This window comes from Papio anubis, chromosome 6 (genome assembly GCF_008728515.1).
Source record: "Papio anubis isolate 15944 chromosome 6, Panubis1.0, whole genome shotgun sequence".
Classification (NCBI taxonomy): domain Eukaryota; kingdom Metazoa; phylum Chordata; class Mammalia; order Primates; family Cercopithecidae; genus Papio; species Papio anubis.
The window spans coordinates 104,498,073-105,074,788 of NC_044981.1; the positions used below are offsets into that span (position 1 = coordinate 104,498,073).

The window sequence follows — 576,716 nt, forward strand, 5'->3', positions numbered from 1 at the left end:
CATTGTATGTACTAAGACTACAAAACTTTCTTCTGAATGGAACAGACAATAGCAATAGAAGACTATCATCAGTAATTTAGAGTCACTGAATTAATTTAACCTGCACATGCAGTTTGGGAGGCGAAAAATTGTACATGATGTCAAAGTATTCAATGGCATAAGCTAGAACTGCAAGAATCTGACAGATGCTCACTCAAAAACTTTCCGATACAATCTGTTTATAAACAAAACTGAAACAGCAAAAACAATCTTACTAAAAAACCCACAATCACAAGCCCTAAAATGCATCAGAGTGACTCCAACAAAATTTGTTCTCATCCTGTGGGTTCCCAAACCGTTCCAACAATGATGATCGAAACAGGAACCAGACCACAGGATTTTAATGGATTCAGCTGTTCCAGCCTTTGAAGCACTTAGTTCTGAAAGCTGCTGCTGCTACTTCTGTTTCCTGCTACTTAGGGAGAGAACAGAGAACCAGAAAGACAAATGAGTTTCCTCCCAGAACCCTACACCCAACTTCTGGAAGACAAACACAAGAGCAGAATGAGAGGGAGGGCAAGGCTGTCTGGGATGCAAGGACAACTGGCTGGGGTGGGCTGTGGTTGCAGAGATAAGGCCTGATCATAGAGTCAAAGCTGAGCCTCACCAGCAGTGCCAGGTCTCCTCTGTTATCCCAGAGCTTCCCAGGTGAATGCTCCCAAGGGCCGAGTCCACTTCTCCTATCTTATCTATTACTGCCCTGGTTTAGGTTGAGAATGCAGAAAACAGGGCTGGCGGTGGGGGGGGAGCACATTCATTCATGGATTGTCTATGGCTGCTTTCACCCTATAATGGCAGAGTTGGGGTGTTTTAACAGAGACCCTATGGCTCCTGAATCTATAATATTGACTAGCCATCCCTTTACAGAAGAAGTTTGCTGACCCCTGTTCCACAATGTACTGCTTCTAAAACTGTTGTGGCAATATATAAATGTATATAAAAGGTGAACTAGGGGTGATTACTTTGGAAAATAGCTGACAAATCTTAAGTAAAAACAAATTTTTTGAGAGCCTCTTTTGTACCAGGTATATCATTAGGCCCTTTTCATAATTATTTTGTTTATTCTTTACAGTTGCCCTATAAAGTAAATGTTCTCATCCCCATTTTGAGGATGAGGAAATTGAGACTCAGAGAATTAAGTAAATTGCCCACAGTGATACAGCTATTAAGTGCCCAAGTGAGAATTTGAACCCAGGATTTCTGATTCCAATCCTATAGCCTCCATCCACTATACCATGCCACCTTATTTAAAGCATTTAACATACAACTTAATTTACAGAAAAATGGGTTTTTCTAGGAAAACAAAGCACATTTGTATGTTGTGAACCTTTCAACAAAACTTTATGTAGCAATATTTAGTGAAGGATTATTTAAATCTGTATTATAAGGGATGACTCCATCACCCTATAATGTTTAGTGGGTTTTGGTCTAACATTCCCCTACCTAGAAGGGCTGGGAAAACCAGTTCTAGAAGAGCTTTTTAGAATTTTGATTTTTCTGAGTTGTAAAAGAAATTAACCGTCCTCAGAATGGTGCTTCAAGTATAACAGCTTTTGAATGAGAATAATGAAATATGAGAATCTTTCTAGACAAGTCAATGCAGACATAGTTCATGGTTGATGCCTTAGCTCAATGATTTATGATCCTGTAGCTGGACAATGACTTTCATCTTCTAAGGTTTATAAACCTCTAAAAGAACCTCCAGACTTTTTCCCTTGAAAAAAATTAGTATCTATATTTAAATAGTTTTTCAGACCCTCGAAAGCTTATTGACAACATCTTGGTGTCCCTAGACCCCCAAATTAAGAGCTTCTGATTTATCTCTAGTATCTTCTCTCTATTGTTACTAACAGTATAACTTGGGACAAGTTACTTAACCTTGCTAATCATCAATTTCTTCATCTGTATAGTAGGAATAATAATATTCATAGATTGTTGTAAAGACTGAGATAGCCACACAAGGTGCTGAGTATGTACTTGTTGGATAATAAGCATTCAATAATATCACTTCTGATTATTAGAGTTGGTTTATGTTTCCTAACTTTGTAATGTTACAATGAAAGGCTCAATTCCACTTGATGAAGATTCATTGAACACTGCTTATATCCAGCACTGTGCTGGGATTTGCAGGAGATATTAAAGTCTCATGAAAACGTGGGTCATTCAATTATGCTACAGAATTTATAGCTTAAGAATATGTAACGAGTTGGTAAGTTATAAAAATGATAATTAGCTTTCTATTCGTGAAATCTAATTTATTTTTGAATTCAAATATTTATACGAATTTACTTTATATCATATATTTATAATATTATAGAATATTTCCCATATTCTCAGAATTCATAATGATGATATTAATGACTAATGCTGATGTAACCTATACCATCTTGGGTAGGAAATTATGACATAATGATGCCCTGAGCTTTTCTGAGCTGCTGCTGCTTGGGACTGTGTATTGGTCAGAGTTCTCCAGGAGACAGAAAAAATATATATGTACTATATATATGTATGTATGTACACACAAATACACACACACACAAACCCACATACACAGGGGTGGGGAGAAAGAAAGAGAGAGAGATTGAATTATTATAAGGAATTGGCTTGTGTGATTACAGAGGCTAAGTCTCAAGATCCTCAGGGTGAGCTGGCAAGCTGGAGTCCCAGGAGAGCTGATGATGTGACTCCAGTTTGAGTCCAAAGGCCAGAGAACCAGGAGTCAATGGTGTAGTTGCAGTTCGAAGGCTGGTAGACTTGAGACCCAGGAAAAGCCTATGGTTTCAGTTTGAATCTGAAGGCAGGAAAAAAATTGATGTTCCATTTCCAAGGCAGTCAGGCCAAAGGAATTCTCTCACTCAGGGGAGGGTCAGCTTATTTTTTCTAGTAAGACCTTCAACTGAATGAGGCTCAAACACATCAGGGTGGGCAATCTGCTTTCCTAGTGTACTGGTTCAGATGTTATTCTCACCCAAAAACACCATCACAGACACACCCAGAATAATATTTGACCAAACATCTGGGCACCCCATAGCCCAAATTGATACACAGGGTGGGGATAGGTCATGATGTTTCATGGGAAGCATCAGATTGTTCATGGTTTTATGGAATGGGGATCATTTATTAGACTAAAGCAAGTGGAGATAGTTCTAACACCTCTCTGTTATAGGATGCAGAGCTCAGGTTAGAGACACAGAGAGCTGTAAACTCAGCAGGCACAGTCTCGTATCAATGTTTTGTAGTTTTCAGGGTCAAAGTCTTTGCATATCTTTTGTTAAATTTATCCCAAAGTGTTTTATGTTTTTTTATTGTGATTTAAATGAAATTTAAAAATTTGTTGTCCTATAATTTGCTGCTAGTATATAAAAATGCAATTGATTGTTACATATTGACCTTGTATCCTGAGACTTTGCTAAAATCTTTAATGAGTTCTAATAATTTTTGTTGTGTTGATTGTTTAGGATTTTCTATATAAACAAACTGTTATCTACAAATAGGAATCATTCTACTTTCCTTTTCCCAATCTGTTTGTCTTTTGTTTCCTTTTCTTGCCTTATTACACTTGACTTACCATTTTACTGCACCTTGGGTTAGTCAGATGCTCCAAGAAGTAGATGCAAAGACAGAATTAAACATGCAAGGATTGGCCAGGCATGGTGGCTCATGCCTATAATCCTAGCATTTTGAAAGGCTGAGGTGGGAGGATTATTTGAGGCCAAGAGTTCAAGACTAGACGGGGAAACATAGCAAAGCCTGGTCTCTATCAAACAATTTTTTAAAAAATTTAGCCAGGTGTAGTGGCATGTGCCTGTAATCCCAGCTACTAGGGAGGCTGAGGGAGGAGGATCACCTGAGCCCGGGAGATCAAGGCTGCAGTGAGCTATGATTGTGCCACTGCACTCTAGCCTGGCTGACAGACTGAGACCCTGTCTGTCTCCTAAAAACACAAGGATTTTATTGGGGAAAATGCCTATCGGATACAAAATGCAGAGGGAGCCCCACAAGCTGGAAGAGCCATCAGACATTGATGTGAGAAAGTAGAGGAGAAAGGGAAGGACAAGTAACTGGAATCACTCTAGACTGCTATGTTGCATGAGGAATATCTGCAAGGAATATCACTGAGCCAGAGTCCTGTGACTCCAGTCAATTTCAGAGTTCAATAGCTGGGGCCCTTGGTCAATTACATTCTCTTTAGTAGCAGGTGTACAAAGTGTATTCTCATGACCACCACAGATCTCCAGTACAATGTTTAACAGAAACGGTGAGAATGGCCATCTCTACATTTTTCCTGATCTTATGGGGCAAGTGTTCAGTATATCACCATTGAGTATGATGTAGGCTATAGGTTTTCAATAGATCTTTTTATCAGACCACAGGATTCTAATGGATCACCTGTTCCAGCCTTTGAAGCACTTAGTGGCATGAGCCACCACGTCTGGCCTATGCTTTTCTTTTCTATTTCCTACGAGTTGGGTAAGATGGGTATCATTTCTTCCTTAAATGTTTAATATGTTCCTTAAATGTTCACTATGGTATATTTCTTTCTTAAGTATTTAATTTGCCAGAGAAACCGCGTGGGAAAAGTTTTTGAGTGTGAATTTGATTTCTTTGGTAGATATAGAGATATTCAGATTTTAAAAATTTCATCTGTGTTAGTTTTTGTAAGTTGTATTTTTCAAGGAATCTATTAATTTCATTTAAATTGTTAAATTTATTGACATAAAGCTGTTGATAATGTTTCCAGCTGGGCATGGTGGCTCATGCATGTAATCCCAGCACTTTGGGAGGCCGAGGCAGGAGGATCACCTGAGGTCAGGAGTTTGAGACCAGCCTGGCCAACATGGTAAAACCCCATCTCTGCTAAAAATACAAAAATTAGCAGGGTGTGGTGGTACATACCTGTAATCCCAGCTACTCGGGAGGCTGAGGCAGGAGAATCGCTTGAACTTGGGAGGCAGAGGTTGCAGTGAGCCAAGATTGCGTCACTGCACACCAGCCTGGGTGACCGAGTGAGACTCCATCTAAAAAAAAAAAAAAAAAAAATTCCTTTTGATAACTATAAGGTCTGAAGTGATATCCTATACTCTCATTTATGATATTGAAAAATTATTTTTTCCCTTTTATTTTATTTGACCAGTCTTATTAGGGTTTATTAATTTGATTAACCTTTTCAAAGAATCAAATTTGTCTTTAAATATTTCTGTTTTTATTTTCTGTTTCATTGAATTCTGACTTATTTATTTTCTTCTGCTTGCTTTGGGTTTATATTACTCATTTTTTTAAAAAAGATGAATACTTGGATAGTTGACATTAAGCCTTTCTAATGTAAACATTTAAAGTTATAATTTTTTTCTCTACTCATTTATGGTCTATAAATTTTGATATGTCATATTTTTATTATTGTTTGGTTTGAAGTATTTTCTAATTTATCTTGTGATTTCTTCTTTAAAAAGGAGTTATTGGCTGGGCATGGTGGCTCACACCCGTAATCCCAGCACTCTGGGAGGCTGAGGTGGGTGGATCCCGAGGTCAGGAGTTCAACACCCGCCTGGCCAAGATGGTGAAACCCCTTCTCTACTAAAAATATAAAAATTAGCCAGGCGTGGTGGCAGGCACCTGTAATCCCAGATGCTCGGGAGGCTGAGGCAGGAGAATTGCTTGAACCCCGGAGGCAGAGGTTGCAGTGAGCCAAGATTGAGCCACTGTACTCCAGCCTGGGCGACAGAGCGAGACTCTGTCTCAAAAAAAGAAAACAAAAAAAGGAGGTATTTAGAAAAATGTTTAATTTTAAATACTTGATGCTTTTTTAGATATCTTATTGGTTTCTAATTTAATTCACTTGTGCACAGAGAACATACTTTAAAATTTTAGTCTTTCAAAATTTACTGAGATGTGTATGACATGCTCTACTGTGGTTAATGTTTTATGCGCACTTGCTAAGAATGATTATTCTGCATTTGTTAGATGTGGTGTTTTATAAATACCTATTAAGTATTAAGTCAAGATGGTTGATAGTGTCATTCATAGCTTCCATTTTCTTGATAATAATGTTTCATGTTCTAGTTGTTCTATCAGTTCCTAAGAGGAGGGTGTTAAAATCTCCAGTCATGATTGGGGAGCTTCTTCTTCTTCCTTTATCTCTCTCATTTTTTGCTGCAGGTAGTTTGAAGTACTGTATATTATTATTTCTTCCTGATGTATTGGACCTTTTGGAATTATAAAATCTTTCTCGTTCTCTTTAGTAATACTCCTTACCTTGCTATCTATTTTCTCCAAAAGTATTATAGCCACACCAGTTTTCTTATGCTTATCATTTCCATAATAACATTTTTCATCTTTTTGCTTTTATCCTTTTTATGTGTCTATGTTTAAAATGCTTTTCTTGAAGACAGCATATAATTAGATCTTGCTTGTCTGATATGGTTTAAGTCTACTGGCTTCATACTTATTTCTTATTTTCTCATCTATTTTTATTTTCCCTATTTTCCCTTTCCTACCTTTTTTTGTTTGTTTATTTGAGATGGAGTCTCGCTCTGTTGCCAGGCTTGAGTGCAGTGGCGCGATCTTGGCTCACTGCAACCTCCGCCTCTGGGGTTTAGGCAGTTCTCTGCCTCAGCCTCCCAAGTAGCTGGGATGACAGACACATGCCACCATGCCCAGTTAATTTTTGTCTTTTTAGTAGAGACAGGGTTTCACCATCTTGGCCAGGTTGATCTTGAACTCCTGACCTCGTGATCCACCCGCCTTGGCCTCCCAAAGTGCTGGGATTACAGGCGTAAGCCACCGCACCCAGCCCCTACTTTCTTCTACATAAAATCTTCTTAACATTTATAAAGATAACAACGTTTAGTATTTTTGCCTCTTTGCATTTTTTAGTAGTTACTGTAGTGATTACAATACACAACTTTATCACAATCCTTTTAGAGGTAATATTGTACAGCTTGATATACTTCATAAGAACCTTATAGCAGTAGAGTTCCATATGCTTCTGTGGGGGAGGATAAAACCTTTATCTTCTCCCTCCCTTCCTAGGTTCCCTATCTGGGGCTCTGGAAATTAAACTGACAAGAGACATTAACAAGAGAAAAACAGTTTATTAACAGGTCAGTGTGCACACACACAGGAGAACTCAGTCATGAGTAACTCAAAAGAGCGGTTAGAACTTGGCCATATTTCTCACCTTAACAAAGAACAATAAAATTTTAGAGAAGTGACAAGACAAAGGAGTTTCAGCTTTTCTGGGTGTCAAACTGTGAGAAGGTAGAAATATGGGGGAAACTAACAGTAGATAGGGTTTTTTAGTAAGGTCTACATGCGGACCCATCTTGGTGCTGACTCTGCCTTCATGGCCACAAAACTCCCCTGGGAGAGGGGATTTATTGCAGTCCTATTTTTCAGAATATTCTGTTCATAGTCAGATAAGGGAAGCTCCAACAAGGCTTCTTTCTGCATCTGTTGATTCTCATTTGCCTTTAGCTCAAAATATCTTTACACCAAAGTGGCATAGTTTGGGGTAGCATACTCTGATGCCCTACACTGCACATGTGCACATATGCACACACACACAACACACTTTGTGATACTGTTGTTGTACATATTACATCTACCTCAAGCCAGTAAGGCTGATGTTTTCTGCCTGTAGGGGGATGGTGGTAAGGGTAGTTCTCTCAAGAAAAATAAAAAATAAAAGAAGCTGTAAACTCCCAAATCCCATCTTTCAAGAGTAAACTCCACTCCAGTTTCTACCTGCTTCTGCTCACTCTCTAGGTTTTTAAAATATTTTTCAAAAAATTGCCCTTATTATGTCAGGCTTTAGTCTTACTAAGCTACTTAGTTATTACCAGAACTTAATCTCCACAATCATCCTTTTCCAGAGAATTTTGTAAGAACCAAGGCCTTCCATTGAAGTCAATTCGTAAACATTCACTACCTTGGGAAAATACATAAGCGTAGACTGAGACCTCATCTTAAGTGCATAATGCTGGAAGCAAGCACTCTAGCAGAGTACATGCCCCAACAGGGCAAATGTCCTAACAGAGCACGTGGTCACGTCACCCAGAAGCAGATCCAGCTGGGTGACGGAGGAGGTGCAGGCACCAGACAGCAGAGCCTGCTCTGTGTCTGCAATGGTTTCTTGAATGGGAGCTTGCAGGAATAGGTTGAACATGTAAAATTGCTGCTGTTGACTGTTTTTTTTTTTTGACCTTGGAAAACATGAATGGTATAAGTTCAACCAAATATTCTGCTACTGAGTGTGAGGTTCAATCCTTCTCAAACATTTTCTCATCTTCACAAAGTCCTAGAGTTAAAGAAACACTCTCTATATTGTTACATAAAGGCACATGGGATGGACACTACCTGACTATTAGAGTCACAACTGTAGAAGGCAGGACTAGGGGAGCAGTCCTATTCAAAGACTTCTGCCTTAATGAGGAGTGTTACATAATTTGGGTTCAGAATTGCATGTCATGCATTAACACCAAGAACAAGTTTGTGCTTCCTTGAAGGTACATATTATGTTTCTTCTAAATGTCATGGTCCTGAAGGTTGCTACACAACATCGTGGACCCCTAGGTTTGCCAGATTTTGCAAAACATTGAAAGAAAGAGGAAGGAAGGAAGGAAAGAAAGAGAACAAGAGAGAGAGAAAAAGAAAAGAAAGAAAGAAAGAAAAAGAAAAGAAGGAAGGAAGGAAGGAAAGAGGGAGGGAGGAAGGAAGGAAGGAAAGAAAGAGAAAGAAAGAAAAGGTACAGTTAAATTTAAATTTCAGATAAATGATGAATAATTGTTTGAATAATTATGATTCATGCAATAGTCCTAAGAAAAGCGAGACATCCTTATACTAAAATCTTATTTATTGTTTGTCTTCAATTCAAATTTAACAGGGAGTCCTGGAAAATTTAACTGACAACTCTGTTATATTTATTCAGTGCTGCTGAAAAGGAGAGAATTCTGGTCCTGGAAGGCTACATTCTAGGGAAATGGGCCTCCAGTTGGGATGTTCAGAATTCTGTCCCTAGGAGGATGGAGGCACACCCAACAGAGGTAAAATCACAGTCCATTCCAAGAGTCACCAGCTGGATGCTCAGAAGGAAAATCTTCCTTTTGTGAGCTCCTAAAAATAAATGTAGCTTTATCAGGAGCATTACATGTGAGTGTGCTCTATAATTATTTATCCACTAATTGCCACAATATCCTGTTGAGGTTAGTAAATGTTTTTACCACCCTCATTTTGCAATGAAGTAAGTAGGGACGGAGCAGGAGGTTTACTCACCAGGAGGCCCAGCAAGCCAGAAGAGGGTGGAGGAGAGAGCCAGGCGGGACCTTGTGGTCCTGTCACCAGAGGTCTGCAGGCTGGCTGGCCTCAGAGCCGGCCCTTGGAACGTCATAGCCCAAATAAAACTCAGAGAAGAGGAATAAAGAAGATTCTCTGAAACTCATGAAAACCACACATTCCGAACAGCCCCATTGTTAGTAAACAAAATAGTCTAGAACAAATATTTGCACAAAGGAAACTATTGAAGACAGACTTTATTTTGCCCAAAGGAGAGAATAGCTTACTCACCCTTTGTTTTTCCCCCAAGCAAAGCAGATGTTTCTTGTTAGTGCCTGGAAAAAGAGGATGATAAGACAAGGAAACTCATTCCATTCTATAATAATAACAACAGTAGATATTAATCAAATATCTGTTACATCAGGTACTACACATATTGGATTGAATTTAGTCTTCATGGGAAGTCCCTGTGTACTGACTGCACCCATTTTACCCACAGGAAAGCTTAAACTCAGAACACAAGAGACTGACAGAGACCTTCACACTGCTATCAAGTGGTGGAGGTGAGATTCCAACCCAGGCCCTGTGACTCGAACACATACCATTGTCTGCGTAGACCCTTCCCCACCACCCAGGAAAAAACCAGAACACCCAAATCTAATTACATTATTTGTCTTTTAAAATGACATTTACATTAACTTTTTGTCTTTTTCATTAATTCTAAAGCAATTGCAGGGAAGGGCCGTGCTTCAAGATGGCCACCAACAGTGTCTTGCCAAGGCTCTTAGGTCCGTAGTAATACTTCCAAACACATTATCCTGGTGGCCCTCCCAGTGATACCTCGAGGAGGTTCAGGCAGGCATCATTATCATCCTTTGGGAGAAGAGAAAACTGAGTCACAGAAAGACTAAGGGATTTGCCTAAGACCATGCAGTACCAGAAATGGGACCAGAATACATCTGCTGGCTCTTTCCACTGTCCTTGTTGAAAGCTTGAGGAATTACAGCAATCGTCTCCAATGTGCAATCTGAGTAACACACATTTTTTTTCTCACACATATTTTCCACCCCCTGTCTCATGACTGGCAGCTGGAAACAGGACTGTCCTGCTAATTCACTTCCGGGGCTCCCTTATTCTAGCAACTCCTAGATAGGGATTGTGACAGGGAAGCCTTCACCACGTGGTTCTGACCTACCTGTCCAGCTCATCAGCTGCCCTCCCAGCAGGAGGCTGTCATTCAGGCCAGACAGGTGATGTTGATCCTCTACAACATACTCATAGCACTCACATCACATTTTCACTCCCTGTTGCCACCTAGGAGCCTGTGCAGTGCAGTGGACTGGGTTTTAAGCCAGAATGCTTTTGCATCAGTTGGACCTGGGTAAAAATTCTCTCCTTACCACCATCCAACTGTGTGACTTCGAAAAAGTCATGTTACATCTTCAGAATCCATTTTCTAATAGATTGTAGAGAATGGGGGATTAGAGATCATGTATTCAAAGCATCCAAGCATCCAGCACAATGTCTAATACAGAGTAGATCATCAAGAAGTGGTTCTTATGATGATAACATGTCCTTATCCTCGTATCTACCTAACTCCTAACCATTATTCAAGATTTACTACTCCCTTGTCTCACTCAAGGTAACTCTCTCTTCCCTGGATTTAACATGAATTTCACCAGTGTGGCATCTAGTTCTTGCTCTCTTACAGTCTTTTCATGAATATAAGAAATATTCATTAGGAAGTGCTATGGGTTGAATTTTGTCTTCCCAAAAGATATTTGGAAATAGGGTATTTGCAGATGTAATCAAATTAGGATGAAGTCATACTGAATTGGAGTAGGTCCTAACCCAGTAACTGGTGTCCTTATACCGAAAGGCAGCAATTTGGACACAAATAGATTCACAGTGATGAGGGAGGCAGAGATTGAAGTAATGCAGCTTGAGGACCAGGACGGCTAAGGATTGCTGGCAACCACCTGAAGCTGGGATGAGGCAAGAAGGGAACCTCCCCTAGCACTTCCTGAGAGAGCATGGCCATGCTGACACCTTGGTTTTGAGGTTTTGAGTTTCTAGCTCTAAAACTGGGAAACGATACATTTCTATTGTTTTAAGGCTCTGGTTTGCTGTTATTTGTTATGGCAGTAACAGGAAACTAATACAGGAAAATATCTGATCTAACTCCCAATTGGATAACAGGCTCATTGACAATGGTGAGGACTGGCCTCTTTACCTGTGGTCAGTGCTCAGCATAGCTCCGAACCTTGGGGAAGCCTGTGAATAAACCTGACTGCTGAGAGTAGCTGCATACGGAGCACCACTCAGCTGTTCCTACCACCCTGGATGCTGCCCTGACAGCTAATCCCACTGCAGGTGCAGCAGCAGTGCCTCTAAAGTCCTTTAGGCTCAACCTGCTGGCAACAGCACCAGCAGGAGAAATTCACTGGATAGTTAGCCATTCCCCATTTGAATAGCAAAGTATTGCCTAAAATGGGGAGAGAAAGCATGATGCTAGGTACTGCAACTTGACCCTTCAGAAATGGATAATTTCATCAGACAAGGACGCCACTGTATAGTTATTCCAGTGTTAAAGACGGGCATCACCAAAACAACAGAAAACACAAGTTAAAAGAGCAATATGTCTTCTGTTAATGATGGGATGACTGTTTAAAAGAGGCCTCATTTTATATGCATTCATTCATTCATCATTCTCTTCAATATTTGTTGAGAATTTACTAGGTGCACAGCACGGCTTTTGCCTCCTTTAGCAGGTCATTATGTAACAGAACTTGAAGGAAATTCAAGTTTGGAATTGGAATTTTCAAGTGGCAATTGGAATTTTCAAGTGGAGAGGGACACTAATATTTGTTGGTTGCTTGCACTGAGACACTTTATAGGAATTTTAATATCTGATTTTGGTTGATGCCCTTGATCATCCCATAATGTAATTGTTTTAATTTCCCTTCTGCAGATAAAGGATGGATGCCTCAGAGAAGTGAAGGATTTGTCTCAGGCACGTAGCCTGTAAATATCATACCTGAGATTCTAATCTGGCTCCATTGGATCCCAATGTCTTTGCTTTTGCAGCAACTCTACCATCCTTCATCCACCAGAGACCAGACCTCCCGTAGCAACCCAAACCCGTGGGAGCCAAACCACATCCTAAGAGGCCGGTGGAACTTTTGGCCACCCCACCCCACCAGGAACCATTACCAGGCTCTTTGCTTTCTACTTTCTTTCCATCTCTCAGCCTCCTTCTGTCCTCATTTGCTTCTCTTGAAGTGGGTGGATGTTGTTTCTTTCTGGTGCCTGCTTCTAGTAGCAACATTCTCTTTCTTCAAGATGTGATGGGAGAGCTTCTTCCCCACTGGAAACTTAAGGACCTGTGGGCTGCACCCCTGAGTGCCCACCTTCCGAGCCTGGAGTAATCACGTGAGCCAGGCCAGGCCGATCAGAGTCTTCCCCCAGGATTTTTTTTCATCCACAATGGGAGACAGAACATGTCATTTCTCTGTGGCTGTTGTCCTGGGGTGAGACAAGTGGGAGTTCTTGTGACCATGGCCTCCCCTCATTCTGCCCATGGAGAAACACCAGGCTGGATGGTGGAATGAGAACTGAGAGGCCCGATGATGCCATCTGAGCCCCTAGCTCCTGTCACCCCTGTGCTTCCCAGTTACCAGCAGTTAAATTCCCTTTTTGTTTATACTAGTATGGGTTGGCTTCTATTATTCAAAATCAAGGGTCCCAGTTCACACATCCAGCTACATTCCATGGGCCGGCTTTTCAACTTCCCTTTTGCCAAAACTTAAATTCCAGTTTCCCATTTTCCTTCTGTTCATCCGTTTAGAAGAACCTTAACTCTGGCTAAATTTACCTTCCCAGTCTGTACACCTGGGTGCTGAGTTCATCTGGGGCAGACAATGTCACTACCAAACCGTGGTCCCCAACCTTCCTCATTTCATCCTCTCTTCCATTCCCAGTAGCAGTTACTTAGGACTGTCTCCACACTCCTCAAACATGACTCTCCATCTTTCTCCTACTTTTCAGCAAGTGATCTTGTCTCCTACTCAGTAGAGAAAATAGAAGGCATGGGAGGACAAGTCTTCCCCATCTCTCCCCACCCTGCCCTTTTATAATTGTGCTGGTGGCAAATTTGTGAAAACAGAAGGTGGCTACTGTTGGAAGCAATTGTTCTAAGAAGGAGTGCAGAATTTCTGTTAGAGACTGCTCTTTACTTTCAGAAAACGTCTTGACTTTTCAAGTGTAAAAGGCAATTGGGAAAGAAATGGAGGTAACTGCTGCAGGACTGTAAAGTCAGCCAATGGTAGGAAAATGAGGGGTTGTTGGCCACCAGTGTGGAGGTACCAAGGGGAAATGGGCCAAGCCTCCTGGCATACGACTAACCTGGAGGAGAAAGATCCGGTTTCTTTCTCTGAAAGAAAACTGGATTGGGTCCTGATTTTTTAAAAACTTTCCAGTCTCCCAGCAAGAGCCAGCCTGCTGCTAAAGATTTTTTGTTTTGTTTGTTTGTTTGTTTTGTGAGACAGAGTCTTGCGCTGTCACCCAGGCTGGAGTGTGGTGGTGCGATCTCGGCTCACTGTAACCTCCGCCTCCCAGGTTCAAGCAATTCTCCTGTTTCAGCTTCCCAAGTGGCTGGGACTATAGGGGTGTGCCACCACGCCCAGCTAATTTTGTATTTTTAGTGGAGATGGGGTTTCACTATATGTTGGCCAGGCTGGTCTTGAACTCTTGACCTCAAGTGATCCACCCATCTCGGCCTCCCAAAGTGCTGGGATTACAGGCGTGAGCCACTGCACCTGGCCCTCACTGGAGTCTTTGAAAGGCATTTGTGTCGATCAGCAACACAGTCGGCCCTGGGAAACGGAACTGTCTTCCCCATTGTCTTTCCACAGCTATAGGAAAGAGCCAGTGAGGACTTCTCTGAAACTGGGATAGTGCGAGACAGGGGTGCTGTGCCTCATCACTGCACTGTGACCAGTGACCTTGGGTTCACGGGACTAGGGGGAAATAAAAGACAGGCCTCACACCTGGCATACGACAGTAGGAAGAAGTGTGTTCCCTTCCTCCCTCTCCCCAGGCCGTCAGGGAGGGAAGAGCGCATTTCAGAAGATGAGATTTGTCCTGCGATGCAAGGGAGATGAGCAGCGAAGAGAGCAGAGAGCACAGCAGATGTGAAGGCCTCAGAGGTGGGGGGTTGCAGCGTGGACCAACGCAAGAGGAAATGCGATCCAGCACTCCTCCCAGCTTTCCCCAAGTATGCCAGGGGAAGGAGACTCCGGCAGGCGTGCAGAGACTGCTCTGCTGCAGACGGGGCCATTCGTAAGGCAGACAAATGGGTCAACGATGGCAGGGCCTTCCTCCCCCATCTGAGGCAGATCGCCCCATCTGTGCTCTGCCCCTCATCCTCCGCTTCGCCTTGGAAGCCCCCCTCCTTATCGTCAACCTCCTCCTCTCTATGGCTCCCTCCCGCCAGCATGGAGCCCACTCATGCTCACATCTGTCCCACTTACAAAGATGCTTTCTCTCCTGGGTATCCCCTCCAGCTGTAGCCTCTCACTTCTAGCCCAACTTCCACCTTCCCTCCTGCATCCCTCCTAACACGCCTCCACCTCCTCCACTTCCCCGGAAAGGCTCTTTCCCAATCTCTTCCTCGCTGCCAAGCCCAGTGCAGCTTGGCTGGCCTCTCCCTCGGGTCCTCTCGCTTTGGGCTGCCTCTGCCTCTTTCTCTCTGACACTGTCCTTTCGCAGTCCCCTGGGCAGGCTCCTCTGCCCTTGTGCACGTTCATCTCAAGTCGGCTCTCCTCTGTTCTCAGTCCAGACGCTTTCCTTAGGGGACCTCAGGAACCTTGCAGACTGCCAGTTCTCCAAACTCCAGAAAGGTCGTCCACTATCAAATTGTTCGCTCGACAGCTTCTCCCATTAATCGTGCCACAAGCACTTCACCTATAACACATGCACGGGTGACCTCATCGCCTCCCTTGGAGCCTGCTCTCGGCTCCTGCTCAAAAACAACACCTGGGCTCCCCAGACTTTGACATTCTTCACCTCTTAATGTCCTCCCTCCTCCAATCCAACTCAGCACCTTATCCTGCCATCAAGTGCACGTCCTGGAAATCTAGACGCTGCCCAGACTGTCCCATCCCAGTTGCCTCGTCCGTAATCTCGGGGATTGATCATCTCTTCCCTGGATGGCAGCCAAAGCTCCCTAAAGGATGTCCTTGCAATGCATTTTGCCCCTTTCAGTTTTGCTTTTCACATGTTAAGTCTTCTGACATGCAAATATCTCCTTGTACTGCTCCTGCCCTTTAAACCATTCCATGGTTTCTCATTGCCCTTAGGAAAACTTACTCTGAACCTCTGACTTGTGCACAAGGCCCTACTTGTTCTGGCTCCTGCCGAGGTCGCCTGACTCACCTGCTACCTATCTCCACTCCCACTGCAGGCTTCTTCCACCTGCCTCTGGACATGCGACCTCTGCCCCTCGGCTGCCCAGTGCAGCACCTGTCCACTTGTCCACAGTGTAGCTGGGGCCTATCACCCTGGCTGCAGTCAAGGAGAGACTCAATCATTATTTGAGGCGAATGAATATTCTTTCCTGATCCGTTTGTGTTGTTTTCCTCTTGCCTTTTACCTAATATATAAAAAAAGAAATACTATTAAGGAAAGCATGACATGAGAAAGGATTGTAGGTGTTTCCTCTTAGGAGAGAAACGTGAAACAATGGAGGCTGAATGTGTTTAGAGGATAAATATACTCACCAGTATCTCAGCTGGAATTGCCTTATTGACGACATCATCACTTTCCCTCAGATGTGGATGTCAAGTTTGTAACACCAAGAACTGTTCGGAGAAGTTCCCGTCATCTGTCTTCTCGTCTCTCCCCCTGTTCTCCCTGGATGGCCTTACCCAAGTCCAGCTCCAGCTCACCCCTTATTCCTCCATGATCTCCATTTCCAGCCACGATTATTTCCTAAGCTCCAGGCTCGAGTGGCCTCCGCGCGTTTCCACCCAAAGATTTCCCATATGGAGGCTCCTTACTTGGGCTCAACGTGCTTTAACCTAGTTTTCTTTCTTAATCTCACACTTCTGTGTTTTCCTATCTCAGTGAAGGTCCCTGGACTAGTTCCATGGGCTGTCATAACAAACGACCACAAAGTAGGTGACTTTGAAACAGCAGAAATGTATTCTCCCCCAGTTGTGAAGGCTGGAAGTCCAAAACCAAGGTGGTGTTATGGCCACGCTCTCCCTGAAGGCTCTGGGGAAGGATCCGTCCTCACCTGATCTGTTTCAGGCGCTGCTGGCGGGCTATGTTGGTCCTTAGCCTGTGGATGCATCACTCCAGTCGCTGCCTCCCTTGTCACGTGGCCGTTATCCCTGTGTTTGGGCCCACATTTTCTTTTCTTCTAAGGATGCCAATCATTGGACCTAGGGCCCACTTAGGGCCTATTCCAGCAAGACTTCATCTTAATTTGATGATATCTGCAAAGGCCGGCCCTATTTTCAAATAAGGTCACAGGTACTGGGCATTAGGACTTGAACATAGTTTTGGGGGACACAGTCCTACCTGCTGGGAGTCCCACTCTCTCCTTCACTCCAGAAATCCTTGACCCTTCCCTCTTCTCTCCTTCACACTCCACATCTAGGCTGTTTATCCTATTTTTTAAATAGCTCTCATGTTTTCTCTGTCCTCCACTCCACTGTCTTACTTCCAGCCCTAACCAAGCTAGATGACCATGACAGCACCCCCACTCTTCCTTTTTGCCCTTCTGAGTTCCCCCAGCCCATCCTTCAGCCAGCATTCTGGTTCTTAAAATTTGCCTGCCGGGCCAGGCGCAGTGCCTCACGCCGGTAATCCCAGAACTATGGGAGGCTAAAGCAGGCAGATCACTTGAGGTCAGGAGTTCAAGATCAGCCTGGCCAACATGGTGAAACCCCTCTCTACTAAAAATACAAAAATTAGCTGGGCATGGTGGTGGGTGCCTGTAGTACCAGCTACTCTGGTGGCTGAGGCAGGAGAATGGCTTGAGCCTGGGAGGTGGAGTTTGCAGTGAGCCAAGATGATGCCACTGCACTCCAGCCTGGGTGACAGAGTGAGACTCTGTCTTAAAAAAAAAAAATTGCCTACCAGTCATCCCACTCTGGATATGTCCCTGGCAGCCCCTCCTGTGTGCACTGTGGGTGACACTGTCTCACTGACTCATTCTCCCCTATCCTTTCCACCTCAATTCCTCTTCTCTTCTGAGAGTCAAAACCAGTTCCTACCATCTCTGAACATTTAATTGCCTGTTAGCAGCTATACTATTTTTAAAAATACAAGTTATTGAATAACTACAACATATATATTATAAATGTAAAGTAGATATTACATCCATTTGTGTATGGGGAAACTGAGGTTCCCCTGGCTTAAGCAACATGCTGAAGAGGGAGCTGAGGTTTGAATCTAAAACTCTATGGCTTCAAAGCTCTTCCTATGAACTGTATGACTAGGCTTCAGAAGATGTAGCCTTGTAAATATCTGGAAGGGCTTGCCACGTTTCCTGTTCTTCTTAAAAATTTTGGTATTTTACAGAAACTGTCTGCTGTAAATGAATATAAAACACCTAAAGAAATTTATGATGATGATCCATACCTCAGTTATTCTTAGTCATTTATTTTCTCATTTCATAGTAAACTAATAGCTATTTGGTTCAGAGCCTACAGGCCTATCATTTTTTGCATAGCAATCCTGGTGAATTTATAGACAGTTCCCTGAATAATGAGCTTATTGTGTTATATCTTAAGTTTTGGTAAAACCTTCTCTCTTTTTTTCTCCTTGAAATAAATGTAAGCATATGTATATTCACAAATTTTCTTTTAAACCTTTACAATAATATTTTTATTTTCAGTGCAAATTTTGTTTAGCATGAGACTCAGGCATCCTATGAAATTCTTAGCCAAATAAAATAAGAAATCTTTTTTTTTTTTTTTTTTGAGATGGAGTCTCGCTCTGTCACCTAGGCTGGAGTGCAGTGGTGCAATCTTGGCTCACTGCAAGCTCTGCCTCCCGGGTTCACGCCATTCTCCTGCCTCAGCCTCCCAAGTAGCTGGGACCCGCCACCACGCCCAGCTAAATTTTTGTAATTTTTTTTTAGTATAGACGGGGTTTCAGTGTATTAGCCAGGGTGGTCTCGATCTCCTGACCTCGTGATCTACCCACCTCGGCCTCCCAAAGTGCTGGGATTACAGGCGTGAGCCACCACGTCCGGCCAATAAATCATTTTTAAAAAGTATTTTCTGGCAAATAGCCTACCTATTTGGTGTTGGCTTGAACTTTTGGAATTTCTTTAGTTTGACTTATTAAAGTAAATGAAACTTGGGTGAAGAAAATTCCTGTTTTACTCAGGCAGCCGACTCAAAGCTCATGTTATTGACATGCCCTCAGTCTCCTGTCTCCATGGCTGGTGAGCTGGAAGTCTTCCATGCGTGCACTGCTCTGATGGACTTTATCAACAAGCCACGCCTGACACACTCACAGACACCAGTGGCCCAGAGCTGGGCGCTGCGAGCCTCCCTCACACTCCTGTCCTGCCTGACGGGATCTATGAACAATCTGGAGGCCTTGGATGGAGTCCACGTACCATTAGCTGTGTGAAATTCTGCATAGATCTGTGGAAAACGTTCAGCCCTGGGCAGGATCAGCTATATAATTTGCAGACCTGGTGCAAAATGAGACTGCACGGCCTCTTGTTCAAATATTACTAAGCATTTCAAGATGGTGACAACATTTACTTAAGCACTGAGCCCAACCACAGGCTGGCTCGGCTCACCTGCCCATGAAGCCAGCCATGCCCTGGGGGCTGCTGCTCTGCTTTCAGACCCCTGGTACTCTCCTTCTTCAACCTGTTATCTGGGCCCTCATTTTCACCTGCATGTGTCATCCATCTCCAAGCGCTGCCGGGCCTGTGGCCTAGATCCCTCCCCGCCACACACCCAGTGCTTCCCCTTCTGCTACCTCTCACCCCCGCCACCAAAAATCCTCCACACAGGCCTCCAGATCTGGCCCTTTCTGTCCCTTCTTTCCTTCCCTGACATCCTCAGCTCCAGTCAGGCCTTCTCCGGCCTCGGTGTGTCTACTGTGGCTTTCTCCCACGCTGCCCTCGGGAGGGATGCTCCCGGTCCCTGAGCCTCCTCACTGGTGGCCGCCTCTGCCTGAATCGCCCTTCCTCTCTGTCTTCCCCTGGCTAACACTTACTCAGCCTTCGGTCTTGGCTTCAGCACAATGTCCCCTGTCCTCCAGGAGCTTTCCCTTCCTCCGCAGACCAGGAGTCATCCCCTGGCTGCCCACGCCCCCGCGTGCTCTTCCTGCTGGTACAGCTACGTGTTTCCTGTCCACGAAGACAGGGTGCCTACGCCTGCATCAGAGTAGAACTCTGCAAACATTTGTTGATTGTTAGTGGGATCGATGCCAGGCTCTCCGGTGAATTCGGTGTCACACACAGAGAGAACTGCTGTCACTTGGCAATGAGGGAAATGCAGTACCTGATGTTGCTGCTGCTGTTGCTACATTGGAGGCCTGAGGAGCGTCCTTGGAGCTGGTGGCTCTGCTGAAAGACAGTGTGGCTCATCCGAGCAAGTACTGCTCACTAAAGTGTCTACTACTTGTGTTGCTATTAAGTGTGTTTTTATTTATTCATTTATTTTGAAATGGAGTCTTGCTCTGTCGCCCAGGCTGGAGTGCAGGGGCACAGTCTCAGCTCACTGCAACCTCTGCCTCCTGGGTTCAAGTGATTCTCCTGCTCCAGCCTCCCGAGTAGCTGGGATTACAGGCTCCTGACACCACACCAGGCTAATTTTTGTATTTTTAATAGAGACGGAGTTTCACCACGTTGGCCAGGCTGGTCTCAAACTCTTGACCTCAGGTGATCAGCCCGCTTCAGCCTCCCAAAGTGCTGGGATTACAGGTGTGAGCCACCGCGCCCGGCCAAGTGTGTTTTTAAAATGTGGCTTCTGAGATGATATGTGCATTTCAAAATATTCTTCTCTGTTTTTCTGGTTTGTGACAATATGCGTATGGTACTTTGATAGTCATGAGGAACAACCCGTCCCCAGGAAATTTTACGTTAAAAAAAAAGCACCAGGCAAGAGCAATTTGCTGTTAGGGTTCATTTTAATTGCAAATGTATTTCCTCTGACTGGAAAGGGGAAACATCTTACCTGACCTGCTCTACACCCCACAGAAGAAAGGGTATGAAGAGGAAGTGAAGTATGGTGTTATGTAAAAGTAAGAAGACAAAACAGCCATCGCGCTACACCGAGGCTGCTGCCGAGTCCCACGGTGGTGTTGACTGCTGCTGAGGTCCTGAGCTGGGAGGAGAGTGAGGGACCTGGCCTTCAACTCCAAGGCCATGGCTGTAAGAAACAATGATTTCCAACCCCACTTAATTATCTCTCCTCAGTCACTTTTTCCCCTTCTGTTATATTTGTCTTCTGCCATGTAAGTAAAGGAAGGAAAAGCAAAATTTAAGAAAAGTCTATGGAGTAGGTTAGGCAGGGGTTAGTGTGGATAGTGAGACTGAAGGGTCAGAGGAACATGAGACAGGTCAGACAGGGGTGGCCAACTGTGCCAGTTCACCTGCGACTGAGGAAGTACCTGGGCCTGAGACTCTTGTTTTAAAACTGGGATGGTCCTGGACAAACCAGGAAGAGTAGATCCCCCTACTCCCTGATGGCCTAGGAGGCAGCAGATATGGCCCAGCCGTCCATCCTCCCAGGAACCCCCACTGTGAGGTCACATGCGCTGCACCTCCCCATGGCACCCCCTGAGGGCCTCACAGGATTACCCTTTTCCAGGGCAGTTTTGGGAATCAATTCTGGCCTGACCTTGGGAATCCAAGCCATATTTTCATCTTCAGCATGCCACTTCTTAAAATTTTCCAGAATGAAACTCCTTTAACTTTTGTTTTAAAATGATTTGTGATGAAAGAGAGAACAGGATCTTTGTATGAGCTGAGATTGTGGCACATTCGAACAGTCAAAATTGTTGCTTTTAACTTGCATTGAATGCAAATTTCAGTTCCTAAAAAACCCAAATAAGGTAATAAATGTTCAGGGAAGGAGGTTTGATTTATCTCTTTTCCCAAAATGATGACCTTGTAGGAAAATTGCTGATTGAGGAAAAACACATGGAGGGTTCACACTAACGCAGGGACACACTTCATGGCTGCTAGAGGGTCGCCATGAAAATAATTAGTATCACGCCCCACTTTCCACATACCACCCCCAGTCTTTCTAATGATTCCACGAAGTAGGTGCCCTCATCATCCTAGTTCTACAGATGAGAAACTTGGAGCAGTTAAGTGGCCTGAGGACAGGCATCCGCACCTCACTGTCACCAGCATTGACAGCATCCCCACCATGGCTTTGCTTCATCTCTTCTTATTCAAAGCGAGAGAGAAAAAAGTCTATTTCTACTTCTGTAGAGCCCTTGTGCTAGCTCAGCCGCTCAGAGCCAGGGAGTTAAAGTGCCAGCAAGCGAAATACCTCCAGCTGAGTACAAAAGATGAGACAGCCAGAGGCAGCTTCATATTGAAGGTAGATCTATAGATGACAAAGATCTTTCACATTCTTTGGAGGAGGAGGAGAAGCAGCACTAGTAACAATTGAAGGAGTAATTAGTAATAGTAACAATAAAAGTACCTTTCATTTACTACTTGTCACACACTGGGTGCATTTAGGTAAATGCATTTAGGTAAATTACATATTTAGGTGAATTATATATTTCTAATTTTCAAAACAACCCAATGAGGAAACTGAGACCCCGAACGTGGCTTTATCCCAAGGCTGACCCCAATGTTCAAGTGTTTTGCATTTTATCATATTCACATTTTCAAATGAGTTTCTCTCATTTTACAGCTGAGGCAACACAGATTTATTGGGGGTACAGTTTCCAGCGATTACACATCCTTAGAATCAACAGGGCCAGATTTCACACCCACCTGTCCAGAAGTCCCTCATGCAGAACTCAGAGTCAGTGCCTGGGAGAAGCCGCAAGGTTTGTCCAATCAGCTGGCATCCCGAGCCCTGTAGAAGGATGGGATTCCAAGATACTAGTTAGGAATCTTTTGGTTCTATGGGATACAATCACCCAGAGTTGAGCACACAAGGAAAATGTAATACCTGAGAAGTATCCAGCAGAAGCAGGACCAGGCCTCCCGCAGAGCTTGTGGAAGGGCAGGACTGAAGTCTGAGAAGCCTTCGGGGCTCTGTCTCTTGTTGCTGTAGGACAACTTCCACACGCGTCAGTGCAAGGTGGGGAGCACGGAACGTAGTCTGGGGAGCGCCGAGCTACACATTGTGAGTCCAGCAATGGGAAAGATTTCTTTGTTCCATTTCATATTCCAGGGGAAGCACCAGTGAGTGGCTAAACCTGGGTAAGGTCGCCATCCTGGTCCACACTATTATAGACAGGAGGCAGGTGACCAATGACAAGTTCATCCCCTTGGAATGGGGGACTGGAGTTACCAGAGAGCTGGGAATCATTGTGAGTGGACGGAGGACTCAGTAGGTGTCCACTGTGTGTCCAGGTGTCTGGATTCAAAACAAGTTAAAATGAAACATCATACTCACACCCAGACAAAGTTAAGCAGGGACAAGTTAGTGACAAGAGAGTTCACCAACTATTTATTAAAAATCTTCTGGAAAATATGTGTGTGCTGTAAATATCGTCTTGATGATGACAATGAGCTGTTTAAAAAAAAATATATATATATATATATTTTGAAATGGCGTCTTGCTCTTCCAGACTGGAGTGCGATGGAGTGATCTCAGTTCACTGCAACCTCCGCCTCCTGGGTTCAAGCGATTCTCTTGCCTCAGCCTCCCGAGTAGCTGGGACTACAGGTGCCCGCCACCATACCCAGCTAATTTTTATATTTTTAATAGAGACGGGGTTTCATCATGTTGGCCAGGATGATCTCTTGACCTCATGATCCGCCCACCTCGGCCTCCCAAAGTACTGGGATTACAGGCGTGAGCCACCGTGCCCGGCCAGAAGATTTTTTTAAAGGATAATTTAGTGGGGAAACATGCTCCCAGACAACAATGCTCATGGACCCAAGACCTTTAGGATGCTTTTATTTTATTTTATTTTATTTTATTTTATTTTATTTTATTTTATTTTTTATGAGACGGAGTCTAGCTCTGTCACCCAGGCTGGAGTGCAGCGGCCGGATCTCAACTCACTGCAAGCTCTGCTTCCAGGGTTCACGGCATTCTCCTGCCTCAGCCTCCTGAGTAGTTGGGACTACAGGCGCGCACCACCTTGCCCGGCTAGATTTTTTTTGTATTTTTAGTAGAGACGGGGTTTCATCATGTTAGCCAGGATGGTCTCGATCTCCTGACCTCGTGATCCGCCCGTCTCGGCCTCCCAAAGTGCTGGGATTACAGGCTTGAGCCACCGCGCCCGGCCTTTTAGGAGACTTTTGCTGCAGAGGAGTCTGCACGGATAGGCTTTCCTGACTCATACCCTACTTGTTTCCAAAGCTTCCCTGTGAATAAATATTAAGCAAGAGGGTCAGGATGGAACATTAGCAGATGTGAACATTTTGGCTCTTGAGGGTGAGAGTGCTGCATCTACGCCAGGTCCTTTCTCTCTGGAAAATTACTAAACTACACTCAAATGATAGAACAAATATATTTCGAAATGAATACCCGAAGCCCCCACGGCTGTAGCTGTGTGCCTCCATGCACTTCTGCAATGTGGTGGGAGTGGGAATATCCATGCACAAATACTTGCCCGTAAAGATCTCCCATCTAACTCTTCATGGGGGAGATCAGATCAGAGTGGAAGGGCTAGGTGTCCCTGAGGGTAACGCCCAGTGTAGAATCAAGAGGAGTCTCTTGCTAACCTTAATAGGCTTGTTAACTCTCGGCTTTCTTCCTGTTCCTTTTTGGATAGTGTATTAGATTGGCACAAAAGCAATTGCAATCTTTGCCATTAAAAGTAATGGTAAAAACCGCAATTCCTTTTGCACCAAAATAATACATCATAGGTTTACACTCAGCCTTTGTTACTATTTAAGGTTGAATTATTTCCGTGCAAACCCTCAGAGCACAGGTATCCATAATTATACTTTGCAAGAGATGTTACGTGCTACCAGCAAATTTTCCAGCTCAGTGTTGCAAGGCAGTAGCTGTACATCTTCTGACATGTGGTTACTCATTCCATACAGTACTGAGAAAGAGCCTTAGTCACATTTGGCCTCCCTGAGGAAGTGTCAGGCCACATCACTGCAGCCACATTCCTGCGCAGAGCTTGCCTTAGCCTCGCTCCTCCAGGCGAGTTCCATGCCCCAAGCCGGCCTCGTGATGGCCCCGCCAATGTTGAGAAGTGATTCATCGTCAGCTCGAGGGGAAAAACGGACTGTGTAGGAAGGTTCCATATGACAAAAACATCCGGATTTTTTTTCTTTCTGCCTTCTACTGGGCAATTCGGACCTTGTTAGCATACATTTGAGGTGGAAGTGTGACGTCATTAAACTGATTTACGAAAGTCACATACAGAAACCAGAGTCATTTTTTAAAGCCCCAGTGTGGTTAAAATTAACTTCCTCTGTACATTTATAGCAAAGGCTTTTGAACATGGTTGAGGGCAGAGAGCCAGCTTTGGGTAGATTGGAGAAGGTCTATTTGCTGGTTCCTGCTTCTTCAATTTGTATTTCCCCCTCAGTTTTACCAAGGAAAAGGCCTTAGTGTACTCAATTCAATGTGAAGCTTGTGTTATTCTCTATCTGTGGCCGCTTCAATGTAAACACCAACGACCATGAGCCGAGTAATGACTTGGAAATATACTAGACAGAGCACAGCTATGGGAAATACCACGAAGACTATTTTAGCTCCAGAATCACACCATTAAGACTAGCTTAACTTAGTACAGCATCTGGATCAGAAATAGTCCTGTACATGCATACGCAAAGCAATTATACATTTGCATGATGTGGACACAGAGCTTTAAAAAGCAACCTGGATATAATGTGTCAGTTTTCAGAAAGGGACCAATGAGATGAATGAACCTTGACACCTGCTTTGCTCTCTTCCACTGCCGTAGAAATCCTCTCTGTGGAGAGCCTGGCATACTTCATAGATACAGCATTTGGAGAAGCAGCAAGGCTGGATGGTTTGTGTAACACACTGGAAACGTCATGAGGCTGATTCTAGACTTGCCAGTCATCAGCTGGGAGCACTTGGCCATGTTTTCTAACTCACAAAGTTTTCCAGGGTAACATTTCATGCTACCTCCCCTTGGTGTTTTGAGGAATTGCCAATGGGACAGACAGACGAGCACATGAGAAACGTAAGCTGCTAGTTAGCACAGGTGGGTTGGGCTGCTGGAATCAGGCAGGTGTATGGAGCGGGGTGACTCACAGAGGAGGAGGGGTTCCACCTGGGAGGGAGGCTCCCCGGTTTCTCTCCACATACGGAATGTGAGTCACCAGATTCCTGGCTCCCTGCCTGACCAGCTTCCTGGTCAACCACGGAACCCCACGGCCACCTGAGGTTGGGCCTGCTCCAGCTGTTCCCTTCGGAGCCTTGCCCTGCTTGCTTTGCACTTGTTAGAAGAAGGAGCAGGTACTTCCCCGCAGGGACCTGTCTCTGCCTTCAGCTGTCTAAATTCCATGGAGAAGGCCTGGAGATCATGGGGAAAACTCCTTTCATCCTGGGATGGTCTGGCCTGGAACCCCAGGGCAGCGTCCTCAACCCTGCTGGCCTCCCATTCTCCCTGCCTCGTACCCAAGGAGCCCCAGCCCCTACTTCACATCACAGAGGGCAGAGGTGGAGCCCACCTGGGACAGTAGCCACCTATACCCTCATATCCAGGCCTACATCAGCACCCTCTGGGCATGACTTCCCTCACTTTCTAGGTAATGAAGAAAAAGCTTGTGTTTTACTTTGAGGTGTATAATCTGTGTAGCTTGGAAGGCAAGACTATGCAACCCCCAAATTATGCATAAGGATTGTGAGCTGAAGGCAATTAAGAAGCAGATGCAGGAGAGCTCTCTGCCCTCCCTCTATTTGCCTAAAGCGGGGCACAAAGGCAAAAGGTGCCCTGTCCCCCTTCCACCAGGGAGAGCAAAGGTTAACCACAGAAGACAACTTCAAACCCTGTCGGCCTGGACATGGTACTGGAGGAACCTACATGGGCAAGCCTCACCGAGCAGCCTTCCTCTGCCAGTTATTTGCTTCTCCCCAAATTGCTGCCCCCTAGAGACTTGAAATCCTTTTCTGTTTTTATTTTTTGAATATTTTCAAAAATACTTCCCCCCACCCCCACCGCATCCTCCCTAGCCACAGCAGGCTCCGGGACAGTATTCAGAGTCCTTTTCCTTTTCCTTTTCCTTGTCACTTCTCTAAAAATTAGCTGTTCTTTGTTGAAGATACTACGTAAGCTGGAATTCAAAGACATCTCTTTGGAAGTTAATCACTTCCTGGGTATCTTCCATGTACATATTAAAGACACAATACTAAACTTTTGTTTTTCTCCTGTTAACCCGTCTTTTGTTACGGGGTACACTCCAACTAAGAATTTATGAAAACTGAAGAAAAAATTATTCCCCCTCTCCCCCCACAGCAATGAACCAGAAAGAGGCCACAGGCCATCTGCTTTGGAAGCTGTGATGGGATTCATAGGCTTTCTACCTCCTTCCTTCGTAGAAGAAACTGCACTCTTCAAAACTGCAACAAACCCAGTGAAAAGAGAAGAGGCTTCTGGCTTCAATCAAATCTGCCAATTGGCAGTTGATGGTGGGGGCACGGCCCCCAGAGCGGCTTCTAGACCTACTCTGCCCCTCCCAGCCCCTCATGGGGTGCCCTGAGCTTGTGAGAGGCACAGCCCTACCTGGGACCTCTCCCATCTTCTGGCCGTGCTCCCTGCGGTGCTCCCCACTCCAGTGAGCTCCAGCCTGGCTCCCTTCCTTGCTGCGACATTTACTCAGTTTCTCAGGTTCCAATTTTCATTCTGATGCCCTCGAACTTTTCTCAGCACACTGTATCTGCAGTGAAAATGGAAATTCCAGACCTACATCTATATTGAACCTCCCCACATATGCTGACCCTGGGCTCTCCTTCCCCCTTCTCGGATCCTGAGGAACTGAAGCTGTCCTAAGAGCTCACGAGTGTGTCATCCCTTCCTGCACCTGCTTCCACTGGCCCTTAGCAGTAACCTGGGAACAGCCCATCATGTACTGTTAGCCCCATTCTACCAATGGAGAGACCGAGGCTCAGAACAGCTCAGCGGCATGTGCCTTCTAAGGTCACACGGTTCACGCGCACCAGAACTTGCTTCTAGGCTGCCCTTCCGTATCCTGTGCTTTTTCAAAAGCCCCCTTTTAATGCTTACAACCCCTTTCTGCTGGGCAGGGTACAATGCTAGAATAGCAGGAAAGTGGTGACTCATAACCAACTTCTGACTTATTTCACCACACATACAAAACAAGGCTCTCTACCAATTTTTCCAAAGCACAAATTGTGTCTTTAAGAATGCTCTTGAACTCCAAGTGTAACTGACAGACAGCACACCATAGACCGCTTGATACATGTTGTTGTTGGAGTGGAAAAACAAGACATGCCTCCAATTCCCCCAAAATAAGCAATTCTATGAAACTAACATCACAAAAAGGAACTAAAGAAGAATGTGTCAGCTGTTCTAATACAACCAACTGACGACCTAGAACACAGGCAAAAATGCACATCTGGGGTGTAACCAGTGGTGTGGGAGTGGGTCTGCCATTGTTGACAATTGCCACACATGGTGATAATAGAAAGCAGACCACTGCAGTGTTTGTCTTCCTATTTTTAAATTCTCTGCAGACAATGAACCCCGACTCCCACAGCTCTCTCCTTCCCCTTGGTACACCACCAAGTGTAACTAGTGATTCATACGAGGGTGATTCGTGTTATCCATCAGATTTTTTCAAAATTATTTTTATTAGTCTTCTTGTTGTAAAACAAATCTCATTTCCCCCGGCTGGGTTGCCAGACACTGCCTTCCCCAGGCTGCTCCCCTGCTGCCTGCCTGCTTGCATCAGCCAGGCCTGGGGCAATGAGAAACACCTGCAAAGGCGTTGAAGACCCCTCCCCGTGAGGGAGTAGGACGGGAGTCAGTCTGTGCAGCTCCCTGTCCCCCACCCAGGCCAATGTAGGTGAACAGGCCACCAGTTGGCGTCTGCCCTGATCCTAGATTTCTTCTGGGCCTCAAATCCAGCCCTGAATGTCAGGCCAGGCAACCAGAAGCTACTTCCTCCCAGTCCCCACATCCTCTGTACCCTCACTGGCTGGTTCTGCACCTGGGCAGAGAGCTATCTGAAGCTGTGACACTGGCATCTCCTGAGGCTAAGAACTGTCCTTGCCTAAACACCTGGCTGTCACCCCGGCTCTGCTATACCAGCCTCACCAGACTGAGACAGAGGCCACTCTGGTTCAGACTTGAGTTCCCTACTTTGTGATTTGAACCTTTGGACACTCTCTGGGGGAGAAATGTGGATGGTGACACCCTCTGGCCTGGTGCTGGTAAATGTGCACAACAGGCTCTCTGGAACAAGAGCCCTGAAATGTACATTTGCCGATTTCTGTGGTGTTAATACTGCCCCCATGGCCAATGTCCAGCTGTCAGGAAGATGTCACTGAATGTGGAGGTGGAAAGAGATGTAGAGCAGAACAGGGTTATATAATGCTTCCTCCACTCAGACACACACATCTAAATAACCTTGATGGCTTGGGCGTGGTGGCTCACGCCTGTAATCCCAGCATTTTGGGAGGCCCAGGAAGGCAGACCACGAGGTCAAGAGATCGAGACCATCCTGACCAACACGGTGAAACCCTATCTCTACTAAAAAAAATACAAAAAATTAGCCAGCGTGGTCCTGTGCTGTGGTGCGCGCCTGCAGTCCCAGCTACTCGGGAGGCTGAAGCAGAAGAATTGCTTGAACCTGGGAGGTGGAGGTTGCAGTGAGCCAAGTTCACGCCACTGTACCCCAGCGTGGCAACAGAGCAAGACTCTATCAAAAAAAAAACCAAAAAACCTTGATGGCATAGGTAATAGTAAAGTGTAAATCATTAGGAAGTGATGAGATTTAAGTGTTTATTACTTTTGTTTTTAGTATAATCTATTCGATTTGTAAGTTTATATCATTTAATTTTTATTTATTTTTCTTAGGTATTTATTTATTTATTTTGAGACAGGGTCTCCCTCTGTTGCCCAGGCTAGAGTGCAGTGGCATGATCATGGCTCACTTCAGCGTCAACCACCTGGGCTCAAACAAAGCTCACACCTCAGCCTCTTGAGTAGCTGGGACTACAGGTGCCCACCACCACGCCCAGCTAATTTTTGTATTTCTACTAGAGACAGGGTTTCACCATATTGGCCATGCTGACCTCAAACTCTTGACCTCAAGTGATCCACCAGCCTTGGCTTCCCAAAGTGTTGGGATTACAGGTGTAAACCACTGCGCCTGACCCATTTAATTTTTAATAATGGCTGTGTTTAACAACCAGCTTGCAAATTCCCTGAAAATTTAACCATGAGTGCTCCTGGGCCCATCAGGGCCAGCTCTAGTACGTCACAGCCTGGTTTGGCTCTCAGGCCCCATCTTTGCATGGCTTCAACCAGACGTCATGGTCCCCTGCCCGCAGCCTTCATGACTCATTCCTATCAGTCAGGGCCATGTGACTTCTGACGTCCTGGTTGCTAAATTCAACAGGTAAATTTCGGTCCTTATACTACTTGGACTCCCAGAGGCTCCTCTCTTTTGAAACTCTCAACACCATCATTGTTCCTTGCCATGATTTTAGACCTTCTCTGAGGGTGCAGGTTCCTCTGCCGGCCCTTCAGTCGTTGGTGTTTTTCAGGACCTGGCCATGAGGTCTTCTTCCACTGTCCTCACTGGGAATGCGAATGCTCCTGCTTCCCAGATCCCTGCCTTCAGTTCAGGTCTCCCTCTTGAATTCAGGTCTCATCTGTGCAACTTCCTGCTGCACAGCTTCCTGTGACCATCTCTCAGGCATTTCCTACTCAACAGGTTACATCGTCCCCACCTGTCCTGCTCACACAGGCATCCATGCTAGCGTTCACCCCATAAATACTTCTCAGACACCCATTACCTGCTAGTCACTACACCAAGCGTTGATAATACAGCTGTGACTCAGCCACAGTCCCACCCCTCATGGGGCTTATCCAGGGGACACGGTGTCACCATATGCCCAATGACCCCAGCCAGAGCCTTCAGTCGTCCTTACCCCCAACCTGTCCCGCTTACCATTGTTTAGTCAGTAGATCTGATCTGTTCTTGCCTGACTCCAGAAGCTTCCCCTTCCTCTGCCCCCACAAGGACTGTCTTTTCCCCAGGCCCTTGTCATTTTGCTCTGGGATCATCGGGAAGCTCCTCACTGCTCTCCTATCCCCAGACTTGCCGCACTCTAATCCATTCTCCATGCTGGTAGAGTAATGATACTTCTGAAATCACATTTATGATATTGCCATTTCCCTGTGTAATATTCTCCCAAACACCCTCCTAGCATTCCATATAACAGCTATGCTCCTTGGCATGGTAGAAAAGGCCTTTTAGGTGACCTAGCCCCATTTGCTTCTTTTTTCTTTCTTTTCTTTTTCCTTCCTTCCTTCCTTCCTTCCGTGCTTCCCTCCTTCCTTCCTCTCTCTCTTTCTTCTTTCTTTCTCTTTCTTTCTTTCTTTCTTCCTTTCTTTCTTTCTTTCTTTCTTTCTTTCTTTCTTTCTTTCTTTCTTTCCTTCCTTCCCTTCCTTCCCCTTCCTTCCCTTCCTTCCTTCCTTCCCTCCCTCCCTTCCTTCCATTCTTTTCTTTCTTTTTTTTTTTTTTGACAGTCTTCTGAGACCCTGGAGGCTGGGTCTGGCAGTGGGATCATAACTCCTTTCCATAAACTTTGAACCTCCTGGGCTCAGAGTGAGATCCTCCTGCCTCAGCCTCCCGAGTAACTGGGACTACAGGCATGCACCACTACAGCCGGCTAATTTTTAATTTCTTTTTGTGTGGGAGATGAGGTCCTACTATGTTGCCCAAGCTGCTTGAACTCCTGGCCTCCCCATCTGCTTCTTAGTCTTCTTGTTACCATTCTTCCTGAGACCTATGCTCCAGCTGTGGGGACGTTTCTCAGGCCTACCCCCTTTGCTGGTGCCATCCCCTTTGCCTGGAATCCCTCCACCCGATACCAGCCCTAGCCCCCATTCCCTTCTTTGATTGCCTGCTGCTTCTAGTCATCCTTTAGAGCTTGGTTCAACGGCAAGCTTCCCAGTATGGCTGTGCAAGGGGGCATTGCAAAGAGGTGGCGTGTGTCCCATGCACATCTGTGGTCACTGTAGATTATGACGATTTTCTGGTACATAGTGATAAAATGAATGATGCCACTGAGGTCATCAGCAGGACGACTCCTGTCACCTCCTCCTGGAAATGTTCACTGGCCCTGCCAGTTTGCGTTGGGTCACTCTTCTCTGTCATGGCCATGTCATACCAAACTATGACTGTTTATTAGTGTCCATGCTTCTTTGGGTGAGCCTTTGAAGGAGAGGACCGTGTCCTTCCCTTCTGTGTATCCAGCATGAGAACCGATGGGCAGTCAGTGAAGGTTTGTTGAGTGAATGAGCACGTCCGTGGTAACAGAGTGCCGTGGATAAGGCCCCAGTATCCCGAGTTAGAATCCTGGTGCTGCCTCTCCCATGCAGGGTGACTTAGACACGGCACTCCACAAGTAGCCACCTCATACAAAGAGTAGGGGGCTCAGTGAGAAAGTGGCTGCCAAGCACTGAGGGAATGCATGGCGACTCTTCCAACGACTGAGTATTTTCCAGTGCTGACGCTGCTTCTGTGTTATGCTTCCTAGTCCACGTTTCTGGACTCCCTCCCTCAGTTTGTTTATTATTATTTTAATCTTCCTGAGTTTTACTAGAGAGGCAGCATCATCTTGGTAAATATCTTAACTGCCAGCTCCTGGTGCGGGGAGAGGGTGGAAGTTGTAGTGGAATTCAGTGCAGTGATGTGTGAGATCATGGAACACACACACATTACAGCTAAAGTCCAAGGGAAAGGCTGGCAGAATTAGCTGGATTCTCCGAGTGTCCTCTCCGCACCAGGGCTTGCGATCTGGCCCTGGGCCACAGGTTGGCACAGCCTGCTTTGTTTCTGAGATGCCCGGCTTCCTCTCGCTCCTGCCCTCTGCTGGCCGGAATCAGATCCTTCCCTGCGTATTTGACTCTGTTGCCCCTTGGGGATCTGCCTGCGTCTCGAGGGGGGCCTGTTTTTCAGTGCGTATTCACTTGCTTTCTGGAGTGTCTATTCCCTGCGTGCTGCATTAGAAGCTATGGGGTACACAAGTGATGCTGGTCCTCAAAGTCAACCTTCAAGGAAGAATAAATTTGGATAATCTTGGAGAAGCAGAAGCCAGGACCTCAATCCAGAACTCTGTGCCTGGAGCGATGAAGGAGTTATTGTCCCCAGACATGGCACACTAGATTGCAAATTTATAAAGACAGGGAATTGTACTTATGTAGAGCTTTGCAATTTACAGAGCACTGAGACATACATTTTCCAATTTAATCCTTTTTTTTTTTTTTTTAAACAGAGTCTCACTGTCTTGCCCAGGCTAGAGTGCAGATGCATAATCTCAGCTCACTCCAACCTCTGCCTCCTGGGTTCAAGCAATCCTCCTGCCTCAGACCTGCAAGTACCTGGGTCTTCAGGCACTCGCCACCACGCCCAGCCAATTTTTGTATTTTTTGTAGTGACAGAGTTTCACCATGTTGCCCAGGCTGGTTTTGAACTCCTGACCTCATGCGATCCGCCCACCTCAGCCTCCCAAAGTGTAGGGATTACAGGTGTGAGCCACCATGCCTGGCTAGTTTAACCCTTTCAAGCAGACCAGTGAGGATGGTATTAATGAAATAAAATAGAAATTGTGTTCGGAGACTGACATTTACTGTCATCAGATGTGATTACTGGCCAACGTCTCGTTAGTCAGCTGATGTTATGTCTCACCTCAAAGGACACACCTGGAAAGGAGTCTGGTTTCAAAGGAAAACCGTGTGGTCTGGGCCATCACACTATCTTTCCGTAGCACCTGAGCTTTCTGTCCCTGCCTCTCCAGCAATGTCCCAGAAGATCAAAGTCTGAGGAGACAGATGTGGTTCCTGGAGAGGCATCCAATGGGTAGTTCTCCACTTCTGCCTTGCAACCGTGATCCCAGAAATTCGGAAAGGGCATTTTTAGGATTAAAAGCATTTAGCTTCGTTTCTTCCATTGTAGGAATGGAAAATCAAAATCATTCTGAAGTCGTGGTTTCTTTTAAGATGCAAAACAACTCCTTTCAAGCCATTGCTTTTAAATCTCTCACATTCAGGCTTAAATCAGTGAGTGACATTGTCACAGTGTAATCTGAGTGAGTTAAATCGAATAGTGGGAAAGTGGCCTTTTCTTTCTTTAATCTTTGAGGAAATAAAGGCAAATTCTAAAATGACGCCCAACAGTCTATCAGCAGTCTCTGTTGTTCCCCATGTTCAAAGAGAAATGTCTACAAACTCTCAGCTGGTGTTTTTCTAACCTGGACGAATTCTCTTCCCTACCAGGAAGAGAGGAGTGACTAATACTCAGGCATGTGATGCCGAGAGAGGCCACTAGGAAAGAGGCCACTAGGAAAGAGACGGCTGAGAGGGAGAATTTCTCCCTGTGTCAGAGGTGTGTGAACTAGAGCAACTCCATCTTGAATAGGAGCTGGGTAAAATGTACTAGCCTGCATTTCCAGACTGTTAAGGCATTCTAAGTCACAAGATGAGATAACAGGTCAGCACAAGATACAAGTCACAAAGACCTTGCTGATAAAACAGCTTGCAGTAAAGAAGCCGGCCCTATCTCACCAAAACCAAGATGGCCACGAGAGTGACCTCTGGTCGTCCTCACCGCTACACTCCCACCTGCACCATGACAGTTTATAATTGCCATGGCAACATCAGGAAGTTACCCTACACGTCTAAAAAGGGGAGACATGAAATTCACCCCTTGTTTAGCATATCATCAAGAAATAACCATAAAAATGGGCAACCAGCAGCCCTCAGGGCTGCTGTATGGAGTAGCCATTCTTTCATTCCTTTACTTTTTAAAATACACTTGCTTTCACTTTATTCTATGGACTCACCCTGAATTCTTTCTTGCACAAGATCCAGGAACCCTCTCTTGGGGTCTGGATCAGGACCCCTTTCCTGTAACACCTGCACTCTTATTCCGATCACAGTCTTGGATGCTTTGAGGTTGTGATAACTGCACAGGTAAGAGGGAGAGCCCTCAGAAATTTTGCTCCCAAAACTCAGAGGCACAGAGCAGACTTAGGATGTGCTCATGTCCATCCTCACAACATGCATGTGTGCTCATTTCATACAATGTGTGATGCACATGAGACCACTTTCAAGAAAGCACTTTTATGTCTCAAAACAGGAAGCAGCCAATGAATGCAGACACTGTTTGTCGAGGACCCAACAGCCATCTGACCTTTTCCTTCCAACAGAATCTTGCTCTTGTCCAGGTTTCTATCCTATCTGTGCTTCCCATTTTCTGTCCTAGAAGTGAAACCGCCTTTGCAAAATTATGACTGAGACAGTGAAAGAGATCTAACTTCATCGACTCCTTCTTGCTTCTCACCTCCAGGCTGTCTGTGTTCATTCCTGGGCGTAAGCTGAACTAACTTTGGGAGAAACTTAGCTTATAGTTTAAACAAAGACACTAATAGCTCTTTGCCAAGCAGACCTCCTTCTTTCCTGGGGACTAGACTGCCTTTGTAGGACTAACATTAGCCACGAGATTAGAAATTATGATTTAGGAGTCATGCAGCTGGAGGCTACAAGATTCTGACCCTCCCTAAACTGCTCCTAGAAATCAGTGCTTGAGATATTTTGCAAATCCTGCACTTGATGAATCAGTTGGCACCACCCAGATCAATAATCTGGGTCATCTGATCTTGTGGCTGTCAGTTAGAAGCTGACTCAGCACAAGAAGATACATTCGACTCCCCGTGATTTCATCTCTGACCAATCAGCTGTCCTGGCTCACTGGCTTCCGCCACCCACCAAGTTATTCTTAAAAACTCTGCTCCCCGAATGATCGGGGAGACTGATTTGAGTAATAATAAAACTCCCGTCTCCCACACAGCCGGCTCTGCGTGTATTACTCTTTCTCTATTGCACTTCCCCTGTCTTGACGAATCGGCTCTGTCTAGGCAGTGGGCAAGGTGAACCCCTTGGGCAGTTACAGAAGCAGAATCTTGATGACCCCAGGCAATTATGGTGGTCCCAGTGACTGGCTTCGGAGGGAATATGTGACCTGTTCTGGCCAATGAGACATTGGGGGGAAAACTGGAGGCTTCTGGAAAGATTTTTTCACTTCCTTTGAAAATAGAGGGAAAAGAAAGACACAGATCCTTGTTCTCCTCTGGAATTAACCATGGCTGTTTTTAATCTCAGGATGTGGCAACCATCTTGTGATGATGAAAGGAACCAGCCCGAGGCAGAATAAGTCTATTGAGTCTGGTAGACTGAAGAAATGTAAACAACTTGGATCCCTGAAGAAATGGAAGCACCTTTTTGAGTTACTGAATTAGCCCTGAAACTGCTCTACCTGTGAACTTCTTTTTATATGAGACTAAATCCCACTGGTTAGACCATAATGAGTTAAATCTGAAAGATGCTAAACAAGAATCCATAATTATCTATAATCTCTATTCAAAGCTGCTGTATCCCCTCTTTTTTTTTTTTTTTTTTTTTTTTGCCACTAAAAAGAAAACTATGGCAAGAACACTTAACATAAGCTCTATCCCATTAATTTTTTTTTTTTTTGAGACAAAGTCTCGCTCTGTCACCCAGACTAGAGTGCAATGGTGCAATCTCAGCTCACTGCAACCTCTGCCTCCTGGGTTCAAGCGATTCTCCTGCCTCAACCTCTGGAGCAGCTGGGATTACAGGCATGTGCCACCATGCCCAGCTGATTTTTGCATTTTTAGTAGAGATGAGGTTTCACCATGTTGGCCAGGCTGGTCTCGAACTCCTGACCTCAAGTGATCCACCCGCCTCAGCCTCCCAAAGTGCTGGGATTACAGGCGTGAGCCACCGCGCCCGGCCCTATTAATTTTTTAAGTGCACAGTAGAGCATTAACTACAGGCACTGTGTTGTACAGCAGACCTCTAGAACTTATTTATCTAGTATAACTGAAACTATATTAATTGAATAACAATTTCCTATTTCCCCTCCCTCCCTCCAGACACCAGCAACCACCGTTCTGCTTTTTATTTCTATGAATTTGACTATTTTAGATACCTCCTTTAAGTAGAATCATGCAGCATTTGTCTTTCTATGTCTGGCTTATTTCACTTGGCATCATGTTTCCAAGGCTCATCCATGTTGTCTCACATTGCAGGATTTCCTTCTTTTCTAAGGCAGAATAGTATTCCACTTATGTACACACCACATTTTCTTTAGCCATTCATTTGTTGTACATTTAGGTTGTTTCCACATCTTGGCTATTGGGAATGGTGCTGCAGTGAACATGGGAATGCCAATATTTGAGATTCGGATTTTAATTTTTTTGTATAAAGACCAAATTGCTAGATTATATAGTAGTTCTAGTTTTAATTTTTTGCAAACCTCCTGATATGGTTTGGCTCTGTGTCCCCACCCAAATCTCATCTTGAATTGTACTCCCATCATTCCCACGTGTTGTGGGAGGGACCCAGTGGGAGATAATTTGAATAATGGGGGTGGCTTTCCCCATACTGTTCTCATGGTAGTGAATACGTCTCGTAAGATCTGATGGGTTTATCAGGCGTTTCTACTTTAGCATCTTCCTCATTTTCCCTTGCCACCGCCATGTAAGAAGTGCCTTTCATCTCCCACCGTGATTCTGAGCCTCCCCCCAGCCATGTGGAACTGTAAGTCCAATGAAACCTCTTTTTCTTCCCAGCCTCGGGTATGTCTTTATCAGAAGTGTGAAAATGGACTAATACACCTCCATACTGTGTTCCATAGTGGCTGCACCATTTTGTATTCCTGCCAACAGCACACAAAGCTTCCAATTTCTTCACATCCTCTCCAACACTTATTATCTTTTTAAAAAAATAATAGTCATTCTAACAGGTGTGAAGTGCTATCTCATTGTGGTTTTGATTTGCATTTCCCTGATGATTAGTGGCATTGAACATCTTTCCATATGCCTGTTAGCCATTTGCTTGTCTTCCTTGGAGAAATGTCTATTCAAGTCCTTTGCCTATTTTTAAATTGTGTTATTAGGGTTTTCTTTTTTCTGTTGAGTTGTAGAAGTCTCTTATATGTTTTGGATATTAATCCTTTATCAGATATATGGTTTGCAAACATTTTCTCCCATTCAACAGGTTGTCTCTTCACTCTGTTGATTATTTTCTTTGCTGTGCAGAAGCTTTCTAGTTGGATGTTTTCTCACTTGTCTATGTTTGTGTTTGTTGCCATATCCATGAAATCATTGCTAAGACCATGTCATAAAACTTTTCCTCTCTCTTTCTTCTAGGAGTTTTATAGTTTTGGGTTTTACATTTAAGTTTTTAATCCGTTTGAGTTGATTTTTGTGTATGGTGTAAGATAAGGATACAATTTGCATGTGGATATCCAGTTTTACAAAACACCGTTTGTTATAGAGACTAGTCTTTCTCCATTGTGGATTCTTGGCACCCTCATTGAATATCAGTTGACTGCATATGGATGGGTTTATTTCTGGTCTTTTGGTCAACATATCTGTGTTTATGCCAATACCATACTGTTTTAATTATCAGAACTTTGTAATGCATTTTGAAATTAGGAAGTGCGACGTCTCCAGCTAACACAGCTGGAGTTCTTTTTCAAGATTGATTGGGGTATTCAGGGTCTTTTGTATTTCCACATGAATTTTACATTTTTTTTCTATTTTTGTAGAAAATGCATTGGAATTTTGATAGGGATTACATTAAATTTATAGATCATTGTGGGTAGTTATGGACATTTTGAAAATGGTAACTCAATCCATGGACATGGGTTGTCTTTCCATTTATTTGCGCCTACTATAATTTCTCTCATTAATGTTTTGCAGTTTTCAGTGTACAAGTCTTCCACCTTCTTAGTTAAGTTTATTCCTAAGTATTTTATTCTTTTTGATGTTATAGTAAGTGGAATTTTTTCCCCCTAGTTTCCTTTTTTGGCCATATCAGTTCTTCTACTCTTCATCTTAGTAGGAGTTAGTGCCTTGGTACGGTGGCTCATGCCTGTAATCCCAGAACTTTGGGAAGCCGAGGCAGGTGGATCACCTGAGGTAAGGAGTTTGAGACCAGCCTGGCCAACATGGTGAAACCCCGTCTTTACTAAAAATACAAAAATTAGCTAGGCCTGGTGGCTATAGTCCCAGCTACTCTGGAGGCGGAGGCAGGAGGTGGCAGAGGTTGCAGTAGCCAAGATCATGCCACTGCACTTCAGCCTGGGTGACACAGCAAGACTCTGTTTCAAAAAAAAAAAAAAAAAAAAAAGCACAATTGCCACTACTGACTGTAATACAGTAATTACTCCCATTACTTCAGCATATACTCTATGTGAGGTCAGTGCCAAGCCCTTTACATGTAATATCTTACTTAATTATCAAAATGATTCCATGAGGTAGGTTTCCTCATCCCGTTTTATAGATGAGGAAACTGAGGCCCACAGAAGGTAAGTAATTTTCCCAAGGTCTCAGACTAGTAAGTTTCAAACCTAAGAGTCAAACCAGACCCTGACTGCACCCCATCACCCATCTCCCCGAACTCTCTCCCCGTCTAACCATGGGAACAGCAGGTATGCATGGGATAGAGACCTCTTCATCTGATGGTTTCACGGAATCAATATGCAAGTTCCCTTGGGGTTGTGAAATCTAATTTAGAACCCAAAGGTAATGAACTATATAAAATTCACTACTTGACATGAATTCTCTTGTGAGTTTTATTTAACCTCTTTGTACTTTAGATTCTCTGTGAGGCTGTGACAGAGATTTTCCGCTACCTACTTCCTCAGGATGTAAGAAGATAATTGAGATAATGTCTCTGAAAGCATTTTTCAATATTGAGAGGAAAAATACTATGGAGAGCCATGCTATTGTTATGTGATTTTAGTAACTCTTTTCAACTCTTAGGATATTGATATGATAATGAAACATATTAATTTATTGAAAATATTCCACACAGCTCCTTAAACTCTCAGGAGAAAAGACTCTTTGAAAATGAAAATGAGAAATCAGATAAATTATCAGCTATAGATAAAATATTCTTTTTTTTTTTTTTTTGATACAGAGTCTCGCTCTGTTGCCCAGGCTGGAGTGCAGTGGTGTGATTTCGGCTCACTGCAACCTCCACCTCCCAAGTTCAAGTGATTCTCTTGCCTCAATCCCTCGAGTAGCTGGGACTACAGGTGCACACCACCATGCCCTGCTAATTTTTTTTTTTTTTGAGACAGAGTCTCGCTCTGTCGCCCAGGCTGGAGTACAGTGGCACGATCTCCGCTCACTGCAAGCTCTGCTTCCCGGGTTCATGCCATTCTCCTGCCTCAGCCTCCCTAGAAGCTGGGACTACAGGTGCCCGCCAGCACGCCTGGCTAATTTTTTTGTATTTTTAGTAGAGACAGGGTTTCACCGTGCTTGCCAGGATGGTCTTGATCTCCTGACCTTGTAATCCGCCCGCCTCGGCCTCCCAAAGTGCTGGGATTACAGGCATGAGCCACCACGCCCAGCCTGGATAAAATATTCTTTAGTACTCAGAAAGTTATCTTGGACAGAAGATAAATTTGTTTTAAGTAAGGGGAAGTTCTCTTATTTTACATTGGCATTTGTAAAACAAGTAAAGTATAGACCCCTTTTAAAGGAAATATTTCTCATAGATATCCAATGTTGACCTAAATTCTTTTTTATTATATTACTTAAATATGATCAAAACTAAAACAAGATATGGAGTCCTTATACGGGTAGATCTAATACAATGATAAAACCAAGAAAAATCTATAAATTCGATAAAAACAAAATGAAAAAACTAATAAAATTCAGATTAATAACATGAATTTAATATGATGGATGATGATGTTTTGTATTTAACAGAATAAAGAACAAAATTCTTATTTGGTTCTATGTTTAAGAGTTCTGATTCAATTCTCAGACTGCTTGGGTTCAAATCTGAACTCTGTCTCTAAGTGGGCAAGTTATTTAACCTCTCTTAGACTCAGTTTCCTAATTGGAAAATGAGATAATAATAGAACTCATCTCAAAGAGCCCTAGTAAAGATTAACATTGGTAACATCTATCAGTTACTTAGCACAGTGCTTAGTACATAATAGGGGCTCAATAAACATTTGGTATTATTAATAATATTGTTTTATTTATTTAAAACTAATAAAAATAATTCATATTTTCCATAAGTATACTTTATAGGGGATTAGTAATTTCATTGCTTTGTTTTTTAGTTCATGATGATTAAACATTACATTTAACCAAATTCTGTTATGAGCAATTCTTTTTTTTTTTTTTTTTAAGATGGAGTCTTGCTCTTGTCGCCCAGGCTGGAGTGCAATGGCACAATCTCAGCTCACTGCAACCTCCACCTCCCAGGTTCAAGCGATTCTCCTGCCTCAGGTTCCAGAGTAGCTGGGATTACAGGCGCCCGCCACCAAGCCCAGCTAATTTTTTTGTATTTTTTAGTAGAGACGGGGTTTCACTATGTTGGCCAGGCTGGTCTCGAACTCCTGACCTCAGGTGATCTGCAGGCCTCAGCCTCCCAAAGTGCTGGGATTATAGGCGTGAGCCACCACGCCTGGCCTATGTTATGAGCAATTCTTGATAGCAAGTGTTGATGAGGTATCACTTAGTAACAGCACAAGGCGGCCTTATCATTTGAAGATAAGCTTATGTTGAGTCAGTATTGCACTGTGCCTTAAATGAGTAGTTAATACAATGATTGCCAGAGTTAATAGAAGAATAACTTTTCACAACATCTTTACTCCTGTACTTATGGCAAGCTGATATGAATGAAGATGGAACAGAAAACTCGACTGCTCACAAGGTTTGATGATCACTGAATTCTCCTCTGTGCTTGCAATATCTCAGTTCTTCAAGTGCTTTAAAAAAAATGTGAACGATTCCTGCAAGAGACGATTTGGTCAAGCATGACTAAGAGAGTAGACTGTTTTCATTCAGTGAAAATGTCTTGTGTGTTTGTGTGTGCATGTACACAGCCACATGCTTTGTCCAGGTTCCTCTGGCCCCTTCTGGTCTGTTCTGGTTTGTGTGGGGGCATTCTTTTCCTCTATATGGGTTTTTATTCTTTGTCTTTGAGCAGGGGTCCTCAGTCTCGGGGCCACAGACCGGTACCAGTCCATGGCCTGTTAGGACCCAGACTGCACAGCAGGAGGTGAGCGGCGGGCAAGCAAGCATTACCGCCTGAACTCTGCCTTCTGTCAGATCAGTGGCCCCATTAGATTCTCATGGGAGCATGAACCCTATTGGGAACTGTGCATGTGAAGGATCTAGGTTGTGAGCTCCTTATGAGAACCTAATGCCTGATGATCTGAGGTGGAACAGTTTCATACCTTCTGACCCCACAACCCACCATGTGGAAAAACAGCCTTCCGTAAAACTGGTCACTGGTGCCAAAAAGGTTGGGGACCACTGTCTTAGAGAATATACTTGCTCAGCCTTCAAGCTTCAAATCACAGCTTTCCTAACTTTTTTGTTGTTTTGAGAAAAAGTCTTGCCTTGTCACCCAGCCTGTCTTTCCTGATTTTAATTGTAAGAGTCTGGCTCCCTCCAAAAAGCTCTGCAGAAATGTCTGCCACTCATTCTGTACCCCCTGCAAAGACTCCTTCCTCTCTTTCTGGCCAGCCTCCCCCTCCATCTGTGTCTTGCCCCAGGATAAGGATGGGAGGGTGTCCGGTTGCTCTCCATTTGGCTGGAAGAGTAACTTCCTGAAAACAGAGTACTCCATTGGGCAGAAATATGGCAGCTTGATACTTAACATTTAATGACAGAAAGAAGTCTTCTGCCTGGCGATGGAAGCGCAGGATCATTACCTGTTAACCCCTTTATGCCCAGCATCCTGTAGGGTACAGACTGCCCAACGTAACTGTTTTATACATTTACATTTTAATTTTTTTTTTTTTTAAGGGGAAACAAAGTTGTGTCATAAATATATGCAAGCTCAATCTTTGAATACCTCGACTTTCAGGAAAAATGCTCTTCACATCTTGCAAGCCTTCACAAAAGAATTATGCAGAAATGGATAACTAATTGTAAATTTTAAGTAACTTCCCATTCCTTTTCTATTCCCATTGGTCCATTTGACTAGTCCTAACAACGACAAAAAAGTCACTTCCAGGACATTTGATTCCTGGAGTTCTATCTGCAGGATGCCATTGATTAATTCCAACATTCTAAATCTTTTTTTTTTTTTAACTGATTCCTGTTTTGGATTCTATATTTGTCTGTTTGTGTTAATATGTATGTGAGAACCAAAATTCCAGGGATAGCGGATTTTAATGAAGAATAACAGAGCATTTATGTAGTGTGTTTACACAACAGGATTGAAAATTTTTCTCTAAATTTATTTCTTTCCATGCTTTCACATACACAAAAGGGGAAGAGAAGAAGGGCAATTTTGGATCCAGGTAATACCTTCAGGAGCTCTTAGGGTACAGCAGTTCTCAGTCTGAGAAGCCAGGATGGGCATCTGACCATGGACACACTGTGCCTGCGTTTTTCACCTGCTTTTCCATTTATAAGTAAATCTTTCACATTCTTGTCCTTGGGCTCATTAAAAGAAGAAAAACATGAAGTCTTTCAGTGGTTTGCTCTTTCTTGGCCCAGGAAAGTGAAATTGAAGGCGAAAAATCACCCTGGGCAGAATGGAAATGCCAAACTTTCCAAGTCAACTTTTCCTGGGTTAAAATCAAACAGGGCCATGAAGGATCAAGTCTTCTTTTTTTTGGCTCCACAAATTACAGAGGGAGCAACAACAATGTCATTTAATACATGGGAAAGGGTTCCGTGCCTGCAGGGGAGTTTATTAGGTTTGGATTTGAAGAAGAGAATGAAGCAAAATACAAAAACCCAGGCCTGGACTTCCAGTGTAGCTATGAGTGACTTCTTTCCCCACTAGTGCCATAGCCTTTATCAACATGTGGCTGTGACGATGACCATCGCTGCTACTAACTGGGCACCTCTTGAATACCAGGTTCTTGACATGTAGAACTTCTATGTCTCCCAATAACCTAGCAAAAAAAAGGTGATCTTATTCCTCTTTTGTAGATGAGTGTGACAGAGGCTCAGGGAGGTTCATAGCTTATCCAAATCACATAGCCAGTAAATAGGAAAATTGGGCTTTGAACTTAAATCTGCTTGACTCCAAAACGTACTCTTTCCTATCTACCCTTCTTCCTTTGCTTATTGCAGAAGTTCTCCACCCTCCTTAAAGTTAAAAAGAAAGACTAAGTCCAGAGGGAACCGGGAAAATGCCGTCATCATCCCTGTTGATTCTAGTGAGGGCTGAAGTGCTGGGGGGGCCGTCGCAAGCCTTTCCGCTTCCAAGGGTGGGGAGATGCATCTTCCATGGCGTGAGAGGGCTGGGAGAGGAATCAGGGTGTCGGAAAGAGTGGTTCCAGGGGGAGGTTGATTGCATTTCAGTGAATACTGGGAGCAGGAGAAAATGAATGTGCTTTCTTCTCATGGCTTTCTCCACTCATCTGCATGTGATCGCTGGAATTAAATTATCTTACACATTTTATTATACATTCCATGAGTCATATCTTAAAATTGTATTGAAGATTATACCTGCAGATTGCATGATATATTTAAGAGGCAAGAAGAGCCTCTTAAACTACGGCTCATTTGCAGTGAGATCATGGGGCATGATGGTGCATTCACAGAGGCGCATAGGCTGAAAGTCAGAGGATGGGTGGTCTTGTCCCTGCTCTACAACTCAGCTACTCAGCCACTAAACTGCTTAGGGCCAGCTGGGAGCACTTATGATCATATAAAAAGAATAGCTGCTGTCTTCAATATCGAGCATTTACCATATTATAGGCATTAGATTAGTTGTTTTATATACAATGCATCATTTAGTTTTCATGACCACTTTTCCAACTTATTCTTGAAAGGACAAGATTTATATATAATTTTTTTTTTTTTTTTTTTTTTTTTTTAAGACAGAGTCTCTCTCTATCAGCCAGGCTGGAGTGTAGTGGTGCCGTCTCGGCTCACTGCAACCTCTGTCTCCCGGGTTCAAACGATTGTCCTGCCTCAGCCTCCCGAATAGCTGGGACTATAGGCATGCGCCACCACACTTGGCAATTTTTTAAATTTTTAGTAGAGATGGGGTTTCACCATGTTGGCCAGGCCACTTGAACTCCTGACCGCAAGTGATCCACCAGCCTTGACCTCCCAAAGTGCTGGGATTATAGGTGTGAGCCACCATGCCTGGCCTTATTTATGATTAAAATAGATAATGCTGAGAAACACTTCGGAATGGTAGTGCAAGGACCTCTGAAAATCCTGTCTCCATAAAAGCAACAAGAAAATTAACCAAAGGCTTACAATAATACCAGGAGCATTTATTCAAGTAAAATGGTTAAATCTTGGTAAGGACAATGAGCCTTGTGGAGTTTTCTGTTTATCTGTTACTGCTTTGATTACACATTGGGTCTTTGATGTCTCCATTCTTAAGCCTAGCTTTGTTTTTTTTTTTTTTTTTTTTTTTTTTTTTCATAGGCCTTAGGCCTTTGAAATCAACTCCAATGGGCCTCTTACCTCTAAAATGATATTATCTCACAACGTCTTTGTTGGCAGGGATGTCTGGCCTATTAGATGGTACTGTCACCATGCCTCGGACTTGTCCACAGGCTCACAGAAATGACTGAGATTTACAACAGAGAACTAAACCGAAAAATACAAATAAAGCTTCAAAGTCAACATGAATGAGGATTTAACTAAATATCTGAAAAATATAACATCATAGTTCCACTCATTCAGTCACTAAATTTAGGGCTTTTGGAACTTCATTACATTAGCAAATTATCTGTGGATTAATTGTTTTTCACTTTGAAAAAATTCCTGAGTATCTAGATGATCTCCAAGCAATGATTGTTAATCTTAAATTAAATGAGTTACTGAGACCAACAAAAAATTTTCGAAGTATGATTATAAAATTTTACTTAAGGTGGGCCATGGATATATTCTTGGCTTTGATGTGATGTAGGCCCCAGAAGTCAGAGTTGTAGGACTTAGGGAAAGCTTACAATGGCCTTGGCTGTGAGGAACAAATTACATAGGTAATAATCACATTACAAATTACATTACATATGTGTAATGTAATGTGTACATTACATATGTAATAATCACATTACAAATGTGATTATTGCATTGTGGAAAAATCCATTGACTACTCTGAAGAATCTACAGAAGACATGCCATCGCCTCAAAAGACCATCAGCCAGGAGCCCCTGAGCCACACTACACCTGTGGTTCCCAAATCCACCCGATCATCCAAGTCACTGGGAAGAGTGTCAGAGCAGTGCCCGGGAATTGGTGCCTTAACCAGCACTCCAAGTGATTCTGACAACAGGCCAGGTTTGGGGACCACTGGACTTGACCCAAAGGTCTTCCCATCGCCTCTCATCTCATTTCATTTCATTTTGTTCTTGGTTTGCCCTTTTGGACAAGAACAGCTGATCACTCTCATCTTGACCACGAGTCTTCATGACCCTGACTGCTGCCAAGTCTTTCTTATCCAAGCAGGAGAAGCCCAATGGCATTCAGAACACAGTCAAACACAGCTGCTTCTGCCTTTTCCTTCCCAAACCTCTCCTCCTGGAAGGAAGGAACCCATAATAGCTTCCTTCCCAAACTCTCTTCCCCTGTCCTCTCCTCTGTCCATCACCCTTACATGCCTTCTCACTCTCAGATGCTGGCTGGGGGGTTTCTTCTCTTCCCTGCTCTTTTGTTCCAAGTCACACTGTGTGCAAAATGTTTTCTATTCTGGTTTTGCAATAACAGGCAGCAGCAGAGATTTCAGAGTTAGCAGTGCTATTACTGCTGGAGGCCAAGAGGCTGGAGAGAGGAAATAAATAGTGTTATATCCTCCTGAGGCCACCAGCAGAGTCAGTTGTTGTGGTGAGGGGAGGAAGGGAGGGAAGTGAGAGATTCACCTTTGCTTTTCTGGGCACTTTACCTTTCCTTGGGCAGGAAGTCCATTGAACCAACCGAATGATGGGGCCAGGTGGGACCTGACTCTACACTAATCCGGGCTGGAGGCTGCAAGGAAGTTCTCTGCCGGAAATGTGATGCTTTAGTAATTTTAGCAAGAGTCTTATTTTGGCTGCAGAGGTTGAGGAGGCTGCTTTTCTTCCTTGGTGAGGGGAGCCCTTCCCCCCGTGAGGTTCATGTGCCTGGCGGATTTGTGCACAGAGAATGCTGATGGAATTCAGCTTTTACCAGTGAGCCACTGGGTACCTCAAGCACTGCAGACTTAATCATTTTTAATGGAACAGGCTAATTATAGAGAGATAATTAAAATGAAGATGAATTTTCTTGTTGCATGAGATATCCGCCATGCTCAGGTTTTGCCTGAGAGCAGCAGCAGTGGTTTACTGCAGCGTGGCTCAGTGTGCGGCCAGTGATCATTTACATCAGAATCACCTGGGGCTCATTGTTAAAAATGCAGATTCCTGGACCCAGATGCAGGTAAGCAGAATGTCTGGGGTGGGAGGCCCAGGCATCTGCATGTTTAACTAGATTCACAGGTGATTCTCTTTTTTTTTTTTTTTTTTGAGACAGAGTCTCGCTGTGTTACCCAGCCTGGAGTACAGTGGCACAATCTTGGCTCATTGCAACTCCACCTCCTGGGTTCCAGTGATTCTTGCGTTTCAGCCTCCGAAGTAGCTGGGATTACAGGTGTGTGCCACCACACCTGGCTAATTTTTGTATTTTTTAGTAGAGACAGGGTTTCACCATGTTGGCCAGGCTGGTCTCGAACTCCTGGCCTCAAGTGATCCCCCTGCCTCAGCCTTCCAAAGTGCTAGGATTACAGGCATGAGCCACAGCACCTGGCCAAGACTCTCAGGTGATTCTTAGAACACCAACGTTTAACAATCATTGAGTGAGAAAAGATGTGCCTGAGGTCATATGGGATTATCAGAACCAACCTCTGGCCCTCTTGACCTGTCTAGCATTCTTTCCTTCTGACTTATAGGATGACTAATTCAGTCTAAATCAGCTGCCCTCAGATTCTTGAGAACTTAAAATTGAGCAGAAATTCCCAAGGCCAACCTGGCTCTCAGCGACCGACCTGCAGAACTCAAGATTGAGTGAAATATTTAGGCCAGTTGAGTTTTGCAAAATGAGTGGTAGGGGAAAACAGATCTAGCCTGTAATTTAAAACTAGGGTTCAAAAGCCCTAGTGGGAGATGTAGTATTGTCCTAGCATTTAAATTCTCATGAAATGGGCTTGGTCTGTGATCTCTTGGTCAGACATCTGCCTTCCAGGCGATCCTTTGAGGTTGTATAATTCAGCTGGCCCTGGCTCCTGGTCCCCAGCTGGGAAGTCGAACTGAAGGGCAGATGAACTCAAGATCATACCTTGGGAAGCATGGTGCTTTAGGGGTGCCTTTTTATTCCTTTCATTGTATTATAGACTGTTTCCAAGTTTATGGTTAGAAATGGTAAAGTGGGTCTGGTGTTTTGAGGTAGAATCCAGCCTGAGGCAAGATATGAACTGTTCTTGAGGTAGAAATGTCTACAGTCAGTTGTTTCATCTAGCTTGCAATTTAAAACACAAACCCTTCAGTTGCTTTCACTTAATGAACACATTTGCCAATGACAGAGGGTTATACAGGATCCCTCTTTTACATTTCTATTGTCTGCTATACTCATCAGAGTATATTTTGGGGTATGAGGTTTTGGGTTTTTCCCCCCATTTTGTAACTGCCTTATTGAAAAGTAAGTGCCCTTCCATTCTAGGCCTCCTCACGTTGTACTTGTTTCCTACCAAATCTGGAGGATCATTTGTGTTTTAACTTTGTAATCTATGGCTCTGTACTGCTGAAAGGCTCTCAATTCTATGGGGTCTCCTTAGTATGTATGTGACTGTTCATGTTGCAATATCACACAGATGGGATGGCCCGACTTTTGCTCTTAATAAATAATCTGAATGAGTAAGAAAAAAAAAAGAATCATTGAGTGGGAACCTATTTTGTGCTGGAGATTTCATCTGACTACCAAAAAAATCTTCATAGCAATTTATAAAGTAGATGTTATTCCCTCCATTTTGAAACTGAAGCCTAGAGAAGCTGAATGACATTACTAAGGTCACACAGCTAGTCGACGGCAAAGCTAGGATTCCAGGCCCATCTAATTGGAAGGCCTGCATTCTTTCCATGTTACCTCCACAGATGCCTCCTGTCTGCCAGGTCACTGGGGCAGCCCTGAGCCAGTCGGGGAAGGCTCCTGGTATAGGCCCTAACTGTGGGAAACCAATGGCAGTTGTGAGCTCTTTTCTCCAACAATTATGGATTCATTCTCCTCTTGACTGTGGAGGGCTCACAGCTCCCCAGAGTTCATGCTCCCGACTCTACAGAGCTCTCCAGCCAGTGCTGGACACCTATCTTTTTGGAAACTGATGATCAGAAGCAAAGCGTGGCAGATGCTGTTGGGGACCCAGTGATTTGCTCCCTCTGCATTGGGGTGCTGTGTGCTTCAGGGAGGGACTGGGCCTTCACTATCCCTAAGTGTGTCAATCCTGATTTGCTCAATTATCCTGGGATTCTAGTCCACTCGCCAATGAGGCAGCAGTGGGTAACTGAGCCACTTCCTGTCAATGAGAGGTGAAAGTCTATTGGGAGGTTTCTGAGAGGCATTCCTTCCTTGTCAAGAGTGATCCAAGTTGTTCTACTGCAAGACCTGGGCTGATGTATCACACAGCTCTAGGGGAAACCAGTATATTGGATTCTATGGGAACAGAGACCCTTGGAGTTGGGCAATGTGGCCTTGCACAAAAGGGGGTTTGACCTGCACATACTGAAATGTGTACCACTTGGAATTTCCAATCTCACATTTACTTGTGAACATTGGTTAAATAAAGTTTTTTTTAAATTATACTTTAAATTCTGGGATACACGTGTAGAATGTGCAAGTTTGTTACATAGGTATACATGTGCCATGGTGGTTTGCTGCACCCATCAACCCGTAACCTCCATTAGGTATTTCTCCTAATGCTATACCTCCCCTACGCTCCCACCGCCCAACAGGGCCCTGGTGTGTGATGTTCCCCTCCCTGTGTCCACGTGTTCTCACTGTTCAGCTCCCACTTATGAGTGAGAACACGCAGTGTTTGGTTTTCTGTTCTTGTGTTAGTTTGCTGAGAATGATGGTTTCCAGCTTTATCCATGTCCCTGCAAAGGACATGAACTCATCCTTTTTTATGGCTGCATGGTATTCTGTGGTGTATATGTGCCACGTTTTCTTTATCCAGTCTATCATTGATGGGCATTTGGGTTGGTTCCAAGTCTTTGCTATTGTGAAGAGTGCTGCAATAAACATACGTGTGCATGTCTCTTTATAGTAGCATGATTTATAATCCTTTGGGTATATACCCAGTAATGGGATCGCTGGGTCAAATGGTATTTCCACTTCTAGATCCTTGAGGAATTGCCACACTGTATTCCACAATGGTTGAACTAATTTACACTCCCACCAACAGTGTAAAAGTGTTCCTATTTCTCCACATCCTCTCCAGCATTTTTCATTTCCTGACTTTTTAATGACCACCATTCTAACTGGCGTGAGATGGCATCTCATTGTGGTTTTGATTTGCATTTCTCTAATGACCACTGATGATGAACTTTTTTTCATATGTTTGTTGGCCACAAAATGTCTTCTTTTGAGAAGTGTCTGTTCATATCATTTGCCCACTTTCTGATGGGGTTTTTTGTTTTTTTCTTGTAAATTTGTTTAAATTCCTTATAGATTCTGGATATTAGCCCTTTGTTAGATGCATAGATTGCAAAAATTTTCTCCCATTCTGTAGGTTGCCTGTTCATTGTGATGATAGTTTCTTTTGCTGTGTAGAAGCTCTTTAGTTTAGTTAGATCCCATTTTTCAATTTTGGCTTTTGTTGCCATTGCTTTTGGTGTTTTAGTCATGAAGTCCTTGCCTATGCTTGTACTGAATGGTATTACCTAGGTTTTCTTCTAGGGTTTTTATGGTTTTAGGTCTTATGTTTAAGTCTTTAATCCATCTTGAATAAATTTTTGTGTAAGGTGTAAGGAAGGGGTCCAGTTTCAGTTTTCTGCATATGGTTAGCCAGTTTTCCCAACACCATTTATTAAATAGGGAATCCTTTCCCCATTGCTTGTTTTTGCCAGGTTTGTCAAAGATCAGATGGTTATAGATGTGTGACATTATTTCTAAGGCCTCTGTTCTGTTCCATTGGTCTATATATCTGTTTTGGTACAAATACCATGCTGTTTTGGTTACTGTAACCTTACAGTATAGTTTAAAGTCAGGTAGCATGATGCCTCTAGCTTTGTTCTTTTTGCTTATGGTTATCTTGGCCATATGGGCTAATTGCCCCAATTAAAAGACACAGACTGGCAAATGGGATAAAGAGTCAAGAACCATCAGTGTGCTGTATTCAGGAGACCCATCTCATGTGCGAAGACACACATGGGCTCAAAATAAAGGGATGGAGGAATATTGTAGTCTCTGATAAAACAGACTTTAAACCAACAAAGATTAAAAAAAAAAAAAAAGACAAAGAAGGGCATTACACAGGTAAAGGGATCAATGCAACAAGAAGAGATAACTATCCTAAATATATATGCAGTGAATACAGGAGCACCCAGATTCATAAAGCAAGTTCTTAGAGACCTAAGAAGAGACTTAGACTTCCACACAATAATAGTGGGAGACTTTAACACCCCACCTTCAATATTAGACAGATCAATGAGACAGAAAATTAACAAGGATATTCAGGACTTGAGCTCAGCTCTGGACCAAGTGGACCTAATAGACATCTACAGAACTTTCCACTCCAAATCATCAGAATATACATTCTTCTCAGCACCACATCACACTTATTCTAAAATTGACCACATAATTGGAAGTAAAACACTCCTCAGCAAATGCAAAAGAAGAGAAATAATAACAAACAGTCTCTCAAACCACAGTGCAATCAAATTAGAACTCAGGATTAAGAAACTCACTCAAAACCATACAACTACATGGAAACTGAACAACCTGCTCCTGAATGACTACTGGGTAAATAATGAAATTAAGGCAGAAATAAATAAGTTATTTGAAACCAGTGAGAACAAAGACACAACATATCAGAATCTCTGGGACACAGCTAAAGCAGTGTTTAGGGGGAAATTTATAGCACTAAATGCCCACAGGAGAAAGCAGGAAAGATCTAAAATTGACACCCTAACCTCACAACTAAAAGAACTAGAGAAGCAAGAGCAAACAAATTCAAAAGCTAGCAGAAGACAAGAAATAACTAAAGTCAGAACAGAACTGAAGGAGATAGAGACACAAAAAAAACCCTTCAAAAAAATCAAGGAACTCGGGAGCTGGTTTTTTGAAAAGATTAACAAAATACATAGACTACCAGCCAGACTAATAAAGAAGAAAAGAGAGAAGAATCAAATAGACACAATAAAAAATGATAAAGGGGATATCACCACTGATCCCACAGAAATACAAACTACCATCAGAGAATACTATAAACACCTCTACACAAATAAATTAGAAAATCTAGAAGAAATGGATAAATTCCTGGACACATATACTCTTCCAAGACTAATCCAAGAAGAAGTCGAATCGCTGAATAGACCAATATGAAGTTCTGAAATTGAGGCAGTAATTAATAGCCTACCAACCAAAAAAAACTGAGGACCAGACGGATTCACAGCCACATTACACCAGAGGTACAAAGAGGAGCTGGTATCATTCCTTCTGAAACTATTCCAAACAATAGAAAAAGAGGGACTTGGCCGGGCGCGGTGGCTCAAGCCTGTAATCCCAGCACTTTGGGAGGCCAAGATGGGCGGATCGCGAGGTCAGGAGATCGAGACCATCCTGGCTAACACGGTGAAACCCCGTCTCTACTAAGAAATACAAAAAATAGCCGGGCGAGGTGGCAGCGCCTGTAGTCCCAGCTACTCGGGAGGCTGAGGCCGGAGAATGGCGTGAACCCGGGAGGCGGAGCTTGCAGTGAGCTGAGATCCGGCCACTGCACTCCAGCCTGGGCGACAGCGCGAGACTCCGTCTCAAAAAAAAAACTATTCCAAACAATAGAAAAAGAGGGACTCCTCCCTAACTCATTTTATGAGGTCATAAACCTGGCAGAGACGCAACAAAAAAAGAGAATTTCAGGCCAATATCCCTGATGAACATTGATGAGAAAATCCCCAATAAAATACTGGCAAACCAAACCCAGCAGCACATCAAAAAGCTTATCCACCACCATCAAGTTGGCTTCATCCCTGGGATGCAAGGCTGGTTCAACATATGCAAATCAATAAACGTAATCATCACATAAACAGAACCAATGACAAAAACCACATGATTATCTCAATAGATGCAGAAAAGGCCTTCCATAAAATTCAACACCCCTTCATGCTAAAAACTCTCAATAAACTACGTGTTGATGGAACGTGTCTCAAAATAATAAGAGCTATTTATGGCAAACCCATAGCCAATCATACTGAATGGGCAAAAACTGGAAGCATTCCCTCTGAAAACCGGCACAGAACAAGGATGCCCTCTCTCACCACTCCTATTCAACATAGTATTGGAACTTCTGGCCAGGGCAATCAGGCAAGAGAAAGAAATAAAGGGTACTAATACAAGAAGAGAGGAAGTCAAATTGTCTCTGTTTGCGGATGACATGATTGTATATTTAGAAAACCCCATCGTCTCAACCCAAAATCTCCTTAAGCTGATAAGCAACTTCAGCAAAGTCTCATGATACAAAATCAATGTGCAAAAATCACAAGCATTCCTATACACCAATAACAGACAAACAGAGAACCAAATCATGAGTGAACTCCCATTCACAATTGCTTCAAAGAGAATAAAACACCTAGGAATACCACTTAAAAGGGATGTGAAGGACCTCTTCAAGGGGAACTACACACCACTGTTCAAGGAAATAAAAGGGGACACAAACAAATGGAAAAACACTCTATGCTCATGGATAGGAAGAATCAATATCGTGAAAATGGCCATACTGCCCAAAGTAATTTATAGATTCAATGCTATCCCCATCGAGCAACCATTGACTTTCTTCACAGAATTAGAAAAAACTACTTTAAATTTCATACGGAACTAAATAAAGATTTTTAAAGAAAGAACTGTCGAGGCACAGTAGGCGTTCCAGTTGTGTTCCTCCCTACTTAACAAAATCCAAATACAAGAGTCTCCAGAAATTAGAGTTTACGCTGAAGCTCTCAGAAGATAAACATCTTCGGTCTGGAATCATTAAGAGGCTCAGGTGAGAATTTTTTTTTTTTTTTTTTTTTTTTTGAGACATAGTCTCTCTTTGCCCAGGTTAGAGTGGAGTGGCGTTATCTTAGCTTACTGCAACCTCCCACTCCCAGGTTCAAGTGATTCTTGTGCCTCAACCTCCTGAGTAGCTGGGATTACAGGCGCATGCCACCACACCTGGCTAATTTTTGTATTTTCCGTAGAGACATGGTTTCAGTGGGTTGCCCAGGCTGGTCTTGAACTCCTGACTGCAAGTGATCTGCCCTTCTCGGCCTCCCAAAGTGCTGGGATTACAGGCGTGAACCACCATGCCAGGCCCTCAGGTGGGATTTTGGTGGCCTTGATGGAGCAGTCACAGGCTGAGGGGACTTGAAGGCAGTGGCCCAGGCCCTGGGCTGATAGTAGCCCCTCTGCGGGAGCTGATCTCAGCTTCTGCCTCAGACTTGCAAAGGTCTGGGCTTTTATTTTATTTTTATTTTTTAGTAGAGATGAGGTTTCGCCACTTTGGCCACGCTGGCCTCAAACTCCTGACCTCAAGCGATCTACCCACTTCAGCCTCCCAAAGTGCTGGGATTACAGGCATGAGTCACCACGCCCAGCCGGGTCTGGGCTTTTAATTGTCAGCTTCCACAGGATGTTCATTTTGAAGAGCCAGCTTCCTGCCTGGTCCAGCCCTGTTAGTTTGTCAGGATGGAGACAACCCTGGAATCAAGCTCTGTCCCTCCTGGTTCCACTTGAATGAAGCCCTTCTTTTTTTTTTTTTTTGAGACAGAGTCTTGCTGTCACCCAGGCTGGAATGAAGTGGTGCGATCTCTGTCCACTGCAACTTGCACCTTGCACCTTCTGGGTTCCAGTGATTCTTGTGTCTCAGTCTTCCCAGTAGCTGGGATTAGGGGTGTGCACCACCATGCCCGGCTCATTTTTTGTATTTTTAATAGAGACGGGATTTCGTCATATTTCCCAGGCTGGTCTCGAACTCCTGAGCTCAGGTGATTTGCCTGCCTTGGCCTCCCAAAGTGCTAGAATTACAGGCGTGAGCCACCCTGCGCAGCCAGGAGGCCCTTCTTGACCTTGTGACAGAAAGACAACCCTCAGCTTCCGGCAGTCCTCAGCCAAACTGTTGGTAGCATCTTAGCCTGACTTCAGTTGGGAAATTCTTCTTAAAGGTGCTGGCTGTTTTCTTTGAACATAAAACTGTAGGGGAGAAAATATAATTTCTTTTCTTTCTCTCATGGGTTCTTCACTGAAACACCCCCCTGAAAACAAAAGCCAGATTAAAAAGGGAAAAACCAGCAGAAGTTTACTGACATGTGCTGTACCCATCGCACTGGAGAGGCCTTTGTTCAAGAGCATTTCTCTCTAAGGCAGTGGCCTTGGGACTTTGCTCAAATAGTATTTTAACAAAGAGTCATAAATCCTGTAACAGTAAGACAAAGAAGAGAGCATCTTCAGGCTTCCAAAAAGCAGGAACATGCAGGAGGACACATTTACGGAAAGAGTAAAGTCTGCTCTTAGGTCCTTGGGGGCTGCCGTCTCCCAGCTGAGAAGCAAGCACTGTGAAGGCCCTTGTCTTTAGGTGGAAAAGGCAGGGAGGAGGACAAGGAGATCTTTGTCTTCATAAATTGCTGTCCTGCCATCTAATCCCCGGGATTTTAGAGAGGGATATTTTGGTTTCCTTCACTAGAATACAGCAAACAATTTAAAATAGCTTTGGAAAATATGCCTTTCCTCTCCAATTAGTGCAATCATATACACTCAGTGCAGAGAATGAGGAAATCATGAAAGAGCATGCGCGCGCACACACACACACAGATAAATCCTAAGCTGAGTGTAACCCCAACTCTCGGAGGTGACCCCTACCGACGCTGATTTATGTATTTGTTCTTCTGTCTTCATTTATGTATTTCCATTTATGTATTTCCATCATTCATTTACGTATTTATTTTTCATCTCCCCAGTTCAATATTATTATCTTAAAATATTATATTATCTTAAAATAATATTATCTTTTACATTACAATGATCATCACCATTTCTATTGTTAGTCATCACCATTTTTACTTTTGTTCTTTCCAAGGGTGACGATTGTCATGTCGTTATACAACACTGAAGAGAGTTTCTCCACTCACAAAGGCTGTCCCATCTCAGGACGATGACCAGAGGGTTGTCCTTCAGTCATAAATGCACACCACTGGTCTTGGGCTGTGTCTGTATCACCTGGGGTCCCTTCAGAGGTGAATCTTCTGAAATACTGCAAGCCCCCTTTGGAGGCAGGGACCGTCTCAAGCTTGCTGTGGAGATCTGGGGAGGGCGACCCTCTCTTTCTGAGCTCATGGAAAGATTTGGAAGCGTCCCTCTCCATGGTTCTAGCTGCCGTGTAGAGGCCTGCAAGCTGAAGCTAGGGCCTCCTAGGACAAACCTGTCCAACACGAAGTTTTCTAAGTCAACTTGGAGGCCTTTCTAGCTGGAACGGCAGTGAAAGGCTTCACTTTCCACCAGGCAAATTTTTCTTTCTTTTTTTGAGACAGAGTCTTGCTCTGTTGTCCAGGCTGGAGTGCAGTGGCGCCATCTCAGCTCACTGCAAGCTCCGCCCCTCGGGTTCACGCCATTCTCCTGCCTCAGCCTCCTGAGCAGTTGGGACTACAGGCGCCTGCCACCACACCCGGCTACTTTTTTTGTATTTTTAGTAGAGACGGGGTTTCACCATGTTCACCAGGATGGTCTCGATCTCCTGACCTCGTGATCTGCCCACCTCAGGCTCCCAAAGTGCTGGGATTACACGTGTGAGCCACCACGTCCGGCCCCACCAGGCAAATTTTTCTAAGCCAGTGTTACAGCCTGGGCTCTGCCATTGCTCAAAACAATGTACTTGAAGAGTATCCTAGGACAGTTAGAGCCTTGGGAAATGCTGGAAGTCCCCTCAGGAGGCCACAGAAGGCTGGAGCTGTACCTGCCATTTTCAGCAACATAGGTGAACCCAGAGGGTGTCAGGCCAAATAAAATAAGCCTGGCACAGAAAGACAAATACTGTACAATCTCACTTAAATGTAGAATCTGAAAAAGCCAAACAGCAGCAGAGAGTAGAATTGTGGTTACCAAGGGCTGGGGCAAGAGTGGCAGAAATGGAGAGATGTTGGGTCAAGGGTACAAAGAAGATGGGCATGGTGGCTCATGCATGTAAGCCCAGCTATTTGGAAGGCTGAGACAGGAAAATCACTTGAGTCCAAGAGTTCAAGGCCAGCCTGGACAGCATAGTGAGACCTCCTCTCTAAAAACAAACGAACGAAACAAAACAAAACAAAACAAAACACCCACAAAGGGTAGGAAGGTTTAGTTAAACAGGATGAATAAGTTCTGGAGATCTTATGTACAGCAATGTGACTATAGTTAACAATACACTACTGTATACTTGAAATTTGCTAAGAGGGTCGATCTGAAGTGTTATCACCACACACACAAAATAGTAACTGTGTGAAGTGAGGGATGTGTTCATTAACTTGACTGTAGCCATCATTTCACAATGTAAATGTATATTGAGTCATCACATTCTATACCTTAAATATATACTATGTCCATCTGTCAAGTATACCTTAATAAAGATGAGGAAATAAATTAGGGGTCAAAAAAAGAAACAAGAACCTCTTCAAATAGGGATTTATCCACAACCTGCTGGGACTGAGCAGGTGACCCAGGCCTAAGCCATCTGGGATGTGGTAGTAAATGCAGCCTGGGGTAGAATGTTAGAAGGCGTGGAGTGCTGCGAGAATGGCTCTGTGACGTCCTGCATTTTGGTGGGAGGAACTAGGGGCTTACAGCCAATGACCATATAGTGTTTGCAATCTGACCTCAAGGCTGGAACTACTAAGGGGCCTCCCTCACTGCCTCTAGGCTCTCCCACATCAATTCCTTCCTATCTGGCAGCCAAGGTGGTCTTTCAACTATCAATAGGCCTTTTGTGCCTCCAACCCCTCAACAGGGCCCTTCCCTGCCCTCTTGCCAAAGGAGGGAGTTCAAACTATTGACCTTGGGACTTGGCCTTTGGTGATTGGGCTCCTGCTTCCCTGACTGGCATTCCCAGCAGTCCCATGATTTTCCTCAACACTGTGTGCTCCATGAGGACAGAGATCATTCCGATTAGACTGCCATCCATCAGACTGAGATCTCCAATAGGAAACCTAGCTGGGCTTCAAGCTGGAAGTGCCCAGTTTAATGCAGGACACAGTAAGAGGGTCGTTGAGAAGGGAATGATATCCTTTACAGATTTTGATAATAGATCGGCAGATTATTCTTACACATAGAAGAGGGATTAAATATAATTAGTAGTCGAAGGGATCTAAACTGACAGGGGATCATCCCAAAGTTTCACTACTTGATCTGAGCAATTCCAGATGAACTCCAGGAGGTCAGACGAAGACTTCACAAGTGGTAACTCATTCAGAGAGCAAGCATCTTCTTAATTAACATGGAAACCAATCCAATCTCATGTAAGAACCAACGAAAAGAAACATGTTCTTCAACACGATGAGCAGGAGGTCATGGAGCCATGAGCAGACATAGACCATGGTTTCCACCTGTTGCATCTTAGGAAAAGAAACCAAGTATTTCCTTCCTGTCTGCCTTCCTTTCTTTCTTCCCTCCTGCCTTCCTTTTTTCCTTCCGTCTTGCCTCCTGTCCTTCCTGCCTGCCTTCTTTCCTTCTAAAGTAACATTTGTTTATTAGAGGCCGGGCCCAGTGGTTCACATCTGTAATCCCAGCACTTCGGGGGTGAGGCAGGTGGATCACGAGGTCAGGAGATTGAGAGCAGCCTGGCCAATGCGGTGAAACTCTGTCTCTCCTAAAAATACACAAATTAGCTGGGTGTGGTGGCGTGCGCCTGTAATCCCAGCTACTCGGGAGGCTGAGGCAGAAGAATTGCTTGAACCTGGGAGGTGGAGGTTGAAGTGAGCCGAGATCACACCACTGCACTTCAGTCTGGGCCACAGAGCAAGACTCTTTCTCAGAAATAATAATAATAATAATAATAATAATAATAACAATAATAGAGTAACATTTGTTTATTACAGAAAAAGTTTGAAAATGTAGGTAAGGCCAGGCGCATTGGCTAATGCCTGTAATCCTAGCACTTTGGGAGGCGAGGCCAGCAGATCACATGAGGCTGAGAGTTCAAGACCAGCCTGGCCAACATGACAAAACCCATCTCTACTAAAAATACAAAAATTAGCCAGGTGTGGTGGCAGACACCTGTAATCCCAGCTGCTAGGGAGGCTGAGGCAGGAGAATTGCTTGAACCTGGAAGGCAGAGGTTGCAGTGAGCTGAGACTGTGCCACTGCACTCCAGCCCAGGTGACAGAGCAAGACTCCATCTCAAAAAAAAAAAAAAAAAAAAGAACAAAGGGACATAAGTCAAAATTTTTAATAGTGGCTACCTCTAGGTAGAGGGCTAATGGATGGTTTTCATTTTCATTTCGCTTACCTACTTTTTTTGGCTACTTTCACTTAGCTAAACGTGTGTGAGGCTTATCCACATTATAGCATAGGTCAGTGGGAGCAAGGGGAGTTAAGTTCCTCATGTTCAGTTTATTGAAAGAATCTATTATATTTTCTTCTCATCCTTTTATGGTTTAATTTTTAATGCTTTGTTTTGGCTGGTCTCGAACTCCTGAACTCAGGTGATCCACCCGCCTTGACCTCCTGAAGTGCTGGGATTACAGACATGAACCACCTCGCATGGCCCTGGATTTTATTTTGATATAAGCAAGAAGTGACTTAGGAACGCAGCTTTGTTTTATTCTAACTCACCATCCATTTTTTTCCTCACCTTTTATTCTGCACTTTCAGAAATTCTATCGTTTTTATGTTCTACTTTCCGTTATATATGTCAGCGTGCTCTCTGCTGCCTACTCAAGAGAGTCCCCGACTTAAAACTATAAAGGCAAAGCAGGGAAGGATTCTGCAGTACTTTCTAGGACGGGGGTGCAGGGTTGCTGGGACTTGGACCCACATCCTAGTTCCGCACGGTGGGGGCAGTGGGAGGGGCAGCTACTCTCACCTGTGAATGCAGATTGCTCAAGGCTCAGTAAAAATTGGAAGTAACTAAAAGTTTTAACTTTAGGTTTCTAATAAAACATTTTAAAGAAACTACCTTTGAAGGAGGTACGAAGGCAAGCTGACAAGAAGAAATAGTGTCAGTCAGTAGCCTTCATCTGCAACAGGGAAAATACTCAAGGGCAAAGTTTAAAATGCATTCCTATGTTCACTGATGAATAGGCAGAAAGGTCTTTCTTTTTTTCAATTTTTAATGTTTTTTTGAGATGGAGTCTTGCTCTCTCAACCAGGCTGGAGTGCAGTGGTATGATCTCGGCTCACTGCAACCTCTGCCTCCTGGGTTCAAGTGATTTTCCTGCCTCAGCCTCCTGAGTAGCTGGGATTACAGGCACATGCCACCACGCCCGGCTAATTTTTTGTATTTTTAGTAGACATGGGGTTTCGCCATGTTGGCCAGGCTGATCTTGAACTCCTGACCTCAAGTGATCCACCCACTTTGGCCTATCATAGTGCAGAGATTACAGGCATGATGAGCCACTGTGCCCTGCCTAGAAAGGTCTTTAAAGGCTGCTTAAAGCCCAGTGTCAACTGCGCTTCCCTAGGACACAAATGGACCTGGCGGAGATAACAGAGGTCCCTTTTAGAAGGAACTGTTTCACCTGCTGTAAATAGCAATATGACACACAAAGCAAACCTCAGCCAATCCCTCTGCAGCTCTGCCACTGGAGCAAGGAATCGTAGGGACACTCTAACCTTGAGGGGGAAAAAGATAACATTGCTTCTGGGCTGTACCATGATGTCATATTTGTTGTGGAGAACAGATAACATCATGAATTTATACACTGGAGTGCAAAAGCCCATTATCCCAAGGGGGAGATGCGAAGGCAAAGGTCGAAGTCGATTTCTGACACATGTTTAAGGCAACTGAACCAGGTCCTCTTGACAGACTCCCTTCTGAATGCTTACCACTCATTGTTGATGTCACTAGTTTGAGAATTAATCATACTTAATTGACATGCCAACTGAAGTTGACCCTGTCCTTTGGGTTTTGAGTGAAATTGACTCAAACCTCCATCCCAGGTGTACTTGGAGACCTAGAGTTCCTTTCAAACTCTTTGGGGGATTCATAGGGTGAAGGGTATATGTATCACATTTTTCCAGGTCACCCCAAGCTCTGAAATCCTGATTCTGCAAAATCAATTCAGCTAATGGAACATCCCTTCACCCCAGCTTGCAGCTCGCTGCCCTAACTGGCCATGACTTTGATAATTTCATTTTTCGACATGCCATCGACTAAGGCTGCACAAATAGCTGAATTTTACTGACAATTTGAGGCCATGGAGAGATTTATACCACTGAATCTGAATCTCAGTCTAAAGTTAAATATGAATCAAATCTAAAATTGAATGATAGACACCCCTGCTTTTCTCATTAAGAGTTTCTATTTCACTGCCTATATCTCTCCCCGCTTCTGGGCCAGCTTGTGGCAGGTCAGTTCTCCCTGACAATCACACAAACAGGCCTGCATAGCACCCCAGCTACACAGACAAATTTCCACAGCACTGCCTCAACATTAAGCTAATAATTAAACCCAGGGAAATGGATGCCCAGACATCAAAGCCAGAAATGAAACACACATCCTACACAGGCTTCTCCCAAACCTGGAGCAAGCCAAGATAATGGAGACAGCCTTACATTCCTTGTGCCAGGACCCATCTTGGGTCAACAAAATCTGAGATGAGTCAAGGTAACTGAGGCAGCTGTTTGAAGAGATTTATGGGAGAGTTTAAGGCAGCTCTCTGGACCAAACTGCAAATAAGATAAGATAGGAATAATCACTCTGGTACTACAGTCCTCATTAAATAGAATTTAGGGGACAGGCCTTAAGGTGCTGGAGACCTCACAGCTTGATCAGACTTAGAAAGCATTTGTTGGCCTCTGACCTTCTAGTTGAAACAAAATTAGTTACATAGACTTAGGTGAATGCATACCGCACATAGGCACATGACCCCAATCTATGTAAGCACTAAGAAAACTGCAACACTTTGAGTTGGTCTAGTGGAATTATCTCTGACCTTCTCCCTGTATCTGGTTACTACAAGAAAATTCTCTTCTTCCCTAGTTTGTGTGCTTTTTGTTATTGGGCCATGAGAAAACACAGCCGGACACGGCTCGATTCCAGGAACAATCTGGCCTCCTGTCTCCCTTCCCTCGACTTTTCCCCTTGATTAATTCCCTTCCCTCCACCATACCCAGATTTCTCCTAACCTCTTATGCAGACCATTTTGGCTCTCTTTTTTCACTGCTGCCTTCCAGACAAACTGTTGAAGCCTCACCTCCCAGCTACAGTGACCTGTCAAGGTATTTTCAAAACGAAAGTCCATCCTCTTCCTGAGTGAAACGCCAGTGTTAGCTGATGGAACACATCAGATCCATGTGCAATTTCTAATTATGGCAACCTGTGACAGTTCTGAGTTTTATTAAACTCCTGTGTTGTTTTTAAATATTTTAGTTCAACAGTGAGATAGGGCCAGGAGTAGCACCTGTTCCCATAAGCCAGACTAGAAAGCTTCATGATTCATTTTATTGGGCATTGGGTAGAGCACTCAGAAAGGTTTTACCTCAGTAATGAGGAGTAATGAGTCCTAGATTAATCATGGCTCAGTCCCACCTAAGAAATGTTCAAAGCAAGCAAGCAAAAATCAGACTGTTTCCAAGTCACTTAACTTGTCCAAGAATATTTATAGGAATACAAAAATATCCAGTATTCAACAAGGCAAAACTCCCTATTGTCTGGCATCTAATAAAAATTACCAGGCATTCAAAGAAGCATAAAAATTTGATCTGTAATGAGGAGAAAACTTAATCAATCAAAACCAAGTCAGAACTAGTACAGATGTTAGAATGAGCAGACAAGGATATTGAAATAACCACAATACCTGTATTCTGTATGTTCAAATAGTTAAGGAGAGACATGGAAGATATAGAAAAGACCCAAAATAAACTTTCAGAGATGAAAGCTACACTGACTGAGATGAAAAATACATTGGATGGGACTAATGACCACAGCGGAGATTCCGGAGGAAAGATTCGTAAATTTCAAGACAGTAGTGGAGACGACCCAAAAGGAAACACACAGAGAAAGAAGAATTTAAAAAATGGACTGTCACTGAGTGGTGGTGAGACGGGACAATTCCTTTGACCTTGACCCCCTTCGTGGATTGAAACTGGAGTGGCTTGTTTCCCTCAGCCTGCTCCTGGCCACTCCTCGTGAGAGGGAGCATGTGAGCAAGTGAGCATGGGAAACAGAGGGAATGAACACTGGAACCAGCTGGTCACTCCTCGCTGGTGGGAGCAGGCTATGTGCAGGCCCGTGGCATCATCCAAGCCCCCGTCCTCTCGGCACCCAGGTTCTTGTTTGGCGTCCAGGAAGAATCAGGTCACTCAAATGGATTGAAGGGTAGTGTATGTGGAGAATTTTCTTGGGTGATGGTTGTGGCTTTCAGCGGAATGGGGAGTTGGAAAGGGGATGGATGGTATGGGAAGAAGGGTGCAGGAAGAAGGCGACCTTTCCCTGAAGCCATACTGTCTGAAGTTATCTGTGTCTATCCGTAATCTCTGACACTCAGTTGCTGCCTTTCTGCTTGCCACTCAGCCACTTGTATCCCTGACACTCAGTGGCTTGCATCCCTGACTGCTTGCATCAGTCACTCGTGTTGCTCTGCCAGCTGAAGTCTTTTTACAGGCACAGAATAGGGGTGTGGCAGGCCAAAAAGCAACAATTGGATGGAAAAAACAGGGTCAGCTGTTTTCACTTAGGGCCACAGTGCCAAGCTTGAGGGTGGGGTTTAGCCGGGAGCCCAGCTGTTCTGTATCAGTGGGAAACTTTAATCAGCTTAATCCATAATTAAGGTCCCTGAAGTGGAGGAGAGAGAGGAAGGACAGAATAAATGTTTGAAAAAATAAGATTTGAAAAAATAAGAGTTGAAAAATGTGCAACTTTGTTGAAAACTACCAACCCACAGATTGAATTAGCTCCACACAAGGAAACCTCAAGCACAAGAAACGTGAAGAAAACCACGAGACACATCACAACCAACTGTTCAGAACCCACGATAGAAAGGAAATCCTAAAAGCAACCGAGAAAAAAGACACATCATGTACAGAGAAACAAAGATGACACTCATGGCAGACTTCTTGTCAGAAACAGTGCAAGTGAGAAGTTAGTGGAGCAACATCTAAAGTATGGGGAAAAAAAGTCAACCAGGAATCTTATGATATTGACTGAAAACATCTTTCAGAAATGAATGCTAAACTTTGTTGAAGATATAAAAGATGAAAGAATTTATCACCAGCAGACCTGAATTACCGTGTCTTTCCATGTCCTCAGCGGCATTGGTTTCAGGACCCCTGAGGATACCAAAATCCTTGGATACTCACGTCCCTTATATAAAATGATATTGTCAACCTAAAATAATCAAAAGGGTCAGAATCTAGTTTAAAGAAAGTTTATTCCAGCTCCAAGTTTCAAGATGGCTGCCCAGGAAGCACAGATTCCAAAGAATGAAAGTCAATGTTCCAAAGTGTAGAAGTTTGGAATCATTTATATAGACAAATTCGGGGTGGGGGGCACTTAGCAGAATGTCAACATCCTTCTATATAAGGCTTAATGCATAGTCACAAATGATCTGATTAGTCAAGGTGGTTTTTAACTTTCAGGGAAGGTATATTTAACATTCCATATGGAAGACATGTCATGGGGTTTTTGCACCACCTGGTCTAAGTTAGGTACCAGACAGTAAAGGAGGCAGTTAATCTACAAGAAGGGTCAGTGGTTGGAAAAGGGGAGGTCTGGCCTCTGATCTCCCCTAGTCATTTATAGAACAAGAACAAGGAGGAAGAGAGTTGATCTACAATCTAAGAAGCTGAAGATACAGCCACATGCTGTGGGACTCAGGTCTCCCTGGGTCTGGTACATTTTGCATACCTCGCATAGCTCAAACTGTTCCGAGCTATTTTGCTTCACTTACCCCTAAACAACAGCCTTGGGAGCATCTGGGGTTGTGGACACACTGAAGTGCTGGGTGGCTGTTCAGAGAGGGCATGGAAGCTCCAGGCCCCCTCCCTTTCCCTATGTGTCCTTCGCATTTGTTTGTTCCTGAGTTAGATCCTTTATAATAAACCGGTAATAGTAAGTAAAGTACTTTCCTGAGTGCTGTGAGCTGTTTCAGAAAATTATTGAACCTGCAGAGGGGATGTGGGAACCCCTCCCTACTTCATAGCCAGTTGGTGAGAAGCACTAGTGGTTTGGAGTTGAGCCTGGTGCGCGCAATCCAGTTGGTCTTACGGGGCCAAGCCCTCAAACTGTGGGGTCTGTGGTTACTCCAGAAGTTATCAAGCAGAATGGAATTGAATTGCAGGACACTCAGTTGGTGTCTGAGAGATTGGGAACTGGTTTTCAAGGAAAAAACTCACATATTTGGTCTCAGAAGTGTTGTGAGTCAAAATAGTTCAAAGGGAGGGACTGCTCAGCCTGGGCCCTTGTCCCTGATGCAGTCTGAGGCTTCCCAAGACTAAAACGTGCTTGCAATTAGGTTGTATTGGGAGCTAAATCTCTTTCTCCCTTGATCTTGAGTCCTTGGGCTCAACTTTAGAAGGATATCCAGAGGTTTTTGTATAAAATATTCATCCAAACCCGAACAAGACAAGCCTGCTACGCTTCAGTCGTTTCTGTGAGGTTGGTTTTCTTGGAGCCTGAAGAAAACCTCCAAGGGCTGAGCCTGAGTGATAGATCTGGCATGGGAGGGAAAAACCCAGAGCTTGAGAAATTTAAATGACAAGAAACTGAGTTTACTGTGGAACAGACCTGAAGTTATTAGTTCACAATGACAGTTCAGCTCTCTCAGGCTCAGGCATTTTTTAAAAAGTGATTCTGAATTACTCTGTTAAGAGAATGTTGTTTCCTAAGATTAAGGAAACTCTGACTATTAAAAAAAGATTTTTTTAAATCACTTGTGCCCTGTCTACTTTTAAAAGAGTTTAGAGGTGGCTTAAAATACTAAAGTGTGTAGAAAGTAGGACAGCTAAAATAGAGGTTAGAAGGAGCGCAGAGGGGCCGAGGGTGAGATGGATAAATTTAATGCTCATTCTAGAAGTTATTAATTCAGGACATAAGAGTGGCTGGACAGATTGTGCAGTTCACGTTGCTTGATTAAAGAAAACTGGCAAGAGAGATGGATATTTTCAGGTGCTGAATTTTATGAGGATTTGTGAGTGTGTGTGTGTGTGCGTGTGTGTGTTTCCTCATAGGAGGGGATTGAAAAATGTCTCTGTAGTAATTTTGTAAAAGATATAGGCTGGCGCTGGAATTAGTTTATCTCATACTGGGAGGCCGACGGATCACGAGAACTGGGAGAGATCGAGACCATCCTGGCTACCCATTAGTGAAACTGCCTCTACTAAAAGGCCACCAGCCGGGCTGCCAGCGCCAGTCCCAGTTGCTGGAGCTGAGGCAGAATGGCAAACCCGGAGGCGAGCGCAGTGAGCCGCAGATCGCCACCGCACTCCAGCCTGGGCCGCATAGAGCTTGGTGACTAAAAGATATAAAACTTTTTTTTTTTGAGACAGAGTCTCACTCTGTCACCCAGGCTGGAGTGCAGTGGCACGATCTCGGCTCACTGCAAACTCTGCCTCCCAGGTTCAAGCAATTCTCCTGCCTCAGCCTCCGGAGCAGCTGAGATTACAGGCACCTGCCACCACACCCGGCTAATTTTTGTATTTTTAGTAGAGACGGGGTTTCACCATATTGGTCAGGCTGGTCTCGAACTCCTGGCCTCAGGTGATCCACCCGCTTCGGCCTCCCAAAGTGCTGGGATTACAGGCATGAGCTACCGTGCCTGGCCCTGGATATAAAAACTTTTTAAAAGACAGGATAAAAACACTGAGTGAGGATCACTTGCAGGATCCCTTGTCTTTTGCCTTCATCCGCCTCCTGCTATCCTTAAGGCGAGGAGAGACAAAGAGAAGCGCTTTGCTAAAATTGCTGTAGGCTGGAGCAAAATGGCTGCGGAGGCACAGACAGTCATCATTGGAGTCAAGAGAACATGGAGAGAAAAATGAATATGCAACGAAAATAATTCTAGAGGGTGTAGCATCCTATGGCCACTGGAATAGAGGCTTGAGATCATCTGTCACCACAGGCTCAGGCAAGACTTAAGGGTTTTCCTCACCTCCCGTGTCTAGAGTACTTATACCAATATCACAAAAGAAATGGTGGTAGAGGGCTTATTATCAGATAAGCATAACAAAAGAAGTGCTTTTTACCCTACCGACCAAAAAGAGAAGGTAATTACTGGAGAAGCAGATTTGACCTTTGGATAACAAAGAATATAAGAAAAAATCACCCCGTTTTCAGCTTAAGGTTTAGGAAGAAAACATGAAAACGCTTCACCTCTATAGCCTGGAGCATCTGAATCAGACTTGAGGGTTTTACCGAATTCCGCCGGCGCCCAGTTCCCCTTGCAGGGGAGCCTTGGAAACCGGGGGCCCAGCAGGAACGGGCTTCATGGGAAAGTGCTATGGATTCAGCCCCTGGACCCAAAGGAGCGCTTAGGAGAGCTGGTTTCCCCTGGAGGACCCACAAAGGCTCCCCTTTTGAGCCCAGACACTTTGAACTTGGAAGGTGGGTCTTGGAGGATTTCTGTTGCATTCCTGGGACTCCATCAATGGTATGGTTTGAATATCTCTATGTGACCAGGCACCCTGGAAGGTGCTAGCACCACAAAGAACACCAGACACATCCCTGGTCGCTTGCATCGCACTGAAGAGCAGGATGGGTGGGAAGGATGGAAAGAACCTCGGTCCAAGAAGTTCTCCAGCAAAACAGCCTGACTCCGACGAAGGGCAGGCATCCCTGAGGAATGGACGGGAGGTCGGAGGAGAGACCCGCGGCGGGGAAGAGCGTTCCCTGCAGAGTGTGCGCACAGGCCGGGCCACACAAAGGCAGCGAGAGAAATGCAGTGCCACTGTAGCGTTGTAAGCAGGGCAGGTGACAATCAGATCTGGGTTTTGAGATCACTCCGGCCGCAGTGTGGAGGAGCAATTAGAGAAGGGCCTGAATCCGGTTATTTTATTCCTTTGAATAACTCTGATTTTATTTCTTCCAGTTTAAAGTGATTCACTTGGAGAATGCTGGCGGCACCTATCAGTTAAGATTAGCATGACACTGCATTCCCGTGTGCTTGGAACAATCCTGGTTTATGTCTGTGGTCCTGCTATAATTTTTTTTTTTTTGAGAAGGGGTCTCACTCTGTCACCCAGGCTGCAGTGCAGTGGCACAATCTCGGCTCACTGCAGCCTCCGCCTCCCGGGTTCAAACAATTCTCCCACCTAAGCCTCCCGAATAGCTGGAATTACAGAGGTGTGCCACCACGCCTGGCTAACTGTTGCATTTCTAGTACAGATAGGGTTTCACCATGTTGGCCAGGCTGGTCTCAAACTCCTGACCTCAAGTAATCCACTAGCCTCAGCCTCCTAAAGTGCTGGGACTATAGGCCTGAGCCACTGTGCCTGGGTCCTGCTATAATTATTAATAGTGCCTCTTTCACTCAAAGGTGTCTGGGTTCGGGCAACGAATTACATGATCACCATAGTTAGAATGTTTTTGTTTTTGTAGAAACAAGGTCTTGCTATGTCAACCAGGCTGGTCTTGAACTCCTGGCCTCACGCTGTCCTCCCGCCTCAGTATACTGTTAAACTACCCCAAACACACTGTCTTGGCAGTAAGGGCATCTCTGGCTCGCCTTCCTAAATAGGCCACAGGCAGGGCAGCTTCACAGTCAGCTGGGTAACAGGCTGTGTGGTGTCTTCACAACCCTGGATTCTCCTTATTTCTCTGCTCTGCCTCTCAGAGGGTCAGCATCCCCCTTGGGCTGCCTTCTCTCATGGCGACAATGTTGTCCCACAGTCCCAGAGCTTGTATCCACACGTCAGAGGGAGAGAGACTCCTCTAGCAAATCTTCTCTTGTGTCTCATAAGCCCAGCTGGGTCCCAGGCCATTGCTGAACCAATGTTGTGATTGTCTGAATGCCATACTCAACGCCTACACCCATCACTGTGAGATACAATTGCTCCCTTCTCTGTTTTAGATTAACCAGGGCCTTCCTGAGGGAGGGGCCTGCCTCTCCCAAAGCCATGGGCTGCAGGAGGCAGGAGAGGCTGCTTGAATGACAATCTGAAACCCCTTAGGAAAGGGAAAGGGGAGGATGGATTCTAGTTGCAATCAACAAAGTATACAGCAGCAGACATGAGGATATTAGGGCTCTTCTATTTGCGACTCTTAGGGATGTAGTGTTTTGGAAGGGGACAGCTCTTTATTTTTAAAGGAGAACAACATCCTTCATTATTCATATAGCATTTCATATAGCAAATCTTTGTGACCAGACATGCTAATGAATATTCAAGAACATCCAAGAATGAGGAGGCTCAAGTCTTGACTCTTTTTTTTTTTTTTCCTTTGAAACAGCGTTTGGCTCTGTTGTCCAGGCTGGAGTGTAGTGGCTCAATCTCGGCTCACTGCAACCTTTGGCTCACTGCAACCTCCACCTGGCAGGTTCAAGTGACTCTCCTACCTTAGCCTCCCAAGCAGCTGGGGTTACGGGCATGCACCACCACGCCTAGCTAATTTTGTGTTTTTTAGTAGAGACGGGGTTTCAGCATGTTCACCAGGCTGATCTTGAACTCCTGACCTCGTGATTCACCCACCTCAGCCTCCCAGAGTGCTGGGATTACAGGCATGAGCCACCATGCCCAACCATCTTGACTCTTTTATATTCATTTTGGAAGCTCAAATTCACCTTCACACTGTCCTTCCTTTGAGCATCACTGAGCTCCAGTGTGTGTGCGTCTCTCCTCTAATCACGACTCTGCTGTTACAGCACTATCTTCAGTGAGTTCTCTTCTAAGCACATTTCGCATCTAACTGAGTTATTGTCACTCAGTGCCAGGAAAGACTGAGACTGAGGCAGGAAAAGACACGCCTGAGTCAGATTTGTCTGCCAGAGTTTAAATGGTTTGCTTCTGTCTTTAAATCCTTGGCTTAATTCCAAGATAATGTGTAAGTGCTTTAGGATTGACTGTTATTTTGTATTTTCTGGCTTTTGGCTCTTCTCCATTAACATAATGGCTAACCCTGTAATTGTTATGAAAGAATGAGACCATTTTACCCTGAGCTTGGAAAAGGGTAGAGACAATGTCTATTTTCTTGCTTTTGGAGCCACTCTGGAAAAACCTTATTTTATTGTCATTCCAGAGGTGCCTACTTGACATGGTAGAGGATGGGTCCATGGTGAAGCCACTGTGCTCTCACCTAGAAGTGAGCACAATGGTTGGCTGGGGACATTCTGGGAGGATCGGGAGCTTCTCTGCCATTGTCCTGGGAGCAAGCGGCAATCTGTGGTGGGATGCACCCCGCGGGCAGGACCTGGGCATGGGGTCAGAGTGGGCCGGGCCAGAGCACACTGCCTCATCAGGGTGTTGTGGGTGGGAGGCCCCTGAGCAACTTCCACAGAAAGGGCCTGCTACCCAGCAGGCAACAATGGCCAAGGGAAGACCCCAGTGGCACTGCTTGAATAAAGACTTTGGTCTCCTCTGCTTCCCTTCTTCCCTTCACAGCACATTGGGAGAAAAGGGAGGAGGAAGAAGGAGTTGGGCAGAGACCCTCACCCCTCTGCAAACCAAGGCTCTGAGGCTGGGACCTGCTACTCCTTCTGCTAGGAGGCAAGGATGTGCAATGGAAGTGGATTAAAATGGAGTAGACAAGACTTTGAAAAAACACCCTGTATCATCCAAGAGATGGAATCGGAATAGGATCACTAAGGGACTAGACGTTTATGAGAAAAATAAAGCAATTTCATGTTTGTTTCACTTGTTCCATAAAGTAGTTGGCCACACATGTCTAAGATGAATTACACCAAACCGATCTAGCTTTTATTTTTTAATTCAAGACTTCTAAATCCACCATATGAATTACACCAAACCAATCTAGCTTTTATTTTTTAATTCAAGACTTCTACATTCACCATAGACAGGTAATTTCTCTATGCTGATAAAGCCTGTTACATCTTTCTTGCCAGGTGTCTTTTTAGAATACATACAGAAAGAGGGATATAGGATCTGAGCTCAAAGAGGATCCCAAAGGATGTGGGAAAAATGAAACGCTCATACACTGTTGGTGAGAATGGAAGTTAGTATGACCTCTGTGGAAGATGGTCTGGAGATTTCTCAAAGAAGGAAAAATAGAACTACCCTTGCTTGGATCTGGCAATCCTGCTACTGGTTGTTATATACCCAAAGGAAAATAAATCATTATATAAAAAAGACACCTGCACTGTCAGCTGTAGCACTACTCACAACAGCAAAGTCCTGGAATCAACCCAAGCGCCCATCACCAGACGATTGGATTAAAAAGTGGTGCATACATACATCATGGAATACGACTCAGTCATAAAAAAGAATGCTGTCTTTTTCAGCAACATGGATAGAACTGGAGGCCATTATCCTTAGTGAAATGGCTCAGAAACAGAAGATCCAAAACTCCACGTTCTTACTTATATGTGCATACCCCCAGACATACAGAGGAAAATAATAGACACTGGAGACTCCAAATGGTGGGCAGGGGGGAGGGGTGAGGGACCACCTCTTGGGTTAGTTGTACACTATTTGGGTTACGAGCACACTAAAAGTCCCGATTTCACCACTGTGCAATATATTCATGTAAAACAACTGCATTTGTACCCCTAAATCCATAAAAATAAAACATTTAATAAAACTAAAAAAGATTTTGAAAAAAATAAGAGGCTCATGCCAAACCTGAGTGGCATTTCTATAGCTATACTTTGAAGGCCCATCCTTAAACATGCCCTGCTCAGCCTCAGTTCCTTGCACGTGACCTACTTTTTCAAGAAAACATTTATGGAGCACTTCGTGACGTAAGACCTTGGTGTTAGGAGCTGCAGAGGCGAGACTGTCCCTTACAACCTGGCTTCCTTCTGGATGCTTCCCACCTAGCAAGCACCAGGCAGTAAATAAAATAATATAAGGATGGAGCCATGGCTCTGAGCAGGGGGTGGGCGCTGTGGTGTGGGAAAAGGGGGTGTTTCTCCTTCCCCAGGCAGGAAGAGAGATGGAGCAGGTATGCACTCTGACCCGAGCAGGGCGGGCCGGCAGAGCACAAGCGTCTTTCGTTAAAGGAGCAGGAATGATAAAGAGGAACTTAGTGAGGTTGGGTGGGGTGACTCACACTTGTAATAGCAGCACTTTGGGAGTCTGAGGCCCAAGAGTTCTAGACCAGGCTGGGGAATATAGCCAGACCCTCATCTCTACAAAAAATAAAAAAATTAGCTCGTGTGGTAGTGCATGCTTGTAGTCCTAGCTACTTGGGGAACTGAGGTGGGAGGATTGTTGAGCCAGGGAGTTTGAGGGACTGAGGTGGGAGGATTGTTGAGCCAGGGAGTTTGAGGGACTGAGGTGGGAGGATTGTTGAGCCAGGGAGTTTGAGGCTTCAGTGAGCTATGATCGCACCACTGCACTCCAGCCTCGGTGATAGAGCAAGACCCTGTCTCAAAACAAACAAACAAACAAACAAACAAACAAACAAAACCCCAAAAAACCAAGTAACTTAGCTAACTCCTGTTTAAACCTCTTGGATGAACACTGGCTAGAGCCTTCTGTTGACCATGGATCAGGTGTCACAGCCATTGCTGTCTGGTCAGTAAAATGCAGCCCAGCAAATGCGGAGATGACAGAGACGGGCATGGGATGGTTGAGCAGGGGTTCGCAAAGGACAAAGGTACTGGACACTGAATTTGCTTTGTGTTGATATTGTTTCCCCTTTTCCCAAAAAGAGGCATGGGAAGCTTGGCACGAATCACTTATGGGCACCGTGAGACAAATACTAAAATGGTCCGCTCCATGCAACCAATTTCCATTGAAAGCCGCTCCTGCTAAATGCTGAAAAGCCATAAATCATCCAGCCTAATGGATTTTGTCCCATCTATTCAATATCTTCCAGGGCATTGAATTTAGAATGTAATGCATTAAGAAAGAAAACCTCCCTAGAAAATCATATAAGCTTGAACATTTTCGAAGTAAAATCCCTCAGGCTAAAAGCATCCCTCCGTCCTTGTGACAAGACCTTCACCACTTCTCTCTTGCTGGTCTCCCCATCGCAGACGACGGCTCGCCTCCCAGTGCTGCAGGAAGAGCATGGCTGCCTCAACATGAGCCCAGCCCTGCCGCTCCAGGTATGGGACCCGGGCAAGCAACATCAGTCTTGAAGCCACAGTTTTCTTGTCCATCCAGTGGACCTGGGGCTATTGTGACTATAAATGAAAAAAGGTTTCATAGAACTGAAGACAGCCCTGACCTCACAGTAGTTGCTTAAAACATGGCGGCCAGCATGATGGTGGTTTAAATGTTTGGGTCCCCTGCTCTCTTCTCCTACGTTTCCTAGTGTCTGGGTTGGAGGCAGCCTTAGCCACCTTCTTCTTACCTTGCCTTCCCTCCTTCCTACCTGTGTTCAGGACAAAATGCATGAGGAAGGTCTCTGCTTCACTAAGCAGCAAAACACACAATGATCCTTGTTATTATAGCTGCTATTCCTGGTGCATGAGGGTCCACCCAGCTCTGGCTTCAGTTAAGCTTCTGACTGGGGAGAGGCCCCAGCAGCCTGGCATCCTTTTTTGGGGAAATGGCTGACTAGTTCTTTGACTGGGTGGGTCTGTTTTCCAGGCTGCACGAAAAGAGCCTCACCCCTGCTGCTCCGAGGTCGGGCTTCTCCCTGCAGAGCCTGGGTCAGGTCAGCTGGGATTCCAGGGCCGACCAATTTGGTCACGAGGGTTGCTCTAACTCACTGTTCAGGAAACTCAGCCCCAGAAAACAAAACTGTGTTGCGAGATTTCTTCATTCCTTGGTTTGCACACCATCAAATTACTCATGAGTTTAATGTAATTTGAGCTTTCCTCTCAGATGACACCCATGGCAAATACACAGAGGAGCCAAAATGCCTACTTTTTAGGCTTTGTCTTGATTTTTTTCTTTTTATAGGCCATGTATCCCAAATCTTTATAAAAGAGAATAACAAAAACACATACAGATAAAACTGATATCCTTTTTCTTTTTCTTTTTTTTCTTTTCTTCACCTTTTTTTTTTTTTAGGCAGAGTCTCACTCTGTCACCCCGGCTGGAGTGCAATGGCGTGATCATTACAGTCTCAATTACAGCAGCGATACATCACTATAGCCTCAATCTCCTGGGCTCAAGCAATCCTCCCATCTCAGCCTCCCAAGGAGCTGTGACTACAGGTATGTGCCACACCTGGCTCATTCTTTTGATTTTTGGTAGAGACGAGGTCTCACTGTTTCCCAGGCTGATCTTGAACTCCTGAGCTCATGTAATCCACCCACCCTGGCCTCCCAAAGTGCTGGGATTACAGGCATGCGTCACTGTGCCCAGCCAAAACTGACATTCTTTTTGCCATCAGTATCCAATTAGAAAGAAAGCTTAATTCAGAAAGATGTTCTTGACTGTGTCCCTGAGCATGAGGAAGGCATAGGGAGGGGGATGTTTATTCACCCCGTAGTTAGTTCTTCCAGCCTGGGCAGTGGCGTGGTTCTGTGGGACTCTGTGTCCTTCCAGCAGATAGGTACCTGCTGCTGCTTTTTTTTTTCAGAGACGGAATCTCGCTCTGTTGCCCAGGCTGGAGTGCAGTGGCACGATCTTGGCTCACTGCAACCTCTCCCTCCCGGGTTCTAGCAATTCTCCTGCCTCAGCCTCCTGAGTGGGTGGAACTACAGGCGCATGCTGCCACGCCGGGCTAATATTTTGTATTTTAGTAGAGATGGGGTTTCACCGTGTTGCCCAGGCTAGTCTCAAACTCCTGAAACCAGGAAATCCACCTGCCTTGGCCTCCCAAAGTGCTAGGATTACAGGTGTGAGCCACTGTGCCTGGCCAGTACCTGCTTCTTGGCCTTGGGATATATATGGTATATACTGAAGGCCTCCCTTGACCAGTTCACCTTGGGATATCTAGTGTGTGGCATCCGTGCTGTTTCTCTCCTCTGCATATGGCAGACATTGTGAATGACACACAGGGCTCTCTCCGGTGTGGCTTCAGAATGCCTCTGGCCCAATACTCCAGAAAATTACCAACATCCATCCGTGTAGACAGAAGGAATAAATTCCAGTGGTCATCCTAGGGCTCAGGCTATCATGTGAGCCTGGATTTATGAGATGTTGGCAGCTACCTTGGGGCAGAGAATGAAGAGGACCTGTTCTCTCCTAAAACTCAAACCATTAACTGCTTCTCATATACTGGTTGACCTGGAAAACAGTTTTAGAAAGAGCAGTTGGTGAAACTGTTTATTGAAGTCATGCATTCCCAATTAGTTAGGCCATTGTCATTCCAAAGATAATACAAGTCAATGAGGTATTGCATTTCTGAGAAAGGAAAATTCACTCAGGCAGGAAGCAGACATCTGTGGTCATTTGGGATGCTGGCTGGTTAGGGCTCCCTCTGGGGACACCTCTGTCTTCTGGCACCTTTGCCAGATTGTAGATGAGCTGGTGGAGCTCCTGGCAGATAGACCATCTCTTCCAGGGCTGAGATTCCATAAGCAATAGGGATAAATGGCTGGGCTAGAGAATGAGAGACAGGGAGAGACCCGGGACACAGCTGATTCCACTGCCCCTCCTGGCAGAGCAGATATCCCGTGTACCGTCACAGCTATGGGTGATGACCATGGCCCTTGTCCATGAGCCGCTCCCCTCAGCCTGCCAGGCCACTCCCCAGCTCTGACAATGCATTCCCCACTGTGGGTGCAAAGAACCTGGACTGACATCCTTTTCTGAGGCCCAGGCCGGTCTCGTACAGGGGTCTTTTCTGGCCACACATGCTTCTGCTCAGCCATCAGGTGAAATCAATTCGCTTCAGATGTAAGATTTCCATGACGGCACTGTGGACACCATCAGCCGCCTGCCCACCTTCCGTCTGCTTCCTCCTTCCTAACAGAACCCTGTCTCAGGGAGGACCCCGATAAGCCTCGTGATCCTGCAGACCCGGGCTGCTGACCAGAGCCTGGCTCATCAATCCAGGCCAAGCGTCAGGGGGCCCCCGTCCACGCAGCTGCCCTGTAACGGGAATATTCGGGGCGAGAGAGTTTTGACCAGGGTTTCCCCACCATGCCTCATCTTTGCTTCGCTTTTCCCCCTCCATGGATGAGCAAGAAGCGGCCACCAGTTAGCCTGTTTCTGGCTTCCATGTTGTGGGTGGCTCCCTGTCCTAGCTGACAACCCAGGCTCAAGGTCTCAGAGGTGCCATTAGAGCCTTGTCAATCTGGAGGAGTTACAGGGACACTTGTGAAGTCCAGCAGAGGTTAGGAAGGAATGCATATGAGAAATGCTCTTTCTCCCAGTCCCTTCCTCCCCCAGTGACTTTAATCATACCTGCTTGCTCTCCAGTGAAGGGACAAACAGAGGGATATCAGGGTGCAGAAAAGTCCCCTCTTCCTGAGGCAAATATGCTGACTGCAAAAGGAAAAACATTGCCTGGCCAACATGCCTGCCTTGCTGGCCTGTTCTGTGTCTGTGACCAGGAATTTCAAGGAGGGGATTCTGTGTCGGGGAGGACCCTGTCATCACGTGCTGGGAGATGCCAGCTCACAAGAGCCACGTTCCCAGGTGTGCTCAGCCCTCTTCCTCTGCAGCCTGCAATTCTGCAGCATTCCAAGGACTGGGCTCTAGTTCTCTTCACATCTGAAGCCATCTCCAGGAGAGATATAAGTGACATCACAATGGCAGAGATAATGATAACTACTACTTATTAAGAGCTATATATTAATATTAACCATGTGCTCTGCATGGATCATCTACTCCTTCTGCGATACTGCAGAAAATGTGGTATTGTGCCCAATATACAGACAAGGAAAACTGAGGCCTATAGATACCAAGACACTCACCCAGGTACACAGAGCAGGAAGGAGAGCTCAATAGCTTCTGGGCCTTTTGGCTAAGATCAAGTGTAGCAGCTGCTATCAGTTTAACATCTGATACTGAAGCAGTGTCATCTCACACTGAGGAAATCAAGGATGCGGACACACAAGAAGTGAGTTTAAGAGTGGAGGTTTAATAGGTGAGAGAAAGAGAAAAGAGAAAAGTGTCCTCTCCTGCAGCAAGAGAGGCTCCCGAGTGGGTCTTCCGGTTTCATGGTGAAATGCACAGGGTTTTACAGACCAGCTTGAGGAGATGGTGTCTGATTTACATAGGGTCCAAAGATTGGTTGCAGCAGGTGGGCCACTGACACAGCACAAAGCTGGCTGCCCCATCCTAATATTTTATTATGCAGATGGGTTCTCTACCTGGTTGGTGCCACATGGCCTGTTCCTTTACTGCACACATGGTTGACAAAGAAGGGAACATGGAGCCTCCATGTTGCACATGCTTGATCACCAGGTAGCCTTTTCCTATTGGCACAGCTGCCGGTATTCATCCGTGCGAGCTTCTAGCTTGCTTTTTTATGTCTGCAGCTTGATTTTTCAGGCTGCTCTTTGTTAGAAAAGAAATGATTTTGGGACTGCTTTTTATTAAAAGGGAAACCTTACCAAGGACTCTCTTACCCTTATTCGCAGCCAAAATAATTTCTTTTTAGCTCCTGTATCAATACATCCTGTACTAGAGGACAATAATCAAATGAGTTTTTGGAGGAGGGAGATGGGATCTGAGTGTGCTGAGAGTACTTCACACATTGACGTATGCTGCAGTACCTCCAGGATTGGAGCATGCCTCTGGGATAAGTTAAACAAAAAGTAGAACTTAGATTCCATCAGAGGCTGGTGTATCCATCCGGGGTACCCCTTTCACTGGGCAGCACTGCCTTCCATATACCAGTGCCCATCCTGCCCGCCAGTCCCCCTCCAAGTCCTGCTCTTCCCTGGGGTCCGGCCTGGGCAGTGAGAGAGTGAAGCTGGCATTGATTAGTCTGTTGGCTCCCGGTCTGCGCTCAGATCAAGGCGGTGGGGACAATGTTTTAGGCAACACACGAAACCCTCATTCCTCCATGGGAACCAAAGGTCTCAACGTCATTTTAGTGCTGATGACACAGAAGCCCAGGGATGGAAATGGCCAATTTTGAGCTTCTCAGGACAGCCGTGGGACCTTCTGCTCTTAACCTGGGGCCAGTGCTGGCTCTCAGACCAGTCCAGCCAGATCAGGGCCTGCTTTTCAGGGGATGCAGCCTTTGTCCACCACCCTGCAGGTCCTGGAGGATGAGTGTGGCTCTAAGTTAACTGAATGTTGACAACAAAAGGTCTGCAAAATGGGCAGGTATTCCATTTATAGCAACGCCTTGGGGACCCTAAGGAGATGGCCCCCACAGATGCTGTCGGGCTTTATCGAAGCACATGGCTAAGTGAGAGAAGCTTTGAGCTCTGACCCCGTGTTTAAATCAAGGGCCAGTGGTACAACCGATAGCCCAGCACATGCCTAATGTTTTCTGAATCCTTTTTAGGGTCACTTACACTATAGAGCTGCCTCATCTACGCCTCTGCCACAACAACCCTGGGAGGGGCATCCTGACATGGAAAGAGTGAGGCTCAGGAAGACTGCGTGACTTATCCAAGGTCACATGGCCTGTAGGCAACTGAACCAGTCCTTGATTCAGAGTTGCCTGAATCAAGCTCCCACATTTTCAACATGTGACCACACTCCTCCATGCTGAGGACGTTTCTGCTTGCAAACTGGTGTTTTTCTGGAAGAACAAAGAAGGCCATACCAGACAAATCTGGCTTATAATGAAAAAACCACCTTATGCCATATGGGTAAGCCTGGGGACCAGGTGCCTGGACCTGTGAGGTGAGTGTGACTCCGGGGAGGAGAGGAGCATAGCCAGGCTGCCTCACCTACCGCCCCTAGGCAGCAGCCCCCGAGTGGATCCCCACAAACTGCAAGGACTTTTGGAATGGACTGAATTGTGTCCCCCACAAAATTCACAGGTTGAAGCCCTATCCACCAGTGTGACTGCATTAGGAAACAGGGTCTGTAAGGAGGTAATGAAGGTTAAATAAGGCCAGGCTGGGAGCAGTGGCTCATGCCTGTAATTCCAGCACTTTGGGAGGCCAAGGCGGGTGAATCACTTGAGGTCATGAGTTCGAGACCAGCCTGGCCAACATTGCAAAACCCTGTTTCTACTAAAAATACAAAAATTAGCTGGGCATGGTGGTATGTGCCTGTAGTCTCAGCTACTTGGGAGGCTGAGGCAGGAGAATCACTTGAACCCAGGAGGTGGAGGTTGCAGTGAACCGAGATCGCGCCACTGCACTCCAACCTGGGCAACAGAGTGAAACTCCATCTCACACACACACACACACGCAAATGTTTAAAAGAGGTTCTAAGGATGAGGCCTTAATTCACTGGACTGGTGTTCTTAGAAGTAGGGGAAGAGACAGCAGAGCTCACTCTCTCTCTGCAGGTGCACAGAGAAAAGTCTGCATGAGGACACAGCAAGAAGGCGGCCATGTACACACTAGGAATGTTACAGGAAAGGGGTCCCGATCCAGACCCAAAGAGAGGGTTCCTGGATCTTACACAAGAAAGATCTGTGGATCAAGGCAAGTCCATAGAGTAAAGTGAAAGCAAGTTTATTAGGAAAGTGAAGGAATAAAGAATGCCTATGCCATAGGCAGAGCAGCCCCGAGGGCTGCTGGTTGCCCATTTTTATGGTTATTTCTTCAAGATGTGCTAAACAAGGGGTGGATTATTCATGCCACCCCTTTTTAGACCATGTAGGGTAACTTCCTGATGTTGCCATGGCATTTGTAAACTGTCAGGGTGCCTGTGGGAGTGTAGCAGTGAGGACGACCAGAGGTCACTCTCGTGGCCATCTTGGTTTTGGTGGGATTTAGCTGACTTCTTCACTGCAACCTGTTTTATCAGCAAGGTCTTTATAACCTGTATCTTGTGCCAACCTCCTGTCACATCCTGTGACTTAGAATGCCTTCACTGTCGGGGAATGCAGCCCAGTAGGTCTCTGCCTCATTTTGCCCAGCTCCTACTCAAGATGGAGTTGCTCTGGTTCACACGCCTATGACAAAACTGCAAGGACTTTTGGAATGGACTGAATTGTGTCCCCTGCCAAATTCATAGGTTGAAGCCCTACCCCACAATGTGACGGTATTTGGAAATAGGTGCTATAAAAAGGTAATCAAGGTTAAGCGAGGCCCTAAAAATGAGGCCTTAATCCACTGAATTATCCTTAGAAGAAGAGAAAGAAGTCAGGAGTGATGGCTCATGCCTGTAATCCCAGCACTTTGGGAGGCTGAGGTGGGCAGATCATGAGATCAGGAGATGGAGACTATCCTGGCTAACATGGTGAAACCCTGTCTCTACTAAAACTACAAAAATTAGCTGGGCATGGTGGTGCGTGCCTGTAGTCCCAGCTACTCGGGAGGCTGAGGCAGGAGAATTGCTTGAACCCGGGAGGCAGAGGTTGCAGTGAACTGAGATTGCACCACTACACTCCAGCCCGGTGACAGAGTAAGACTCCATCTCAAAAAAAAAAAAAAAGGGAAAGAGACACTGGAGCGCTCTCTCTCTCTCTCTCTCTCTCTCTGCAGGTGCACAGAGAAAAGGCTGCATGAGGACACAGCAAGAAGGCAGCTGTGTACACACCAGGAAGAGAGGCCTCACCTGAAACCAACCCTGAGGGCACCTACAGGGCCCATAGACCTGTAAAAAGATCAATGTCTGTTTAAGCCACCCAATTTGTGGTATTTTGTTGTGCTCTCTGAGCATATTAATACAGTTTTTTTTTTTTTTTTTTTTTTTCCAGAGATCCTCAAAGCTCGCATTCCAACATAACACAGGAGTGAAAGCACAGGCTTTGAAGTCAGGAAGGACTAAGATCTCAACCTGGCTTCCCATTCAGCAGGACCTTGGCTTTCATCTCTAGGATCCTGTTTCATAAGATTGATATGAAACTTAATTGAAGCAATGCATAGGAAATACTTGTCATGGTATGTGGAACATGTGAGGATATTACTATTATCCTTATTGTAATTGCTTTTGCAAAAAATTATATCAGTGAGAAAATTATGGCTTTGGGGGAGATCTGATCTGGCCAATCCCCCTTTTGCCTTTAGCCTTCAACTGCCCTTAATTATTCCTGGACTTAGGCTAAGCTAACTTTGGGAAACATTTAGTTTATAGTTTAAATGATAATAGCCTTTCCACCAAATTCAACCACCTTTGTAAAGCTAATGAGAGACTACCAGGCTAGGAGGATAGAGGAACCTGAATTTGGCTAAGGTGGAGACATAAACAATTGCCAGCCATTATTCCGGAGGTCACAAGATATGCAGCTTCCCCAGTGATTCCTGCAGATAACATCACTACTGTAGAAGGTTAAGATTGGTCTTTTGAGATGTCTTTTCAGGTTTTCTGCATGTCTCACACTGATAATGGCTCCACCTGGATCCCCAAGGGCTCCTGTGGTCCTACCTAGAAGCGACTCAGCTCAGGAGGACCATTTCCCACACCCCTCTGATGGCACCCCCAACCAATTGGCAGCAAGCACGCATTGCCTAGGCACCCCCACCCCTTTCCGCAAACTACCTTTGAAAAACCCTAGCCCCCGAATTCTTGGGGAGACTGATTTGAGTAATAATAAGAGTCCAGTCTCCCGTTCAGCTGTCTCTGTGTGAATTAAACTCTTTCTCCATTGCAATTCCCCTGCCTTAATAAATAGGCTCTATCTGGGCAGCAGGCAAGAAGAGTCCATTGGGTAGTTACATTATGAGGTTCTCTTTACTCTGATGGAGCTGGCAGATGGTACTTGGGTTCAACTGCTCTGAGTTTTTCTAGCTGTGGTCCGTTGTTCCAAAGCACACATCCTGACTCTAGGGTGTCACTGGGGTCTGGTACAGGTAGTTAGGCATGAGCAGGGCGGGAGAGGGCTCTCCCCTACCCACCAGGAATGTCAGGTGATGGTCTCAGGTGATGGTGTGACAATGATCACACTGCCGTTCTAAAAGTGATTATTCGGCACCCTACGCCAGGGAGAGACAATCTCCTGAAGAGCCACAGCTGTTAACGTTAAAGTGTTAATTTAATGCAGGTGCCAGGGAGAAGCAAAAATTGCTTCCAATAAAGTCTCAGTTATTGGGCTACTGAGCTCAGGCATGCGCGTTAAGCCACAAAATGGTGGAATATGACTTTCCGGGGGCCTCCACCGGAAAAGGGAGCGTGCCGCCTACAACTTCCTAAACCCACTGTGCGTGCTCAGTTCCCAAGCGTCAGGACTGCTCTCTGCATGTGGGCATCCCACCCTAAGGGAAGAATTATGGGAAAGGGCTGCAAGATGCCAGAGGTGGGCCAGGCTATAAAGTCCAAGGATCAAATTTAAATGCCGCACTTGTTCTTCAAGTTGCCAGCTTGAGACGCTTCCAAGTAAGTGTACTTTCCTTTCTTTCCTGCTCTCTCTTGCTCTGAAACTTGCCTGGGTCTCTTTTTCTGCCTTGTGCCCCTCAGTCGAATTCTTTCTTCTGAGGAGGCAAGAACTGAGGTTGGTGCAGACCTGTATGGATTCACTGCCAGTAACTCGGACACCTTCCACCAGTAACAGGGTGCGTCCACGGGGGTTCGTGGCCTATTTTTAGCATATAACAAGTTTGTGAAGTGTCACCCATCAGCCTGCAACGATGCTACACAGGCTAACCAACACATCATGTTCCTTTGCTTTTGGCTGGAATTAAACAGTGTCACCATGGAAACACTGCTTATCTCTAATGACCAGAAGCTGAGATCAATGGATATTCATGTCCTTGATTTATAAGAATATTGGAGCATAAAATACCTATTATCTTATCATAGATCCTACAGGACCCATGAGGAGAAAAGAAAGAAAAGCAGTCCTATGTAAACCAAAAATAAAACTCAAAGCTTCCCCCTCCCCACTTCAAGTTTCCCACCCGGATCGAACCAATGTCAATCTTACTTGTATTGATTGATGTATTGTGTCTCCCCAAAATGTATAAAAGCAAGCTGTACCCCGACCCCCTGGGCACATGTCAGGCCCTCCTGAGGCTGTGTTACGGGCATGTCCCTAACCTTTGGCAAAATCAACTTTCTCAATTGACTGAGACCCGTCTCAGATATTCTGGGTTCACACCAAGTAGGTGAAAAGGTCAGGCACCCTGGCTGAAATTGCTGCACTAGTTTTGGGTATTTTTCTCCCAGAAATTTTATAGCAATAATGCACTATAGTGTTCAAGACCTGCTTGCTTTTTAATTATCTATGGCTTAAGCATGTACTATTCTTCTGCTACTCTGCTCTGATTTGCCTAAAACCAAGGCAAGTAGAGAAGCTGTGAAGGCGTTCCTCACCTGCCATCGCGTGTCTGTGCATCGGCTCCACACCTGGTGAGTATGTGGTCCTCATACTGCTGGGTGGCAGTGCAGGAGGTGTCTTTAGTGACATGTTGTTGTGTTGCCTTTTATGTGCAGGGCATAATTGATGAACCGGATTTGTCACATTCAATAGCCCCAGGAAAAGCTTTGTCCTGGATGCCTGCAGGGCTCCATGTCACAGGGAGGAGAGGAGCCATTTCTACCCTGTCTCTCTGATATTTCGGCATCCAGGGTCTCACTGACCTTGGGGCCAATTCCTGAGGATAGTAAACAACTCACCCAGGATGTGCCTTTCTTATTCAAAGGAACTCATCCAGCACCGGCACCCCCAACCACCTCTTTCATTGGTCCTCACACTCCAGGCCACCATTCACTGCCCTTATCATCTCAGAGCTGGGTGCCAGACTGCTAGGAACAGCCCCTATGCCCACAGCATGCTGAAATTATTCACTGTTCAGCTCTCAGCCTGCTGCAGCTGCCTGGCCCACACCTTCCTACGAAGGCACAATAAAGGTTCTTCTTCACACCTCACCCACCCACCCCCATGCATTGCGACCAACCTGGTGCATCCCTGTGTGGCCCTGCCTGGTGTGCCCTGTCTCCTGTGTAAACCAAAAATAAAATTAAAAGCCCCACAACCGACTAAATGGATCTCTTCCCTCAGCCAAGGAAATTCCAAAGTCAACCTGAAAAACCAGTTCAGGTCATGAAGCAGAGGTCAGCTATGCCTCTCTGTCCCCTCCTCCCTTTGAAATTCAGGCACAGCTGACCAGCATTAACATTAAAATGAGATCTTAAGACTGATAGAACAGACTCTAGCAATAAGATACCAAATTCTAACATCACTCTAGTATAGCATCACATGACAGATGGCAGGCCCTGAAAGAAATCAAAGTATTTTATCCCAAAATATATTTCTTTGACATATTTTTATTTTTCTTTTTTTTTTTTTGAGACGGAGTCTTGCTCTGTCGCCCAGGCTGGAGTGCAGTGGCCAGATCTCGGCTCACTGCAAGCTCCGCCTCCCGGGTTCACGCCATTCTCCTGCCTCAGCCTCCAGAGTAGCTGGGACTACAGGCGCCCGCCACCTTGCCTGGCTAGTTTTTTGTATATTTTTTAGTAGAGGTGGGGTTTCACCATGTTAGCCAGGATGGTCTTGATCTCTTGACCTCGTGATCCGCCCATCTCGGCCTCCCAAAGTGCTGGGATTACAGGCCTGAGCCACCGTGCCCGGCCTATTTTTATTTCTTTATTGATGTTTATAGAGACAGTGTCTTGCTATGTTGCCCAGGCTGGTTTCAAACTCCTGGGCTCAAGCAATCCTGCCTCAGCCTCCTAAAGTGCTGGGATTACAGTTGTGAGCCACTGCACCCAGCCTCTTTGACATATTTTGAAACGGCCCTGCAAAGCTACCTCTCATAGGGAAAATCTACATTCTCTAGAGAATCCCCTTCCCTTTCTAGGTCTTTTCCGGATCCAGGAGAGATTAAGAATCTGGCACCTTTTTAGGTTTGATAAGAGAGATTTACCATCTATTATCTCTGAAGCCTGCTACCCAGAGGCTTCAACTACATAAGTGTCAGGCCTCTGGGCCCAAGCCAAGCCATAGAATCCCCTGTGACTTGCACGTATAAGCCCAGATGTCCTGAAGTAACTGAAGAATTACAAAAGAAGTGCAAATGCCCTGCCCCTGCCTTAACCGATGACATTCTACCACAAAAGAAGTGAAAATGGCCGGTCCTTGCCTTAAGTGATGACATTACCTTGTGAAAGTCCTTTTCTTGGCTCATCCTGGTTCAAAAATCTCCCCCACTGAGCACCTTGTGACCCCCACTCCTGCCTGCCAGAGAACAACCCCCCTTTGACTGGAATTTTCCTTTACCTACTCAAATCCTATAAAACGGCCCCACCCCATCTCCCTTCGCTGACTGTCTTTTCACTCAGCCCGCCTGCACCCAGGTGAAATAAGCAGCCATGTTGCTCACACAAAGCCTGTTTGGTGGTCTCTTCACACGGACACGCATGACATTTTGGTGCCGTGACTCGGATCAGGGGACCTCCCTTGGGAGATCAATCTCCTGTCCTCCTGCTCTTTGCTCCGTGAGAAAGATCCACCTATGACCTCGGGTCCTCAGACCCAACAGCCCAAGGAACATCTCACCCATTTTAAATCGGGTCAGCGGCCCCTTTTTTACTCTCTTCTTCAACCTCTCTCACTATCTCTTAACCTCTTTCTCCTTTGAATCTTGGCACCACCCTTCAATCTCTCCCTTCTCTGAATTTCAATTCCTTTCATTTTCTGGTAGAGACAAAGGAGACATGTTTTATCCGTGGAACCCAAAACGCCGGCGCCGGTCACGGACTGGAGAAGGCAGCCTTCCCCTGGTGTTTAATCATTGCAGGGACGCCTCTCTGATTACTCACCCATGTTTCAGGGGTGTCTGACCATGCTGCGGGGACGCCTGCCTTGGTCCTTCACGAAAAGTGGCAAGTCCCACTTTTCTGGGGGAGGGGCAAGCACCCCAACCCCTACCCTCCCTGTCTCTACCCCTTCTCTGCTTTTCTGGGGGAGGGGCAAGTACCCCGACCTCTTATTTTTGCGCCCCCTCTTATTTTTGCACCCTGACCTCTTATTTTTGTGCCCCAATCCCTTAGTTCCACACCCCGATCCCTTTCCCGATTTTCTGGAGGGCAAGAACCCCCGAACTCCTTCTCTCCATATCTCTACTCTCTGTTTTCTCTGGGCTTGCCTCCTTCACTATGGGCAACCTTCCACCCTCCATTCTTCCTTCTCCCTTAGCCTGTGTTCTCAAGAACTTAAAACCTCTTCAACTCACACCTGACCTAAAACCTAAACGCTTTATCTTCTTCTGCAACACCGCTTGGCCCCAATACAAACTTGACAATGGCTCTAAATAGCCAGAAAATGGCACTTTAGATTTTTCCATCCTACAAGATCTAAATAATTGTCGTAAAATGGGCAAACGGTCTGAGGTGCCCGACGTCCAGGCATTCTTTTACACATCGGTCCCTCCCTAGTCTCTGTTCCCAATGCAACTCGTCCCAAATCTTCCTTCTTTCCCTCCCGCCTGTCCCCTTAGCCCCAACCCCAAGCGTCGCTGAGTCTTTCTAATCTTCCTTTCTACAGACCCATCCGACCTCTCCCCTCCTTGCCAGGCCGAGCTAGGTCCCAATTTTTCCTTAGCCTTCGCTCCACTACCTTGTAATCCTTTTATCACCTCCCCTCCTCACACCCGGTCTGGCTTACAGTTTCTGGCTTACAGTTTCCTTCCACAACTAGCCCTCCCCCACCTGCCCAGAAATTTCCTCTTAAAAAAGTGGCTACAGCTAAAGGCATAGTCAAGGTTAATGCTCCTTTTTCTTTATCCGACCTCTTCCACATCAGTTAGTGTTTAGGCTCTTTTTCATCAAATGTAAAAAACCCAGCCCAGTTCATGGCCCGTTTAGCAGCAACCCTGAGACACTTTTCAGCCCTAGACCCTGAAAGGTCAGAAAGCGGTCTTATTCTTACTATGCATTTTATTTTATTACCCAATCTGCTCCTGACATTAAATAAAACTCCAAAAATTAAATTCCGGCCCTCAAACCCCACAACAGGACTTAATGAACCTCGCCTTCAAGGTGTACAATAATAGAGTAGAGGCAGCCAAGTAGCAACTTATTTCTGAGTTGCAATTCCTTGCCTCCACTGTGAGACAAACCCCAGCCACATCTCCAGCACATAACTCCGAACGCCTAACCACAGCTGCGAGGGATTCCTCCAGAACCTCTTCCCCCAGGATCTTGCTACAAGTGCTGGAAATCTGGCCACTGGGCCAAGGAATGCCCGCAGCCCGGGATTCCTCCTAAGCCGTGTCCCATCTGTGTGGGACCCCACTGGAAATCAGACTGTTCAACTCGCCCGGCAGCCACTCCCAGAGCTCCTGGCACTCTGGCCCAAGGCTCTCTGACTGACTCCTTCCCAGATCTTCTCGGCTTAGTGGCTGAAGATTGATGCTGCCCCATTGCCTCGGAAGTCTCCTAGACCATCACAGATGCGTTGGGTAACTCTTACAGTGGAGGGTAAGTCTGTCCCCTTCTTAATCAATACGGAGGCTACTCACTCCACATTACCTTCTTTTCAAGGGCCTGCTTCCCTTGCCTCCATAACTGTTGTGAGTGTTGACGGCCAGGCTTCCAAACCTCTTAAAACCCCCCAACTGTGGTGCCAATTTGGACAGCATTCTTTTATGCATTCCTTTTTAGTTATCCTCACCTGCCCAGTTCCCTTATTAGGCCAAGACATTTTAACTAAATTATCTGCTTCCCTGACTATTCCTAGGCTACAGCCACACCTCATTGCTGCCTTTTCCCCCAGTTCAAAGCCTCCTTTGTGTCTTCCCCTTGTATCTCCCCACCTTAACCCACAAGTATAGGATACCTCTACTCCCTCCTTGGTGACTGATCATACACCCCTTACCATCTCATTAAAACCTAATCACCCTTACCCTACTCAATGCCAATATCCTATCCCACAGCACGCTTTAAAAGGATTAAAGCCTGTTATCACTCACCTGTTATAGCATGGCCTTTTAAAGCCTATAAACTCCCCTTACAATTCCCCCATTTTACCTGTCCTAAAACCAGACAAGCCCTACAGGTTAATTCAAGATCTCTGCGCCTTATCAACCAAATTGTCTTGCCTATCCACCCCGTGGTGCCAAACCCATATCCTCTCCTATCCTCAATACCTCCCCCCACAACCCATTATTCTGTTCTGGATCTCAAACATGCTTTCTTTACTATTCCTTTACACCCTTCAGCCCAGCCTCTCTTTGCTTTCACTTGGACTGACCCTGACACCCATCACCATCAGGCCCAGCAAATTACCTGGGCTGTACTGCTGCAAGGCCTCACAGACAGCCCCCATTACTTCAGTCAAGCCCAAATTTCTTCCTCATCTGTTACCTATCTCGGCATAATTCTCATAAATACACACTTACTCTCCCTGCTGATCGTGTCCGGCTAATCTCCCAAACCCCAATCCCTTCTACAAAACAACAACTCCTTTCCTTCCTAGGCATGGTTAGTGTGATCAGAATTCTTACACAAGATCCGGGACTGCATCCTGTAGCCTTTCTGTCCAAACAACTTGACCTTACTGTTTTAGCCTAGCCCTCATGTCTGCGCGCAGTGGCTACCACTGCTTTAATACTGTTAGAGGCCCTAAAAATCACAAACTATGCTCAACTCTCTACAGTTCTCATAACTTCCAAAATCTATTTTCTTCCCCCAACCATTGCTCAGGACAATGCTTATGCTGATAAATTAGCTAAAAAAGCAGCCAGTGTTCCAAATTCTATCCCTCACGGCAGTTTTCCTCCTTCACATCGGCCACTTCCACCTATCAATCTCTTCCCACACAAGGCAAATGGTTAAAATATCTCCTTCCAACCTCACAGGCCCATTCTATTCTGTCGTCATTTCATAGCCTCTTCCATGTAGGTTACAAACCGCTGGCCTATCTCTTAGAACCTCTCATTTCCTTTCCATCCTAGAAATCTATCCTCAAGGAGATCACTTCTCAGTGTTCCATCTGCTATTCTACTGCCCCTCAGGGATTGTGCAGGCCCCCTCCCTTTCGTACACATCAAGCTCGGGGATTTGACCCTGCCCAGGACTGGCAAATTGACTTTACTCACATGTCAGAAAACTAAAATACCTCTTAGTCTAGGTAGACACTTTCACTGGATAAGTAGAGGCCTCTCCCACAGGATCTGAGAAGGCCACCACGGTCATTTCTTCCCTTCTGTCAGACATAATTCCTCAGTTTGGCCTTCCTACCTCTATACAGCCTTTAATAGTCAAATCACCCAACCAGTTTCTTAGGTGCTTGATATTCAGTGAAACCTTTATATCCTTTACCTTCCTCAATCTTCAGGAAAGGTAGAACGGACTAATGGTCTTTTAAAAACACACTTCACCAAGCTCAGTCACCAACTTAAAAAGGACTAAACAATACTTCTACCACTTTCCCTTCTCAGAATTCAGGCCTGTCCTCGGAATGCTACAAGTTCCAGCCCATTTGAGCTCCTGTGTGGACACTACTTTTTATTAAGTCCCAGTCTCATTCCAGACACCAGACCAACTTAGACTGCACCCCAAAACACTTTCATCCCTACTGTCTTCTGTCTAGTCATACTCCTATTCACCGTTCTCAACTACTCATAAATGCCCTGCTCTTGTTTACACTGCTGATTTACACTGTTTCTCCAAGCCATCACAGCTGATATCTCCTAGTGCTATCCCAAACCGCCACTCTAAATTCCCTCTTAAAGTAAACAAATAATCTTTGCTAGCCAGGCTATGCTGAGCCTCCTTAAGCACTCTCTAATCAGATGTCCTAGGTCCTCCCAATTTTTAGTCCTTTAATACCTGTTTTCTCTCATTTTCTTATTCAGACCTTGTGTCTTCCATTTAGTTTTTCAATTCATACAAAACCGCATCCAGGCAATCACCAATCGTTCTATACGACAAATGTTTCTTCTAACGACCCCACAATATCACCCCTTACCACAAAACCTTCCTTCAGCTTAATCTCTCCCACTCTAGATTCCCACGCCACCCCTAATCCCGCTTGAAGCAGCCCTGAGAAGCATCGCCCATTCTCTCTCCATACCAGCCCCCAAAAAATTTTCACCGCCCCAACACTTCACACCATTTTGTTTTATTTTTCTTATTAATATAAGAAGGCAGGAATGTCAGGCCTCTGAGCCCAAGCCAAGCCATCACATCCCCTGTGACTTGCATGTATACACCCAGATGGCCTGAAGTAACTGAAGAATCACAAAAGAAGTGCAAATGCCCTGCCTCGCCTTAACCGATGACATTCCACCACAAAAGAAGTGAAAATGGCCGGTCCTTGCCTTAAGTGATATTATCTTGTGAAATTCCTTTTCCTGGCTCATCCTGGCTCAAAAAGTTCCCCCATTGAGCACCTTGTAACCCCCACTCCTGCCCGCCAGAGAACAACCCCCCTTTGACTGTAATTTTCCTTTACCTACCCAAATCCTATAAAACGGCCCCACCCTTATCTCCCTTTGCTGACTCTCTTTTCGGACTCAGCCGCCTGCACCCAGGTGAAATAAACAGTCATGTTGCTCACACAAAGCGTGTTTGGTGGTCTCTTCACACGGACGCGCGTGACAGTAAGAACTTTGGTCTCTACAACCTCTCATTTTAACCCAGAGACTCCCTTCTATTGATTCCAATTCTTTAGATAATAACTTAACTCTTTCTGAAACCACCTTTGCAAAATTATAACTGAGGAAATTATGACAGTGAAAGAAATCAGACCTAACCGACTCCATCTTGCTTCTAACCTTTAAGCTGTTTTTGTTTATTGCTGAGCATAGACCAAACTAACTTTGGGAAGGAATTCAGTTCATGGTTTGACTCTGAAACAAAATTGATAGCAGCCCTTTCCTGAAAAGACCCCCTTCTTTCCTGGGGACCAGTCTGCCTTTGCAGGACTAACAAATTAGCTACAAGATAGAAATTATAGTTTAGGGGTCATGCAGCCTCTGGCTCCAAGAGTCTGAATCTCCCCAAGTCGCTCTTGGGGATAACATCACTATTGTAAAACCTAAGATCAGTGCTTGAGATATTTTGCAGCCCCTGCACTCACTCAATGGATCAGCTGACACCACCCAGACCAGTAATGTGGCTCAACCAGTTCTGCCATCCCACCCAGGAACAGAAAATGGCAAGAAAAACTCACTTCAACTCCTTATGATTCCATCTCCAACCTGACCAATCAGCACTCCCCACTTCCCAAGCCTCTACCTGCCAAATTATCTTTAAAAACTCTGATCACCAAATGCTCAGAGAGACTGATTTGAGTAATAATAAAACTCTAGTCTCCTGCAAGCTGGCTCTGCATGAATTACTCTTTCTCTATTGCAATCCCCCTGTCTTAATAAATTGGCTCTGTCTAGGCAGCAGGCAAGACGAACCTATTGGGAGGTTACATTTCAACCAACTGTCAATCAGAAAATCTTGGAATCCACCTGGAAGTCCTCCCCACCCCACACTGTGACTGCTTCAAGTTGTCCCGCCTTCCTGGACCAAACTACCAATCTACACCTTACACATATTGATTGATGCCTGGGTTTAACTTCTGTCCCCCTAAAATGCATGAAACCAAGCTGTAACCCAACCACCTTGGGCACATGTTCTCAGGACCTCTTGAGACTGTGCCTTGGGTCACTCATATTTGGCTCAGAATAACTCTCTTTAAATATTTTACAGAGTTCAACTCTTTTCATTGACACCTGCTTCCAGGGAACTGTGAGTAAACACTTCTTCATCCATGACAGTCATTTTTATATCTGCGTGTCTTCCCATACCTGATTTTTTTTTTTTTTTTTTTGAGACGGAGTCTTGCTCTGTCACCCAGGCTGGAGTGCAGTGGCCGGATCTCAGCTCACTGCAAGCTCCTCCTCTCGGGTTCACGCCATTCTCCTGCCTCAGCCTCCCGAGTAGCTGGGACTACAGGCACCCGCCACTTCGCCCGGCTACTTTTTTGTATTTTTTAGTAGAGACGGGGTTTCACCGTATTAGCCAGGATGGTCTCGATCTCCTGACCTCATGATCCGCCCGTCTCGGCCTCCCAAAGTGCTGGGATTACAGGCTTGAGCCACCGCGCCCGGCCCCCATACCTGATTTTTTAAAAATCCTTAGGATCCTTAAACCTCCAGGAGCTCCAAAGTTCAGTTCAGACACGCCAGTCCTTGGCCAGGCTATGCAGGGTCCACGCAGCCTCTGCTTGCCAATTCCAGATGGCAACAACAGTTCTGAAAGGAGCAGCAACTCCTGGGAGAGTGTGCTGTTCACAGTCCAGGTGAAAGGTGCTCTGGAGCTGTGCTAAGACCCTTTCCTTCATGTCCCCAGGCTTGTAGACAAGCACACATTTGAGAGGGCTCAACAGAAGCCATAAGTGGGGATGGAGGCAAGTTTTAAGGCCTCCCTGCCTCCATCTAGACTCAGATGAGGGCTTTTGAAAAAACAACAATGTACTTTATATTCCTTCATTTCCTTTCATGTATTTATTCATCCATTCTTTCAAATATATGTTGAGTATCTATCATGTACCAGGCCCTTCATCAGGAACTGGAGGTCCACAGATTAATAGGAGACCATCTCTGCTCTTGCAGAACCACAGGTTAGTCAGTGGAAGCGGCCATGACAAAAGCAAAGAAAAAGCAAACTCTCTATGAATATAGGCTCTAATAAAGGAATGTTCCAGGGAACCGGTGGAAGAAAGGATTTCCGAGAGTGAGGGGGAGTGACTAGGGAGGATGTCAAAAGGTATGAAGGTTTCAGCTGGGTCTTGAGGGATGAGTAGGAGTTTGTCAGGCACATCAGGAGGAGGTGTTCAAGGGTGTGTGGATGGAGCCAAGTATTTGGAGTGTCAGAGAAGGCATGAGGCTGGAGAAGTAGGATTTATATGTTGTCTCAGTTTCTATTGCTACGTAACAAGTCATCTCAAAAGTTACTGGCATAAAATAACTATGATTTATTATATCTCAAATTTCTGCAAACTGGCTGGGCTTGCAGGGGAGGTTCTTCTGCTCTGTGGGGTGTTGGCTAGAGCCACCGCTCCACAGGTGTTGACAGCATTCATCTGGGACCTCAGTTGGGAACTGGAATACCTCATGTGGCCTCACTCATGTGTCTGGTGCCTCAGCCGGGGTGGCTGGATTGGCTGGGGACCTGCTGGGGCCTTGTTCCATCAGCCTCTCAGGAGGCGGCTCAGGGCTCCAAGAGAACTAAAGCAGAGTTGCTGAGCCCCTTAAGCTCAAGGTCGGAGCTGGCCCAGCATCCCTTCTGCTGTACTGTTGTTCCTGGACAGAATGAGGTCTGGCTGCTTGTTCTCACAGTCTAATAATGAGATGTAGACAGACTGGGAAAGAAAGGAGTTTATATTTGTGCAGCCAGTTACAGGGAGAAGGTTGGAGTAACTCACCAGACCAACTCAAAGTTACAAGTTTTTTCCTAATGCTTATATTTATTTTAAGTTCCATGCTATGTGTGGAATTGCACCTACAAATAGGAGTGTTTCATTCAATCTATATCTAATCTTTATTTTTATTTTTTTTTTAGACGGAGTCTCGCTCCGTCACCTAGGTTGGAGTGCAGTGGCACGATCTTGGCTCACTGCAGCCTCTGCCTCCTGGGCTCAAGCCATTCTCCTACCTCAGCCTCCTGAGTAGCTGAGATTACAGGCACCTGCCACCACGCCTGGCTAATTTTTGTATTTTTAGTAGAGACGGGGTTTCTCCATGTTTGTCAGGCTGGTCTTGAACTCCTGATCTCAGGTGATCCACCCAACTTGGTCTCCCAAAGTGCTGGGATTACAGATGAAAGCCACTGCACCCAGCCTAGATCTAATCTTTAATTAGGGTCTAGGGTCTGGAAAGCTTTCTCTAGAGTCTTGGAAACTTTCTTAATCTTCAGTGGGTCCTGGTACGAGGTGCATATATAAAAATGCTATTATTATTTGATCAGACTTTAGGATTTGAGAAAACCCAGGTGGGTCTTCACTTTGTTTTCACATTCCAGCCTTCATACTCAGGCACCAGTTTCTCCAGTTCTTTAATGTTTAACCTAAGCATTCAAAGAATTAGTGGAAACTGAGTGTTCTGGTTGCTAATGGAAACCTGGCCTGCCACACCGTGCTGGTCAAAGCAAGTCACAGGCCAGCTCGGATTCAAAGAGAGCTGAAGATTCAAGCTTTGAATCCAGCTTGGATTCAAAGAGGCATGCTTGTGTTGAGTGGCTGAGGTGGTGTTGCTCTGTCACTGCAGTTGAGGAAGCTCATGCCGGTGCTTGTGGGCTGACTGAGGTGGGAGTGGGCACAGGAAGGGGGCATAGGCCGCAGCGCTTTGCGGAAGCAGAAGGAGCCCTGTGGCTGACAGCATGGGGGCCAGGGGAGGTGCACAGGATGGCCATGCCAGACCCAGGGTTTGGCAACTGCTCTGAAAGCCCCTGTTCTTCGCCTCGGCCTTTGCCAGCCCTTGTTAGATGGCCAAGTGGTGGTATTGCCTGACTTGTCTACTCAGAGCTAGCATTACACCAAGGCCTCTTTGCACAGGGGAAGTGCAGTGGACCATTGCTCTGTCCAGTCCACCCTGACTTTCTACTGGCAACTGCCTGTCCCGCTCTTGCTCCATGAGGTTTGACGGGGCTGACTCCTCACTCTGCAGCAGGTTGGGGGTGCTTAGGTCTGGAGCAGCAGATCTCCCGGTATCCTCTGAGCTCCAGGGATTGGTTCTGGGTTGGGCAGGTGACCCAAGCAGGTCTCGTGAGATTGTGTTGCAGGACTTGGCGCACGGAGGGAGGAACCCTCCTGTTCTCTTTCACTGGGGTCACTTGCCTGGGAGGACAAAAACTTGGAACTGTCGGTGCCTATTTTGTCATTCTGAAGGCTGAGACCATCTGAATGGGAAGCCAGCCAGGGAGGAGCACAGTGCTGAGAGGTGAAAAGAGAAAGATGGAAAGAGCGAGTCCTTCTGACATAGATGGGGCCCTGGACCACGCCGGATCTGATTATAGATTATCCTTGTGAAGCAGTGAACTCTCTTATTTTGCTTAAGCTACTTTGAGTTGGGTTTCTTTCTGTCACTTGCACCCAAGCAAGTGCTAACTGAAGTCCTGGCGAATATATTTACTTTCTTTCTGTGCCAATGCACTGGAGAGAGGAATTGCAAATTCTGGGGAATATGGGGCTCAGTACTGCACTGTTGGCTCCTTCCTCATTTTTCCATGTCTAAAGTTGTCTTCTGCACACCCTTGGGGTGGGATTAGCCCAGTGGAATATATTGGAATCATGGTAAAACCTTTCCAAGATCCAGTTTCTTCACTCCAACTTTTCAGTTACCCCCCACAACCACTGTATCATCTTTTAAAGTTGGCAGTTGAAGACCACAGAATAAAATGTTCCTCAACACTTGTTCGCTGCTAGTGAATATGAATACAGGGCTCCTGAGAGCAGAAACTACCACAGGACATGATGGGAAGAACACAGCAGCATAGGGTAAGAAGAGCACTCTACCTGGGACTCAAGGAAAAGCCAGTCGTTTATAAGGGAGATTGCATTTTGGTAACTGCAAAGGTTCTAGAAAAGATGTTCTAAGGAGATGCATAGGGCAGGAAGGCCTTTCTTTCCTTGCTCAATCTTGAGGCAGATCACACACGAAGGGCATCAAGACATTAAGCCTTGGGTATATTTACTTCTTCCCAGTTAAGCAGTAGAACGTTTCCTGTATTTTTCAAACACATTTTCTCTTAAGATCCCCTGAAGTCCTTCCGAACCAGTGGGGTGTGTGCAGCCCTAAATAGGGCTTTTACTCGGCAAAGGAAACTAAGCCACTGACACTGGGTCTAAAATAGCCCCAGCCAGGATATCCTGAACTGATTTTCCTGACTGCCAGCTCACACTTGCGATGGACTTTACCATGACATCTTAACAGCCCTATCTGCAGACAGGAACAGGCACTAATAAAGCGGGAAAGAGAGCCTGCCAGTGCTGCCCGAGGCCAGGATGGGTGCCAGCCCATCCCATGGGACAGTCACACTTGTTATGACTTTTCATGGGTGAGGCACATGGGAATGTCCTTAGTTGGTTTCACGATTCATCCTTGGTGTGTATATATGTGCTTTAATCATTAATGTCATATCATTACTTTCTTGACGATGTGGCCAGTGTTTCTTGTTTTTAAATTAAAATATTTTTAGAGCAGTTTTAGGTTCACAACAAAATGGAGTGGAAATCACAGAGAGTTCCCATACATTCCCTGCTGGGACTCACACAGCCTCCCCCACCATCCACGTCCTGCACCAAGTGGCATATTTGTTACACTGATGACCCTACATGGACATATCATTATCGCCCAAAGTCCACAGTTTACATCAGGATTCACTCTTGGTGTTATACAAATGTGTGACATGTGTACACCACTGCAGTGTCATACAGAGTAGTTTCACTGTCCTAGAATTCCTCTGTGCCTGTCTATTCACCCCTCTGTCCCTACAACCCCTGGCAACCACTGATCTTTTTATTGTCACCATAATTTTGCCTTTTCCAGAATGTTATGTAGTTGGACTCATACAGTAGGTAACCTTTTCAGATGGGCTCCTTTCACTCAGTAATATGCATTTAAGTTTCCTCCATGTCTTTTCATGGCTTGAAAGCTCATTTCTTTTTAGCACTGAACAATCTCATCATTTAGTTGTATCACAGTTTATTTATCCACTCACCTACAGAAGGACATCTTGGTTGCTCCTAAGTTTTGCCAATTATGAACAAAGCTGCTATAAACATCCGTGTGCAGGTTTTTGTGCGGACAGAAGTTTTCAGTTCATTTAGGTAAATATCAAGGAGCGCGACTGCTGGATCATATGTTAAGAATATGTTTCGTCTTGTAGGAAACTGACAAACTGTCTTCTGAAGTGGCAGTACCATTTTGCATTCCCACCAGCAGTGAATGAGAGTTCCTATTGGTCCATACTCTCACCAGCATTTGTGGTGTTGGTGTTTTGGATTTTAGCCTTTCTATTAGGTGTGTAGTGACCAGTGTGTCTTCATAATTATATTTTGGCCATTATTTCAAGTATTGACTTTGGATGTTGCGGTTCTATCATCTTGAATAAATGAAAAGTGTAACAAAACCAACTCATACATTCATCATTCACTTACTGATTAAAAAAATACTTTGAGTGGCTATTATGTGCCAGGAATGGGAGATTCTCAGATAAAAATTCTCTCTACCCTTGAAAAGCTCAGAGGCTACTGGAGGAGGACAGGAGAATGGGTTGACACTGAGAGTGCACAGGAGGAGAGTGCTGTATTTCCGTGAAGCAGAGCCTCAGGAGGGGGCTCCACCCCGCGGAGAAGGGGATGCTGGACTGGGAGGCAGTGGGGAGATGGCCCACCAGCCTCTCAGTAGGTTGGAGGCTGGAATCATTGAAGGTCTGGGAGATATGAATGGAGGCAGGGGTAGGGAGGGAACACGCAGTTCCAGGCAGACGGGGTGGATATGTGAAGGCACGGGGGGGGGAAAGCTGCATTTCAGGGTCATTGGAGTCTAGGGTTTGAGGATGAGCGATCAGGGATTTAAACAGGGAAGAGACATGACCGGGTTTGCTTTTCAGGAGGACCCTTGGCCAGTGGGGAGGACAGATGGGATGGAGTGACAAGGAAGGGAGGGAACTGGTAGGGTAGCAGGTATGGGACGGAGTGTAAGGAAGGGAGGGAACTGGTAGGGTGGCAGATATGGGACGGAGTGACAAGGAAGGGGGGGAACTGGTGGGGTGGTAGGTATGGGATGGAGTGTAAGGAAGGGAGGGAACTGGTAGGGTGGCAGGTATGGGATGGAGTGTAAGGAAGGGAGGGAACTGGTGGGGTGGCAGGTATGGGATGGAGTGACGGAAGAGAGGGAACTGGTGGAGTGGCAGGTGAGGGTCTGCAGCTGGGGAGGCTCATCACTCCTTTGCATTCTGCAGATGTTTATGGAGTACAGATTCCTACCCAGAGAGAGCTTCTGGTCTAGCCATGGATTATCCCAAATATCCTTTTAGGGAAAATGTCAACCTTGTCTGTTTACTCTTCATAGCTGGGACCATAGCTGCTGCCATGCTCATTTTAAAAGGCAGATTTAGGCCAGGTGTGGTGGCTCTTTCCTGTGATCCCAGCACTTTGGGAGGCTGAGGCAGACAGATTGCATGAGCTCAGGAGTTTGAGGCCAGCCTGGGCAACATGTTAAAACCCTGTCTCTACAAAAATTACAAAGATTAGCCAGGTGTGGTGTTGTGTGCCTGTGGTCCCAGTTCCTTGGGAGGCTGAGGCGGGAGGATCACTTGAGCCTAGGAGGTCAAGGCTGCAGTGAGCTGAGATTGCGCCACTGCACTCCAGCCTGGGCGACAGAGCAAGACCCTGTTAGAAATAAAATAAAAGGCTGATTTAAGGTTATTTATTCCCCTCTTCTTGAGTGCCAGTGGACAATGAGTCATGAAAGGGCCTTAACCAGGTGGCAGAAGTGGAGAAGGGTGTGGGGGTGGAAGGGGACCTGAGGGCTAGGCTAGCCCACGGTGCTGTCACCACCCTTGAATCCTGGACAGACGGCAACTGTCTGTCGCCGCTCCGACTCCATGGTAACTGCAGTCTGCTCAGCACCTGGTGAATCATCTGCTTAGTATTTCCCCTTGTTGGGCAGCGGTGATGATGGCGAGCTCCTCCTGCTTTAAAACAGAGATGGAAGACAGCCATTTCTTTCCATTCTCCCCCTGGCTGCTGCTGCATTTTTTTTTTTTTTTTTTTTTTTTTTTGTGGAGCTCCAACTAGCTAGCAGCACTTACACACCATTAGGCCCAAGCAATTATGATGACTGTGCTAAAAAAAAAATCCATAAACTAGACAAAAGTAAGATCCTTCTCACAAACGCAGGATATTGGTATTTCTTGAACTGGGCTGAGCTCAGTAGGGAAATGACACCCTGATAGGCTCTCTCCAGTTGGAGCCAAGGCTGGCCCGACAACAGCAGCAAACACAGCTTCTGAATGACAGCAGGGAGCGGCTGGCTCACCGCAATGTAGAGTTTCCTCTAAATTAAGATCTTCATCCATTCTGTAAACATTGAGCATCTACCCTGCACCAGGTAGTGCTCGAGGCACTGGGAAACTTATCCCCACTGATTCAAGGCAAAGTCCTTGTTTTCAAATGAAAGTTATATATTCTATTAGGGAAGACAGAATATAAACAACTTCAACACTGTATATAATATCCGCAAGCAAAAACTGCCATGAAGAGTCAAAAACCAAAGCAAGGGACCGGATGGTGCTCAGGAGAGACTAACATGGGCAGAGGGCGTGAGCACGTGGCACTGGGAGCAAGTGGGGGGTGCATGTGAGGCGCAGAGGCTGGAGATGTGGTCAGCAGCCACTTTTGCCCTGGGATGCCCCCACAGACTACTGAGGTAGACACTCCACGTGGCCAGGGACCAAGCGCCTCTTTAAGTATCAATGTCACAGTCACACACGTGGGTGAGAAAAAGCTTGCTTTTGATAACTACTTGATTTCCAGCTCTGAGCCCCCATGCTCCATGCTGTGCGGGAAGCATCGGTGCAGGCATTTCTAAGTAACCTCATCTAAGCCGTTTCCTTCGTCTGGTTAGAGCTTCCCTCGCACCCTGGGCTGTGTGTGTGCTTCCCTTCCTCTGGGAAGACGCCTTGGTCCTTGATCACCTTCAGCTCAGTGGCCTCTGTGGAGAAGGGACCCCCAGGGCCCCCGGGTGCTGCTCACACAGTAGACATCACGGATCTGTGCCTTGGCTCGGGAGATTTTGTGCCTATGGCAGCGAAGTGCTGTCCTCTTACAAAAATCAGTCTACTAGGACATTTCCCCAAGAGAAGGAAGGAGCAGTGGTGAGGATCCTTTCCCTGATTTGTACTCGAGTGCGCCTCTGGGCGTGGCTCAGGGCACAGGACACTTCCGGCTGCTCTTCTCTGCCTGTCTGGAACTTTGGACTGAGCAGCTGGGATCTGGTGACGGGGCTCCCTCTGTTTCTCAGCCGTTACCTGGCCTGCCTTGATTTCCACTAGCTGCTCTCATGCCAGCTGGGAGACGAGCTGTTGTTAGACTCGACCCAAGAGGCACAGTCCCATCCCTCCGCTCTCGGATTCCTCCAGAACCCTTGGAGGGGCATGCTTCCCTCTCTGGTTGGCGTCTGCCGTTGGAAAATCTCCTTCCCTCAGTCCAGACAGAATTCTCAGCTCTTCTCCAGGTGGTGGAAGGAAACTGGCTGCTGATATCCTTCCAGGTCTTTCTTTATACCCAGACTCAAGGGGCTTTTCTCTTCCTGTTACTGTCTCTGCTCTGGCTTCACAAAAGCCTGCTAGCAGCTCCAGGTAAGAATTAGCTTCTATTTTCTGGGCTGTGCCAGGATCCCCAAGAGGGGCCCCAGACTCAGTGAGTGGAGGGTGGTGGCACAGTGAAGAATCAAGGGGGTACCTGGTGCGAATCCTGTAAGGATGACCATCTGTGACTGTGCTGTCAAACCTTCCAGGCAGAAGTGGTGCACAGTGTGTAGGTTGTCAGTGTAAATCCTGCATTTCCAGCACTCGCCGACCGGCCAACTGCTGCCTGAGTACCAACTGGCCACTGTTGGGTTATCTGCTGATTTGGGGCTTTAAAATTTGAAGGCTGTTCAGCTCCTTGAGGAGTCAGGAGTCTGGGACTGGGTCAGGTTCACCTGTGGATTCTCAGCACCTGGCCAACACGTGGGCCACTGTGTTACTCAGTACCCATTTAGAGAGAGAGAGGTGGAGTCTTCCTCCTGCTTGGTTTCCCCATGGTGAGGTCTGGCTAGGCCAACAGTTACACAACCTCGGTGCAGAGCCCCAACACAGTGGTGGATGTAAGTGGCCTTGGCATCCATCCCCCTTGTCTTTCTCCACTTCCCAGGGACTCCATTACTCCATCTGCCATCTCTTTCCCTGTCCACGGAGACAGACCAACCTGCCACTCTTTATAGCGGTGGTTCTCAAAGTATGTTCCCAAGCCTGAGACATCGATTTCAGCTGGAGACTTATTAGAAATGCACATTCTCAAGCCACATCCCAGACCTACGAATCAGAAATTCTGTGGGTGGGCCCAGCAACCTGTGTTCTCTCCAGTCTCCGGGTGATTTTCGTGCCCCAACATTTGAGACCTGCTGCTTTAAAGGATGTCGGAGGCATCACCTCTGCTCTGCTGCCAACAGGCATGGGCACAGGGGACGTGGGAGAAGCAGAGAGTGATGGAGATCGGGGCCCACGGAAGCTACTTCCTTGTCATGTGGGGAGTCTGAAATGCCCCCTGTGGTCCTGCCTCACTGCCCATTCATAACCTACAGGATGTCCCTGGTTTCTTGTTGTCGGCATGTGACCTTCACGACAGTAGTTTTCAGATCCTGAAGAACCTGAGTTGGAAACAATTCCTTATGCAAGGGGAGCCACATAGGTGTCCGCACAGGTCTCCTGGGTGTGCAAAGCCACAGGGCTCCGAGGCTTCCTCCACTGAGTGTGGCTTAGCCCTTAGTTCACAACTAAGCAATCCACCATGTCTTCAAACAATGAGAAGACAAGGGTGGTTCTCAAGAGGTGGCGCTGAGAGAATGGGTGTGTGGCCCCCACACCCAGCAGGCTGCAGGACCACCTCCCTCCCCTGCTCCAAGCTCAGGGTTTTGCCCAAACCCAAGCACCTCTACTTCTTACTCTTAGTTGACATCTGGAATTGCTGAAGCCTGCAACACCTCTTGAAATTTTTCAGCAACAATGTCTTTCTTTTTTTTCCTTCCTTCCCTTCCTTCCTCTCTTTCTTCTCTTTCTTTCTTTCCTTCTTTCCTTCTTTTTCTTTGAGACAGAGTCTCCCTCTGTCGCCCAGGCTGGAGTGCAGTGGCATGATGTCGGCTCACTGCAACCTCTGCCTCCTGGGTTCAAGCGATTCTCCTGCCTCAGCCTCCCAAGTAGCTGGGACTACAGGCACATGCCACCATGCCCAGCTATTTTTTTTGTATTTTTAGTAGAGACGAGGTTTCACCATGTTGGTTGGGATGGTCTGGATCTCTTGACCTCGTGATCCACCCGCCTCAGTCTCCCAAAGACAACAACGTATTTCTTAGCTAAGGATTTTATCATTTTCCCTAGAAAATTAGGAGGAAAAAATCCCAAACAACTGTCTTTATTACTCCTAATTTTAAATATTTCTGAGTATGTTAAATTTGCCGGTGTTCAGAGCAAACCAAAGTATAAACCATGTTTTCTTCTCTCTCTCTCTCTTTTTTTTTTTTGTAAGCTAACAAATTGGTCTAGGTCTAGAATGGCACTTAAGGGAATTAGCTTGATGTTTACAGTGATTTATCCTGCCAGCTGTTCTTCATTTTCCTACTAAGACCTACTTGCCCTCTGCTTCTTGCTCTTTGCTGGCTAATACCATTTTACAAAAAGGCTGCTAGAGTTGTAATGCCTGGCGACCCCCACGGCCCTCAGATAACACACTGCCCTATGAGCAAGGCCCTCAGGGTCTGCACCACAGCATTTTAGGGGCTCTGGCTTTTGGGTGGGAGAGATCATAGATTTGGGGAATCATTAGGGGACCCTCAGAACACAGTTTGGGAGCAGCTGCCTATACCAGGGTGCAAAATTCAGGAGTCCCCAAGGCCACCCTCAATTCTGACACCCAGTGTAAGATTGGGGCTCCTCACAGCCACCCTCAATTTGAAAATTGGCTAGTAGGACTCACAGAACTCCGGAGAGCCTTTCTATGTGCAGTTCTATTACGGTGAAAGGATCCAGATCAAAGTCAACCAAAGCAAGAGGCGCATAGGGTGGAGTCTGAGATGCCAGTGCAGAGCCTCTGGCTGTCCTCTCTCAGAGGGGCTGTGTGGACAGGGCCCACCTCTGCCTGCAATGATGAGGCAACAGGCTTGGAATAGTGCCGACCAGGGAAGCTCACCCAAGCCTCAGGTCTGGAGTTTTCACTGGGGTGGGTCATGGGGACACGTTGGCTATCTCCACCGCTGGCCTGAGCCTGCAGTCCCTCTAGAGACCAAGCTGATCCTTGGGGCCATAACCCACATGGCCAACACAGACTACCTGGCTGGTCCAACCCCCCAGATAAGCAGAGGGACTCTTACCACGCAGACAGTTGCAAGGGCTTGGAGATGACCTCCCAGTAGCAGAGAACAGAAGCCAGGCCTCTCTAAGGACATGGTTAATCCTCCACTGCACACGAGGCTACTCAAAGCACGTGCAGCTCAGCACCATGCAACTCAGCACCATGCAACTATTTGATCCTGGTCCCCGATGAGATAATACAGAGATGGCATGTGTGTTTAGATACAGCTACGGCAACTGGACAGAGTATGTCTAATGCATCTAATCATGAAACAGTGGGGCTTTTCGTTATCTATTGAAAATTTTTTTCCAGTAATTTAAAAATTATATTTTATAGAAGTACTCATGTGCAGTGAATAGGAATTTTTTAAAACAGTAAATACTGTTCTTTATCACTCATGGTTCGAGAAGGGCTGACCTCCACTCTGTGCCAGCTCTGTCCCGGCCACCTCTGTAACCTTGGATATGACCTCTCAGCTCTCTGGTTTCCAGGGTTCTCTTTTGTAAGTTGGGGCAGGAATGGGTGAACTGAACAGTTTCTTCAGATTTTCTTTTTGACCATGATGAGAAAATAGATCTATGTCATGACCCAGGACCTGTTTCTCCTCGTTCCAGGCAAACCAGTTTGGCATTTCCTATTCTCATCCTTCTGTTCTCACCCCTTCCATCTAGAAAGAAGACAGTGGCTTGCACCCACTACTCTGGTTTTGTGACCCACGGAGGGCATGGATCTGAAGTGGGAGACCCAGTTAGGTGGTCTTTAAAGTGATTTCCTGCCACTGGAGGGACTTGAACAAGATTCCTGTGTGTGCATCCAGAGCCAGGGCTGGCTGGGGTGAGCTCTACAGATCATGAGTGTGTGCAGAAGTCATTATGCTCTTTCTGTGACTCGTCTAAGCAGGGGGTTTTCTCCTTTTATTTCTTAGAATAAAAAATGTCGAAAACCCGAGATATTCACGTGAGGGCGCCACTGCTTATCCTCTCCATCGTGGTGTCAGGGGTGGCTGGGGCCTGTGTCAGGAGCAACTCTCCGCGTGGGATTCTCAGGGGGTGCCTGTGCCCTGTGGAGGAGATTGCTCAGTCTGGGGTGACTTGAGGGCATGGTCCTGGCTTTGCAGCTCCCCTGCCTCTGCTCCAGGGCACCCTCATCCTCACTTGCCCCTGCAAACCACCTCAACATCCAGTCTAGAGGCAAATCATGTCTGGTGTCTTCTTGTGGGTTATCTGGGCACTCATTGGCTTTTACATAAAACACTGAGCATTGAATGTAGTTCAGCTTGTTACCATGGGTTACAAAAATGGAAGTAGATTCTGTTTAAAGAAAAGAAAAAGCTCTTCTGCTCCCCTCTTAGAAAAAGCACCATCCCCCTAAACACTTCCAAGCGACTTGTCTCCTTCCTGGCAGGTGACGGGTACTGAAGAAGGGGCCTGCGGAAGACCTCTCAGAGCAGATGCTGCTCAGGATGGACTGACAAGGAGGTGTTTGGTGGGAGCGAATGCCAGTCCCTTCTTTCTGATAATGCAGAATTTCTAATAATGCAGAAATTAATAATGCAGAATTCAGCCACATCAGCTGGAAGCTTACCTGTCAGTTCCTGAGAACATACAGAACCCCATTGGTCAGGAGGAAGTTCCCATCGCAGGGGAGCTGACATGTCCAAAGGTGACCGGCTCCCTTTCATGAGGTTCCTAGTTGACATCCTGTATGTTACAGAAGGGAGAGGTGCCTTGAGAAGAGGGGGTACAGGCAGAGAGATCCACAACAGCATCGCAGGTGAACTGGAGGTGGGTTCTGTGCTTCATAAAAGGGCTCTTCACCTTTACACGTTCAGTCACTGCCCATCATGTTCTGGGATTGCGTTTTATTGCAGAAAGTCAATGTTCACTTAGATCTTAGGAGGACAGCTGCAGAAGGCAAGGCACCAGGAGTCCCGTTAGGTAGCAGAGCATCAGCTGACGGGGCCTCACCGTGGCCTCAGCACTGCTGACCTGCAGTTGTTATCCAGGCACATGGAACCCTATTTGGCATTTCCATGAGAAGATGGGTTGGAAACAACCATTGGTGGCCTCTGAAGCCATCTGTTCTCATTATCTCCAGAAAGCGTGTTTTCCAGCGCAGCTGCCACACTGACCCAACTAATTAAATTTCAATCCCAGCTACTTAGGAGGCTGAGGCAGGAGAATCGCTGGAACCTGGGAGGTGGAGGTTGCAGTGAGCCGAGACTGTGCCTTTGCAGTTTAGCCTGGATGACGAAAGGGAAACTCCATCTCAAAAAAAAAAAAAAATTTATCAGTCCTCAGAGTAGACCTCAACTAGAAGATACAGATGCTGCAGGCCAGGTGCAGTGGCTCATGCCTGTAATCCCAGCTCTTTCTGAGGCCAAGGCTGGAGGATCACCTGAGATCAGGAGTTCAAGACCAGCCTGGTTAACATGGTGAAACCCTGTCTCTACTAAAAGTACAAAAATTAGCCAGCGTGGTGGCGTGCGTCTGTAGTCCCAGCTACCTGGGAGGCTGAGGCAGGGGAATCGCTTGAACCCAGGAGGTAGAGGTCGCAGTGAGCTGAGATTGCACCATTGCACTCCAGCCTGGGCAACAGAGCGAGACTTTGCCAGAAAGAAACAAAACAAAACAAAACAAAACAAAAAAACCTTTGCTTGTCATCATCTCCCTGGTACCTTTCCAGTGGGGTGATGAGTTCAAGGAAAGCTTTCTGAAAGGCTTCACAGAATAATAATTTTTTAAAACATGTGTCAGCTAGGCACATTTCAAAGCACACCGCATGTTTTGATCCAGGATATTAACAACAAAAATTTGTCAGTCCCCACTGAGTCATCCATGTTTACTCAAGTTGGATTTAGCTGCTGAGTTATCTAGAATTTCCGGTGGAAAATCATCTGAGCTGAAATTCCGATAGGCTTTCAAGAAAAAGGAAATGCTCATTCTTTAAGAGATCCTTAAATACATTGTAAGGGAGATTTGAAAGATTTTGAAATCTCTGGAATTAGAAAATTTAAGGATTTCTTTCCATTTTCTTGTTTGTTTGTAGAGATTTTAAAGAAATCAGATGAGCTCCATGTTTCTTAAGATGGATTTAATCTATCTGGTAGTGAGGTAGAAATAGCAGCACCTGGGGAGTCCATTCTCTAGGGGCTCTGGGGCTGGCGGGTCTTATACCCAGGCTCAGGGCTCAGAACTCAAAGAAGTTTAGGGGTTCAGGAATGCTTAGGATTGCTTAGGTCCTAGGACTATTAATATTATTCAGGTAAACTATTTTGTGAGCTGGTGTAGCGTCTAAAAGCCATTGACGATTTTTGTTTCCATGGGAAAGTATATTCCAAGTTCCAGGCCAATTTATGGAATGTAATCTGTTGGTAGAGAGTATGCATCATCTATTTTGCCATAGAAAATGTGGTTTGAACATTTCACATGTGTTATAAAACATATATGTATTAGAACTTTTAGTACAAAGAGCAATGCCCATTACTCAGAACAAGTACTGTGTCACATGTCCAACAAGTGTTTGTTAATGGAACTGGCTAATAGGTTTTTATTTTAAAATTATTTTTAAAGCATGCAATCCCCAAATAATCCAAGTTATCCTACTATTGATTATACACACACACACACACACACACACACATTTATTTATTTTTATTTTTTAGTTTTGGGATGGAGTTTCACTTTTGTCTCCCGGGCTGGAGTGCAGTGGCATGATCTCGGCTCACTGCAACCTCCGCCTCCCAGGTTCAAGTGATTCTTTGGCCTCCGCCTCCCAAGTAGCTGGGACTACAGATGCATGCCACCACGCCCAACTAATTTTGGAATTTTTAGTAGAGGCAGAGTTTCACCATGTTGGCCAGGCTGGTCTCAAACTCCTGACCTCAGGTGATCTGACCACCTTGGCCTCCCAGAGTGTTGGAATTACAGGTGTGAGCCACTGCACCCTGCCAGATGATATATATTTTTGAAAGTTCCATTATTCTGTTTTTCTATTAGAAGTACATGACATCTTAATTGACTTAAGACCCCAATTTTATCCCAAATTATCCACAAGAAAGGACGGGGAGCATCAGGTGGCTTGCAAAGGTGAGTGAGGAGGTCTCATTAGCACTGTGTAGCACTGGCTCCAGGCTCAGCTGAACTTCACACAGGGACTCACGTCACAGCAGGAGCCTTTCCTCACAGTTGGACATAGCGGGGACTAAAAGGGAGGGGGGCTTTTCTCTGAGGCCCTTAGGTGTCAGCACGAGGTCCCTGGGGGAGTTTGGGTCCTCAGTGCCTTACAGGCTGTCTCTGTTACCCTTGTCACCTCTACCTCCCCCTTCCCGAGCAGTGATGGTCCCCGGTGGTGCAGGACCCTGCCTGGCACTGTGCCACAGCAAAAACCCTCGAGCCATCACGGTGCTCTCAGGCGTTACTGGGAGACAGGACATTCACATGAAGACAGAAACTACAGTAGGTGGTCTAGAAACAGGATGAAATGTGTGAGGGAAATGTTCTGGGTTAGTGGTGATGTTTGCACGATCTTGCGATTATACTAAAAACATGGAATTGTACATTTTTAAAGGGCTAATCTCATGGTATGTAAATTATATCTCAATTTTAAAGAAATATGTGAAGGAGCAAGTATTTGAGGAATTTAGAGGAAAGGAGGCCCTCAGCTCCTATGAAATGTGTTGGTAATGGGAAGGTAGGAAGGCCTTAGACAAGCGGAGAGAGGCAGAGAGGGGCAGAGGGAGACGTGGAGGGTGGGAAGCGCCTGGCAGGTTCTGCCAGGGAGGGAGGAGGCTGAATTGCCAGAGAGGGAGAGACAGGGAGAAGGGAAAAGAAGAAGGGAAACCATTTGGGACCAGATTACGGAGGCTTTAGATGCTGGTCTGAGGGGCAAATGGGGAAGAAAAAGCTGTGGATGGTCTGACACCTGGGATCTGACACGGGCCTGGCAATGGCTGGGATGACACATGCCTGGGTTGTATGGGATGGGCAGGAACAGGAACATTCAGCAGGAGGAGAGCTCTTCGCAGCCATCATCACATTTTGGGTTAGATGGTGAAGGTGGCGATAAAGTGAAGAAGGAGGACAGATTCTGTGGATCCTGCAGAGGAAGAGTGACAGGGCTTGAGGCCCGCCTGGATCTGCAGAGTAAGGAAGTCAAAGGCCTCTCCAGAGGTGTAAGCTTGGGGCTCTCCCGGGGAAGCTTCAACTAAAATAAAGGCCAGTTTGGGGAGAAAGACGTTGACTCCAATCTCAAGCATTTGGGTTTGGGGCAGTGGTGATGGGATATGTAAGTGGGAACATGGAGCCAAGCATACACCATGGTGTACCCAGAAGCGGTCGCATTTGTGGCCAAGGAAACTAAGGCCCACGGGCTCTGTGATCTGCCTGAGGTTACAGAACCAGCTGCAGGCAAGCGGGAACCAAATTCCTGGCTAAACCTCCTTCTGCCTGGCAAGCAGCTGGTTCAGCTGTGGGGCTAGTCCTTGGGGGAGGGTGACAGCCACTGGAGAGTTGAGTCCATAGAAGAGGCAGGAGTAGAAGGCAATGGAGCAGTGAAGTCTCTGCAGGGGAATAGAGGAGAGAGCAAAGGCCAAAGGGCAGGAAAGGAGTCTTGCCATGTGTCCTCATTTGCGGGATGTGAGAAGGAAGCAGATTGCAAGCAGACGTCAGCTGGAATAAAGACAGCAGTGTCACCCAGGCCAAAGGGAGACAGCACTGCATACAAGCATCAGAGACGCCCACCTGCACGCTTGTCTGCCTCCTGCAATACAGACAGCCGCACGGATCCAGGGGCACGGGGTGCTCAACCGTGTCAGATGCTTCAGGAATGTTAAAAGAGAATGCAGCCAGGCCACAGGATTTGCCACTGGAGATCATGGAGAGTGCATTTCAGAAGCATCCTGGGAAGGGAAGCTGACAGAGAGTGGGAAGTGAGGAAATGGAAGATGGGAGGACAGACCACTCTTGAGATACTTGACAATGAGAAGAATGAGTGCTTAAAGATGAACAGAGACAAGCCAATGAGAGGAATGAGCGCTTAAAGATGAATAGAGAGACAAGGAAGGTGAGTTTTTTTTGTTTTGTTTTGTTTTGTTTTCAAAGTAGCAGTATGGTATGGTGGCCTACAGAAACAGCTGGTGGGAAGAAATTGAAGATGCAAGAGATTATAAAAGAACTGGGTCCTGGGTCATGGAGGAGAGAAGGGGCTGGGTCCTGGGACCTGGGTCCTGGAGGAGAGGATGGCCTAAGTGCTGGGTCCTGGGTCACAGAGGAGAGAAGGGGCTAGATCCTGGGGTCATGGAGGAGAGAAGGGGCTGGGTCCTGGGTTTTGCAGGAGAGAAGGGGCTAGATCCTGGGGTCATGGAGGAGAGTAGGGGCTGGATCCCGGGGTCATGGAGGAGAGAAGGGGCCAGGTCCTGGGTCATGCAGGAGATGGGGTCAAGCCTACTTTAGCAGGTAGGAATGCTCTGTAAAGGGACAGAACAGTAGATAGATGAAGGGAGAGAACAGTAGATGGATGAGGCAGAACTTTTTAGTGGACAGGAGAAGGATGACAGAGCTCTAGCTGGAGGGCCTCACTCTTGCACTAATGGAGGAGATGGAATTTTCTATTGTGATTATCTAGTGGATGCTCATGCCCCCCTTCTTCCTGACCAACAGAACTCCAATATTATTTGGAGCAGGAATGTGCCCAGCTAAAACACCATGCTTCCCACCCTTCTTTTTAGCCAGCTGTGGTTATGTGACTTAACTTCTATCATGGAAAAATCATAGATTGGGGTTTCTGGGAATCTCTTTAAAGGGAGCAGTCATAAGTGTCTGTGCCCGTTTTGCTCCTCCCCGTTTCTCCTTCTTTCAGCATACAATGCCACACAGACCTCCAGAATAGGTGGCGGGGACCAGGATGAATAGAAATTCATTTGAAAGTCTCTCTCTTTTGGACATGAATATGCTAGACTCATATGTATAGCGCATATGTACTTAATAGAAAACCTAAGGATATGGCTGTGATGGCTGGTGCTGTAGCAGCTGTATTGTGACCATGAAGTGACCTTGAGGATGAAAGCCAGTGCTAAGAATGGCAGAACAGAGAGAAGGAAGCCAGGACACTGATGACACTGCAGAACCACCACAATGTCCCTGGATTGCCTTACCTCTGCACTTGTTTTGCATAACAGAAAAAACATTTCTTTTCCTAAGCTGCTGTTATTTGGGGATTTTGTTATAAGTAGCCAAACGGAGTTCTTATCTGGTGAGGATGGGGTGTGTGTGTGTGTGTGTGCGTGCGCGTGTGCGCACATGCGTATGTGTTAAAAGGTGGCATATAGAACATGTTGGATTAGGGACTTTAAATTTCTGCATTGCTCTAAAGTAGAACTGAAACAGTTGAGAACCACAGCTGAGGAAACCAATCTGATATCTATGATCAGAAAACCCTCATTCTTATACAGATGGGTGTCCACACCGTGCATATTCACCAAGTGCAAGTCGATTGCCCCCTTCCCTACGTCTTGTTGACCAAGACAATATCTACCTTATAAAGATTGAAATTTACATTTTATGCCATTAGCAGTTTTTATTGAAGGAGGTAAATGATTTTTTAATTCATCTCAGGTTTAAGATAAATTCTGCAAACATTGATTAAAACATGAAAGGCACTTAAATAAGCATACATATCTCTGAAAACATGAAATGTTATGTACATGTGTTCACCATTGTTTGGATTTAGAGCTTTGAATTCACTAAGAGTTTAAAATGCTTTTTTTTTCCTCATGCCAAAACGTTTGACTATGAAATATCAACCCAGAATGCTCTGGGAAAAAGTTAGCAGGGCTTCAACCGTTTTTGTTTTTTGTTTTTTTTAAATTGCAGGCTTAAACCATCTCTATTCATATAGAACCCAGAAAACATGTCTCCTTGGATATGCCACGTGGCCTCTCGGTTTCACCAGGCATCTTGAAACATCGAGGGCAAGTAAGAGAGTTGTCCATTCATATCTTCATCACCAATATTAAGTTTCTTTTAAAAATTCAACACTTGCTGGGTAGAAAAGTCTCTGCAATAGCACAACATGCTTGTCTGCTTTTCAGTCCATTCTGTGTGTAATTCCTGGGGTTTATGAGATCGAAAAATAACTCCAGTTGTGGCCATTTATCTAGTTTTGTGGCAGCTGCAAATTCGGTTGCTCCAGAAACCACCTAATCTTCAATCTCCCAACTACTTTTAATGGCTGGATTAATGGACTAACCACTTACATGTGAAAATCCATCTTGGCTCTATTATCAGGACCATGGACAATGGGCAGATGGACAGAGGATTTACTGATTTACAAACTATTACCATCTTTGACATTTATTTGAAAAAAAAAAAAGACGCTTCAGATCGTTTAATATTTCAATGATAACTTAGTTTTATGAGAGAGAGATGTTTTAAGGGAACAAACGAGAGGCAGTGTTTTTTTTTTTTTTTTTTTTAAATGAGGTACCTTGGAAAACAGCATACAACGCCACATGCAGACCTCCACAATAGGTGGAGGGGACCAGGAGGAATACAAATTCATTTGAAAGTCTCTCTCTTTTGGACAAGAATATGCTAGACTCCCACAGCTCATATGTACTTGATAGAAAATGTAAACATTGATTTGATTTAGGCTCAGCTTCAAAACAGTAGTAAGGCATTAATTAGAAAAGATTATTCCATATTTGTTCTCCTTTATTCTTTTCTTACTTGGTCAAGAACTAAACGAACTCAATGTACTCTTGTGGATGAATGAAGGGCAACTCCCTCTGGGAAGATTCCTTATATTAACGCAAACCCCTGATCCCTTCCAGTGAACTCAAAACCCTAAGCCGAGGCTGAGAAGCAGTCGGTTCCTGGCATGAAGAGGATGGTTGTAGGCTGAGGTCTGAAGGGAGAAGTCAGGTAAAAGAGAAGCGTTTGCTGCAGAGTAGTGGGGTGGGCAGAGACCTGAGACCCTCGGGAATAGCCCGCCAGGCTGTGCCCTTCAAAGTCTCTGACCAGTTCTGGTTCCAGCATTTTCTGGGCAATGCCATCACAAGCCCCTGTGTCAAGGACACCTACTGCCAATTTTGGCAAGTTTATTTTTCTTGCTGTTGAGTCAGACGAGAAGGCCCAGGCCAAGGATGTGAAGAGCTTAGGGACTTTCAAAGCCACAGAGGGCCTGGCCCATCAGGTCTCCGCAGGAACATGGCTCATAAAATGCATTTGCTCCTCACTTGGAGCCCCAGCTGGCAATCCTAGACAGAACAGGCGAAGGCCACAGTAAGCTGCGGGGTGGCATGGAACTCTGAAAAGACTCCTCCCTTGTGCCATTCTGGGCCAGAACAGAGATTTCGCATTTTGCTGGCTTAGGGTGGGGACATGGCATTGTCCTCACAGGCTGAAATTATCACATTTGAAAGCTGGAACAAGCATCTTTTGAATGGGCATAACGCGATTGCTGGGCCAATTTCTGCAGAACGGAGTGACAGGTCACTGTGCCCTCCCGGATGCAGGCTGCCTGCCGCCTTCCTGCAGCATCCCCCTGCTTCCTGCGGACCAGGGCACTGATGCTCAGTTCAGCCTTCAAGTGCCGGGAAACCTGTGGTCCCCCCAGGGCACTCCTGGGAGAATGAACGCAGACGAATTTTTAAACAGCAGAATGAGTGTGTGTTTGTGTGTGTTTGATAATGGTCCAAGCTTTAATAGCATGGTAAAATATTTACTTTACTTTTTATAGCTAGCATGTAATCAATCGCTAACACACTGAAAGAAGCTAGAAACACCAACGTCTACTCAGCCACAGCTAGAAGGAACCATTCAACATTTACAAACATAAGTGTATACATATTTATGTACGTGTCACATATAGGTTCATGGGAAATGCAGAGTCATCACCTCGCCAGGTGAGCTGCCCCCCGACCATCCCTCCTGCCCAACACAAGTGGGCGCCCCTGGGGGCATCATCGCTCATTTCCTCTGACGCTGGGTTTCTTTTTCAAGCCACAGAGGACAGGGCTGTGGGCTTCTCTCTGGTTTTGGTTTTTAAGACATTAATAATCTAACAAATGGGCCCATTCAAGTTAATCTCCCTCTTGACCCTGAATAGCCTTGATTCATTTCGCCAAAATTCCCAATCCCCTGTTGGATAAATGATGCCAAGTGTGTACCAGGGACAGGGTTGGAGGTGGGGAAATTGATAATAAATATGAAGTAAATGTCCATTATGTGAAGACAAGTGAGTGGTGATCCTGGCTTCTGGGATTTTTTCATAATGAGGTGGGAAGAAGGGCTGGTCACAGGAGAGCGGCAACCACTGAATTAGGAAATGTTAGAAGTGGGAGGCCTCTGAAGACCATGATTTTCCTTTCCAGGGGAAGGAGTGGGGAATGGACTGGGCCACACATGGGACCGGAGTGAGGGCTGAGCTGGATTCATGGTCACCCGTGGAACACCCTTCTCATCAGGGCCAACTCCTTCCTGGGGCTTCTGGGGAGCAGGTGGAAGGAGGCAAGGAGCAGAGACGGTTTGGAAAGTTGTGGAAGCTCCTTTGTGAGGCTGTCCCTTTAGCCTCACAGGTAGCGTGGGCAAGGAGAATCCCTGTGAGTTGGTGCCTGTGCACGTGTGTGGTTGTGTAAGGATGGCACTGCCCCACTAATTACAAATTGCAGGTGGGTACAAGTAGTTAGGTGGTTCAAAAAATCAAAACTGGTTACACAGAATGGACCTATTCCATTTTCTATACGTGCATGCAGTGTGAAAACAAAGATGGCTCGAAGATATCACAGTGCAAGAACTCTGCAGGCCTTTCGAGCATGAATTATTTTGTGACCTGTGAATTGCCTTCATTCCAAATAAAACTTGGGTGCTTTTCTTTTTCCTATCTTCTTTTCTTTTATATAAAATGGCAACTCTTTCTCAGGAGAAATAGCCTTTTTCCATAAATGCAAATCATTTGGGGTTACTTGTATCAATGGTCAATGTGCCTTGTCTTTCATATGGTTATAAGGAGCAGGGCCATGGCTTTGAACTTGAGTAGCTTTAGCTGTTAGATTTATGGTCTGGAAAGAAGTCAGGAGAGGAGTTGCTGTGTCCCCTGCGGCTGCCTCCATAGTGACACACTCCCTAAGTCCAGAGCCAGTTCCCTTCTAGGCGATCAATGAAAGTGAACAAAGTGGTCATTTTCTTAATTTCATTCTGATTAGTGTCCAGGGAAGGATGATGACCTACATGATCTCAGCCCAAACCGTAAGCCGATTTCTCCTCCTCATTTTCTGATACCTTTACTAGGACCTCAAGTTGCACTTCTGGGATTGAGTGACACATTAACACGGAAGGAAGCCCAGAAGACGCCTGACAGAACCCCTTCTCCCTGAGCGTCCCCTCCCCTCTCCCTACTTCCAATCAACTGTTGCGTGGCAAACTGCAAACGTAGAGCAAATTCCACTAAGATGGTGTCAAAAAGAGAGAATTAAAGAAAAAAAATGATGGAAAGCTCGCCTCTTATCTAAGAAATCATTCTATAAATATCTCCCAGTTCAAAGATTTGACTTTTGGTTGTTTGGGGACTATTCCTCACTAGGGATATTTCAAGAAAAAACTCTCCCCATCTGGATGATTTTGTTTTCATTTATGCTATTAAGGATAACTGTACGCAGATCCAAAATAACAGAGGACGTCATTTTATTGGCTGTCCACGGGAAGTTTCATCACACACGGATGTGAAGACTGTGGGGGGCGCGGCACACAATACCTCAACACGAGACCTCATCGCGCGGCCAAACAGAAGGTGAAATGACCCCTGACACGACGGAACCCCAGCCGCCCTCTGCAGCCCTGGTGCCACCTTTCCACAGATGCCGCAGCCCAATAAGCTGAGTGAGGACACTGTCCATCAGTCTCGGTTCGTTGCACTGTCTTCCAACAAAACAGCACTTAAAAATTCACAAAATTAAAAAAAGAAAAAGAAAGCAGCACTTCCTTGGAAACAGCAACACCACTGTAACACAGACGGCAGCGTGGCATGCAGATCCACACCTGGTCGGTTTTTTCCCTTTAGGATTTTTTTTTTCTTTTTTTAAAATTAACAAATGGAATGGCATGTCTGTTTCAAATATTAGTAGCATAACACGTAAGTGCAGTTGCAGTCTGGCCACAAGCGTCAGAAGCCTTCCGTGTGTCTGTCACAAGGGCGGGCAGACACACTCCGATTCTACCCTTGGAGGGTCCCCGTCCCCAGGCCCACCAAAAGAAAGCAGCGACTTCTCTGTTTCCATTGGTGTCAAAGCACTCAGGTTGGGGAAGAAAATTCAAATGAAACCAAGCTCTCAGCATCCGGGGCCGGCCGCCCTGTGCCGTTCTAAGTGGTCTCTGTCCCCCAGACTTGGGGCTGTTATCTCCACCGTGGCATTGGCTGGGGGAGTCGCTGTGGAGCACACCCCTCCGCTCACTCCTGCTGCCCGTGGAGGAGCCTCTGGTGCCTCCCCAGCCTGGGGCCACACGGGTCACACGGAGCTGAGCTTCACCAGGCCGCGCACGGAGTCCTCGTGCAGGGAGTCCTGGCTGGCCAGGCCCAGCACGTGCATGGTGCGGCTGTGCGCCAGGGGGCTGCCCGCCGCCAGCAGCCTGGGGGGCGAGGGCGCCTCATCGGGCGTCAGGAACTGGTGGCCCATGTGCTCATCTTTCCGGGGCATCACGTCCGCGAGCGTGGCCTCGGCGAGGTTGGGCATGGAGGCGGGCGGCGTGGGCGGGCCCAGTGTGAGGCTGGCGCAGGGCGTGCCCAGGCCGGGCTTCCCGGGTAGGTGCAGCTCGTCGCTGGTGAGGCTGGGCTCGCTCTGCAGCAGGGGGGTGGCCGCGGCCTGCAAAACGAATTTGGTGCTCTGAATGCACTGGTCTTGGTCGCACTGGAGAGCAGGAGGCGCCAGCAAAGAGAAGGTGGAGAGGAGGGGGCAGAGGTGGGGAGGGACGGGGACAGGGCATGGGCGGGGAGGGCGGGGAGGGCGGGGTGCGAGAAGAGAGAAACCGTTAGTGACACCTCAGTCAGCCAGGCAGGGAGCGCGTAGAGTGGCCCAGGTGCATTGGGAGAGACACCCAGGGCCTGGTGCTGCAATCGCCTCTGCTCAAATGAAGTTACCACGGGTGCCCGGTCATAACATGCGGCACTGATCATGAAGCCAGTGGCCTTGGTTCCCAATTTAAAGGACACAATTGAAAAATCTCTTGGACAGAGTCACAGGCCACCTACAGCAGTGGGTGGCTGTTTCTTGTATGCTGAAAACCATTTTTTAAACCACATTGTTTTAAAAATACAGGGGTTGTACACCCATGTTCATAGCAATGTTATTGATAGTAAGTCAAAAGTCAAAAGCAACTCAAGTGTCCACTGATGAACGACAGCAGGGACAAGGTGCAGTGTAGACACACAATGTTAGTGATTCAGCCTTAAAAAGGAAGTGCATTCGGACACATCCACTAGATGGGTGGACCTTGAGGACAGCATGCTAAGTGAAACAAGCCAGTCACAAAAAGACGAATAACTGTGATTCCACTGATACGAGGTCCCTGGAGGGTCATGTTCTTAGAGAGAAGGAAGAATGGTGGCTGCTGGGGTGGGGGACGGGAGGAGGAGGGAGCTGGTGTTTAAGGCATGCAGAGTTTCAGCCAGGGAAGATGAAGAAGCCCTGGAGATGGGTGGTAGTGGTGGTTGCAGAACAACATCAGTGGATTTAATACCACTGAACTTATACTTACAAATGGTTAAAATGGCCAATATTATGTCGTGTCTATTTTACCACCAAAAACAGAGAGAAAAGTACATGGGTGACAGAAGCCCTTGAGGGTCTGATCAGATTGTTTGGTAAAAGCCTAGAATTCTCCACTGCTAAATTTCCAACAGCTTCAAGAGCCATTTCCCAAGTCTCTGTGGTCTGAGAATGCCCACACTTGAGAAGACGTTTCCTATTCTTCCACTTAAGTCACATGACATCTGCCTTGTGTCCTGTTTCCCTTTGCTCACTGGGCCAAGAAGATAGTGTAAGCACTTGTTCAGCCTATGCAACGGGCACCCCGATAGCTCTGCAGACCCTCTCCTTGAACTATGGGCAACTTTCAGAACAGCTAGAAGAGACTTAATGGGACTTGGACACCTTCAACGTAAGCCTGTGCAGCACCTTCTCAGTGAGATTCAGGAGCAGTGTTTCGATGGGAAGGAGGAGGAATAGGCATGGATATTAGGGGAGCAACTTGGGACTCTGTACTCAAGCTTGAAACTGGCTGCTCCGCTCCACTTCTGCAGAGTTCTTACGACGAGCTTGCTTCCCCTCTTCACAAATGAAGACCCTGAGACACGGATGGGTTGGGCAGCGTGATCAAGACCTTACAGATGAAAGTAAGGGATCGATCCAGGATTTGAAGCTGGGGTAGACCTCTTTCCACTATTAGGCATTTGACACAGCAGATGCTTAATAAATGTTATTTGGTCTTTCATCGCCTCCTCTTTATCAGAAGGCTAGAGTTACTTAAGAACTACTCACCAATGGCTTTGTGATTTAGGTGTGCCAACCTCTTCCTGATAAGAGACATGCCCAGAACTGTCATTGCTCATACCCCTGCAGCCGGAGCCGTGCAGGGCCAACATGCACAATACAGCCTCGACTGGAGGGAGGAAGTTCAGCCGAAGCAGATCCCAAGGTGCTTATTTCGTGCAGTGCACGCTTCCTTCCCGGCCTCATGGGTTTTTTTCTAAAATCACAAGTAGTAGGCAGGCCACCCCTGAGCCACCCTCCAGCCTAGAAGAGAAGGTTGAGGGGCTGCAGTCTTCAGAAATCTGCAGGTTTTAGATGCTCAAAGACTAGGTCCTAGGCAAGAGTAAAGCTCATAGTGGAGTTATGAAGAGGGCAAGCAAGTCTCACGGAAGATCCTTGCTTTTCTGTGGCTTCAACCCGGGTAGTGAAATTGCAAAACACTGAGAAGCTGGGTAAAGCCTGAGAAAGAAAGGTGTCAAAGTGGGGTCCGGGGGAGCGGAGGGGAGTGGGGTTATTCAGAGGAAAGGAAAGGCCATTAGAAACTACTTGGGAGGGGGGCTGGGCGCGGTGGCTCACGCCTATCATCCCAGCACTTTGGGAGGCTAAGGCAGGCAGGATCACCTGAGCTCAGGAGTTCGAGACCAGCCTGGGCAACATGGCAAAACCTCATCTCTACAAAAAAATACAAAAATTAGCTGGGCATGGTGGCACACAAATGTAGTCCCAGCTGCTCAGGAGGCTGAGGCAGGAGAATCACTTGAGCCCAGGAGGCAGAGGTTCCAGTGAGCTGAGATCGTGCCACTGTACTCCAGCCTGGGCGACAGAGCAAGACCCTGTCTCTAAATAAATAAATAAATAAAAAGTACTTGGAAGGGGCTGACTGTGAAGTGTTAACAATCCTTTAATGCACTCATTTTTCTACTCATCACCAGAATCATTTGTGCCACAGCGGTGCTTCTCCAAGCTGTCAGGTGGGCAACAGAGTAGCTTTCTCTGTTCTTGCAGGGAATTTCAGCTCAGGGTGCAGGTCCCTTCTGGTGGGGGCTACTGAGCAGGAGGCTGTCAGGCTGCAGAGAGCTGTGGCCTGTGTAGGCTGCTCGCACTCTCCCATGCTGTCAGCTCTGCTCAGAACATGGGCTCAGTCTTGACAGGGCAGAGGTGGAGGCAGACCAGCCTCCCTGATTAAACATTCATCTTCTGGAAACTATACCAGGGTTTGGGTAGACTGAGCTTTGCAAAGAATGTTTTATGAACATCACCGTTTCGTATTCTTCCTGACAGAGGCAGCTGAGCCACAGCGGCACTCCCATTTCCTGTAACTGCGCACAGCCTCCAGCAGGCCGGGCCTGGGAATGAGCCCAGGATTGAGCTGCCGCTTCAGAGAGTTCGGCTGGCGAGCCAGCACTCTTGCTGGACCGAGGCATCTCGTTTTCAAGCTTCCCCTCTGGAGCCCTCACTCATCCTAATGCTTTCTGTCCACACAATACCCCCCCCGGCTCTCAGGAACAAGGAAATTGCAAATTAGATTTGCTTGTCTCTGTTGACCTGAAGAAAGTCTTTTCCACTGAAGACTAATTGGCATATTCTGTTTTAGGGATCAGCCCAAGTACTTCTGACTGACTCTCACAGACTCACAGAAAAATATGTTTGAGGGTGGAGCTAGAGGCGATGGTCAAGGTCACACAGTAGGAGCCTGAGGGCAGACGAGGGCTCCTCTCCTCCCAACCCTGTCTCTTTCACCTTCCCTCTGGGAAGAGGTGGGCTCTCCTCATCCCTGTGTTTATTTCACCCTCCCTCTCCGGGGAGAGGTGGGCTCTCTTCCACTTTCTGTCTTTTTCCCCCTCTCTTGTCCATTCTTCTACTCTGCACTACCCCATCAGCTACTGGCCCTTTTCCTCTCCCCTGATCACCTCTCTGCCACCTAAGCCTGCAAAGAGCTCCTGCACACCCGTGAGAACCTTCTCGGAGAAGGTGGTTGTCAGCAGCGGTTGGTTAAGCTCCTGAGAGCTTGTGTTCCCTGTTGGGGTTGATGCAGAGTTGGGTGCACTTTGGAGACTTCTATTTGCAAACATCCTTTGCTAACTTAAAACACAGATAACAGCCCTAGAGGTGGCTTTACTGGGAACCTAATGATGCTTCAGGCTCCTTTACTTACACAGCCTCTTTCCAAGGCCTCGTTCTCTGCATACTTAAGAAAAAGCATATCTCATGGAGATTTGCTTTTTCTTAAAGGGGGTCTCCCATGGCATGGTTCAGACTGCTCCAATCCTGGCCCACTCCAGCCATACCTATTGGCACTTTGCCATGCTCTACCTACGACTCGTTAAGAACTGGAGCAAACACTGTGTGGGCCTCACTGGCCAGGACCTTGTTGGAAATGCTCTTGAGTTTGTCAAGGGCTTAAGGACTTGAAGAAGGTGTGAAATAATATTTGTGAAAGAAAAAGTTTAGCCTAAGCCGTTTAATTTTTTTGTGTTTTGTTTTTGTGAGATGGAGCCTCACTCTGTCACCCAGGCTGGAGTGCAGTGGCACGATCTTGGCTCACTGCAGCCTCTGCCTCCCAGGTTCAAGCAATTCTCCTACCTCAGCCTTCCGAGAAGCTGGGATTATAGGCATGCACCACCATGCCTGGCTAATTTTTGTATTTTTTTTTTTTTTTTTTTTTTTTTTAGTGGAGATGGGGTTTTACCACGTTGGCCAGGCTGGTCTTGAACTCCTGACCTCAAGTGATCCGCAGACCTCCCGAAGTGCTGAGATGACAGGTGTGAGCCACTGTGCCCAGCCCGTCAGCCATTTAATTTAAAAAATCTATATAGAAGTCACTCAGAAATGTTTTCCAAATGACTCTTTGGAACCCTGACTTACCCGATGATAAGCACCTCTTCTACGCAGATTTGTTTAAACATCTTAAAAGATGACTGTCTTTTTAAGTCTGCTATGGGTGTTTCCCCTGATAGAGGGAAGGCTTTCATATCAACCATGAGCCTACTGTCTGTGCCCTCCCCAGCTTTCCTGCTGAGGTGATAGCAGGGGGCAGGGCCACTGGCACCAGGCACCTAAGTGTCTGAGTCCTGTGTGTAGTTCACAGCTTTGAAGACACTCTGCCACATTCAAACCGATTTCCATTTAGAAGGCAAATCTCAGCTGGGGCACACCGGGACCAGGCTCTGTTCTGCAGGGTGTCACCCATCTAAATCTCCTGTTGGCTCAGAAGAGGGCACTGGCGTGGACAGAGCAGAATTTTGTCAGATTCCAACCAAGGGTAGTGCAATGACTCTACTGACTGGAATTTACAATTCTCATTAAATGCTCTCAAAACGTCGCCTGTTTTGAACATATGCTTCTTAGAAAATACTTAGATATCAAATGACTCAGGGATACCTGATTTTTTAAAAAGAGCTTTTCCTAATTTTCCACTCTGCCAGAATTCCAAGGACGATGGCTGTGATTCCCATTTGAGAAAGTCATGGGGGAAAATGGCCAATATTTTCAGGGTTACTGTGGAGATGACCATGACAAATATTCTTACACTTCTCCCTCTCTCTCTCTCTCTTTTTTTTTTTTTGTAACTTTTGCTTCTAATTCTTATTTGCCCATTTCTTGTTGACTTTTCTACTTAACTTTCTTGCTCTCTGCACTCACCAACTCTCTTCCCTCTATCCTTTTTCCGCATTGATTTCTCTCCCACTTCTGCTTTTTCCGTCTTCTCTTTTTCTTGTCTCTTCCTTTCTACCTCTCTCTTTTACTTTGAACCTTTTTCCCTCCACCACCCAGGCTTCCTGGCTTTTCATCTGAGGACCCTTTAATCTTCTGCCAGTAGAGGGAGACATCACCGCTCGCTTTTTTCTCTTATAATTTGGTGGCTAACACCGAGAAGCCGTTGGGTATGCTTGAATTGATCTAACCAGTTATAAAATCCTAAGGAAAAACGGCCGACCACTTGGATATCTGACAGTGACAGTCCATCTACTCTGAACAGCAAATTGAGATACTCATGTTTTTATTCCAAAACAACCTTTAAAAAGTTCATATTTATCAAATATTAGGTTGAATCATATGACATGACCAATTTTTAAGGTCAAAAATTGGTCGAATGCTGGATGCTAATAGAATAGAAGCTTGATTTCTTGTAAGAGTGTCTATGAAAAGACCTTTCTGCTGGCAGCATAAAAATCCCACTGTCTAAAGTGCTGGAGCTTTTGCTGTCATTGCAGTAAGTCACTGTGACAACTGATTTACTGCCCAAATGAAGCGTCAGCATTTAACTTACAAAGCAGTTTATGGTTTCAGACGTCTGGATGTCACACACATTAGCACTTAATGTTACAATTTAAAAACGCCATAGAGATCATTTACTTTTTGTTTCTGCAGATTCTCATATAAAATTGCTCATGTTGGAATACATTTTATTTTACCCTAGCTGACTTCTTGTCTGAAAAAACCGAGTGTACAGATGCTACTAAAAGCAAAACTAGGAGCTTTCTAGATGGCCTGTGTACAAATTAAGAGTGAGTGAAATTATGTATTTCTTTTGCTCCGATTCTGTCAAAAGCATTAGCGTTAGGCATCATTTATTTCTGCTTGGCTGTGAAGCTCTGTTCTGGGGTCTTATGAAGGCTTATTGACAGTTATAGAAACACCACAATCTTCTAAAGTCCACCTAAAATGCAGGTGCAGTTTCGAAGGAGAGCTTTTTTTGTATTCTTTTATTTAACATTATCATTTACGTTTGCCTAAGTTATTTTTTCTCCTTCTACCTTTGATTTTTCAGGTTACATGGAGCGTTCTTCTGTGATACTAGTTTAATAAATGATGCAACTGCTGGTTTCATCTTGTTTTGATACTGGATTGGGGGATTTAAAATGTTAGGTTAAGTAAATATGGTAAATGATTTTCTAAAAACAAAATTGTAGCAATGATGCACCACGTTACTATCTTTGCATTTAGCATGTGATCCCAAAGGACCTTTGTAGCAACAAGTGCCAGATATAAGCATAAACGATGACATCAATGCTATACAGAAGTTAAATTATTTGACAATCAAACGAGGTATGCACACTAAAAAGTGGATCATAACTGGATGTCGTGAGTATGTCATGCATATACATTGTCCTAGATAGAACTTCGATGTTAGCTAATAATAAAAGCCAATAATGAGGGAAGCAGGAATAATCAAAATGTGGTCCTCGGCTGGCTCTGAGTTATTTGCACATACTTCTAGTATGGCTCCTTGGAATTTCATAGGGGTTCAGAGGGCAAGAGATACTTGGGGTCACATGCATCATCTTATTGCTTTAGATGCCACATTGTTGCTTCTCTAACATTTTCTTCCTTAAGAATTTGTAGTAGAGGGAAAATCTCACAGGCACTGAATAACCACCCCCGTCCCCTACTCGTGAGAGAGGATACGCTAACACTGGATCTTCCCATTTTTGAGATCATAAATAAGACCTCAGTAGGTACTTTGATGTCAGCTTTCTATCAATATTTATCTAATTTTTTTGACCTGCAATATCAGGGTGTTTATCTAGATGTAAAATTATAAAGCCTTTATCTCTAATTGCTAAAATACTGTGTATTTCCCTAGGAACACATTTTCTATCATTCAAGAAATACGTTTCTTATCCAGATACTGGTCCTAAAATAAAATGGCAGGCAAAAATTTGACCAAAGATACCCAGGGCCTCTTTCCCTCCAGTCTTTCTCTCCTCTGCAAATGAACATGCTGAGTCTGATGCTAAATCTGTCTCCAAAGGCTCCTCCTTCAAAGTAAGCACTGGAAATGGCTTTAGGTCAGAGTAGTCCTACCACATGGCTAATCCAGTGTTTATTGTCGGTAGAGTGGGTAGCAAACAGCCCATGTCTGGAGCATATGGCAACATGAGTTGTAACATGTCCTCTAATTATAGAGACAAAGCTTCTACTTCCAGGAATGCTGGAGAACTGACACTGGACCAGCTTTCAGCCTGCATATAAGGGAGTATATGAAACTGGCCAAAGTACAGGAGGCAAATGGTTTCCAGTAGCGTACAACGGGCAGCGCAAGACTGTAATCCCTGAGGGGAGGGAGACTCACAAGGTAAGCCCCACAACCAGCCAGTTCTTTTCTTGGGGAAAGTTCCCCAACCATTGCACAGAGCTGGAGTCTGAGCAGACCACAGTTGTTCGGCTATAGAGAAAACAGAGGTCGGAGTGTGAGAAAAACAAAGTGGCTGGATCTGCAGGGCAGGAAACTGGAGAAGAGGATGCCATTCAGAGAGGGAGGACCAGAAGTCCTAGTGGGTGTTCCAAGGGCTGTAGCCAAAGGCTGTGCTGTGCATGTGCAGGGTGAGAATTCTCTGCCCCAAGGCTTACAAGACAGCAGCTGCAATGGGGTTGAAAGAGAAATAGAGATATTTGAGGTTGAGACAAGTAGTGCATTAGGGACACTGATGTCATGAACACCTCCAACACACTGTTAACACCCCTAGGATCCCAAAGACATCAGAAGGCTGTGCCTTAGGAGTAAGAATCATGCCCTAAAGTAAGACCCCAGGCCCATCCTAACAAAGCTTGAAACCAAACAATCTTCAGAGAAGACAGAATTCAGAGGTTGAGTTCCAACAAATTAAAGAAGTCTGGAAAACACTTTGGACTTTCCACAGATCTGTACTAACAAAATATAATACAAGCCGACACATGTTCAAGGTGACCAGCCAGTAACTGAACTGCTTACTGTAACAGGAGCAACACTCTTTGGCGTCAGGTAACAACATCAAGAGTTTCTATACCATGTATCTAAAATGTCCTGTAGTCAACAAAATATTAATAGACATACAAAGAAATGGGAAAATATGATAGAACCAAATCAAAACTTTAGAACTAAAAAGTATAATAAACAAAATGAAAAATTATCTGGATGAGATTAGCAGTAGACTGGATATGGCAGAAGAATCGGTGAACATGAAGAGAGATCCAGAGAAATTATCCAGTCTGAAGAGCTGAGAGAGGTGCTGAAGGAAAATGCACAGAGCTTCAGGGACCTATCCTCTGGGTCAAGGTCAAATGGTCTAACACGTGTATCACTGGAGTCCCAGGAGCAAGGAGAATGAATCAAGGCAGAGAAAAAAAAAAGTGAAGATGTAAGGGCCTAAAGCATCCCAACTGGATGACAACAATAACTTACAGGCCCAAAGAAACTGAAAGAACTCTAAGCAGTGTAACAGCAGAGATCACCCGTGGGCCAGGTCAGTAATTCACATGGATACTGATATGTTTCCACATGGACAAGCCTTTTGTCTGATCTCGACTAGACTGGTCTGAAGTGCTACAAATGGTTTTGACTTCAGGGAGCAAGTAGAAAGAAAAAAGCGTGAGTTTAATGTGTCATCCACTAACACTGTCATTTGTAACAGAGAGGAAACTGCTGATGCTGGATAGATATGCTGATCAGGTTGCAGGTTAGATTATGAAGAGGTTGCACATTCGGTTTCACAGCCTGGTTTTGTGACTGACCGCAACCGATTAATCATCCTTGGGCAGAGAAAGCCTGTGGGGTGTGGCTTCCTCAGCCCTGGGAGGAGCCTTCAGGCCTACCAGGGAGACTTCTGGTGTCGGGGTTAGGAAGAGTATTTTCCATGGAGTCAGACTGCCAAGCGTGAGATCACGGCGTGGCCACTGGTTATCTCTGCGTCTTAACATCCCTGAGTCTCAGTCTCCTCAATGGGGCAATCAGAGTATCCCCATGTGAGGACTAGACGAGATAATGATTATGTAAAGCACTGAGCCCAGTGTCCGGCACACAGGAGACGATCTCTTTCTCTCTCCTTTCTCTTTCTCTTTCTTGTTTAACCAACATTTGCTGAAACCAACTATCATAGGGACTATTCTAGACTCCGGGTAGATGTGCTAAACAAACAGCACTGAAGCACTCAATTATTATTATTAAAGCCTGAGGCATTTTTAATAGAAGGTAAAATATTCATTGACAATTGAAATTCATAAATCCTTGAAGTTTGGCTGAAGCTCCCCTTCATGTAAAAATGACTAATGCTTGATAACTTCCTAGCACAGGCTTTCACAGGGGAGCATGGGTAAGGGTAATGGGTTGTGGGGACTGAAAGAGTGTGGCTGAAAATCAATTTACACACAGTCAGCCCCTGTAGATGTTTCTTTATTGACGTGCATAATATAGGGTTAAGAGCATGGGCTCCGGGGTCACATTAGGACGTTTTTGTTAGAAAATTGTACTTAAGCTCTCCTTCCTCTGGTTTTGTTAATCTATAAAATGGAGATAATATTAGTAGCAGGCTCAGAGGGGTGCTGTGAGGGTTAGCAGAAGTTATGTACGTGGAAGGCTTGGAACAGCACGTGGTATGTCCATGTGGTATAGTCTGGGAAGTGCTGAGCCCTGTGTCGGTGTGAAGGTGGATGAACTGCAAAGAGGAGAGTCGGGAAAGAACATCGGGTCTCATGTTCTGCTTAGTGCCAGCCCTGCTTGCACGTTTCCACAGTCCTGTGAGCACGGTCCCTATACCACAGAAGCCCATAAAGAACCACCAAAGCAACAGAAAGGCCTGTTCGCCAGGCGCCCGAATGGCCGGTAAATGTACAGTCCAGTGGAACATTATCTGCTGGTGATATTGGCCTGTTGATGAGACACAATGGGTTCAAAGCCCTGACGAAAGAGAAGAGTCTGCTGGAGGGGACCTCCACTGGACAGGACCCTGAAGGTCGATGTTCAGCCCTTGCCATTAATTTCATCCCACCAGCTACCTGGGAGGCTGAGGCAGGAGAATTGCTTGAGCCCAGGAGGTGCATGTGTCAGTGAGCCAAGATTGCGCCACTGCCTGTCCAGCATTGCGAGGAGATGCTCCCTGTCCCAAGTCTGACATCTCTGGGTGGGGACTCCCGGTCCTGGGTCGCTCCCTCTTGGATTGAGTAGAGTCTGAATCCCAGACCCACTCTCTGGTCCTAGTTGTGACCTGTGGGGCCACACAGAACACATCTCATCCTCTCCTGCTGATGTTCTCATGGCACTTGGGGTAGTCCAACAGGGGGTAGAAGCCTTGAGACCAAAAGGACTTCTTCCAGAAGCAACCTGGGTTTCTCACAGCAAGGGGAAGGCATGGGACTCCAAGCTAATTAGACTTTTAAATTTATTCATCTATGAGCAACTTACTTTGGTAACAATTTCCATGTAATCATATGTGTGCTTGGGGATTCTGATGAAGTAAGAAAAACCCAGTGTACAAATCATTTCTAAACTGTCATAAAAGTTTCATGAGTGCTAAGTTTAACAATTAATGAAGTTAACATATTCATGTGTCTCAAAGACATTAAGCATTTATCAATTTTGATTTTGCAGTTTTCTTTTCATGTTTTAGAGCTTGTAATTTTTTTTCCAGGTCTTACACTTTTTTAGAGTTCCTGGAAAAGTGCATGGGCACTTGCCTACAGTGTCTGATGGCTTGAATGACCATGACATCTGTCTCTTGGTTCACAGATTAATTTCATCCCACTATGGTCATAACTTTGTGGAACCATGACATGTCACTATATCAAAGAGAACTCCTTCCCTCTAGCTCCTAGTTCCCCATTCAGGATGGAGGTCTTTGGAGATGTGGCAAAATTGGAGGATGGAAGGAATGAGGAAAAGAAGTTGGAACAAATTAATATTTGTTAAGAACCTCCTGTGAGTGAGCCCCTGCAAGGAGAATTTGCACATACTTTCAACTGAACGTTTAAAAACCACCTCCAGGCCAGGTGTTGGGGCTCATGCCTGTAATCCCAGCACTTTGGGAGGCCAAGACAAGTGGATTACTTGAGGTCAGGAGTTCAAGACCATCCTGACCAACATGGTGAAACCCTGTCTCTACTAAAAATACAAAAATTAGCCAGGCATGGTGGCATGCACCTGTAATCCCAGCTACATGGGGGGCTGAGGCAGGAGAATCGCTTGAACCCAGGAGGTCAAGAGTGCAGTGAGCAGAGGTCATGCTACCGCACTCCAGCCTGGGTGACAGAGTGAGACTCTGTCTCAAAAAAAAATAATAAAATAAAATAAAATAAAATAAAATAAAATAAATAAAGGGGTAAGTTAGAAAATGTATGTCTCAGTGCTCTGTAAATTGGAAAGCTCTATATAAATACAATTCTCTGTCTTTATTAATTTGCAATCTGGCCTGCCATGTCTGGGGACAATAACTCCTTCATTACTCCACGTACAGAGTTCTGATTTGGGGTCCTGCTTATGCTTCTCCAAGATTATCAAAAATTAGCCAGGCATGGTGGCGGATGCCTGCAGCCCAGCTACCTGGGATGCTGAGGCAGGAGAATTGCTTGAGACCAGGAGGTGGATGTGTCAGTGAGCCAAGATTGCACCACTGCACTCCAGCCTGGGCGACACAGTGAGACTCCGTCTCAAAAAAACAAAACAAAACAAAACAAGCACCTCCAGTTTATTAGGTCATAAACTGTTGATGGCAAGAAGAAATAGAATCTCAGTCAATCCTTACCACAGGCCAGGGAGGTGAACATCAGTATCACTTTCTTCATTTTACAGTTTAGGGATTTAAGGCTCTTGGGATTAAGTGACTTGCCCAAGATCACCCAGCCCCAAAGTGTCAGGGTTGGCAAAGGTCAGAGCCAGCCCAGGTGCTCTGACCCCACAGCTGTTCTCTGCCACTCCCCACTGCATAGGCTATTTGCAAAGCTTTTCCTTCCATTATCTTTCAAGATTATCTTATTCTGTTGTTCTTACTTGTGTCCAATTAGACCAAGGAGAAACTTCACTTGAACTGGTGGGGACACAGCTGGCAGAGGTGGGCATAGAGAAAGGAAAATGTAATGAATGCTGATTTCAAAAAATAATTTTCCAGCATGTAAGATGAAATTGGACTAGTATCTCAGATGACAAACATGAGTAAGTCTTACAGGTTTTTTGAAATGCCAGAGTGACTGATACTTCTAGGCTAGCTGACAAAAGGGATTCACGTCTCCACTGTTTCCAAGTGACTTTCTACCAACCAGACCATTTCTCTATCGACACGGGAAGCAAACCTTCCCTGAGTGTTCCATCCAGCTACCTGCTGGGCTGCTCCCCACCACCCCCAGGTATCCGTGGCACCCACATTCCACATGCCTAAGTCAACTTCCCCGCAACTTGCACCCCCTCTTGAAACACCAAGACGCTTTGCCCCACACGTGCCTGTGCTTTGTTTGCTTGAAACATCCCTCCCGCCTTTGGGTGGCGAATTCTCAGATGTCGTCCCCTCCAGGAAACTTTGCCTGAAACCTAAGTGCTCTTTGTCCAAGCTCCCCCGCCCCTCCCTCAACGGTCTGTCACATTCTAGCACATTCTGTTCAAATCCTCCGAATACCCATTTCTCTGAATAGACCATGTGTTACTTGAATGAAACTGACCTAAGGTTTTTCAAGATAAAAGAAACTTATTTGTGCCAAAGCAAATAATGGCTCAAAATTATTCCATTTAACTGAAACGTTTGGAAAGAACAAGAGAATCTGAAGGCTGTGTCGATGGTTCTCAACACTGGCTGCCAATTAAAGTCTTTTCCAGTTCCATAGCACCACCAAGGCCTGGCTGCCCACCCTGGGATTCTGACTTAACTGGATGCAGAGATCAGTACTGTGATTCTAATGAGTGTCCTGGGCTGAGGAGCAACAGATTGTAATAAATTATCCCTCAGCTCCTAGACACAGGGCCAGGTCTGAAGAGGGTCACCTTTCCAACTTGAGGGCTTTTCAAATGGAAATATGACATGTAATAGAAAGCACCTGGGCCAGGCACTGCGGCTCATGCCTCTAATCCCAACACTTTGGGGGGCCAAGGTGGGTGGATCTCCTGAGGTCAGGAGTTCGAGACCAGTCTGGCCAACATGTTGAAACGCCTTCTCTACTAAAAATACAAAAATTAGCCTGGCATGGTGGCACACGTCTGTAATCTCAGCTACTTGGGAGGCTGAGACAGAAGAATCGCTTGAACTCGGGAGGTGGAGGTTGCAGTGAGCCAAGATTGTGCCACTGCACTCCAGCCTGGGTGACAAGAGGGAGACTCCATCTCAAAAAAAAAAAAAAAGAAAAGAAAAAAGAAAAAAAGAAAGCACATAGGCCTTGCCTTCCTAGCTGTGTGACTGTGAGCAAGTTACTCAACATATGCAAGTCTCAGTTTCATCCTTTGTAAAACGAGGCTATCTTGCAGGTTGCTAAAACTCTTGCAATGATAGTATCAGTATCACCAATGCTCTGTCCATTCTAGAGTGCTAAACCTCAGCAGAGACCCACCTGGCCACAGTATGCTTCTAGAGCAAATAAATTTTGTGCCGTTCTTAGAATGGCTTGAAGTTCAGCTTGCGATTCTGACTAATTTAACACTAAAGGATTTGTGTATTTGTTTTCCCATCTGTCTAATTGGGGATTGGAACACAAAAACTCTTTTATTGATTTTGAGATCTAACTATATCCAAAACAGGAAATAAGTAAAAAAGAAGATGACGGATTGCTTGGCAAGTTGCCAGACCACTTGCTCTTAGCGATGGTGCTGCAGGCTTTCCAAGCACAGAGGGTGGGTGCCCTGGGTGTCTATCACTGCATCACAGACCAGAAAACCATAGGGCCTCGGGACCCTTTCGGCCAGGCACTGCTGGTCATGATGTGCCGGCTCAGTCTGTGGTGGTCTTTGTTGCTTGGGATATCTGTTACCGGCAGCCGGAGCAAATCAAAGGAGAGGAATGTTATAGTTGCCCCAGAGAATTTGTATTGTTGTCTTGAAATATTTCAGATCATTTGTCCATGTTTTGACAATTCCTGGAAATTAACTGGTCTGTGTATTTCTCATGGCCTTAATATGAATCAAAGCGGGAGAAAGCAAAGCAACAGTGCGGGGCTCACGCTGGAACTCGCTCTGCTAGAGGTTCCCAGCTCTCTCGGCTGGCGTGTGCATTTCACAGAATGTTTAAACAAAATACCAATTTCTTCCCTTCAGGGCTTACTCCAAGTGCCTATTGACTTTCACTGAAGTCTTTGACTGCTTCTAATTTGTCTCTAATTTGTTTAATGGATAAATTCCTAGAAAGACACAAACTACTGAAACGGACCCAAGGAAAAAGTAAAAAATCTGAATAGACCTGTAATAAGTAGAGTGAATTAGTAATCAAAAAAATATCCACAGAGAAAGTTCAAGACCAAATGGCCTTCCTGGCAAATTGTTCCAAATCTTTAAAGGTGAATTCACACCAGTTCTTCACAAACTTTTCAAGAGACAGAAGAGTAAGAAGCACTTCTCAACTCCTTCCATGAGGCCAGTAATACCTCCTGATACCAACACCAGACGAAGACTTCACAAGAAAACTACAGACAACTCTCTTATGAATACAGATGGAAAAATCCTTAACAAAATACTAGCAAACTGAATTTAGCAACATATAAAATGGATTATACACCATGGCCAAGTGGGATGCATCCCATAAACTCAAGAAACAGGAGACAAATAAGAAAAACAACACATACTCCTACTCTCAGGGAAGTTCTGGTATGATGGTCAGACTGCACATGGCCCCACAGCACACCCCCAGTCCTGTGTCAAGTGCGGGCTTAGTCAGTTTGGGGGCTGTTGGTCAGGGTGGGTGGGAGGAGAAGAGGAGCTGAGAGTCATGGTGTTTACCTCCTTCTGGGGGTTGGAGAGCTCTTTCCTGTGCGTGTGGACTGAGATGTTGTCTGCCCTCCTCATCTCCTGGTGGAGTTGCAAGGATCGGAGACTCACAAAAGGCTCACAGCTAAATGGGGGCTTTAGGTACAAATTAATCCCAGCTCCTATTTTGCAGATGACGAAAACTGAGGACTAGTGAGGCAAGAGGGACCTGCCAATCATCAGGGAACTCACTGGCAGGGGCCAGAATGGGAGCTCTCATTGCCTGGTTCCCATCCTGGGCTCTTTCCCTCACGCCAGTCATCTCTATTGTTTTCCGGTTGCTGCAAGAGGGTCCAGTTGAGCTCACTCATCCTGCCACTCATGGATCTCAGGGAGATAATAATAGTAACAGCTGACACTTAAATAGTACTTCTCTTCTACTAGGCAAGGTTTTAAGTGCTTTACATGTCTTAACTTAATCCTCAGAAACCCTACAAGGTAAGAATATCAATGTTCCTATTTATAGATGAAAACACTGAGGCAGAGAGGTTAAGCAACTCATCAAGCTTATGCTTCTAGTAAGTGGCAGCAGTCTGGTCTCTGCAAAATGAATCCCCATCTCCAATTTTCCTCTTCCAGATGGGGATAAAAAGTCATCTTAAAGCCCGCTAGCTGACTCGAAAGCATTTACCATGTGGAAGAGACGTCTCTGTACAGCTTTTATCACTGGCTGGAACATCCTGCTTAAGGGACTTGACTCTAAAATTCTGTGCTATTACCAAATCCAGACTAGCACTCACATGTGTATGACTCCCAGGATGTTGAGATTTCTTACAGTTTTGCCTCCGTTAGGGAGACGGTAGACCATGGTACTCACTGATGGAGAGCTTCTTTACCATGGGGTCCATGGGCTTTAAGACCTTGATCCTGAAATTTCATGCACATGTCATGTGTCTGAGCCTAGACTCATGGGGCATGGATTCATTAGGGCTGTGACACTGGAGCGTTTTTGTACTATACAGCTCCCAGGTGCACATGAGTCCTGTTCATTTCTTTACACCCGACAGTGCTTTCAAGCCTTCCCCTGGAAGCTCTCTGGAAAGATTTGTGCATGCCTGAGTAAAGGAATGAATGGCCACATGCAGTGGCTTACACCTGTAATCCCAACACTTTGGGAGGCTGAGGCAGGTGGATCGCTTGAGGTCAGGAGTTCGAGACCAGCCTGGGCAACATGGCAAAACTGTCGCTACAAAAAATGCAAAAATTAGCCAGACATGATGGTGCATGCCTGTAGTCCCAGCTACTCAGGAAGCTGAAGTGGGAGGATCACCTTGAGACCAGGAGGTGAAGGTTGCAGTGAGCTGAGATCTCACCACCGCACTTCAGCCTGGGCGACAGAGCGAGAATCTGCCTTAAAAAACAAACAAACAAACAAAAAATGGTGCTCTCTTCCCTTTGTGTGTATGGATGGCAAGAAGATGCTGCAGGAGATGTGAAGTCACCTGCACTCAGGTGTGCATGGCAGAGAGTGCACTGTCAGCCTGGGCAGGTGACCAGGGCTGCACACAGGTCCTCACTCAATCCCGCCATGATTCTGTATGCCATCAGCCTGAGGCCAGCAGTGAAGAGGCTCTGCTTCCAGGTCCAGAGCTCCTCCTGATCTGCCTGGTGCTCAGTGGCATGCTGACATCACATGCAGCTCTTTCCTGGGGTGTTCAGGCTGTCTCATCCTCAGTCACAGTGGAGAATAGGAGGGCAAGGAGCCTTGGGTTTTTTGTTTTTTTTTGTTTTTTTTTTTGCTATCTTCAAACTTCCTGACACAGTACTCAAGCCCACAGATGAACAGATGCCTTAATAAGTAGCCTTACAGGCTGGGCGCGGTGACTCATGCCTGCAATCCTAGCACTTTGGGAGGCAGAGGCTGGTGGATCACTTGAGGCCAGGAGCTTGAGACCAGTTTGGTCAACATGGTGAAACCCCGTCTCTACTAAAAAATAAAAAAATTAGCTGGGTGTGGTGGCGGGTGCCTGTAATCCCAGCTACTCGGGAAGCCAAGGCAGGAGAATCACTTGAACCTAGGAGATGGAGGTTACAGCGGGTGGAGATCATGCCACTGCACTCCAGCCTGGGCGACAGAGTGAGACACTATTTCCAAAAAAAAAAAAAAAAAAAAAAGTAGCCTTACACTGGATTGAGTGATAAGGGGTGACCAACAGGCAGCTGCTGCACGGCTACAGGCTTCTTAACCTTTGCAGCATCATCTTCCAACAAGGCTTACAACATCACAGTCCAGTGCCTTCAGCGGTACTAGTTAGTTGGAAGGTGACTCCTACAGGAATAGGCAGATGAACCCTAGCATTTCTGCCATGTCACGATATGTGCGCTTGACCAGAGTCTTGGTGCGGGTGTAGAATGAATGGACTCCAGAGGGGACTCTGATTTGCCATATGGAGTAAAACGACCTCCCCATTTCCATGGTTAAAGCTACCTTCTCTATCACAGAGGCACAGGGTAGGTGCTCAATAACTGTTTGCTGGATTGATGAATTATGTCCCACCTGGTCTTGACCTGAAGTGGCTTCCTGGTGAGAGCACCTGTAAACAGCCTTTGTTAATTTTCTTAATCTCAACAAAGCATAGAACTTGCTGAGATCAGTACCCTGAAGAACTTGGTGAGCCCAGTATTATGGGGATCACAGGGTAAGAGGAACATAAGTTCACTGGTTTTGAGAAGGACAGTTGCCATCAGTGGTCAATTCTACTGCAGGTTCTTAATGCTTCCTTCATGTATCTGCTCACATGCTGCCCCCGACTACTGACCCCTTTGAAGGTGGATGAGCTGTACCCCACAGACCTTGTATCTCTAGCTCCTAGTCTAGTCCTCAACACACAGAGGGAACCCAGGTAGAGTGGCTGATTGAATGAGAGGTTATTGTGTGTAAACACATGCACACATCAGATAAATGATCAACGCATGTTGTGGCCAGAATTCTGGTGAGCTCTGTCCTTAAGGGCACTTCTTGTGCACCTGCGAATCGTGAAGAAAGCCTCTGAGCACAGATCTCCTGGTCTTTAATGCCTGTGCACTTGTGGGCATGCAGTATCAGAAGTGAACGTGGGCACTGGAGTCACCAGGCTAGCTTTGAACCCACAAATTAGTGTCTGTGTGCTCTTGGGTAGACGGATGACCAATCTCTCCTACTTAAAAAAGGTGGGGACAAGCGTCCCCTTTTCCCACTGTGGCTTTAGGGTTAAATGAGTTGGTGACCACCACACGCCCTGAACACAGCTGGTCTCCGTGAATGTAATCCCCTTTCCTGCGAGCCTGTCTCTTCCTCCGTCTGTTCTCAGTTTCTTTTTCTGAAGAATATGGGGGAGTGACCCTCAAAGGGTCCCTTGAGTGCATGAGTTATGACCAAACAAGCTGTTTCCCCGATCCCTTACAGAGTGGAGGGCAAGGACTCTGAAATAAACGTACTTGCTTTGAAAGAAAACATGCCAGGCACAGTGGCTCATGCCTGTCATCCCAGCACTTTGGGAGGCTGAGGCAGGTGGATCACCTGAGGTCAGGAGTGCGAGACCAGCCTGGCCAACATGGCGAAGCCCTGTCTCTACTAAAAGTACAAAAAGTAGCCTGCATGGTGGCATGCACCTGCAGTCCCAGCTACTTGGAAGGCTGATTCGCTTGAATCTGGGAAGCAGAGGTTGCAGTGAGCTGACACCATGCCACTGCACTCCAGCCTGGGTGACAGAGCGAGACTCTGGTTCAAAAAAAAAAAAAAAGCAAAAAAAAAAAAAAAAAAAAAGAGAGAGAGGGAGAGAAAACGCTTTATTAGCAAAGCAGAGCAAAGCAATACAAACAAGACACCACCAACACCAACACACAAACCCCAGCCACCTCTGCTGGGGGCTGAGCCTTGTTCACACAGCTGTGGAAGCTGACAGTCTCAGGACTCTCTTGAGGCTGCCAGCTTCCACCTTGCAGTTCTTTGCTCCCAGAAGCAAGGTGTTCTGGGCTGCTGCCCACATCCAGTCTACCTGAAAGTCAGGTCTCTGATCTGTCATGGACGCTCTGGAGTGGGTGATTCAGCTACAGAAAGAGCACACAGCGCAGGACCACCACAAGACAAGGTCCTCTGCAGGAACATGGAACTTCTAACTTTAGGGACATTTGTTCCAAATAAAAAGAGGCCATTGCCTTCCAGACACCTAGGGAATCTTAAAACACTGATGGTCAGGACCAGGCCAGGCTGGGATTTCTGGTGTCCATGAATAACTCCTGCCCCCTCCCCCAGATCTCCACCTGCCCATTGGAAACCTGCATGCTGGGAACCTGTACGCAGGAAGCAAAGCACGTCCACCCGTCGAAGAAAGCGTGAGACGTGTACGCGCCCTGGAGAGGCACTGGTCAGTTTTGCGGCAAGTGATCGTACACCTGGTCTGATCATTTGCACTATTTAGCACAGGGCTGATCCCAGACTTTGGGTGGACGCAGGGGAACTGGCAGCACCAGCCACGCACGCTTGAGGAAGTGGAAGAGGGGTCAGTACAGATGGGGACCAAGGTACGGAAAGGGAAATGGAAGACCATGAGCCCAGCCTTGCCTGGGACATGTGTCTCATCCCTCAAACAACAGCCTGATCCTGTATAAGGGGGGCTTCCATCAACATGCCTCAAGCTGTTTTGGCAGAGGGATCGCGTGTGTGGACTTCCCCTGTACAACTGTGAACAAGCACACCAAACTCAAGTGGCCACACGCTTCCCTGGCTACTGCCTTTGTTTAACGTCTTGCCTGCCGTCTGAGCACGGTAGTCAGGGGGTGGGGGGCCGCGGGCTGCCCCTGCTCCTGGGGAGGTCTGCTAGGAAGGCTGCTCGGTGACTTGTTAGTGAGCACACAAGCAAAAGGAAAGCTGTCACAGGGGCGGTGGCCCCCGCTCCTACCATGTCGCTCTGTGACTGCGTGGCCCCGTACATGGTGATACCGCTGGAGGGTGCTGCTGGCTGCGGCGTGTCGGGCTGGATGTACCCTCTTCTGTCAATTAGGCTGCGAGAGAGAAGAGAACACAGGAGGAAGAGAGTGAATAAAAAGCCAGAGATGCAGCAGCACTATTTCAGGTTCCGTGTCAGGGCTCCCTCTTCCCATGATAGGCCCACCTCAGGCACCTTAGACTATGCCTCTCCTCACTTTCATGTACAATCAGTGACCAGATTCTGTTCCTTCTCCCTTTAAACATGACTGTGGCATGGCCTGCCTCCTGGCCAGGCCAAGGGCATGTCACCTGCTCAGATGCCAGCATCTTCCTCTTGTCCACTAACTGCGGCAGCCTCTAAGCTGGTCTCACTCCACCTGTCACCATCTGTCCCCAGTGCTCCTCTCCAGCCTCAACGGCACATCTTCTTACTACATTCACTCAGCAAACGTGTTCAGGCCACGACCATCCCCGCCTCTGAGGACTGACTATCTGGGCTGCTTTTCTCAGAACGCAGGGCCTCCTACGTGTCAGTTCAGCTTTTGGAACACAGGAGTTAACCTCATGACTACTGCCTTCAGGTCTTTAAGTGGCAGAACGATAAGCCAGAAAAACCACCTGTGACGGGATCCTCAAATGGGACTCCCTCTGCCTCAGTTCCAGCTGAACACTTTATAGGTTTAGAAAAAACAACAGGCAACAAGAATCTCCACCTTTCAAAGAGAAGTGCCGGACCTCCTCTGCAGGACGTCAAAGGGGGTTCTCAAACCAGCGTTGCAACCCTCCCTTCAAAGGTACAAAGGGTCAGAGGGGGAAAGAGCAGAGAAGGCTGTTTTGGAGAAAGGCGCTCTACCCTCTAGTGTGGGTGACAGCCAGGGATGGACTGGGACCTGAGGGTTGGGTGAAGGTCCAGGTGTGGGTCTCAAGGGAGAGAGCCAGTGCCAAGCTGTCTTGAGGGACTGGGCACGGTGGTTCACACCTGTGATCCTAGCACTTTCGGAGGCCAAGGTGGGCAGATCACCAGAGGTCAGGAGTTTGAGACAGGCCTGGCCAACATGGTGAAACCCCGTCTCTACTAAAAATACAAAAAAATTAGCCAGGTGTGGTGGCACGTGCCTGTAATCCCAGCTACTTGGGAGGCTGAGGTGGGAGAATCGCTTGAACCTGGGAGGCAGAAGTTGCAGTGAGCCAAGATCATGCCATTGCACTCCAGCCTGGGCGACAGAGTGAGATTCCGTCGCAAACAACCACCACCACCAGGTCTTGAGTGAATGTCACGGGTTGAACTGTGCAGAAAGATATGAAGTCCTAACCTGGTACCTGCAAGTGTGACCTTACTTAGAGGTAGGGTCTTTGCAAATGTAACCAAGTTAAGATGAGGTCACACTCAATTGGAGTGGGCCTTTGTCCAATGTGACTGGTGTCCTTACAAGAAGAAAAAGAGGAGAGGAAGAGAATGCTGGGTGAGGGTACAGAGACACACAGGGAGAACGCCACGGGCTGACAGAGGCTACCCCGCAGTGAAGCATGTGCCAGCCAAGGAACGCAGAGGGCTGATGGCCCCACCAGGTGCCCGGAAGAGGCAAGGAAGGGTTCTCCCCAGCCTCGGGACAGTTGTAACCCTGCCGGCATCTTGATTTCAGGCTTCGAGCCTCCGACTGTAACAGAACAACTTTCTGTTGTTTTAACCCTCCCATTTCATGGCAGTTGTTGGACTGCAGTGCCCTAGGAAACTACGATAGGACTCAGCCCAAGAGACCCACAGAGGGGGCCCCACAGAGAGGCCTGTGCGGGGCTCATGGCCTCGGGCGCGGGGTTGCAGTGGCAGGTATGAGTGACTCTCAGGAGAAAAGGCCCTGCCTCCATCAGGGAACTGCGCGATGGGGGGTCCTCAGAGGAAACTCTTAGTCAGGCGCTCTCAGACCCCACCAGTTTAGAGCATTGGCAGGGGACCAACAGCACTGACCCCCTGCCCAAATCCCCTCCTCACTGTTGGACAGGAAGCTGGTGGGGAGACAGGACTAGCTGGGGGCGGGGGGTGGGGCAGAACTCAAGGGGAAGAGGGAACCCCACAGTCCTCCCAACCAGGTTCGGGTGAAGGGATGAGAAGTGTTAACTGTCAATGAACTTGGCAGTTCTGATGCACTGAAATGATACTATTTTGGAGGGAAAGTGCCCTGACGCTCGCGCTCTCTCTCTCTCTCTCTCTTTTAAGTGACAAGAGAAATTAAGGGGCTTGCAGGGGATTTTATCCAGGAGCGGAAAAAGAACTAGGTCATCAAAAAAGTCTGAAGGGACAGCAGGGGGAGAAAAATGAAGCGTTCTCGGCCAGCATCCCATCACATCCAGCCTGTTTAATGTAGCAGCTGGGCTCCCAGGGCTGTGATGCTCTGGACACAGCGGGCTCTGCCCATCCTTCTTGTCACCTGGCCTCACCCCTTGTCTTGTCTCACCTCTCGGCCCAGCTCCCCTCGCCCCTCACTCCTGACACTAACCCCCTCAGCATTTCCTTGGATGAGCCAGGACCCTCACCCTCGGGTCCCTGCACAGGCTGCTCCCTTTGTCTTTTGAAACCCTGCTCCTCCCCACCACTTCCTCCTCCAAACTCCTTCTCACCCTTAGGAGAGATCACAGCTTAGACCTACTCCTGGGCGGCCCATGCACCTTACTGTGCGCCGCCTGCCCATGGACGGTCCCTGCTGCCCAGGAGCCGGACCCTCTCCTGTGCACCCCCAGCGCCTGGCACGGAGCCGGCTCCACTGCGCATGCGCCATCAGTGGTGGCCACGTGACCCACGTGACCGGCCCAAGTCTGGTGTGACACTGACCATTCCTTGGGCCTTTCTGTGTTCCCAATTTTCCATTCCTCCTGCCAGGCTTATATGAGGACCCCTCTCCCCCCAAACCTGGCCATACCCAGCCAGCTGCCGTCCCCACCTCTGGTGACATTGCAGGAACTGAATGTGGGTCTCTGCACTCTTGGTATGCAGGCTCCCAAAAGGGAACACAAAGACTCGCTCTGCTTCATTTGCATGGCATGGCACCGTTTAAGAACCCACGAGGGGCAAGTCAAGCACAGGGGTCTGGGCACGTGGGTCTGAGGCAGGGCACACTCTCAGCGGGTGGGCCTGACCGGGATGCCCGGGAAGGCCCTGGCCCACTTAAGGGCACAGGGGCTGGGGCGAGGTAGCACAGGGGGAGGGGAAGGCAAGAGAGGATGAGAGGGAGAGGCAAAGGTAGGCATCACCCCCTCACATCTGCCTGGGAGCCTGTGAGTGGCCTGTGTCCCTGCCCAAGCGCCAGAATGACCCAGGGAAAGCTATAGCCCCGCTTAACAAAGCAAATATCTCATTTGCCTCGCTCTACCTTCGCCCAGTAAAGCCTCCCCCGGAGTCCCTGCAGTGCGGCCCCAAATCCCTGGAGCCTCTTCAGTGGGCCCCACACTGCTTCAAGTCTGGAGCTGCCAGATTCATGAATCACCTCTGTTCAAATACATTCTTCAATATTTTCATGTCCTTCAGTTTACCTTTTAACAAATGATTCAAACACTTCTGAGGGTAGGACCATTCTCAAGAAATGCCCCACCCAAAGGAACGTGGATTTTGGAAAGAATACAGCCCAAATCCAGCCAAAAAAGCACATTTAACCCAGTTGTGGAAATAATTTTGGTTGTGACAGTTTGTGGTCTCTAAACAACATAAAGCCGTGCCATATGCAGATGAAGGACTTGGGAACAGGAACGGAGATTTGGGCAGAACTGAGGCTTCAGCATCCTCTCTTAGACCCACACATACACCGCAGGCGGCGGAAAGAGGGCAGCTCTCCCTGGCTCTTACACTCAATTTCCTGGCCTGCCCTGCTAGCCACAAACATGCCAGTGGGAAGCACCATGGAGGATGCGACAAATCAAGCCACTGCCTGAGAGACTTTCTGCCTAAAGAGCTCCCGGAAGGATCCCTGGGTGAGTCAGGAGGTTTTTTCAAGAGGAGCTGGCACCTGCCAGGCATGTCTGACCCCTGTGGACCGAGCAGCCTCCCAAACCCAGGATCCTCACTTGCCCTTTCCAAGCCTCTGAGGAGGTCAGGGGTCCCTTGAGGACCCCTCGTTCAGGAGGACAGTGGCATGCTGGGCTCCCCACTTTCTAGGCTAAAGCTAGACAATGATCAAGTTCTAGTTTTGCAGTAGCATCACGATGACTCAAAGTCATAATAACTCAATGCCAGTGCACAGATGGCCTTGGAATATGTGCTTGGATTTTTTTTTCTTGAATTCTTTTTACCTCTCTAATGAGGATTCATTGAGGCTGATAATCAAATGAAGTTTGCATTTCATAAGCGCACATCGGTAAGGTCTGGGTGCCCAGTGGGTCTGCCCTGGACACAGTCATGGTGGCTTTTGTCATTTCTCCGTTTTACACATTTAGAGACCAAAAGGCAGGAAGCAGTAATGACTTGGAAACTCATTCTAGAGACCAAGTAGATTTGCTCAATACCTATTTGTTGATCATGGTTCGATTTATCAGTTGAAAATGTTCTCCATAGGTGTAACTCACAAAGAATCTGTATTTTGAACTTGTACACTCTGACTTGGAGGCAGCGTGCCTCAGTGGGCACACACTGGCTCTGGCATTGGGCGGCCTGGGTGTGCATCCTGACTAGCCAGCATTTACTGGCTGTGTGATCTTGGGCACATAATTTGAACTCTGTGCCTCACTTTCCTCATCCACAGAATGGGATATAATGGTGCCTATCTATAGGTACAGAGTGAGCTTGTAAAAGGTTAATGCAGGTAAAGAACTTAGAGCAGGGCTTAACACAGATTCAATAAAGGTTAGCTACTGCCATGGTTCGTGTCACTGTCATTATTACCACAACCACAGTCTCAACGACTGCGGCACATGTGGCTCTCTCCCTATGAACATTTCTATTCTGTGCAAATCAACTTTCAAAACTGGTTTCCGCAGGCTTTCTGGCTGCTTCCTTCCTGCATGTGTCTTGTCTCCCTGACGATGCTAACCACAGCTCCCTACGCACACCTTCAGTCATTAGCAGGTCCTCAGTCATTAGCAGGGCCACAGGCATCTGTCTCTCTATTTTGGGCTTCAGGAAATTTTCCCCAAATCAGACACAGATTCAGCTGAAGATCAAAAAAGGTGTGAAGTGTGACACCACACACAGAGCCAGATCTCGATTTCATGAAGGCCATGTCCACGCGGCACAAAGCGGTCACCTGGTGGTGGCGACCCATTCCGCCGGGCGGGGGTACTGTGCTAACGGCTGAGGCATTCGGTTTTCCAAGGTCTGTATAAGAGCACGATGCGTCCTGAGTCTTACCTTGGTGAGATGGGCCCACACAGGGCAACACAGCAATTGGTAAAGATATTTCCATAGCTGTAGGGATTGTAATTTTCTTTACCTCTTTTATTTGACCAGGATCCTTTAATCTGAAAGAAAAGGAAAGTCAGTAACAAGCAATATCCTTCACGCCAACGCACGGTTGAGGTGAGCTGGACCATGAGAAGCCCATAAAGAATGCAAATCATCTTTAATCCAAAGAAATGGAGGTATTTTTCTTACAGAAAACGGGCATTTACTCCAAACTCGGAAATGTCCTAAAACAGCAGGTTAGATTAGGGAAAGAATAATATTCTCAGGGACAATCATCTTTTATTTGTCCCACATGATACTAAAAGGCCATCTCATATAAGCCAGCAGAGATTTTTTCATACTCACATTTAGTGCCCTAAATGATAATTAAATGAATGGCAGGTGAAATGGTTCCCCTAATTGCTAATTTACAGACTGAAATAATTCAGCCTCTTCTTGTAACCAAAATAGTCTGTTTTGCATATTCTAATATTTGTAGCTACCAAGTACAAATAACTGTATTAATATTCTCTTATCTCATGTGTCTTATCACAACCTATTTTCTCAAGCTTTTGTTTAAGGTAACTGGACCTATCCTGAGACATTTAATTCATGTGTGGATAGAGACTTGTATCAAAATCTAAGTGTAAAGAGCAAAGTGGACCACGCTGCTCTGGAAACATTCTCTAACATTTTGTTTCCTCTTTTTTTTTTTTTTTTTTTGAGACGGAGTGTCGCTCTGTCACCCAGGCTGGAGTGCAGTGGCACGATCTCAGCTCACTGCAAACTCTGCCTCCTGGGTTCAAGTGATTCTCCTGTCTCAGCCTCCTGAGTAGCTGGGATTAGCGCCTGCCACCATGCCCGGGTAATTTTTTTGTATTTTTAGTGGAGACGGGGTTTCACTGTGTTAGCTAGGATGGTCTACGATCTCCTGACCTTGTGATCCGCCCGCCTTGGCCTCCCAAAGTGCTGGGATTACAGGCATGAGCCACCGTGCCCGGCCGTGTTTCCTGTTTTCATACTTCCTCTTCATCTGTATTAAGTACAGGCAGACAATCCTGGATAAAAAGTTAAATTTTGGGTCAGGGCAATTTCCTCCCATAGAGAAATTAAATATGAAAGGCAGACTCAAACATTCACTCCAAGATACTGGCCCGCCATGGTTTCTACCAGGGGAAGTGTGATAAGAAGCTTATGAAACCATTTCAAAGGAATAGAAAGAACACTCTCTTCAGGGCCAGAAATGGGTGTCACTTGGCCAACCTTAGTATCTAATGGATGTGGTCAGAAAAAAAGAGAACGTAGAGATTCCCAGTAGAGAAACATGCAGAATGGCATGTGGAGAAGTTTCCACGGCACCGTCTCTGTTCCCAAGGGCTCACATCTGGAATGGGATGTGTGGGAGAAGCTGGGCCCGACCTCTTCTTTCCTTTTTCTCCTCCATTGCCCAAAACCCAAGAACACACCCGTGTCTCGTGTGGTCAGGAACTTACGTCCTCATTTGTCGTCTGGTTGGAGCTGATCAAGTAGGTGTGGAATCCTGAGAGGCCAACGATGGACCAGACAGAGAAGAAGCACACCACAGCCTCCAGGACAGTGACACGAGTCAAGGAGGTAAGTGGAAGTGAGGGGCTGCGCAAGAGGTGGACGTGATGGAGGCCTGGAACCGAAACCCCCCCAGGCACAGGCCACTCTAGCTGCTGGCCTCTCTCTCTCCCGGCCTTGCCTTGCTTCCTGCTCTTCTGGGAATTTCGTCTAACTAGATGGAAGCCTCCGTCAGGGCAGGGGGCGTCACATGCCCTGGCGTGGAGCAGCCTCTGTGGCTCCGTGATGACTGGAGGGCTCCCTGGGCGTCACCTACCCACTTCCTTCCTCTGACTTCTACTTGACCTTCACCTTTTTCTGTGCCTCACTGTGGAGCCAGTGACTGTGGCATCCTGCTCAGGAAGCACACTGGTTTGAGTTGGCTGCAGCTCAGGCCCTGGGTAAAAGATGACATATTGACTTGTACATCAATCGCAGACTCTAATTTTGGCTTCTGAATGCTGAGGACTGCAGTGCCAACAGGCGTCTCCCCTGAGGAGAATGGCTTCTGGGGCCCAGAAAGCCCTCTGCTTTAGTGGGCGGCCTCTTCTCTGCTTACAGAGAAGGGGAAGAAGGAGAAAATAAGCCCCTGAACGGGCGGTGGCATTTCTCGGAGTGACATCAGGGTGAGGGGTATTTTTACTTGGGGGAGTTTTCCCAGCCTTTCAGGCAACCCCTGACCTATATGGCCATCTTCCGCTGCTTGATAGGCAGCTGGGAACCACGAGTTCTCGCAGGACATTGAGAGAGAGGAAGTCAAGAGTTCCACAAGATGTGTCTAACACAAAGGGAAAAAGCTTGGTGCTCTTCAGCAGATGAGATCCATCACCCGAGAGTGTGGCAATGTGAAAAGGCCAGAGACTTTTTCTGTCCCACAAATGCTTATAAAATTCTATTTACAGGATACAGATATTTCTCAGGGCGAAAAATCCATTCATCCTGGGTTTGAGAGTTTACACATACATCTGGCATCCCCTATCGATCTATTACAGGCTAGAGAAAGAAACGCTCCTGCTCTCCTAATGTTTCCGAGGATGAATGCCAAATAGACCATGCCGGAACATATCAGTGATGATCTTCTCCAGGCTGGAGAGAATTCATCTTTAGACCAGAAGGTTGAGCACATTACCCAGTGCGGTGCCGTGGTCTGCTGTGCCATGGTTAACCAATGTCACCATCTGGGCACACAGGCCTGCAGGCAAAACAGGAGGGAATGGGCTTCTGCCTGTTGACTGACTTTCAACATCGCCCTAAACCACTGGGTCTGTTCTAGAAGGAGATGGTAGCAGGCAGTGGTAGGGGACCAGAGAGACACAGGGAAGCAGACCCCTACCCACAGCTACCGCCAGCCTGGGCAACCCCTGCTGGGCAAATGGCAATGGTGGAGGCTCTGTGTGCACGTGGGGTCACATGGATGGTGTCCCAGGCAGCAAAGATGGTCTCATTTTCAACTGCCTTCCCACAGAATGGGGCTAAAGAGGCCCCTCTCCCTACCCACATCCCCCCTGCCAGGAGGGGGCAGACCTGGGAGGCAACTCCCCTGGGATTCAGGTCATGCACTGGCTGGAAAGAAGAGGTGAAGTGGAGTCCAGGGAACACGATGAGGGAGCCAGTGGGAAGATTGAGTCAGGAAAGCTGGGTTGTGTGAGAGGGAGATGACGTTAGACACTAGCAATGGGTTTGGACTGGCTACGGGGAAAAGACAGGAGACAGAAAGAGGAGGGGACACATGGAACGGAAACAAGAAATAGCCAAGGTAGAAAAGAATCAAGAACAGAACCAGATTTATTTACTGAATAATACATGAAGAGCCAAACTGCAATCCCAGAAATACTTATGTGTCACCCAGAGTTTACGATCCAGGTAGAATGATGGCAAAGTCAAAGTGAATATAACATTCCTATGTATGAACCATATGAAACCTGGCATGTACGAGCAGTGAGGATCCCAGACTGAAAGTGGCTGCAGCTCCTTTGACAATGCCAACTATGCTCATTACCCTCACCGGGAGGGATCATAGCCAGCGGACATAGAATTCTAAAGGTTTATAGCAACAATAAAAAAATGCACCTTTTCTATTTTTTTTTCTTTTTTTGAGATGAAGTTTCGCTTTTGTTGCCCAGGCTGGAGTGCAGTGGCACAATCTCAGCTCAGTGCAACCTCTGCCTCTCAGGTTCAAGTGATTCTGCTGCCTCAGCCTCCTGAGTAGCTGGGATTACAGGTGCCCACCACCACGCCTGGCTAATTTTTGTATTTTTAGTACAGACAGGGTTTCACCACGTTGACCAGGCTGGTCTTGGACTTCCGACCTCAGGTGATCCTCCCACCCCTGCCTCTCAAAGTGCTGGAATTACAGGTGTGAGCCACCGAGCCTGGCTAGCTTTTTCTATTAATATCTCATGTGCTTTCGACACATTTTGTAAATTATGGAATGCAGTTCCACTGTCAGCTTGCAGCTGTGTCAAAATGACATGAATCCAAAGTAGGATGCGAGATGCAAGATGTAGCCTGCTGGCACTACCCACATCCTAGGACCCAGCTGACTCAGGAGGTCTGGAGGAACCATCAGCATCATCATTCCTAACAATGGCTGGCATCACTGGGATGTGTCAGGTCTTGTTCCACTTAAACCTCAGAGTGACCCAGGGAGAAGTGTGACTCCCCCTTAACAGACAGGGAAACCAAGGCAGAAAGCAATGAAGTAATTTGCTTGAGAAATAGCAGAGCTAGGACTTGAATGCTGGAAGTCTGCTCTGCTGGGATGACAGAAGAGTCTCGGGCTGGTCCCTTTCCTAAATCCTGCCAAGAGACGGGTGGCCCTAGACCTACCCCAACCTCCTGCTTCTCCGGGATTTGTAAACCTGTGGCAGCTTACATGGTCTGTTCCCTTTCACATCCACTCTCAGACTCCGACACAAATACACAGACACACATTCCTTACTGGCCCACTGGCAATATGCTGAAAATATCCATGCCATAATAAGATCAAGAAACAGAAATTTCTTTTAAAGGTATCAAAACCCATTTACTGTCTTTTTTTTAGAAAGAGAAAGAAGAGGAAACAATCCAACTGTACTGGGAGCCGATTTCATAAGCAGCTGGGACTTCGTTTACTGCATTGAGGATGGGTTTCAAATCATAGCAGCTACCGTGACGCCTCTGTCTCCCCCACAACCCCTGCTAAGAGAGTTTGTCTCCGTTGTGGCCAGAAAGATGGCTTTAAATTCCCCACAGCCCTAGCCTAAGAGGTTGCACACTGCAGTACTCACTGAATGTTTATGGAATTGAAAAACTCTGACAAGCACTGTTCTACAGAGACCCTTCTCTCAAGTTCCTGCCTAATCCCAGAAGTGCAGGCTCTGTGTCCTTCTATGTACCCAGCCCTGCACTAGGGACAGGACAGGGCAGGGAGGGACCAGCTTCCAAATACTGCAGCAGTATTTGGAGGATCACAAAAGGTGAGAGATCATGGGACCACATATGTTACATATCCAGAATTCCCGGATTCCAGAATGGCCAAGGAGATGATGTCCTTGCTCTCGTTCAAATACGATGTGGGTGTGTGCATTCTTGTGTTTTAAAATTTTTTGAGTTGTAATTTCCAATATGATAAATAACTCTCTCTCTTTCTCCAAAATATGCACAAACAAAAGCTCTTTGGGGGTCCTTAATAATTTTTCAATGTGTAAAGGAGTCTTGACACCAAAAAGTTTGAGACCTGCTGGAATAGAACAGTAAAACAGTAAGTGGTGCTGGGACACTTCATTAAACATTTAGAAAAAATAAAGCTAGAACTTCAGCTTGCACCACATCCACAAAATTATCTGATAGATAAATTACTGCACCAAATATAAGAAACACAATATAAAGGTATTCGAGGAAAATTAAGGAAACATTCATGTAACTTTGGGGCGAGGATATAAGGCACAAACCAAGGAGCCATGTAGTATGAGATGGACAGAGTGTGTTCATTAATAAACACTTTTGTGTAAAAAAGTAAAGTTAAACGGTAAATGTTGGATTTGGAGATTGGCAAAGGATACCTAAGAGATTATTATTATTATTGAGAAACATAAAGAAACCCTACATGTTTATAGAAAAAGAACAAACAACCCAATTGATACATGGACATGTACTGGCATATATTGTGATAAGAAAAGAAAAAGACCCCTTAACATAAAAAGAGGTACAATCTATTATCCAGAAAACAGAAATTAAAACAATGTAATTTTTTTCCTTTTCATCAAATTGGCCAAAATGACAAGACTGTTCACAGCCAGTGCCATAAACATGCGGGGCACAGGAGCTCAGACTGGTCTTAAGAGGAGCATTTGGCAACCCTATCGACATTTAATTGTGCTTCCCTTCAACTCAGAGATGGCACATCCAGTGTCAATCCTAGAGACACAGTAACGTGTGCACATAGAGATACACAGAAGAAAATGCACTACTTGGTTTCTTGAAAAGTAAAAAAAAATTAAGAAATCTAATCCATCAACAGAAGACTAAACTATATTTCATCTACACTGTGGAATTCTATGAAATAGTTTAAAAAATGAGGTAGATCTATGTATCATCATGGAAACATCTCCAGGAAATATTTTAAAAAATCAAATTGTGGAACCGTGCAAAAAGAAGGGCTCTTTTTAGGTACAAGTCCTCCCACCCCCATATCAGCATATGTGTATGATGCACACGGATGTATTCAAACTCAAAGACCATCTGGAAGGACACACCAAAGCTGGCAAGGGTTCCTACAGCAGAACGGAGGAAGGGTCAAGAGAAAAACTTTCTTTTTATTCTTGCATTTCTGGACCACTGGGGATTTTTTTTTTTTTTTTTTTTTGAGATGGAGTCTTGCTCTGTTGCCCAGGCTGGAGTGCAGTGGCCCAATCTCAGGTCACTGCAAGCTCCGCCTCCCGGGTTCACACCATTCTCCTGCCTCAGCCTCCTGAGTAGCTGGGACTACAGGCGTCCACCACCACGCCCGGCTAATTTTTTGTAGTTTTAGTAAACACGGGGTTTCACCATGTTAGCCAGGATGGTCTCGATCTCCTGACCTCGTGATCTGCCCGCCTCGGCCTCCCAAAGTGCTGGGATTACAGGCATGAGCCACGTGCCCGGCCTCCATTGGGGATTTTTTACAATGAGAATATATTCTTGTAGGATTTGGGTGATTTGAAAAAACAAACAACCTCTTTCCCACCTTGTGATCTTATGAGACACAATCTGATGCTTTTTCCTCCTGACCCTCCCTCAGTCAGGCTGGTTAGGGGCAGCAGGAAGCATCTCAGTCCCCTGGCGGGAGGGAGGGGTGGTAGTTGGGAGAACTGGGCTCCAGCTCCGGACACCCCTGAGCAAGTCATTAACTTCTCAGCACAGCTGCAGCTGGAAGCAGCCTAAGGACGCCTGTCCTACCTACTTTCTGGGTTCCCTCTGCGGATCAGCAGGTATCAGGATGGACAAGTTAAGAAAAGACCTGTGCTGCCTTCGTGATTTTCCCACTGTGGTGTCCTTTCTGTGGGCCAACCTGGATCCTCCTACCAAATCCCATTAAAACGGACGATACGTATTAGGCCACTGTGCTTTTCAGATGGGTCAGTGTCCAGTGAATGCAACTTGGGGATGAAAACGCTTTCTGTCACAGCCTCTGCAAACGGAGAATCAATCAACATTTGATTTACCAACCATGGAAAACCCTCCACATTTTGAGAGAGCTGAACAATAAGTCATGATTAAAAATGGTTGTAATCCCTTTAATTGGATGTTAATGCTACGTTACATTGAAATGATTGTTGACGGGCAGGGCTTCCCCTTGGCTCCCCAGCACGTGTTTCTGAGGGCTCTGGCCTCCATAAATCGGAGAAGCCAAGGCGGCATCACCACGTGGCTTCCCCGACAGGCACCTGGTGGGTAACATTTCCTATGAGGCTGCGACATTCTCATGGACAAGCAGCTGATTTTTCCCTCCTTCCATATTTCATGCAGGTAACTAAAGAGAGGAACTTCAGGTCACTCTAGGCCAATGGGGAGACTCATGTGTGTTATCTTTTAGGTTCTTTTTGTAAACGTATCTTAGAACTCACCATTGCTCTCCAAACTGGTACTAGCTGGATCCCTCTTCCAGCGTGACCCTTTCCCCCAGGTACTCTTGCCAGAATGCTCCTACTCCTCCACCCTCACCCCTCTCCAGGCACAGGTCCCACTGCCCTGCTTCTCCCTACTGAGCTGTCCCTCTGCCACCGATTTCCCCCGCGGGAGCCTTTCCTCTGCAAACATCTGTTCTACTCTGTTGTGTCTCCTGATGCAAGATAAATGTTCTTGCCGGGTGCAGTGGCTCATGCCTGTAATCCCAGCACTTTGGGAGGCCAAGGTGGGTGGATCACTTGAGGTCAGGAGTTCGAGACCAGCCTGGCTAACGTGGTGAAACCCCGTCTCTACTAAAAATATAAAAAATTAGCCGGGCTTGGTGGCGAGTGCCTGTAATCCCAGTTACAGGAGGGTTGGGAGGCAGAGGCAGGACAATAGCTTGCGCCTGGGAGGTGGAGGTTGCAGTGAGCCGAGATCTCGCCACTGCACTCCAGCCTGGGCAAAAGAGCGAGACTCCATCTCAACAACAACAACAAAAAAAAAAAAAAAAGAAAAAAATTATTTAAAACAAGCATCACAACCCAGCTGATGATGTCATTCACCTGCCAGCATGCAGGGGATGAAGTGTTGAAGTTCACAGTCTTCAACACTGTCACACCTGCCCCCACGCCATAGGAGTTCAGCTACCACAGCCCCTCTTAGTTTTCCGTCACACAGTTGGGTGTGTAAGTGCACCTGTGTGCTCACACGATGTAGGGCAGACCACATGTTGATGGGCAGCCCTGCCTCCTTTTGATGCCCAGCCCCAGTGGGCACCCTGCCCAATGTGGAACGAGTGGGCACACCACCAGGATGCCAGGCGTGGCTCTGCAGATGGGCTGCCCCTTCCTGATAGCCCCTGGCACCATCCTCTGGGCCTTGCTCAGGCTGTAGGAGCTGCCTGAGACCTCTCCTTCCATGTCCCCCACTAGAACCCACCCATCTCCCACAGCCCTGCGCGGAGGTCCCCGTCACCACCTCTCCTGATGTCCCTGCAGGATGCCCCACCCCAAGCACAGGGTGTCTTTTTCATGGCACCCAAGCTTTATTCTGCATAAGGAATCCTAGCGAGAACCCAGATCTGGGCAGCAGCAGATGCCGGCAGAAGAGGGCAAGCCAGTGCGTTTGTGTGCTTGCTCCATGTCCGCGCCTCATGCTTCCAGGGCCCAGTTCTCGACCTTGTGACCTGGCAGGTTTTGCCCATGGTGGCTGTTGAGTAGAATGATTTTTACAGGAAATAGTTGCTGAGTGGATCTCCTTTGTTTGAACATGCCTGGCTGTGTGGACAGAGGGACCAGTCCCTTTTTTTTTTTGAGAAGTCTCTCCATTCGTCTGTGTCCCTGGGGAAGGCCAGGGGGCTCTTGTCCTATGGTACAGGGCAGCTACCCCACTGCCACAGGCCCTGAGAGGCCCCTGCCCACTGCCTCTGCTTCTCTGATACAAAGAAGGATAGGAAATGGAGTTTGGTACAGGCAACGGGAGGTGGAAAGGAAGGAGGAGGAGGAGGGAGGGAGGGAGAACCGACTATGGACTCTGAGTCAGAAGTGCACCCTCCAAGGCTGCATCCCAGCATCAGGCACCCTGCCCTATCCCTCACCCCTGGGAGGGCTGACGGTGCAGGCTGGGAAGGGGCCTGCTAAGCACCTGAAAATGAGTCAGGCATTCTGTCACAGCCATCGAGGGCCTCCTCTACTCCCCTGCCTCCACCTCCCTCTCCTCCTGGGCTGCCCAGGTACCACCCAGTCTGGGCTTACTAACAGTAGAAGCTACTCGATTCCCTTCTCCTAAAGTTCTGCTGGGTTTTATGTGGGCCTGATGAAGAGCTTTCAGTGTATCAATGTTTCCATCATTGACACTGATGTTTCTGCCAGGGTGTCCTGGATGGTTGTCTATTAGCCATTTTTGTTTCTAATCTCTTTCACTTCCTTGATGACATTGTTCTTAGTTGGATATTTTGCAGAGTAAATCCGCTGTGAGAAACCTTTGCCTGTGCCCTTATTTCTCATCAAAATATTTTTATTGCACGATCAGGAGATTAGATATGAGGTCATTGAAAATGTGAAAATACAAGTTATCGTCTTGCCCGAGAAAATGCTGCAGAGGTCACTTGCAAAGGTTTCACTAGACTCCAGTGCTGTGCTCAGGCAAGTCAGCTGGGAAACGTCCTTCAGTTTTAAAAACGTGGGACTTTATAGATCCTTCCTCTGGATTGAGTACAGGTCTGGAGAGGATGAATTGTGGGCAGCTCTGCCATCAATCAAAGGACAGCTTTTATGAGCATGCCCCAGATCAAACTCATCCATCATAAACCAGCCATCCCAACAGCCACTCTCAAGTTCTCAGGATCTCGGCAGTGGAAGGGGTTGGGAGGTCTTGAGTTTAGCATTTCTCTAATGCTAGAATCCCCCACCACACTGACAAGCAGGACCCATCTTCCGTTCTAGCACTCCCAGTCACTGTGATCTGAGGCTTCTGCCTGAGTGGCCCCTGAGGTTGGCACACTCTTCCTCAGGAGCTGCAGGGCTATACTACGTAAGCTCCCGCTGGCATCCCCATGCCACCTCCAAAGCCGCAGGCGTCCAGAGGAAAGGCAGGCACCAAAAATACCAACAGGTGTGCTGATGGGATCCCGCCCTACTCAGCACCTGGTTCTCTAATAAGCAGAACTAATGTTTTTTCAGAAACACATGGCAAGCCAGCAGCACCCAATGCATGCTTATTCTTCCGGAACACAAACTTAGGAAAAAAATCATCTGTGTAATACTTCTTAATAAACCCACTGAAGGAAGAACTCTTCTCCAAAGCACATATTTCAAACAGAAAGCACCCTGTCGGAACACAGAACTTTTAGACAATCACAGCGTTGATGAGGGGAGGGGCGTCATTGGCACACAGAAGAAATGTCTCTGTGCTTTGCACGTTAAAGCACCCAGCACCTTGCTTTGCAGTGTGGGTGTGTGTCTGATGTTCCTGAAATTCATTCCTGCTTCCAGAAAGGATTAAGGAGACCCAGGCTGGGGTGCTGCCTGCACTGCTCACTTCTCCCGCGCTAGGAACAGCTTTGTGGTTCTTCCCGGACCTTGCTTTTGGCCCCCGCTTTTCTCCCGGAGGAATGGGTTTTATCAGGGTCTTTTTGTTGGCTGCCCTGGGATAGTTTGGGTTTAGAGTTAAGTCTCCTTTTTCCAGGCAGGAGCCCAGCAGGACCTCGGGTCCATAATGGAGGCGCCACAAGACCAAGCAGGGAGCGAACCAGCAGGAGGGAAGTGAGGACGGGCAGCCTCCCTGCGAGCGGTGTGGGCCAGCAATGGCCTTCAGGGCGTCCCGCAAGCATTTCCAACCTGGACTCTGGGGAGGACATGTCTGTCCACATCTGAACTTACTGACAGACATACAGATAAAGATGCATGCGCACACACACACTTACATATCCTTATATAATCCTAGATATGTGTGTGTGCATCTATAGCTATATACACATGTATACAGGAGGGCTTAAACATACATACACATACATATCTAAGGATAGACAGCACTCTGTGTGTGTGTGTGTGTGTGTATTTAAAACCATCAAGTGACCTGTGCGATGAGGGATGTGTGTTGCTTTCGGGCTCTATGCCCTGGCTGACACTTTGGAAGGCCTTGGCTGGAGGTGCAGGTGCGGACCGTGTCAGGTGCTTAAGGACCTGCATGTAATCAGCAGGCTGTGGCTGCCCAGCCCCTGAGTGTGGAGGAGGTGCCGGGAACTCCTGCAAGGAGGAGCATCTGGCTGTGGGAGGAAAGAGTCAGCACCCAGATGAGGAAACACTATTTGGAAAGGCAGCAGCTGAGACTTTTATGCGTTTTCAAAAACTGGGCCAACAGGGAAAACTCTTTACCTCCATCTAAGAATGATTTTCAGGGCAAAATAAAGTTTGCTCTGGCCCGAATAAGTAAGAGCATCTCTTTTCCTCCCTTCCCTTCCCGCACTCCTTCCCGCTGTGGGCTCCCGGCATGGCCAGCACGCTACCGCCACGCCTGCTTCCTAACAGCAGCACCGGTCTGTGCCCCTATGGGGGATGCCGTGTTCCTGGTTCTGCAGACTGTCAGCCCAGCCACACCATGTAGTGTGCAGATGTGCACTCTCAAAGAAGATTCTGGCAGAGTCTCTTTGAAATCCCTCTGGCCACACCTGGAAGCCGTGCTTTGGAGCTGGGTCTTCCCTGTATTTCCCGAATAACTGACTTTGTCAGCATATCATTGTCAAGTACATAGTGGTTGACTATTGTGGGTCAAAAAATTGAGACACAAAAGGGTTAAGAAATGACTCCGGACCTCATAATTAATTGCCATGGAGCAGGTATTAAAACATTTGACCCCAGTCCAGGACTGCCTACTTGGTTTCTACTGAGAGCCCTTCTGGGATCTTGATAGGATAAGATGCATGACTTGGGAGGTCTGTTAGGAGCTCTGATAAAGACCAGGCAGTGGCCGGGCACGGTGGCTCACGCCTGTAATCCCAACACTTTTGGAGGCTGAGGCGGGCGGATCACGAGATCAGGAGTTCAAGACCAGCCTGACCAACATGGTGAAACCCCATCTCTACTTAAAATACAAAAATTAGCCGGGCGTGGTGGTGGGTGCCTGTAATCCCAGCTACTCAGGAGGCTGAGGCAGGAGAATCGCTTGAACCCGGGAGGCGGAGGTTGCAGTGAGCCGAGATCATGCCACTGCACTCCAGCCTGGGCGACAGAGTGGGACTCCGTTTCGGGGGGTGGGGGGAAAGACCAGGAAGCAACAAGGCCACTCCACACACAGCCCCTCCACTCTCCACCTGAAGGGTGGTGGTCAGGGAACACACATGGAGCAGAAGGTCACCAGCGGGCCGGACACAAGGCAGCTGGAATGAGCAGGCTTTGAGGTCGGCCTTTCTCAGCAGCGAGGAAGTGCTTCCCCCTCCCAGCCGAGAGGCATTCCTGTCACGGATATTTGTGTCTGAAACATGCACCAGGCCTCCTGCACATGCACAGGGTCTCGGGGAGGCACAGGTGCCAGGACAGAATTGGGGGGAGTTGGCTGAAGCTGCCACATATGTGAGGCTTCAGAAAAACTTCCAGCTGGCAGCCCGGGCCCCAGTGCCAGTTCTGAGGCACATTTATAAAACTTAATGTGACCAGCATGCTTTCATGATACAAACGGTTCCTTGTAAGACTCAGGCAAGCCTTTTCTTTAGGAAGGGAGAGACAACTTGGCTATGAGCTTTGTGGAAGCAAGGTTCCCTGAAGACAGAAGGGCACAGAGAGGTCACAGTGGGGGGATGTCGCCCCTGGTAGAGTTAGGGAGAGGAACAGAGGAGGACATTTCTTGCTGAACCTGATCCTAATAGCACAGGTATTGAAGATTTCATTCATTCCCTGGGTCACCTTTCCTTTCAGTCAACGTCTTCCCAAATCATTAACAGAAGACAGGACCTTTCTGTTGAATTTATTCTCCAAGTCTCCTTTGTACACCTTCCTTATGTCCCAGGCCCCATCCACAATACCGATCTGAGTTTTAAAAGTATTAGTTGACAATAGAATCTGGACCTGTAACCATCATCCTATGCTGCCCACAAACACAGAGGTACTGGAAAAAGAGATACTGTCTATTACAGAAATATATATATATTTATAGGACCACATTTGTTTTCAGATCTATTGAAATATCTCCCCTGCTCAAACACACATACCAGTTCTCAGGGACATGGCAGGCTGACTTTCAGAAGAACATGTTACATACATAAGTCATATTAAAGTTCTTCATTCTTTAAGAATTCTCTACCTCCCTGGGCATGGTGGTTGATGCCTGTAATTCCGGCACTTGGGGAGGCCCAGCCGGGCAGATCACTTGAGGTCAGCAGTTTGAAACCAGCCTGGCCAACATGGTGAAACCCCGTCTCTACTAAAAATACAAAAATTAGCCAGGCATGGTGGCACATACCTGTAATCCTAGCTACTTGGGAGGTCGAGGTTGTAGTGAGCCGAGATCATGCCACTGCACTCCAGCCTGAGTGGGTGATGGGGTGAGACTTGGTCTCAAACAAAACAAAACAAAACAAAAACGAAGAATTCCCTACCTAAAGACGAAAATTACTCTGAAGAGTAATGAGAAGTTCAAGTCCAGTCTACCTGATGATATGAGGAAGAAAGAGAACTGAGTCCCTGACGAGCCAGGTCAGGGGGTCCCATCTGTATAAAGCCTGGGGCCCCTGGGAGGGATGGGACCTCATTCAAGCACTTAATGGGCACACACTTTTCTTTCAAGATTCAAAATACTATGGTGCATCCCCATATTTATGCTTGGGAGGATGGGAAACCATCCTCATTAATCCAAACGACTCGAGACTGACCATCTTCAATCTGTTCAGGGTTGTAAAAGGGTGTTCTGTTCCTGGAAATAATATAGTGATCCGAATGGCAAACTGTAACCCCCAACAGAATCAATACAGAAGGGTCTGAAGACTCTCACTTGGTGACCGCATACCAGGACGCAACCCACACGTGGGCATCCCTACATGTTCTGTGTGGACCACCTGCCAATCAAAATGAGATCAGTTGCAGCTCCCAGCCCTACTTCTCCCCAAACCAACCTGACTGAACACAAATCCATCCTGATTTCTGGGGGTGGGTAAGAATTCATACTTGGCTTCCAAGCCCTCGATTTAAACAGGCTGAGTCACTCGGGGATGGAAGTATTCAGAAGCTACTGCTCCTGCCAGTGAATCTGGGGGAGTTCTTTGGAATAAGATACATGAGAAGCAAGGCCAGGGCAGAAGATGAGGAGGTGTGCGCATAGAAGGTCAGCCAGATACTCAACACATTAGCATCGTGAAAACAGAACCATCACAAAGGATATCTTGCAGGACTGTCCTTAAGGGCATTTAGGAATCCTGTTTGCTGTGAACCTGTGGGAATGAAACCAACATTTAGTATTCAGACATAAACAGCCTTCGTGCTGAATGCGCTCTCATCTACATAAAAATAATAGATGGCTAAAGAGCAATGAAATAATTCTATTTTGTAAGTGCTACGACACCCAGTTTACTGATCAGAGATTGAGACGCCACTAAAGTTTTTCCCCAAGAAAAGGGAGGATTCATAATTAGGCCCAACATCTGCAGGGTATTTTTTCAATAAAAGCAGATGGATGTCTGCACACTTTCCCATAAATTACAGTTCTGATGACTCCTTTGTTTTCCTCATTTTAATAGGAAAACAGAATACTGCATGCTATCTTTTCTCTTCTGTTTTCCCCAAATTTGTTAACTTTTGACCCTGGAAGTTCTGGAAACTAGGCTACATATAAAAGACTTCTTTTTGTACACCCAGAGTAAACAAAGTTATAAAGCTGAAATTTATTAGACTTCTTTTGGGTTTTAGACATTTTAATATGAGCTGTCTTAGGCAAGAAAACATTTCTTTAGGGGCTTGAATAAAGCAGCATCTGACAGAAAGCAATTTTTATTTTATGCATTGACATCATACTTTTAAAAATAAAAAAGAGGTAGTTTTAACAATCCCATCTTGGGGTAGCAGTGCCAGGTCCCTCTGTGCTGTGGGAAGCCAATGAGCCTCTGGGGACATCATCCGGCCCTCGTGCAGCAAGGAAATGACACAACAGATGGGTGCTATGGTGGACCTGTGGCATCTGACCGCGGGCACAGCTGCACTGTGGGACTTAGTGGTAGGGGATGAGTGGCCACCGCGTCCCCATGTGCCCCACTATGGGCGACCACCTGGGAGGGTGAAGAGTGGCTTGTTCTTCCCAAGGTCCCTTTCCCTCTGTGCCCACGGCCCATGTGTCTGAGTAGTGGGACACAGGGGGTGGGAGAGGCTGTGGAGAGGAGCTGCGTGGAGCGCTAATCAGGAGAAATGGTGCTTAAGGCTTCCTCCTCCATCTCTGCCAGCCCCGAAGGGCACAGATGCAAGTGCCTGTGCGGCCACGGGGAGGAAACGAAGCCCTGAGGCAGATGAGGGACCAAAAGAAATGATTTCTCTTTCTCTACTGCACCCTAATTATGTGGCTTGCCTAAACCCTCCTTCCTCTCCAAGGAAATCCAGACTTGGCCTTCCCAGGAATCTTGGAGGCCACAGAAATTTCACCTGCCACTCCCTGTCCAGTCCTTTCTCTAAGAGCCCAGGATCCCACAGAGAGACTCAGATGACAGTTCTCCTCTCTGCCTGTGCCAATGTTTTCTGAGGCTTAGGGGGTAACAGGAGCCATGTAAACCCCGTGCCCTTCCCAAAGCATCACATGCCAAGCCAGATAGGGTGGTGGGGTCGTATCGTGGGGTTCACTGAGGAGGGGGTGTCGAACAAGGGAAAAGGAAAAGTTTTATTTTCTTTTGCCCAGAATATTCCAATAACTTACAGGCAGGTAAACTCTTAATACTTTTGTGTAGAAGAAGAGATGCAGTTTTGCAATATTTAAGCATAGACAATAGTAAAATCCAGTTTGGTGGCGCCAGGGTGAGTAAAACCTTAGAGAAGCTGAAAGTGAAATACACATCACAACCGGAGTGCGGTGGCACGTGCAGATTTCACTGTGAGAGTGTGTGTGAGAGCATGTGTGTGTGCAACAGCGTGAGTGTGAGTAAGCACAACAGCCTGTGAGTGCAAGAGTGTGTGAGCATACTGGTGAGTATATATGAGTGTGGGTATGGCTAGAGTGTGAGTGTGGATGTAAAAGGGGGTGTTGTGTGAGTGTGGGTGTGTAAGGGTATGTGGGTGTGTGGGGTATGTGTGAGTGTGTGGGTAAGGGCATGTGTGTGAGTGTGGGTGTGTAAGGGTATGGGTGTGGGTGTGTAGGGTGCATGTGAGTGTGGGTGTGTAAGGGTGTAAAGTATGCATTAATGTGAAACTTATTGGTGAGTATATGAGTGTGAATGTGGCTAGAAGTGTGTGGGTGTGTAAGGGTATGTGTGTGTAAGGGTATGTGTGATTATGGGTGTGGGTAAGGTTATGTGTGTGAGTGTGGGTGTGTAAGAGTATGTGTGTGTATATATATGGGTGAGTATATATGTGTGAGTGTGGCTAGTGTGTGAGTGTGGGTGTGTAAGGGTGTGAGTATGTGTGAGGCCATAAGCATGCATGTGTGTGTTCCCTGAGTTTATGTATACGACTAAGCACGTGACAACTGGCCCTTGATATCCACAATGTAGGGACAAGGCCATAAATACAATCCCATAATATACACAAAAGCATCTTGAGGTTGTTAAAGGTGATATAAAAATACAATGTCTAGGCCTGGTGGGATGGCTTACGCCTGTAATCGCAGCACTTTGGGAGGCTGAAGCAGGCAGATCACCGGAGGTCAGGAGTTCGAGACCAGCCTGGCCAAGATGGTGGCCCTCTCTACTAAAAATACAAAAATTAGCCAGGCACTGTGGCCCACGCCTGTAATCCCAGCTACTTGAGGCAGGAGAGCTGTTTGAACCTGGGAGGCGGGGGCTGCAGTGAGCCGAGATCCCGCCACTGGGGCAACAGAGCGACACTCCATCTCAAAAATAAAAATAAAAATGTCTAAACACTGCCTTTCAGTGTCACGTGTGTGCTGGAGGATCGGTTCGTATTTCTTCCCTAGTTGTGTCAACAACTGCTTCTTTGAAAATAACATATAATGCCCTAGTCGTTCTTTCTGCTTCTTTTGTCTATTAATGCACAGATAGGACCCTAGCCACATTTTTGCCATTTTGAGGACTGCGAAAATAGAGCCAGAGGGTGCCCCTGTCTGCATCCTGCCCAGCTGGTGTGGAAAAGGTGGGAGTCCATTCTCCTCTTGCAAGTCCACCAAGTTATGGCTCTCAAGCACATATTACACATTTGTGTCACATTTGGATGAAAGATTATAGCCAGAAAGAATGGGAACTAGGACTGAAAGTACCTATGAAAATTTGGGATGGTCCATTTAACGGCCCAGTTTGACTAATATTCAAAAAGAATGAATGCAAAACATTTCCTCCCACCCACTTCCCCACCCCCATAGGAACCCACCAGAAGTGAAAGGGAGGAAGATGTGCTCCTAACATGAGCCTGAGCCCAGCCCACGCCATTTGTGGTTTGAGCACTTCGGCCTGGGAAGGAAGTGAAGCCTTTGTGCAGATACTTACGGAAACATTCCAGAAAGAAGCTACGGACTTGCTAATGAGGGGTTACGCTTCAGGAATGTAGACAAGAGGCAACGCTAGTGCTTAATGTTGTGTTTCGTACTGTAATGGAAGTTCAAAGGCCTAAATTTATAACTCAATGCAAATTCACTTCCTTCTCATTACTTTCTATTGTAGGAAAGTGAATGACCAAGAGACAAAGGAAATTCAAAGTTACAACCCTCAGAATAGGAAATGAAAAAATGCCATTTGCTTAGGCAAATCGATATTAAAATCATTGATTTCCAAATCTAATTTTTAATCAAAGTTGCTTCCTTCATATGTTAGGGGTAGTTAGCTCATGTTCTAGCAGATACTTAAACATCTTGTCAAATGTATGTTTTTAACATATATAGATTTGTGTGCAAGAAAACCTAGTCTTTCTTCCCAGACATCTTTTCTAAGGAGGGTGACTGGTGACTGTTCCGGCATAAGGTGATATCACATTAAGGAAGAAAACCTTGCTCTTCAATGATCATCACTGCAGCACATTGTCCCTTGTGCAAAATGTGGGGATGAGTCTTCCAGGGGACCCGTTAGCAGGAGAAAAAGTGAGGTCACTGAGGTTGGAATAGGGACGTGCGTATCGAAGAGGAGGTATTGTTGGTGAAAGCGCAGTCTGGCCCAGGTGTGAACCCTGGAAAATGCTGTGAAAGATGGGGTGGGGAGTGGGGGATGACGGGGGACAGAGGAGGGATGGAGGAGGGTGAGAAACAAAAGCGAGGCAGGCTGGAAGTGAGGAGGGGAAAGGGAGAAAGAAAGGGAAAGAGAGAGCCCGAAATGATCAAAATATTAAATCAAAATCAAATCAGAAAACCAAAGTCAGGCAAATGGTTACATACGTAATCTGATTTCGCCAGCATACTTACGAAGAATGACGTGGGTGATAACGAATGCAAATATAAAGACTGTCAGAAAAGACAGAGATAAAATAAACATATAAAAAAATCTGTAGTTTCTTTTCCCCACACAGTTGCCTACCCAGGGACAGTGGTGATCAAACCGTTCTGAAATGAGAGGCAGAAAAAAAAAAGTGGAAATCAATTAATAAAATGTCTTTTTACTTGCAGGAGCCCCGCCCCTCCCACCCAATATTCTGATAATATAAGACAATGATATTATTCTGCATGTTTCCAAATTAACTACTCAGAGAAATGTTTCACATCAAGACAGTTCAAGGACATCGTCATTCTTTCAACAGAACGCAGCTGTTTTGAAAAAACAAAGCGTATGCATTCTTCTTAAATGGCAACTTAAAGAAATAGGAGGGCAAATCTCATTTCTTTTGGAAAGTAAAGATTTCTCTCTTTGGTAAAAGAAACCTCTTTGATTCACTAAACAACAGTCCCTTAAGAGGGAACCAACATCGCCTGATGGTAAGTTCTGGGCTGGGGTTGGATGTCAATCAAGTGACCTTCTTTGCATAGTAAATGGCCATAGAGAGAGGCCACAAGGGGCCTGTGATAGGACAGAGGGACAATCCTTTGTCCTCAGTTACAACCGTTCAGCAGATATCAATCACATTTATTAATACATTTAGCCTCAAAACATTCCTATGAAGAAAACGATGGTGTTACCCTATTTTACAGATGGGCAAACTGAGGCTTAGAGAGATGGGAGACTGCCTGCACCGGGCCATTCAGCTCAGAAGCAGAGGAACTAGAACTTGAGGTCAGGCCTTTGAGAGCTGCTCCCATTTTCTTACCATACAGGCTGCCTCTGGCACTTTGTAAATGAGAGACGAGAGAGGGTCTGATATGGACATCATTACATGATCACCCATGGTACCCTAAGTGCAGACGCAAGGCCTCTCACCTGGACATCTGCACACAAAGTCTGTAATGCATTTAAGATTTGTTCTTCCCCTTGCAAGTAATGGCAAAGGGCTTCTCTTGACTACTCAGCTGATCTATTGAGAACACCATCCTAACACACCTGCTCATACAAGACTGCCTGTGGCGGCTGGGGAGGACACTGCTGGGCATATGACTTAGCTTTCTCCTCCGGCTCTTTTCTTATTTATTTATTTATTTTTTTTGAGATGGAGTCTCGCTCTGTCGCCCAGGCTGGAGTGCAGTGGCCGGATCTCGGCTCACTGCAAGCTCCGCCTCCTGGGTTCACGCCATTCTCCTGCCTCAGCCTCCCGAGTAGCTGGGACTACAGGCGCCCGCCACCTCGCCCGGCTAGTTTTTTTGTGTGTTTTTTTTTTTAGTAGAGAGGGGGTTTCACTGTGTTATCCAGGATGATCTCGATCTCCTGACCTCGTGATCTGCCCGTCTCGGCCTCCCAAAGTGCTGGGATTACAGGCTTGAGCCACCGCGTCCAGCTCCTCTGGCTCTTTTCTAAGCTGAACTTGTATCCAGTTTTCATATTTCATCTATCTCTATGTGTTTGAAAACATACCAGGAGTGCTATATGAGGTGTGACCATATAACTAAAACATTATAAAGTTAGGCAAGGCAGTTAGTTTCATGACTTTCCGGTCATGTATCATAAATCGGTCATCTTGTGTTTTTGGTCAAATGCAAACTTGTTTCTTGAAAAGGGCATGAGGACACCTGAATGACAGTGGTGGCAGAGGAACTGCAAGAGAATCATTGCTGTCTGCAAGTGGTAGTAACAAGAAACAGCCAATCTGAGCAGAGGACTTGAGGAGAGATTTCAGAGCTCCCTGACCTGGTGATAAGCTGATGGCCTCTAAGATGCTGACACTCAGTGAAAACAATTTGTATGAGCCTACCCATGTGAGCTACATGTTAACATGTATTGCTGGCCCCCCATGGCTGGGAGAACAAACTGCACAAAAACCACCTTCCTGGGGCTGGGGAGGGCTGTGCAGGTATATCAGGTGTATCACAGAGAATACCCGGGGCCGGGGAAATACTCTGTGTGATACTGGAATGGCAGAAACATACAATCATACGTTTGCCCAAAGCCACAGAATGGACCACACCTAGAGCGAACCCTAAACTGTGGATGTTGGATGATAATGATGTATCAATGCACGTTCATCAATCCTGACAAATTTATCCACTATGATGGGAGATGTTGATAATGGGGGAGGCTGTGCATGTGGAGGGGAGGGGTGGATGGGAACTCTCTGGACCTGCCTCTCCATTTTGCTGTGAACCTAAAACAGCTCTAAAAAAAAAAATTTAGTGTTTAAATATTAATGACAAACAAACTTCGTTTCCCCAAGTTACTGATCTACACAGTCTGTATAATGAAAGGTCTATATCTATGTGACGACGTGCACACAGAGAAAAGAATCTGAATCAGCCAGAATTTCTTAAGACCTGGAGGATGTCATTTTGAGAAACCACTTTTCTTCTCCATGTATGACTAAAGAAAATGGGCATGAGAGTGAAAGCTGGGGGCATAAAAGCACATGCTGGATTGGAATCTCCTACTCACTCTAGGAAGGCTGATCTCTCAACGGTGGGTTTGAGCCTCTTAACTGAAGTGAAAATTGCCTACCAGCAAAGAAGGACATAGGGCCTGGGAGGCATCGTTAACACCAGGGACCAGCATGAAGGTCTTGCAGCACACTACAGACCATTTCTACCATAGGAGTCAGTCGTATTTTTAGCTTAGAAAGTTTAATAACAGCTAAGCTGTGACACTGTGCTTTCCCGACGGAGGCAGAGTAACTACCGAAGTGAAAGCGACAGATGACGCCGCCGAGACAGTTGCTCGTGGAGTCTGGGAGCTTCTTGGGAAACCAGTGCCGTCTTAGAGATGAGTGTGAACTCCTGGCTCTCCAGTAGCCCTGAGCTAAAAGCAGTTCCTGTCTAGAAACTTGTATTGAAAACTTTTTCTGGCAAACTTTTCCTGGGATTTTAGTGGCAGGAATCCCACTAAAAATCTAGGCTCACTGAGAAATTACCCTACTGAATATTTTTCATGTCCTCTGTTGTGTTTGTTGAGTTTATGGTGGTAATGAGTCTGAGAGGCTCAGTGGGTGCCTCCAGGGAGTCAGGAAGCATCAGAGTCCTCGGGCCGGTGGTCTCACCTGCCTAACCCCCACCCCACACTCTTGCACCTCAAGCCTGCGTGCTCTCCCCACCTCCCTGTCTGTGCTTTCCTCTCTGCCCAACATCTGATGATCAGTTGCACCCAGGGTCTCTTTTCCATGGACTGTCTTTTTCTCTCACTGGCAATCCCTTTTCATCCCAAGGTCCACATGCCACTCTACACTGATGACTCCAGAATGGCGGCCTCTCACCTTCAGCAACAGACTCCTGCTGAATGGCCTGACTGGCCCTCAAACTTGACTTGTCCCAGAGAGGACATCCTGTCCTCCCTCCCCAAACACGTGCCTCTTCAGACTCTCTATCTGACCAGTTGCTCAACTCAGAACCCCAGGCATCGTTCCTGACCCTGCTCTTTCTCTCACCCCGACATCCAACCCATGGGCAAATCCAATCAGCTGGACCCTGGCAGCATCTGAAAGACTCTGCTATGGTCTAAATGTGTCCCCCGAAGTTCATGTGTTGGAAACGTAGTCCCCAGTGCAACAGTGTTGAGAGGCGGGGCATTGAAGAGGGGATGAGGTCATGGGGGCTCTGCTCTTATGAATGGTTTAGGATTAATGCTGTTACTGTGGGAGCAGGTTCCTGATAAAGGAATGATCCCCCTCTGCCTCTCACACTCACTTGCCCTCCCACCTTCTGCCATGGGAGGACATAGCAAGAAGACCCTTCCCAGATGTAGGCCCCATGGCTGTGGACTTCCCAGCCTCCAGACCTGTAAGAGACTAAATCTCTGTTCTTTATAAATTACCCAGTCTGTAGTACTCTGTTATAGCAGCACAAAATGGACTAAGACATCCCCACATTTGTTTTACACTTGTGCTTGTCTGCCAACCCTACTCTAAGCCTAACACATATTTGTCAAGTAACAGAATACACTCTCATCCTATCAAAAGGAAATCTGCAGGAGTAAGTGCATTGCCCAAGGTCACACAATTAATGTATCGCAAAGCTGGGATGGGGGCCCAGCTCTGTCTGTCTCCCAACCTGAGCTCCTGTCCATTAAATGCTACACTGACTTTACTGAGTATTTTCCATGTACCCAGTACTGTATCAGGTGCTTGGAATACTAAGAAGAAACAGCCACAACATAGGACACCATGACTTCAAAGAGTTCCTTGTGTTATTTGGTGAGGACATAATTTTCAGATGCAAAAATACTCCTCAGATCCAAGGAATGAACTCCTAATTTAGCTTCCATGTCAGTCAGCTGGATTGCCATTGTTGGCAGCAGACAGCATTCTTCCTTTTCGGGTCAAGGATGAGAACAGGCCACGGAAAAGCAGTGGCCCTGTCCTGGTGGGAGAACCACCCTCCTGCCTCCAGCTCTGAATGCGCTCAGAGGAGCGGAAGCTAAAGAGCTGTCAGAGTTATAACTTCCAGTGGGGAGGCTAGTGTCATTCAGTATCCAGGATAGAAAGTTGTCAAGAATTAGGCACAAGCTGAGCTGGGGAGAGAGCAAGGGACTGCAACCAACACATGACATAGCTCCCCGGAGCCCAAGTGAGCACATCTGAGAAGCTCCACACAGCCAAACTTGGAGTATTATTTCTATACCTTCTGTGTGGAAAAACTGAATGGCTGTCCTGTGTGCCAGGGGTGGCAGGGTTAGGGGCGCATGTGATGGGAAGTTCTTCAACAAACACTTTGAAGTTGCTGCCACATTCCTTGATTCTAAAGTTTGGGTCCTGCCAGAAGGCAGTGGTCTCTATACCACAGTATCTCTGGAGAACTCATTTTAAAAGATGTATTAGGTCTGGGCACAGTGGCTCATGCCTGCAATCCCAGCACTTTGGGAGGCTGAGGCAGGCAGATCACAAGGTCAGCAGATCAAGACTATCCTGGCCAACATGGTGAAACCCCGTCTCTACTAAAAATACAAAAATTAGTTGGGTGTGCTGGTGTGTGCATATAGTCCCAGCTACTCAGGAAGCTGAGGCAGGAGAATTACTTGAACCTGGGAGGTGGAGGCTGCAAGCTGCAGTGAGTTGAGATAGTGCCACTGCACTCCAGTCTGGGCAACACAGCGAGACTCTGTCTCAAAAAAAAAAAAAAAAAAAAAAAAAAAGATGTATTGGTCTGTTCTCATGCTGCTATAAGGGCATACCTGAGACTGGGTAATTTATAAAGGAAAGAGGTTTAATTGATTCACAGTTCCACAGGGCTGGGGAGGCCTCAGGAAACTTATACTCATGGTGGAAGGGGACGCAAACGTGTTCTTCACAAGGCAGCAGGAGAGAGAAGAATGAGAGGTGAGTGAAGGGGGACGTCCCTTGTAAAACCATCAGATCTCACGAGAATTCACTCACTATCATGAGAATAGCATGGGGGAAACCACCCCCACGATTCAATTACCTCCCACTGGGTCCTCCCACCACACGTGGGGATTATGGGAACTACAATTAAGGATGAGATTTGGGTTGGGACACAAGGCATAACCATATCAAAAGATAAGGAGCTACTCCCTAAGAGCCAGCTGGTGAATGGAATACTGAGGGTGGGGGATGGCTGGAAAACCTGGCAGGTTCTAGAAAATAACAAGACTGAGTTAGCTAGCCCGAGGATCCTGGCCATGCCTCTGGTGGCACCGAGCTGCCTGCAGCAACCTGCGGACCTGCTCTCCTCTTTCATCCAGCTGGTTCCCAGAGGGGAGGAATCATTTCTAGTCACCCTCAGAGCCCTGGCACCTATATGCCTGGCATGCAGTAGACACCCAGTAACTATGGATTAAGTAAAGGCAGAAATATTTTCAATCTTGTTTAGTAGGTCTATGAGCGATCACTACTCCAGGTTGCCAGGTGAAGACATTGACAAATGCAAGCAAAACATGAGATTCTGGGCATGCCAAGCATAAGACAAAACAGGGGTCCAGGACTTCTGAATACATTCTGAGAAGGTTGAGGGCTGGGAGATACTGACTAGGTGCTAAGAGCTGACAACAGTTGGCCTGGATCAGCTCATGCAGAAAGAGTGGGAGGAGAGAGATGGTGGGAGGCAGGGGTGATTTTATTCAAGCTCCATGGGGTACCAGTGAGAGCCTCAGAGGCTACAGTGGAATGCAAGTCACCTGCCCTCAGATCCTAAGTGGACAAAGAAGGTTCCATTAAAGTGACCAGTGGGAACATAGTTCCGGTAAAAGAGCTATGGTCCTATTTTGTGAACCTAAAACTCTAAATAATGGTGAAAACAATTTTATTTTATTTATTTATTTATTTATATTTTGAGATGGAGGCTTGTTCTATTGCCCAGGCTGGAGTGCAATGGCACAATCTCGACTCATTGCGGCCTCTGCCTCCTGGGTTCAAGCAGCATCTCCTGCCTCAGCCTCCTGAGTAGCTGGGACTATAGGCATGCCCACCACCACATCTGGTTTTGTTGGTTTTTTTTTTGTTTTTTTGTTTTTTTGTTTTTTGATATTTTTAGTGGAGACGGGATTTTGCCATGTTGGCCAGGCTGGTCTCGAACTCCTGACTTCAGGTGATCCACCTGCCTCAGCCTCCCAAAGTGCTGGGATTACAGGCGTGAGCCACCACACTCAGCCTGAAACAATATTATTAATGATTAAGGAAAGCTACTAGTTACTGAGTATCTGCTGGAAGTACCATTTCATTTAACTTGACAGCAGCCCTGAGGGTAGGTACTATACTCCATATCTGACAGCGGAGGAAATCAGTAAGAAAGGTCAGGACACTGGCCCCATCCTGAGCTTAGTCAGCTGCGCCTTTCCTCAGATTAGAGGAAGATTTAATTTCTGGAAGAGATCAAATATGAAAAAGGGGCCTTAAAAATATGGAGAAGCAGAGAATTATTACACTAGGACAGGGACCAAAAAATCCGCTGAAATATTGAGGGGAAAGTATTTGCAGAAGTTATATTTGAAGGCTGCTAGAGATGGGAATGAAATGTTTGGCAGGAAATGTTAAGAATTTGAACTCTCCCAGAAGTTGGGTTCTAACACAGGCCCTCAAGAGTGGATCCAGAGTTCAATAAAAATTATGTCCTGTGGCCAGGCATGGGCAATGGAGAGGGGACCCAGAGCCAGGATTCTGCATTTTCCATGCAGCGGTCACAGGCTCTTGGCAGACGGTGGCTCAGCTTGGTCAGGATGTGGGAAATAAGAATCTCAGCCTCGTTCCCCAAGAGTGTCTTGAGAATCTGGTGGAAAATAGATGGAAATGTGCAATTGAAGTTTAAATTTCTAATTTAAATGTTAATCACATTTAAATTAAGTCACATGTTTTTAAAGGTCTGAAGTAGAAAATTACTTTTCTTTAAACGTAGGGCTTTTTTACCTCCAAAATTAGAAAAATTTTGCCTTATGCGGTATATTCTATTTGTTGTTTAGAAAGACGAATGTTGAGATCCAGTGGAACATATTGTATCCTGCCTCTATGGTCACCACATAATTCATAAAATTATGCAATAGGAATATATTTAAATATTAAACTAGCTGAAGGATTAGAGGACCAAGCCCTTCCTTAGACTCTAAATGATTAGAGGACCAAGCCCTTCCTTAGACTCTAAATGATTCGTGCAGCTCTAGGTCTTTTGGTAAGATCTAAGTTACAATAGCTTTGCTACTGTGTCCGGTGACTCAGGAGAGTTCTGAAAAGCAACCTCACCTGCCTTGCTCCACCTACCCCTGTTTTTATATAATCTTTCTACCTGACCTTGCTTTGTGTTGGGCACTGTGCTAAGAATTTTACATGGACTGTGTCATTTAATTCTCATGAAACCGGGTGAACTCAATGTTATTATTCCCATTTTACAGGTAAGAAAACTGCAGATGGAGGAGTCAGTATTGGAACCCACGTGTTATCTGCACCCTGAGCCACCACCTGTGACTGCCTCCCCCTTCAATTCTCTGCTGGTAGCTGTGCCAGAGTGCCCCGAGGACCCAAAGCATCCCTGCTGGAGCAGACACTCAGGCTGATCGGGTGATGGGTACCCAAAGCCCAGCATGGCAGCAGGAATGGGGACACAATGGGACCTGCCACACCAGGCCTGGCCTTTGTGTCCGGGGTCCCTTGGGACTCTGCAGCACAGGAAAAGAACCCGCCCATGTGTGGAGAGATCCGCCCTCAATCAAGTCAAGGTGGCCTCATCCTCAGCAAAGTGAATGTTGGAAGAAGCAGAAACTTCTTATAGAGACGTGGATTTTATAAAGCTGCTTGGCAAACATTATTGTTCAGATTGTGGAGCTTGGGGGGTGCTAGGGTTTGAATATTTGCCCCCTGTGAAACCTACATTGAAACGTAATCCACATTGTAACTGTATTAAGAGGATAAGAGGCCGGGCGTGGTGGCTCAAGTCTGTAATCCCAGCACTTTGGGAGGCCTTGATGGGTGGATCTAGGGTCAGGTCAGAACCATCTGTGGCTAACACGGGTGGCTCCCGTCTCTACTAAAAAATACAAAACTAGCCGGGCTGAGGTGGCGGGGCCTGCAAGATCCCAGCTACTCAGGAGGAGCTGAGGCAGGAGAATGGGGCGTGAACCCGGGGCCGGAGCTTGCAGTGAGCGAGATCAAGCCACTGCACTCAGCCTGGGCTGACAGAGCAAGACTCCAGATCTCAAAAAAAAAAAAAAAAAAAAAAGAGGATAAGAAATCTGACTGTAGTTGAGAGGTAGTGGGGCAGCTGGGGCCATCCCAGGTGAGGCCTTCACTTCTAGAGGAGGAAGGGAGACCTGAGCCAGCATGCCCAGCCCCCACGCCATATGTGATGCCTTGGGCCACCTTGAGACTCTGCGGGTATCCCGTCAACACAAGAGGCCCTCATCAAGATGCATTCCCCTCAATGTAGACTTTCCAGCCTCCAGAACCCTAAGAAATAAATCCCTTTTCTTTGTACATTACATAGCCTCAGGTATTCAGTTGTAGCAACAGAAAATGGACTACGAGGGTTCTCTTGGGTAAAGCAATGTATCAGGTATGGTTTCTTCCCCCACCCTCTCTTCTCAGCTCCTTTTGTGAAAATAAGTCCTATCTGCTTAATTGTATGAAGAAACACAATCAAGAAATCATATTAACTAATTCTGTATCCTTAAAGTATTATTATAGCACTTCCGCACAGGGACTAAATTTCTTCACAGGTAAAATGTTCAATTAGATAAGCTCTAAGATGCCTTTGAGCTGGAAAATTTAATGCACAAAGACTCTGTTTTATTGTTATCTACATGAATTCTTCTGGTTTTGAATCCTTGTCAGTGTTTTATAAATCAAGATTCTGCAGCATTTAGCTCCATTTGTTAAAAAAAAAACAAAAACCCTAAAACTAAAACATTTCAGTGTAAAACCAATTAGTAAAATGTAGCACTGCTGTGACCTTTATGCTACAATGTAAACACCTTGGACAGCGAGGTGGCTGACTCTAAGATGTTCCTCCCCTCCCCACCCAGGTCTCACTGGCTCCTGCCCTGGCCTTCTCTGTGGGCATGAAATGACGGAGCTTGACTAGTAGACAACAGAGGTCCCTTCAGCTCCCCAAATAGGCAATTTTACACCTTTCTATTTCCTCATGTTTTCTGGGTTTGTTTAAACTCTGTTTTTGTTTTTGAGGTGGAGTCTCGCTCTGCTGCCCAGGCTGGAGTACAGTGGTGCAATCTTGGCTCATTGCAACCTCTGACTCCTGGGTTCAAGTGATTCTCTTGCCTCAGGCTCCCGAGTAACTGGAATTACAGGAATGCAATACCATGCCCAGCTATATATATATGTATTTTGTTTTTTTAATTTTTAGTAGATACCTGCCTTGGCCTCCTCATAAATCCTGTTTTTTAACCCTGCTTTCCAATGTTGGGTGAATTTTGTGATTCGAGGAGGACAAATGTGCACTGCAGAGGACGTTCATTCTGAAGCAAGTGACACCCTGAGTAACCTCTGCTGGGTAGAAACAAAGATGATTATGAAGCCATTGAGAAGAGAAAGAAAGGCCTTGAGAGAGTGAAGAAGAAGGTGAAGAAAGATGGTTTCATTTGTAATATAAATAATTCTCAAAAGGAGATGTAAACAAGTGAGTAGAAATGACGATAATTTAAAAAGCGAATTGGCCAATTAGGATCCGAAAGGAAATCCCACAATTCCCCAAATTTAGTGTGTGGAGGGTTGCCATTTGAAATGAGAAATTTTAACTAGGTGGGAAAGATTGAGTTCCCGCACCCAGCACTCTCCTATTTGCTAAGAATTGGAATAAGAGCCCACTGGAGAGGTCTCTGGGCTTCCTAGAATTTGGAGCTGAATCAGGGCTCTACATCACCATGGTAAAATCAGTCATGTGGCCGGGTGCGGGGGCTCATGCCTGCAATCCCAGCACTTTGGGAGGCCGAGGTGGGTGGATCATTTGAGGTCAGGAGTTTGAGACCAGCCTGGCCAACATGGTGAAACCCCATCTCTACTAAAAATACAAAAATTAGCTGGGCATGGTAGCAGGCACCTGTAATCCCAGCTACTGAGGAGGCCAAGGCACAAAAATCACTTGAACCTGGGAGGTGGAGGTTGCAGTGAGCCAAGATAGCGCCACTGCACTCCAGCCTGGGTGACAGTGAGATTTGGTCTCAAAAAAAAAAAAAAAAAGAAATCAGTCATTTAAGTTCAAATTTGTATAGCCTCAAAAACGGTCTTTGTGTGTTGGTGGTCTTCAGTCATTCTCCACCTGTCGTTTGTGAAACTCTGAGATAAGCTCCACGTGAGCAGTGCTTAGTCCTCAGTAAGTCCACGTCACTCCTGCCCCACCCAAACCCCTCAGCATTGACCTTACGCCATCTTTGGGTTTGCAGGGCCAGAAACTATGCCTACGAGTTCTCCTTAATTCTCCATGGAATAAAATAATTATCTTACAAAATTGAAAAACAAACTCATGCTATCATCCAACACCCCTCAGAAACTTCTCAATGCCTCTCTAGAAATTAAGGGCCTTGAAACCAGTAGTGCCACCTTAGATCAGAATGGCTGATGCATTTGGAAGGTTTTCTGTTTTTCAATATTCATTCACATTCTTTATTTCACTCACTCGATCTCCACACTGTGACAGAGGACAGGCAAGGAAAGCAGCTTGGAGTGAAATGGAATTGCCAGTGTCTAGAACCAGCTTCTGATGTTTGCCCACCACCCTTTCCACTTCCCCCACCCTTGTGACTCTTATGTTCTTTCATGTCCTGTTATTAAGATTTTTTGAACCCTCAGTCAATTTATCCTCAAAATAAAGATTTCAGAATACAGTTGTCTCATGGGCATATTACGTACAGAAAGCTAGCAATTCTCAGGCTCTTCAAAACCTTCTGACTACATGTATACACGGTGAGAAAGTTGTATATAACCATCGTCATGCTTCTCCAAAGTAAATATGTTTCTGGGATCTTGTAGCAAAGAGTTCACATCGTCTGGGCACAGAGAGCTGCGTCTATGAGCAGGACCCAATGGCTTCATGGATTGATGCCAGTTCCCTTAAGAAGTCAACTATGGTGAGTCCAAGTAGAATCCATTTTTTAAAATATTCAAAAAGAATGAGGACCCTCTGCAAAACTTCAGAGACATTTCATTTTTCTGAGTTGAAACTGGAGACGCAATCTCATTACTATTGTTGTTAAGATACAAGGCCATATATGTCTGTATTTCTTTCCTCAGGAACCCTCAAGGAAAGAAATGTAGATATGTACCACCGTACTGTGTACTTTTCAAGGGCTTTTTCACGTATCTCATCTGGTAATAAAAAGATATACCTACTGTGGTGTCTTGTGACTGTCACTAATGCCCGTTATGTGAGGTAAGAGGAACAGATGTTCCCCCGTATATGCTCAGATTCACCTGGAGGGTTCTTTCCATGAGGCTGCCATTCATGCTTATAATATTCACGATGATGCTTGGCTTTCCGCCTCCAGGTGGGTGATGGTCAGAAGACCCCCAGGGCATTCCTGCTCTGATGGTCCATAATCTGAGATCTGGGGGCCCAGGGAACCCCAGGGTCCAGCACTCCCCGTCAGGGGTCCTTGTGGCTCAGTCTGGTTCTCTTGGGACACGTCCTGACCATCCCGATTTGGCTAACACGGAACAGAAGCAAAGCCACTCTCAGGTGTGCAGAAGGGGCATTTGACACCCAGACATCTGTAGAGCCTCCCAGCATTCTCATGGCACTCCGTCCCTGCACCCAGATGTCTGACCCCCCTAAATGTCTGCTCCTCCTGCCTCGTGTGTGGTTGGGATTTTAGGATATACATCTGAGATTCCACAATCTCCCTGTCCCTTCAGTTTGAGGTTTGGTCTATGGCACACGCTCAGGTCAGGGAGGGCGCACCTGGGAGTGGAGCAGCCTGGCAGCCCTTCCTGCTGGGCACAGGGCCGCTCATCCTCTAGGGCGCCTGTGGGTACTGTAGTGCCTGGCTCCAGCCTTGGGCCTGGCATCTCCCTAGGGTGAGCTGACCCCCTGGACACTTGTGGACCTAATTGTCCCACAGGCCCTCCCCTTCCGCAGGTCCCTAGCTCTGGTCATAAAGCTCCCTGCAATCTTTCCTCCTTATAAACCACCTCTTCTTTGCTAGTGGCGTCTCCCAGGGGGAACCCATTCATTTCGTGCCCTCTGCCGCCTCAACCCTCACATCTGGGCGGTCAGCAAGAGGTGGTCATGGTCTCTCTGATCTTTCCTGTTCTGATCCCCCGTGTCTGAAGGCCACTGCACTGTGCCAGCTCTTGTCTTGTCCCCTCTTGCAGAAGCCACTATCACATCTTCCTGGACACCCCTCTTATGTGTCCCCCACACTGTTGCCAACGGGGCCTTCCAGTGCAAATGGCATCTCAGAGCCTCTTGCCTGAAGTCTCCGGGTGGTTCCTAATGCTGCTGGCGCCCCACTCTCCCTCACTGGCTGCAGCCTGAATGCATCTGCAGAGCCGAGTGCTCTGAGGTCTGGGTTTCCAAGCTGAGCTCCTTGGGTGCCGGGGAAACCTCTCGCCCCCTCTCACCTCTTCTTCCTTCCTCTTGAACTACAGCAGTTAGACCTATGTCTGTTTTATATATTGAGTTTCCTCATTATTTTTCATTTTCTAAAATGGATCACTGCTTACACCAAAAAAAAAAAAAAAAAACAGAAAAAAAAAAAAAGGCAGTCAGCTAGTAAATGTGGCAAATGCTGACTGTAATTACTGTGAGCAGTTCTGAGTGAAGTTCCCAGGGTGCGATGCTGCCCCGTTATGAAACACCGACATGATGGGCACGGTTGGCAGGACGTAGGACTCTACGGCAGAGGACTTGAACTTGGGTCCTGGCCTTTTGCCCACTTAGTGATGTGATGTGCACAGTTTCTGGGCCTTAGCAAGTCGGATATGCTACAAAAGCTTATTTCTAACTCAAATACTACAATTCCATAGCTAAATAAAACTTCTCAAGAATTGAAGTCAATTGTGTCTACACATTTCACTGAATGCGGAAATGCCGGTCAGCCCAGCAGCAGGAACTCTACAAACAAAGTATTTACGAGAACAGGAATGCTTACAGACCCAGGCTAGGCCCAGAACAGATTGGTGGCGCTAATGGCACTCAGAAATGACGAAGTATGACATCAATACCCCTGCCAGCAGACTTGGGTCTGCGCAGACGTCTGGAGCTCTAAATATAGTGTGCTGTTTTTGTTTCTTGTTGTTCACATAAAGCTGCAAGCACTTCACTGAGTCACTGCAGTCCAGTCAGCAGGTCCTTAATTACTTTTCTCAACAAAGGCACTCAGAAGAACAGGCAAAAGTTCTACCAGTTAGGACTGGCTATGGAATGTAGGGGGCCCACGGCAAAATGAAAAATTGGGACAGTTGCTTAAAAATCATTAAGAATTGGCCGGGCACAGTGGTTCACGCCTGTAATCCCAGCACTTTGGGAGGCGGAGGCAGGTGGATCACCTGAGGTCAGGAGTTCGAGACAAGCTTGGCCAACATGGTGAAATCCCATCTACTAAAAATACAAAAATTAGCCGGGCATGGTGGCGGGCACCTGTAATCCCAGCTACTCAGGAGGCTGAGGCATGAGAATCGCTTGAACCCCAGAGGCAGAGGTTGCAGTGAGCCAAGATTGCGTCATTGCACTCCAGCCTGGGTGACAGAGTAAGACTCTGTCTCAAAAAAAAAAAAAAAAAATCGTGAAGAATTTCAAGCTGGAGACAGCAGAACACCAAGTCCATCTGGGGCCCTGTGCGAGGAAGCAGGTTGTACACCAGCGACCCCGGCCCTGCTAACTGCCATAGTGTTAGTGTTACGGTCTGGGAATGTGATTTTCCCATTTGTGGTGGATCATTGTCTAGCAATTCCATGGGGTTTTCTGAGAGGATTTCTAAGAACATCACACAGTCAGGAGGTTGTGATTTCCTCGGAATTAAGGCCTAGTCAACAGCCCCTTTTCTATGGGGAGCCTTGAGGCTTTCTTCCCCTTGAACTACAGCAGTTAGACCTATATCTGTTTTATATATTGAGTTTCCTCATTACTTTTCATTTTCTAAAATGGATCACTACTTACAACAACCAAAAAAAAAAGAATCAGTCAGCTAGTAAATGTGGTAAACTTGACTGTAATTGTCGTGAGCAACCGTGAGTTGCCCGGCTAATTTTTGTATTTTTAGTAGATGGGATTTCACCATGTTGGCCAAGCTCGTCTCAAACTCCTGACCTCAGGTGATCCGCCCGCCTCCGCCTCCCAAGGTGCTGGGATTACAGGCGTGAGCCACTGTGCCCGGCCAATTCTTAATGATTTTTAAGCAACTGTCCCAATTTTTCATTTTGCCGCGGGTCCCCTACATTCCATAGTTCCTGGAGGTGGGGCTGCCCCCTTATGAAACACCGCACAGTGGGGCACTGTGGGCGGGATGTAGGACTCTACAGCAGAGGACTTGAACTTGGGTCCTGGCCTTTTGCACTCCCCCCGCCCCCCACCAAGAGCTGCGGTGCCTTCACCCAGGTGTACCAGCCAGCAGGGGCTTTCCAAGAGCTGCCGTTTTCCAGCAGCCCGGGAGAGGCTGACTGGGCGAAGGTGTGATGGGAACAAGTTTACCAAGGAAGGAGATGTGATATCAGGGGTCCATGAGAGGAAGAGTCAGCAAATGCTAAAACTGTCAGCCCTTTCAATACTATTTTCCAAGAACGTCAGAAACTGTTACCTCTAAGGCAACCATTCTTAGCCTTTTTTTTTTTTTTTTTTTTTTTTTTCATTCCCTACTGCTTTAAAACTCTGATGACAGCTATGGATCCCTTCACTCTCGTGCACTCAAACAACATTTTAGGTACAATTTCCTGAAGCCTGTGCTTAGGTCCTAAGTTAAGAATGGTTGACCTATCAGGTTAGTTCACAGAAACTGAAAAAACTTATTTCAGACGATGAGACGGATGTGCTGCCTACTGCTCCAACAAGCCTGCTTGAAATGCTTTATGTCACCAGTAATTTAAAACTGAGCTGTTCTAAGAAGGCAGACCAACAGGTGCCTATCGTGTGGCATGCTAAATGTGTCATCCCCAGCGTCCCAGAGGTATACAACCTAAAATCCCAGCCACAGGCAGGCTGGCACCCTGGGCTAACTTCAGCATAAGTCAGTGCAATCCTGGGCCTATTCAGAAGGAGCTACTCTAGTTACGCTTTATTCCAGGGTTTCTTAAACTAAGGGTTGTGATCAAATAGTGAGTCATGAAATTGATTTAGTTGGTCATGACCAGCACTAAAAACAAACAATAAAATAGAAAGTATCAAGGCATCTTCTGTGGGAAAGGCAAGTGCTGTTTCATGCCTTTTATGTGCATATCTGTGTGCATTGGATCTCAGTAGAAAATGCATTTCCTACTGTGAGCTGCCTTAAAACACAAAAAGTTTGAAAACTACTGTTTTATTCGGATTTGTAGGAGGCACACATGAGGCCCTCAGATATATCTGTTGAGTAGGTAAATACATGAGTAAGTTGCGTCAGTCACAGACCTAAAGACACCATGAGTCATTTTCAGTGATGGCATTTCCACCCTCCCAGAACTGTGCAAGGATTACTAGCTCTTGATCAGACTTAATTTTTTTAAATGATCATTTCTCTTGGAGTCTGACATTTTAAAATTTGTACTTCTGGTAGGTTTGAGGGTGAGGCATATGGGTTTCATTTAGTTTAGATTGGATGCCAGAGGCTTTTTTTGTTCCCCCAGTTGAGAACATTAACCTCATCAAAGGGCCAAAAAAGCAATGTACTTTTTTTCTTTTTCTTTTTCCCCTAAGAAAGACGACATGATGGACACATGAAGTTAGATACAGCAAGAGGAGCATCAAATTCTCTTTTTCTTCTTCCCTCCCATCTCTCCTTCAGTAAATACTACTGAGCAGCTGCATACCAGTCAAGGCGTTGGCTGGTGGGAATACAGTGAGGGAAAATGACACAGGCCTGGCCTCTTGAAGCTTACCCACCTGCGGGCAGAGACACTGGCCACCTGAGTCCACAAGTCCCCAGTGTATAACATGACAACCCTGGTCAGAGCTGTGAAGGAAGCATATGGAGAGCTATGGGAAGTGTGTACAGTGGCAGGCTTCCCTGAGGAACCCACGCCTGAACCCCTCCCTGAAAGATGAGCAGGAATTAACAGAGAGGAACCAGAGGAAGCCCGGGGGCTGGTGCCCAGGTGGCACGCAGGACTGCGGTGCAAGCCGAGTTGGAGAGGTGGGTCTTGTACACCAGGTTAAGGATTTTGGCCTCCTTCCCATAGTGATGAGATTCTGTTTGGAAACAGTCACTCTGATGTCAGTGTAGAGGCTGGATTAGATGAGGAGCAGGAGTGGATGGTGGGGGTCCTCCAAGAGACCTTTGCAGAGTTAAGGTGAGAGATGGTGGCGGCTTGCAGCTGGCCGAGGCGGTGCATGGAAGGAAAGCAGAGTTAAGGTGAGAGATGGTGGCGGCAGCTGGCGGCGGTACATGGAAAACAGGGGATGCAAGGTGAGATGGTGTGACTTACAGCAGCTGGCGGCGGTCACATGGAAAAGAAAACAGGGTCCGGTGAGATGGTGGCGGCTGCAGCTGGCGAAGCGGTGCCTGAAAGGATAGAGTGGATGGATTAGGATCCTACAAATGCGCTCGGCTTCAGAACCTGGTGATGGTCGTGGAACAAAGTGTGGCAGAGAAAGTGGAGGACCCTCATGTCTGTGCAGTCTGTGAGTGGCCTTTAGCAAGGTGGGGGTTGCTGGGGAAGGATGATTTGGGGTGCTTTTATCTCCCCAAGTGGACATGTCCAGCGGGCAGCTGCATATGCAAGTCTGGAGCTCCAAGGAGAGGTCTGAGCTAGACACATAAGCGTGGCAGAAAGAGAGACTCCGAAAAGCAAAAGGAGGAAGGCACGGAGATGAACACACACTCCTCAGAGCCACAAAGCCAAGAACCACACAAACACAAAAGGGACGGAGCTGGTCAAAAAGATGCACAGACAGGGAAAGTCAGATGAACAGAGACAGACTTTGATGAAGCAATCGCTTGTGGCTTTTCTGGGTATGAAAGAAATATATTTTGAAAGCTGAGTTGCAGTTTGACAATTCCAGGCAGAAATGAGGTGAGCACTTGGCCAGAGGCCACCCTCCCCTGCTGGCTCGGCTCCAACCTGCAGGCACACATCTACCTTTGCCTCGGAAGAAGGTCTCTTTGCCCTGGGCACTGACACCATGGTTGAGTATCACTGACAAAGCCAGGACAGGATGAAAATGTGCCCGGGAGGCCCCAGAAATTCTGTTGTTGAGGCTTTCCTACTGGCCAGGGATGCTCTCTCCAGAAAAATGTATTAGACATGTAGCCTTATTCTTTTGTCATAAACTGTTTTTAAATAAATAAATGCACAGAAAAAAAAGACATCATACATTTAAAAATTTACATTAGATGTATTATTTTACATTATCAGAGTCCTCTATGAAATCATTTTTTTAAAAGTGCACATATTCACCAGGCACAGGGGCTCATGCCTGTAATCCCAGCACTTTGGGAGGCCAAGGTGGGCAGATCACCTGAGGTCAGGAGCTTGAGACCAGCCTGGTCAACATGGTGAAACCCCGTCTCTACTAAAAATACGAAAATTAGCTGTATGTGGTGGCATGTGCCTGTAGCCCGAGCAACTCGGGGAGGCTGAGGCAGGAGGATTGCTTGAACCTGGGAGGTGGGGGTTGCAGTGAGCTGAGATTGCATCACTGCACTCCAGCAGACAGAGCAAGACCCAGTCTTTAAAAAAAAAAAAAAAAAAAATGCACTTATTCATGGCTCCCAGTCTTACATGAGCATATCTGACAGAAGTCTCCAGAAAGTCCCACAGGGCCAGCCAGGCAGTGATTCTGCTTTCTGTGGCAGTTCTATTTCTCATTCTACACTTATAAATTGGCATTCTGATTATGAATTGGCTGCCCAAGCAGCTTGATACCAGGCAGAGAAGTGGCCGTGGCTGGTTTTGCCTGGTGAGAGAATGCTGGCCCCTGTGACAACGCTGGTCCTCAAGTCATCTGTTGAAAATGAACAAATCTGTATTCTGGCTTTCTGCATTCAGGATGAGAGCTCGGACAACGTGGGTCTGTCCACGAGCTCCAGCCCTCTAAGTCCGGTGTCTGAGACCAAGGCCGCCCTGTGGTCCAACGTGCGTCTTCTCCTTAAAACGTGTAGCCCCTCCCTCCATCCTGACCTCCAGGGCTGCTGAGACACTCAGGAGTGACTGACAGGTACCTGAAATGTGGAGCCTGTTGAGATAAAAGGAGGCTCAGCAGAACTTCTCGGCAGAAGGGTAGTTTCTACTCCAGGTGTAGATTCTTGACTCAGGTCGTGGGTGGGATCTGCCCAGTTCAGCTGTCTGTGAATACCCGTATTTAAGGCGGTTGGGGTCACTGCTTGGGCCTCTATGATGCCAACAAAGGACTCCCCTGGGACTGCCTGCAGCACCCCCCCCCCGTGATGAACTTCAATGATTCACCCCACAAAGTTATAGGCAAAACTTCCAGAAAGCATGTTCCGATATTACTTCCCAGTTCTTTGTCCCCAAGGAGTTGTTGCTACTTGAAGGCAGGCTTAGGTGAGCAGACCCTGATCCAGACTGGCTCTGCCTCTGGGTCCCACTGCTTGTTCCCCTTGACACTTTGGGCTCTTCTTCCGACTCCATCGGCTTTAGCCCCTGCACAGAGCCCCTTCCTCCTTGGGGCACCATCTCCAAGCTCAGTGCCCCGCCACCTCCCCGGTCCCTATTCTGTGGCCCCACAAGACAGAGAAAGACATTTACTGCTCAGAGCAGAATGGAAGATGGACTCCCCATTTGTGGCACATGATGGCACTTCTTATTCAAGATCCTCGAACAACCTACCTCACTCAACACAAAACTCCTCCTGCTCTTTAAGACGTTGCTTTGTAAATTGTAGATCACCAGGCAAAAGAGAGGGATGATGATGGGGAGACATTCTGGATAAATGGAGCATTCTGAGTGCCCTGGCAAGCATCCTCAGCTGCTCCTGGAGTGGTCATCACCCTACACAAGGAAGCTTCTCCTTCAGGGCCAGCCACGGACTTCTCTGCCCAGTGCGAGCTGCCCTTGGTTCCTTCTAAGGCCCGTCCTGTCCAGTGCTGTTGCTGCTACATCCATTTCCCATCTCTCGCTTTCCCTCCAGGTGTGCAATTTTTGACACAGGCAGTGCTCAGCTCTGGCTCTTTGGAGCTGATCCCACTGTTTCGAGGTCCTCATGTTTATTTTAGGCTGCCACAGATCAAGTTCTAGACCAAGAGTCCGCGGGGTCCAGGTATTTACACTGAATTATATACTTTATAGACTCAGGTTACCAAGTCAAGATCCACTTAAAATATGTGAACTCTACTTTTCCTTAAAAGTATTACTTGGTAGCATGGGGGAAAGAACCATGCTCTCAGCAACCAGAGGGGTCAAGCACTCTCCTTTGCTCCAACTCCAGGAATTGAATGAAGTATCAAGTCCTGTCAGTTCTTCAGCTGAAATTTTTCCGGAATCATCCACATCTTTCTGTCTCCTCGGCCACTGCTCTGGCCTGGACTCCAGTGCCCTGTCCCGCTCTGTGAGGACAGCCCTCCCTCCCGTCTCCTTGGCTCCGCCGTGCCACTATCCAGTTTGTTCTCTGCCAGAGAGTCAGAGGACACTTTTTGAAGCATGCATTTGATAAGGCCACTTTTGTCTCTTGTCCTCAGATAAGATCAAAACTACTTTGCGTGGCTTATAAGGTGCCTGGTTACCCCCTGGCCTACTGCAGCCCTCTCTGCCACACTGACTCACTCTGACCTAGTCTCCACATCAGCCACACCTCTGGTCCCTCGGCCAGGCCCACCTTCTCCTGCCAGGCGTCCTCCCACTTGCACAGCAGTGTCTTCCTGCTAGCTCTCCTCTCTCTGCCTGGCTAACCAGAGCTCAGCCCGGATGGGACGCTGCTTCCTCCAGGTTGGGCATCTCTCCTGCATGCTCCCATGTAAGCTGGACTTTCCTGTTCTGTCACTCACCTCCCTGTACCACCGGTGCCTCCTAATCCACCTGTGCTCCTCGGTGGGTATCTCTGAGCTCTTTGCAGGCAGGGCCGTGTTGACCACATTCACCACTGTCTCCCAGAGCTAGCCGAGCACGGAGCCCACATACAATCAACTGTCAGTGGATATATCTTAAGTAGGGTGAATGAATGATGTGCTTCCCGCTCTGGGTACAGCTCTGAGGACGCCCCTCTGAGCACACACAGCATGATGGCAAATCCATGCACGCACAGCGTGACTTCCTGTCCTCCAGCGAAGTGTCAGCATGAGCAAAGGTGAAAAAAAATGCGTGTTTTCAATTCGTTGGTGAAAAACAAATCCACAAATCAGTAGTAATAAGCAGTGGATTTTCAGGCACAAACCGGGTAGACACTGGTTACTTTTATCGTATGATAAATGGCAATCGCATTATTACAACTTTAACTTGTGAGAGCCAAGAGGACATTCTGCAATACGATCTTGTTTTTGTCAACTTTCAATGGAAATGGATATGATACAAGCCCTCAGAAAGCCCATGTGAAGCTTGGAAAGAATCGCTGCTTCAAATTTAAGACAATGCTATCAATATTCTATTCTCTCTTGTGAGCAGGTTTTAATCACTTTAACTACACTGAGGGTTCTTTTCTTCCCAGTATTTCTTGGTGGTATAAACAGACTGAGGCAAACATGAACAACGGGAGGGAACGAAGTCTCTCCAGCGTTTAAACAGCCATGAGGATGGGTTCTGTTTACCCAGATCAAAGGGCAGGGGGCACCTGCACAGACCTCACCCTGCCACTGCCCTTTCTCTTGCTTCTTTGCAGTGAAAGGGTTAAACACCCTTTGCTTCCAGAATACCCCAGGCCAGGCAGGCCACGCTGTGGGTGGTCCTTCCTCCCCACCCTCAGGAAACTCCTCGCTGCACACCTGTGTTTGGGTTGAGAGAGAAAAAGAGGAAGAAAGAGAGGAAGCGGAATGAGCCCACTGTAGGTGGTTGGTTGGTTTGTTTTTAAAAAACAGCCTTACAAACGCGGCATTCTTGAAAGATATGGTATTATACACTATTTGAAAAAAATCTACATAAGCCCTTTGGTCAGGTAGAGAGATGATGTGACTTGTCATCTTAGGGAGTCTGTTTTCTAACAATTTACTAGCCTCAACAAGAGTGAACCAGGGATTCTGAGCCTTCTTGTGTGTGTCATGAACCCTCAGCATTCTGCTGAGGCCCGTGAACCCCTTTCCAGAATGTTTCTAAATACATAAATATGTGAGATGACAAAAGAAAGCAATAATAAAGACAACGTTTCTAACATAATTTTGACATAGTGATACAGAAAAATACATGCTTACTTATGAATACGCTAACTAGTAAGATCTATGGTTTACCAACTGCCACAATTTGGAAGTAGTAGCAAGTATAAATGTTATTCTGAGCTATCTGCAATAACCATGACACCGTATAAAATAACTGCAGTTTCTAGTGGTGACAAACACTCCTAGTGTGATGTGTTTCCCATATTCATTAAAGGAAATATTCCATTTCATTTAGACATTAGTGGAAATAAAGATGTAATTGTTTTCCTCTCCAAGTTCGTGGACCCCTGAGTTCCATTGACATCACCCAGGTCAGGAATCCCCGCTCTAAACAAACCCTAAAAGCAAAGCTCTTGATCCCCGGTCAGGCTGTGCCCTGGGAGGTGACGGGGTCCCAGGGGTAAGCTGCACTTCTGCACCAGGGCCATGAGCCTGCTCTGACTGCCCTCACAGCAACTGATCACCCACGCCGGCTTCTTGGGGAACTCACTCTCTCGAGTCCAGGGGCAGACCACTGGACGTTTCCTCATGTGTGGGCTCACTGCTTCCATCCAAGTTGCTGCATTCCATCATATTTCTGGCATCTTCTAATCCAAGCATGCAGCTCACCTCATTAAACTCTCTCCTCAGATTTTTCTTTTTCTTTTCTCTCTCTCTCTTTTTTTTTTTTTTTTTTCTGAGATGGAGTTTTGCTGTTGTTCCCCAGGCTGGAATGCAGTGGCGTGATCTCAGTTCACAGTAACCTCCGCTTCCCGGGTTCAAGCAATTCTCCTGCCTCAGCCTCCTGAGTAGCTGGGATTACAGGCGGCCACCACCATGCCCAGCTACTTTTTGTATTTTTAGTAGACACAGGGTTTTACCATGTTAGTCATGGTTAGTCTCTAACTCCTGACCTCAGGTGATCCACCCACCTCAGCCTCCCAAAGTGCTGGGATTACAGGCATGAGCCACTGCTCCCAACCTCTCCTCAGATCTTAAAGAGCTCACGGGAACTGTGAAGGGGAAAATGCCCAGTTCAAAGCACAGCCAGCCTGTGTTACCCTGAAAACCAAAATGTGCAGGTAGTGTAATTTCAGGAGAGCAATGTGATCTTCATACACACCTAAGAGAGAATTTTTAAACATGTAAAGTACTCTGCACATATATCTTGTCTTGTTAACTTCATGATAATCCTGGGGGAAGAACTAGCAAGTTGAGCTTATTTATGACTTTGCCTGGGCTCAGCCGGGTTATAACAGATGGTTACCTTCTCTACTCCTCCTGGAGTCTTCAAAAGCCTATACAGGCTGGTGACCACATGTGATTCATCCTCCTCTCCTCTCCTGCACGCCTCCCGCCCCCCACCCACTCTGCCCACGCAGAGTCTCATTCACAGTTGACACCAATTGTTGGACACACTACAACGTTCCTGCTGGGCTGGGGGAGAAGTCATAGCCTTCCTCACATGTTAAAATCTGACTTGTCCACCTGCTGCTTGTCCGCTTTCAGGCCCACTGAGTGGCTGTCTGCTCTAAGTCCATGAACCGTAATGAACCTTCACACAGGGCCTGGGAGGCTGCCTTCTAGCTCTCACCTTGCCGTCTGATCAGGGTTAAGTCTCTGCCCTCTCTGAACCTGAGTTCCACAGCAAATGGGGGTGATACTTTCCAGCCCATCGCCTAGTAACACAAGGAAGATTACCTCCAAATGTAAGAATCCATACATAAATAAAGGATGGTATTATGAAAACGGAAGAGCTATCTTAGTACAAATAGTTTCTATGTATTCATTTCACTTATTTAATTAAAAAAGATAATCATTACATTTCCAAAGGCACATTACTAGATTATTAAATACACTTTCTTCTTGCTTCTCCCAAAATACAATGTTTCCATTTCAATTAGTCTTTTATTTAAAATACTTTTCAACCTTTTTTAAAACAAGATAAAACTTAACCTGTTCCAGCAAACCTAATTATTTCATAGCTCTTTTTAAAAAAATGTACACACACATATTAAGCTTTCAAAACTAAGGCACATGGGTTATGATTCACTATCGAAGTTTCTAGGCTTTAACACCTCAATTCTGCCCAACTCCTAGAAATAGTGGGTGGAATTTGGTGAAACATTTATTGCCAACATCCAACAGAGAGCAGCTGGATCAGCTGACACAGCCACAAATATCTTAGAAGAAGAAACTTCAGGGCTAGTAAGGTATGTTTCATCTTCTGCTTCCCTAACTCCCATATCCATTGCTGGAAGCCAATTTCAATTCTAGGCAACTCAAGTCAACAAGAGATTATGGGGCACCTAGCAAGGCACTGTGTTGGGCCGGGCGCAGTGGCTCACGCCTATAATCCCAGCATTTTGGGAGGCCGAGGTGAGTGGATCACCTGAGGTCAGGAGTTCGAGACCAGCCTGATCAATATGGTGAAACCCCGTCTCTACTAAAATTACAAAAATTAGCTGGGCGTGGTGGTACATGCCTGTAGTAACAGCTACTTGGAAGGCTGAGGCAGGAGAATCGCTTGAACCTGGGAGGCGGAGGTTGTAGTGAGCCAAGATCGTGCCACTGCATTCCAGCCGGGGTGACAGAGCAAGACTCTGTCTCAAAAAAAAAAAAAAAAAAAAAAAAAAAAAAAAGATGTAACAAATACACAACTGTTTCTTTCTTGGGTCTTCAAGTCTCCCCTCATGTGAGAGGCTGTATTGTTCTAGTAAAAACAGTCATCCCTCTGTATCCAAGGGGGATTGCTTCCAGGACCTCCCTCAGATATCAAAACCCACAGATGCTCAAATCCCTGCTAAGCAATGGAGTAGTGTTTGCATATAGCCTACGCACATCCTCCAGTATACTTCAGGTCAACTCTAGATGATGATGATGATTTTAAGACAGGATTTCACTCTATTACCCAGGTTGGAGAGCCGAGGCATGATCAAGGCTCACTGTAGCCTCAACTTCCCTGGTCCAGGTGAGCCTCCTGCCTCAGCCTCCTGGGTAGCTGGGCTTACAGGCACCCGCCACCACATCTAGCTAATTTTTGTAATTTTTGTAGAGATGGAGTTTTGCCATGTTGCCCAGGCTGGTCTTGAACTCCTGGGCTCAAGCCATCTGCCCGCCTCAGCCTCCCCTGTACCCGTTCAGTATAGACATAATTTTTTTCTTAGTATATTTGATTTGAGGTTGGTTGAATCCATGGATGTGGATCCCATGAATACAGAGAGCCAACCGTATTCACTTCTCTTCCTCTTGAGGTGGCATGCCCTTCCGTGTCCCACTGACACGTTGTATGCCTTCCTTGGGTGATGGAGTCCTCACCACAGGCAGAGGTTGTAAGGGATACTGCATGTCTCAGTTCTTGGCTATGGCAGCCAGTACCATAGGAAGCTGCCCTCCCTTCAGCCTGGGTCCTGGAAAAACATTTGAGGAGACCTGAACCTGGACCAATGCCTAGGGCCAAGCCTTGCCCAGTCCCCAGAGCTGCCCCAGATGTCCCACAGGCACACGAGAAAAAGAAATGCTGCTTGTTAAGGGCTACAGAGGGTTTTGAGGGTGCTTGTCATATGGCATCATCAGACAATAGCTACCTACCACCTGTCATCAACTCACTTCATATTCGGATGCCAGATCAGTCCTCCTAGGGCTGAATTCCAGCCCTCTCAATCTCCTGCTCAAGCATCGTGCTCCAGTGGCTGAGTCAAAGCCCTCTTTCCTGGACGGGCATCCAAGGGCCTCTCAGTGTGGCTGCCAGCTAATTTCTTCAACCTTTTCTCCCATTTCTCCCCTTTATGGGAATTGGTCTAAAATGACCATCCTGAGTGCTACAACCTTGTCAAATACTTCTTTATGATGTTAGTTAACTTTTCATGGCTACATGGAAGACTCCTTAAGGGCAGGGAACCTATGTGAAGTATCTTTGCCCTCTACTTGCACATAGCAGCCAGTCCGTAAATGCTTCTGGATTCACTGTAAACGCTTGCTTCACAAAGTGTTCCACAGAGACAGCGGGATTCCTCACCTGACTCTCCATGTCCAGCCCTGGGCCCTGGCACTGCTATGAAGCACTGCGGACGTCCCACCCTGCGGTGAGCCATGGCAACATCCACTTCAGACACCCAGGGGGATGATGGCCCCACGGTCTGGGGTGTGCAGGAACTTTCCAGAGAGCTCAGCGACTAGCAGGGGGTGCAGACATGACTGGTGGCTTGGACCCAAAAGCATGGATTAGACTGTTTGATCGATTTTTAAATTTGGTTACAGGACCTGTTGCTTAAACCACAAGGAAAGGACTAAACTCCAGACCCTTAGACAAAACTGACAGGCTAGCACGAAGGTGCGGGCGCCCTCAGCAGCAGCAGAACCCAGCCCGGGTACAGAGCACTCCAGAAAGCTCAGAGGAAGCATCCTCATGGCGGGTAAAGAGTAAGCAGCTCCTCGTATGCTCAGGAGCCCGGCCTTCCTGACGCTTTCAGACACCCCTGCCAGGCTGGATGCCCTGCCTCCCTGAACATCCCTGAGCTTCTGTCCTACCACTCAGTACCCTGGGTATGTCCACACACTGGCCAGTAACTCCTACTTAGCCTTGGCAACTCAGCATAGGGACCAACTGGGGAATCTGGGCTCTCCCAGAACCTGCACACGGCTCCTGGTAGCACTGAATGCATTCTATTTTTTTTTTTAAACAGAGTCTTGCTCTGTCGCCCAGGCTGGAGTGCAGTGGCGCCATCTCGGCTCACTGCAACCTCTGCCTCCCAGGTTGAAGCAATTCTCCTGCCTCAGCCTTCCTAGTAGCTGAGATTACAGGTGCGTGCCACCACACCCAGCTAATTTTTGGATTTTTAGTAGAGACGGGGTTATACCATGTTGGCCAGGCTGGTCTCGAACTGCTGACCTCAAGTGACTGGCCCACCTTGGCCTCCCAAAGTGCTGAGATTACAGGCGTGAGCCACTGTGACCAGCCTGAATGCATTTTATTTTATTTTATTTTTTTTTTTTGAGACAGAGTCTCATTCTATCCCCAGGCTGGAGTGCAGTGGCACGATCTCAGCTCACTGTAACCTCTGCCTCTCATTTTCAAGTGATTCTCCTGCCACAGCCTCCCTAGTAGCTGGGATTACAGGGGCACACCATCATGCCCAGCTAGTTTTTGTGTTTTTAGTAGAGATGGGGTTTCACCATGTTGGCCAGGATGGTCTCAATCTCTTGACCTCGTGATCCACCCACCTCGGCCTCCCAAAGTGCTGGGATTATAGGCGTGAGCCACTGCGCCCAGCCCCGAATGCATTCTTTATCTCTGCCTTCCCCAGCCAGAACATAAGACGCTGCGTACCAAGAATGGTGCATTTTAATGGTCACTTTGCAGATTTGGAAAATACAGAAAATACAGGAATGGACAATGAAGAAGTCGCTTACACACACGCACATACACACACAAGAGCATGTGCGTGGGCCCTGAAGTCACTTTGTGGAACTCATCTTTGGACTTCACAGGACTTCATAATATCAAATAGTACATGTTTCCTTGCATCGTTCTAGGTTTGAAATGTTACTGTTGTTTGTATGTTCTTCTAATTACATTTCACAGCTATTTTATCTTGCCCCCGACTTATAATTCATTAAATTTAAATAAATTTGTGGAGAGTACATGTCTTGATTTTTATTACAGTTCCTAATTGATACATAGTATGCTATTTTAATGTATTTATTAGGTAACTGATAAACCTACTAAACATACAAAACTAGTTCTAATGTTTGTTGGCTCTGTTATTATTGTTCTTCTCAGCTACAAAATATGGTGATTTTGTTTGCTCTTTTTTGATAGTTATATATTTGTGTTTATTTTCCTACTTTACCACATTAGAAAAGACATTGTAAAATATTAGTAATGATACTAGACATCCTAATTTGTTCCTAATTTTAATGTAAATCATGCCAGTGTTTTGCTATAAAGAAAATGTTAGCTTCTTTCCTTTTTAACACAATGTTAAAGAAATATTCTTCTGTATTAGTTTTTAATCGTATAGTAATAGTTTTACATAGCAAATTAGCACAGATGACGGGCCTTCAAACAACACAAAGTCATTATCTTGCGATTTTTGTGGGTCAGGAGCCCAATGCACCGCAGCCGGGGGAGCCTCTCCATCTGCAGTCAGGGCCTCTCCCCAGCTCCGTGCTGGAGGCGGGATTCACTACCTTCCAAGGGCACCCAGGCCTCCTGCGAGGCATCTCTCCAGCTCTGCTCTTGAGGGCTATTGGAATTACATTGGGCCCCTTGGATAATCCAGGATAAACTCTCTCAAGTCAGCTGATTAGTCACCGTTTAGGACATCTACAGAGTCCCTTTTGCCAAGCAAGGTGACATAACCATTGGAGCGACTCAGGGGGTGTGAGGGGAAGGGGCAGTCATGGGGGCCAGAATTCTGCCTACCACACCTCTCAATCTTGATACACTGAGTTCTACAGTTAGAAATGAATGTCTCAGCCAGGAGCGGAGGCTCACGCCTGTAATCCCAATACTTTGGGAGGTCAAGGTGGGCCAATCACTTGAGGTCGAGTTCAAAACCATCCTGGCCAACATAATGAAACCTTGTCTCTACTAAAAATACAAAAATTAGCCAGGCGTGGTGGTGTGCACCTGTAATCCCAGCTACACAGGAGGCCGAGGCAGGAGAATCACTTGAACGCGGGAGGCAGAGGTTGCAGTGAGCCGACATTGCACTACTGCACTCTAGCCTGGGCGACAGAGCAAGACTCTGTCACACACAAAAAACGAAACAAATGCCACATTTTATCAAATCCCTTTTAAGTATCTATTATCATCATCATACACACCTTTTATCTTTTGACCTATTGATATACTAATAGTTTTATTACATTAAAAAATAATCACATTTCTGGAATACACCCTTCCATGTCGTGACTAATTCTTTATTATACTGCTAGATTAAGTTTGCTATGTCTTCACATTGGCTTGTAATGTTTATACATAAGGGTGGGGGTTTTATTTTTGCATGTTATTTTTGTCAGGTTTTGGTGTTAGGGTTATACTATTTTGGTGAAATGAACTGAAAAACCATTCAACCTTTCCGAAGCTCTCAGACACTACTCAGAACATAGGAAGTAAGCTGTCTGGGCCTGGCACCTTTCTCACATGATTCTTCATCAAACTTTTCAGTTTTTCATTCTTAGTAATCAATTCCAGTTTTCTATTCACTCCTTGGCCCATTTCCTATACAATCATGTTTCACTGAGATTTTTCAAATCAATTGGCATAGAGTTACACAACACGCAAAATATTTCCCAATAATTATAGAAAACAATCTCACCTATCTTTGTGTCATTTGAATCTGCTACTTCCACTTTGTTATTTTCTTTGTCTTACCAGACATTAATTCCTTGGTTGGTTGTTTTCTAAAGAATTAGATTCGGCATCCTATTGGTTGTTGTTTTCTAAGTCATTGTTTTCTTATGGTTTCCCTTAAGTTTATTTTGCTGCTCTTTTTCTGCCTTCTGGAGATGGATACTTTGTTCATTTATTTGCTTCTAAGTTCAGTTTTGTTTCGTGTACTAGACTTTTTGAAGTATTTTATTTCGTTGGCCATCCACCATTAAAGTAAACTTCCTGTTTGGGGAGAATCCCAAAATAGGTGGGAGGCAGGGCCCCACCCTCCCAACCTCACTGTAGATGCTGAGTGTGGGGCAGTCACCGCCGCCCTCGCCTGGCTGTCTGCTTGGGTGTGGCAACAAAACAGGGCAGGGCTCCCACCCAGGTGTCTGAATCCGAAGGTGTGGTCTTTGAAGACAGCCAAGTTTCAAGCTGAGAGCTGCAGCAGAGGGAACTCAGTGGTGGTGCCACAAACGTCCTACCTGTGGCACTTGCCTCCAGCAACACCCTTCTGCAGATGCAACAGGCTGTGCGGGGCTACCCAGCCTCCTCCACTGTTCCTGGTTTCTGAGCCTCATTCTCCAGCCTACTTGTGGATTCTACCGGCAACCTTAACAGTCTTCCGGTTAATTCCTCTTCCGCTTAGGTTAACTATTTCTCATGTTTAAAATGTAGAATTCTGAATGGCATGGTTTTCTTTTGCATTGTTCTTACTGCCATTTTCTAAATATTTTACAACTGCAGTTTTGAAGTTTCTGTCACCCAAGATTTATTAAAAGCTTCTTTGAAAAGCTGCTTTAGAAAGATTTATAAAAGTGTTTTAAAGTTTTTTTTAAAAAAGCTTTTTACAATTAAGTATGTTTGGGCATTTCTATCTTTGTGATTCATTTCTAGTTTTATCGTTTCATTAGATGACATTTTCAGTGTGATATCTGCCTTTAGAAAGTTGGAAAGTGTTTTGGGCTTAATATGATTAATTTTTGTAAATGTTCCATGAATGGTTGAACATGGTAAGTACACTTTGTAAAAATGAAGTTCAACGTATATTTAGTATACTTATACACTGGTATACTCTACTTAGAGTTTGTTGACCTGAGACATCAAAAACAGACGTAGTATGCTATTGTTTCTCACCTATCTTTGTGTCATTTGTATGTTAGCATTATGTGTATAACAAACTACCTTTGTATTTTCTAACAACTTTTACTTTATATACTTTGATGCAATGTTATTTGGTGCATAAATGTTGGTGACTTAATTCTACTCTTAACCAATATAAAATTACACTTTAACCTGTGTAATATGATAAATACAATACTGCCTTGAGTTCTCCTTGGTCTGCTCTTAATAATGATCCCTGGGGACTGGCTCTTATTTTCACATACCTAGTTATTGTCACAGTGCCTAATACATAGATGCTTATTCCATGCTGGTGAAATGAAGAGATACTGGAAACCAGGAGAATCAGTAAAGTCCTGTTTGTTTTGGTTCCAACAAGGATACAAATCTCAGCTCCCTCCATTCCCCTCCAATGACCTGCTTTCCTATGGGAAATTAATAGCCCCCCTCATCATACCAAAATAGTTACGAAGACACTGCCAAGTGCTAATCCACACCAGAAGGCAGCTACAGGACCAAATCTCTGCCATGTCCAACCTCTTAATGCACAACTGTGAAGCAGTGGCTGGGTTCTTGAAGGTGGCACACAGCGGAGTGTACGCAACAAACAAGGTATCTGCAGTCTGAGCTCAGAAACCCACACACAGAGGAAGCAGTGAGAGCAACAAGGGGGAGACACTGTGGGACAGAAGGCAGAGTGTGCAGTAAGATGAAGTCAAGTGCCCAGGAGAGGAAGGGCACAGCCAGAAAGAGGTGGGGGAATGAGAAAGGGAGCTTGTAAGGAGTTAAAAGAGAGTGGGAAAGTCCCGCCAGAAATAAAAGCGACTGGGCACTGAGTCCCTGCAGAGGGCACCTGGAGGTTCTTTGTGGCACCCACACCAAAAATGACAGGACAGAAGACAAGGGACCAGGCCACGTCCTGGATGTGGGAGGAGGCTGGTGCTGCTTGGTGCCCCCTGGGGGCTGGCACGGCCTGAGGGCTCCATGTACTACTTCCTTTGTCTTCACGGCCCCTCCACATGTGGCATCGCAGGTGCAGAGACAGTCCCTGTGCCCAGACGGGACAGCAGGGCTGGGACCCAGGTTGCAGCTGCCTCCAGAGGCCACCTCTGAGCCTCTAGACTAAGCTGCCTGGGTCTGGCCAGAGTGAGGTAGACTCTTGTATAACTGGCTTGCAAATACTGGCAGTGTTTCATCTTACTGTCTAGCACACTTTTTTATTAGTTTGTCCACAGTGTGTGATTAAATCTAGTACACATAAATCCCTTTTTATTACAGGTTTAGGCTGTACTAAAAATACCCATTCCAGCGAAAGCTGCTGGCCATTCTGACTCTGGACTAGGGCCCACCAGAGGACAGACATCCCTCCTAGGGCCTTCACTGTCAGAAAAACGAGGGCAGCATGCACCTGGGCTTTAGGACATATGTAGTGAGCCTGAGAGGGTCTCAAAGGCCCATGTTTTGCCTCTTCAGCTCCTTCCGTTTCTCTTGCTTTAATGATTTGAGGGATATGAGGATCTGAGAGAGAAGAGGTGGCTCCCTGGCCCCAGCTGTTGGTTGTTTAAAAATATCCCATAACCTCAAAGCCTGCCTGGATAAATAAACAACCCGAAATGCTGTGTTCCACATGTGCAGAAGCAATGCGATGGCAAGACTCAGAGAGAACCAGAGAGACAGACAAGGATTCAGAGGAACAGACAGATGGAAACAGGCAACAGGGACAACATCAGAGAGAGACAGAAAATATATTCACATTGATCACAGTAGATCATCTAAATCCTTCCAGATACAGAGAAACAAGGTGATTCCTACTGCTTTGTGAAGACGCTTCTTGTTTTAATCAATTACTTGGGAGCACTGACAGAGGCATTCCCGTCACTGATGAGAACATCAGTGGCCAGCCATGCGCTTACTGGCCCCTCAGTGTGCCTCAGGTCTGCTGGGTGCTGTGGTAGGCACCATCTCAGTTAACCTTCAAAAGAAACCTACGGGGTAGCACTAGGATCACATCCATTTTACAGATGTGGTAACAGCTGGGAACATTCAGATAACTTGCCAGGTTCCAGTATTACTCAATGAGTGGACCAGGATTCAGCCCTGGCCTCTGTGTTCTCCGAGCCAGGTCCCCAACCACTGGTGTCTGCCAATCAACTCTATATTTGACCAGAGAAAGCTCCTTCCTCAGTCTTCAACTGAAAAGGCCCCTATGACTTTCAAACTTATTCAGCAAAGAAAATTGCTCTTCTGAATGGCCTGGGAAGCTGCATTTTTCTTCTCTCCTCTCCCATGCTAAATGACATTTATTTATTTTGCTTGGGAAGGACCAGCTCAAACCCACTCATTACAAGGTAAGGGAAGCTACAAGTTCCCACCTCAGCTTTCAGCATACCACTGTGCTATTTCCCTTGCTGCAAAAAGAATTCTTTCAGTAAAAACTTTCCATCTAAAAATAAGATCATGGCTAATCTGCAATTACACTTCTCAGTGGGAGACATTTGCCTTCCACTCTATTTTCCTGAATGCAGAAGGTCCAATCCGCTGTCCTGCTCATCAGTCAACCAAAGGCCCAAGCGTCCCGTAATTAACCGGAAAACTGAAGCTATGCAGGTTTCAATCACTGGGTGGTGTTTTGAGGAGCCCTGGGGGTAGCTTTACTTTAGATCACTCATACGCTACTCCTTCACCTGTCCCCCACAGAGCTGGCCCTGAGCACCACTCAGAGGCTGCAGCTCGCGATGTGCTCCTAGGCTCCAGTTTTCCTCCTCTAGATCCTGCTCCAAACTTCCCCACTTCCTCTCCTTTCCCTTTCTCCTTCCTGTTCTGGGTCTCCCATATATAGACCACCACCATGTTTGGTTGCGGATGCTGGGTGGCCACCGTGACTTTGATTTATCAGAAAGATGGAGGCCTGGCTCCTGGCCTATTATAGGCTGGTGGCTTCTAGGTTCATGGCTGGTAGAGTGCACAGAAGGGGACCCTATTGGAAACACTCACATGCAGAAGTACACTGTCACCAGGCAAAGGCATAGTTGTAATAAGGGGCTTTTACATTTCATTCATCAGGGTTCTTTAAGGGACATAAACACCTGTGGGCAATGGGAGGGAACAAATGTGATTATATGAACTTTCAGAACACGTCTGATAATAATCCAAAAGGAATTTTAAAACAGTAAGTCACAGGAGATTGAGAAGAAAGTTTTGACTGTGATTAAAAATCTAGCCTAGGCTGGGAGTGGCGGCTCACATCTGTATTCCCAGGATTTCGGGAGGCCGAGGCAGGTGGATCACTTGAGGCCAGGAGTTCAAGACCAGCCTGGCCAACATGGTGAAACCTTGTCTCTAAGAAAAATACAAAAAAATTAGCTGGGTGTGGTGGCATGTGCCTGTAGTCCAGCTACTCGAGAGGCTGAGGCAGGAGAATTGTTTGAACCTGGGAGGTGGAGGTTGCAATGAGCCGAGATCACGCCACTGTACTCCAGCCTGGATGACAGAGCAAGACTCCATCTCAAAAAAAAAAAAAAAAAAAAATCTAGCCTAGAGACAAGAAACAGAGGATAAATGAGTGGAAACACTGGGGGTGTTTAGAAATGAGTAAAAATTTTATAAATGACAAAGAGAAGGCAGTGCCCAGTAAGACCTTTAGTTTTGTAGACAACAACACCCTACCTACCAAAATACAGACTAGAATAAGGCATTAGACCTCCAGGAGAAGGCATGCAGAATGACAGAAGAGTTTATGTGCACAGGTGTAAGACACACACTGTCCCATCATGTCACAGGCCTGGAGGTCAAAATTACAACCCAAGAAAGGGTGCTGAGAACTCCTACAGGTAGACGGTTCCCCCAAAGACATTTAAGATGCTGTGCTCCTTCAGCTTAATTTGTCCCCAAGGTAAGTGTGGAACGGACACTGGGGCTGGTGTCACCAGGAAGGGTACTGGTGCTCAAACAAAGGTTGTCGAGTGTCCTTGTAGAATCCCTGGTGTGCCCCCACATGGAGAACTAGGTGTAGTTTTGGTCATTGCATCTATAGAAGGTCAAGACATTGTTCAGAGAAAGCCAATCAAAACTATCAAGGGAGGAGGAGTAACAAGAGCACGAGCAGCTAACAGTTACAGAGTGTTTGCTACATGCCAGGCACTTTCCACCTGTTCATTCATTTATTCTCTCCACCATCCCATGCGGCAGGCAGTTATCAACCCCACTACCGAGAAGAGGAAACTGAGGCACACAGCGTTTCAGTGCCTTGCCTGTCACGCAGCTGGTATTTGAACCCAGGCTGTGCAGTGCCAGATCCCATGCTCTTAACTATCAGCTACTTCCTACATGGGAGAAACAGAACACATTCCACACTGTTCTGTTGGGGAGGCAAGGCTGAAATTAATTTATCTACGTTAAGAAAACCAAGATGAGGCCTGATAGCGAAAACATGAGCTTTGTGCCGAACTGTAGATTATTAAAGTTAGGGTAAAGTTAATTTAAGACAAATAAACGGAAGACTGCTTTGCACAGCAGGACGTACATTATAAAATCTTATTTTTCTCAAGAAGAATTGAGACTACAAATTCTAAGACTCCCGAAGAGTGTTGGCAATCAATGCTGTGTTACTAAGGGAAGTTAGGTTTGTTCTGAGGGGCACTCCTATCCTTTCAGTTATAAGGTAACAGGGTTTCCATCGCTTATTCTCCCAGGAATACTCCTGGTCACTTCCGCTACAGGCAGGCTAGGAGTCTTCCCCACTGTGGCAAAGCTTTTGTCCTCTACTCCCTTCCCTTCCTGTCACTTGGGTGTTCTGCCATCTCCTTGCCAACCTCATCTCTAGGCAGCTCCAGCCAGAGAGAGAAGAGGGTCTGTGGGTGTGGGGAGCAGCTCTCAGTCTGCAGTGACAAGAGGCGCTTGCCAAATAATCCCAGGGGCTGGGCCCGGGTCACTTGTAGAAGGCCAGTGCTGGGCCGGTGGTAGGGCCCAGCCTTACAGCTGCAGATCTCTGAGCTCTCAGTCCCCTCTGCCTATTTCCCTAGCCTGTCCTGGTGGAAGTTGGGAGGCAGAGAGGGGAGGCCTTGGTGCTCTCCGGGAAGAATACAGATCCTAACTCCAGCCCCTGGGGGAGAAGGCTCCCGGACCCTGCCTCTTTTCCTGTCCCCAGAAGGACTGGGGATTGAACGCCCCCAGCCCTTCTGAGGAGTCGGGACACACGACTGCACAAGGCTGCCTCCCGTAGGTGTGTGGCCAGCCCTGCGGCAATCAGGGGCCTGGGGGCAACATGACTTTATTTCAAGTGCCTGCTGACCTGGCAGCCTTGGGAGACAGAGGACCCCGTTCTGGTGCCTGTGCTGGGGGAGGCGTAGCCAAGGGCGGTGCAGGGTGTAAAGAGATTAAAAAAGAGATTTGGTGACTCTAGGCCCGGTGAACTCAATCAGTGGCAAGATGCAAATGCGCCGAAATATTAACCATTACTGAGTGTTCCGTGGCGCAGGGCTGGAGAGGCGCAGAGCCCACCCGGATGATCTGGGCTCCTGCCAGACTCCGCCCAGGCACTACTCACCTACGCAGTTATCACAAAGGCTGCAATGGGAGGCGCGAGGGGGCCGGAAAATCTTGCAGGTGAAACAGTATTTAAGTTTCACGGTCTGGCCATTGATGATGACTTCTTTGGTTCTGGGAGGCGGGCGGTACCCCCCTGAACTGGTGCCGTTTGCGATATCTGTGGAGAAAAGAAGAGAAAGAGCGCACACCCTTCAGAGCCTCCCTTGGCCTCGGCAGGACCCGTCTGCCTGGAGTGTGAGCTCCAGGGCAGCAGGCACAGTGGCTGGCACGGCCCCGGTGCCCACACTTTACTCAGGCTGGGGCTCTGGGACTCGTCCTCCACTGGGACCCAAGCCTCTTTCATTGCACACGTGCAGGGGCCACATGACTGAGCTCTGGCCAATGGAGCAGAGCACACATGGCCCCGCCCAGCCAGGCCCTTCCCATGGAGCCCCACCCCTTTTTCTCTTCCCCCTCCCCTCCCTGCAGGCGGCAGGAGAGGCCCCGGGCCACCTTGGGAGCCACAGCTGAGGAGTAGCCTGACTGCACAGAGGAGGGCCACCCTGACCTCTTCCCACCTGCACAGGTCTATGAGCACCAAACGCCTGCCTTAAACCTGGGAAGGCTAGGGTGTTACTTGTTAGTGCTGCTAGCCTTGCCCTCATTAACACACCACCCTAATTCCCTCTCCTGGAATGCCGGACTCCAAATCCAGCTCCAGGGTCCCTTCACTTTGCCCACTGGCTTCCTCAAAAATGCCAAGTATAGAATGGGAGGGGGAGAATGCAGATTGTAAAAAATACATTTTTAAAAAATCATTAAATATGTATTTTGAAAATTATTTCTACATTTTATCATCTCAATAGCACCTTTAATTTTTAGAACCAGTTCTAAAAATGTCAATGAAAATACAAACATGTAGAATTTTTAAATTTCGATTTTATCTTATAGTCTCTGATTTCACATTAAGATCATATGGGAGCTTTTAAAACTCCCCTAAGGTGTGAACCCTGTCCCAGATTCATTAAATCAGAATGACCCAGGTTATTCTCATGTGGGCAAGGGTTGAGAACCCCTTTCTCTGGGAAGACAAAACTTCCAGTTTTATTTCGCCTCACAGTCCTATTAGCCTTGTCCTATTAGTCCTATTTCCTCACAGTCCTATTAGCCTTGTCAAGAAAGTTAGGGTAGCTGGCTGTGCAGTCAAGAACAGGAGCACAGGGTGGATGGAGCAGAGCAAGAACTTCCATGAGGGCTTCAGCTGAGACTCTCTGGCTGACACACACAAGCCAGACCTAAGGGACTGGATCAGTCCTGGGGAGCGTCAGGGCTGGTAACGTTAAAGATAACTGTTCATTTTAACTCTCACCCTCTTAAAGCACATACTATCAGAGATGGTTGCAAGATACTTTTGGTTAATTTCCAAAGTGGTAGGAATCAGTCCCATCACCCACTCAGGCCCCTCACACCACACCAACTCATCCTGGGCAATAATCATTGAGCAGAACTGCTGAGATCCTGGTCCTGCCCGCAGAGATTCTTTCATTGGTGTGGGGCATTGTATGAGTCTGTTCTCATGCTGCTATTAAAGACATACCTGAGACTGGATAATTTATAAAGGAAAGAGGTTTAGTTGACTCACAGTTCCGTTGGGCTGGGGAGGTATCAGGAAGTGTATAATCAAGACAGAAAGGGGAGCAAACAGGTCCTTCACATGGCAGCAGGGAGGAGAGGTGCCAAGCAAAGGGGGAAAAGCCTCTTATAAAAGAATCAGATCTCGTGAGATCACTATCACAAGAACAGCATGGGGGTAACTGCCTCCATGATTCAATTACCTCCCACTGGGTCCCTCCCATGACATGTAGAGATTATGGAAACCACAACTCAGGATGAGATTTGGGTGGGGACACAGCCAAACCATTTAAGATCTTCCTCTTTCCCTTCCTTCCTCTTTTCCTTCCTCCATGATTGTAAGTTTCCTGAGGCCTCCCCAGCCATGCTTCCTGTGCAGCCTGTGGAACTGTGAGCCGATGAAACCTCTTTTCTTTATAAATTATCCAGCCTCAGGTAGTTCTTTATAGCAGAGTGAAAATGGAGTAATACAGATGGGAATCTGCAGTCAAAGATGAGAAGCCCTGCTCCAAGAGTGATCCACCAGCATCCATATCATCTGACAGCCTAGCAGAGAAGCAGATTCTTGGCTTGTCCCAACTGAATGGGGATCTGCATTTCACTGAGATTCTCCATGATTGAAACTTTCAGGTTTGAGAACCCCACTATGGGGTGCCAGTAAATACTCCCCAGTTCACATATTCCTATGTGCCTCTTTATTATGTACTCAAATACACTCACTTGCATGATAAAGAGCTAAACTTAGAGAACAAGCTTAGTCAGGTGAGGGGCCACATCACAGAACACACCCACACCCAAGTATTTTCACACAGAGTACTTGGTGATTTAGAACAGCTCAGTGTATCTGGAGAGCTGTGCCGTTCTGCCCCCAAGCAGGGCTGCTCTCACTCACTGACAGTACCCACGACTCAACATGTCATGATTTAAGGGCTCCAAAAGGTATGCCCCTCCCTGCAGTCTTCTTTAAAAATATATATATATATTTAATTTTTAGAAATAGTGTCACTCTGTCACCCTGGCTGGAGTGCAGTGGTGCTATCATAGCTCACTTGACCTCCCAGGCTCAGGTGGTCCTCCCACCTCAGCCTTCTAAGCTGCTGGGACTACAGGTATTCACCACCATGCCTGGCTAATTTTTAAATTTTTAAAATTATTTATTTATTTGAGAGACAGAGTCTTACTCTGTCACCCAGGCTGGAGTGCAGTGGTGTGATCTTGGCTCACTGCAACCTCTGCCTCCCAGGTTCACGCCATTCTCCTACCTCAGCTTCCCAAGTAGCCGGGACTACAGGTGTGCACCACCACACCCAGCTAATTTTTGTATTTTTTTTTAGTAGAGATGGTGTTTCACTGTATGTTGGCCAGGCTGGTCTCAAACTCCTGACCTCAGGTGATCCGCCTGCCTTGGCCTCCCAAAGTGCTGGGATTACCGTCACTGTGCCCAGCCTAATTTTTAAATTTTTTTGTAGAGACAGGGTCTTACTATGTTGCCCAGGCTGGTCTTGAGCAACCGACTTCAAGCAAGTGTTCCTCCCACCTTGGCCTCCCAAAGTGGTTACAGGCACGAGCCACTGTGCCCAGCCTCGATCTTCTTTAAATGGCTGTCAGAGGTCTGGAAATCTGCCATAGCCCTTTAGCCTAAGGCTTTGGTGTTTGTGAAAGTACAATCCCAGAGTTAAGGAGAGTGCTTTGAACTGCTGCTGGCCATGAATTATTCATGGAAAAATTAAAGTTCCAGGTTGGAGGGAGAGCAGGCAGTGTGGAGGGCAGGGCGCGGCTACGGCAGGAGGATGAAGCAGGTCTTCTACTTCTCTCTTCCTGAGGCCCAAACCTTCTGCTTAGAATAATTGAACAGCTGTGGAGCCAGTCCAAGGACTCTGGGTGGCCTTGCCCTGCCAAGCAGGATACCCTCTTTTGGCAGATGCCCCATCTGCCTGGCACCCCAGGTGGCTGCCCCATCAAATGGCACTAACGTCACAGGCATCTGGAGAGGCGCTGAGCTCCAAAAGCGGGGGCCTTAAGAAGAGGGAGGCCTTGCAACTGATTCTGTAATAAGGAGAGAACAAAGAGATGGCACGGCTGTGTGCTTCCCCTGAGCACTGGATAGAAATCACTGGTTTTGAACCCATCAAAGATAAGGTCAGCTCTCTCTGCCAGCTGGGTGCCACTGAGGCCTAGATTAATAATAATCCTTATGTCAGCTGTGAAATCTATTGCCTCTATATACTCCTGCAAACACGGGTAGAAAAACTAGACCTGATACCTTTTTAAAAAATACGAATTCAATCAAACATGTGTGTTCATTTCATCAGAAAAGTTTAGAAACTGAATCGTGAAGGTGATTATTTTAAAATGCAGGAATGACAAATTTTTCAACACTACAATTATTTAAATAGCCTAGTTCTGAGTAGCAATGACTTGAAAAAGCGAGTATTTGCTGGCACTCCTGAAGATAAACTCTATTGATCTTTAGTTCCAAAGTGCATTTTTTAAAAGACTGAACCTCTGTTACAAAGAGGTGAAATGCTGAAAGCTAGAATTCAAAAGACATAGTAAACTGAAGCTTAAGAATTAAACCCAAACCCAAAACCCTTTGACTAAATATTTGGAGAGCTCTTTATGTAAAAAAAATGGAAGAATCAGAAGACCTGGATTCAGGGCCCAGCTATGCCACAAAAAAAGTCAACCAATATTTATGAAGGATTTACTATAAGCCAGTGCTGCACCAGGGGTTGCGGAGGGCCGCTGGGGTCCTGGGAGGGCTCTGCTGGGTTGTCTGATGAGCACAGCAAGTCTCGAGCCTGTCTTGCTACCCATTCTGATCTGATCTGTTCTCCTGGCCCTTAGAGTCAGCTTTCTAAATGCAAGTCCCACCAAGAAACTCAGGCCCTCCCATGCAGCACACAATCTGTGAACCTTCTCTCTCCTTGCACGATCTTCCATGGAGCCTATGCTCAAAAGACAGTGGCCTCCTTGGGTTTCCCTGAGCGGGCAATGCTGTTTTCTACTTCCAGGCATTTGCATGTGATACTCTCTCTGCTCAGGATTCCCTCTCCTGCTGTCTGTGCAGATAATCCTATCCTTTCAGGGCCAGTTCCAGCTTCTCTTGTGAAAACACTTTGCAAGCAGAGTTACTTGTTTCCTCCTTTGGGCTCTCACTACGCCTGCCTTGTTTATTTATCCAGCCACTAGATCTGTATTGTGCTTCTACTGTGGGCCAGCCCTGGGTTCTGAGCTGGGGACACAGCAGGAACTCAGATTTCTTCTCTGCTGGTGGTGTTTACAGGCTGGAGGGAAGACCCAGTACCGATGATGTCAGGAGGATTTGTTTCCAGATCTTCCTGCTGCTCTAGGGCAGTGACCATGGCCTATCCACTTTCAAGTCCCCATCGTCCAGCAGAGGGTCTAGCACATAGGAGATGCCCAAGATGGAGGACTGCCATGCTCCTGCACCTCCACCCCGCCTGGGAATCACAGCCGCAGGCCCTCAAGTGCTGCAATGCTGTCCACCAGGCAGGCCACTCTTGTGCTTTCAGCCCCTCCCTTGCAGAGGACGCCTTTCCAAGGTGCTCTGTGGATCTGACTCTTTCAAAACGTGTCCACAAGCTGCTGCTGATCCAGAGCTAACCTCGCATGGCCAGGCGGCACCCCCTAAAACGGCCGGCTGAGGAGGGCAGCTGTGTACCTCAGGGAGCCCCGCTGTTCTTTCTTCCACACAATGCATCCGACAGCTGCCTAGGCCCATGGCTTTCAGGCACGCTTGCATCCAGGGCAGACGGGAACAAGGGGGCTGGAAACCCAGGGCTTCACATACCAATCTTAGCACAAAGGAACTTTTTCTTCGGTGTTCTAGCCTGAGGCCGTGGCCAATCATGAAGTCTTTCTCTCATCTCTGGAGATCACAAACACCTGTGGCCTGTGTCATGTGGCACAAAGAGAGACGCAGAGGGAGGGTTCCTGCTCTACTCAACTTTTCTGGTTTTGGGTTTTTTTTTTTTTTTTTTTGGATTTTTGGTTTCCTTTGGTTGTTGGCAACAATTGTGCCTCTGCCTCTTTGGGCTGCTCTTTGTGGTTTAAATACAGCAATTGAGAAAATAATAATAGGCATTTGCAATAGCTAGTGGGTCAAACACTAGAATTTTTGGGGGAAAACCTCTAGCAGTTAGGCAAGTATATATGAGTCAGTATTTTTTAAAATTTATTTATTTATTTATTTATTTATTTATTTATTTATTTGAGATGGAGTTTTGCTCTTATCACCTAGGCTGGAGTGCAATGGCACAATCTTGGTTCACTACAACCTCTGCCTCCTGGGTTCAAGCAATTCTCCTGCCTCAGCCTCCCGAGTAGCTGGGACTACAAGCTCCTGCCACCACACCCAGCTAATTTTTTTGTATTTTTAGTAGAGATGGGGTTTTGCCATGTTGGCCAGGCTGGTCTCGAACTCCTGAGCTTAGGTGATCCGCCCGCCTCGGCCTCCCAAAGTGCTGGGATTACAGCCATGAGCCACCGTGCCCGTCCCAAGTCAGTATTTTTCAAGGAAATTTTTATACACAAGCATTTTGAAAGAGTATGTAAAAGTTTGAAATGGTCTCTTCCTTCATATAGTTCCCCAACCCATTGGTGGACGTTGTTGGCATGGAGACAGAAATAATAACAGTACCTACATCTAGTGTTACCCTTGCAATCAGCCTGTGGGCAAAAATTAGGGGAGCTGGGGATGAAGAAATTGGGGCTGTGCAGTGTGTGGGCTCAGGGATGGGAAGCTGCCTGTTGATTAAGTTGTTTCACACAGAATTCCTGGGCTCACCAGAGGCCTTCTATCAGCTGTTTAACTTCCGCCTGTGACTTCAAGTAAGTCACCTTTTCTTCCTGAAGGAATAACAGAGCACTTCCATTCTGAAAGATCCATTTGTCTCCCATCAGATTTATTCCTGCCCCAAATTCAGGGATCAAATGTCTATGTGTTACCATATACAGTCACTGGACTCTGCTTTCTTACATTGCAAAAGGAAAAATCCCAAATTAGAAAAGATGTAGATTAAAGTTCTTTTCTGCCATTGCAGCTGCAGTGGTACTGCCCTAACTGCCCTCGGGCTGGGGAAGGGACGAAGGTCCTAGTCACTATGCTGGCACCTCCAGCACACCACAGCCACCATACGGAGAGGAGTCCAGTCTCTCTTCCCTGTGAGCCCTCCCGCCCCACTCCTCAACAAGTAGAGTCCCCAGCTCAGGCCAGCAGCACAGCCTCCCTGCCCCCTGGCTGAACACTCCCAGTGTTCACTCCCATCCAGACCAGCAGCTTAGCAGTTCTCTGAGGTGCAGCTCCTAGAGGCAACCGAGAGCTCCTCGGCCACTGCCACTGCAAGGATGCTGCCTTGCTGCCCTTGGAATGGGAAAGGAGCAAAGACCCTGAGTGCTTCAACCATACTGCCAGCAAGCTGCAGTTGCCCTAAGGAGAAGAGGCCAGGCTGTCTCCCCTGGGACCCACCCAGTCACCCTGCTCATCACCAGAAAGGGTCCCCTCCACTTAGGTCCACAGCACAGCTGCCCCAGCCCAGGTCAATCGCAATGATTGATTGTGGCTCTGCATCTCTTGCTGGGTGAAGCCCCACGACAGAAGTGAAAGGCCTTCTGCTACAACCACTGCTAAGGGCCCTTCCTCTGCTGCTTCCAAGCTGGGGACAGAATATGAAGCCTGAGCTTACCCCAGAGCTGCAGTGGGTAGCCCGGGAGTGCCAAGCTGAGATCCGCAGCCAGCACCTAAGTGGGAGAGGAGCCTACACCTCAGAACACTGAGAGAGCACACAGCTGCAAATGTGTGGAAATGCCGAGGAGCCACGTGGCTGAGGGAAAGCCTACCTGCTGGCCATTACGCTTAAGTGCCATCGACTGTATCAAAGCCCAAAACTTCAACACCAAAAAAAAAAACAAAAAAAACCCAAAAACCGAAAACAACAACCACAACAACAACAAAAACAACAACAACAAAACAACACTTTGCTAATATACTCCCCATGTGAAACCAAGGACAATAATTGACTATAAATAAAGACCTTGTACAAAGCCTTGGTCCTCTGGAAACATCCAGAAAAGTCTACTGACTGTACTCAACTTACACCACAGTTAAAGGACCACCAGCCCACACAGATGAGAAAGAGCCAGCCCAAGAACTCTGGCAACTCAAATAGCCAGAGTGTCTTCTTTCCAAACAATTGCACTAGTTCCCCAGCAAGAGTTCTTAACCAGGCTGAAATGACTGAAAGACAGAAGTAGAATTCAGAGTATGGATAGCAACAAAGATTACTGAGATCTAGGAGAAAGTTGAAATCCAATCCAAGGGATCTAGAAATTGCAATAAAATGATACAGAAGCTGGCAGATGAGAGTCGTAAAAAAGGACCAAACTGATCTGAAAAAGATGAAAAACATACTATAAGAATTTCATAATGAAATCACAAGTATTAACAGCAGAACATACCAAGCTGAGGAAGGAATCTCACAGCTTTAAGACTGGCTCTGAAATAACTCAGTCAAACAAAAATAAAGAAAAAAGAATGAATAAAACCTTTGAGAAATATGGACTTACGTAAAGAGACCAAATCAACAACTCTTTGGTGTCCCTGAAAGAGACAGGGAAAAAGCAAGCAACTTGGAAAACTATTTCAGGATATCATACATGTAAACTTCCCCAACCTTGCTAGAGAGGCTGACATTAAAATTCAGGAAATGAAGAGAACTCCTGCAAAATAATATACAAGAAGAATATCCCGAAGACACATAATCACCAGATTCTCCAAGATGAAAATGAGAGAAACAATGTTAAAAAATGTAGAGAGAAGAGGCAGTTCGCCTACAAAGGGAACCCTATCAGATTAACAGCAGATCTTTCAGCAGAAACCCTAAAAGCCAGAAGAGATTGGGCTATGTTCAGCATTCTTAAAGAAAAGAATTTCCAAACAAGAATTTCATATCCAGCCAAACTAAGCTTCATAAATCAGGGAGAAATAAGATCCTTTTCAAAGCAAATGTTGAGGAATTCCTTGCCACCAGACCTACATTAAAAGAGATCCTGAAAAGAGCACTAAATATGGAAAGGAAGGACTATTACCAGCCACTACAAAAACACACTTAAGTACACAGACCAGTGACTCTATAAAGCAACCACACAAACAAGCCTGCATAATAACCAGCTAACAATGTGATGACGAGATCAATACTAACTTTGAACGTAAATGGGAAATGCCCCAATTAAAAGGCACAGGGTGGGCTGGGCATGGTGGCTCACACCTGTAATCCCAGCACTTTGGGAGGCCCAGGTGGGCAGATCACTTGAGGCCAGGAGTTTGAGACTAGCCTGGCCAACATGGAGAAAGCCCAAATCTACTAAAAATACAAAAAATTAGCTGGGCATGGTGGTGTGTGCCTGTAGTTCCAGATACTCGGGAGGCTGAAGTGGGTGAATTGCTTGAACCTGGGAGCCAGAGGTTGCACCAAACTGAGATTGTGCCACTGCATTCCAGCCTGGGTGACAGCGCAAGACCCTGTTTAAAAAAAAAAAAAAAAAAAAGATGGCACAGAGTGGTAACCTGGATAAAGAAGCAAGACCCAATGACCCAATGGTATGCTGTCTTCAAGGGACCCATCTCAAAAGCAGTGACACCCATAGGCTCAAAATGAAGGGATGGAGAAAAATCTACCAAGCAAATGGAAAACAGAATAAAAGCAGGGGTTACTATCCTAATTTCAGACAAAACAGACTTTAAACCAACAGAGATAAAAAAAAAGACAAAGAAGGGCATTACATAATGGCAAAGCATTCAATTCAACAAGAAGATCTAACTATCCTAAATATATATGCACCTAACACAGGAGCACCTAGATTTATAAAGCAAGCTGTTAGAGACCTACAAAGAGACTTAGACTCCCACACAATAATAGTGAGAGACCTCAACACCCCACTGACAGTATTAGATCATTGAGGCATAAAATTAACAAAGATATTCAGGACCTGAATCCAATACTGGACCAAATGGACCTAACACAAACATCTACAGAACTCTCTACCCCCAAACAAGAGAATATACATTCTTCTGATTGTCACATAGCACATACTCTTAAATTGACCACACAATCAGACATAAAACAATCCTCAGCAAATTAAAAAAAAAAAAAATCATACCAACTATACTTTCAAGCCATAGCACAAGAAAAATAAAAATCAATACTTAAAAAAATTGCTGAAAATCATACAATTACATAGAAAATTAAACAGCCTGTTCCTGAATGACTTTAGGGTAAATAATGAAATCAAGGCAGAAATCAAGAAGTTCTTTGAAACTAATGAGAACAAAGATACAACATACCAGAATCTCTGGGACACAGCTAAGGTAGTGTTAAGATGGAAGTTTATAGCACTAAATGGCCACATGAAAAAGTAAGAAGGATCTCAAATTAACAACCTAACATCATAACTAGAGGAATTAGAGAAGCAAAGGAAAACCAATCCCAAAGCTACTAAAAGACAGAAATAATCAAAGTCAGTGCTGAACTGAAGGGAATTAAGAAACAAACAAAAAAACCTACAAAACATCAACAAATCCAGGAGTTGGTTCTTTGAAAAAATTAATAAGATAGACTGCTAGCTAGACTAATAAAAAAAAAGGAGAGAAATCCAAATTAACACAATTAGAAATGGCAAAGGGGGCATTACCACTTACCCCCACAGAAATACAAAAAAACCCCCAAAAACCCAGAGAGTACTATGAACACCTCTATGCAGACAAACTAGAAAATCTAGAAGAAATTGATAAATTCCTGGACACATACAACCTCCCAAGACTGAACCAAGAAGAAACTGAATCCCTGAACAGATTAGTAATGAGTTCCAAAATTGAAGCAGTAATAAAAAGCTTACTAACCAAGAAAAGCCCAGGACCAGATGGATTCACAGCTGAATTCTACCAGATGTATAAAGAGCTGGTACCATTCCTACTGAAACTGTTCCAAAAAATTGAGGAGGAGGGACTCTTCCTCAACTCACTCTGAGGCCAGCATCATCCTGATACCAAAACCTGGCAAAGATGCAACAAAACAAGAAAACCCCAGGCCAATATCCCAAATGAACATAGAAGCAAAAATCCTCAAGAAAATACTAATAAACTGAATCTAGCAGCACATCAAAACGTTAATCCACCAAGATCAAGTAGACTTTATCCTTGAGATGCAAGGTTGGTTCAACATACACAGATCAGTAAATGTGATTAATCACATAAACAGAACTAAAAAATTTCCTTAAAAACACATAATTATCTCAATAGATGCAGAAAAGGCTGTCAATAAAATTCAACATTTCTTCAAGTTAAAAACCCTCAATAAACTAGGCATTGAAGGAACATACTTCAAAATAACAAGAGCCATCTATGACAAACCCACAGCTGACATCATATTGAATGGGCAAAAGCTGGAAGCATTCACCTTGAAAGCTGGCATAAGATAAGGATGCCCTCTCTTACCACTCCTATTCAACATAGTACTGGAAGTCCCGTCCAGAGCAGTCAGGGGGAAGAAATAAAAGGCATTCAAAGAAGAACAGAGGAGGAAGTCAAACTCTCCCTGTTGGTGGATGACATTATTCCATATCTGGAAAACCCCAGAGTCTCTGCCCAAAAGCTCCTTGATCTGATAAACAACTTCAGCAAAGTTTCAGGATATAAAATTAATGTATGAAAATCACTAGCATTCCTGTACACCAACAACATCCAAATGAAGAGCCAAATCAGGAACACAATTCCATTCACAGTTGCCATAAAAAGAATAAAAAACCTAGGCATACAGGTAACCAGGAGGTGAAAGATTTCTACAATAAGAGTTACAAAACACTGCCAGAAATCAGAGATGACACATACAAATGGAAAAACATTCCATGCTTATGGGCAGAAAGAATCAATATCAGCCGGGCATGGTGGCTCATGCCTGTAATCCCAGCACTTTGGGAGGCCAAGGCAGGCGGATCACGAGGTCAGGAGATCGAGACCATCCTGGCTAACATGGTGAAACCCCCCTCTACTGAAAATACAAAAAATTAGCCAGGTGTGGTGGCGGGCGCCTGTAGTCCCAGCTACTCGGGAGGCTGAGGCAGGAGAATGGCGTGAACCTGGGAGGCAGAGCTTGCAGAGTGAGCCAAGATCACACCGCTGCACTCCAGCCTGGGCTACAGAGTGAGACTCTGTCTCAAAAAAAAAAAAAAAAAAAAAAAAGAATCAATATCATTAAAATGGCCATACTGCCAAAAGCAATTTACAGATTCAATGCTATTTCTATCAAAGTACCAATGACATTCTTCACAAAATTCAAAAAGACTATTTTAAAGTTCATATGGAACCAAAAAAGAGCCAGAATGGCTAAGGCAATCCTAAGCAAAAAGAACAAAGCTGGAAGCATCACATTAACTGACTTCAAACTATACTACAAGGCTATTGTAACCAAAACAGCATGTTTTACTCTGGTATAAAACAGACACATTGTTATTAGTCCATTCTCACACTGCTAGGAAGAAATAACCAAGACTGGGTAATTTATAAAGGAAAGAGGCTTAATTGACTCACAGTTCCACATGACTGGAGAAGCCTCAGGAAATTTACAATCATGGTGGAAGGCAAAGAGAAGCAGGCACCTTCTTCACAAGGGCGGCAGGACAGAGTGAGTGCAAGCAGGGGAAATGCCAGATGCTTATAAAACCATCAGATCTCGTGAGACTCACTCACTATCACAAGAACAGCATAGGGGAACCGCCCCCATGATTCAATCACCTCCACCTGGTCCTGCCCTTGACCCGTGGGGATTATGGCGATTGCAATTCACGATGAGATTTGGGTGAGGACACAAAACCTAACCATATCACACATAGACCAGTGGAGCAGAATAGAGATCCCAGAAATAACGGTACACACCTACAACCATCTGATCATTGACAAACCTGACAAAAACAATGGGGGAAAGGATTCCCTATTCAATAAATAGTGCTAGGCTAACTGGCTAGTCACAGACAGAAGATTGAAACTGGGCCCCTTCCTTACACCACGTATAAAATCAATTTAAGATGGATTAAAGACTTAAATGTAAAATCTAAAACTATAAAAACTCTGGGAGATAACTTAGGAAATGCCATTCTGGACATAGGACCTGGCAAAGATTTATGATGAAGACACCAATAGCAATTGCAACAAAAACAAAAATTGGCAAATGAGACCTAATTAAACTAAGAGTTGTTGCACTGCAAAGAAACTATCAACAGACTAAATAGACAATCTACAGAATTGGAGAAAATATTTGCAGACTAAGCATCTGACAAAGGTCTAATATCCATAATCTGTAAGGAGCTTAAATGAATTTACAAGAAAAAAACAACCCCATTAAAAAGTGGGCAAAGGACATGAACAGACACTTTTTAAAAGAAGATATACATGTGGTTAACAAATACATGAAAAAAAATTCAACAGCATTAATCATTAGAGAAATGCAAATGAAAACTACAATGAGATACCATCTCACACCAGCAGAATGGTTATCATTTAAAAGTAAAAAAAATAACAGATGTGGGCTGGCTGCCATGGCTCACGCCTGTAATCCCAGCACTTTGGGAGCCCGAGGCAGGCAGATCACCTGAGGTTCAGGAGTTCGAGACCAGCCTGGCCAATGTGGTAAAACCCCACCTTTACTAAAAATACAAAAATTAGCCAGGTGTGGTACCAGGTGCCTGTAATCCCAGCTACTTGGGAGGCTGAAGCATGAGAATCACTTGAACCTGGGAGGTGGAGGTGGCAGTGAGCCGAGATCATGCCATTGAGCTCCAGCCTAGGTGACGAGAGTGAAACTCCATCTCAAAAACAAACCAAACAAACAGAAAACAGATACTGGAGAGGCTGCAAAGAAAAGGGAATGAAGGGACTGCTTATACACTGTTGGTGAGAGTGTAAATTAGTTCAGCCATTGTGGAAAGCAGTGTGGCCATTCCTCAAAGAACTTAAAATAGAATTACCATTCAGCCCAGCAATCCCATTTTTGGGTATATACCCAAAGAAATATAAATCATTCTACCATAAGGACAGATGCACATGTATGTTCACTGCAGCACTATTCACAATAACAAAGGCATGGAATTAACCTCAGTGTTCATCAGTGGTAGACTGGATAGAGGAAATGTGGTACATATACACCATGGAATACTATGCAGCCAAAAAAAGAATGAGATCATGTTCTCTGTAGCAACATGGATGGAGCTGGAGGTCATTACCCTAAGCAGTCTAATGCGGGAACAGAAGGCCAAGTACTACATGTTTTCACTTACAAGTGGGAGCTAAATGATGAGAACACATGGACGCAGAGAGGGGAACACCACCCACTGGGGCCTACTTGAGGGTAGAGGGTGGGAGTGGGGAGAGGATCAGAAAAAATACCTGTGGGGTACTAGGCTTAGAACCTGGGTGATGAAATAATCTGTACACTAAACCTCCATGACACACAGTTTACAATAAGAAACCTGCACATGTAGCTCTGAACCCAAAATAAAAGCTAAAAATAAAATTCTTTCCTTACCAAAGGATTCAGAACAGTGGCATTGCCTGGTGGATTTCAGTTTCATAAACCATTAACCAGCTGATAGAATGCCTGCCAGAGTGGTAGGAAGCTCTACTAAGAGGAGTCAGTCAGAATGAAAATGAAGCAACTCTCTGCATTAGGATGTAAGTCACAGGGCAAATGTGCTTTGCTTTAGACTCAAGTCTCTGTGACTATTCTATCGCATTTGCTGGAGTACAGCTGTTGGATGCTACCAACACACAGCTGGTGGATCTAACAAATCTTAAATTTTCCTAACACTCATTTTACTCGTGCTCTGTAACATTTAGGACATAAACTACCCAACCCTGGAATAGCTAACCTGTCATGAAAGAAGATGGTTATTTTAAGAGCCATTGAATATAATCTCTGGGCTTACAGTCTGAAACTTCCAAGCCCACAGGAAAATATTAACAATGATCAGATGTTAGACAAGTCTACTCCTTTTATTTTAACTGTTTGGGAAAAAAGTAGAGTGAATTCTGGTCGGTCTATATACACTGGTTTGGTTTCCACTGGAGAATTAAAATGTGAATATTTTCTAGTAATATATTGGATGGCAGCAACTTTTTCTTTATGAATTCTTATATACAGATATGCACAGGAAGACTCGTGAAGAGGCGGGGCCCCCAGTCCTCCTCTCCCAGTTAAAATCCTTAGTATGGCCGTTTGTCATAAACATTTTTCTTCAAGGATGGAAATGGATGCCTGAGGAGGGGCTCATTTGGGCAGTTTCAAATCCAAGCCACATGCCGGCAAAGCCGGGAGCATCTCCTCTGCTTAGTCTCCTAGCCATCACAGGAGGAGCAAAGAAGGCCTGCCAAGTCAGAAGCAAGGGAGCGAGGAACACGGAGAGGTAGGGGAGGCCAGGGCCAGGGCAGGCCCCAGGCAGCCAAGTAGTGAGTCCTGCAAGGAATGAAAGAAACATGGCATTCCAGGCCCAGTTTGCATTTTCCTAATCATTCACTCAACCCCTATGAGTGTTGAGAGTTCTCTGGTGGGCAAAAGGGAGCTGGTGCTTGCCTTTAAGGAATGTACAGTCTGGTGGAGGGCATATATTAATTAAATAATCACACAACGAAATGCATTGTTGCACACTGTGTATGTTTTAGTTGGAGAGCAGGAGAGTCCCCCTGGGGCAGGAACTCTTCCCAGAAGCAGCAGCATTTGAGCCAGGATCTGGAGGCTGATAGAGTAGGGTTTCCCTGGACAGTGTGTGTGGGGGTGTGCACGCTCGCTGGGGGCAGGGAGCCAGGCACTTCGGGCACAGGGGGCAGCTTGTGTCCTGGTTCCAGGACAGGAGGGAGATGTTATATTGAAGACATGGAGGGAGACCAGTGTGACCAGAGCATAGTGTGAGCGGGAGATCTGAGAGAGGAGGAAGGCAGGAGCTAGGTCACACAGAGCCTTGTATCCACATCTGGGATGTTGGCCTTCATTCTGAGTGCAAAAGGAAGCTGTGACCGTTAATTTTATGTGTCAACTTGGCTCAGTCATGTGCCAGTTGTTCGGTCAACCACCAGTCTAAATGTTGCCATGAAGATATTTTTTAGATGAGATTAACATTTAAATCAGCAGACTTTGAGTAAAGCAGCTTACTCTCCCTAATGAGGGTGGGCCTCCTCCAGTCAGGTGCTGATCTTCAGAGCAAATACTGAGTGCCCCCGAGGTAGAAGCAATTCTCAAGACTGCACGGGAGAAACCCCGCCTGCTTCCAGCCTGCTGCTCTGCAGGATTCAGGCTCAAGATGGCAACACCAACTCACCTGACTTTCCAGCCTACTGGCCTGCCCTGCAGATTCCAGACTTGCCAACCCCACAATCAGAAGAAGCCAATTCCTAAAATAAACCTGTCTCTTCTCTGCCCCCCATACATATATTCTGTTTCTCCAGATATTTCTCTAGACAGCACTGAATAATACAGAGGCCAAGAAAGGTTCTGTATTGTGTGGTAAAGTGATCAGGTAGGCAATTAAGTCATATCACATCAACAGCAGTATCAAATACGAACTGGCTAGGGAAGAAAGAATGGATCTATGCCCACTTAGGAGGGATCTGGAATACAAGTTGGAGACGATGTTAGCTTGAAATAGGGTGGTGGCCCTCGTGATGGAGAGAAGGAGATACAGTCCAGAAGCTTTAAAAATGGGAAAACCAATGATGGAGAGACGTAGCCTGGTGGCAGGTGACCAGGGTGAGTCTTGGACTCTGGCTCGGGCAGAGAGCCCAGGGCAGTCCAGTGGGGTTTCTGTGGTACCGCATTGAGGGGAGTGGGAGGAGGTCATGGGTGTGGTATTGAACGTGAGCAAATACCATCTATGAGGGGCACATGCAGAACTGGACCTCAGAGGAAGGACCTAGGCTGGAGATAAGTATTCAGCAATGACACGGGCGCTCCAATGTTTATTTAATTTATTTATCTGAGATGGAGTCTCACGCTATCACCCAGACTGGGGTGCAGTGGTGTGATCTCAGCTGACTGAAACCTCCACCTCCCAGGTTCAAGCGATTCTCCTGGCTCAGTCTCTGGAGTAGCTAGGAATACAGGCATGCACCACCACGCCTGGCTAATTTTTGTATTTTTAGTAGAGACGGGATTTTGCCATCTTGGCCAGGCTGGTCTCAAACTCCTGACTTCAAGTGATTCACCCGCCTTGGCTTCCCAAAGTGCTGGGATTACAAGCATGAGCCACCACACCTGGCCTCTCCCATGTTTAAATGCAAAGGAACAACAGAGAGGTGTAGAGTGTGGTGTTGCTGAGTTATTTAGTCCAATGCAAACACATTTGGGAAAACCCAAATTCTGGTGTTCTCTCTAGGAAGCTGATGTGAGCATTAGCACAGTCAAGGCACTACGAACCTAGCAGCAAAGAACCCACGCCCCCCACCAGGTTTCTTACAGAGTAGCATTCCCCAGCACAGACCTCATAGCATCCGTGCATCTCCCCACCAAGGCCCACTGGCACGGGGAATGCTGATGTGGGAGGGTGGACCCTGGCGGGGACATCCTGGGGCTTCCTTCAGAGTAGAGTGCCATGGCTGAGCTGTGCTCCCTCTGGGCTGGACGGAGAGTACTGGAAACAAAGCTCAGCCAGGACCTGCAGCTGGCAGGAGGGATTAACCCATCATGCCCAGAATGCTTGGACCATGTGCACAAAGACGGGAAGGGCATGGGGCTAAGCACTGAGAGAGTCCAAAGCTGGAATAATTTAAGGCTGCATCAGCTTGGAGAGGGATCCTTCATGAAGGGCCTAGGAGGGAGCCAGGGTGGGCAGCAGGGGGCCTACCCCACACGACAAGGATGGGGATCTGGAAGGGGCCCTGGGGCATGTCCTGCATAGAGATGGTTAGTCTCTCTTTCCTCGCTGGAGGCATGCAGGGCTGGGAGGCTGGGCAAATTTTTTCCACTTGGGCTCAAACCATTCTGGTGGGCTTGCCCTCGCGAGGTGAGCAGGACATGAAAGACCTGCCAGCAGGTACGTGCTGGTCCTATGGAATGAGATGGAACTGTCGTGGATGCTTTCCAGCTCTGGGAGGGAGCACAGGATGCACCCGGTACACAGGGTTGCAGAGCCCTGACCGTGCTCCGACTTGCAGAGGAGTCCCCAGAGCTCCTCAACAGCTGGCAAGAGGGTGTAAGTGGTGGGAAAGATGAAAGGGGAAAGGGGCCGTGACAGACAAAGAAAGGGGGATGGCAAGTGCAGACAATCCTTGCCTCTCTCGGAACAGGAAGCTGGTTTTGAGTTGTAGGGGGTAATTTCATTAGAAAACACAAGGATTTGGGCTTTTCCCAGACTTGGTCATCAAAGGGCATGTGGGATGATCTCTTGAGGAGAGAATTTTGTCAAGAAGAAGGCATTTGTAGGATAAGAACTTTAAATAGGCCCTCTAACCCCATGAGAACCTGACTACTTAGGGCCTTTAAAAGGAATTGAGGGGGAAAAAACCCAACGGAAATATTAGTAGAAAATAGGGCAAAGCAACCTTTTTCGGTCTACTTAATAGAGAACAGAAAAAGGTGGCCTCGAAGAATGAGTTTCATGTGCTATGCAGTGCTAGTTTCTTTTATGCATTCATTCAAATATTTATTAGGCACATACTGTATGCCCAATAGTCCTCTAGGTGCTGTAGATACAGTGGTAAACAAGGTAAGTCCTCTTTCCTGTTGTGGCTTGTACTCTAGGGAGACCAGATAAACCCAGAATCTATATTTTTAATAATTGAAGTGTGCAGACAAATCACACTTAATGGCAGATCTTAAACTTGGCTGATGATCAGGACCATCTAGGGCAGTGGTTCTCAACCAGGGTGATTTGCCTCCCAGGGGAAATTTCAAAACGTCTAGAGATGTTTGTAGTTGTCATGAGTGGGAAGGAATGTCACAATGTAGTGGGTGATGGCCAGGGATGCTGCTAAATGTCCTACAATGTGCAGGACAGCCCCTCCCAACAAATAATATTCCAGCCGCAAATATCAAGAGTGCTGAGGCTGAGAGGCCCTGACCTAGGTCTTGCTACTCAAAGTGTGGGCCATGGACTGGCAGTATTGCCGTCACCAGGAAGCTTGTTGGAAATAAATAAGCTTGGCGTCTCCTCCCAGCCCCGAACCTGCTGAGCCAGAGTCTGCATTTTCAAAGATTCCCCACACACACCCCCATCCTGAATTGGGATTTGGATGCACATGAAAGTCTGAGGAGCCTTGCTGTAGGTGCACACGCTTATTAGCAGGCAGGACAAAATTAACAGCAAGTCAGCCGACTAGTTAGCTAAGCTTGGTGAAGTCCCCTCTCTCCTTTTAGGTACTCTGGCAAGCACCATGCATGCAAGGTTTACTTACCTAGGAGGGTCAAAAAACAAAAAAACAAAAAAAACAGATTCCTCATTCCTAAAGATTCTTACCTGCAGGAGGGGCTAAGAATGTATATTTTTATAACAGCTCCCTGTGTACATCTGAGAGAGACAGGTTTGGGCCATGGCAAACACCATGCAAGCAACAGCTGAACCCCAAGGCTGCATTTCAGTACCATTAGCTGGGGAATCGAAGCAGTTGGCTAAAAACACAGACAAAAGAGAAAGATGCAAGCCATTTACAAAGATGCTCACGTCACCCAAAGAGCTGATATTATCTAGTTAATTACGGAGGAAGGTCGGCCCAGTAAAACAGCCAGGCCAGGTGTTTAAACTGTTTTTGTTGTTATTTATAGCAGTGTGAGTTCAAAGAAACTTCTACAAAGAACCTCAGTATACAAAACAGATGAGAGTGAAGCAGCTCTGGTTTATGGGGATGCCCAACATGCCTGTCCCTTGTCCGGGCTCCAGGAGGCACAGTTTGAAAAGCATCATGACAGACAATAGCTGTGGTCTACAGTGCATGCCGATTCTAGGTGAGAAAGACCCTAGTAAAGTACATGTCATTCCAGGAGCGCTCTTGTGCACACAGGCTCGCTCTCATTAAGCTGAGATGGCTATTTGCGTGAACTTTAACGTGACTATGGACTGGCAAACATCAACGTTCAAAAATGATTCCATGAATAGAAACACAAATATTCCTACAAATTGGTTTGAAAATATAAGTTCCAGAAAATGGAAACATAGAATGACCTCAGTAAAGAGTATGATTTTTTGATCTGGTGGAGAAAACAGGCTTCAGCGTCTCCATTTTTAAACTATGACAATCTCAGTTCCTGCAGGTCAGGGACATTGTAATTCATGCAAAGACCTTGAACTGTCAGATGCTATGATGTTCACAGCTATCAAAAGCTCTTTTTTTCAGGGGCTGCCCAGACTCCATAGGGATATATATAAAAATCATATATAAAATATAAAATCATATAAAATATATGATGCATGTGAAAGTCTGATGAGATATATATATGGCACTAATTAGTATAATTAAAAACAGAATAAAAAGAAAGTGTTTAGTAGCTGTGACCTTTTTAGTTTAACTGAGTTAATCCAATACATGCTCATAACAAAATGAAAATTAATGACTACCTTATTTTTTGCCATACTATTTTTTTCCACATGGATGCCAAAGCCTTGCCCTTGAATGGAAAAGAAAGTGGCTTTGTCCTTGCAAAAATTTTAATTTCCCTCAAATTGTGTCAAAGTTCTCTGAGTATATACACAAAACCGCTGTGCTGCATAAGTGAAGATCAGTTCTTCTACTGAAAGCCAAAGCTAGAAATCCTTGTGTGTGTTTCCACTCTGTGGGGCATAATTTCTGCATTGTCAGAAATTGGTAAATATTGTACAGTGATAGAGATCAATTTGGGTTGCCAGTGTTTGCATTATTGTAAGACAAGTAGACAAGAACAAAGGTAAAAAGTGGACACTGGATACCATGCTATGGCAGGGCCAGGCTTCATCATTATCACCAGGAAAATCAGACAGGCTTTTATTGAAGTTTGAGTGGCATTAATATTGAGGGCATTAGCAAAGACCTGAATGCAAGGGCCGGTTTATCGCTCATTCTACACAGGACTGGTGCAAGGTTTTATCTTTAGCATTGAAGAAAAGAGAATTAGGGTTACCAGTACAGAAGCAGGGGATGCTATTTATAAGTACACTATACTTTAAAGGAAAAAAATGTCCATCTATTATGGTCCTAAGCTCTTTTCTTTTTTGCCTCTATTCAACACAGATTGGATAAAATGAATAAAAATCTTCACTGAGGTTGACAAATATAAACCAATACATATACAAGCTTTAAAAGTATTTTTATATGTTTAATGACACAAATAGTTGGAAACTATAAAGAAGACAATGTTCCATTTAAAACAGAAAAATAGAATAACAAAACTCTAGAAATAAAGCCAACAAAAAAATGGTAGGTAGCTTCCGTATGAAGAAAAAAACAATACAACATAGAGACGTGAAGGGGGTTTTGAAAACCATGGAGAGGCACTCTGCTTCCTGCGGTGGAAGATTCAGTATTTTAAATATATCAATTCTTCCCAAACTACTTTATACATCTGTTACAATGCTAATAGAAATCTCAATATGATTTAGAAAAATTTTGATAAATTTGACAAAATGATCCTAAACTTCATCTGGAAGAATAAACGTGAGAATATTTGCAAAAGCAGAATAACTGAAACGAAATAGAAGATCCCCAATAGACAAATTCTCTAAGATTTAGTATCTGATAAATACAGCCTTTGAAATCAGTGGAGAAAGCATGGATTATTATTAATTATTATTTTGTTTATTTATTACAAATAAACAAAATTAGGATAGACAGCTAATCATTTGAGGGGAAACCCTGAAGGTAAAACCATACCTTCAAATACACACCAAAGACTAAAATGTAAAAAATTATAACATGTAAGAACTAGAAAACTTTTATAACTAGAAAACTTTAAAAAAAAACTTAAGGAGGAGGAGGGGTAGGGAAAGGTTTTTGGACATATGAGTTTTTAAATTTTTATATGATCAGACTATCAACCTTTTATATATATATTTTGGCTTGTCACATATGTTTGGCAACATAAAGAAAAGATTAATACTCTGACCACATAAAAAATTAAAAACCTGTATGTCAAAAAAACTTCATAAAAATGCAAATGATAAAGTAGAAAAATATTTGTAACATATATAACAAAGGGTAGTATCTTTAAAGAGCTCTTATAAATAAATAGAAAAAAGTCAAACATTCCAGTAATAAAATGGGCAAAAAGATGAACAGGCAACTCACACAAAGAAATAACAGCTATCAGTAAATATATTTTTAAAAGTTTGTGATTTGCGCCCAATCCCCAGTTTCAAACAAATGAGGCCAGAAGTTAATTTTACATGACAATATTTGGTATTGTTGACAGCAGTGAGGATAAGCATGCTCATATACTTTTGGTGAAGATATAAATTTATACAACCTTAGGGGGAACAAGTTAGTTGTGTATCTCAAAACATTAAAAATGTACGTATCTTTTGGCCCAGTAACAGCATTTTCAGGCATTTGACCTAAGGAAATTTTCATGAATACTGATTGCAACATTGTTTTTTTTTTTTTTGAGACAGAGTCTTGTCACCCAGGCTAGAGTGCAGTGGCTCTATCTCAGTTCGCTGCAACCTCCGCCTCCCGGGTTCAAGCAATTCTCCTACCTCAGCCTTCCAAGTAGCTGGGACTACAGGCACGCACCACCACATCTGGCTAATTTTTGTATTTGTAGTAGAGACGGGGTTTCGCCATACTGGCCAGGCTGGTCTCAAACTCCTGACCTCAGGGCGATCCACCTGCTTCGACCTCCCAAAGCGCTGGGATTACAGGCGTGAGCCACTGCGCCCAGCGGGTTCAACTTTTATGTAACAAAGTTGTGACCTGTTTTTCAGTTGTCATGGACCTCCAGGTTGAAGGTCACATAACCTGAGCATGCCCAGATAGACCAAGCCTGCAACCACAGGTGGAACCTAAGTGCTTAGAATGAGGAATGGGGACAAAATTGAGAAGTGGACACTGCCTAGCATCCAGGATCCAATCAGATTGAGCTCTAGGGCCAGCCCATGTCAGTCAGATGGTGCTCCTGGCATCATTGCATTACAAGATCCAATTAGATCACGCCTCATTATCCTATATTTTTACATCTGCCCCAGCCCCAGCTTGACGAGACACAGTTTTGGGAACCATCCCTGGTATTCTCCGTACTTGTCACAAGTAATAAAACCCCCTTGTTAGGCAAGGTGTGCTGGCTCACATGTGTAATCCCAGCACTTTGGGAGGTCAAGGCAAGTGGATCACCCCGAGGTTGGGAGTTCAAGACCAGCCTGGCCAACATGGTAAAACTCCATCTCTACTAAAAATACAAAAATTGGCTGGGCATGGAGGCACGTGCTTGTAATCCCAGATACTTTGGAGGCTGAGGCAGGAGAATGGCTTGAACCTGGGAGGCAGAGGTTGCAGTGAGCTGAAATCGCACCACTGCACTCCAGCCTGGGCGACAGAGTGAGACTCTGACTCAAAAAAAAAAAATTTCCCCTTGCTAAATTCTCCTTGGTTGTGGTCATTGGGTTGATGTCCCCTCAAGCAACCAAACACACACAATGTGGGTGGGAAAATTCTAAGACCCAGATGGGACCGGGACTTGGGTTCTGACCCCAAACTCCTCAAAGGCTCCCTATTGGCAGAGAAGTGGACAGTGGTAGCTTGCCTGGGCTAACTCACATTGCCTGAGAGGCGTTGGGTATGATTTCCAGGGATCTCCCGCTTGGTGTCCAGCCCACCTGAGTGTCACCTGGACCTACCCTGGAAGAGTAGAAGTGGCCGTCCGGACCTTTTGTCCAGCACTCCTTCAGGGTGGTAAGTGGACTTCACCCTGTGGACTAAAAGTAATTCTCTGAATCTAGCAATGGGATCTCTGGACTAAGCACAGTCCACCTCTGGTTTCGGTTCTGTCCTTTTCCTTGGCCATTTTGTGCTCTGGGGGACTGAAAAACATCCCATCCTAGCAAACAGCAGTTTCTGTTTCTGGCCACTTCGTGCTCTGGTGGACTGAGGGACACCCCCAGCCTGGCAAATGGCAGTCTGGATCTGGCTAGCCAACAGTAGGACTGGCTTCAGGAATTCGGGTCTTTTTAGAGAGACAGATTTGAGCTTTTCCTTCTTTCTCCTTGCCAGTTGACTCGCAATAGAGCTTTTCTTCTCTCAAAAGCCAATGCCATGGTGTCGGCCTCTATGTGCATCAGGCAGTCAGCCCAGTGATTGCTTGGTAACATCAGCATAACATTTATCTCTAAGACAAGTGGCTTTTTTTAATGCTACTGGGAATTGCATTCTTTCATCTGCCAAAATATTATCCAGCTTGTACACCCAGAGAATGCCAGGGGCAGCGGAAAGAGCATTTTCCTGGGAATCAAGAAACTGAGTTATATTGTCCCCACTCTGCCACCACAAGTGACTTAACTTCCCTGGGTTACTTAGGTGTATATAACAGGGGGCTGGAGAGAGAGGTTCCTATCTGTTTTGGGGTCTAGGGTTCTGGACAGGGGTTTCTCTGGACCCAACTTTTTTTTTTTTTTTTTTTTTTTGAGACGAAGTCTTGCTCCATCACCCGTGCAGTGGTGCAATCTCAGCTCACTGCAACCTTTGCCTCCTGGGTTCAAACCAGTCTCCTGCCTCAGCCCCCATAGTAGCTGATATTACAGGCACCTGCCACCACACCCAACTAATTTTTGTATTTTTAGTAGAGACAGGGTTTCTCCCTGTTGGCCAGGCTGGTCTCAGATTCCTCACCTCAGGTGATCTGCCCGCCTCGGCCTTCCGAAGTGCTGGAATTATAGGCGCGAGCCACCGCACCTGGCCTGTACCCAACCTTTTGACTCCACTGACCCTTGTTTTGCTTTGGGCTCTTCAATATGCATGTGACTGAATCTGAATAACACTGAGTCTCTTGCCTATGTTCCCCATAAACTAATTTCTTGTATTTTTGCCTTATTCCCACAAACAGATGGTAAGTGTGCTGAAAGCACACAATAGGCAAGCACTTAATCAATGCTTGTTTAACTCAAATCCAGTCCACCATTAATTACACCAAAAATCTCAACACCTCTCTACTTAGAGTGATTAAAATGAAGTTATTCAAATATTCTTTTTTTTTGAGACAGGGTCTCGCTCTGTTGCCCGGATGGAGTGTAGTGGTGCAATCTTGGCTCACTGCAACCTTGACCTCCCAGGCTCAGGTGATCCTCCCACCTCAGTCTCTCAAGTAACTGTGACCACAGGTGCATGCCACCACACCTGGCTAATGTTTTTGTATTTTTAGTAGAGGTGGGTTTCACCATGCTACCCAGGCTGGTCTTGAATTCCTGAGCTCAAGCGATCCACCCACCTCAGCCTCCCAAAGTGCTAGAACTGCAGGCGTGAGCGACCATGCCCGGCCCAAATATTCTTACTTTGGAAAATACTCTTACATCAAAAGCAGCTTGCAGGAGGAGCTCACCCACAGATCTCTATCATTTTACCCTTCCTGCTCCACATTGACCTTGGAGGACCCAGAGCAGCCGTCAGAGGCCAAAACCTGTGAGTTCTCAAAGGGAAATGAGGCAAAAATCTAAGTTTGATCATAAGATTGGCAGTATTGATTTTGTCCTCCTTTACTGGTGCTCAGTGGTACTTTAATAAAGGACTGTAAGTGCTGTGAAATCAAAATGTAAGTGCTGACAGATTTAAGAAATTATTTCGTAGCAAGCGTCTCGTGATCAATAGCAGTTTGGTCTAGATTTTGACATACACAAAACTTATTTCATTTATCTTTGCATTATTTTCAATGTTTACTACCTTGCAGAGATGTCTGACAACTCACTAGACATCTGATGTATTGGGTTGAAAGAGGAGAAAACTGAGTTTCTAGTTCTAGAGATTAGTCTGTCATGGTCACCATTTTCTACATATTTTAAAAAATGTATCCATAATATAAAAGACCATTCCCAAATGCCTAGAATTCTTTCTAGCCAAATAGACATACTGATGCCTCTGAATATGTTTTCTTCACCCCCACCCCCATCCACTTCTGGAAAAGAAAGAGACCTGCTCAGGTTCCTGGTATGGTTGGCATGAAGAGGGCCGAGGGAATTGGGATCTGAATCTTTGTCTTCTGCCTGATTATCCAACCAAAGCCTCCGCCCTGCCCCAACTATGAGTGAGCAGACACCAGCTGTGACCACCATGCAAAACAGTTCCAACTGAAGAACGTGAGGTTTGAGTTTTAAAAAAATCTAGTCAGCAGAAAAGGAGTTTCTCAATTCTTTTGTCAATTTCACTAAGAAGAAATAGGACTCTGAGACATTCTTTGAATTTCCAGCCCAGTTTCCTCTCTGCAAGGGCCCTGACATCCTCAGAGTGAAGCCTGGCAGGCTTTTGCTTTCTGTCTGGCCCTTGTTGGGTTGGTCTGCAGACAGGTTCCCCTGAGGGAGCCACTCAGAATGGCTAGATTTGGGGATGACTGAATTCAGCCTGAAGCCTATGAGCCAACCAGAGCATACTGTTTCACTTCCATGCAGCTTCTAGAAAAGTCCCAGAACTGCAATGCAACTGCAATGCAACCTCACTCACCACAGTCCCACAGCCTGAACTAACCAACCTAGAAGTCTGGCCTTAGAGTTCCTTGGGTGTTTGAGGTCTGGACATCTGCAGTCCGTGGCCCATGCCTCTGGTCCTAGTTCACACTTAGTCCTGTTCAGTGGCCACCCACATGCCCCTGCTGGCCGGGGACACATTCCCATCTTTTTTGCATCCTATGTAAAGAAGTGATCAGCTTTGCTCTGGACACACACAGTGTGGATGCAGGGAGCTGCCAGGGCTGGTAAGTGCTTGCCATGGGGTCTCTCTAATAAGCACCTTCCGAGAACCAGGTATTGGAGGCATAAGAGCACATACTCCCACTTTCAACAGAGAAATACTGCTCCGGGAAGGGGGAAGAAACAAAACAGCCTCCCCCAAGTCAGAGCCGGGCAAGGCAGGAAACAGCCACTCCTGGGTGATCTCACATTACCCGGACCTGCTCCGGCTCCTCTTCTGGCTTGGCGCTGGGGAAGAGGCACGTTCACACCCAGGCAGGCCAAGCCCGGGCAGGGGCCTTTCCAGGAAGCATTTCTAAGTGGTGGCCGTGGTGTTTCCTGGGAGGGCAGGCCTGGCAAGTACTTCCTCCATCCAGGCCGTTGGGTCGGCTTGGCTGCCTTCCCCTCCAGCCTCCAGGCTTGTAGTGGGAGCAAGGACTCTGCCTTAGTCACCACCTCCAGGAGCCCAGCCCAGTTCCAGGTGCCTGGGAGATGCCACAGACCCTTGTGGAGCTAGCTTCTGACCGCAGGAAGACCATGAACCCTACATCCACATGGCCCGGCGTCCATGACGCCTTGGTCCCTTTCACCTCCTGGGCAGCCTCTTGCGGGGAATGCACAGCTCTTGCAGGGCAGGGGTGGGGTTGGGGAGTTGTAGGTTCTTCCCTGACTTGGGCACAGTGGGTGCTTGGGGGGCCGTGGGAGGCGGGAAGGGACCGTTGTCCTGAGTGGCTTCCTAGCTGACACAACCTCCAATCCCTGAAGAGGCTGCCCCTCTCCCCAGCACTACACCTCACATGCATAACACGCCCCCTATGTATGGGAGGACATTTTAAGTCAGTGAATCGCAAACATTACTCTGCTAGATGCAGATTCCCAGGCCCTGTCTCCCACAGACTCTGGGTGGTGAGCTCAGGACTGGGCCTGGAACCTGCCTGCGAATGAGCTGCTCAGGTGGCACATTGGGGGTCTGCTGACCTCAGCGAGAGGCCGCAGCTTAGGGACCCCTCCCTTCCTGTACCCGGAGAAGCGGTACCGTCTTCATAGACCCTCTCAGGAGGCCCCACCCCAAATCTGCCTGGAGAACCGCGTGGAGAGCCCAGCAGCAGCCCCGGCCCCACTAACAGAAAACGAGGGGCCAGCCAGGGAGACTGGAACAAGGGGGAGCCCCCTCGCCCCCCTCGCAGAGCTTCTGGCCCAGGAGTCCCAGCATCCACCCTGGGAGCTTCTGCAGCGCCTTCTCTGAGGCTGCGCCAGCTGTTCTCATGGCTAAACCCCAGTCAGGCAGCCCTGGTGCCCGCTTCTGCCTGTGATCCCTGCCCAGGGCTGTGGGTGTCGTGGTCGCGGATGGACTGACTCGTAGGCCCGTCCCCTTTCTTGTCATGGTTGCCAACCAGGCTATTGCAGATCCCCACAGCCTCTACACCCCCGGGCTGCAGCCGCTCCGTCTGACTGCCCCACACATGTTTTCTGGATACCTTCAAGCTGCACTTTCTGCCCCTTCCCTGTGAAAAGCTGTGTGAGTCGAGGAACTGAAATCATTTTGTTTACATGTTATAAACACCCAGGTTTCTCACTGAACCCACAAAAACCTCAGATACTAAGAGAAAAAAGTAGCTAACCCTCTGAGAACATCTATGTATTCTGCATTTAACTTTTAAATTCAGGGCCTGGCACGGTGGCTCACACCTGTAGTCCCAGCAATTTGAGAGGCCAGCATGGTGAAAACCCCATCTCTACAAAAAATAGCCAGGTGTGGTGGTGCACACCTGTAATCCCAGCTACTTGGGAGTCTGAGGCAGAATCACTTGAAACCAGGAGGTGGAGGTTAAAGTGAGCCATGATCACACCACTGCACTCCAGGCTGGGTGATGAGAGCGAAACTCCACCTCAAATAAATAAATAAATTCGACTCAACAATTCAAGAGGTCTGGGTGAGAGCACCTGCTCTGTGCCAGGTGTGTGTGTATAGTTTCTGTTTCCTAATTATAAACTGAGGGTGGCTGCTTCGTCACGTTTGTCCCCCATGTTTATCTGAGCGCTGGGAGAGCAGGTCTCACATGCACACCTGCCGGACACTCTACCTGCTGAGTCAGAATTTCCAGGGGAAGGTGCTCACTTGTATACGTATACATTTTATTGAAAATAATACACATGGTAAGAAAAAAAAAAACAAGCAGGTAAACATTTCCAACCTCCACAGGATTCTATTCTGCACTAGGATGGCAGCCTTCACCCTAGACCACACCCTGGCACATGCCAGCTGCTCAGGTGTTGATGAAAACTCAGCACGGCCTCTGAGCTTTGTCCCTGGCCCTGACCCCAGCAAGGTGTGCTTCTCCCACACACGGGATAGACTGTTTCCAATGAAGCAGAGTGAATGCCATTCTCAGGGGTAGTGGTAAAAAGCCACACTTAGCAATGCTCTCTGAGGCGACTTCCAATAAAGGACCACCCTTGCACAGGGCAGCTAACACTCCCACGCTCTGAGGACCTGGGATCCCCCAAATGTCCTTCTGCAATCTGCATTTAAATGCTGACTATTTTTTTGTTTTAGTTTCTTACAGGGTTCCATTCCAAACAACTCATTACAGTCTTGTTCAATTTCTTATTTCTCATGTTCTAGTGGGCTCGTGATTAGACACGCCATGCCTCATAATGTCGTGCTTGGATAAGCAATTTGCTGTTTTCACAGCTTCTTCAGGTTAATGCATCCGTTCCTCATAATGCTTCTGTGAGTCAGGCAAGGCCATGGGATCCCATCATCCAGATGAAAACACAAAGCCCTTAGAGAGAATTCGTGATTTGCCAAGGCTTCATAAATGTTTGTTGAATGCATATCTATTAATGCTAGAGTTTATGTAATGACATTTACTGATTTTTTTCTTCTAATTATAAAGGTAACACATGCTTATCATAGGGAATATCAGAAACATACAGAGAAAAAAATTAAAATTACTTCCAGTCCAATCACAAAAAAAACTTGTTTATATTTCCTTCCAGTCTAGGTTTCTACATATATTAAGATCCCAATGTACACATCCAATTTTGTATTTTGCATATTTTCATTGAAATTGTATAACTTTTATAAGCCATTAGATATTTTTGAAATCTATCTATCTGTCTATCTATCTATCTATCTATTTTTTTTTTTGAGATAGAGTCTCACTCTGTCGCCCAGGCTGGAGTGCAGGGGCGCGATCTTGGCTCACTGCAACCTCCGCCTCCCGGGTTCACGCCATTCTCCTGCCTCAGCCTCCCGAGTAGCTGGGACTACAGGCGCCCGCCACCATGCCCAGCTAATTTTTTGTATTTTTAGTAGAGACGTGGTTTCACTGTGTTAGCCAGGATGGTCTCGATCTCCTGACCTCGTGATCTGCCCTCCTCAGCCTCCCAAAGTGCTGGGATTAGAGGCAGGAGCCACCGTACCTGGCTGAAATCAGTATTTTAAGACGTTCTAAGAAACAGTCATCATAGAGGTATAGTGTAATTCATGGATCCATTTCCCTTCTGGTATGCATAGAAATTGCTTCTATTTCCTTTATACTATTATAAATAACTCTATCATGAACATCTTCATATTTATTTTCAAGTAAGGTTTCTATTTTGCTCCCTGCAGCCCTTCAATGGGGGCCTATTTCAACTTCTTTTACATTGAATTTCTTCCATCATTTTATTACTTTGGTTCTTCATGTTTATTTCTAAAACTTGATACAATGTAAAAAGACAGCTCCTAATTCTCTCTCTGCAAATCCAGATATTTCAGAGCTTTCCTTCCAGACTCTTTTCTGGACAAAACATTTATAACTGGTCCACTTCCAAAATAGTATTCACGACAACCTGGAGCTTGAAGTGGGGAAAAACAAAACAGCGAAAACAATGAATGGAATATGTCTTTAACTGAGAATGAGAAGAAGTGCCAGGAAACATGATCACGCTGTTATTCCAGGAAGATGCCCTTCAAGATGGCGGGGTGGCGGGGCTCTCCTTGGGAGACGTGAGGGCAGTTCCAGCTTCAGCAGATTCTTTCCACTCATATAGACACAGGATGGTGGCCAACTCAGCTCTAACGCCAATGGCTCTAAAGTCATGCCCATGGAAAGAGGCAAGTGACTGCTTCTGGAGTGAATTTTTGCTGCACTCGCTGGGGAGCAAAGCTGTCCTGGAGAAGAGCGTGTCAGCCAGGAAGCGGGATCGACCGCTGCCACATCAGCTGCCCACGCAACAGCTACAGTACACCTGCTTCAAGCAGCAGGTGCCGGGCTGAAGCCCACTTGTCCCAGAGAGATGGTCAACCACCACATCCTCGTGAATCACCTTTGCAGTCTGCTTCCGTAATCACCATCAGTCTCTCTGTAGCCATAATTGCCAAAGTGTGCAAATAGTTATTAAAATATTGATTAAAGAAAACCAACAACCATTTATCATCATGGAAGAGTGGTTGTTAACTGCTTTTATCTCGGCAGAGCTTCATGGGAAGCCTGAAAAAGCTCATTGTTTGTGTGTTTTGAGCTGTAAGAGTTGGGAAAGTGTGCTTAGACTCAGAAGTGCTCACTTTCGTTTGTATTGGAGAGCTGGGGGGAAATCTACCCTCCGAGGCTGGGGGCTGAGCAGCCATGCCTGCAGGCCCTGCTTCCAGATGCTTCTCCCCTAGCAAGTTCCTACAACAGGGAAGAGGAATCTCTGATCTACGTTACTTGAACTTTGTTTTATTGTTTGTTTGCTTGCTTTTTTTTAAACCATCAAAGTTCACTTGGTGATTTTTGCAAAATGCCATCCCAATCATTTTTGTTTTAGTAATGACTCCCTACAACCACCCTGTGCGCTGTCAAGTGGAAAAACAGAATCATAAGGGCCTGAAATGAGGATCCCAAACAGAAGACATGAAACCAAAAACACAATTCTGAGTCTTTCATTGCTTTCGCCCGAATCCAATCTTTCTTTATTGATGGGCCATTGCTCTTCTTATATTAGAAATTCCTCCTCTCCACAAAATTGGATTCCATGTTTGCACCAGAGTCATTAGTTTTGTTTTCCTCTAGACTTGGTAACAGCTGGGTGTCAGCCCTCTCGGTTGGCTACTCTTGTCACTGAACGGCCTACCTGTAGGTGCTCTGGGTGATCCTTGGCTCTTGAACAGTTTCCCTGTGTAACGCAGACTAGCTAGGTCGGAAATGAACCATCAGAATACCAGGCATCTGTCCAAAGGGGATCAGGGGGACATGAAGGTCACCCGGCTCAGAGTAATTATCAGCCTTTTCTGGGAATGGCAGCATCTCAGTTGGGGAGTTTAGAGCTATGCTGTCCAAGGTGCTGGCCACTGTCTGCGTGGGGCTCTTGGGCACACACAATGTGGCTAGATTTCAGAGATTTCGTACAAAAAAAAAAAAAAAGAGAGAATGTAATGTATCTCAATACTTTAAATATTTTAAAATATTGGTTACTTTTCAAATGATCATACTTCCAATAACTGGGCGAAATAAAACATACTATTAAAGCGAACTTCACCTACTTCTTTTTACTATTATAAAGTGGCTGCTGGAAAACGTACCATGTGTGGCTTGCATGTGTGGCTCACATTATAGACTACTGGACAGTGCTGGCTTAGCCAATCAAAATCATTCATTGGAAATCAGGGGAAATCCACTATTTATCCCAATAAGGGTGACAAAAGCAAAGGCAGTCCCCAGTACTCTGCCCGGATTGCACAGCACGGGCCTCACATGGGGAGTAGCCGCCATTCCTTTGCTAGTCTATTTGCTTGGGAGCACTGAGCTGAGAGCCATCTATTGCTCACACTCCTCTTAGCGGTACAGAAATGAAACGACGAAGTCTGCAGATAGAGATGGCCCCAGCTGACAAGAGGTGGACCACAAACCCCTTCCTTGTCTTGAGGCTGAAGTTATTCTTAGAGCTAAATTTGCAAATAAGGACAACCAAAGTCTTGTCCCTAAAATAACATTTTGTTTTCATCTCATTCTTCCATCTAATGCGTGCTGGACACATCTAACCAATCACTCACCTCTGCCGAATGTGAAAATCAACTGTGCACTTTCTGTCCATGTCTACAAAATCCATATATTATTATAGGATGAGCCATTGGAGACTAAAATCCTAACATGGCAAAAGTCAAGTTTCTTTTCCCTTCTATCAGAACAGGCACCCCTACCGATCCTGACGCCCGGCAGAGCCCTCCCAGAGCCACCAGCCTGGCACAAGCCCCTGCCCACCTGTGGTGCTGGCCCCGCTGCCTCTGTTTAGTTTGGCTGCAGTTTCCCGCTCTGCCCTGACCTAGTCACCACTAGCAAATCCTCCTCTGCTGCTACAGTGTGCGAGACGCTGTGCTAGGCCCACAGGTGCAATATTTCATTTTGCTCTTCCAGCAGCCCGGCAGTTCAGGTGGTGCTATTTTGTCCTTGGTTCTGAGAAGGTGACTCTGCAGCTGGAGGACTAAGCAGTCCGCCCAGGACACAGCCCGGAGTGGCATGGTCTGGTCCAGGCTCTTGGCCTTTCCCCCACAGAGAAAGAGGACTGAGTCCTCCCTCAGTGTCTCTTGGAGGGATCCCTCTGCGCTCCAGTTCCCTGACGCAGGCCCGGCCTCATCTCCAACCCGAGCCCCTCAGGGCCCACAACTCTTCCTCCTCGTCAGCCCCAACTCTCACTGGCTTCTCCACCAGAGTCAGCATTCTTCAGCTCGCCTGGGACCCGCCCGGGCCTGTCCCTCAGCTGGTGGCAGCCATCTCTTCCCCTTTCTGTCCCCGCCTGTCACTCTGCTCCAGCCTTTGCTTCAACACCAGCCTCGTGTCCCCTGTTCCAGCGCCAGGGCCTCGGCACTGAGCTGTCTCCCTGGACTCCATCTATGGCTTTCCTGCACAGTCTCACTCCGCACGCGCTCCTGACGGTGCTGTCCGTTAGGGTGGGCATTTTCATTCCTTTCAAACCTTGTTTGACTGCCTGGATTCCAGACCCGTTCCGCCTGCTGGTGACGGGAGCTCCATTCCCTGGCACTGCCTTAACCCCTATCAAACAGCACAGTGAGGGCGTGAACTCAGCGGCCAGCCAGGCCTTTGAGCTGTGCTCTCCTGATTACTAGTTAAGAGGCTTTGGGAGTTACTTGTCCTTTGTGTGCCTCAGTTTCTCCAGCTGTAAAGTAGGAATCACAGTAACCTCTGGCTCAGAGGGCTGCCAAGAGGACTGATGGGCATGTGGAACACACGCACATGGGACCCGGGGACAGCGGGCGCTGCGGAGCGCTGGCCATCCCCCTTCCCACCCTCCATCCCCAACTCCTGTGCTCTCTGCTGGCTCTGCTTTCTTGTCTGCTGGCACCTGCCTTGTGCAGCATGATCCGCCACAACACGAACCAAATCCACTAATCACTCCGTGTACACCATGATTGGTAGCCGAAGACATCCAGGTGGGGTCCCCATATTTTCCTGTTCAGTCACTAGTTTGTGAAATAACACCTCCCTTCTCCTGGTCTCTGCCACCCTGCATCCCAGTACCGCCTCCTCCGGCCATTCATGGCCTGCGTGTCTTGTGAATCCAGCGTGCATCTCTCTCTTCCAGAGGCCTCCTGTGATTAATCCCTCCTGATCCTCTCCTAGGCGCACCGTCCCTTCAGCCCTCACAAATTCAGTTCACATTACAGCAGTGGTTCTCAACTGGGGGTGATTTTGTGACTGAGGGGACATTTGGCAATGTCGGGAGATAATTTTTTTTGTCACAATTCTAGTGGGTAGAAGGCAGGGATGCTGCTAAATACCCTGCAATACACAGGGTTGCAGGCGGGGGGCCCACAGCAAGGAATTATCTGGCAACAGGGCAGGGGCTGTAAACCCTGCATTACAATAATCTATCCTTGTTGATGCTCCTCTGTTTAAAAAAAAAAAAAAAAAAAGAAGCTGTCAGGGGTTGCAGTTGTGCGTGCTAGCCCTCCAGCTGGAATTCTTTTGATTCTTCTGTAGCACCTAAGACAATACCATGCCTAAGATGGATTAACTGATAATGATTAATTTTCTAAGTAAACAGCTATCCAGGAACATTTTTCATTACATGTCTGGTATATTCTATGATTAAAAAATAGCCACATAAAGGTTTGAAAAGTCTGTGTTCCTTGAGAGAAAAATGGGGTACTCTCTTTGTAGTCACCAACCAAAAGTTTGTTCAGCTACAGGACAGACGTCCTGCTGCAAGGAGGGTCTGGGGGGTCAGGCAGCCTCATCAACCATAATTACTCAGACAAACCATTCGTGACCAGCTCTGTGTCTGTGTTCCTTTCTAGGAACATGAACTTTTTGTTGGCATTCACAAAATTAATATTATATATGATACCAAAACCTCATTATCTGCATCTAAGAGAAACAGGCCTTTTCTTTTCTAGGATGGAAGTGGCACTGAGCAAGGTGCTTCCAAATGATGTAAAATCCACGTTGAGTCCTTAAGGGACAGCTGGAAAAGAGAGGGGCCTTGGAAGAGAACCCCAGGCAACCGTCACCCGGTCTGTCAAAGGTCTCTCCTAAAAACAGGAGAACTGAATAAAGAGAAGACCATAGCTCCCACTCCCACCTTGGGTGGCAGGATTGACGTACAGGGGTGCAGGCACCCCTAACTCAGAAGGGGACTTATATAGGGCATAGGGGACTCAGCCTGTAACTGACCCTGCCCAAGGAGTCAACAGCTGAGGCAACGCTGATGAGAGTCATAGGCATTCCTGTGTGATTCTTGATAGATCTCTCTCTGCAGAGTGTCACCACCGTCACGGTGGTGATCACAGAGGAACAGCCACGTCTCAAATGCCCATGGTTTTTACTCACTGGCTCAAAAAGCTAATTCTTTCAAATGATCGAAAATAAAATAAATCAGATGGATACATTTGAGAGATTTCAGTTAAGTCTTTATGTACAATTCTTTGTCCTTTAAATCTGTGCAGTCCAGTGTGGGAGCCCCTAGTCCTGTGTGCCTATTCTACAGAGCTCTGGAAGTGTGGCTGGTCTGAACTGAAATGTACTGTGAGTGTGACAAAAGAATGTAAAATATTCCATTAGTACTTTTTTTTTTTTAATACCAAATACACATCAAAACAATATTTGGGATATTCTGGCTTAAGTAAAATATACTATTAAAATTAATTTACTTTTTAAAATGTACTTTTTTTACTTTTTAAATGTCACTGCTGGAACACGTGCAGTCTCGCCTACGGCCTGCCTTACATTCTTAGTGGAGCTGCCACTCATCGTCACACCAAGGGTGTTATATTTAGGTTTGGTCAAGGCAGCAGAAGATTTTAGCCCACTTCTATTCTGTGGATTTCTATGGAATGTAAAGAACCACTCCCCCATTCACTCAAGGACACTTGGACTTTGAGTTTCCATCCTTAAAGGAAAATGAAGAGATTTTTTAAAAGTGTACACTCCAAATTGTGATGGTATGTAACATGGCCTTCATCCACTTGGGCTTGTGTTTTCTCCTAGAAAGCGTTATCTACAGTTTCTGAATAAGTGGTGTTCACTTCTGTCCATCGATGTCAGCCAAGTTTTTTCTCCAAAAGCCTTGGAAGGTGAATTTGGACAGATGAAAATTGTAGGGAATTTCTTCCTTGCCAAACATGATGGCAGGAAGAGCCCTCATGGGACAACTCCACTGTCCTCCCGGTGGCACCCCCATCTGCCTTCCCTGTCCTCTCTCTAAGTACCCGCTAGCCTCTGAGTGCTGCCCATGTCAGACTTCCAACTACACGGTAGCCATCAATCAACTCATGTTTGCAGGCAATGATTCTTAATCTCAGAACTTATCTACTAGAAACACAAAATAAACAGTTAATGTATCTCTCATCCTTACATGTAAGTTTTCCAGGGCACAGAGGGAAGGGAGATAAAGCTCCCCCAGAGCAGGCTGTATCTCCCCCCCAGCCCTCCCCCACCACCCCCCAGCATAGAAGTTTAAAGTAAAGAAGTGAGAAAGGTCACCGGGAAGGCAAAGGGTGAGTTGGTTTGATCATGACAGGGGTTCAGAGGGTGATTATTATGGCAGAGTCTCAGTAATATCACAGACCTGCATGTGGGCCCCAAAGAGGACACCTCAACGAAGTCCTATGTTCACAGTGTGGTGGACCCCAAAGAGGACACCTCAACAAAGTCGTATGTTCACAGAGTGGCGGACCCCAAAGAGGACACCTCAACGAAGTCCTATGTTCACAGTGTGGCAGACCCCAAAGAGGACACCTCAACAAAGTCGTATGTTCACAGAGTGGCGGACCCCAAAGAGAACACCTCAACGAAGTCCTATGTTCACAGTGTGTGAACACGTGGATGACATGAAGGCATCCGTGATAAGGAAGATCCCATTCTTGCCAAACTCTAGTCAGGCATCTCTGAGTGCTCTTCCCAGAGAGGCCCTGATTTGGGGGCTTCTGTGTCTGTTTCTGCAATGCCCAATTTTAGCAAAAGTCCTGCTGAGTCAGGTTAGCCAGAACCCTCACCCTCCCTATCTGATCCCCTTTGCTACTTGATGGGGTTCCTCATCCCCCACTGTCCCCTGGGAATCTCTGACCACCCTGGCCTGCCTTGGGCTGGAATCCGGTTCGGTTGGTTTAGCCAGAAGCGCCCTCACCCCTGAGGCTTCCTTTTGGTAGTCTTCCATCCACTGCCCCCAACTCTGCTCCTTGGCTGTAAATTCCCACTGTTCCTTGCTGTATTTGGAGCGAAGCCCAACGCCTCTTCCCTACTGTAAACCCCACTGCACTGGTCCCTATGACTCTGCATGGTCTCCCTGAATAAAGTCTGCCTTCGTGTTTTAACAAATGTCCTGAATCATTTTAACAATGAGGTGTGAGGGGTATTCAGGGACACTCTGAGTGTGTGGTTTGGCAGATGGCTCTAGGTTAGATCGGATTCCCCAGTCACAACTCCAGCCACCAAAAACTTGCAGATGTGTATTATAAGGCAGGGTGTGGAAGGCTCCCGGGGCCACTAGGAAACAAGCTGTCCCTGAGAGGCTCTGCAGGGAAGGCCTGGCTTCTGAGGCCGCAGCTCCTGCTCTCTAAGTCCCCTTGCAGGCTCAGTGTGGCTGGGACTCTTTTCCACGCCGCTGCACCTGCTCAGCCTTCCCTGGTCGGTCTCCTCCCAACCAGGTCCCGCCACACCTCCTTGCCTTGGTCCATTTCCTCCATCCTCATTGAGTCCTTTGTTTCCTTTTATTCCTGAGCTGCCTTTCATGCTACTTCCATCCTTGGAATAAAAATGCCTCCCACTTCCCAAGCACAAACAGCCTGCCCACTCCCCTGATTAACGTCCTCCAGGGGGATTTTTCTCCTGAAAAGCCCGTCTGGCCTCCCCTCTTCCTCATGCCCAGTACATCCACTGCAGAGGGCTGTTCCAGAGATTATTTTGCGCAATGTGCTGGCCGCCCTGCCAACTCTAGATGAGGGGTTTCATCTCTGGCTTCCTTCTAAAACCCAACTGACTGACTCATTCCCTCACTCAAAAGAGCTACTGTTCCATCATCTTGCTTTATCCTCCCAAATACGCCAGTTAAAGTACTAATGATAGTAATATTCCAGTGAGTCATTGAAATATCTTATTTTGCAGTACCTATAGTTTGCATGTTGCATTTACATGGGTGTGCACGGAGCTTTGCATTTTAAAATTAACAGAAGACATCATTTCTTCTGTTTAAGCAGTGGAACCGTCGAAATAATCTTCTAAAGTGTTTAGGTTCCCAGATTTTCACAACCAAGCAAAGGAGAAAGAGGGGTTTATTTCTAGAATCATAGGATGATAATGCTGGAATGGCTCTTTGCACTCAGTGGGCCTATTTTACAGACACTGAAATTAAGGACCCAAGAAGTCAACACACTTCTCAAAGTCACAGAGTAAGTTCATACAGTTATTTTAAACACATAATAATAAGGAATAAGATACCATTTATCTAACAGGCACTGCGGGGAGGGAGGTGATTAAACAGAATACTCAAAGTAGAGGAACTTGCAGGTAGCCAAACTCCTGAAAATACGGCAGTCCTGGGAGCTGCAGTAGAGAGGACGCAGAGGCTATGCTGTGGAGGAAGGTCACAGGTGGGATGTGGAAAGGTCCCAGGGCTGTGCTTCTCATGTTCAGGTGACTCACCTGTGGTCTTGTTGAAATGCAGATTCTGATTTACCAGGTGAGTCAGGGCCCAAGAGTCTGCATTTCTAATAAGCTCCCCGGTGACGCTGACGTTGCTCTTCCGCAGACCTCAGTTTGAGTAGCAAGGATTTAGAGATTCCGTTTCAGAAGCCAGAAAGTCAAAGGAGGGCTATATAGTACCTGGACTTGGAACCAGACCCCCCGTGAGGGTCCCACGCCTGTCACTGATTGGCTCTGTTGTCAGTGGGTGGGGTTGCACCTGTCTCTGAGCCTCAGTTTACTCATCTGTAAACCAAGGGAGTTGTCCAGGATGTCATCCTGGACTGCTGAGGTCCCTTTAAGCTGGAATGTCCCATGACTCAGAGCCCTGCAGTGGCCAGCACCCCAGGAGGAAGGGAGGGGCCGCAGAAAGCTGTTGTGAGAGATGGACGGACCCACATGTCATCAACTTTCTTGATGCCCTTGGCTGGGTAGGGGTAAGCCTGGAATTTTCATTAACATGCTCCAGACCACTCACTCCTTGCTTTGACTGTATTCTTGAACCATGCGCGTGGTCCCAAGTTTTCTATCCTTTTCATGCCGCTTGGTCCTTTACTCCCCTGCTCCACCGCAGCCTCTGTGTTCCTTGCCCTCAGGGTGACCTTCTCCTCGCACTGGTTATGCCATCATCCTTCCCCTTCCATGGCCCCGTATATAAGAAATGATTATAATCACAGTACGTTCTGTTTTTTAGCAGAGCATATCAACATTGCTGTATGCCATCATCACACTGGCTTAACACAAACTCTAAAGAAAGTGACATTGGTGTAGCAAGAGAAAGACAGACTTCCCCTTAACTGAAAGGAAGTGGTATCCTGGCTTTAGGGAGGAGTTCATCAGTTCTACAGAGGGGATTTCACATCTTTACACAGGGACACAAACTACACAAAGAGGGCCATTCAGGATGGGAAACGGTGCGGTCGCTAGAATCCCTATGTGACACTGTGGTCTCTCTAGAGTGTCTGTGTGACGCTGCGGTCTCTCTAGAATGTCTGTACACTGTGGTCTCTCTAGCATGTCTGTGTGACACTGTGGTCTCTCTAGAGTGTCTGTGTGACACTGTGGTCTCTCTAGAATGTCTGTACACTGTGGTCTCTCTAGCATGTCTGTGTGACACTGTGGTCTCTCTAGAGTGTCTGTGTGACGCTGCGGTCTCTCTAGAGTGTCTGTGTGACGCTGCGGTCGCTAGCTAGAATGACTATGTGATGCTGTGGTCTCTCTAGAATGCCTATGTTAACTCAGGAATTCACATTCCTAAGCTCAGTGCAGGCTGAGCACAAAAGTGTGATCTCATCAAGTTAAATAACCCCCTTCTCTCAATTTCTCTTCCTGTAAGGAGGAAAATGCCACTTTCCACCCACAAAGCTCTCTAGAGGACCAAGAAGACAATTCTGTGAAGGACGTCCACCAGCAGAGAGGAGACACAAGACAGCTTTCTAGAGCTGTCGTCCTAAGTCCCCACGCCCATCCGTGTATAGTAATGTCACCAACTTCAAAATCAAGGAAATATGCTTGCATCAGAGAATGGCTTCAATGCCAACACATGGTACATTCCCAGAAGTTTGGATTTCCATAGAAAGAATAAATAACACAGGCTTCCTTGAACGTCCTGGATGAAAACCACACACATCCTTCCAAATCCTGTGGAAAAACATCTCTGGCCCCTCCTTCCCTTAGAAACAGACCCTTCAAAATCTTGTGGTACTTCCCCAAATACCATAATTTTGAGTTGTGACATCTGGTTTCCAGCTCTCCCAGGCTGGAGTTTCTTGTTAAAGGGACATCGAAATCTCGACATCCCAAGCTGCCACTCTGGCCTTGTGCAGGAGCCTTGCTGCCTCACTTCCTGGCATCCGTGCACTCTAGATGGTTCTAACACTTCCCCCAGACAAGGAAGCTACATGTTTTTCTAGGATGTCCTTTTTTAGAAGACTTTGTCTCTTCCAGAAGGTATGTCAGACATGATGGGACTCCCCCACTCTCCGTTGCCTCAAACATCACAGAACATCTGGACACCAATGACAGTCCCACTAGAAAAAGGCCCCTGAATCTTTAAGAAGCTCTAAGAGGGGCGTTAGATTGTCTGGAAATTCCCTGAAGTTCTTCCTGCTCCACCCACTTGAGCCCAGGATTTGAGAACCAGGTCTTCCAGCCACGGCATGCTAGGCACGGCTTTCTGTTTCGAAGCTCGAGGCTGCGCTGGGGAGAGAGGATGTGGTCCACGGGAAGGGGAAGTGCCACTGCTGCAGGGAGCCAAGCATGGCTTGCTCAGGGCCTGGCTCCCCAGGCAGCAGGAGGTGGGCAGGACCGTGCAGCAAGTCAGAGCACAGGGTGCGGTATCAGACGAGTGGGCGTTGGACTCCCAGCTCTGGCCAAGTGACCTCTGGCAAACCCCTTTCCTCCCTAGCACTGGCATCCTCACAGATGTAACAAAATACGGATGGTGGGCAAATGCCACAGCGTGGCCACATCCCACACGAGGAGAGACGCTTCATCAACAACAGCCATGAACACTGTCCAGCCTGTTCATCAGAGCCCAGCAGACTCATCACACCGACACACGGGAAAAGCACGGGGAATATTTCATTTCATGGGCACGGGTAAGTGCTTAAGCTGGTGGTGGAGGAGAAAGTCCAAAGGCTCCTGAGGCGGCATCATAGTGACCATCAAGAACAGGCCAGACACCAGGTGCAGTGGCTCACGCCTGTAATCCCAGCACTTTGGGAGGCCAAGGCGGGCAGATCACCTGAGGTCGGGAGTCGAGACCAGCCTGACCAACAGGGAGAAAACCTGTCTTTACTAAAAATACAAAATTAGCTGGGAATGGTGGCGCATGCCTGTAATCCCAGCTACTCGGGAGGCTGAGGCAGGAGAATTGCTTGAGCCTGGGAGGCGGAGGTTGCGGTGAGCTGAGATCACACCATTGCACTCCAGCCTGGGCAACAGGAACAAAACTCCATCTAAAAATAAACAAACAAACAAAAAACAACAACAACAAAAAACAAGAACAGGGCGGAAAGCAGTAGGGAGGGAGGATGGGAGAGGCAGCAAGGGCTCCCACACCGGCCGGTGCAATCCATTCTGCACGGAGCTCTGCGGCCTCGTCAAAGTGCATGAGAGGCTAAAAGGGCCACTGCAAAAAAAAAAAAAAAACTACACAAAGTGTGAATTGTGGTGATATTGGAGGTGAGTAAAAAGATACAAATATGAATTGGGGGAAATGGTCAGAAAATCTTACCTTCTGAAAAAAAAACTGGCAAAAAGCAATCAAATTAGCCACCTGTAATGCCAGCTATTTTGACCCTGCCAATTTTTTGGGGGTGGAGAGGGGTGCATATTCAACAGTATGGACAACGAGTATACAGTACACAAAGCGACTGCACAGTGTATGAAGATTCAATCACAGATCAATCACAGCCAGTAGATTACTCATTAGGCAAAAATCAATGAAACCAAATCAATGAAACCATCAAATTTTAAAGCAATTTTATGGTGAATATTGACAACAGAAAATGAAATTAACACTGCCTAAAAAAAAAAAAAAAACCCAAACAAAAACCCCTAAAACTGCATATGGTAAAAAATCAAATCACAAAAAAAATTTGTCTTAGTAGAAATAATAGTTCTATTAAAAAATTCATAATGGCAGCTTTCATAATACTGATAGGTGAAAAATCTTAGTTATAAATTTTATGCAGAGAAGAAATTACTCCAATAAAAAGAATTTTAGTGAAATAACAATGTAAATGAAAACAATTGGAAATAACTTGTGCAATAGAGAAAATTGTGGTCTTATATTGACTTAGTCTTTTCCTCAGAAAGCATTTTCTCCAACAAAAGTCCGTTAGTGTCGTTAAATTCCAATTAAAACGTTTCTACTCTTAAACACAGAATTAAGATATCTTTGATGGGGGAAAAGCCCAGCAAGTCAGATCAGTGGGTCAAAACTTCCTGTGGTTGTGGAAGTCTTCCCAGGAGATGCTCTGGTTAGGATGGGCCGGGACTGTGTCCCTGACAAGTCCAGGCTTTCCCAGGGTCAGGAAGTTGCTGTGCTGTGCTTTCTAGAAATCTCCTCGAGAGACTCTTTCAAGGATTAATTTAGGAAATAACAAAAGATAAGCTTTACTCATAGTAAGGTGATTGGTTCTACGTACTACAAGAAAATTTATTGGATGATGAGAATTTGACCAAAGATGAGGAGAAGGAGGTGGAGGGAGTGGAGGAGGAAGGAGAGAAGGAGAGAAGGAACACACACACACGCACACGCACACGCGTGCACACACACGCACGCACGCACAGGCACATCCACTCTGCCTAGGGAAGTGGCATTCCACCACGTCAGCAACACGTACAGAGTGGAGGTAATCAGTCTTCAGATTCTGCCACAACGCAATGAATGTTTAAAAGCCCACCAGCTTCCTTTGATCTGGTTCCACCTTTACCAAGCAAAGTCCATCATGTATATGGTATCTGGGTTACTGTGGCTTGGAGGAGGAGCTTCCTAAATCACTAGCCTTGCTTTGGGAACCAAAGCTCCTCACTCACTCTCCACATTGACTTCCTTAGTCTCAGCATTGGTTCAGGACTGTGGAGGGGGTGCGAAGAGATGAAACTTGTGGAATGTGAAATACTTCCCCCTATTTTGATCACTGGAAAGGTCTATCCCTAATAGAAATTAAATGCTTTGATCTTGTGATTTCTAGTACAGGATTTGTCATTTTTTTCTAACCCCAAATCAGTTGCTTAGGATCAGATCATCCTTGGGTGAACTGTAAAAACTGAGTTTCGGAAACTGAAGTTTCCAAGCAAGCCTCCAGTGACCCCTGCTTCCCTGGCCCCCTGCTGCTATTCTTTGATGTCTTTTTAGCAGCAACCTAAGTCATCGGGAACATTCTTTCAGAAGAAAGAAGTGTAAGGCATTTCAAGAGCCTTGAAACAGACTCTGAAGCCCAGAGCCCTCCTCCTCCCCACCTACTCCTCTCAGAAGTTTGAAGACAGGGGAAAGCTGTTTAAATCCTTGGCAAATCTTCAATAAATTACTCAGATGGCTGATTCCAAGGGGCCATTATGGGCTTCTATAAGGAAGAGATCTACAATGGATAATTAGAACGAATAACCCTAACAATAAAAAGTTTCCAAATCTAATTGTTCATTTTTCTTTCTTTAGCCAGATAGCACAACATAAATGTGTTAAGATTTCATTGAAACAACCTTATCTTCCAAAGCCAAGTAGTATACCGGAGGACTCCTTATGAAGAGTTAGATCAGTGATGGAAAAGAGCCCAGCTTACAGGTGCCTGCACTCCTTCCTCAGCCTGGAGGAGGCACAGCTAAGCTGGCAGGCAGCAGACCCAAAGATATTGTACCAGCTCTGCCATTTATTCCTGTCACACTTCAGGTAGCTTTTTATGAGAACCTACATTTGTAGAAGGTGAAGAGAAAAATGAAAAGAGAAGAATTAGACAAAACAACAAACAATCCTTTACTACACATCTACAACGTGCCAGGCACTTTTCCTATAATCATTCATCCTAACAAGAACCTCAAAAGATCCATGCCATTACTCCTGTTTCACAGATAAGAACACAGAGGGATAGGGTTTAGAAAACTGCACTGCTCGCCTAAGTCACACAACTAGAGAAAGGGTGAGCCAGGATTCAAACCCATGTCTGAGGACCTCCAAAGCCCTCTTCTTCCTCTTCTCCTTCTGCTTCTTCCACCCCATCTTTTTCCTCTCTCCCTTCCCACCCTCCTCCTCCTTTTAAATTTTTTTTATTTTTTGAGTCTTGCTCTGTTGCCCAGGCTGGAGTGCAGTGGCGCAATCTCGGCTCACTGCAAGCTCCGCCTCCCGGGTTCATGCCATTCTTCTGCCTCAGCCTCCGGAGTAGCTGGGATGACAAGTGCCTGCCACCATACCCGCCTAATTTTTTTGTGTGTTTTTAGTAGAGACGGGGTTTCACCGTATACGTCAGGATGGACTTGATCTCCTGACCTTGTGATCCGCCCGCCTTGGCCTCCCAAAGTGCTGGGATTACAGGAGTGAGCCACAGTGCCCGGCCTCTTCCTCCTTTTTTTCACACCTTTATAGAGCTATAATTTATGTACCACAGCAGTTACCATAGAAAGTGTGCAATTCAGTGACTTGTAGTGAATTTATTGCATTGTGCAACCATCACCACGACCTAATTTTAGACCATGTTCATAATCCCAACAAGCTCCTTCATGTCATGTGCAGTCAACCTGCGCTCCTACCCTCCCAGCCCCAGGAAATTACTAATCTCCTTTCTCTCTGTAAAGATTTGTCCTTTCTTGGACATTTTATACAAGTGAAATTACACAGTACATAGTCTTTTGTATCTGGCTTCTTTCCCTTAGCAAATGTCTTTAAGGTTCATCCATGTTGTAGCCTGTATCAATACTTTTCTTCCCTTTTATTGCTTCATGGAATCCCACTGTATGGATATAACACATATTGATCATCAATTCATCCTTTGATGGACATCTGGGTTGTTAGGTTTCATGCAGCTGTGAATAGTCATATACAAGTCTTTGTGTGGACACACTTAGGAGTGGAATTGCTGGGTCATATAGGAATGGTGTTTAGCTTTTGGAGAATTTTGAGAAACTGCTTTCCAAAGTGGATATGCCATTTTATATTCCCACCAGTAATGTACAAGGGTTCCAGTTTCTCCACATCATCACCAGCATTTGTCATTGTCAGTCTTTTTGATTAGTGCCATCCTAGAGGGTATGAAGTGGCATCTCACTGTTTTTGTTTTTGTTTTTGAGATAGAGTTTTGCTCTGTTGCCTAGGCTAGAGTGCAGTGGCACAATCTCGGCTCACTGCAACCCTCCGCCTCCTGGGTTCAAGCTATTCTCCTGCGTCAGCCTCCCAAGTAGCTGGGACTACACGCTTGCACCACCACACCTGGCCAATTTTTTTTTATTTTTTATTTTTAGTAGAGATGGGGTTTCACCATGTTGGCCAGGCTGGTCTCAAACTCTTGACCTCAAGTGATCTTCCCACCTCGACCTCCCAAAGTGCTGGGATTACAGGTGTGAGCCATCACGCCCTGCCTCATCCACTTAGTAAGAAAGGCAGAAAGCCTGTTCCTAATCATGCTGATTTTGCAGATGCACTTGCACTAACCTGGAGATGGGGCTCACTGCAGGAAATTGCATCACCCCCAGTATGGAAGTTGGGCCCTTGCACTGGGAAGAGGATTTTCAAGTTACCTGCTCGTGTGTTGTGGGCATAAACCACACAGTTTTGAAGGAAACAAGGTTTGACTTCCCTCTCTCTCCCCAGTGATGGAAGGAGCTGGAAAGAACAAGGTCTGAAACCTGGAAAGCTGAAAACCTGGAAACCCGGGTTCTAGGCTCCAGCTCTGCCACTTTCACCCATTTAAGCCCCTGTTGGGGACTTTGTTTCCTTATTTGTAAAATGGGTATAATAATAAAGTTTTCCTTACAGGGTGGCTTAGATATGGAAAAAAAGGAGTGATAGCCATGGATGGGCCTGGCAAATGATTAAAGTGCTATAAAATGTGAGCCTTAAAATTAGGCACTAGCAGGCCCTGTCTTGGAATCCCATGATGCAGGGGCTAAGAAAGAGATTGTCTGCCCATTGCTTCTCCCTCCCCGCTCCTTCCTACCTCAGGACACAAGAGAGCTGCAGTCTAGCAAACGACACCACACACTCCACACACTCCCATTTTACTGCTCCCTTCCCAGGCAGTAGAGATGAAGGATGAAGGCAGATGTCGAGAGAAGGACAAAGCTGTGCTTTAGCACTTGGGGAATGGTAGGACCAGAATAGGCACTTTTTAAGCAAGATCCACAGCTCTATCTTCTTACACTGTAGACAGGGAGCTCCCTCCAGCTTTAGTGGAGGCTGCAAAGGAAAGTCCATAGAATAGGAGGAATCCTGGAAGAGAAATATCTCTGCCAAGTGATTTTTTAGGCCTAAACATTATGTTCACACCAAATCATCACAGCTCCTCTGCCGGGCCTGTGAAATTTACCAAAGCACCACAGCAAAGCTACACATTCACAATCACAAACTTTTAAGAGCAAGAAAAAGTTCTTTTTTTAATTTAAAAAAAAAGTAAAAGTTTGTTGTGTCAGGGATTAGGGTCTGTTTTAGTATCTTCAAAATGGGTTGTAATAAACTTTAGTATAGGTTTTAATATCTAAGCCAAAATAAAGCTATTCATCTCAACACATATCACAGATACATGTTTATTATACCTAAATAAAGGAAATACTCAATCCTAGGCTGGATAAACAAGAAAGTCGTCTAAGATGTAACTGTCCTAGATTGATATCATGGAGACTGGTCATGCTCCAAGGATTGCAAAAGCGAGTAAGTGCAGCAACCTACAACTGTAGACCTTTCGGGGTGGAGGCTGCTTCGTAGAGTGGAATCAACACTTGGGTTTCAAAGAAACATCAGAAGCACAGCTCACAGGCGATGCTTTGCTCGCTTGGGCTAGCAGTCCTGCCTCCAGGATACCCGTCCCTCCAGCCCCCTCTTCTTCAGCTCATCCTGCCCACCCAGCGAGCTAAGGAACGCTGATTTCCGGCCTCCTTCCTTCCCAGCGCTCAGCTCCTCCTGCATAGCCCTCGGCCTGCCTTCCCCACTGTGGCTGGGCCCAGGCGGGAAGTGACCTGAGGCCATGGGCAGACTTCCAGTGTTACCTATTTGCCTTTCCAGATCGGCGGCTTCATCAGGAGTGGCTCGTGGGAGGACTCCGGGGTCGCTGAAGCTGGTGCGGAGCAGGGTCCCCATCACAAAGAAGAACAGGATGCCGGCGACTGCAGGGATGGCAGGAGTGATTTTCACCGCCAGGTACGGACAGCTGCCAACAGGTTGGACAGGCCGGGGAGAAGGGGAAAAGAAAGGATATACAATGTTAGGAATCAACAGTAAGCAGTCTGTATCTTCTAAGAAGCCAAAAGCTTATTTGGAGGAGGGAAATTGATTTCCATTAAAAATTCATCAATGTGAACGATTTACATTTGGGGAGATCTGCGGTTCTCTTTTACAGACAATTGAACCCCCGCTCCCCAGCACGACAGCCCAAGCCCTCTGCTCTTACAGGAAGATGCTGGAAGAAGAATGAAAATAGTCCTGCTTGTATAATCAGTCTAAGACGCATAGAGCTTGTATAAATAGACACGTGTCCTCTGTGCTGTAAACACAGTCCAGGAGTCTATGAGATCCCCCCACCCTCCCCTGGGATTACATAATAGAAGAAGACATCAATTTAGAATGATCTTCATGCAAGCCGGCCTTTCCCACTTGGGTCAAACGACTCAGGGACTTTCAGCCACCCTCAGATGCTGAGGACTGCACACACACTCTCAAAGGGCAAGACACCAATTTTCCATGTTTTGGAGGTAATCTATTCTGAAGGGAATGAGCTATGGAAATGGACTTGCAGGCAAGTTTCTGAAGACGATGTAAGGGATTTCAGCAGTTGGAATATAATCATCTCGTGCTTTTCCAGAGGGCGTCTGAGCTACCAACAGACGAACGTGGCCCAACTCTTAACTCAACCTCTTCACTGCTGTCAGTCTGACACGCTGACGTGAAGCAGGGGTTGTGATGAGTCAGGGAGAGGTGCCACTGGGACAAACTCAGCTCTACACGAGGCCAGCCTAGGAACAAGCGTCTGACATTTGGTCTCAGATCCAGGTATTCTGGAGCCGGAGCAGTTCTTACCATGGCGCTTTGATGCACTCGGATGCTTGGACCTAAGTGAAGGATGGGATCTGCAGTGACCACAGTCACTCCACTGTTGCCACATTAAATAACATCATGGGCATTGGGGAACAGGATGCAGAATCGTGGAATTAGGACATCTAGCGTGGAAAGCAATGCTAGATTGCCCACCTCATCAGAATATCCTCTTCCATGTTCTCAAGACAAAACAGAGATGGGGAGCTGGAGAAGAAAGGATTGGGAAGCTCAGCTCTGCCCAAGACTGGGAAGCAGACAGGGCTCTTGGTCTTGGAAGCCCTGGGAACCAGCACCCCACTGCTGTGCAGGTCTCTGATGGATGGCAAAGGGATGCAGGCAGGAGTCTGGGAGTTGATCCCCTTTGCTGAGCAAAGCCGTGATCCCCTTTGCTGAGACAAGTGATAGATAGAACATTAGTGCACCAGCCTTCAAGAGGCCTGCAGACCTAGACACAGCTTCCTGGAGCGATCACTGATGTTGATAATGTGGACCGTGGTTGTGCAAGTTTCCTAGCACGAAGAGATATACAGCGAAGTATTTAGGAATAAAGTGCCACGATGAATGCAGCTTACTCCCAAATAGCTCAAAAAAATATTGTCTAGACAGAGTAAATGGGATCAAGTATTAGCAAGAGGTGAATTTGGGTAAAGGGTAAACGGATGTTCCTTGTACTACTCTTACTCTTGCTACTTTTCTATAAGTTTGAAATTATTTCCAAATAAAATTTTAAAAAAAGAAACACAGTCTATATCGAAGGCATGAAAATACCCTGGTATGAAATTTTATATATATATATATATACACACACACATACATACATACACACACACACACACACATATATATGCTATATATAAACCCTGAATATATATAATTTTAGTCTAAAATAATCTACTTTAGGGGGACTTTTTTTGTTATAAAGTGGTTAGGGAAAAGAGCAAATATGTAGAAGAGAATTTTCCAAAAAAACTTGAATTCACAATTCAACATAATTTGAACAATGACAGTGAATAAAAACAAGCCCACGTTTTTCCCCTTTTTCAAGATTAATGAATTTGAAGAAGAAGATGTTGGCGCAGCAAAGCCAGCTTCAGCGAGGGCACAGCTGGACAAGGTGAACCAGACAGACCTGGTTAGGAGAGAGTGTTCCACTTCAGGTGTTGACAGCTGTGACTTAACACTATGGAGCTTCTCCAAGGATGGTTACTTGTGAACGGCCAGAACCCTCCCGTGAGGGTGACTGAGTAGATCGTAGGCTCTGGTGTGCTTATTTTTTCCTTTTTGGGTCTGAAAGGCAGCTTGGTGGACTGCAAAGTCTACCTGCTCAACGTTGCAAAGGCTGCCTCTTGCTCTTAGAGCAAGTTCTAGCATGCCTTGCCCTCCACCGTTCCCTGTCCCAAGTGCACTATACACGGGGTTGGGATCTTCCACAGCTACCCCACTTCCCCAAGCTGATGCCTCTGCGGCCTCTCATCACCTCCAACCCCCAAACAGGATGTCCCCTGCCACATTCTCACTGCAGAGACAATACACTGTAGATCGGTATCTGCACTTCAGCATACACTGATTTATTCAGAGCCATCCCAGGAAAGGAGGAAAAGGGAAAGTCCAGTTGACGCGGGGAGGCCTGCTGCCTGCCAGGGTTCTCTCACTGCGTAGCGGGCTGTTGCACTTGGACACGTCAGGGCACGGATCTGAAATGCATCTGTTTGTGTTTCCCTGGGAACCTGCTCCTGCTCCTGTTCCCGCAGGAAATCTCAGGCGGGTCTAGTGACTTCTCTGATCATAATATGAAGGTAATAGGAAGTCCTTGTCCCTTTAAGTAGCAAACAGTGTCATTTAAGTAAATTAAAGGGTAATAATCCCAGTGAATAATGGTAACTTCTACCTTGATATGAAGTTAAGCCCCCTCCACCACCCCAGCTCGCCAGCTGCAGTTTTTGGCCCCTCCATGGTGGAGAAGAAAGCAGGTGGAGTAGACAGGGAGGCAGGAAGGAGCTTACAGGAAGAGTTCTGTTACAAGGCGACTGCGTGCTCTGGGTCTATGAGATAGTTAAACCAGCTCTGCCTAGACTTGCGTTGGTGAGTGCTTTGGACCCCCCCGGGGGGAACCGAGGTGCATGGCCCACCTGCGCTTGTCTTCCTCCTTCCCCCTTCTTAAAGAGAAATGGCCAGCCTTCCTCCCACTCAGGGCCTTCCTTCCACTCTGTTTTGCCTTCGAGTCCCTCCTCTCAAAAGCCCTCTCTGTCTTCTCTCTCCAGGGGACAGCTGGAACAGTGATCTCTGTTTGTTTACTTATTTATTTATTTATTATCTTTTTTGAGACAAGGTCTCACTCTGCTGCCCAGGCTGGAGTGCAGTAGTATGATCACGGCTCACTGCAGCTTTGAACTCCTGGAGCTCAAGAGATTCTACCAGCTCAGCCTCCTGAGTGGCTGAGACTATAGGCCCTCACCACGGATGATGCCTGGCTAATTTTTTGTGTGTTTTGTAGAGACAGGGTCTCACTTTGTTGCCCAGGCTGGTCACAAACTCCTGGGCTCCAGTGATCCTCCTGCCTCAGCCTCCCAAAGTGCTGGGATTACAGGAATGAGCCACTGTGCCCAGCCTAGACAGTGACCTCATCCCTGCCTACCACGATCCCCTCCTTCAATCTGTCCCAACCACCACTGCCAGCTCCAATCACACGTGTCTCTGCCCAAAAGCCTTCCATGCTTCTGCCGTCCCTGCCAACGAAGCTCGAGCTCCTTATCTGGTGTCTAAGTGTCCCCCAGTCACCTTCTCTCCCTCTCTCTCACTGCCCCTTCCTGAATCCCAGCAATGGCCACACCTAACATTTGGGCATCTCAGGCAAGCATGGGCTTTCACCCACCGCCGGCGCTGCCTGTCCAGTCCATGTGTCTGGAACACCCGCACCTCCCATTTGGCATGTTGATGCTCCCCAACCTTCCACTTCCAGCTCAATACCGCTTCCTGAAAAGCCTTGGTAGAGTTTCTGGGCTCACCCCTAAACAAAAGGGATCGCTTCTTTCTCTGGACCCCCACCGTGTTTTCCTTTGCTCCCCTTCCTCAGGACATGTGGATATTTGCGGACATGTGGCTATTTGCGGACATGCTCCACGCACCTCACTAGATTAAAAGTCCTGGAAGGTGAGACTGGCCCCTGTTCCTCTTCGTGTCCTTTGTAGCACCTAGCAGGATGCCTCGCATGGTGGAAAATGCAACCAAATTTGATAAATATTTGTTGAGTAGCTGAATGAACAGAATCCATTTAGTGAATTTTACTAAAATTTACCTGAAAGAGGAGGAGAGTCAAGTCACCCATACCCTCAGCAACCACAGACCTGGTCTAGAACTTCTCTACTCTTGTTGGCTTGCTAGGTCCCATAACTTCCTTCAGACAGATGCTAAGGCCCAGTTCCTCCCACGAGGCTCCCTCAGCTGAGTGGAGAGGATATTCCTCAGCTCATTGAGCCGAGTGTGCCTCACATTAACCTTCTAGGGGCATTTGCTGGAACCTCTAAGACCCTCCATGTGCTAAAGTTCTAGCAGATGAAGCACCATATGTTGGTACAACTCTGTACAATGCTAGGTGCTTTGTGACAGTCCCATTCCACCAGCCTGTGTGTGTGACAGAGGACAGTGCTGAATTTGTCCTAGAAATCCTCAACAACTCACTTTTTATAAAAGCAGCAGAATTCCCAACCCTAAACAAACAATGAGGTCAGGGCTACTGAGACACCTTCAAACTGCTGCTCAGAAAAAGCAGAGAGCATCTATAGTCCTTGTGGTAAAGACAAGGCAATAAGCAGACCCTGCCCACGACTGTGAATGTTTACCTCCTGAAGGAGGTGAGACTAATGGGACATCTCAGTCGACCCACAGACTGGCACAGCTTCACAGCTAAAGGAAGCGCTGTGCACAGTATGGCAAATTCTTCGCCTGAGCTCAGATGACTTGAAAATGGCTCCTTCATATTTCTGAGCAACTGTGGATGGGAACTCCAATGCTGAGTGCCATCTGTGTTGAGGAAGACTCCATCCCTGAGGGCCTGGATTTGATACAAGATGATGAGGCAGCTGCCAAAGATATAAACACCAAATGGAATCCTATTTCTGTCTCAAGAATTGTGACCTACATACAACTCAGGGCAATGTAGAAAACAGGCTACAGGCGTCTTAGTCTTCATAAAGATGAACTGGAAAGTGACAGGGGGAAAAAACAAGAATTTGAAAGCATACATCTTCATAACATAAAAGAAATTAGCCAATTTAGCACCAGATGCTAAAATGATGAGAAGCCTTTACAGAGCTCTCCCTCCAATCATATACATCAGCGAGAGCTGTTTGATTTTGGATATGATGATAAATACTTATGCACAAACTGTCAATGCATCGTACATTCGAGGTACAGAAATTCATTCCAGGTAATAATTAGAAATCATAGCACTGCCAAAACATTATATGGAATTTTTTTCAGTTCAAATAGCAATCTTTTTGAATCTTTAGTAAAAGTTGTTTTTGTGCTTTGATGCTTATACATGAAAAGTGGAACTGTTTTCTGGGCACCATATTATCTGAGACCACACAATCGGTGTATCTGATCATTAAAAAGATAGATGGAGGGATAGATGATAGATAGATAGGTAGGTAGGTAGATAGATAGATATAAAATCATTTTAGCATCAAACAGACACTGATATCCCAGAATCAACACTGTCATTAATTCCATATTCATGTTTAGAGACTGGCTTACAGGTTAGAATCTGACATAAAGCTGATTCCTTGAACAAAAACCCTAAGACTAAACTAATTTCTTAAACATTTGGATAGGAAATATGGATTTCATTGTTGGGTAATTAGGTCTCTCTGTTTTCCAGAGGACATTCTTTGGGAGAAGATTAACTTAAAAACTAAACAAAACAAAACAACAACATTAACAAGATATAGCAGAGACATTAAAACCAAGTGCCTTTGGAACAAGAAGTAGAGAATCTTTTCCTGTATCAAAACAATTCAAGTCTTCTTTTAATGTTTTGTCTATAAATGGATACACATAAAAAAAAGTTTGTTACTAGTAGCTCATGACTCCTGACTGCAGCAAATGGCCTACATTTGATATTTTTGGTCTGTCCTGTATGTATGAAAGCATAAACATGAGAATAACTGTTTTTTAGACATAACCATGAGGCATGCATTTATTATTACACAGGAAGAGGAAGTGGCCTTGCTGCATTATTGCCACAGTCCAATTCAGGGAATTTCTACTTTGCAGAAATCATCAAGTAACCTAGCATTTTAAGTTTCAGATTCTTGACTACAAAGCATTTCAATAAAAAGTAGCTAAGGCAAACAATCATAAATGAAATAACCTGAGCCAATGACTCACACGTCTGAAATAATCAGAGTAGCATTGTCAGAAATGGAGGTTTTAAGGGTTGCAATAGAAATGACCCCTTTTCCTTTTCATATGAGTCACTGCAAAACAAATGTACTTTTCACTTACAGGCAGGAACATAAGCACCATTCATTTTGTGATTTGTTCCTTAATCACATACTTAGAAACAAATCTACCACCGCAAGGCAAAGATGAGCACATTACTTGGAGACAAATAGAGGAAAAAGTAGATTCAGAAAGCATATCCACTCACAACTCTAGAATAGGAAAAACCAAAGAGATGATTTCATAAAACTCCCAAGAGTGACATTCCCCTACAAGATCACGATGGCAGGACCCTGTGCCTGGAAAGCGCTTAGTGACTCATCATGTTAATTACCCCAGACGCACAGAGCCAGGAGTCTATGCATGCCTGTACCAAGAGAGGGAATTTAAATCAATGAGCCCAGGGACTAACGTGGAAAATATGAGCAAAGCAAGCTGGAAGGAAAAGCTCAAACCCAGAGAGCATAGAGGTGACAGTAGAACTCCACACACCCATTTGTAGACTACAAAGGTGACATTCAGTTTCATCAAAGCTCAATGGCTTGTTTTTCCATCCGTCTCTCTGTCTACCTTTGTTGTGTGAGAACTGTAGCTTTCGGGCTTGCTAGGGGAGGAGGAAGGTGAAGGTCACCCTACCAAAGCGAGGAACATCACTTAGGAAATCCGGTTTTTCCCTGCAGGCTTTCTGGCTAGATGCAGAGTTAAACAGGGACATCTCCAAACACAGCACAGTCTTGCCTTGAACTTGCAGAGTTCATGAGTGAGGAGAGGGGCTCCAGGCGTCAAGCACTTCCGTGAACAGAGAGCTGAGGAGGGGAGAAGAGGAAAGTGCTATCTTCCGCCCGTGTGGCCCAAACACCCTTTAAGTGTGCAAGACAGAGTTAGTGCCCTTATTCTTAACTCAGGGCCTCCCAGACCACCCAGAGAGATCTACTTAAGATACAAGACCTGGGAATCTGTAGCTTTGAAATACAGGCTTCAAATCATAGCGTGTAAACAGCCCAATTTACCCATCTACTATTGAGAATGTACAAGAGTTTACTAGTGAATATTGTGGTGCATCAACATTTTTGCCAAGTGATCCTGAGTTGCATGTAAAATTCCAGGAAGAGGCCGGGAGTGCCTATAATCCCAACACTTTGGGAGGCTGAGGTGGGCAGTGCTTGAGCTCAGGAGTTTGAGACCAGCCTGGGCAACATGGCAAAACTCTGTCTCTACAAAAAAATAAATAAATAAATACAAAAACTAGTTGGGTGTGGTAGCGTGTGACTGTAGTCTCAACTACTTGGGAGGCTGAGGTGGGAGGTTCGCTTGACCCTGGGAGACTGAGGCTGCAGTGAGCCAAGATCATGCCACTGCACTCCAGCCTGGGCAACAGAGCCAGACCCTGTCTCGAAAAAATGAAATGAAATGAAATAGAATTTCAGGAAGCCAGAGGCTTCTGGGTAGCGTGTGAGTCACGGGAGGGAAAGTCAACACTGTTTTGCCCCAGAAGTTGCTCTTTGACGTCCTGACATTACTTAGGCATGGCATCCATATGCCCCTGATTTCCCGTTAGAGTCCTGGCGCAGGTGGATGTCTTCTCATTTTCAGACCATGTGTGGCCACTGAGCTAACTGGCCCAAGTAACTCCATTTTGCTTTCTGTGCATCCTGGAACCAACCGTAAGTCATCGTCAGGGCAAGCCAGGGCCCTTCTGAGAAAGCTCTTCCTAGAGCTGCTGGTGTGTGTGCTGGGAAGACCTGCCCACATCAAGCATCCAGGGTAGTGATTTAGGATTTGTCCTGGCACTAAACAGCATTCTAGGGTTTAGCTGCCTCTGACCCTGGCTTATATTTGAAGGGTGTCCATTCTGCCTCCGATCTGGAAACTCTGTATGGGAAAGTCATAGCAGGACTTTAGTTCTAGTCATAATTCTTGTTTCATCCAATCTAAGGTACCCCACATTTTAAGATGTATCATTAAGGGGAAATGTGCCAAATCAGATGATATTCTCTAACCACAAGGGATCTTTATTTCATACTTATTGAAAGAGCTGTTATAGACTTAATTAGACACCAATTTAAAAATCATATATCACTATCGTGCATACATTTTAAAAAACGTGAGTGAACTAAATTGGCCACAGTATTCCTAAAACATCTCCACATTTAGAGCCTGAGGCAGAGGTGTCTGCGTGGGAGCCTTTCCACGTTGCAGCCTCCCGAGCCCATCAAAGCACGGCCTGGCTCTTCTGCTTCTCCCTAGCCTGCACTCCGTGCCCAATGCACCAGCTCAAGCCAGAGCGCGTCCCTCCTGTGCTCAGAACTAAAACCAGGTACTTGCAGAGGCTACAAAGCCATCTGGCTCCTGTGACCTCTTTGACCTCATCTTCCTCCCTCCTGCTGCCCCCTGCAGCCCTGGAACAAGCCAGGCCTGTCTCTTCTCTGGGAGAGGCACATTTGCCTGTGCCTTCCCCCTGCCTGGAATCCCCTCCCTACAGGGAGCCACAGAGCTCCTCCTAGCCTTTACTCAAATATCACCTTCTCTGTAGAGACTTCCCTGATTGTGCTGCACACAATCTCCAAACTGCAGCCCCCCTATGACCAGCCACTCCCTCTCCACTAACCCCAACCCCCTTCCAGCTTTTACTTTTCCCATAGCACTTAACCCCACTTGGCGCACTATTAATATATGTACTTCCTTGCTTACTGTCTGACCCCACTAGAAAAAAGCTCAATGCAATGAGGAAGTGTATCTGCTTGGTTCACAGATGTAACCTCCAGTGCCTAGAATTCAGTCTAGCACATAGTTGACCTTCAATAACTATTTGTTAAATGAAATGAAGAGACATCTAAAAAAACACAGGATACAAAGTACAGTGGAGATGATCCCATTTGTGTTTCAAACACATTTATATTCGTAACTGGAAGAATGTGCCCCATCATCTCATTATCCCTGGGTGATTTTGTGCATATGTGCTTTTTGGTGGTTTCCAAATATTCTTAATTAAAGCATGGCTTGTTTTTGTAGTAGAAAAATATGTTATTAAAAATAAATGTATAAGTACTTGCTGAACTAAAAAAGAAGAGAATTGCCGAAATATTAAAATCTGCCTGTGCTTTTAAAAATTCAACTATCAATAAAGAAGATGCTTGACAATAATGTATATTCTCTGTTGGACTGAAACAGAGACAATAATGTATATTCTCTGTTGGACTGAAACAGAGCTGGCTGAAGCTCTTGAGTTTTGCAAGTTGCCTTATAGTACCTTAATTAGTCTAATTGTTTTGGGGTATGGAGGATCATACATTTAAGAATGCAAAACCCAGGTTATCTCGTATTTCAGCTCTGGTCTGTACCCAATTTCTGGGAGGAATGTGACTAGAGAAAGTTCTTCAGTCATCCTTGCAGATTTCTGTCTTAAACTGGGTATTTAAAGTACAGTACAAGGCCACACATATGGGACCCAACTCCCCTCAGTTCCAGCAAGCCCCCTGAAGATCCAGAATCTCAGATGCCTGGTACATTCTCTTTTTCTTTCTTTGTGTTGCGGGTGGTCTAGGGATGGCAAGATGAGAAGGAGGTGTTCAGGAATGAGAAAGAATCAAATACTACACAAATTAAATCTCCTCAACACCGGCAATGTTGGTAGAATTGAACCCAAATGTTGGATAGCTCATCAATGAGCACTGTTTGGCAATGAATTGCCCAACAGAGACATTTTCCACAAAATCTGAATTAGTTTAATCATTACATGCTCAAGAAAATCTTGTTGGAAGGAAAATGCCCTGCCTTGTTGCAGATTGCACACTGAGCACCAGTGAGCTTCTCCTCCCATCCCAAGGCCCTGGGGCCATCAGGCTCCCTGCTGGGAGGTGGCCCAGGGGTGTGGCTGCTGGTGCCACCGGGAGATGCCTGCTGTGCCTGTGCCTGCTCCTCCTTCCCCAGTGGCCCCTTTCCCAGTGCTTCCATGGCCAGCGGCCCCACACTAGGGCTTCAGTTGCTCACCCAGAGTGGGCAGGCAGTGAGCACAGCTTTACCCAGGACTGGGGCCTCTGCCAGGGAGCTGGTACCCCCATGCCTATCCTGTAGAACGAGGCCAGGCCCTCTGGCACAGTCACACTGCACAAAGTCCAGATGTTACTGCTATGGAAACGTGTCTTCTGCATTACAAAGATGCAGTAACTCAGGACCTTTGGGGCAAAGGCTCATGTGAGTCTTGGGAAGTTTTTCCAGAGCTGGAGAACAAGTCTACGAGTACTGTGGATGCAAGAGATGACCGAGTCTCCTTCACGCCTTCATTCAGGCACTCCACACACAGTCACTGAACACACACCACCTGCCAGCACACCGCACCATGTGCTAGGAAAGCAGCAGGATCAAGACAAGACCCTCGTTTCCTGGCAGCTCACATTCCAGTGGGGGGCGGGGGGGGGGGCAAATTCACACACTTCAAACAAAAGAGCAAGTGTGGAAACACAGGTGCTGAGGAACGGTGGAGGGGACCAGCTCAGTGGGCCCGAAGGGCAGGTGTTGGTGAAGGCTTTCTGGAGGGGGCATCAGAGGCAGGAGTGAGACCCGCAGAGAGGAAGGGTGTTGGCAAGGACAGGGAGCCCCAGACCCTCCCTGACCCTAATAATTCCAGGCCTCCTTCGGTCGGTGGACCGAGTGACTGGTGGAAGCACAGTGTAACCCTCCCTAGACAGGACTCTGGAACAGCACGTCCGGGGGGGCAGGGGCGTTGTAGGCTGTTTAGTCACTGTGGCATCCCCAATGCCTCATACACTGCTACACGATAGGCACTCGACAAATATTTGCTGAATTGAATGTCGTGGAATCATCAGAGCAGACCCAGGACATCTAGGTCCACGTTTGGTAGCAAACTGCAAAGCGATGGGTGCAAAGGTCGTCATGCGGGTGAAGCAGTGGAAGACACTGAGAAGGAAGTGAGCAGACCCCACTTCCGTGTGCTCCAGCCTCTGCTGACAGCACTCCTCTGAGCTAAAGGTCCCACTCCTGGGGGAGAAAAAGGGCCACCTTCTTCCTTTTGCGAAGGAGGAAGCATTACTAAGTAAATTTTGCTTTACAGTGTTTCCCTAAGGGTGAAGAGGAATTGAAGATTTTTTTTAACATATCCGTCATCATAAACCTCAAGGAATTAGATAATATAGGATCAATACAAGTTAGAAATATCCAGTCGTTGAGACAGAGACACATGTGAGTGCAGAAGGCTAAGCTATTTCACCCATCAACTCACTAAACAATGTTGTTTCCAATAGCAGAGACATCATAATTTGAAAAATAGTACATAATAATTATGCAAAATGGAAATAAGGTGCTCTGAGTAGAAAAGAAAAAAGGCTACAAAGGTATTTAAGGAGAAAATGATTCTATTTCCAAAAAGGGGAGAAATAAAACAAGGTAAACGGCTTAAAGCCCACGTGCCCTGTGACACCAAGTTGGAGACTATCAGGCGAAGACAGCTTCAAAAGTGCGTATTTGGTAGAAATGAACAAAATGAAATCCACTGGAAGTCTTTGGATACTGGGTTGCTGTTGGGGGCTGCCGATTCATTTTTCCCTTCTCTAAAGGGACAGCACTTAGCGTTCATTCACAGATGATTCCTTTTTCTCACCTAAAACAATGCCCGTGGTATCAACTATTATCCCTGGCAAAGTGCCTTTGCATTAAAACATGATGACAGCATTTCTCAGCCCTGATGTTGGGGAGAGCTCCTACCATGTAATTATCCAGCTCAATTAGAAGACAAGGTCAGAACAAACAGATCCAGAGGGAAGATCCATGCCTGCTAGACACATAAATGTGGTCCCACATCATTTTTTTTTTCTTTTTATCTAGCCCTGTTACTGTTTCATACACATGGTTTTCAAAGTAACAGGCAGCTAGACAGTAAGACTGCAGGGACCAAATGAAAATGCACATTTTTTTGATTGAGTACCTATATTGCAGACAGTTTCACATATAGCATTTCATATAATGTCTACAAAAATGTACACAGCTAATTGTCTATGACGTTGGTATTACTGAGACCATTTCACAGATAAGGAAACTAAGGTTCATTAATTTGACTGATAAGACTTATAAGAGGTTCATTAATTTGACTGAGCCTGGTTTAGCTAATAAATTTCAGAACCAGAAGTCAATCAGATGTGGCCATCTTCAAAGGCCATGGGCCCGAGGCATGGTCTCTCAGTTGTACCACAATGAGGCCTACACTTCTGTTTTTGCACTCTACACACTTTCTTAGTGGAATACGATAACAGCTGTACCTGCTTTCACCTTTTTATAAGGATTTTAATGATCCTTATTAAATGTAATTAAGAACACAGCGAAACCTAAAGCTATTTAGCGTGAAGGTGCCTTGTCCAGTCTGGGCAGAAGACAAGCTTGGAGTCTTGGGTGACAAAGTCTCTCATTGATGGATTGCCAGCAGTCGGGTAGTAATGCCTTAGTGACTGAAGGTCAAGAACATTTCTCTTGGGCTCTGCTTTCCAATTCCAGTTGAAGAATATCAAGCTCTGTGGTTTCTACATAACATAGAAACCACAGATTCCCAGGGGCCCTGTCAATCAAGCTTGACACTAAATGGTGATGACTGCTCCTGTTATTACAAAATACATGTATGCTAAACAAAGACCATAATGGTTAGTTTTGTTTAATACTGGAGGATTCTGACCAGTACAATGCTAAAGCATAAACTTACATTTATGAAAAAAGATAAAGATAAGCTTTCTAGAATTCCCAGGTTATACCCAAGAAGTACTTGCTCCCTGTGAAGAGAGGGTGGGGTTGCAGAGACTCCAGAGATCTCCACTTCTGCAGTGTCAGCGTGGAACTGTACCTAATTGCTCCAGTATCCACTCCTAACCAGCAGGAATGTCAAAGAACCTCAGAAGAGTACAGGCGGTAGGTGCTGAGTAAAACTGGAAGTCTGAGTGTGTCTCCTAGACACTAGGAAGTACAAGGATATACTTTCAATGAAACTCTTTGAACTCATTGGGAGAAAGCTGAAAAATACCATGTGCTGTTGAGGAATTAATGCCCACTCCCACCCCCAGTCTTCATCTAATTGTGCTTTTTAAATTAATTAATTAATGCCAACTCCCACCCCAGTCTTCATCTAATTGTGTTTTTTAATTAATTAATTAATGCCCACTCCCACCCCCAGTCTTCATCTAATTGTGCTTTTCTAATTAATTAATGAATGCCCACTCCCACCCCCAGTGTTCATCTAATTGTGCTTTTCCAATTAATTAATGCCCACTCCCACCCCCAGTCTTCATCTAATTGTACTTTATTTTTTGAAACAAAGCCTTGCTCTGCTGACCAGGCTGGAGTGCAATGGTGCGATCTCAGCTCACTGAAAGCTCCGCCTCCTGGGTTCTCGCCTTTCTCCAGCCTCAGCCTCCAGAGTAGCTGGGACTACAGGCACCCGCCACCATGCCCGGCTAATTTCTTTGTATTTTTAGTAGAAATGGGGTTTCACCATGTTAGCCAGGATGGTCTCGATCTCCTAACCTTGTGATCCATCCGCCTTGGCTTCCCAAAGTGCTGGGATTACAGGCGTGAGCCACCGCGCCCGCCCTATTGTGCTTTTCTAATTAATTAATTAATGCCTACTCCCATGCCCAGTCTTCATCTAATTGTGCTTTTTAAATTAATTAATTAATGCCCACTCCCACCCCTAGTCTTCATCTAATTGTGCTTTTCCAAGTATATTCATCTGTGGCCAAACTTTCATATAATTTCTTTACTTAAGTCTTCTTTTAAGTCACACACTTCTGAGATTAAAAAAAAAAAAACTTTTCAGCTCATTTGGAAATAGAAGAGAAGGATTCCTGAGGACTTCCCCACGGCAAACATGATAATGAACTCATTACTAAAAAGAGAAGGGCAAAAGTCAGAATAGTGAACATTAGATCTAGGGAAAAATCTAGGTGGGGAAAAATAGTGGAAACAACCTTAAGGAATATGGTGGAGAAACATCTGGAAAAAGCATATTTAATTAGAGAACACCAAGAGGGACTGCAACAGTGGAAATCATGCCTGGCTGGCCTGGTGGAAGGCTTAGGAGGTGTGATTGCCATGAAAGCTACAATCAAACAAGTGCCACCTTTCTTGAATTTTGCCAAGCAGATGGCAAAGTTGGAGAATCAACAGGGAAACTGTAGAGTGATACAATGCAGAGACAGAAGGATCAGAAAGCCCCTCCTATAGTCACACCCCTATCCCTCTTAGGCTTGCGCCATACATTGTCCAGTTGGCTTCAACATTCAGAATAACTGGAGCCCTAAAGAACTGTCAAGTTCTGAGAACAGTCTTTCCACTTCCAGAAACAACTTCCTGAGAGATCATTACATGGCTGCCAAAAAAACACTGCTTCATCTTTTAAGCACTTGTGAAACTTGAGGTCAAAAAGCAGAGGTCCACCAAGCAAGGCCACAGAAAAACAGCTTGAAAATGCTCCAGCTGAGCCTATGTGCTCAGTGGCAAAGCCTCGTGACTGCAGTGCTTACTCTGGGCAGTTCTGGAAGGCTTTTTCTACCAGAAGTTTCCATCAGTTGAGGTTTTGACTCTTACTCTCCCCTGGGTGGAGAGTCTGAGGCTGCACGGTGCAAGATGAAAGGACTTCAATATTGTCTGACTATAAGAGCAAGCTCTGCAAAGTACTTTTTTGAAGAGGAGATTTTTGAATGGGACATCTGGGTGGGAAAATAGGAAAACAGGTCAGTTGAGCAAAGGAATATCAACGGTTCCTGTTCTCCATATGAGCTGAGAATGCAGCCTCTCCTTCAGAGTAGAAACAGGAGCTGGGGAGCTCCTGGAGTCGATGGGAGGTGCCCCAAGTCTGGTAGGAGATAGGGGCACTGATGCAGCCATGGCCCCCCAGCTGATATAACCTACTTTCAGGCACCCAGTTGCAGGGTGGCTCAGCTGAGGGTCACCAGCTTGCCGCGACAGGAGAGGATGGTGGCCTTACCTACAGCCATGGTTTCACATTGTGTGGGAGGATCCATAGATTCTCAAAGGGGTTCTGGACCCCAACAGTATTATGAACCATTACTCTTAGGAGGGAAGGTATGTACCCAGCTACCTATTCAGAAGCACATTCTGGGGCTAGCCGCTAAAGATGCTGCCCCAAGTCCTTCAGTGCTCCCAGTCACCATCCACTGCCCTGGCCCCTCTCCCCACACCCCTAGAACGCCTCTCTATGAGCCAGCAAATAAAAATTAACATCTATCCAGGTCCCTGGTCCAGCGGTTGGTGAATAATCTGGCTGTCCACACTGCCCTTCAGCTTTCTCAACTGAGCCCTGGTGCACACGTATCAGTCCATTCAGAGAAGACGGGTTCCCACAGTCGCTGAAGTAGGTAGGAGCACAGAGGCCACCCTGAGACTAGCACAGACATAAAGCCAGATAGGGAAGCCCCTTCCTCAACCACGAGCTTGAGGGTGGGCAAGACTCCCAAATGCTGAAGACACTCTTGTGTGAAAGAGAAAAACAATCCAAGGCAAGACAGGAGAGAAGAAGGTTCTAGAAGAGATGGAGGAAAGGTACTATCCTAGCCCCAGCTTTGTCTGGAGTCTACAGAATTTACTTTGTCAAGACCGAGTAGACCAACATTTAAGACAAGAACCTGACTCACTTCCATACCAGGATAATCTGGGAGATGGGGACAGAGGCCACCAGAAGAGGGTCGTGGTGTTGTGGGAAGGCCTCAGGCACTGGGAGCGAATGCCGGGCACTAGGGCACTTACTCTGTAAGCCTGGGAAAGTCCCTTATTCTGAATCTTCATTTCATCATGTGTTAAATTGGAATAATGTCAATTATAAGTCACGATAATCTTATTGTAGTGTTGGTTTGAGAATTGATGAGTTAGCATCAGGGAGACCCTAAGCAAAGCCTCTAGGTAGGCATGAGATAGTCCATAAATAGTATTTCCTTCCTGCTAGGAGAGCCAGTCTTGCAGTCACCTGGATTTCTGGTAACCCTCACACTTCCCCGCTGTTTCTTGTTTTGGTTTAGTCCAGTGGCTTTCCCTGCAGTTTAAAGTGAAAGCTTATGAGCATTCTGTGTTTGGTTCAGAGTTCAGTGGAGTAGGAAGAAGTTTGGCTTCAAAGCTCAGAGAAGAATTCAGGCAGAAGAGTGATCAGTCTATCCTGGAAGAGAGGGCAGGGTAGGCAATTCCTGAAAAGTCCATGAAAGAAAGAAGTCTGGTGGGGAAGGCGGAAGCAGCTGGAAGCCAGTACTTGGCCCTGTGGTTTAACGGTAGGAAGCCCCATCCCCTCGCAGGCACCCAGCAGCAGTGGGACTGGAGGGAGCAATGTTTCCAGGCCTTTTGATGCCCAGAATCATTTTATATGAGGCCCTACAGGGAAAAGTCACTCCACAGCACAGTAGGGAACCTGCTAGATGGTTCCAGTGATCCCTTCTCCTGGTTTTCACACTCGCCTTGCCTGGGGGCTGGAAGTAATGACTTCCTTCTAAAAAGTGGTCAGTGTGGTGGGGTGTCACTTCCAAGATTAGGTTACAAAAAAGACTGCAACTTCTGTCTTGCTCCCCACCTCTGGAGCTCTCATTGGCCCTCTCAGAGGGAAGCCAGCTGCCATGCTGTAAACAGCCCAGTGGATGCCGGGTGTGGTGGCTCACACCTGCAATCCCAGCAGCTTGGAGGCCGAGGGAGTGGGATAACTGGAGCCCAGGAGTTTGAGACCAGCCTGCGCAACATGGCAAGACCCTGTTTCTACAAAAAATAAATAAATAAAACTTAAAAATTAGCTGGCCATGGTGGTGCACACCTGTAGTCCCAGCTACTCAGGGGGCTGAGGCAGGAGGATCACTTGAAATTGGGAGTTCAAGGTTGCAGTGAGCTATGATCACGCCACTGCACTCCAGTCTGGGTGACAGGGTGAGACTCTGTCTCAAAAATAAACAAAAAACAACAACAAGAAAAACTCAGCCCTATGGAGAGGCTCACATGGCAAGGTTCACGAGAGTGGTTTCTGGCCAACAGCCCCTGAGTGAGCTCAGAGGCGAATCCTCCCTGGGCCCAGTCTTGAGATGATGGCACCCCCAGGCGTATCTTGATCACAGCCCTGTGGGAGACCCTGAGCCAGAGGACACAGCTAAGCCACATCCAAGTAACTGTGAGATAATCAGTGCTTGCTATTTAAAGCCACTGAGTTCTGGGGTCATTTGTTACACAGCAATAACTCACTAACACACAGGTGGTTCTGTCAGGCACAAACTAAACAAAACTTCAGACATCTAATGAAACGGAATAGTCTTCTGAGAGTACACAGAACAGAATCACAGGGAAGGGAATAATCCTGAATATTCTTTCTACCTGCAGTTTCCTCTGACTGGCCAAGTAGTACACAGGGATCCTTCTAGATGTCAGAAAACCTTTTAAATTATTAGTTAGGGCTCTGTCACTGATTATCTGAAGCTTGGGTCACTGCACCATGGTCTAAAGGACTGCATTCAAGGTGATGTGAAAGTTTTATGGAAACAATGACCAAGAAAAATCTGTACTCTTAATATGTAAACAGAGATATGTAAGGAGCTAATATGGAAAGAGAAAACATGTATATGTACAACCACATGCCACGGAGAGACTTAAAATTAAGCAGATGAGCTGAATAACTACTACCTACTAAAAAGTTGCAAATAGGCCAGGCGTGGTGGCTCATGCCTATAATCTCAGCACTTTGAGAGGCCAAGGTGGGCAGATCACTTGAGGTCAGGAGTTCAAGACCAGCCTGTCCAACATGGTGAAACTCCATCTCTACTAAAAATACAAAAATTAGCTGGGTGTGGTGGCACATGCTTGTAGTCCCAGGTACCCTACTCAAGAGACTGAGGCAGGAGAATTGCTTGAACCTGGAAGGTGGAAGTTGCAGTGAGCCAAGATCATGCCATTGCACTCTAGCCTGGGCAATACAGTGAGACTCCGTCTCAAAAAAAAAAAAAAAAAATTGCCAATCAACAGAAGTGAAGTCTGTTTATTTGCAATAAAGTGAACACAAATAAACCATTCTAGCATTTCCTAAAGATCCCCTTAAATCTCTTCCGGCTGCATTTCTGTAACCCTGTGTTAGATACCACCAACCATCTACTTTTTGTCCTAAGAAAATATTTTCATATTTTTTACAAAATGGTAAGAGAGAAACATTTACCAGTGAGTCTTTGTTATTGGAAAAAGGGTCCTGTGCTGTCGCCCAGGCTGGAGTACAGTGGTGTGATCACGGCCCACTGCAGCCCCTATCTCTTGTGTTCAAGCAATCCTCCCACCTCAACCTCCTGAGTACTGGGACCACAGGCAAGCACAACTGTCCCTGGCTAATTCCTTCCCCTTCCCCTTTCCCTTCCTTCCTTCCTTCCTTCTGATGCGAGGTCTCTCTATGTTGCCCAGACTGGTCTCAAACTCCTGGGCTCCAGTGATCCTCCCACTTCAGCCACCCAAAGTGTTAGAATTACAGATATGAGCCACTATGCCCAGCTAGTCTTTGTTTTATAATGAATTTAAAGGATATTCTTTCTCCAATCAGGCTATGCCAACTTTTATGCCCCTGTGGTCTGATATTCTTTTGAGTGGCATAAAGAAAGAAGAAATCCGCAAGTCTGTGTGGTGGAGTTTACAAAGCAGGTGATGAGACACCTCTGATATCCCTCCTTCCAGCCTCCCGTTAGAACCCTCAAGAGGATACACAAAAAGGAAAACAAAAAGTCAATAGCAATGAAGGCTGAAGAGAAGAGTGCTTTCATTAATATACTGGTGACGGAGATGAACTGAGAAAGACATTTTTGGATCACACATCACGTATTCAATATATCATAAAACAGAACAAAGCAGATGGCTCCTGAAGGGCAGGAAATGACCTTAACAGAAGAAAAAATTTAAGTGCCCATTAACTTCACTAATAATCAAAGAAAAGAAATCAAGAATAGCATTTGTAGATTCACATTAACTAATGCCCCTAGGACTACAGAGAAAGAGAGAAATCCCATTCGCCCTCTTGCTGGTGGAGTCTGGAGATCAACATAGCCACCCTAGATGGCTGTCTGGAAATAAGTGCTCAGAGGCAAAGTTTAGGGGAAAGAAAGAAAGAAAGGAAGGATGGTAGGAAGATGGGAGGGAGCAACGGAAGAAGGAAGGAAGGGAGGGAGGAAGGGAGGAAGGAAGGGAGGGGAAAGAAGGGAGGAATGGAAAGAGATGGAGGAAAGAAGGGAGGGAGGGAGGAAGAAAGGGGCGGAGGGAGGAGAGAAAGGAAATGAAAGGGAAGAAAAGAAAAAAAGAAACTTCTTACAGTGAGTAGGTTTTGAAATAATAAAAATTCACTTCTTATGTTATAAATATCATAAAAATGTATAAAAATGGTTCTTGTAGTTTTGGGGACCAACCCATACCACTAAAAGTTTGCTGTGTTTTCTTTCTGAGCCTGTATTTCCTATGTGAGTTATTTCTCTAAGATTATAAAAGTGGGAAATAGGTGAAAAAGCAACAGGGACCACAGGCAAGATTACATTTCCCCCACACTTCATCAAAAAGCTGGTGTGAAGACCAGCGACGCACTGTCAAATCCAGGACTGTTTGTGAACCTAGATGTACCAGTTTCTCATTAGCATTTACTTTTAATTTGGGATTATGCATCCAGTCTAAACTCTTAATTATCTGATGGTAGAATTTCTCAGTTTTAGTTGTGAAAGCCATTTTTATCTAAGTTTGGCTTTTGACATAATATTTGTATCTAGAAGGGAGGAATGAATATACTGCATGAAACGGGTCCAGGAACCTGACACAAAGGCTGCATTGAATTTTTGTGGCAATCCTACGAGTAGGTATTGAGATCGTTGATGGACGTCATTCAGCAATTTGTCTGAGGTCGTCTCAGTCCTAAGTGAGAAGGGCAAATTCACCACCACTCATGCTCATGTTGGGTGTCTGTGTAACCAGCTTTGTACTTTTCAAAAAAAAAAAAAAAAAATGCAACTTGGCATATACTTAGCAATGTTTCAGTTTATTTGGATGAGAGACCGTCTCAAATGTTTCTCCTTTATTTGATGGCCTTAGAGTTTCCAAGCGAGCATTCTTAAACTGTTCATAGGGAAGCCTGATCCAGTCAATCTAGAAGTCAGAGCTGCTCCTTGGTTCTTAGTAGGAGACAGATGTGGCTAGAAGCCATGGCCCAACCAGAGATTTCACAATGAGCACCTTCCTGTCCTGTCACTGCTGAATTTCCCCTTTCCAGGACACCATGTCATAGCTTCTTCTCACACCAAGGAAGCTGCTATGGTCCTAATGTTTGTGGTCCTCCCTCAAAATTCATCCTAACTGCCAATGCGATGGCATTAGGAAGCGGAACCTTCAGGAGGTGATTATGTCATGAATGGGGTTCGGGCCCTTGCAAAAGAGGCCCCAAAGAGCTGCCTGGCCTGTTCCACCATGTGAAGGCACAGCTAGAAGATGCCATCTTTGAACCAGAAAGTGTGTCCTCACCAGACACCAAATCTGCTGGCTCCTTGATCTTGGACCTCCCAGAACGGTGACAAGTAAGTGTCTGTTGTTGTATGTAAGCTACCCACGGCCTGCTATTTTGCTGTAGTAGTCTACACAGACGAAGACAGAAGCCGCCTGCTCTAAAGCTAAGGTGCAGTGTAGAAACCACACAAGTCCCTCACTCAAGGCTGCTTCCAGAATTTTTTGAGCCCATGTTGTGTGATAGGCACTGTGCTGGAAGACCCAAACTGCAAACACAGCTGTAATGCCTGACTCCAAACCAAAAAACAACAAAGAAAAGATGGAACCAGTGTGGACTCCTGCCTCTGCCTCCAGGGTCCCCGCTTCTCCATCTGTAAATGAGGAAGTGGGGCTGACTGTCCCCCAGGCCGGCTTTCAATAAACATCTGCACATCCACTGGCCTGCCCTCCCCCAATCCCTTGCACTTTGGTAAACACACAGGGCAGTTACATTTTATGTGGATTTGAATTTATACGCATGTGGAATCATATGATATAAAAGTGTTTTTAAAAGCTTCATTTTATGTGCAAAAATTCAAATCCCTCAAAATTAAAAAAAATGGTCTAGAACTATATAATTTCTAAGTTGGCAGAAAGTGAACTGTTCCCTCTGCTACGCTGTGGCCCCACTCCCTTCTATTTACTAGTAACCTGGGCTACCTTCCCAGGTAAAAGGAACAACCAGCCATTCTTTACCAGCATTCTATGCCCAACACTTTTGTTTTATGTCTCAGAACACATGTGACTTCGGTGACTACTGGGTTGTTATCTAAATACTTACTGCTATTTTAACTTAAAATCTTCTAAAAGACATTCTATAGAAATGGTATTTATGCATTCGTTAAGAAGCAGGTGCTAGGGCTAGTGCTGGAAAGCATATTAGAAATTTAAAAATTCTAGAAAGCCAGTTAGACGCTATTAAACACTACTACTGGGTACATGTTACTATGCATTTTTTATGACTTGGCTCAAAACATGCAAAAATATTGTTCAGTGGTTGTAGATATATGCCTTTGAAAACTATATCTCCCTTTCTATAAACTTATGTCTTTGGAAACACCAGTCTCAAATTATGTGAATTTTAAATAATATGAGATAGTCAGGAAATCATCTCTGGCATAAACTGTGACTACCAGGTAATCTGTATTTAAACATGATCCATTGAAACTTAGAAGACAGGACAGCTGGAGAAGAAAGATCCAGAAGCAGGAAGAGCCAAAAGCACATTGTGGGCAGGACCAGAGGGGGAATGACAGCTAAGTTTTCCTGGAGGCGCCTCCCCTGCAGTCAGGCTGGGGAAGAGACCATCCCAAGAGCTATGGCCCCAGATCAGGATAGGGCTGGGATGGAACACCGTGACACCTCTGAAGAGGCTACGCACCTCAATGACAGACTCCACACTTTAGATCTGGGAGGCACCCTGGGATAATCCCTCAGCCTGCAATGCCCTTCTCTTTCCTTCAACTCAGTCGAAGGGCCACCTACTCCAAGAAGTCTGTCCTGACTGACATTCCCAGGCTCGCGAATGCCAGCTCATTACCAGCACGGCATTCTGGGCATTCACTTCACTTCGCCCTGCACTGCAACTGCTGGGGTTCCCAGTTCTCTCTAATCAGGACCCTTTGACTTCCTTGGGGTAGGGACGGGTCGGTTAGCATTTTATCCTCAGGACCTAACAAAGCCGCGGGCTGCTATCAGATGCTCAAGAGATGTTTGTTTAATGGAAAAAACAAACAAACAAACAGAAACAATGAATCTTTTCATTTTGCAGAGGAGGAGCTGAGAGGGGAAGTTACTTTTGCCCTGGACCACACAGCTCTTGAGGGGCAGGGCTAAGACCCCAGCTCCAAGGCTCTGCCCGCTGGTGATCCAGAATGTTGACATTCCGAACCTTCACTGGATCCATCTAAGTTGCCCCCAGAATCCATGGAAAGGCAGTTAATGTTTCTATGAACAAACAAGATGGCGCCTTTTAGTAAAGTATCTCATTTAGGCCCTTTACTTCTCCCATGAGCTCATCTCTCTGGGCAAGTAAATACAAGCAGCTCACCACAGTTACCGAGCATCCTGAGCTAAGGCCTCCAGTGAGGAAAGCCTCTCTTTTTTTTTCCAGGCAATGCCCTACTTCTATCAGTATGTGTTTAAAACAGACATTATTCCTGACAACTGCTTCATAGCAAAAAATAAAAATAAATAAATAAATAAATATCAAGCTTCACTTATCTCTCTGCTTCCAGTTTGAAGTAGAGACACTATCATAGTTTTAATACCAGGATTTGGAAAATATGTAAAAAACAAAACTTAAGTTTAGCTGCTGCTTTGCAGCTGGATTCTTCATACATCAGGAAAAACCTGAACAACTCCCTCCATCTATGTTTCTGAGATCACTAAAGTTCCTGGTGGTCAGCTGAGCCAGTGAGCCACGAGTCAGCCCTCATAACGCTGTATTGACAACAGGGAAAATGGCAGAGGCCTAAGGATACAGGTAACAGGGCGACTGTCAGCTGCCTCTCCTGCCCCAGTCCTCACCACGAGCAGCTCCCCTCTCTTGGCCGGCCGCCGTATGGCTTATAGTGTTTGTGTGCCCCACAGGAAGAGAGGATCTCAAGCCACGTGTGACTGTGAAGATTACACCCCTCACAAGAACACGCTGGAGAAATAACCATCAAAGCCAGTCCACGGTGGCGGAGAAGCCACAGATGCAAGCGCTCTCTGGCTTAAATCCAAGGTTCCAGGAGGGAAACGTTGACATGGATTCTAAATAATGAACGCAGGCTCATGTGAAACAACAGGAAAAAGTGGGCACCGTTTCACAACTAGGGTGAGTTGGGAGGGACGGTGGGAAAGGCGGGGACAGGCGAGCTGAGCCCTGTCAGCTGGTGCACCAGGGCGGTTGGGTGTCACCTACAGACAGAGGCCAGTACACTAACAACTGGGATGGTGATGCACTCCCCTGTCTTCTATAAATTTTAACTTGTTCCTCATATTAGCTTGTCAGGCCTTTATTCCACCACACACTGAGTCTGGCAACCACACATCACCTCAGATTGTTTGTAAAGAGCCCCCCTCCCACCCTCACCCCACCCTTTCCCTATTGCCCTGAGCTCAATGACCACACATAATCCTTGTGAGACCTCAGTCCATGCCTGTGAGCTACTGCCCAACTGGACCACCTGCTGGCATCCTCAATGTGCCTAATGGCAGATCCATCAGTGTGGCCTGAGGAAGATCTAGCAGGAGCCACTTCCTTCATAGTGAATGATTCTTGAGAGTTGAAGCACAAAAAAAAGAAAGAAAGCAACCGCAGGTGGGTGGTCTTTGTTCTATTAGGCCGTCCACAGAGGGATGGGAACTTTGAACTTCCGGAAAATAAACAAAGCTGCAAGCTTTAGCCTGCTGGGTGCTAAGACGCCAACAGGGTGGCCAGCCCCCCACCCTCCTCCAGCCTGTGTGTCCACATCCATGCATGGGGGCTGGGGACGTGCATCCTAGGATGACTTTTACAACTGACCCTTTCTCAGTTCCCAGCTCAAGCTGTGGTTCACACGTGAGGCTTTGATGCAGATCACAGGCAATGCCTAGGGCAACAGCGACACTTTTAAAAACCCTCCTCTGTGGGTGACTTCACTATCTAGTTGAAAGATACAAAAGGAAAAACAAATGCCAGCACTGTCTCTGAAATGCAGGCAGCAGAAATAGTAGGCGGCCGTGAGGATGAGCAGGGCAGGGACTGCTCGCCAACACTTTACTCAGGACTGAACCTGGCTGCTGGGTTAGTTCAGGATCAGGAGTCGCCGGTTTGGGATGTATCTGACAGAAGTTTTCAAGATACATGGTATGGCTTAAGAGATACTTTAAGGCCAGGTGCGGTGGCTCAAGTCTATAACCCCAACACTTTGGGAGGCCGAGGTGAATGGATCACTTGAAGTCAGGAGTTCGAGACCAGTCTGGCCAACATGGTGAAACTCCGTCTCTACTAAAAATACAAAAATTAGCCAGGTGTGATAGCAGGCATCTGTAATCCCAGCTAGTTGGGAGACTGAGGCAGGAGAATCGCTTGAACCCAGCAGGCGGAGGTTGTAGTGAGCTGAGACTGTGCCACTGCACTCCAGCCTGGCTGACAGAGTGAAACTCTGTCTAAAAAAAAAAAAGAGAGAGAGAGAGATACTATAGAGCAGAAGTCTTTTAGCGGGGGTACTGTGTCCCCATCACACCCATCACTCCCATCCCTGGAAAGCAGCCACTCCCACTAGGAAAATAGTCCCCTGCTTTTGGAGAACTGTTGGTCCTCACAAATTCCTGAGAGGGGGGGGTCAGTGAAGGATAAGTATTCAACACAACAAAGATTCCAAGGAGAGGAATGAGGCCCTCATTTGGCCTGAACTTCCCTTCTGGGGCACTGCAAGTGCTCGGAGATGTCTGCTTCCTGGGTACAACCACGCTATAAAAACAGCCCATTTATGTTCCACTCAGAACTCAGCACTGGGGACTTCCACCCTCCCTCTCGCTATGCTGCTAGAGCTTTCTGAAATGAAGACAATAAAGAAACCTGTGCCCTTCCAAGGCACCACCATGTTTTGGTGTCTGTGTGATACAGATGAGACAGATACCATGGGAACAGGTTTCATCTGGAAGATGACAGTTGCACCTGGCGTGGTTTTTGACACTTATTAACTTAATGCATTGCAGTATGTCCGGTGACTGACACCCTGCAGAAAGGCCCACAGAGGGATGCCATTTCCAAGCCCTTCAAGTCTCTTGCTTTATTGCAGCCCAGACTTGACCTTCTTTCTCCTTGGATATGTGCTTCCTTGCACAATTACTGTAGCATCTTGGGATACTGCAATGGTGAAACAGAAATAAGCAACTCTAATTTTTGTTTTCCATTTCAACCCAATATTTTCAGGCTCCAGTCCCTCATGAAGACATTCATTCAACGAATAATTCATTCAACTCCATGCAGGAGACACTCCCACGGATTTATACTCTGATAGGGAAAGACTCGCCAGGTCCACAAATGACATCACAGCAGACAGACAGAGCATGGGCCAGGCACTCTCTGTTCATGGGAATGACAATAAGGTACTCCCAGAATTCTGAGATAGAATTATCTTAAGAGAGTAAAGTTAGATAAATTAAAAACACGGTTGATTTATCACAATGCTATACACAGATGTTCACAGCGTAACTATTATAAAAGCCTCAAACTGAAACAACTGAAGTATCAACATTAGAATGTAGTAATAAGTTATATATTAATATCATGGAGGATAATACAGCAATGAAATAAACGTACTATTTGCTGTGCGAAACAACATAGACATAGCTTGCAAATATTATGTTGAACAAACAGAATACACTGTGAGTTTTACTATCGAGTTTATAAACAGGCAAAATGAAACCTAGCATGCTAGAGGGCAGGGTAGCGGTTATTCTGGAGGGAGTGGAGCCTGAAAGGAGGGCATACAGGGGACTTGGGTCCTGGTAATGTTTTATTTCTCGCTCTGCCTGCTGGCTATGTTAGTCTGATAACGTTACAAAAATGTATCGAGCTGTACCTTCACAATTTGTACATTTTCCTGAATGAATACTACAAATCTATACAAATGTTTACTTAAAAAACATCTAGATGAAGTTAGTTGGTGTTAGGAGACAGCTGTGGGGGGTGAGTGCAAGGGACGGTGTGAGAACGTGTCGCTAAAGAAATGAAGGCTGGGCCTAGTTCCTTGTGTGTGATTTGGCATCAGCTCGGAAAAGAAGGCCTAAGATGTGACTAGAATCACGTGAGCTGGAATGCAATCCGTTACACTGGGCTCTGCTCGAAAGACCATGGAAAAGATTTGGAGAAGGAGAATTTTGCAGCGTTTATTCCTCACTGTCCGGCAGAGATGCTGCAACAGGAAGGCAGGAACCTTCTGGTCACCAGCGATACGCTCAACTGTGGGATGACTCATTAGGCCTCGCCGTGGCTGGCATGAGGTGTCATTCAGGGTCATCTCTCTCTCCATCAGTGCTCAGTCCCCACTCACCAAGCAACCTTCTAGCCACAAATTCAACTTCTCCAGCCCAGGACATGCTGGAGAACTGGAAAGGAATATTCTGGCCTTTACAAAATGTTCTCACTAAATACACTAGCATCCTTTTGATACCTCAGGTACCTGTAAGGCCCTGATGCAAACACTTCTGAAAGTGCTGCGACAACACTGAGTCTCTGGACCTGCCAAGTCGAGAACCAGATGTTATACTTTGGAGACTCCACCAAAGCAGAGCTCCCCTGAGATCCAGGCCCCAAGCACCCCCATGCTCCGGGAATGGGTTCTTTGTTGGCTTGGTTTTTGTGCCTACATCATCGGTGGCTTGGACATCACCCACTCCCCATTGCCCAGCAGGGAAGAGAGGCTGGGTCAGCCTTCCAAGGTCAAGGCCAGTGAAGCTTTCCAGCAGTCAAGAGGCTGCAGGGCTCAAACAACAACCGGAATAAGGGGTCCATCTCTTGCCTCAGGGGCCTGTTCCAGTTGTATGACATTTGCCATGAAACTCAATATTCATTGCCTAGTAATAAACATAGAAGCCGAAGTACTAGATTGGGGATTCCAGGGACTTCTTCCAATCCAACTTCTTGGCGAGATCAGAGTATTTAATCACTGCAATCTAATAGGCAGATATTTTTGTTTTATTGGCTTCTAGAACAGAACCTTCCATCCCAGCCCTGGCAGCCACCTGGGGACATCCAAGTTTTGCTCTTTGCACAGCCGACTGTGTGTGAGCACAGATGAAAGTAACCTTGGGCATAGAAAGAAAGAAAATTCAAAGTTCCTGAAGAGTAGATGGATCCTGAGAGGGGAGTGATGGTACAGTGTGGGCTGCATGGCCATGAGCTGGCTTGTTGGTTGTTTACACGTAACTCTGCCTTGTCCCCCTCAAAAACTGAGAGCCCTGGAACCCATTTATACCCACTTGCCTTCAATATGTTATATCCCAACTGTTTTTTTTTTAATCTCTGAACCTACATTTTTCACTCTTGCTAATGAAACTCAACTCATTTTGTTTCTAGAGACAGAGCCAAATCCGGTGAAGCAAACTCATTCAGGAAGACTGGCAGAAGGGACCAGCCAGCCTCCGAGAGAAAGGATGTGGATGGCATGTCACAGTGGGAAGAGCCGGGGACCAGGGTCTGAAGGCCACTGACAAGGGGACCCTGGGCAATTCACTCTTTGCTGAGCCAACGTTTGCTCATCCATAAAATGAGGGGCTGGAAACGGCTGATTTCTAAGTTCCCTTCAGGTTCCATGATGGCTGGGCAAGGAGCCTCGTCTTCAGAGTCAGGAAGGCCTGGCTTCTGATCTCTGACTCCATCACTAGCTGTGTGACTCAGGCAAACTTACCTAACCTCTCTGAACCTTTTTATTATAAAATAAAAGCGGTGACAATCATATCCTTATTAACACATATTATAATAACAGAATATAATATATAAATAGTACAATCAAATAATGATAATGCGGACTGGATGAAGTAAATGTACATATGGTATTTAGTGATGTGCCTGGCGTAGTGTAAATCATAAATACTGAACAGTAAAAACAGCCATGAGTCTGTGTTTTCCGAGGCTTATGTCAATGTTGACAGAGTCCCAGATGGAGCTTGGGGTGCAATCAGGTAAAAAGTAACAAAGCACTAACAGCTTAGGGAATGGTGTGAAAAGTTCAGAAATGAATGTTCAGAATGAAATTGACTTACCATCAGCTCCGACCCTGGGCCCTGCCTGTCCTGACAGGTGTGGACGCCACCACCACACTCACAGCTGTGAATGTCTTTCCTACAGTCGTATCAGTGGCAACTCTTGAGAGTTTAGTGTGCTTTTATGAAAGCTAATTACACTAAGAGGAGGAGAATGGTGCTGAACAATCAATTTTGTTTTCATTTTACACAGAACAGTAAGCTATTAAGAGCAATCTGCTCAACAGCGAGACGTCACGAACAAGCTGAGCCATCTCCCCTGGTGTCCGCGGCTAAAGAATCTCCTTAGAAATAACAGCATTTGCCAGACGTTTATGCAGAAGTGGATATATTATTTAACAAAGTCCCGTATTGTTTATTCTGGAACACTGATATGAGAGTGATACACATGCCTTTTTCAGTATTCCCAAATATTGGGGATTTTGTTTCATGTCTGGGTTCTTTTGAACTGTTGTCACTGATAATGAAATAGTAATTGTATATAAAGGCAGATACATGCTTTTCCTGAGGTTAGGAAACATATGCAGCTGGAATCTATAAAATAAATAATTTCTCAAATACTGATAGGAACATTTTCAGAGTGTACGATGTAGTCTAATCCTACATTCTGATGAGTGTACAGATCAGAAAATACGGATGCTGGAAGGCAGATACATTTTTATCTGTTTTGACAAGTTCACCCATTTCTCTCTCTCTCTCTCTTTTTCTTTTTTTTTCTTTTTGGGGAGAACTGGGTCTTGCTATTTTGCCCAGGCAGGTCTTGAACTCCTGGGCTCAAGTTAGCCTCCAACCTCTCCACCTCTGCCTTCCTTAGTGCTGGGACTGCAGGTGTGAGCCACTGCACCTGGTCTCGCCCATTTCTAAACAAGCAATTTATTGTTGCTCTTCTTCCCAACAAAGTGTGCATGTGTGTGTGTGCATGCATGAACTGTGAGCCATGGACTATGTGAGCCGTGAACACAGCCCAGAACATGGCTCTGTATTTGAAGGATGGATCACTCCAATCCTAAGGGGGAAAATGGCCAAATTAAGAGCAGAACTGGTGATGAGGACTGCCAGAGGGCTATGTGGCCATGATCTAAGGAAGGGGCTTCTCAGGAGGGCAAGTCAGCCCTACAGAGGCCCCCCCAGCGGCATCCAGGGCCAGTCAGGGCCACAGACCCTGAGACAGGATGACTGGGTTCAAATCCTGGCTCCACACTTACTTGCCATGTAACCTTAGCAAGTTACTAACCTAACCTCACCCTGCTTGAGTTTCCTCCACTCTAACATGAGGATAATAATTGGACCTACCGCAGGAGGGAACTGCAAGAATTAAATAATACACATAAAGCATTTACGACAGTGCTGTCACTATCCTCCTCCGGGTAGGTTCTTCTGACCTTCTGAATCGTTCCACTTCATCGCTCTCCCATTTTGAGCGTGTTGTTCATGCTCCAGTTCTAAGAAATCAAGACCACTGAGTGGCACAGCCAACACCTTCTCTCTCAACCATCGTGAGTGTGATCAATATCATTAGCATGAGTAAAAGCATATTTATGGCATTGTGCTAAGTGCTACACTAACACACACACAGCGGTCCTCTAGAAATTCCCAGCTTATGATGGACGATAATGATAAATCCGGAAACAGAGCACATGCATTAGGAAAATGCGGAAATTAAATATGCTGAGCATTTTCAATATTTGCAAGTAAATGTACTATTATATAAAAATGTGAGCAGGGCGTAATGGCTCACGCCTGTAATCCCAGCAATTTGGGAGGCTGAGGCGGGCAGATCACCTGAGGTCGGGAGTTCGAGACCAGCCTGACCAATATGGAGAAATCCCGTCGCTACTAAAAATTAAAAAAATTTAAAAATTAGCCGGGTGTGGTGGCACATGCCTGTAATCCCAGCTATTCGGGAGGCTGAGGCAGGAGAATCGCTTGAAGCCAGGAGGTTGAGGTTGCACTGAGCTGAGATCGCACCAATTGCACCACAGCCTGGGCAACAAAGCGAGACTCTGTCTCAAAAAAAAAAAAAAAAGTTTCCGTATGCACTCTCACCACCATTTACCCCACTCCACTATCCACTCTGAACAGAATGATTGCCTATAGTTTACAGATAATGGAACCAGGAAGCAAATAAACCAAAAGAGAAATTCCTGGTGCAGGCGATTCCTCTCCTGCTTCCCGCCCCACAGTTCTGTCTCACCTTCACAATAAGCAGCCCCGCCAGCCATGAGGAAATGGCGGGTAAGCAACTCCATCCTCTTTGCCCCCACGGCAGGGCCCTGGAACTCACACAAAAAGAGCCAGCCTTAGAAGCCCAGTCGGAGAAGACGTCTACTAAGGAAGACGAAGAGGCTCTGGCTCTGAGGCAGAGGCTGCGATTGGCTAGGGTGGAGTTGGAGACAGTTGCTTTCCATGATTTGATTTCTAAGCCACAAAGGTAAATTATGATGAAACAAACATATACATTTTTTTAATGCCGAAAAAAGCAAATGGCAAAAACATGGGGAGCAAGCAGCCCCGGTATGGTTATTGAAACCGCTAAAGCGAGGGAGGTGTCTGAGCAAGGCAGAGGCCATTGGAAACTCGGAGACGGTGGCCATCCCTGGGCGCCAGCCTCGCGGAGAGCTGCGCAATGAACACGCCCCATGCTGGGAAGGGGCGTGCCGTGGACCCGGGGCCCCTCCCACCTCGCTCATCCGCGCTTCCTCTCTGCCCACCAGAGCTCTGCATTTGCTTCTCCTTACGCAGACTGCAAATAAGGAGGCAGGTGGAGAAAGAAAAATAAGCAGAGGCGACTGAGAAAGAGAGGTCAGAAGGTAGGGGGAGACCCTGGAAGAGCAGAGCGAAGAAGTTGAGAAAAGAAAGTTCCAGAAGAGGGCAGTGCCCCACCTATGCAGTGCTGAGGGGCTTGGTAAGACATGGCCTAGTGGGTGGGGTGGGCAAGTTCACCCACGACCACACCAGGACGGCCTCATGGAGCAGTGAGCATGGAAGGCTGCCTTCAGAGGGGCCTGTATGGCAGGGGTCAATGAGAGGATGAATGAGCATCTGGAACATTATTTTCAGGGATTTAGTTGTGAGAAGAAGTGAAAACGGGGTGGAAGTAGTGGCAGGTGAGCAGCTGAAGTAGGGAATTTTTTTTTTCTTCTTTGAGACGGAGTCTCACTCTGTCGCCCAGGCTGGAGTGCACTGGCGTGATCTGGGCTCACTGCAACCTCCCACCTCCGGGTTCAAGTGATTCTCCTGCCTCAGCTTCCTGAGTAGCTGCGATTACAGGCCCAGTCATCATGCCCCACTAATTTTTGGTTTTTTTTTTAGTAGAGATGGGGTTTCACTATGTTTGCTGGGCTGGTCTCAAACTCCTGACTTTGGGTGATCCACCCGCCTTAGCCTCCCAAAGTCCTGGCATTACAGGCGTGAGTCACCATGCCCGTCCATGAAGTAGGGAATTTAACAGAGGAGAGGGAAGTGGGAGCAGAGTGGAGGCTGCAGGAAGCGACATGGCAATGAGGCTCTATCCTCAGATTCTCCACCTGTCAATTCGAAGTCATGCTACATGCCAAGTAACGAGCATGCCTTCCTTTTCAATCTTTGTACCCAGTTTGCAAACATTATATTTTTTTAAAGATTAGGAACCAATCCTATGAATAAAAAGGAAAGCACTCTATATCCAGAAAACCTGAAGGGCTTCAATAGGCAGTTTTGCACTTTTCACATTCAACTCTCCTATCTCTCACAGTTTAATTAATTTCAAAATATGAATACACCTGTTGTCAGTGTTTGAGATGGCATTTGGCTTGCAGGGTATCTGGGCGAGTAACAGAGAGGGAGCATCTGGAGATAGGCTGCCCAGTGTGAATCCAGCTCTGCCGCCTACTAACTGACCTTGGAAAGTCACTTCACTTCTCTGGGCCTCAGTTTTCATATTTTTAAAATGGAGACAATAAAGTTGTCCCCATTAAAAAAGTTAAGTTCACTATGTGTGTACATATTTAAGTTGTATCTCACAAAGTGGTTATGACTCAGTATGTGTGTACACATGTGGTGGGCAGGATTCTGAAGAAGTCTCCCTGAGGCTTCTCATCTGGATGCTGCTGTGGAAGGGGCTCTGCAGACGCTCGTAAGGTCACTATTCAATGGATGGTAATATGGGGACATCATCCTGGATCATCCAGGTAGGCCCAGGGTACTCACATCAGTCCTCAGAGGCAGAAGACAAAGGGCGTGGAGGGGTGTTGGAAGAAGTGTGTTGGAGAGATGAGGCAGGAGGAGAGAGGCAGAGATTCTAAGGTGGGGAAGACTCTCCCCACTGCTGCTGGAGTGAAGGGATCCACAAGCCAAGGAATGCAGGGGGCCTCTGGAAGTTGAGGTTAACCCCTGGCTGGCAGCCAGGAAGAAACGGGAACTTGTGTCCTCCAACCACGTGGAACTGAAATTTACTTAAAACCTCAAGAAGCCTGGAAGTGGGCTCTCCCCCAGGGCCTCCAGAAAGGAAGGCAGCTCTGCTGGTATCTTGACCTTAGCTCTGTGACGCCCTAAGCCCAGGGCCATCTGAGCCTTGCTGTTTGCAGACTTCCGATGCACAGAAATGGCGAGTCAATAAACTTGTGTTGTTTTAAGCTATTCATGTGGTGGTGATTTGTTACAATAGCAATAGAAAATGAATGCCACATAAGTGCACCCGTGTGTGGATTTGCGTCAAGAGCCTGCAGGGCTTTGTACACTGAGGAATGGAAGCCTTGGAAGAGTAGGAGGCTCAGGGAAAATGGATCAGATTTTATCCGTATCCATGTCCTTTGAAAATTACCCCCAAAATAGGAAGGAGACAAGAAACTGAAAGCCAAGCTCCATGTTCTGTGACATTAAGAGGCATGTAGAACTGCCCTAAGCAATAACATATGAAAATGGAAGGCACACAAAGACCTTTGGTTCTCAGAATCAGCACACTAGTGCTCTGAGGGGCCCTGCACTGCACGGCAGCCATAGCCTGCCTATGACTGCTGAGCTCTCAGAAATAGGGAAGATCTCCAAGGCCTTCCCGACTCTGCAAAAAAGAGTTAGGGGCAGAACCACAGCACTTACTGGTGGGCAAACCATAGGATAGGATTGCACTGACAGCTGATGCCAATGCATAGATACACCATGAGCTTAGGTATTGAGCCCTGGGCCAGTTGTAAGGCAGAGTCGCTGACCTTAGGCCTCCTGTGTGGAGATCAAGTGAGGCTGAAGGGGTCTAAGTTCTGCTGATCCCACAGATTTTGGTAAGTAGATTAATTAGCATCCCTAATTTAGGCCTGTGGGATTTTCCACAGACAAAAAGCTAGCAATGAGCTCACAATCAAAGATCAACAAGCCCCAAGGACACAAAGCTAAGATTTATGAGAATCAGAAGAAACAAGAAACAAGAGATCAGGTCCTCCTGTTATAATTGTCTAATACAGAAATTAGAATAGCCATGCATAAAGAGAATAAAATTATGAAAGATACCACCACAAAGATGAGGAAGCAGCTGCAAGTGAAAACAGATGCAGGAATGATAAATTCCTTAATGAATCGAGGAAGGTCAAAATGAAGTGCATCGAGTGTGGGGGTTAAGGAAAGAGGGTAAGTCTGACAGGCACATCAGTTCCCCCAGCAAGACCTAGAAAGCTTAGGGACTGAAAACAGGTCGTGTGCATGAAAGTCTGTTCAAGGAGTCTGAATCTAGATTTTCCTGTGCAGAAGATGGAAAGTATACACTGAAAAAAATTAAAACTGACAGGCCTTACACCCAGGGATACCAGAACAGGGCAGAGATGGAATACCAACCTGAAGATAGGGTAAAAAATATGTGCACTGGACAAAGACCCCTGACCCCTTCTCTCACCCAGTTTAAGAATAACAATGGCCAAGCTTGAGCTTTAATGCAGGAGATTAGAGGACCTTTATTTTGAAAAACATAAGGGCCCTAGAAAAAAAGACTTCGTGGTCACTGGGGGTCTCCAATACAAAACTGGCTAGCTACCCAATCACACTACAGTCTGGTAGCCCAGTAGTCAAAAGGCTCTACTCAGTCCAAGAGAGCCTGCAGTCAGCTTAATAATAATTCACCCTTAAAGCCTTCAATATGAGGAACACAAAAACAAAGAAATGAGAAACAAAAAAAAAAAAAGAGAGAGAGAGAGATGGAGAGAAATGATGCAGAGAACAGAGGCAGTACTGCTTAACGGTAAGGCATAGTATCTAAAGTCAGACTGGTTTGACACCTGGCCTTATCACGTTCTACCTGTGGGAGCCCGGGCAAGTCACTTAACTTCTCTGGGCCTCAGTTTTCCTATCTGTAAAGTAAGAATGGTCAGTGGTACTGCTTCAAAGAGTTGCTACAAGGATCAAATGAGTTAATACATGTAGAATACTTAGAACAGTGCCTGCTCTTTTAGTATATAAATGCTAGCTGTTATTTTTCAAAGAAACTATAATTTATATCATCAGAAAAATAAAGCAAGAACAGGACACTAAAAAAGAACAGAGAACAAGAAGGAGTTTTTGGTACTGAAAAATGTTACAAATGAATTTTTAAATTCATTGAAACATTAGAAGATAAAGTTAAATAAATTTTCCAGAAAGTGCAACAAAAAGATCAAGAGGTGGACAATACAAAAGCTAAGAAAATTAAAGGATCAATACAAGACATCGGCTGGGTGTGGTGGCTCACACATTTTATCCCAACACTTTGGAAGCCTGAGGTAGGAGGATCTGATCACTTGAGCCCAGGAGTTGAAGACCAGCCTGGGCAACATAGTGAGACCCTGTCTCTACAAAAAATATAAAATAAAAAATTACTCAAGCATGGTGGCACATGCCTGTAGTCCCAACTACGCAGAAGGCTGAGGTGGGAGGATTGCTTGAGCCCAGAGGTTGAGGCAGCAACGAGCCATGATTGCACCACTGCACTCCAACGTGGGCAACAGAGTAAGACCCTGTCTCAAGAAAAAAATACAAGACATCAATATCCAAATAAAAGAGTTACAGATACAAAAAAAGTTCCAGATAGAGAGAACAGACAAACAATAATAACGGGGAGGAAATTATTGAAGGACATTTCCTAGAAATGAAAAACCCAGGTTTCTACATCAACAGGACTCACCACCACCCTGGTATTGATGCCCAACACAATGACTGATCATCATTTGAAAAAACAAAACCTCCAAAACACCAGCTATAAAGAACAACATCTAAAAGCTTTGAAAGAGGCAAAGGAATGGTGGGGACAAGGTCAGGTTCAAATATTTAGTATATGGCACTGGACTTCTGAATAGAAAATGTGGAAGCTAGAAGACAATGGAATCATTGCTTCAAAATTCTGATTGAGCATGATTTTCCATTCATATTTGTATACCCAACTTGAGAATCAATCAAGTGTAAGATTGAAATAAACATATTTTCAGATATTTAAAATCTCAAAAAGGTATCACTTCCTTAAGATGTCACAGGGTATTTTCCACCAAAAACAGGGAGGAAAATGATGAAGCTGAAGATCCGGGATGCAGGAACAGGAAGGATGTTCCTTGTCAAGGAGGATGCCCATCCAGAAGAGGGGCAAGGAAAACCCTCAGGATGATCATGACAGGAGACTCTGGAGTGACAGCAGCGTCCCAGGTCAGTCCAACTCAAGTGGAAGGAGGCTCAGATAGAGCTAAAATAGCAACAATGGGTGTAATTGGATGGACATATTTTTACAGAGCTGTTGGAAGATATGGAAAAGTCCAAATACAAAAACAAGTCAGGAGGCTGGGCACAGTGGCTCACACCTGAAATTCCAGCACTTTGGGAAGCCGAGGTGGGTGGATCACTTGAGGTCAGGAGTTGGAGACCTGTGTAGCCAACGTGGCAAAACCCCTTCTCAACTAAAAATACAAAATTTAGCCGGGTGTGGTGGTGTGCCTGTAATCCCAGCTACTCAGGAGGCTGAGACATGAGAATCACTTGAACCTGGAAGGCTGAGGTTGCAGTGAGCCAAGATCACACCATTGCACTCCAGCCTGGGCAACAGAGTGAGACTCTGTCTAAAAAAAAAAAAAAAAAAAAGAGGCGGGAAATATAAAATGTTTTATAAGGAAATATTCATAGTACAACCTGGCACAGGTGTGAACAATATTTACATGTGCAAAGTAATTTAAAAATCTGGATATGGATTTAATAAAAATTTATGATGTAGCTATTCTGAAGGGATTAGGGAGAAAGAGGAAGGGAGAGCATAAGAGAATAAAAAATACACAGATAATGTCTAACATGAATGAACCAAGAGAGAAATACACACATATTACTTAGAATACCAAAAACAGTTGAAACTGAGAGTTGAGGCAGGTTCACAGGAGATGGCTGGTTTTGGTTATAAGTCCTTTTTAGCACAATTTGGCCTTTTAAACTATATGTTACTTTGATTAAAAAAAAAAGAAAATTAAAAAAAAAGACTACTGTCCTAGGTGCCACTTATCAATGGCCACATTCACTCTGAGTTGAAGTGATGTTTAGGATGTTTAGAATGTTTTATGCAAGCACAGTTGTATCCACTAGCTAATATCCTGAGGGGTTGTTTTGCTTTAGATACAGACAATAGCTCACATTAACATTCCCCCAGGGACCAATATAAAAATATATCTATCGTCAGCATATGAAGGCTCACTAAAGTTAATGGGCTTTTTCACACATCACCTAAGTTGTATACCTAATATACAACAGCAGAAGCAAATTAATAAATGAACTCTGGAAGATTCTAGCTTCTCATTGCTAAGTTTACCATAATTTGCATAGTTCAGGGAGAGGACCTAGAATATAACTAAGGCAACAGGAAAATAACGTTCGAAGGGGATTAGGTAAGTCCACATCATCTCACGCACAAATAACAGTGTGAGCAAGAAGGCAGCTAATATTAGCCTCATGCTGACCCAGGAGAGGGCTCCCTCCAACATCCAGCTCTTTGCAAATGGATTCCCAGAGTCAGAATATTGCATCTGAAAGAGACCTCAAAAATAGTCCAGTTTAACCCTTTCATTTCCCTAATGAGGAAACAGATAGGTTGACAAAAATAACAATTGTGTAATGTAGTCACTGCTGTCTGGACAGAGACTTCAACCCTGGACTCAGTCTGGGTTTTAGGTTGTAAATGAGACATGGATGTTTCTAAAGAGGGATAATGAGATGGTGCTGAGTCACACAAATGACACCAGAAATAGAACTTACTATTTAACCATGAAGATTCCATTCCAGACTAAGTGTGGGAAAAGGCTTTAACCACCAAGCTACAGTGTTTTCCCACCGATGATCTGTGCCTAGAGAAGACTTTAATGAAAGGTGCAAATTACCAAGCACAGGTGCTGTCTACACTAGAGCTCATCTGCTGTATTTCTGAGTCAAACAGGCCCTGATCTCATTGACTGAGCTTCATTTGTTCAGTGTTTCAGCACCTGGGTGCACTCAGTTACATCTAACCAAGGAATTTTCTTGCCTTTCCAAATCATTCACTGAAAATGTGCTACTGGCAAATATCAACTCTGATCACTACAGAAACGAAATGCTTTACACTTATACACACAGATGAAGACTCAATTTAATTCTTCATTTAAACAATTTTTTTTTAACTTCTGATCCCTGCCTCCCTATCCATGAACAAACATTTCCCCAAGTCACAATGACGTCAGGGCTTTAATAACTCATGGTACAGCCTTTAATCAAAGACTTTGGCCTAAATAGATTATAGCCTCTGGTTCCCTCAACCACATGATGATTTGTTCCCTCATAAATTATTAATTCATTCAACAGGCATGGCTTCTTCTTACTTTGCCACTCTACTGCACTCATATTTTCTTAAGAACTCAGTGAGCCTATACTTTAAAGATTATTATGTAGTATTTTATACGAATAGATAGAAAGTTATGAAGCCCTCAAATGAAACAACACTTCCAATCCTACCACCCAACTAAAGATTAGATCCCATTACCAATATCACTGGAGATAACTTTGTGCTCTTCCTGGATCTTACCTTCCAGACTACTCCCTCCCTAGGAAATGGTCCTTGCTTTTAAACATAGTTTTACCATCCATGGATGTCTCTGAACAATTTATTGCTTGAATATGCTTGCTTTTGAGTTTTATCAACGTGGCACTGGCTGGGTGTGGTGGCTCAAGACTGTAATCCCAACACTTTGGGAGGCTCAGGTGGGTGGATCACTTGAGGTCAGGAGTTCGAGACCAGCCTGGCCAACATGATTAAACCCCGTCTCTACTAAAAATACAAAATTAGCCAGGTGCAGTGGTGCACACCTGTAATCCCAGTTGCTTCGGAGGCTGGGGCAGCAGAATCGCTTGAACCCAGGAGGGGAAGGTTGCAATGAGCTGAGAATGCGCCACTGCACTCCAGCCTGGGCAAGAGAGTGAGACTCAGTCTCAAAAAAAAAAAAAAAAAAAAAAAAAAATCACCACCACCACAACCAACAACAACAAAAAAACAAACAAACATGGTATTTTACTGCATGATGTAGTCTTTAGCAAATTTTTTTGTTGACGATAAGTTTCTAAGATATGCCCATGTAGGCCGGGCGCAGTGGCTCACGCCTGTAACCCCGGTACTTTGGGAGGCCAAGGCGGGATCACCTGAGGTCAGGAGTTCAAGACCAGCCTGGCCAACATGGTGAAACCCCGTTTCTACTAAAAATACAAAAATCAGCCGAGTGTGGTAGTGAGTGCCTATAATCCCAGCTACTTGGGGGGCTGAGGCAGAAGAATTGTTTGAACCCAGGAGCCAGAGGCTGCAGTGAGCCAAAATTGAACCATTGCACTCCAGCCTGGGTGACAAGACTGAGACTCTGTCTCAAAAAAAAAAAAAAAAAAAAAAGCCCATGTTGCTCCATGTAGCTGCAGTTTCTCTCTTTCCACTGCTGGATAATACTCCACTGTATGAATCTCCCATGGTGCATTTATTTGTTCTCTTGTTCTTGAACATTTATATTGTTTCCAGTTTTTTGCTATTGTGAACAGTATCATCATGAACAATCTCAAACATGATCTCAAGAAATTGCAAAATTTTTTTTCGTATATATACTTACAAATGGAATTGTTGAGTCAGAGGGTACATGTGCATTCTGCTTTATAAGATAAAACCAGTTTTTTATCCAAAGTGGTGGCACCAAATTATACTCCCACAAGCCGTATATGAGCGATCCTGTTTCCTCATACACATCATTGCCAACGCTTGGTAATGTCAGACTTCTTAATTTTTGCCAACTTAGTGGGAGTAAAAAGCATGTCACTGTGATCCTCATTTACATTTTCCCGATTACTAATGAGGCTGAGCATGTTTTCATGTTTTTAGATTGCCTACCACCTGGCTCCTAATAATTTTAGGCAATTCATTTCGTCATACTGTGTATCACACTATTCATTAACCCAAAATTCATTAGGAGGATGAAAATCAAGATACATCAGGAGATAGTAGGTGACTCTGAATGACTACATGTCTTTGTGTAATGGGCATTGTGGCTGACGCTGTAATCACTCAACTCCACCCCCGTTAAACAGCAGCCTGTGGCTTGGAGATTGGAGCTCAGCTCAAAAGGAGAGCATGTGTAGTCTAAGGGAATCCCACATCTCTTGAAAGTTCAAGAGTGGAGATGTAAACCAAATCTGTCTAAAGACAGAAAAAGAGAGGATTAGTAGAAGCATCTTGAAAAGTCCTTCCTTCCTCTCACAAGCAGCAATGGGAAGCCAGGATGTGTCTGACACTGGATGTGAAAGAGGAAGCACACGGACCCACCTGCTTCTGGCAGCCATCCTGGGCCCACGAGGAGAAGCAATCAGAGAGGAAAGCGGCCCATGTGGAGGGCCGAGCAGACAGTTGAGAACCACCGGAGTCCCTGATCACACTGCTCAACTGTCACACAGACCAACATAGAGCCTGCTATCTCTGGGTGCCAATTTAGGCAAATCAGTGTGTTGCTTTGCTGCTTCAGGCAATTTGAACCTGGCTTTCTGTTGCTTCAACCAAGAGCATCCTGATACAAGTTGTGTAGTTTAAAAACAAAAATGGCCAGGCACGGTGGCTCATGCCTGTAATTCCAGTACTTTGGGAGGCCAAGGCAAATTGATCACTTGAGGATAAGAGTTCGATACCAGCCTGGGCAACATGGTGAAACCCCATCTCTATTAAAAATACAAAAATTAGCTGGGCATGGTGATGGGCACCTGTAATCCCAGCTACTCGGCAGGCTGAGCCAGGAGAATCGCTTGAACCTGGGAGGCAGAGGTTGCAGTGAGCCAAGATCACACCACTGCACTCCAGCCTGGGCGACAGAGCAAGACCCTGTCTGAAAAACAAACCAACAAACAAAACAAAACACAACAAAAACAAACACAACAAAAACTATGAGCCATGAGTAGCATTACTAGCCATGTGTGGGCAGCTGGGCAATAGCAACAGGTGGACGTGTATAGATGAGCCTGAGATCCCTCATCATCTCTAGGCAGGAGTAGGTGAGTGGTGTGAGGTAGGGATCAGGTAGCAGGGACAAGACTCATAAATTTGGGGTTGCTGAGCATGGACTTTCTTTCCAAGGCAGGCTTTGAAAACCCTTGAACAGGATCATTCAGAATAGATGCTACTAATTAAATTCCACTCAATGTGGAAAAATCTCCTGACTACTGCTGCCACAGCCACTGCCTGACTGCTCTGTCATCCACTATCTCTCAACATGTATGGAGACACTTTTGGCTCGCATCCAGTCATGGTGTCCTTGCTTACATGCAATGGTATTCTTGCTGTTTCTATTATGATGTTCTTTGTTTTCCCTTCTAGGCTGTGCATATCTTAAAGGAAGGTGTTATACTGTCCTGTACTTTGCAGCCTCCTTTCCACCAGATGTGACCACTGGTCCTGCTGGTTACTCCTGTGGGCCCTGAGAAAGACATCTACTGTCTCCGAGATTCAATTGCCTTCTCAATCGCAGCAAGAAGAACACTTCAAGACTGTTGGGTGGATTATGAGAATACATCGTAAGTGCTCCATAAATGTCTGTGGTGTTAATGCCATTGGGGGAGTGCATGAAGACTGACCTCCATGGTGGCCATGTGTGGTCGAAGGCTGAGTCTTCGCCTTAGAATCCTTCTAGACTAAAACACAGTCCTGTGTCCTGAAGAAGCTGAAACAGTTTTCCTCTTTAGGAAAAGTAAAGCATCATTAAATTATATTCTTAACAATAGAGAATCTGAGCAATAACTATATAGCTGGAAAACAACAATCTTACCAAATCAGATTCAACATAAAACTAACCATTGATACTCTGCTACAAACTACCAGCTCCATGAACCAGTAAAATGCAAAATTCATGGCCATTGCATGAGAAAATCAGCAACAGGAATGCTAGTCTTGTCAGTACATTCCAAAATAAAACAATTTAACTTTAGAAATGCAAGAGCTCTCTGAACATAAATGAACTTTTTAATAACTTTGCATGTTCATGGATACAAAACAAGAGCTGACATGGTTTTAATGTCAAGGCTAAATTTCAGTGCTATGAAATATATCTAATCACAGGCTGTAAATGCAATCTTAAAGAATAAGAAAGACACAGCTAATTTAGAGTAGAACAGATTCCTGGAATAATTGTTCTTGGAAAAAGACCAAGAAATAGTTGACACTTCCCCCAAATCACATTATTTTAATTCTGCACATTGTTTTTTTTACAAAAGTATCCTAAACAATTGCATAGTTGTCTTAGACAAATTTAGAAACCATATAAAGTATGTCAAATTATTTTTTACAGGGGAAAAATGTATCTGATAAACACACTTGGAGGAAGGAAGGAAAAAATAATGACAGAACAAAAGGAAACCAGAAATCCAAAATGAGTCCAGCCAACAGGGTATTGTTTCTAAAAGAAAATTATCTAAAATCTGAACTACCAGAAATGAGAAGAGAAAAATCTGAATTTTCATTATTTGTCTCCTTTTCACCATTAACTGGGCTGATTCTGTCTAGGATTACCATCCAGCAGAAGAAACTGTAAACAAATCCAATCTTTCCAATATGCTAAATAATGAACTTCATAACGTGCCCACGATGATGGGTCTTGTCTTCCTGGAAATTGCAATCTACTTAATTTTTCCAACTAAGGAATATTGGCTATGGTTTTGAAAGGTTACTGAGAAAAGAGTTTTAAAAGGTGATACAAAGCAAGCAAAATCTTGATGCTATTATTCACGGAAAATGAATGACATTTAAAATGTTTTAAACTTTTAAGTGATGGAAGCCATTTAAAGGCTTTGTCCATCCTTCACTTTCATGAAAGGGCCATGGATTCCACCACGATGGACCATGTTTGCTCTTGGGCAATGGGTGGGGGTTCATGGTTGTGGTTCATGGCATCTCTACCTGGAGAATAAGAGCAAAGCTGTTTCCCTGATACCCACACCCCACATTCATCCATTGGCAAATCGTGTCACTGTCAAAATGCTCCTAATTCCAGTTACTTCCTATCTCTTCCATCATGAGCCCTGGTCCAAGTCCACCTGCATCTTTCAAATGAAATCTTGTGATGGCTTCTGTAATTTCTCATTTCCTCTCCTGCCCCCTTACATCCCACTCTCTACACAGCAGCAAGAATAATCTTTTAAAAATGACTTCCAGTTATACTAAGAACAAAACCTAATGTCCCCGCCATGGTCTGTAAGGCCCTACCTAGTCTGGCCCCTAGCTCTCTCCCTGGCATCCTCTTCCTCCCACTCACCCTCTTGTTCTCCACTGCACTCCAGTGACATTGATCTTCTTCCCATGCCTCAAACATGCAAAGTTCATCCCCACCTCAGGGCCTTTGCACTAGCTGTTTCCTCTCCCTGGAATGCTCTTCCCTCAGACAGGCAAGTCTCAATCCCTTCTTTCAGATTTCTTCTCAGTGTCACCTCTTCAAAGATGCCTTCCCTGACTAACTCATCTAAAACAGCCTCATCTACCCAAGTTATGGTCTACTGCCTCACCCTTCTTAATTTTCTTCTATCAGTCATAATAATCTGATATTATGTTATACATATATTTGTAGACTTCCTCATTGTCAGACATCCCTACTAGAACATAATCCCCTTGAAGGCAGGGATTTTATCTCATTCATGGCTAAATTATTTAGCACCTAGAATATTCCTCAGTCCTCAGCAAATATTCATTGAATGAATGAATCAATCAATCAATTGATTTGTCTCCTGTGAGCTGAAGACCTAAGAGTTATACAATTCAAACACATCCCTACTTCTTCAAGTGAAATATTTTAGACCATTATGATAAGCAGGTCGTTGCCTATACATGTAGGGTGATCCAAGTAGCAAAAACTCACTCATCCTGTGACACGGAGGACCATCGTCATGTTGCTGTCATCCCAGGAGCATCCCTTGTAAAGAAGTCCACGGGGAATGGCAGGAACGAAATCCTTTTGGTGAGGCAGGTTCTGGACTGATGGTCTCAAACCAAATGCTACTTGCTATGGAGTGAATGGGTTCCCCAAAATTCATATATATGTTGAAACCCTAACTTCCAACGGGATGATATCAGGGTGGGGGGCTTTGAGAGGTGACACACGTTAAATGAGATCATGAGTGTGGGGCCCCATGATGGAATTAGTGTCCTTAGAAGAAGAGGAGGAGCCTGTGGCTGGCTCCCACAGCCACATGAGGACACAAGGAGAAGGCGCCACCCGCAAACCAGAAAGCCACCCTCACAAGATATCTCATCTGCTGGACTCTTGATCTTGGACTTTCCAGCCTCCAGAACTTCAAGAAGTCTGTTGTTTAAGCCACCCAATCTAGGGTATTTTGCCAGCCTAAACAGACTAAAACACAGCTCCATAGCAAAGGATGAAACAGCAGTGCCTACACGCCAAAAGTGTTGTCTGATCCCCAGTGGAAGTTTAGCTACAAGAGTTTTATGAACTACAGGGGGTAAATGGGATTAAAACTGGGCAGGTTATCAGCATTTTCTACTTTTTTTTCTCTTCAAGTTTCAGAACTGAATACATCATCTAACCACAAACAAAATTAGTGTCAAACACAGTTCCACTTCACCAGAGCTATTAAGAACCCATATGAATCAAATTAATATTAAGCACAGGAGGTCAAAATCTGCTCAGCTGTCCCTGCATAACAGCCACTGAACTCAATGCAATGGAAACACAGATAACAGCCATAGGCGGCTTTAACCTATGAATAAAGCCCAAGTTTAGCTTGACAGATGTTTTTGCACTATTCTCTGGATATACTACCACCTTTATCTGAGTTTGCTGTTTTCTATTTTAACTTTTGTACATGAAAAGAAATAAAGTAGGACAAGAGAGAGTATGAATAAGGTGCTAACATCTGTTTCAAAAATATGTTTTCTCCCTGCTCAATGGGACAGATGTTTACTAAGATACTGAAGAGATCATGTTTATCTCAAATACCTTCCACAAATAATAATCTGTGCAATGGTAATATCTGTAACAGTACCTACTGTTCTGCACCAAATCCCTCGAATCACTGATTTGGACTTGCCTCCAAATACCAGCTGAAAGATACACAGTAACTCACCATATCAGCCAAACTCATCAATCTGATCAATATTCTCTTTCCGCAATTTACACTTTCCTACCTCTGCTCATCATATTCATTCTTCCTGGACACTCTCCTCAGCCACAAATGTCAAAATTATATCCACTGTAAGGGCTGTGCTCTACCTTCCACTCTCCAAGTCTACATCTGCCTCTCACATCTCTGATTTTTGTGTGTGTGTGTGTAAGATGTGGTCTCACTCTGTTGCCCAGGCTGGTCTTGAACTCCTGGCCTCAAGAAATCTGCCCACTTAAGCCTCCCAAAGTGCTGGAATTACAGGCATGAGCCACTGCACCCAGCCCCCCTGGCTCTTTATTGCTAACATGTCTTCCATTCATAGTGCATCATTTTAGTTTTCAAAGCATTTTCATGTAACAAGTTCAGGAGGCAAGAAAAATATTATTCCAGGTTCCAGATGAAGAAAAGCAGGGTTTTCCATGTTAAGGGATTATGGAAAGCCCCTGTGCCTCCTGATGCCCTTACTGTCTTCATCAAACAATGCTGAGATATTGGCGTTATATCTTTGATTAGGTTATAGGCTATGAGAAGAGAGAAAGTATGTTTCTTGGTGCTAGCCCCATGGTAATTACTTGACAATGTTTGTTGATCAGGATGGTAGAAATTGGACTCTGGTTCTGACTCACTATCTTTAGTAGTATGATTGGGCAACTCACTGAGATACAGGCTCCTCATCTGGTGAAAATGAGGGTGTTGGGTTGAAAGCCAGAACTAATTCACTGATCCTATAATTTATCAACAATATGCTCAGATGTTGCTTCTCCTTGGCAGATATCTTCTGGTGGATTTCATCATGAGCTCTGCACAGATCTCAGATTGTCACATCCCCAAATTCATCCTGTAAATGGGACGGAGGTGCTGGGCTGCCATGGGCCTATCAGAGTCTAATCCTCATAACTCCTTTCTTGTGGGGTTCACACTGGGGTATACACATTACATGCAAAATTCCACATAATCCTTACCATATCCCACATGAGGTAACGTTATAACAACTATTACTTTGTCTATATCACGGCCCTTCGGGAATACTCACAGAAGAGTAAAAACTTGTAATCCTCATCCATGAATGCCATATTCCACCATGTTTCCAAAACTATATCTTTCAAACTATCATAACTATGGAATTTCCAGAAAGCCCCTCAAAGCTCCACCTTTTCCAATCCCTGAAGTTAATCATGTTGGTAATGGAACCCACAATTTTTCTTAAAATGGAAATTCTTTCGCATTTCCCTCATTACAGTCACCATAGTCACTGTCCAAAGTGAGGAATAATTTTCAAATCAAAGAGCTTTGCTGTTCCAAATCATCAAGTTTTTTATTTCACCTTTCATTTCCTCCCTTATCCAATGCTACTCCAAGCAGACCCCTGGACTGTAGTCCCGCAGCTCCTTCCCTTTCCCTAACACACCCACTCATGCTGGCCGGGATCTTGGCTTTGTTACACCACCCTACCTCTACCCACACACAATGTTTCATGTGACTGTGTTCACAGGAAAAGCAGAGAGGAAGAGGAGAACAAGAGGAACTGGTGGAGGAAATGCCTTATGGCTGCTGAGACCTGTGTCAAAGGAAGTCCTCGGGCGATTCATGCAGGTCGGCGTGTGTATTGAATTCTTAGGGCTGCCATAACCAATGCCTCAAACTGGGTGACTGAAAACAACCGAAATATAGGGTCTGACAGTTCTGGAGGCTGGAAGTCCAAATTTAACGTGGTGGCAGGTCCATGTTCTGTCTTAAACTGTAGGGGAGGGTCCTTCCTTGCCAGCAATTCCTGGCATTGTTGGCTTGTGGGTGCATCACCCCAGGCACATGCCCATCTTTTCCCTATGGGTCTTCACATCATCTTCCCTTTGTGCACATCCATCTATGTCCAAAGGTCCTCTTTTGATAAGGGCACTAGTCATATCTGATTAGGGTCTACCCATATAAATACATTTTAATTTAATTACCTCTATAAAGAACAAATGTCCAAATAAGGTCACATTCTGAGGTCCTAGGGGGTTAGGACTCCAACATATCTTTTTGGGGAACAGAATTCAACCTAAAATAGCATGGCAGGGTGACTTCTTCTCCAATGTGGGAGGGGACCAGCCCTCAATGGAACACTTCCACCCCCATACCCAGCAGGCCACATGAGGCCTATGCACAGAGACCCTAAAGACAGTCCTAGTGAACTGGTGGGACTATTGTGCTTCACTCGACCTCCCATCTCAGAACCACCCTGGGGAGATACAGCCGGCAGTCACAGAGGTTGCTGGCTACTGGTTTGTGACTCTTGGCTCCAAGAAAGAATATGACAAGAAGAGGAATCCGCTTTATCAGGAGAACAGGCATTCCTGGCCACAAAACATGTGGAAGTGCGTACAAAGTATGTAAAGAAATGTGCTTTATGACCAAAAGCACATTTAAATATAATCATCAACCCAAGGCCAGCTGCAGTGGCTCACACCTGTAATCCCAGCACTTTGGGAGGCCGAGGCAGCCAGATCACTTGAGCCTAGGAGTTTGAGACCAGCCTGGCCAACATGTCGAAATCCCGTCTCTACCAAAAATACAAAAAGTACCCAGGTGTGGTGGCGCATGCCTGTAGTCCCAGGTACCCGGTGGCGGCGATGGGGGTTAGGTGGGAGGATCACTTGAAGCCGGGAGGTGGAGGTTGCAGTAAGCTGAGATTACACCACTGCACTCCAGCCTGGGTGACAGAGCAAGCCGCTATCTCAAAAAAAAAAAAAAAAAAAAAAAATTAACCCAAACTTCTCAACATTTCCCAAAACTGCTTGGCACCACCATCCTCCTGCTCTGCCTTTATGAATGCTGCTCTTTCCTGCCATCTTCTCCTGATGAAGTGTCATGTACCCTCCCATGCCCATCCAACGACCTCCTTCCCTCATGCCTCTCTGGGCTTGCTTTCCTGCTTCTGAGGTCTCTGATGCTGTGCAAAGTCTGTCCTTAGAGGCAGCAGCCACTGGCTGGCTGGGATTATAGGCATCCATGACACATGACAGGTCTTTCTGGCTTCAAGGAACTCTAGGGCAGACATGGGTCCAGTTAACATTTTTATTGCTCATCGTGCTCACCCAGTGCACGTACAGCAGAAATATTTGTTAAATGAATGAAACAGGAAATGCAGAAGGCTTGTATTCTACTCCCATTTTAGACTGCTTTAAAAAAAAAATCTCATAGTTACATAGGACAACAAAATTATAGCTTATTTAAATTCTTCAAAAAAATAGAATTTTGCATCTCATCAGTGCTTGGTGAGGAATCTACAGATGGAAGCTTTGAGGGGAAGGAGTTTGCAAAAAAAAAACCAAAACTATAAATCTCTTTGGGGTATACTTTTTCTGCATCCATTTTAAAATGAAAAAAAAAAAAATCCCAAAAAGGCACCATGGGCGGCTCTAGCCCCATGTAGTGGCATAACACAGCTGTCAAGAAAAGCTGAGATACCAAATCTAAGCTACATGATTTCTAGGGGGCCATGGGAGAGGAAAACGCAGTCTTCAGGGGCCGAGACAAGAAGAGACTTTCAAGGTATCAATGAGCATTTCATTATTTGCCTGTTGGTTTGACTGTCCCTGGCACTTTTTAAATGTAGACTATGAATTCAGGATGTGAAACGGATTTGGAATTATGCATTCAGGAAATGAAATGGATTTGAGACCGTAGAGCCCATAAAATGCAATTTACCATTGTCTCCCTTTGTATTTATTAGATTTTTAAAAACTTATTTCCTTGTAAACTTCCTTAATGAAACAAAGTGAACTGCACTGGAACAAAAGATTTTACAAGAATGGGTGCTCTCAAAGTGGCCATGATCTACAAGGAAAGTAAGTCATGTTCCCCTTTATAAAAATCTGCTCACAGTCCTCAGCGTCTTTCACAGTTTGGAAAGAGCTTCCGGAGCCCTGCAGTCCAGGCCACATGTTGTTTCCTGGCTGCCCTTTCTAAACCTCAGATTCACCATCTTTCAAGTGGAAATCAGAACAAATGCCCTGTCTACCCCTCCAGACCAGAGATCATTACTATCCCGCCATTCGGATGTCTAGGCAGAAGGCATGCAGAGGCCGCAGGGAGGGTGGTGGCAGAGAAGAGTGTCAGAGGGTACAGGGGAAGGTCAGAGGAGGGAGAGGCATCCAGGGACAGCTGGTCTCCCATCTTTGTGTCAAACGGTTCCCAGGGAGGGTCCAGCACTTCACAGTCAACTGCATGTTAGTGACATCCCAGGGGCTCTGACCTCAGCATTTCAGAATGTAGGGACCTTAAAGGGACCTCAGAGGTGATCAAGTCCAACCCGCTCATTTTAGAGTTGAAGCAATGAAGGCTTAAGCTAAGGAAGCAAAATGGCTAAGGTTGCTCAAAAGTCAGAGCCAAGCCAGGCCCTGCAGGAGGGAAGGACCACTCTTCTTTACAAACAAGGGCACCCCAAGCCACATAAAGCCCCATCCCCATTCTTTGCTTCCAGCTCTTGTCGGGCATTAAAGGTTTGATATCCAGGTGTGGCCTTGAGCTGAGCTGACAATTAGAGCTGAGGCCAAGCTTGAATAAGAGGTGCCATGGGAGCAGCAGAGAGACGCAGTGACCCTGGGCAAGAACCAGTCCTCCAAAGCTCCACAGCCAAGAGTGGGGACTGTGTCACCTGTGTGTGCTGGCCTACTTCCTAGACAGGACGGCAGACCTGGGTGCACATACATGAAGCGGGCACTTCCCAGGAAAGGCTTCTGCACCCCAAAATGCCTGAGACCCCCAGGACAGCATCGCTGCTTTGGAAGTTCCAGGGCTGTGCCCACACAGCACCCATCCTGATGGTGTCCATCCCACTATCATGGATGTGGCTCATGCTTTTCTGGGTCACCTCTCACAGCTGCAGGCCTGTGGGTTGGGAGGGCTTTCCCAGGAAATTCATCTGACTGGCATGCTCTGGCTTCAGGGGCTTTGCAAACTCTGCTGCCAGGAGAGGCCGTCACTGAAGCTCCTAGAGGAAGGCTCCCTCTGTGTGTCTGGCCTCTGCAGAGCCCTCACCAACAGGGCTGACTTCTTTCCCCTCTCTGCCTGGAGCCCAGGCCTGTGCCAGCCCTCAGACTGTCCCACTCACCCTTGCAGTGGCTAGTGTTTATCTGCCTGCAGACAGGCCTTCACTACAAGGTCATGGGTCCCCACCTTGCCTTCAGCCTCTCCCTGCATTCTCTGCACTGTGGGACTGTGACCCAGACCTGCCCCGAGGCTGTGTTCCAACCTGCTCGCCACCTTCACCTTCACTGACACCTTCACCTTCACCGTCACCGTCACCTTCACTGTCACCTTCACCATCACCTTCAACTTCACCTTCACCTTCGCCATCACCTTCAACTTTGCCTTCACCATCACCTTCATCATCACCTTCAACTTCACCTTCACCATTACCATCACTGTCACCTTCACCATCACCTTCACCTTTACTGTCACTGTCACTGTCACCTTTGCCTCACCATCACCTTCACCTTCACTGTCACCTTCACCTTCACCATCACCTTCACTGACGCCTGCACCATCACCTTCACCTTTACTATCACCTTCAGCATCACCTTCACCATCACCTTCACCTTCACCGTCACCTTTACTGTCACCTTCACCTTCACCATCACCTTCACCTTCACTGCCACCTTCACCTTCACCTTTACTGTCACCTTCACCTTCACCATCACCTTCACTGTCACCTTCACCATCACCTGCACCATCACCTTCACCATCACCATCACTGTCACCTTCACCTTCACCATCACCTTCACAATCACCTTCACCGTCACCATCACCGTCACCTTCACCATCACCTTCACCATCACCTTCACCTTCACCATCACCTTCACCTTCACCATCACCTTCACCTTCACCATCACCTGCACCATCACCTTCACCTTCACCATCACCTTCACCTTCACCATCACCTTCACCTTCACCATCACCTTCACTGTCACCTTCACCTTCACTGTCACCTTCACCTTCACTGTCACCTTCGCCTTTGGCAGGACCCTTCATTCCTAACAAGTGTCCATTCTCCCAAAGGGGCTGCTGACCTGCCCTCCCAGTGGGGAGGAGAAAGAGAGAGGAAAGGCGGAGGCTTTGCCAGGGCTGAATGGCTTCTCTAACAAGGCACAGAGGAGAGAGCAGAGGGAACAGGGGTTCCATGAATATGCTGAAACCCAGCTCTAATTGAGGCTTCAACCTTCACCGAGCATAGAACGTGAACCACAGTTTTCCTGAAAGGAGGAGCAAACAAGACACACAAGCAACAAGAAAACAAACACTTCCATCAGAATAGTTTCAGTGTTCCAGAAAATAACATTCAGAGGGGGAGGGAGGGGGGAGACAAAAGAGAGAAAGACAGAGTAGGGAGGGGGGCAGAGAAAGGGGGAAGGAGGCAGAGAAATGGGGAGACAGTGCACCTGTGAGGTGAGTCAAAGGATGAAGAAGAGCAAGTCATCACCGCGGAAATCCCGCTGCTGCTGTCGCCCCAGATGTCATCAGAGAATGGGGTGGGCAGGGACGAGAGCTCCTGGGGCTAAGAGTGGGGTCAAAAGCCACTCACCACCTCAGCACCTTGGGCATGCTTCCCAAGCCCCCTCTCTAAGCCCCCTTCATTCATTCACTCAAAGCATCTGTTGCGGCCTTATTGCATGCGAAGCACAAGGGACATGACGGCTGGCAATGACGGTGCAGCACAGCAGCGGGCCCCTCACTCGCAGAGCCCCATTGGAGAGACTTGGTCACCTGCTCACACTACCTGTCCTATCCATACCCAGACACTGAGATAAGTGCCCTGAGGGAAAGGCAGGCTTCTTTCAGAATATGTGACCAGACCCCTGACTCAGGGCACAGGGGCTGGTGCGTTCTCTAAGAAGTCATGTTTTCACAGGGCGAGGTGCCTGATCCAACCATCCGTGATCCTGAAGTAACCACCCTTTCATCCTTGACTCCTCTCTTCCTGTGCCCACATCCAATCCATCAGCTGTTCCCCAGACCACATCTCCTGTCCTGCCACTTCTGTACCTACAATGACACAGCCTGGTCCCAACACCACCATCTTTGCCTGGACTATTGCAGTAGCACCTCAGTCTCCTTGCTTCTGTCTTTCAAGTGCCAGGACAAACTTTTCAAACCTAAAAGGTGACTCCCCTGCCTAATGGAGCTTCCCACCCCCCATCCTGACCTCCAGGACCCTCCCCTGCTAAAATATCTTATCTCCTTGTATCCTCCCCTCCCTGCCTTCCCTTCCCACAGACTTCCTTGCTGCTCCAAGAATAAGCCAGGCCTGTGCTCCCAGGGTGCGCCTTGCCTGGAATGTCTTATGCGAAACACCCCTCCTCCCATCTGGTCCCCATTCACGCCTGTCTCCTCTAAAATCACCCTGCTCCTGGCCACTCCCAAGTACCTCACCTGCTGGTCTTCCCTTCCCAACTCTCAGCACCTACTTGTCCCATGGTAAAGTGATTTATTCATGCCCTAGACTGTAAACTGCATGAGGCCAGGGGCTTTGCTTAGTTCACTGCAATAGTCCCAGTAGGTAGAACACAGCCTTCCACACAAGACACTCAGCAAATGGACTGAATGGACAAGAAACAGTGCTTCCTCTTCTTTGTCTAATGCCTGACCCAAAAAAGAGGAGGAGTCTGCCCCCAAGGCAGAATCGTTCCCCAATTCCGAACCGGCTGTGCTGCTGATCAGGGAGCCTCCTCCTTCCCGCTTTTCCGCTTTTCTGCTTTCCCAGTGATGGCTGAAGGGGAAGGGCAGACAGCAGGCTGGGCAGGCAGTGAAATGCCCTGAGGTCTTTGGAGTAAAGAAGGGCAAGGTGGCTGGAACTTAGCGAGTTGAGGTGGTGCAGGACAAGGCTGGGGAGGAGGTCACTGGGGTTCTTGGCAGGAAGGTGACTCCAGAGTGCACAGGGAGACTACAGTGGCTGGGTGTGGATGTTGAGGGTCAAGGCTCAGGTAGCAGAGGAGCCAAGGGAGAGGCCTGGGTTTCTTCCCCGGTGAGAGGGGACAGTGACAGTACCTGCCTGGAGGGCTGCTGGATGGAGCACCTGAGGTGCCGCAGCCAACACCAGTGACTGGCGCTGTGATGAAGGGGAGACAATGTTCTGGCGGGGAGCCCCCACTTCCCTGGCCGGCCTGTGGTAGGAACCAGGAAGTGGCGCGGTTAATGAACAGGTGAGGTCTGTGCGCTTCTGAAAATGGCAAATCTGCACAAGAAGTAATTTGACAATCCAAAGAATTAATCCTTAGGATTACGCTTGCATTGCTGGCCACTCACAGACTGTCATTAACATCACTCTCAGCCTTCCCAGGTCCATTCCAGTGCTTTCACCTGCCAGTTTATGGAGTCAGAGCTGTTAATCAGGTGACAGCCAGAGCCACTGTCAATAAGGCGTCCTGTTAGTGAGACTCAAGCCAGAGCCAAATGACGGCCCCAGGCCTAGGGACTTCCAGCCAAAGCAGCTGATTTGAGCCTTTGCTTCTGAGTTTAACAAATTAAATTTTAATGTCGAAATTCACATTCAGCCCATTCACAGAAGCTGATAAAGAAAGAAGAGGAAACCGATATAATCTCACTATAAAAGTATTCATCAAGTCCTACAGTTTCTCCATGTACAAAGTCTCAAATTCATCTCCTTGCTTTTCATGTCCAGGAACACCAACCTAGCTCAATCAATCATTCCGTAAATATTTATGGCATGCCCACTGTATGCAAAGCAGTGTGCTATGAGGATCACAGAATGAACGTAGTTCCTGCCTTTGGCTCTAAACGAACACAAGAAAAGCTCAGAACATGGCCTCATCCATCCTCAGCAAAAGACAAAGCCTCACGGAAGGAAAGGGAAAGGGAAAAGATAGGTGTTGAGCACGTCTGTGTACCCAGATCAGCCGAACATACCTCTCCCCTTCGAATAAGAATGTCCACCCTGCAGGGCAGCCGCATACCCTAAATGCAACCCACAGAATGAGGGGACAAACGGGGGCAAGAAGGGTGCGTCTGATGCAGTCAGAAGTGTTGGTATTGAGGATGAGGTGCAGTGCAGAAAATGGCACCTTGCCCATGCCAGCCAGTGACAGACATCTCGGGCCCTCAGGGCGCACTTGGGCCACCCTGCCCACCTCCCCCTTCCCTCCCTAATACCTCTCCTCTGCTCCCCCACACCCTGCTTTGTTTCTCTGATATGTAAAATAGGGATACTTATCTTGCAACATTATTTTAATAGTTAAATAAGGTAACTATTGCAAAGCTCCTTCCAAAGTGCCTGGTATTGATAGGCATTCAACAACTGGCAGAATAATGGCTGCACCATTAGTCTTATCATTACCGCCCTGAGAGCTGCTGGCCCTCCCTCCGTGGCTTCATTCATTCCCTTTCCTGCCCTCCCCGCTTCTTCACCCACTGGCCTTATGTTCCTTGTCTTCTCTACAAGGAAATAATGACATTTCCTTCAAAGTCCAAGTCAAGACTCAACTTCTCCAAGAGACCTTCCTTGACTTCATCCTTGTGCCAGAAATTCTCCTGTGTATTCATGCTTTCAGCATCTCATACACAATTCACGTTATATTATGCTTAATTATAGGTTGCCTTAAGAATTTTCTAGATAATTACAAGTGATAATTAGTTGATGGTTTCATGTAGATATACCTTGCCTCCCTAATTAGAGTAAAAGCTTTTCAAGGCCAAGGATCACATCTGCGCTTCTTCATTGCCTGCTGACCCGGTGCCTTGAGGAGCGTGTGCATCTGTATGTGGAATACATGCTGGCTTAATTACTTTTCAAATATTAAGCAGATAAAATTACCCAAGTGATTATCCTAGTTCAGATTCAAGCATCTAAAACAGAATTGGAAAACTGTGGATGAACAACGCTTATATCTGTTTAGAGACACCAACAATAATTTGTGAGACCCTTATAATTTTTCATGCATTCCTTTCCTCTGGCCATAAAAGACCTGTTCTCCCCACCCCCCACCAACTTCCCCATTCCAGTAAATGGCATGAGTGACCACCGTGTTTCTCTATCCAGAAACTGAGGGGAGTCACCCTTGATCTCTCCCTTTCTCCCACTCCACCATCCCATCCCACCAACATCAGAAGATTCTGCCTCCCAGGTCTGTCCACATCCCTCATTTCCCCATGACTGTCCTCTCTCCCCAGTTATGGCAGCAGTCCCTAACTGATCCCTTCTGCCACTCTTCCCAGCTAATCCTTTCCTCTCTCAGCAGCCAGAGCGAGCTTCTAATGCCACACACCCAATCCTCCTCCCCACTCCCATAGCCGTGAGCCATGATTACGCCACTGCACTCCAGCCTGGATGACAGAGTGAGACCCTGTCTCAAACAAACACAAACCCTGCAGTAGCTTCCCGGCATCCTGGGAGGAAAACCCAGGTTCCTCCCCTCCCCACCGCTGTAAGAGGCCAGGCATTGCGGTTCTTATCTAAGACACCTGCAGACCTGCCACACAGTGTGCCTGGCGGAGAGCGGCTCGGTCACATCTTGGGTTCTAATCTCATCGAATTCAGCTCCTCCCAACGAAAAACCACCACCCTCCACTTCAGAAGCCAGACGGCACCAACACCAAGTGCCTCAACAAAGAGCATTCTAAAATTTAGAACTTCTAAGACATGAGAACAACATTTTTTAACCATTCAATAAAAACAACTGAAAGAATAAAAAGGTGTTTAAAAAAACTTGGCCATTTTTCTTGCAAATTTCAAAACCAGCACTTCTTGTCGGGATTTTCCCTGGTGCAGCATAAATGCTACTACAACTTTTACGAAGGAAGTGGTTGCGCATGAGTTTATTCTATGTATCGGGTTCTCATTACAATTTAAGCCTCCAGTAATGTTTTCCTTTTCTAAAAATTTCAACTCTAAATATTCCTACGTGAGAAAAGTGGGAATAAAACTCAAATGAGCAAACTGAGATTCCCTGTGAGTTTTCAGGAATAGTTGTTAATCGGATGAGGCAGGTTGCTTACACCCTCGATTTGCAAACATCTTTATTCCAGACAGAGACCTGCTGATGGAAGCCCATTTACTGGTACAAAACGCCATAAAGCCGCTACAGTAAACAAACAGCATAGCATCAGGTTATCTTGTAAATCCATTAAAAATAGAGTAACAACTCTTCCTCGTGCTCATGAAACACACATACTCAATTAATTTATGGAAATTAAATGGGTGGCATGATTGCTGCAGACGCACCAGCCACACTAAGGCGCATCCACACCGCGGCTCAGAATGCAAACTCCTGGGAAGGGGCGGGGGTGCCCTGCGTCTGGCAGATAAGCCCATTCATGCAAATGTCTATGCTTTTCTTAGAGACACATCTGTGAGGTCCAATCAGCCCTACGGACAGCAGTGTTCTAATCTGCCTAAAGACAGACAAATACTAAACTGGCAGTGAGTACTGATAGGACATTTTATGACCCAGCGACCCTTGAGGGAAAGAGCGCTAAGGAAAATGTAATTCTCTTCTGCAAAGCCAGGTACACTTTGCAATGAAAGAAGCCTTGTGGCTATTTGAGATTTAAAAATTAAGCTCTAAAATACCCCTAAAAAGGGTATGCTATTCAGACATCTTGAGTTTCAGATTAAATTTTCTGACTGTCCTTACAGGATGATGGTGCCTGTTAAACAAACACATCCTCTACTAGAAGCAACACAAATTAAGGGTTTGGACCACAGGGCGAGTGACTTTCGGATACAAGGACTCCCAAAGCAAATGCCCTGAAATCCTCGATTGAGTTCAAGTCGGGGAGAAACCCGGCTCCGTGGGCTCCCTGCCAGGAGATTCCCAGACCTGAAGTCTGATCACAGTGGAGTAGAGAAGATCAGCCAACATTTTCTCCAAACCAAACTTCCTTTCATACCCACCTCCCACTACAATTAAGAAGCACGTTGGTGCCAAACGCCAGGCAAGGTCTGGCTGGAGAGAAGTGGGTGCTGCCTCTGGGAAGGGAGGCCTCCCAGGATGTGGGTGGGGTTGCGTGGTGAGGATGGGATGCCTTCTCTCTGGGAGGGATGGTGTGGATTCTCAGGTCCTACCTGGGCTGCAGGTGAGTAGAAACCACTCCTGAGAAAGAGTCCACAGCCACCAGGCAGCAGAGGGCATGATCTCCAGCACATGGCTCCCAGTCCAGGGTATCTTGGAGCTGGGAAGGGGTAGAGGCCTCCTGTGAGAGCCTCTGAGACCTGGAAGGGGCTGGAGAAAGAGCAGCTCCGGGGGACCTGCCTGGGTGGGAGAGGGCACAGCAGATAAACAACACGTTGGCTGCTGGTCATGAGGCTGCTGGTCTGGGTCCTGACATCTCCCTTTAGCTCTTGCCTCTGCCTAATAATAATAATGCTAAAAATAACAATGACAACCATGAGATTTAGAAAAGCTCTGATACCAACCATGCACCAAGCCTTGTGCTGCTGGAAGGAAGTATGCATAGCGGTTAAGTGCTCAGACCTGGGGCTTCAGCCCAGTTCCGCCATGCACCGACTGTATGGCCTTAGGCCAGTCAGCATCTGTACATGAAGGATATTAATCATTTCTACTTAAGAGGGTTGTCATGAGGATTAAATGGCATAATGCTCACCAAGAGCATGTAGTGAAGGTTCAGTAACTACTACAAGTTGATATCACTTTTTTCTTTATTTTGGATTTTCTTTAGTCCTTACAGCTTTGTAAAGAAATAGTGGAGAGAAGACCAGGTCAGTGAGACTCCAAATGCCACCCAGGCCCTCTCCAGGACCGCGCTGGAACTGAGTCACCCAGCAGAATGGACCAGTTGACCTGCACCTGGTCTCATTTTCCCTTCAACCTCTCTACCCAACTGCATCTCCCTCCAGCCTGAAATCCTTCTGGGATTGGCCCCATGTCCTCCAGGATGATACCCACACTCCCGGCAAGGCGGCCGGGGCCAGGGTCCAAGGGGTTCTTCTACATCCCCTAGCCTTAGGGACAGGGGTGGAGAGAGAGAGAGGAAGAGCTTGAGGTTTGGTGTCACAAAGACCCAAGTTCAAAGTTTGCTCTTTTAGTTATTACTTGTGTGTCCAGAAGTTGCTGAATCTCTCTATGTTTCAGCATCTTCACTTGCAAAAATGCTGCTAACAACTACTAATGCTGTAGCTGGGCTCAGGCCTGCAGGCAACAGCAGCCACTGCCACAAGCGCCTCCCCAGCCCACCTCCTGCATCCTCTTGCGTCTCCTCACCTCATATGAGGCCCAGTTCTCAGCTCGCCACACTTCCTTCTGTTTTCTTCCCTTTACATATCCTGTTCCCTGGGCCTCACCCATCCTTGCCACGCCTGCCCTGCCTTCCTTCTCTGCCTGGTTAAATCATATTTCTCTTTGACACTTCCCTTCCAGCACAACCTCCTCTGGGAAGGGCTTCCCTTGGGCTCCCTGTGAGTCCCCGCAGCAGGGACAGGTTTCTTCTGCCACCCTGTTCAGAGGTCTGTTCTGTTTCTATCTCCCCCTATCTCAGCATCTCCTATCTCTGGACCCCAAGCCCTAGCACTTGGTAGGTGCTCAACATGTGCTCATGGAAGTGAGAATAGAAATATCTATATAAATGATTCAAGATCTAACTTGGACAATTAAAAACATACACACAGAAGTGAGAATCCAAATTTTAGAATTTCATAGCTAGAAAGAATATTCCTATTTGTCTTATCCATTGCTTCATTTTACGAGAAGATGTGTCAAATGGAAATTTGCCGACTGCCCAAGATAATACAGGTAGGAGATGCTGTGCTTGCCAAGTTTAATGGAACTGAAATACTGAAGCCATGGCTGAGTGTCTACCACATGGCCAAGTTCAGAGGTATCGGCATAGTGATGTGATTGGATATACCAGCAGGCCGACTCTCTTACATATGGGAGAGGCTTGTTTCTCTTAGCAGTCACCAAGAACACCCTAGAGATACCCTACAGAGGCCCAGGGCCACTCACTGAACTAACAGCATGGAATGATAAACACCACGAAATAGAATTAACACACTCACCTCATTGCCTAAGTGCGAAATGGAAAAAAAGCAAGGAGGATGCCAGCTTTAGAAACATTCTTTCTTTTGGGCAGGGACCGAGTGTCACTCTGTCACCCAGGATGGAGTGCAGTGGCCCGCTCTCGGCTCACTGCAACCTCCACCTCCTGGGTTCAAGCAATCCTCCAGCTTCAGCCTCCCAGGTAGCTGGGATTACAGGTGCGTGCTACCACACCCAGCTAATTTTTTTTGTATTTTTAGTGGAGATGGGGTTTCACCCTGTTGGCCAGGCTGGTGTCGAACTCCTGACCTCAAGTGATCCACCCGCCTTGGCCTCCCAAAGTGCTGGGATTACAGACGTGAGCCACTGCACCCGGCCTTAGAAACATTCTTTATAGATTTTTTTTTCCTTAAAAAAAAAAAAAAAATCAGAAATAGGGGAGATACAAGGGTAGGTTTTAAATTATGTAATTTTAAAAAATATTTAGCCTTTTAAGAGTCAGTCACTGGGGCTCTGCCCATCTCTGCCAGAAATGCAAAATCAATGTGGAAAAAGTGGGACAGGGAGAAAAGCCATAAAGCCAGAAGAAAATTGAAAACAAAAATCTAACCACATAAACATATGGGAAAATCTAAAGAAATCACATTTGGGCTAAGACTCAGAAAGGAAATTTTTGCATACAAGGAAAGATACGAGCAGGATGAGAGAAATCACATTCCAAACCTTCTTGCTCCTATACTTCCTCGTGGAGACCTTTCCACCAACAAAACTGCCTCCCTGGGGTGGATCCCGGGTGTGTGCAGAGGAGGAAGCCTCCCGGGTGCATGAAGCTCAGTCCCTGCTGCAGTACAGGGCACCATGGGCACCCCCAGGCCCAAACCTCCCAATGCTGTTGTACAAGTTCATGAGTGATCAGGCTCAGGGCCTCAGGTTCATGTCTCAGTTCAAGAGTCTATAATTCCAACATCTACTATTGTTATGTTATGTTATGTTATGTTATGTTATGTTATGTTATGTTATGTTATTTTCTTATTTTTTTATTAGTTTTTTGAGACAGAGTCTTGCTCTGTTGCCCAGGCTGGAGTGCAGTGGCGTGATTTCGTCTCATGTCAACCTCCACCTCCCGGGTTCAAGCGCTTCTCTCGCCTCAGCCTCCCGAGTAGCTAGGACTACAGGCGTGCGCCATCACATCCGGCTAATTTTTGTATTTTTAGTAGAGATGGGGTTTCACCATGTTGGCCAGGCTGGTCGCTATTACTTTTAAGTAAACCAAATCTTCCCACTTCTATCAGCTTCACTATCCGGAATTGTAATTCAGTAGGCAGTTTTCAAAGGGAGGGCTTCTGGCCGTGGTTTTGTTCAATTGTGTTTGCACCCCAGATCCCTTGGGTGCCTTCCTATTTTTATTTTTATTTTTTTTGAGAAAAACTTACCGTTTATTACCTTACTGTAAATCACAAAAATCGCCCATGGTAATTGCAGTGTAAATGCTGAAAAAGTTTTCGATTGCCTGAAAGGATTATTTCTTTGTAAAATATTAGAGGAAAAACTGTTTTTTTCCCCTAGAAAATTTTCTAATAAAAATGAAGAATTTTTTTTTTCTTTTAACTTTTATTTAAGGTTCAGGGGTATGTATGCAGATCTGTTATATAAATATATTTATTTATATATATACATATATGTAACCTCATGTCATGAGAGTTTGGTATACAGATTATTTCGTCACCCAAGTACTAAACCTAGTACCCAGTAGGCATTTTTTTCTGATCCTCTCCCTCCTCCCACCCCTCCAACCCTCAAGAAGACCCCAGTGTCTGTTGTTCCCCTCTTTGTGTCTATGTGTTCTCATTGTTTAGCTCCCACTTATAAGTAAAACATAAGGTATTTGGTTTTCTGTTCCTGTGTTAGTTTTCTTAGGATAATGGCCTCCAGCTCCATCCATGTTGATGGAAAGGACATATCATTCTTTTTTGTGGCTGCATAGTATTCCATAGTGTTCATGTACCACAGTTTATTTATCCAGTCTATCCCTGATGGGCATGTAGGTTGACTCCATGTCTATTTTTAACTACACAGAAAGATTTGAGATTACAAATAGAAATAAAGAGAGCACTAAGTCATGCATCTTAAAGATCCCCAAAACAGAGAAGTCTGGCTTCCTCATGCAGCAAGCATGTGCACAACTACGCATGTGCACACATACAACATGGAAGGTCCATGGATGCAAAGGGGCTTTACCCACCATCAAACCTCCTGAGCCACTTCTATGTAATTTTGGCAGCAACAGTAAAAATTGCCCTTCTAGCAGAGGGACTCTAGGAATTAGCTGGTAATAATCATGAAACGATTTAAAGAGCTGTACTATCTCTTAGCAAGGCCCATGATCATCATTTTTCTTGTGAGCCTACCTTCACTTTGCCATTTTACCACTGTGATTTTATGTAAAAGAAAGCCCATCACCAGTTCAGGGGGAGAAACATATTTCATTCCGTTTTAAAGGTATTTCTCCTATGAAGATGAGCCTCATGGACAAATAGAGCACTGCCCGAGGCTCCTAGTCAGACTCTGTGTATCAAAGCTGCCGTTTTGTAAGGCAGAACAATCTTTTGCAAAAAACAAGACCAGCATGAAATGCATACTGAGTGTCAGCAGGGAGAAAAACCAATATTTCTAAAGAATGAGTTGATTAAAGAAGGGCTGAGATAGCAGGGTTTACTTTGCTTCTGTGCAACAACACACTGTATTTGAGATACCCTGCAAGAGAATCACATCAAAATGCTGCCCAGAGAGAGAAATATGCTTAAAAATGTAATCAGCATGCTTATAGCCACCAGGTCCAGGTCTTTCACTGGCATGCAATCACATCTTGCCTGGATTCACTCTGGAATTATTTTGAGGGCCAGGCCTGGTGGCTCACGCCTGTAATCCCAGCAGTTTGGGAGGCCAAAGTGGGCAGATCATGAGGTCAGGAGTTCAAGACCAGCCTGGCCAACATGGTGAAACCCCCATTTCTACCAAAAATGCAAAAATTAGCAAGGCTTGGTGGAGCGTGCCTATAATCCCAGCTACTTAGGAGGCTGATGCAGGAGAATCGCTTGAACTCGGGAGGCAGAGGTTGCAGTGAGCTGAGTTGGCGTCATTGCACTCCAGCCTGGGTGACAGAGCAAGACTCCATATCAAAAAAAAAAAAATCATTTTGACATTCTAAAACAATTAGGTGTTATCCAATTCAGACTTGAGAAGAGAGCGAAATGTTCACATTGAGAGCAACAATTCAGGCCAATTAAGCTGGGGCCTGGACAGGCTGTGAAGACAGTGTTGATCAGCTTGAAAGTAAGACAGATTATTTAAGGGAGAAATAGCAAATGAAATATAGATATTGGAGCCAGGCGTGGTGGCTCTTGTCTGTAATCCCAGCACTTTGGGAGGCCAAGGTGGGCAGATCACCTGAGATCAGGAATTCGAGACCACCCTGGCCACCATAGTAAAACCCTGGTCTCTACTAAAAAAAAATATTAGCCAAGGATGATGGCACATGCCTGTAATCCCAGCTACTTGGAAGGCTGAGGCAGGAGAACCACTTGAACCTGGGAGGTTTCAGTGAGCCGAGATCCAATCCAGAGCACGCCACTGGACTCCAGCCTGGGCAACAGAGCAAGACTCCATCTCAAAAACAACAACAACAACAACAACAAAAACAAATATAGACGTTAGGTGTCCTCACTTTACTCCAGGCATTCAAACCAAACGTCTCCAACTGGCTACTATCAGAGGCCAAGTTTATATTTTGAAACAATTTCCCAGAAAACTGCAACTCTCAGAACATGAAGAAAATCATGTACTTTTTTGCAAGCTTTCTTTCCGTATCAGTGGGAATGTCTCATGGAAAGAACTGATCAACTTATGAAAAAAAAGCTTGCCTTGCTTAAACAACTCATTGCGATGCACTCTCTGAGCTCAAGTCTTCTCTGCCCCACCCTCTGAACTTGGCCCCACTCTTGAGCCAGGAAAGCTCTCTTCAGGACCCAGCCATGCACCTCTAGTTGCTTATAATCTAATAAGAGAAATAAGATAGATGGATAATAGGTAGATAGGTAGACAGATAGATAGAAAGAAACAATTCTAAGCATTGGTGCTATTGAGCTTTAGGAATGGTGCAAAAAATAGGGACTAAAGTAGTATCAAGAATGAGTCCCCATCACTCATTCCCAACTGGGGTTAGCACTGAGGACTTCCTGGAAGAGGTGACATTTGTGTTAGGTATAATTACTACAGGTAAGTTTCTACAGGTGGAGGTGGTAGGGTTTTGGCAGGAAGGGGAAAAGGCAAGTAATGGAGGAAGTGGTTCTAGGTGCAGGAACGATTTGAACTAAGGTGGGAAGGGTCCAGGGCTGCACAGAGAGGTCATGAGAACAGCTTGTCTCAATCAGGGGGTCGGTGGGAGTGCAGGAGAACAGGCCAGGAAGGCGGGTGAGGCCTCCTCTTGACCAGCGCCTCACTGTACAACTAGTCGCATCACATGCAGAAAAGATTCACTCATAACAGCACAACCTCTCTCTAATTAACTGTCCATTTTCTGTGTAGACTTTCAAAAAAGGAAAAATAAGATAAAAACACCACCTTAGCAGACATAAGTTGCTCATCTACAGAAAGTTTGGCCTCAATCTCCAGAGATTATTTAGATAAAATGCAATAAAAATATCAATGATCTCTCCATGTTTTACATGGAAAAAATAAGTGGGAATGAGGAAACATCACACATGTAAGCACATACACAATTTCAGAGCTAGAGATAATGTGATAGATGATGTGGGTTAGCTCCAGGCTAAAATAGAAAACAATGGTTTCAGTTGAACAGCACAGTTTCAGGGTTTTTCAACAATCTGTTTCAACTTACTTAAGACAACTTGGTGATTCTCCAGCTCTTGTAACAAAATAACTGATATCCGTGAACAATGCAAAACACATTTTTAAAAAACTATCAAAATTTTATTTTCAAGATTGGAGAATAAGGAAAATATAATATTTATACCCCTTTTGTTGAAATATGACAATCTATTTTATCTCATAAAAGCTGAGGATGCCTGTTCAAACATTCTCTGAGTACCTAATCCGGAATCAGGAGCATCAAGAAGTACTAGTTATATTCTTAGAAGAACCAAAGTCCGGCTGGGCTCGGTGGCTCACGCCTGTAATCCCAGCACTTTGGGAGGCCGAGGTGGGCCGATCATGAGATCAGGAGATCGAGACCATCTTGGCTAACACCACCGTGTTAGCTAAACCCCATCTCTACTAAAAATACAAAAAATTAGCCGGGCGTGGTGGCGGGCGCGTGTAGTCCCAGCTACTCGGGAGGCTGAGGCAGGAGAATGGCGTGAACCGGGGAGGCGGAGCTTGCAGTGAGCGAGATCGCACCAGTGCACTCCAGCCTGGGCAACAGAGTGAGACTCTGTCTCAAAAAAAAAAAAAAAAGAAAAAAAAGAAGAAGAACCAAGGTCCATCACAGCAATACAATTGTACCCTCAGATTGGGCTTTTCTTAAAACCATGATCATCTGATCCAATCCAGAGAATGCCACGGGTAGCAGAGTGGGAGCCGTCTACTGGGTGCAGGTCATAAGTGAGTTCACCAGCTGGAAGGAATTTAACTCCATCAAAAGCCTGGCCCAGCTGGACACAGTGACTCAGGCCTGTAATCCTAGCACTCTGGGAGGCCGAGGCGGGTGGATGGCTTGAGGTCAGGAATTCAAGACCAGCCTGGCTAACATGGTGAAACCCTATCTCTACTAAATATACAAAAATTAGCTGGGCGTGGTAGCGAATGCCTGTGGTCCCAGCTACTCAGGAGGCTGAGGCAGGAGAATTGCTTGAACTCAGGAGGCAGAGGTTGCAGTGAGCCAAGGTCACACCACAGCACTCCAGCCTGGGTGACAGAGCAAGCCTCTGAAGAAAAAAAAAAAAAAAAAAAAACCTTGACCCAAAGTCTATGTGTTATCCAGCATTGCCAAGGACAGATGAATGGAAGAAATGTCAGTGATGAAATGCTCCCCTTCCCCAGGGACCTCTCCCAGTGTCCTCCCTTGGTTCACCACTGAGCCCAACATGTCCACCACCTGTCAAACAGTTCACTTGGTCTTAACAGCAACCTGTGCCATAGGCGGGCCACTGTTGTCCAGTTGGCCCTCCCAACGTGCCTGCAAACCAAGCTCCCCTACCTCCTCGAGGATCCTGGCAGCTTCCCCTTTTTCCTCTTTGTGTGAGCACAGTCTAACCCAGCAAGGGCTGTCTACTTTCACTCATGGAGGTGGGAAGGCTTGTCTGATCAGATTCACATTGAAACCACAGAAATGGCTCAATCATCAAACTACCACTGGCCTTCCAGCTCTCTCTGGGCCAGGAGAGGACTGGGGAAGTGTCCACTTGCGCAGGCCCAGTGCACAGCTTTGTTTTTGCACAACTATACTTCATACATATCTGGGATCGAGTGAATTCTTTCCCTTGGCATATCTGTCCTGATAACAACTTGATCAGGCTTAAAGGTAAACACCTCCATGCCACGTCTGTTTACACCTTTGAGAAGTAGAGCCAACCTCTGTGAGCTCAGAAGCTTTTGGCAAAAGTGATGGCTAATGAGGTATTTAAACTGAGGGCTGTTCCTGTGAAAAAGCCTGGGCACTTCAGAAAGGGCAGGGGCACATGGCAAATGCCAACAGGAGGGCATTTCCAGGGCCTGAGAGTGGTATCGGGGGCTGCCTGAGAAGAAGGACCTTCCACTCCCCCTGCTGGAAACCGATTGTGAGAAATTAATATCCCAAAGGTGGTGATATCCAACTGAAAATATGAACGCAGTAAAAAAACTTAAGACACATAAAATAAAAGCAAACTGTTACACTGTACTTAGGATGTGCCAATCACAGTTCTAAGACATTTATATGTCTGTGTTCATTTAATCCTCAAAACACTCCTATGAGGTAAGTACTATATCCCCATTTCCCATAACTGGGGGCACAGAGTGGGTATGTAACTTGCCCAAGGTCACACAGTGGGTTAGTGGCTGAGGCGGGACCCGAATCCAGGAAGGTGGACTCCAGAGTCCATGCTCTTAATCACAATGCCATGCCAGCTTTCTGACAGGCGGGTGATAGTGGGGATTACAGGGAGGAGAGATCTGCAGCCCAACACAGTTGGCCGACATTATGTCTCCCCACAGACCTTTCCCTGGTGTCACTGGGTTAGCATGGGAACCAACCCAGGTCATGGATCTGGTGCACCTGCCAGAGGCTTCATGTAATTCATAGTTTAACATACACACTGTCTTCACTGTTTCACTTCACGTGGTCAAACATCTTAAATGAAATGGTATGGAAATAATCTTCCATTTAATTTTTTTCTATGACATTTATTAAATTATTAAATATAATGGACACCGGCTGGACATTTACTAAGTCCCAGGCACTATTCTAAGTGTTAGGGATATAAAGATGAACTTTCTAGAGGCTGATATTTGGAGCCAGTAACACAGAAACAACAGGAAAATAGCAGAGTTTAGACAACAATATGAACTAATAGTTTCCTTCATTCCTTCTTGGAACCTCTCTAGAAATTGTAAAGGTGCTGTGTTTTGACCCTCTTGTGTGCAGACAGGGCTAGTAAAAGCCAATCCAGTCATTCACTCCATGGAAAGTCACTTTCAGCAAAATGATTAGAAGTAAAGAAAATAGAATGTGAAAACAGAAGTCTTAAATCTGAACCTGGAATTGCCTTTTTAAAAAATAAATTATAAAATTACCACTGTGGTTAACTTTGGGAAAAGGTAAGAGTGTAAGATTGTGAGATTGTTCTAAGAGAAACACAACAGTGTTAGTAAAATTCTAGTTCTGAGACTTGGAGGATTTATGACTGCTCATTTTAGTACTATGCTTCATAACTTACAAAGATTGTATCAAGTAATACATAATAAAAACTCTATCATTGTCCAATTTTTAAAAATCATGATTGCTTCAAAGTAGAGGGTACTGAAGACTTAATGTATTAAAAATTCCTGAACACATGTTTAATGCAAAGTTTGCCAATGATGTGGTCTTAAATTAGAAACTTCTTATTAATCCAGGATGTGGCGCTGAACCTAATTACCTAGTAGCTCTGTTTTAAAGACAAACTAATTTAAATAGATATATCAACTGAATGGCAAAGGGTATTTAATTAGTCTACTAGAATAAAAACTCACAGCACCAAAACATAACAGAAAATTGTTAGCTATTTTACTTACCTATGTCAAAAGAAAGTTAACATCATTCATACAACAGTATGACAAAACTCAAATATACTAGTGGAAAAGTAGGAAAAACCTTTCTTACATTCCTGTTCCAGTAACATAAATAACTGGCAAAGATCCTAGAGGCAAAAGACTGTTACAACTTTCTAAACATAAATAAATATTGCAGCTGTATGGTACAGAGCTATGCTATGGTTCCATATACCACAGGTCTGGAACATCTTTGTAATCCATCTTTGCCAATGTCTGCTTAATAAGGACTGTTTAGCCAAATGAGTTTTTTTTTTAGTAACGGTGAGTTTAAAAGAAAAAAAATAAATGTATCAAAAAATAAAATAAATTTTGCCAATGTAGGCCAAGAAAAACAAAACAGATGGTTTTAGGACATTTCTACGTTTATGGAATATATTCGAAAATCAAAAGTTTTAGTTTTTTGGTGAAGTCTTGAGAGTTATCCATATTTAAGATCATGCTGTCTGCACAAACAACAACTTATTTTCCTATTTGTGTTTTGTTTTGCTTTTTGTTTGAGACAGAGTCTCACTCTGTCACCCAGCCTAGAGCGCAGTGGCATAGTCTCGGCTCACTGCAAGCTCTGCCGCCTGGGTTCAAGCAATTATCCTGCCTTAGCCTCCCAAGTAACTGGGATTACAGGTGCATGCCACCACACCTGGCTAATTTTTGTATTTTTAGTAGAGACGGGGTTTCACCATGTTGGTCAGACTGGCCTTGAACTCCTGACCTCAGGTGATCTGCCCCCACTTAGCCTACCAAAGTGCTGGGATTAAGGCGTGAGTCACCATGCCCAGCCTTATTTTCCTATTTGGATGCCTGTTATTCCTCTCTCTCACCTAGTTACTTTGGCTAGGACTCCCAGTACTATGTTGAATAGAAGTGGCTGAGAGTGGGTATCTTTGTCTTGTTCCTGATGTTAGAGGAAAAGCTTTCAACCTTTCTCCATTGAGTATGAGGTTAGTGTGGGTTTGTTATATATGACCTTTACTGTGTTGACGTACATTCCTTCTACACCTAATTTGTTGAGAGTTCTTATCATGAAAGGATGTTGAGGTTTGTCAAATACCTCTCTGCATCTATTGCGATGATGGTTTTTGTCTTTATTCTGTTAATGTGGTGTATTATATTTACTGACTTACATATGTTGAACCATCCTTGGATCCCAGGGATAAATCCCACTTGATCATGTGAATGATCCTTTTGATGTGTTGTTCAATTCAGTTTGCTAATATTTTGTTGAGAATGTTTGCGTCTATGTTCATCAAGAATATTGGCCTGTAATTTTCTTTTCTTGTAGGGGCTTTTTCTGGCTTTGCTATCAGGACATGCTGGCCTCATAAAATGAGTTTGGAAGTATTCCTTTCTCTTCAGTTGTTCGGAAGAGTTTTAGAAGGATTAGTATTGGGTTATCTTTAAATGTTAGGTAGAATTCAGCAGTGAAGCTATCAAGTTCTGGGCTTTTCTTTGATGGGAGACTTTTTATTACTGATTCAGTCTTTTTACTCATTATTGGTTTGTTCAGGTTTTCTAAGTCTTCATGATTGTCTTGACAGGTTGTATGTGTCTAGGAATTGACCCATTTCTTCTAGGTTATCCAATTGCTCGCGGTAGTCCCTTATGATCCTTTGTATTTCCAATGGTATCAGATGTAAGTCTCTTTTATTTCTGATTTGAGTCTTTTCACATTTTTAGTCTATCTAAAGGTTTGTTAATTTTATCTTTTCAAAAAACCAACTCAGTTTCATTTATCTTTTCTATTGTTTACTAGTCTTTATTTCATGTTGCTGTGATCTCTATTATTCCTTTCCTTTTATTAACTTTTGGCTTAGTTTGTTCTTTTTTTTTCTAGTTCCTGGAGGTGTAATGTTAGGTTGTTTATTTGGGATCTTTCCTCTTTTATGATGCAGGTATTTGTTGCTACAAAATTCCCTCTTAGGACTTGCTTCACTGCATCCCATAAGTTTTGATATGGTGTGCTTCCATTTTCATTTGTCTCAAAATATTTTTAAAATTTCCCTTTTAATTTCTTTTTGACCCACTCATCAAAGAAGAAATTGGTTGTCTAAGGGAATGTTGTTTAATTTTTACATCTTTGTGAATTTTTCTGCAATTCCTCCACCAAAAATCTGTTAAAACTAATAAACAAATTCAGTAATGTTGCGGCATACAAAATCAACAGTGTTATTTCTATATACTAACAATCAGTGTTGTTTCTGTACACTAGCAGTGAATCACCTGAAAAATAAATCAAGAAACTATCTCATTCACAAGAGTTACCAAAAGATACTGAAATACTTAGGAATAAATTTAACCAAGGAGGTGAAAGTTCTGTATGCTGAAAACTATAAAACACTGATGAAAGACATTGAAGACATGAATAAATGTAAAAATATTCCATGTTCATGGATTGAAAGAATTAATATTGTTAAAATGTCCATACTACCTAATATGATCTACAGATTCAATGCAATCCCTATCAAAATTACAATGACATTTTTCACAGAAAAAAAAAAAAAAATCCTAAGATCCATATGGAACCACAAAAGATCCCAAATAGCTAAAGTAATATTGAGCAAAAAAAGATGGAGACATCACATTACCTGCTTTCAAAATCTACTAGAAAACAATAGTAATCAAAACAGTATGGTACTGGCATAAAAACAGACATATTGGCCAATGGAACAGAGAGCACAGAAATAAACACACACATTTTCAATTAATTTTCAACAAGTATCCTAAAACACACAAAGGAAAAAGGATAGTCTCTTCAATAAATTATGCTAGGAAAACTGGATATCTACATACATGTGAATGAAATTAGACTCTCATCTACGCCATATACAAAAATCAACTTAGAATGGATTAAAAGGTAAATGTAAGATCTGAAGAAGAAAATAAGGGTAAAAGCTCCATGACAATGATCTGGAAAATAATTTTTTGGATATGATCCCAAAAGCACCAGAGACAAAAACAAAATAGACAGATGGGGTTACATCAAACTGAAAAGCTCTGCACAGCAAAAGAAACAATCAATAGAGTGAAGAGACAACCTACAGAATGGGAGAATATATTTGCAAGCCACAAACCTAATAAGGGGTTAATATTCAAAATACATAAGGAACTCAAACAATTCAATACTAAGAAAACAAATAACCCAATTAAAAGCTGAGAATAGACATTTCTCAAATGAAGACATATGAACGGCCAGCAGGTATATGAAGGAATGTTGCATATCTCTAATCATGAAGGAAACGCGAATTAAAACCAAAATGAGACATCACCTCACACCTGTTAGAATGACTATTATCAATAAGACAAAAGATAAGTGTTGGCAAGGATGTGAAGAAATGGGAATCCTTGCACGCTGTTGGTAAGAATGTAAATCAGTACTATGTACAAAACAGTATGAAGATTCCTCAAAAAACTAAAAATGGAACCACCATATGATCCAGCAATGCATCTTCTGGGTATATACTCAAAGGAAAGGAACTCAGTATGTCAAAGAGACATGTGCACTCCCATGTTCATTGCAGTATTATCACAATAGCCAAGATATAAAACAACCCAAGTGTCTATTAACAAACGAATGAATACGGAAAATGTGGGGCCGAGCACGATGGACCACACCTGTAATCACAGGACTCTGGGAGGCTGAGGCAGGTGGATCACTTGAGGTCAGGTGTTTGAGACCAGTTGACCAACATGGTAAAACCCCGTCTCTACTAAAATTACACAAAAATTAGCCGGGCCTGGTGGTGGGTGCCTATAGTCCCAGCTACTCAGGAGGCTGAGGCAGGAGAATCGCTTGAACCCAGGAGGCCGAGGCTGCAGTGAGTCTAGATGGCATGCCATTGCACTCCAGCCTGGGCGACAGAGCGAGACTCCATCAAAAAAAAAAAAAAAAAAAAAAGAAAAAGAAAAAGAAAAGAAAGAAAGAAAAGAAAATGTGGTATAGGTTGAATTTCCCTTATCCGAAATGCCTAGGACCATTAGCACTTCAAACTGTTTTTTTTTTTTTTTTTTTTAAAGATTTGGGGATATTTGCATATAGATAATGAGGCATCTTGGAGATGGAACCCAAGTCTCAACATGAAATTCATTTATGTTTCATATACACCTTACACATATAGCCTGAAGGTAATTTTACACAATATTTTAAACAATTTTGTGCATGAAAGTTTTGACTGTGTTTTGACTGTGACATGTCACACGAGGTTACGTGTGAAATTTTCCATTTTTGGTGTCATGCTGGCACTCAAAATGTTTTGGATCTGGGAGCATTTTGGATTTTGGGTTTTTGGATTAGGAATGTCCAACCAGTAAGTATCATGTAAGTATTCCAAAATCTGAAAAAACTCCCAAATCGAAAATACTTCTAGCCCCGAGCATTTTGGATAAGAGATAGTCAATCTCTTATCTCTTTGGATAAGAGATATCCAGCCTTAAAAATGTAGAAAATCCTGTTATTTGCAACAACACAGGTGAATCTGGAGGACATTATGTTAAGTGAAATAAACCAGGTACAGAAAGACAAATACTGTATAATCTCACTTATATGTGGGATCTTAAAAGTGAAACTCATCGAAGAAGTGAGGAGAATGGTGGTTACCAAGGATTGTCAGGGAGGGAGTCTGGGGAAATGTTGGTCAAAGGACACAAAATTCCAGTCAGACACGAGGAAGAGATTCAGCAGATCTATTGTGCATCATGACAACTGGAGTTAATAACAATATACTGTATTCTTAAAAATTGCTAAAAGAATAGACTGTGTTCTCACTCCCACAAAATGATATGTGAGCTAATACATGCATTAGTCTAATTTCATCATTCCACAGTGCATACATACATCAGATATCATGTTGTATACCATACATATACACAATTTTGTTCATTAAAAAAGTGACTACTCCTCTTAAAACGAATTACAGATTTTTGAAAGCACGAGTTATCTTGTTATCTTTGCTTTTCAAAGCAAAATATTAATTTTATTCAGGAAGCAACAGAATATGGCATAGTCCATCACAGCACTGGCACACAGCACCTCCCATCAAACACTATCAGGGATACAGTTGGCACTTGTTTTGTCTGAACCTGGTTCAATAAATGCTGGAAAATTTCCTAAGTTCCTAAGAGCAAAGCTGCCCTTTTTATCCACACGTAACGACCACAGAAGTTCCTCTCCCATTAGGCCCTTCATTTTTCCATAGTAAGTTTGTGGAGTCATCACTTCTATCTAGAGCATCTGGTGCTCTTGTAGTATCATCTTGTAGCAAAGGGCCAAGAATAAGGAAAGGAGAGAATCATTTCTAGGTTGATTTTCAGGAGAGTCACATAGTAAGTGTGGATTCTGGCTTAACAGGAGTGCATAATTGTGTTTTCTCAGCCCACTCCCAGAAGCTAGCCTCCACTCCACTCCACTCCACTCCACACATTATTTGCTAGGTCAAGCAGCATAGTCTGAAGTTGCAAACAGAATCCCAGCACTTGGTCCTCAGAGACACGTGCACTTGCTGGATAAACATTTATTTCCCTGTAGAGGGACCATTCCAGTCCTCCACATGAAGATAAATGTCTATCCAGTGAGCGCACGGCTCTACATGTCCAGGTAGAAGTGGGTTGGTTTCAAGGTCCCAGGTCTCCTCCTGGGCTGATGGGAAACCCGTTTCTGTCCTGTAGCTGGATCCCGCAGCCACCGTCAGGCCGTAATAGCCACCACGACTGAGAGGGGCCCACGGAGACTGCTCAGGCTGCAGGACATCCTGACGGGAAACAGGCCTGAGCACCCCGATCCTTCCTCAGCTCACCCCAGAGTCTCCCTTCGTTGGTGGCAGAGCAAGCAGCATGGGGAGAGGGGGGTGCCAGGACTGCACTTCCTAGGCGCAAGTGGACACCCGCCCTGCCTTTATGCGGGTGCACACTACTGGCCACGTGCATGCTAATCAGAAAGTAATGGTGAAAACGCCCAAGTTTCACCTGGTGCCAGGCACTGTCCTGAGCAATTTAAAGCATTTCATCTGATAGGAACTCCGAGGGAAGGGGCCCCGAGGGAGGGAGTATTGGAACCCCACTTCACAGAGGAGGGAATGAAGAACAGCTCCCTGGATCTGGCCAGAAAACATCGGCCACACTGCCTCTGAGGGGCACTTCAAAGGCTGACACGATCTCACTTTTGTTTCATTCCCTCTTGTCCGGCTTCCAAGACCGTCTTCTCTCCCTGGATGCTTTCTAACCAGTCCGCTAAGCAAAGTAGGTTTGGTTTTCTTACAAAGGCAGCCATTTTCCCAGCTATTTTGGGCCCTCGAACTCTTTAATTTGAGCTAGCTCCCTCCTGTGACAACGTCTTCCTTCTCATAGAAGGCAGCATTAACCGACGCGAAACCGCTTGGCACAGATGCTGGAACTGCCCTGTGAAGACCCGTTGCGCAGTGCCAATTTCCTTTCCTCGGGGGTTCTGGATGGGGAGGGGGCAGCAGGTGAGTCTGGTGTGGGCGGGGTGGGGGGGAGTCCAGCCCACACAGAAATCACCGGGAAAACGTGAGCGCTGCAGGCCTGCCCACCGTAGTCAAAGCTGAGTCCCTCACGAGTCCTGTTAGTTCGTTCACTTGACAGACACATCTTTGAGCCCCTCCTGCCAGGTGCAAAGCGCACGCTGCGGGGAGAGCATCAAAGTGCAGATTCCTGGACCCCGCGCCAGTTCCATCAAATCAAAGTCCTGGGGGTGGGAATACGAGTATCTGAGCTTTAAATTAGGTCCTGGGAGAATCTGAAGACCATGGACCTCTGTGTCAGGGGCTGGAAGAGACCTGAAAATGACAGGAATGAAAAGCCATGTTTCTCATACTCCTGGTCCTCAGGTCCCTGGGAGAGATTGACCTGGTATCCCACCACTAACTACTGAAGACGACTGACCAGTTGCTCCACCAGCTCTCCAGGCTAGGTCTGAAGGGCCCTCTACTCCTTTCCCAGCTTCACCAGGCCTGCTCACATGTGGAAACCACCATAACACATGTGTGTATAGACTTTACTGGCCAAAGACCATCTTCTATTAGCTCTGCTTTCTAAAACACTTAAACCTGTCTCTTGCCCAGTTTCTTCCACTGGGTTCATGAGCTGGAGACAATCTATGTAGTATTAGCCTACCATGATATTAATATATCTAATTTTAAATTTTCTTCATAGTTTCTGAGAGTACCAATAAATGCATTGAGGATATTTTTCTGAAGTTTTTCTATCTGTAAAATAATAGTGTTTAAAACTATATAAATAACATGGCAGAACATTCATAATTTAACAACTCTGATACAACTGCCATTTTTCATATTTTCATTTCCAGTCTTTTGTCACCTGCATTTATTTTAACACACTTGTGATCAATGGATACCTTTAGCGTTTTGACACTTTTTCAATCCATATACTATCATGGGCATTTTGCATGTTGATACATTAACCTTCCTTATTATTTTTATAGCTGCATAACATTTCGCGAAGTCATTATGTCAGTTTACTTAATCTCAGGAGCGGTGGCTCACACCTATGATCCCAGCATTTTGGGAGGCTTTGTGAGGAGATCACCTGAGGTCACGAGTTAGAGATCAATTTCCTTAATTATTCTTCTGTGGTTGGACATTTAATTTTGGTTCCTTCTGGTCTTTCAAGTATAAAAGTAGTAGCATTTTAAAAATTATTTCCTTCTCTTAGAATAGAATTCCAAATCTTGGCTTATCTAAGGAAAATAGGATCAAAAGAAGGTAAAACCCTGGACTTTTTTTGGCTATGAGAGAACATAATTTTTCATCGGAGGACACCTGATAGGTTATCATTTACTGGACACCGCTGTGCCAGGCTCATGGAATGCTCACAACAACACACTTCCAGGTAAGTGCTAGTCTCCATTTTGTAGCGGTAACGTAGCCACGCATGCACGGCCAGTGAGTGGGGGGTCTGGGTCCTTCTGGCCTGAATCCCACCCGGTGGTAATCCACAGTAAGAGAGAGAGAAGAAGTGACAGAGGGCAGGGAGGGACACTTCAAGAGACTTGTGATGGACATGAGAGCAGTTTGCCAAATCTTTCCAGCTCTGCCCCACTTCCAGGCACCTGGTGGACTTCGCTTCTGGCCCCCTGTGATTGGGTAGTGCCACACTGAGGTGGTAATGTGAGTCACTTCCAGATCAGATCACCTAATTGCAGGTGCAATATCCTCCAGGACTCTCTCCCTCTGCCACCATGACCTCAACATTTGACATGATCATTGTTCCATCAGCCTGGGGCCCAGAGTGAGGAGCTGCAGGGCAGAATCCCAGGTGACCTGCAACAGCCACAGAGATTGAGCAAGAAATAAACTTCTGTTGTCAGGAGTCACTAAGATTTTGGAGTTGTTTGTAACCACAGCATAATCTGGCCCATCCTGCCTGACGTCTTTCAACTTCCAAAATGATTATTGCGTAAGCTTCCCCTACATATAGGCAGTTTCCTTCATAAGGTGATTTGAGGAGTACCTAGGGCACACCTGCCCCAAAACTCTGCCTGAAATACCTACTGGGAAGGACGTTCATTTGGGCGAAGGACTATGGAGGGTAACACAGTGTACAACCCTAGTCATTCACGCCTTTACAGATACAGGCTCATCAACTCCATATAAGAGAGGGCAACAATTTGGTGGGCTGTGTTTGGGGACAGGATGAAGAAATGTTTAGGGCCCTGAGTTCTTGCCAGAGAGAGAACAGTCCCTTGGAGTTCAGAGTACCGTGCTGGACATGTGGGCAGCTGCCTGCTGTCCCAGCTGCAGTAGGCTAGACACTGTTGCCAGATTCACCTAGCCAACAATTTTGCCTTTGGCCATCTTGTCCCAGAGAGATGAAAATCTGTCATTCACATTAAGACCTCTTCCCTCCCAGAAATACCACCTCCTGGGAAGATGTCCCTAGGGGAATAGAGACCTGGGTTTTATAGCCTTTGTCCAGGGCTCAGATGCAAGCTCTGCCATTCACCAGTTAAATGACCTTAAATCCTGTGCCACGTCTGAGCCTCACATTTTTCACCCATTAAATGGGAATCAAAATATCTACTTTGTGGGATGCTGGACTAATTAAGAGTAAGAATGTGCTTAGCACACAGTAGGTCCTCAATAAATTATGCCTACTGCTTTTGTTACAAAGCAAGTGTCTTCCTAGGCTTATCCTCTCCATAAAACAGGAAATCAGCATTACTCCTCCAATGAAAGCAAGATGACTTTACAAAAGAGCGGGGCCTCCTTCTATCTGCATTATCATAAACTTGGACAATCATTCTGAAAACATACTTTGTTTTTTGGGGTCACGGTGTTAAGGGGAGCTTCTTGCTATCAAGAGACAGCTGTTTGCTGTAGTACTCATATAAATGCCACATGTTTGCAATCCTTGAGAAGAACCTTCTTCCTAACTGGGCAGGCACTGTACCTTCAGCAGGACCCAGCAATTAAGGGGAAGGCTTGTGCTGTGTAAGCATGTCCTCTACACTGGAAGCCCTTTAACAACAGAAGGATGTAAAATATCACAAAGAATGGGCTTTTGAGAATGTGCAGTGCTGTCACCATCCCTGCTACCTCCACATTCAGAGCCAGGTTCACTTTAGTGCACGCTGGACATTGATGATTTCCTAGATGAATTAGGTCAGAAGGGCTGATGGAAGCCCAACGTTGCCTGAGGCTCCCTCCAGCGAAGCCTCCTGCCTGCTCTGTCTTCCCCTCTCCAGCCCTCCACTCAGGTTCTTTCCCTGGTACTGCCCTTGGCTCTAACTCAGGAGTTGTTAGGTTATAGTTTTCTTCTTGTAGTAGTGATTTTCCAAACTTTTTGGAATGTTGACAACCTATCCTTGTTTTTCTGATGTGATGCTTTTTCTCTTATGCCTAAAGTGCTATATAGCACACACAATTATTTAATAGGATTTAAAATATTCCAGAAAGTATTCATAATAACCCCGAAGTGGAACCAACTCAAATATCCATCGACTGATATATATATAAACATGATGCGGTCTATTCATACAACGGAATATTATATCGCTATAATGAATCACATCTGTAATCCCAGCACTTTGGGAGGCCAGGGCAGGAGGATCACCTGAGACCAGCCTGGCCAACAAGGTGAAACACCATCTCTACTAAAAAATACAAAAAACTAGCCAGGCGTGGTGGCGGGCGCCTGTAGTCCCAGCTACTCAGGAGGCTGAGGCAGGAGAATGGCGTGAACCCAGGAGGCAGAGCTTGCAGTGAGCTGAGATCGCACCACTGCACTCCAGCCTGGGCGACAGAGCGAGACTCCATCTCAAAAAAAAAAAAAAAAAATTAGGAATGAAGAACTCACAGATACTACAACACAGATGAACCCTGAACACTATGCTAAATGAGAGAAGCCAGGCACAAAAGGCCACATGATACGTGACTCCATTTATCTGAAATGTCCAGAATAGACAAATCTATAGAGACAGAGAACAGATTAGTGGTTGCCTAGGCCAGGCAGGGGCGGGGGGTAGGACAGGGGGAGCGACTGTTGGTGGGTATGGGTTCCTTTTTACGGCAATGAAAAGCTTCTAAAACTAGAGAAAAGTGATAGTTGTACAACTCTGCGTATACTAAAAGCCACTGAAGAGTGTACCTTAAAAGGGCACATCTTAGGGCCTGTGAATTATATCTCAATAAAGGTGCTGTAAAAAAATCTTGCAATGTGAGAATTTTATGACCTCCCTCAAAATAAATTTAAAAACTCGGGTGGTGTTTCCAAATTAGAGATGGGAACCTGCCTTATGGGGTTTGCAAACTCAAACAGGAGAAGTAGGCTGGGTGGAAAGGCATGGACAGGGCAGGAGCCTTCAGTCACCTGGAGAATGAACCTCGCCAAGTGAGGGCAGATGCTGTGCAGTTCCCACCAGGCCTCTCAGGCCCAGTATTGTCAGGTTTTACTTTTTTGTTGTTGTTTTACTTTTTTTTTTTTTCAAGAAAAAAAATAATTTTTTTTTGTTTTTTGTTTTTTGAGACGGAGTCTCACTCTGTCGCCCAGATCGTAGTGCAGCGGTGTGATCTCAGCTCACTGCAACTTTCATCTCCTGGGTTCAAGTGTTTCTCCTTCCTCAGCCTCCCAAGTAGCTGGGATTACAGGTGCCTGCCACCACTCCCAGCTAATTTTTGTATTTTTATACACTATGGTGGCCAGGCTGGTCTCGATCTCCTGGCCTGAGATGATCTGCCTGCCTTGGCCACTCAAAGCGCTGGGATCACAGGCGTGAGCCACCACACCTGGCCAAAAAAACAAAAGATTTTAATTTTAGTTGAAAATTTTTTATTTTGGTTTTTGCAACTAATTCAATTTTTTAAATAACACATATTTGATTTCTGCATTTACTGCTGAGTCAACAAATATTCCTGAGTGCCTCTTATGCGCCAAGCACAGTTCTAAGCCCTGGGAATCCAGCAAAGGCCAGGGCCTCAGGTATGGGCTGTGATCTCGTCAATGGGAGGGTGTTACTGTGCAGCAGATGGCCCTGTGTAGTGCGCACTGAGCTGTCCTTGGAGCGTGGCACCTGGGGCCCTGCATTGCCATGGGAACCAGCATTGCTGGCAGCAGCACTTACCCAGGGAGAGGTAAGTCAGCATCCCAGCAAGCCACAGGGGCCCTCTCCAGTCCTCCCTAGAGAAGCATGAGTGCGCTCAGAGAGGTGGCTGAGGATCAGGCCAAGGTAGAAGACATTCTCAGGCTGTGGGGCCCACCTACGAGATACTTACCTTCCCATCTTTCTCTCTTTTTTTTTTTTTTTTTTTTGTCTTTGAGACAGAATCTCACTCTGTCACCCAGGCTGGAGTGCAGTGGCACCATTTCGGCTCACTGCAATCTCCACCTCCCAGGTTCAAGTGATTTTCGTATCTCCGCCTCCTGAGTAGCTGGGATTACAGGCACCCACCACCATGCTCGGCTAATTTTTGTATTTTTAGTAGGGATGGGGTTTCGTCATGTTGGCCAGGCTGGTCCTGAACTCCTGGACTCAGGTATCCACCTGCCTCAGCCTCCCAAAGTGCTGAGATTACAGGTGTAAACTACCATGCCAAGCCCCCACCTCTCTCTAAATGCCCAAGTTCAGACCTCCAGAGAGTGACCAAGGCACAGAGGCCAACCTGTCCTCAGGGATAGACTCTCCTGGTACATGACATTTTAACGACAGCCTCATGGCACCACACAGAAGACTGACCTTGAAGATTTCCTTTCTTTTCTTTTTTTTTTTTTTTTTTAGCATCTCTTGCTAAATAGAACGGTATTAACTATTCAGATGCCATGGTTCAATCCAAACTCCCTAGGAAAGAAGGCTCTAAGTCATCCATTTTATTTCATTTCCTGTTTTTTGTGGTTCCTGGGGAGAAGGCATTGTTTTGGGGGTGGCCATTGTTTTAATGGGCTTGGGCATTTTTACCACACTCAGTAGGGACTTTCTGTCCCCTAGGAGATCTGATCTCAAGGAGACAATTCTCAGAAAAGCTCTCACAAATAACAGTGAGTCAGAACCACAAAATTAAAATGTTTTTAGCTTCAAAGTAGGCACCTAAATGTGCTCTACTTGGTTTATGACAAGTTAAGAATAATCTGAAACTAACACAATCTAAAATTTAATGGCACAACAGGAGAACTGAACATGTTTGTGCTTTTCTAAAAAGAAAATTAAATCTTTTTTGTTCATTGGTCCAACCCAATAAACAACCATTAAAATGTAAAAAAAAAAAAAAAAAAAAAAAAAAAAGCACACTGCTTTTTAGAATGTCATAGGGTAGGTTAGATGGCTGTAAATTCTTTGCTGCTTCTGCTCATTGAGAGGTAAAATCTAATTGCCCTCCCCTTAAAGCTGGGCCAGTCTTAGTGACTTGCTTGACCAGAACTTGAATGTGGCAGAAGCACAAGCCCGGGTCTTTCAAGGCTGGCTCAGCTTTGGTCTTGGTTTCTTGGAACACTGGCCCTAGAGGCTGGTTACCCAAGACCACCCTGCTGCGAGGAAGCCACAGCTAGCCCGCCCTGAGCTGCTCTGGTCACAGCTATGTACGAGAGAGATTTGTGAGTGAGGCAGCCATGGGCAGACGGCCCTGGCAGCCAGGATCAGACAGAAGTTGCAGGAAACAGCCTAACCAGACAACACCCAGCTGAACCAAGTCAACCCATGGAACCAGGAGATAGTAGAACAAAATTTGCTTTGGGCTACTGAGTTTTGGGGTGGCTTACAGACAATAATAGATCATTAGAATAGGTAGGAAAAGAGAATGTGATTATATTTCATAGATCTTCATTTATAGCAAGAGGGAAAAACAGTTAATCTGGACCAATGGTAGCTTCCCATACATTCACCCTAAAATCTACTTCATAAGATACAGGTGTAATTTGAAGAGCACAAGTAATCATTAAATAAGTCAATAATATTTACTGAATACCTAGTAGGTACACAGCTAACAAGTAGAATATCTAATCAGGAATTATCTCATTTAACAATTCCTGGTCTGAATGAATGAGGAAACTATGAACTATAACTCTTTTTAGTCAGAGGAGAAAAGGTAAATAAATGAATTATTTCAAAGTCCTAAGATGAAAGTAACTATTCAGCATATATATTTAAGAACAAGGTTATCAAAGTATGTCTATTAAAATATACACACAAACAGAATATTTCAGGTTGTAGTCTTCTCAAGAGCAGGAAGCAATTCCATCGAACCTCTAGAAACTTTAGAACTCTAAGGTTAGAGAAGGATTTTCAACATATACGTGTAGTTGTCACGATTAAATATTTAAACATGGATGGAACTTCTATTGCAGCTTATGTTTTCATCTTTTCTTACTACAATTTTTAGAAGTTTCATCATTAGTGTCATTTATTTATTGATTTTTTGAGACAGAGCCTTGCTCTGTCACCCAGGCTGGAGTGCAATGATGCAATCTCAGCTCACTGCAACCTCCACCTCCCGGACTCAAGTGATTCCCATGCCTCAACCTCCTGAGTAGCTGGGACTACAGGCATGCGCCACAACGCCCGGCTCATTTTTGTATTTTTTGTAGAGATGGGGTTTCGCCACATTGGCCAGGCTGGTCTCGAACTCCTGACCTCAGGTCATCCACCAGCCTCAGCCACCCAAAGTGCTGGGATTACAAGTGTGAGCCACCGTGCCTGCCAGTGTTAATTTTTAGATCTGACTAATGAAAGGTAAAGCGGGGAGAGATTGGGACGAAGTGCCAGCACCATCTGCTTAGCTTGAGAATTATTTTACATCTAAGAGTATATTATCCATAGTAGCCATCCTAACCTGGCAAGACCTTCAGGTGGGAATACTGGATGGAGCCGCTGTCCTGCATTCCTTTCTGATGATTCTTCCTGTAGGCTCAGTCACTGTCAGCCCCTGTGGTGAAGAGTTGGGGGTGATGGAGAGCACAGCACTGCTATGGATATACAAATGTATAGGGGCAGGGCTATACATTTTGGGATGCTTTTAAGATCTCTGGAGGTCTTAAAATAATAATAATAATAGCTCATCAGAATAGGCAGGGAAAGAGAATGTGATTATTTTTCATAAATCTTGATTTATAGCAAGAGGGGAAAATATAATGAATCTGGACTATTCAATTGTTTCTATTGAAAAACCAATTTCAACTGTTCTATGCCATGTTCCAAACGCCGAAGAGACAACAGAAACAACAGGCTGTGACATTTCTATTTTCTTATGTTCTCAGGTCTTCATTTTCCAAACTAAGCATTTCCCATGGAAGGATCTCATTTCCAGTTGCCTCACGTGCATGTCTGAATAGCCAACAACTCGTGTAATAAACTCTCTATAGAACATGCACCTACGTACTTGAACTCGGCTGACCTAAGAATCTCTCTGGAAAAGAGACTGACTCCGAGCTACAATCATCTTTATGCACTTTCAGGACATTTTATTGGTAATGAAACAGCAGCATTTTCTTCTTGGTAATTCTGTGAGGGTCACAGTTAAACAACTAACCAGCATTAACCACATCTGTACTGTTCGACACAACATCCAGACCCCTTAATGGGGAACGTCCGCTGAGTCTGCAGAGACAGCCATGAGAAAAGGCAGTGGCTGGGGGGCACTGGACTGGGCACTTCAAACAGAGAACCTTAGAATCTTTTCCCACTTTGTGGGGAGCAGATTTAAGGAGCAGACAGCTAAGGGAAGATTTATAAACACAATAATTTTTGTTTCTAAGAGTTGTAATGCAAAGCAGGGATAGGCATGCTCCTCCAAAGAGGTTCTCAAAGAGATATTTAGAAGCCAGAGAATACCACATTTCTTTGCCTAACCCAAAAGTCCTGGGAATCTTCATTTGTCAGCAGAAGCTCTGAAAACAAGGCACTGCACTACTTTTTTTTTGCCTAATGTGGTGGAAGACAGCCCCATGACAACAAAGAGAAAGAAAAATCGTTTTTCTTGTAAGTCAGAACATAATACAGGCTCATGGCTCGCGGTAACTTCGCTGTTGAAATCCTTGAAGGATCCACAAGGCACTCATCACTCCAGTTAGTGATCATCTTTGCGAACCTACAGTGAATCTCACTAGAAAATATTCTGGAAAAGAATAGAAAGGGTGAACAGGCAGGTCCATCAACTCTGAAACCCCAGAGCTAAGGAGACCACTTGGTACTGAAGGAGGTAGATTTAGGATAAGTAAGAAAAAGAGCTAACTTTACATGGTGGTGGAAAATTCATGACATCACAGAGGACACTGAAGAGGCTGAAACTATAAATAAGCTCAGAAATGATGTAAAGTCACAGATCTATAGTGAGTTGTATCAAGGGAAATGAGGTTGTCTGATGCCCCCTGCAGAGTCCCCCTTGGTGCCACCGTCACATGATAGACCAGGATCTGACCCAACAGAGGTTTAAAAAATTTTTTTACAAAGCATGGAAATCATCCTAAATTTGTGGCAGACTTCTCGTGTATGAGGATCTCAAGACCCAGAACTGCTCTGCCTCTGGTGGAGACAGGGTGCTCCGAGGTGTAGTTTCCATGACTGATAAATCCCTAACTCTGCAAGGCGTGACTGTGGCGGTGCACCCAGCGGCTGGATGGGAAATGCTGGAACTGGCATCCCCCACAGGGTGGAGAGGGTCTCACCACATTGCCACCTCCCGCCCACTGCTGCCCAGCTCTGTTCTCCAACAGGCATCCTCCGATTTTATTTCCTATCCAGAAGAATATGTCTGTCTATCAGGGTAGGGTGGAGGCTGCTAACTTCAAGACCCTAACCCAAGACATAGCTGCTGTGATAGAGAGAACCAGGAACTCAGAGGCAGGACTAGGGAGCCTGCATTTCACTAATCCAAACGCCTTTGCCCCTGGGAATGACATGAGTGATGAGGCTGGGCTGTAACGAACTGTACACGGACAACGTGTTCAGGAAAGCAAAGTTCCAAAACCCACAGCAATCTGCCCTGCTTCCTTTGTCTTGCTCCAGCTGTATCCTGATGTCCCTTCTAAAGCTATTTTTAGTAACAATCATTATTCAACCAAGAGGAACAGAAATTGACATCAAATGCATTCACAGAGGGGCAGGAGACTGCCCACAGACGGCCTTTCAAAGGCCTCTTTCCCCACGCCAACCCCTTCTCACCTTGTATCAGTGGTGGTTAGAAGCCTGGAACTCCTGCCCCAGTTTAGTCAAACTCAGTGAGGTATTGCTTATGGTGGTGACCACCTGGGAATTTCCCAGGCCCCTGGAGGACATGTGTTTTTCAGATTCTAAAAACAAAAGTCCACAGCAATGACATCAGAGTCTCCGCTATAAATTGCATGTGCATTTTAACCAGCCCGTACTTTGCTTCTTGCTATGCCAATTGCTGTGGCTGCCAGTCAGGAAAAGGAAGCCTTCTCGAGCACATGCGTGTTTTATGCATTGTCTCATACAGGAAAAAATAGATAAAGGGATGATCTGGGTGCCTCCAGTTGCCAACTCGTGCTAGCAGGGAGAAACACAACTGGGCCTAGGACCGTGTAAGAAGGCCCGCAGCAGCCTGCACCCCTGCATCTCCTGGGAAACCCTCCTCACCTGCCGTCTCTAACCCATCCCCGGCCATAAGCAAATGGGGGATGTTTCCACATGGCCCCAGTGTTAATCACATGATTTCTGCCTCCATAACTTAAGGGTACAGCTAAGAACTGCAACTCTTGATTAAAATGACACACATTCCAGACTTCTGGGAAGTTTTTCTACAGAAGAATTCCTGCATGGCATGGGAAATTGGATTTGTGGTCATCTAAATGATTCCTTTCCTACAAGGAGAGTCTATTGTTTTCTTTCTCAGGCAGCGAGCTTCTTCAGAACTCCTTGTCATAGGAATTCAAGAGTTGCTATGTGGGTATGAACAGCACTCTTTGGAGAAGCAGACACAGAAAGATATGCACAACATAGGAATGACTTTTTTTTTTTTTTTTTTAAAGAGACAAATAGAGAGAGAGAGAGTCTGGTTCTGTTGCCCAGGTTGGAGTGCAGTGGTGCGATCATAGCTCACTGCAACCTTAACTTCATGGGCTCAAGCAATCCTCCCACCTCAGCCTCCCAAGCAGCTGGGAATACAGGTGCACACCACCGTGCTTGGCTAATTTTTTAAATTTTGTTTTGTTTTTTTGTTTTTGTTTTTGCTTTTTTGTTTTTTGAGATGGAGTCTCACTCTGTTGCCCAGGCTGGAGTGCAGTGGCGCAATCTCAGCTCACTGCAACCTCTGCCTCCTGGGTTCAAGCCATTCTACTGTCTCACCCTCCCAAGTAGCTAGACCTGGGTAATTTTTTTTTTTTTTTTGTATTTTTAGTAGAGATGGGGTTTCACTATGTTGGCCAGGCTGGTCTCGAACTCCTGACCTCAAGTGATCCTCCCACCTCAGCCTCCCAAAGTGCTGGGATTACAGGCATGAGCCACTGTGCCCGGCCTAATTTTTAAATTTTTAGCAGAGATGGAGCTTTTGCTATGTGGTTCAGGTTGGTCTCAAACTCCTGGCCTCAAGTTATCCTCCTGCCTTGGCATCCTACAGTGCTGGTATTACAGGGGTGAGCCACCATGCCTGGTTAGATGACTTTTTAAAGGACATCACAGTTTGATGTTGACTGATCAACCCAGAGGAATGAAGTGGACACCTTGCTCATTAGCTGTCCCCCATCTACCCCTGCACCCCACTTAGGGGCACACAGGCCACCCCAGCACCTGCCAGGCTCGCTGAGCTTACCTATTCTAGAGGCTCCCACCCTGAGGTTCTCTCTAGCTGCCTCTGCTCCAAGTTCCCTGGAAACCCCAACTCTTCCCATATCAGTTTACAGGCAGCATTCACCAGCGAGGGCTGCCCACACATGTGCAAAGCTTGTTCACACTCCACTGTCACACAATACAAGGTGTCTTGTTCTTCTGTGACTCATACTGTCCCTCCAACAAAGTCTCCAAACTTCCAGTCACCACCACAGAAACAAGACATTTGCCTCCCTCCTCACCCTATGGAAAATGTTAACAGCTGGTGAAGAAGGGCATCTCTTATTTTGTTTCTAAGTCTTGCTGCCATCATCAAATGGTGACTCGGAGCTCTGTCATCTAGGCAGAAGAACAGCAGGAGCCACACCTTCTACATTATGATGAAATCAACTATTTGTTTTCCAGAATGTTCTTTCATCAACACTGTTGGAGAAATACCTTTATTCTGCATTTCTCTACGATGTAATACAGGTCAGCACAACTCTGGTAAACAGTTAAGAACAGTGGTTCCTGGCCATTGCATGGATGCATGTATAGAAACTATCTCGAGACCAGCCTGACCAACATGGAGAAACCCTGTCTCTACTAAAAATACAAAATTAGCCAGGCATGGTGGTGCATGCCTGTAATCTACTTGGGAGGCTGAGGCAGAGAATCGCTTGAACCTGGGAGATGGAGGTTGCGGTGAGCTGAGATAATGCCACTGCACTCCAGCCTGGGCAACAAGAGTGAAACTCCGTCTCAAAAAAAAAAAATTCCACCCACATTTGCTAGTAGCTGTATTTTACATCTTTTGGTTATTGAGAAAATACATAGTTATATCGTAAATTCAGTGATGCTTTTAATTGAGTTGATGTTTGATTAGTCACAACAGGATCTATATGCACTTGCAGAAGGCACTAGCACTCACATCTACACAAGACGCACCATTCATTGTTCACAGACCATGCTGGGTCCTTGATCCCTTGCAGGAGCCCCACAGCCCCCACCTGCCCCAGGCCAAGCCCCACACACTGAGAATTCCCGCGGTCTATCCTCTTTTGTGATTTCTTTAAAACCAAAATTTTAACTAGATAGTCCCAAAAGAATTTTTTGAATTGACATTTTCAAGAGGGAAAAAAGCAAAATCATTTATTATTAATTTTTTCCTTTCATGCTACTCTTATATTCCTGTTATTATGTCAAGCAATGTAACAGATACCAACAGAAGAGATTTTCTACCGTTTCATGTTGTCCACCCATCCACAAACATTAAATAAAAACAGATACTAACGAATTGCAATACTCGCTGCTCTTGGGGACTATTAGAGTCTAATTAAAGCCCACAAGATCAATGCTACACCGAATGAAAAAAATCACCATGGGAACTGTGAAGAGGAAAAAGATGTTTGCTAGCAATCACATAAAATTACCCCGAATAATCCTCTCTTCTTCTACCTATCCCACTTCTGCAAAAATACTCCTCCAGGCATAAACATAAATAAATGTCAATAACCAGATTCTACACACACCAACTGCAGAAAGAGGAGGGATATCTGCCTGAGAGTATGGGATGGAAAGTGGGGGGCAGGTCGTCTGCTATTTGTTTATCTTTCCTGCAAAGCCAGTCTAAGCAGATATACTCACGAGCCTTTTATGGGTTGGTTATCTTGGCATTCGTTTTAATTTGTCCAGATTTGCTTCTCCTTGGCCCTGGGGCAGACACAACCCAGCCCCCAGCCGTAAAACCTCAGCATGGCAGTTGAGGCTCAGTGGTCAGGGGACAGTCTCTCAATGCTGCATTTGGTTGAGGGGGCAAGTGGTAGGGGCCAGGTAGGGGCCAGTGGATGAGACCCACTCAGAAACAGTAAAACCAGGAACACAAAATCTATTCAGGATCTACATGTCAGACCCCAAAGAGACCCCCGATGCCAAGGGCAATTTAGTCCCAGGCATAATTTTTGACATGAATATCACTGACTAATAGTTCACGTAAAATCACATTTCCATCATTTCAGGATTATGAAAAAAGCAGTGGTATAATACTTAAATGATTGATAAATATTCCAGTGAATACTGTAACATCTTTACTTAATTTTCATGTATCCTTACTTGCTGACAAAGGCAGAAAGTAAGAACAGTACCGGCTTTATTGTACATTTTAAAACATGATAGGATAGCTCTCCAGAATTCTTAGAGCAAATTTCCAGTTTCATATTCCAGTTCCAGAAAATGGCATTCCCAAATGATCACAAAACAGATATTACAATACCAGCTAGCATTCCCACTCCTGGGCTCCATTTCTACTTGTTGTGGCCAAACAAATTAAGTTCCCAGAGCCCAGGCTGGAAGCCCTGATAAACACCTCAACCACAGAACCTCCATCTGTGGCCCACTCGGGCGCCAACAAAGTGCCCATCACAACTCAGTCTTTTTTATTTTTTTAAAAGAGTTTCACTCTTGTCACCCAGGCTGAAGTGCAATGGTGCGATCTTGGCTCACTGCAACCTCCACCTCCCGAGTTTAAGCGATTCTCCTGCCTCAGCCTCCCAAGTAGCTGGAACTATAGGTGCATGCCACCACATCTGGCTAATTTATTTTATTTTATTTTATTTTATTGTATTTTTAGTAGAGATGGAGTTTCACCATGTTGGCCAGGCTGCTCTCCAACTCCTGACATCAGGTGATTCACCCACCTTGGCCTTCCAAAGGGCTGGGATTACAGGCGTGAGCCACCGTGCCCGGCCCACAACTCAGTCTTTGTACCAGCACATGTAATGTGATTACTAATGACAATGTTACTTCTCAGTAATTTCAAAAAGAGATGGACAGAAACAGAATGGTTCACTGAATTCTCCAAATAACTGTAAAACTCTTCTTATATCTCCTCCTCACTTGGTAAATCTCCAAGCTTTTTTTTTTTTTGAGGCCGGAGTCACCGGCTCTGTCGCCCAGGCTGGAGTGCAGTGGCGGATCTCAGCTCACTGCAAGCTCCGCCCTCCGAGGATTCCGCACCATTCTCCTGCCTCAGCCTCCCGAGTAACTGGGACTACAGGTGCCCACCACCTCAGCCCAGCTAGTTTTTGTATTTTTTATTAGAGGCGGTTTCACCGTGTTAGCCAGGATGGTCTCAATCCTCCTGACCTCGTGATCCGCCCGTCTCGGCCTCCCAAAGTGCTGGGATTACAGGCTTGAGCCACCGCGCCCGGCCACTTTTTTTTTTTTTTTTAATGTAAAACCCTGATTGAAAGATCAGGCTGATAAGGCTCGCTTCCTCTCTCTGCCCACACCTGCTCTCTGCAGCAGCTCATGCTGCCAGGGAGGGAGATGGTGGTGCTTTGTCTTACTCAATTCTTGACAGTTTTAAGGGTGCTCTCAAATAAATAATGTCATGTCAGGTCGCTAACAGTGCTGGGTGCCGTCTTACGTAGCTACCGTCCTTCCCACTTTGCAAGAAAACCCTGGCTCCATGGCGGAGACGACATACCCACACTTACGACTAGGGAGAGCCTGAACTCAAGGCCGGGCCTTGATTCTCTACCCATTGCTTCGGCAGCCCCAGGATGAACGAGGAGAGGGCCGAGTGGATCACAAGCTGCCTAAGCAGCACCTGTTTTCAGGCCAATGGACTGGAAATGCTAAAATCGAAGGGCTAACAGGACACATCACTGGAACTGTCTTTGCTTTTGCTCGAACCCAAACCCAGTACCTCTGTCAGAATCTAGGGCCACGCGCCGTGGCAGCCTCCTCGGGGAGGCAGAGGTCAGGAAGAGCTTCCCTCCCGCGGCATGCCTCCTCCCGGAGTAGAAGGAAAGGCTGTGTTTTCATAACGGAGGCCGCAATCTGCAAACATAAATGAACTCTGATGAAACCTAAACCCTCGCTAAAAAAGCAAAACTCCCATTTCCTCTGTTCTTTCTCTGAGGCCTAAGGATAATTCTCTTCTTTCCCCCACAAGTCAGATTAAAGGGGTGTGACCCGGTCCACTGCTACTATCAAAGGATGCCATTGACACGGGAGATAGCTGCAGGCAGAGCGCAGCTCAGACACACAATGGGCCAACGTGTTACTTTCTCTAATTTCCTTTCTAAAACTAACTGCTTTATCTGAGAGAAAATGTTGTGTTCCACAGTCGTTTTCCCTCTAACAAGAGCCGCTTGTATCCCCAGCTGACTGTAAGAAAGATCACATTCTGTTCCTAACGAAGAAAATTACAATGTTCCCGAAACGGCCGGGGGCCTGCTGGAGGAGCGAGGGGCGTGCCAGGTGGGAAGCTGCAAGGCTGTCACCAGCGCCGCAGCAGGACCCCCAGCTCACTGCAACTCCAGGGTCTGGAAAACAACAGAAACGCAAGCACAAAGGCCGGCAGCATCAGGGCCTCCGGACTCAAGAAAGACCTGGAGAAAACTCACTGTCTGCCAAAAACCTGGTGGGATTTCCCATGTGGTTCACCTGCTTCATGCGGGGTAGGAAGGGCAGTGAGGAAAGGCGCTCAACAGGAACCCCCATGCTAGCATCACCCTTCCAGGCCAGAACGCTTTCCTCCCCTGCTTTTGTCTTTTCTCAGTTCCTGAGTGCTTTGCCTGTAAGGCGTGGTGACTGATCACTCTGCCCTTGTGGAGGCATCTCTAGAGCACTTCTGCTGCCTCGGAGACCGCAGGTCTTCAGGAAGACCGAGTCTGCCTGTAGCAGGTGACCATCAGAAACCCTGGGTCCTCCTGCCCATGCAGACTGGAAAACGCTTCAAGAACTTCGGGAGGCAGTGATAGTGCAGTGACTGCCCGGCTCAGTTCACTTCTAAAAGCTTTTTGCCTTTCAAAGTGGCCTGGCTGCGCCTCCCAGGAAACATCAGGCCACAGATGTGCAACTAGAATGGATGGGCCCGTCAGTTTGCAATAAATGAGAGTGTGAAAATGGTGACACCGAAACTGAGGCCTGTTTTCAGCCCAGAGTAACCAACAGCATAGTTCACAGGACTGTCAGAGGCACCTACAAAAGGATGCTTTCTGGTCCAACTGAAATCAGTATTGCGCTTCTGCTGGGGCTTAGGAATATTTAACACCATGTCAGCATCAAACACAGCATTAGCAAAAGAAAATAACAGCTTGGCCTGTAGCTTGTACTAAATAACTCCATTAACACGGCAGAAACTATCAAAATTTTCAGATGCTTTTTTGTGTGCTAAAAGAAAAATTAGAGCATTTATATCTATTTGCTCTTTAAATTGTGTTAGTTCATGTTTAAAGATGCATTAAGGCCAGGTCCCATGGCTCATGCTTGTAATCCCAGCACTTGGAGAGGCTGAGGCGGCGGAAGAATCACTTGAGCCAAGGAGTTCAAGGCTGTAGTGAGCTAGGATCACACCACCACTGAACTCTAGCCTGGAAAACAGGGTGAGACTTGTGATAAAAAAAAAAAAAAAAGAAGATGCATTAAAAGCATTTTAAAATTAGTAATGTTATGTTGCATTTTTCTTCTTTCTCTTATGGATAGACACATTTCATAGCAAGGAATCTTCTGAAATTAAAGAGTGTGGTATGTTAACATAAAGCAGAGAGATAACAGGGAATTATTCCTTGATGTTAGAAGAAAAATGCCTTTAAAAGTAGTAAATATTGAGAACACACCAAGGAAAATATGTAGGCAGTGTTTAAAGAATGACTGATGCATGTCTTTTGACCTTATTTCTTTGTCCCTTCATGTTTTGGATGGTTGAAGTGCTGATACAATGGCTGGAGCTGCAGCAGCCGTTTTGGACTATGAGATAACCATGGGGCCAGCTATAGCTAACAATGAAAAGCAGTCTGTGGCCTTGAGGACTTTGTGAGGCAGCACTGCCATGCCAGTCCTAGCCTGAAAGAAAGAAACATCCATTTTGTCTATGAAAATAATATTTTTCCTATTGGTCACAGCCAAATCTCAACCTAAGTTATACACTCCACACCTAAAGGCTTCAAGATAAGCATTAGGAAGGTTTTGAACAACAGCTGACAATTAATCAGCAGGCTTACTTTCAGAAGAAGAATAAAAAAGAAGGTATCGGCCACCAGAAGTAAAGCAGACACAAATATTACATGTGGAGTCATCCATGATCAAACACACACACACACACACACACACACACACACACACACAATGGCCTTAGAATGAATGAAATCTAATAGAAGTTCAGGTGGACCAGCTAGGCACTCATCTGGTCTTCAAAGGAAAGATGCTGTACCTGTAGCCCCAGCACTGTGTCTGGGATACAGTAAATGCTCGAGAAATATCTACTGAATGAATGACACTGAAGTCCAGGATGTTCAATAAACATCCACTGTATGAATGAAGCTGAGGTCAAGGCCAGCCAGTGAATCTAAGCCAGGGGGCTAATTAGTAGAGGGTCTTTTATAATACAGAAGAAAATAATAAAACATGAAACTCAAGTTTGAGTGAAAATGGGCCTTAGAATTAAAGCCCTTTGATGGTTCAAGTGAAAGGCAGCTGCAGAGTGGTCTGAGAGAACAGAAAAAGTTAACAGCTCATGGGAATTTAAAGCCTTATTCTGCAGTCTCCGAGAAGGGTGAATTTAGGATTGTCAAGGTTTTTGGGGTATTGATACCCTGTCATTCAAATTTGATAAAGCTTCAAAGTAAAGATCAATACAGAGATGGAATGTCTTCCGTATCTAAAGAACATAGATGAGAAGTAGAGATCCCTTTGGAATATCTGTCTGATGAAACTGCCTCTAAGGACCTAGAAACACGCAGGTTAATAACACCCACGGTTATCCTAAGTAAACCCAGCTCACAATAGGACCTTTGCAGGACAGGTGATCTCTGTCATGTGAGAAAGGGAATACAACAGATAGACGGGAAGGGTGGGGAAAAGAAGAGAATTGTGCTTATTACTCTTCTCTGGAGGATCAACTGCATTATCTTTATTAAGAAGAATTATTTCCCTTTGGGAGGCCAAGGCGGGCAGATCATTTGGGATTAGGAGTTTGAGACCAGCCTGACCAACATGGCGAAACCCTGTCTCTACTAAAAATACAAAAAATTAGACAGGTGTGATGGTGCATGCCTGTAGTCCCAGCTACTCAGGAGACTGAGGCACGAGAATCGCTTGAACCTGGGAGGCGGAGGTTGCAGCGAACTGAGATGGAGCCACTGCACTCTAGCCTGGGTGACAGAGCAAGACTCTGTCTCAAAAAAAAAAAAAAAAAAAAAAAAAAAAAAAAAAGAATTCCCATGTATTAGTGATCTTTATGAGATTTGCCAGACACCTTTCCTTTTAATTTGGGTTATAAAATCTAAGTTCAAATTTCCTTGGCAGTGTACAAAATTAAGATATCATAAGCTCTACCAAAAGCAAAGGCTGAAATTATAGAGTTGCACAGAACACAACTGTTTTTAAACATAAGGCTATGAATCTCTAAAAAAAAATAGAATTTTGTTAGGCAATAACCACACCAGAACATATGCAACACACACATAACTTCAAAACAAAAATCCCTGCCTCACAGACATCACTGCTTAGAGATAGAAGAGTTTCAGCAAAGGCGGGATATTTCAGGTTGTAGCTGGGTAAACCAGTGTTTCCCAAAGGATGATTCATACAGCAGGTGATTTAAGTGGTACATGGACAAACTGAAGTCTTTTCAAGTGAGTCTAGTTACAAAAAAAAAAAAAAAAAAAATACTAGGTACATTAGGAAATTAGAAGTGCAGGTGGAAAGTAGTTTGGAAATACCAGTTAAACTTAGGTCAGAGCCTATAAAACTGTCTGGTCCAAGGCCAAGTTTGATTGGAAGGAGGGGCTAGTGGGGCACCATCACTTCAGCCTCAGAACTCACTGACCAGGTTATCAATACTGTGCTAAATTGGTCCAGCCCCCACAGGGCCAACCCATCTTTCTGGATTGTTTGTAAGAGCTCACTGGACTCCAAGACTGTCAGAATCCCCTTCGGGCCCCACAGCCCCAGGGACCTCCCCATTCCTAGGGACCCCAAGCAGTGGCTCACGCCTATAATCCCCGCAGTTTAGGAGGCTGAGGTGGGTGGATCACTTGAACCCAGAAGTTCAAGACCAGTCTGGCCAACATGGAGAAACCCCATCTCTACTAAAAATACAAAAATTAGCCAGGTGTGGTGGTGGGCGCCTGTAATCCTAGCTACTCAGGAGGCTGAGGCACAAGAATAGCTTGAACCCAGGAGGCGGAGATTGCAGTGAGCTGATATCGTGCCCCTGCACTCCAGCCTGGGTGACAGAGCAAGACTGTCTCAAAAATAATAATAATTTTTACTGATTCAGCAATTGATTATTTCATTAATTCACACATTCATTTATTAGTAGATGGTTATTGAATAAATAAATGTTAAATCAATGTTTATCAAATAAAGGTCCTACTATGTGCCAATCACTGTGTTAGGACCTGGGGATATACTGCTCTTTTGGAATGCATAGGCCAGATCTTAGGATGACTCTGCTTTTAATGTTAATGACCAGGTATAGATTTCACCTTTCTCTGTCCTAGACAACAATACGTGACACAAAAAATGGACAAGGTTATTATTCTTCCATTTGCCACTTCCCCAAATACCTCAAAAATTGCTATTATTTCTGATATTGATTTGTGCTAAATTTATCAAAGGAAGACGCACGGAGGATTAGCATCTGTAAGCTCTGAAGAAGGTCAAGATCACAGCAAAGGTTAATTGGTTTCTTTGGAAATCATAAGCGTGACAAATGCATCCCAGCCCATCCGTCTCAACATCCTACCTTGACAAGCAGTCAGATCTTATCCATAAAGAACACAATCAGCCTCCACAGACGCACACAAACACAAGACCAGATTTTTGACATCAAAATTTGTCCCACCATTGATGATAATTATTAAAAACACTAAAATGTTTCATACAAAGACATCTATGATGCAGTAAGAAGTTAAAATCAAGGTAAAATATTATTGAAAGGCCAACTATGGATTTGTGCCTTGAGGAAATATGGCTGAAGAATCTCATAGATAACATTTATGGGAAGCACAGGCTGCTTTCAGTTTATTTCTCTTTGTACACTTGCCTTAGCCAGTGAATATTTACAATCCAAGGACAGGGGTTGAAATCCAATTGTCAAAATGCATCAATAGGCTTGCAGGAAATATGTGACTTTTTCAGAAACTGGTTTGGTTTTTATTTATTTTTTGAAGTAATGGTTGATCCATTTACAGGCTGGTTAGTTCCAGACCCTTCAGTTTGCAAAGAAAACATTCCAAATAAAAATGAAGAGAGAGAATGTTGAATGTTCAGGAATTTCTTTTTTTTTTTTTTTTTTAGACAGAGTCTCATGCTCTATCTCCCCGCCTGCAGTGCAGTGGCGCGATCTCGGCTCACTGCAACCTCCACCTCCCCTCCCGGATTCACACCATTCTCCTGCCTCAGCCTCCCAAATGCTCAGGAATTTCTAAAGTTCGTGAAACAATTTAGCCAATTGTTTCTGTACTAATGCTTAGCTCAGCATATTTCACGGATTCAGAACTATTCCTCTTTAAACACATTTGTTTGTTAATGTTTATAACTATTTACCCAAGATGTTACCACGTGTCTCAGAAGCACCACAAGATAAGGCTCATAATCTGTTACGGAAAAAAATCTGCACACTAGTCTGGCTTGAGAAATACCATAAATGTACCCCTTTCCTTCATCCCCCCTCATCCATCCCAAGCAGAAGTCCTCTGATGAGACAGGTAGCAGACACAAAGTCTGTGCCTAAATAATCATCATATTTATTAATCTCTTATGATATAGCAGATACTGCTAAGTGTGTCATGTATAAAACCTCCTTTAGTCCTATGAGGTGCACACTGTTATTATCCCCAGTTTAAAGGGGAGAATACGACGGACCAGGGAAATTAAACCTGCTCAAGTTCACATGGTTAGAAAGGGGGAAAGCTGCAATTCAAACCGTCAATCTGTCTGACGTCAAACCCATCAACCTACTGGGGAAAAAGTTCAAAGCAGCAGTTTGCCTGAGGTTACTAACTCCGCGTGAATTTCCCATCAATAACAAGTCAGAAGGAATTCTGGCAGCCTTTGATTCCTCTTGGAGAGTAAAGCCTGGTTCACGTGCCCCAAAGACTAAAGCAATAAACATAAAAACAATCAAAAGTAAGCTCAAGTAAGTGACAGAAGGCAGATACGACAGACTGCATATTGTATGATTCCATTTATACGAAATCCTGGAAAAGGTAAAACTACAGTGACTGCAGATGGGTGGTTACCAGGAGCTGGGGAAGGGGAAAGGGTTGACTTCAAAGGGAAACAGGAGATGATGTCAGGAGGACAGAAGTCTTATTATAACTGTGATGATGTTTTCCCCCATTTAACATAGTTGCCAAACTCATCCAACTGTTCACTTACAGTGGGTGAATTTTATTTTATGTAAATTATACCTCAATAAATCTGATTTTTTAAAAGTGGGCTTAAAAGGGAGTGGAATAATATTAATATAATATACCATGCATAGTAATCTGTTTCCCTCCTCTTTTTACCTGACCTTCAGGTCAACCTATGTTTGGTAGGAAACTCTTGGATACATTTGATAAACAATAATCTTTTTGTGGGTTGAGGTTTCCTACTGGTCATCTCACTTCTTTACCAACCTAACTCCACCCCCTAGGAAATTTATCTTCCACTGAAGTTCTAACCATCAGCTGAAATGTTTGTGATTATTTATGACAAGAGTATGGTCCTGAGTGCCTGAGGTGGGCAAGCTACATGTGAAAAGGCCTGCACTCGAAGTCAGAAGACCTTCACTCTCGGCCTGGCCTTTCTGCTTCACAGCTGTGTGATCTTGGGCAAGTCACTAGGCTTCTCTGAGCCTAAATTTTCTCTTTTATAAAATGGGGATGATAATGTCTCCCTTTAAGAGTCTATGACAACCAAATGGACTAATAAAAATGAAAGCACTGGCCAGGCACAGTGGCTCACGCCTATAATCCCAGCACTTTGGAAGGCCGAGGCAGGCAGATCACTTGAGGTCAGGAGTTCGAGACTGGCCTGGCCAACATGGTGAAACTCATCTTTCCTGAAAATACAAAAATTAGCTGGGCATGGTGGTGCACACCTGTGATCCCAGCGACTCGGGAGGCTGAGGCAGGAGAATCACTTGAACCTGGGAGATAGAGGTTGCCATGAGCCAAGATCATGCCACTGCACTCCAGCCTGGGCAACAGAGCAAGATTCTGTTTCAAAAAAAAAAAAAAAAAAATGAAAGCACCTTCGTTTTCATTATTTTAATATGTTCAGAAGTTCTCATTTAAAAAAATAGGAAGATAGTCTCTGCAAGAACCTTACAGTCTATGCTGTTGTAGCATCAGTAATTGAAGCCATACAAGCTAAAGTTGTATTAAATTTCTGATTTGTTCTCTCATTGTGCCAAGCACACACTAGGTTCTGAATAAAGATCACACATATTGTTCACGATGTCTACTACATACCCAGCACACTTAATAATTGATTTCTGGGAAATTATTGATGGAAGATAACAGAGGGGAAGGGTAGAGTTAGTATATGGAAGTAAAAGATAATACATTGTAGACTGAAAAAATATTAATTGTTGAGATGAACTTAATATTGATCAAAATGATTTTATATAATTATCTGTGAAGCTGCTGAATTCAACCTAGACATTTATATCTATCCGCCACATTTATCCACCACCCCCGCAACAGACACACACTCTAGACAGGAAAAATATTCATCTGGGAGAGGGATAAGGTTAATGGTAGAACAAAGTTTTTCTCTGAAATTACCCCAAAAACATCCTTTCAGTTACTTGAAGTCAGACCTTAAGCACTACAGTTACAATAAAATAAAATAAAAACATGTTGTAGGCATGGCGTGGTGGCTCACGCTTGTAATCCCAACATTTGGGAGGCTGGGATGGGAGGATCACTTGAGGCCAGGAGTTCAAAAGTAACCAGGGCAACATAGTGAGACTCTGTCTCTACATAAACAAACAAACAAAGTAGCCAGGTGAGGTGGTGTGGGCCTGTAGTCCTAATTACTCAAAAGGGTAACGCAGGTAGATCACTTGAGCCCAGGAGTTTGAGGCTGCAGTGAGCTATGATCACACCACTGCACTCCAGCCTGGGCAACAGAGTGAGACCCCACCTCTTAAAAAAATAACAATAGTTTTCAAACACCACTGACAAAAGCTTATAGTTTCATTAAGATGAAAAGCCCCCGACATTTGTGGCATTTAGGACAAAAGTACAAAAGAGGCCCAATTGTCACCCACCTAAACATGTAAAGGTTACAAATTAAGGTAAAAAACTTAAACCAAATGGCTTCTATCCTCCTTCCTTCACAAATGCACTTTGTGACAACCTGGGAGGCCAACTTCCAATTCAGGATCCCTGGACTCCTGGGCCTTCCTCACCCTGCCTACAGCCCTGCCCTCCTTGGCTTCTTTTCCACCCCTGCCTCAGTTCCCTGTCACTTGCAGGGGACAGCCCAGCCTGCATGTCCAAGCGCCAATTGCCCCATCCTCCTTCCATACAGTCCCCGACCCTCCCTCAGTCCCGGGGGTGCCCACCCCAAGCAGCGCAAGTAGCACTGGGGAGGCCAAACCCAAGAAAGAGCCTGTGCAGCCTCTATAAGGGGCTCAGGGTCATCTGGGCAAGGAGTTTCCGCCCCTGGGTGCTCAGAGCATGGCCCATAGGAAGGGGGAGGGGCACCCACTTGACCCTTGGACGCCTCACCCCACAGGGAGACACAGCAACTGAAGGGCCTGGGTAAGGCCCTCCAAGCCCAGAACAGGGAACTCCCTGGCTCACACTGGAGACTCAATGCACAAATAAAAACTTCGGCACATAAAACAGTATTATATTCAGACAATGTCTATCTATAAATGTGCGTATCTTTTTTTTTTTTTGAGACGGAGTCTCACTGTATCATCCAGCTGGAGTACAATGGCGCGATCTCAGCTTACTGCAACCTCCACCTCCTGGGTTCAAGCAATTCTCTTGCCTCAGCCTCCCAAGTAGCTGGGATTACAGGCATGTGCCACCACACCTGGCTAATTTTTGTATTTTTAGTAGAGACTGGGTTTCACCAAGTTGGCCAGGCTGGTCTCAAACTCCTGACCTCAGGTGATCTGCCGGCCTCGGCCTCCCAAAGTGCTGGGATTACAGCGTGAGCCACCGCACCCAGCCTATAAATGTGCATATCCATGTGTGTATATACTGTGTATACATGCATACATCAGCATATAACTGATCTAGCAAGTCACTCATTGTGTAATACAGCCAATATGTCAAGGAGTTTGTAAAGAAAGAGATTAAGCTGGGCACCGTGGCTCATGCCTCTAATCCAAACACTTTGAGAGGCTGAGGCTGGTGGATCTCCTAAAGTCAGGAGTTTGAGACCAGCCTGGCCAACATGGTAAAACCCTGTCTCTACTAAAAACACAAAAATTAGCCAGTGGTGGTACACGCCTATGCACCTGTAATCACAACTACTCAGGAGGCTGAGGCAAGAGAATCACTTGAACCTGGGAGGCGGAGGTTGCAGTAAGCCAAGATCATATCACTGCACTCCAGCCTGTGCAACTCACCAAGACTCCATCTAAAAAAAAAAGAAAAGAAAAGGAAGAGATATATATCAACTGGAGGGTCAGGGAAAACAACTGGGATGAGGAAATTGAGCTAAGGTTTTGGGAATGGATTGGATGTGGTTATGTGGGGAAGGCTCGAGGGGGCAAATGGCAAGTACAAAGAGCTGAGTGTGCCTCGGTGGAGCAATGGGTAATGGATTTGTGTCTGGAGATAATCTCCAGATGACAGAATAGCTACAGCTAAGGGGCAAACAGATGCCAGTTGTCCCTAACATAATAAATATCACCAAAGACAGGCGTGGTTGCAAGAAGTATAAGGGAAGCATGGCCACCTTTAATTATTTTTAGAAGAAGGTTATAAACAAAAAAGTATGATCAAATTAAAATAAAGGGTAAATACCAAAACCTGCAATGGCCCTCATGCATCCCACACCACCAACTGACTCACCCCTCTGGGTCAGCACCACGTAGAGAGTCTGATCTGCCGAAAAGGTTCTGGCCCTAGAGATGACTTTGCCCTGGATAATTTGCTGGGAGAAGGATATTAAGCTGATGCCTTGGTTTCATAACTACTAAACACTAGGCATTGGATAGCATTTAGGTTTATATCCTAATATCTCCCTCTCTCTCTCTCTCTCTCTCTGGCTTTTTCCAAACCCGAACCATCTTGCCTCAGTTATTTTTTTTCTGCATCTAAATATAGTACTTTAAAAAACCATTAAAGGCATAAGAAAAATGGAAAGGAGATGTTTCACTTTCAGACCAGACTCTATTTTAACAGATTTCCCCGATAATTTCTGCAGGACATTAAGCTTAAAAGAAGTCTCTGCTCACCATCCTGAGGGGGGAAAGGGGGCTCGCCACTCACCGTGACGGACCATTGGTCCAAACAGAGGCCTCTCTAACCCAAGCCTGAAAAGCATCCCCTGTTGCTTTAAAAATAGAAACTGTTTTGGACCAGCAACTGCATGACATGGAGATGTAACAGGAAGGAGACGGAGGCAAGACAAATGAACCAGGTTTTCATCTATTTCTGGCGCATCTTGGCTTTGTTTATTTTTAATAAACCGTGATGGCTCTTGTCTAATCAAAACTGCTATAAGAAGCTGGCAGAAGACAGAGGTGAAACTCTTTGAATCTTTCCATCTCTTTCGGAAACATTCATTTATCTCCAATAATTCAGAGCCATTATTTTCAACGGTTTTATATATATATAAAATATGATGATGATAGATAGATAATATATGAAGTATGTGTGTGTGTGTGCGCGCACACATGTGTGTGTGTGTGTGCGTGTGTGTAATATCTGGCAGTGCTAAGACCCCTGCCGGAGTCACCAGGCATTTACCTTGTGGTCCCTTCCCCAGCCCAGACTCTGTCTACCTGACTCTGTCAGAATCGCTGCCCTTGACTCTGGCCTCCTCAGGCTGGGATCCCTGTTATGTTTTGAGCCCAGCTTCTGGCCACATGCCCACTTCTGGGCTTTGCCTTGGTCAGTACATTGATCCTCCTGCCTGACTCTTCCATGACCAGGGACCCCTCTTGTACCCACTTTGGTCTCTAGACCACGGAAGGCCCCTCCACCCGGCCCTCAGTGGGGAATGTGAATGCTGTTTCTACCAAAGGCTGCCCACAGAATGTCTTCTGCAACTGAGGTAGGAAGAGTGTCACTGACTTTCCTGGATGTAGGGGCAAAGTATATCTTTTTTTTTCTTTTTTTGATGGAGTCTCTCTCGGTTGCCCAGGCTGGGGTGCAATGGTGCAATCTTGGCTCACTGCAACTTCCACCTCCTGGGTTCAAGTGATTCTCCTGCCTCAGCCTCCTGAGTAGATGAGACTACAGGTGTGCACCACCATGCCTGGCTCGTTTTTGTATTTTTAGTAGAAACAGGGTTTCACCATGTTCATCAGGCTAGTATCAAACTCCTGACCTCAGGTGATCCACCTGCCTCGCCCTCCCAAAGTGCTTGGATTACAGGCGTGAGCCACAGTGCCCAGCCTAGTATATCCTCTTACTGAGTGTTCTCTCGGAGACTCTCCCCAGTCTCAGAGCTCCCTGCCTCAATGTGTATTCTGTGGTGTCCGCTACCAAACCGCCCATCTGATCACAAAAGGCAGAGACTGCAATGTGTACGCTGGGATTCTGTCATTAACTATGATACGCTAACTGTAGGCTTCATCGCAGGTATAGAGACCATCTAATAATATTGCAGAAGACTGTAATAATAATTTGGAGTCAGTTTAATTTATATTAAGATTGTTAGCTCTGTCACGATTACTGTTTGACTCTGGACAAGTTCCTTAACCTCCTGCTCATGAGATCATTGTGAGGAATAAACAAAATATTACATAAAGACTTAGCGCAATGCTGAGCACACGTAGAACATTTATTAAATGTTCTCTGACTCTGAAAAATAATAAGATAATAATATCATATTCATTTACTAGTGCTTACGATATGCGAGGCTCTGTTCTGAGTGCATTATCTGGGTTAAGGCATTTAATCTGAAGCAGAACCCTAGAAGGCAGATATCTCCACTGTACAGAGGAGGAAAACTGAGTTCCAGAGAGGTAAGGCACTACCCAAAGTCATACAGCTAGTAAGAGGCAGAGCTGGGATTCAAACATGAGTCAATCAATCGGGTCAGAGTGTATCAGATTGGTAAGAGCCATGAACATCCATGTGCAGCTAGTTCCTCTTAGCTTTGGGTGGGAAAATACCCGTGACCATTCACTTTAAAGCTGGACATGTGCTAATCCTCACCACATATATCAATTTTGCCACCAGTGATGGCAGCCACTGTGAGTCATTCAAAGAACAGGTCTAGTGGTTTCCTGACTGATGTTTTTGGTTTTATAAAAGTCCACCATGTGGTTTCTTCATAGCTCATGGTGCTCTCCCTTAAAAGAATGCTGAGGTTGAGGTCAAGGGACAGTTGCAGAGCAAAAGGGATGGGGTTCAGGACAGGATCACCCTGGGTGCTGCCACAATGCTCCCCTTCACCCAGGCAGTGGGACCCTGTATTAGTCCATTCTCACATGGCTATAAAGAAACACCCGAGACTGGGTAATCTACAAAGGAAAGAGGTTTAATTGACTCACAGTTCAGCATGGCTTGGGAGACCTCAGGAAACTTACAATCACAGTGGAAGGGGAAGCAGCACCTTTTTCACAAGGCAGCAGGAGAGAGAAGTGCAGAGCAAAGGAGGAAAAGCCCCTTATCAAACCATCAGCTCTCCTGAGAACTCACTCACTATCATGAGAACAACATGGGGGAAACCGCCCCCATGATCCAATCACCTCCCACGAGGTCCCTCCCCCAACATATGGGGATTACAATTCAGATTACAATTCAATCTGAGGTTTGGGTGGAGACAGAGTCTAACCATATCAGACCCTAACCCAAGAGGCCTGGGGACAGGTAGTTACTTGATTGGCTTCAAACTAGAAACAGAGGAAATGACTACCTCAGTCTGCCCAGTGACGTTCCAAACTCTGGAAAAGCCTTCCTTGAAAAAGGACTTAGAATTGTTGCTATTAAAATAATAAAATCCACCAGGGGTGCTGCAAGTGGCAGAGGCTGCCTCTAAGAGCGTACCTGCTGAGTAACAGCCAGAAAGAGAAGAGCAAATTGTTCTTCAGGAGGCATCTGCTGGGCAGGTTTCAGACTTGGGCCCCCTTCGGCAGGGGCAAAACAGCATGTGACCTTGTACCCTCCGAGGTACAAGGAGAAAATCGCCCAGGCAAAACACTGATGGACTGCAAACAACTTTTTCTTCTCTTTAGTTAATGGAAGTGATGTTTATGTTGCCACCAACAAACAGGCACACTGGGAGAGCCGGGCTTAGAAACCCCTGAGGAGTTTTGAAAGCCAGGAGGAAAATGGCTCTTGCATTCCATGACTGATTTACTCACCTTTCTCTTCCCAAAACAATTCTGTAGTAACAGCCATAGTCCCTATTTCAGTAATGAATGTAGCATGTGGAAGTTGTTTTGTCTTGGTTTGGGGTTTTTTGAGACAGAGCCTCGCTCTGTGATCCAGGCTGAGTGCAATGGTGTGATCTCGGCTCACTGCAGACTTGACCTCCTGGGCTCAAATGATTCCCCCACCTCAGCCTCTTGAGTAGCTGGGACTACAGGTGTGCACCACCATATCCAGATAATTTTTGTAGGTTTTTGGTTTCGCCATGTTGCCTGGGCTGGTCTCAAACTCCTGGGCTCCAGGGATCCTCCCCACTTGGCCTCCAAAAATGCTTTGGGATTACAGGTGTGAGCCACCATGCCCAGGTGAAGTTTTCAAAACCTTTATGAACGTAATGTATTTCTTCAACAGAGCACTGTTTCTATTATTCTGAGGGCTGGATAACAAGCATCATTATATCCATTCTACAGTTAATAAATCTGAGGCACTAAGAGGATAAAAGATTGGTATCATGAGTTAACTGTAATGCTAATGCTAAAATATTATTTCCATGAAACAGAAATCTTTTCTGTGTGGAAATCTCACACACAAACACACACACACACACACACACACACACACGGACTAAGGAATATTGATTTTTTTCTTTTCTTTTTTTGATTTGGAGTCTCGCTCTGTTGCCCAGGCTGGAGTGCTGTGGCACAATCTCAGCTCACTGCAACCTCTGCCTCTTTGGTTCAGGTGAGTCTCCCACCTCAGCCACCTGAGTAGCTGGAATTACAGGTGCACACCACCATGCCTGGCTAATTTTTGTAGAGATGGGGTTTCACTATGTTGGCCAAACTGGTCTCAGACTCCTGATCTCAGGTGGTCCGCCCACCTTAGCCTCCCAAAGTGCTGGGATTACAGGTGTGAGCCACAGTGCCTTGCCAGATTTTTTCTTTTCTTTTATCCATTTCTTTTTTGTTCAAGAGGCTGTGTCTAGATTTGCACATGTGCTTGTCAGAAAGAAATTAACATAGGAAATTTCCTTTCCTCACTCCCACACAACACATCTGCCAATCTAACACTTGCAAAAGCAGTGAGCAATGAGGAGGCTACAGAAACAGAGAACAAATAACGAGATTCACAGAAATTTGGAAATAAGAACAAGTGTTTGGTGTCTTCCTGGGAACAACTTCTGGCTGAAGAGCTCTCTTCTCAAATGATCAGAAACCTGCTGGGACAGAATGGAGGATTTGCAAAGCCTGCAAAGATTTGAGCCACGAGCGATCTTTCCAGACAAAATGCTATCTCTTATTTTCTATCTCTGCCCTGACTTCCACCTCCTAAAAGGTGTGGTTCCCTTTTTTCAGCTCTCACTAGTGGCTCACTTACAGACACAAAACTATCACAGTCGCAAAAAAGAGACAGAAAAGGAAATCTTGGAAACTTAGGTTTCCTCTGGGTTTACACTGAAAAGGCCCCCATACGTTACATTCCTTTTTGTTTTTTCCCCTTTTTATGAAGATAAAATTCATATATGGTAACATTAACCATTTAAAGTATGCAACTGAGTGGCATTTACTATAACCACAATGTTGTATCAGCTCAACTCTCCCTAATTCCAAAACAGTTTCACCATCTCAAAAGAAAACCTGTACACATGAAGCACTCACTCCCCCTAAAATATGCGATAGCTTCTGTCTTCTTTCACTTAGCACGCTGTTTTTAAGGTTAATCCACGTTGTACCATGTATCAGTACTTCCTTCCTTTTTGATAGCTGAGTAATATTTCATTTTATGAACATCCCACAATTTGCTTATCCATTAACTCAGCGATGAACATGTGAGCTGTTTCCACATTTTTGCTATTGTAAAGAATGCTGCTGTGAACACATGCATGTATGTATTTTTCAGTATTTGTTTTCAGTTCTTTTGGGTATATTCCTAGGAATGGAATTGCTAGGTCATATACTTATCCTAAGCTTAATTTTTTGAGGACCCTCCAAAGTGTTTTCCACAGTGGCTGCAATATTTTACATCCCCACCAGCAATGTACAAGGTCTCTAGTTTCTCTACGTCCTCATAAACACTTGCATGTTCCTTTTATTTTTTAGTTATCACAATCCCAGTGGGTGTGAAGGGGTATCTCATTGTGGTTTTCACTTGCATTTCCCTAGTGACTAATTGCTCTGAGTATTTTGTCATGTGTCTTTTGGCTTGCTGGTTCTTCTTGCAGAAAGTCTATTTGAGCCTTTTGCCCATTTTTAAATTGGGCTGTGTGTCTTTTTGTATTGAGTGTTATTATTATTATTATTTAAGTTCCAGGGTACCTATGCAGGATGTGCAGGTTTGTTACACAGGTAAACGTGTGCCATGATGATTTGCTGCACAGATCAACCTATCACCTAGGTATTAAGCCCAGCATGCATTAGCTACTTTTTCCTGACGCTCTCCCTCCTCCCACATCCCCCCAAAAGGTCCCAGGGTGTGTTGTTCCCCTCCCTGTATCTATGTGTTCACATTGTTCAGCTCCCACTTGTGAGAACATGTGCTGTTTGGTTTTCTGTTCATGTATTCGTTTCCTGAGGATAACGGCTTCCAGCTCCATCCACATCCCTGCAAAGGGCATGATCTTGTCCATTTTTACAGCTGCGTAGTATTCCATGGTGTATATATACCACGTTTCCTTTATCTAGTCTATCACTGATGGGCATTTGGGTTGATTCCATGTCAGTGCTATTGTGAATAGTGCTCCAATGAATATATGTGTGCATGAATCTTTGTAATAGGATGATTAATATTCCTTTGGGTATATACCCAGTAATGAGATTGCCAGGTCAAATGGTATTTCTGGCTGTAGGTCTTTGCAGAATCACCACACTGTTTTCCACAATGCTTGAACTAATTTATGTTCTCACAAACAGTGTAAAAACGTTCCTATTTCTCCACAGCCTCACCAGCATCTGTTGTTTCTTGATTTTTTAATAATGGTCATTCTGACTGGCGTGAGATGGTATCTCATTGTGGCTTTGATTTGCATTTCTCTAATCATCAGTGATGTTGAGCTTTTTTTCATATGTTTCTTGGCTACATAAATGTCTTCTTTTGAGAAGTGTCTGTTCATGTCCTTTGCCCACATTCTAATAGGGGTTTTTCTTGTAAATTTGTTTACGTTCCTTGTAGACTGAGGATATTAGACCTTTGTCAGTTGGCTAGACTGCAAAAACTTTCTCCCATTCTAGCACTCTGCAATGGTAGTTGCCATTTTCTTAAAGGCCCTAAGATGTTTTGAAAATGAAGAACGGAAATATTTAGCAGGAAATAAGAAGATGTAAACGGATATGTTAGACAGGGAACATGACAGAGTTTCTCTGGATGAGGAACTGCACCAAACCCAAGTGACAGGGTACTTTTTTAAAAGTTGCTCAATGACCCTCACATCAACTGCCATAAAAACTCTTTGTTGGCAATATGATTCTCTAAGCAGTGGAGTGGCTAACTCAGCACGAATGCTCAATTCTAGATGAATTCAGTTCTTGGCACTCACTACCGCCCAGACAATACCCTGAATTTATCACTTATAAAATATATTTGTCCACAGCTTTCTCTGCAATTCTCCACAGCCAAATACATCCATAAATTCCACAGCTCTGGCTCCAACTGCTATTGGAAATAGTACTCTAACATCCTGACACCAACACTAATATTTTGGCTGCTTTTAATATGACATCCAGACTTTTGGATTTCAAAAACAATGCCTGAGATAAGCAGGAAATATCTTGTGGTACAGTGGAAGGAAAAATACTTTTTATTCCCTGAGAGAGTCTTACAAAGACACAAGCGTCTTTTACTAACAATGTTAAAATGTAAAGTTTAATATCGTTGTTACTATGGTGATCCTCACATTTGCAAATTTACAGGGGGTTTCAGCATTGTGCTGTACTTTGAGATAACTGTAAGGATAATTTGTTAACTTCAGCTGATGAAAACTAGAGATGTCTACACATGGTGTTTGTTTTCAAGAGTCTCGCTGGTTTTCCATACTTCCAAATGCAACTCAAAGTCCAGATTTTAATCTTACAATCTTTAAAATTATCTTAATATGACTATCTTAGAGATTTCCTTCCTCTCCCTGCAAAATAAAATTAATCACTCCATTTGAAAAACAATCCTATTTCTAGAATCTACAAGAACTTTCCATAAAGCATTCTTATCTTAAATGTTTGCATTCTTCTTGCCAGGAAAGCCCAAATTTGTGACACCTTAGCAACCTGTTCAAGAAGTATATTTTTTTCTGGGTAAATTACACTCTTTTCTACTTTCTCCTTTTCTTTTTTTTTTTTTTTTTTGAAGATTTAGAAATTATTCACAATAGGATTAATTAAAACTACATGATACAATAAATGCTACTGAACTATACAGTTAAAAATGATTAAAATGGTAAGTTTTATGTGATGTATATTTTACCTTAATAAAAAAAAAATGATAGTTCAGTACACCTAACTTTTAATTAGCTTAATCCCTATTTAGAAAACCAAGTGAATTATAAAATAAAAAGAAAGTAAACCTGGATTTTTTCTTTTACTCTACCATCCCATGTAAATACTAAGGTCATATATTTAACCAACTTGTACGTTTCCTTCTTCTGTAAAAAGGTGACCTATATAATCACCTAATTTCATATGGGGAAGAATGAATCACAGCACATATAGGGCTATTTTTTTTCTGTTTTAAATATACAAAGGTATTACCCCGTAGCAATCAACTAATAGTTGCAGAGAAGAGTTAGTAGCCTTTAGTCATACCTATTTGAATCTATTTTACCCTGACGTGAAAGGTCATTTTATGAGTAAGAAATGCAGAGACTGAGCCTGTGAGAGAAGGATTCTTAAACTGGGGTCTTCCAGGGACCCATGAGCCCAGTGAATTGATCCAAGTGCTGTATATAGGCATATGCAGGTATTCTTCTGGGAGGAGCATTCGTTGCTTCCTTCTAAAAGGATTAAGAACTCCAGTCTCACTACAGAGACAAACCTGTTCAAGGCTGGAGACAGAACAGGGCAATAGCCTGCCTGGGACACTCAGGAGCACAGCTCAGCGCCGCCATTCATCTTCACGACACTACTATAAAGAGAATCTAGGTGTCCTCTAGAGAGAAAGTGGCCTCCTTATGGAAGGAAGCATCCGTTAATCTAATCTGGCATTCCTGCATGGTCCCTGCAGGTGCCTTCTGAAAATGAAGGCACAGTACAGCACAAAGCTTCATGAGATCTGAGAACCAGGAGGCCCAGCAAAGGCCCCCAGTGCTCCCACGGATGCAGAGCCCATGTTCTGGTCCACGTGTGGGCCAGCCAATCCTGGGAAAGCCAGTGCTGCCCTGGGTAGACCTGCAGCCACAGGTAGGGCTATGGAAGCAGGCCCAGCTGTTGTCACCATGTCACATGCATAATCACAGCCCTCTCCCCTTTTCAGCAGCTGCTAAGTCTCAGGACCCCCCTTGCCCCGTGGATGAAGGCCTCCTCCACAATCCCAATCCCCACTGCCTTCCACTCCAGGCGCCTCAGACCACCCCTGTACTCTCTGCAGACAGCTCTGTGTAGATGATCTCCCTGATGACTGCCCTGCCTCGACCTCCCTCCAGCATCTGGGCCTCCTTCCACATCTGGAAATTCCACTGGCACTATGCAGCCAACATGACCCAAACTGAACTCATCATCTTCCTGAAGCAAATGTGCCTGGCTTCCCTCTTCCCCTTGAATAGCACCAATATGCCTCTAGGGGCTCAGATTCAAGCCTTCGTCCCTCTCCTTTAGTTCACTGCCAAGTCCTGCAGACCTCTCGGAGGGCTCTGATGCCTGTGCCCATCATCACATTATTCCTCCAAACCCCCCCGCACCCCTGGCCCACAGTTCAAGTCCTCATGACTTCTCACCTGGGTGACTCTCATGCTTATTAACTCACTGTTGCATCTCCTTCAGGTCACTGCCTGTGCTCCAATCCATCCTACTGCTGCCAGATGCACTGACCTAAAAGTCCAGCCCCAATTGTATCACTTCCCTACAGGAAAGTCACACTCTCCCATTGTCTGGTGAATTCAGGATAACGACAATAGCCAATTATTCCCAAGCACATGCTTCGCCGTGTGTGGACTCAGTGGCGAGCATTTGACAGATCTTACGTTATTTAATCTTCCAAACAACCTCGTATCTCCATTTGTACCTTCAACATCTCCATTTCACACATAAGGAGAAAAAGGAGGATCGGAAACATTAAGGTATCCAAGGTTCCAAAACTGACACCTGGCAGGACTCTGGGAACTGGCCTCTCTATGGACTCTCTAGCCTGGCCTCCAAAACCCCCCACAGTGTGACCTCCACCTACCTGCCTTCACTCATCAGCTACTTAGTGTCCTCTCCTTGCCCAAGTCACCAGTCAAAATAAACTACAACCTGCCCTAATTCTTCACACTCATGCTGCTACGTCTCTGCCTGAAATATCCACCATGTCCCTACCCACCCCAGTCCTCCATCCAAACAGCATACAGCGAGCACTTGCCTGCTATGTGCCAGGCTTTCTGCCATGCTGCCAGGCCCTTGGGATACAGTGAAGAAAGAGATAAGGAGGCCTGGCACGATGGCTCATACTTGTAATTCCAGCACTTTGAGAGGCCAAGGTGGGAGGATCGCTTGAGCCCAAGAGTTCGAGACCAGCCTGGCCAACATGGCAAAACAGTGTCTCCACAAAAAACATTAGCCAGGCACGGGGGCACACACTTGTAGACTCAGCTACTTGGGAAACTGAGGTGGGAGGATCACTTGAGCCCAGGAGGCAGAGGTTGCAGTAAGCCATGACTGCATCACTGCACTCCAGCCTGGGCAACAGAGCCAGACCCTATCTCAAAAAAAAAAAAAGAGAGAGAGAGAGATGAGGGAGGAAGGAGGGTGCCCACCCTACTGAGCTTATAAGCTAATGCCATAAACTGCCATTAATTAAGAGGCACACATCTGCATATATATGTCCTAGCCTTTCCTCAAGGTTCATCCCAATGTCGTCGACATCACGAAGACTTTCTGCAGTCCCTCCTTCCCTCCTCTCTCCCACCCTCCCTCCCTCCCTCCACATGTGCAAGCACTTCTGTGGGGTTTCTATACTTACCTCATCTGCCTGGATTAGAGGGCAACCTGCCCCAGGGCAGGAAACAGAGTGTTAAATCCTAGTCCTGCTTCTTCCCGGTGACTTCACAGTTTCCCCATCTGTAAAGCTCTTAAGATTGGTACGAGTACCAAGGGGGATAAGACATGCAAAGAACCCCCGAGGAACTGCTGTGGCGATTCCTTCCAGGGTGAAAACAATCTTCTATGAGCATAGCCACGGAGATCTGTGTTCAGCGATGGTCTGAATAATCTGCATTATGTCTTTGCGTAAAGGTGAAAACAAACAAGCCTCCCTAGGAGGAACCCAGAAAGCGTGTTCTCTAAAAGCTTTGCTGGCAGTCCAGGAAGGAAAGCCCTGAGCAGGTCCCCTCTCTCAAGGCCACAGCCAACCCAGACGGGACTATTACAAAACATGTCACGCCAGGATTCTCTCCGTCGTGGAGCGGGTCCAGTTTCATTAAGCAAATAGCTCCACAGACAGTCTAACTGACAGGAGGGGACTGGCGCAGCCTTGTTAAAAGCCTGGCTCCTTCCCGTCGTGCCAAGCTCCCTGGGTGCTCTTCTTCAGGTGGCCCAATCACACCGACAAACATTTGATAAACTGAATAAAACTGGGGCAAAAGATTCATTTTGAAAGGACTCACGATATTAAAAGAAAGCCCTATTGCAGCTCTTACTGTGGCTTAAATGATTCAAGGAATTGTGTTTTCATGACCCAAATAAAATGTTTAAGGGCACAGAGGAACTAGTGGGAAGTGACCACCAAGCCAAAATGGCCTCATCAGATGAAGTCCTCAGGGGGACTTAGGCAATGGGACAAAGGAGAACGCAGGGCCACTCCAGCTCAGTTCGGGATCAGAGGAAACACCTGCCTGTCTGGTGTGAACAGGCCCAGCTCCTAAGGGTGTTCTCGGCTGGCTGGCAGGACCCCAACAGGGGGAATCAGGTAAGCCTCAACTTTGCACTGGCCCAGGTTTAGTCTATTCAGAACATCAGAATAGCTCAGAGACCCTGAACTCAACATATAATAGAATTTTATATATATATATAAAATTATAAGCTAGTTTCTCAAAAAAGTCATCAGCAATTCATATGTTAGGTCTAATACTAATATTGTTTTTCTTCTCTATTTTCTTTTTGTTGTTGGCGGTTATGTAATCTTGGAATTGGATTTTTAAAAACCTTTTAGCATGTATCTTAGGAGGGTCAAAAAAACCCATACTGAGCCATTGCCTCTGGTATCACATGGGCTGACAGCTATTTATGATGTGTACCCTTAGCTAAGTCACATACAGGTACAATTACCAGGAAAAAAGTATGTGTGTGGAGGGTGGCTCTCTTTTTTCCTTTACCCAGAAGTCCAGTGCTCCCTCTGGAAAGATGGGAGCCAGCCAACTGGAAGACATCAAAACAGTCACCATTTTCACAGCCCCTGCCGTGTCACAGTTTGATAAAGTCTCTGTTTGAAAAGGACACTCGTCAAGGCCAATAAAGGCCACCAGCTGTGCTCTGAATCATCAGTGGGGGTATCTGTGTGCATGTGTGAGCACATATACTCGGTCCTGATGCTGTTACTGAAACCTGCTCTTCAGAGGACCGCAGTCACACAATCTGAGAATTTTTAGGGCTAAAGAGACCCTGGGGTCACCCGGTCAAGTCCTCCCATTGTAACCAGGACAAAACAGTCCCGTGGAGGGTAAGTGGTTTGCCCAGGATTCCGCAGGTAGACAGCTGTTCCAGAACATCATATCCCAGGCTGACCTCTCAGGGCCCTAAGTCTCTGGTTTTATCTTGGTCACTATTTTGTAATCTTTTTCTTTATTTAGTGAACACCTATGGGTTTCTGCCTTTAGTCAAACGAAAAGCATTATGCAAGAGGGGGCTACAATTTTTTTTATTTAAACTACCATTCTTTCGATATTAGAAAAGATATACAACAATATTTGGTACTTAGCTTGCAAACACGTGTCCACCTAATCAGAATCAAAGCAATTAATTATAAGAGCCAACTTAATTCAATTATAAATTCTTATTACCTAAGTAAGTCTCAAGGAATAGAGTGATCGTGCCAGCACTGTGCTTGGTTTCATGCCCAAATGCAAACTTGCCATCTGCTAAGGCACATGACAAGGTTTTCAAAGAAAAGTGACCACACAGGCCATGTAACACATTCATGAGGCACAGGCACACCGCTCTTGGGCGGTGAGATGCTGGAGCCCCACGGCGACGGCAGCAGAGCCGCCCCACACCGGGGATTTCAGCGCAGAAGGAACCCTGTTTCTTTGCTTCCCACTTGATCCACAGGGACAGTGCTCCTTTTGGAACAACCATCTGGATCCAAAAACATAAAAATGGGCCCCAAAATTGCACATGCTGAAATGTCAACAGTATCTGGCAACTTCCAGAAGCATGAAAAGCTGTTTTCCTGCCCCATTTTTTTGGTATTACCTTAGCGTCACTATAGGTTGAAACAGGTGGCTCGTGTCGGTGGTTTACGGGGACATGAAAGCCATTTTGCCATTCATAAAATCATGGGGAAATAGCTCTAATTAGATTTCTAGTACAAAACAGGTCTGCCTCTAAGCCGTCTCAACACCATTTATTCTCTCACGCAGGAAGTCAAATTTTAAATTAAATTACAATGGAAATTATCCAAGAAACCACCTCCTATTGGAAGGCTACCAAGCAACGAAAATAAATTGCTCAGGAAGACAGTGACAGCAGGCAAGCCTCAGTTGACTTATGACCTCTTCCACAGCTTCACACCACTGGCACAACTGCTGACCTCTCCAAAGCAGCCCTGGGCAACCCCACCTGCTAGTAAGCTCCCTGAAGTAAGGGCTCTGTCCCACTCTCCCCCACGGTCTCTGACTCCACTGCTATTTTATTAACAAAGGAATGAGTAATCTGATTATTCATTCATCCCAGTTGTTGAGCACCCACTCTGTCAAGCCCTGGAGATAGAAAGATGAGCAAGACAAGGTTCTTTTCTCCTTTTGCTGGAAATGTTTTCCATTTATTTAAAAACTCAAATATGCACAGCTATGAAGCCTCCAACGGCACCTCACACAAATTTCACCACAAACATTAAGAAACTAGAGGTGAATTCTGCACTCTTCACCTCGGGAGCCCTTTTTCCTTCAGTAGATTGTTATTGGCTGAGCATTTCTAAAGGCCCGAGAGGGAAAAATGAAAGCAACATTTCCCTTAAGAGCCAAAGAGACAGCGCATGATGGCTCATGCCTGTAATCCCAGCACTTTGGGAAACTGAGGCGGGTGGGTCGTTTGAGCCCAGAAGTTCAAGACGAGCCTGGGCAACATGGCAGAACCCCATCTCTACAAAAAATACAAAACTTAGCCAGGTAGGGTGGTACACACCTGTGGTCCCAGCTATCTGCAGGCTGAGGTGGGAGGATCGCCTGAGCACAGACGGTTGAGGCTGCAGTGAGCCACGATCATGCCACTGCACTCCAGCCTGAGTGACAGAGTGAGACTCCGTCTCAAAAATAAATAAATAAATAAAAAATAAATTAAATTAAAATTTTAAAAAATAAAAATAAAAAGCCAAAGCAAAAATGCGGGTAACTTCTTCGATTTGTTGTGACTTGTTTGGTTCAGACCAAATTTCCTAAGGAGGTGAGGTAGCCCTGGATCGCCTCAGCAGTTAAGAGATTTCAACATACCCACAATAGCAATAACCTAGACCTTTGCCCCATAACCACCTCCAAATACACTAAGGTCCTCCATCCTCAGTCACCAAAACAGAATTCTTGTCCACAGAGCTGCTCCTTCACTCTTTCCCAACACGGTGTGTTCCCTTGCATTGGATATGGGACATGGGCACTATGATCCCGACCCAGTACACAGTTAGCCCAACAAAGAAAGATTCTTATCCAGGGCTAGGAGCCTGGCACTGACCTCCCCACTCTGTGTGGCTGCTACAGGGAAAAACTTTAGGGCTTGAATCTGGCCCTGACACAGAACAGCTGAGTGATCTATCTGGATGAATTATAAGCCTCCCTGAGCCTTGATCATCCCTAACTAGGGACGGTACTGGCACCCACGTCAACTGAGTGTTCTGAAGATTAAATTCAAACAATTGCACAGAGCCTGATGTAGGTGCCGGCTTACAACCACCCACATTCACGTTCCTTTCGCCTTGTGTCCCGTATACATTCTGGCATGATGGAGTAGGTGAGCCAGATGAGGACAGCTGCTATTTACAGACAAGTCCGACAAACAGATCAGCAACATGACAGCTCTGAGAAAGTTCCAGAATGTATCGTAACCTGGCTTTACAAGTAACCCAGCCAAAACAGGTGTCAGGCTCCTCCTTCTCCAGAGATGACTATCCTATCTAACTCTGTAGAAATGGATTTATCACACGCACACCTGTCCAGCCCTACTGTAAGCCACCCAAATACAAATGCCTTGGCAGGGCCACCAGTGATTGAAAATCTTCAAACCACATGCAGTAGGCAGAATAGTGGCCCCACAGAGATGGCCATATGCTAATCACCAGAACCTGTGAATACATTAAGTGACAGGCAAAGGGGAATTCACGTTGCAGATGGAAGCAAGACTGCTCATCAGCTAACATTATAATAGGGAGATTACCCTCCATTTTCCTGGTGAGCCCAATATAATCACATGGGTCCTTAAAAGTTGGAAGAGAGGACCAGAGAGATGGCAGTGTGAGAAGGACCTGCCCTGACATTGCTGGCTTTCGAAACAGAGGAAGGCAGCCACAAGCCAGAGAAAGGTGGGGGTGGCCTCTGGAGGCTGAAAGAGGCAAGAAAACAGGTTCTCCCCGGGGCCTCCAGGAAGAATGCAGCCCTGCCGGTATCTTTGCTTTAGACAAAAGAGATTTATTTTGGACTTCTGACCTCCAAAACTGTAATATAACAAATGTGTGCTTTTTTAATTTTTTATTTTTATTTATTTATTTATAGTCAGAATCTTGCTCTGTTGCCAGGATGGAGTACAGTGGCTCTATCTCAGCTCACTGCAACCGCCACCTCTCAGGTTCAAGCAATTCTCCTGCCTCAGCCTCCCTAGTAGCTGGGACTACAGGTGCACGCCACCACACCCAGCTAATTGTTATATTTTTAACTAGAGACAGGGTTTCACCATGTTGGCCAGGATGGTCTTGATCTCTTGACCTCATGATCCACCTGCCTCGGCCTCCCAAAGTGATAAATGTGTGCTATTTTAAGCCATTAAATTTGTGGAAATTTGTTACAGCAGCAATAGGAAACACATCGTGTTATCCAATCAAGATCTCTTGAGCAGAGATTCCATAAACCCTGGCACTGCTTAGGGACAGAAATTTTCTTAGCCATTCTCCTTCCCTCCTGAAGATTCTCCATCGTCCTGAACTCTGGCTTGCTGGTTTGGAGCTGGTTACCTTCATTACCTCTTGCCATCATATGGGAGACTTCCTCAACTCCCTTTCCAGATCACTTAGGAGGAGGTTTTGAAAAGGAAGGAGAAGACAGATGGCTGCTGAGATCCTGGAATGATATTGAGAGATGAAATATGATTCCCAGGCCTGCTTTATCCAGCCCTTCAAGTCCATAAAATCAGATCTCCCTTCTTCCTTCTTTATTTCCTTCCTCCTTGCTCTTTTTCCTTCCTTCCCCTCCTTCCTTCCCCTCCCTTCTTCCCCTCCTTCCTTCCCCTCTGTCCCTCCGTCCCTCCCTCCCTCCCTCCCTCCCTTCCTTCCTTCCTTCCTTCCTTCCTTCCTTCCTTCCTTCCTTCCTTCCTTCCTTCCTTCCTTCTTTCCTTCTACAAACAACTAGTGAGCCTCTAATATATGCTACATACAGCTAGAGGCAAGGGCATACAAAAACAAGTCAATCATCCACAATACCCACCCAAGGAACTCATCAGTTAAAGACTTACCATCCATCTAGGGCAGTGATGTGCAAACTTTTTGGACCATTAACCACAGCAATAAATTCATTTTTATATCACAGTCTATTAAACTGAAACAAAAGTTTCACAAAACAATACCAATGCTTACCAGAGGAGATGTACTCTATTTTCCATTCTACTCTATTTCTATTCTATTCTTCATTCTGACCAGCAACCTAGTAAGTTGATTTCATGACCTAGTAATGGATTACACCTCTCAGTGGGAAAAATGCTGACCTAAAAGTCTAGACACCCATGCCGAGATGATCAGTGCACAGATCCACGGAGCCTGTCCCCCAGAAATGTTTTCAAAGAATTAGTGGATCCTAGGCCATTCCCTTCCCCCATGCCCCCACCATCCATGCAGGGTGAGCTGACTCAGACTTGCAGGTCCCAGTCATTTCAATGATAAAATCACTCATCGCAAACACACTCACAAGCTCATCACCTCTTGAAGGGAAGGAATCAAAGGTGCTGGATGTGGAAAACCGTGACTCACTGTTCCTGTCAACCAGGTACACGGCTATAAATGTCACTCGAGTGAAATCATAGCAGAGGGCTCACAGTAACGAAGAAAGCACCAAGGAGCCAGTGCTGGGAGCTGAGACCTCTGACTGCTCAGAACAAACCAAAGAGATTAAACTTTATGTAAGGAGCAACAACCACAACAGCTAATGACTAACAATGCACTATAATTGACTTGATCAAACTTCCATCTTAGACTGGGAAGGGTGCTAGTGAGCACATAAGCAATCTGGCCTGAGACCCCAGCCACCTGTGCTCAGGGGGTGAGGGGGGGACTCGCTAAGCAGGAATGTGCCTCTCTCGGGTGCCCCTCCACAAGGCACAACAGGCCACCAGCTTCAGAGAGCACCGCTATAAAAAGCAGCAGAAAAAGTCACAGTACCCTTTTATGTAAGACGACCTTGTTTGCACAGAGATTTTTTTTTTAATGGGAATTTTTACTCTCAATTACTTGTCATTCCACCTAATGACATATATTAAAGTTTATCTTTTCACAGGCTAATTTTAGACGAATACCAGTTCCCAGATCACTGGTTTAGAAAAATATGACCCTGCTTGGCAAATCCAGTCCACTTTCCCAAGAGGAGTTCTATGGCAGGGGAGCTGGCAAGGCCAGGGGCACCGGAGGATGGGAGTGGGCAGGGTCTCCGTGGTGTGTGTGCAGCCCTTTCTCTTCCTACTGTGTTGCTGCCACCCATACAAACACCAAAATGACTGTGCCAGGGCTTGGGTCGTGTCAGCACACTGACTTTGTGGCACTCGCCTCTTCTTCTCAACAGCTTTGCTGGCAGAAAATATTGAGGTTGAATAAGGTGCTGAAGACAGCACATATCGACAGCAGAACAGTTCTCCAGGAACCCGATATTCCTCTAATCACAATCCCTATTCCTCCTTCACATGGATATGTGAACATAGCACATACCAACAGCAGAACAGCCCTCCAGGAGCCCAATAGTCCTCTAATCACAATACAAGTTTCACTGTGATTTATTAGATTCATCCTTTATGCTGTTACTGAGAAAAGATGAAGACTAGAGCCTCACCATTCCATTGTCTGTGGGGGCCACAATGTCATGGAAAGGATCTTGATGAAAACCTGTTTCCACATTCCAGTGGAAGGTGGTCAATCTCACAGCGTGTTTCTGACTCCCACTACTCCAGGAGGAACAGCCCTAGTGCATCTGCCATTTCTGAAGAGAAAATCCAAGCCACCTCCCGTGCCAATATCTCAATACTCATGCCCCTCATGCCTGCAGGCCCCTCTGTTCTCCTCTCATCCCTCTGCCAGCGTGGACCCCGTGATTTATCACATCAGTTTCCCTTTTGCCATTGGTGTTGACTTTCCAGCCTCCTGGTCCTGCATTTTCTCTGTTAAATTCCAGCCCTGAGTGAACCCAGCCAACCATCCTCACCCCCACACCAACCCATGCCGATAGGCTCTACTGGAGAAAGCAGAGTGGGGAGCAGATCCCCCAAAACATAAATGTCCTCCAGTCCTTGGGGCCCTGGATCTTATGCATCTCTGTAGATACCTTCCCCTCCTATTTCACTGAGTGACATTTCCAAACGCTGAGACCCCAACCCTCACATCTCTGCCCACTTGCCGTATTATGTTTAAAATCAACCATCACACTGGCCTCTGACAACACAGATAAACCAAGGGCACGAGGCGAGCCCTCCCACAGCTGCCGCTCCACCGCGCTTCCTCCTTCCTCCTGTGCTCCCAGGCCCGATGCCCTTCCAGGTCTACAGCTGAGCTCTGTCCCTCTGCTCTGCACATCCTCCTCCTTCCCTCTCTTCTCCCTGAGGCCCTCACTCCCCTGCCACCCCGGCTCGCACCATGCTCTCCTCCTTTTCCTCTAGACCGACTCCTCACCTACCTTCTCCTCCAGACACTATCTTAAGTTCTCCTTCCCTTACAGCTGCCTTTTATAGAAAGGCCGTCTGCAATGGATGCGCCCACTTCCTGGTCCCTCAGCCCCAGCTGTCACTCTTCAACCCACTACAATGAAGTCTCCGTTTCCACGGAAAACGCTTTTGTGGAGGTGAACAGCCTCCCAATGGCCAAAAATGAGACGGCTTCCTGGCTTCTCTCCTGAGCTCTGCAGGACCTCACGCTGGCTCCCCTCCCACGGCTTGACTCCCTCCTAGTGCGGTTTCCAGCTTGCCATCCTTTCTGTTCCCTCCCACACACCTGACCGTTGTTTTCCTCCAGCATCCCCTTCTGATCAGCTCTTCCACCTTCTCCCAGGATTCTCCTCATCCCCACCCACAGCCAGGGCTTCCCCCGTGTCGAGCGCCAGGCCACCCTCTCTTCTGGGCACCAGACCTACACATCCTGCGAGCTGGTGCACTTCTCCCCCTGAGTGCCCCGTGGGGCCCTGAAACTCAACAAGTCAGCTCCATGAAGTGGGGGCCAAACTGCTCTGTGGGTCACCCTGGATCCTGAGACCCTAATGCGGCATGTGGCATGCCATCAGCGTTCCATAAATGACTGCTGATATGTTCCAAACCAAATTCATTGATTTTTCCCTTAAAACTGCCTCTCTTCTTGGAATCCTCATCTCAGTGAATGACACCATCCAATCATCCAAGTCGAGTCCTTAGGTCATCCTAGCTGTCCCTTCTCCACCTCCCTACCCAGCATCCATTCAGTGTCAAGCTGTGCAGCTCTCACCTCCATAACATCCCTTGTGTCAGATCCCTTCTGCCCAACCCAGAACCAGCACCTTGTGCCAGGCTCTCACATCTGAACATGAGCAGCATGACTGCCTCCTTTGGACCTCCCACCCCTGGTCTGGCAGCCTCAGATTCACTGCCCCAGGATCCTCACACTCTGACCCCATCTGCCTCTCTAGGTAGAATGCAGGGGACTAGATGGGGGGCCAGTCTGGTTGAGGGATCAGGAGACTTCCATGAGGAAGTGCTTATTGAGATGACCTCTGCAAGATAGTAGGAGGTGGTTAGGCAAAGACCTGTGGGGTGGCGGAGGGCAGAGCAGCAAGCATTGCAGGCAGAGGAAACAGGTGTCCAAGGGGTCTAAGGTTGGCAGGGGCATAGCATGTTCTAGAAGCTACAAGACAGCCGGTGTGGCTGGAGCCCAGGCAGCAAAATGCAGCATCTGGCCAGATGAGGCTGCTGGGGAAACAGGGACCAGATGGCCCAGGGCTTGAGGATGCAGGTGAGAATTTTAGTTTCTTCTTCTGAACACCAGGAAGCAGAAGAGTGACATGATTAAGTCTGCCTTTTGAAAAGATCCTGCTTCAAAAATGCTTAGTTAACGAAGTCATGATGGATAATTTCCTAACATGATAAAATGCAGATATCTCAACCAAAATTCAGCATCTAGAAAGGGAACACTAGTCACATTTCACTACTCACAAGCAAGACACAATGTCCACTATCATTGTTCTTTGAGGAGCTGGCCAACATAATTGGGTGAGAAAGAAATTAGAGATTTAAAAATGAGAAAAAAAGAGGTACAGCTCTCACTATTTGCATACGATATGCCTATATAGCTAAAAACCCCAAAAGAATCCATTAAGAAACTACTCAAACCATAAGAGAATTCAGTAGGGTGGTAGAAGCAAATTAATATGTAGAAATCAGTAACTTGCTTGTATACGAACAATAAACAGTTATAAGAGGTATTAGAAGGAAGGAAAGGCCTCCATTTATAATAGAAGCAAGACGGTGAAATTAACAATAGATGAAACAAGAGTTGTACAAGATCCTTTTGAAGAGAATTTAAATTAACCTGAGGGACGCAGAAGGCTTGATATCTATTCCTGGACAGGAAGATTCCACAATAAGACAATGTCAATGCTTCCTAAATTAATCTATAAACACAATGCAACCCCAATAAAAATAACAATGGGAGTATTAAACATCAGAACACTCTGATTTTGGCGTGTATCTGAGAAGCTCCCTCTGGCTGCAGCGTGGCTGGCTATGGACTGAAGAGTGAGAGTGGGCGGGCTGGTGGCCAACCTAGGACACCTGGCAGGGATCCTGCTGAAGAAGCTGGGCCCAGCTGAGTCTGGGGCCTGGGGTGGGGTTGGAGACACAGTGAAGGGCATATTTGAGAGACGTTTCTGTGGAGAAATTCCCAGGCCGTGGTGATTGATTGGATAGGGGAAGTGGGAAACAGAAGTCAAACCAGGACTCCTGGTTTGTTCATTTAATCATTAATCGAATCTCCTCAAACTTATCCCCATGTTACTAAAATCACTGCTCAGGGCAGGGTTTCTGGGCCCCCAGACAGATTTCACAAGGCCCTCCAAAAAGGCTTGTTAACCAGTTGTTTGTTCACAGCCGAGTGAAGTACCACGTTTGCTCTCTGACTGGGCTAATTAGGTGTTCCACTTAGAGCTTTGGAGAACAGGACGGCTTCAAGCTCAGAAAGCCTCAGAAAGACACTTGTTCTTTCCCTGTCTGTGCTGTCATCCCCCCTTTTGATTCAAAATTGCACCACCAAAAAATAGGGCAGTGATTGTGTTTGAGTTTGACCTCGTCAGATTCAACGTTTACCTGAGCTGTGACCTGACATCTCCGTACTGCCTTCACTCTTCTTTAATAAATAAATGAGTCCTGAAGGCAAAACAAAATTTCTCACCATCACTGGCAGGCCATTTTATCGAATCTCCTGCAAACTTATCCCCATGTTACTAAAATCGCTGCTCAGGGCAGGGTTTCTGGGCCCCCAGACAGATTTCACAAGGGATATTCACAGCAATATCCCTTTAAGGGTTGCCTTTTTCTCCCCCTGTTCAGAATTCTTTTCAACACATTTTTCAGACAGAACAAAGTGAGTTTAAATATATCACACAGTGGCTGCCTCTCAAACATCCACAGAAATCATTTCAGTGAATGTGTTGTTTGATATGAAAAAGAAGTGCATTTGGTTTGGGTGCGAACAGACTGTTACGCGAAGCATACATCTGTTAAAACTTAGGTGAAATAAGTCGAAGCTTTGGATGGGACAAGTTGAGGTCCAGCTTACCTCAAGTGCCTGCCAGGCTGGGCTTTCTCTGGGAGCTACGCAAGCGCTGATGGATGCCTGAACCAGTGTGCTGTGAAACCTCACATTGCACACGAATCGCCTGGGGGGTTAGAGTCTGCAGGTCTGGGGTGGAGCCTGAGATTCTGCTTTTCCAATATAAACTCCTACGCGATGCCATCCTCCAAATCCACAGATGGCACCTGGAGTGGCCAGAGTTTAAATCGGCTCAGCAAGTTGGAAGCCACATTTCTCAAGGATTAGCCTGTAGGTTGGGATGCATTCTCTTTGCTTACAAAACAGAGATTTTGCCACCATCTTATGTCAAAGAACTTCAGATCTAACACGTGGATGTTTTCAAGTCTTTTCAGACTATAATATTTGGAGGTCAGAATACCCAATCTCAATGTTATGTATGCTGAAAATTCATACCTGGAAAATCCCAAATACCTCACCAATTTGGATTAAATAAAAGGGGAACTTTATTTATGGAATTTTAAAAACATAATTCGGCTTATTACTTTCAGTTTCATAGGCTAAGCAAGCTTGAGGTGTTAGAAAAGTAATAATTCATCTACTTCCCTATGGATAATGTTACTGTACTTCATTTGCACTAAGAAAAAAAAGTCTAGGTCTTCTCAGCACCCCACCCCACCATATGAATAATCACAAATTCCAAATGAAAGGAAAAGGATTTTCAAGAGTCCTCCTACATTTAAAATTAAAAGGCCCCTAAAACTGACAATATCTGTGTCAGTTCCTTCAGCTGTGACCATCCTGCCGGTGAGGCTTCATTCATCCCATTTTTGAGGTGGGAAAATTAAGGCCTAAAGTCACATGAAAAGTCAGTAGAACTCAAAGTCAGTGACACTTTGGGGACCTTATTAAGCTAAGGAATATCAACAACAATAACCTTTACCCACTCAAGTGCCAACTGCCTTGAGGGAAGGTTTGTGTCTCCTGACAAGCATACGATCTCAGTCTAGTTTGTTTGGCCTTGGAAAACATTGTCCTTATCGACTGAAAAGTAGAATGCCTGAGAAAGAGTAAATGAACTGCTTTTTGAAAAGAGGGGAAGTTAGTAAAGCACACACATTTCAGCTGCTTTTCCTGTAACCACACAGATCTGTGCTCCTTGACACAAAAGGCCATCAGGACAGATTGTGGGAAGAGCCACTCTGTTTTGCAAAGAGGTAAATAAAATACAGAATACAAAGGTACAAAATTTAAAAATATAAAAAGCACAGAAGGGGGGTCCATGCAAATGCCTTGGACATACTATTACTGTACTATCTCCTCCTCCTCCTGGTTATCACAGAGGGCTTACCCTGCCCATCCTGATCATGGGGAGTCGAAACCTTAAAACATGGGGCATCTTTAAAAATCATTAAATGAAAATAGAGTGTAGAGTCTGCCCACATAGTAAGGGCCCATGAGAAGCTTTCAGTAACCTTGGGTTCTATGAAAACCTGCAACCTTCCACTGATGGTCTTCCCATCGTCCTATCAGAGCTGATTTCTTCCCCGGGTAACGCTCCACTAGAGGCTTCTGAGTTTAGCTTCACAATAGCAGGTGGGTTCCTTCTATTCCTTTAAATGTGGGATGTGTGGGATGGAAGCACAGAATCCAGAAACGGAGATGGAATTTTTTTAAACCTGGAACATTCATTGAACATGTATGGGAAACATCTGGCAGAGGAAAAAAATACAGTTTGCATTGTTTCTCTGACAGCAACCCTTGCACCAATGTCCACATCTATCTTAACACAGAGAGTTTTCTGACATCCCACCCTCAACCCACCTTTCTGTGCTACTGTAACCCTTGATTAATAAAGCTAACCTAAGACTATCCAGAGAAGAGCCTCCAGATGCCTGGAAATGCTCTGGATGGGGCTGGGATAAGTTACAGTCCAGCTGGTTGGAAAGGGCTCTAAGCTGAGACCCCGGCACGTGGGTTCAAGTTTCCCCACGCCCATCAGTTTCTTACCTGCTAAGTGGAGCTAAATTGCCTGCCCCTCAGAATCATTATAAGGCTCCTGAAGCCTAGAACGAGTTCAATACATGCTGAGTGAATGAATGAATCTTCAGATGAAATAATTATGTGAAACACACAATCCAGGCCGGGCGCGGTAGCTCACGCCTGTAATCCCAACACTTTGGGAGGCCAAGGAGGGTGGATCGCCTGAGCTCAGGAGTTCCAGACCACCCTGACCAACATGGTGAAACCCCATTTCTACTAAAAATACAAAAATTAGCCGGACGTCGTTGTGGATGGCTGTAATCCCTGCTACTCAGGGGGCTGAGGCAGGAGAATCGCTTGAACCCAGGAGGCGGAGGTTGCTGTGAGCTGAGATTGCGCCACTGCACTCCAGCCTGGGCAACAGAGCAAGACTCTGTCTCAAAAAAAAAAAAAAAAAAAAGAAAGAAAAAGAAAAGAAAAGAAAGAAAAGAAACACACAATCCAAATGTTAGTTGTTATTATTCTTTTAGTGCTTTCCCATTAAGGTTCTCAAAGCAGAGTTCACTGAGCAGGCAGTTTGCTTCTATCTTGACTTGTAGAAAAGTTTTAGACTCCAAATTCTTGGTAGAAAGTCTACTTGATTTTCATTCTGGGCTCTGAGGTCATAACAGCACCCATCTTTATTGACGGCGCCCTTTTTTAATAACACTGAGGATTTGCTACAGAAGAAAATAAAGTGAAGTGCCTTACTAAAAAAGAGATTGCGTTAGTTCAGATGTGTTCTGCTGCAAAGCATCAGAAAACCTGACTCAAGCTAGCTTAACTCAGATGAGGTGGGGTCATCTGAGACCTCAGGGCCTCCGCTGAGCTGAAGATCAGGACAGCTGCTCCTGAGGCCTGCTGCACAGGGCTCTGTCGCCAAGGCAGAGGAAGGGAATGTTTGGTGGGTAGGCAACCAACAAGGCCACTGCAGACACCTAATAGCACATCTGTCCATTCAAGCAGTGGCTCCCATCTGTCCTTGATGTTGTCTCCCTTTCTGAGTCATTCGCTCCTACTAGGCTGAAATGTGACCAAGTTCTGACCTATGCTTGTAGAGAGCAACCTACTTCTATACAGTGAAAGAAGGGAAGTCATTACTGAGATGTGCTCAAAGCTGACCGAGGCCACTCAGCCACGCTGGTAATGGCCCACCACTTCAATGACTGTACCTTCTCTCCTCTCATTAGTGCCCCGATTCAGCCCACCACTTCAATGACTGTAACTTCTCTCCTCTCATTAGTGCCCTGATTCTGCTTTCCCACTGTGAGGGTTTTCATGCCATGCTAGAGACCTTAAAATAACCTGGGGAGATGGCAAATAAGCACAAGAAAAGATGCTCCATGTCTCATGTCATTAGGAAATTGCAAATTAAAACAACAGTAAGATACTACCACACATTTACTAGCATGGCTAAAATCCACAACACTGACAACACCAAATGCTGACAAGGATGTGGAGCAGCAGGAACTCTCATACACTGCCCGTGGGAATGAAAAATGGTGTAGCCACTTTAGAACACAATTCAGTGGTTTCCTACACAGCTAACCACAGTCTTACCATGTATCCAGCAATCACGTCCCCTGAAAACTTATGTCCACATACAAACCTACCCATGAATGTTTATGGAAAGTTCATTCATAATTGCCAAAAATTGGAAGCAACCAAGATGTCCTTCGATAGGTATAGAAAAACAAATGGTGGTATATCCATACAATGGAATAGTATTCAGCAATACAAAGAAATGAGCTATCAAACCAAAAAAGATACAAAGGAACCTTGGATGCACATGGGTAAGTGAAAGAAGCCAACTGAAAAGGCAACATCCTGCATGATCCCAACTCTATGACAGTCTGGAAAAGACAAAACTAGAGAGACAATAAAAAGACTAGTGGTTGCCAGACTTCGGGTGGAGGATGGGGAGGAGGCAGGGGGAATTTACAAGGCTATTTTGTACGATACAATATCATACAGGGAATTTAGAAGGCTATTTTGTTTGATACGGTATCATACAAAATAGCCTTGTATTATATGAAAAAACTATTTTTGTATGATACTGTAATGGTGGGTACAGGACATTAGGCATCACATAAATCCATAGAATGTACAACACAAAGAGTAAACCCTAAACTGTAGACTTTAGTTAATAATCATGAATCAATATAGGTTGATCAATTGTAACAAATGTACCACACTATCATCACAGCCAAAGACTGGAGGGACAACCCCAGGAAGAAGACACCAGGAAATCAAAGCTCCTGCTTTCTGCCAACATGGGGATCCCACAGTCCCTGCAGCAGAGAAATGGTTGAAATCCCCAGTCCTATTCCAAGCCTGCTGCTCCGCAAATGGTCCTACACCTGCGAGTACATTTGAAATGTATCACAAGGACTACACTATATATGACATCCTAGCATCTTATAGTGCAATCGTCCAGTATAATTCTTCAGCAGTCCAATATAATAACTGAACTGCTAAAGGCTCCCTGAGTGCTTCTACCCAGCTTAGTAACTCTGTCTTTAAATAGCCTTATCTTGGACATATGTGTGGGGCTCTGACTAACAAGGAAACATACACCTGGTGGATGATTTGGAGACGGGTTTATCTGAAGAAGTTTGGCACTACATTCACTCACTAAGATGTTTCTGGAATACTAAACTGTGTACTTGCTGAGAGATGGGGAATGGGATGAGGAGGGTAGAACACAGCTATCTGTATTTCATTGCGTAGTAAAACGGCACACTTGAAGTCTTGAAGCAATTTAATCATTTAAAGGCCTCTTTGTGTTCTCAAAATATGAACAAGGCTTATACACCCATGTTTCCAGGCCTACGTTTTATTAAACCTATCATTTTTCCCCACTGCTTTGGACATCCTTCCTAGATAAAGGGCACAGGCCTCTGATAATGAACAGTCAAATAAAAACATGTCCTGTTCCATACATCCTCTAGAAAGCAAAGTGCAACACACTCAGCTTTATAGCCCACTTCTCGAACTGCTTCACCCTCCTTCATGCCTGTAGGAGTATAAATTGGTTCCATATCTGCGTAAGTCAATTTGGGAATATTCTTTAAAACTTTGAATGTAGTTTTAAAATTGTTGACCCAGCGATTCCATTTGCAGGACTTCATCATTTTAGCAAGTACAAAAACTGACCTCTAACACACGCTCCACCCCGACCTCTGATGGGTTTGAGAATGGGTCATAAGACACACGTGGGACAGGGCCTCCTCACTTCTGAGAAGGAACCAGGGGAAGCCACGGCCTCACCTTTTCCTGGATGTTGTCAGGTCTGGATGTGTCCCCTGGAGTCAGTGCAGCCATCCTGGGACCATGCAGAGTAACTGCAGAGGAGCACAGTTACTCCTCTGCAGATGGAGTCTTGCTCTGTCACCCAGGCTGGAACGCAGTGGCGTGATCTCAGCTCACTGCAAGCTCCGCCTCCTGGGTTCGGGCCATTCTCCTGCCTCCTGGGTTCCGGCCATTCTCCCAGGGCCTCCTGGGTTCGGGCCATTCTCCTGCCTCAACCTCCGGAATACCTGGGACTTACAAGCGCCCGCCACCACGCCCAGCTAATTTTCTGTAGTTTTAGTAAAGACAGAGTTTCACCGCGTTAGCCAGGATGGTCTCGATCTCCTGACCTCGTGATCCGCCCACCTCAGTCTCCCAAAGTGCTGGGATTACAGGTGTGAGCCACCATGCCCGGCCTTCTTCGTCTTTATGGAGATAATAGATTTATGTGTCATATCCGCCAATGCTAGTCATCATTTTCTATAACTTGCAGCTGAAAGCCATCTGATACAATCCTACAAACAAAGGCACACATATCTGCCAAACTCGATGTCCAAGAATGTTTACTGCAGCCTAGTTAATAACAGCTGAAAACTGGAAACCCAAAAGTCCATCCTGGCTGAGTAAATTAGGGTCCATCCACACTACAGAATGCTAAGCAGCTCTTAAAAGGGGAGAGGGGCTCTATATGTGCTGATATGAAAAAATGCCCATGATATGTGATTAGTTGACAAAAAACAGTATAGAACAGTATATGTAGTAGGATTTCACCTGTATAAAATATACACATATGCTTTTATCCACATCTTGGGTAGGGATGACAGCATCTAACTAGGCAGAGCAGCTGCATAAAGACATCACATCCCTGTTTCTGGAACTAAGGAGCATACAGAATTGGATAAGAGTGAACTGCAACAGGATTAATGAGCATCCATACACCCACATATATACAATTCTGAAAGGATGCCATAAAATTGCCAACAATGAGCCGGGCACGGTGGCTCATGCCTGTAATCCCAGCACTTTGGGAAGCTGAGGTAGGCGGATCACGAGGTCAGGAGTTCGAGACCAGCCTGGCCAACATAGTGAAACCCTGTCTCTACTAAAAACACGCACACACACGCGGAAAAAAACACTAGCCGGGCATGGTGGTAGGTGCCTGTAATCCCAGCTACTTGGGAGCTGAGGCAGGAGAATTGCTTGAACTCAGGAGACGGAGCTTGCAGTGAGCCGAGATCACGCCATTGCACTCCAGCCTGGGCAACAGTTCAAGACTCCATCTCAAAATAAATAAATAAATAAATTAATTAATTAAAATTGCTAACAATGGCTACAAGTCAGGAGTGGCAAATGGGAGGTGAATTAGTTTTCATTCAACAGTGTCTGTACTGTTCAAATTTTTTACCATAGCATGTACTATGTTTATCTTTTTTTTTTTTTTTTTAAATGAGACAGGGTCTCACTCTGTCACCCAGGCTGGAGTGCAGTGGCACAGTCATGGCTCACTACATCCTATATCTTCTGGGCTCAAGCAAGCCTCCCACCTCAGCCTCCAGAGCAGCTGGGACCACAGGTATGTGCCACCACACCTGGCTAATTTTTTTGTTTGTTTGTTTGATAGAAGGTCTCACTGTGTTGCCCAGGCTGGCCTCAAACTCCTGAACTCAAGCAATCCTCTTGACTTGGCTTCCTAATGTGCTGGGATTACAGGCGTGAGACACCACATCTAGCCTATAATTTCTTGAATCAAGATGAAAAATACTTTCAAAATGTTCAAAGGATTCAATTATAACACATCACAGAAATTCAAATGGCAAATATACATAGAAAAATCACTGCCTAGAAATCCATTCAAATCACCTACAACCTTTCTAGCTCCTTATAGCGATATGAATTAGGGGACTACACATTAACATTAATATAGCTTAAGTAAAACAAAATTTAAAAAATACAATCCACATGCACACAAGTGCACTCCAAAGCCAAATAACTTTTTCCAGTGATCCACATGGCTGTTACTTGCCAGGGATGAGAGTTGCCTATGACGCTTGGAGAATAATTCTGGGAAGATCCAGGTTCTACTTGGCCTCCCAGGTTTACTTTTAAAGCCCAGTTTGCACATGGGGCACTTCATCAGAATTGCTGAGTAAATATGTTGTCTTTGGTATCTCTTCAAGTTAGAAAATTATACCTCCCTTGGAGTTATTTTTGCCACCAACTTTTTTTTTTCTTTTCTCTTTCTTTTTTTTTTTTTGAGATGAAGTCTTGCTCTGTCACCCAGGCTGGAGTGCAGTGGCACCATCTCGGAGGCAATCTCTGCCTCCCGGGTTCAAGCAGTTCTCCTGCCTCAGCCACCCAAGTAGCTGGGATTACAAGCACGTCCTACCATGCAGGCTAATTTTTGTATTTTTAGTAGAGACGGGGTTTTACCATGTTGGCCAGGCTGATCCAAAACTCCTGACCTCATGTGATCCGCCCACCTTGGCCTCCCCAAGTGCTAGGATTACAGGGGTGAGTCACCGTACCTGGCCTTGCCACCAACTTTTAATCCACCCTTCTAAAGCATTCAGGATAGAAAAAAAATGGACATCATCTTATTTCTGACAAGTTCTTTGCTGATAAGCTTTGTTCTCACGGAGCACATCCCACCTGTTCTATAAAAGCCCTAATATTACCCAATTTCCATTCTTTCCTCAATAAGCATTTGGAGAGCTCTGTTCATTCTTGAAACAGCACTCCCTGTCCTTCTTGCCTCTACCAATTCATCTGACAGTGGTGATTTTTTAAAAATACCTTCCTATCCCTTGCAAAGCCCTTTGATAAACTGGCAATAAAGACAGTATCAGTAGCTTGTTATGACAATATTAGTTACAATATTGTTTAATAGCTTTTTAGAGCCTAGCACAGCCCAGAACATAAAAGAAACTTTAAAGAAAAAAAGAAATAGTAATTCAATGGTTTATTCATGATGTACTGATTGAAAAGCTGGACGAGTCAAACGTATTATCAGTACAGTTCTCTTGACAGTAAGTGGGGCCAGCCCAGCACCCACTTTCTCTGCCAACATCCCACCATTGTCCTCTGTAGGAAGTGTGGCCCATTAAGTCCTTGAACCCTCGTAAGAGCAACTTTAGAGTTGTAACTATAGAGACAAAAAACGGTATGACAGTTACAAAGAGCCAAGCAAATGTTCTCAAAATGTCTCGAAAGCCTGCACTTGGGACAGGCAAGGAGAATGAACAGAATTCAGAATTTAATCAGGCAGTGTAGAAATTTGTTTAAAAAAAAAAAAAAAAAGCTGCAAACCTGAACTAGATGGTGCAGAACTGAAATGGAAAGAAGATGTGAAGGAATTTCATAAGGCTGTCAGGAAAAACATAAACCACCAACGTATGATATGGACACTGAATATCCTCTGACATTGCAAAGACCCTAAACTAGGTTCCCGGTGCCCGGGGGTGGCATGGACAAATGACCCTGCACGTGTGCACCTCATAGGTCTCTTGGCCTGGATGAAAGTCTCTGGAGGCAGCTGCAGCCCATAGAGATGGTCAACATCTCATAGTCATATACTGTCCTGGAAACTCCAGACTACAGCACCAGCGCTTCCTCAGGATCCCCTTCCTCCAAGCACAGCACGAGTCAATGCAGAATGCTCATGCTCATTCTGGCTTTTTTGTTGTTGTTGTTTGTTTGAGACGGAGTCTTGCTCTGTCGCCCAGGCTGGAGTGCAGTGGTGCGATCTCGGCTCACTGCAAGCTTCGCCTCCCGGGTTCACGCCATTCTCCTGCCTCAGCCTCCCGAGTAGCTGGGACTACAGGCGCCCGCCACCACGTCTGCATTTTGGCCTTATTTTAAAGGTGGAAGTGGAAGGGTGGCACCATGGTTTTCATAATCAAGGGTGCCAGCTAGCCTACTTTTCTAGAAACTGAGATCACTGGGGATGGGGGGAAGCTCAGAGGCCATCAGCATCTTTCAGAGATGAAGAAAGCAAAGCCCAGGGAGGCAAACAGAGTTGGTTGTGGGTACACCAGAGGCAGCGGCAGAGCCAGAGCAAGAACCCAGTGCTCTCTCAGCTGGGCAGGGTGGTACACGCCTGTAATCACAGGAAGCCAAGGTGGGCAGATCACCTGAGGTCAGGAGTTCAAGACCAGCCTGGCCAGCATGGTAAAACCCTATCTCTACTAAAAATACAAAAATTTGTTGGGCATGGTACACCTGTAATCCCAGCTACTCTGGAGGCTGAGGCACAAGAATCCCTTGAACCCAGGAGGCAGAGGTTGCAGCGAGCTGAGATTGCGCCACTGCACTCCAGCCTGAGCAACAAAGCAAGACTCCATCTCAAAAAAAAGAAAAAAGAAAAAAGAAAAAAAGAGCCAAGAACCCTGTGCTCTCTCTACAAATCTTCTATGGGTGAGGACGACCCAGTGGTTAATGTTGCTTTAGACTGTATTCTTAGGGAAACAAGCCAAACACTAAATGCTCCATGCAGAGGGGCTGCCATCCTATCTCATCAAATAACTTCAGACCTTTCCCCTCACTTTGGAAAGAAGGGCAAGAAGCATGTGTCAAAGTTCTGTGATGTTAACATGCCCAGGTCTCCAGTTATTGGAAAGCAATGGGCTGACCAAGGGAGCTGGAAATTTCTATCCCAGGGGTGACTTTTCCTCATGCAATCAAGCCAGCACCTGGCTCAGTTTCCATCAGGACGGTCCTGCCAGAGGCAGATGAAGGCAGCGAACTGGCAGAGAATTTATTCATAATAGAAGCCTCTAGTCAGTGTGAGGGAGATTCAGCCTCAGCCCCGAGTTCACTTAAAATCCAACACCGACCCCACCTGCAGGCTCTGCTCCCCCAGAACCCGGCTGGTGGAGGCAAGTGATGGGGTGGAAACAGACGTTTGTTGCTCCACATTTCTGCTCTCTCGTCTGGCCAGTTATTTCAAATCGCTGACCACGTTGCTTTTTTCCTCCTTCTTTTTCTTGCCTCCCCATTCCTTGGTAAACTCCCAGCATCTGGTGTTTAGAGAAAGATACAGCTGGGCCAGGCACGGTGACTCATGCCTGTAATCCCAGCACTTTGAGAGGCCAAGGCGGGCGGACCACCTGAGGTCAGGAGTTCCAGACCAGCCTGGCGAACATGGTGAAACCCCATCTCTAATAAAAATGAAAAAATTAGCCGGATATGATGGCGTGCCATCTGTAGTCCCAGCTACTTGGGAGACTGAGCCAGGAGAATTGCTTGAACCCAGAAGGCGGAGGTTGCAGTGAGCTGAGATGGTCCCATTGACTCCAGACTGGGCTACAAGAGCAAAACTCCACCTCAAAAAAAAAAAAAAAAAAAGAGAGAGAGAGAAAGATACAGCTATAGGGTCTAATGTGCATCCATTATCACCCATGGTAAATGCTTCCAGAAACACTATTTATTGAAAGATGTCCCCACAAAGCACAGGATAATTTCCTCACATCAGTGGAGTCTGAAGTACTAAATATGAAACATCATCATCCTCCAGGCTAAAAACCAAGGTAAAGAGACTGTGCCAGACAGGACAAATGAAGAACAGCAGAGGACGTAAAGGCCAGTCTCTGACCACCATCAGTTGTAGCTGGACTTCCTTTCTCTTAAGTCTTTTTCCTCAGGCAACATGAAGAAGCGTCCCCCTCCCCAAGGCCAAGGCCTCCACCCGGGCTCAGGATCCCGCCCCTCCCGCCTTCTCAGGAACACTGCATTGCCAAATACACAAACTTATTTAAATCCCTACCATTAAAAGAAAGAAAAAAAGAAAGAAAGGTCTCCCAGCCCCGTACCCTCTTCCAGCCACTGACCTAGCTCTATTCTCCCCTTCATGGCCAAACTTGCAAAGTTTGCTGCCACCCACTGATTCCCCAGCCCACTCCAATCTGGTGTCCCCACCACTATTTCGCCAAAACGGCTCTTGTGAAGGTCACCAATGACCTGCGTGTCACCGAATCTGGCAGTCATTTCAGCAGCGGCCTTCACTTCACTGCCTCCTCTGAAGCACTGTCTTCCCTTGCTGTCTTCCCTTGCTGTGCTCCCCCCGCTCTGCACAGCCTCCTCCTCCTCCTGTGCCCAACCTCAACAGGTCCCAAGTGGCTGCTCCTTCATGTTAGACATTTCCTTAGACGCCGCCACTACCTATAATAGATCTCTCTCTCTCTCTCTCTCTCTCCCCTCCCCGCCACCAATTCCCTGACCCCCCACTGCCTCCATCCATTCAACGCTGCAAACCAGGACCTAGGAGTCATTCCTGATGACCCCTTTAGCCCTTCCCATAAGCAGCCTAAGGACAGTCAGCTATGCCCTCTCCAAGATGGGCATCTACTTTTCTCCATCACGTTTGTCATTCCTGGTCCATAGCCCACCTGGATTTCCTCAACAGCCTCCCTCCTAATAATGCTCTCCTCCGACCACCCCGCCTTCTCCAATCAGCTCCTCACATGTAGCCAGAGTCATCATGTCAAAGCCCTTTTGTGACAGTGTTGTATCCCCTCATCCCATGGCTTCCTATTGCTCATCTCAAAGGCCTGCCTGGTCTACCTCCCAGTTCCTCAAAAGTGCCAGGAGGGAGGCTCCTCCTGGGAAGTGATCCGTCCTCCCCAACTTTACCTCGTTCACTCCTCCTCATTCTTCCGACCTCAGCTCCCCCAGGAAGCCTTCCCTGCCCTGTCACCCCCTGTCAGGTCAGACAGCTCTACTCCACTCTCCTACCTCTGTACGCTTTGCTTTCCTAGAGTTCATGGTAGCTCAAATTCTACATTTTCCATGTGATTTTTCGGGTTAATATCTTTGCCCATCCCCACTACGAGGGTAGCCTGGAGATACATATCCCAGGCTCCTATTCCAGGAAGGAAAATGGACTGAGAGCCCCGGATCCCTAAAAACATCCTTGCACATTTAATCCCTTTGCCTCCGCTTCCCTGAGGACCTAGAGCAACACAGCCCTCAAACTCTAAGTCCCACGAATACAAGGACCTTGTCTGCTGCCAGTTCATCTCCAAGACAGGCCTAGTGCCGTAATTCTGAACGCATATTTGTGGAATGAATGAATGAATCACTGAATCTATCATCTTTGAAGGCACCTGCAATACAAACATCCAGAATCTCTTGTTGATTTCGTGCCCTTTACTTAGTGCCATGTGCATCTGCATAAAACACTGAGTAAATGCTCAAGGCCGTCACTGAGTTAGGGTGAGTTCCCAAGTAATAGGAGGCAAGTCACAGCAGAGCCCAGTCACTTTGTTACACTGCAGTGTGACATAAGGAAGGGACTGGGTGATGCACTGAGAGAGACAGTGATGCATTCACTTCTATGTGCAGTAAATAAGCACAGAAAGAGGCTGGGTACAGTGGCCCACGCCTGTAATCCCAACACTTTGGGAGGCCAAGATGGGTGGCTCAACTGAGGTCAGGAGTTCAAGACCAGCCTGGCCAACATGGCGAAACCCCGTCTCTACTAAAAATATAAAAAAAGTTACCCAGGTGTGGTGGCACACAACTGTAGTCCCAGCTACTCAGGAGGTTGAGGCAGGAGAATCACTTGAACCCAGGAGGCGGAGGTTGTGGTGAGCCGAAAGTGCACCATTGCACTCCAGTCTGGGCAACAAAGTAAAACTCTGTCTCAAGATCAAAAAAAAAAAAAAAGCACAGAGACAAATGTGCTGGGTGACCTGCGACCTGCGCAGTGTCCTCCCGGCCTTTCCAGGGTGGAGGGAATACAGTGGCATTCAACAGACACCTTGTAACTCATCACAGATGTCCATGAGAAGCCACATGGATGGAACCTGAGTCCAGGCACACATTTTCCAGAGAAAGAAAAGAAGTTGCTGTGGGTAGAGAGGAGTTTTCAGGCTCCATGGAGACAGGCTTTAGACGGAAAAAAGACATTTTAGAAAATGCAGTGTAGAAAGCTCCCACACATCCAGCCCACTAAGTCTCTGAATGTGAGGAATTTTTGGCTGCCTTCTGACTTTAAAAAGAAAGAAAGAAAGAAAAGCTTTAAAACAGAGATACCTCTAAAAGAAAAAAAAAAATCTTTCTGAAAGAATATTACCTGCTATTTCAGGTAATTTTAAAACTATGAAATAAGAAATTCCCCTTCCTGAGGCAAACTAAGGCAGTGATGTCTTACCAGTGACTGTTGGTAACATGGAATCAGAGAAGCTGTAGCCACCCGTAAGACGCCAGGCGAGGAGACGAGAACAGCTGTTCATCAGCTCTCTCTCCATATGTAAATCTTCAGTGGCGTATCCTGAGCAAAACCTCTGTGTTTTCGAGCTGTCCCCAGTTGTCTGCTGTGGTGAAGATTCAGCTTTGAGCTGAGAGGCAGAGAGAAGCAGGAGAACCATGGGCCCAACCCTCGACCCCCTGCAGGGCCTCACATCACCGCTTCTACAAACACCGAGTGCATGTCTACTCTATGCCAGGCACTGTTCCTGGCACTTTAGATGCTTCTATGGAAAGGGATTACACTTCCCACTTCCTCCCTCATTCACTGTCTCCCTCACTTCCAAGACTATTCCTGAAGTCTCCCTTCAATCTGCCGTTCAGTACTGTGAGCCGACCTCCTTTCACTTTGGCGCTGATGCCAAACAGCTAACCCCACGGGCTCTCTAAAACATATGTCCTTGAAAGCTGTTGTATCTGTAACTTATGGGCCAAAAAAATACAGATCCCACAGTCTTTCTTCTTTCCCATGGACCTGATTTCCCAACACTTTATCCTCACTGGTGCTCTCATGCAAACTTATTTCCAGAACTTCATGTCCACAATTTGACAAATGGTTTTGCTCTGATTCTGACGTGGGCATGGACCTACGTGGTCTCTCTGCTGTCCAAGCTAATTATGGTGCACTTGTGCTTATTACTCCTCACTCTCCAATTCTCCAAAGTACTTGAGTTATACCACCATTTCCACCTGAATTGTGAAGGTAATGACCACTCCAAGCTAAGACAATTCCCACTGCAAACTGCATTCTATTGGCCGGACACGGTGGCTCACACCTGTAATCTCAGCACTTTGGGAGGCCAAGGTGAGTGGACTATTTGAGGTCAGGAGTTCAAGACCAGCCTGGCCAAGGTGGTGAAACCCCATCCCTACTAAAAATACAAAAATTAGCCAGGCACAGTGGCGGATGCCTGTAGTCCCAGCTAGTTGGGAGGCTGAGGCAGGAGAATCACTTGAACCTAGGAGGTAGAGGTTGTAGTGAGCCAAGATCACGCCACTGCACTCCAGCCTGGAAGACACAGCAAGACTCTATTTCAAAAGAAACAAGCAAGCAAACAACAACAACAACAACATAACTCCATTCTATTACTAGCTATTAATAAAATATCCAACAAACTGGCCAGGCACAGTGGCTCATGTCTGTAATCCCAGCACTTTGGTAGGCCGAGGAGAGTGGATCACTTGAGGTCAGGAGTTCGAGACCAGCCTGGCCAACATGGCAAAACCCCATCTCTACTAAAAATACAAAAATTAGCTGGCCATGGTGGTGGGTGCCTGTAATCCCAGCTACTTGGGAGGCTGAGGCAGGAGAATTGCTTGAACCCAGGAGGTGGAGGTTGCTGTGAGCCGAGATGGTGCCAATGCACTCCAGCCTGGGTGACAGAGCGAGACTCCGTCTCAAAAAGAAGAACTAAAATAAAAATATAGGTATATAGGAAGGAAAGCCCTTTTTACCATTTTTAAATAATTACAGACTCACAAGGAGCTCCAAAAATAGTGCAGAGAGTACTCAACCTTTTACCTTCTCTCTTTGTTTTCTTATTTTCCTTAACCTTAACCTTTTCTTCACATCTCTTACCTTCTATGTAAGAAAGTACCAGCACCCAACTTCCCCCAGGAGGGACATCTCACATAACTGGAGGTTGGCTGGCAGGGGACAATGAGCTAGTCTATACACCCTACTCTGATGGCCAGAGTTTTTGCATGCATTTGTTTATTTGATATATCCTTATGTACAATTATATGACATTTTCTCACACAGATTTATCGAGATGCATTCTTGTCCCATCCACACAAGGGAGCTCTCCTTGCTGCCCTTATGGCCCCATCACCGACTCCCTCCTCCCTGGCAACCACTTGTCTGATCTCCATCTCTGTATGATGTCATTGTGAGAATGTTATATAAATGGCACCATAGAGTAACCCTTTGAGATTGGCTTTTTTTCATTCATTGAAAGCTTTTAATAAATAACATGTTCTGAGTTTCATCACTACTCCTACCACCTCACCGTAAGCCCTAGGATTCTGATTCAGTCGGTCTAAGGTGGGGTCCAGAAAATGGCATATTCAAAAGCTGCCCAAGGAATCCTTACCCACTGCAGCTTCTGAGCCACTGGCCTGGACCATCTCTCCTCCAGCTAACGGATGTCTGTGGTGTTAAAGATGGAATCAAGATTAGGTGCAGTGGCTCACGCCTGCAATCCCAGCACTTGGGGAGGCTGAAGCGGGCAGATCACAGGGTCAGGAGATCGAGACCATTCTGGCCAACATGGTGAAACCCTGTCTCTACTAAAAATACAAAAATTAGCTGGGTGGTGGCGCATGCCTGTAATCCTAGCTACTTGGGAGGCTGAGGCAGGAGAATCGCTTGAACCCAGGAGGCAGAAGTTGCAGTGAACCGAGATCATGCCACTGTACTCCAGCCTGGTGACAGAGTGAGACTCCACCTCAAAAAAAAAAAAAAAAGAGATGAAATCAAATGTCTTGCTAAGGCAGGTAAGCTTACCTCTACCACTTCCTTCATCTGCCACAACCTTGGAGCTTCCAAGGAAACCGGATTAGCCTAAAGTGACTACTTCCTCATTAAACTGCACTAGCTTTTATCTTACAGCCTATTATTTCTAAGGTGCCAGATAACTGAGTTGGTAATGAGTTGTCCTTGTTGTTTTCAAAATTATTTCTAGCTGAAAGATCTGCAAGTCTTTATACACAAATTCTTACTTTTTCATTGAGAATCTTTTTTTAAATACAAAATGCACTGCAACAAATCCAGTCAATTTTATGTCTCCCCTGGACCCAAACAGCACTACCATGACATAGCACATTCCAGCCCTATTTATTTTTTCCACTTTCTGAGGAAGATGAATACAAAATAAGTACATTGCACATTTTGACTGCACCTTGGCTGACCAGAGAGAATCCATGAAAAAAAAAAAAACAACAACAAAAACGCCACTAGGTACAGCAGGCTCCCGGCCATAGTCAGAAGCCACAAGGAAAGGACAGTCTGGGAAGTGCTAAGAAGCCAGCCTGTGAGCGTCTCTCCATGACCAACAGGTCCTGGAATGCCTCTTAGAACAGCTGCCAGCACGGGCAGATCACTTGAGGTCAGGAGTTCGAGACCAGCCTGGGCAACATGGTGATACCCCGTCTCTACTAAAAACACAAAAATTAGCCAAGTGTGATGGTGGCATGTGCCTGTAGACCCAGCTACTCGGGAGGCTGAGGCACAAGAATCGCTTGAACCCAGGAGGCAGAGGTTGCAGTGAGCCGAGATCATGCCACTGCACTCCAGTCTGGGTGACAGAACAAGATTCTGTCTGAAAAAGAAAACAAACAAAAAAAAACCAGCTGCCAGTGAGGCCGAAGACCAACCTCTCGTCATGCCCTTGGAGGAGATGGGAAACCACACAGAATCACTTTCACGGGATGATGATGAAGGTGAAGAAGAGGAAGAAGGAATTGAAAGGGCTGGGTGCAATTCATGCATTCCCCCTTTCATCCAGTCAATGTGACCTCCCCACTAGAACATCTGCTCCACGAAGGCAGAAGCCTGGCATAGTGTGTTCTGTTCCCTACTTTACTGAAGAGCTTGACTTACGGTTGGCGCTCAGTAAATATCTATCGAGTAATATATTCACTCAGCACCTAGGGAGCAGTCATGCCCTTGTCCAGCCCCTCAGCAAAGTGTCCAAATAGCAAACACTACCTATATTGTTCTACTGAGAAGAGCCCGAGGGAAGGCATGCTAACTGCAGGAGCCACAAACATAGGTAACCCACTGCTCCCTCTGCTTCTGGAAAGCAGGATCCAACCAGAAGACCTGATGGGAGGTCACGTAAATGCCACAGAGGGCTCACCTGATGTCCCATCCAGCCCAGCCTCAGATGTCCACAGCCTTCGTGTGGATTCAACACACCCACTTCTCCCTGGGACATGGAAGCAGAAAGAGCTAGTTATTCCTGAATATCGACTGGCCTCTTCTCCCTCGGCAACAGAAGATGTTGAGAGGCACATGAAGTACAGGACAGACTCATTTCCCCAGTGTCCTTGCAGCTCGTTAGGGCACAGTGACTGCGATCGAGCAAACGGGATGCAAGCGGGAATGCCACACAGTAGCTCTTAAGGAGCATCTGGGGGTTCCTCTTGCCCCTCCTTCTTTTCTTTTCCATCCTGGTATCTGGAACTCAGATGCAATCGCCAGAGATCCAGCTGCCATGTGAGGCCACAAGAACAAGGATCACATCCTAGGGAATAAGGAAATTTTAACTAGGGAGGAAGACAGTGCAGCAATTCTTCAAAGACCTAGAAGCAGAAATTTGACCCAGCAAACCCATTACTGGGTATATACTGAAAGGAATAGGAAACATTTTTTATCAAGATACATGCACATGTATGTTCAAGGCAGCACTATTCACAATAGCAAAGACATGAAATCAACCTAGATGCCTACCCATCATAGAATGGATAAAGAAAATGTGGGGGAATACTATAAAGAAAATGCCAGGGAATACTATACAGCCATAAAAAGGAATGAGATCATGTCCTTTGCAGGCACATGGATGGAGCTGGAAGCTGTTATCTTCAGCGAATTAATGCAGGAACAGAGAACCAAACACCACATGTTCTCACTTAGAAGTGGGAGCTGAACGATGAAAACACATGGACACAGGGAGGGGAACAACACACACTGGGGCCTGTCAAAGGGCAGGGAGGGAGAGCATCAGGAAGAATATGAATGCTGACCTTAATACCTAGGCGATGGGTTGACAGGTTCAGCAAACCACCATGGCACACGTTTACCTATGTAACAAGCCTGCACATCCTACACATGTACCCCGGAACTTATAAATTAAAAAAAAAAAAAAAGCAGAAAGGAGCTCTGAAGATCTTGTGGACAAAGCCACCAGGCCAGCCTGTACTGCCCACCTCTGACATTTTATGTGAGAGAAAAATAAGCTTGTCTCTTGATTAAGCCTCTGTTATTTGGGCGGTTTCTATTATTTACAGCAAAGCCTAATCCTAGCTAAAACTGATGTATAAAACAGAGATATAGCCCACCTATCACAACTTGCCCACAAAATGACTTCTTAAAGATTCATCATCATTAATATAGCTAACTCCTTCTCGAGTCTACTTCTATATTTGGCCTTTATCATTTCTTGAGGACAAAGAGTTTCTTATTTCCTAGCAACACAGCAGCACTTAAAAGAGCATAGAGGACTCACATTTTAAAAACCTGTTTCCTGCTTATTTTACTTCTGAGAAGTTCATGGTAAGTTTACTTATCCAGGCGACCCATCCAAGCAAGATGTATTTAGTGCTAAGTTCACATGCCATCCTAATCAACCTGGAACAAATATGGAATATGAGGACAGGCAAACAAGTGTCTGTCCCATCAGACTTCGATGAAATGAACATATAAGCACTGAGTTCTGCCCTTTGAAGACGAAGGCACACCAATTTAATTGTAATCACATGGCCAAAGCACCAACAGGAATTTTCAAAGGAGAACACCTTTTTTAAATTCTCTTTTACTTTAGAGCTGAGACAACTGCTCTGTCTTCTCAGATGAAAAGTGCCTTGGTTTGGGCAGTCTAGAAAAATGATTTGGGGAGTTTTATTTGCTAATGGGAAGACTACTGAGAGTTAGTTTTCCTTCTAGGGGACTGCTGGGAAGTTTTCTCGCATCCAGTAAATCTTGGCTTAACAGGAAAGCAAACTTTAAGAAGAGTATAAAACAGCCGGGACTTTCATCCCCAGTGAATCCTAGGCGGCAGAGGGTTCCCTACCCAGAGACACCTCTGCGCTGCTACCTATACACAGCGGCCATGTAGGAAAGGGGACGGCAGGGTGCCACTCACTCCCTTCCCAGGGGCGGGGCTACAGGGTGGCCTGGTGTGGAAACCCACCAGGCACACGAGGAGCTCTGCAGCCCAGTAGCCTGAGTCCATATCCCGGTTCTGCTGCTTACTAGGTGGGTGGCTATGGACCCACCCTCTTTGAGCCACGAAACCACCTACATGATAGGGTCATTTGTTGTAAGGAAGAGTGAGACGTATAAAATTCCTAGCCCATAATGTGTGCCCATTACATTTATGGAAATTCTATTATACATCCAGGCACTTCTAATCCAAGGTTGAGAACGGCAATGCTAAAATAAAAAGCCAGTGCATGTCTTAACGCCTTGTAGCTGGAGTCTGACAAGCAAGACTCTATCCCCCTTCTCACTGCCTCTCTGACCCGCAAAGACAGGCTCTTCCGCATGTCAGGCAATTAGCTCGGTGGGACTCAGCATTGCTGAAGAAATGGAGAAGAGAGGACTGGAGGAAAAGGAAGCAAGGCTGCATGTTCAGTTGCGCAGTTTGTACACTGAACAAGGGCTTTACAATTAGCGGCACCATTTACACTGTAAACCTCATGGAATTAGATCTTTATTTTGAAATTTTTCCAGCGGAGGGAAATGTCTTATTTTAACAAAAATATGTATATAATGATAATTTTCTGACAGCAGAAATAAACCATTTTGAAGGAGTGCTTTCTAACAATTACCTAAAGGTGCGACATAAGTTAGCAACGGGGCAGTGAGAACCCTGCTGGGGAACCCCTGGCTTAACCAGATATTTCTTCTGAAGCTGGGAATACTCCATTAGCTCAGCAGGCCAAATTCCATCCAGCTCTCTGAGCTAATATTTTTCTGCAATCATATTCAACCAAAGGCACGATTCAATGTCCTAATCTGTCAACATCATAACGTCAACCTGAGAATTATGATCCCACTTATAGCAATACCTGAGGAGCCATCACATGTTCAAGAATAGCCAGACAGATACACGGATCCCTTCAACTTTCAAATCCTTTCAACCTTCTTTCTCTCTCCTGTGCACCTCTCAGCACCCGGTCCTCCATGATCCCAAGCTCTGAACCACCCCGCTCCCTCTCCAACTGCTCAGGGCCTCAGGCCTGGTGGGAAAGTGACGAGCTAATCCATGCTCTGGGGCTAATATGATACAAATTTCACACATTACCTCTCCCACTGGGAATTAATACTTTTTAAAGCATGCCCTCAAAAGGACAAGGTTTAACTCAAACAAATGATGGTCAAGGGTGACATTATCCTATTTAGAAGGGGCAACAGAGAGCGAAAAATTGGGGAGGTGGGGGATGGGGAATAACCATCCAGAATTCTCCATTTATAGCCCATCCATGATTTAATCTTCATGTTAGCACATCCGCTCCATCACACTAAGTCATTACAAATTCATGACAAAATGTCTTTGCTTGCATAGCACTTTATTTTTAAGGCCAGTCGTTACATCAAAGCACTAACTAGAGCCTCACTTATAAAGTGACAAGCACAGTTAGGCAATTATAATAAAGAATCACTTATAATTGAGTAAATCATTGCTCAAAATACAGTTGTTTATGCAAAAATGCACCATGATTATTATTAACAGTACAACATATTTTCCACATCATCATCATTAATATCAACCCTTGGAGAGGTTTTCTGACCAAAATTTCCAGATTTTAAGAGGAAAGAACATTTTTTTAAAAAAATTTTGAGCTCGGCCAGGCACGGTTGGTTACGCCTGTAATCCCAGCACTTTGGGAAGCTGAGGCGGGTGGATCACGAGGTCAGGAGATCGAGACCATCCTGGCCAACACGGTGAAACCCCGTCTCTACTAAAAATACAAAAAAAATAGCTAGGCATGGTGGCGGGTGCCTGCAATCCCAGCTACTCGGGAGGCTGAGGCAGGAGAACGGCACGAACCCGGGAGGTGGAGCTTGCAGTGAGTCGAGATAGGAGATAGTGCCACTGCACTCCAGCCTGGGCAAAACAGCGAGACTCTGTCTCGGAAAAAAAAAAAAAAAAAAGAGAGCTCACCTGCGGAAGGTTTTGCGCTGGATCTTTTGGCGGTGCAAAAAAGTTCCCAGATAGGTTGCTCTCCTTGTTTCACATTTCTGGATTTAGACCCTAACATAAAATATTCCTGAACTACTTAGAATGTATATTTTTTAATAAGCAGCAAAAATAAATAAAACAGGAGCTTCAGCCCTGTTTCTCTTTACCCACTGAGGTTGAAATCCGCCACTTCTGAAGGCATCCCTGTCAATGTTCTGAATGGGACCTGGGAGGGCTGCTTTTTTCACCATTACGTCTAATTTACTGATATATCCTTTTTCCTGCAATGTCAATAGAGCAGAAGGAATCCAGTCATTAACCCTTAACTCCAAATAAGAAAATATGCCAATGGCTAAAGAGCATATGAGGAAGAAGAGCTGAAATATCAACAAGCAAACTAAAAAGTTTTGTAATACTGTTTTCAACATTTTTCTCTAAATCTAAAATATTCAAAAAAAAAATTTATTTAAAAACAAGTTATCTAACCAAAGATAAGGACCCAGCTTCCATTTAGTGTCTATGAACCAAGCACAGTGCCACCTGCCCTAGGGACCTTCTGTCCTTGACTCATTGCTAGGAAACTGTCAACAGCTATTTTTATCCCCTCAAATGGGCACTTTAGAGAGAAAGGAGAGACCTTCTCCCTAAAGCAACACCCAAGTATCCACTAAGGCTTCTGTCACCACTGGGGAGTCTTATCAAAGCAAAGGATATTGAATAAAGGCCCTAGGAATTAGTTGAGGTGGACATAAATTATTTTTTAGAAAAGAGTCATTTTCCAGCTGGGAACGGTGGCTCACACCTGTAAATCCCAGCACTCTGAGAGGCCCAGGTGGGCAGATCACCTGAAGTCAGGGGTTTGAGACCAGTCTGGTCAACATGGTAAAGCCCCATCTCTACGAAAAATACAAAAATTAGCCAGGCATGGTGGCTTACAATTGTAGTCCCAGCTACTCAGGAGGCTGAGGCAGAACCACTTGAACGCGGGAGGTAGAGGTTGCAGTGAGCCAAGATCACACCACTGCACTCCAGCCAGGTGACAGAGTGAGACTCTCTCAAAAATAAATAAATAGACAGAAAGCCACTTTCCATGTTCAACATATTCTATTTGTGTACAATAGACTCTAAAGATATATGACACTGAGTTTTCTCATCTGTAAAATGGAACTAATAACAGTACCTACTATGGGGGAAGTGTGTGGGTTAAGTAAGCTACCAGCCCTTACCAAGCAGCTGGCTTGTGCAGGCAGGCCCCGCCGGGAAAGGTCCTCCTGTTTGTGTGCCAGCCATGCTCAGCACCTGCCAAGGCACATGCTGGTGTTGGTTTAGCAGGAGCCCAGTAGGGGAGGTCCGACCTCCTGCAGGAGGGTCCATGAGGCCTGCCACTTCCGGACCGCCTTTCATGCTTCCCAACACTGGTGGGTGAGAGTGTCTATGTTATGGTGTCACATTAGCTAATGAGATCATACTTGCTAAACTAAGCTAAGCTAATGAGCTCTGCTCAGCTAATCAGCTCTACAGAAATCAGCTTTCTTTTTTAGTGAATAGGCGGCCCCTAAAGTTAATTTGTAGGTTGGTTGGTTGAAACTGGGAATGTGTTTTCCCAAAGAAACAACGTGACAAATGAAGACAGAGTTCTCAGGCCGGCCCTAAACCCTTTTTTAATGCTTAAGGCAGAGAACAAAAGGGCAGAGAATAATTGTACTGGAGTTTAGGGGCTGTGGGTCCATGGTAGGGTACAGGAAGAGAGCAACTGGCAGCCTTCTCCTTTCCCAGGTGCATAGGTTGAGTAAGGGTAAAACATTGAAGAAAATAATAAAGAAAATAAACATCAGTGACTATTTTCTTCAATGTTTTACCCTTACTCAACCTATATAGAGTTCCAACCCAACTAAATGACCACAAATTTCACAAAATACATGCTTTCATTCATAACCTAGCAGGTTATTTGGTAGGTTATTGTTCCAGCTTGTGGAGCATGACAATAGTATTTGTTGAAAGGGACAAAACAAAGAAATTCTGTTTTAAACCCCTTTCCCATCCAAGAGAGCTTGTTAGAAATTCAATTTACATTTTCTTTGATGTGCTAACATCTTTAATGAGAGCAGGTGCTCTAAAATAAAGCCAAATCCACGAACTCTGGTGAAAATTAGCATAATTTTTTCTTGTACAATGCAGCAAGTCCAGTTTAGAAGGCAACAGAAGGTATATCGCCTTCTATATACCTTCGAAGATATTTCAGCTCTTCTTTCTCATATGCACTTTAACCATTGGCATATTTTCTTATTCGGAGTTAAGAGTTAATGACTGTATAGGCTGGGCATGGTGGCTCATGCCTGTAATCCCAGCACTTTGGGAGGCCGATGGGGGTGGATCACCAGAGGTCAGCAGTTCGAGACCAGCCTGGCCAGAATGAGGAAACGCCATCTCTACTAAAAATTTAAAAAATTTAAAAATTAGCCAGGTGTGATGGTGCACACCTGTAATCTCAGCTACTCGGGAGGCTGAGGCAGAAGAATTGCCTGAACTCAGGAGGCGGAGGTTGGAATGAGCTGAGATCATCCCACTGCACTGGAGCCTGGGCAACAGAATGAGACTTTGTCTAGAAAAAAAAAAAGAAGGAGGTACATCGCCAGTCTGAGAACATTAATATCTTCAAATGAGGGCTGAAGTAGTGGCCTGCCCATCACTTTTTCCCAAGAAAGAAATTAAAGCATAAAACAAGAAATTGTCCAAAAAATCTCACATTAAAGAGATACTTTGTTGACGTGATAATGGGGACCATAATATCCCACTTCATCTTCACCCCATTAAGAAGGGAAGATGAAGTGGAGGAAGCCCCAGACTAGCAATCAGCAGGTGCACATCTCACTACTGCAGGGTGACCTCAGCAGGTGCGATCTCACTACTGCAGCTGTGACCTCAGCAGGTGCGCATCTCACTACTGCAGCTGTGACCTCAGCAGGTGCACGCATCTCACTACTGCAGGGTGACCTCAGCAGGTGCGCATCTCACTACTGCAGGGTGACCTCAGCAGGTGCGCATCTCCACTGCAGGGCATCTCAGCATCTCACTACTGCAGGGTGACCCTCAGCAGGTGTGCAAAGATCCTCACTACTGCAGCTGTGACCCAGCAGGTGCGATTCACTACTGCAGCCACCTCAGCAGGTGCGCAAGATCTCACTACTGCAGGGTGACCTCAGCAGGTGCGCATCTCACTACTGCAGCTGTGACCTCAGCAGGTGCTCATCTCACTACTGCAGCTGTGACCTCAGCAGGTGCGTCATCTCACTACTGCAGCTGTGACCTCGCGCAGGGTGCAAGACTCACCGCCTATGGGTCTCAGCAGGTGCCATTCACTACTGCAGCGACCTCAGCAGGTGCTGCGATCTCACTACTGCAGGGTGACCTCAGTGGCAAGATCTCGCCACTGCAGAAGCTGTGACCTCAGCAGGTGTGCATCTCACTACTGCAGGGTGACCTCAGCAGGTGTGCATCTCACTACTGCAGGGTGACCTCAGCAGGTGTGCATTTCTCACTACAGTTGTGGCCTTGAGTAAGTCATCCAGCCTCATGGGCCTCAGTTTCTTCTTCTATAAAATGAGGGCATTTTTAACCAGTTCTACCCTTGTATGATCAGAAATAAAGAAAAACGATGCCTGTATATATACCCAGTAACATTCTAGATACAGTGTACCAAGAGATGGATGATAGTTAACAACAAGAAAAAAGTATTATTTTGAAAAGTGCCTATTTTGACATATTTTTATGCTTCTAAAAAAAAGCTTTTTTTAGAGCCCATTATTTGAAACAATAATGTTTCTATTATCTTTGAACTCTACATCTCAACATTGGGTTACTGATAAGTTACATCAATGCTTCTTGTGGCAAGGCTTTAGCATCTGATAAATAAATAATGAAGGCGGCTAATGCAAACACTCCATATGTGGAAACCTTGAAATGGATGCACCTAGGTTTAATGGCAAGTTTGGGCTGTCTCCTCCACTCAAGGGCATATTGTTTTTAATGCAGTGCTAGAAAGATTGATCTAGTGCCTACTGTGAGCCACACACTAGTACCAGAGGCACAGGAGACAACGATCAATAAGACAGGGTTCTGGGCTCTGTGAGTGCATAGGCCAGGGGATGAGAAAGGCGCACACAGCTGAAGAGGGAACCCGGCCTTCGCTGGTGAGAGGCAGAGCCAAAGGAAGAAAGCAGGACCTGGGGGAACGCTGCAGGGTTACTGCCAGGGGCATCAGGAAGGCGTCCGCTGTTTACATTTCACAGATTCGTGGCTGGAATGGGGCAGGAGTTCTGAGCAAAAGGCACAGCAGGGTGAACACAAGAGTACGAGGCATCCTGACATCCATGGGCAGCAGCGAGGGACTCAGGGAATTGGGGTACAGAGTAGTGTTTTCCAAGTTGCAGGTTGTGTGTCATGAAATCAAGTTGGTGGGTCAAGAAGCATCATTTAAGTGAAATATTCTAGAATAAACAACAGAGTAGAATAGAATAGAGTTCACTACACATGGTCAGAATAAGTACTGTTTCATGAAATTTTCCTTTCTCTGTGTGTGTGTGTCCTGGATCTCCATGATGTGTTGCTGGATGTAGAGGGTGCAGGTCACCCTTTAAAAGTTTGAAGGTCACTGTTTGGGGGTATAGGGTGCAGCAGGGGCTATCCAGTCATCAACCCCACTGCTGCCTTCCCAGGAACAGAGCACAGTGCTGGGAGCAGCTCTCAAGATGAAGGTGACAGCAGCCTTTCTCACACGGGGAGAGGACCATTCAAGAGGGTCACCAAAAAAGGCCTGCAGAGCCGTGGCTAGTGGTGTGGCTCTATCCCTCTATCCCACTGTCTGCGAGTGGGACCTCCACTGAGCTGCCCAAGGGCGGACCACACCATGGTCTAGGGAGGCAGCAAGGAAGGGGCAAGAAAAAAATGAAAAAAAGTTCAGCTTCAATGAATTTATTCAGAATTTTGCAATTGGGAAAAGTTAAATGTTATGGTTCACAGTGTATTTCAGTATATAAATTACACGTGGTGATGGAGAAGGAGGTTACCATATACTTCTCAGTGTTGATGGCTTTTGAAAGGTTTTAATCCAATCCCGATGGTGACAACACGAATGGTTCTGCGTAAAACTCTCCTTGCCCCAAATGTCATCCTCCCTGCCCCCTTTCAAAGTAATCTGACCAGTGCTTGCCACAGACCCACCTGGGACCTGCACCTGCAGAAAGTGCCGTGTGGGGCATCAGGATCAGGGACACTCCACAGCCTGGTCTGTGGAAAGGGGCCATGGAGAATGGTGAGATCATGCCCCGTCTCCTGACAGTTGCAATGTGCAAAGGAATGTGTGCCTGGGAGAGCCCTTGCCAGGGTCAGGCCTGGCCCGGCAGGGAAGCCGCTCCAGTGGTGGGAAGTCCACCAAGATGAGGGATCCTGGTTCCAGAGCCTTCTTCTTCATGAACTCGTCAACCTTCTAGGAGTTCTGTATTCTTCATATAAGTGACAATAACAACAACTGTTTTTGTACCTTTGAAACCAGACTATTATGAGGGGAAAGGCACAAATTATGAGAAGAGACCCAAGCCCGTTTGAAGACAGGGCATATATACACAACTACAGATGACAGATGAGGCAAACACTTTTATTTCTTATCCCATGGCATGTGCTTATTCGAAGACTTACAAAATACCAACTTTGGCCCTGGCAACAGACAACGGCACCCGGATCTACCCAGCACTGTGCTGTCTTACAGGTATCGTATCTCTAACGCACGCTACTTATGCATGTAATCATACTCAGTAAATATTTCTTGACTCAAGAGACCAAGAAATACTAACAAAAGAAGAGTGAAACATTTATGAAGATATGGGAAAAACAGTTGGAAAAGATAAGTGGCCTGAAAGAAATGGAAATGAGACTCTGTTCTGAAGGGGTGCTTTTATCCAGCCCCCTAACTGCTGCTAATCAGGAAAGCAAGGTCTGACAACCTGCCTGGAAAACAGTCATGCAGGTCCCCTCTGGAAAACTGCAGAGCTTCGTAAACGTCTTAATTATTTTGATCCATGTATACAACCAGACATTTCAAGTAAACCCATTTTTCTTTGGAGACTGAGTTAACCTAACTGTGGATGCTGAGGAAATGAGCAAGCTAAATCCCCACTTAAATGTTTACTGTCAGACACATAGAGCTTTTTCTCTTCTTTTGTACCAATCAGTGGAGACGCAATGAGCCATCGTTTCAGAGGAGTCATTATAACAACAGAATTCCTTTCTCTAAGCAAAAAATGGAGAATAAGTAAGAAAGGCAAAATGTATTACAAAATAAGAAACATTTTAATTTGATACAATTGTGTTCCTATAAAACATCTTTACAGTCCTCCTGGCCCAGAAGAAGGAGTACTTATTCAAGCTGTTTCTGGAGCAACAGTAATTATTCCCATTATTCTGTCTTGGTGGGGGCAGCAGGACACTCATGTACTTTAAAATCTTCTTTGGAGGAGACAGGACTATCCCACACTGAGAAGGAAATTGAGTTAGATGTCAGATTCAGCCTGGCCTCCAGCCTCCGCTTCCCTTTCTTCCCCCCAGATGAAGGATGGCTCAGCAGGCCCTCAATTTAGCCCCATAGGGGATGGAGCAGCAACTGCCCCAGCTGGCATTAGAGATTCTTCCCCCTGCCGGCAGGCCGCCCCTCCATCCTGACATGACGCCAGTGGAAGTAACCACATCCCTTCCCTGACCCTGCCAGGTTCCCTCGAGGACTGCAGCCTGGCCTGGCGCTTTTGGGTCCACCCAGCCTGCTGGGCAAAAGCTTCTAGCGGTCCATCAGACTTGGGACAGGGACCCTGCTCCCTAGGGACACACGTCCCTGTTTCCACACTCTACCGAATCCAGTCACTGTCCACTCTGTCTCCTCTGCCCCAGTCTCTGCCTACCTGGGGCCATCTGGGGAGCTGTGAGGCTGGGGCGCTGGGGAGCTGGGGGCTGGGGAGCTGGGGGGCTGGGAAGCTGGGGAGCTGGGGAGCTGGTGGGGCTGGGGAGCTAACCCCATGCTGCCTGCCAGGCTGGACTCCCTCTCTCTCCCCTGGCAGTTGGGTTTGTCTCCCCAAAGCCTGTGTCTCTGCGCTGGATGGCAGACCCATCTGCAAAAGGCAAGTGTCATTAACCATAATAGACACTGTGGTCAGCCAGACAAATAATCCCCTCCTACCTCCTACTGTCTCGGGACTGCCCCCCTCAGAGGGATGCAGAAAAGTCTTCAGAAGTTCAAGTCCAGCTTTGTACAGGGAACAATAAGAATCTGGGTGTGGAAGGGAGAATAACGTTCCCCCAAAAACATCCACATCCTAATCTCCAGAACCTGTGAACATATTACCTTACAGTACCAAAGGGAATCTGCAGCTGTGATACATTAAGGGCCTTGAGCTGAAATTCCCGGGTCATCCAGGTGGGCCCAGAGCAATCCCACGGGTTCTTAAAAGCAGAAAGCCCTTCCTGGCTGCAGGCAGAGGGGCGTGTGATGATGGAAGGAAGACACGGAGCCTTGCTGGCTTTGAGGATGGAGGGAGGGGGCTGCAAGATAGCTCCAGAAGCCGAAAAAGGCAAGGAAAGAGAATTTCCCCTACAGCTGTCGGAAGGAACACAGCCCTGCTGACACCCTGATTGTAGCCCAGGAAGAGCAGGATTAGACTAGACTTCTGATGTACAGACTGTAAGATAATCAATCTGTGTTGTTTCAAGCCACTCAGTTTGTAACAATTCATTACAGCAGCAAAAGAAAACTAATTCTGGGGGAAGAGAGAATGGGCAGTAAGGAGAACGACTCTCCATTTATTTCCAAACTTAAGTCTCCCCCTTTACGCTTGACTGGGGCTCCCATTCAGGGAAACCTGAGATCTTTCTTGACAATACCAACTACGGTCCACAAATCCACACAACCTTCCAAAATCAACAATTTCACATAAGACTCAAGAATAATCTTTATCTCAGGTTCAAGGGGATGATATTGTCCTGGTAGATCGTTCCTTGTCTCACCATCCGAAGCCAAGAGGCAGAGAACTTAGATAGAAATAAGTGGAACTCTACTTCATTGCCACTTCAACTTCTAAATTAAAAAATAGAATGTTAGTAGTTTCCTAGCTCAATAAAGGCATACAGCTTAAAAGCAATGCTTCCTACCTTTATTTTTTTGAGCCAAAGAAGAAATACAGTTTCTATATAAAACACTGTTAATTCTAAGTAGTAATTTTATGATGGGAAGAGTGGGCTTCTCCAACATTCAGTATCTAGCTACCTTTAAGCAGACAAGAGCATACCTCTTGAAATATCTGTGCAAAATATGCTTATAGCTAATAGAATAAGAACACAAACACAAACTCAGTGTGTTTCCTAAATAGAGCCATCATCACCATTTGACTGTGTATGTTAGGGCCATGCTGAAATTTAATTTGAATGGGTTTCAATCTTAAAGAGAGGCAGGAAAATCTGTACCAAGTTTGTAAGTGTGAGATAATTTAAGTAAAGAATTCTTCTTCCTGCTTAAAAAGACAAATAGACCATATATAGCTGCAGAATTTAACTTGACTTTGGATTTTATGTTCAAAAATGCCCTTATCTGCCATCAAGAATGTGAGTATGGGAAACTCATGGCATTAAAAGACCCCTAAATAGGAGCATTCAAGATGATAAATTGCTTTGATTATATAAATCTGAGGCTTGCTGGAAAGATCAGCTTGCTAGGAGTCATTACTTGCCTAGCTGTCCCCTTGTGGGACAGCAAGGCTCTGCAGACCACAAGGCCACCATAGGCTATTTCTGGAAAGGCCTTGGTGTGTCAACAGCATGGCAGGCAGGTGAAACAGGCCCCTGGCCTTCTCACTAACCCAGAGAGGGGTGAACATCCTGGTACATGACAGTGTCAAAAAGATGTCCCTAAGAGAGCTGTGTTTCTATGTCTAGAGGGAGACAGGGAGGTCTACTCTAATGGTATGTTAGCTCCAGCTATAAAGGGGCAAGGAGGTAAAGGCAAAAACAGACCTACATCAACAGGACTGCTATACGCTGAGATCTTAGGGAACAGAGACTCTCATCTGTTGCTCTTAATAAACTATGAGAAAAATAGAAAGGCCTCAAGTACTGATTTTATACAGTTTTGCACAGATTTAGTTTCCCAATAGGTGTATGAGTGTATCACTATATATGTAACAGACACAGTGTAGTAAGAAACTTGGGATTTTTAAAATTTATTTTATTTTCTTTTATTTTTTTTATTTTTTTTTTACAGAGTCTTGCTCTGTCACCAGGCTGGAGTGCAGTGGCGTAATCTCGGCTCACTGAAACCTCCACCTCCTGGGTTCAAGTGATTCCCCTGCCTCAGCCTCCCAAGTATCTGGGAATACAGGCACGTGCCACCATGTCCAGCTAACTTTTTATATTTTAGTAGAGACGGGGTTTCACCATGTTGGCCAGGATGGTCTCAATCTTCTGACCTCGTGATCCGCCGGCCTCAGCCTCCCAAAGTGCTGGGATTACAGGCATGAGTTACCACGCCCGGTGGAACTTCGGATTTTTAAGGCCAGAGTGAAGGAATAATACGGACAGAGAGGCTAGGTGTGGTGGCTCACACCTGTAATCTCAGCACTTTGGGAGGCCGAGGTGGGAGGATCACTTGAGCTCAGGAATTCAAGACCAGCCTAGGCAACATAGTGAGACCCCATCTCTACTAAAAAAAAAAAAAAAAAAAAAATTAGCTAGGTGTGGTGGTATATGCCTGTAGTTCCAGCTACTCCAGAGGCTGAGATGGGAGGATTGCTTGAGCCCAGCATGTCAAGGCCGTGGTAAGCTATGATCATGCCACTACATTCTAGCCTTGGTAACAGAGCAAGACCTTATCTCAAAAAAATAAACAAATAAAACGAAAAATAGAGACAGGGAGTGAGGAAGAAAGCTGGCAACACCATCCAGGCGTGGGGTGGTGAGGGCCTAAACTGTCAGTACTCACTACTTTCCCACCAGGGCACATGAGATGAAGGGCAGCTTCTGCCAAGCAAGTGCTGGGACTGGGCAAAATCATGGGTGCATGAATTGGTCGCAACCCCTGTCTCTCCTGCTCAAAGAAGCATTCTGGAATGGAAGGGAGTGGGAAGAGCTGACCCTGGATTTACCATTTATTTTTTAAATTCTCAAACTTCAGCAGTGTAACTTTAGTGTTGTTGGTCATACATGAATCACTGCATGCCCCAAACCAGTCCCAACACTTCATTTGAAACATTGTGGCAGTTCAGTTTTCTAGTTACTGTGGCTGTATAATAAAGTGTCCCAAGATATAGTGAGTTAAAGCATCGATGATGTTATTTTGTTCATCACTGTACAATTTAGGCAGAGCTCAGCAGGAACTCTTCATATCTGCTCCATTTGGCTTTCACTGGGATGACTCAAAAAAGTGGGAGTGGGGTGAGGTCATGGAGGTGGGGGATTCAAATTATGTGAAGGTTCATTTACTCAGCTGGGGTTCCACTGTCACCTCTATTGCTATGTGGTCTAAACCCCTCTACACGGCCTCTGTATTACAGGGGTGTCCAGGGAGCTAGACTTCTTGTGTGGCAGCTCAGGGCTCCAAAGGTGCATGTCCCAAGTGACAGAGAGAGAGAGAGAGAGAGAGAGAGAGAGAAAGAGAGAGAGAGAGAGGGAGAGGCAGGTGGAAACCTTGCCATGTTTTCTAACCTCGCCTTGGAAATCACACAGCATCATTTCTGCCACATTCTGTCCTTCATATGTGGGCTGGCCCATATTCCAGAGGAGAGGAATCAGACTCCACCTATTTATGGGAAAAGTGTCAAAGAATCTGTGAAATGATTGTGAACCAGAACCTTAAGTATAGACACAGAGAGGAAGAATGCAGTTTAAGAGACACGGAAGGAAAGGAGGCGCAGAGCCTGATGGCTACCGGTAGGCGGGAAGGGTGGAAGTGAGAATGTTCCCAGGCCACAGTTCTGCAACCCAGGAAATGTTCTTTCCTGAGAGCGGTGGGGCCCTGAGACTCTCTATTGAGAAGATACTGCAGGCCATTCAGCTTTCAATGACTTGCTTTCTGGAAATCAGAGGACACCTCAGCAAAGATCTCTACAGGCAAGAGGAAATGCCAGGTCGGGGGCAGGTGCTTTAAGCAGGGGACAGAGACACAGAGATGAAGGTCACATTTGAAAAGGCCAGAGCAACCACCATGACCGTGCAAACTTGCTTAGGAAAGTAAGACAGGCCGGAGAAAGAGGAACAAAGTTAATTAAAAGCAAGCAAGAAAGAAGAGATACGTGATGCAGGGGAAAAGGAAATTAACTAAAGGTAAGTGGGAGAGGAACATCCTACAAGTTACAGAAAAAGTTTCAAAGAAAGAAAAAGTAGTCACAGTATCTCATACCACGAGAGATGGTACACTTACGAGAGATCTTATGAGAGAAAGGGAAAAGTGAAAACTGAGAAAAATACCAGATTATGTCAAGGAAGTAGCCAGGAACACACATTTTAGAGGCTTATTTTATTTCTATGATCAGTACAAGAAGGGCAATCATTTATCAGCAAGTAGAAGTAACATCTCAAGTAGACTCTGGTATTTAGAGTTAAAATAAGCTGTTGCCTTGTATTCATGAGCCATGCCTGAAAATCACCAAAAGATAGCAGACTTATAGAGCTCAAATTCCTTCCCAAGTGGGTTAGATCGCCATTCCTCCACTGATAAGATTATCTCAGGGCAAGTCACAGGCAGGGCCGTTGGCTACACCCTCCTCTATCAGCTGCCTTGCTGTGCCCCGCCTCATTCCCATGGCTCTCAACAGCATGGAAGTCAGCAGTTTTTAAAATCTAGTTTGAAGATGTACAGAAATGATTATACTGCTGTTTTTAAATGGTGCACTAAAGTGTGCTTAAGTTGTTCTAAAATAGGCTGGGCGCGGTGGCTCATGTCTGTAATTCCAGCACTTTGAGAGGCGGAGGCAGGCGAATCACCTGAGGTCGGGAGTTCAAAACCAGCCTGACCAACATGGAGAAATCCCGTCTCTGCTAAAAATACAAAATTAGCTGGGTGTGATGGTGCATGCCTATCACCCCAGCTACTCGAGAGGCTGAGGCAGGAGAATTGCTTGAACTCGGGAGGCAGAGGTTGCAGTGAGCTGAGATGGCGCCACTCACTCCAGCCTGGGCAACAACAGCCTGGGTAACTCCATCTCAAAAAAATTTTTTTTAATTGTTATAAAATAAAAAAGTGCCATTGCAGTTGAAATCAAGTCTATGTCCAAAGTCTCTAGAAGAGGACAGGGAGGTCTACCCTAATGGTATGTTAGCTCCAGCTATGAAGGGAAAAGGAGGTAAAGGCAAAAACAGACCTAAATTAAAGATCATCTAACTTCTACAGATAGGAGGATTGGAGTCAAGGGGGATCAACACACACACACACACACACACACACACACACACACAAATCTTTCTCTTCATTCTGGGTCCAGTCGTGGCAGAGGAAACAATTTTTTTCTCTCAGGTAAGCACCAAAGACTAGAAAGTCTACAAGAGCAGAGGCCTGGCTGGTTCAATCAGAAACCCTTGCTGTCAAGGCTTCCAAAGAAAGCTGGCTACATGAGAAGTCCCCACACACACACTGGGGACTGTACACACATTAGGTATGAGATCAGAGAAGAGCTTCAAGGCACAAAATATTATAAGGGATAAAGAAAAGAAAAAAAAATTAGCTTTCTTTTAAAATCAAGAAAAATTGGCATCAAATTAAGCTAGGAGATGAAGATCTGTGATAAAGTACCTCACTCATCATAAGGATATACATTTCTATAAACCATGCTCTTAATTGTATACAACTTCAATGATCAGTTGATAGCTAGGACTTATCATTGTAATAAATATTTTAATATCACGTAAAAGCCAATGAATCCCATGCTAAGTTCTCTCTCACTTATCCAGGCCTAAGCATTTGGGTCTAGATGTCATAGTCACTGGCAGGACACATTTAAGAGGATCAAAATCTGTAAAACAGAGTCTTGCAGATTCTGCATTACATACAAAATGACGGCAAAGGCCAAGAATCAGTAAGAAGTCAAAGAAAGAAAGATTAAAAAGCATATGAGGAATAAACCGGGCATATTTACACAAATCAAATCCTACAGCAGTAAAAATGAATTACATATATATGCAACAACATAAATGAATCTGAGAAATACAGTATTAAGTTTTTAACAATCACAAGTTGAAAGTTGTGAGAGCAATCACTCCCACTCTAACAATGAGAACAAGCTAGATTAGCTACAAAAGCATAGTCTGAAAAAAATCTGTCAGGGAGCTTAGAAAGCAAAGAAGCCTGAATGTGTCAAGTCCTTCCCAAGAGAAAAAAGGCCAACAGCTGCTTCCTTCCCCAGCAAAGCAGCAGGAAGAACAGGAATCCACCATAAACAGGAGTGAGGAGAAATCAGCTAAATTTTTAACCCACATTAATGGCCATATGTGGACTGCCATATGAATTATAATTCCAAGGAGGCCTAGCCACCAGCCACTCTTTCTTTACCAAATGATCTTTACCAAAAACACAACAAAACTACACCAAAGGCTGGGGGTAGGGCAGGAGACTAGAGAGACATCTTCTCTGAAGCCTACAGGACCTTGCTTCAGGGTATGGTATAAAGGGTCAGAATGTAAAAACTGAGAAAGTCACTCTGAGGTACTCCAGGCCTTCACTCAGACCACTGCAACAGCCCTCCAAAAGCTGCAGCACAGCAGCTGTGCAGATTTCTTGAGGTACAGAAACTTGGTGCAAGACTGAACACAAAGACAACTTCCCAGTGACCCAAAAAGCCAGCAGTCAGGCTGAAAAACAGAAATCTCCCACAGTTTCGTAAGCTGCTCTTAGGCTGTAAAGCATTTAAAAACCTCCAGAGTTTTTCCAGGGCTCAGATCTCAAGCCCTGATTCTGCCCTCAAAACATTTGAAGCCAGTGATAAAATGAATCTAACTGAAACTTCCCCAAGGCCCAAACCTGTTTCCATTACAAACTAGATTGACTCACGCACACTAGTGGCCTGAAAAAAATAATTTAACTTACTATAGACTTTATAATTCTCTTATATACAATGTCTGGCATGCAATAAAAAAATTACAAGCTTGAAGGAAGAAAGAAAATATAACCCATAATCAAGAGAAGAAACAGTCCAAAGAAACAGATTCAGAAATGATGTAGATGTTGGAATTATTAAAGGATGATTAATAAACATGTTAAAGGATCTAGCAGAAAATATTAACCCAACCATGAACAGATGTAGGATTTCAGCAGAATAATGGAGACTCCTTAAAAACTATTTTTTAAGCGTAGAAGTGCTCAAAATAAAAAAATAAGATATCAAAATTGACTTAACATAGAAATATTAAACTTGAAGACAACCTGACAGGAATTATCCAAACTAAAACACAAAGAGGAAAAGAAAATAATTGACAAAAACATGGAATAAAGTATCTAAAAAGTATGGGACTATATAAAATGATATCATATATAATTAAAGAGGTACTAAAGAAATATTTGAAAAAAGAATGAAAAAATTTCCCAAACTGATGAAAGATATCAATCCACAGATCCAAGAAGTTCAGCAAACCCCAAGTGGGATAAATGTACAGAAAACCATACATAGGCATGTTATCATATTCCAACCACTGAAAAAAAAGATAAAGAGAAAATCAGCTGGAGAAATATCACACATGACATATGGGGAGAAATGCTAAAAAAAATAACAACTAAGTTCTCATCAGAAACAAGAGATCAGAAGACAATGGGCTAATATCATCAAAGGTCTGATAGGAAAAAGACTATCAACCTAGAATTCTATATCTAGTAAAAATATGCTCTTAAAATTAAGGCAAAAATAAACTTTTTCAGAAAAAGCAAAAACCAAGATAATTTGTCACCAGCAGACTTGCATATAAGAAATGCTGAAAGTACTTTAAGCCAAAGGAAAGTGATATAATTAGAAGAAATGAAGAGTACCAGAAATGGTAAATACATGAGGATAAATATAAAAGTCCATTTAAAATTATCTCTATTTAATATATGTACATATGTATATATGTGTTATATCTTATACATGTGTATATGTGTTTTAAAATATATTTATTTTACATAAATTTATTTTTATTTTAAATACTACTGATTGTTTAAAAATAATAACATTTACTGGCTTTATAGCATATATGGATGTAAAATATATGACAATGGGTACAAAGGGTGGAATGAGTAAGAGGAATTATAATGTTTTCTATTTCTTGCATTATTTGTGAATAATAATACTATTATTTGGAGATAGACTGTAATAGGTTAAAAATGCACATTGTAATCTCTTAAAACTAATAAAAATAGCACAAAGAAATGTAGCCTAAAATTTTGTTAAAGATAAAATCAAATACTAAAAATGTGCAATTCATCTAAAAGAAGTCAAAAGGTGGAAAAGAGAAACAAAATACACATTAGTTAAATAGAAAACAAATATCATGATGATAAACCCAACAATATTGGGACAAATGGCAAAATCTCAGTGTGGACTGTTGTATGCATGTTAGATTTCCTAAAACTGATACCATTACTGTATTTATGTGGGAACATCCTTTTTCTTAAAAATTACATGCAGAAGTATTTGGATGTAAAGGAACATAATATCTGCAACTTACTCTTCAAGGGTCTGAGGGGGAAACTGTTAATAGCAAGATTGAGGGAGAGAGGGAAAAAGACAGAAATAGTTGCAGAAATATGTTAACAATTGATGAATCTGAATGGAGTGTATACAGAGTTCTTTAGTCTTGCAACCTTTCTGGAAGTTTGAAATCATTTCAAAATAAAAGTTATGCCATCTGCAGAATTACATGGATTCATGAACAGACTGCCTTAAATCCTATGCTGTGATGCTATCTTATGTTAAATCCATATTAAATCAATGTTAGCATTTTTAAAAGACTACATATGGCATGATACCATATTTGTAAAGAAAAATAAACCAAACCAAACAACCTATTGTTTGGGAATACACACACTCAAAGTCCCTGAGAGAAGACAAAGCAAGGTGCTGATAATTACCAAGCTCAGACTGTGACGACCTCAAGGAGGGGCAGGTAGATGTGACTGGGCCAAGACAGAGGACCGAGTAGACTCAAAGCATTGGTGTTGATGAGCTTCTTGGGTTGGGTGGTAGTTTCATGGCTGCTCTTTACAGTATTTTACTTCAAAACTTGTAAGTGTTATATATCATCTTCTGTATCAATCTCACATTACATTTTTTAAAAGATGGAAATTGGGGAGGTAGAAGATCATCCAGTTTATAAAAATAAGTTTGAAATGGGACCAACCTTCATATTTAGTGATGAACTGAACAAAAGCATTAGGTTAGTCCCCAATCTGAATCAACTGACATTTTATTAGATCCAAATTCCTGGATGTAACTAATTAAGTATCTATTGATCACCACTGTTTTTCACTTTCCTAACAACCTCAGCTATAAAATAACAAATGCACTTCCCTGCAACTTTTAATTTAAATTTTCTTGCTAAGACATAATAACTCTGCCATGAATAAATTATGTGCAACACTGTACTGAAAAAGAAAAAAAATCCAGGATATACAGATATGGCCCATTAAATAATTAACCATCATTATCTTATTATAGGAACCTAGAGGAGTCCTTTCTGCACAATTTAGTATCACTTCCCACTAGCTAAAAGGGAACACAATAAAACATGTGTAGTCAATAGTATCCTTAAGAGTTTTATTAGATAAATTCAAGTGTCCAAAGTGAAGAGCCTATAAAATGAGAAATCATTCTAGGTGCTGGTGGTTGTTAGGTAACATTCAAATATATCCCAGAGTGCTTTATTTGCTTAAAGCATTTAGTTCAAAAATAAATACTAGAAAGAAGTCTTGGTTAGCCAAGAGAACATCCCAGTGTTATCACTAGTTTTCTAAATAACTAAGAAAAGCTTTTCCTTCTGCTTTAATTAACACACTTAAATTCAGAAGAATTACATCAAATAATCAAAGTTTCTGAGGCAAATGTGTTCTACAAGACATTATTAATTATAAACTTTATTAATGTACAGAGCTTTACAAAACGCAAAAACTAAAGCACAAGAAAGGTATTTTCTGAAGTGTTTCAATATTACCATTACTTCATTGAACAGCAGATATTTACTGGGAGCTTGCTATTATAGACCAGGTACTATTCTAAGCCCTGGGGATACAGCAGTGAATAAGGCCAGTCCCTATCCTCAAGGAACTGACATGTGTTGATCACGTACACAAATGAATGGGTTAGTGCTTTCATGTCAATGGAGCATAAGGTTTTGAAGTCACCTAAAGTTCTTGTGGAACCACAGTGGATTATAAATGTCCTTGGCTCCATGTACTATGTTCCTAGGAACTGTCCTGTGGTAAGGTCCTGAGGGTCATGTATTGTCTGTATCAACCCCATGGTGTTCTACGATGCACAGCATGGCCAGCACTTGGAAAAAACAGATGAGACTCTATGCAGATGTTTTCTGAGATGGTGGAGAGGTTGATGCAGTTCTGCATGGTCAGGGTGTGGTAAGAAAATATGGGGTCATTATATGTTATAAAGGCAGCACCCTCTACTAGAAAATAAAAGTTACCCGTCTATAACAGAGACGTTCTTCGAAATACACTTTTATTTTCAGGGGAGAGCCCCAAGTTCCATCTTCAAAGCAAACATGATCCCAGTTCTACTGACTCCCCAATTATTCATCATTTGTTTCAGAGGAATTAGCTAAATGTAAAAAGAAGGAGGGAAGGAAGGAGGGAGGAAAAGAGAGAAAGAAAGGTTTTTTAAACAAAACATCAATAGACTTCTAGTGATGAGAAATTTGAGAATGTCCCCACATGCTCAAGTGTCTGAGCCCCAGGAACACGTCCAAACTTGTCTGTGGTGACAGTGTAGAATGGGGAGACCCAGTCAAGCCCCAGATCTAAGCAGACCTTCCTCACCTCATATGATGCTGCTGAAAACACAAACCTCACTCAACCTCCTAGTTTCCTTCCTTCCTTCTACCCCGGTAAGCAAGACTATGACAGTTTAATATTTCAGGACCAAAGACTTTTTATTTTAAAAATTATAACTATAAACAAAAGCAGGCTGTATGTGTGCATATGTCAGGGAGAAGAAGAAATTGTTAATGTTCACTGATCTTTTCAAATTCTACTTCTGGGAATGTGAGAATGACGACATTGCATAGACAGCCTTGATGAGACTCTTAATAGCTGCAAAGAGGGTGAGCTGTCTGGATAGCACTGCAGTCGACTCCCCACCTCCCCTAAACACAGCTATGAAATGCTGTCACTTTTCATCAGTACTCCACACGGTGCATAAAGATGCCAACAGACAAGCAGTACCTCCTTGCTTGAGAAAGAGTACAGTATTGCATCTGGTTGCTTCTAGTAGCTTTCTGTACTGTCTTCACTGTTCTGGGATGGTGGCTTCAAATACAAAAATGAAATCCAGTCTGGATAAGGACAGGTCCCCAGACATCCCTGAAGGACTCCCATTCTGAATGGGTAACAGGAAAGCCACAGTTTCACAGAGGCTCCTTGGACTCACACAAAGGAGCTTATTTTATTTTTATATTTTTAAATTTTTATTTAAAAACTTAGAGATGGGGTCTCACTATGTTGCCCAGGCTGGTCTCGAACTCTTGGGCTCAAGTAATCCTCCTGCTTCAGCCTCCCAATGTGCTAGGATTAAAGGCATGAACCACTGTGCCCGGCCAGGTCTTTACTTTAATAGCAGACTGCACAGTTCTGAGTTTTTCACAGTCACAGTTGCTTATTAACCTACATGTTCCCTTCCTCAAAATGCTCTCAAAAAAAGGTGACCAGAGTCCTTGCGGGGGCTACTTCTAAGGTTTACTCTAACAATATGAACCATTTATTGAGCCCTTGCTATGTACCAAACACTGGTACACAGTATAGCATATACGGTACTGTATATACTATACCGTATACTATGCAGAGTATACGTTCTCCATTTAATCTTCCCATCATTTAAAGGTAGATTATTATTAATCGCAGTTTACAGACTGGGAAACTAAGGCTTAAAAAAGACCAATCATTTGCCCAGGGTTATACTGCTAGTAATAAGCTTAGGGTCTGTCCTTCCAAAATCCATGCCTTTAACCAGTACTCTAGACTTGAACGAGGAGCAGCACAATTAGTCAGAAACAGCACTGGCTTTGCAGCCAGAAGCCTTCCCACTAATTAGCTGTGCGACCCTAGGTGACTAACCTCACCAAGCCTCTGTCACTTCGTCTTAGATGTGGGAATAATCATTCCTACCCTGCCTTTCTCCAGGGGCTGAAGACTGTATCAACACCTGTTGCTGAGTTCTAGTAAGTTCATTTCTCTTGGACAAACTTTCTTGTCCATCTGTTCAAGATCAGGAATGAGAGCTGGGATGAGAGAAGAATTGCAGACAAGGGAGGGCTAAAACTAAATGACTAAGTTATTCGTTCTTCTTGTCACACATTTTATTTGCTTATGTGTAACTGGCGAAACACAATTCTAATGTTTGACAATGAATTTTACTAACATTAAAAGATATCTAGACATGATAGCCAGGTGTGGTGGTTCACGCCTATACTCAGCACTTTGGGAGGCCAAGGTAGGAGGATCACTTGAGCCCAGGAGTTTGAGACCAGCCTGAGCAACAGAGTGAGACCCCTATGTCTCTGCAAAAAATACAAAACTTGGCTGGGCGTGGTGGTGCACGCCTATAGTTCCAGTTACTAAGAAGACTGAGAAGAGAAAATCGTTTGAGCCTGGGAGGCCGAGGCTACAGTGAGCCATGATTGTGCCACTGCACTCCAGCCTGGACAACACAGTGAGACTCTGTCTCCAATAAAAAGCTATCTGGACCTGATGGTCAGGTGCAGTGGTTCACACCTATAATCCCAGAACTTTGGGAGGTCAAGGCAGGAGGATCACGTGAGGCCAGAAGTTCAAGACCAGCCTGGGGAATATAGGCAGACTCCATCTCTATAAAAAATTAAAAATAAATTTTAAAAAAGCTATCTAGACATGAAATTAAACAATCAAAATAGGGGACCACATAGTATGTGTTCAATAAATAACTAGAGGAAGGCAGGAGAAGGGCAGGCCAGGGGCAGGCAGTACTGGCATTTCTTCTGGATCTCGCTTAGGGATTGGCCTGTTGGTATTTTCTTTCTCTCATGGGGTTAACTTGTTCTTTGGTCTCTAGCAAATTAATTTGGTCAAATTGGTTATTTAATTTATGAATAAAGAACTTGAAAGCAATGCAGTGACAAATATTCTCAGCTGAACCATAATATTCTATAGCTTGAACAGCCTCTGATTTTTCTGAACAGAGGCATCATACTAGGATGGGCCTCTTGCTTTCTTGAAATGTCAAATTGCCTAGTTGAAGCAACACCCATGGAGACCAAACACACACACATATACACACATACACTCCCACAGAGCTGATATAAAAAAAGATGCTGCAAACAGTAGCTAATAAAATCCCAGCGCACACATTTATTCCTACAGTCATCAGTTAACACAACACTGACGCAGAGAAAGATCCCTAACAACCTGCTAGTGAGGACTTTTGGGAACTCTTGAAAAAATACACGCAGAGATCAAGAAACGAAAATGAATTTATGATGGTTTGGTTCGAAGCTATGTTTGAACGAACAAAATAAAAGATGTTAAGTAATAACTGGGGGAATCCCTAACCATACAGTGGGGATTTGGGTATATACAGAATATGAAATATTCATCACTCTCCATGGAGCACACTTGTGGCTGGAGCTCTGCAACAGAACCACAAAATTAACCCATTTTCTCCACAGTTAAAATCGCTAAAAGAGCAAAAGTGCCGATTTGGATCTGTTCAAGATTTAAAAAAAACAAACAAACAAACAAAAAAAACATTAGGAACACAGTGAATACTCTGCAACTAGAGGAGCACCTGTAACTAAATCCGCCATTAAAGAGATGGCATTTCTGTTAAACCACACGGCATCATGGCTCCAGTGCCGGTGTTTATCCTAACACCTAACATAAACTTATGGGGAACCTCTGTGCTCCTTCTTCCAGTTTCCAGGGTCTGTAAGGACAAGAGGCTGCTCTCAGTGGGGGCCCATGGGAGCAACAGCAGCATAAGTAGAGTGAGTCTCCCTGCCACTTTGAATGACTGTTCACACCCTTCCCCTCCCGTCCACAGGTCCCCCACTGACTCTACTTACTAGTGTCAAACAGATACAGCACCTAAACATCAAAGGGGGACCCGGGGAAGTGCACACACCATCGGAAATGGGGGAGAGGAGTTGTGTGTGAGAAGAACTGGGGAAGGGGAATTTGCTTAAATCTGACATCCTTCTCATTGCCTGGTCTAACTCAGTCCTGTTAAAACTGCTCATCAGAGCAGTGTCCAGATACAAAACATTTCTCCTGAGAGTCAGAGGGTTTTGAGTGACAAGTATTACATTGTCAAGAGATCATTCATTTCCAATTGAGACAGCATTTGGAAGAGCAAAAGCCCGGCACGAAATTAGAGCCTATTAATCCTACTCAGAAACAAAAGTAAATAAATTCAAAAGGTTTTAATTAAGCCTACCCAACAGGAGGAGGCGGAGACTGAAGGAGTATCATGCCCAATAAAACCCAGGATTTGGGAAGCCCAAAGAACTCCCTATAAATATATTGCTTTTTTTAAATTCTGGGGGGAAAAAAGTAACTCCACCTTTCATTGAACATAGGATACCAGAAATTACATAAGGAGTTGCATTCCAAATGTTGCATGCAAAGAGAGCAACTGAAATTGATTGGAATGCTTTATCTAATCACTGTTAATAAATAAGAATACCTTTCATTAGTTGGCAGAAGGACAGTTGCTACTGGTCAATTTGATTTTCCTGAAAACGGTGAAGACTTGCATGCACTTTTCTTTTTCCCCAGATATAATCCCTAAAGTCCAGACTCTTTCTGGAATCAGAAGTTGTCATGTAGTGTCATCCTCTTCCTTAACAGACCTAAAGTCTCCTTTCACGTGTTCCCAAATTGTTTGTTTTGGACATTTTATTGCAACCTTTTTGAAAGTGAAGAGTTTAGAAACCTTATGGCAAATAAGAAATTGTGAATCCAGAGTGAGCATGTTAAGAGGCTGGAGAATGAAAGGATCTATCCAGGGCACACTAGGTAGCCGATACTTTGAAACCTGAAATAACCAAGATTCCTCAATTATTCGTCGAAGTTACATGGGAGATGTAGTCAACTGAGCGTAAGAAGATGCCCTATTTGTTGTCAGCAAGGGGGGAAAAGTCAGTTCTATGTATCCCTGGCTTAGGAATCTATCGCACCCCACCTTCCCACGGCAGGCTACATCTGGGTTGATTTTCTGGGTTCCCAAACTCGATAGAGAGCGCCCCAGGGATAAAGGACCGGCGGCCCCACCTGCTGGGTCCCATCCGCCACCTGGAGCAGGAAGGCCTGGCCCCCCTTCCAAGTGGACCCCTTCCCTCCCTGCTCCCAGAAGCCCGGCCCAGAACGGCATTCTCTCTGGGGACCCAAAAGCAATCAGACATTTAAAAGAAAAAAGAGGGAGCCCGGGCTGGCATTATATAACAATTTACAGTAGATAAGGCTTCTAGAAAACGAAAGCAGCCCGAGGAGGGGCGGGGGACAGGGAACGCGAGGGGAGCGCGGCGTCGGGGGAGCGGCCGCCGCCACTTACTCGAAGGCGAAGAAGAGTCCGCTAGTGACCAGGATGAGGACGAGCGTCAGGTAGAAGACGCCCGTCTGCCGGGCCATCATGATCCTCCCGTTGCAGAAGAACTTGTTTCTTCCCGGGAACACCTCCCATTTCCTCCGGGCCGCGATTTTCTTCTTCTTGTGGGGCGACTCCATGGGGGAGGAGCTATGGGTGCTGATCTGGCTGTACTCGCAGTCTTTCATAGGCCCGCCGCCGCCGGGAGGCATCCACGAGGGCAGCCGGCTGGGGGCGCACACCCCCAGGAGCCCCCCGGCCGCGCGGGCCCCGCCGAGCCACGACCGCCGCCGGCCGCCCGGCCGCCCCCCGAGCCGCGGCGCCGCGGCCCCTACACGGGCTCCCGGCTCGGCGACAACTTTGCCGAGGACACCCAGGTTAACCCTCCGGGGAGCCCAACTGTCATAGCAGAAGCCCCGCTCCGTGGGGGGACGGCGCTGGTCCGCAGCCCGCGGCAGCGCTCCTCAGTCGCTTTCAGCCCGCGTCCCGGGGCGCGGGGCTCAGCCCAGCCGGCTCCCGGGTCGCCGAGCGCCCGCCCCCTCGCGCGGCTGCCCGCTCGGCCCCGCAGCCCCCGGTTCCCCGGCTGCGCCTCGGCTCCGGCCCGCCGACCCCCTAGCACTGAGCCCCGAGGGGACACGAGGCGGCGGCCCCGGCGCCGGCTTCCTTGGGAGCCACTTCTGCGCCGCGGCCAGGTTGGGTCCACTCCTTCCTCCGGCGGCGGATCCTCCCAGGAGAGAGCGCTGGGGACTGGGCGGCCGCGCGCGGCACCGGCAACCCCTCCCAGGGGTGGGGACAACCACGCACGTTTTTCTGTCAGGAGCCTCTCGCACCGCGACCCGGTGTCGCTGCGCCTGGCAGCCTAGTCGAGTCCGCGGCCCCCGCGCGGGGATGCCCGGGCCGAGGGCGGCGGCGGCTCGCGGGCCGCGCGGCGAGGGCTCCCTTGCTCCCTCCTACCCGGAGGAAGCGGCCCCGGCGCGAAGAGGGCCGCGGGGACACCGCACAGACACTTGTTTGCAAGGCTCAGCCCCGGCGCGCGCGCGGCGCTCCGAGTGGGTCCGCCTCCTCCGGGCCGGGTGGGCGGTGGCCCCGCGCCTCACCCGCGGCTCCTCCTCCTGCTCCTCCTCCTCCTCGCCCGCGAAGCCAGGGCACCGGCGCAGCGGGATTCCAGCCCCAGTCCCCTCGGGCGGGCGCCCTGGGCTGTGGAAGGCGCGGGGGGTTCCCCGTGCCATCGCCCGAGTAGGGATGGGGTTGGACGCCCGGCCCCGCCGCGCTGTGTGCTCCTGGCCGACTTCAGTCAGTCTCGCGGCTTCTCCCGGGTTTATCCCCCGCAGCAGCTGCCGCCTCGGGACACGCTCATTCCCACGGCCACCGGCAAGCCAGTCCTGGCGACTCCCCGGGAGCTGAGGAGCCGCGGCGCGGGGGTGACCCTCCCCGGCCTGCGCCCCCCTTCTTCCTCCTCCCCAGCTGGGCGCGTGGTCGCGTCGCCGGGGGACTCTGCTGATGCCCGAGGAATGGGGTGGGGTGCCGGGTGCCAGGATGGGGAGAGGCGGCCCGAGGCCGGCCTGACTCCGGGACCCCGCTGCGGGTGAGGGTCTCGAGGCCCGGCTTCCGGGCCGAGAAGGGCAGACGAAGCGGTCAGGGTCCCCTCCGGCCCCGGCCTCCCTCCCGGAGTAGAAGCCCCTTGGAGGCCAGGTTCTGGGTTGCTGCCGCCCAGCCTTTTCGGTCTCCACTTCTCCCCACGGACGTTCACATCTGCTCGCTTTATTTCTCCCTCCATTCCCCCGTGGAGCCCCCTCGGCAGCGGAGGGATCGCGTGCTTCTCCTCTCCCGCCCGCGCCTCCCTCCTTCCCACCCGACATCCCAGGAGGAGCTGCGGGCGCGGCCCTGGGACTGCCGAAGCCTGGGACGCCTGCTCGCTCACGCCCTCCCGGGCTTTGCTGCGGGTCCGAGCCCCGGCAGAGGTGGACATAGCCCGGGGCCGCGGAAAACGAAGGCAGCTGGGCGGGGACGCTCGATTTTCCGAGCCCCACTTTCCTTTCACAGCCCACTGGGATGTGTAGTTCTTCCGCCCGCCGGCCGGCGCCGAGGAAAAGCACGACGCGGGGCCTTGGAAACTACGAGTCCCTGCATCCCCTGCGACAAGGGCAAGAGAGGCGTGGTGCCAGGCGTTCTGGGGCTGGGTGGTGGGAGATGGGAACCAACAAAGGGGGTTGTGGGGAACGGTGCCTTCTCTGTACTGGGCAGTTTGCACGTTACACATGTTCTTTGTCTAATCTTTACCGGAACCCGGCGAGGCATTATTGTATCCAGCTTAGGGAAAGCTTAACTACTGGCCAAACGTCACAGAGCTCCCAAGTAGTAGAGATGGCATCGAACTCAGAGCCCTGAGTATGTCCCTTACAAAGCGTGCCTCAGTGAGCAGTGTCGAAGGGGGATGAGATTGGCTTCTCCAAGAGGGCCAGTTGGGAGGAGCTTCCTGTAGTAAGGAAAAAGTGATGGGAATAGCAATTAGAGTATGACATGAAATTACAAGGAGTTTTGAATAAAAAAGAAATTTACAGGGGTCCATTCCAAAGCCGGTTAGAGTCTAAGGAGAATGGATCTTAAGCACACGATGAATAATTGGGTTTTAATTATTTTAGATATTGTATGAGAGACAAGCATGTTACAGGGACAATTAAGTGCTTTGTGGCTGGACTATTTTTTAAAAACCAACTGGAAAGCTTCAGACTTTTCAAGTGAAAGCTCTCATATGCTTTCCTGTCCTTTAGCTAATGAGATCAACGGGGTATTATTCTTATTCTGTTTATTGCAAGCACCTTTTCTGTGGGTGTCCAATTAATATAATAGATCCATTGATTTGATGGCATTAAAAAAGACTCCCACTCTTATTCTCAATGAAACCGAATTTTTCAGGCATTATGGTTATGCTTTTAAAAAGTTCTTCCTTGTCTGTTACAAATAGGTATTAAAGTATCTGCCAGTGAAATAATATAAAGACTGAAATGTGCTTTAAAACACACCAGCCCATCCACTCCCCTCCTCCCACCCACCCAGCCCCAGACATGGAGGTGTAAATGAAACAATTGGAAACTGTTGAAAATAGTTGACCTCGGGTGACGTATACTTATTTATTGCTGCAAATTGCCACAAACTTAGTGGCCTTAAGACAGATTTTTCTCACAGGTTTTGTGGATCAGGTGTCCAGGTACACTCAGTCCTCCAGTTAGGGTCTCACACCTGCCATCCAGAGGCTGGCCAGGCTGCGTTCACATTCACTGGAGAAGAACTGGCTTCCACTCTGACTCCCGGCACAGGCAGAATTCCTTTCCTTGCAGCAGTAGGACTGAGGGCCCTGGCTTCTTGCTGGCTGGAGACTGGAGACTGTCCTCAGCTCCAAGAGGGAACCTGTAATTCCTAGAGGTTACCTGGACTTCATTGTCACTTGGGCTTTCCGAGCACAGTCACTTATTTCATCAGGCCCGCAAGAAGAGTCCCCAGAGTGAGTCTTAAGCAAGACAGAATTTTATATAAAAGCAATCCCACGGGGGCAACTTCAAATGTGAACATTCTGTTGGCCAGAAAGCATGTTTTGCACAACTCAAAGGGAGAGGAGTACACAGGGCATGAACACTAAGGTGAGGGGGCACCCTGGAGTGCATCCACCACAGTGTACAAGAGGGTCCATTATGCTATTCTTACCTACCACATCTACTCGTGGTTATGTTTGACATTTTCCATAATAAAAAGAAATGAATTAATTTTAAAATGTTACCTAAATTTTCCACAGCAAATAAGATATTGCTGATATGATTTCTAAATAAGCTGATACAATCGTCTGTAGTTGTCTTCCTGGGGATTACCTATTTCTTCCCACTCCATGTGTACTAAGACCTCTGCAGTTAATTCACTTATATGGGTTACTCTCACCTAAGCCCATTCACTAGAACCCGGTGTGTGATAGCTGCAGAATTCACCTCACCAACTACAGTTGATCTTGAACAATATGGGTTTGAATAGCGTGGGTGCCCTTAGACACGGATTTTTTTCAACCAAATGCAGATGGAAAATACAGTATTCTTGGGATGGGAAATGCGAGTATTCAGAGGGCAAAGGCCAACTCTTCCTATATGCAGGTTCTGTGGAGCCTGTTTAGGGGCCTAAGTATGTGCAGATTCAGGTATACACAAGTGATTCTGGAACCAATCTCCTGAGGATACTGAGAGACGACTGTAAAACCTACTGTATAAGTATGGTAGAGTTTATTCATTTATTTTACAGTTATCTATTTCAGGGCCTAGATTGTGCTAAGTACAGTTTTAGCAGCAGCAACATAAAAAGATCCGAGATAGAAGCTTATATTTGGGGACTGGGGGAGAGGTGGAGAGAATAAACAAATAAATGACTAATAAAACAATTTCAGAGAGTAATTACAAGAACAAAAAAACAAAGCAGGGTTATGGGATGGAGAGACTGGGGTTGGGCAGAGAATTGAATGATGAGAAGCAGCAAGTACCAAGTCCTCAAGGCAGAACAACCTGGAAAATTCTAGAGGTACAAAGAAAAGCCAGTCTAGCTGGAGTGGAGCGAGGGCCAGGGAGAGAGGGAAAAAGGAACAGGACCCAGGAAGCATCTGGAATTGATTCTGCATGCACCGGCATCAATTCTGTATGCCTCGCTCTGTGGCCACCATCAGTGTAAGTGTTGAGGGGTCTGAAAGAAGAATCACCGTCTTTGCCCTCCAAGAATGTATAGATTCCAAACTTTAATGCTAGAGGGATGTCAGCGTATCTAGAATTAGAGATCAAAACATTTATTTGGCATACAAGGACACTGAAAAGTCAAAAGACCTGCTAAAAATTCCTTGAGCATGCCTCGCCAATAAGAAATAATCCGAAAATGAGTCTTGAATTGAATGGAAAGAGTGCATGATCGACTTTTGCTAAATCGAGTTTAACCTAATGCTGTCTCTTTACATATTTTAAGTTTGGGCTAAAGGTTTCTCTGTACACTGTGAACTGTAGCCTAAATGGAAGTGTAAACAAAGTGTGATCTACTCGGGTGTCAATTACTGGGTTTTGGCCACTCAAATGTGGCCAACTGTTCAAACCATGTTCAAATAAGACAAACGCCGAGCTGCAACCATCTGGCTGTTTCCTTATCTCATTTCCGCTTTCTGTACGTCACTTTCTTTTTTCTGTCCATAAATTCTCTTCCACCACGCAGCTGCACTGGAGTCTCTGAAGCTACCCTGGTTCAGGAGGCTGCCCAATTCATGAATCATTCTTTGCTCAATTAAACTATTTTAAATTGAATTCAGCTGAAGTTTTTCTTTAGCACTTTAATGCTTTAGAAAATTGATAATGAATGTTTAGTGCCTGTCATGTGCAGGGCAGTGTGATAAAGAAGGTAAATGTGGCAGAGAAACTACAGTCAAGGTTGGGAAACAAGATGAGAAATTCACATGAGAAATTCAGCGAGACAAGAAAACCATATTATAAAAATAATGATCTTTTCTCCAGAGTATTTTTGTATTAGTCAATCTCCTGGTTCTTTATACATTTAGCTCATTAAATCCAGAGGACAACCTGATGAGGCAAGATTATTATCTTTATTTCACAGAGGAGGAAACTGAAGATCAGAGAAGTTAGGTGATTTGCCCAGGGTTTTGCAGTAAGTAAGTAATGGAGTCAAGATTTTAGGCCAGGTATGAATGGCTGACTCAAGCTTTCCTATATCCCCCACTTGATGGAAAGAGCACGTGGTCTGATGAACCAACAACTGAGTGGAATAGAGAAAATCATCTTGATTTCAGAGCAAAGAGAAATCTCAGGCCCAGGCTGTAGCAAAGTGCAACTCTGACCTTGACAGTTTGGACAGGAAGAATATAAAAGGGTTAGTCTGTCAGGGAAATGGGGATGGGTATAGAAAAGTAAATTATTGGGAAAGTACATGATGTTTCTAGCTAGAGTAGAACTGACAAGGATCCAAGCACAATTAGTTTATTTGGGAGGGGATTGCAGAAAACACAGCAGAAGAGCGAGGAAGTGAGAAACCAGTAAAGCATGTGCTATCAAGCAAGGTACCACGGTGGACCACTGAAACTCAGACCCTTTAGGGCAGCAGTCCCCAACTTTTTTGGCACCAAGGACCAGTTTTCTGGAAGACAATTTTTCCGCAAACCAGAGGGTGAGGGGATGGGGGCATGGTTTTGGGATGAGTCAAGTGCTTTACATTGATTGTGAACTTTATTTCTATTATTATTATTACATTATAATATATAAAGAAATAATTATACAACTCACCATAAGGTAGAATCAGTGGGAGCCCTGAGCTGTTTCCTGCAATTAGACGGCCCCATGTAGGAGTGATAGGAGGCGGTGATAGATCATCAGGCATTAGATTCTCATAACGAGTGTGCAACCTAAGTCCCTCACATGCTCAGTTCACAATAGGGTTCACACTCCTATGAGAATCTAATGCTGATCTGACAGGAGATGGAGCTCAGGCAGTAATGTGAGTGAAGGGGAGGGCTGTGAATACAGATGAAACTTTGCTCACTTGTCCGCTGCTCACCTCCTGCTGCGCAGCTGAGTTCCTAACAGGCGGTGGACCGGTTCTGGTCCATGGCTCTGGGGCTTGGGAATCCCTGCTCTAGGGGACTCTGGGAGGTCCGAGGTATGCACCCTGCCAGAGTTATCCCAACTGAGGGGTAAAAAAGCTGAAGTTTATTCACCAATTCCCCATCTGTTATTAGTCGAGACCTCCTTCTGGGAGCATTACTCTACTTTCTTTACATTTTCATCACCCTCCTCAGTTGTCACTGCCATTAGCACTTACAGCAACAAGCTGGCCCTCCCCAGTCTGTTAGTATCTTTGATTCTAGTGGGTCTCTCCCTGTCCTCATCTGAGTCAGTGGATTCACTGACAATAGGGGTTATGTTATTCACAAAGCTAGAGCGTTGTTCTTTGCATCTCAGCAGCTCAAAGCATTCCACAAACCCATCTCACTAGTTCTCAGCATACCTTCAAGAAGCCAAGAGGAAGTATAGCCTTATCCACTGTGAAAAGGGAAGACATTCAGATTCCAGGACAGGACATGATTTGTATACCTTTCAGGGCCAAAAGTAAGTGTGAAGTTCACTTAGTCGAGGTACATACAGGTCAAAAGGTCACAGTCCTAGGAGAACTCCAAAATCTCCAGAAGGGATGTCATCAGAGAGTTCTAGGATGGCTGGAAGTAACTACTGAAGCTTCTATACCAAACAAGATTCTTCAGAAAATCAGACACAATTTCTTCCAACCCAGACAGTCAGCTCACACTTGAGCATGTGCTCAGCACAGCTGGAAACATCTTGTGTTGAAACATGTAAGGTGCTTAAAATATAATAATAAACTCAGCACTATAAGAAAATATTAGTTTAAAGCAGAAAAGCTTTAATTCAAGACTATTTCTTTTTGAGACGGAGTTTTGCTCTTGTTGACCAGGCTGGAGTGCAATGGCTGGGATTACAGTGCCTCGCCTCAAAACTTTCTTTTTTTTTTTCTTTTTCTTTTTTTTTTTTTTTTTTGAGATGGGGTTGCCCAGGCTGGAGTGCAGTGGCACAATCTTGGCTCACTGCAAGCTCTGCCTCCCAGGTTCACACCATTCTCCTGCCTCAGCCTTCCAAGTAGCTGGGACTACAGGTGCCCACCACCATGCCCGGCTAATTTTTTTTTTTTTTTTTTTTGTATTTTTAGTAGAGACGGGGTTTCACCGTGTTAGCCAGGATGGTCTCGACCTCCTGACCTTGTGATCCACCTGCCTCAGCCTCCCAAAGTGCTGGGATTATAGGCGTGAGCCACTGCGCCTGGTCTCAAAATTTTCTTATAGTTGTTCCCTGAGTGACTTTTTCTTGCCTTTTTAACACAAAAATATTACTTTTTAGTATGTTTAGAAAAATAATACCTGTGCATTGAAAAAAATTATACTACACAAAAATATGAAGAATGTAAAAGTTCAAATTTCCATCACCTTGGAATAACAATCGTTAATGATTTATTGACCATCTTTGTATAATTCATTTTATGCATACATACACACTTACACATATATCTATATCATGTAACAAAAATGGAATCATATCATACTTGCTACTTTCATCCTGTGTGCTTTTTAAAAAACAAAGTTGTAGTATTTTTCTCTTAATTTCCCATCCCCACCCTTCCCCCAGGTAACCAATGTTGATAACATGTTGTATAGCCTTCTCCAGGCTCATATATAATTACAGGCAAACCTATACACACACATACACGCAGCCCATATTACAGTTTCTTCAATTGTCTATTAATAATGTCATATATGGTTAATTTTTCCCAATTCAGGATCCAGTCCATCACACTTAGTTGTTAAACCTTTTATATCTCCTTTCACATGGGACAGTCCTACCTGCTTTCTTTGAGCTTCTTGATCTTGACATTTTGGAAGAGTGGAAGCCTTTATTTTGTAGAATGTCTCTCGATTGGGTTTGTCTGATGTTTCTTCACAATTAAATTCAGGAGAAGGCATACACTAGGTTTTGGCTGTCCAACACAGGCCGTGGTGGCCTCCCTGAAGCCACGACACTACCTTGGGGCTGCATTGCTAAAACTACAAGATACCTGCTCCAGCCTGACCAGCTCTTCTGGGCCTCAGCTCCTCACACAATGATGAGAGCACTTTTGAAGAATCATGCCCGTGCTGTTTCCAGCTGCTGGTGCTGCTGAAGTCTAGAGAGTGTACCTCCAGCCCAGGCCGAAATTGACCCAAAATACAGACATTTTTTAATTGAGAAGCAAAATAGGATGCACTCCATTTTAAAGAAGCAGAAATTATGAAGAGATAGAAAGTCACCAAAACAATTTTGTTTATTAATTATAATATGTGCCACAGAACAGTAAACATGATGGCAGAAGGAGAAGCTTCTTTGAGCAATGAGAAACAATTTTACTATCCTAGATCAAGCCCAGCAGGGAAAACACTGTAGTGTGAGCCTCTGAGTTCTGCAGGTCTAGCTCCAAAGGCCAGAGCCCAGCACTGATTTTCCTAACACTTACATCTGGGCACTCAGCAGTTATTTACTCTTCAAAGGACATGAGTAAAACAAAGAAATCCTTCTCTCTACTAACAATGTTGCTTAATCAGAAAGAATCCAAATTGGATTTCAAAATTTTCTAGTCTTCTCTGTAAAGAATGGATTTTGAGAAATGTCTATTGCAATTTCTAAACTAAAGCTAGTCAAAAAACCAATTTGTTTCATGTTTATTTATTTTCCAAATACATGGAAACCAGATCCAAGCACAAACTTTTCTGAGCATCGTGTGTGTGTGTGTGTGTGTGTGTGTGTTTAAGAGATATGGTCTCACTCTGTTGCTCATGCTGGAGTGCAGTGGCATTATCATAACTCACTGTAACCTCAAACTCCAGGGCTTGAGCGATCTCCAACCTCAGCCTCCCGAGTAGCTGGGACTACAGGTGCATGCCACCACATCCAGCTAATTACTATTATTATTTTTTGTATAGGGGTCTCACTATGTTGACCAGGCTGTTCTCAAACTCCTGGCCTCAAGTGATTCTTTCATCTTGGCATCCTTGTTGGCATTTCTGTGGAATAAAAACCTCATTGGAATGAATAACTGAAACCACCTACCTCAAAGGTTGTTTGTGAGATTAAATATATATATATATATATATATGAAAGTGCCTTGTAAATAGTCAATTCATATGCAGGTATTAAATGGATTATGATTTTCCTTTTTCTGACTTAGCAATTTTCACTATTTAATACTGTTTTCTTCCTAAAAGTAATTGAGATGTTTATGGGGGTGTCTACTTACTCACAAGGATTTCTTTAGGAGGTCAATAGCCTGATTGCTACATTCAGGGGAAAAAAATGTGTGTGTCTTTGTTCTCCTACAAACATCTGGATAACTTTACATTAAGAAAATCTGAAGATTATTTCAATTTGTGTGTAAAAATATTAAGATTATTCCTGATTATAGATAATTCAATAAGATAAAGAGTGCAAATACATTTTCTAAAACTTCTCATTTTTATAACTTTCTGTTGTTCCTGTAATATTTCACCTTAAGAGACATTTTAATTTATTCTAACACAGACTCATTTCTGGGTTTAAAATTATTTCAAAACATAAATAACATAGTAACTTATACTTTATCTTACATCTTTTCTGGGATGACACAGATACACTTTTTTTCCTAATAAGCTAGGATTTTTCTCCACCTTTTTATTTAGCTCATTTGGATGCCTTGGGGACAGAAATCAGGTTATACATTTTTGATAGGAGGACCAATGCAGTAATGCTGTGTCTTTCTCAGTACCATATCAAAAGGCACACGATGCTGGTTGTCCCAATATTAATGATGTTCATTTTGATCATTAGGGTAAGGTGGCTCCACCAGGTTTTTCCAATATAAAGTTCCATTTTTCCATTGTAATTAACAATTACAAAGACAGTGACTGGGTGCAGTGGCTCATGCCTGTAATCCTAGCATTTGAGGAGGCCGACGTGGGCGGGTCACTTGAGCTCAGGAGTTTGAGACCAGCCTGGGCAACAAGGCAAAATCTTGTATCTACAAAAAAATAGAAAAATTAGCCAGGCATGGTGGCGTGTGCCTGTAGTCCCAGCTACTCAGGAGGCTTAGTGGGGAGGATGCTTGAGCCCAGCAGGCAGAGGTTGCAGTGAGCTGTGATCACACCACTGCACTCCAGCCTGGGTGACAGAGCAAGACACCATCTCAGAATAATAATAATATTTACAAAGACAGAAATTGTGTAAATATCTTATTCTTCATCAAACTTTCACCCTATAATTTCTAATTTTTTCCCTTTCTTCCTTCTTCCTTCCCTTCGTTTCCCCCTTCCTCCCTCTCCCTCTCCCTCTCCCTCCCTCTTTTCTTCTCTCCTTCTCTCTTTCTTGGCATTTTACGGTAAGGAAGCACTTTCCCTTCTCCCCATTTATGTACCATCCATGCAATACAAACTGGTGTATTTGTATCAGCATGGCCTTCCAAATACTTATTTTATTCAATGGGTTATAATATATTCTTATTGATAGTTATTTTGATATTCAAATTATTCTAGAGTTGGCTAGAATGAGCCCCTTAAGCTAACCCCTATCTTATTTTTTTTTTCTTTTTTTTTTTTTTTGAGATGGAGTCTCACTCTGTCACCCAGGCTGGAGTGCAGTGGGGAGATCTCAGCTCACTGCAACCTCTAACTCCCAAGTTCAAGTGAGTCTTGTGCCTCAGCCTCTTGAGTAGCTGGGACTACAGGCACCTACCACCATGACTGGCTAATTTTTGTATTTTTAGTAGAGACAGGGCTTTACCATGGTGGCCAGATTGGTCTCAAACTCCTGACCTCAGGTGATCCACCCACCTCAGCCTCCCAAAGTGCTGGGATTACAGGTGTGAGCCACCGCACCCGGCCGCCCCTATTGAATTTGATATTCATTGAATGGTTGCCTCTCTTCTATCTGATTCAGTCACATATTCCAGCCTCACAACGTACTTTGTCTTTCCAGCCCTGTAATCTGCCATTTCTCCAAGGGGCCCTAAGTTTCTTTTAGTGGAAAATACGTATGTGTTTGTTCATCTCTGTTTCTATCTTTAAAAAAACATAGACACACATATGTGTAGACGTTTACTTTCTTCAATGTTAAAACACTGTGTGTTCAAGCTGATAACCTGTAATTCCAACTTAAAACTGCATCTATATTCCATGCTTCCCAATTTTCACATCTGTAGCTTCTTCCTCCCATGATCCTCAATACATTTACTCATATCTTCAAGCCTAGAACACAAAAAGGTTTCAGAATTGCAGTAGTCCATGCCACCACAAAAAAGCAGACCAGCAAATAGCATTAAATACTTATTTTCTAGTTCTTCCTTTTTTTTATGTTGAACAATGAAAAAAGTAAAATCGTAGACATCTGTTGCGGTTTCTATTGTTATGGTTTCTTTCTAATTTCATCTTGAGGTCTCTCGAGAGTGATGCAGGGCAGGCAAGCTCCAAAGTGGAGCATGGCCGGCTGGGTTCTTGCCTTTGCCCGGGAAAGAATTCAAGGACCAGCCAGAGGTAGAAGGAAACAGCTTTATTGAAGCAGCAGTGTTGCAGCTCTGCAATGGCTCCTACAGTGCCGCCCCAAAGGCAGAGAGCAACAGCTCTGGGCAGGTCTGCAATCATATTTATACCCACTTTTAATTACATGCAGATTAACGGGTGGTCTATGCAGATATTTCTAGGGAAGGAGCAGCAACTTTTGGTTCATTACGTCATTGCCATAAAAAGGGGTGGTAACGCCCAGATGTTGCCATGACATCTGTGCCATGGTAAAGTGACATGGCACACTGGCAGGCATGTCTGATTGAAAGCTGATTTTGCTCCCTGTTTTATGTATTTATTTATTTATGAGATAGAGTCTCGCTCTGTCACCCCAGGCTGGAGTGCAGTGGCACGATCTTGGCTCACTGCAACCTCTGCCTCCTGGGTTTAAGCAATTCTCCTGCCTCAGCCTCCGGAGTAGCTGGGATTACAGGCGCCCGCCACCATGCCCGGCTGATTTTTGTACTTTTATTAGAGACAGGGTTTTGCCATGTTGGCCAGAGTGGTCTTGAACTTCTGACCTCAGGTGATCCACCTGCCTCAGCCTCCCAAAGTGCTGGGATTACAGGCATGATACAATGCACCTGGCTGTCTCCTGCTTTTAGCTAGTCCTCAGTCTGGTTTGGTGTCTGAGCCCCACCTCTACAGCCAAGTCCCGCCTCAAGAGTGCCCGTAGGGCAAGATAATCCCTCTCTAGGAGACCTCTAACTGAGGGAAAAGTTAGGTTCCTGTGTATCAGTCAGGTGAGATATGATGAGGAAATAAAACCAAAATGCATGAAACCAAAGAAACGTATTACTCACAGGTCCTAGAGAGGTTAAGGGTGCCTGCAGGAGGCCGATGGGGAGTCTGGAGGCTTCGAGGAGTTCACCCAGTGGGCGGGTAGGGGGTCGGGAGGGACTTCTGAGATTATGTCTTCATTAAGGTCCGTGAGCACTATCTTCTAGGTGTGTGGACTGGATAGTTTAAGGAAAATACCGATTGGAGAACTTGCTTACATGACTCTGGAATTGATGATTCGGTTTTACAATGGTAGCGGCTGTGGGGTGTATAGGGTTTTGAGTTAGGGGGATGGAAAGCAAGTGGGCTATAGCAAAAACAACCAGGCATGGCGGGGAAGTTTTAACTAGGGCAAAGGTGATGGGGTATGACTTGGCTGTTAATTAAGTTGGGCCTAAAAATGGATGCCAAGGCAGCAACTATATTAAACAAATTTATGACGACATCCTTGCATATTCCCAGTCTTAGGGCGAAAACATCAGATATTTTATCATTAACTATAATGTTACCTTTCAGATCTCTCTAGATGCCCTTTATCAGGTTGAGAAAATTTTCTTCTATTTCTGGTTTGCTGAGAGTTTTTATATGTTGGGGTGTTGAATTTTGTATAAGTTCTTCCTGCACTTATTGACATACTTTTCTCCTTTATTTTACTAATATGATAGATTACATTGCTTAATAATTGGATGCTTAAAAAAAACCTTTAGGGCCAGACGTGGTGGCTCACAGCTGTAATCCCAGCACTTCAGGAGGTCGAGGCTGGTGGATCATTTGAAGTCAGATGTTCGAGACCAGCAAAACCAACATGGCCAACATGGCAAAACCCCGTCTCAACTAAAAATACAAAAATTAGCCAAGCGTGGTGGTGCATGCCTGTAATCCCAGCTACTCAGGAGGCTAAGACAGGAGAATTGCTTGAACCCAGGAGGCGGAGGCTGCAGTGAGCAGAGATCATGCCACTGCACTCCAGCCTGGTGACAGAGAGAGACCCTCTCAAAAAAATAAATAAATAAACCTTTACATTTCTGAGAAAATCCTCACTTGATCAACATATATTGTCCTTTTCATATATTGCTGGATTTGGATTGCTAACAGTGTATGAAAAATAATTACATTTACATTCATGAAGGTAACTGGTTAATGATATATTTTTTCTTTTCTTTTTTCTTTTTATTGTCATGTCTTTGTCAGGTATTGGCTTCAGGATTCTTCTGCCTCATGACATGGGATGGAAATTGTTCCCTCATCTACGTTTTTGAAATGGTTTTTGTAAAATTGATATTTCTTTCTTAAGTGATTGGTAACATTCACCAGTCAATTCATTTGCTTCTGGAATTCTGTTTGAGAAGAGGTTGATGATAGAAAATTCAATTCATTTAAAAGATACAGAGTTATTCTTATTTTCTCTTTCATCTTGGGTCTGTTTTGGTAAGCTATGTTTTTCAAGGAATTTTTCTATTTAGTTTAAATTGTTCATAGTCTGTTATTATCTATTTAATGTCTGAATGATCAATTTTTCTCAATCACTCTTGCTGGGGTGTATCCATTTCATTAATTTTTTTCAGAAAAACAACTTTTTGCTTTGTTAGTGTAAGCTGTTGTTTGTTTTCTATTTTATTTATACCCGCTTTTATCTTTTTTTTTTTTTTTTTTTTTTTTGAGATGGAGTCTTGCTCATCACCCAGGCTGGAGTGCAGGGGGGCGATCTTGGCTCACTGCAAGCTCCGCCTCCCCGGTTTACGCCATTCTCCTGTCTCAGCATCCCGAGTAGCTGGGACTACAGGCGCCCCCCACCATGCCCGGCTGATTTTTTGTATTTTTAGCAGAGACGGGGTTTCACCGTGTTAGCCAGGATGGTCTCGATCTCCTGACTTCTTGATCCACCTGCCTCAGCCTCCCAAAGTGCTGGGATTACAGGCGTGAGCCACCGCGCCCGGCCTATACCGGCTTTTGTCTTATAAATACTTCCCGTCTATTTTCTTTGGGTTTAATTTGCTCATCTTATTCTAGATTCTTAAGATAAAAACTTAGATTAATTTTAAACTTTTTTTTTCTTTTCTAATACAAGTATTTAAAACTATAAATTTTCCTCTAAGGACCACCTTACCTGCATCCCACACATTTTCATATGTTGTATCTTTATTATCAGAGTTTAAAGTATTTTCTAATTTTCTTCTTAGATTTCTTCTCGTGATGTTTGCTTTTATCCATGGTTTATTTAGAAGAACTAGTTGTTTAGATTCACGAAGTTAGTGAGGCCTAGTGGAAAGCCATGGAGAGCGCTCTCCCCGCCGCCAGCTTCCTGTACTGGGTTGCCATGGGCATTGTGGCCTACCTAGCCCTGCACATCTGCTACTTGCTCTTCAAGGCCCTCTGGTTCTGGGGAGTGGGGAACAAGGTGGAGGTCGGCCCAGGGCTCAGAGAATGGACAGTTGTCACAGGTAGTACTGATGGAATTGGAAAATCGTATGCAGAAGAGTTAGCAAAGTGTGGAGTTAGCAAAGTGTGGTTGTCCTTATCAGCAGATTACAGGATAAACTTGACCAGATTTCCAGGGAAATCAAAGAAAAATTCAAAGTGGAGACAAGAACCATTGCTGTTGACTTTGCATCAGAAGATATTTATGATAAAATTAAAACAGGCTTGGCTGGTCTTAAAATTGGTGTCTTAGTGAACAATGTGGGAATGTCATATGAGTATCCCAAATACTTTTCGGACATTCCTGACTTGGACAATATGATCAAGAAAATGATACATATTAATATTCTTTCTGTTTGTAAGATGACACGATTGGTACCCCGGCATGATGGAAAGATCTAAAGGGGCGATTCTGAACCTCTCAGCTGGCAGAGGCATGTTCCCCGTCCCACTGTTGACCATCTGTTCTGCAACCAAGACTTGTGTTGATTTCTTCTCTCAGTTCCTCCATGGTGACTATAGAAGCAAGGGCATCTTTGTACAGAGTGTCCTGCCATACTTCGTAGCTACAAAACTGGCTAAAATCTGAAAGCCAACTTTGAATAAACCCTCTTCGGAGATATTTTGAATCTGCAATTAAAACAGTAGGCCTGCAATCCCAAACCAATGGATACCTGATCCGTGCTCTTATGGGCTTGATAATCTCAATCCTGCCTTCTTGGATTTATTTTAAAATAACCATGGCTACGAACAAGTCTACACGGGCTCGCTATCTGAAGAAAACCAAGAAGAACTAAGCATTGATAACTACATTATAACTTGGCCAGATGCTCCAGCCTATGCAAGCTTACTGCAAGGCACCTTACTGATCTTGAAAATCTGAAGTCATTTCAAATAGTTATTAACATGACTAAATGTTATCTTAATTAAGAGGAAAACAGAAGTTGCTTTTAGGTGTTTCTGACATATATTCTGGATACTACCAGAGGTAATTTTGAAGTTTAATATAAATGCTCATTTCAAATGAATATAGAACTAATATTGTCAAGAATAGCTAATAGGAAGGAATACTATTATAGCAAATCACAGAATGAAAGACCCAGACATAAAACTCAGCAGTTTTTATCTGCTCCAAGATGCCATTGATCATTATTCCTGTATTTTCTCTGAAACTGATTATTAAAAGTTATGTCTAGCTACTCTTTTGTTTTTGACACTTTGAAGAAATGGAGATTAATTGATTTGATTTGTTTATAAGAAGACACACTGCAATTTACAAAGGTATCTTTAAGGTTTTATAAAATTATGTTCCAGTTCGTACATTTATATGGAATCATTCTTTATCAAGGGTAGCTAATGACATAAAACTAATTGTGAAATATGGAGTTATTTCTGACACATGAAATTCACTAAACTGTGCTTTTTTGTGATGCATATTTCTTCTCAGTTTAAATGTATGTAAATATCAAAGCTATATGGTATGATTTATAAAGATAAATGGGTCAAAGTGTATATTGAGATTGGCAGCCATCTATGATACCACTGAAACCCTAACCCAGAAAAGTGGCCTGCTTGGACACCCAGCCTTCTTTGTTTCTGCATTGAACCAATATTGCTCACACATGTGACACAGACTAGTCCTATAAAAGTAATGACATCATAGAAATAGCACTATAACTTTTAAATTGATACTCTATAGGTAGATACTAATATCATTAGTTTTAATAAAACATGCTGTAACCATGGTATACAACAAAAGTACATTTCTTTGGTGATTGAAATTAAGGCCATATTTACACTGACTTAATATAAGACTGACTTTTATCCTGCTTCATAACTTATATAGGGAACTCACCAAGAAAGAATTCAATACTGTGAAATATGCCACAAGAAGATTGGCCTTTACCAAATTTGTGGTTCCTAAGTTCTGAGTTTTAAGCATCAGTAGATTTGCATAAAAAAAATATTGGGGCCTCAGTTTCTGGCTTTTAATTTTGCCAGTTAAGGACATAAAACAAAAACAAACAAAACAAATAACCATCTGCTTTCAGCATCATTATGTAAAAGAAAACATATTTCAGCCCCTAAAATTAGGAATAATATAATCTAAGAATAAAGGTTGTCATTTAAATGGAATAAATATAGCTTTATGAAAAAAAGAGTAAGTTGTTTAATTTCTACATATAGCTATTCATTTCTGACTTAATTATTTTGTGATCAGAGAATCTGTAAGATATTAATCCTTTTGTTTATTATTTAGTTTAGTTAGTTTGTTTATTTATTTATTTATTTTTGAGACAGGGTCTCACTCTATTACCCGGACTGAAGTGCAGTGACATGATCACAGTTCACTGCAGTCTTGAATCCCTGGGCTCAAGAGATCCTCCTGCCTCTACCTTCAGAGTAGCTGGGACAACAGGCACGCACCACCATGCTTGGCTAATTTTTTTTTTTTTTTTTTGGTAGACATAAGGTCTTTATGTTACCCAAGCTGGTCTCAAATGCCTGGGCTCAAGCGATCCGCCTGTCTTAGCCTCGCAAGTGCTGGGATTACAGTCATAGAGCCACTGCCTGGCTCTATGTTTAGTAAGTTTTACTCTTGCTAAAACTTGTTTCTCTTCCTTGTGTTGAAGTCTCTTTTATCTGGTATTAAGGTAGCCATCTCAGATTTCTTATATGTACTGTTTACATAGTATATCTTTTTCCATTATTTGATTTCATTCCCTCTGATACTTTACACAGAGTAACCTTTTAAACAGCATGTAGTTAGGTCTTGATTTTTAATAAATCTAGTCTGACAATCTGTTTTTAATGAGCGTGCTTAGTACCTTTACATTTGATGTAATTATTGATATGATTAGATTTAGGCCTACCATTTTATTTGTCCTCTGTTAAATAAAATACCAAGAGCTATAAAGAATTAAAATATAAGATCAGACTGTATAACTATATAACTGATCTTATATTTTGATTCTCTGTAACTCCTTTCCTACCTTCTTTTAATCAAAAATTTTTATCACATTCCATTTTAATTTCTCTACTGGCTTTTTAGCTATACTTCTTTGCCTTATTTTTAAGTGACTATTCTGGAAATAACCACTAAAATAATCACTAAAAATATGCATATTTATCATAATCACCTTGATCTTGGACTTCTAGCCTCCAGAACTATAAGAAATAAATGCCAGCTAGTTAAGCCACCCAGTATTTGGTGTTTTGTTACAGCAGCCTGAACTGACTAAGACTATTCTTGTTCTGCACAACTTTCAGTAGTAAGCAATGATAATGAAGAAACCACAGCGGAAACAACACCAAATGCTGATGAGGAGGTGAAACAACAGAACTCTCATCCAGTACCTCCATCTAGGCAATTAGTACTGTGCAGAAGAAGACATGTCCAAGAGCTTTCATTAAAGCACTGTTTCTAATAGTAAAAAAAAAAATTAAAATTAAAAACAACCTATATGTCCATTAGTAAGAGACTAGATAAAGAAATTGTGGACTATTCATAAAATAGAATATTATATGAGAGTGAAATGAAATAACTAGAACTGTAAGAATAAACAGATTTCAGAAAAAAAATGATGTTGAATGGGAAAGAGAAATTTGCTGACGTTTACATATATTATGATGTCTTTTATATGAATTACAACAGGACATATTGTTTATAGTTAAATACATGTATTCTAAAATTCAGAAAAAATCAAAAGGGATGCTGAACACAAAATTCAGGATATTTTTTATATCTGCAAGGGAAGAAAGGAAGAAAGAAGAAAAAAAGAATACGGAGTTTAAATTGAATGTATAATATTTTACTTCTTGTGTTATATGTGGGTACAGGGGAGAGTATTATATTTTATTATATTATTATCTAAAAGAGTTTTTTTATTCCTATAGTATTTCCAAATAATTTATTTTTAGAGACAGGGTCTCACTCTGTCCCTGAGGCTAGAATGTAGTGGCATGATCATAGCTCACTGCAGCCTCAAACTCCTAGGCTCAAGTGATTCTCCCACTTCCACCTCCTGAGTTGATGGGACTTCAGGTGTGCACCACCACACGTGGCTAATTTGGTTACTTTTTGTAGAGACAGAGGTCTTGCTATGTTGCCCAGGCTGATCTCCAAGTCCTGGCCTCAAGCTATCCTTCCACGTCAACCTCCCAAATTGCTGGAATTACAGCCTTAAGCCACTGTGCCTGGCCAGTATTTCCTAATTTTTTGATGAATAAGATTACTTTTTAATTTCAAAAGTAGTAAGATTACTTTTTTTGTTTTTTGTTTTTTTTTTTTAAGATGGAGTCTCTGTCTTTTAAGACAGAGCTCCAGCCAGCTCTATCGCCCAGGTTGGATTGCAGTGGCTCGATCTTGGCTCACTGTAACCTCCATCTCCCAGATTCAAGCAATTCTCCTGCTTCAACCTCCTGAGTAGCTTGGATTACAGGTGTGCACCACCACGCCTGGCTAATTTTTGTATTTTTAGTACAGACGGGATTTCACCATGTTGGCCAGGTTGGCCTCAAACTCCTGACCTCAAGTGATTATTGAATTTTTAGAAATCAGGTTACCAAACATAGAATGATCTGGTTTTTTATGAAATGCAACTATATGCATACATATAGATAGATAGAAAAGTTTATGTCTAGAATTTTGTGTGACCTTTTTTACTGTTTTCATTAAACTTGTCTGCATTGGCCCATTATTGTAATAAGCATGTGAGTGGATTGATTCTAGTGGGAATAAATATATAGAGCAAAGAAAAAAATGTAGCACAGGGCAGAACCTTGGGGAATGCTGACATTTGAGGGACAGAAGGTGGGAGGGGGTGACAGCAACAAAGACGGATTAGTCAGAGAGGAGAAATATCCAGAGTATAATTCCCAAGTAGCCAATAAAGGACAGGGTTTTAAAAGGAAGGGCGCTGAACAGTTTAAACACTCCAGAGAGGAGATCGGCTGCATGGAGGTCTGGCAGGAGAGTGCTGTGTTTGGAGACTGTGAGGGCGTGCTTCCTCCAAGAGAGTGGTCAAGTAGTAGGGAGGCCAGTGTGCAAGGGTTTTCAGAAAGAATGGGGCATGAGGAAGGAGGGCAGGAAAGCCACAAATAGTGAATAGAATTAAAGACCTTCAGGCATTGAAGAAGATTGTCATCTTCATACTAGGAATAGCCAGAATACAAACTCGAGGATGTTGAGATGACAGTTACCCTAGGAAACCCTATGAGAGAGTGGTACCCTGGCAACGGGTACCAAGCTGCTCCATTGCACTGTACTGAAGATGTGCTGGGACTCATTCTAGTGTAGTGCGTCAAGTCGTGTGTAATCTTTGCTTAGTGGGAAAGACGTTTGTGTAAACCCGCGGCCTTGGTGGTGAAATCACTTAGCAGCTTCTACGTAACAACATAGATGACAGCAGCAACTGGCACAATTTGATGTTAGAAAGTTTCCGTAATGTGACAAGAAAGCATTTATAAATTCATCTGGCTACTAGGGAAAATGTTCTCTCATCTAGTTTCTCTACCACTTAGCCAGGTTCCATTAGGATGAGGACACAGTAAAAACTAAATACTGCAGACAAAGATTGAAAGGGAGGGGGAGGGCATGTGTTTAGAAAGTGTGCTTAGAAAGCAGACAAGTGTGTTTAGAAAAAGCACTGCTTGTTCTTCCTTCATCTTAGCCAGGGAGCCCTGGGATGGCACAGCATCAGTGTGTGTGTGTGTGTGTGTGTGTGTGTGTGTGTGTGTGTGTGTGTGTGTGTAATGGAGTCGTGCTCTGTCGCCTAGGCTGGAGTGTAGTGGCACAACCTCAGCTCACTGCAACCTCTGCCTCCCAGGTTCAAGCAGTTTCCTGCCTCAGCCTCTCAAGTAGGTGGGATTACAGGCATGCGCCACCATGACCAGCTAATTTTTGTATTTTTTTTTCTAGTGGAGATGACATGTCTTGAACTCCTGGCCTCAAGTGATCCACCCACCTCGGCCTCCCAAAGTGCTGGGATTACAGGCGTGAGCCACCATGCCTGGCCAGCATCAATATTGATATATATAGATGTGTATAGATCAATAGATAGAAGTATATATGTTATGTGTATGTGTATGTATATATAAAAATTTACCCATGCACACTATTTATTTGAGTATCATGTGCTAAGCAGCATACTTCACAGTTTACTTGAGTTATTTAACCTCTACATAATCCCAATTAGGTAGGCACTATCATTATCTTCTTTTTATAAATGAACAAAAATTTTTAGAAGTTATGTGATTTCCTTGAGATCACACAGCTATTTGCTTAAAAGTGATTTCCTGGGTATTACAGAGGGCACAAACTGTAGACATAATAACTCCCATTGAGGAGCTTTCATGCTGGAAATACAAATTAGGCCCATATGGAGTTAACATTGCCTAAGAGCATGGTGTAAATGCTGAGTTAGAGGGGCCAGGCATTCACTCCTGGCTGGGGCAACCAGAAGATTTCTAAAAGGAGGGAGTTTTAAAATTTCACTTGGAAGGTTGGGAATTCCTTTTACCGTAAGATCAGAACAATGTCTATTTATTTATTTCCTTTCTTTTTTTTTTTTTTTTCTTGAGACTGAGTCTCATTCTGTTACCCAGGCTAGAGTGTGGTGGCACAATCACTGCTCACTGCAGCCTCTACCTCCAGGGCTCAGATGATCCTCTCACCTCAGCCTCCTAAGTAGCTGGGACCACAGGTGCACACCACCATGCCCAGCTAATTTTTAAATTATTTGTAGAGACAGGGTCTCCCTGTGTTGCCCAGGCTGGTCTTGAACTCCTGGGCTTAAGCTGTCCTCCCACCTTGGCCTCCCAAAGTGCTGAGATTACAGGCATGAGCCACCACACCAGGCCCAACATCTATTTTGTCTACCTTTCTTTATGTTACCTCAGCTTTTTTCAAGCTGTCCCCAAGTGCTAATACATCACTAGGTACATCAGTAGAGCCACCATCTTTTTATTCCTGGCGTCTTTTATTTCCTTCAGGATATGGAAGTTTCTTAGCAATAGTAGACAGAGCAGGGGACATCCCCAGGTTTCAAAGCAGGCTTCAATCGCTTGACAGCTCTGGCATGGAGAACCTGGCTATAGGGACTTCCTTAAAGGACAATAGCCACTCTCCCTTGGACAGTTGTTTCTGAATGCCATGTGGACCAACTTCTAGCAGAGGGATCAAAGGCATGGTCTTAGGCAATCAGAATTTACCTTGGAGGCATTTCTGAACACAGTTGTGTCCCGTGATGGAGATGTTATTTGAATTTAACTTTAATGGTCGTGTATTAAATAAAATTCTAAAACTCTTTGTCTCTTTAAGGTTGAGAACTGAGGGATTGAGGGTTCAACTTCAGATCTGTGAGTGGGCAGTCCAGGCCCTGATTTGTCTGAGCATCCGTGGGAAGCCCTCTTGCACCTGGCTTTCTCCAGCACTCTCCGCACCCACAGCTGGCCCTGCTTCCTCTAACTCTCCCTGCAGTGGGCTGAGTTGCTCCACCAGAAGCAGAAAGTAACTCTTAAATTAAATTAGTTTTTAAAATATTTAAAACACTTTTCACATTGCTCATAAGTAAATGTCTGCATTTCCATAACCTGAATGATTCCATCATCAGCAGGGAGGAGACATGTTTTTATAGATTCATTAAACAAGGGGAAATTTCTGGATACCAGTAGTAAACAAGTCAAATATATTGGGAAAAATTTGAGTCATTTATTCTTATCAAAGCCAAATTATTTTTAAAAGCTCATGGTACGTCGGGTGTGGTGGCTCACGCCTGTAATCCCAGCACTTTGGGAGGCTGAGATGGGCAGATCCACTGACGTCAGGCGTTTTGAGACCCACCTGGCCAGCATGGCTAAACCCCATCTCTACTAAAAATACAAAAGTTAGCCAGGCATGGTGGCGTGTGTCTGTAGTCCCAGCTGCTCGGGAGGCTGAGGCAGGAGAACTGCTTGAACCCAGGATGTGGAGGTTGCAGTGAGCCGAGATCGAGCCACTGCACTCCAGCCTAGGCAACAGAGCAAGACTCCATCTCAAAAAAAAAAAAAAAAAAAAAAAAAACTACAAACAAACAAACAAAAAACTCATGGTAGCTGGTTGATAACCAACTGTACTGAAAGAATTCTCAACAACTGAAGAAAAGCTCTCAATAGACAAAAAACATAAGCATCTGATTGCAGTGCCAGAATTTTCCATTTTTGTCCTGTAGAAAAGGTTAAAGACATTTTGACATTTCTTTCAAGCACATGGAGGACACGAAGAACTATCTCTTCTCCATTTCTCCAGAATAGGAGGAATGCAAAAAGAGATGCTGTCAAACCAAAATAGCTGAATCTTTCAACACTTCCTGTTATTCAATATTATTTTAAAATCTGGATACCTAAGTGCCATTCCTTCCCAGTTCAAAAATAATGCTATTTTTATTGTTGTTTCCTATGGAAACCATTTCCCTAGGCATGTCAACAGCCATATCTTAAGAGGGAATTATTTATTTTAGCCAGTTTTCCTCATTGAGCTTTGGATGACACAAACCCATATTTTATCCTAGTGGATTCTTCAAGGCTAATCCCTGCCCATTCTTGGAGCACCATCTACTGCTGCCATAGCCACACTCTTGGCCTCTAAGCAGCCAAGGAAAATCATTCTGTTCCCCAGAGATCAGTTTGAGGAACTTCAGGTCCTCAGGGACTGATGGAAAATTACAGAATCTGTGACCAAATTGTTAGGAGTCTTCAAATCTGCTTATGGGCAAATGTCAAATAAAGCAATGAGGCTGGGAAGACACAAGCGCCTTCCATACTTGCACAGGAGAGAAAGAATATTCCCTTCGCATAATGCAGACTTCTGACAACATATTATTTTTCCCTAAAAATTAAGAAATGGGAAACTTCTACTTCCGCCTGTGAAAGGATAGCTTGTATTGGACTAACTCTCCCACAAAAAAAGACCATGAGGGCCAGGCATGGTGGCTCACCCCTGTAACCCCAGCCCTTCAGGCGGCCGAGGTGGGAGGATTGCTTGAACTTAGGAACTGAAGACCAGTCTGGGCAACATGGTGAAACCCCATCCCTACTAAAAACACAAAAATTAGCTGGGCATCAAAAGTGTGCACCTGTAGTCCCAGCTACTTGGGAGGCTGAACAATGGGAGGATGGCCTGAGCCCAGGAGGTAGAGGTTGCAGTGAGCCAAGATCATGCTACCGCACTCTACCCTGGGCAACAAAGTGAGATCTTCCCTCAAAAAAATTAAAAAAACAAAACAAAACAAAGCAAAACAAACAAACAAAAAAAACCCATAAGGGCAGGATAAAGCAGTCCCCCTAAGAAAAACAGCTCTAAACAACAGAGAGTAACAAAGCCACCAAGATTTAAAGGGCCAAGAAACTGGAGAGAAATAAAATGCATTGAGGTGAGCCATTGCTATTTGGTATAGATAATTTTCTGCAGCATTGAGGCCAAATAAATTAATAATACCTTGTGTTGCAAGAGTCCTACTGGGCTGGGGAGAAAAGTAGAATTCATGACTATCAAACTTAAAGAATTTGAAGAACCAGCATTCTAGAGAAGTGAGCCCTACATTCTCCACATAATGTTTTCTCAGGGAATTGCCCTATTTCTAAACTAAACAAGCACAGTCCAAGAGGAAAGAAACCAAGAAACCACCCAACAAACAGCTTGTTAACCAGAGACTTTAGTGGTCTCATGGTCCTGGGAAGACAAAACTCAGAGTTCAGGATCTTCCAAAAAAGAGAATTCCTGGTAAGCACTTCAGGCCTTTAACTGAGAACCCCTAAAGGCCACATCTGAAGAGTAAGGGCAAATAAGAGAAAAAATAGCCCTTACAAAACCCGAAACTCAGCTCAATTTCTGATTTGATCAAGGTGATCTGCTGCCCAGATAAAATTGAATGCTCTCTATAGGAAGGAAATCATCATCTAGACCTTCTAAAATTTTTATATGTAATGTCCAGCATTTAATCCGTAATTACCAGGCACACCAGCAAATATGACCAAAGACCAAAATTTAACAGAGAGAGAGAGAAAAAAAAAGCCAAGACAATGGAAAGGGAAACACATTTGATCCACATATTAAGTTTATCAGACTCAGACTTTAAATTAACTTATGGAAATAGTCATAAAATAGATTAAAATGTGGAGGATTTTATTGAGAACTGGTATCTATTTTAAAAATTAAATGGGAATTCTATAGCTGAACAATATAATAACTGGATTGATAACTCTAAAACTGAACTTGATGATAACTAAAAGCAGAAGAGAAAATTAGCAAACTGGAAGATAGTTCAGTTCAAAAAAATCCGAATTGAAGCTCAGAGAGAAAGGGTTCAAAAACAGAGAAAAGAGGTACATGAAATATGGTGGAAAGTTCTAATATATGTGCAATCAAAATTCCTAGAGAGGGGAGAGAATCAGGCAGAAACTATTTCCCAAAACTGACAAAAGACATCAAGCCACAAATTCAAGAAGCTGTATTTCTCCTTCTTGCATTTTGTATTTGTGCATCTGAGCTGTATTTATATTCAAAAAGCTCTAACCAAGATAAATACAAAAGTAAATCATACATAGACATGTTATTGTAAGACTGCTGAAAACTAAAGTTAAAGGAAATAAAATCTTAAGGGTAAAAGAGAAAAAATATTACCCTCAAAGGTGCAACAACAAGACAATTCTGAGGTTAACATTGTATTTCTATATGTTAGAAAGAAATAGAAAATGAAATTTAAAAGACCATTCCATTTACAATAAAAGCAAAAATCATCAAATAGATAGGAATAAATTGAACTGAAGATGGGTAAAGTCTCCATACTGAACACTTCAAAATATCCTGAAAATACTTGAAAAGACCTAAATAAATGAAAAAATATACCATGTTCATCAATTAGAAGACTCAATATTTTAAAGGCTAATTCTACTCAAATCCATCAGTAGATTCAATGCAGTCCCAATAAAAAAACAATGGCTGTAGTTCACTGACAAATTGGAAAATGGCAGATTGATTTTTAAATCATATGGAAATGCAAAGGGTCAAGAAAAGTTAAAACAATCTTGATGAACAAAAGAAGTTGGAAGCCGTCAATTCTTCCACTTTTTTTTCAAGATTTTTAGTTTCTTTGCGCTGGGTACGTAATTCCTCCTTTAGCTCTGAGAAATTTGATGGACTGAAGCCTTCTTCTCTCATCTCGGTGCAGCAGACTAACATGGCACAAGTATACATATGTAACAAACCTGCATGTTATGCACATGTACCCTACAACTTAAAGTATAATAATAATAAATAAATTAAAAAAAAAAAAAAAGAAGTTGGAAGATTTATATTACCAAATATAGAATTTTATTGTAAAATGAAGTTAAATATTATGGTATCAGTGAAATGAAAATAAAATAGATCACCAGAATATAACAAAAAGTTCAGAAAAAGGATGATCTTTTCAATAAATGATAGTGGTTCTACAAGTTTGCCTGTAGGTTTTTGAAGATATTGTGGGTTTCATTCCAGACCACTGCAATAAAGTGAACATCACAATAAAGTAAGTCACACAAATGTATTTGTTTCCCTGTGCATATAAAAATTATGTTTACACATATAAAAATTATGTTTACACTATATGGTAGTAGACTAGGTATACAATAGTATTATTTAAAATAACAATGTACATGCCTTAATTAAAAAATACTTTATTGCTATAAATCACTAATGATCACCTCAGCTTTCATTGAGTTATAATCTTTTTGCTGGTGGAGGGTATTGTCTTGATGTTGGTGGTTGCTGACTGGTCAGGGTGGTGATTGCTGAAGGTTGGGGTAGCTTTGGTAATTTCTTAAAACAAGACAACAATGAAGTTTTTTGCATCAGTTGATTTTTTTCTTTCACAGAAGATTTCTCTGTAGCATGTGATACTGTTTGATGGCTTTTTACCCACAGTAGATCTTCTTCCAAAATTGGAGTCAGTCTTCTCAAACCTGTTGCTGCTTTATCAACTAAGTTTATGGACTATTCTAAATCCTTTGTGGTCATTTCAACAGTGTTCACAACATATTCACCAGAACCAGATTCCACCTCAAGGAACCACTTTCTTTGTTTATCTATAAGAAACAACTCCTCATATGTGTAAGTTTTATAATGAGATTTCAGCAATACAGTCACATCTTCAGGCTCCACTTATAATTCTCTTTCTCTTATTATTTCCACCACACTTGCAGTTCCTTCCTCCACTGAAGTCTTGAACCTCTCAAAGTCATCCATGAGGGTTGGAATCAACTTCTTCTAAACCCTTGTTAATGTTGACATTTTAACCATCTCCTACAAATCATGAATGTTGTTCATGGCATCTAGAATGGTGACTCCTTTCCAGAAGTTTTTCCCTTCCATAATTAAAAAATACTTTATTGCTATAAATCACTAATGATCATCTCAGCTTTTGTTGAGTTATAATCTTTTGGCTCTTTGTCCAGATCTGCCAGAGATCACTATCTATGGCAGGTATAGCCTTACTACTAAATGTATTTCTTAAATATTAAGACTTGAAAGTCAAAATTACTTCTTGATCTATAGACTACAGCGTGGATGTTGGGTTAGCAGTCATGAAAACAACATGAATCTCCTTGTACATCTCCATCAGAGTTCTTGGGTGACCAGGTGCATTGTCAATAAGCAGTAATAGTTTGAAAGGCATCTTTTCTCTTAGCAGTAGGTCTCAACTGTGGGCTTAAAATATTCAGTAAACCATGGCTAAAAACATATGTGCTGTGATTCAGGCTTTGTTGTTCCATTCGTAGAGCACAGAGTAGAGTAGATGCAGCATAGTTCTTAAGTGCCCTGGGATTCTTGGAAGAGTAAACGGACACTGACTTCAATTTAAAGTCACCAGGTACATTAGCCCCTAACAAGAGAGTCAGTCTGCTCTGTGACGCTTTGAAGCCAGTCATTGACCCTTCTGTAGTCATGAAAGTCCTAAACAGCATCTTCTTCCAATGGAAGGCTGTTTTGTCAACATTGTAAATTGTTGTTTTTTGTAGTTATCTTCATCCATTATTTTACCTAGATCTTCTGGATAACTTGCTGCAGCAAGTTAGCACTTGCCGCTTTACCTTGCATTTTTATGTTACTGAGATGGCTTCTTCCCTTAATCTCCATGAGCCAATCTCTGCTAGCTTCAAACTTTTCTTCTGCAGCTTCCTCATCTCTCTAAGCCTTCATAGAATTGAAGAGAGTTAGGGCCTTGTTCTGGATTAAGCTTTGGCTTAAGGGAATGTTGTGGCTGGTTTGATCTTTGATCCAGATTTTCTCCATAGCAACAATAAGCCTGTTTCACTTTCTCATCTTTCATGTGTTCACTAGAGTAACACTTTTCCTTCAAGAACTTTTCCTTTGCATTCACAACTTGGCTAATTGGCATAAAAGGCCTAGCTTTCACCCTATCTTGGTTTTTGGCATGCCTTCCTCACTGAGCTTAACCATTTCTAGCTTTTGATTTAAAGTGAGAGACTCTTCTTTTCACTTGAACACTTAGAGGCCATTGTAGGATTATTAGTTGGCCTAATTTCAATATTGTGTGTCTCAGGGAATAGGGAAGCCTGAGGAGAGGGAGAGATATAGGGGAATGGCCGGTCAGTGAAGCAGTTTGAACACACACAAATTTATTAAGTTCCCCATCTTATATGGATGTGATTCCTGGTACCCCAAAAAATTACAATAGTAACATCAAAGATCTCCAATCACAGATCATCATCATAATAACAATGAAAAAGTTTGAAATATTGTGAAAATTACCTAAATGTGACACAGAGACTTGAAGTGAGCACGTATTGTTGAAAAAAATGCCACTGATAGACTTCCTTGACACAGAGTTGCCACAAAACTTCAATTTATAAAAAATGCAACATCTGGCTGAGCATAGTGGCTCATGCCTGTAATACCAGCCCTTTGAAAGGCTGAGGTGGACAGGTTGCTTGAGCCCACTTTGGAAGATTGTTTGGCAAAATCTGTTCCACACAGCCCCTATCACCCAGCAATTCTTCCCTGAGGTATATACCCAACAGAAGTGCATCAAAAGACATGTAAAGAAGAATATTCACTGTAGTGCTATTCATAACAGCCACAAACTGAAAATAACCAAATATTCATCAATAGTAGAATACATCAATAAATTATGTAAGTCATGCAATGGAATACTTATAGCAATGAAAATGAACAAACTATTGGTAGTTGTACAACATGGATGAATCTCACAAATCCTGTGTTGAGTAAGAAAACCAGACACACACACACACACACATATACACACACACATTAAAAAATAGACACAGACATAAAAATAACACCTACTGCAATATTTTTTTTTATAAAGTTTAAAAACAAGGAAAAATCTACAGTCACAGCACTAAGAATTCTGGTTACCTTTGGAAGGGTTTGGACTGGGAAGAAGGCATGAGGGAGAACTCTGGGTGCTGTAGGTTGATCTAGGTGGGAGTGACTCAATTGTTTTCACTCTGTGAAGATTCACCTAACTAAGGACCTAAGACATGTGCTTTTTTTTTTTTGAGATGGAGTTTCCCTCTTGTGGCCCAGGCTGGAGTACAATGGTGCGATCTCGGCTCACTACAACCTCCGTCTCCTGAATTCAAGCGATTCTCCTGCCTCAGCCTCCCAAGTAGCTGGGATTACAGGAGTGCACCAATCACACCCAGCTAATTTTGTATTTTTAGTAGGGATGGGGTTTCACCATGTTGGTCAGGCTGGTCTTGAACTCCTGACCTCAAGTGATCCACCTGCCTCGGCTTCCCAAACTGCTAGGATTATAGGTGTGAGCCACCATGCCATATATCTTTCTTGTATATATGTTACATTTTCATTTTAAGAGTATAAAATAAGAAATGATTCCCAGTTTGAGTCTCTGCAAGCTCTTCTTCAAGGAGCTTGTCTCTACACATACACTTTTATTACTAGGTGTATGGTGATGGCCCTTAAATCTCTCTCCCTAACCCCTATCACTTTTGGTCCTTCCACAGACATCTGTATTTACATGACCTATCAACATGGTGAAGGCGGAGTCTAAGACAGACATGCTTGGGTTAGGGGAGCCTCTCATTTCCTAGTAACTTCTCTGGCACCTCTCATTGCCTTACGTTCTCTACATTGTACTATCAAGTCCTGCTAGCCTTCCTTTCAAGCAGGTTCCTTTCTCCTTTCCATTACATCAGTCAAGGTTCAGAGGCAGCAGACAGAAACCATTCCAATGATCTGAAGCACAGAGAGAAGTACACAGATAATTCAGGGCTTACAAAGTCCCTGGGAGGCTGGAGGATCTCTGCTTGGCTGACTGCCAGGAATGACTCCCATGCACGACCACCAAACTGGATCTTCAGGGAAATTCTCAAATCAGGCAGGTGGGGTTCCAGAGGCTTCCACTGGAAGTGTTAAAACACACCCCATCCCAGGCCAGGCATGGCGGCTCACGCCTATAATCCCAACACTTTGGGAGGCTGAGGTGGGCGGAGCACTTGCGGCCAGGAGTTTGAGACCAGCCTGGTCAACATGGGAAAACCCCATGTCTACTAAAAATACAAAACAATTAGCTGGGTATGCTGTAATCCCAGCTACTCAGGAGGCTGAGGCATGAGAATAACTTGGGCCTGGGAGGCGGAGGTTGCAGTGAGCCGAGATCACACCACTGCACTCCAGCGTGGGCGACAGAGGGAAACTCTGTCTCAGCAACAACAAAAGCAAACTCCATCTTGCTGCAATCCAGATACCAGCGATCCATCCATATACCCACGAAGGCCCTCAGAATGCACACCACTAGTGACTGGACACTTGGGAATAAACCCAGTCTCTCTGCCACCTGTCTGGCCAGCAGCAACAACCAAGGTGGATAAGGGTGACCTGCCCCTGCCACATGTCACTTTCCACATTCAAATCTCAGGAAAGCACATCTAATTGATAGAACTGAATTCACACACAGAACACTGGCTGCACAGGAGTCCAGAGAAGCAGCCTTTAGTTTTCTGCCTCTGCAGGAGAGAAAGGCCTCTAGAAGGAGAGTGATATGGTGGCTGAGGGTCAGTTCACCATATCTGTGCATGCTCCTTTCATCTACCACAAGCCAGTCTCTCACACCTGGACCAGCAACTGAGTCATCCAGTGATAAGTAGGAAATATCTGCTCAGTCTCTGCTGGGTACCTGGGATTGGGTTAGGTGCTGAGACCACAAAGAAAGACAGAGTTCCTGCCCTCAAGGAATTCTTGGTCTAGAAACAGAGAGAAGCCAAATAACCAATGATCACAAGATGCCTTAGGGGAAGGACTGGGATAGAGAGTAAGGAGAGGCAGTTTTGTCTTAACCTGGGGGAACAAGGAGGCTTTACCGGAAGAGACCCAAACATATTTTCAAGTCTTCAATAATATCATTTCCTTTGTCTCAAATATCTCCCCATTCTACCTTTTACAAACTCTGGGAAAGAACTCGTGAATCTTAGTAAATAAAGGTCAATTTAAGTTAGAGAAAATGGTCTTAGTAATAGATTTTTTGTACTCTCAATTGCATTTTAAACAAATTAAGTTAACAATTGGAAATCCTTAGATTGCCTTTGAAAATTAATAGGGGTGTGTGTGTGTGTGTGTGTGTGTGTGTGTGTTCCATATCAATTAACATAAGGTGGTGATTCTAAAGGACATGAGTGTTTGGAATGTCTGTTCATATGCCTATTAATTATTTCACTCCTATTTTGCTTACCCAATTGGTCTAGAATACATTATACTATCCATTGAAGAAAGCATATTTTACTCTGCTCCTGTCCCATTTAATTGGAATCCACATAATTTAGGTATTACCTTTGCTAAATGTAACTGGAATCACTGTATAGGGAGCATTAAAGAGTTGGGTATCTGGGATCCTTGTCCTTGCTTCATCATTATCTAGCTCTGAGATGGCAGATATATCCCTGATATGGTGTGGCTGTGTTCCCACCCAAATCTCACCTTAAATTGTAACTCCCCTAGTTTCTATGTGTCTTGGGAGGAACCCAGTGGGAGGTAATTGAATCATGGGGGCAGGTCTTTCCCGTGCTGTTCTCGTGATAGTGAATGAATCTCACTAGGTCTGATAGTTTTAAAAACAGGAGTTTCCCTGCATAAACTCTCTTTGCCCGCTGCCATCCATGTAAGATGTGACTTGCTCCTCTTTGCCTTCTGCCATGATTGTGAGGCCTCTCTAGCCATGTGGAACTGTAAGTCCATTAAACCCCTTTTTCCTTCCCAGTCTCAGGTATGTCTTTATCAGCAGCATGAAAACGGACTAATACAATCCCCTACCTGACTAGGCAAGTCAACAGATTCTTACTGGGTGTCCATCTCATCAATGTGATTTCTTATCTTCTGTCTTGTGATGGGTCTTTATTTGGACATGCCATCTGCAGTTTATGTATCCCATGTGCATGTGCTGAAGACTCCAGTGAATGGCTGAGACATAGCTAGGAGTCTGAGATATGGCTGGTGTATCATTCTTATAGTACTGACTCTTCCCTTAGGGGGCTGTGTAATTCCTTGGCTCAAAATGTGCCATTCCATTACTAATTGCTGCCAGCTGGATAAATGCTCCTTCTTTTATGTCTTATCAGGCTCCAGATCTATGCATTATTGAAAACCGAGTAATGCTCCTTGTCTTTAAAATAAGACTTACAGTGCCTTGAGACCAGCTTTCCTATAAAATTGATGCAGAGGTAACTGGCAATGGTGTCATCTGTACAGCATTGGACAAAGGGTAATAGCTAATATGACTCCAGGACCTAGCTATGAGTAGGCAAAAGTGCAAAGTGGGCAGGACTGGGGGAGGGGTACAGTGTAGCACCTCAGGTTCTGGCAGGTGCAGTGTGGTTCCATTTGTTGCTGATCTTTATTGCTGAAGACATCTCTTTTAGGAAATGTGTGTGGCTTTTTCACAGGGCACCTGTCCCAAGAGGCAAAGCCAGATCTCCTTTTGACCCTGTAAGCAGTCTGAGTCCCTGACCCTCCTAGAGAGGCAGCAGCACATCTCACCACTTGTCCTGAAGCCTTCACGGACAGTCTTCCCACCCCCCAATCTCATAAAGCACGCTTGGGGAAAGGCTGAAGGAAACGGGAAAGGGGGAGGATATGCCACATTTTAAAACCTAAGTTTTCCTTGAGCCACTAAGGTCAAACGACAACTCTTAGTCTACTTATACGTCTAGCAAAACAAGAATAATTAATTTCATTTTCTTTTATCAATGACTGATCACATCAAGTTGAACAGACTAAACTTCCTTAATAATTCCCATTTACATGTGGTTAATTAAATTCCCTCAAATATGTGAAACTGCAGTTATAAATTTAATATATTCCATTTTCCTTTGGACTGCTTCAAATGCCTATCCTAAAGAGCAAAGCCATTCCAAATCCTTAACAATGGTAATAAATCGAATACATTAAGCCTATAAATATAGTGACTCTGAAGCTCACTTAAACATTCGTTTATAAAATTAATTTTTAAAAATTGGGTTTTTTAAAAATTTTTTCAGATGGAGTCTCACTCTGTAGCTCAGGCTGGAGTGCAATGGTGCGATCTCAGCTCACTGCAATCTCTGCCTTCTGGGTTCAAGCAATTCTCCTACCTCAGCCTCCTGAGTATCTGGGATTACAGGTGTGCACCACCACACCCGGCTAATTTTTGTATTTTTAGTTGAGACGAGGTCTCACCATGTTGTCCAAGCTGGTCTCAAACTCCTGACCTCAGATGATCACCTCCCCTTGGCCTCCCAAACTGCTGGGATTACAGTCATGAGTCACAGCACCTGGCCTAATCAAATTTTAAACTCAATCTAAAATCATGTCTAAAATCAAAATGTATAATTACTTAATTACGCATTTTAAGTGGAATCACAAGCAGGGCTGTCTTTGTTCTAATGCACCCAACTCTCTTATTACAAACACTTAAAATCTAAGTACACTCAGATTGTCTCAGTGATTTCTTGGACTTTACACAAAAGTATAAATAGTATAGTATGGTTTACTTCAGCATCTCCATGTCTAATTCTAAACTTTTATAGGGCTAGAACTATGGTTTAACCAACGGAAAGAACAATTTCATTATCCCCAAAAAACCTGGATTGTCTTCTCAAGGTGTTCAAATCACTTATTGGCCAGGCAGCCAAGTCCTACGTGAGACTCCAGCTCTGAGCCTGCACTTGTCCCAGGCAATCCTACCTGCAACCAAAACTGACCAGTGTCAGGCACATCCCAATCGATTTTTGACAAAAATGCCAGGAGCACACAATGGGGAAAGGACAGTCTCTTCAATAAATGGTGTTGGGAAAACTGGTTACCCATGTGCAGAAGAATGAAATTAGATCCTCATCTCACATCATATACAAAAACAAACTCAACATGGTTTAAAGGCTTAAATGTACCAAGTGAAACTGTAAAACTTCTGGAAGAAAACCTAGGAGAAAATCTCTATGACACTGGTCTGAGCAACGATTTTTTGGATATGACCCCAAAAACACAAGCAACAATAAACAAATAGGATTATATCAGACTAAAAAGCTGGGGCTGGTGGGAGGAGAGATTGGAGACATGTTGGTCAAAGGATAGAAAATTCCAGGTACACAGGAGGAATGTTCAAAAGATCTATTGTACATCATGGTAACTATAGTTAATAATAATATATTTTACACTTGAAAATTGGTAAGAAAGATTTTAAGTGTTCTTACTACAAAAAATGCTAAGCATGTGAGGCAATGCACAAGTTAAGTAGCTTGATGTAATCATGCCACAACATATACACATGTCAAAATATCATGTTGTATACCATATGTATATACAAATTTAATTTGTCAATTTAAAAAGAATTCTAAACAGTCTTGTGCTGAGGAAGTATGTTGACTCCAAGAAGCCCAAAGTGGTGGGGCAGTGAGAGGCACATGCCTAGGATGTGGACAGGTACTTTATTCAGCTGAACTCAGCTTCTCTGTTCTCTGTTTCCAAGACCTACCCATGAACTGATCTCACTTGTTTCTGGTTAAGGCACCTGGAATTAACTATAGCATGTCTGTTCTCTCCCAGCATTTGTATCGCTTCCTTAGTTCTGTCAGTTTCCAGAGCATTTTACTTCCTGTACTTACCTTCGCCAGGCTCAGAACACAATACTGCAGGAGACTTGGCATTTGGACAGGAATGTGCAAGTTGTCCACCCGGTTTTTGTTTTGCTTTGTCTTTGTTTGACACAGAGTCTCACTCTGTCACATAGGCTGGAATGTAGTGGCATAATCATAGCTCACTGTAGCCTTAACCCCTTGGGCTCAAGCGATCCTCTGGCCTCGGCCTCCCGAGTAGCTGGGGCCACAGGCACTCACCATCATGCCCAGCTAATTGTATTTTTTGTGAAAATGGGTTTTCACCATGTTGTCTAGACTGATCTCAAATTCTTGGGTTCAAGCGATCCTTCTGCCTCAGCCCCCCAAATTGCTAGGATTACAGGCACGAGCTACTGCGCCCGGTCTTTGGTTTTTGTTTTTGAAATGATATCATGGGTTCAGGTTTTCTTTATGTAAAGAAAAAAAATTCAGATCAATGGTAAAAACTACTACTGCTGCTAGTACTACTACTATTATTACTACTGCTACCACCACTACTACTACTGCTGCTAACAATGGACCAGTGAGCTTTTCTGGTAGTCTGACAATATAGGAAAATAAGTCCTTACCTTGCAGAAGGTGGTGTTAATCTTAAAGCTCATGAAACCTGGGTTCAAGTGACAGCATTATCTAATCTTTCAAACTTCTTTCAACATTACTGCCTGATGTGGAACATGGAAACCAGCTCCTTAACCAAGGTTTCAGTTAAACTTCTCTATTCTGTCACTACTGTTTTGTTTGTTTGTTTTGTTTGATTGTTTGTTTGTTTTGAGATGGAGTCTTGCTCGGTCACGCAGGCTGGAGTGTGGAGTGCAGTGGCACAATCTCGGCTCACTGCAACTTCCGTCTCCTGGGTTCAAGCAATTCTTCTGCCTCAGCCTCCCCAGTAGCTGGGACTACAGGCGTGTACCAACATGCCCAGCTAATTTTTGTATTTTTAGTAGAGATGGGGTTTCACCATATTGGCCAGGCTGGTCTTGAACTCCTGACCTCGTGATCCACCCGCCTCGGCCTCCCAAAGGGCTGGGATTACAGGCGTGAGCCAACACGCCCAGCCTCTGTCACGGCTGTTTTGACTTTGAATTCTTTTCATCTTCCTATATAGCCAGGCCACGGCTCTCACAGACATTTAAATGACGACTGTGTGTGGTGGCTGATGCCTGTAATCCCAGCACTTTGGGAGGCTGAAACGGGAGGATTGCTTCAGCCCCAGGAGTTTGATGGATTCAGAAATGTGAAAAATGGTAAGTTAGAAGTCGTTAGCACAGGAGTTGGCAGAATCAAGCTACCAAAGGATCATATTGTTCTTGGTCATTTGCCTTCTCATTACTCTTAAGGCAAAGACTAATTACCTGCCTATGGGAATCCAACATTTATCTCTCAGCCAATATTTAGGGGCTATCATGAGGCATACTCTCATCCCTCCCTCCCCACAAAAATCTTGGAAATAAGAGAAATAAGATACTCCCTGAGAGTTAAGTTTCAAATCACTTGGACAGAATAACAAAGAAATACAAAGTCACCTTAAAAACAGAAGTAACCTCAGCCTGGGCAACATAGCAAGATCTCATCTCTACAAAAAATAAACATCAATTTAACAGAAACCAAAAAATATTTAAATGGCATCAGATAGGTTCTGCACACGTCAGCTGTGGCACTGTGGCTCTATGACCACACTGATGACACCAGCCCACTGCGCAATGTCACTTTCCACACCCTGCCCTGCTGGGCTGCTCACATTAGTGGTCCAGATTGGAAATGGCAACTAATTTCAACTGGTTTCCATGCTCAGATACACCTCTACACTACTTATTTAAAAAAACATTTAAGTACATTTCTGTTTGCTGAAGGTGATTTTTGCACAACCACAAAGTCATCAAGTGAAAACAAGGTAAGTTACAAACATTGATTCTATATGGTGGGGTCATGTGTTCACTTCATAAACATTATTGAGCACCTGCTACATGCCAGGTCGTGTGGATACAGTGATGAACAAGACTGGCCACGTTCCTACTGTCTTCCTGGTGAGACAAACTAGACAACAGACAAGCAATCCGCCTGACCCCCAAGCTACCTGACCCCCAAACTGCCTGACCTCCAAACCACCTGTCCCTCAAACCACCTGTCCCCTAAACCGCCTGTCCCAGCCCTCCTGTGACTGAGGACAGCAGCTGCCCCGCTCCACTCTGGGCATTTGAATAGAGGGGCCCAGTTTGTGGCAGCACCTATCACCAGTGACAACAGCCTGCCCTCAAGAGACAGAAAGCTTCCCCCTGGCTAGTTATGTGACTTTGGAGGATGGATGAACAATTCCTTGGACAACAGTTTTTTCCTGTCAAATGGGGTCACAGTTTCTACCCTGCAGATGTGGGGATGAAATGACTCTGGGCAGATAAAGCACTTGGCACGGTGCCTGGCACAAAGCATGTGCTTCATAAATGATGGCAAGTACTGCTTTCAACATATGCATGTTTCATTTTAGGTATGTATCTTAGTTTGGGCTGCCATAACAAAATGCCATAGGTGAGGTAGCTTCAACAACAGAAATGTATTGCTCATTGTTCTGGAGGTTGGAAGTCTGAGATCAGGGTGCCAGCACTGTTGATTTCTGGTGAGGGCTCGCCTCCTGGCTTGCAGACAGCCACCTTCTTGCTGTGCCTTCACATGGAGAGAAAGAGAGCATGCTCTCTGGTGTTTCTTCTTATAAGGACACTAATCACATTGTGGGGGCCTCACTCTCATGATTTCATGTAAAACTAATTACCTCCCATAGGTCTCACCTCCAAATATCACCACATTTGGAATTAAGGGTTTCAACATAAGAATTGTGAAGGGACACAAACATTCATTAATCCCTAACAATATGTTTCTTTGGGATTCCACTGAACCTGATGTTTTTCATTACCTTTTGAAAATTATAAGGTCCTGAAACCACACAGCTGAACCTTGAGGAAGCACAGCTAAGCAGTGCCAAAATTTTACTTGAAGTGTTATCTCTTTTCAAGGACAAAACATTCCTTCAGGGAGTGAGCTGGTCATTCTCCACCTGTGCCCTCAGATCCATTCGTCACCCTCTCAGCCTTTCTCCGCCCCAAAGAACTCCTGTGGGGTCCTTTTCAGCTGCTTTCTGCTAAGATTGGGTCAATGGGAGGCACCAGAGGACATCCTAGGGCAGGAAGCTGGGCATTTTTTTCCCTGTTCCCTTCACACTTTTGGTGCCTGGTTCTGGGAGTGGTGACATCCCTCCAGGAGTTCCTGGCTCTGCCAGATCACTGGGTTTCAAAACATCCATGCTCCCACCCCATCTCCCTTGAGGCCCAGAGTTTGTAACAGCTTCCCACTGTTGCTAGTCTCTGAATGCCTCAGCCTCTCATCAGCTCCCTGCCCACATCCCTAGTGATAGTCCCTTGGTTGAAGAACCTTCCGCTGAACAGGCTGGGTGTGGTGACTCATGCCTGTCATCCCAGCACTCTGGAAGGCCGAGACAGGCAGATCACTTGAGGTCAGGAGTTCTAGACCAGCCTGGCCAGCATACTGAAACGCCATCTCTACTAAAAAATACAAAAATTAGCCAGGCGTGATGGTGCGTGCCTGTAATCCCAGCTACTTGGGAGGCTGAGACATGAGAATCGCTTGAACCCAGGAGGCAGAGGTTGCAGTGAGCTGAGATCGCACCATTGCACTCCAGTCTGGGCGACAGAGAGAGACTCTGTCTAGGAAACAAACAAATAAACAAAGAAAGAAACTTCCGCTGAACCAGCTGAGGGGTTTTCTATTTCCTGATAAGCCCCTGGCAACAGATGTAGTGATAATAAACTTCAATATTTTCCCATGCATCCTACTTTGCTATCAGTCATGCTCTTAGTTTAACAAAATATTTTCCTTCATTAAAAAAGAAATTCTGGAGAAGTTCCAGCTGGCACATGTGGCTTTTGCAAGGTCATGATGGTAATTGCCATAAGGGAAATAATCATTTTTACGATTTAGTATTTCAGTGAAATTGAGAAATACAGCAAAGGAAATGTAATTCTTGCTCATGGCTTGATGGATTCAGAAATGTGAAAAATGATAAGTTAAAAGTCGTTAGCACAGGAGTTGGCAGAATCGAGCTACCAAAGGATCATATTGTTCTTGGTCATTTGCCTTCTCATTACTCTTAAGGCAAAGACTAATTACCTGCCTATGGGAATCCAACACTTATCTCTCAGCCAATATTTAGGGGCTATCATGAGGCATACTCTCATCCCTCCCTCCCCACAAAAATCTTGGAAATAAGAGAAATAAGATACTCCCTGAGAGTTAAGTTTCAAATCACTTGGACAGAACAACAAAGAAATACAGAGTCACCTTAAAAACAGAAGTACCCTCAGCCTGGGCCACATGCCGAAAACCCATCTCTACAAAGAAACACAAAAATTAGCCAGGTGTGGTGGCTCATGCCTGTAGTGCCAGCTACTTGGGAGGCTGAGGTGGGAGGATTGCTTGAGCCTGGGAGGGGGAGGTTTCAGTGAGCCCAAGTTGCATCACTGTACTCTAACCTGGGCAACAGAGGGAGACCCTGTCTCAAAACAAAAACCCAAAGCAAAGCAAAATCCAGAAGTATCCTGAAAGCTGTAGGACTTGTCTTTGGCTGGACTGAGTATATCAAACTATCTGAAGCAAAATGCACTCATCAGAAAAAGCCACCAAAGTTCATCATCAAAGCAGACGTCAACAGTGCTCAATGAATTTCCTTGCAGAAGAACAAGCTTGAATTGCTTGGAATGTTTCAATATCCTTACTGTGAAACAAACACCTCAGCTTATCTCAGCCTGATGCCATTAAATAATCAATTCTAATTCCCCATGTTTCAATTCCGTATTTACCAAGAAATATTTTTATAGTAACAATTTTCTTATTTCAAAAGTAATACATGTTTATAACAGAAATAATCAGAAAATATGCGCCAAGCCCAGGGATAACATTAATGCCTTGATATATTTTCTTCCATGTCATTTTTCATGCACATAAATATACAAATACATACATGAACAAAAATAGAAATGTTTCATCCTCACTGGGGGGTTTTCCAATTTGCTATTCACTTAGTAATGAATAATGAACAACTTTGTATATCAACAAATATACCTCTATGACAGCAGGTTCATAAATACATATTATTTTTGTATGGGGTCAATCCTATAATTTATTTAACAAAGCTCTCATGCACATTTCTTTCATTTCCATCCTTCTGCAATTAACAGCATTGTTGGAGACATCCTTGTAGCAAATCTTTGCAACTCCTTAACCATTTCCCTGCACAGATTATCAAAGGGCATGGACATTCCAAAACTTCTGATACATTTTGCCAGACTGCTTTCCAGAAAATAATATGGTAATTGTTCCAATGTTTGCAAGTTTTATAGGTGATGAATCATTAGGCTATTGTTTTAATTTGTCGTGAGGTTGAAATGTTTTCATGAATTTATTAGACACTTGAATTTCTTATTTTTAAAATCTTCCTACTTCATAATCTTTGCCCCCCTTTTAAACAATGGAATATCTATAGCTTTCTTGCTTATTTACAGAGGTCTTTATATGAATAAGAATATGAACTTTTGTGATCCATCGTACAAATATTTTTGTTATTTGCCTTTTGCTGCGATATGGTGTTTTGCCTTAAGCTCAGAATCAGTTAGGAATGAATTTAACTTCAGGAAATAGAAAACCCAGCTCCACTGTCTTAAAGGGGACTTACTATCTCATGTAACAATGAGATGCTGTTATTGGACCCGATTCAGACAGTTGACAATGTGATGGCTCACATCCCTGTCCTCTCGTGGCCCTCCCGTTTGTCACCTTATCATCATTAAATGACCACCAGGTCTGTGTTCCAGGCAGAAGGAAGAAGAGTGGAGGAAGTGACAAGACCAGCCGACCCTTGCTTATGTCTCATTGGCCAGAACCGATTTCATGGCCACTCCCAACAGTTAGGAAGAGGCTGGCAAGGGCGAAGAAGGCATAGGATTAGGTGAGCAAACTTACTCTGTCTGCTGTAGAGCAGTGTTAAGACTTCATGTAGTCAAACTGACCCACATTTATTTCTTGGTTTCTTGCTTTAAAAGTTCTTCCCAACTTATTTATTAACTTATTTCAGTAGATATTTATCTATTTTTTCCATTACTTTTATTGTTTCATTTTGTCCCCAAATCATTTTTGAACTTTCTCCTCTGATTTGAAATACTCCACTTGTTCACTAAGTTATGAGATGCACTTAAGTGCGTTTTGGCCCTTAGTATTCTGTTCTGCAGAGCTAGATTCCTATTCTGGGCTATAGCTAGTACTTTAATTAATGCAAAGTACCATGCACTTTAACTTTGTGGGGCAAGTGCCTCTCATCATAGTGCTTTCTCAACAAAATGTTGACCTTTCTTGGATGTTTATTATTCAGATGAATTTTGAATCATTCTGACAAGGTTTAAAAATGATCTTATTTGAGGCAGGGTGTGGTGGCTCATGCCTGTAATCTCACCACTTTGGGAAGCCTAGGCAGGTGGATCACCTGAGGTCAGGAGTTCAAGAGCAGCCTGGACAATATGGTGAAACCTTGTCTCTACTAAAAGATACAAAAATTAGCCGGGCATGGTGGCCCGCGCCTGTAATCCCAGCTACTCGGGAGGCTGAGGCAGGAGAATCGCTTGAATCCGGGAGGCGGAGGTTGCAGTGAGCCTAGATGGCACCATTGCACTTCAGCCTGGGTGGCAAGAGTGAAACTTCATCTCAAACAAAACAAAACAAAACAACAACAATAAAAGAAGATCTTATTTGGATTTCAACAGGAATTGCATTATATTTATAACATAAAGGAGAATAATTAACAACCTGTGTGACTAAGACTTCTAGGCTGGTGCGGTGGCTCACGCCTGTAATCCCAACACTTTGGGAGGCCGAGGTGGGCGGATCATGAGGTCAGGAGTTCGAGACCTGCCTGACCAACACGGTGAAACTGTCTCAACTAAAAATACAAAAAAATTAGCTGGGCGTGGTGGCAGACTCCTGTAATCCCAGCTACTCAGGAGGCTGAGGCAGGAGAATCACTTGAACCTGGTAGGTAGAGGTTGCAGTGAGCCGAGATCACGCCACTGCACTCCAGCCTGGGCAACAGAGCGAGACTCCATCTCAAAAAAGAAAAAAAAAAAAAAAGACTGCTAGGGCAGAAGCATGATGGAGTCAAGTCTTCTTGTTTGTGTCAGTAAAGTGTTGAGATCATCACATAGTGGATTTCTTCCCCTCTGTTTTGTATTTTAATGGGGCATAGCTAATGTATAGAAAAATTAAAACTTTTATTAAGATTTCTTTTACAGCTGGAAACTTCACTGAATCCTCAATCATTCTAAACGTTTTTCCTTACTTATTATTTGTCTAATTAATCTGCCAGAACCTCAAAGAAGGGTGTCCCCTGCAACTTTCTGATTGTTATCTGGCTTCCCATTATGGTTCTTTTGCCACACTTTTCATTACACTATATTAAACTGGCATTCACTCATGAGCCTAATTAATGTAATTTTTCCCCTGAGAGATAAATCTACTCTTGCTCTGCTGACAAAAGAAAGCTTCAGAGACAGTGGAGCTGAGCTGGCCCATGTTGTGTGGCATAAGCCATCTTGCAAATTCTAACCCGTCCCTCAGTGGAGAAATGCCTTCTATATTGCTTTGTACATATCAATACAAAAAAATGTATTTATGAACCTGCTGTTGCAGAGGTATATTTGCTGACATACAAAGATGTTCATTTTTTGCTCAGAAAGTACCTAATTCCATTTTGGGGACATTTCAAATTTTTAAATTTTAAATGTGTAGAGACATGATCTACCCAATGTAACTTCTCTCTGTGCCTCTGGAGAGAGGTACCAGCCTCCCAATTCTTCTCTCTCCAACCTAAATATACCTCCTTCAATGATTTCTTCTTAGATAAGCTGGCTAAGGCTTCTCACCTTCCTTGTCACTCCCTTCTCCTGCCTGCTCTTGGAGGACGCTTCCTCTACGGTGGCCCCAGAACAGATGGGAATGAGCGGGAGGGACTTCTAGGCAGGTGCACAATGACCTCCGCTGTTTCAGCATTATTGCCAACTAAATTGTCCGTGTCTTTGTCTCGGGAAGTGCTGCAGGTCAAATCTCTCCCATCCTGCACTTGTGTATTTTCTGAAAATTGGATTTATCCCTGTTAAAGTTCATTTTATGTGTGATTGACTTTTGTTCTTGTCTAGCTAAGTAATCTTGAGACATTTCTCTCATTCATCAAATAAGCAAAACTTCTGTTTTGTGCCTTACAGAAAATTTAATAGCCGGCCTTCTAGCTCTAGCTCCAAGTTGCCTATAAATACGTTGAAATGGCCAGGACTGAGGAGAGACCTGTGGTGTGACCTCAGGTGTCTCCTTCCAGGTGATATGTAAATCACTCTTCTTCGGGCATAGGTGGTCAACCAGCTGCAAATGTAACCAATCTTATTGATAAGGTGATGAAAGGAAGGACCTTGTCAAAGATCGGCTGAAAGAGTATTGTCCAGAGTTCCATGTGACCCATCTGTGATGTGGTCAGTTATGGGTGCAGCCACTACAATAGAGAAGCACACACCGGAAAAAACCAGGGCCTAGAATTAGGTCTGACTCCTGGAGTGGAACACACGGTGGGCTGGGGTGAGGTTGGGGTTTCAGAACGAACCATTATATTAGTTATATTAGGAAGTACAGCCAGCCACTCAGCTCATGGCACCCTATGGACTTTTGCTTCTAGAGGGTGTGAGTGGCACATGTGGTTATGGGAACGGCATGTACTGCATAGGCCGCTGTGTGTGCAGGTGTGCATTGAGGTTAATGCATTACATAAAACTATTTTACATGAAAGAGGTGTGTTTCTCCAATTCTAGCAGAGACACCATAAGGGCTTTCATGATATCCCCATGAAAGACAGTGTGGGAGCCAGAGAAAGCAAGCCTGGATAGTACCTTGAAGGATGGCTGCGAGGGCATTAGGAGAGGGAAGAGCAGATAGAGTTCCAGGAGACAGGAAGTCATCAGGACATCGTGTGTTGCAGATTGGGTGGACCACCGATAAATGTGGTTCCCACTAGGCAGAGCTGCTGGCCTATACATTGGCTGTCTTTGGGTCTGGTGGTGACTGTGGTTCAACTCGTTTTGGTCAGGTAAGTGGGTCATGTGAGATGAAACACAGCCACCCCTGCAAATGGAACCATGCCTGGCCATTTTTCTGAGGATATGACTAGCATTCAACGCATCATCAAATTTCTCCAGTACATGCTACTACCACAACCACAACACAATGGGTACCTGGTTACTGTAAGAGAAACTGTGTGTAAGGTAGAATGCACTCTAAAATCAGGAGTCACAATAGACCCGCTGCTGAATCTGTAATTAGGAGACCTTGAGAGAAATCCTTCTTGGATACAAGATGATCAGCTACATGACCCAAGGTCACTCTCATTTCCATAGTCATGCAACTCTACAAAAGACAACCAAATAAGGATAAATATATAGCAGGGCTTGAAATAGTAAATCTAATTCTACTGTGTGCCAGTCTATTTTGGTCTCTCAACTATACCAATTCAGAATGTGCTTTGCGGACTGCGTTTTTCTTCCTAATTGATTGGAATGAAGTAGATTATTCATGAACATTTTGGCTTTTCCCCTAGCAAATAGCTCTCTTTCTTCTCTCTCACAATGTGAAGAAAAGCTCTGAATTTGACATGGGAAAGTGAGATATTATGTTTGGCTTAACTAGAAGGAAAGCTTCAACCCCATCATGAAATTTGGTCTTTGCTATTTTGACCACTCTTCTGGTTCAGACAAATTTTCTGAGTGGAGACATCACTAACTTTTAGATCTTACCATGAGCAGCAAGAGATAGGGGGCATTGCTCTCTGTCCTCAACAGGAAACAGTCCCATTTCTCCAAACTTAACTAGAGGCACAGAGTTTGGGAACTAGGAAGAATCCTAGTGACCAAGTAGGTCAGTATTTTCTCAATCTATATTCTAAGATGTATGAGCCACAAGATGTTCCTAAACAAAGAGTTGTTGGTCAAATAAGTTACAGAATCAATGCTTACTGTGCTCTCCTCTTGAAGACTCTGAGAGGCTCTGAAGCAAAGAATTCTGTGAGATTTTGTTTTCCAAACTTACTTGATCACAGAATCTGTTTTTTTGGTTTTTGGTCCAGGTAATACCTAACAGCTTCTGGAACTGGCACGCTGTGAAATATACTTAGATAAAGTGCGGATCTATTCAATCCCTCCCTCACTTTACAGAGGAAGGAAAGGAAGCCCATATTAAGAAACATGGTTGGGAGGCCAAGGTGTGGATCACCTGAGGTCAGGAGTTTATGACCAGTCTGGCCAATATGGTGAAACCCCATCTGTACTAAAAATACAAAAATTACCCTGGTGTGGTAGCACACACCTGTAATCCCAGCTTCTCTGGAGGCTGAGGCAGGAGAATCACTTGAACCCGGGAGGTGGAGGTTGCAGTGAGCCAAGATCATGTCACTGCACTCCAGCCTGGGCAACAAAGACCAAAACTCCATCTCAAAAAATGAAAAAAGAAACATGGAGACAATCCTTCCTCGTCACTGACAGGGCTGGAAACTAGACCCTGGCTTCCAGACAACTGACAAGTCCAGGCTCTTTCTATCACCTTGAAAGAGGCATTGTTAACAGCAGCTCTGATATATCCCCTAGCACATGTTCATTGTCTGGAATTTGAGGTAGCATTTATTTATAGTGCACTCAGCAATGAATCCATCAAATGCTTTGACTGTTTTAAAAGGGCATTGGGCCCTGAACAGTTGACCTAAATAAAACACTATCATCTAAATGATATGTAATTTACTAGATAGTAAATATTTTATCAGGCTGTATAATAACATTCTAAGAGGTTATTACTTTTATAAGCAAGATTAAATCAAAGGGGTCAAATCCCAACAAAGTGTTCCTAAAATATAAGTATACTACCCAACGGGAAGTAACTGTAGACAATTCTCTTGCAATGCAGAGAGGAACAGTTGGTGAAGACAAAAATTATAAAAATGTGTCCAAGGGTCGTGTATATATTTTTCCAAAATAATGTAAATTCAAGTAACTTGAGCATGCTTGCACCTCTCAGAAGCAATATTTATCTGCCCCATTCTCTGAATCCTAAAGACACTTTGCATCTACACACATTTTCTCACTTCTTTAACCATACCATGGTTTCTAAGACTGCAGCCTTGGGTACTTTGGAAGCCTGTGATTTTTTTTTTTTTTTTCTGACTTACTACACTTGAGATATGAGATACACTCCCGGCCGGGCGCGGTGGCTCAAGCCTGTAATCCCAGCACTTTGGGAGGCCGAGACGGGCGGATCACGAGGTCAGGAGGTCGAGAGCATCCTGGCTAACACGGTGAAACCCCGTCTCTACTAAAAAAAATACAAAAAACTAGCCGGGCGAGGTGGCGGGCGCCTGTAGTCCCAGCTACTCCGGAGGCTGAGGCAGGAGAATGGCGTAAACCCGGGAGGCGGAGCTTGCAGTGAGCTGAGATCCGGCCACTGCACTCCAGCCTGGGCGACAGAGCGAGACGCCGTCTCAAAAAAAAAAAAAAAAAAAAAAGAGATACACTCCCAGCAGCTGGGATATTTTAAATTGGTTTCTAGCATCTAAATACAAGGTTTCCAAAGCCAATATTGGCCCATGTGGTACTTTTGTGTGTGTGAACCAGAAGGGGTGCACCTTTCCCAGGGCTGCTGGATTCCAGCACCAGAGCACAAGGTTTTGGTGAACAAAATGCGGGCTGGATTCCCGACCCGACCTGGTCCACACCCCCCAAGATGGAGGCCCTCATGCAGATGAACAAGTTGCACAACTAAAGGCAAGATCCCTGTTTCTTTCCCTCCCTTTCCTTGAGCCTCCCACCCCTGTAAGGTTGAACTCCCATTCCTACCTGCAGACCCAGCCATCATCCTGACCTCAATCAGCACGTACTTCTGGACCTGAGCCTCTCAATTTGCCTTGCTGACTCATCATGAGTATATCTGACTCTATCACAGTGATCCAGGTCTGATAACTAGACTCCTGACAAATGATCTCTTTTTCATTTCCTTGTTATTTTAGCTGGTTTTGTGTCTTGCACAATTACCAGTTACCATCTCTAGGTCTTCAGTTCTGCCTAGGGGCTGCGACTCTGCTACCCATGGACAAATTTCTTGGTGACACCAGTCTTCCTTCCTGAAGTTCTGAACTCCCTCCCTGCCCTGGATTCCAGGATGCCCTGCTACCTACTTAAAAATCCTTCTACTTCATCTCACAACTAGGTCACCTGGACTGAAAAACTCTCTTGCCATGACCCCCTGGCATGTGCTTTGTCCCCCAGGGACAGCTGCATCTTGCTTTTGAGTTTTTTGTCTAGGCCTCAGTTGCTAAACCTACTTGTAGGAACTAGTCCCTTCGCCACAGGCCCCCTCTGAACTCCAAGACAGGACAGTCTGGGTTTGGTATATATGCAGACCAACCTCTTAAGCCCTCTATATCCACATTTACAGTAACAGTTGATATTCAGAGAAGTGACTTAAAGCACTGCATAGTTTTTAAGAAAGAAGTAAACCTTATTTTACTTATTAAGGCAGAAAGTAGAAGACTAAGAAAGAATATCAACTGCAAAGGTTCAAACAAAAAGATGTTTTGATGAAATTCTGAGAAAATTAAGGGCTATGGAACTATAAGCTCCAATGAGCCAAGGACTGTGCCTCTTTACTTCACTAGAGTAAAACAGCACTTAAGACCATAAGAGGTGCTCGGTAAATACTTGCTGTGTCAATAAAAAATAAAGTCAATCTAAACACAGTATTTGGTGAGAAAAGGTCTTACTACTTTATGTGGTCACTCTCATCATACATGTGATAGTACTTGTGTTTAAATCATTTTATAATTTATAGTCTTTAATATACCAAAATAGGATAGATTATTAACAATAAATACAATAAACATAAGATGCCTTTAATGACGCAAGTGGTTGATATCGCAGATTTTAATAGTAAATGTGAGTGTAACATATGTCCTTGTATATGAAATACTGGCGAAATGATAATGCATAGATGGAAATATATTTGGCTTTTAGGAATGCTAAGAGTCTTTTCTATAACTGGGACATACACAGGACTAAAAATAACAATGCTTTACATTGCCAGAATACTCAACAGTTTACAAAGTGCTTGAACATCCGTGATCTTATTTGATCCTCAAAAGAAGATAGAGAAATATAGCTAAAGGAAATTATATGCATCACTCTTTTATAATATCTAGTGGCTTATGAAATATAACAGCTCTCGAAAAGATCTCTAGTCTTTCATTAATAGTAACAATTCAACTGATAGCACAGAAAGAGATAGGAAAGATATACTCCACAATAAGAAAAATTGAATGGAGGAATATATAATGGCAACTCTCATTTACTGTGGTAAAGACAGACATATTATTCAGCCTGAGGCAGTTACAGAATATGATTCTAAAAGATAAGTAATGAGAAACCGGAAATGAGTAATGAGACTCAAGCTAGTTTCAGCTCACTCAAGAGGAGTTATTATCATACTTACCATTTCCACTGCACAGTATTGATCGTACTAATGCCATTTCGAAGGAGCTATAGCTCTGGGGATTCAGAGCAGATATTGGGAAGAATTCAAGAGGCCTGAGAGCAGCAAACTCGAGGGTGCAGATACCACGGGGGCTCTCAGGCCAGCCCAGAGCTTCTCCTTATGACATAATGCATCTTGCTCTCATTCCCTCGCTTTCCAAGAATGTTATCACTGGGTATCCTGCCGGAGAGTTTGATGAGTTACCCTGGAAACCTACATGCTATTTCTATTTAAACGAAAATTCATCCTTTAAACAAGGTGATACATATTTAAACTATTTTGTTTTCCTTCCATTTTTCCCTTCTCACAAAAGTAATACATGTCCCTTATTAAAAATTTTGCAAACATTATAGAAATATGTAAAAATGTGGCTTTGGTCAGCATTTTACTTACTAAGGCAGAAAGTAGAAGAGACACAGATAGAACACTCACCTCCTCCCTCTGTCAAAGTAGCCTCTGTTAATAATTCAGTGTAAAATCCAGATCTTTTCTTCTGTGCACACACTTAATTTGGCAATAACTTTTAAAGATCTCTGCTATATATATAAATAGATAATATATGTATTATATATCTATATATAATATGTTATATATATATACACACACACATATACACACACACACAAATATATATATAATTTTTTTGAGACAGTCTTGCTAGGTCACCCAGGCTGGAGTGCAATGGCATGATCTTGGCTCATTGTACCCTCCGTCTCCTGGGTTCAAGAGATTCTGATGCCTCAGCCTCCTGAGTAGCTGGGATTACAGGTGCCTGCCACCACGGCCAGATAATTTTTGTATTTTTAGTAGAGATGGGGTTTCACCATGTTGGTGAGGCTGGTCTCAAACTCCTGCCCTCAGGTGATCTGCCTGCCTCAGCCTCCCAAAGTGCTGGGATTACAGGCATGAGCCACTGCACGTGGCCTATATTTTTGACAACTATCTTATATCAAGTAGCAGTAAGAATGATGTGACCCTTATCAGATTTTTAAAATAATTCAGCCTCATACATTAAACATGGAGAGATTGAAGCTCTGAAGAAATGTTTTAAAAAGTGATGGGGAAAAAAGTCCATCAGAATTCAAAACCAGCTAGAGCTAGGGCTATCCAAATTCTGGGAACTGTAGAGCTAACAGGTTTCTAGCTGTCAACATCTGAAATAGGATCTACAGGAGCCAAAACATTTGAAATAAGAATGTGGTCAAATGTGTCCCTGGCATGAACTTTCAGCTGACTAAAACGAACACTGAAATAGCAACAGCATCCGTCTCAGATAAACCTGCTTTCCCAGTAGCCTCCTCAGCTTGCAAGAGATTTCCATTACCTTTTTCTAGAAGGGTACCGTGCTTCCATTGAAATATCAGTCCTGCTGGTGCTGCACGAAGCAACAAAGCTCTGTGACTTTCTAATCTCTGGTTTCCACACTTGGAAATGCTGCCCTGCTATTTCAGAACTCAAGTCCCCATCCTGCAAAGAAACTGTGCTTGGACATGTATACATATGTAACAAACGTGCACATTGTGCACATGTACCCTAGAACTTAAAGTATAATAATAATAAAAAAAGAAAAAGAAACTGTGCTTGGAATGTCTACAACTCATTTGTTTGGAGCTTGTGTCATGTCTTCCTATAGTAACAAGTCTGGGTGGGATTGTGGAATTCTTGGAGCAGTGCAGTTAATCAAATTGTACCCAAAGTACCCAACTGAGTGTCCTGTAGAGATATGAGACCTTGGGAAACAATGTCTTTTAAAAATGTTTTCTTTCAGCATTCCAACTTGGGATGCCTGGAATTTGGTCTTATCCCTGGGCCAGGGACTTCCCGTCCTAGTGCGTGGCAGGTTTCCGAGGCTCTGGAAACACCATCTCCCAGGATCTGGCACACAGCAAGTCACAGGGCAGGTGAGAAATGGGGCCACAGTACTCTCCAAAAACAGGCCTTGACCAAGGAACTCACAGCTCCTCCTCTCCTTCGTGTGTACCCCACAAAGACCCTCAAAATGCAAATTGCTCATCTAAGGCTGAAGTGTAAACCATTGGTTTGTGTCAATTGCCTCTTCAGCCCTGTGTATATTGGGAAAACAAGCTTTCAAGTAGAAAAAAGGAAGATTGTCTTTTACTTTGGGGATTTGGAAAGAAGGTAGAGGTTTGTGAGCTGCAACATCCAGAACAAAGCAGACAGCAGTTTCCTAGGATGTGCAGTTACTTTCAATGGAGACAGGCTCTGGAATGCAGGACTCTGTAACTTCCCTAGATTTCAAGATCTATTATCTCCCTTCTGTTCCTTACAGTACGTAGTGATATAAACCTTAAATTATTATTATCATCATCTTGAGACAGAGTCTGCTCTGTCACCCAGGCTGGAGTGCAGCAGCATGATCTTGGCTCACTGCAACCTCTGCCTCCTGGGTTCAAGGGATTCTCCTGCCTCAGCCTCCTGAGTAGCTGAAATTACAGGTGCCGCCATCGCACTCAGCTAATCGTATTTTTAGTAGAGACAGGGTTTCGCCATATTGGCCAGTCTGATCTCAAACTCCTGACCTCAAGTGATCTGCACTTAACCTCCCAAAGTGCTAGGATTACAGGTTTGAGCCACTATACCCAGCTTAATCCTTAAAATAAAATAAAATAAAATAAAGTAAAATAAAACAAAATAAAATGTTTCTGCCCTTTTCTAAGGGGACAGCAAAGAAGACAGTGTAGGAGTCTGCACTTTTTCTCCCTAAGTAGTCTTGGGAAAACAGATTTCCAAGTGTTAAAGTGTATGGTGTGGGTTTTAAGAGGTGTAATCCATAAGGGGAAGGCACAGAGAAGACATTCTCAAAGTGGAACCAGTGGCAACAGCATCACCTGGAAACTTAGACATACATGTTCTCAGCCCCCACTGAGTCACAGACTCACTTTCTGGGAATGGGGCCCAGAAAGCTGAGTGCAATAAGCCTTCCAGGTGATTCCAATATTCTCGTTCACACTTGAAGACCACTGGCACAGTGGATAAGGAAGGTCCTGCTTTTAAGCCCTGTCTCTGCCACTTAACAGCTGTGTGAGCTTGAGCAAGTTAGTCTTTCTGAGTTTATGGAGAGAAATAAATGAGATAATGTACTTGAAGCACTTAGTGCAATGTCAGATATATAGAAAGCACTCAATACACGTTAGCAGCTATGGTCACTGTTATGTATGAGGGGAAGGAAAAAGGATAGGTCCTTCAACAAATTAGCACAGCATTTACCAGCTTAAAAGCCCTTTCAGATACTGACATTGTGTTTCCAGGAAATCCAAAGGTCACATACATTCTGTGTGATCTCATCCACACAAAAATTTGAACAGAGCAGTAGTTTTTTATCCTCAGAACCCCCACGGAGCTTTTACATTCTGTCCTGCCACCTGCGGGCCTTCAGAGCAGTAATCCATGGCAGACCTCGGTAATCCATCATTTTTAAAAAATCCCCATAGGCAATGCAGCAAAATAGCTACTGGAATCACAGGTGGTAATAGTTAGAGGTAACATGTATTGAATATTTATGTGTGCCAGGCACTGTGCTAACTTCTTTATAGATGTCGCTTCATTTAATTCTCATAGCAATCCTGAGTTAGGTACTATCAATTTTTTTTTTTTTTTTTTTTTTTTGGAGGCTGGGGATGGAGGGCAGAGTTTTGCTCTTGTCACCCAGGCTGGAGTGCAATGGCTCGATCTCGACTCACTGCAAACTCTCCCTCCCAAGTTCAAGCGATTCTCCTGCCTCAGCCTTCCAAGTAGCTGGGATTACAGGCCCACACCATTAGGCCCCGCTACTTTTTGTACTTTTAGTAGAAACGGGGGTTTCACCATGTTGGCCAGGCTGATCTCGAACTTCTGACCTCAGGTGATCCACCTGCCTCAGCCTCTCAAAGTGCTAGAATTACAGGCGTGAACCACTGCGCCTGGCCTACTATCAGTTTTTAAATTTTACAGGTGAGGAAACTGAGGTATAGAGGTGCTAAGTTACCCCAAGTTCACACACCTGAGAAGCGGTTTAAGGACCCGAGCCCAGGTTTGAGTTATTAACTGCACTTCACTGATGCAAAAACAGATGCATTCATTTACTCATCCATCCAACATGCATTTGTTGTTGGTAACAAGGTAATACCTGAAAGCTGGGGGATATAAACTGAACATAGAGTCCCATCTCCATCCTTAGGAAGCTCATGCCCTCCAGTGCTGGGGGGCAGGACAAATGGCAGAGACCGCCTTATTTTACAAGATGTCATTGTTCTCTGAGAGGCTGAAAAGATTTTCTATCACCACTAGCCTCCTCCTGTCCATGGCCATTTACAGAATGGGCAAACCAGCCTCCCAGCAGAAGACCAAAGCTGCTAGCTGTCAACGTTCCCGGCAGCTCTGCAAGCCCTTTGAGCGGGCCTCGCTCTCCTCTCGGGGGTGATACCTTCATTCGGTCATCCTGTAAGTGTTCCACTTCCCGAGGGAGGCCAAGCATTCACACCGTGGCGAGGGGACCCGTCACCGCAGAGCCGGGTGGCTGGCTCTCCTCCAGGAAGAAAGCCTGTCACTTACACCTTTCCTCACCACTGTTAGGAAGTTACCTAGAAAAGTTCAGACAGAAGACCAAGGCCTGCGTTTTAGAATCGTGGAGTGTTAGCTCTGGCCAAATCGTTGGACACAGTGTAAGCTTGATCAGAAAAATGAGCTCCAAGGTCTCACAGCAGGCGAGGCCTGGAATCCTGGGGCGATCTGCGACCCTCACTGCCTCCTACAGTCGGGGCTGAGCGTTCTTTCAAACAGCCAAAGTAATCACTTAAGTCCAGCAATGATCTCCTTGGAGAAATCAAGTGATCCTCCCTACGAGTCGGCCTTGGAGGGCATCGCCCTCGGCGCTGGGCACAGCACGTCTTCCCCGCCCGGGCGCGGGAGGAGGGTTTGGGGACAGCGGCCGCACTCCGGACCCTTCTTCAGATTGCACAGGAGGAGGCGGCAGCGGAACCTTTCTCCTCCGCCTCGCTCTCGCTTCCACCCGTGCCCAGTTGGGGACGGACGCACTAGAGGCGACCTAAGCATGGACACAGCGGGCGCTGGAACTGGGCAGCCGGCCTCTGGGCTGGAGGCTCCGGGGTCCACGGATGACCGGCTTTTCCTGGTTAAAGGTAAGGTGTGCTGTGGTGAGGTGCGCGCATCGGGGCGAGCTAACCCCGGACCCTGGCTTGCGCTGGAGCGGGTATTCACACAACACATCCCGCTCTGAGAGCCCTTAGCTTGGGCTTGCTCCTGAGTTTAGCCCGCGGAGTCTCGCGGCCCCAGGGCAGGTAGGTAGCTTGTTGGGTGGAGTCTCTCTCCCCTTGGGCGGAGCGGGGCGGGGGGCAGATCCCGCCAACTATTCTCCTGGGCGTGCCATATTTCCCCATCACCTCTGCAGCTGTTCTCGAGCCTTGCCTTTTCTGATTGCCATCGTCTCTATCTCCCCGTGAGAAACTTCACGCCGTGGTCCCAGGGGAGAGGGGGAAGGGAAGTTGAGCCTATTCTCTGCGTTCGGGAATAATAACTCGGAATGACTCAAGGAACCAGAGGTCGTGAGGTCACGCAAGTTTCTCAGTCACTGGCATTTACTGTTAGCAAGAGCTGCTTAGCCATGGTTTCTTGAATTTCAAAAGTGATTTTGATTGTAACTCGAATAGTATCTTAAACTTACTTTTGTACGTCTTTTTAACCTCTTTTTATTTAATTTTTGAAATATCCCCCCTCCTCCCTGAAACTCTTGGCAGGTGGAATTTTTCTTGGTACTGTTGCTGCAGCGGGAATGCTAGCTGGATTTATTACAACATTATCATTGGCTAAAAAGAAAAGCCCTGAATGGTTCAATAAGGTTGGTGACACTGAAATCCATTCATAGCATCGTTATTGTTATTGTTTGCAATATACAGCAGCTTTTGCATAGAAAAAATAAAGAAAATATTGATGGCTTTCCACATTGCTTTAAGATGTGAATTTGTATACCCTTATGGATTCTAAAAATGTACAAATTAACCAACGGTCTTTATTTTCATTTAGAAAGATGTGCTTATGTGCTCTCTTAAATTTTAGCAGAACAAGACTTTGAAAGCTTGTCTGGTACATTTCCTATTCACATGACTTTAAATCTAAATTTGGGCCAGGTGTTGCGGCTCACACCAGTAATCCCAGCACTTTGGGAAGCCCAGAGGGGTGGATCACCTGAGGTCAGGAGTTTGAGACCAGCCTGGCCAACATGGCGAAAACCCATCTCTACTAAAAATACAGAAATTAGCCGGGTAGCCTGGCGTGGTGGTGCACTCCTGTAGTCCCAGCTACTCGGGAGGCTGAGGCAGGAGAATCAGTTGAACCCAGGAGGCGGAGGTTGTAGTGAGCCCAGATCGCACCACTGCACTTCAGCCTGGGTGACAGAGTGAGACTCTGTCTCAAAAATAAATAAATATTCACACAAATAACTGTGTAATTACAATTCGATGTGTGCTATGGAGGAAAAGTGTTATGTAAAACATCATAAAAAGTTTCCTTTCCAACTTACATTTATGTTTAATAGTCATACTTAAGTCTTATTGATACCATAATGGCAAGAGACCACATTTAAAGTGTGCTTGGATCCCCTCTGAATACTTATATGGAGCTTCCTAAATCACTGCTATGGACCTTGTGGGTCATTTTCTCTCTATGTTATAGAATGTTTTCGGAGCAGAAATATATTTTGTGGTGGAAATCAGAGTAGTGCCTTAACAGTAGAGTTTTGGTTGATTTCTAAATCTAAGTTATGTTAATCCTTGGCTCACTGATCATTTTAATAATCTGATAAAAACTAGGGATTCTCTGGGGCTGGGGGGAGCACATACACATATTCACAACTTTCCATCCTATTTTGTTGTTCTGAGATTTGATCATCACAAATGCCCTTCAGGGTCTAACAGTAGTTTTCAAACTGTGGTCCACAGAACCCTGCTGATCCTTGATCCTTGGGTGCATGAAGTCAGAACTATTTTCATAATGATAGTAAGATGCTTGTACTAATGGTACAGAGGCAGTGGAGAGTAAAACTGCTGATACCTTGGTCTAACTAAGGCAGTAGCACCAAACTGCTGAAAGTCATTGTGTTCTTCATTACAAAGTACCTGTATTTTTTAAAGCCAGCTTTACTTAAAAATGCCCTTGTCAAAGAAATAAAATAATTTTATTAAATCATGACCCTCGAATAAACCTCTTTTTAATATTCTGTGTAAAGAAATGAGAAATACAAGGCCAGGCGCGGTGGCTCACACCTGTAATCCCAGCACTTTGAGAGGCCGAGGCGGGCAGATCACAAGGTCAGGAGATCGAGACCATCCTGGCTAACATGGTGAAACCCCATCTCTACCAAAAATACAAAAAATTAGCCGGGTGTGGTGGTGGGCGCCTGTAGTCCCAGCTACTCTGGAGGCTGAGGCAGGAGAATGGCGTGAACCCGGGAGGTGGAGCTTGCAGTGAGAGAGTGCCACTGCACTCCAGCCTGGGCGACAGAGCGAGACTCTATCTCAAAAAAAAGAAAACAGGAAAAAAAAAAAAAAGAAATGGGAAATACATAAAGCATTTCTATTTTATACTGAAGTAGGATTTTTTTTCTCTAGAAAAACAATTGAATTGCAAGCTGAACTAGCCACTTTTTTCCTATAGAATATCATTTTTCCTTGAAAGAACAACTGACAAACTATGCTTATTCAGAAGTGGGTATTTGGCAGACATCTTAACAATGAATAAAATGAGCTTGTCTTTTCAAGCAAACAATTGTCAGTATTTATTGCCACTGATAAAATTCAAGCTTTCAAGTGAAAAATTAGATTTTAGAAAACTTTTATCTGTCATCATGAGCTTAACAGTTGCTTAATATTTAATGGTTTTTCCAATGAGATTTTATGGTGATATTAATGATGTGTTTTTTAAAATATTATTTTAATAAATGGTGTCAACAATTGAAAATCTATGTAACTTGAAAGATCTATATAACCAGTATCTTCTGAATGAGCATGATACCTGGGCTTAAAGTCCATTCAAAGTGCAAAATAGACTAATGGATTTTAGTAAGAAATTACAAAAAAATTTATTGTTATGACTCCAGGTTCCATGTTGCAACTAATCCTTCATAAGTTATTTGATTTGGTATATTATCAGAGAAGGAAAAACTATTACAGTATTCTTCCCTTTTCCAAAGATGTGACCATATATCTGTGTGAGGCCAGATTTTACCAAAGTTTATTTTATCGTTTATTTTCACCAAAGGTAATAAATATCTTGCAACAGACTGAATACAAAAGCAGATGTGAAAATTCATCTATTTTTTATTAAGCTAGACATTTAAAGGAGTAACAGGCCAGGTGCAATGGTTCACGCCTGTAGTCCCAGCACTTTGGGCAGATCACGCTAGGCCAGGAGTTTGAGACCAGCCTGGGCAACACGGTGAAACCCCGTCTCTACTAAAAATACAAAAATTAGCTGGGCATGGTGGCATGCACCTGTAATCCCAGCTACTTGGGAGGCTGAGGCACGAGAATTGCTTGAACCCAGGAGGTGGAGGTTGCAGTGAGCTGAGATCATGCCACTACACTGCAGCCTGGGTGACAGAGCGCGACTGTCTCAAATAATAAAAAATAAAAGAGTAACAAAAATGTAAAACATTGTCTCTCTTTGCACAGTTTCATTTTGGAAAAGTAATTTTTCCTTAAAAATAGGCTTATATTAATCTAGAACGATTTACTATTTTTAAATGACTAATACAAATTAAGAATTTCTTAATTTTAATTTCTAATATATTAAATATTGATAAATACAACCCACCTAATTGAAAGTCTTTAGGGCCCAAGTGTAAAGGGATCCTGAGACCGGGAAGTTTGAGAACCCCTGTTTTAGATGGTTCTGTCTCCCTCTGGGAAAACATTGGAATTAGAGTATGACCACTTACCCAGACTCTGTTTCAGAGGTAAAATGGTTTGTAGAAGAACTCAGAGATTTTGGAGCACTTAATGCGTGTATACTGAGAAAGCACCAGTCTAAGAATGTCACTTAGTGTACTTCACAGTTGCCACCTGGAGGTCTTTTCTAACATGAATAATATCTAATATTGGAGTGCTTAGCATGTGCTGGCTGCTCTTCTGTGGGCTTCACTCACTGAACTCCCCTCACAGCCCTAGGCAGCACCGTTACGTGTGGTCCCCATTAAAGGGCAGGAAACTGAGGCACAGATGAATTAAGCAACTTGCCCAACCTGGTACTCTTCTCATCTTTGGATACTTCTAGGGAAGAAATGTTACAATTTTTAGTAATATTGCTATTTAAATAGACTTCTGTCCATTAGCCTGGGATTCTAGATATTAAAACAGATTCAAATTGTAACCCCAGAGGACTTTAAAATGATAAACTTGTCAGTTGGGGACTGCCTACACTGCTTTTATTTTGGGATGATAGCTATCCTTTCAATGTCCTGTTTTCATCGTCTTAGCTGTGTCTTATGCAAAACAACTGGGAGTTGAAAAGCAATAATAGATGCTGAATGGACTTCCATTTTTCTTTGTAATTTCCTGAATCAACAGAAAGAGGAAGGTGCAAGATAAAAGTGGCCAAGTTATCTGCTCTTGAGCTTCTTTGGTCGATCTATTAAAATAGATCAACATTTTTGTTAACTAGTATATCTTGCATTTGTACATCGGTCTCATAATTGGTAGACTAAATGAGGTGCCATAAGAGAAAATAACGTGTATTATATGTCTATTTGGTTAAAACAACTGAAGAAAATACGTAATCACATGCAAAGTTTATTTATCTGAAATATCTGGTGCCCCTGCTTATCTTAACATTATGGCAGGAAAAAAATTCATAAAATAACTGAGTCATTTTAATACCCACTTATGTAGTGAGTAGATAAAAAGGGCAAGTCGTTCATCTTTCTGATATAGCTACAACTTCTGGAAAGTTATAAAAATTGATATTTTAAAAAATGTATTGCACATATGAAAACACAGCCAAGGCCGGGCGCAGTGGCTCACGCCTGTAATCCCAGCACTTTGGGAGGGCGAGGCGGGCAGATCACAAGGTCAGGAGATCGAGACCATCCTGGCTAACACGATGAAACCCTGTCTCTATTAAAAATACAAAAAATTAGCCGGCAAGGTGCCGGGCGCCTGTAGTCCCAGCTACTTAGGAGGCTGAGGCAGGAGAATGGCATTAACCCGGGGGGCGGAGCCTACAGTGAGCACCATTGTACTCCAGTCTGGGCAGCAAGAGTGAAACTCCATCTCAAAAAAAAAAAGAAAAAAAAATGCATTTGATTTACATAAAATTCATCCCAGGATTAGGCTGAAGAAAAGCTAAAACTGTGAACCGTATTTGTAAGTATGTCGCCGACCTTCTGACAAACTGAACGCTTTGCTCGTGGTAGTGCCACACGTGAATAATAGGTTAATTTTATCACCTGCTTTTTCAAGGGTTCTGGTAAGTGGTAGACGATAAGGGCCACCCTTATCTTCAGGCACAAGAGGTATTATAAATACAGAGTTCTCATTTAGAAAATAATTTTTCTGTTTCATCTTGGGGATTCTGTATACCCTAATTGCAGTGTGATTTGTTAATTTCAACTTCCATATACAAATGCCTTAATTTTAATTTAAGAAAAATAATGTGTTAGTGAGGAATAGTGTAGCCATATCTACATATGTACACATGTATGGCTAGCACATGTGGCTATATCTAAAGATCCTTTAACACAGTGTTATTTTTTGGCAAGTCAGTCTTTTCCTATAGCAAGTCAGCCAGTCCATTTGAAAATTTTGAACCATGGTGTCTGAATGTCATGTGACATTCTTCCCCAGAGAATAAAGCTTGTGATTAGATTTTTTTAAAGTGAATAATGAAACTTAATAAAATAATTTAGAAAAAATCTTAATAATGACAGATCAATGTCTAACAATCAAGTTTCCACTAAGGTTCATTTTTGGATACAGGCAACTAGTAATAACTCATTTCAGGCTGAGATGGGAGGATTGCTTTAGGCCGGGAGTTGGTACAAGAAAAAAAAAAAAATTAGCCAGATGTGATGGCACACACCTATAGTCCTGGCAACTCTAGAGGCTGAGGTAGGGGGTGGGGTTGGGCAGGGGGATTGCTGAAGCCGAGGAGTTTGAAGCTACAGTGAGCTGTGATCATGCTGCTGCAGTGTAGCCTGGGTGACAGAGTGAGACTCAAAATAAATAAATAAGAAATAGATTGAACAATATAAAGGAAGTTATTGTAAAAAAGGAAAAGGACTCTAGTAAAGGGAAATGTATTTCCAGATGGAAGACAGGATGTTAAAAATTTGCTATCTCTTATCAGATTAGGTTTAATGTCATTCTGTGAAAATGCCAATGAATGGGGGATAGAGAAATCTTGACAAAATGGTCTAGGATTTTTCTGGAAGAATTAACAGGCCTGGTGCCTTGCATACTCAAATATTTGTGAGTCAGAGAAGGCATGCAATTATTAAGTAGCAAAGCTAGAATTAGAACTTGGGTTAACCTAGCTTCCTAATATCATGTTTCTTGCAGAGAGAGAAATTTGCAAACACCCCCAGAGTGCTTATTCTTTCTGCACTGACTGTTTTTACCTCAACTTTTCTGTCTCATTTCAGGGAAGTATGGCCACGGCTGCATTACCGGAAAGCGGGTCTTCCCTTGCCTTGCGAGCTCTGGGCTGGGGCTCACTGTATGCATGGTGTGGGGTTGGTGTGATTAGCTTCGCAGTCTGGAAAGCTTTAGGAGTTCACAGTGTAAGTAACTACAGTCTTGTCACTGGTATCTAGATGTTTATTCTGCTGACTGTGTTCTAAATTTTCCTGGTTTTCAAATTTATTTGCATGTAGTTTGGTCACTGTCTAGGGAAATGATGACAGAGTGCGTGACTAAATTCTTACTAATAACTAGACAGCTTCTTATTACTAATAAATAAAATTTTTGAAGGTGGTAAAACTTCAAATAAATTAAGTAATGACTAATTTATAGCTAATGTTCTATATAAATTGACATTAGGGTAGGTGCAGTGGGTTACGCCTATAACCCCAGCACCTTGGGAGCCTGTGGCAGGCAAATCACTTGAACTCCAAAGTCCAAGACCAGCCTGGGCAATGTGATGAAATCCTGTCTCTACAAAAAAATCAGCTGTGTGTGGTGGCATGCACCTATAGTCCCAGCTACTCAGAAGGCTGAGGCAGGAGGATCACCTGAGCCTCACAGGCTGAGGCTGCAGTGAGCCAAGATCACTGCACTTCAGCCTTGGCAATAGAGTGAGACCCTGTCTCAAAAACAAAATAGAATAAATAAATAAATTGACATTAGCTGTTTGTTCAATAAAATTATTAATTTGGAGCAACTTTCTATGCTGTTTGACATCATATATATAATCTTTGTAAAAGAGTTAAAGCATTTTAAAATTAATTATTTAAATTATTAATGTGTTATTTATACATTTTTGGAAAAAATCCTAAAAGCTTGTGTGTGTGTGTGTGTGTGTGTGTGTGTGTCTATGTTTGTGTATATATGTAAAATTTATACCTCAAGTTACAGAGCATTACATTAAGAATGACTGCCTTCTTTTTTTTTTTTTAAACAACTGGTCGAAAGTTCTGTGGACCGGACCCTTCATGACCGGTGAGAATTGGCAGTAGTTTGAGATAGGTGGCAGTGGTAAAGTTGATGAAAACAGATTCTTGATATATTTTGAAGGTCAAGTCAGCAAAGATTTGTTGTTGATTGGATGTGGGATGTGAGAAAGAGTGAAGTTGGATGTCATCAAGACTTTTGGCCTGAGCAACGGAAGGATGGGTGGGGGGCAGTGTGAGAAGAGGAGGCATTGGGAGATAATGTCAGGAGCTCGATCTGTGACTTGTGAGGTTGACACATCTGTTTGATAGTGAGATGGAGAGCAAGTAAGCAGTTAGATATAGAAGTTGAGAGTTAGGGGAGAAGTACAAGGTGAAGATTTGAATTTGAGACTCATCAGTGTATGGGCAGCATATAAAGCCATGAGACTAGATTAACTCACCAAGGCAGTAAAGGTTGAAAGAGAAGAGAAGAGGTCTGAGGAAGGAACTCTTAGGGACTCCTAAGGTTAAGAGGTTGAGGAATGAGGGGAAAGTGCCCTGCTGAAGAGGGAAATCTCCTTGGCCTGGTGACTTAGACACTAGGTGAAGAAAACATTTCAAGGAGAAGTGACTGACTGTTGTATACTGGTGAGAAGTTACGTAAGATGATGACTGATAATTCACTGGGTTTGGCGGTGTGACAACCATTGGTGAAATGGTGGAGTAAAGTCTGAGTGATTCAAAAGGGGATGGAGGAGAATCAGAGGCAGTGTGTCTAGGTGAGTCTTGAGTTTTGCCACAAAGTGAAGGAAGGAAATGGAGTCATAGCTGGAAAAAGAATGGGATCAAGAGATAGTTTTTTACTCGTTGTATTTTGCATCGGGAGAATTAACAGCGTGTATATGGTGATGAGAATGATTCAGCAGGGAGGAAGAAACTGGGGCAAGTTGGCAGGGTTGCAGGAACAACCTCATAGGCATTATTGAGCTTTTTATATTTAGTTTAATCTTAAAACATAAACATTGCTGTGCTTTTCACTCAGAATACACTGATAGACAGATGATGGTGCTTTTCTCCTAGTCTAACCTTTGTTTTTAAATTTTATTTTTATTTTTGACTTTTTGGAGACAGGGTCTTCCTCTGTCGCCCAGGATGGAGTGCAATGGTGCGATCTCAGCTCACTGCAGCCTCCTGGGCTCAAGCAACCCTCCCAACTCAGCCTCCTGAGTAGCTGGGACCGCAGGTGCATATGCCACTCTGCCTGGGTACTTTTTAAAAATTTTTTGTAGAGATGAGGTCTCACTATGTTGCCCAGGCTTGTTGCGAACTCCTGGACTCAAGTGATCTTCCGCCTCAGCCTCCTGAGTAGCTGGGACTGCAGGTGCATATGCCACTATGCCTGGCTACTTTTTAAAATTTTTTGTAGAGATGAGGTCTCACTCATCTGAGAGTGAGATGGTTGCAAACTCCCTGGACTCAAGTGATCTTCCGCCTCAGCCTCCCGAAGTGCTGGGATTAAAGGTGTGAGCCACTGCACCCGGCCCTCACCTTGATTTTCGAGTTGACTTTGCTGGCTAGTCATTGTTTGTAATGCTAAATTAGAGATTGCTTGAAAAGACAGAAAATCTGTGACTGAAGATTTTTCATGATTTTTGCTGTTAACCTCAATTTTGCTTTTGACCAATATAAAACCACTTTTTCCATTTTAGGCATTGTACAGACATTTTAGATGTAGCAAATTATTTAATCTTCATAATAACTATCTAGCAGATATTAATATCCCCCATTTTATAAATGAGGAAATTGGGGCTCAAAGAGGTTAAATCACTTGCCCAAGGTCACATAGCTTGTAACTGGCAGTGTCAAGATTTAAACTCAGGTCTGAATCTTCAGATTATTAAGTAGTACTTAGTAATAAAGTTATTAAGCTTCTAGTTTCTATAAAAATGACAGTCTGCTAGCACTTTACATGAACTGTGTGGAACTGATATGTGATGTTTGCAGTGCTGAGTAATGTGGGTCACAAACTTAGTAAAATGTTAAGGTATTTGAAAACACAAATAGTCTTGCTTAGAAGAATCAATCCCAGTTTTCATAAACCAATAAAATTAGGTTATCTGAATTATACACTTGATAATTCAATGTTTATGGGCTAGAATAATCCAACTGTGCAAGAGTAATCCAATTTTTTATTCATAATTATTATGGAATTTCATTTCACATAGAACACATACCTTAAATATAAACATACATTTGTATTTCACACAGTGGCATATCATTTAATCAGAGGTTCCAAAGAAGGAGAGGTATTGGAAGCTATGTTGTTACCAAACAAAGCAGATACGTTTGCCCAGCATTGAAGATGGGTAGAATGTGAACTTCTTTGTTTTTTGGCATTAATACAAGGATTGCTGCCTAAATAAGATATTTTGGGGAGAAAAAATATTTTCTGGTTGGTACTACTGAATATAAGAATATGTGGAAACCTTTTATATTGCATCTTTATGTCATCCAGTGATAAGTAGGAAATATCTACTCAGTCTCTGCTGGGTACCTGGGATTGGGTTAGGTGCTGAGGCCACAAAGAAAGACAGAGTTCCTGACATCTTTATGTCTAACTAAAAAGAGAGACTGCATATACACTCTCTCTACATATAGATCATTAGGCATATCAGTTTGATCTCCATGTCTGAGAAGGCCCACAGAAAGATGAACCCACTGATACCTTTTCAAGGACACATCTTTTAAAGGTGGTAGTGTTTGCTAATTTGCTGGTTTGTTCATTCTAAAGTCATTTGTGGGCTTCCCCTGAACCATACACTGTGCAAAGACAGGGCTACCCTGTAAAGTGGTAAGCATTTCCTGTTGACTTTCTAAGCAAATTCTTATGGTATGACCCTGCTCTGAGGCTTGCAGACAGCAATGTGGTATATTCAGCTCAGCATTTAGAGAGTTTTGATGATAATTCTGAGGTTACCCTGAGTCCAGTAAGAACTTGTCACTGTGTATGTACTGTCTCATCTTTGTATGACTAAGAAAACAGTCTCAGTCAGAAAATGTTGAACAGAAATGGTCCAAGTCTTTGCACTCAATAAATAATTGAGATGATCATTCTAGATAAATGCACGTAAATCAAAATCAACTCCAGTGTTAAATAATTGTAAGTAGCTAGCTTGAATTGTATTAAATCTCTGATAGAAACCCAGTTCCAATACAAAAGAGTGCCATCTAATGGCTAACCTAAAGCATCTTGATGAAAGTCCTTGTAGTTCCTATTTTAATTCACAGCTACATCTGCTGGCCTAAAAGGGAACATGTTTAAAATGCTTAAAGTGAAACTTCAGTTTCTTAGAAGTATTTTGGTTTTATTGTTTGTTTATTCATAATTATTCTGCAATTTCATTTCACATAGAACACATATAATAACATTAAATATAAACACATGTGTATTTTACACAGCGGTATATCATTTAATCAGAGGTTCTAAAGAAGGAAAGGTAGGAGAAGATGTCGTGTTAGACCAAGGCAGGTAAGTTTGCCCAGCATTGACAATGGGGAGAAATCAGTGCCAGTTCAATATCTACCCTGCTCCCCTGCCCAGCCTGGCCGGCAAGCACGGCTTGACTATCAGTTTGTGTTCATCAGTGAATTTCAAATATGCTATTTTATTATTTGATTATAATTAAGATAGCACTAATTTTATCACAATAACTTAATTGTGGAAAAAAAGATGAAGGTTTCGTTTGGGTTTGTAGTCTCCTACATCAGCTGTGTACATGATCATGAGAATGCACGCTGGGGCACTACGATGAGGCCGAGTGAGTGCGTGCTGGGGCACTATGATTCGGTTGTTTTATCAGGACAGATAGTTTAAGTTTGGAGAATAGTTGAGGTAAATGCTCTAAGGAACTCTTGTACTAAGTGGTAATTCCCAAACTATCAAAGAAGAAAAAAAAACCTTGCTGTTTACATATAGTTATTTACATGTAACTCAAGAGCAGTGACCTTTAAACTTTTTTACCTTTTATTATTTATAGTAGGTGTTGATACTTGAAGGATTCTGAAGAGGTTTCCGTTATTTATAGGTAGACTACCTTGACTTTTTTCCTCCCCTTAGAAGGAGAAACATTAAATATCTAAATAATTCCTAGTTGGTATGATTAGAACTTTTATTAAGGGAGTATGCTCTATGTCTGTGGACCTGTGCTTATGTTTGTGGGGAGGTGGTTATCTCAAAGGACTGGCAGAATTATCATTGCTAACCTTTACTGGGGCTTCTAGAGAATGCATTCATGGTGCCTAGTATAGTAGGAATCTACAGATAATTTATAGTTCTTGTCCTCACAGGAGCTGAAACCTCAATTGTAATAAAAACCATCAGCAAAGATGTTCTTAGTTATTGTGAAATACTTTAAATTGTCCAGTTATTTAACTTTTAAAATTAATGTATAAATGAAGGGAGTTTTTGATTTGTTTTTTACCCCTTTACCATGGGATAAGAAGTATTTGTTAGCTGGGCGGTGGCTCATGCCTGCAGTCTCAGCACTTTGGGAGGCTGAGGCAGGAGGATTGCTTGAGTCTAGGAGTTTGAGACCAGCTAGGCAACATAGCGAGACCCTGTTTTCACAAAAAAGTTTAAAAAATTAGCCGGGCATGGTGGCACATGCCCGTAGACCCAGCTACTCAGGAGGCTGAGGTGTGGGAGGAGCACTTGAACCTGGCTGGGAGGCTGAGAGTGTAGCAAGCCAAGATCACACCACTGCACTCCAGCCTGGATGACAGAGACCCTGTTTAAAAACAAATAAACAAACGAAAAACAGTATTTATCTTCTATATATATATTGAGGACCTTTTTATTCAAAAAAGAAAAAAAAGACAGCCTTGGGTATTTTTTGTAAAAATATGTACTCGTTTAAAAAAAAAAAATCAATGAGGAAAAGTACAAAAAAAAGCAAAAATCACCAGAAATCCTACTAAGCTGTAATCATAAATACAGTAGAAACATCATTTTGGACCATCTTGTGTAGGCATATTCATAGAATTGTATAGAAATGCTGTTTTACTGCCTGCTACTCTGGAATCTTTTTTCACTGAACAGTCACAGGAACATCTTTGCACAGCAGAGTATATGAATCTCCATCACTTTTAATCACTGTATGGATCGCTATTGTATGTTATAATCTATTTAATCAGTCTCCTGCTAGTGGCGTTTAGATTGTAATTTTTCACTATTAAATACCATAGGGAATCAGTAGGCATACATCTTGTTGCACAAAAGATGTTACTGTTTGTTGAGTCAAAGTGCATTTTTAAAATGTTTTTGATATTTGTTGCTAACCAGCCCTCCAGAAAAGTTTATACAAAATGCATAAGAGTTTCCTGGCATCCTTGCCCTGCTTGCCTTGCTTCTATTACTCTGAAACTTTGCCAATCTGATTGATAGAAAATAATCCACTCCCACCTCCAACTGTCTTTCTTCCTGTATTTCTCCCGAGTCCTTGCTGCTAGAAAGGCTTTTATGGAAGTGACTTGTGATTGGAGTCTTGCACAGCTTTCCAGGGCCCCGTCTTGCCTCCTCCTCTGCTGATAGATGCTGCTGCTTTTTCAAGAGCCCAGACCTCTTTTTCTTTAAAAAACAAAAAGTAAAACATGTAAATAAAACAGATATATTTTAAATATGTCTCTATAAATGGACATTATACTTTCCTATTATAAGAGAGAATCTTTAAGGGAAGTAAAATTCTATCTTTCCTCTAGGACAGTATTGGATGTACTCCAATAAAATGTATTTTCTCCATTTCTTTTTTGTAGCTGCTCCTAGGTATAATTTTGTTTTGTTTTGTTTTGTTTCGTTTGTTTGAGACGGAGTCTCGCTCTGTTGCCCAGGCTGGAGTGCAGTGGTGTGATCTTGGCTTACCGCAAGCTCCACCTCCCGGGTTCAGACCATTCTCCTGCCTTAGCCTCCTGAGTAGCTGGGACTAGAGGCACCCACCACCACTCCTGGCTAATCTTTTTGTATATTTTTAGTAGAGACAGGGTTTCACCGTGTTAGCCAGGATGGTCTCGATCTCCTGACCTCGTGATCCGCCCGCCTCGGCCTCCCAAAGTGCTGGGATTACAGGTGTGAGCCACCGTGCCCGGCTGCTCCTAGGTATAATTTTTATGATAATATTTAGGCTCACTTCTGAGTAACCTTATGACCAACTGGAGGGCATTAGCTAATAATTATAATCAAGTTTCTTTTGGCTCCTTGCTAATTTAAGTTTCACTGGTAGTCTGGTGTTTCTCTTACCAGTACATTTATTCGTGCATTATTTTTACCTGTTCATCTTGAAGCAGCATTGTGGAGTGACTGCTAGAACCCCATATGTAAATAGTAAAACTGTGAAAAAGCTTAGAAATGTTTAACTCTGACGATCTCTAAGGAGGGAAATAGACTTTAAGTGCTGTGTACTTTCATTGGCTTAGATCAAAGATTAAAAGCAAACCTGAGTCTCTTGGCCAGTTGTTTAATGGCAGCCACTTCTAAGGGATCTTCAGGGGAAGTCTGAGAAGCGGCTGAAACATTTCCCTCTGCCTCCTTGCTTAATCTAATTTCAGTGCTTCCAGAGATCTCTACCAGCTTCTGCCCCCAGGAAGCAAGCCTCAATTTCTTATTCTGATTACCATACATCAGCGTATTCGGCCTCGTTTCCACTTCTTCATAGTGCTCACTAGAACTCCCAGAACAGTCCATCACGATCCTACAAAGGTAGTTCCACCTGTCACACTCTTGGGCCTTCAAACAGCTTGAGGACTGAGGAATATTTTCCGGGAATCATTTTTAAATGAATTGGAAGTAGCACTGCACATCAGTGAGTAAGTTCAAGTCAGAGGTGACAAGAACATCTCCATAACCCTTTTCCCCATTCCATTGCAGCTCTAATAGGCTTAACATTGTAGTGGAGAGAGGCACTTGATGTATATGTGGACAAGCAGTTTAGTGACAGAGAACCCGAATCACAGGGACTTACTCTGTTTAAGGTGGGAGATAATGACCAATGTACTTTTTTAAAAAAGCCAAGCAGGGGAATCAGCTGTTTTGGCATATTTCCAAAATACCTCTTTCAAAACCCACCAGTTTCCTTGTATAAGTAAAATAGGGCCCCAAGCATTTTATCAAGTGGGAATGTGTGACAAGGACTAGGACAAATCAGCTCTGCCATAAAAGCTTTTTTGTTCTCAGACTTGACACAGATTAGACTTCATCACCTCAATAATGTTCCCAGCCGTATCCCACAGGAGGAAGGTAGCCTTGATTTCACTTGGGTTTTCTTTTTCTTTGTCCTTAATTCTTAGACTGAGCTTAGAAAATTGGGCACACATGAGCAGATCTCTCTAAGTAAAGCATTGTGAACTGGAGATCTGATAGCATTTGCTTCCCCCTTAAGCTCCGTTTTAAAAGTTACTTATGATTGATTAGTCACTTACAAATACCTAAAACTGTGGGACAGTACTACATTAATATACAGTTGATATGTACAGTTTGTAAGTATTCACTTACAAGTATATCAGAAAACGATGTTCGCGGAAATGGATTTTTCTACCTGAAATGCTTCTAACAATTTTAAGAAGAAATCATTTTCTAATGTGCTATATATTTTTCCACTATGTAAATTGTGCTGAACATAACTTATTTAACTTTTTCTTAGTGACTCAGATCTATCATTTATTGTTTGCTGCTTATACTGGCAGATTCTAGGCTTTTATAGTCATTCCTTTATTCTTTTTATGAGTTTTCTCGATTCCAGTTTGGCTCTTGTAACTTCCAACTGTCCCATTTACTTGTGAAATATTGCTGCTTTATTTTACGCAGTTATGCTTAAGGTTCTTTTTTTTACCCCCCTCATCTCTTCTTCACAGGTTCCAGCCACTCTGATGCCTTCATTTACACCCTGAGCTCTAGGCTCATGGGCCCACTTGACTGGACACAGGTGCTTGGATGACCTGCAGGCATCCCATGTGTCCCTCAGTGAACTGTCATTTGTCCCCAACTACAACCTACTCCTGAGTCATTCTCCCTATGAATAGCAGCATCACCCACAAAGCTGCCCAGAGAGAAAAGCCAGGTGGCCATTCCTGACCACACTCTTTCTCACCCCTGCATCTAATCAGTCACCAAACCTTGCTTTTCCCCGACCCCCACAGCCACTATAGTTGATGGCACCTTCTTGCTTCAAGATGATTCGGACAGCTGTCTCTGTTCTCCCTGCCTCCCTGCCTTGCCTCTCTGCAGCCCTTTCTCCACCCTTCTGCCAAAGCGCTCTGGCCTTCACTTTCTCTGGACTTACCATGCACACTGCCTTTCTTCCTGTTACCAGGGATAAAAGGTTGATGCTGCTGCCAGAGGCCCACCCCTGCCATTTGGGCATTAGATCCTGCCCCTTGTCATCTACAAGGGACCTTGCCCCCATCGTTATCCTCAGCCTTAGCTGATTGTCACGTGTTCCTTCTCTGCTGCGGTGTGTACAGACATGCTCTAGCTTATCCCACCTCTAGAAGTTCTCTCTAGATATTCCTTAACCTCCTCCAGCTACCAGCCCATTTGTCTGCTCCCCATTACACAAAAAAACTTCCTGAAAGAGTTGTCTGTGGTCACTGCCTCCACTTCCTCCGCTTCCTGCTCTCAGTCCAGCTCCTTGCCCCAGTGCTGCACTGGAACTGCTATTAAGGTTGCCAGTGCCCTCCTTGGTGCCAGATCTTACTTTATCCTCTGTTACTTGCCCTCCCAGCAACGTTTGGCACAATGGAACCCCAACCCCCGCCTCCTGAAACACTGTGGCTTCCGAGATACCTTCGACCTCACTGGCCGGTTTGCCTGTTTCTTGTGCCAGCCCCTCCCCTGGCCAGCCTCTCAACATCAGTGTCCAGTAGCTCCTACTTAGACTCTTCTGTCCTCAGCCCCTTGACTCTTTCGTCCAGTCCCTGCCATGTTAAAACAAACAGTACAATCTGATGCCATCCAGAGATATAGCCCCAGTCCTGACCTTCAGATTGGCCTCTCAGCTTCGTATTGTGCGCCCTCACAAGTATGTCACAAAGGCGTGTCAATGACCCATGTCCCATCTAGAGTGCTTGATTTCCTCACTTTATTCCCAACTTGCTCCTCCCTTGGTTTTCCCCATTTCATAAATGCCACCATCATCCCATCCTTCCACTTCAAACCAAAAACATCGATGAGAATCCTCTTAGATTCTCTCATTTCCCTTCGTTCCCTTCATCTGATGCACGCAAGTCCTGCTTGTCAGCTCTGCTGCTGAACACGGGCTGCCTTCATCTCTCCACATCCATTTCTCTCTTGCCTAGTGTTTTAAGTTGCCTCTCCAGTTTCCCGGCCTCTTCCTTATTCCCTCTAGAATTTTTTTCTCCACATAGCAGCCAGAGATATTTTTAAAATGTAAGTCAGATCATGCTCCTTCCTTATTTAAAACCCTTCGGTGGCTTCCTGTTGAAGAAGGTTTACATGAGGTAGCCCCGCCAACCTCACTGACCTCATCTTGAGCCACCACAATTGCCCACCTCATCTGTCCCCACTGCACTCCAGCCCTGCCAGCCTTCTTATTCCTTCAGCACACAGGCCTGTTCCTGCCTAGGGCCTTTATTCTAGCTTTGCCCAGGAAACTCCTTCCCCAGGTCCTTGTATCGCTGGCTCTTTGCTGCTGTCCAGGGTTTCAACCCAAACTTAATTCACCTCCTCAGAGCAGCTTCTCCAGATGTCTTCATTCCCACCACCCAGTTACTCTCTGAAATTATCCTATTTTCTTTTCTTTGTAGCGCCTGTTGCAAAACGAGATGATATTGACTATTGTCTTGTTTTATCAGTCTTCACAAAAAGAATGTAAATTCTGAGAGTAGAGACCTTTATCTTGGTCATTGTTATATCCTCATACCTGTAACAGTGCCTAATGCATTGTAGGTGTTTAGTAAGTATTTATTGAATGCAATCTGATCACATCACTTCTACCATTTCATTTCAGTGGCTCTCTCTCTGTCTTTTTCTGTTTTTTTTTTTGACAGAGTCTCGCTCTGTCACCCAGGCTGGAGTGCAGTGGCACAATCTTGGCTCACTGAAACCTCTGCCTCCTGGGTTCAACAATTTTCCTGCCTCAGCCTCCTAAGTAGCTGGACTACAGGCATGCACCACCACACTGGACTGATTTTGGTATTTTTTGTAGAGACGGAGTTTCACCATGTTGGCCAGGCTGGTCTGGAATGCCTGAACTCAAGTGATCCACCTGCCTCAGCCTCCTGAGGTGTTTGGATCAAAACAGGTGTAAGTCATCGCCCCCGGCCTAATGAATTTTAATTTCTTTGCTTTCCATGTTTTATGCCACATTATAAGTTTTCCTTTTTAATGATTAACACAAGTGTCTCTTTTACATTGCATCAAAAATTATGTATAAGATGCTGCTTTCAAAGAATAAAAATGTGATTTTGATGATTTATTAGAAGAGCTTGCCAATTCATTTCATATTTAAATACCATAAACAGGAAGTTGATCCCAGCATTGCTCTTTGAATTGACTTTTTGCCTTTATTCTATCCTTTGTGGCCCTCTGTCTTTCCTCCAGTTTTCCCAGTATTGCTGACAAAGTGAAATATTTTCATGTGCTGGGATTTGCAGAGACCCCCCAACATGAGAATTACTGAGCAATAGAATTAGAGCCCACTTATTTATTTTAAAACTACAATTTGCATTCTATGATTTTTCAAATCACAAAGACAACTTTCAAAATAATTGTGTTTATATAATGTTCCCCTTGCATGCTGGTGAGTTTATGGCCTATTTCAGATCAGCTTATAATAATTAACACTGCTTTCGTTGTATCCCTTTTTCCCCCTTAAACAAGGGTTTTTGTGTGCTGATTATTTTTTTAAAGGTTTCCAAAGAACAAAACATCTTAAATAACTTTAAAGGATAAAAATAGTCTTTCTGCCACTGCATATTTGTTCTAATGCCTTTCTAACACTGTAATAGGTTTTTGTTTTTGTTTTGTTTTTTAATGTTTTAACTTGGTAAAAGTGGGTATTGGCTTTGAAAATAGCCACAAAATCTTGTAGCTTATCCAAAGCTTTACTTGAAATATATGCATCAACTTTCTGAAGATGCCCCAGTGGGTGCCACTTTTACTTACCCTCATTTTCAGAACTCTCTAAGGTCTGTAGCCCCACCTTTCTGTCACTCTCACCTTTTAGCCCACTCTCCAGCCTTACTCACTCAGTTCTATGGTTACTCATTCTTTTCTACTACATCTACCAAATCCCTATTCATGTGCCCAGCTCTGTTCTAGAGGACAGGAATATGCCGGTAAATAAAAGGTGATCCTTCTTGCAGTGGCACATTCATAAGTATTTTACATTTAATTGTGTGTGATAAATCCTATAATGGAGAGAGGTACAAAGTACAGTGATGAAATAGGCTTTTAGAAAGCCAGTTCTGCTTAGGGGATTGGCAAAGATTGGTGAGAGAATGGAATATCAGAACTGGACTCTCAGAGAGGAAAAGGAGGATTTGAGAGCTGGGTGTGAGTCCAGGTGAAAGGAATAGTGACTTAGTGGCAACCATTCTCGGCTCAGGGACTTGCTGCTTGTTTTCATTTCCTGCTTCCTCCCTCCTAAGTGGTACGACCAAAAGTACTGAGGTGTAATCCTGCCATTAGCTATAATACTGTACTGCGGTTTGAATAGATAATTTGAGTCAGGTTTTCAATTCAGAAGGAATAATGAGCCACCTAAGATAGGAAGTCACTAGGGAGCTGTCTAGCTATACTTGGCTTTCCACATCTTTGAGTAGACCTAAATCTGCTCTGGAGGTCACATACATCTCTTTGTCTTTGTTAGTGCTTTCCTTTTTTATCTCAAGACTTACTGTAAATAAAAAAAGCTGCTTTGTTTGGTGTGTTTTTATTTTGAACAGTTTTTTCCCCCTCAAGATTGATTTAGTTGTGGCTAAGGGGAAAAACTGAAGCAGCTATTATAGAGATTGTATTTCTGAAGAGGTTCAAATTCTAGAAAGAAAATGACTATAGAAAGTAGCCATGCAGCAAAGAGTCTTTATGTCCTTGAATTTCATGTTCAAGAACACTTATCTTGGAAAATGACTCGACTGGTGAAAGGAATCATTATAGGTGGATGGGGGGAACAGGCACCAGGCTAAAACATTTCAAGTTATGACTGAGATAAAAGAAATGACAGCTATCAAAAGTTGTTGCTTTTAAAGGATTCCTCTAAAACACTGGCCACCATTAAATAAAGATGACCCTTTTAAAACTGCAGTTTTTAATTTGACAAATGTTAACCATAAATCTGACCACCAGTGCTAAGAGGATTCATGTACCTAGTGCTCTTACTATTTGGTGTGTCATGGAGTTTGTGGCTCTGTCATCTGAATAGGGTATGTGATCCCTACTGATAGGGAAAACACAGCCAGGAGGTCACCCTGAAACAGGATGTCAGGAACTCAGCTGATGGCACACCTTTCCCACCCTCACCAACTCCTTTGCTTATTGTTCCTCTCCTCCTGGACTGCCTTTTTTCTTCTTTTGTTGAGACGGAGTCTCGCTTTGTCGTCCAGGCTGGAGTGCAGTGTCATGAACTCGGCTCACTGCAACCTCCGCCTCCCAGGTTCAAGCAGTTCTCGTGCCTCAGCCTCCCGAGTAGCTGGAACCATAGGCACACACCACCACGCCCGGCTAATTTTTGTATTTTTAGTAGAAATGGGTTTCACTATGTTGGCCAGGCTGGTCTCGAACTTCTGACCTCAAGTGATCCATGAACCTCGGCCTCCAAATTGCTGGGATTACAGGTGTGAGCCATTGCGCCCAGCCCTGGACTGCCTTTCAATGGCACAAGTAAAAATAGCTTTTCGGCCAGGCACCTTGGCTTACGCCTGTAATCCCAACACTTTGGGAGGCCGAGACGGGCGGACCTGAGGTCAAGAGTTAGAGACCAGCCTGACCAATATGGTGAAACCTCGTCTCTTCTGAAAAATACAAAAATTAGCCGGGTGTGGTGGCAGGTGCCTGTAATCCCAGCTACTTGGGAGGCTGAGACAGGAGAATGGCTTGAACCTGGGAGGCGGAGATTGCAGTGAGCTGAGACCATGCCATTGCACCTGGGCAACAGAGCAAGACTCTGTCTCAAAAAAAAAAAAGAAAGAAAGAAAGAAAGAAAGAATAGCTTTTCAAGTCCAAATATAAAGTATTCGTTTTGTCAGCATTCAATATTCTAAAACAGAAATCTTTTTTTGCTGATCTTGAATGTACCAAGGGGCCCCATTCCAGAAGAGCACACTGCTTTTAAATAAAACAAGAGGGAGAGCTTTTGAGGAACCATTACACGGTCAGAATGCTGTTTAAAAGTGAGGAAAAAGTACCATCATTTTTATCGGAGCTTTTGTAATTTACTGGGCTTATTAGAGTATGCATTTCATCAGATGTGAAGTTGACACCTGCTCAGAAATTTTAAGGGAATTTAGTTCTTAAGATTGCCCAGAGAAATGCAGAACAAGTAAGGCATACTGATGCCACATTGTACTAGATCATTTATTTCACTACTTTGGTCAATAATCTGGTTTATGCATTGGTTGAAAATTGCCATTTTAAGGGCATTTAAGAGATATCCTCATTTTAATTGAGGGCTACATTGCCAACTTTCTACCTGAGAAGTCGTTTTTCTTCGGGACGCACAATCAAAGGCTTTCCTCTGGCATGAGAAAGGAATAGCATTCTCACCTGGTGAGTTTTTAGTGATGGAATGACTCCCAGCCGGCCCCTACCCTGCTCAATCTCCTGCTGACTGTCCCAGTGTGGGTCCTGGCCGGGACTGGCACCAAGGCAGTGGGATCCTTTATAAATAGGCCTCCAGCGCCATACACCAGATAGCAGGAGCCCACTTCTGGGACAATGGGAGATGGTGCAGGCAGCCACCCATACGCAAAGCACAGCGCCCTATCCTTCCCGGCAGGGTCATGGTTCAGAAGATGTAACCTGATTTTCATCTGTAGTTAATAGAAGCATTTTTTCCTTGGCATTCGTGCTAAAAATAGAAAACTAGTAATTTCAGGGATCTGGGTTAACCTCTTAAGCATGTCAGCTATCGATGAGAATACTCTTTGTAAAACTAACTCCAGAAATCACTTGCTAGAGAAGCAGCCCTTCACCGCCTTAGTCTGAGCACCCACGGAAAGCATGTGTTGGAGGCGCTGGCAAGGCCCGCGCAGCCGCAGTAGAGGGCCAGGGAGCGGGTCATGCGCACCCACCACAGAGGGCTGAAGGTGCTGCTAACGGCTCTCTTGGCGTTGCAATGTCCTGGTCAGCAGTTTTTTTTCCATTCTCTCCCTCCACTTCTTGAGTGAGCAGCCATGAGTTGGACTGTGCCTATTATGTGGGCCAGAGAGTGAATGAGTTCAGCAGGAGCGAATTTCCTGTGCCTGGGGATGGCCCTGTGACCCCGTCAGGCACCGTGCGTGCCGCTCAAGGGCATCTGGCTCTTCACCCCCGTGAGCAACATGGCGACTGTGAAGAGTGAGCTTACTGAGCACTTCACTTCTGAGGAGCGCGTTCATCGCAGTAAGGTCTCCATCACAGGAACTGGATCGGTGGGCATGGCCTGCGCTATCAGCATCTTATTAAAAGGCTTGAGTGATGAACTTGCCCTTGTGGATCCTGATGAAGGCAAACTGAAGGGTGAGACGGTGGATCTTCAACATGGCAGCCCTTTCATGAAAATGCCAAGTATTGTTTGTAGCAAAGATTACCTTGTCACAGCAAACTCTAGCCTAGTGATTATCACAGCAGGAGCACGCCAAGAAAAGGGAGAAACGCGCCTTAATTTAGTCCAGTGAAATGTGGCCATCTTCAAGTTAATAATTTCCGGTATTGTCTAGTACAGCCCCCTCTGCAAGCTGATTATTGTTTCCAATACAGTGGATGTCTTAACTTATGTAGCCTGGAAGTTGAGTGCATTTCCCAAAAACCGTGTTATTGGAAACGGCTGTAATCTGGATACTGCTCGTTTTCGTTTCTTGATTGGATAAAAGCTCGGTATCCACTCTGAAAGCTGCCGCGGATGGATCCTCAGAGAGCACGGAGACTCAAGTGTGTGTGTGTGGAGTGGAGTGAACATAGCTGGTATCCCTTTGAAGGATCTAAACTCTGATATAGGAACCGATAAAGATCCTGAGCAGTGGAAAAATGTCCACAAAGAAGTGATTGCTAGTGCCTATGAGATTATTAAAATGAATACTTCTTGGACCATTGGCCTATCTGTAGCTGATTTAACAGAAAGTATTTTGAAGAATCTTAGGAGAACACATCCAGTCTCCACCATCATTAAGGGTCTCTATGGAATAGATGAAGAAGTATTCCTCAGTATTCCTTGTATCCTGGGAGAGAATGGTATTACCAACCTTATAAAGATAAAGCTGACCCCTGAAGAGAAGGCCCACCTGAAAGAGTGCAAAAACACTTTGGGAAATTCAGAAGGAGCTGAAGCTTTAAAGTTGTCTAAAACTACCATTCTGAAATTATTGAAGAGATCATAGATACAGGATTATATATCAAAATTTTGAATAAACGTAAATTCCTAAAAGATGGAAATAGGAAAGTGGGTAGAGTGACTTTCCTATTTATTTAGTCCTCCAGCTCTTTTATTTAGCATCCAGGTGCTGGATGATACTTACTTACAATTCCTAAAGAAAGTGTTTTTGGTACCCCTGATGTAGCAGCACTTGCCTTGTTATATATGTAGTTGGCATTGGTTCCCAAAAAGTAGGATGTAAGTATTTATTGTGTTCTAGAAATTCTGATTATTTTCATTAGATATATGCTATTTCTTCTTGCTGGCTTATACCTATGTTCATTTATATGCTGTAAAAAAGTGGTAACTTCCTCTACAATGTAATAAAGGTATGTACATACAAGTTTTTTTTATAATGGATCCATCTTGAGACCGCCTTCATTTCCTCTGGGACAGACTTTCAGCTGGGTCGTTAAAAAGGCATGAAGTGGGGACTACAGCTGCATGTTGGGCATGTGTGTACATGTGCACGTGTGTATGTGTGCACACCAGTAAAGCAGGATCATTCAGTTAAGATATGAAAATAGTGATCTGATGGTAGCTGTTATAAAATGTTTAATGCAATAATGCAGAAAGCTTTTAGAAAGAGGCTTGACAGTCAGAGGTGGTATAGTTACTGTTGTTTGTTCGGCAGGGAAAGGAAACTTCCCTAAATTTTGCAGTTACTCAAAGCTGGAGGCATCACGCTACCTGACTTCAAACTATACTACAAGGTTACAGTAACCAAAACAGCATGGTACTTGTACCAAAACAGAAATATAGACCAATGGAACAGAACAGAGCCCTCAGAAATAATACCACACATCTACAACCATCTGATCTTTGACAAACCTGACAAAAACAAGAAGTGGGGAAAGGATTCCCTACTTCATAAATGGTGCTGGGAAAACTGGCTAGCCATATGTAGAAAGCTGAAACTGGATCCCTTCCTTACACCTTATACAAAAATTAAGATGGATTAAAGACTTAAATGTTAGACCTAAAACCATAAAAACCCTAGAAGAAAACCTAGGCAATACCATTCAGGACATAGGCATAGGCAAGGACTTCATGTCTAAAACATTAAAAGCAATGGCAACAAAAGCCAAAATTGACAAATGGGATCTAATTAAACTAAAGAGCTTCTGCATAGCACAAGAAACTACCATCAGAGTGAACAGGCAACCTACAGAATGGGAGAAAATTTTTGCAATCTACTGATCTGACAAAGGGCTAATATCCAGAATCTACAAAGATTCTGGGCGAAGGATATGGACACTTCTCAAAAGAAGACATTTATGCAGCCCACATACACATGAAAAAATGCTCATCATCACTGGCCATGAGAGAAATGCAAATCAAAACCACAATGAGATACCATCTCACACCAGTTAGAATGGTGATCATTAAAAAGTCAGGAAACAACAGGTGCTGGAGAGGATGTGGAGAAATAGGAACGCTTTTACACTGTTGGTGGGACTGTAAACTAGTTCAACCATTGTGGAAGACAGTGTGGCGATTTCTCAAAGATCTAGAACTAGAGATACCATTTGACCCAGCCATCCCATTACTGGGTATATACCCAAAGGATTATAAATCATGCTGCTATAAAGACACATGCACACGTATGTTTATTGTGGCACTATTCGCAATAGCAAAGACTTGGAACCAACCCAAATGTCCATCAATGATAGACTGTAATCCCAGCACTCTGGAAGGCCTCAGCGGGCAGATCACGAGGTCAGGAGATCGAGACCATCCTGGCTAACACAGTGAAACCCCGTCTCCACTAAAAAATACAAAAAATTAGCTGGGCATGGTGGCGGGCATCAGCCAGGCAGTTGTACTCATAAGCCATGTCTCTGTGGGCAAGTTAACCTCTCTGACATTTGGTTTTTCATATGTAAAGTGGTGGTAATAATTTCTGCCATATAGAATTGTGAAGATTAAATAATAGCCTAATGCTTTGTCCAGTACCTGACACGTAAGTGATCCGAAATGGCAGATATTTTTCCTGTTCAAGTAACATTTTTACAACCTAACTATACTTTTTAATCTCCTTTTTTACCAGTTTTATATAGTCTTATTCTGTTGTATTTTATGAAGAAGCTGAATTACCAGATTGTTGAAAATTACCATTGACTCTAATTATTGACATTATCCAAAGGTTTTTTCATCAGTAGATCCTATAGAACTGTCATCATTGTTGCCCCTAGCATTGAGGTCGGTAACAGTCCTGCACCAGCAAGCGAAGACATAGCTAAATTTGCCAGACAATAGCAAAAACATTTCAAACCTGAGAGCTTGTAATTCCAACAACTGCCTATTTATTGGAATTGTTGCTTAAGGAGTTTCTGAAATTAATTAAATTGGGGACATAACCTGAGGCTTTTAAGTAATTTGTCAGCACACTGTGTATTAGACCAAATGTTTTCAAGTGTTTTTCCCCTACCGAGACATGCATGGTAAATGTGCAGAGTGTCCCCTGTGCATATTCAAGCAGTATACAGAGTAAACACATGGGCTGTGCAGTCGGATCTGCTCTTACCAGCCATGGCACTGAGCACTGAGCTTCCATCACCATATCTTTAAAGGAGGGATGGTATTTGTCCCACTTGATTGTTGGGAGGGTTAAGTGAGAAATATGCCTGGCATACAGTAAGGACTTTCTAAGTGGCATCAGTGGTTGACCTCACTCCTGGCCTACTGGCTATATGACCCTTCAAGAAGCTATTGAACTGTGAATGAGAATAACATTATTAGAGGCATAATCCTGAATCTGTTTTAATATCTAAAAAGTCCATTATATCTATAGAACGTCCATATTTGTGACAAAATACTCGTAATACATTTTCCATTTGTCATGACACTCCATTTGAGCACTACTACCTCAGACAGTGGTACTTCCTGTGACTATTACAATGCAGCACTGTTGGACACTAAAGCACTGGGGCTTAGAAATGAGGATGGTGGGCCCATGGCACTGGGGTGTACCACTCATGTCTTAGACAGATGAGGCTGGTGGGCCCATGGCACTGGGGAGTACCATTCATGTCTTGGTTTTGGTTTCTTTTGAGATGGAGTCTCACTCCGTGGCCCAGGCTGGAGTGCAGGGGCATGCTTTTGGCTCAGTGCAACCTCCGCTTCCTGGGTTCAAGCAATTCTCCTGCCTCAGCTGGGACTAAAGGCATGCGCCACCATGCCTGGCTAATTTTTGTATTTTTAGTAGAGACGGGATTTTACCACGTTGGCCAGGCTGGTCTCGAACTCCTGGCCTCAAGTGATCCATCCGTCTAGGCCTCCCAAAGTGTTGGGATTACAGGCGTGAGCCACCACACCCCACTCATGTCTTAGTTTTTTGGAAAGCACCCCCTGGAGGTGTGCAGGGCACAACAGCACTGCTTGGAAGGGTAACCCTGTTATCCATAGCATAGGAAAATTTTCCCTGGTCAGAGGAAAGAAGAGAGAACTACAGTTTGGAAAATGCTTGGGAGTAAAACGGAGTTGCTGGATGGGTACTCTAGTTCCCAGCATAGCCCCTCACCAGACTTCTGGGGTACAGGGCAGCGGAACAGTTCTATGGCAGTAGCTGTGATTATCAAGGAATTCAGTACATTTACTTTATAACCAAATTTGCTTCAATGCACTCAACCCCTAAATCTTTCTTCAAGCACATCTTTAAAAAGGGAAATGTTCTGTTGGCCTCATGTGTAGAGAATCTTGGTAAAACCAACACCTTTTCTGAACTGCATATCAGAAATTGATATAGGTGGAAACTATGTGAAGGTTTTCGTCTACTATCCATGTAATATGAACAGTATGCACTGAAAAGCCTTCTGTAGAGCCCATTCTCTAAAACCACTTGAGGCCCTGTTTATATCTTAAATGTCTGAATTTCCATTTCCACAGCTGTAAACTTAGAGAACAGGGATAGATGGTACCCTTTACCCCTCTCCATTCCTTTCTCTCATCTCAGATCTGTCTATTCCTAGTTAGTTACTTTGCAGATTTGAGTGCTTCTAGTGATTCAGTTGCCATGACCCTGGGCACGAGTAAATAATTTAATATTTGAGAAATTAGAGGAAAGAAAGCAATCAGGCCAAAAGGAGGAAACGAAAACGTAACCCTGCTGAAGGAGAGCAAAACGTAACTCTTGCTCTCCTCCCCTGGCCTCACCTGCATTTCCCAGCCTCTCCCTTGTCAGCAGCTGACCACGTTCCGGACCACTGGAAGGCAGACTGGTGAATGCTTTGGTTCATGTCTTGGCTATCTGACATCCCATTTGAAAACTGTCATCCGGCTTAGTTGTAAAAGATGTTCAACCAGAAGAGTGAAGAGAAAGAACCAGGCAGCACAGTGCCAACCCTGGCCAGAGAGATGTCTGTTTTTCAACTACAAAAGTCTATGCAAAGTTCCTCAGTGGGAGCGATAACAATGTTTTGGACAAAGCAATTAATTCTTTATGGAAGAGGGAGTGGGGGAGAGAGACATCCATGAGCTGTGTGTCTTCAAGATTAGTGTCTGGGTCCAGAACACTGAGATGGCTGGCACAGATACAGACAATATATAACACAGAAGGAAGACCTTCCGTATCTTCCAGTGACAGAATATGTAAGCTAAAATGATATATTGCTATAAAGTAATATACTTAACAGACATTCCATAATATTTATATTCATGTGAGCTTTGTTCTTGCAATACAGCACGCATATTTCGATAATATAGCAATGATAATAGCGAATGTATATTGAGCATTTTCCATGTGTTAGACGCTGTGCTTTATATGTATCATCTCCCTTAATCCTTAATTCTCACAACTCTTTAAGCAGGTAATTACTGTCTCCATTCTACATATGTGGAAACTATGGCTTAATAGAGTAAGCAGCTTTCCCAAGTGGTGGAGCTAGGATTTGAACAGAGTCCATGTTGTTGACAGCAGTGCTACAGTTTGCCACAGTGCTAGGAGTAAAGGCCTAGGATTTACAGGTCCCAAACCCCTGAATCTGGAAACAAGGTAAAGATTCAGCCTCAAATTGAAATAAATAAGCATCGATGTTAAAGAAATATTAGCCGATTCTCAAAATAACCACTCTAAGAAATGACTTGCATGTTGCAGATGAGTCCACGGTACTTCACAAACCTGATCAAGGCGATCTCTATCCTTAGGAATATATGACTGGCAGATGGCTGATGAGGAAAAATTGGAAGGCAGTGCTGTGGTGCTGCTGAAATATCTTTGTAGGAGGACCGTATAGATTAACCAGGATGAATCAGAGAGTGTATTACTAGTACTGTCCAGCGTAAAGATCACCTAACTTCCGTAAGTTAGTGTTCCCACCTTATGGGGTTGTAGACCTTAGGTGGACCCAGGTGTTCCAGGTAAACTGTAATACTGTGTGACACTGCATGTTAAGATCTCTTAGGCTGGGCGCGGTGGTGCACACCTATGATCTCAGCACTTTGGGAGGCCAGAGTCAGAGGATTGCTTGAGTTCAGGAGTTTGAGACCAGCCTGGGCAACACAGCAAGACCCCATCTCTACCCAAAATGCAAAAGTTAGCACATGCCTGTAGTCCCAGCTACTTGGGGGTATTGAGGTGGGACGATCACTTGAGCCCGGGAGGTTGAGGCTGCAGTGAGCCATAATCGTGCCACTGCACTGCAGCCTGGGTGACAGAGTGAGACCCTGCCGCAAAAAAAAAAAAATCTCTTGTTCCCTTGCTGTGACTCTTAGATTCCAAATCAACTTCTGCTTGTAAAACTCCTACCTAGATTTAAAACAAACAAATAAACATTGTCTGGCACATAAGAACATTCCAGTTTATCTACCATTCCTTGATTTATTCTTCGCTAAACTCCTACTAAATTTCTTCTCTCTGTCATTTCTCCCTGTGAAAATTCTAGCTTTGAATGACCTAATCATATTTATTTATTCAGATAGAAATCCCATCCTCGGCCGGGTGTGGTGGCTCACGCCTATAATCCCAGCACTTTGGGAGGCCGAAGTGGGCGGATCACAAGGTTAGGAGATCAAGACCATCCTGGCTAACACAGTGAAACCCCATCTCTACTAAAAATACAAAAAATTAGCCAGGCATGGTGGTGGGCACCTGTAGTCCCAGCTACTCGGGAGGCTGAGGCAGGAGAATGGCATGAACCTGGGAGGCGGAGCTTGCAGTGAACCGAGACCGCGCCACTGCACTCCAGCCTGGGCGACATAGCAAGACTCTGTCTCAAAAAAAAAAAAAAGAAAAAAAGAAATCCCATCCTCAACGGCATCTTTATATGTGAAAGCCAACAATACACACTCTTCTTCTGGGAGGGAATAATTATTATGGAGGGTTGACAGTTTAGGACATGTTGCCTTACAGATTAAGAGTGGTTGGTTGGTTTGTTTTTAAAGAGATGGAGTCTTGCTGTGTTGCCCAGGCCGGATTAAAACTCCTGGGCTCAAGCAGTCTACCCACCTCAGCCTCCCGAGTAGCTGGGACTACAGGTGTGAGCCACCATGTCTAGCTAAGAGTGAAGTTTTATGTTATTTAATAATAAATTTATACTCAGAAGAAGAAAGGAAGTATACTTCATTTTCTTTCAAGATACCTAGAATATATATAGTCCCTATCTTTTATTAATGTTCCTTAGCTCTGTACCTGTGAGCGGTAAAGTACTAGTGAGTCAGGAAAGGCGCCATCTCTAATAGCTGTTTTCTCCTTCTTTTAATATTTGATAACTGATTATTTTTCTTCTTTTAGATGAAAGACTTTCGCAGTAAAATGCAATCAATATTTCCAACAATTCCCAAGAACTCCGAATCGGCTGTTGAGTGGGAGGAAACATTGAAATCCAAATGAGATGAACATGGATGAATTTCAAAATGCTTGTTACGGAAAGGGGTGGCTCCAAAGATACCATAACAGCAAAGGGACTGGGACTAATTTCTCTAGGAACATGGGCAGATTGCTGACTGAACCAGTGCACTGGATAGCATTCGGCCTTCTCATCACAGGAGAGTATGTGTGTGCGTGTTGGTGGAGGGTAAAGTTTCCCCAAAGTTATGAAGACTATTTAAAAATAGTAATTACAGGAATAACTTCCTTATATGGAGGGGATCCCACAGGAAATGATTCTGTTTTAATAGTTGAACCAAGTTTCATACCTAAAAAAAGTTTATAATAAAAGTATGATAGGAAAATATAAAACAGACCCCCTAATAGCAATAGTACTGCAATGTGTCTTAATTAAAGGAGTTTTAAGAGCCTTTCTTGTCAGTATGTGACAGAACTTGGAAGTCTTATTCTGATTAGCCAGACTACAAAGTGACAGTCACCTGGTAAGTCCTGTGTGGTGGGAAGTGGGTGTGGCTCTCGTGTCCTCATGTGGTCTGTGATTTACAGCGAGCGCACGCATGCTAGTTTACCTGATGCCCTCTCTTGAAGGCCCTATAAATTCTTATACTTAAAACAAAAAGCCAGTAATGAGTTGTGATCACCCAAAAAGGCACAGTTGGGGTAAAGTAATGATGATATCAGGGGTAAAAATATGTTTTTGAGAAGTTGGTCTGGATCTCTGAACATTGACAGTTTGTCATTTTGTCTCAGTTGTCAAAGTAAAAAGAGCCCAATTGTCGTCTGTCTTCAATTTTTTTTTTTTTTTTTTTTTTTTTTTTTACAGAGCCTCGCTCTGTCGCCCAGGCTGGAGTGCAGTGACACGATCTCAGCTCACTGCAAGCTCCGCCTCCTGGGTTCACGCCATTCTCCTGCCTCAGCCTCCCATGTAGCTGGGACTACAGGCGCCTGCCACCTCGCCCGGCTAATTTTTTTTTGTATTTTTAGTAGAGACAGGGTTTCACCATGTTCGCCAGGATGGTCTTGATCTCCTGACCTCGTGATCTGCGCATCTCAGCCTCTCAAAGTGCTGAGATTACAAGCGTGAGCCACCACGCCCGGCCTGTCTTCAATAATTTTAACCAGAAAGTCACCTGAGTACTGAGTCCCAATATAAAGTATTTGGTACCACCTCCCTAACGAAGCTGTTAGGGTAAATTCTATGTGCACACCCAACTCCCTCATGTCTTCCACAATCTCCTACAAAAAAACAGATGGAGAATAATGTCTTCATGCAATTATTTTTACTGCAATTGCATTTTAAAATATTTTCAAGGAGAGAAATACTTTAATATGTCAGTATGTCCAGAGAAATAACCTGTAGTTAAATATCAGTTGTGCAGTTTCTTCCTACTTGCCTAGGCTCTAATTAGCAATCAGGTTTAATAAAGGACATTTGAAATTTCTGTTATCACGAAACCTTTTATTCTAAGGGAGATTTTTAAATGAAACGACAAGTACATAATGTAATACTTTTCTCTAGACCATGTTACCCTGTTAAAATTGCTGTTTTGTTAATGAAACAGGTGTAATCAGCATCTGGAATTCATATGTAATCTGTTAAAAATCCAAGACTGAAAGGAAAGGATTGTGAAATTGGTCAGTGAATGCAGGTAGCAACAACTCTTCACCGGCCTTTCATTTGTAGTTAAATCTCCTCTGAGAAGAAATTTGTAGCCTTTGAATGAAACGAAGGAAAGGCCGGAGCTAAAGGAACAGGTTTTCCTCCACACAATTAGTCTGAATCTAGGTCCCCTGAATAGAGTGGGCACCGCCTGATCCTTTTGTGCTTCATAAATGTGGGTTTTCAAGCTTGTGCATGAGATGGCCCTCAAACCTTGTTACAGCGGTGCACTTTACCCGTCTGATGTGGGGGGAGGAAAGAATGGGCACTACCTAAAACTGTTTACAGCTAGAATCTGGGTTTTATTTTTCGTAGATGGAGAATGCCTCGTGGTTTCTAAAGACCTCCAGTGGGTGGAGAAAGGAGGCTTGCCCGCCTGTCTGGAGTGTTAAAAGGAGACATCATTGTTAACTGTGATTCTATTTAATGGATTCCTACCTTGTAACCTCCCTAAGGGTGGGGACCCCTCTCAGGGCCTTGTAAACTGGTGTCAGCACCACTGCAGGGGCTGCTGCACGTCGGACGGATGGCAGCTAGGCCCTAGGAAGGAGCCAGGGGCCCTGGTGGGGGCGCTGCTTTCCCACAGTGCTGGTGCAGAGGAGGCCTAGATGTATGTTGCTGAAGGAGTGTCCGAATACTAGAGTGGCATGCCTCGTGTCTGCAAAACCCTTATACGTCACCTCTGCTGCCCTTGACCGATGGCAGGGCAACTCCCATAAGAATGACGATGAATCCCCTGCAGAGGGGAGGCTGGCAGGGACAAATTCCCTAGAAGAGGAAACGAGCTTCGGCTCTAACTGCATCTTAAAAGCAAAAGTGAAGTAACGCACAGATGGAAATTTAACAAGAAAACAAGCAGTATGACTCAAGTGGTGTTTTCCACAGTCAGAACTTGAATATCAGTGGATTTCATCATTTGTCTATTCCTTTTGTACCAGAGGCATATTGTTAAATTGGTTAATGGAAAGGAAAAATGTTTAACAGATAATGTTATTCTTTATGAGACGTACCATCTGTGTATTGAGCTCTGAATGTCCCTGGATATGGAAGAGAGGAAATGTGATGGAATTTCAGGTTTGCCTTCTTTGCTGTCTTTATCTTGGGTAGAATATGACAAACATAATCACATTTATCTCCTGGAGCATAAAGAGTTTTAATCACCCTATTAACCAGGATGACATTTTTCACAGACTTAAAAAGGAATAGAACAGCCATTATCTCCCTATAAGCAATCCATTTCATGGAGGCTGAGCACTAGAAATGCTTTAAAGGATGGATAACGCAGACCATTTCCATTTCCTGTCTAAGCCAACATTAAGGAGGCTTTCAGTAAGGCTGTTGCTTCCACTGGGTGAGTGTTAAGCTTTACACTTAGAGTCTCAGCACCCAAAAGAGCTATTAGAGAAATCGAGGGCAGGGAGGAGTGGCTTCCGAGACCTCGGGATTCATTCAAGGGAAAACATGTATCCTGGTAAGTTGCTGCTGCCCTATGAAAAGGAATCCATGGGCTGCTGTTATATTCAGAGTCAAGAAAGTGTGGTTTCAGGACAACGTGAGAGTGGAAAGTAGGGGATGGGAGCTGCCTCCCAAGACGGACTAGGAGGACCATGGCCCAAGGGCATGGAAGCAGGTGGCCGCTGAGAGGGCCGTCGGCCATCCCCACCTCCACCCTCGTGCCAGGTCATGGGCACAGGCTGGCATTGAAAAGGATACTTCGCCTGCTTAGTCAAAAGGTGGCATTGAATCATCTCGGCTGTCACATGTTTTGTTTAGTTTCATGGATAGTATGGGACCAAACTTGCAAATTAATCATTGCAACCTAAGGGGAAAATAGAAGAAATTAAGGTGGCGGAGGGAGCCCATGGGGACAAAAGTAATTAAAATCCACTGAATTTAGCTATTTCACTTGGGGCAACATTTAATCTCCAAGATTAAATCTTGGTTTATGGGGAACATTGTATATTTTCATCTCATTTTTATGTATCATCTTTAAGACAAATCGTTAAGTGCAAATGAAAATCAGGTAACATACAAAGGCAGTTCACCAAATAGTTAAATTTCCTATGAAAGTGAGTGAAATACATATTTTTATAATACCATGTTCAAGTGAAGTGTTTTTCCTTTCTGCCAAGAGTCATTAAATGATATAGCAAGTATTTGGGTCTCTCTTGGTGTTATCAGGATTAATTGCCCAAGGCTGCGATTTTGTGAGCATAGAAAAGGAAAGCAAGCATCTCGCACAAGCAGTGACATGAATCTGTAATAATGAGTGAGGCTGTTAGCAAATTTTGTCTGATGGCAGATAACTCAGTTTTGGAGAAAATTAGAATCACAGCTACCAAGAAGCACATACCGTTTCAACTTTCCTACCCAAGTATTAGTGAAGTGATTTAGGACCTTGATTTATGTTTCTTCGATAAGCTGGCTTGAGGCCTTCGCTTCATTACTATTTGATGAAGCATGATCACTTACTTTAAAAAAAAATAGGTGAATGTATTAAATATACTTAAAGACATAACGGTAAAGGTTATTCTTAATGGACTCTCCTAAGAAGCTAAGTCAGGCAAACTGAGAACGCTTGGCGTGTTCATAACACCTATTACCTGCTCATCTGAAAACACTCAAAAAATGGACCTTCATGCTGCCTCTGACACCCCAGGCTTAGAGTGGCCTTCCAGGTTTGCAGTCTAATAGGTGACCCTCCACAGGACACCTCCAGGCGATGTCTACATTGCCACGCCCTGGGTGAGTCTCCGGCCCTCCCACATGCATGCCCTGCCTTCAGAGGACAAGTTGGCAAAACTGAGTTTCTAAAAGAAAACTTGAATTTGGCGGTCTGTACAGAGTTGTGCCAAACTGCAGTTTGCTCCTTTGCTCTGCCAAGCTGGGTGATGAGAATGTGTTTATTTTATTGCTGCTAGCTTTCTTCTCCAACTGACCCTGTTGTAGGGGCTGAATCCCCCACCGTGTTTCCTACTCTGGAGCAGAGCCTACGTGGCAGACCTCTCCATCCAGAGCCTTTGGGGAGTGTTACCAGGGGGTGGACCCTCCCTGCAGCCGCCATCTCCCTGTGTCCTTCCATCTCCCATCAGGCCATGGCGGCCACAGCTACTCAGATCCTTCCTGCAGTCAGGACAGAGGTTACACAGCTAAGACAACTCTAGTGACAATCTCATAAAAACTAAAGTAAGACCTCTTGTCAGAAGATAAGGATTGAGGAAACCTCTGCACTTGGCTTGCTCATGGGCCAGCTCTGGTTCTCTTTTCAAAGACTCATGACAAATGGTTGTAAAGTATCTATGGAATCAGCACATGACCAAGTATCTCAACTCCCTGTTTCGCAGAGATGCCTGGATGCGGCATGTGACGCAGTGAGTGACAGGGAGGCTTGGCTCCACAGTGGAGAGTGCCTGCAGGAGGGCCGGGTTCAAGTTTATCTGGAGTGGGAGGTAAAACTGCACTTCCACCTGCCAGGGTGTGGCTCTGCAGCAAACCAGCCCGCATCCCAGGTTCTGTCTTTCCAAGGGTCTCCCACATACAGAGATCTTCCCTGGGAACTGTGAAAATGTAAGGGCTCGGAGTTGGGGTGGAATCTATATGCTTCAGTGAGCATGGTTAGCTTTCACTTCTCAATATTGTAAATGTTACTGAAGGAGCCAGAGAGAAGGGCCGGGTTAGAAAATGCAGGGTCAGGTGAGACCCTAGAGAAACATCCACAGCGCTGACGGGAAGAGGGCATTCACCTTGGACTGTTTCTTCAGGTTCAGGACTAAGCCCATCATAGCCCTTAGCAGACTCAAGAAAGAAGAAAGGAAGGGAGGGAGGGAGGGAGGGAGGGAGGAGAGAGAAGACAGAAGGGAGGGAAGGCAGGAGGAGAGGAAGGAAGGGAAGGGGAGGGAGGAGCTCCTCCCTGGGAAGAGGACCCAAGCGTCCACTTGGCTGTGTGTGAGACCAGGTCCTGGGAGACTGACGTTTGCCTTCTCTGTGCTGGCCACATTTGCCTTCACCACTAAAGCCCAAGAAAAGGAAAATTACATCAAAATGAACATGAGGACAAAGTCATTTCAGCAGGGGGTGGGGTTGGGGGTGTCCTGGGCTTTTACATTCAGAGGCTGCAAGGTTAGGGGTTTCTAACTGCCAGCCCTGTGAACGGATAGTTTAAAAATGAAAAGCCATCTGGTAAGATCCCGTTGTACTCACCAGCTCTGACCTACTGAGCAGGAAGAAAGAAATACACAGATCTGCAGGATGATCCGTACAGGCAGATAATACTCAGTGGCCCTTCATCCAACCGAGGAGAAGGTGGCGGTCTTGCTGCACAGGACGGGTCAGTGCCCTGCTCAGGCACTGGAGGCACAATGGAGGGCATTGTCCCTAAAAGCGAAGGACCTCAAAAAAAAAAAAAAAAAAAAAATCCCTGCACTTCTCCCTTCCTTTTAGAAACGTCGCTGTCTTCCTACTTGTAGTATCAGCAACACCACCTAGAAGTCAGGCTTCGTCCTCGTCTCCGGGGGTGGAGAGTTTTATCTTGTAGCCAGAGAACCTAAGTTAAAGTTTTACAGAGAGTGCCTAGGATCAGGCAGGGCACACAGAAATATCTTGGGCCAGGGTCGCCTGGTCACGTTTATCGAAGAAACTAGACAGAAACCAACCCACCATCCGCTTCCCAGTGAACCTAATAGGCCCTAGAAAGTCCAGCAATTCCACCTAATCTACCCAATTTGTGCCTTTGATATGAGCTTCAGCATTATATCTTACTTTTTCACTAGTCGCCAAATCATTTTGAGTGGAGTGTCATCACACGTTAATTACCTAGCCTGACAATCCCCAGGGCAGCTGGTTTTCTTGGGCTGTGTCTGCCAGGAGGCAGCGGGAGTTATTAGAAAAGTTTGGGCTGCCAGGTTAATATCATCCCTTCCAGTATCAATATGTAATGTCCTACTCCGTGCCTGGGCTTTAAGTACCAAAATTAAAAACAGCTCTCTCAAATACATGACAGGCTGAGAATCTTATGACTATTCTATGTGGCTCCAAACTTCTAAATCGCTGCTCATAGTAGCTGCCCTATGGCCAAAGAGCTATGCCATCTCAAGGCTTGAGGGAACTCAGTGCCGTGCTGTTGAGTGGTGATATCCAGCATTGGCTAATGACAGGCAGGCCAAAGGGAGGCAGAAGCCTTCTTAAAGACAGTGGCATCCCCAGTAAGGACAAGGAGCTAAGTTGCAGTACTCAGGAAGTATGCAGCTCTGAGTGCTGCCTCAGGAAACCTTTCTCTGGTTTTTAATTTTCAATTTGTTTCTTTTTCTTTTTTTTTTTTTTTTTTTTGAGACAGAGTCTTGCTCTGTTACCCAGGCTGGAGTTCAGTGGCACGATCTTGGCTCACTGCAACCTCCGTCTCCCAGGTTTAAGCAATTCTCCTGTCTCAGCCTCTGGAGTAGCTAGGACTAGAGGTGCACGCCACCATACCCGGCTAGTTTTTGTATTTTTAGTAGAGACGGGGTTTCACCATATTGGTCAGGCTGGTCTCGAACTCCTGACCTCAGGTGATCCACCTGCCTCTGCCTCCCAAAGTGTTGGGATTACAGACGTGGCTTCCCAGGAAACCTTTCTAAAGCCATTTGGTAGCTTCCTGTCATGCCGCTAAATACAAGTTTCCTCCAATCAGGGAGCAGTATTGCTGGGGTGCTGGCTTCCCCGAGCTGCAGCTTCCTCCTCTCATTTCTCTTTATTTGACCCTTGGTTGCCAGAAAAAGTTATCACATCTCCTTCTGGGCCTCAGCCTTCAGACTCAGCTAGACTTTATCTTCTTGCCTGACAGTTCCTCCTCCTGCCGCACAGAACACCTGGAAAAGCAAGACGTGAATTTGATTCCATTCATCAGAAAAGGAGCATTCATGGTCCACTCGCTACAAACTGTGGCGTCTCCCCAGCCTCTTAGCAGGAAGAAGGGCAGGGCAGGGGCTCACATCCCTTGGGTTTTTGATGACTTCTCATATTTCTCTGGGTATCCTGCACCCCCGCTTCCAGATCTTTCTTCTGATATCCTTCGGGGTCCCCTGGGTGGGTCCTATCCCAGAACCAACCCCAGCTCTCCCGAGAGGAGATGATAAGGCAGATGGACAGCCTCCTGGCAGGTTCAGTTGGCCTCAGCCTTTTTTCCTTCCTCTTTCAGAACAAGGACATGTTGACCAGTGACGTGGCAATGTGTGTCCAATTAAATGTTTTTAACCTATTCTGCTGTGCCAACAATCTGCCAGCCACATTTTTCCCTTCAGATAAGTTGCTGATTTTTTCCCAGCAGGCAGCCTGCTCTCCAGAGCCCCGTGCTCTGGGCCCTGGGGAAGGCCTGTGAGTTCTGCCCAATGCCCTTTGCTCAGATAGGAGCGACCTTCCTGGACCTGGAGCGGTCACTTCCCAAACCTCGTCCATTTCCCACTAGTTATTAACAGTCTATTCAGCACTGCGCTATGCCAGAAACATTTTCTCTGCAGCTAACACTCCTTTATGACAAACCTGCCATTATAAACATTTGAAACACCCTTTACAATTAAGAGCACCTGTGTAACGGGCAGTGCCCCCTAAAAGGGGGTCCCCAGGGTCACTGGTGGGTGAAGGTGAGATCTGTGTCCCTTCACTCCAGCTCCTCTGCGACCTGGCCCCAGCGCTCAGTCCTCCTCCAGCCTCCCAACCATGATGGTTAATTCTAGGTGTCTGCTTGACTGGATGAAGCAGTACCCAGAAACCTGATGAGGCATTATTTTGGGGTCTGTCTGTGAGGGTGTCTCCAGAGGACACTGGCATGTGAGTCTGAGTGGAATAAGTGGGGAAGATCCACTCTCAATGTGAGTGATACCATCCGATCAACTGGGGGCCCGCAGAAATAGAGGCAAGGCGAGTTGGTGTCTCTCCCTCTTGGAGCTGGGGTGCTCTTCTTCTCTTGTCCTTGGACATCAGAACTCCAGGCGCTTCAGTCTTTGGACTCCAAGACTCACACCCATGGCCTCTGGATTCTCAGGCCTTCGGACTTGGACTGAGCCTCACCACCAGCATCCCAGGGTCTGCAGCTTGCAGATAGTCAGTGGTGGGACTTCTTGGCCTCCCACAAATGTGTGAGCCAATTCTCACAACAAATCCCTTCTCATCTAGCTATCTAGATAGGTGTAGACAGACAGATACTATTGGTTCTCTCTCTCAAGAACCCTAACACGTAGCCTTAATCTCCAGCCGGGTCCCCTCCACCCACAGGCACACCACTGACAACCTGGATGGCTTGGGACAAATGATCCCATGAGGGCCTCCTGTCTTCATCTCTGAAACAGGTGCATGCACTCCTGTGGCATCACATTGTAGAGAGGGTTAAATGAGGGTTCATGCAGTACCCCGCTTCTGAAAGGCCCCAAGCTGCATTGCTGGCCCACTGGATTTGATGTTAGTCAGTTAGCAGAATAACACCCCAAATGCACCTCCCACAGCACACTATTTACACCATCAGGGCAGGTTCCTCCCAATGCTTGGGCCTCCAAACCTTGCCCACCCTTCACCTGACACCCAACGTTAGCCTGAATCAGAATCAGCTCAGGAGCTGGTTAAAGCACAGGTTCCTGGCCCCACCCATAGAGCTTCTGATTTCTTCCGTCTGGGGTGGGGCTGGAGAATCTGCATTTCTCTCAAGTTCCCCGAGGCTGCTGTTGCTGGAGAACCATTGCCCTGTGGTGTGGTTCTGATGATGGCACTTTCAACATAATGTGTCACGGGAGTGCGTCTTTGCTAATCACTCACTTGCTAGCACAGACAACCTTGTGAGACCTCTGTAGATAGCGGCAGTAACATGGGTCCCGATTCTCACAAATCCAAAATGACTGCATTCACTGGACTGAAAAATGCATCAGTGGGCGTCACCCTCCGTGACTGCCTCCCTCTCCTATTACCTCTGAACTCCCTCTCCTGCAGCTGCAGGAGCTGTACTTTCACCCAGGCAGCCCTGCCCTTGTGAGCACCCGAGGAGTGGGCAGAAGCACAGGCACATGACAACACAAGACCTTGGACCCTTCAGAAGCCATGCGGAAAGACGTGGGGAGCACTTAGGAGTACCCCCCAGGATGTGGTCCACAGGTTGTTTTTGATATAGTTGGAGAAGCAGACAAGGTCACACTGAGTTAACCCACCAAGACCTTGGTGTGGTTGATGACCCCAGAAAGGGAAAGGACAGTGCAGACAAGAGTCAGAGAGAACAACCTGGAAGAGGCCAAAGAGGAAGGGGCTTTGGGAGATGGGCTGAGATGGTATGAGACAGAGTAGGAGCAGGAGAAGCCCAGAGGAGCAGGAGAAGCCCAGAGGAGCAGGAGAAGCTCAGAGGAGCAGGAGAAGCTGGCGCCAAGAGCAAGACTTGTTGGTGGCACAGTGAGCCTGAGACCACGGTGCAGTTGGTGGTGGGACAGGCAGGACGGAGAGAGGGAGATGAGTCAGAAAGGTAGGTTAAAGGCTGGGTGTGGTGGCTCATGCCTATAATCCTAGAATTTTGGGAGGCCGAGGCAGGCGAATCACCTGAGGTCAGGAATTTGAGACCAGCCTGGCCAACATGAAGAAACCTCGTCTCTACTAAAAATACAAAAACATTAGCTGGGCAGGGTGGCGCATGCCTGTAGTCCCAGCTACTCAGGAGACTGAGGCAAGAGAATACTTGAATCCGGGTGGTGGTTGTAGTGAGCCGAGATCACACCACTGCACTGTAGCCTGGGCAACAGAACGAGACTCCATCTTGGAAAAAAAAAAGTAGGCTAAGACCCATGGTTAAGGGCAGTTCATAAAAGCATAAAAGGCCTTGACTGGCCAACTGAAGGGTTTGCACTTTGCCTATAGCTACAAGAATATAAAGTTAATAAAGTTTTCTGAGCTTGTGACATATAAAACTGGTATTTTCTTTCAGTCATTCGTTAATTCATTTAAAGCACAATTATCAAGTGCCTGGCCAGCACTAGGTGGGGACATAGCAACAATTATACAGTCCCTTCTTTAAGAACTCCCGGTAATCTGAGGGGGCAGAGGAAGGCCACCGTGACTGGAGAATGAACAGGAAGAGTAGAGGCCCTGGCAGTTCCCAGGGAGTGCCACCTTGGACGGCCAGTAGGAGGTGGCTGGGCCTGAGCCAGGAGGACCAGAGCTGTTGGCTGTGGGCCCCCAGCGGCTGGGGACAGGAAGAGTGTGCACTGTGGACTGTACAGTCCATAGATCCTATTGGCTCTAATTTTACTCTTCTCTCTCTCTCTCTCTCTCTCTTTTCTTTTGTTTTGTTTTGTTTTGTTTTGTTTTTTGATTTTGAGACGGAGTCTAGCTCTGTTGCCCAGACTGGAGGGCAGTGGTGAAATCTCAGCACACTGCAACCTCCGCTTCCCAGGTTCAAGCAATTCTCCTGCCTCAGCCTCCGGAGTCGCTGAGATTACAGACCTGCCACCACACTGGCTAATGCTTTTTGTTGTTGTTTATTTGATTTTTTTTTTCTTTTTTGCATTTTTAGTAGAGACAGGGTTTCACCGTGTTGGTCAGGCTGGTCTCAAACTCCTGACCTCAAATGATCTTCCCGCCTCGGCCTCCTAAAGTTCTGGAATTACAGGTGTGAGCCACTGCACCCGGCCACTTTTCTGTTTTTAAAAGAAAAGAAATGGGAGTGGATGGCAGAGCTGTACCTGAGCAGGGCCCCGCACTGTCTGTCCAGGGGCAGATGTTGGTTTGGATGTCAGGGTGGCTGTGGGTGCAGCACCTGCCTTGGGCCTGTTCCTGGTCCAGTGCAGGAGGGTGAGAGCGGGGCCACATGCGCTTCCCGTTCACCGCACTGGAGAAGCTGGGAGGCAGCTCGGGTTCCAGGGAAGGGGCACCAGGTCTCACAGCACCTCCAGGCCTCCACAGTGAACTCTGGCCGCTGGGCACACGGAGCTGCCAGCCTAGGGTCTGCTCCTGTACTTGGGGGTCCTGTGGGAGGGAGAATTAGGTAAGACCCACTTAGAGAGGAACAGTCACTGATCCTAATATTGATAATAATGACAGCACCTATGCAGCATTTACTATATATCAGGCACTGTTCTAATACATAGATTAACTCATTTAATCCTCACACTCTCCGCGAGGTGGACCCTGTTATATCCTCATTGTACAGAGGAGGAAACTGAGGCCTCCATTCGCACTATTTATTCATAGTGTATCTTGGGGTCACATGGCTGGAATGCAAATCAGGTGAAATTTTTGCCCAAGGTCACACATCTAATAAATGTCACAGCTCGGATTCAAACTCACATCTGGCCTACAAAGCCCCCACACCCCGTTGGCCCAGGCAGCAGACTAGAAGGGAAAGACGACTGTAGCCTGAAATTGAGCATTTGCTAGGTCTGGGGCAAGAGTGAATGCAGGCCCAGGTCCCAGACACCTTCGTAAAAGTTATGCGCAACAGTCATCCACCAAGCTCACAAGCTGGGAAGTGAAATGCGCTACGTCTCCTTCCCTGACAGACAGCTTCATGGCAGCATGGACGGCCAGGTTCAGATCTGGAATTCTCAGACTCCTCAGAGACCCGCCACGACACAACGCGGGGAGAGCGGCCGGTCCGGGCTGTGCCTTTTCTCCTCCCTCAGCCATGGCTCCACCCTGCACCACAAGGCTTCGCTTGTTTTGTTGTTGTTTTAGTCTCTGCCTTCATTGATTCTTTTTTTTTCTCTTTCAAATATTTTTTATTGAAATGACAATAAAATAAAAAAAGAACAGTGATCACTTTAACCAAACTTTTACTTTACAAATATAAAAATATAACCAAAACTTGTTTCTTTTATACATTTTCGTAAACGTAGTATCAGAAAAGTTCTCAAAGCCAAACTATAAATGACGCTTGTATACTATGATGTGAACACAATAACCAAAAGTTTAAATTTCTAAATACATGACCTTTCCCTCAACAGAACAGCATAATCGATATATCTTCCCAACTTATCTCTATTTTTATGATATGATCTTTTTCATTCTTTCATTTGGACAACAGACATCTTCTGTAGGCATCAGGCATTGTGGTAAATCCCAGAGAATCAAAGATAAATCAGATATAGTCCTTGCCCTCCACAAGACCAAACTCTAAGACGAGAGAAGATACCAGAGGAAAAAAAAAAGAAAACAGAAAAAAACTATAATAAAGAGTAGAAAGTCATGAGAATTTTAGGGGAGGGTTAGATAAAGGGCCAAGAGAGCAGAGAAGAGAGAGAAATTGCTTCTCCCTCCCTCCCTTTCTTCTTCCTTTCCTTTCCTTTCCCTCCCTCTCTCTCTCTTTCTTTCTTTCCTTTCATTCTTTCTTTTTCTTTCTTCTCTTTTATTGTTTCCTTCCTTCCTTCCTTCCCCCACTCACTCTCTGGCTTTCTTTTCTTTTCTTTCTTTCTTCCTTCCTTTCTGTCTTTCTTTCTTTCTTTCTTTCTTCCTCCTTCTTTCTCTCTCTTTTCTGTCTTTCCCCTTCCTTCCTTCCCTCCCTCTCCCTCCTTCCTTCCTTCCTTCCTTCCTTCCTGTCTGTCTGTCTTTTTTTCTTTGTCTCTGTTGTCCAGGCTGGAATGCAGTGGTATATTCATATCTCATGGAAGCCTCAAATTCCTGGCCTCAAGCAATCCTTCCGCCTTAGCCTTCCAAAGCACTAGGATTACAGACATAAGCCATTGCACCCAGCCCAATCTGATCCTTAAATGTCAAGCTCTAAACCCACAGGACCTGAACAAATGCAGGTAAGAAGCCCTTTTAGAAGGGAAAAATGGACCATCAGGGTGGCTCACACCTGCAATCCCAGCACTTTGGGAGGCCAAAGTAGGTGGATCACCTGAAGTTAGGAGTTGAAGACCAGCCTGGCCAACATGGTGAAACCCCATCTCTACAAAACATACAAAAATCAGCCAGCCGTGGTGGCAGGCGCCTGTAATCCCAGCTACTCGGCAGGCTGAGGCAGGAGAATCACTTGAACCTGGGAGGCAGAGGTTATGGTGAACCGAAATTTTGCCACTGCATTCCAGTCTGGGCAACAAGAGCAAAACTCTATCTGAAGAAGAAGAGGAAGAGGAAGAAGGAGAAGGAGAAGAAGGAGGAGAAGGAGAAGGAGAAGAAGGAGGAGAAGGAGGAGAAGGAGAAGGAGAAGAAGGAGGAGAAGGAGAAGAAGGAGGAGAAAGAGAAGAAGGAGGAGAAGGAGAAGGAGAAGAAGGAGAAGGAGAAGAAGGAGGAGAAGGAGGAGAAGAGGAAGAGGAAGAAGAAAGAAGAAGAAAAGGAAGAGGAAGAGGAAGAAGAAGAAGAAGAAGAAAAAGAAGAAGGAAGGAGAAGAAGAAGGAGGAGGAAGAAGAAGGAGGAGGAGGAGGAGGAGGAGGAGGAGGAGGAGGAGAGAAAAGCGTTAATCTGCTGTAGTCTACCTAGCCTAGAGGAAGCCTATGTATAGTTTTCATGGTGGTGTTGCTTTTTCACAACCTCTCAAGTAGCATTATAAATATAAATGGCAGAATTCCACAGTGGATCAGAAATAACAATGATTATAGTAACAAGCATGTGGACAACCCAGCCTGCAGTCCAAATTCCCCTGCCCCTCACTGGCTGCCCTGGCCCTCCTCAGGCCCAGAGGCATGAACACGTGCAGGGCTAGCCACTGGAGAGGGTGGACCCAGGGCAAAGGCCAAGCCTCAGGGGTCTCGGGGCTGACTGAGCAGGAAATGACAGGCCCTGGCCTTGTGGATTCTTCACCTCAGGGTGAGGCAGCTGCAGGGGTAGGCACTTTGCAGCGAGGGCTGGGCTGGGCCCCTTGCCTGGGGCCTGGTGCAGCGGGTGTCCCACTCCAAAGCCCAGGCTCACCACACGCAGGAAAGCTGGACCCTCTTCATCACCTAACTCAAAGGCCCTTGTAGGAGTCACCAAATGAACACAGTACTGGAGACCCGCTGATACCCCTCGGAGACTAATACATAGGTTACGATTTTCTTTTCTTTATTCAGATACTGAAGTGCATGCCAGCCTTCACATTTCCATCTTTGCTTTGGCCATCAGAAAACTCGGAGCTAAATTTAATCTTGCATCATAATAATCTTAGCACCTTCTTGACTCCCTCCTTCTTCGGCATGAGTTTTCAATTTTCTGTTCCCATTTTAGCAATCTTACTGTGCGTGTATCTTTTATTGGAAGCTGCCTCCAATCCTTTTTAGAAGCTGACAGGGTATAAATTGTAAATAAAAATAAACACTGCTGAAATCTTCCCATGGTAGCTTTCTTATTTCAGGGGGTATCTGAAATCCTGACTTGACTTTTGTGATAAATTCAACACAAAACATCTCGTGCATCAACTCAGTTTTAAGTTTCTGCTTCTGTAAAAGATCCTGGGTTGCTATAACCCTGAGCTCTGAAATGAAAACTTTTCAATGGCAAATGGTAAATGTTTAGTTTGTAAACATTTACCTCAAGTGGTGGCTGTTTGCGACACCCCGCTTTCATCTTAAGTATTGTTTAAAATTTGGGGATTACGCTTAGCTAGCTGGGACTAGCTGGAGTGGGAGGCTGGGAAATGTGGAGTCACTTCTGGCTGGAGAAAAACAGTTGGAGAATGTATGTGCTCGTATGGAGATTCCAAGTCATTCCTTATTGTCTGCCATGAGCGGGACCAGAGGAGAGAAGGGCATCCCTGCTGGCTGGAGTGCAGGAGAGGAAAATGAAGGCTCCTCTGGTGTGGGCTTAACTCTAAAGAGAGTTCCGGTTCTGGATGAATGGAGACCCCTGAGTTTCCCAGGTTAGAACAAAGGAAGTTTCTTATCTCAGGACAGGGAGAAGACACCACGAGAGAGAGCCCAGTGCACACCTTGGTTTCAGTCCTTTCTTTTTTGAAATCTAACTCTGTGAGATTAAATACTTGTTATTTAAGGCTATTGGTATGTAGCAGTTGTAATAGAGAACTCTACATTGTTCAAAAGAAGCGGTGGACACACACACACACACACACACACACACACATACTCCCCTCTCCGTGCAGCCCCGCACCCCCTCTTTCTCACCTCTCCCACAGCCAGCCTGGCCCTGCTCCTGGCCTAGGAGACCCCGGGGTCTCTTCCCCACCCCATCCTCTCGGGACACTTAGGCCTCATTCTTCCAGCACCGATCCTGCTTATTTACCAGGGTCGTGTCTCCGCATAAGGTCACATCCCCTGGTTCTGCCAGAGCGTGGAAGAAAGCCTCCTCCCCAAGCTCACCTCCTCAAGAGAGGCCCAGACTCTCCACATCTTCTGAGACACACGAGCAAAGTACCTGCCACTTACAGAGGCACTGAGTCCTAACTGCAGGTCATATTTGGAGAGAACAGCACTCTTGGTGCGTCTAGGAAACTAAACTTTAAAAGTGATGGCAAAAGTCATAGTTCCAGAAAGGCTGGCATGTGGCATTATTCCATGTGGACAGTGACATTCAACCCACTTAGGTAGACAGATGCATCTTTTCACGTGCGGCCATGATGGGGCACTGGGATTTTAAACCTTTATAATCTACTTTCCCCATTTTCCCTCAGTGAACATGGCTCGCTCTTCTAACTTAAGAAAGTGAAGGAGGGGTATTTGTGGGATGGTTGTTTTTTGAGAATAAAATAATCGTTGCCTGCAATACATGGGTTGATCTAACACCCCAAACAGTCCCCAGGCCCCGTCTCTCCCTGGGGAGTAGAAGTGCTTGGAATCCTCCTTGCTGGGGCTCCAGGCTGGGCTCTGCCTTCTAGGACCACTCCGGTGAGGTGAGATCATGACAACTTTCAAGGTTCTCTCTGCCTTGGGAGTGAAGCCCTATGGACTTTGCACGTCCACCTGGAACAGGCTTGCTGTAGGTGGAACTGTGTCCCCACAAAAGGTATGTTAAAGTCCAAACCCCTGGTGTTGAAGGTTTCAGTGTTGAAGACTTCTTTGAAAATCAGGCCTTTCCATTTTCATCAAGTTAAAATGAAGCTATACACACACACACACACACACACATATACACACACACACAGGGACACACACACACTTTATTATTTTTATTTATTTATTTTGAGAGGGGCAGGCTGGAGTACAGTGGCACGATCTCAGCTCACTGCAATCTCCACCTCCTGGGTTGAAGCGATTCTCCTGTCTCAGCCTCCTGAGCAGCTGGGATTACAGGTGCCGCCACCAGCCTGACTAATTTTTTGTATTTTTAGTAGAGAAGAGGTTTCATCATGTTGGCCAGGCTGGTCACAAACTCCTGACCTCAGGTGATCCGCCTGCCTTGGACTCCCAAACTGCTGGGATTACAGGCGTTTTGTTTGTTTGTTTGTTTTTGTTTTTTTTGTTTTTTAACAGAATCTCACTTGGTCGCTCAGGCTGGAGTGCAGTGGCGTGATCTGGGCTCACCGCAACCTCCGCCTCCCGGGTTCAAGCGATTCTCCTGTCTTAGCTGGGATTACAAGCGCCCGCCACCATGCCTGGCTAATTTTTGTATTTTGGGTAGAGATGGGGTTTCACCATGTTGGCCAGGCTGGTCTCGAACTCCTGACCTCAGGTGATTCGCCCTCCTTGGCCTCCCAAAGTATTGGGAGTGCAGGCGTGAGCCACAGTGCCCGTCCAAAATGAAGCTATATTTGATGAGAGTGGGCTCTACTCCAAGACCACTGTTGTCCTTGTAAAAGGAGAAAAGACAGACACAGGAAGACAGGGCCATGTGGCCACAGAGGCAGAGACTGGAGTGACGGGAGACAAGCCCGGAACACGGAGGACCCTGCAGCCCCAGAGGCCAAGAGAAAGGCGTGGAACAGATTCTCCCCCGAGCCTTCGGGGACCTTGACTGTGGACTTCCCGCCTCCAGAACCCCGTCTGTTGGTCGAAACCTCCGGGTCTTCGCGGTGCAGAGGAGGGCCAGGCCTCCGGAGCCTCACCTCCCGCCGCCCGCGCTCGGCCCCGGGTCCTCCCTCGGACGCCCCCTGTCCGTCTGCGGTCGAGTCCCACCGGGCTTCTGCCGGCACTGCCCGTTCACCTGCTGTCCCTCCCATCCCTCCCGGCTCCTGGAGGAGCTGGGTCCGCGTCTAGCTCCTCAGTCCTCCCCGCGCTCTCGGCGCCCCGCACGGCCCACGCTGGACAGATGTCCCCCGCCCGCTCCCCGGACGTCCCCAAGGCCCCTGCCTTCCCGGCCGAGCCTCCGCTGCCGCCGCTGCCGCCGCTTGCCGGTTCTCGGCCGTCCCCGCGGCGCTCCCGGGGAGCCGCTCGGCCGTGGTGCTCGCTTCGCCCAGCAGAGGGCGGCCGAGGCCTGGGCCTAGGCGGGGCTGTCGCCGTCTGTGCCGGGCGGGCGGAGCGAGGCGCTGGCGACCTGACGAGGCTCGGGGGCGCGTCCCCACAGCTGCCTCCCGCCGCGTCCGGGACCAGGGCTGCGGGGATGACCCCTCGCTGGAGGCCTTGGCTGCCTTTTGCTCTTTTGTTTTCTCTCTGGTCCCCTGGAACCCGGGCCACTGGAGGCTCCCGGAAACGCGCAGGCGACATCTCCCCGACTGTCCTCATCAGAAGCCCACGCAGCCCGTCCCGCCCACGCGTCCTGAAGGCGTGGCTGCGGGTCCCGTGGTCCCCGGGTTGAGCGTCCGGCCGCGCCCACCGGGCATCTCCCTGGACGCCCCCAGGCGCAGAGGCTGAGCCTCTTCCCGGCTGCAGCGTCGGTCCCCAGGCGTGGCCGCCGTTCCCCTCCTGGGGTCCCCCCTGTCCCCTGCGCGTGCTCCCGGGAGAGCTCAGTCCTCAGCCTCCGCAGCCGCACCCTCTCGGAGCCCCTCATTTACCCACCTGTATCCCGCTCCCTACCCCGGAACTCTCAGCATCCAGGGGCCGCCCTCTGCATGGTGGGTGTCAAAACCCAAAAACCAGATGTCGGCTTTTTTAGTGCCTTTTTGAGATCTAAGTGGTGTTTCTGGCGGTTTGGGTTTTAAAGTGCCATTTTCTGTCTACTTTCTTTACTTTCTCTAATGACTTTTTTTCTTGTTATAAGTAACTACATGTTCAAGGTCAAAAAATGAGAAAACATAAGCAAAAAAGGCACCTGAAATCTCAGCTTCCATCAATAACCATAGGGACATTTTGGTGTCTGCTGCCACATTTTCCCCTCTGCGTGTGGGTGTGTGTACGGTGATATGTTATTTTTCCAAAAGAGGGATCCCTCCCATCCACCTCTGCAATCTGCTTTTCCACAGAGCAAGGCAGTGAGAACCTCTCTCCATAAACCACAGTGAAGACGCACCCCGCAGGGGACAGGAGCTGGGTCTGCTGGGAGGGCGAGTGTGAGCGGGGCATAGCCTGAAACCCAGCCCACCTGAGGCCTGGCCAGGGGAGGGCCCTCCCTGCGAGCCTCCTGGGGGCCCACGGGCCCTGTCACCTACGTCACCTTGGTTGGTGAGGTCTCATCCCTGGCTGCAGCTACCAGGCTTCAGGGTGTCCTTTTTAAAAGAGTACCTCGAAGAAGAAAATCCCATTCTTTCCTCTAGTCCCCGCAGAGTCCATCTGCAGTTGAGGACGGGCGCGGTGGCTCACGCCTGTAATCTCAGCGCTCTGGGAAGCAGAGGCGGGAGGATCACGAGGTCAGCAGATCGAGACCATTCTGGCTAACACGGTGAAACCCCGTCTCTACTAAAAATACAAAAAAATTAGCCGGGCGTGGTGGCGGGCACCTGTAGTCCCAGCTACTTGGGAGGCTGAGGCAGGAGAACGGCGTAAACCTGGGAGGCGGGGTTTGCAGTGAGCCGAGGTCGCGCCACTGCCCTCCAGCCTGGGCGACAGAGCGAGACTCCGTCTCAAAAAAGAATAAGAATAAAAATAAAGAGTACCTCGAAGAAGAAAAAACCCATCCTTTCCTCTAGTCCCTGCAGAGTCCATCTGCAGTTGAAACAACTCTGCCTTTTGTAGAGTGACTCTTTCTTGTGTGGATTTAAATATAAAACAAATCAATATTGACCCCAAGGAGCCCCAATCCTCCCTCCGCCTCCGGACAACTAAGGTGCCTCCAGATCAGCAGTTCTCAATGAGAGGCTGGGGGCAGGGGTGGGGGGGGCGCGGAGTTTTGCCTTTCTTCCCCAGGGGACCCTGGTATTGCCTAGAAACATTTCCCCCCTGGTAGGTAGAGGCCAGGATGCTGCTAAGCATGCTGCAATGCACAACACAGGCCCCCACGAAAAAAGAATTCACTGCTAAAAATGTCAGTAGTGCCCAGATTGAGAAATCCTGTCCAGATGTTTCTCGACACTCTTCCAGGGCCCAGGAGCCCCGAAGCCTTGGTTGCCTATGGCACCGTCCAAGGGGTAATGGCCCTGGCTAATCACTCCTAAGCCATGTCCATTAACCCAGGACCCGAAAGGACTGATGACCAAGAAGGGCAAGAGGTTGCAACTGCAGTCTGTGGAAATGAGAGGCCGTGGGCAAGGGGGCGTCAGGGGAGGAGATGAATTCAGTAAGTGGGGCTCTATTTCCTTTTGTTTCATTGTGCGTGGATTCAGGCTGTTTCCTAAGGTTCTGGGGGAGAGATGTGCCTCGTTTATGAGTCTTTTCTTTCAAGACAATTCAAGATGTCCCAGCATTTCAACCCTCTGACTGCAGAACCCCACATTGCTAGAGCTCAAAGGAACCTGAGACATTTTCCACTCCAACTGTCTTGTTTTCCAGATGGGAGCCAGACTGAGGTTTATGCACAGCTTCAGTGCCTCAGTTTCTTTCTCAGTAAAATCACAAATAATGACGTCTCCCTTTTGCCAGGCCCACCCCCACCTCCATGCCTCAGGCACTGTCACACACATTATGTGTGATACACGGACCCTGGGAAGGAAGTTGCCCCTCTCATTTCCCAGGTGACAGTGCTGGGCACTCAGACTGCCGGGAACTGACCTGTGACCATACAGCGAGCAGGTGGAGGAGGCGAACGCCAGCCCCAGGTTTCTCTTACCCTAAGACTGGACCACTGGCTGCCTGTTGGAATCGTCTGGGGAGTTTTAAAAACCCTGATGCCTGTCACACCCCCTACCCCTGTCATGGATGTGATGGAGGCCAGGAAGACTCAACTTCAAGAAATGGTGAGATCTTTGAGTACGTTCTTGGTACCAAGCCCATTTTTTGAATTGAGAACCATTAGGATTAGCTCCAAATGAGTTTTCTTTCCATCTGAATATTGAGACCTGTGTTTTCTGGCTGCTCTTTCCTCCCTGGGTGTTTGCAAAGTTGAAAAATCAGCTAAAAATATACACAGGGGCCACACAAGGCAGGAAGAGCAAGCCCAAACTTCCCAGCTCTGTGCGGGTGATCAGGGCCAGCCGCTTCCCCAGCCTAAAGGGCCCAAGGCACCACATCTCCCAGGGATATTTGCATTTTCAACAGAGACTCCGGAACGTGGAACGTTCTTGAGATGAACAGCATATCAGAAGGCAGCATTTCAGGCACCAAGAGGCCGAGGGAGGTGACTGGGTCTGCAAGGGCTGCTACCTCACCTGCCCACCCCTGTACAGTCTCTCCACAGCCCCTCTGCAAGTCAATCTGCTCATCTCTCTCTAAACTGCCTCAAATCTGAGGCACAGCATACAGAACTCTCTAAGCAGGTTGGCTTCTCTTGAATTGGATGTACTGTCTGCATTTTAGTCTCACTTTTGGTTATAAGAGTGCTTTGAGCCTTGCAGAGCAATTGGGCAGCTGGCAAGCTCTGACTGTTGGCATTTTGTGTCATTGCGGAGAGGCTGAGTGCCAGCAGGTGACAAGGGCCAGGCTTCTGACTCAGGGTCCCCATTTTCCACCTCTCCACCGCCCCCCTTAGCTGCTGGTCTCTTTCGTTGGGGCCTTGGTCATGTCTGAAAACAGGTGCAGGCTGTGCCAACATTTTGCGATGCTGCTGACCAGGTCACCAGAGACACTGTGTTCACGCACCTCATGACCCCTCTCGCCTTCAGCAGGGCTCCTCCCTACCCACTGCTGGGCGTTGACATCACTGCTTGCTGCTTCTCAGCTTATCCATGGCTACACCTCGACATTACAGCTGCTTCTGAATGGTTCCATCTCTGTCCTAGCATTGGACAGGTTTCTTTGACTTCAAAACTTCCTATTTTCTATATGTCTCCAAAATTTACATCTCTGGGCCAATCATATTATAACATTACTTTTCTCATCTGGTTAAATGGTTTTATCATGTCTTTAGCTCTCATTTTATTTAATTTTTATTTCTCCACATTCTCCAAGCTCTACTTTGACAGAAACTTTTACATAAAAAAGGTTTGATCCGTTCTGCAAGTGTTTCTGTCTCTCTCTCTCTGTGTGTGTGTGTGTGTGTGTGTGTGTGTGTGTGTGTGTGTGAATGTGAGTATGTGCCTCCCTTCTGTACCGATTCTCGAGTGTGGCCCCAGAGCCATCACCTGGAACCTGTTAGAAACGCAAATGACTAAGCACAAAGCCAGACCTGCTGAATCAGGAACTCTACGTGGAGTCCTGGAGTCTATGTTTTAACAAGCCCTCTGGGTGATTCTCTTGCATGATGGAGTTTGAGACCCACTTATCTATTGTTGTTTTATAGGATCTGCTCCTTACCAAGGAAAGAGGGAAGTTGTGCCTTTGTTAAGACAGAAACATGTAAATAATAGCATTCTTGACACCATTGCAGGAGGTCAGCAACTTTTTTCCTTCAAATTTCTTCATTCACTATTTAACTTATAAAATGTGTATGTGTGTGTGTGTGTGTACACATGATGATGGCTAGTGATGGAGGTGGAAGTGGTGGTGTTGTTAGTGTTGTTGGTAGTAGGAGTAATAATATTATTGTTACTCCTACGGCGGTGGTAGTAATGGTGTTGATAGTGATGATGGCAGTGGTTGTGATGGTAGTGGTGGTGATGCTAGTGGTATGGATGGTGTTTGTGGTGGTAATAGTGTTGGTATTGTGGTGGTGATGGTGGTAGTGATAGTGGTGATGGTGGTGGTGATAGTGATAGTGCTAGTGTTGGTGATGGTGGTGGTTGTGCTGGCAATGGTGGTGGTAGCAATGGTGCTGGTGCTGGTGTTGGTGGTGATGATGTTGCTGGCGATTATGGTAGTGAAGGTTTGGCAGTGCAGTGACGGTGATCATGGGTGGTCATGATGGTGGTGGTGATGGTGATGGTAGGGATGGTGGTGTTGGTGGTACTGGTGTTAGTGATGGTATTGTGGTGGTGGTGTTAGTATTGGTGATGATGGTTTAGTGTTGGTGTTGGTGAGGATGGTGGTGGTGGTGGTAATGGTGTTGGTGTCATTGGTGGTGTTATGGTGATGGTAGTAGTGGTGATGGTGATGCTGTTGGTGGTATTGGTGGTGTTGGTGTTGGTAGTATTCATATTGATGGTGTTGGTGGTAGCGATGGTGTTGGTATTGATGGTGATATGGTGTGTTGATGGTGATGGTGGTGGTAATGGTGCAGAGATGGTGTTTGTGGTAGTAATGGTGTTAGTGTTGGTAGTAGTGTTGGTGGTGGTGGTGACAGTGTTTTAGTGCTGGTGGTGATAGCAGTGATAGCAGTGGTGAGAATGGTGGTGGCAGGATGGTGTTGGTGTTATTGGTGGTGATGGTGATTGTGATGGCAATGGTGGGGATAGTGGTGATAGTGTTTTTGTTGGTGGTGGTGATGGTGTTGGTATTGGTGGTGGTGGTGGTTTTGGTTGGTGGTAGTGGTAGTGTTGGTATTGATTTTGGTAGAGATGGTGGTGATGGTGGTGGTGGTGCTAATGTTGGCAGTTTTGGTGTTGGTGATGATGGTGATGGTGGGGATGGTGGTGATAGTGAGTGATGTTGGTGTTGGTGATGGTGTTGGTATTGGTGGTGGTGTTGGTATTGGTGGTGGTGGTGGTCATGGTGTTGTGATGGTTTTGGTGGTGGTGGTGATGATGGTGGTAGTGTTGGTATTGATGTTGGCAGTGATGGCATTGTTGGTGATGGTGGTAATGATGGTGATGGTGGTGATAGTGGTGGGGGGGATGTGGTGATATTAGTGCTGGTGATGTTGTTGGTATTGATGGTGCTGGTGGCCATGATGTTGTGATGGTTTGGTGGTGGTGACAGTGATGGTGATGGTGGCGATTGTGATGGCAGTAGTGGTAGTAGTGTTGGTGATGCTGGCGAAGTGATGATATTGCTGATGATGATGGTGATGATAGTGATGGTGGGGATGGTTGTAGTGGTGGTGGTGGGGATGGTGGTGATAGTGGTGGTGGTGGTGGTGGTGGTGATGATGTTGGTATTGATGGTGGTGTTGGCCATGGTGTTGTGGTGGTTTGGTGATGGTGGTGGTGGTAGTGTTGGTATTGATGTTGACAATGGTGGTATTGTTGGTGATGATGGTGAGGATGGTGGTGTGGTGGTGGTGGTGGTGGTGGTGGTGGGGATGGTGGCAATAGTGGCAGTGTTGATATTGGTGGTGGTGGTGGCCATGTTATGGTGGTTGGGTGGTGGTGGTAGTGTTGGTACTGATGTTGGCAGTAGTGGTGTTGTTGGTGATGGTGGGAGTGCTGGTTACATAGCAGCCCCTTAGATCATATTGCCTGACTCCCCCGTGTCTCACCCAAAAGGCCTGCCTGGCTTGTGCCATGGTGTGTGTGATGGTGTGTGTGCACATGGATGTGTGTAAGTCTGTGTCTGGCCACTTCAGCCTTAGTGCCTCTGAAGTTTACAAAACCCCCAAAGTTTTAAAATAAAATTGGGGTTAAACCATTTGGATCCTGTAAATTAGAAAAAATAAATGAACCACCCAGCTGCAGTTATAGGCAATTAATGTGATTCTGGGAGGGCTTCACTGCAAGATAATGGGAAAGCTGATTATAAATGAGCCAGGAGTAATGAGGGAGGTCATGAGTCCCTTAACTCTGAAGGAGAAGCCGGGGCTCCACTCCGGCTGATGCTGGCTGCTTCGAGGTGCATGCAGATCTCTTTCCACACGCGCTTCCAATCCTGGCCGCTGGCCCACACCCAGCAGGGAAGGCAGGCCAGGCCCGTGGGGAAGGGCCCAGCTCAGCCTGGTTTACCGTGGCAGGGAGGGGCCTGGGAGCGCTGGAACCTGGACTCTTCTATGCTGTCCCTGCAGCTTCACAAGAAAAGGCTTCTGAAAATAAACCCAGAGAAGGGCCAGAAAAATGAGGACAGGAAGGGAGTGCATGTGAGGGGAGGTTCCTATGAGAACAGATGGAAAGCAGGACTTCTGACCTGGAAAGGCCCTGGCAGAGACAGCCTCGGAAGCCAAGAACCAGGGAGACTGGAAAGCACAGGCGTCTGAATCCTGACCAGATTTCTCTTTTCACTCCTGCAATGAGGAATCTCAAACCCAGGCGTGCAGGCTGGCCAGGGACCTCAGGCAGCTTCCTACAGCTTGGCTATTTGCATTCTCGTGTTATCCTTCTCTTGATTTTGTTTCTAGCCAGTCCCCTGGGTCTTGTAAATAACTTTTACATCTTTTGTGTTTTGCTTGCACATATCCTACTGCAAATTCTTTTCTAACAACAATAGCCTGTGAGTGACTAGATGGCTGCGCAAGCCACAGCACCTCACACTCCGAGCGTCTGCTGCCAGCTGACCAAGTCCGCTAGGCAAGTCGGGGTTCGGGTTGAGCGAGAGCGATCTTCAAGCACAGCCTCATTTTCTTCAGAACCTGCAGGATTTGCTGCGTTCTCGCTGGAGACCTGGCCCGTGGTCAAGGAGTCTTGGCCCTGACTCGTCATGACCCTGGCCCAGGCCTTCTGTTGTGGAGTAGATGGAAAGGCCCTCTTTCTGGCCCTATTCTGGTCTCAGAGGAGTTCTCTGTCCTCAAACTCTCTGTAGTTTTGAGGCAAGAGGAGCTTCATCCTCTTCCTCACACAGTTGGGGTGCAAGGAGCATCCCCCCTCTGCGCCTCACCCTTCAGAACACAGAGATGGCTCCTTAGGGGAGGAACTCAGGTGCGATCCTTATGGGATGTCATTGTCCTCTGGAGAACGAATCCGTCACTCCCAACCTAGGCTTGTCGTGCTGCACCTTGTGAGTGATGTGTGGGACCCACAGGGCCCGTTGGTTTGTAGCGTGCATGGGAGTGAGGTGGCAGCTCATGTCCACACCTCGCGAAGCAACAGCCTGACTGAGTGGCTCAGAGCACAGTCCCAGGCCAGGCTGCCACTGCCTCCTCATGCCAGCCTCTCTGCGCATCACTGTCCTCCCTGTCAAGTAGGGATACACCTACCTCACTGGGCTACTTGGAGTATTTACAGATAAGAGACTTAATGTGCAGTTCAGGCCAGGTGCGGTGGCTCACACCTGTAATCCCAGCACTTTGGGAGGCCAAGGCGGGTGGATCACCTGAGGTCAGGAGTTTGAGACCATCCTGGCCAACATGGTAAAATCCCATCTCTACTAAAAATGCAAAAATTAGCTGGGCTAGGTGGTTCACGCCTATAATCCCAGCTACTTGGGAGGCTGAGGCAGCAGGATCGCTTGAACCCGGGCGGTGGAGGTTGCAGTGAGCCGAGATTGTGCCACTGCACTCCAACCTGGGTGACAGAGCAAGGTTCCATCTCAAAAAAAAAAAAAAAAGTGCTCGGTTCAGTACCAGGCAGATGCAAATTATGACAATGATCATGTTTATGGTGATGATTTCCCCTGGGCAACAGTCAGACACCAGCCTAATGGCCTGTTGGAGAAATTGCACCTTGAGTAGCTCTGTCGGGGTTCAAAGCAGGTGCCATCAGGAGCCACAGGGCCTGGTACCGGTACCCGCACCCAGAACTCCCCAGCTGGCAGAGGCTGCCCAGCTCCGGAATGCTGGCTTTGAACATCCAGGGCTCTGTTTCCCAGGCCTGTTGCCCCCTTCCCCACAGACACCAGGTAAGGCCCCCACAGAGACCTATGCCCAGGAGGCCTCAGATGCAGAAGCCAAGCCCTCGGCCTGGGTGAAGGACACTTTCTGAAGCCTCCTGTTATTTGTTGGTTTCTTTTGCATCTCATGCTCCCTGCAGCTCACAGCACTGGGGCCTCTTCTGAAGGTGCAGAGTTCCCATTGACTGCAACTTTGGAGAGGCCAGCTCATCCCGGGTGTCATGCCCTCTTCCTCCAAATAACCTTCCTCTGTTGGAGGAAATCCCCTGTTATGAGCCTCGACTTCTCGACATGGAAGCCAGGATTCAAAGCCCAGTTCCCCCTGCAGTGAGGACGCAGGCTCCACCACCAGATGCGGCCCAAGGGGGTGTCAGCTGCCAGGGAGCGATGCGCAGGAACAGGCTCTGTGGGTTCCTTTTCCCTGGTGCAGGTGGAAGCAAGTGCCCCTAGTTCTCGTGGTGACAGCAGTTGGGGCTGTAGTGGCCCAAGCTGCAACTCCCAGCTCCATGCAGAAGCCGCATGGGTGTGGGTGGCAGTGCGGTGGCCGGGGAGCCGATTTTCAGCACTGGAATCTCGGCCTTGACCTGTCTCTGCAGCCCTAGCAGTGGTCCCATGGACCATCGCATACACTGTAATAACTCCCCTTCTACACAAACTTCGCAGGTGTGTTCTGTTGTTCAGAACTGAGACAGCTGGCAGAGAAGCCATGGCTGCATGCAGAGCCTCCCACATGCTCACCAGCCTTTTCCTACATCACCCCATGCAGTGCTCATGGCACCTTAGTGCAAACGGCCAGCTTGAGAGATTGAAGCCACCTCGGGGCACTGACTGGGGCCCAGTGTTTGGCCTCTTGGAGGGAGACTAATTTTTTGTCCTCAAACCTGAAATCCACTCCTGGCCCTCTCTAGAGGAGACCAGAGCGCAGGGATGGGCTATGGGGATCACCCTGGATCTCAAAGGTGCTGCCCGGGGCTGGGTCTGAGGGCAGAGGCAGCAGGACCTCAGCATCCTGGAATTGGGGAGTGCGAATCTCACCCGGGCCACCGGTCTATGCCCTTGGAGCCCCTGCCAGACACAGGTCAGAGCTGTGTGCAGTCTCTGCAAAGCACCTGCGGCCACTCAGAAGGGACGCTGCTGCCCTAAACTCGTGTGTGTGTGCGTGTATATGTGTATGTGTGTATGTGTACATGTGTGTGTGTGTGCATGTGTGTATGTGGGTGTACATGTGTGTACGTGTGTTTGCGTGTATTTGTGTGTTTGTGTGTTTGTGTGTGCATGTATATGTGCATGTGTGCATGTGTGTATATGTATGTGCGTGTTTCCGTATGTGTATGTGTGTATGTGTATGTGTGTGTGTGTGTTTGTGTGTATGTGTATGTTTGTGTGTATGTGTTTGTGTATATGTGTGTGTGTGCGCGTGGTGGTAGCTCTTCCAGGCATTGTCCTTTACCTCAGTCCTAATTTTAGTAAAGCATCAGAGCCACTCACTGAATATTCAGAATACCCAATTAACCACATCTTTTGAGAGGCCAGTGCCAGTACAGCAAAGGGATGGCCGTACTCAGTTTCCTCTCCTTCAGTGACCCCTATCCCAAATCAGAATCACAGAATATTAACTCTTCCTGCGAGCAACACTTTTTGTCCCTTTAAATTACTTCCTCTAAGCCTAAAACAGAATCTAAATTCTGGAATCAGATGGTTGCTTTATGCTCTTCATTCATTCATTCATTCATTCATTCAACAGTTTTCCTGAGTGCATGCTCTGTTTGTGTGTGCCAGGTGCTGTCTTAAGCATGGGGACTCCAGTGTACACACACAGGTGGCACGGCTCACATGGAGCTTGGCGTGTAGGGAAAACCAGGCACCACAAATACAGAAGATAGCTTACAGGGAGGGCGAGGGCTGTGAGGAGCTGGGCCATGCAGCACAGTGGCAGAGCCTGCTGGGTTTCAGGGCAGTGCCAGGCAGGGGAGTCCTCGCTGGGAAGGCAGGTCCACTTCAAGGGCTGGGGAACAGTCCTGAGCACCAAGAAGAAAGGGAGAGCTTTGGGTGTTCAGAGACTGATGGAAAGAGTGTGGGGACAGGACAGAGTCTGTGGGATCAGTGGGATCAACTGCAGAAGGAAATGCAGCCTCCTGTCCAACAGCTGGTCAGATTTCAAAAGGACAGCAGAGTGATGCCCAGGTTGGGGCCCCCAGGTCATAGGCCTCTGCAGATGCCGAGGGTCCCTGAGGCTGGCCCTGGGTGAGAAGAGGGGCCTGAGGGGTAGCTGGGGCCAGATCACAAGGCCTGGGTCCCAGGGAAAGATCTGGGCTGGGTTCCTCTCACAGTGGAAAGCCTCAGGAAGGTTCTAAGCAGCAGTGAGCTCTGGCACAGCTTCTGTCTCTGCACGGTCACCAGGAGGCCATTCTGGGCCTAGGGAACAGACAGGGCCTATTGCAGAAGAGTGAGCGGGATAAAGAAGAGGAGAAGAGAACGAAGTGGGAAGAGGTCAGATCCGGCTCCGTTTAGAGAGGGGGCGGGCAGATTAGCTGTGAGGGGAGAGAACAGGAAACCCCCAAGTTCGACCTGAGCTTGCAAGTTTAAGATGCCCATTAGATCCCAATAGGGTATGAAACGGGCCACCTTGTTCTATGGAATCAGCGCCTTGTCTAAGCAATGCTTTTTTCCTCTCCTCACAGAAGGCCAATGCCAGCACATGACCGACCGCAGTGCTTGTTAGGAGACTCCTCGCAGTTAGAGGCCGTGTTGCCAGATGCTAAATCTCCCCCATAAGAAATCTGAAGACAAAATCGCCACAGCCACTGTCCAAAACCAATATGTACAGAAGAGCCCAGAGCCCCGTCAGAGCAGCAGGTGCCGCAGCCGTAAACACGCGAGCCGAGCGTGTTGACTTTGGCAATGCTCATGCGTGTCTTGCCATGGAAATGGAGTTTATCGAAACTGAAACCTGGGAATAGATGGCTCAGCACAGACCATGCCCTCCACCAGCATCCACAGTAACATCAGGAAGAACAAGGGGACATGTGTGGTCCAGTCAAATGTCCTGGACACTGTCCACATATTCTCTGACTTAGTCCTCCCAACGGCCCTGTAAAGTGAGAATGATTATCCTATTTTTCAGATGCTGGAAATGGGGCTCATGAATGCTGAGTGATTTGCTCAGGATCACACAGACAATTAAATGGAGCCCAAATTAAAAACCAGTGTGGCAGATCCTGTTAGCTGCCTACCAACTTCCAGCGCCCGTCCCCCCTTTTTTTGAGACAGTGTCTCACTCTGTCACCCAGGGTGGAGTGCGGTGGCACAATCACGGCTCACTGCAGCCTCACACTTCCAGACTCAAGCAATCCTCCCACCTCAGCCTCCCAAGTAGCTGGGACTACTGGTGCATGCCACCACATCCAGCTAATTCTTTTAATTTTTTTTGTAGAGACAGGGTCTCACTATGTAGCCCAGGCTGGTCTCAAACTCTTGGACTCAAGTGATCCTCCTGCCTCAACCTCCTGAAGTGCTGAGATTACAGGCACGAGCCGCAGCACTGGCCGCACCTCATTTTTATGGCAATCTGGCTGGCCCCAGGGGACGAATTGTGATTGGTCTTAGCTGATCACAAGAATCCTGTTCCCCTTTGGCAGGGGCTGGTATGGGACAAGCATGTAACCCATTCTGGCCAATGGGATGGAAGAGAAAGCTTTGGGAGGAGGGGCTTGAAAGATTTTCTCCCCGGTAAAAGCTGGGGAACAGTTCAAGGGCCAGTGCCTCTTGATCCATGTCTCCTTCCTGTCTGTGGACATTTATGGAAGTCAGGTGTGTGGCCTGTGGCAGCCTTCTGAGACCCATGAGGTGACATGGAGAAGGCCAACAAGCTGAAGAAGCAAAATGGAAGCTTGGACCATGCCCAGGTCCAAAATGGCATCAGGAGTTGTCAAACCAGCCTGAGGGTCACCTGCCTCCAGACTTCTTGGTGAGAAAGTGATAAATGTCCTTATGGTTGAAGCCACCATTAGGTATTTGTAAGTTATTTTCAGCTGAACACCTCCTAACATAAACCCCGGGTTGGTCTCACTTCAAAGCCCATGATCTTTGTCCTGTTACACTCTGAAGTTTGCATGGGGGTCCAGCTGTCATCCCACGTCCATTGTCAATGCCCAACAATTATAGCAACGATCAGATTTAGAAACTGAAAGGAAAACTGTCAGTTTAAAGAAGGAGAGGTGGTCAATTCAGCAAGATCAGAAATCTGGCTCTGGCCTTAATTGTTCTTGGCATGAATCCTGGGTCACAGAACTTCAAAGCTGGAATGGACCAAAAATATCATCTGATCCAACCCCCTGTTTTGTAGAGGAGAAAATTGAGGCTTTGAGAGGCTAAGTGATTTGCCCAGCGGCCCACCGATGGCATCAGCCTTGGCAGTGGAATGCAGCTCTCCTGGACGGCTCTCTGCCAAGCCAGCCCTTTCTTGCTCAGCACTCAGACTCACTCAACTTTGTTCCACACTCTGACTAGTCAATCGCCTCGAATCAAAAGGAGGTTCTCAATTTAATCATACACTTGTGACAGGATAAACTTTAGAGGCATTACCTGAGGTTTCTTTCACATACATTTTCTTATTGTATCAAGTTACCACCCTCTTCCAATTATTTTTTATTTTTTAAGATAGGGTCTTGGCCGGGAGCGCTGGCTCATGCCGTAATCCCAGCACTTTGGGAGGCCAAGCAGGGGGTGGATCACTTGAGGTCAGGAGTTCGAGACCAGCCTGGCCAACATGGTGAAACCCCGTCTCTACTAAAAATACAAAAATTAGCTGAGCGTGGTGGTGGGTGCCTGTAATCCCAGCTACTCAGGAGGCTGAGGCAGAAGAATCACTTGGGCCCAGGAGGCGGAGGTTGCAGTGAGCCAAAATCATGCCATTGCACTCCAGCCTGGGCCACAAGAGCAAGACTGTCTTTAAGAAAAAAAAAAAAAAAAAAAGATAAGGCCTTGCTCTGTCACCCAGGCTGGAGTGCAGTGACGCCATCATGGCTCACTGCAGCCTTGACATCCTGGGTTGAAGTGATCCTCCCACCTCAGCCTTGCTGGGGCCACAGGTGTGCACCACCACACTCGGCTAATTTTTAAAAATAATTTTTGTAGAGATGGGGTCTCCCTATGCTGCCCAGGCTGATCGTGAACGCCTGGGTTCAAGCAGTTTCTCCACCTCAGCCTACCATACTGCTGGGATTATGGCATGAGGCCATGCGCCAGGCCTCCAATGTTAATCTGGAAATACAACCGGATTCTATATAGAGAACCCAGACATACAGGGGAGTGAGGGACAAGTTCTTGGCTTTTCAGATTAAAATCAATTTTTGAATCTCATCACAGATAATTGTCTTGAAAGCAAGCGCTGGGTATTTAGAAGTGGAATGGCTAAGCCCTGAAGGGACCCGGTCGGAAATGTGTGCCAGCGACTTGCATACATGAAGTGGGAAGAGAAGAGATGAAAAGTCAGATGACCCCACTTAAAGGCTTCATGAAGACTATCAGGCTGGAGGGAGAGGAAGCTTCACTGCTGGAGAATCCCGTAGAAGGGGACTGATGTCCAGAGAGGAGGGGAGGGAGGACAATAAGGATAGCAGACAGGCATGAGGGGGTTCCCAACTATTCCTGGGGGGAGCCAGGAACAGTTTGGAACTGTTGGGGGAGTTGAGGGAGGTGGGGGCGGGCAACAACAGATCGGTAAGACAGGTTTTGGGATGTGAGCACAGAGGGCTTGGCTTAGCTCCTGTCTGGAGGTCTGGGAGGCTGTGCAGACAAATCCATTTTGTGTGGACTAGGGGATGGAGTCAAGATGTTTTCCTGGGGACCAGGGTAATGATGAGATGCCACCAAGGGAGCCGAACATTCTCCAGTCTCTCACAGTCAGAGGGCAGCCGGCACTCCTGGTGCCCTGCGAGGCATGGCTGTCCGCTGAGGGGAAGCAAGCTGCACAGAGGACACCACAATGCAGGCAGAGCCACAGGCATCACAGTGACTGTGCAGGCCTGAGGCCCATGGAGCCTTGGCCACCCCAGACAACGTCAGTGAGGGGCAGTTCTTCCCTTTTCTTTTACTTTCTTTTTTTTTTTTTTTTTGTATCCCCCAGGCTGGAGTGCAGTGGTACAACCTTGGCTCACCGCAACCTCTGCCTGTGGGGTTCAAGTGATTCTCCTGCCTCAGCCTCTCAAATAGCTGGAATTACAGGTGCCACGCCTGCAGCCCAGCTAAGTTTTGTATTTTTAGTAGAGACGGGTTTCACCATGTTGGCCAGGCTGGTCTCAAACTCCTGACCTCAGGGGATCCACCTGCCTTGGCCTCCCAAAGTGCTGGGATTTCAGGTGTGAGCCACCGCGCCCGGCCTGTGAGGGCCAGCTCTGTCCAGTGGATCTCACAGGGAATAGATATCAGTAATGAACTACAAGAGGAAGACCTTCTATTTCTGCAAATGCAAGTGCAAGAAGGGCAGATGCTTCCCCTAGATAGCACAACCTCGTGTGCATCGTCCCTTCACTGCGATGCTGCCTAATCACAAGGAACACGTATTTAGCTCCGAGACTGCCGGACTCAGCGCCCCTAATGCAGGGTCTCCCCTGAGCCTGCAGTAGCTGTGAGCTGCTTTCTCATACATCTGGGGTTGCTGGCTACAGTGGCCTCCATCCCATCCAGGTGAGCCAGCTGTGCTCCACCTGCCTCTCGTTCTCCTGGGATCCATGGGCTGGCATGGGCATGTCCTTCTGGCAAGGGCAGAGGGGAAGATCAAGCAAGTCTAATCATGCAAGTGCTTTGCAAGCCTCTAATTGCCTCATACTTGCTGATATCTCATTGGCCAAAACAGGTCCTACGACGGAGGCTGGCGTCACTGTGGGTGGACACACGAGAATTATGTGGCAAAGGGCAGAATAGAGGGAGAGGTGAAGTCAGGCCATGCTTCCAACCTACCACACCAGGTAAGCTACTACCCATCCAACCGCCACACGATGAGATGCTAGCGAGAAAACTGGCAGAAAATCCTGCTCTTAGCTGCTCTTAAGCACAAAAGGGGCTGCTAGATCATGAAATTGTCTGAGTTTACCTGCAATTGACTAAGTTGGGTTTTCTAACCATTAGAAAAGAAGTTCAGGATAAAAATTTAGCTTAATTGTAGAAAAAAATTACAATTTTTGCTTATGTGATTTTGTGACTGCAATTTGTATGCACTACATTCTTGAAGCCAAAGGTTCAAAATCACCAGATAGATCAATAAGTCAGCTTTAAATACTCTAGAAGCCAGCCTTTAGAAGACCTCCAGCCAAACCAGGAAGTGGCATCCAAAGCTGACATGGGCTGACTTCCAAAGAGCAGATAGAGAGGTGAAGAAACTGATTAAAAATTCTGAGTTTGCCTGCAAGTGTGGATTCTGGAACAAAGTGTCCTGGAGCCTTTGACACTTTTCCTAGCATATCACCTTTCCAGTGACAGCCATCGGTGTAATTACAATGATAATTGCTTCCAATGTAAAATACCACTTATCTGGCTAGAAGAGCCAGCTGGGTCAAGGCAAAAAACAAAACACAAGACAAAACAAAAAAACAATGTTCAATTGCTTGTTGTCAAATGAATAATGTTATCATCATTAAACCAATTCTAGAGGATAATCTTGTGGAGGAAGGTGGCTTAATTTAGGACTGGCGGGGACATCAAACTAAATACGAGTGTTGTGTATTGTTCCATGCACCAGAAGTCCTTTCTCAACGTTTACAGTGAGACACCAAAAGTAAAAGACAGGGCCCAAGCCCAGGGCATTGGGAGGGAAGCAGGAAGGGACTTAAATGCCACAGAATGGAAGGCAGGATTCCACAGATGTGAGCAATTTATCTCCAAACAAGCATTTCACAAGGCTGAGAAAGGAAAAGAGAGAGAGAGAGAGAGCGCAAGACCTCGCCCCCCATTTTCACAGTGATAAAAGTGGGCTACCTTTCCCAAGGTCTCTGCCATGTCAGGGTCTTTGTGTGTGTGCATATGTATATGCGTGCACATGAGTGTGTGTGTCCATGTGTGTGCACACGAGTGTGTGCACGTGCGAGTATGTGTGTGTATGCATGTGTGCGTGTGTGTGTGTCTGTGTGATGTTCTGTTCCAACGTTTCAAAAAAGTTTTCGAAGAATAAAATGTTTGTGTCCTAGTTATAAGCCAGAGTTTCATGGCTAAGGGGAGAGGAGTTGACCAGATTGGTTCTTTTGGTCCTGATATTTCCCTGTGACTTAAAATCCCAGGGCTCCTGTGGGCCTCTTGGTCAGGGGCTCTGCACAAAGAGGGATCTCTTGAAGGGCAAGGACTCCTTCCACCAACTCAACAGAAGAAATGAAGTCCAAAAGGGCCTGCGATGAGCTTCCACTCCCCACAGGTGACTCGTGTGGCTCGTAAATTGTATCTCAGCAAAGTTGTTAAACAGAAGTGGTTGTGGAGCATCCGGCTTTGCCATATCTAGGGGCCTTGGAGGCTCTCACAGCACCCCAAAAAACCACCCTCCCACGCTGGGCCAGCTCTTCCTGTTTTAACACCTGCGAGGCCACCCTGAGCAAGGGTTTCTGGCAAGTGGTGTGCACGCTGCCGTCCATGGCAGAGCCACCAGCGGTGGCTCCAGGGTGATGGCGTGGTCACACACGGGGCTGTCCTCACCCATGTAGGGATGATCACAACCACCATGGCCATGTCAACCAGGACAGAAAGCTGCAGCCACTAGTCTCAGGTCTCTGCCAACTTCTCGGGTCTGATCTGCAATGCCAAATCTCCCCATCCCCAAACTCAGATCTCCCACCTGCGATGAGCGCTCACAGGGGCCGGGTCTGTCCAGTCAGAGGGTCCCCAGCCTGTAGATCAGGGCATTCAGCCTTCCCAAAAAGGAGACTCTTCCTGCAACCCCCTGGAATACCAGGAAGCTGGGAAAATCCAACCACACCCACAGCAGCCAGTCCAGGAATCACTTCCAGCCCTCTTCAGATCCCAGGATGGTGTCAAGCAAGAGCCAAGGTGAGCCCAGGGCTCCTAGTGGGCTTGCCTCGGAGAGAAGTGCACAATGATCACGTGACTCTTGAAATCGGCTGCGGCTTCCCAGTGCAAAATGCTGGAAGCCCCCCAGGATAATCTGTGGTGTGGAAACTGAGGACCAACCCTTCACCTCTCCCTCTGGCATTAAGCTTCTCCTTAGCTATTGTGACACTCAAAGCCCTCTGGCTGAGCCTGACCATTGCACAGCCCCTGATGCTCCCAGGTTGTGACAAGAAAGTCACCTGGGTCCTGGAGCAACCTGCATACTGGGTTGGGCTGGGGTGACCCAGAGTCAGTCCCTGCAGATGCTGTTTTGATCCAGGTCAGATGCTGGACTCTGTTAAAATTTCATGTGAGGAGGGCATGTGGTCTGTTCTAGATCCCTCGTGCACCACTTTGTATTACAGTCTGTAGTCCCTGTGCAGGGAATCCCCAGCTGACCCCTCATGGTGGACAGCAGCGCAGCTGTCTGCCCAAGACAACTTTTTCCAGGCTGCAGGTGCTGCCAGGGCGCTGTGCCACAACCCTGCCGGGAAGTCCTTTCTCTACACCACATCTCCTTCAGGATTTAGTGGGTGCTGTGGGTTGCCCAGACAATACTCCCGATAACTTTTTCTTCTTCATAGACCCCAATTTTGACTCAGGGCCAAGCAACCCTGCCTGCTGCTCCAGGGCTACACTGTGATTGGCCCGAGCCCAGGATCATGCACTCCCTGCAGTGAATGAGTGTGCAGGTGGGCACAGGACCAGTGTGGGAAGGAGTCTTGGCTTTTAAGAAAGAGACCAGGAGAGACAGTCCCTCCTCTGAAGACTGTGTCTGGATGCCACAGCCTAAGGGGGACCCAGAGCCCAAGAACCAAATCTGGTGCCACCTTCCCTTCCAGTGCCGGATTTGAAAGAATCCGTTTCCCTATCAAATGAGCCAGCTTCAGCCGGGTTTTTTCATTCTCTTGGCTGAAAGTACCCTTATGGCCACCCAATCCCATAAATGCTGGCAACACCCCCTGGCTTTCTGGAGCCCAGTCCTGTTTAGTCTTGCCTCTTCCCACACGGGCGTTTCCTTCTCCTCCTCACCTGCGTGCTCTGTGCTTGACCTCCAGCCATCCAGATTTTCAGTAAGAAACTATTGACTCTTCCACCGGAGTCCTGACCCATCCTGCTGGGATGGAGCAGCAGCAGGGGAAGAAACTGCTGTTTGCCAAGACCCTGCCCTGGGTCAGACTAGTAGTTTGGCCAGGGGCTTATACATTTTAATTCTTTTCTTTTAAATTTTGAGTCAGGGTTTCACTCTGTCACCAGGCTGGAGTGCAGTGGTGTGATCATGGCTCACTGCAACCTCTGCCTCCCAGGCTCAAGGGATCCTCCCACCTCAGCCTCAAGAGCAGCTGGGACCACAGGCATGTGAGATCACGCCTGGATTTTTTTTTTTTTTTTTTTTTTTTTTTTTTTGTGGAGATGGGATTTCACCATGTTGTCCAGGCTGTTCTCGAACTCCTGGGCTCAAGGGATCCACCCACCTTGGCCTCTGAAAGTGCTGGGATTCTAGGCAGGAGCCACTATGCCTACACATTTTCATTCTTACCATCACCTCAGGGACCATTATTATTCTGATTTTACATGCATGGTCACTAAGGCTCAGAAAGGTTAAGTGACTTTTCCAATGTCACAAAGTTGGCAGTTAGTTGGCAGAAACAGAATCCAATTCCGGAGACCAAGTCCTGTTCCACATGGGACATTCCGTATGGCTGCACTGGCACCTGCATCCCACCACTCCACTCCTCTTCTTCAGTGTCCCCTGCTCTTCACCACACTCTGCATCCTGATATGGCTTCATGTTGATGATGGTGATGATGGTAATGATGCTGGTGATGGATGATGGTGATGATTGATGGTGATGGTGCTTAATGTCATGTCATAAATAAATGTGTCATGTAAATGTCATGTAATAAATATCATGTCTATTAATATCTAATATTTATAATAAAATATCATAAGCAATAAAATAAGTAATAAATATTAAATGTGTGTAACAATATGCATGTAAATTAGTAAATCTATAAGTAAAATCAAAATTATCATGTCTAATGTGTCGATAATAAATCCCATAAATAATAAATAAATGCAAATATATGCTCGTAATAATAAGTAATAAGTAAATGTAAGTAGTAAAATATTAAATGTCCTGTGTGTCATTAATAATTATAAATGCATTATAAGTAAAATATATTATCGTAATAATAAAATGCGTAATAAATAAAATATTAATGCGTAATAAATAGTAATATTATTATTAATAAAGTAATAAAGTGGTGATGATGGTGATGGTGTGGTGGTTATAGTGGGTAGTATTGATGGTGATAGTGATGGTGAGGTGGTGATGGTGGTGATGGTGGTGATAGTGGTGATGATGGTGATGATTGTGGTGGTTATGGTGGTAGTGTTGATGGTGATAGTGATGGTGGTGATGGTGGTGTTGATGGTGATGGTGGTGATGGTGTTGGTGTTGGTGATAGGGGTGATGATGGTGATGATTGTGGTGGTTATAGTGGTAGTGTTGATGGTGATGGTGATGGTGGTGATGGTGGTGTTGATGGTGATGGTGGTGATGGTGTTGGTGTTGGTGATAGGGGTGATGATGGTGATGATTGTGGTGGTTATGGTGGTAGTGTTGATAGTGATAGTGATGGTGATAGTGATGGTGGTGGTGATAGTGGTGTTGGTGATGATTGTGGTGGTTATGGTGGTAGTGTTGATGGTGATAGTGATGGTGGTGGTGATGGTGGTGATAGTGGTGTTGATGGCGATGGTGGTGATGGTGTTGTTGATGGTGATAGTGGTTGATGGTGATGATTGTGGTGGTTATGGTGGTAGTGTTGATGGTGATAGTGATGGTAGTGGTGATGGTGGTGATAGTGGTGTTGATGGGGATGATGGTGGTGTTGATGGTGATGATGGTGATGGTAGGGGTGATGGCGATGGTTTTCTGCATCATTCATTCTTTGGAGGAATTAATAGAATGCAACCAGTGTAAGGCCCCTAAACCAGATGGCTCAGGAGGGGAACCAGAGGCTTTCATGTGGGGGTAACTATGGAGATGATTTCATGATGGCAGAGGAGCTATGATCAAGGTGGCTACTGGGGCTGTGGTGGGGACTGTAAGGGTTTCCCAGGGGGTTGGGGTGGTGGAGACAGAGGCGGCTTTGGCCGTGGCAAAATGGACTCCAGGAGTGAGCACAGACAGGATTGCAGGAGAGGTTGTATTAGCCTGACTCCTGAGATTCTGGAGCAGTTTTACTTCTTGTATCCAGTGTTACCTTCATTACTTTGGAACCTTCCAACTCCTGATCACCCACAGGTCTTTTTGTGCCGGACTATGTAGTAATTGTCCAACCTCTGGTTCCCATTAAAAACCACCATTTGAGTTTTAAAAATAAAACCTCTGTGTGCATGTGCATGTGTGTGTATGTGTGCGCGCATGTGTGTGTGTATTATATAATTCAGGATGGAAAATGCAGAAAAGACTCTATGGGTTTCTTTCATCTTCATATTCATTTTATTATAAATTTAATGTTTTCTGATTGTTCAAGCAATACATGCTTATGGCAAACATTTCTAAAATACATAAAAGTATTTTTAAAATGATGGAAAACATGTGGCTACTGGTCATATATCACATGTAGGGTTAGAGTCATCTCAAGTTTACAGTTGCAGAATCTTTTTCTCCCCTATTTGGATATATATTATTAAAAATCTGTCTTTCTTATACCTTATCAGAGGGCTGGAAGCAGAAAGGCTTCTCTATCTCTGGAAGTTTTCTATATTCTATGTTGCTGGACGACCTGCACAGCATGTTTAGAGAAATCCTGTAGGTTAGAAACACATAAAATCTTAATCTCAATCTCTCTCTCTCTCTCTCTCTCTCTCTCTCTCTCTCTCTCTCCCCCCCCCCTCCCTCTCCCTCTCTCTCTCCCCCTCCATCTCTCTACTCCTCCCTCCCTCTCTCTCCCCCCCCACTCTGTGTGTGTGTGTGTACTCTTATAGAATTCAGGATGGAACTTGCAAAGTGAAGTTGATTCAACTTCCAGTGCTGTTCAGCAGGACTTGCTATTATTTGCAGCCTGTTCACTATTGAAACCCACCCCGGGCCTGTTAGAAACTCAGGTGTTCCTTGTCTATCCTCAGGGCAGGTGCCTTGTCCCTGCCAGGATCTGATCCTATGGCTGCCTCCCTGGTTGTCTGGATCGGGGGGACAAGGGACAGGAAATTCGAGAAAAGTTTTTAACTAAAGGATGGACATTCTAGATCTTGCACCACTTTCAAATCAGCTTTAGCTTGCTGAAAGCAGTTCTTCCCTTGATAGGAATGAGCATGAGCTGTGTGTGGCCAAGGGCTTGGGACACACCAGGGTAACCTGCCCTCCATCCAGCTGCCCCACTGGAGGGGAGAGCCATCCTTCTCTGGCTCTCAACGTTCTATCTCATATCTCCCAACACTCAGGTTGGATAGTGAAAAGAAAATAATTTCATCAAGGGTTAAGCCAGTGGATTAATTATCCTTCTTTTGTACAATGCTTGGCCAATTACTTTGCATAAAGCAGGAAAATGGGTCAACATAAAGAGGCTGGGTGGGCAGCCCCTCTGCAGAGCACACCCTCAGCAAGCAATTCAGGGGGCAGAATCGATGCTTCCAGGGGGCACGTCCTAAGTCCACACCACAGACAGTGATGAGCACACACTCCCATTACTTCTCAGCATGACATACTTGGAGTAACAGCCAGGCTGCAGCTGCTCCCATTTCATCTCTGGAGTTCTGGGCCCAGCCTCTTTCAACTCCCCTTGCCCAAGAAGGCAAGTTCTTGTTTTCTTTTCTTGTGTTTTCAAGGTTGTACCTGTGAGTTTTGGTAGAAAGTCCTTGAGGCTTCGGGGCTACTGTGCCTCTGGGCCCTTGAACTTGAATGCTCTCTGATTCCAGTCTTCTTTTCTTTCTGGGCACTCGGCTCCTGGTTTCCTTTGAAATCCTCACGGATAAAATGATGAAACAGCCTGGAGGCTGTTGAGGCTGAGTGACTAGTTGAACAAGTATGCCTGAAACATGCTCTGTAAGCAGAGGGGTGTTAACTGCAGGCATCTCCAGCAGAGGGCCCAGCTGCTCGGAGCACATCTGTGTTCTCTATTTGTGTCTGCAATGACTGAATTCAGACATGATCCAGGTGTAGACAACATGTTAGCCTGAGAGTTAAGAGTATGACTGGCATCAAATTGCTGGGTTTAAGTCCAGCTCTGTCACTTACTAGCTAATTGTCCTGGAGCAAGTTATTGACTGTGCCTCAGTTTACTCATCTGTAAGTGGGGATCATAATAGTTTCTATTTGAGAATTGTTGCGAAGATTAAGAGTTGAGACTCAGGAAGCACTTAGAGTTTATTGTGGAGTGCTGGCTGTTGTTACTGTAGTGATCATGCTTATGAATAACAGGCAGTGGAGAGTGGAGACACCAGTGGATGGCAGGAAGACTCAAGGCACAGTGGACAGAATCAGGATCCAGAGGATCTCAATAAGCTACGGTGATGGGTGATTTTCACAATACATTATTGTGTTCCCAAACCCCCAGCTGCAGAGGATGGGAAAAACGTGACTTGGCAGTGGTATGGGTGAAAATGGCTTAGGGGGTTTAACAGTGTTTCGTGTGGGACAGCCACAGGGTGGGTCTCCCCCAGTTAATGGTATCTTACCCAACACCCCTAGAGATAGGTGTGGGAAGAGGGAGAGCATTGGCCTCAGCCTTGGATACACAGACCACACCTGGACTCCAAAAAAGGAGTCTAGAGGCAGGAATGTGTACAGAGGAGTGAGCTGGTCACAAAAAGGCTTTGTGGCATGTGAGTCAGTCAAAGTGATTGGAGCTGCTGTGACAGGTAAGCCCCTAACCACAGAGACCCAGCACAACCGCTTCTGGCTTGTTCACCTAGGAGGGGCTCCTGAGTGGAGATCAACCCTCCCCTAGCAGTGACCCAGGGCAGCTTCCCGTTGTGCAAGAGCATGGAGGACTGTGAGTGGCCACATGCCTTCTGCTCACATCCTAGAACTCCTGTGGCCACACCTACCTGCAAGAGAGGCTGGAAAGTGCAGAAGAAGAGAAGAGGAGTCTGGCGATCAGTCAGCAGCCTCTGCCACCTCACACAATACGAAGGAGGTCCAAGAAATTGAGGATGTTGAGCCTAAGAAGTGGACCCAAGATGTGTCTTCACTCACTCAGATGTGTCTTCACTCAGAGTTGGGAAAGAGGGGATCATCTTTGTTTTGTGCCACTCCAAAGGGGAGATGCAGAACCCATGGACAGATGTAGGGAGGCAGGTAGGGTGAACAGCTGTCCCTATCTGGCTTTAGCACTGAAGGTTCACTCTCCTGGGAAAGCCCTCAACCCAGGGAAGACCGGGATGGGCTGGCCCTCCTAGCTTGGGCAACTTTAGGTCCACACAAGTGTATCTATGCTGAGAGCTCTCCAGGAAAACACTCCTCTCCACAAACCTCCACCCTCTGAAATATGAGTTGAAATGCTGTTGGCCATAACGTCAATGTTAATGAACCAACAATATATATATATGCACATATTATACACATATACATATGCACATATGTATATAAATATATAGATACATTATATATATCAAATTAGTTGTCTTTAAACAGAAATACACATAAAACAAGATTACATATCGATCAGTAGGCAAAAATGTGACCAGAGGCTTGCGGGAACCTAACCCTGTATTTCCTCTAGGGGCAGTGCTTCAATGTTTGCTAATTCAATGTTTGTGGTGACTTTATAGAACAGAACTACCGAAAATAAGGAGAACCAATTGTATATCAATACAACAGAATACGATTTGGTCATTAAAAAACAATGAAGTGCTGATGTGTGCTAAACATGGATGAACCTTGGAAACATTATGCTAAGTGAGAAGCCAGACACCAAGACCACATATTGCATGGTTCCATTCATGCGAAATGTCTGGAATAGGTCAATCTAGAGTGACAGACAGATTAGTGGTTGCCTAGGGCTGAGGGAGTGGGAAGCTGGAGACTTGGGAGAATATGACAGCTAAAGGGAAAAGGTTTGTTTTGTTTTGTTTTAGGTGATGAAATGTTCTAAAATGGACTGTGGTGATGGTGGCACCTGTCTGTGACGGTACCAGAAACCACCGAATTGTACACTTTAAATGGGTGAATTGTGTTGTATGGGAATTATATTTCAGTAAAGCTATTTTTAGAAAGAAAAAAACCCCTCCCTCCTGGGGAACTCACAGGAGGAAGCAGAACAGGGCATCCCTGGCCAGCGCAGCTCTCACCTGAGTGCCTCCCACACTGGGGCTTTGACAAGCCCTGCTCTTTCCGGGCAGGCTCCGGGAGGGGCTCAGCCCCCACACCTCCCAGGGAATGCTGTCCAGCTGAATTCCCTCATCACAGAAGAAAGACTCTGGCAGAAGGGCCCACAGGTGGCATGAGTGGCCCGGGAGAGAGTAAGCTCCTCCTTCTCTAATTGCCTAAGCACAGGTTGGTGGAAATGCTGGGAGGGGATTCAAGCAGCTGAGAGCAGAGATTCCAGGTGACACAGTTCTAAGGTTTCTTCAAAGAGTCTTGAACCCATCAGGAATGCTTTTGATCACAAGTAACAAAACAGCTGACCAACAGGCACTGGGCAGTGAAGAGAGGCCGTCAGCTCATGCGGCCAGAAGTCCAGAGGTGGGAGGTCCCAGCTGGCACAGGTGCAAGAGGATGAGTGTTGGCACCAGACTTCCTGGTTACCTGCTCTGCCACCCACAGCACACGACTGTCCATGCCAAGCCTGTCACCTCATGGTCACAAGATGCCACCATGTTCCAAGTATCACATCATCACACAGAAGCGTTGGAGGCAGAAAGTTGAGGAAGGTGCAGAAAGGTCTTTTCCCTACATGTCTTTGTCTTGTATATGAAGAGAAATAAAAGTATTTCCTAGAAGCCCCATCAGCAGGCTTGCTCTGTGTCTCATTGGCCACAATTGGGTCACATGCTAAGTCCTGGGCCAAACATGGGATTACAGTGATTAGTTTGGACCAGGCACAGTGTACCTTGGGTGGTTGAAATTATGCAATCGATATCCCTCTACCTAAACCCAATCTAGCTTCTACTACAAGGGAAGAATGGAAAAGGGGAATGGCTGTTGGGTGAGCTGTGAACAGTATGGTTAAATGTCATAGAAAGTAGAAAAAAAGACTGACGGTGTTCTCTTGCAGGAATACTATTTTGACATTTTGCAGAACTACTAGAAAAATAAAGACTTCGATGTTTGCGATTATGAGCTCTAAATCTAACCAAGTTCTAGTAGCTGTAACCCCAAAGCCCCTAGGGCTTAAGATACCAGAGCCGGCCTGAAGAATAACAGTGCCAGCACCTCTGCTTCTCCACCGAGCATTTCCTTGGTACAAGAAGGTGAAACTTTTCATTGTGTTACTGGAAATACATCATGAGGCCACCGTCTTGCCTCGGCATGGCTCCTTCATTAGCAGGTTCTTCAGATGTGGAATGCAATTTGGAAGTAATCTGTTTGCTTGGACACGGCTGAACGATGGCTCCTATCTGGAGATAGCTGGTGCTTCTGCGACAAGAAGTCGATGCCTTCTGCATGCGTGAGACTCAGAGACACACGCCCTAATGTGCCCACCATGTCTTGTCAATATAGCAAAGCAGCTGCAACCTTCTAAAAATTAATTGGTTTCTGGATCATTTGCATTTTTTATAGTTTGCCAACAACAGATAGGGAGAGGGGAGGGAATTTATTAATGTTTGAAGAAATTCTCCAAAAGGGGAAGAAGTGAGCATTTTTAGCGCGACCCAGAGATGCTCATCTAAATATGACATGGCATTACCTTTCAAGCTGCCTCTCCCGGCAAGCCCCTCTGAAGGGAGAATTGATATACAGCTCTAAATGTAGACAGCTGCTGCAGACCTCCAGAAACTGCCTGGGGCTTACAGTATTTTATTTGGGGTCTACATTATGGTTCAGTAACGGCCGTTTTCAGAAAACAACCGAGGCAATTTCAGGATTCACTGTCACAATAGGTCCACTAAAAATAAAGTCAGCATAAATAGATTAAGAAATGGACAGAATAACAAGGCATAAAGAATGAGAATGAATGCGCCTGCTGCAGATGACAGGGCAGCACACTGTGTGGGGAGCTGGGGAGCGACGAGAGGGAAGGTTGGAGCTTTATCTGCTGACTCTGTGGTTTCCAGATGTTTTCTGACTGTGGGGAGAGTTTATTTCACAGGGACAGTCAGCCCCTAATCTAATTCTGCATTAGCAGCAGTGGAGGCTCTATATGAAGTGGGGAGAACAGCTTTCATTGTGGCATTCCGTTTTTTCATGGCTGATACCTCTTAAAAGACAGAGTGGGCCAGGCTCGGTGGCTCACACCTGTAACCCCAGCACTTTGGGAGGCCAAGGCGGGTGGATCACCTGAGGTCAGGAGTTCAAGATCAGCCTGACCAACATGGTGAAACCCCGTCTCTACTAAAAATACAAAAATTAGGCAGGCACGGTGGTGGGTGCCTGTAATCCCAGCTACTTGGGAGGTTGAGGCAGGAGAATCTCTTGAACCCAAGAGACGGAGGTTTCAGTGAGCCAAGATCATGCCACTGCCTTTCAGCCTGGGCGACAGAGCAAGACTCTGTCTCAAAAAAAAAAAAAAAAAAAAAAAATCGTAAGTCTTCCATAGCAGGATCCCTAGTCCCAAACATGAGTTTGGGGAAGGAAGAGATACAGTGCAGAAGGAAGTAAGTTGGAAAAAAAAAAAACAAAAAACTGTTTTTAATTCAGTCATGTCATTTGGAGAAAATGAATCTCTTTAGAAAACTGGCAGGAGAGAAAAAGATAAAAACTATCTGCTATACACTTACTGTGCAATCATAGGCCAGCGCATACTGTGGTAAGCTCGGGGAGATGGACTCTTTCTGATCTGGGGGTCCAAGCAGTCTTACTCAACTGGTTAATCACAGAGCTCTGGTTGGGGCTTCCAGCCCCCACTTGTCAGGATCGCTGGAAAACATCATGATTTATTTTCACATCTGGTCAGGCCGGGAATGCCAGAGAGAAGCAGCCAGGGTGCCTGGTGTGGCCCCTAGTTCCTCACCGTCTCGCCCTTCACCGATTCTACAGCTTTTGTTGAATAGAACAGAGCAACAGATACTGCTTCTATGGCAACATTTCGTGGAATTTTCTGCAAAGTCATTTCCCAACCAAGTTCCCTGGTGTTAATAAGTATTAGGTGAAAAAAAAAAAAGAGTTCTCAGCTTAAGTACGTTGCAAAAACAGTTGAATTTAGCTAAGCAGGTGAATCTCTTTCAAGACTTCTCAGCATCTTTGCTAAGGTGAACTGCACTGTGAATCTTACAGAAGAGATAAAGTGGACAGCATTTCTCCAATGAATCTTAACATTAAAATTGTCCCTTTGGAAAATATTTTCCATGGAACACCTTGGTAGGACTCTCTGGAAATATGTTTCGTCCTCGATACAAACCATATGATTTTCAGTTGATTGAATATAAGAATGTTAGGGAACATAGCTCTCTACGTTTCTGCCTGGCCAGGACCAATTTTCTTTAAAAAAAGAAAACTTTTTATTATTATTTTTCCAGTTCAGTAATCATTCAATTATCTCCAGGGGACATGACTTAAAGAGCAGAAACGACGGCACTGAGTTCTCCAGGCTGGGAAAATAGAGGGGACTAGGTCGGCCCAAACCATGCCTGGTGGCAGATGCCTGCCCATGCCCCTGCATGCCACGCTAGTGTTTTGGCAGGCATTCATCAGAGGTCAATCAAAGTTACATCAGTGAAATGAAGCTCTGCTGTGGAGACATTTAATCATTTCATTAAGCATACTATTGTGTCCAGGTGCTTTGCCAAGTATAGTGCTGGTTATGGCTTCATCTAATTCCTAACTGCTGGGAAATGCAGCCAGCAGCCCTCAGACGCTCGTGCTCTGCCTCCCCAGGCAGCTGCTGGAGAGGCGGCCAAGACGGGCTGCTGGAGGAGTTCACCTTCCGTGTATTCCAAAGGCAAACAGGGTCTTCTTGTCAAGTTTCTCTTGAAGGTTCTCCAGCCTGATTGGAGTTAAGGGAAGGCAAGGATGCGGCAGGAGTGGGAGGAGGTAGAGGGGATCTGAGGACTCCAACTTGGCCAGGGTTTCAGAGCATCTTGGGCATGCAGAACTTTGGTCCACAGTGTGGAGTGCTCTTCGCATGACAGGCTTTCTGGAGGACATGGTGTGGGGGACTCCCCCTACCTCTCAGAGGCCTGTGCACCCATCTACAGCCAACCTCCACTGGGACAAGGCTCATGGAACTTCAGGGTACAGAAGATCAGTCAGTGCCTTTCGTGGTGGGGACCCCGTACAGTGAGCAGTGCCCATGGATGAGAGTGGGGGACCCTGTCTGGGTATAACGGGGAGGAGTTTCAGGCGATGAAGGCCAGGAGCAGAGAATTTTAATACAAGATTATAAAATGAATTGAGATGCTCCCTAGAATAGACCCCTCATCACGTAGGTGGTTCACTGATTTTCAACAAAGGTGCAAAGGCAATTCAATGGGGAAAGGATCATCTTTTCAATAAATGATGCTGAAATAACTGGACACCCATATGCAAAACATGGGACCTCTATGCAGACTTTGAATCGTATGCCAAACTTAGCTTTGAAATGATCCTGGACCTCAGTGTAAAAACTAAACTATAAAACTCCTAGAAGAAAATGTAGGAGAAAATTTTGTGACCTTGGTTTGGCAAATGTTTCGTAGCTACAACATCCAAACGCATGATCCATAAGAGAAAAAAAAAAGTGATAAATTAGACTTGTTCAAGATTAAAAACTTCTGCTCTTCAAACGACAATGTGGCTCACACCTGTCATCCCAACACTTTGAGAGGCCAAGCTGGGCTAACCGCTTGAGCCCAGGAGTTTGAGATCAGCCTGGGCAACATGGTGAAACCCCATCTCTAGAGAAAATACAAAAAAAATTAGCTGGGTGTGGTGGTGTGCACCTGTAGTCCCAGCTACTCATGAGGCTCAGGTGGGAGGATCACTTGAGCCCAGGAAAGTTGAGGTTCCAGTGAGCTGTGATCATGACACTGTACTCCAGTCTGGGTGACAGAGAGAGACCTTATATCAAAGAAAAAAAAGACAGTGTTAAGAGAACAAAAACACATGCTATAAATTGGGACAAAATATTGGCAAAATACTTATAAAGGACTTGTACCTAGAATATAGTTGTTAAACTCTCGAAATAATAAAAAAGAAAACAGTGCAAAAACAGCAGAAGATTTGAACAATTTGCCAAATTGTCAGATAATGTCAAAGAAGATATATAGATGGGAAATAACCACATGAAAAGATGCTCAAAATCATTGGTCTCTAGGGCAATGCAAATTAGAACCACTCCCCCCTGCTAAAATGGCTAAATTAAAAGGAACAAACCTACTAAGTTCTGGTGAATACACTGAGCAGGGGGATCTCAACTCTGAGTCACAAATCATTTGGTTACTTTCTAGAAAAAGATATTTTGGAAGAGTGCAATATTACAAAATAACAGTCCGTTTGATGTCAGGAACCTAAAACTCAGTGTCCAGGGTCCACAATCCCAGGAAGAGGGTATTATCCTTATTATCCCTGTTTAACAGACAAACTGAGACCTGGAGAACTTGGATGGCAAAATGAGTTCATGGTAGGGATTAAAAGCAGGTGGATGAATTCCCCAGCCCACTGCCTAAGCATGGCCTCAGTCAGCCACACACCTAAAGACCACATGAAAAGAAACACCACACCAGCAAGGACAATGAGAACCGCCCCACCCCCAGATACACTGCTAACACCCGGACATTCTGCATCCATATTCGCCAGACCATGGTATGACTGGGCCAGGCATGTTGGCTCACACCTGTAATCCCAGCACTTGGGAGGCTGAGGCTGGTGGATCACTTGAAGTCAGGAGTTCAAGACCAGCCTGGGCAACATGGTGAAACCCTATCTCAACTAAAAATACAAAAAATTAGCCTGGCGTGGTGGCACATGCCTGTAATCCCAGCTACTCGGGAGGCTGAGGCAGAATTGCTCAACTCCGGAGGCAGGAGAATCGCTTGAACCTGGGAGGCAGAGGTTGCACTGAGCGGAGATCGCACCACTGCACTCCAGCCTTGGCAACAGAGCCAGACTCTATTTAAAACAACAACAACAACAACAAAAACTTGCTATGGTTGCTTACTCTACTACACAGAAATCTGGGCTACAAAGGAAACCTTTTAGAAGTTTGGAAAGAAAGAATATCTCTAGAAATAAAAAGTAGGGATTGTCAAGGAATCTTCTTCTGTATATAGTTTCTCATTCCTTGCTACCCTCAACCAGAAGGGGGAAAAAAAGTTAAATATAGACTATTGGGATACTTCCAGACTTGAGCAAATAGACATTCGGAAGATTGCTGAGAGTTACAGAAAACTGAGAAATCAATCAAAATTGTGTTCTTTGATGACTTAGTATTCACCCGGTACTATTCTAAAGGCTTTATAAGTGATAATGCCATTCAACCCCTGCAGGAAGGTATTATTAGCCAGATTTTAAAGATGATTAAACCAGCCATCAGAGAGGGTAAGTGATTGCCTAAGGTCACACAGCTAGTTGGTGGTAGAGCTAGGATTCAAATCCAGGTTTGTCTGATATCAATGGCTGACTTTTCCATCCCATCACTGCCATTACCAATAAGCAAATAAACAGTCCTACCTGGGCAGGTTCGTATCCTGTCTCTATCCTATTTGTCCTTCATGTTTACATAGTGGTACCAGATGTGCATCCACAGCTCTGTAATTTTCAAGGACCTGCCTGTCCTTCCCCTCCCAACCTGTTGGCAGTTTATAAATGCTTCCCAGGCACCATATAGGGTCGTTATCTCTCCTCTCTCTCTGCGACTGCACCTTGGCCTGTACCCTGACTCTAGATAGAAACCTTATAAACGGTTAGTGATTACTCCAGCCCCAGACAAGGAAAGCCGCCCTTGCCCGAGCCCCCTAAAGGCCTAAGCGGATTAATACCACCTCGGCAAACCTCCAGACCGCCCAGGATTGGGGGCAGGGGTATGCTTCAAAATTTCTTCTCTGGTCAGCTGTGAAAATGAGTCCATGTCCAACAAACAGCATTGTTCCATGTGAGCAGCCGTCAATGCATTTGGCAAGAATAAGGACTTGGAACACACTGGTGATTATTTTTAATTGGATGGGCCTCGTGGCTGTAACAAAAATCAATGTATTTCTGACGCGGCTGCGGATGCACTGATACATCTCGGCCCTGTGGTGCTCTAGCGGCCAAAGGAGACCAGCGCCCCACAGAGCAGCCTTCTTTTGACTTTGGGGCCCTGAGGACCAGAGGCTCAGGGCTTCCCCACAACAAGGCCACAGGACCCCGCTGGTGGGAGGGCCGGGGCCCCGCGCTGACCAGACCAAATAGAGGCCCCCATTGGGGGATGGGCCCCGCGGTGCGGGAGAAGCGGGTCTGGGGAAGGAGGGGACTGCACAGGGGGCCGCCTGCACCCTCTGCTCGGCTGTAAGCTTGGAGGGTTTGCGTTTCATGGAAAGTGCAGAGGCCTGCTGAGCATTTGCTGCTTGCATCAGGAGTGACGACCTGCCCACGCAGGACAGGGCCAGGCAGGGGGCTTATGAGCCAGAGAGCCTTTTAATGCTTTCATTTCTGGCTGGAATCACCATTTGTGAAATATTAAAACCAAACAACAGAACATGGCCTCCCTGGTGTGATGAAAAGCACGTGGCTCTTATCCCTGCTGGCAGCTGCCCAAGGTCTTCAAGGAGATGGGGTTGCTGTCTGGGGAGACTGGGGTTTGTCTTTCTTGGGGGGAGAGTGGGGGTTGTCTGTGAGCAAAACAGATCAGACAAGTGTTCTATGGAGCCAGTTTTTTAAATGATACATTGAGGGAAAAGAAAAGTAATTGGATACCCATCCAAGGCTTAAGGAACCCTTGAACCTGGTTTAAAGGTTTTTCTCAAGAAAGACAATAGCATGGGCTCTCTTGTCGTCCGGCAGTTCATGGACAGGGTGAGGTCTCCGTGCGGCTCACATGGAACAATGCTGTTTGTTGAACACAGACTCATTGTCATAGATGATCAGAGAGGACATTTTGAAGCACCCCCCTGCCCCCAATCAGGAGAGGACCCTGAGTCTGGAGAGCATTCCTCCAGGAGTGGCCCAGGAGCAGGTAAGTGCCGCAGGCAGATCCCGGGGTGCAGACCGCAGACTGCAGCACCGTTTCTTCCACAGCTTCTGCAGAGAAGTGTTTTCATGCACACGGGAGCTCAGAGAGTGAGCAGCCACCATCTCAGTGACGTGTCTTTTGAAGATTTTTGGAAGCTGCTTCTAGACCACAGTGCAGCCTCACTAACAATAAAAGGAGAAATTCCCTGGAGTGCCAGGAATGCTACTGCCATTCCCGTGAACTGTGTCACCTGTCGCCCTCGTGTCCTAACTGAAAAGCTCCCCATTCACACTCAACAGAATCAATAACAATTTAAACTACTTTATGGTGAGCGTGATTTGTTTCTAATCCCTCTTTTTTTTTTTTCCTTGAGACAGTCTTTCTCTGTCTCCCAGGAGTGCAGTGGCACAATCTCAGCTCACTGCAACCTCCATCTCCCGGGTTCAAGCGATTCTCCTGCCTCAGCCTCTGGAGTAGCTGGAATTACAGGCATGTGCAACCATGCCCAGCTAATTTTTGTATTTTTTAGTAGAGAAGGGGTTTTTGCCATGTTGGTCAGGCTCGTCTCGAACTCCTGGCCTCAAGCAATCCACCCTCCTTGGCCTCCCAAATTCCTGGGATTACAGGCATGAGCCACCTTGCCCGACCTCTAATCCTTATCTCTGGGGTTTAGTATAAACACACACTGGAAAAAGAGATCTCAGCCTTCAGACACCCCCTAAACCCACCTGAGCCTGCTTCTCTGCAAACACCCTTGACATCTCCATTAAGAGCCCGGGGGACCTCTGCTTGTAGGCTGGGTTGCATTTGCTACAAAGCCCCTGATTTTCACAGCCACATAAGCGATTTCTCTCTCAAGGCATTGCTTTTGTGTAGAAATTTATCATATTTTTTCCTCAATCCAGAAGTAAATCATTTTTTTTTTCTGAAAACTTGAAGAAAATCCTTTAAGCTGTTTGGACTTATTCGAGCATGTAAAAAGGGTATTTCACCCCATAGTTCAGCTGCTTAGAATGTTCTCAAATAGCTCAAATAATCTGAATTTAAAACTTTGAATTGGGCCTCTTTATATAGCATCTTAAAAAGGTGCCATTGACGAAGAAAAATATGGCCATGAAATAAAGGATATGGGGAGAAAGTGATCCTGCTGGTTACAGTAATAGATTGAGACTCATAAATCTTGGTTTCTATTCTTGGCTTTGGAAAGAATTTATGTGCTCACTGCATTTGGCACATGGCGGCAACAGGGAGATAGACTGAAGGACTTGGTATGAAGGAAATAACATCTTCCTGTACACATTCAATTGTGAAATCCACACACAAGGCACTGGAGACAATGCATGCAAAGCCACCTTAAAGAAACACAACAATTTGCAAGTCAGATGGGGCCAGCCAGGACTGCCCTGGAGGGTCTCAGAGCAACTGCCAGCAGCTCATATCTGAGCAGGGGGAAGGAGAGGAGGGAAAGGGGTGGGAACTGAGGAGAAGTGGGGTGGGTGGGATGGGTTTGGGGTGGCCTGAAGCCTTCTGCTTCAGGGGAAACAGTAGAGTGTCCCTGGCTGACTGGGGATCCAAAGCTCTGCTCTGCCAGTTCTGAGCTGTGCGATCTTGAGTTAGTTACCTAACATTGTGTCTCAGTCCGTTAAAGCCCCTATAACAAAGGGTGCAGCTTGGCTGAGTACTGGTGATGGCTGTCCAAGTTGCAGGTGGCAGTCCTCTCCTTGTGTCCTTTATAAAGGCACTAATCCCATTCATGAAGTCCCCACCCTCATGACCTAATCTCCTCCCAAAGCTCTCACCTCCTAATGCCATGACACTGGGGAAGAGGATCTCAACACATGAATTTGGAGGAGGACACAAACATTTAGTCTATAACACCTCAGTAAGCCATAATAGCTTCATTTGGGAAAGTGGAAACAACAGTTCTTAACTCATGGAATTAAAGGAGGATAAAATGTGTATACCTCACTTAGCAGTTAGGAAGAGGTGGTGAGGACTGTGCTGGTAGGGGTGGCAGTGATACTGGTGAGGGGATTGCCATTGTGGTACTGGTGGAAGTGGTTATAGTGGCGGTGGTGGTGGGCCTATCATCAATGCAGAGATGGCCAGGTCCAGGCTGGCAGAGCCTGTTGCCATGATCAATGCCCATGAGCCAAAGAAACCAGGAACACATAGTTGAATAAAGTTGGGTTTCTGGGTACTTGTTGCCACAGGGGAAACTGCACACCACAGGGAAGCTTGGGGTGTCTCAGTAAGAGGGTGGTGGGTGACCTTGTTATAGGAGTTGAGCTAGTGTTAGGTGACTTGGGGAGCATTTGCTCTGGATTGAGTATGATTGGATATCACTAGTTTTTATCCAGGATGAGAAGGGATAGAGCGAGCTAAGGCTGTCATTGGTAAGGAAGTCGCCATCATTGACATTGGATGAGAGGGAGGCACATGTGCTTGTTTTTGTGGTTTGAATGGCATGCTGTGTGTGTCTGTGTTCAAACGTGATTACCTTGTTTGAACAAGTGGCCTTGTTTTTGTCTCCCCCATCCAGTCACAGAGTTGCTTTGTTTAATGTTGGTGTCCAGGAAAATTGTGTTTGTTCAACAAAAGACCATCATGGTGGAGTGGTGGGGGCCAGGCTGGCTCCCAGCTGACAGCTGGCAGGGTCTGCCTGTTTGTTCCTCACCCTCTCACCCCGGAATCCCTGCTGCAGTTCATTGCTCACCAAGAACCTCTTGGATTAGAAAGGGGTTTCCCACATGTGAGGCCTGCAGGGGACAATTGCGGTCAAAGGGATCTGAGTATCCCAGACCCCTGTGGTGATAGTAGTGTGGAACCATATGAAATTGCCACTTTTATAGGGCAGAAGCATTCAAATATTGGCAATTTCCCACAGTAGAGCCGAAATATTTATCACCATGAGTTAATACATTGTTATCCTGCAGCCCACCACAACAGTTTCCTGTGGGCCTCCTGCGAGAGGAAGCCCTCGGTCTCTGGGTGAGAACAATTTGGGGTTTCTGATGCTCTAAGGCAGAGAGGTGAACCTTAAACCACACTCAAAATTATCAAGGTAATGTGAGACCCTCCAGAAAATACCAGGATTTTCCCCCATGGCACCCTCTTGCATTTATCAGAGGGAACCTGGCTCTGCATCCACTTCTGTCTGTCAGTAAGTCAGTTAGCACAAGTTCATAAGTCTTGTGAGATGACTTACGAACCTCTTTGCCCGGGCTCAGGCACATGAAGGGAAACAAATGAGACAACTCAAGACACAAGGACCTGGGGCCAGGGTTGAGAATAAATGTTTAACTGGAAAGCGGCTGGGGTGTGGACAAGGAAGTCATCCTGGGGCAGCATGGGTGAGCTGGGTGCAAGCCTCACGCCTGGCATCACAGCTTCCTGTCGCTCATCCCAAGGTCCATTAAACACACACACACACACACACACACACACACACACACACCGGGAGTGCAATGATACGATCTCGGCTCACTGCAACCTCTGCCTCCCGGGATCAAGCGATTCTCCTGCCTCAGCCTTCCAAGTAGCTGGGATTACAGGCGGGTGCTACAGCGCCCAGATAATGTTTGTATTTTTAGTAGAGATGGGGTTTCACCATGTTGCCCAGGCCCAATTTTCACCTCAGTAAAATTCTGGGGGCACCTGCAGCTTTAAGTGATCCTGTTGCTTGGCATAAGTTGCCGAGTGCCTGAGTAAGTTAACAAATTCAGGCGAACAAAACCACCTGCGCTTTGAATGGTGCTATTATTATACAGGAGTGTTTGCTGAGGCCAAGAGAAGAAAGCTTGGAGTCTTTCCAAGGCTCTGCCAGGCTGGGCTGCCCCCACTGGTTTGGGCACCTCTGGCCAGAACCAGTCATCCCCAGAAATGTAGATCACAGCTGCTGGACTCTAGGGGAGCCCAGGTTTGGGGAAGAGAAGTATATTGGTTTCTGTGGCTGCTGTTACCAATGACCACAGCCTTGGTGGCTTAAAACAACAGATGTTCATTCTCTCGTGGCTTGGAGGCCAGAAGCCCTAAACCAAGTGGCCACTGGCAGTGTCTGGCATTCCTTGGCTTGCAGCCACCTCACTCCAGGCTCTGCCTCAGACTCCACGTGGCCTCCTCCTCTCCTGTTTTTCCCTTCTACCTGTCTCAAATCTCCCTTTGCCTCTGTCTTAAAGGACGCTTGCCACTGGATTTAGGGCCCACGCAGGTAACCCAGGATGATCTCCTCATGTCAGGATCCTTAATTATATCTGCAAAGACCCCTTTTTCAAATAAGGTCATATTCACAGGTTCTAGGGACTAGGATGCACACATATCTTTGGGGGCCACCATTCAACACCCCACAGGCAGCGCAGGGCAGCAGCCGGCTTTGCCCGCAGTGCTCCTCCTGAGCGCGCTTCATTAATGGGCTGGTGCTTGGGCAACACGACAGCATTTTCCAAGGGCAGGTGTCCTTTTCTCCATCCCACCTTGGAAGCCTTCCAGAAGCGGCCAGGCCCCTGTGGGACTGTCCCCACTGCAGCGTCTACCTCCATAAACACTTCCCGGGATCCCCCTTGGAGACCTGGCTGCCTGGCTCCCCTCTCTCCACCCTCTTCCTCAGCAATTACCCCAAGCTGGCCGGCTGCAAGGTGCTGGGGATCCCCTGGAGTAGGGGGCTGGAGCCCAGTTCAGCCAGACCTTCCCCTCCTCCCTCCCCAGGGCTGGGTCATCCGCCCCTGCACCCTGGAGTGCAGCTCCTATGTGGGGACACCCTCACAGCCCATCAGCCCTCCCCCAAAACACACACTCACTCACGCTGGTTGCTCATCCCCTGGAATGGCTCCTAATCCCCTCGGCAGTGACTAAGCACCTTCCAGTCACTGCTCCAGCCATTAATTTAAGCGCGGGCGCGGCCTGGCTGTGCCGTTCTCCTGGAGCGCCAAGACTGTCCGTGCAGCCATTGATTTAGGAGACAATATCACTTGCTTCCAAGTTTATGAGGCAATAAACAGCCCCCGCATATTGATGAATGCCGAGGTGTTTGCTCAGCACATTTGCTGTGCGCATTTATTAAGAGGGCTGTGCTTTAAAGCAAATGAAACTGCAACTATTTTCATTTCCTCCGGTAGGGCCGGCCCCTCCCCCAGCGGTTGTCCTAATCTATTTGATCCTGGATCCGTCTTCCCTGGGTACTGGGCTGCAACCCTGTGACCAGCCGAGACGCACACCTGGTCGCTGCAAACACCCCTGTTTGCTTAGGCCTTGGGGAACCTCAAAGGGCCCCAGACACAGGGCTGGGAGGGTCTGGAATAAGAGGGGCAATGAAGAGGCTGCATTTCCAGGGCCCCGCCCTCGAGGCCTCGCCTCCTCCTCCTCTCTGGAGAGGAGCAAGCTTAATAAAAATAGAACCCGCCAGCCACCAGCATCTCCTCCCCTCAGGCAGCATCACACACCAAATAAAACTCCTTTTAATCTTAAGAAGCTGGGACGCCTACAAGGCTGGGCTGCTAGTCCATAAAGATGAATCTTAGAGCATTTACTAGTTGGAATGCCCTGTGAATCGAAACTGGTTTATGTATAAAATATTAGGACGGCTCGGAGGAGGTGGCGAGCCGGCGGGAGCGACCAGAGGAGATTGATTGCGAACTTTGTGCCAACCGAGCAGTTCCCTGCAAGCTGAACAGAGAACAACACTTGAAAAATGTATCAGATTAGCCCCAACACAAAGCTGATTTATAGCCGCAGTAATCCGCATCTTGCCGTCCATTTCGGTAATAGAGAGAGATTAGGATGGTGGTGGGGCTTTGTTGGGTTTCTCCAGCTCAATCCTCTTCCAGCCCCCAACCCCACAATGAATCTTGCAGTAAAATCAGGGGTTAGCAGTTTCACTAGACATTCAGATGTGGAGGGTGTTGAGTTTTGAAGCATTTTTGAGTTTGGCATGAAAACTGACTGGATGAGGAATTTGTTTTTAAAAATCTAATAATATTGATTGCTTAAAATCACAAAGAGTCTCCTGGGGAGATGGAAGAGGCAAGTTCCCCAGTAGACCCCAGGCTGTGTTTAAAAGAGGTGTTGGAGCTGAGTGGCTCCCCTCCAGAGGCACCCACATTGCAGCCCACCTTGAGCATAACCCCAGCGCATGCACACAGCATTTCAGGCCACCTGAGTCAGGAAGGACAAGGATAGAGCCTACTTTGAGACAACGACATTCACCCCCACCTGTCACTGGCTACTTGTCTATTCGGTAGGCATTTGAAGGTATGTACAAAGCACCATTCTAGGTCCCTGGGAGATGCAGAATGTGGGGGTGCCCTCCTACTGCTGCTAAATGCCATGTGGGACATTTGAGGAAGATCAGGGGCACTGCCCTCCAGAGCCTTACCATCCCCGCTGGAACTGGGCACAGGAGCCAGATAGATCAATAAATATGGAACATGCACCAAACCAAAGAAATGACAACTGGCATCATGTCAATCAAGGGCAAGGGAGATAGACCGAGAACTCCTGGGGATGGGATGAGATGTGATTGAGGAAACTGCTCTTTCTGTGCAAAGGGCTCCTGGGAAGAGCGGGAGATGGGAAGATGCGTGACTGGACCTGGCCTCTCCACAGGACCTGCCTGCTGATATGTTCTGCTTCTCTGGAAGAACCATGACCCCTAAAAGCTGTCTTTGAAACCTTTCTTCAAGGCAAATCTCATTCCCAAGCTTATCGTTCTAAGAAATAGTTTAGAGAGTCCTCTTTTCTCCCATTGCTCATACATGCACAAGACTGTTCAGGACTCCCCGCCAAAGTCTGATTTGCCTGAGCACGGCAGGAGGTCTGCCCTCTGCCCATCCGCCTCATCAACAGATGAATCCCTCAGGCCTGGGAGGAGGGGCTGCTCTTAGGCTGGAGGGTGGGTAATCCCACCACCCGGAAAGACTACCAGCTGCCATAGCTCTGGGTGTGAGCGCTGGTTCCTGCCCTATAGAGCTGACCACGGAAGAGGGGCAGGGACAGCTGCCCTTGGGGGTGACTAACAGGATGGGGTGATGAGACATGCTGTGCACCAAAACCCCCGGTGCAGACAGGAGGTATAGACATCAGGAGATTCTGGTGATAACACTGGGACCCAACTGCTCAAAGAGAGATGTGGGGTGACCACTGTCACCACCATCACTAACATCACCCTCATCCCCACCGTTACCACCAGCACTAACACCACCCTCATCCCTTTCACCACCATTATATTACTTATTACTTTTATTCCCATTTATTACTACTTCATTATTTAATATTACTCTTTTATTCTCTACTGCTACTACTAGTATTTACATTACTCTTTATCTTTTAATTGCTACTACTTTAGTATTTTAATATTACTTTATCTCTTTAATTGCTACTACTAGTAGTAATATTACTTTTATTCCCATTGCTATTTACATAGAATATTACTTTATTCCTTTACTCATTATACATATAGTATTTATTATTACTTTATTCTTTACTGCTAATACTACTAGTAATTTACATTACCTTTTATTCTACTACATTTCATTTGTATTTACATTACTTTTTATCTTACCAAGTACCATTTAGTATTTATTACTTTGTCTTTACTCACACATATATTTACGAGACATTAATATTACTTATTCCTTTATTATTACAATCTGCATTTATTATTACATCATTTTTATCTTTGGGATGAGATTATTTTATTTTTAGAGATTTATTTATTTTTTATTCTATGGATTGAGTATTTATTATTATACATTTATTACTTTTATTTTACATTACATTTATTTATTACTTTTTTTATTTGTTATTTATGATGACATTTATTCTTTGATTATTTATTTATTATTATATTACGACATTTTATTCATTTATGATGACATGACATTTTATTCTTTATTTTATTTATTATTTTTTATTTAGATTATTTTTATTCTTTATTTATTTATTGGTGATGATATTTTACTTTATTTATTTATTTTGATATTTTTATTGTTTCTGACGATTCTATTTATTTATTTATTATGAGACCATTGAGCATATTTCCACTGTTTCACTATCCTCACCATCACCACTGTTATACTCTCTATCACCACCATCTCAAAGGTGCCTGTGGGGTGGGCCCTTTGCTAAGAGCTTCGTATATATCTAGAACAATCCTCACAATAATCCAGTGCCAGAGGGGCCACGATGATACCATTTTATAGATGAGGGTACTGAGGATTAGCGAGGTAACCCTGATAGTAAGTAGCAGAGCAGGAATTCAGGCACATGCGGCCTGACCCTGCGTGAGTATTCACAATACAGGAAGTTCCCCTTATTGCTGGGAGATATTTTCCAAGACCCCCAGGGGATGCCTGAAGCCTTGGATAGTACCAAACCCTATATATACTATGTTTTTTCTTATACATACATACATACATACCTATGACAAAGTTTAATTTGTAAACTAGGCACAGTAAGAGATGACCAACAATAAAATAGAACATTTATAACAACATATTGTAATAAAAGTGATGTGAATGTGGTCTCCCTCTCTTAAAATATATTACACTGTGGTCACCTATTTTCAGACCACAGTTGACTACTGGTTACTGAAACTATGGAAAGTGAAGCTGTGGATAAATCAGGACTGCTGTACCAAACTGCCCCCTCCTAGGCTCCGAGCCTCTGTTTGCTGCTGTTTTCTTGAATGTTTGACCTGGTGAGATTGATCTTTTGATCAGTTGCTGCTGGTCACGGGCCAGCTGCAGGCGTTGTGAGTGGAGATGTGATTGTACCTCCATGAGCTGTTTGTATCACTCATTCCCCCATTCACCGCTGATCTGAGCCGGGAGGGTATGAAGAGAGGAGGCACGCCCTCCCTAGAGGAGTTCATCCTTTTGACCTTCAGGGGTCAGATGTGGCCACATGGCTGTCCTCACCTGAGAGGATCACACAGGGCCCAGACCAGCGTGTGCCCCCTGTGCTGTGAGAGAGCAGGGGCCGGGTGGCAGGCAGCCCTGCATCCTCATCCGCTGCCTCCCTTCCCCCACCCACTATCGATCTGAATGTTGCACGTACACACACACACACACACAGCCTACCTACACAAGACAAAACCCCAATTCATTTTGCCAAAGACATTTTCCCTTAGATTTAAAACCCTGTGTAATTTAAGAGATATGTAATTCATGTGTCTGCATTTAAACCATCAAAGTGCTTTCAAAAGAGCTATTTGAAATCTTTGGAGCTTTATGAACCTTTAAAGTTCTTTCTTTGAAACATGGGAATCACACACTGCCAAGGATAAAGATAGTCAAATACCAAAGGGCTAGGGGTGGGCTTGAGACTCGAAATCCGTGACATTTCACTGACAAAACTGAATTTCTCCTCTTTAACATCCACTTCCAATTAGGACGGCAGGCTGCCTGGCATTCTCCATCTCTGCGTGCCCAGGGTGGCGGCGGGGCACCACCGGGCACCCGGGCCCGTCCGCAGGGGCACCTTCCCCCTCGCACCAAAAGGCCCAGGAGCAGGCCCGAGTCTGCGACTCGGGTGCTGCCATGTGCCGAGGCCGGGACTGGTTAAATGCGGGTGCCTGGGCCCCTCGCCAGGGTGGGCTGACTCCGCGGGCCTGGAGGGCCCCGGGCTGCGGGGACCACGAGTCCCCGCGACCCTGACCCTGGGGATGCCCGAGCGCACAAGTGTGGGTACCTGGCCAGGGATGGCTCGGGCGCTGCCCGGCTCATGCCCACCGTCCCCCGCTGTGTCCCTGGCCCCGGGTCCCACGGAAGGAAGGTGAGGGGTGTGGGCGCCCCGGATCCACCTTGACGGAGCGGTTCCCACGGTCCCCGCAGAGCCCTAGCTCGGGCCATCCTCGCCGAACCCGGGAGGCAGTCGGTGTGCGAGCCCGCTGCTACCCCGCTGCTCCCCGGGACCTGACAAGCGCTGTTGAAGGCGGCCGAACCGCCGCACTTCCCGGGTCAGGGCCGGCGTGGGCCCGGGAGGCTGCGTGACGAGGCCGAGCCCCTCCACCTGCCTCGGTCCGCAGGTCATCAGGGCGCCGTGGACGCACGGTCCCCGCAGCGCTCCGCCTGGGTGGAGCCGCCAGGGCGGGGGATGTCCCCTGCGGAGCCCGCGTCAGAGCTGTCGGGTCCCTGCCCCCAGCTCCGCCGGCGCCTACGGGGTCCGAGGCCGAACGACCCAGGCTTGCAGGAGGGCTCTGGAGTGGGGCCGCCACCTGAGCCAGCCGTCCCCGCCAGCCCTGCCCCGCGGATGCCACTTCTCCTGGCCCAGGAAGGGCAGTCCCCAGGCGAAGCCGAGCGCAGCCCCCGGGGGCTCCGAGAGCTGGGTGTGTGAAGTCGGGCACCCGTCTCCTCTCCGCTCTCCGCTCCCCTCCGCTCCTGGGCAGCGCCCCCTCCTCTGTGTGCTCCCCTGGAAGGCGGGGTTTTACTCCCTCTTCTGCCCTCCCCACTGCTTGGGACCAGCTGCGACTCCCCTCACCCCTGAACACCTCCCAAGGCAGCCACCACGGAGGAGTGAGGATTGTCTGAGGAATCTGACTCTGAGTGTCACTGCGGCCGCAAGCAGAGCGGGGCAGCAGCCCGGGGCCTCTGGGCAGAGTCCCATCTTCGGCGGGGAATGGAAGGCTGGGGTGCGCTGCTCTCTCCGCAGCTGCCTGCCCCGCACAGGTCTGTGCCCCACAGCGCCCCTCCTGGGCTCCACCAAAAGCCATCAGCTCCCAAGTTCTAAGCGCTAAGGAATGCTTTTAGAAATGGTTATATTCGGCCGGGCGCGGTGGCTCATCACGCCTGTAATCCCAGCACTTTGGGAGGCCAAGGCGGGCGGATCATGCGGTCAGGAGATCGAGACCATCCTGGCTAACACGGTGAAACCCTGTCTCTACTAAAAATACAAAAAATTGGCCGGGCGTGGTGGCGGGCGCCTGTAGTCCCAGCTACTCGGGAGGCTGAGGCAGGAGAATGGCGTGAACCCGGGAGGCGGAGCTTGCAGTGAGCCGAGATCGCGCCACTGCACTCCAGCCTGGGCGACAGAGTGAGACTCCATCTCAAAAAAAAAAAAAAAAAAAAGAAAGAAAGAAAGAAAGAAAGAAAAGAAATGGTTACATCTGGTCGGGGGTGGTGGCTCATGCCTGTAATCCCCCAACACTTTGGGAGACCGAGGCGAGCGGATCACAAGGTCAGGAGATCGAGACCATCCTGGTGAACATGCTGAAACCCCATCTCTAGTGAAAATACAAAAATTAGCTGGCCATGGTGGCGCATGCCTGTGATCCCAGCTACTTAGGAGGCTGAAGCAGGAGAATCGCTTGAACCAGGGAGTGGGAGGTTTCAGCGAGCCCAGATTGCACCACTGCACTCCAGAGCGAGACTCTATCTCAAAGAAAGAAAGAAAAGAAAGAAAAAAGAAAGAAAGAAAGAAAGAAAGAAAGAAAGAAAGAAAGAAAGAAAGGAAGGAAGGAAGGAAGGAAGGAAGGAAGGAAGGAAGGAAGGAAGGAAGGAAGGAAGGAAGGAAGGAGGGAGGGAGAGGTTATATAATGGTTATATTTGAACATTGGCATAAGATTTAGAGTCCTGAGGCTTGGGTTCCCTTCTAGAGTAGTAAAGCAAGCCCAGGCTGATGCCTCCAGGGAGGGTGCCTGGCCCTGCACACTGACTCCATCATCAGCCTGGCCTGCTTTGGTCCCCACCTAATCCCCACCTTGCCTGAGTTTGCCCATCAGGCCCAGTTCTGACCACTAGCAACCTAGGGACTCCCAGGTCACCACCCCCAAGCCTGAGTTCTCACTGTGTCTTTTCCTGATGACTTTGGCTGTCCTCAATGACAGTGTCATTGGCACGAGAAATCCACCCTGTTCAAAGGAGTGTATTTCCTCCCCCACAAATGCTCCCCTTTCCAATTTCCCCACTTATTGCACCACTACAAGTTGCAATACTCCAGTAAGAACACATTTGACTTATTTTGACATCTTTCTCTCTCTTGCTCCTCTCAACACCAAATTCAATCTGCTCCAAATCTTGGAAAGTCACTCAGATCCACATGGTGTTCAATGAAGGTTAAGCGTTGAAGGTCAAGAGTGAGGTGAAGGGTGTTTCAGGCCAGGAACAGCGTGTGCAAAGGCAGGGGCCAGTGAAAACACCTAATGATGAGAACCAGCCAGTGGTTTGGGGGTCTCTACTGGAGGGCCCCACCACCTGGCCTTTGTTTTGGCAGCTGGGTCTAGTCTTCTAATCTTCCACCATTCAAAACCTCCTCTCTCCTCTGTTCTTAAAAACACCCAGTGGCCAGCTGAGTACGGTGGTTCACGCCTGTAATCCCAGCACTTTGGGTGGCTGAGGCAGGTGAATCACCTGAGGTCAGGAGTTCGAGACCAGCCTGGCCAACATGGTGAAACCCCATCTCCACTAAAAATACAGAAATTAGCCAGGCGTGGTGGCACTCACCTGCAGTCCCAGCTACTCAGGAGGCTGAGGCAGAAGAATGGTTTGAACCTGGGAGGTGGAGGTTGCAGTGAGCTAAGATCGTGCCACTGCACTCCAGCCTGGGCGACAGAGCAAGACTCCATATAAAAAAACAAAAACAAAAAACAAAAAACCACCACAACAACAAAACTAGTAGCCCTTGAGTCCCGTGATCTTTTCTGTCCTCATCACTTGTTGGGGTAGCAATGAGCTTTCAGAGTCCATTTCCCCAGGTGTGAGCAGGGCTTCCTGTACACACACCCAAACAAACGCTAGTGACCCCATGCGATTGTCTTGCTATTTGTAAACAAGCCTCTGTCCATCTCAACCTCTGAAGATTGGGACTAGGTTACTGTCTTTCAGAACAAAGAGGCCCAACCAACCTTTTCTACCTTAGTCTTTTCTCAAAATCTCCAATAGGCAAGCCTCCCCCGAGCCCTCATTTGGACCCATTCCTGAGCCTGGACTCATGGGAGATGTCACTCACGGGGCAGCAGCAGGTGTTACAATCCTTCCATGTTGCTGAGATGAAAGCTGGGACCAGGGCCAGATGGAGAAGGGAAGCTCTTTGGGCCTGTTCATGGAGAACATTAGCTTCACCAAACCATTAGCAGCCACACGGTGCAGGGGAACGCTGCTGATCACACATGCGAGGCCTCTTGTTGGAGCCAGCCTGGGAAAAGTCATGGCTGGGTGGTGTCTGCTTACCTGGACATGTGCTCCTGGAAATGGACTCAGCATCAGCAAATGCAGAAGGCCCCATTCGACAACTTAAGATCCAAGAATTCTGTGAGCCTAGAATTCCTTACTCTGTGCCTCTTCATCCAATTAAATACAAAGATTTGGGTAGCAGCCACCAGTCTTCCAACAAATCACCCGGAAATGGGGAGATTTGATCTAGGACCTTGGGTCCTCCCATCACCATGGAAACCAGTGTTGCCACTGCATGAGAATAAAGCCAGTTGCTGACCAGAACAAAGGGTTCCAGGGGAGATGGGCCCTGGTCAGCTCACTCCTGCCAGTCTGCACCTGTCCTGCCTGGCTTCGTTTCTTCCGTCCGAGCCTGTGAGGGAGAGGGCCACAGTTCTGTAAAGCTTTCTCTGGGTTGTTCCAAGGGATCCCCTCCTCTGCCTTCAGGGTGGGAGGTACAGTAGAAGGAACAAGGGACTCAGATTGGAGCTTGCATCTATCCTTTCATAGCTGTGTCATGCTGGGGAAGTACATGCCCTCTGAGCCTCAGTTTCCTCAGTGAAGATCAGAATAATAATTGATGTACATTGTTTCCTGTTTAAAGGAGAGTGATTTATGAATTATAGAGCCCTGTACAAATGTCAGCTATTGTTCTGATCCTTGACTTTCTTGTAGTCCCCAGGGGCTGGAATAGGAGCCAGTAACTTGTGGAGTAACAAGAATAATGACTAACAATTTTGCAGCTCTTACTACTCTGAGGAATGATACTTCACATCAAGTATTTAATTTCATCCTCACATCAATCCAAGAGCATAGATACTATTGGTGTTTCCATTACCAGATAAGTACTGAGATTCTGGGGCTAGCCAGCCAGAGTTCTAGGTGGACCCTCAGTAAACGCAAACCTCCCATCCCTGTTTGGAGAGTGTCCTCCATTCCTAGCTGTGTCCTCACACCAGCAGTCCCTGAAGGGCACCTGCACGGAGCTCAGCGTGTTCCAGAACTTCTCCGTGCCCTTATTCCACATGTTTGGCTCCTCAGGTCCATTTTCCGCCAAGTGTGGAGGCCGATCTGAGTCCCCAAGGGTCAGGTTAAGGAGTTCTGCTCCAGAGCCGAGAAAAAAAGTCCTGTCCCCAGTGGTTGAGGAACCTCTCTGGTCAGGTGGCCTGGCGTCTGGAGTGTTGTCTGCCATCAACCAGAATTGTCACTGGGGCGGGGGGGGGGCACCTGCCACATTTTAGAAGGTGGGCTTCCAGCATCCTGCCTTGGGCTGGGGCCCCTCCCTAAGTTTCTGTGCACCCCCTCAGTGCCCTGCTTCTACAGAACTGGGGTGAGGGGTCATGGCCAACACTGCACCGACTCCCTGCCCCTCAACTCAGCGTGGAATCAGACTGTCTTTCCACGCAGGGCACTGTCCTTCACGCCTGTCCCCTGGTACCCTCCATGTGTCTCCTGGCCACCATCAGAGATGGTGTTCCAGGATGCCAGGTCAGGCCTTCCAGGCTCTGACCCCTCAACACACCTCTCCATTTCAACATAGCCTGCCCCTGGCCCAGCTCCGGCCAGGCCCTCGCACTGCAGGAGCTGGGCTGAGGATGAAAGACCTGCGGTCAGAGAGGACATCCCCGCTCCAACTCCTACATGCTGCCTGGAAATCCTCCTCTGACCAAGAGACAGTGCAGTTCAACCAGCTGTGGGGCACCCCAGTGGGCCAACTTTTTCGTGTGTGCGGTATTTTTAAAGCAAAGCCTGCCTGTCACATCACACAGCCACTAAATCAGGTGCACATTATTGGAGATATCTCAGAGGAGGCATATTGGCTATGTTAATAATAACAATGCACTCATAATGTACTTTTCAATTTGAATTAATTTTTGTAGCTAATTCTAGCTACTGAATGTCTTCATTTAAAATATACATATCCATGTGTTTTGTTCAGTGTTTTAATTAGGCCCAAAGGAATATACTTTCCATTTTTGGTCCACTTCATTTGTTATATTAATGAAAAGGCACTCTAAATCAAGTTTCACGTTGATGTTTCATTACGTATGCTGTTCTCACACATCTCTAAAAGAGATTTACGTTGCAGGGAGTAACCACAAATACTGGCAGTGGACATGCTGTTAATTTAAAGTGTAAACTTTTCTTTTGAGGTGCAGCAAAAATATAAGGTCACACTCTTCCCGAGCACAGCTGACTTCCCTGTAACGTGGCTGCACCTGGAATTCAAAATAGGGACCCTTCACCGCCCCCTCCTAAAGCGTGTGCCCACCCAGGCACCGAATAATAGAGATCAGAGCCCGACCTGAAGGGCTGAGCCTGACTTCAAGGTATCCATGACTGGGAAGGAGAAGATTCAGGAGCTGCGGGCCTTTGGACTCTGCATCCGCTGTATGTGTGTGTGGGGGGAGGCTTAGGTATGGGGGTTGGATTGCAACTTGTGCCGCTGACACGCACACATGTGAGCACACACTCACTCTCAGCAATGATGATGGCGTGCCCGGGGCCCTTGCCACGTGAAAGGCCTCGAAGTTGGTGTTGGCCTTGTCCTGGGGTGCCATTGAATGTCTCCTGTGGTCCAGGCACTGCGTGGAGCCTGTCAACCCTGTGCCATCTGACTGAATCTGCACCAGTGCCTCTGGGTAGATAGCAGCACCCCGTCCCCGTGTGTAGAGGAGGAAGCCGTGCACCTGGCTGGTGCATCACAGAGTGAAGATGTGAAGCCAGGCCCAGTGCCTGCCAGCACAGGCCGTGGGAGCAAGTTCCGCTGGGGACAGACCTCCCCATCCCCACTGGTGTTGGGATAGTGTGACACCCTTTAGAGGTAAACATGGGCCTAATAACTACCTAAGAAGAGCAAAGCGGTTGAGAGGAGGGTGAATTACAGCTCCCTTCATTGCTGCCACTGATATTTAGCCTTCAAACGTTCAGCTCCATTAGACACAAGCCTCGGCACTAAATTGTACTTTAACACTTAAGAGCAGTTTGTTAAATCTTCCATCCTCCACTCCGCAGACTGAAAGCATGCTACCCAGGAAAACAAAGCTGGAAGATGGTTTTCTGGAACTGCCTGGAAGCTGTGGGCATGGTAGGTGACACAGACTCTCTTCCTTCTCTCTCAGGAGAAAGAGGAGATAACTGGGACAACTCTGAGAGTAACAGAAATCACTCCACCCCTTCCTTTCCATGGCCCTCAGTGGCCCTCCACACACCCTGACGGACACTGTTTCCCCGCATGGCCCTGGGGCCTGAGGTGTTATTATTCCTGCTTTGTAGACCAGCTGGGATTACAGGCATGTGCCACCATGCCCGGCTAATTTTTTTTTTTTTTTTTTAACATTTAGTAGAGACGGGGCTTCACCATGTTGGCTAGGCTGGTCTCCAACTCTGAACCTCAAGTGATCTACCTGCCTTGGCCTCCCAAAGTGCTGGGATTACAGGTGTGAGCCACCGCACCCAGCCCTGCATTTTAATTTTAAAAGAGTACTTTTAAATGTACAGGCAAAATACATTATGCATGGCTGGATGAGATTCAGTATGGTATGCACTGAACTAGCCTCTTTATAGAAAGTTAAGATAAATAGCAGTTTAGTGCACCAAAGGATGTGTTTCATGAAATGTTTGGAATTCATATTTGGTGTGACTTTTATAATTGTCATTATCAATAATTAGACATAATAGCTACACTTTGTTGAGTACCTACTCCTTGTGGCTGCGTGGATTATGTCATCAATTTAAGTTTACACATTACTTGCCCGCCAGCCACTCCACCCAGCCACACCTGCCTGCTTGGCCTACTACTGCGTCAAACTCTTCCTCACTGCAGAGCCTTTGCACCTGCTGCCCCAGCTGCCTGGAGTATCCTCCCCTAGGCTTTGTGTGTGTTGGCTCCTCCTATGCTCCAGAATGTCAGGTGGCTGTCCCTAACCAGCCACTTGCCCCCTTGGGATGCTTTCACGGCACACTGGCCTTTTCTGCCTAGCACACACCAGAATCCTGGAATGATGTTATTTCTGTATTTATTTGTTTTCTTTCTCTCGCACTTAGGGTTGCCAGACAAAATGCAGGATGCCCAGTTAAATTTGAATTTCAGATAAACAATGAATATTGATTCTTATGCTAATTTAACTGGGCATCTTCTGTATTTGTTTGCTAAATGTGATGACCCTGTTCTCACTAGCCCAAAGGCTACGCGAAGAAGGAGGCTGCCTGGTCCCCCGGTGTGTTCCTGCTTCACAGCCGGTGCTCAGTCATTATTTGCTAAACGCACCTTATAAGCTGTTGGGTGATGGTTCCAACCCAGCCTTCCCCACACCACAGCCTGTGCCTCTTCCAGATGCTGTCAGGCCACTGTGTCCCACATCCCCAAACAACATATCAACAATCCCAGCCATCCCCATTCCCCACTGTCCAAAGACTAGAGTCCAAAGCAGGTCAGCAAACCTTCTAGAAAACTATCTTTGAGATGCTTAAAACTGAGCAGAAAACAAGAGAGTTGGTCAGCGGGGAGCACATCTTAGGAGGTGAAGCTAGACCCTCAGCGTGCAGGGTAATCTGGGGAAGAGGAGGCTGTGAGATGGGGGCGTGCACCGGCAGGGAGGTGACAAGTCTCAGCAAAAAGCAGCGGGCGTGACCTCGGCGCATCCATTAGAGGTGCTCGTCGCCATGGAGACCAGACAAGTGGGCGAGCAGCCAGGGGGGCAGGAACAAAGCGGCTGCTGGTGCGATGCTCACGGAGAGCCTTGGAGCTAAATGCACCTGAGGCGGCTGAGTGGAGACTTGGGGTTGCCCGGATGTCCACCGAGACGTGCATGGAGGAAGGGAAGGCCACAGCTGTGACTCCACAGGACAGAAGGAGCTCAGAAAAGTTCCAGGAAATGTCTGGTGGCTCTGAGGTAGCTCTTCTGGAGGTGGCATCTCTGGGTACGGGGGATGATCCCCCAGGAATGCGCCCTCACCCTCGGTTCTGGGCCCACGCACAGACCCAGGCAGTTGATGCTGGGCTGGGGACAGCTCTCCCAATCCTACAGCCTGGGGTTGCCTCCTGGTTTTGGTCCCCACTCAGGGAACCTGATGACAGAGGCTGGTGTCAGGGCTCATCAAACCCCAGAGCTGCCCTTGGTCTGATGTGACACTCCGGTACCCTGCAAGGCAGAGCCAGGGGAACTCAGAGCCACTGTCTCCCTGGGAAGCCTGAGGTGTGGAGCAGAGAGGCTGCCACCCGCAGCCCTGCACAGGTCTTCTGACTCTGTCCCACGCTGCCACACACAGATGCCAGGGGCTGACCTCACGGCTGCCTCTTCCTTTTCCAGGCCCAACCATAGAGGCTAAAAACTAGGTTTCCTTAAATTTTAAGAGTCACGACATAGGAATATCTATGAGACATCATGAGCCCCGTGTTGCCAATTCTGTTTTCCTAATTTTAAAAATTATCTTATAATTTTATCAGCTGAATTTCAGACTTGGCCAATTCTGGATCTTGTTAATGACATGTGTTGATAAAGCCACGCAGAGCTTGGGAGAACGCCCCCTCCACCCTCCCTGGGTCCAGGCCTGCCATGGACCCTGACTCTCCTCGCACTCGCGGACACCTGGGAACTGCCCCCAGCATCTGGAGGCAAGCCCTGGAGGGTGTAGTGAGGTGACACCCAGAAGTGGGAGTGCAACTTTACAGGCAACGGCCTCATGGCAATTGATTTGGAAGCAACATCTGAAAGGAAGGAGGGGAAGGGTGTTGCTTAGTGAAGGGTAATTGACATTTGTCATAGAAAAATACAATTAAAAGAACCAAATAAAAATGGGTAACCCCACCTCCTAGTGGTGGAACTGGTTAACGTTTTGAAGGCTATGCTTCCAGACCCTGGTCTCCACGTGTGGGCATGCGTGAGTGTGTGTGCGTGACCCTGGTCTCCATATGTGTGTGTGCATGACCCTGGTCCCCACGTGTGTGTGTGCATGACCCCGGTCTCCATGTGTGGGTGTGCGTGACCCTGGTCTCCGTGTGTGTGTGTGCATGATCCGGTTTCCACATGTGTGCGTGACCTCAGTCTCCACGTGTGTGTGTGCATGATCAGGTCTCCATGTGTGGGTGTGCATGACTTTGGTCTCCACGTGTGTATGTGTGCAAGATCCAGTTTCCACATGTGTGTTTGCATGACCCTGGTCTACATGTGTGGGTGTGCATATGTGTACATGACCGCAGTCTCCAAGTGTGGATCTGCATGTGTGTGTGTGCACATGACCCTGGTCTCTATGTGTGGGTGTGCATGACCCCAGTCTCCACGTGTGTGTGTGCATGATCCAGTTTCCATGTGTGTGTGTGCATGACCCCAGTCTCCACGTGTGTGTGTGCATGATCTTGTCTCCACCTGTGTGTTTGCATGACCCCAGTCTCCACGTGTGTGTGTGTGTGTGTGCATGATCCGGTTTCCACGTGTTTGCATGACTCCAGTCTTCATGTGTGGGTGTGCATATGTGTGCATGACCCCAGTCTCCACGTGTGTGTGTGTGCATGCACATGACCCCGGTCTCCACGTGTGTGTGTGCCTTATCCAGTTTCCACATGTATGTGTGCATGACCCCAGTCTCCATGTGTGGGTGTGCATGATCCGGTCTCCACGTGTGTGTGCATGATCCAGTTTCCACATGTGTGTGTGCACGATCTGGTCTCCATGTGTGGGTGTGCATTACCCCAGTCTCCATGTGTGGGTGTGCATGACCCCAGTTTCCATGTGTGTGTGTGCATGATCCAGTTTCCATGTGTGTGTATGCATGACCCCAGTCTCCACATGTGTATGTGTGCACGATTTGGTCTCCATGTGTGGGTGTGCATGACCCCGGTCTCCGCATGTGTATGTGTGCACGATCTGGTCTCCATGTGTGCGTGTACATGACCCTGGTCTCCACGTGTGTATGTGCATGATCTGGTCTCCATGTGTGGGTGTGCATGACTCCAGTCTCCACGTGTGTGTGTACATGATCCGGTTTCCATGTGTGTGTTTGTATGACCCCAGTCTCCACGTGTGGGTGTGCATGTGTGTGTGTGCACATGACCCTGGTCTCCATGTATGTGTGTGCATGATCTGGTTTCCATGTGTGTGCATGATCCCAGTCCCCACGTGTGGGTGTGCATGCACGTGTGTGCATGAACGGCTCACATTGTTCTGAAATCTCCTTTTCATATTTAGAGATAAATTCTTTCATGTCACAGAATTGATTATTTCCTCTACCAATAAATGGGGGTAGTTGGGCCATGCCTTGCATTTCTGCAGCAGTTCAGCCTTGCCCAGCATTGGAGGTTCCTGGTGTGGATGCCCTGACCCTCCCCTGGGAGGGACCAGCTCCCACTCACACCTGCAAGCCTGATTAGCGAACCTGACTTGGTTATTCAAGTGTGAAACTCAAACTCAGGCAGGCATTGAAATTCAAGTTTCCTGGAGCCATGCTAAGGGCCTGGAGACCTGAACCGGCTGCAGATGAGGGAGGATTATACCAGACATATCGGGCAGAACACAGCCGGCTTGAGCTCTTGAAAAGACTTTTGGAGTCAGGAGGTCGTTTGGCCCAGCGATGCATTTTGTAGATAAAGAGACTGAGGTCTGAAACGTAGAACTGGGGGTGGGGGGGGAGGAAAAAAGTGACAAAGGAGATATTTTTAATGATTATCATTCAAACAGAATAAACTTTTATAAAAGAATAGTAGTCTGGTTAAAAAAAATATTGACGAAGGATACAAATAGAAAATTTCCAGAAAACAAAATACAGATGGGTTAGGAACATACCCAAAAAAATTTGATCTTGCTGACAAGGAAATGAAAACAAAACAAATGTCGCAAAGAGGGACAATAACCCAGTGCTGGCTGGGTTCAAGGAGCTGGATCTAGATCCTTTCTTAGACTTCTGCTGGGATTTTCCATGACATTCCAAGAATATAACTTGGCCACATGTCCAAATAGCTTTAAAAACAGTCATACCATTTGAAACACTGTTTTCACTCCCTGGAATTTATCTTAATGAATTAATTAGAGATAGTGACAAAGATTTATCTTCTGGGATGTTTGTTGCAGCCTTTTTTTATGAGGGTGAAAATGTGGAAAAGACATAAATGTCCAACAACTGGGGATTGGTGAAATAAATGGGGCCCTAGGCAGCCACAAAGGCTCAAACTTTAGAAAAATTAATGACGTGAAGAGGCTTATGATATAATAAAATTTAAAGTTTGCTTATAAAATTGAACACTTTATTAAAGTGGATATTTCTGGGTGCCAGAATTACAGGTAACTGATATTTTTAACTTTGTTTCTCTATGTTCTTGTACTGTTCTAAGTTTCTACAATGGACATATTTTTAGCTTCTCATTTTAAGAAAAGGACAAAGAAGGGAGGGTGAACAGGAGGATGCGAGGGAAAGGACTATTTGTGTGACTGTTTGCTACCTGCCGTCTCCCTGTTAGCTTGTTAGCTGCAGGCTCCGGGACTTGGTTGAGGCAGTCTTGGCTCCCTGTGCCCCTCAACGTGTCCAGCACCCACACCCTGGGCCCTGGCCTGGGCTAGCAGGTGGAGGCCGGCAGCAGATGCAGGAGGTCAGCGGTGGGCAGGTCCTGCAGGAAAATGCAGTGGTGTCCCAGGCCAAGGGCAGCCTGCAGGCCCCCAGCTGGCGCCTGGTTCCAGCACTCAGTCGACAGACTCAGTGGGTGTGGGGGCATTGGATGGTCTCTGGCACCCACTTCCCCTGGGAAACTCAGGGAGGAGACCAGTGTGCCTGGCTGGCGAGTGTGAAAAGACGGCACTAATGCCCCTTTTCCCTACGCCTAAATTGTGTCCAACCCAAGCGGAAGTAGACATGGCTGGCCTGTTAAAAGTACGCTCCTCAAAGGAAAGCCCACGTGATTCCTTCTGCTGGGACAAAACCCAGACATTTGGCCACACTGAGTGAACACCTGCTCAGTGCCAGGCACCCTTCCAGACTCCGAGGACCCAGCGGCGAGTAAAGCAGACCCAATGCCTGCCCTCGTGGAGCCCTGAAGGTTAATGATCTCAGTGCAAGGATTGGGGATGTGAGGAGGAACAAGGGAGGAGCGTTGTCAGAGAGAGGGAGCACCAAGAGGCTGCTGGAGCCTCCCGGCTCGCTCTGCAGCCTGGCCGGGCCCCGGGAGGGAGCCGCTGCCTAATTGGCTCCTGCCTGTTTCTAGTGGTGTCCATTTGAAGCCATCTAACGGCTCAGTTCCTAAGAAAGTTCCAGCAGAGGCCCTTGATTGCCCTCTGGAAGGCTAATTAGTCCCAGAAACAGAGCGTCTGTGGGGCCTGCGGGACGGGGGAGCCCTCAGCCGGCACAAATGGCGGAGCCGGCATGGGGCTGCCTTCTAATGGCTTTTTGAAGGTTGCTCTGCGTTTGATTGACAAATGCCATATGTCCCTAATGCGCTTCTCTGAGCTTTCTCTTGTTCACCTCTAAAACAGGTTCCTCTTTGCTTTGATTTCATATATACGATTTTACGAGTCCCTGTTCTTTAAAGGAAGGAAAGTCCTAACAGCTCATCCCCACACAAGGCCCCAACAGTCGCCAACTCCCGGCTCTAATGACTGCAGCCGAGTTCTCCAGCGCCTGCCGCTGCAGGGGACAATGGAGAGGGCCCGCCGGTCCCCCTCAGCCGCTCCCCACTCACCCCCTCCAAGGCTGCCGCTCCGCTGAGGGGGATGCTCCGAGCCACGGGGATGAAAGGCCTGGTGATTGCTGTCACCAAGGCCCCAGAAGCCCCAAAGGCTCAGGAGATGCACGCGGCTAAAAGCAGCCGATGGGATGCTGGCCTGGGCCTTAAATAGCCATGCTGTGTCGAGGGAATGTGCGGGGCGCCAAACTCAGGGGCCACCGGAGCCACCTGCACCGGGGTGCTGCCCCAGGGACTGCAGCTCCCTGGAGTCCTTCCCGAAGCCGTCAGCCACAGGCTTCCTCATGCCCAGCCACCTCCTCGCTGCTGGAACCGCTGCCCTTTCTTCCTTGTTCTGCTCGAAGCCGAAACAGAGCCCAGCCGTGGCCCTCAGCATCCCCTCCGCAACGTGACAGGCGTTATTAACCTGTGCCTTCTCCTTCCTCATCTTCGCCTCCTCCCCTCCCGCTGACCTTCTCTTCTCCAGGCAATTCCAGAAACTTCTAATTGCTTTTATCAATCTTCTCTCCCAGAGACACATGGAAGCTGCATAGATCTTATTCCTCACTTGGATCTGCTGGCTGGAAAGGCTTGACTGTGAGGACGGACTTGCTCCTGAAGGGTAATGGGAGGTGCAGGAGAAATTAGAAGCCACTACAGCTGTCACCGAGCACAAGCGACAAGCCCATTACCATGCTCGTGAATGGCCGCTGAATGTTTCCCTTCAGTTTGTCAAAAGTAACATCCTCCTCCTCGCACAGCACTCCAGCCAGCACCTGTCTGTCCCGCCCCTCCTTCAGGCCGATGTCTTCCTTTGCTGACACCAACGCAGCTTCTCTTCTTCCTTAGGGTCCCCCCCACTCTGTCATCCATCCGCTCTGCCCCATCCAGGAGCACCCCCGGACCACTGTTGCCTGCACGGACAGACGCCAGCCACCTGCTCTGGGTTCCCCTGGGAGGCGGCAGCGCTCTTGGGGCCCATAACGGGAGGAGGTGCCTAAAACATGAAGAGACGGAGAAGTCATTCTGCCCAGCACGCTTTTAGCATGAAGTGCCCCCTCAACATCCGCTGAGCAATGGGAGCCTCCTGGACATGAGTGCCAAGGGCTTGCGGGGGACCAGAGGGAGTGACGCGGAGGGGCACCGCCAGTCACAGTCCACTGCCACTACGGGGGAGTGCCCAGCACCTTCCTTTGGTACTGGAGGAGACCTCCTCCTTCCAAATCAGCTTTGGGGGTTTGCCTGCCCGCAGGGCATTTGGGCCGTTTCTGGTGCCCATGAGTACGAAAGATCCCCGGCCCTGTGACACCAGTGGGATTCTCTGTGTTTTCTGCACAAAGGTTGCAGCTGTCGCTTCACTCCACCGACCACAGAGCAATGCATATGGGCCTCCTCGGACCAGTCAGGAGCTGCTTGTCACCTGGAGGGCCCCCGGGCCGTCCTCCTGCCTCACCACTGTCCTTCAAGGAGTCCTCCCTGGGGACCCATCTGTGTTCCCCAAGCTGCCCTGCACTGGGGCAGACAGAGCCACTCCCTCCCAGGGAAGGGAGGTAGGAAAACCACAGCTCATAAATGGCCCCACAATGTCACTGAGGAAAGAGGAAACACTGCCTTCTCTCCTTAACAGTAAAATCAATCGATGCCCAGTAAGCTAAGAAGAAAACACACCCACAAGCGTGGGCAGCTGTTTTCCCGGAGGGTCTTCACCTTACCACTGCTACGTGCTTTGCCTTCCAGGGGCCCAGCCCCACCCCAGCTCCGAGCTGGGCAAAGGCCCTGCCCTCACAACTGGCGTCTAGGTGGACGAGGGATGTGACCTATGCCACATACACAGAACACGGCTTCTGACTGTTTACTGAGGAAGGAGCAAGAGAACTGGGCACCACGTGGCAGGAGCCACCCAGGAGGGCTGGGAGGAGGCTCATCTTGAAGAAATGACAAGAGGAACCAGGCCAGGGCCAGGTGGGGGCAACCGCTGTGTGAGCCACTCTCTAAACTGGGCAGAGCCATAGAGTCATGTGAGAGCTGCTGGGACAACCCTGCCTGAGATGAGGACAGTGACCCAAGAGGCCAGGTCAGAGTGACGCCAGCCCACTCTCTCCAGCCCTGCCAACCGGCAAAAGGGCGTGCGACTGTGATGAGAACCTGGAAAGGCAAGGAAGAGCACGTCTGGCAGCGGGAGAGGCAGACGGCAGGCAGGAGAGCCTGGGCACCTCAGGCTGGGGGCACAGGGCTGGGAGTGAGGGGACATCACCATTCACCAATGGGACGCCAACAGATTCCTCTAGCCACAGAGGGGACGGATGCATTGGAGCAGAGGCCTTGGCTGGGGACACCGGCAGGGTGACCCTTCCTTGACTCAGGAACGAGGCCCCAGGGTCCTAGGAAGGCAAGGGGAGGGTGTCCCAGGACTTCCAGGGATGTGGAACTTTCGGGGCCCAAACGAGAGAAGTCCCAGGAAAGCTGGGACCACTTGGTCTCCCTATCTAGAGGGAACAGTCTCCGGAACTCTTGCTGCACCCCACTGAGCATGCAGGGCTCACGCCCTCCAAAACCCACACACCTACATCCCCACACCATGCAACCATGGAGCACAGGCGGGAGGCCTCCCAGGAGGAGACCCACAGGGCTGCTGGGGCTAAGACTGGCAGATGGCAGAGGCCACACCTGAGCACAGCCCTGGGGACCCGAGAATGCAGGTGGCAGGGTGGCAGTGAGGATGCCTGGGTTCCCAGAGCTGGGGGGCCTGGGGGCGCCTGGCTCCAGGGACAAGCCCTGGCCCAGCGTGTGTGTATGTGTAGGTATGTGCACGTGTGTACACATGAATGCAAGAGTATGTGTGTGTGACTGTGACGGAGCGTAAGTGAATGAGTGTGTGTACGTGTGTGTGCATGGCTGTAAGCGTATATGTGTGTGCACGCGTGTGTGTGTAGAAGTGTGTATGTGTGTGCGCGCATGCGTGTGTCTCAGAGTGTGTGCACGTGTGAGTATCTGTGTGGTGAAGCCAGCAGGGAGAGGCCTGTGAGGACAGAGAACCAGGGGCCCTGGCATAAACTCTCATCGTCTAGTCACGGAGGAGGCATCTTCAGAGTCCCTGTGATGGCAGTAACACGAGGGCAGCAGGCCCGCCCAGGCTGAATCGGCCCCTGCAGTCTAGGAAAGTGAGAACTGGCTGCCGGCTCGCGGGGCTGTTTCTGCGCACGCGCACTATGCCGGCCCGGCTTCCTGGTCGCCACACCGCCCTCTGGTTCGCACACAGCACCGGAGAAACCGGAGAAACAGGAGAAACCGGGAACGGTACACGGGGCCCCTCCGTGCTATTTTTGCAACTTACTGTGAGTCTACAATCATTGCAAAATAAAATGCTTTTAAAAAGGTATTATATATATTTTTCGTAATAAAAACCTGGCTATGTTCTAGATCACAAAAGCTGCAGCAAATTCCAAAAGAAACAGAAGAGCTGGGACGTCGTGCTACCCAGGCTGTGGTGGTGCAGCCACCTGTGGCCAGGAGCCAGCCAGGGGCGGGAAGGGGGTGAACAGAAGGGACTCTAGAGGTGCGGGGTCCCTTCAGTTTCTCTTTACTCCTTTGTGTGAGACTGAAATATTTCAACACAATTTCCAACAAAATCCATCTCAAATCCAATAGATTATGGAGAAAAATAATTGAACGTATAAAAGATCCAGAAATGTAAACCAAGGGAGCTTATGTGAGCAATTCCAGCAACTATTTTCCTGTGAAATTGATGTTCTCCAAGAAACAGAAGAAAACTCTATTCTAAAGGAAACTCGGGAGAAAATTGCCTCTGTGAAAAGAGAACGTGGCCAGGTGCAGTGGCTCAAGCCTGTAATCTCAGCACTTTAGGAGGCTGAGGCAGGAGGATGGCTTGAGCCCAGGAAGGAATTCGAGGCTGCAGTGAGCCATGATCGTGCCCACCCAATACCCACACCCCACTGCACTCCAGCCTGGGTGACAGACAGAGACCCTGTCTCTAAAAGTAGAAGAGAACAATTTGAGACTTTAAAATAGTGTTTTATACCAAGATATGCACAGATATATAAATACAAATAAATATTGTTTTTAGAAGTAAAACATTAATTACTCATTGGTTTTTCAGCTCAACAGAAGCCATGAACAGCACATTGGATATTACAGAGAGCTAAACTAATGACTCTAGAAATTCTCTGAAGACCCAGAAGAAAAGATAAAGAGGCAAAAATAATAAATAACATAAGAAAAAGGCAGGAACGCAGAATATCTGTTGGGTATTCCTGGAGATTCCAGAAGGCAAGCATGAGCAGAGAAGTAATGATGGAAGAAATAAGAGATGAAAAGTGATCAAATATATAAATTATATAAGCCCTATGTTATGATAATAATGCAATAAAACTAAAATTCAATAGTACAAGGTAAAACAGGGACAAATAAAACCTATTTCAAACTAAAAGAGCCTCCAAAAAAATCACGAGTAGGAGAGGAAAATAACACAGCCATCGTAGGTTTTTGTAAAACAACAGTCATGGCATAGGAATGTTCTGAGAAGAAAATTGGTAGTTTTTTGTCTTGTTTTTGAGACAGGGTCTCTCACTCGGTCGCCCGGGTTGGAGTGCAATGGTGCCATCACGGCTCACTGCAGCCTCCACTGCTTGGGCTCAAGTGATCCTCCCACCCCATCCTCCTGACCAGCTGGAACCACAGGCATACGCTGCCATGCTCAGCTAAGTTTTAAATTTTTTGTAAAGATGGGGGTCTCACTACATTGTTCAGGTTGGTCTGGGATTCCTGGGCTCAAGTGATCCTCCTGCGTCAGCCTCCCAGAGCTGAGATTACAGACGTGAGCCACTGTGCCCCGGGGAAAATGGATAACTTGAATGTGTTTTACAAAATTCAACAGAAATGAAAATAAATGTTGTAATTAAGAAGCAGGATAGTAAAGAACAAGCTAAACTGGAGGGAAGGAGAAGAAAGGGTAAGCTGAGAAATTCATGACTCAGCAGCGAGTGGAATCACTGACACTGAGAGCGGGTTCTCTGCAGCAGACACGCCTCTGGCAAGGTTAATCAAGGAAGAGACAGCACGAACCCCAACCTCCACACACTTTCATGAGAAGAGGAAGAGCTGCAAGGAGAGGCCAGGCTGGCAGGGAGGGCTGTGGGCAGCTCAGCAGGAGGGGCTTCCAGGAGGCTGTGCGTAGACCAGGGAGCCCTGGGGAAAGGGCAAAGCAGGCTCTCATTTCCCGGGAACACCTGTCAGCCTCATCTTTGGGGACAGGGAGCAGCCTCATAAAAGGGAAACATGTTGCGTCCCTCTCCACACGAGCTCTTGGTGAGAAAAACCCGGCTGCTGGGCCCTGTGGGTGACCGTCGTGGTGTTCTTTCTGTGCTGGTGCAGACAGGCTCCCAAGACAGGAGTGGAGAGGACAGCAGGCCAGGGCACCCCCACCTTGGACTGCTTGTGATCTGTCCCCAGGCCATTCGCCGGCCCCCGCTCCCCAGTGTGGCTGTGCTGCCTGTGCGGGGAAGGGCACCATCAACCTAGGTGCTTACCTCGGAATGTGCCAGGAGCTTGGAGAAGTCTTGAGGCTCTGGTGGCCAGGATGAGACTTCGAGAGAAATACAGGACCGGCAGAAGAGGAGGCTGGGATGGAAGGTGGATATGCACCGGCCTCCCACTCCTCGCTCACCCAGGCGTTCCCGCCTTAGGAGTCACTAGCCACACATCCTGGGATCCAATCTGTGCCTCTGGAGTCCCGGGGCCCTCCGTCTGGGCAGGCGAGGACACAGCCACCTTGGAGCTGTCCAAAATGCCTCACTTTCTAGGTTTGTCCCACTAACTTAAGACAAAGGTGACAAAGCCTGTGGTTTCCTTCTCCAGGTGTGGACACCCTGTGAGTGGTGGAGCACGCTCCCATTCTTCTCTCAGCCCAGCCGGGGCCCCTGGGGAGCCTCACCCAGGTCCTCGGCCTCACCTTCAACCCCAGACCAGTTCTCCACGCCTCAGGATCGAAGGTGCAACCTCCAGAACAGAAACACACCCCAGGAGGCAGCTTCCTTGGCCGGAGGAGGCGCTCTGAGGAGTGCTGAAGGCCGTTTTCTCCACCCACACTTTGTGAAGAGTGAAGTAGGATGATTTTTCATAGATGAGGAGAAGCAAGGTCGCTGGTGGGACAGGGCTTTCCAGAGTGGGAGTGAGCCGGGTGCGGAGGATCCCAAGTCCCTGTCCCGAGAAGCCTCTCAAAGGGTGTGTCCATGGAGCAGCCTTTCACAGCAGGCCCTGAAGGTGGGCAAGGGCAGCATTCCCCCGATGCTGGCCCTGTCGTCTGCACAGCCCTCCCCATCAGCCCACAATGCTGGCCCTGGCATCTGCACAGCCCTCCCCATCAGCCCACAATGCTGGCCCTGGCATCCGCACGGCCCCTCCCAGTGCTGGCCCTGGCATCTGCATGGTCCACGAGCTCCCACTGCAGAATTGAGGGAACCGTGTGCCGCCATCTGGGCAGTCCTGCAGCCTGGGCCCGGTGGCAGCGTCTCCTGGAAGCCTTCAGCTCTTAACACCAACATGAGCTCCCTGGCCTCTCCCAGCGCCTCACCCGCCCTCTCCGTCCTGTCTTTTTTGGCTCCTCTTTCCAGCCTGCCTCTTCCATGCTCTTGCTGGGAATCTACTCCCACCCTCAGGTCTCCACTCACCCGGCACTCCCCACCTCTGTGGAGATGACACCAACCCTCTCCTCGTGCTGAGCCCAGACCCCTGCAATCAGCTGCTCCCTCACCGGCTCCCCTCGGACATCCTATAAGCACCACAGACTCAAAAAGCCCACCTATCAGTGTCCTGGTGCTTCTGCAACAAATCACCACCAATTTGGTGACTTAAAGCAACACAGGTGGATGAGCTTACAGTTCTGGTGGCTGCGAGTAGGCCACAGGCCTCCCAGGCTAGCCTCACAGCGGGGCAAGGCTGTGCTCCTCCCAGGGCTCTATGGGACAGCCTGTTTCCTTGCCTTTCCTGGTTTCTTGGCCATGAACCTTGCTCTGGCCTCTCTGGCCCTCACTCTACAGTATCGTCTCCCTGGGCCGCCTCTTCCACCTGCTGACGTGTGTGGCCCCATGAGGCCCACGATGATGCTTGTTATTTGCTTTCAGAATGAAAAAGCGCGATGGTTTACTGAATGTTGATTACATGCTAGACTGTGCTCACGCTTTGCCCACTGTCATGCTGTAGCGATGACACAGACAGAGTCATGGAGGTGAGCAGGCTCTGAACCAGGGCCCCTTGACAAAGACCCAGCCCTCCTAGAAGACAGAGCTGGGTCTTGCACCCTTTGGCTGCTCTGGAGGTCATGACCCCTCACCCCAGTACCTTTGCTGAGTGGCGGGGGATGAGAGTTGGGGATGAAGTAGGAGCTCCCCTCCATCGTGAAAATAAAAAAGAATACACTTTTCAACTACTGAAAAGCCATAAAGTAAGCCAGGCAAGAGGCTTGAAGCAGTGTTCTCCAAAAATCTAAGTTCAATATCACATTCAAGCATCAGACTGAAAGCAATTCATGGCACTTATAGATCTCACCATTCAACAACGGCTGCTAAAGACAGACTCTGGGTGGGTGGGAAGAGATGCCAGTTCCTATCAAGATTTGATTGCTCAGTACTCCAAGCCCACAAGCTAATATATCACATTTAATATTTGAAAACAGGGCCCACCAAGATGAACTTCTACTAATGAACAAAGCCCATTTTTTTCCCCAGATGCATTCCAATCTCCTATTACCCACACAGCAGAAGTCGAATGTTAAATGTGGGGAGTGGTGATTGCGTATGGAAAGTTGGCTGGGAGAGGCCTTCACTCTAAGCTCCCCTTTGGAATTGAAACTCATCTGGATAAATCACTATGGCTCTTTGCCATGGGGACTCTTCTCCCTTCAGATCTTATGGCCAAGAGAAGCTCTGGCCATATGTTCACACCATTTGGTGAAAAACACACTGAACCAACAAAACAAGCATTGCACTTATGGGTAATTTTTAAAAATCATGCTAAGTGTATTCATCTTAAATGTGTAAAATATACCACGTCACTTCCCCCCATAGGAACAAATAAGCTGTCTTACGAGACCTGAATTTTTATAGCCATGAGCCAAACCTAAGCAACTAGTGTCCTCCCCAAATGTCCTTTGTCACTTGTCATTCCTCAGGTGTCTTCTTCTAAGTCTCAATGGATGAATGAAAACTGAAACATAGAAAAAAGTATTGAATCAGAACCCTAAGTGTTGTCTGACAGGGGTGCTGGAGGTCATTTATTAAGTGGAATAGTAGCCCCAAGTCAGCGAAGCTCCCAAGAGGACCTAACTAAACCCAGGGCTGAATGTTACACCAATTCCTGCGGGACAGGCCCACTCCCCAGATGACTATGAATTTCAGCTTTAAGTTGGCCAGGGTTTGGTTAACGTTGACAGCAGCAGAATTCTAATTTATAATAGAGCCTCATTTATTTTTTTAATTTTTAAAATTGTTTTTAGACAGAGTCTCGCTCTGTTGCCCAGGCCGGAGTGTAGTGGTTTGATCTTGGCTCATTGCAACCTCTGCCTCCTGGGTTCCAGAGTCTCCTGCCTCAGCCTCATGAGTAGCTGGGATTACAGGTGCATGCCACCACACATGGCTAATTTCTGTATTTTTAGTAGAGATGGGGTTTTACCATGTTAGTCATGCTGGTCTTGAACTCCTGACCTCAAGTGATCTGCCTGCCTTGGCCTCTCAAAGTGCTGGGATTACAGGTGTAAGCCACTGCGCCCTGCCCATTATTATTATTTTTTCTGAGATAGGGTCTTGCTGTGTTGCACAGGCTGGAGTGCAATGGTGCACTCATAGATCACTGCAACCTTGAACTCCTAGGCACAACTAATCCTCCTGCCTCAGCCTCCCAAGTAGCTGAGACTACAGGTGTGTGCCACCATGCCTGGTTAATTTAATTTTTTTTTCTTTTGTAG

At 45.6% G+C, this 576,716-nt stretch overlaps 2 protein-coding genes, 5 long non-coding RNA genes and 4 pseudogenes across 14 annotated transcripts; 7 read left to right on the forward strand and 4 right to left on the reverse strand.

Annotated features, from left to right (window-relative positions):
- Window positions 1-76,993: 76,993 nt before the first annotated feature.
- On the forward strand, window positions 76,994-77,090 carry LOC116275631 (annotated as a pseudogene).
- A 33,589-nt stretch (window positions 77,091-110,679) lies between these two features.
- Window positions 110,680-411,419, reverse strand: ZDHHC14 (zinc finger DHHC-type palmitoyltransferase 14). 5 transcript variants are annotated; one of them, XM_017958195.3, is made up of 9 exons: window positions 409,882-411,419; window positions 243,669-243,829; window positions 196,307-196,465; window positions 160,343-160,381; window positions 156,185-156,233; window positions 143,095-143,197; window positions 141,569-141,678; window positions 136,208-136,310; window positions 110,680-116,020 (listed from the first exon to the last, which is right to left on the reverse strand). In XM_017958195.3, exons 1-9 carry the CDS (start codon window positions 410,124-410,126, stop codon window positions 115,622-115,624), a joined length of 1,368 nt encoding a protein of 455 aa, XP_017813684.1. In that variant the 5' UTR covers window positions 410,127-411,419; the 3' UTR covers window positions 110,680-115,621. The 5 variants fall into 5 exon arrangements, with proteins under 5 accessions (XP_017813684.1, XP_031523196.1, XP_017813685.1 ...); XM_017958193.3 differs by having other exon boundaries at window positions 114,779-116,020; window positions 160,343-160,480; window positions 409,882-410,983; XM_017958194.2 differs by having other exon boundaries at window positions 114,780-115,975; window positions 160,343-160,480; window positions 409,882-410,936.
- LOC116275342 lies at window positions 267,208-272,138 on the forward strand. The gene is made up of 3 exons (XR_004184382.1): window positions 267,208-267,502; window positions 269,588-269,763; window positions 271,736-272,138. It is a non-coding gene; the product is annotated as an uncharacterized LOC116275342 (long non-coding RNA).
- Window positions 411,420-424,707: 13,288 nt separating the features above from the next.
- On the forward strand, window positions 424,708-427,521 carry LOC103883919 (annotated as a pseudogene).
- Window positions 427,522-458,549: 31,028 nt separating this feature from the next.
- LOC110743141 lies at window positions 458,550-463,582 on the reverse strand. The gene is made up of 2 exons (XR_002521690.2): window positions 463,506-463,582; window positions 458,550-459,618 (listed from the first exon to the last, which is right to left on the reverse strand). It is a non-coding gene; the product is annotated as an uncharacterized LOC110743141 (long non-coding RNA).
- An 11-nt stretch (window positions 463,583-463,593) lies between these two features.
- TMEM242 (transmembrane protein 242) lies at window positions 463,594-494,900 on the forward strand. 2 transcript variants are annotated; one of them, XR_646311.4, is made up of 5 exons: window positions 463,594-464,220; window positions 464,836-464,936; window positions 470,733-470,870; window positions 492,443-492,596; window positions 494,028-494,141. XR_646311.4 is itself a non-coding variant. In XM_003897998.5 (4 exons), exons 1-4 carry the CDS (start codon window positions 463,887-463,889, stop codon window positions 494,124-494,126), a joined length of 672 nt encoding a protein of 223 aa, XP_003898047.1. In that variant the 5' UTR covers window positions 463,594-463,886; the 3' UTR covers window positions 494,127-494,900. The 2 variants fall into 2 exon arrangements, 1 of the variants encoding a protein (XP_003898047.1); XM_003897998.5 differs by lacking the exon at window positions 492,443-492,596 and having other exon boundaries at window positions 494,028-494,900.
- LOC103883920 lies at window positions 484,807-487,657 on the forward strand (annotated as a pseudogene).
- Window positions 494,901-495,937: 1,037 nt separating the features above from the next.
- LOC116275609 lies at window positions 495,938-496,029 on the forward strand (annotated as a pseudogene).
- Window positions 496,030-534,197: 38,168 nt separating this feature from the next.
- Window positions 534,198-541,613, reverse strand: LOC116275343. Of its 2 annotated transcripts, XR_004184384.1 has the most exons (3): window positions 539,837-539,852; window positions 539,604-539,742; window positions 534,198-535,886 (listed from the first exon to the last, which is right to left on the reverse strand). It is a non-coding gene; the product is annotated as an uncharacterized LOC116275343 (long non-coding RNA). The 2 variants fall into 2 exon arrangements; XR_004184383.1 differs by having other exon boundaries at window positions 539,604-541,613.
- A 15,264-nt stretch (window positions 541,614-556,877) lies between these two features.
- Window positions 556,878-558,295, reverse strand: LOC103883923. The gene is made up of 3 exons (XR_646313.2): window positions 558,213-558,295; window positions 557,891-558,125; window positions 556,878-557,081 (listed from the first exon to the last, which is right to left on the reverse strand). It is a non-coding gene; the product is annotated as an uncharacterized LOC103883923 (long non-coding RNA).
- Window positions 558,296-558,413: 118 nt separating this feature from the next.
- On the forward strand, window positions 558,414-564,649 carry LOC103883924. 2 transcript variants are annotated; one of them, XR_646314.4, is made up of 5 exons: window positions 558,414-558,468; window positions 558,837-559,874; window positions 560,253-560,484; window positions 561,109-561,181; window positions 563,543-564,649. It is a non-coding gene; the product is annotated as an uncharacterized LOC103883924 (long non-coding RNA). The 2 variants fall into 2 exon arrangements; XR_002521691.2 differs by having other exon boundaries at window positions 558,837-560,484.
- Window positions 564,650-576,716: the final 12,067 nt, after the last annotated feature.

Coding starts and splice junctions, on each gene's coding strand:
- ZDHHC14 (XM_017958193.3), bottom strand. CDS start 410,126: ATGCCTCCCGGCGGCGGCGGGCCTATGAAAGACTGCGAGTACAGCCAG. Junction 243,830..409,881: donor GGACTCTTCTTCGCCTTCGA/GTAAGTGGCGGC, acceptor ACCTGTTGGCAG/CTGTCCGTACCTGGCGGTGA. Junction 196,466..243,668: donor CGATCTGGAAAGGCAAATAG/GTAACACTGGAA, acceptor TTTTCTCCACAG/ATATCGCAAACGGCACCAGT.
- TMEM242 (XM_003897998.5), top strand. CDS start 463,887: ATGATCTCCTTGGAGAAATCAAGTGATCCTCCCTACGAGTCGGCCTTG. Junction 464,937..470,732: donor GCCCTGAATGGTTCAATAAG/GTTGGTGACACT, acceptor GTCTCATTTCAG/GGAAGTATGGCCACGGCTGC. Junction 470,871..494,027: donor AAGCTTTAGGAGTTCACAGT/GTAAGTAACTAC, acceptor TTCTTCTTTTAG/ATGAAAGACTTTCGCAGTAA.